This window comes from Periophthalmus magnuspinnatus, chromosome 17 (genome assembly GCF_009829125.3).
Source record: "Periophthalmus magnuspinnatus isolate fPerMag1 chromosome 17, fPerMag1.2.pri, whole genome shotgun sequence".
NCBI classification, from domain to species: domain Eukaryota; kingdom Metazoa; phylum Chordata; class Actinopteri; order Gobiiformes; family Gobiidae; genus Periophthalmus; species Periophthalmus magnuspinnatus.
This window is the reverse complement of record NC_047142.1, coordinates 16586028-17162743: the sequence shown is the minus strand read 5'-3', so window position 1 is coordinate 17162743 and position 576716 is coordinate 16586028. Positions and strand designations below refer to the sequence as shown.

Sequence of the window (576716 nt, the reverse complement as noted above, 5' to 3'; positions counted from 1 at the left end):
TTCCTACTTTTATTATTTCTGCTACTATGCCATTTACCTTTTTATTAGTAAAATTGCATTTATATTGTAATTTATGAGCTAATGTTTCCAAGTAGCTTTACCCCAAGGCTGCATTCACACTATTATCCTGATTTGGTCCTGGTTTAACCCGAGTTTAGTCCTGATGTAGACTTGGATTGGTCCTGTTCTAGTCCTGATTTGGCCCTGGTTTAGTCCAGGTCTAGTCCAGGTTTAGTTCTGAGTTAAATCCCACTTCCAATCTTGATATGTTGAGTGTAAGTATGAACACACCCCTAAGTCTAAACCTTCTAGCCCTTCTAACGTTTAAGTTAGAATCAAATCTTTCACATCTCCACTCACACATCGTCCACGTAGCACGGGTAGGGCATCTGTTGTACATAGACGCCCAGGGGCCAGTCGTTGCCTGTGTGCAGTTTGATGATGCCGTGTTCGATCATGTCCTGGAGGTACGCGAAGCCGCCCCAAATGTACCGCTGGTCCTCCATAGGGGCTGCTCTGGGGCCCGGGTCCCAATATCTGCACACAGCACAATTACACTCAGTTTTTTTTTTTTTTTTTTTTTTTTTTTTTTTTGTGTATTATTATTATTTTAATAGCTTCACGTTGTAGAATTTGATGATGTCATATTGTCAGATGGAGGGCACGGGTCTATATAAGTCTACGGAAGATTCACTTTTTTGAAAGAAATATCCAAATGGAAATACCACAAATGCTGAACTTTGACTTCATAAACTGGCAATGTTAATCTTACGGCTTAAACTCCTTTCAGCTGACAACAAACACATCTTTGGGGTTGAATATGGCACCACTTTTTGAAGCTATTACGAAAAAATAATGTCACTTTTGTTTTGTTATGCCCAGTGTTGTAAAGTAACTGAATATATGTACCAAAAATGCATAATCGGAATACAAATTTTGAGTAACCGTATTCTAGTACAGTTATTAAAATTCAGAATACACTTAATTCCCCAAAGTCAAATGAAAACATTGCTCTACTTTATCACACTATTTAGAATTCAAACTGCAGTATTATTAAGAAAAATAGAAAACACTCATCTTGTGGTGAGTGAATGTGTAATTTTTCCTTCTCCAATTATTGATAGGAAATGCATAGCAAAAGGTGAAACAAACAAGTTATTTTTAATCCTATGATGCATTTTTACATTATAATTTAAATGCAACTTGATGTAAAAGTAATAAAAGTATTCAAAATACAGTTACTCTGATTGGACCATGTAATGGAATACGTTACAAAATACATTTAATGCAGCTAGTCAGTATTCTGTAATTAAATACCTTTTCAAAGTATTTTTCCCATCACTGGTTATGCCGGCAGAGAAGATGTTAAAGTTTGTTTTATGTGGAAAGGTTCAGTAATCACAGATATCACTGGGCCCTATCCATATCCACCCACCCCCCTCACTTGCGCTTTCTGGTCTTCTTCTGTCAGGCTAAAGCTGGCACAATATCAAACAACAGTAATGTAGATTTTAATATGTGATAATACAACAGGGATGGGTTGACCAGTCTAATTACATATGGTAGCTTTAAAAGTTTTAGTCCAGTTTTAGACCTGTTGAGTAAATGTATCTGAGTACTATTCATGTCTGCCTAACTTAACTTTGGTTGTGTTACACATCAAAAACCAGGAGGAACTACACTGGCCATGATCCTTTGCTCCGTTTCAATGAAGCCAACATGCAGGAATGTTGTCACAATATTTAAGTTGTGAATAAAGAATGTATTAATAATAGAGCTCAAGCTCGAGAAATACCTTGAATACTGCATTGAAAGCTGTTAAATAAATAATCAAAGTCATCATGTTACGTAATCCTTTCCTTGGTAGAATAAAAACTTTTACGATCCTATTTTATTCTGTAAAGCACTTTGAATTACCTTGTGTACGAATTGTGCTATACAAATAAACTTGCCTTGCCTTGCCTTGCCTATTATTGAACCGTACAGAAGCCAGTACCACCTACTGTGCCCTATATGTATATGCTCTATAGACATTTCAAAGTATGGGTTCACCTTTAGGGGGACTATAGCCACTCGCTGTTTATGAATGACAGATCAAAGACACAGGAAAGTGCGTACATAGAATACAAGTGCACGGGCTGAGTTATTGTAAACCCGGGCAGAAGCTATAGAGGCCATTATAAACATATGGAGAGCAGATGGAGGACTGCGCAGAAATGGAGAATAGCCTCATTAATGAACCTGATGTAAAGATAAAGGATTATTGCATACGGCTATGGCCATTGATATTCATGTATGCATCTGTAAGAGGTGGAAGAGGAGATTAAGAAAGGTTAAAATACATGTCAAAAATACATGGAAAATGCATAACAGCGTTCACGAATACTTCCATTGCTCAGAAAGTGAAATAATATGAGAAGTATGAGAGTAGGAAACTAGCAAAATTATGGAATGAAAGTGGACTGAATGCTCTTAAAGGTGCACTGTGTAAAAGTATCAAACCACATCGTCTAGTACACGCACATGAACCACTATGGAACCTACCTGGACAACTGAGGGATTACACAGATATAAGTCCACATGGTAATGTAAAAGAAAGTATTATTAATTAATGTTGTAAATCGCATTCTATTGTCTAAAGAAAGAGTGTTTTTAAATTATTTTTATTATTATCATTGTGGTATCGGAATCAGTGTTGAGCATCGAGTCTATTCCTTAGTATAGAAGTTTGAAATTTTAGTGTGGTGACAATACTACTTTGAAATGGTCAACAATATGGTATTACATTTCTCTATATAGCATTTATTTAATTAGTGTTGTAATTTGGCCTGGTGGCATCATGGAGAGATGTTAGTTTAACGTCGTACTGCAGAACATTCTTGGCAAAACAATATCCTCATTGAGAAAAACAGATGGCAGACCCTCCACCAAAAGTTTAACAGGGCACCTTTAAAATATTAAAATTTATATGAATCTATGTTATATATTTACCTAATTGCAAGACATATTATGCACGCATTTGTTTGACGTTACTGTGTGAGTGGGTTGTTATTCCCCAAATCAGACTCAATACTCAATACCGATAACGATACCATAATGATGATAAAAAAACAGTCTTTCTTTAGACAATAGAATTTGATTTTCAACATTAAATCATAGTACTTTCTTTTATATTACCACGTAGTGTTATATTTATGTAATCCCTCAGTCGTCCAGGTAGGGTCCATAGTGGTCCATGAGTGTATACTAGTCTATGTGTCTTATACTTGTTCTGATACAGCTCAAGATCGTTGTAAAGATATTCAGAAAAGTTAAATATCTCTGTAAGTAATGATATATTTAGTTGCCATCCTATGTTACTGCAAAGTGCCAAGATTTTTCAACCAGACTTACTTTTACTAAACATGACCCAGCGTATTATTCTGACCTGTCCTTGATCTTATTGGTCCTCTCCACTGCGTCGATGTCCATTCGGATCTTGTACCTGACGTGAGGGGGGACAGTGGTGGTCCAGGGAAACATGTCCATGAAGACCAGACCTGCCCAGTACTTGTTGTGCTCTAGAAGGTGCAGAGCATGGTAGGTCATCTGGGACTCATCAGTGTGAGGGACAAACTTATCCAGGCTGATGCACTGAGGACACAGGAGAGAGGTTAATAATTAGAATACTCTCAAAAACTCTCAAATATTTCAAATAAAGGGCAGGATCCACACACTGGAAAAAGGGGTATCGTTCACAAATTAATTATAAAATGTGTTTATTGTTGTAAGTTTCATAATGAATGAGTAAACATGCAGCCTCTTCCGCTTAATTCACACATCGTTCCAATACAGATACATGAAGACAACGTCATATATGGTGACTATAAAAAGCTGCACTGTGAATCCTTCTTGGAGCAAGTTTAGCAACATAATTCCCATGTGTCACTATACAAGTATAATGTCCTCACAATATCCATATATTCACTATCAAAAAAACACATGAGCTGCTTGAAGAAAACAATGACTTAAGTTACAGACAGTGCGCTCTCTATTTATAGGATTAGGATTGTCTTTGCTCTAATTGAAGCCTTTGTCACAGCTGGTGGTCACGTCAAACCAAGGATCAAGAAAATCCAATGTTTGTCCTGTTTGGAATTAACCAGCAACTGAGATCATACGGGTTGATCCCTACTTTGAACATATAATAAAATAAAAAATTCCAATAATAAATTATTAATAATTAATTAATTAATTAATTAATAATTAATAAAAAAATAAAAAAATAAAAAATAAAATAATGCATATTATTGTATCCACGGACAAAATACATGACTGTACTTTCCTATGTCTGAATGAGGTGTGTAAATGACAGAATAATCATCACTAAACTGCACTGTAGCTGTAATGCTTTGAGAGGCTTATAAACAGTGAGATAAATTAATATTAAGACACACAGAAATCCCTGTCTGGATACAATTTGAGTAAACATTTTTTAAATTTAATTATTTCTAACTTTTGGGGATTTTACAGCTTAAGCTAATGTTATAATATTATGGCCAGTCATACACATTCATAGAGGCAAAATTATAGCCGCTGGTACCTGGAATTACGCCAAATTGAATGCTCCTTCTCATACAAATGAACGGTGAAGCCAATCCCCACATTAAAGTACAAACATGATATTTATTTGCTCTCCTCATCAGTAACATGTAAAAGAGGATGTTTAGTGGTCACTAGATGCTGTTTACTAGAACCACACAATCAGAAATCTCAACTGAAAGTGGGTTAGTCAGTTCGCTCTCTCAGATGTCGCTTTTATGCGCTAATTATGCTCTAAAATAAAACACCAAAAGGTTTACACACTCAACACTGACTTTAAACGAGGCTTTGTCATCATCTACATGTGTTGTATGCGTTGATACAAGTTGACATCCTTTTGATTATTCATAATTTGGGCTAATGCTAATAGCCATAATCGTCCCGGATTAACCGAGTTTCTAAGTGGATCATAGCATTAGCATCTATTAATTATATGTCTATGATTGCCAGTATACTACAAAGCATTGCTCATCATTACTTGGATAACCAGAATCTGTGTACTCAAAACATGATAAAAAACAAAACAGCATTACCAAACACCTTATAAAACCATAAAGGTCAAGAGGTTTGCTCCTATTTTGAGCCCTGTTTAGTCCTGATGTGGCCTTGGTTTTGTTTCAGTCCTGGGTTAGTCAAGATTTTGTTTTGCGTTGAGTCCTCGTTTAATCCAAATTCTGAATTAATGTCTGTGAACTATGTTGCACTAGTACTTTACTTTAACTTTAACTTCACTGCTAATACTTTATTCATATTTTATTTATTAATGACCACACCCTTTATCCCAGCGCTATTTCCCCCAAACTCCAACATTCCCAGAATTCTTTTCCTTGTGTTTCCCTCGGACAGGAGCATCGGTCTTCAGTCATCCGGAGTCCTTTGAAACTCAGAGGGCCACTTAGCTGCACCACACTGCCCATTATCCTCACACTTCCCCAGCAGAGGGTTGAAAGGAGCAGAGAACAAGCCTGCTGTCAGGACTGCTCCCACTCCCATTGTGAGGCCTGTGATGAAGTGAAGGAAAGATCTGAGGGAGGGTTGTGGCTGTAGCCTACACTGCGCATGGGGAATCATAGAGGGCAAATGAGTCCAGCGGCTCTCATGAATTCACTGGGAACTGTGGGTTAAAGATGTATTTTGTATTTATTTGATAGTTTTAGTGGCATGTTCTATAATTTAAATGGCATGTACCACATTTTTATTTCCATGTATTTGAGCAAAATTTGTCTTATCCCAGTGCAGGTATATTATGTATAAACTGGTGTTTCTCAAACTGTGATATGTGACATCCTGGTAGAAGTATGAGCTGCCGCAGGTGGTACAAGGAGCCCCTGCAGTTTGACTATTGACAAAATCTATAAATATCTTTGTCCTCCTTTGGTTAATAATTGTTTAGAAACTACTGTACCTAATCCAAGGTTTAGTCTCATTTCAACCAGTTTTAATCTCATTCTAGGCCTTATTTAACCCTTAAACTGGATATAGTCCAGGTTTTTACAAATACTATCTTAGGTGGCACTTGGTGTGAAAAGTTTGAGAACCACCGGTATAAGCAGCGTTTGAGGTAATAATAAATCCACTACTGTATGCAACTAATTATGAAACATCTTATCTGAGACTCAGGAAGAGCGTAGTTAGCATACTAGTTGTTGTACCGTGATGGCAAACTCCGCTCTGGCCTTTGAAAGTTGTGAAAAGCACCATGGATAATTAGGATGCTTGGAATGCATTTAAGTGACGAATAACTTTGGATCACTGCGAACCCTTTAAAATGAACTACTTGTGTTGTTTTTGTTTTAGACTTCTAATGTTCACCAAATGCATTTAAACATAGCGGCTAATCTTATGCAGAGTAACCCATCTGCAAAGCATCTCAATCTCTCTTTTGTCCCGAAGAATCTCCAAAACAAACCCCAGCGATTTACTCAATTCTCCACAGCTGTCACCTGGAATGAGCCCATAGGAAAAGCCTGCTCTTCACCGGGTCAATGCTACGCTTTTCACTCCCTTAGTCCTAAATAACATGTGTTTAAGGGAGCCTCTTTCTCTGCTGCGTATTTTTGAAGGCACAGTATTGTATAGAGAATGCATGAAGCCATAAGGATGAATGGGATGGGGTCTAATGCGCTTTCTATGGGAGCTCTGAGGGCATTAGACAGTAATGTGAATAGAAGCATTGCACATGGTTTAAAGTGAGGTTTAAGGGGCCAGTAGTGCTTCAGTTTAATCCGTTTTTAATAGAGTTTATGCTTTATGATACATTATATATACTGCACATTGGTGTTCTTGCTTGATCATGTTTAATAATGTGAAGATAAAATATAAACATAACTTAAGAATAGGAAAAACTAACAATTTTCCTTTGGTTGTACATAGAACATTACTGAGGCCCATAACCATTTGTATTTTCTGGGTCAGTAAATACAGTTTTCAGTCTGTAGTGTTAGAATACCTTTGAGTGAGCACTAAGTTTAGTATTTAGCGATGACATAATCTCAATATTTATAATCCTGTCCAGTTTATATTTTTAAGAAGCCAAATAAAAGCAGTAGTACTTGACTAAAGACTAGATTTGCAAACTTACTTATTTAGTAAAATGATTCATTCAACCATTCCATTAGTTAAAGAGGAGCTAATTTACTTCTTTGTGGTATTAACTGCTACACATAACATATTTAGATCATCATGTTACCTTTTATGTTTTTGAAAATGCGATAGTCGCTGAAAACAACATATTAACATAAAGTTTCGCTTTCGTTTTTACCACTCTGAATCCCTCCTCACTTTTCTTTATGTCCTAAATCACTCCCTCTTCAGAGAGCTATTACATTACAATCAGTGAGCATTTTGCTAATGAACCTACCCCACATCGCATCAGGTTTGTGAAGTTGTAGTGTATTGTTTTGTATCATGATTTTGTATATTTATAGAAATTTGCTGTGCGGGAGCATGAGTGCTGAGGACTTGTGGGCTGGCATTGATGCATCTTCAGGCATATTGTTGATGAGAGAACATGGGAGAAAGATCCCGTGCATACTCCATCTTTACTGTTATGCTGTTACCCTGGTGTTTCTGACTCTCTCACCTCTCCATACTGGTTGATCATTCGTATGACTTGGTCTGTGAGGTTGTAGATGTTTCTCCAGTCCATGTTGGCCATCCCAGGCTCTCGCTGCTCTTCTGGGCCATTGTGCAGAAAGTTCAGGATGTCTTTGGTCTGAAAACCAGTCTCCGCCAAACTTTTGTCCATAAAATGAGTGACTGTCGGGTTTCTGAGGGTGTCCTGAAAAAATAAAACAAGATGCTGTACATGGAACAAGTGAACTTTTTGTAAAACAGTCACTTTCATTCAAGATTAGACATCATTACAGTGCTTTATTCTTGATTTTTGAACTTATTTTGGGCACCTGGAATGTTCCACTGTATGGCATTATAGTTCTCCATAGGGACAAGCAGGTGACTCCACCAGGCCAAATTACAGGTCAGATTAGTAGAAACGTGAGCATGCTTACATTAAGAATTAATGTTTAGCAAAATATATTTAATGAATAAGCACCTCTAATTGAATAAATGGGTGATAAATAAATGTAATGTCATACTGTGGAACTTTCCAGAGTGAGCAATAACATCTCCATGGAGACAAGAAGGTGTTGGAACCTATACCAGGAAAGTTACCCAGTTACCTCAATAAATCTTGAAACGTTTCTCTCTGAACTGACAAGAGATACTGATAACAGCATTTGCTCATTTGAATAAACCATCAAAATTAATTAAAATATAATGATTTGAAATAGATTGATGAACGGTCAATATCACAAGAAGTATACAGTACTGTACTGTAGTACTGTAGTAGGAATAGACTCAGTACAGATTCTGATACCACAATGATAATAAAAATCACTCTTTGGACAATAGAATGTGATTTTCAACATTAAATCATAGTACATTCTTTTATATTACCATGTGGTTTTATATCAGTGTAATCCCTCTGTCATCCAGGTAGGTTCCATAGTGGTCCATGGGTGTATATTAGTCTATGTGGTCTTATATTTGTTCTATTACAGCTCAATATCATTCTAAAGCTATTCAGGAGAGGTTAATTTCGGTCCTGTGAATATTACTTTTTTAGTATCAATACCTACTGAAATGAGTATCTAGTTTAGAAGTTTTAGTATCTGATTTTCGATACTTTTGACAATCCAAATATACAGCAGCAATAAAAGGTCAAAAATGAGACTGGCCAGGCTGGCATCAGATATAGAAAGCTAACAGTAACTCAAAATTATCTGTTTTTCTCTCACGCAACTGATAAATTCAATCCAAAGTATACATCAAATGTCTTCACCCTCCATATGAATTATGTTTAAGGCGGTAGCTTTCTACCCTGTTATGTAACTCTGCTATCATCCATTAGGCCCATGTGGACGTGTCTAAAGTCTTGCCAACACTGTAAATCTCTGCTTAAATAAAATATGCGCTCTTTGGGTGGATGTAGGGTTAGGATAAATGCAGTATATAGACAAATAGAGAAATCATCACCATGATAACCTATGGTAACCTCATTCAGTTTTTATTAGCCATGTTGTGACTGTAAAATTCCTACTCTAACTCAAACAAAATAACATAACTTTATTATATTCTACTCTGTCTAATGTCCAACCAGTGTGTAGCCAAATTAGTGTGAAGACAAGCTTGAAAATAAAAATACATATTATTACGAAAAAAAATTGACTCCTGTGAGCTTTAAGACATGTTAAAATGTTGTTACTTCATCAAAAATCTGGAGTTGTGTTTCGTTTCTTTCACACATGTTTGAGTGACCCTTTATAATTAGTCCGTCTACAGCTCCAAAGCATAAAATGGTGTATAGATTTTAAAAACACAGTGGAGCACTTATGCATTATCACATGACATCACAAGGTGGAACAAAGTGTTTTCAGTTTGAGAGATGAAAACAGTTCAAATATGCAGGGTTGTGTGCTAAACATGTGTGAATGAAACAAAACACAATTCGTAGTATGTTTCTGATGAGGAAAGAAGATTATAACATAGATCAGAAAATAGCATAGCCCTTTAATCTTTATTTATTTTATCATTATTATGTTTATGACATTTATCTGCTCTCCTCACCAATAACATGTAAAAGAGGGTGTTTAGTGGTCATGATTAGCTTTTAGCTCTGCTGTGTAATTCATAATTTGTGATTTTTGCAGGTTAATGCTAACAGCTATGGGAAAAAAATACAGGGGACTAGCTCTGGTATTCCAACCAAGTTGCTAAGTGGATGATAGCACGAGCAACGAACACAGCAACGAACACAGCAACGAACACAGCGTCTACTAATTATATGTGTTGATAGGATATTACACAAAGACCAGGAAATAGTCTGTACCCGGATCATGTTCATCTGGACATTGCTGTGGAAGAAGTTCCAGATCTGAGGCCCCAGCTCCTCCCAGGATTTAAACATCACCATCAGTCGCTCCAGCTCCTCAAATGTGGTGTTGGCCTGTGGGGACAATATAATAAATAAACTACAGTATATACAATGTAAAACCTAGTCCATATAACAACTTTGTGAAACCTATGGAAAACTCCTCTTGGATGAGTACACGTGGCAAAAACAAAACATTAATTATACTGTATCATATGCAGTATCATCTGTAACTATAATAATGCAATATGTACTTTAAAACTGTAAAATAGAAAAACTATTGGAGCCAATGGAGTTAAGCATTTCTGCCACCTGCTTGTCTCCATAGAAATCATTTTTGCTTTGCTCAGAATGTTCCACAGCATGGCATTAAACATATAAATCTATCAGGAGACAACCAGCCCAAGATTTAGATCAGATCTGTACAGAGGTGGTAATCCTCACAATAATAATAGAGGTGAAGCAGTTAGCTCACCAGCCTCCCAGCACAAAGGCCCTGCGTTTTATCATAGGCGGCACGGGGCATTAGTTTATACTGGAACAACTTTCACAATCACTATACCATATAATAAAGTGACCTATTTTAATGCGTAATAAGAAGTAGAAACTGAAGTGTAGATTTTTATGTTGTCTCTTACACTCTTGAGGATCCTGTGTACTGCGGGGGAGTCGGGTGTGTACAGGATCTTTCCCATCAGCAGTGGCTTCACGGAGCTCCATACAATCTTTGTGATTGGGTTTGACTCCAGAGTTTCCATCAGGGAGTTACAGAAGGGAGCTGAGGAGAAGAGAAAGTACCGAGTTAGTAATAAATAGTCTTTTAGAAGTATAAACAGAGGTTCATTGGCTAAAAATAATTGGCTAAATAGTGAATGCAACAATCAAGAGTCTAATTGCCCCGATAACTGCAACCCTCGATGAGCTTCATTTGACTAGAGCCGAACGGTATGGGTGGCATCACACTCCCTTAGTCCACTTCTTTATACAGTCTGTGGTTGGGATGATAAACCATTTTCATGAAAAATCTCACTAGATGATTTTCCACATGTGAGTACAATCTTATGGCAGTTTTATCTTGTGAGATCTTGTCCAATGCCTAATGTTAACATCTATATAACCTGTCTGATAATATACATATACATATTATGCATTATTTTTTAAACAAATCTGGTATGGGGGCTGAGTGGATAGCACTCTCGCCTCACACCAAGAAGGTTCTGGATTGAACTCTTAGGCCTTTTGGCATGTTTCTCCCTCTGTCTGGGAACTCAAAATCTGGTGATGGGCCCACTGCTGCTGATAAGTTGCCCCAGGGACATTGAAGGATGAATAAAATGCAGCAGAAAGATAGAAAAAAGCAGAGCTAAGTCTACACAAGGACTAAACCAGGCTCAACACAGAACCAACCAGAGCCAATGTAAACTGACTCTAAATCACATTAAAAGAAGTCATTCCCAATAACGCCCTGCCATTTCCCCACTCACATGCAGTCTCGTCATAGACATAGTTTTGGCTCTTGGTCCCGTTAACGCCCAGAAACACTTTGTAGTTGTTGTCTTCGTACCAGTTGAAGGAGAGGACCCTGGACCACCCTCCCTCCGGATACCCACAAAACAGGCCTGACACACTGGACATGAGCTGGGAGAACGTGGAGGGGCCCCCAGCCTGGAGCAGAGGGGCCAGAGACCGAAACAAATCCTGAGAACTGTCCTGAGTTAGCAGCTGCAAGAGACACCAAAAAGATTAAGACACGAAAATACATCCTACTTAAAACATAAACAATAGATTCTTCTCTTGTCTCCATAGTGATATTTTTGCTTTGGCCGGAATGTTCCACAGTGTAGCATCAATGAAATTAAGCATTTATTTCATAACAGATGTTTCTATTCATCAAAAATACCTTGAAAAACATGCATTCTTACTGTGAGTGGGGTCATCTCTTCACAGACCTGACCTGTAACTTGACCTGGTGTCTCCACCTGTTTGTCTCCATGGAGACAGATAATGTCATACATAGGATCTTTCAAGGAAAAGCAATAACATCTCCATGGAGACAGTGTAGATTTGTGTGCATTGAATTTGTTCATTTTGGGTAAATTTCAGAGAAGTAAGCAAGAGAAACATCTTAGAGAAGGTCAGATTCTGGGCATGAGTGCAACTGAAATAAACTCTATCCAAACCGTGATTATTTTTAGTTGAAATATATACTGAAAAACAATAATCTCCTTGAAGAACACCTACTGTACTTCTGTCTACAATATAGTTACTGTATATCTATGACACCTGTGGATCATTATGGTATAATCGCTATATTGATCTAAAACAACTTTATAAAAGAAACAAGTGCCCTACAGTGCCCAATGGGAGTTCATGTCCTGAATGTCATTACAACAAAGACTTGTGCAGTTGTCAGCGCCTCCCTTGGATACTGTAGCTGCACATTACACTAGCAAAAAGCAGATTTTTTTTCCCCATTTGTACCATAATGACAACGTAAAGGTGGCAGTGAAGACAGGGGTCGATTGGAGCAATGGTGTCTTGAATATAGAAATATAATGATTACTCAAACATGCATGAATCAAACTAGGTATACAACTTCGAGAAGGTAAATGAGAAAGGAAACAACTATAACATGGTTAAAAGCTCTAAAAAGTTGATTTTGCATAATAGGTCTACTTTAAGTACATTTTGTGTTTTGCGTTTTTATTTTCAATGTCAACCAAATGTGAGTCTACCCAAGTTACAACATTTCATTACTGCATAGACTACTGCACAGACTATTGTTTACTGATTGTTTTCTTGTTTTTATTGAGTGGCGATGATAGGCCTTGAATCATGTAGACAATGTTTCTTTTCTTATTAAGATAGTCCTTGGTTTGTATTTATTACACTACAGTCATAAAACCTATATGTTCTATAGTCAACCTTATGGCCACTTTGTAAATTATTATTACCTTTAAGCGAGTTGACCTTTCGGAAAAGAATGATACTGTACATACTGCAGGAGAGCCCATCATTTATAATAAGTGCATGTTGAAGTATACACAGCCAGAGCAAAACAATACTTGGAAAGACAAGCAAACATTTGGGATCAACGCCTTGAATTCGCATGATGGGACAGAGAGGGCGGAGTAAATATCCTCCAATTGAAACCGAGAATAGCAGCGTCCCAAAGCATTTCCTGAAATCATTTCCTTTAAAAGTGGGTCGAGAACTTTGGCCCGGAAAGTGGACTCCAAGATACAAGTTTTATTAAACATTCATGGACCTATAGTACTCTGTGCAATCTTATACTTGTTCTTATACACCTCAAGATCATTCTAAAGTTATTCTGGTTAATTTCTGTCCTGATACCTGCTCTAGTTTCAATATTAGTTTTAGTATTGATTAGTATCTGATTTTCAATACTTTTGACAACCCCAGTCACACAACATGGAAATTCTTGTAATAGTAGTGGTAGTAGAATTAATCAATTTTATTTTATTTATTTATTTATTTATTTTAATTCATTTCTCAGCTTAAGCAGTATTAGTAGTAGTAATAGTAACTGCAATAGGAGTAGTTGTGGTAGTAGTAACAAAACAGTTCACTTTGGTAGCAGGTGGCAATAGTAGTGCTAGTACTAGAAGTATAATAAGTAGCGTTAATATCTATTGCTTTAGTAAAGTATAGCAGTACCAAATGTTAAACTAGTTGTAGTAGAGGCTAGTATAGTAGACGCTGAAACTATGGATACGTGGGTAGAGTAAAAATTGTACTGAAGTAAGAGTACAGTTAACTGTTAACATGTTACTCAAGTTGAAGTACAAACTAGTGATCAAAGACATTAATCAAGAAAGAGTAAAAAGATGTTTTGGAAAAGTACTACTACTACTTACTACTCAAGTAAGAAATAGACACATAAACAAGAAAAACTGTAGGAGTGGTGCAAGAAACATAAATAGGATAGCAGTAGTAGCAGTAGTAGTGGTAGAGTCTAAAAATACCAGTAGCACCTGTAGATGTAGTAGTAATATTAATAATGTACATATTATACTTGTATCAGTGAGAAGCTAAATAGTTGACACCACTCTGGGGGAAACAGTGACAGCAATAGTAGCAGAAAATATCGCAGTAGCTGTAGTAATTTCAGCAGTAGTAGCAGTTCACATAGTTTGCGTCTTGATAGAAGTGCAAGTATTTATATGACATAATTTGAAGCATGACTCATGACGCCGCCGCCCCCCGCCCCTTTCTCTGTACACTATAGAGCGGACATATTCCTCCTCACTCCCTCTTCCTTCTCATTCTTTTGTATTTGTTGTTTCTCACACGCTTTGATTCAGAGGCAGGGGCGGTTGTCATGGAGAGTTTTTTCCTGATGTCTCCTGTACCGTCTGTCCCACCCAGGGATGTGTCAGCTCTGTGGAATGTCTCTGTGTGTCCCCCTTTACAGAGGTGAGGAGGGGGAGGGGGGCAGGAGGAGGGGGCAGGAGGGCTCAGGGGAGGTGAACGTGCACAGAATCACTACTGTCACCTCGCACACACTTATGGTCGTATGGATGGACTTTATAATGCAGCTAATCCTGATTTATAAAAGTGCTATTTCTATATCTATTTATACACTTCACAATTTTAGATTTTAGTATCATTATTATTAAAGAAGAGACACTGTGCTTGTGTCTGTTGTATAGTCATAATCTATGCCACGTGTTAGATCATTATGTTATGATTTGGACATTTTAAATTGCCATATTAATCTAAAATGTTGTAATAAAAGAAACATTCTGAATGGGAGCAATAAACGTCATCACAACAAAGACTCGCAGCTGTCGACCCCTCCTGTAGCTGCAGATCACGTTTGAGAGTTTCATTTGCACCAAAATGACCACACGATAATGCCGAATCTCACGTGTATCAAGAAGAAAGAAGAAAATAAAACTGGAGAATGAAGTAAGTACAGAGCAGTGGGTGTGTACTGGTGGGAGTGAAAATGGGGGTTGATCAGAGCAAGGACGTATTGAATACAGGAGTATAAAGATTAGTCAAACATGCATGAATCACTCTAAATACAACTTCAAGAGAGGAAATGAGAAGGGGAAACAACTCTGGTGCAGAGCTGTAATCCACAGTCTTTTAAACTCTGATGAAGTTTGTTTAGTACGGCATGCTGGGACGGCGACTCAGTGACTCGGCCGGTCGTGATAATTACTATATCGACTTATTGTTCAGTATATGATAGATGGAACAATTTTTTTGGGGGTCAGTATTTATCGTGTGTACATTTTCTTTGAAGTACTAAGAAATTTTGGGTTATTCTTTGGCTTTATGAAAAGATTTGAGCTGTAAAAAATTGAATTATGTCTCATTACAGATGCAATGTAAGTGCTAAAGTGTTTCATTCTGCTGTTACTGCAGCTCATGATTTTTTAACAATATTATAGATTTAGAATATTTTTTGAGGTTTAAATCTGCTCTTGGATTATTGTGTCAGTGGTATACATTAGTTTCAGTATTATCGTTTATCATCTATATTTACTTCAGAAATATATCTATAAACTTCAAAATATGTTGTCGTGACTGGCCTAATGATGACAACCGCAGGAGCTCATTTGGGTGAGAGCAGAGGATATGTGCTATAGCTGTCTATTGTTTTCACCTAAAAAAGTGTCAGAGAAAAATACAAATTTCAAAAAAGCATGCAAGAAATACAAACGCCGACAAATGTATTTCAATTCTCCTAAATATGGACCATGTCTGCACAAAACAGCATCCTCCCTCAGACGAGATCCATCAGCTGCACTGTTGACCCACATATGACACTTATAAAGCACTTGGAGTATGTGAAAAAGTATTATAAAAGGCATTTATATTATTATCCTTAATCATAAGTAATAATTGTAATTAAAAATATACATTTCATCACACATAATATATGTTCTGCATCTTATATTGATTATTGTAAAAAAATATGATTTATTGACCTATACTCAATTAAAAAAAACAACAACAATTTAAACAATTTTGTCCAGTTGACAGAATTGAATTTTTTGTTTGCTAATTTTGAGGGTTGTACCGAACTCACTAGAGAAATAATTGATGAGTGAAGTTTGAGTATTTAAAATGAATGTATAACTGAGCTCCATAATGCATTAGTGACCACAGACATGCACAGTCCTGCAGGTACAGAAAGTCGTGTGCTGTCCACATACACTACATTGTTGAGATTTCTCTGAGCCATTCTCAAACTGGGAGCAGCGGAAAAGTCCAGTTTCCTGCTCTGCTAAAAATACTGAACATGCACCAGGAAAGAGTAAGAGAGAGAGGAGGAGAGAGGAGGAGAGAGAAGAGAGGAGGGAGAGGAGGGAGAGAGGAGGAGAGAGAGGAAGAGAAAGGAGAGAGGAGAGAGAGAGATGAGGATAGAGAGGAGGAGAGAGGAAGAGAGAAGAGGTAGAGGATGGAGAGAAAGGGAGATAGAAAGAGAGAGGAGGAGAGAGGAGGAAAGAGGAAGAGAGAGAGAGGAGGAAAGAAAGAGGGGAGAGGAGACAGGATGGAGAGAGAGAAGGAGAGAAAGAGAGAGGAGGAGGGAGAGGACAAGAGAGAGGAGGAAAGAGAGGAGAGGGAGGAGAGAGAGGAGAGAGATGAAGAGAGAGGAGGAAAGTGGAGAGAGAGTAAGAGAGAGGAGACAGAAGGGAGAGAGAGAAGAGAGAGGAGACAGAAGGGAGAGAGAGAAGAGAGAGGGGGAGCAAGAGGAGGAAAGAGAAGAATAGAGAAGAGGAGAGAGAGGAGGAAACAGAGGAGGAGAAAGAGGAGGAGAAAGAAGAAGAGAGAGGAGGAGCAAGAGGAGGAAAAAGAGGAGGAGAGATGAAGAGGAGAGGGACTGTGAAGCTCTCACCAGTCTGACTCTGTCAGATGAAGCCTTGAAGACACGGCCCCAGTAGTGGAGGTCGATGCCCTGAGCGCTACTGTCCATCACCTGAGGCATCTGCAGGAGGGACGGGAAACAGGAGGGTTAGAATGTTGACATCTTTAAATTAGTCAAGAAAACCACACATTTGCTGGTACTTTTATATATTTTTCATTTTTTTCTATTAAGAAGTGGTGATACAGCCTGTACTAGCTCTGTGGTACCAGTAATATTTTGGAGTTTAATCATGCACCAAAGGAAGTACACAGGTAAAAGTCCATGAATAGTGGCCATAAATTTATGCATTTTTTAGTAAGACAGAGATAACTGTGGGATGCCATCACACAGTACATATGAAAGAATATATTATGTAAGCTAAGTTTTCACAGTTTGCAAAGGGGCAGATGGACAGACCCATGTTCGATTTCTGGGTAGGCAAATGCTCAAGACAAAAAAATCCTACAGGGACACTAAAGTAAGAATGATCCCCCCATCGCACCTAAAAAGTTGTTCCAGTGCTACTATAAATTGGGTCAAATGCAGAGGACAAATAGTAATGGTCATGGTTACATTTTCATATAGCGCGTTTCCATCTTCAAGACACTTAAAGCACTTTATATCAAGAAACCACTCCCCCATTCACACACACATTCATACACCAGTGTACGCAGACACTGAGGCCGAGGTGGGTTAAGTGTCTTGCCAGAGGACACAACAACAGAACAGCATTCATCTGTGGGAGCTGGAATCGCATTGCCAACCTGTGGGTCAGTAGATCTGACCGCTCAGCCAGTGATGTTTACGTCGAGAGCGGGATTCGAACCACCAACCATCGGATCAGCCTATGTAGTAGTTCTGCTGTAACTAAATTAAATGGTAAACAGATTGTCACACACATATATATAGTGCGGTGATGTGGGTTAAGTGTCTTGCTCAAGGACACAATGACAGTATTCATCTGTGGGAGCTGGAATCTGTGGGATGTGGATCAGTTCGCTCGCTCTACTAATGATGTTTATGTCGAGAGCGGGAACCGAACTGCCGAACTTCAGATCAGAGGACGAACACTCCAACTGAGCAACTCCCGCCCCAAATTATTGAGAGGAAATAAAATAGTTTGAAACAACTGTTAATTTCTATAAAGTTCCTCAGGTTTATAGTGTCCTTATAATCCGGTCAGGTTAAGTTGCTTTTTTAAACTTATCCATACAGTGTCTCCTCGTGTTTTATTATTTAAGTAAACCTCCCTATGTAATGTTATCTTGCATTAACATTTTAGCAGTGGGTGTAGCAAACGCCCGGTCAGTTCAGAGAGCACAGGGCAGGAGGAAACCTAGCATACGCCAAGAACAACACACGCAACCGATATCCTTCCTCTAACATTCCTCACTCACAGAACGAGGGAGGACTTAGGCGCTAGGGAATAGGAAGCATAGGAAGGGAGGATGTAGGGAGCCAAGAGAGAGGTCAGTATGCTAATAGCCTTAATCTGAAGAATGTATGGAATTAATAATATGGAGATTAGCAAAGGCCACAGTGCAGTTCAGCCGCACCCGAGCACATACTGTTGTTGTGTCAATGAGCAAGACACCTGATCCACCTTCTTTATGTGTGTATTATCATTGCATCTTATAGTCTAATGGCATCGTTGTATCGCTTTTATTGTCAGATTTTAATCCCTCATGACTATCAAGAGGGAAATGAAATAGAATTTACAAAATAAATAAATAAATAAATCAGTTTAAGGGCTTTAAGTAACTGGAAGGGCATCTGGTAAATAAAAAACAAAAAACAAAAAAACAGCCAGTTACTACTAAAATCTATTAAAATAATTTAGGTTTACTATATTACCATGACAACCAACAAGCACTATCTATGTCCTGATTTAGTCCTGGTTTTGGCCTGATCCACTTCTGGTTTAGTTTTGTTTTAATCCTGGTTCAGTATTGCTGTTACTGCTGCCACATTTAACTACTACTACAATGAAAGAAGCTACAACACAATGTGCAGTAGTAATAGTAGAGCATCAATACTATATATTTTACATTGTTCAATTTGTATTGTGTATGTATGTATGTACGGCGACCTTGAGAGCCTTGAAGGCGCCTACAAATAAAATGTATTATTAAAATGTATTATTATATATATGATAGTAGTAGTAGTGGTAGTAGTAGTAGTAGACGTAGTAGTAGTAGCAGTAGAACATGTGTAGTAGTAGTAGTAGTGGTAGATCATGTGTAGCAGTAGTAGTAGTAGTAGAACATGTGTAGTAGTAGTAGTAGTGGTAGAACATGTGTAGTAGTAGTAGTAGTAGTGGTAGAACATGTGTAGTAGTAGTAGTAGTAGTAGTAGTAGTAGAACATGTGTAGTAGTAGTAGTAGTAGAACATGTGTAGTAGTAGTAGTAGTAGTAGTAGTAGTAGTAGAACATGTGTAGTAGTAGTAGTAGTAGTAGTAGTAGTAGAACATGTGTAGTAGTAGTAGTAGTAGTGGTAGAACATGTGTAGTAGTAGTAGCAGTAGTAGAACATGTGTAATAGTAGTAGTAGTAGTAGTAGTAGTAGTAGTAGAACATGTGTAGTAGTAGTAGTAGTAGAACATGTGTAGTAGTAGTAGTGGTAGAACATGTGTAGTAGTAGTAGTAGTAGTAGTCGTAGTAGTACTGTGGAACAAGTGTAGTAGTTGTAGTAGCAGTAGAAGATGTGTTGTAGTTGTAATAGTAGTAGTAGTAGCAGTAGTACAACATATATAGAAGTAGAACATGCGTGGTAGTAGTAGTACTAGAACATGGGTTGTAGTAGTAGTAGTAGAAGTAGTATAGGACATATGTACTACTACTACTACTTACTACTACTGCTATTACTACTAGAAATACAACTGAACAGGCCCTGATTGCAGTACTTTACACGCTTTGACACCTATATGTACCAAGAAAACATAATATAGGTTTTATAAGTGTGATCGTGCTACTTTACAAGCCATGAAAACAGAAGCGAGTTGAAGGCGTGGAGCTCAACTTTTCTCTCAAACCACAAAACAGTGACAGATCCTGTGCCAGCCGTGCCCATAAAAGTGCCAGTCCTGGCTTTAGTTAGAACGCACAAATTACAGTACACTTTTACAGGCTACGGCTTTATTACAATGTTTATGTTAGACCACAACTGGGTGGGCTGGAATCGGGACTGAAGTGAGGCGGCTTGTGCAATAAAATCGTACTGTAGTAGTAAGAGTTTGTATGTCGCACATTATGTAATCAAAATGATAACTGTATCAAGCTAATTTGAGTATTTTTACTACCACTAAAATATCAAATAGGACTACTTCTTTGGCAAAAATGTACAACATCTAACCACTATTCTTTACAATCTCTTCTCCCACACCAACTAAATGTGTATCATTTTAACTAGTACGTGGTCTTCATCAGAGGCAGTCAAGAAATATACTCAAGTAAGTGTACTGTTACTTCAAAATAATATTACTCAAGTAGAAGTAGTTGTCAAAAAATAACTTGATTTCGATACTAAGGAACAGACTCAATACTCAATCCCATACCGCAATCATAATAAAAAGCACTCTTTCTTTAGACAACATATTTAATTTTCAACATTAAATCATATGTGTCTATGTGTTCTTATACTTGTTCTGACACAGCTCAAGATTACTTTCTCATATAGCTTTTGTACCGATTAAAGTATTTGATCTTCTATACTTTCGACAGCCCTAATTTAGAGATACTATCCAAGAAATAGTAATCATCTAGACATAACATCTAATTTATAATTTGAAGACACTGGTTCGAAAACCAGAATTACAAGATCAATTTAATGAAGTTACACGAGTAAATGTACTTGTAATTATACTAATAGTAGTACTACAGACCCCTCTATGTTCTGATACCTTTTTATAAGATAGGATAAAATATACAGTAGGTTGACAGCACTATTCTGTACAGTAACTGGCCCTATTATTATGAACAATGCAGCATATGAACAGGATCAATAGGCTCTAGACTGAAAGAGCTTCTAATAATCATCTTATCTGCAACAAAAATATGTCTCAGATTTGTTCATTTTAATCAAATAATTACATTTTAATTACAAAATGCTAATCTGCGAGGAATTCGATGTTGCAGATGATGGATGGGGAATGCTAAATTTACTCATTAACAAGAGAAAAGTTGCCTAATACGTCTTTAATTCTCAGACTAGTTTCAGACCATTCCATTCCTCTCCCATCCCTGTAGATCCAGTCGCACTGACAGGCTGCGTTGGTACACACGGGTCGCATACTCATCCTAACCAGAGTGGGCCGTCTCACAGTGAACTTTACATAAGCCTATTAGAGAAACAGGCCAAGAGGATAATGCTCCGTCACCTGACAGGCTCAACACTACAGCGCACAGGAGGCAGCGCATAAACCGACTCACCACTTTTAGAACATGTGTGTGAACGTGTGCTCTACGGCAGAGTCAGCATTACCTGAAATACACATTCGACCTGTTACGATTAGCAATAATGACAAATGCTGGAATGAAGTGTACTGGGAAACTTGATAAATAAAGTGCAAATAGATTCAAAAATCACATTATTTCCCCCCAAAAAATAAATAAATCCCCTAAAATTGAGCTGCTAGAGGGGTCATTTAATATGTTACCAGAGCTGTGTAGTACTCAGTTACATTACTTGAAGCAACTTTTTAAAGAAATTTTACTGTTCAGAGTACTTTTCTACCAGCATACTTTTGCGTCTACTTGGATACTTTAAAGGAAGTGGCAGTACTCCTGTTTGATTAAAAGTTGAGGTTGCTCTTCCCACTGTGAGTAAGTCTAAACGTTGTGTTTCTTGCACTGCTCCTTCAGATATGATTTAGTTTTAGGTTTTTTGTGTCTATCCTTTGATAATACCACATTTTCTACATTATTTATTCTTTTTTATATTTTGTCCTTGTCACTGACCCCAATGTGACCTCTAGAGTATGGAGTGTAAAAGGCCTACTTCCACCACCTCCTCTCTCTCCACACTCCATCCTGTAAACGTTATCTTGCTGACTATCACTTACTAACACGGGTAAGAGGGGAGTATTTTTACTTCTATGGGGTATTAACTGCTAACACATATTTAGATCACCATGTTACAGGCTTGGGGGCAGAGCTTTGGACAGAATCTTACGACTAGCCTTAAGGAAGGGTTCAGTAGCGCCCAGGACAGATCACTAAATTACTCAAACATGCATGGATGACATCTCAAACCTCTTCACTCATGTTTGTGATGAGGGAATAATGTTATAATATGGTAGAAAGCTCCAAAAAATCCATTTTGCATAATACTTTCTCTTTGATGCAAGGCAAGTGTATTTATATAGCCCAATTTGTACACAAAGTGCTTTACAGAAATTAGAAAGACTTAATGAAAGCCTCACTACAAATTATAAAGTAAAATTGTACAGCACATCATTTTCCTTTTCAGATCCAAATTACTGGTTACCAACATTTCGTTGAGTCATAAATGAAATATTTGACAGAATACTGTAAATATTTCTAATTGTTGGAGCCTCTCTGTCCTTCAAAACAACCTAAAGAGAGGATGGATCACTTCAGTGGATAAACACAGGCTGCAGTGAATAGGATGTTACAGGAAAACTATGACTTGCAGTAAAACCGACGTTGCCTTGGTAGTATTTTGTAGTTGTAGTAGCAGTAGTACTAGTGTTACTATTAGTAATAGTAGAAGTAGTTAGCAGTAGAAGTAGCAATAAAATAGAAGTAGTATAAAGTATGAATTGCTCTAGTACTAACCCACTGCTTAGGCACGACAGTGTGATCGGTCCTCTGTCCTTTGATTGTCGTCCTGCAGTGAGGAATCTTGGGTGATTGTGGACTTTATGACAGAGCTAATGTGCGTGTCCAGTTTGAACATAAAGTCCAGCTTCTTTAAGCTGAGGCTTCTTGCTAAAGTAAAGTCCTACCTCCACAGGCAGATTTTGTAATGTGTCTGGATTATTGTAATTCTTTGTATGTGGGGCTTGACTTCCTGCAGCACATTTGTCCAGAACACTGCAGCTCCATAAAAACTAAGAGACGAGACACATCATGTCTGTGCTGTGTAACCTGCACTGGCTCCTATTTCATATTGGGTGCAATTGAGAATGTTATTGATTGTGTTTAAAATCCTCTTTATTTGAGAGAGTTACTGCAGCCTATACTCCACCCAGAGCCCTGAGGTCAGCTGACCAACTCCTGGTGCTGTGCCCAAGGCCAGCTCAATGCCAAAGGTGACAGAGCCTTTCTGTGGCAGCGCCCAGGACTATGGAACAGCGCCCTCTGCCTGCCAGATCCTCTCAGTCTTAACAGTTTAAGACTAACTGAAAACCCACCTCTTCTCCCTGGTATTTAACACTAGCTAGAGAGTATCTCAGTGTTCTATTGTTCTTTTCCTATACAGTATATCATGTTCTCAGATTAAAGTCTAACAAATGCTCAGACAAAGCAGTGCCTACAGTTAACATCACAACCCCAGGAAAGGTTGATGACATCAGCTACAATCTATCAATAGATGAAAGACACATACAATCCCCTTAAAAAATGTGCTGGATCAAAAAAACCTACTCCTAACATACTGTAGACTTAGTACGTAGTACCCATGTAATGCCCACGTACCAGTCTGAATATCTTGAAGAAGTCGAGGTTGGCATAGAGCACGTCCTCTATGGTCTGCAGACTTTGCTGGCTCAGGGCGCACATGGCGTTTCTCACACTGTGTAACCCGTGGCGACTGGGGAAGATCAGGAACCTCTCCAACAGAGCCTGCACTGCACGCAATGTCTTTGAGCTGCAGGTCCGGAATACCATACGCAAACTAGACCAGAGGAGACAAGACAGGGGGATATTATCAAGGCTTGACTGTAGTGCTGTAAGATTAATCACAATCAAATCAAAAATCACAATTTAATAGATGCAATTAGCAAATCACAAAGGCTGCAGTTTTTTATAGTGCTGCCATTTCCTCCACAAGCAACAAAACATCCTGTTTTATTCTATCTTAGATCTGCACAAATGGGATTCTTGTATTAGTTTGTCTTTTTGTCAATTCTGCTGGACGTGTTAAAATGTTTGCTTTGAACTAGTGTTGTCATGATTATCTGATTTTCAGTACTTTCGAAATCCCTACCCAAATCTAATCCCAATTGCAATTGCAAAGCTTGACAGAGAAATCGCAATTCAATTTTCTTCCCAAATCGTCCAGCCCTACTTGACTGCTTAAAAAGTACTAGTAGTATTGGAATTCCTTGTTGTCTGAGTTAAAATACTTAAAGGCCCTATATTGCACGTTAAAACACTGTTACCTCATGAAAAACATCCATAGAGTTGTGGTTTTTTTTCATTCACATATGTTTGAGTAAACCTGCATTATTGGGCTGTCTACTCCAAAGCTCAAAATGCTCTGTTCTACACTGTGATGTCATGATGTGGTAGTTTTCAAGTTAACAGCTACCTTTTACCTTTAGTTCAGTACAGATTGGAAATTCCAGGACTGCAATCATCCAAATGATTCTAGTGAAGATGTATGGAGTTTAAAAATGCAGTGGAGCACTTCCTGTATTACCACATAACATCACAAGGTGGAACAGAGTGTTTGCACAACTCCAGGTATGTTTGTGATGAGGAAACATTATAACATAAAGGAAATATGTGTGCTGAACAAGGCTCAAAAAGTGCAAGCATTTTTAGTTGTTCCTGAATGCTCACATAATATACCTTTTTAACTGAATCAGATAAAAAAATGCAGCCTTTATTGCACTGGTAGATGCTTCCTTACTTGTTCCAGTCGTATCCGTGCATTGGCAAGCTGGTAGACCACAGACTCCGTGAGGTGGACGTCTCTCAACAAGAAGGATGTGAAGTCTTCATCATCTTTCAAAATGTCTTCTACTTTAAGCCCACGGCCTGGTCAGAAAAAAGGGGAAAAAAGAGGTAATTAAAGGAAAAAAAACACAATAGCTGGTTGGTTTGTTTGGCCTGACTAAATGGTTGGACGACACAAACACCATTTTTTTACCCTTGGACTAGACAATTGTCAGTTTAGTTCTACATATCATAATTAACAGAAGGGATATGTTTGTTGTTGTTTTTTTTAACCAATACTGATATCTGATATTTGGCCTGCCGATATTTAAGTTTTAAAATCCATAGCAAGGCCAACAAATGTATCTTTAGTTAAAGTAAAGATCACAAATAAATTTCACTTTTGTAAAAAATAATAACAAAATGCATTTATCTGTAATATAAAATAATTAGTGTCAACATACTGCTATATAACACTCCTCTGTTTCTATTTTCATCCATTAGTCTGTTTAAAAAGGGCACATAGAGAATGGGGCTGCGGCACAAAAACATTGGCACTGAATGCTGATATTGGCTGATACTTATATTGACAAATCCGTATCATTATCAGACAATATTGATTTATATCGTCCATCCCTAATTAACAGTTGTAAGAAAAGAAACACTAGTTGGACTTAATTTTCCTAATTGCTTCAACAATGTTTTGAGGGCGTATGGTTTAATTTCTGGTGGAGGGTTTGCCACCTGCTTGTCTCCATAGAGATGTTTGGCTTTATCTGGGATATTCCATAGTATTACATTAAACATATCTCTGTCTCCATGTCGGCGATACCACCAGGCCAAGTTACAGGTCAGATATGTAACAGTGCATATGTATGTTTTTCTTTTAGCAATAACAACAGCTGTAATTGAAGAAATGATAGAGATATGCCTCATGCCATACTGTGGAACATTTCACACAAGCAGAAACATTTCCATGACGACAGGTGATACCTTTGACAAGAAAACTTAGATTCAGACAAACTTAATTGATCCATGAGAGAAATGATTTAATGTTATTACAAAGTTAAAGAAAACTATTTAGAGAGAGCACCTTTAAAGGTACATTGTGGAACTTTCTGTAGACGGCGTGTCATCTGTATAATGGAAATAGAAAGTTCAAACTACAGATTGACCGGTATGAGTTTTTTCATGGCCGATTCCAACTATTTAGAATACAAAGCAACTAATGGCCGATAAGCTCTGCCAATATTTTTGGGCCAATATGTAAGGCTGATTTTGATTATTTACCCCAAATTATGTAATTTAAATTTACTAGAAACTCCCTGCCCAACCCTTTTTTTTACCACAAACCCATAAAAGAGTTGTGCGGTCATGTTTTGTGCAGTTATCTCTTGGTATTAAAGTGTTAAATAAAGCATTGTGTGTAGTTTCTAAGCAGCAGATTGCCGAAAAACTAAATATCAGGCGATACTGGAGATTTAAAGCCGATAGTCGATACACTAAAAGTCTAAATATCTGCCCAATACATCAGCCAACTGATATATCAATCTATCTCTAGTTAAACCATACTTTGGAACTTTCTCCATGGATAGATACATTTTATGCCATACTGTGGAATATTATAACCAAGGGAACAACTTTTCCACGAAAACAAACAGTAGAAGGCCCCCCTCCAGGCCAAATAAGAGTCAGGTTTGCGGAGATGCAAGCTCACTCACAGTAAGGACGTATTTTTTAATATATTTTCCAGTGCAATAAACAATTGTCATTTGATTCTGTTTTTTGGCTAAAATGTTACATGGTGTGGCTTTAATGTACTTGATTTTGACAAAGCAACACAGTCAAAATGTGTTGACAAGAAGCATTATTCAAATAGATTAAAAAAACAAACCTCAGATATGAGAATGAGCGTTACCTGATACTGAAGAAGGATTGTGACGAAGCGTCTCCATGAAGTTTGAGAATGCTGACATTTCGCTCCAAATCCGGCGCAGCTGATGCACGTCTGTGTCATTGAGAACCAGCTCCTGGAGATCTGAGTAAAAACGTGCCAGTCTGAAAAATCAACCAGCAGAATCAGAATCTATATAGCTCTCTATAGAAAAATGTATTAAAGGTCACAAAATTAGCTTTTAAGCCATGTTATAATGTTGTTACCTCTTCAAAAACATCCCTGTTGTGTTTTGTTACATTCACACATGTTTGAGTAAACCTGCATTACTGTCTACATCTACAAAGCTCAAAATGCTCTGTTCCTTTGATGTCAGGAAGTGGTAGTTTTCAAGCTACTTTTTACTTTTTGTTCAGAAGAGATCATCACAAGGTGGAACAGAATTTGTTTGAGGGAAGAACTCGGCCTAAATATTGAGGATTTGTGTATTAATCTATGTGAATGAAGCAAAATACAACTCCAGGTCTGTTTTTGATGAGGAAACAACATTATGACATATATCAGAAAAAGGTGTAATATATAAATGATGCTATTTATTTTCCCAATTATTGGAATAGCAATCACATTTGGCTCAGGGAACAGACATTTTAGTTTTTAAGAGTAAATAACCTGATTTAAGTTCAAAGTGATGTAGTTGATTCAACATCTTAAAGAAACTTTTATTATTCTTTTGAGTGGATAATCACATTAGCTGCTTTCAAAGAGAAATAACCTTGATTTATGTTGAAAATAATGTCGTTGATTGTAGTATAAATTCAAATGCATCTTAAAATAGTACCCTTTAGCAGATGAAGTGTGGATGTAAACCAATTACCAATAAAAACATTAAGAAATAGACAACAGATTTATTTCTGTTTCGTCTACATTTTTTATACATGTTGTAATGTTGTTAACTCATCAAAAACATTCTTGAAGAGGTTTTAGATGTCATCCACGCATGTAACCGAGTGATCTCTCTCGGGCTCTATATTCTACAGTTAGCTGTAAAAGTCTATGTCACCCATGGTCCCACCCGACAATTCTCCATAAATATACAAAAGCTTGATACAGAACAATACACTACAACTTCATAAACCTGATGCGATGTGCAGTTGTCATAGACGTCTGAAAGGGAAGTGACTTAGCAAAGAGAAGGGAGAATCAGTGCACAAGTGAAACTCTATGTCTTAGCAATTAATACCCCATAGAAGTATATTACCCCCTGTTTAAAAAAAGGGCTTAAAAAGAGTATATTTCAGCAGATCAATCATGGAAGAAAACAAATGACCAATAACAAGTATTAGAAAGTCAAATAACTGTATATTTTATCATTTTTATTGTTATATTTTTTTGTTGCTGTTTTTTTTATTGTGTTCTTTCAATTTCTATCTTCACCAAGTGTGCTTATACGAGCGTCTCCGGCTTTGTATCTTTCAGACACATTTTTTATGAATGTGAAAACAATGTGACAGCCAGACAGCACCAAATAATGCCCGGGATCCAGGGGTCAAAGTTCACAGGCAGAGGTCAGACCCCCCATGTTACGGCATTATTACAAAACACAGCCAATGTCTACATTGCTCAAATCTCTACCATTTCTCAAACTTTCTTAGCCTGAATGATATGAAAAAATAAATGCTATAATGAATACCATTGTACCACTTGATTAATCACTATAATATTTTTGACTCAGCAAGTTCCTTAGCAAAGCACGACATCTGATGTGGCTGAGCTGATTTAGCAAAACAATTATTAAAGGAGGAAAATCTGAAGGAAGTAATTGAAATTTTCTAAATTCAGAAAAATTTACTGCCAAAATATTACATAACATCTAATCTATTAACATGAGACTTTTCCAAGTCTAAATGGGCTTTATTTGTATAGAATACATTTAAAATAGTTTGGAAAATTTCTTCTAAAAGTCTATATGACTATTGTTTTATTAACATTTCCGATTACAGTAGGCCTACATTTCTTACTTACTTATATTTCTAACTTAACTGGGACTAAACCTGGAACTAAACCTGGACTGGACCAGAACATGAACCGGACCAAACCAAGTCTACATCAGGACTAAAATGGGCTCAAACTAGGTCCAAAACTGTTTGTCATTTGTCTAAATGTGCAATATGTAACTTGTCTGATTTGGTTCTTGTACCTGCCTGTCTCCACGGAGATGTTATCGCTTTGGCTGGAATGGAATGCTACACAATATGGCATTAATTATTTGTTTCCATGGAGAAGCCTCTAGGCTAAGTTGCAGGTCAGATGGGTAGAAAGACAAGATTTAATGCTATACTGTGGAACATTCCAGGGAAAGCAATAGCATCTGCATGGAGACAATCAGGTGGTAGATCTTTAAGATCAACCTTTTCAAAATGTGAGTAATTTTCTTCTCTTTTAAACTAACTAGAATGTCACTTAATGCCCTTAATCTTCACCAGTTCTACTAGTTTCACAGCTCCAAGTATTTGTCGGTTTCAGCTTCAGGGCTTTTTACCATTTAACATATATCATACTTAGTTTTACATTGTTAATTGCTATGGCAACGGTCCTACTAATTCATCACTCTGAAGCCCACGGATAATGGGTATATTGTCGATGGACTCACAGGGAGTTGTTGTAGTTGGACACCACGCCCGGGCCCTCTGCTCTGGTCGGGTGTCGGAAACAAGGGTTGTTGGCATTACAGAAAATTCCCTGGATCCACGGCAGGATCCCAGTCGAGGGCATGGCCTTGTTTGGGAAATGACCTGCAACAAGAAACCGAGAAATTAATTAAAAAGTGAAAAGGCAGTTGATGTGTAAATCATTGTCACAGCGCATTTAGCATTTTGTAGTACTGTAGTATATGTAGTCAAATCAGATGAATGGATGGATACTTTATGGATCCCCAAGTATGTATATATAATAGATATATATTAAGTACTGGCCTTCAGTTCCTCAGGTAACAAATTCATCCTGGTAGGAAGTTATTTATTTTACCTATATGTAAACTCTATACCTAAAGCTCTATTCTGTGTAATGTTTTTAAAATATTATCCTTACACTCATGCTGCTGGTACAGGGGGTTTGCCTTTCTGAGCCACACCAGACCGATAAATAAAACCGCCGGCCAGATGATTTCAACCAGGAACCGAATCTGGACAGAAACACATCACAAAATGGCCCTCTTCAATATAAACAGGTTAGGAAAACACTGCACATTTTAAGCACATTTCTATGTCTAGTATAATTGTGTAGTTTAGCAGTGAATAAACAGTGAATGACTACAAGTTACAACATTTACAACAGTCAACATTTTAACAAACATTTGGGTTAAGAAGTATGAATGTCAGGTGTTTAATTTCAATGATCTCATAATAAATAAATAAATAAATAAATAATAATAAATCACCCTAAATGCAGAGGTCGGTAGTACTCACTTACATTTACTTGAGAAACATTTTGAAGAAATTGTACTTTTCAGAATACTTTTCTAGAATACTTCTATTTCTACTTGAGTAATATTTTATTGAGTTCAGTAAAAATGTTGGTTACTCTTCCCACTGTGAGTATCAAGTGAAAAAACTTTATATAGTATTGGCAATATGAAATGATTTGAACATTTGTGTTTCTTGCACCGCTCCATCAGATATACTGTAGTTTCTCAGTTTCTCATTTTGTGTCTACATTGTGTATTTAATATTTTATTCTTCACATTACATTTACCACAAATAATAAATGATGTTACGTCCTGACAGTTACTCTTACAGTTACTTGTAGTAGTTTTTCCGAATACTTTTTTACTCTTAATTGAGTCATTTCTTGGACCACTGCTTTGTACTTCTACTTGAGTAATATTCTTCTGAAGTAACATTACTTTTACTTGAGTTCAATTCAGTTCAGTTTTGGCTACTCTACCGACCTGTGTCTAAATACATTTATTCATTTGACGATGGATGAGAGGGGTAAGTATGTCTCTGAATATGCCTGATATGTGAAATAAACATGAAATATTGAAGGATAATAGACTGTACTCTGCACTGTGTAACATTTAGCTGTAAGTTGTTTTGTTTGTTGTTGTGATGTGTTAAAGTGTTCATATGTAACCTTCTGGCGTTTGCGCAGAGTCCAGTTCTTCCAGAGGAGCAGGCGGACCTGAGAGCCGGTCTTCATTGCTCCACAGCCCGGAGCCTCCAGGGGGTCATGTGACCACCTGAACACAACACAGCTCTGTCAGTGAGTGTGTATGTGCATGGACAGGACAAATCAGATAACCCGAGAATTAGACGAGATTTTTGGTGTTTACAGCACAAGACAAATCAAACACCTGGTGACACGAGTTAGTTACTGAAAGGTACAATATGGAGGTATTACATTTAATGCCATACTGTGGAATATTATAGCCAAAACAACATTTAGTAACAAGCAAGATGAGGCAAAATAAGCGAGGATACATGTTTTTTTCACAACCAAAAACTTTAGTCTATTTTTTGTCTAAATGTTCCATATTGTGATTTTAATGATTTTAGTGATGACTGTATTTGGAAGACAGAAGAATGATATTTGAGTTTGAATTTAATTTTAACAACTCTCAACTTTGTTAGTTTAGTATTTTCGGTTAGAGTATTCATTTCTCATAATGGTCCAATGATCCAAGTAGGCACCCAAGGCACATGTGATTACTGCATAAAAGTGCACTATCTCTGTGCACTGGTCTATTTCTGATGGCTGATGTAAGTGCCCCGGACAATTGTTTACATTATAAATAAAACGTGCAACTTTTATAACATGTGGAAGTTGTAAAAGCTAAAAATGAGGAAACAAGTATAGTTTAATATCATTCTTGCGTTTTCCAGCCTCCCCTCACATACCTCCCCTTACACAGATGGGCTGAAACAGAGAGTAATTTGTTTTAGACTGACATGTACAACAGATTAGAGCCGGAGAGACAGGAGACAGTGGAGACATGAGCTCTGAAAAGGAAAACAAAATGGAGAAGCACAGACTCCAAACTCGTGCCAAACACTGTCATTACACTGTCTGCTTTTTACAATGACTCCAGACAAACAGTCATTACACCAGACTGCACTTCCTCACTCTTGCTGCAGGTAAACAAACAAAATGGTCTCTAAAAATACACTGAACTGTACAAAAAGTCAATGATATTTTTAGCAAGAACATGTTCCATATGATGCTGTTTTCTCGTATATGTTAATGTTAATCTTGTTTCCTCATCAAATAGTTGTGTTTTGTTTCATTCACACAAGTTTAACACACAAATCTTGCGTATTTAGGCAGGAGTGTATAGTTCAGCAGAGTTCTTCTTTCAAACGGAAAACACCTTGTGATGTCATGTGGTAATACATAGATAGGACAGTGCCTTAGATGAGGTCAATGCTCTTTTTGACTCTAAATTATTTTGTAAATTTTGTATACATTCTTAAATATCTAAGACCTGTACACAGTATTGAGACAAAATAAAAAAGTAAAAATATAAACTACAGTAATTAACACAAGATAAAACAATATATCTTACCTCTTAACAAATGATGTATAAACTCAAATTATATCCAGTTTTACATGAGACAACAGAGATAGTAAAGCATTACGTGTTGAGGTGGTTGAGGTGGACTTGTGTAGTGAGTCTCATAGCTGTAGTTGACAGTGGAGCAGTGCAGGTCAGTGCTAATCTGATTGCTCTAATCTCCAGCTCAACACAGAAAAGACAGGCGGCCATTTTGAGGGGAATTAGGAGTGTAGTGTCCACAGGTGCATCCCAGGTCCTATATTTGACAATGCTCTTGAGGAATGGGATTTATTTAGCATGTAAAACCATTCACTTCATATTATTTGTATGTAGCAGTTTGTATAACTTAAAGTGGAACTAAAGACTAAATGTTTTTGGGCTACTAAACTGTGTACATGGTGTTTGAAAGAATAATCTACTAGTTTATGATTACAAACACCTGACTGCAGGGGCGGAGTTTGAAGCATAGATATATGTGTTAGACCAATCACACTGCTCCTTATTATATAGATTTATATTACAATTCACATACGAAGTTTGCTTTATAGTGTTAATAAGATAGATGCAAACCCAACACTTCAATGCGATTGGTTTATTCCATCTGTTACTCACTCAGAGCATGACTGAAGTGGACCAATAGGAGGAGAGGGTGAGGAAAAGTAGATGCCACGTAGTTATGTGTGTATCTCGTCTATTATAGCCAAAAAAATCCAAATTTGACAGATACAATATCACAATTCAAAATCCTTTTTTTCCACCAAAACTCCATATTAGGAAAAAAAAAATAATAATTACATGCAGAAGTGATCATTCAGTTTATCACTCTTGATGTTAATAACCAAAAAGACAGTAAATAAAAATACAAAATTACCAGGAAATATTTAAAATACATTTTAATTTGCAGCAAAAAATCTGTTGCATGTCATTTGTAAAACCATAACAATGATGGACCAAAATTACTGTGACAAACATGCAGAATTTTCCATTTGTGCAAACGTAAACACAAAGAATTTACTCATTGACAAAGATGTACCAATCAATGACTACTACGAATATAATTTACCATGGAAATTATGAACTAAAATCAAAATATTATGTTAAAATACTTCCATATCTTCCTCAAGGAATAAAATATTAAATGATGCCAGCATTAACAAAATAACGCAACATTAGATTTTGAACTTGCCATAAGTGCATTGAGTGATTACAATATTATACCATTCAATCAATGTACAATATATTTATGCTCAGGAAATGATGGGTTTCTTAATAGACAGATTTCAACATCGACAATAGAAAACCTTATTGATATAAATATAAAAATCATGCATTTCTCTTTTAAAAGATTGGCCAGACCAGCCACAGTAACAGTAACTTCAATGTGTAAATAACATATAACACTTACATGGTTTATCTTCCAAATACCTCAGTTCTTCCACTGCGTAGCCTGGTCAGCCAAACCCGTTCAAACATTAGAATAAGAGAGAAGAAGGTCTGAAACTTCCCTAGATTTTCTTAGAGCAAAAATAAACCAAAAATAGGGGCTATATTTCTATCTAATTAACTGGCAGGGGTTGAAAGTAAGTAACTACAAATACTCAGATTTCTGTAATGTACTTGTATGATTTAAAATGTAACTAATTGCAATTTAGTACTAGTTACTAAGTAGAGCACAAGTCCCAATTGCCCCAAAGCCTCATATGCTCATCAACTCACATAAAAGCATGACGGAATGTTGGTAAAATTGTGATGAAATTAACTAGTAACTTGTGCTTTGAGTAGTGTTTTTCATGTACTTTTTATATAACTTTTTCCAGAAAATTAACTTTCCATGACACACCTTGAACATTACCCACAATACTGGACAGCACTAGTTTTACCTAAAATCATATGTTCCAATGCATGTCCATTGGCAGAAAGTTGCATTATTATTTTGTATCATTATTTTTAATAGAATAAAAGGCTGACCAGGCTATCCACTCCACTCAGCTGGACAAATAAACATACCTCCCAATATATTTACTATGGCACAAAATATCTATTTACAACAAGATGATGCACTGCAAACAAGTATGACCTACATCAGCAGAAATGACTGACATACAGAAATTGAATTCATGTAGTTTATATTTTGGCCTTGTTTTAATACATCTTGGTTTGTGTATATTTATCATCTACTTTAAGATTTATTTTTACTTATAATTTGCCGATGTATAACTCAACTGACAGTTACTGAATTAATTAAGTAATAAAATGTACTAACAACAAACAAACTAGGTAATAGTGTTAACACGAGACAAAAATGTCAAACTCAATTCCGATACTAAGGAATTTACTACTGATTTTGATACCGCGATGAAAATTAAAAACGCTCTTTATTTAGACAATAGAATGTGACTTTCAGCATTAAATGGTAGTACTTCCTTTTATATTACCATGTGGTCTTATATCTGTGTAATCCCTCAGTCGTCTAGGTAGGTTCCATATTATTTTGTCAAAAAATACCCAAACAAGATCAATATTCTGAATTTCAACCATTTAAACTAACATAGACAATCCTTTTTTGCAGTGTAGATTTGGCTTTACACAAAATGCGCCTCTCTGTGCTCCAGCTCCGGTAACCTGCGGGGTCTCAGTCTTTGGTAAACGTTTTTATTTTCGGAGGGACTCGTTTCATCTGGGCTGCCGGGGGGAGGGGACTGTGGCGGGGACGGGCTAGCTGGGGTATCGATGGCGCTATCTATAGAATCCTGCGCCTCTAGTTTGGATTGTGGACTGCTCATTTCGGTTGGCGAAGTTGGTAGCTTGTCCGGGATAGCTTGCGTGGGTGAAGTTGTAGCGATTGTAGTAGTAGCAGTAGTGGTAGTAATAATAGAAGTCCAACTTGGAATTGTCCTTGCACGGCTGTTTGTAGATCCGGGTGGTTTGTAAAATGTTCCAGGTGGGGGTTGAAGTGTTCTTGGCGCTCTCAAAGTCAATGGAACTTTTGGTGAACTGCTAGGGTCTGTATTTTCGGTATCTAGCTCCCTTTTAGTCCAAACTGATTTTAAAGAAACGGCATAGGGGCTAGTCGAGAAAACATTTGTAACAGTGCCTGTGGTTGGCGCTGCTGAGGAAGCCGTTGCAGTCGGGACAGAAGAATTCGGTTTAACTTGCCCCGGAGTGGTAGAGTTAGCGACAATCATAGCAGTTCTTGGAGTAACATCATAGTGCTTGTACTTTCTATCCCAAGTTCTCCTCTGCATAGTTTGCGTGTCAATAAAAGGCGTTATATAGTAAGTACTGACTCGAGATGAACGCACTTTTTCAGGTTCGGGGACTTCCTGGATAGTTTCCGAAACACTATCCCGTTCAAAGGAAGCCCCATCGATGTTAGCATTAGCCATGTTAGCATTAGACAAGTTAGCATTAACCATGTTGCGGTTGTTTCTTTCACTGATTTGAGCGGGGGTGGGGAGGCGTTCAAGAGGCATGCTGATTGGCCGAGATAATTGGCGGGTTCGTTGAGCACGCAGTTGGACTTTCTGTGCCATGGTGGTGGAGGGGAGGGCAGTGGAGGAATGCACGGTGGGGCGTCCGAAGACTGGAGTGGATTTTTGAGGATCCAAGGAGCCTGCGGAGGTCTGGATCCCGTTGGTTTTGTCGAGATTTGAGCCATCGGTTCGGTCTGTTCCGGGCTGCACCTCCTCCACTTCATTCAGGATTTGAGACGAGGGGATCACAGAGGAATATCTCTTGTAGACTTTGGCCGTCTAGAGAAGGAAGAAAAAATTTGTATATTACTAAACTAATAGCAAACAAGATATTTTTTTAAGCAGAGCAGTGGTCTAACTAACAAGGAAAAAGCATTTCTCCTCAAAAAATGATGTCATTTTTTTATTTCTCTGAATTTCTCTGAGATTTTGTGTAACTTCATAGACTAAAATTAATATATGACTTAACACACATCCCCTGCATATTCCATTGAAATAGAAAGTTAAAATCGTACTTTAGAACATTTTTTATGGAGATAGATAAGTTTTATGCTTATGCCATACTGTGAAATATTATAGCCAAAGGAAAAACATTTCCATGGAAACAGGCGGGATGAGGTTGTCCTGGTTTGGCCTTAAGTTTAAGGAGATGTAAGATTTTCTAAGAGTTTCAGTGCAATAAAAACATCTGAAACGAAAGGGAAAAAAGCTAAAAAGCTACGTACTTTGGCTTTAAATGAACAGTATTGCTATCACATACTTGCCCCTACCTTTTAAGTAACTTCTTGGCTAACAGTTTTTGTCAGTAAAATGTAAAATTCAAATCAAATATGTCATAATCAAATACTTTATAGTATTGACTCAGTTCCTCACCTCTTTTATATCCACGAGTGAGGTGGAGTGCCGACTGAGCCTCTGTATTTTCTCTTGGGGGGTGAGTTTGGGCGAGGCCTGTCCCGCGGTGCTCAGCTCAGATCCGGGCAATGGCATCGGGTCAAAGACGGTCTGATAATGTCTGACGAGCAGCTCCACCATCAGGGCTTGGTATGGATAGTCTACCAGAGAGGAGAGAGAGACCTCTGCATCCGCCTGGCGAGGTTTGACCAGCGTCGGCCCAAAGATGATGCCAAGGTTACTCGCAGTCATCTTGTTCTCCTCCGCCTGCTCGGTCACTCTGTGGAGGCCAAAAGAGAAGTATTATAGTAACAATATATAAGAATAAGGAAATACTAAAAAAAAGTACCAAAGTATTCTTATGTTAAGTCAACAAGTCTTAATTTTAATGTATTATTCATTTTAAGTGACTGAATAAATTTTAATATGAGTTTCTCAAAAGGTTTCGTACAATTGTTATAGAATATAGAATCCTTGTTGGCAATACATGGTCTATCTTGCCTGAAATTGTAATGTAGATTCCATTTGACATTTTATACAATTATTAACACTGGGTGCTGCAAATTAAGTAAAATTTCAAAAACCTCAGAATTTACAATCATCAGAAACTTTATAGACAATTGACAACTTGAGAGAATAATTATAGGCTGTAACTTACAATCAGCATTTAACTTTAGTGCTGGGACTGCCAAGAAAAGTTCTTAAATCACAGTTTTTCAAACCTAATGTGTATTTAACTCAACCCAGCACTTGGTTGGTTATAACTTGATACTTGATACTTATAAATAACATGGAAGAAGCTTATTTATATCTCAGAATGTCTAAAACCAAGATGTTTAAAATAAGTGCTGGACTAAAAACCCAACTAAATATAGTCCATCCCTCAATTCCACTTCCTCAAAATCACAGGGAAGTTTCCTCAGTTTCCTCAAAGCTATTGTAGGATTCAGACTGTCTACATGCAGCACAGTCTACAGTAAGAACACTGGCATTATGCAAGTTCATGAAGTGCAATTATAATTCAATCCAATTCGCTGTTTAAGAAAATTGGGATACCCCTTCAACCCTTGTGACTGCGCAAAATGCAGAGAAGGGCTATGGCAAAGGACTACGGGGTAGAATCGGGATTGGGCCTTAATCAGCTCGTCTTTTTCATGATAAATTCAACACACGGAAAAAAGACATTATTTTACATACACGTTCTGCACATGCCCCACAAATAATCAAAGATATGGCAGAAATTACATAATTTTTCTAAAAATAACATTAATTACATTATTTTTCTAAAAATTGTGTGGCCCTATCTTAGCACTAAAATTTTACATAATAATACATTTATCACCAAGAATACTTAATTGCTAGGCTATGTTCTTCATTCGGTCATTTATAATTTTCAATAGTCAGTTTAGTTATTTTTCATCAGGAGGTCTACAGCCAATCCTCTGCAAAAACATGTGGTTTGGAGTGGAGTTCAGACACTGGGGGAATATATTGGACAGTTTATGATCTTAAATGGCACTGGTTCAAAGCATCTTATTTATGTTCATGAAATCAATACCGAACGCCATTTTTATTTTGAAAAGAAATCGTAAAATCGCACAGGAAGAGGTTGATCAATAAGAGAGAAAATAAACATTTTTGACATATGACCCAGCCCTACCCCAGCCTTTACAATTAACATAGCATGCACTAACATTTTCCATAAAGAACAGTTCATTTCATTTCCTTCCTTACTTGTGCAGATGTGCTATAAGATATCGGAGGGTCCTGTAGTTGGCCGGTGGCAATTGTCGCAGCATGTCTCGTATCTTAAACATGACTCGGTTCAGTTCCACACTTGGGGTTTCCTTCGCTGCTGTTTGGTTACTCTGCCGAATGTCTGCCTCCTCCACGATCACACGCTGACACTCTTTAGCCAGACCGATGAAATCGTTATAGTATCGGTACAAAATCAGGGGCTCGGGTAACTGTAAACGAAACAGAAATAAATTTTGTTAAAAAAAGACCATGTTAAAGTAAAGGTAAATAGTGTAAATTGTCAGAGTTCAGTGTGGAGATATTTTGGTCTTTTATTAGAGAAAAGGGCTATATCAGTTTTCAAATATAATCTTGTAATGCCATCAATACAATGACAGACATCCTAAAATCTAGTTCAATCAAGTTAGGACAATTGTCTTCTGGTTTTATACAAAAAAAATGTAACTTTTTAGCCAAAAATAGACGTTCTTGATATTTTTTTCATTTTGTGGTTTTCATATGCGTTCTTTCTTACTGTCAGTGGGTTTGCATCTCCAAAAACCTGGGTCTTATTTGGCCTAGAGGAGGGCCTCCTCCTACTTGTTTCCATGGAAATGTTGATCCTTTGGCTATAATAATGAATAATGTTACGAAGTATTTTTTTAAGATTCTATTTCCATGGAATTATGTAGGCGATGTAACAAAAAGGCACCTGACAATAACATACTAGATCTTCTTATTTTGTATTATTTTTAAGTTTTTGAAAGAAAATGTCCCTAAAAACAAAGTCAATCAAAAAAATTTAAATAAATAAATAAATTAGATGTTGTTTACCTGTCGCAGGTAGAGCTTGAGGACGTTGCTGATGTCATGCGGTGAGAGTTCAGACAGTTCCACCAGATCTTTACCATTTTCGAATGCCTGACAAAGCTTTTCCACGCGAGACTTGGCTCCATTCACCCGATAGATTCCCTGTAAAAAATACAATATATACAATTACTTATTTGTTCTGACTTTAAAAAATAAAATGACTGTACACAATAATATGTTTTTTTTTTTGCCTCAGAAAAAGCAGCTCTTAGGGTCAAAATAAAACCTCTGTGAATAATTAGCATGTGCATGTGCAGCAGTTTCATTAGCTGAATACGTGCTGATTGTGATGTGATCGCCCTCTGAAGGGAAAGTGACTTAGCATGGAGAGCAAAGGGATGGGAATTCAGAGTGTCAAAAACAAAAGTGAAACTTATAAAACATGTTGATATGCTGTTTTCACCAATTTTCACCAATAAAAGCTAACATGGTGATATAAATATACTATATGGTCTAGTCATATTTGCAACATAATCACTTTATCGCATGATGATTTTGTGACTGTTTATAACATATGTATAAGGTTAACAGGTCAGTTTAGCAAAATAAAAATCATAAATAAAAATTACCTTGATATTAAGGGCACGACTCTCTATCTCCGAGGTGCACTTCTTGATGATAAATGGGATCCCGTCCGAGCTGTTTCGTGAGGCTTGGGCGAAGTCGATCCCAAAGAGCTGCAGTCGTCCCTGGAGCTTCTTGTGTCCGCACTGAATGGCCAGAGTTTCCAGACACTTTTTATGGCAAGCCAATGAACACTAGCAAACAAAGATAGAAAATCGTAAGTGTCATTGTACTACATAATTGCATCTTTGTTAAAGTTCCTATATTATGCAAAATTGTATAAATAAATTATGTATAAGCCGTACCTCTTCGCACTCGGCCCCATGGAAGACCACCAGGCTGTCACACTCCCTGCATTTGGAGGGGGCTCGTAGTTTTCTCAGCTTATGTGTTTGAGCTGCCTTGGACATCTGCGCATTTCGGAATGGGCCTGGAGAACTGGCTGTCTCCGTTACCATCTCTGCTAGACCTGAAACACAATACACACTGCAATAAGCCTGGGATTATACAAGTCAAATCCATTTTGATTGTTGTTTTATGAGCAAAAGTCAGGACTCCAATTGAGGGGTGATTATATGAATTTCTTAAATCAGAGTGGGCTACATCAGTTTGCAGAGGTGGGTAGTGTAGCCAAAAATTCTACTCAAGTAAGAAATAGTAACACTCAAGTAAAAATACAATGTAGTGGCCCAAGAAACTACTTGTTTCTCAGTTTCTCAGTAACTGCGTAACTGAGAAAGGAGTAACCATCTGGACATAACATCTGATTTATAACTTTTAATTTAGTGTAATTGGATGGACATAACATGAAATAATGCACCAAATCTGCTATTTTCAAAGAACAGACAAAAATAAGAAAAAGTTATATCTGAAGGAATGAAGCAAAAAATGTTCAAATCATTTCATATTGTCAACATAAATCTTCTGTCATGTGTAGACTTACTCACAGTGGGAAGAGTAATCAAAACTTTTGCTCAAGTTAAGTTGAGCAAAATCATTTTAACTATATTTTCCCTAAAATGCATAGTCTAGACCAGGGGTCAGAAACCTTTAACACCCAAAGACTCATTTGGACCCGGTTTCCACAAAAAAAAGAAAAGAAAAAAAAAAAAAAAAAAAAAAACTAACACAAATTAAATACACTTCAATGAAATACTTATAATTTATTTTCCCATGCCACGCGAAAACCGCAGTATAAGGATGAAAGAGACCTCTGGTCTGGACTATACACGCTCCAAAACAGGCACGGCATTATTAAATCAAAATGTAAAAAAAGACAAAAAATTTTCTTCTTTCATCAGTTACACACATTATTCACACATTTTCTCTCAAGTCTTCAGTCTGTACATTTCAATCTTTATTTGGTTAAAAATATATTTTCAAAAGTCTCAATGTACAAATAGAAATACTAAATAATAATTGTGAAGCCTTATCAAAAAAACTATTAATTGTTGAAGTAGTTGCAACACAATGAGATTTATCCACTTCCTACTATTTTAGAGCTTCTGAGTTCTAGCACTAATGTTAATGTATTATGGATTTTAACCTGCATGTAGGGTTATCAAAAGTATAAAAATGAGATACTAATTGATGCTTAAACCAATATTGAAATTAGATACTCATTTGAGCAGGTATCAATACTAAAAAAAAGTCACATTCACAGGACAGAAATGAACCATTCCTGAAGAGCTTTAGAATGATCTTGAGCTGTATCAGAACAAGTATAAGACCACAGAGACTAGTATACAAACATGGACCACTATGGAACCTACCTGGACGACTGAGGGATTACACATGGGAATATAAAAGTACTACGATTTAATGTTGACAATCACATTCTACTGTCTAAAGAAAGAGTGTTTTTTCATCATACTTATGGTATTGGAATTGGCATTGAGTATCAAGTATATTCCTTGGTATCAAAATCAAATTTGAAATGTTAATATTGTGACAACACTGCAGATCACTAATCTGATTATAACTGAACAACAAGCACAGTGGGAGTAATTTTGGGCCATTTACATAAACCATGAAACGACACGTCTTTGAGGTTTCTTGGTTAAACCTCTCTGACAAACTTAGAAATTTGTGGTTTAATCTAGAGACTGACTATAGGGAAGCATGCTCACTGTAACACTAATACAGATGCCCTACCATTGTCAGAGGGGGAAGGTGGTTCCCGCTCATCCAGGTCATCAGCTGAAGACATGGTTCCCGTGGATGGAGTCCTGGGCAGACGCCGTTTAAAATCTCCTATTGACAAACAAAGGGAAAAATATATATGCTAAAGTCCTTACTCAAACAAGTATGTGCCACTTTTAGTTTCAATCCCGAGTCAAAAGGGAAGTACTATTTGATGAGAAGTGGACTGTGATATTAATGAGGAAGTCACACTAACACACAGCTATTTTTTTTTTTTTTTATCGCTCTTGTTTTACAAAGATTTATAAATGTAAAAATGTTATTTGTATAATTAAAGCATTGTGCTGACTGAGTAGAACACGCTCTGTGCTCATCCAATAGTAATTTCTGGTAATTTAGTTCATTATCATTATATCTACTTATCATGATGTTTCAAAAAATAACAAAACATTTAAATTACATGAAAAACTGTAAAAAAAAAATAAAATAATAATAATTAAAAAAAAACTTGACTAAAATTCTAACTGTGGAGTGAAAAAAAAATACATCATGTAACAATATGATTTTTAGGGGAATTTCCCATAAAAACACAAGATGGGCCATTTCAACTGTATACTGAAAACTTCCCATTAATTATATGTACTGGCACAATAAACCAATTTCTGTCTATACAAATCTACAATCTTAAAATATAAAATTGTCAATTTTAAGATTTTGGGTTAAATGAACTTGCCTGTGAAGAGCTATTTGGACACATTACATTTCATGGTACCACACTATAATAACTACAGTTCAGCCTTAATAATGTATGAACAAAGACTCACTTCATAATGAACTCTGTTATCCAATTCACATACATTATCTCTACCTTATCTCTATCACAAGTGAAATTAAACTAAAATACATACCTGGACTGGCTGTGGGTGAGTCCATAGACCGGGACTCACTACTGCCCCCTGCACTCTCGGAGTCACTGCACATGCCCCCGTGACTGCCCTGGGAGCCCGAAAACCAGGGTCTGTGGGGGGCCTGGGTCCTTATGGCTGGACAAAACAACATTAAACCTATCAGTGTAAAGATTAACAGAGAAATGCTCGGAAAGGGAAAGACAGCTGTGCTTTAAGTTTTTGTCTCAGACAGTTTCCATGAGTCACGCAGTTAGGTAAGTCCCTGTGGTTATAGTAAGGAGAAGCCCGTTTTGTAGTAATATGTTTATGACAAGGTTTTACTTTTATTTTTAAATATCAGACACTATATTGGACTTCTTTATTTCATCAAATACATATCTGATCACATATTGGATCACATAGTAATATTAAGTATTTTAATATTGTTGTGGTGGCGTATCATTACTAATACTATAGTACAGGGTTCCTCACACTGTGGTACACAAGAACTAGAAATGATACAGTCCACTTTTAGATGTGGTTTTGACCTAGATTTGACCTGAATTTGACCTGGATTTGACCTGGTTTAGATCAGGTGGTACTTTGAAAGCCAAATCTTTTCTTTGGTGCTGCTTGGTGTGAAAAGTTGAAGTGAAAGTACACACACACACACACACACACACAAAAATGCCACTCAAACGTGTGTGACTGAAACAAAACAAAACACGGAGGATGTTTTTGAGGTGACAACATTGCAACATGACTAAAAGTTCACATGTGCCAATTTGCGTAATAAGAGATCTTTAAAAATGTTACCTGTTCGGTGCAGGTCTGTATCGTCTACGCCCAGGACGTCGCAGGAGGTGATGGAGGCCTGCGACAGGTTTCCATGGGACGAGTGAGTGCTGCCCACAGAGCGCTTGTTAAAGATAAATCTGCAAATATAACATATAGATTTAGACTGTAATGCAGAAGAGGGCAGCATTACCAAAAGGCTGTTGTTGTTCCCATATTGAGAGATGACTCAAATGGGTAGTTTCAGACATCAACATGCACTGATTTTTTTTTTTTTAGGTTAAGTTATGAATAGACAATACAATAATCATACATGGGGAATATATTATAAATTAAATAAGTCTTTTGACTCGATACTCAATACAATTCCAATGCCACTGTGAATAAAATCTTTCTTAAAAATAATTCAAACATGCTTTTTCAAGGTTCAAAAATAAGCGAGAATTTCAGTGGCATTTAAAATTCAAAATCTGACTAAACAAATTATCTTCCTTACACGTTTTAGGTTGTTATAGATCAGTGTGTTTCATATGTGAATAACACGTTTATTATGTTTTATGTTATTTGATATCAAGACCTGCCTATACATAATATACAGTTAAACTTACAGATAAGTGAAAGCATATGTGTGTGAAGAATGTGAGGGACCGACAGTGCTTTGTGGACAGCTCTCACGCTCTCAATCTCCTGCTCTGCATTCATATGGCCACAGATATTTCCTCAGGAAGAGACACCAATTCAGCCAGCTCCCCTGTCCCACTCTCTCCTCTATCTGCTCCCTGTTGCTGTTTCTCTCTATTCTCCCTCCTCTCTCCCTCTCTGTCCTCCTCTCTCTGCTCTCTTTCTCTCTCTTCCTCCTCTCTCCTCTGTCTGCTCCATTGCTGATTCTCCTCTGTCTCGCTCTTTCTCTTGCCCTCTCTCTTCTTTCTCTCTTTCTGCCCCCTCTCATTTCTCTGCTCACCTCCTTCTCTCTCCCTCCCTTCGTTGCCCCCCTGTTTTCCATCTCCTGTTCCTCTCTATCCCTCCTTTTCTTCTACTCTCCCTCATCCTTCTCTTTCTCTCTATCTCTTTCTCCTCACCTCTCTCTCTGCTCTTTCTCCTCTCCCTCTCTCTCCCTCCCTCACCCTGTTTTCGTTGTCTTCCCTCCCTTGTCTTCCTCTCTTCTCTCCCTGTCTGCTCCCCCCTTCACTTCCTCCTGCTACCTCTGCTAAAAGAAGAACAGTTCGACCATACATCGTTGAGGCCAGGGAGGGGCCAGAGGATTTCAAAACACAGTGCCATGTCTTGGAGAGTTTTTAAGGAGTGTACCATTGAAATACACAAGAGGAGAATTTGAAAAACAGATCTCCACCCAGCCATAACATATACACATTAGGGTTGTCAAAAGTATGTAAAATCGGGTACTAATCGATATTAAAACTAGTATCAAAGCTAGATTCACATTTGGGCAAGTATCAATACTAAAAAAAAAAAAGTCATATTCACAAGGCAGAAATGAACCTTTCCTGAATAGCTTTAGAATGATACCACACAGACGCCCATTGAGCACTATGGAGTTCTTTCTAATATCATCGTGGTTTCAGAATAGGTATTGAGTATCAAGTCTATTCCTTAGTATCGAAATGGCGTTTGAAATGTTAGTATTGTGACAGCACCAATACATATACAAACAAATTACTGATTTTTGAAGAAAGCCTTATGTAACAATTCACACAACAAACTTTTTTAATGTTACAATAGTCTTGACAATACTAAAACTAATCATTTTGAGAAACATTTGAGAAATAACATGTTTCCATTAATAAGCAATGAACTGGATCCACATCAAATTAAAATAGTCTGAAATTGTTAATAAATATTGTCAAGGTTGGTCGCTGATGGTCTATTACTGGCAAAATGTATTTTTATGTAAAAAAAAATCTTTTTAGTGGTTATGGAAGCATAAAATTGTAATAAAATCTTGCAGAATCCAACTCCAACACCTGTACAAGATTTCAACTTAAATAACTAATTTAATTGTAATTTAATCGGTAAAACTTTGAAATAAACTGTAATAGACTTAATAAAGGATGTACAATTCATAATGAACAAATAGTTATCATTAAGGATGATTTGGTCGTAGCAACTGGTTAAGTAAAAACCTATCCCTATCTCCCCTTAAGGTCAATAGTAGTTACTATGCCATTATTCATAATTTGTTCATTATGAATGAAGTCTTTGTTCATGCTTTATTAAGGCTATTTAAAGTGTAGTTATTGAAAAGTAAATTCTTTCTTAACCCATTATAAATCTAAATGATACTTCAGAATGTTGTGTACCTGGTGCTATCTGAGGAGATCGAGTCCGAGTGCAATCTCTCCTTTGGTAGATTTCGGGGCAGATTTCGTACAAACTCGGCATAGCACTCCCCGGGCTCGTACAGTTTGGCGCTGTCGCTCAGAGCCTGGTAGTGAGTGGGCACAGAGGCGTTCAGGGCCTGCTGCATCTGAAACCAGTTCACTGTCACCTGAACAAAAATACAAAGAAATGTGGCATGTTTGTTATTAAGGGACTGGTCATAAATCATGGTTGATGGTCAAATGTAGAATAAAATAAACATGAAGACAAGAGGGTGAAGACAGTTTTTCAATACTAAAGAATAGACTCGATACTCATTACAATTCCAATACTATGATGGTAATTTAAAATACTCTTTATTAAGACCGTAGAATGTCATTTTCAGCATTAAATTGTAGTACTTTCTTTTATGTCACCATGTGATCTTATATCTGTGTAATCCCTCGGTCGTCCAGGTAGGTTCCATAGTGGTCCATGGGCGTATACTAGTCTACGTGGTTTTATATTTGTTCTGATACAGCTCAAGATCATTCTAAAGCTTTTTGATACCGATATCTGCTCAAATGAGTATCTAGTTTCGATACTAGTTGTAGTATCTGATTTTCAACCCTAGATGCCACTAGGCCAAGTTAGTGCACCTTTAACAATTATATTTAAAACTGAATAACTATGAATAAGCTAAAATTTAGAGTTGCATTCATCAGTACTTTACTACTTCTACAAATACTGCAAAGGCAACTACATAAACTCATATATTTCCCATCATAACTGCAAAACTTTTTCGGATATAAATTGATACAAATATACAATAAAGCTGACCATATTCTAGAGTATCAGGTAGTTAGGTAGAGGTCTGATCAATGGAAAGGATTTAATCTGGAGATCATCTGGTCATGAAAAACACAAAATAAAAGAAAAAGTCCAATGTAAAAATACAATAGTGCATAAATTGACATTTATAAACTCACAGCTTTGAGGGTGAGGTCGCACTGGAAGACCATCTCTCTGATCTGGGTGAGGATGGTGCTTTTAGCATTGGCCAGGTCCAGTTTTCGGACTCCAGATTCAGCCAAACAGATCTGGTACTGGTCCTGTGCCTCTTCAGCCTGGAGCAATACAACACAATATAAACACTATGAGACTGAATACTCCCAGACCTACAACTGTGCTAGTCACCAGAAGTATTGTGTAATCCATGTTTTTAACTTGCAACATTTAGAGAGTTTAGATTTAGACCATTTGTTAGACTTGGTTTAGTTCTGGTCATAGCCCTGGCTTGTTGTCCTGACCTGCTTTAGGCCTGGTGTAGTTTTAGCTTTGGCCTGGTTTAGTCCTGGCTAAGAAATGGTTTAGCCCTAATTTAGACCTGGTTTAGGTTAGCGTAATTCCAGTTATGTCCCGGTTAAAAGTTTGATAACCACTGCCCTGAGCTCTACTTCTTATTATAGTGATGCATTTAATTGCCCCACCTTCTGCATGGCCTCCTCCTCCAGCCTCCTCTTCTTCTCCAGCTGTTTGTTGCCCACATTGGTTGCCTCCTCCTGGGATCGGTTTGTGGACGTGTGGGCCTTCTGGTACTCCTCTTTCCTTTGGGTCTTCAACGCTCGGGCCTTACGCAAACTCACATCTGCTTCTTGCTAAAATATAAATAAAATTACAAAAATGAATGAAATGAATTGTTGAATATAGTATTCAGATATCAGCTCTATAAAACAGTGGTAAAGAATCCCAAACAAACATGCACAGAATAAACGTGTGTGCTCACTGAACAGCTGTTGACTAAATTGGTAGCGTGGCAAAAGCTCTCAAAACTATTGCGTATAGTGCGTAGGATTTCATCCGAACTATTTATGCAGAAAAAAGTACTAGGAAACAATGTACTTATATAAAGACAGATTCAATTTGTGCACTATGAGTTCCTTTTCTTATGTACATACCAAAGAGCGAACTCACTCACTAACTTCTGCTTTCTCTTGTTGCCCTATATAAGTGCTAATAATAATATTATATATTATAATATATATATTAGTAATAATATTATATATTATTAACATTTAGGTCAACTAAGACTCCATTGACTGATTAATCAACTAAACAACTAAAGAACTACAGCCCTACTACTTACAGTTTATTTCTGTGAGATATCCCTACTTCTCTCTATGCAAATTTATTGTATTTATCTGCTAATGGAGTACCTCAAATAAGACATAAAATACCGGTAATATGCTTTTTTTTTTTATTCTAATGGCAGAGCCTGTTGGCAGCCAAACATCTGTCAACTAGGCTCAAGGCAGCTCTGAATACTGTTGATACTTAACAGAAGAGTGGGTAGAGTTTAAATAATATGAAAACAATGTATAAACATGTGTAATAAGTTTCACTTTTGTTTTTGATGCTCTCAGTCAGGATCATACAGCTAACCGTAAGGAATCAGGCCCGGCAGAGATTGCAAAACTACTGAAATATGCATGGTTGACAAATAAAACCTCTTCAGGCATGATTTGATGATGGTAGAAAGCACATAATTGCATAATATCCCTTTTTAATTTTCAGCAATACAAACCCAATACAGTATTATTTCCTTAATTTAAATGAAATTATCTTGAAACCAGAGGCAAAATCAAATAATAATAGCACTATGTTATAAAATTACATGTAAATAAATATTAAAATCTATTTCACTTATGTTGATAAATACATTTTTTGTAGTGCATGTGCCCATAACATTTGATTTGCTGACAGACAAGCAGCAACCTATACAACCAACGTCACTGAAGGTAATGTTATCTGTTTCACTCATAAAAATAACCTAATAGAACATTATGAGTAACACGTGGGTTATGCAAGGTTAGCTAAAGGAAGCTAACAACAAAGACATATTTGGAAATCCTGCTGTAGCTAAAATACTTGGTACATAGTGACACATACAAATTGTCATGTCATGAAAGACTAGAACCTTGTTATTAAGTCTAAAAGCTAGAACAATACAAAAGTCTGTCTCAAATATTTTAAATACCATTTTCTTCTGCTCCCTCTGCCACTGCTCCTTGATGTCTTTCCTCAACTTGTCCAGTTCATTCTTCCGTGCTTGAAGAGGCTATAAAAAGCACCAAAATTACATTAAGTTACATAATGAGCAATTGTGGTAAACTTTGAGTATAAAGCTTAAAGGTCCACTATGTAACTTTTCTGGGGGCAAGTCACCTGCTATGGTATTAAAGAGGGGATATTTAACTTCTATGGGGTATTAACTGCTAACACATAACATATTTAAATCACCATGTTACCTTTCATTGTTGCAAAAATACTATATTCGCTTTTAAACAACGTATTAACATGTTTTCTAAGTTTCACTTCTGCTTTTCACCCCACTCATTTGCTCTCCCTGCACTATCTCTTCAGGGCACTATCACAACACAATCAGCATGCATCCTGCTAATGAAACGTTTGCTCATAGTATCAGGTTTGTGACATTGTAGTGTATTGTTCTGTGTCATGCTTTTGTATATTTATCTATCTAATTGTTGTGTGGAAGGGTTCATAAAGTGGGTTCAAATAGGGCATGGGAGAGATGACAAAATTACTAAAACATACATAGATGACATCTAAAACCTCTTCAGTATTGTATTCGATGAGGGAATGTTATAAAACGATAGAAAGCTAAAGAGAAAATATATATATATATGACGCACTCTCTTTATAACACTTTATCTTCATGAGGCAAAGTTACAGGTCAGATCTGTGGAGAGGTCACCCCCTAAGAATGCATGTTTTTCAAGGTATTTTTGATACATAAAACAGCTGTAATTGAATTAATAAATAAAAAGCAAAGCAATATAATTTCTGTGAGACAAGCAAACGGCATAACCTTCTCCAGAAATGTTACACAGTGCAACTTTATTATAAACTTACCTGTATAAATTTATTGGATTGGAGAGCCATGGCGTTCTGAATTAGTAGCTGGTTGTATTCAATGTCATTCTTAAATGCTGAAGTGTAGATATCGCTAAATGGCATGTAGTCCTGATAAAAATGGGATGTAAAGTTTGTAAAGTTTGATATATAAAAAAACCCCAGAAATGAATTAATTAAGTAAAATAGTTGCTTGTTACCTGTTGACCGGCCAGCGTCTTTGCAGATTCTGCCATTTTTGCATAGTTCTTTGCATAGTCGATATCTGAAAATGAACAAAATGTGGTCAATTTAAAAAGAGGGCAATTCAAAAGTGGTGGTAAGCTATGTTAAATATGGATAGGCTTTAATTAAGTTTTAGTTAGTTTTTCTTTTCTTTACATTTCATCATTATTATTTTTTTATTATTTATTTTGTATATTTTTGTCATTCACTTTTCATTTAGTTTGCTTAGTTAGAAAGACTATTGCATTATATAAAAAAGATAAAATGTATTAGTCAACAAAATGGACACTGGCGGTATGGCTGATTTATACATTTTCTCTTGAATGCAGCTTTATGCTCAAACATACATGCTTTACCTGCCCACACCTCCTATAGGTAAGCCTCAGCTGTACTCTGAGTGAGGGGCAGGTTGATTTTACCAATTGCAAGAAAATTGTGAGATTTTTTTTAATTGGCATACCGCCCTACCCCAAAGTAAGGTCTGGAGGTCTCACCCATAGCCAGTCGCTTCTCCATCCAGGCCAGCAGGTCTTTGATGTACTTGGACCAGGCCTTAGCGTAGAGTAAGGCCGACTCCACCCCACTGTCATTCTTCTGCAACCTCAGGTCCACCTCCTCCTCTCGGGACAGGGACACTTCAGGGCCTAGAACACATACGGTTGGGTTCACATGACATCATAACTTTGTACAGTCCCTATAGTTTATAATTGAATTGGAGGACAGGTCAGAATTCTATGGTAGAATTTGCCGTTGAACTGTCAGATCGCAGATTTGTTGACCTGGTTTATGGTTAATATCTCTGTAATTACTGGGCTTATCCAAATGAAACAAAAACTGACACAACATCAACATCACAAAGAAGTTTAAACCTTAAGATTGATATGGCAAGATGGTGAAACTAATCCCAGTACAAAACAGTGAATCTCCCATAGTTATACGAGTCCACCTCTTGCTTTTCAATCTGACCAAATCACAAAGAAATTAGTCGCACATTTCATTATTTCACACCACATAAAGACATCGTGCAATTGAGGCTCTTAGCTAACTGGAACTACAGTGAAATAAACACACTACCTAGAGTCATGTGCTATGTAATAGTACAAATAGACACTTCAGGACGCTCATCCACAATATTGTTTGGTGTTGACGAGTGCTATAAACCAACCAGCCAATGAGAAAAATCAAAATCTCTTATTAAAACAGACATGAAGCAACTTGTGAATTCATGTGAGAATTCATGGCTTTCCATCAATACAACAATCTTATACACGTTTATCCTTTCATTATTTGATTTTTTTCCCTAATTCAAAGACTGAAAAATTGGTTAACTATTCCATCTTAAACTAATAAAGATAGCGCTATATTCATAAGTGGTCAATGTTATCTTAAACACCTTAACATATGTTTTAACTACAAAGAAACTCAAGTCAGACCAGAATATTAGCAGTCTGGGCCTGTGTAGCCATTTCTTTTATCAGACTTATATTATGATAAAACCTTTCCCATCTGTCAACCATTTGACTCAACTTAAAGCCATATGTTTCCCATTGTACAGTGTGCTGCTCCTAAACACAGGAGGAATGTCAGATATGTGAACGGAGCAGAGGAAAACTATCTGCTGCCGTGAAAATACAGCAGAAATAACAGAGGAGGAAGGAGACGGGTCGGGCGGGTCTACCTCAGGCATCCAGGAGCGCTAGACCTAAATCACCCAAGCCCCTTAAGGTATGAGGCAACCACAAACGAGTCATAAAGATGCAGTTAATAGCTAGCGAACACTGTCGGCTAAGGGGAGTATTAGTGTAATTGTTGAAACTTAATCACACTGACTATCAACCAAACTATTAACTATTAAAATAATTTAAAGGAACTTTTTTGTGAAGAGTACCACCTGCTCGTTACATAGTGCACCTTTAACACCTTAACACCAACACAAGCAAAATTATCTGCCAGCAGTGAGATTTCTTTTGTACTTTGTGATTTCGAAATGTGCCTAAAGCACCCAGGAGTGCCAAACCTAAATCACCCACTAGCTCTAAAGCTGACACTCAGGGCTTCCTAACTGAGGCAACCGCAAATTAGCCATAAAGCTGCAATTAATAGCTATTACAGGGAGTAGCACTGCAAAATTGAAATATCTGTTTAATTTCTTAAAAAGATAGATAGACAGATAGATGGATAAAAAAAAATAAAATAAAAAAAAGACCCTGCTCACAGTTAAAATGTAGGTTTTGATTGCTCCCCAGCAGAAAAGCGATACAGAGCACTTTGAACACAAGAAAAACTATCTGCCAGCACAGTAAGATTTTTGTACATGATTTAGTAATTTTCCTCGGGCATCCAGGAGCACTAAACCTAAATCACGCGTGAACACTAAAAATGACACTCCAGGCTCCCTTAAGCTATGAGGCAACCACAAAATTGGTCATAAAGCTGCAATTAATAGCTATTACAGGGCATACTGCAAAAAAGGGAATACTGGGTTCATTCCTAATATGTAATAAGTTCTGAGTAGTTTATTAAGTTCACCTGGTCAGCTCAACGCGTAGGGACGGGATGCCCCCTCCCCTTTGCTGGAGCCTTAGGATAGATAGACCTACCAACTAAATAAACTATCTATGTTTTTATGATAGTTCACTACTGATATTTTCAAAACCACCATGTAACTGCCAGCATAGTAAGATGTTTTTGATGACTTAGTAATATGCAAGTAAGCTGCACTGAAGAAAAGTCAAATGTTCAATTTATTATAGGGATGAACCAATCTGATACTTGTATCGAATACTGATGACGATCCAGAATTACTGAATCAAATATCGGTTCAGCCAAAATCCTGTTTGGGCATATAATTTGATGTAATAGAATGATTTACTAACTGATGTCTCATAATGTTTCAATTTCTATTTATACAAAGTTGTTCTGTAGTTACTCACGAGACAATTAACAGCTTTATAACATATTTGAATCAGTTTGGTCTTATTTTATTTTTGTTTAAAAGAAACTATATCACCCGTATGATTTGATATTGGTATCAACACATACTTAAAGCCATAGTATCGAAATTGGTATTGGAACTAAAAAAGCTGGATTGGAGCATCCTTAATTTATTATGCAATCTTTTTACATCTTAATTTGATATTTTAAAAATTAAAAAAATCCTTGAGATTAATACTAAAATAGGTGCAAGAAAATTACATCTACAAATTTATTCTAAGTCAACATTAAAAATTGTTTGAAATTCTCTTGTATTGGGAGATGATGAATGAGTCAGAAACCAGTCAGAAAAACCTTCAAATCAGTCAAATTGTCTTTACGTGTTAACTAGATGAATATAAACTGCTCAAAACAAAATATATTCACTAATGTAGATATGTAACAGTGTATAACCCCTAGAGGCACAAACTCATTGCCAAATACAGACTCAATTCATATCTATTACATTACAAGGGAATATTATGGGATATTGTGGCTTACCTGGGAGCTCGACTTTTTCATTCTCGTAGCCCTCAGGATCTGCAGCCAGATTGTCAAAAGACTGAAAAGACATTTAAAATTATAAGGAGCGAACGGGAGATTCAAAGAGAGACATCAGAAGGAGCTGGGGTTTTCAACGCCCCTATTAAATACAAAAACGACTCTTTGAGGGTTTCCACTGGAGCCAGGCTAAAAATACAACTTAACTGCAGCCCTTTGAAATGCTTATGTTTGGATACACAGTGTAAAGGCAAGTGAGACATTGTAAAAGCTGTTAGATTTGAGGTAGTAGTAATTCAAACAATCTACAAAGTGAAATGCTGATATTAAATACATGGATTTATGTCACATTGAAAATTCTGTTAATTGAAAGTATACATTCTAAGTAGATGAATATAAACATAATAAATTAAAATTGCTACCGGAATAGCTATCGCATCGAGGCCTGTCACGATAATACATTTTGAAGTACAATATATTGCTCCACAGATATACTGCGACAAACGATAATATTAAAACTACTGGTACTTTAAGCCACTGACACAAGAACAATAATGCAAGACAATCATTTTAAATAGGCAGTATCATTAAAAGCTGTGAGCTGCAACAAATAAATAAAAAACAGCCTTCGAAGTCACTTATTTGACCTTTCACAGATCAAACTACAACAAAAATACTGCAAATCTTTTACAAAGAAATTGTACACACAATAAATATTGAGGCCCAAAATAGTAATTATCGTGACAGGCCTAATCGCATCGTGTACTTGGGGAAGACACTTCACTATGGAAATTCATAGAATTTCATTGTGCGCATTATTTAATGCTTCCAATTATATTAACTTTAAATTATAAATCAGATGTTACGTCCCAACAGTTACTCTTTGACTTACTTGAGTAGTACGTCCCAAATATTTTTTTACTTTGGCTTTTAATTAATTAATTTCTTGGACCAATACTTAAAAAATATTTCACTGGTTGTCAGGATGCCAATAATTGTGAATAATTGTAAAAATGTACTGGTTCTTCTCACAATAATCAAAACATAAAAACTTTATATTGTGACATCCCTGCAAGTAAGTTTGATCATCTAGACGTGTTACACAAAGCTACTACAATATTTGTATTTCTATGTGTGTTTAGCTCTTTTTACCCTGGTTCTCCTGGCCTGGGGGATCCCCAACCCTGAGCCGCTGTCCACATCTCCCATAAGGAAGTCAGAAACTCTGCAAAAAACAATACAACAAGCAGCACTTTTAGGATTTATGAAGCAGAAAAAAAAGCACTATTATCAAGCAAAGCAAACAGGAAAAACGATATGAGCGTGCAGGCGACATGGTTAGATTTCAAAGATTTATTTGATGAAGTCACAAGCTAAAATTAGCGTGAGTGGTGGTGTAAAGTATTGTACTACTCACACATTGCCGAAAGTGAATGCCAACGTGTCAATGGATGCGTGTATCTCAGAAAACACGGCCTTTCGGTTTTCTTGGGTCACTTCCTTAAAGTTGATGCCTGTGGAGAGCGATAAACATAGACCATTAGAACACTATGCTGGTAACTAGTGCTTATGGAGAAAGGCAACCACTTCATTAAACAATGGAGTTGGTGTTGAATCCTCATTCAACCAAGTCACAATGAGTAAATAAAACGCAAAAAAGAACGATTTTTGGATGAGGAACAAAATCTTCAGTGCAGTTTTTCTAATATTACACAATATGTTGAGAGTAAATAACTGAATTAACTAGTAATTATGCATTACTATTACTGCAATAACTTTTTCCAATACTGCTACTGTCAAAAGGACTAAAGTGTTAGGTGTGCTACCAATCTTGCAAAGAAAAATATTCAAAGGAAATTCTCCATAAATGTACTTTAAAGGCATGTTATGTAGCTTTGCATACGGAAGGTCCAAAACTTGTTTGTCTCCATGGAGCTATCATTGCATTGACTGGAATGTTCTATTGTAGGGCATTAACCTTATTTACTTCCATGGATACTCCAAGCATATGTTTTTCAAGGGATTTCTGAATAATTAAAACACCGGTGATTAAATAGATGCAAGATAGATAAGTTTAATGCCATACTGTGGAGCTGTTACCATTAAAGTTACATACTGCACCATTAAATTAAGGTTGAGAAAGATTTGGAGAAGTCTGAGTAACAATACACTAGGGTTTTCAAAAGTATCAAAAAATCAGATACTAATTGATAGTAAGACTAGTATCAAAAATGGAAACTCATTTGAGCAGGTATGGATACTAAAACATGTCATGTTCACAGGACAGAAATGAACCTTTCCTGAACATCTTTTGGATGATCTTGAGCTGTACCTGTAGTATAAGACCACACAGACTAGTACACGCCCATGGACCACTATGGAACCTATCTGGACAACTGAGGGATTACATATAACACCAAATGGGAATATAAAAGAAAGTTATGTTATTTAAAGTTGAAAATGTTTCAAGTCTATTGAAATTGAGTGAAATCTTAGTATCGTGAAACACAATACATATTTGGATTAATTTTGCTGAACATATTTCACTATCTTTAGAAGGTTTTTAGAATGTTTGTAGCTGGCTGCATCCACAAAAGAAAATAGTTGACAAGCTTCTCAACCACAACATGAGCAAAAGCACATAATTAAGAGATTAAAAAACAAAGCCTTACAATCTAAATAAACAGTGGTGTAATGACATGTGTTTGAGAAAATCTTCCGCCCAAACAAGTAATGTCTCCAGGATTATGTTCTTGTCTCTCAAACCTTCGGATATTGACTGATCAAAGCGAAAATAATCCAGCTATTTCCAATGGTAAACGTGTTGAAATCCTCTGCATAATCTCTTCCACTGTCACTCGTCAGTCGCTCATATCCATTGCACCGAGAGATCTTAAAACCGCCAGATTTCTGATGTTTTAATATTGTAACAAAAAAAGAAAGGTTAAGATGTTAAAATCTACTAAAAATGTGTGTAGACACATTAAAGTTCCTCTTTTTCAGGAAGTGGTAGAGTCAGCATGAGCAGGAGAGGTAATCTGAGGAACCAAAGTTGCAGCACTGAAAATCGGACTGAACGGAGTACTTCCTGCCTGCCTACCACAGGAAGCACTTGCGCAGCTTGACTTCGTTGACTTGTAATGTTAAAGACAAGCATACAAAACTCACCTCGGCTTCCAAGCAGCTCAAAGCAAAAATGTCCGCTTTCATAGGCCCCCGTGTTCCAGATTGCAGTTGCTTCTTCGCGAGTTCATGTTGACACCAAAAATATCGAAAATTATATCCAACGTTTAGAAATAGTTTAAGTTGAAACTAGTTACAAAAGGTCACTTCTTCTTAATTTCAATCTCTTCTTCATATGACCATGATAAAAACAAAAAAGGAGTTAATTTATAAAAAAAACTTTTCTTGACAAAAATGTAACTTTTATGATCACTTTTTTCCAGATTGCACACATCTCTTCATAACTTACATGCATACTTGGTGACATAAAGTTTCAAATGATGAAAATCTATATATTGTATTTATAATCCAAAATGTGAAATTTATTGAGTCAGTTTTCCAAAAAGTCAATTTCTCCATGTTTTTTTGCTAAATCACGATATGTCAATTTATGCAAAATATAGAAAATCACTTCCGGTCAGACATGAAAAATGTTCTTGGTCACTGCTTTCCATATCTTTATCTTTCAGTTGATAAAAGGTACAAGATTTCAAAAAAAATTTCAGGAAAAATACAGTATCCTCAAAGCTTTTATCAGTCGCTACTTTCCTGCTTGCAATCGCGTCTTCGTATCTTGACGTTGACGTTCGATATAAACTCCAGACATATCCAAATTCAACATAATCCAATATTCCACGATGTACTTATCCAGGAGACATAGTTCCACACAGGTTCCAGCCTTTTCCAAAAATGCACCTTCCTATTGGTGAAAGCCTGAAGCCTACTAGCTGAGCGCGCACTTCCTGCTCAGGACATCCTGTAGGACTCACAACAATGTTCCCAGATCTCGGCCCCTGTGCGACTCTGGGCCTGGAAACTGCATCACTACAGCCACAGCAGCCATTGTGTTCACGCTTAACACAAAACGCAGCAGGTCCAGTTAGCACCTCAAATATATCCCTGAGGAACCTTAATATGATTTCCATACCAGAGATGTTCCAAATATATGTTTTTGTTCCATATCATACTGTGCATTAAGTAACAACTTATTTTTAAGGTCCTAGATTACGTAAAATTGACTCTTGAGCTTTAGAATGTTGTTACCTCATCCAAACATACCTGGAGTTGTGTTTTGTTTCATTCACACATGTTTGAGTAACCCTTTATTATTAGGCTATCTACATCTCCAAAGCTCAAAATGCTCTGTTCCACCTTGTGATGTCATGTAGTGGTAGTTTTCAAGTTATCCAACTGATTCCAGTGAAGGCATATGGTGTTTGAAAACTCAGTGAAGCACTTCCTGTATCACCACATGACATCGAAAGGAGTGTTTTGTTTGTGAGAAGAAGTCCCCCTAAATATTTGGGGTTTGTGAGTAAAATGTGTGAATGAAACAAAACACAACTTCAGGTATGTTATTGTTGCTTAAAGGCTCTGTACCAAATGTGAACCATGAGTGAGGAAAATGGTTCAGTTTTAACTGTTAGCTTTTTTCAGTCTGTTACAACATGAAAGAAAAACGACTGCCTGGGATAGTCCAAGGTAATTGTGTCCACGTGTTTTTCACCCAACAATTTACCTTAATGGACAAAATAGGGTCACACTTAGTTCCTGCTTTATAGTTCTTGTCTTATAAGAAATAAAATAGTGATCCAAAAAGGTAAGTAAAAGCTGTAAGGACAGAGTTGATTTCAAGTTTTGAAGTGAAGCATTGTGATAGTGGGTCAGAGGTCTTATCACTCATATATTTCAAAATAATCAGTATTGGGGAAAGTGTTTTCTTCATAACTTCCATTTTTTTTTAATTTAGATTGGGAAACATTACGATTGAAGCATCAAGACTAGCACATTGAGACAGTGGAAAGAATTAGTACCTATAGCAGTCACGCTAACTGTCAACAAATGTTAAAATGTCTTCTGAGGTGAAAGAACATTAGGAGGCCCTGGAGCCAGTTTAAATGTGACAACAGGTGTTTTGATCAAATCTGGTGTCGCGTAGTCGAGTGGAGATGCTTTCAATGCTTGACTTCATTTGAAAACAGTTATCGCAAATGACATGTTACAGCAGGGGAACAACTGAAGAGTCTTACGTGCGCATGTTGTCAGAAAAGAGTGATTTGTTAATGACATGTCTCAGTCATTGTAATGTCATTTTAAGATGGATGATAATTTTATAAACACAAATAGCATATGAATAAAAATTTAATCAAGCAACAGTAAGTAACTTTTTCCCAAATAGACTAAAATAAAAGCATGTTTTTTTCATTATGGATGTTTTTATTGCACTGAAAAACATAGAAAAACATGCTTCCTAACTGTAAGCATGGTTGGATCTCCAAAAACGTGACTCTTATTTGGCTTGGAAAAGGGCCTCCTCCTGGTTTTTTGCATTCCTGGTGTTCCTTTGGCTATAATATTCCACAGTATACCATAAAACTAATCTATCTCCACAGAGAATATTCCGAAGTACTGTTTTAATCTCTTGACTTTCCACCTCCAGAAAGTTACATACATACGTTAATATAGCCTACATTTGGTCACACAGGGTACATATGCTAATCTTATAAATAAAAGGTTGTTGGTTCATTCCCAAGTTCATACTGGGGTTGTATCCTTGGGCAAGGCATTTTACCCACCTTGCCGAGGTATCAGTGTTGCGTATTAAGTGATTGATATGGGTCAGAGAGGCCATTGGTGCAAACTGGCATTTTTCATAATGAACAAATATATAAAGAATGATTCAGGTTTAGTAACTATGTAAAACTTATTAAGCATTAAGTAGTTACTAGGCCATTCTTAATACACTATTTGTCCGTTATGAATTGAAGGTCTTTCTTCATGTATTAATACCGCTATTAAAGGTGTTACCATGAAAGTCATTGTCAGAGTATTGTTTTTGTCAATGGTGCCAATAATTCAAAATCACAATACTCCTTATTGTTGTCTTAATTGCAGCACTAGCACTTCACATTGTTGTATTGGTACGTGCCGTCTGTATTTCAGAACCGGTTGGACGAGTATGTGTTATGGAGTCGGAGGAGATATGTCTTCACTCCAGTCTGGCAGGTATCCAAATGTCCCAGGTGCCAAAGAGCTTCAAAGAGGCGGCGAGTGAGGAGACAGGCTCACGTCTATGACAGCTCTGGTATCAATCAGTGTCTGCAAAAAAAAACACTCAGACTCATGCCTCTCCTGGCTCCTCAAATCTGTGGAAAGGACTGTCTAAAAGTGTAGGGATGTCACAAAAGCTCTCAAAACTAGTAAATATCTGACCAAAACTGCAATCACAAGACAAAAATAAAAACTATTCAACTAAGCATTTATATGAAGAAATTCAATTCAATTTTTATCTATATAGCACATTTAAAAACAACTTGAGCTGCCCAGAGTGCCTCACACACAAATCAACAAAAACAAATAATACAATACCCAGACAAAAACCAAAAACCACAAAGGTATCCTGAGCAGCTAGTATGCCAGGGGAAAAGGCGTTTGTTTGTTTTTTGTCTAGTGTTAAACCGCGTTAAAGATGGAGAAGATCTGACTGGCAGAGAGAGACTGTTCCATAGTCTGGGTGCTTCCACAGAAAAGGCTCTTCCAAGTCTTCAACTAACTCACTAACACCCTGCTGCTGTTGTGCCATATAAATCCTTAAAATCAAAATAAAATAACTAGTCCACTAATACAAATTTTGTTTGAGTAAGACACCAGCCCTATTTTTGATTATTCATAATTTGTTCAACTATAAAACTGAAATCTTTAATTGTCGTAATTTTAAATGGTCTAATACATGACTACTCCTCTAGTCTGAGTTCAAATAGCCACATAAAAAGCATTTTACATTTCACAAAAAGGCTAAATCACACTAAATCACTCACAAATCTTCAGCTAAATCACTCCATGGCTTTTAGTGGTCCATATAAACCCAATTACTATACCAGCCTAAGGTCAGAAATGCACTTTTAAGGTTTAATTATTACTGTGTTTTAAAGGGATCACTTTCAAATATAATTATAACTTGCAATGAAAACAATCCTATTAAACATCTATCTAACAAGAGTGAACATTGGGGAGGTGGGAGAAAGATGAGGAGACAAGGTGAAAGCTACCCCCTTGTGGTCAGGATAATTGTCACAATTATAATATGGTGGCTATAGAGGTTTGTGCAATGAGTCCAAAATGTAAATGTTTTTTCAGTGTTTCTGTACAAGTTCTATCGTCCCTTCTTTTATATTGCAAATGAAATAAAAATACAATTTTAAGGAGCCTTGAAGTTACAGCAGTGTTTATAATTATTTCCTGGTATTGAATTGTTGAGTTTTGGTGTTAAAGTGGTCTTAAATCAAACATTGCAGCACCACTTTTTATTTATACCAAGGGCAAAGCAAAAAACCATTAATGATTTCTTGCAGTAAAAAAAAAACAGAGATGCAAAAATGAACTTTCACTTGGAACTTTTAGCCTAACCAATGCAGCTTAAAAGTCCTATATTACGCAAAACTGACTCATGTGAGCTTTAAGTCATGTTATAATGTTGTTAACCTCATCAAAAACATGCCTGGAGCTGTGTTTCATTCACACATGTTTGAATAATCCTGGATTATTAGCCTGTCTACACCTCTAAGGCTCAAAATGCTGTTATACCTTGTGATGTCATTTAGTGGTAGTTTTAAGGTTAACAGCTATTTTTTTTTTACCTCAACTGAACCGCTTTGCTGTTCAATACTAGAATAACCTTAAGTTGTTGCTTTTGTGTCATGTGTGTGAATATTTTTTGTTTTACCTTTTGTAGAGTTGAGATTGTCACTGAAAGTCTCTAATATGGCTTGGTGCACTGAGGAGTGGAGCAGTTTCAATGAGGCTAAAACAACAGCTGTAACTTCACTAGAATAATTTTAATCATTTCAGCCATTGAAATGTGAAAACACAGTGGAGGGCTTCCTGTATTACCACTTAATGACATCACCAAGAGGAACAGGGTGTTTTTAGTTTGAGAGAAGAACTCAGCCTAAATGTGCAGGATTTTATGTCTTAAACGTATGTGTGTGAGTGAAACAAAACACAACTTCAGGTATGTTTTTGATGAGGAAACAACATTCTAACATAAATGGAAAAATAGCATAATATAGTCCCTTTAATAGCCCTAACAGACATGTATAAATAATAACATGTTGTAACAGACATAAACAGTGTCCCTGAGTATAACAAACAAAAACATCCTAGTTATTTAAAGTATTTGTGGCCCGGAAATTGACCAGGAACTTGCCCAAATTTGGTATGTTACTACCAGGTAAGTTGATGTAATGCCATAATGTTATCTTTTTAAAATCAGACACAAGGAAAGGCATGTTGACTAATTTCACAATTACCCAATTTTATTATTTATTTAGTCTTAAGTATGACGCCTCTACCTGTCAGCATCAATCTTATCACTGTGAACTTAGCTGCTTAGAACAACAATATTCAACTGTCCTATTGATACTTTGCAGCTGATGTCATCACCAATCATGGGGGTAATGCAAGCTAGAGGCATTGCTCTGAAGTTCTGTTACTCAAGATAGTTACTTAATATGAGGCATTGTTTTAACACAATCTGATAAGAAAGAACTGACTTAATTGGAACTAAAACAGGTGAGCTGATTCTTACTGTTAAACAAGTCTCTCTACATAACAGCAGTCACAAGCTAGCTAACTAGCATTAGCCAGTTGTTTTCCAATTAGTCACTCTGAAAATCCAACACCTAAACAGGACTGTGAAACCAAAGAGCAAAGTATCAATTGTTTCCTCTATACATTCTTTTCATTGACACAGCCTCCGCAGTAAAGGTGATGATAGCGGCTGTGCATAGCTGACGACTTTGGCATATGAATAGTCTTTGTGAAGCATGAAGAAATATGTTGAAAATATGAATTCTTTTGTCAGCCAATGGTTCTCGTTCCTTCCTCTCTCTGTAGATGCTGGGGCCTCCTTTGTGGCTGCAGAGTGGAATGTAAATTATGGCCCATGTATGTAGCCTCCGCTCTTCAAATTCTTGTGTGCAACTCAAGAAGAAGATTCAGTTTTGCCACGGATCACGTTTCCAGCCGATGAACTTGTGAGATTACTTTTTGTTTATTCCAAACGTTGTGAGAATGTGTTGTTGCCAAGGAGTATATGATAAAATGCCCAAGGAGTATATGGTAAAATGTCAAAGTGATACTCTGTGCTGCAGACAAGACAAGATACAAGATTGGGTGCACAAGAATGGGACAAGATTTTGATACAGGTTATAATAAATACATCATGTGGTTCACTTCACAATCTTGCCACTTACAATTCTTTTTTGTATTTTACTGAATAATTTTACTGTCATTGCACCACTGCTTTTTGAAACTACGCCTTCTCAAAATGTTACACATATAACATATTTAGATCACCGTGTTACCTTTTATTGTTTTGACAATGCTATATTTGCTGAAAACGATTCAGTTTTCAGGTTTCAGTCACTCCCTTTCAGAGCACTCTCACATTACAAATGGTGTACTTTCCACTAATGAAACTACTGCACGTCATATCAAGTTGTGAAGTTGTAGCGTATTGTTTTTGTATCAACCTTTGGATAGAATCATGCTGCTAAACATAAGGAGGGTTTGAATAAGGCTCAAGAAAGATCGATAAATTAATCAAATATGCATGAATGACATCCAAAATCTCTTCAGGCATGTTTTTTTCCAAAATTGATTTTGCAGAATACCCCTTTTTTTACACCGTTTTTCCCAAACCAAATGCAAACATGGGGGGAAAATTCCACAATATAATTTTTGTCATGTACGCACAATCTTGTGGTAATTTGATCTTGTCCTATCTCTATACATTACTGTTTTTAATTTACATTGTATAACAATGTTCTGCCCAAAGCTATTCATATATTTTCTCAACATCCGGTGGCTGCAAACCATTTATTGTGAAGCAGTCAACTATTTTTACGTCCACCTCTTTTCTGCATTTATGTCCAGTTTCTTTCGTTCAAGTCGGGATTCAGGTCAAGGCTCTTTACCATTACATCACTATATATTTCAATTTCTGTATGTAGCCATGCCGGGTAAGAATGCAATTGGGAATACGCCGTGAGAAGAATTTCCTACTTGGATCAATAAAATATAGCTGGAGGTTGGTTCTCACACAGGTTCAGAAGTAATAGCCGGATTTAGTGCCAAGATAAATAGGCAACATCTGGGTTAGACACAGGCAGACTTGTAATTCTTGTTCTACAAATGCTTGTTCTACAAATGCTACAAAAGTTTTTGTTGTAGAGCTGGCGATAATTGTATATGATGATAAGATCATATACCAGGGTACTGAAAAAGCATGACGGATCACCTTCCTGTTAAAAAAACGTGTCAAGACACATGGATTAAGTTTAACAATAAAACCTACAATGGTCTTTACTGTCACAATTTCACATTCAATTTACTTGTGATTTGAAATTTAAAATAGTAAAATAGAAAATAAGCAGAGCGAAGTGGCAGTAGACAGGAGCAGACGTGCATGCAAGTGGAGAAGAGAGAGATACCAGGCTTATTGGTTGGTTTTAATGATTTATTTTACATTTAAATCAGCTAAATTCATGTCTCTTAATAAATTAGTATTATTTTATCTGTTTTACACACAGTGCGCATGCTATGTAAGGAAAAAAACTAAATTTAACTTGAATGTAATAATACCCTCTATCGCGGTATAATTAGAAGACGGTATGGCAATATGAAACTCTACTTTGTTGTGTTTGTTAATATATCCCAAGAAACTAAATATTGCTACTATTGTAAGACTGTACAGTTCTTTCTTATCGTACAGAGCCTAAAATGAAAATGTGGCCGTGATTATGTAGCTGTGATCTATGGCACTGGTGGATCCTTATAATTGGACATTTTGGATATTTTTGGACATTTTAAATCTAAATATTGATCTAAAACATCCTAATAAAAGAAACAAGCTTGAAGCTGACTTCAACATTAGAAAACTGCGTGCCCAACGGGAGCTGATGTCACAGTAGTCATCATCATAATAAAGAGCTATGAAGTTGTCAGCACCTCCTAGGGATAGATGTAGGCCACGTTAGCAGATAGTGGATTTCTTTTCATTTGTGCAAAAATGACTATACGGTGCTGTGGAATCCAACATGTATCACCAATTAAGAAAATAAAATTAGAGAATGAAGTACAAACATGCAAAAATCACTCCAAATACAATTTTGAGAGGGTAAATGAGAAGGGAAAAAAAACTATAACATGGTCAAAAGATCTAAAAAGTCGATTTTGCACAATAGGCCCACTTTAAAGTGCCTGTACCAGATTTTTTGTCTTTCCCCAGTGTAGATATGATGTATAAGCAGCTCTAGAGATCAAAATGATTTTAATTGAATAACGATTTGTGTCACTTGCTATGTATGAAAAGTGTTTTATAAATATAGTTTGATTCTTTGATTGATTCAAATATATAACAGATTGGATCAGTTGAAATGTACAACAGTATCAAAAAGGTGTTTCAGTTTTGCGATGTATTCTGTAGACTGACCTTTGACCTTGGCGATGACAGTGCCGGCCGCTCCGAGGATGTCCACAGAGTTCAAGGTCTGGTGCTTCCCGATGACAGCCTTCAGAACTCGGAGCAACTCGGAAAGACGCTCCTGAACCACACGCTGGAGGTCGTCATGGAGATCTGAGGGGAAAAAGATTTAGTTTCACAAATTCATAAAAAAACAAAACCAAAACCCTCTTCGATAGGGATGTTAAGATTATTTGATGAAGAAGAAAGAATAAAAGATTTTTGAAGCACAGCAGACAGCAAACAGCCTTAGTCGTAGTCTAACATACTGGGAGCATGTAATATTGTAAACAACTGGTTAATGCATAATCCTACTTCATGGTTTTGCTAACAATGGTTGGTTCAATGTATCTTACCTCAACTTTCTATAGCCATGGTATGCAATACATATAGAAACATATGGCCTCAATAGTGACACGAAATTAGCAAAGACTCCTTTCCCTTTGATCATGTTTAAAAGTAAACCTCTTTTAAATCTGAACTGTTCCACAAAAGTACTTTCTTTAATCTGAAAAAGGTCAACCAAACTTTTTGGAAGGGAGAATATGACTGAGGATTTCATGGCATTACTTCCTTTATCTATCTAACAAGAAAGATACAAGGAAATCATATGAGTGTGCGTCACTATACCAAAAGTGTCCTATTTTTAACTGGCACAAAGGTGAATTGCAGTTTAACACAACACAACACAATGTATTGCAAATAGAAAATGTAACCTTAACCTTGAGTTACAATGCTACAAATATTTGGACACTAAGACTACCACAGGCAATCCATATTTGAATAATTTTATTCCATACAACTTTTGGAGTACTTGGCTCCATTTAAATGTGTATTTTGATATATCGTGTTTTCCGGACGATACGTCACTACAGAGTACAAGTCGCACCAGCAAAAAAATGCATAATAATGAAGAAAAAAAACATATATATGTCACACTAACAAGTTTCCTCTCGATCTCACTCTGAATCACTAAATCCATTGAATTCTTCATCCTCGGTGTAGCTTCTGAACTCCGTCAACTTCAGAAGTAGACGAAGCGCCACTTCCACGTGGCTGTCATACTGGTACACAAGCCTAGAGTGCCGTCGCGCAGTTGTCAGTGTGACAATAACGAAGACGTGAAATGATATATTTTAATAATTTACATATAAGTCGCATCTGAGTATAAGTCACACTCTGGCCAAACTATGAAAAAAGTGCAACTTATAGTCCGGAAAATATGGTAGTTGCTTTTTTGGTGATAATACAACATCAAGATTTTTTTTTTCTCATATTGATACATTTTCAGAGGTGGGTAGAGTAGTCAAGAATTTTACTCAAGTAAGAGTAATGTTACTCCAAAGTAACATTACTCAAGTAGAAGTACAAAGTAGTGGTTTAAAAAATTACTCAAGTGAGAGTTAAAAAAAAATTTGAAAAACTAGTACTCAATTAAGACTAAAACGTATTTGGGAAAACTGCTACTCAGGAATAACTAAAGAGTAACAAAAAATTTTACTCAAGTAAGACCTGATGAGTACTTCAATAAAAAAAAACAAAAATTCAAGTATAAGTAAAAATAAGCTAGAAAAGTACTCTGAAAGGAACAATTTCTTTAAAAAGCTACTCAAGTAAATGTCAATTAAAATTTAGTCCACAGATTTCACAGTCTCACATCTATTTATCATAACTTTCAGAATTCAGTTGTGTAGTCTCATAATGCCTCCCACTTTTCCAGAGTACTCTAGCTTTATTAAAGCTTTGTCATTTCTGAATTATCAAATTCTAGTGTCTGATGTGAATCATCTCAGGGTGGAGCAGACAGTACATAGAAAGTGGCGGTTGTGGTTCGGAGCCGGTGAAAGGAGTCAGCTAATAGGAGCAGGAAGAACGCGGTGATGCAACTTCCTGTTCAATAGATGATCTGTGTATTACAATATTTCCCACATTACACATTAGGGTTGTCAAAAGTATCGCAAATGAGACACTAGTCAATACTAAACTAGATACTCATTTGAGCAAGTATCGATACTAAAAAAGTCACATTCACAGGACAGAAACGAACCTTGAGCTCCATATGACCACAGAGATTAGTATACACCCATAGACCACTATGAAAACTACATGGACAATTAAGGGATTAGATATAAGGCCACATGGTAACATAAATTTATAGTATCAATTTAGTATCAATTTTGATACTAAGAAAAAGGCTTAATGTTCAATATTCAACACAGATTTTGATACTAAAATAGCATTACCACATGGTCTTAAATTAGTTCTGTAATAGTTCAAGACAATTCTAAGGCTATTCAAAAAGTCAAATGTAGTCCAATTTCTTTCAGTATTGATACTTGTTCAACTGAGTATCTAGGTTCTAGTAGTGTTGTCAAAGTACTAAAATTTCAAACTCAATTTCAATACCACGGAACTGAGTCAATATTTGATACCAATTACGATAAAATGAAGATAAAAAATGCTACTTTTTTAGTAATGGAATGTAATTTTCAACAATAATAGTATTTTCTTTATGTTACCATAAGGTCTCTATGTGTTCTAATAAAGCTCAAAATGACACTAAAACCGTTCAGGAAAGCTCAAATTTTGTCAAGTATTGATACTGCAAAATATCACAATGACTAGTTTAAAAGAATATTTAGTTTTGTTATTTGTTTTAGCATTGATTAGCATGTGGGTTCCGTTGTGAGCACCTAACAGGGCATTGCAGTGAACAAAAAACAGTTGATCTCCTTCAAGATAAAAGTATTTCAAGCCCTTTTTAGAAAACCTTATCTGTCAAAAAACAAAACAACAATAAAAGTAGGAGCTTGGAGTAAGCAGATAGGGCAGGAAGAAGTGGTGACGCAGTGATGCAACTTCCTCTTCAATAGATGATCTTTGTATCTGCAAAGACAGATTTGGCTTTGTGGTCCGTCTTTCAACACACCCAATATAACTGATAGATTCAGAAACGTCCATATGTTTCAGTACTGTTGTGTGACCCAAAATAGTAACGTTAGTGCTACTGTTAGCAAATTGTGGAATACATCTATGAGCAAATATGAGATGTTTTTAGTTTTTAGTTTGTTTGGGTTTTTTGTAAAGAGAATTCTGATTTACCTTTTAGTATTTCTTTATTATAAAGTAATTTAAATTAATAAATAAATATATCATAACAAAAATACCACTAATGTTACAACATAAATAGTGGTCTAGTAACATGAACTAGTAACAATTGAGCAATAGTTAGATCAGTGGTTCTTAACCTGAGTTCAATCGAACCCTAGGGGTTCGGTGAGACAGTCTCCGGGGTTCGGCGGACGTCAAGGCACATTATTGAATTGAGACACAGCATGAGACACGGCCAGAGTGAGTGGTCAGAGTGATGCCTCGGCATTGACTGGGAGGATCCCGGCGACAACTGCGCTCTGATTGGACATCTTCGAGAGACCATGGAAGCACATTACCGTAATGACAGTAACATATTTAAAGAGCCCCATGCCTCTGCTTTGACATGCCGTTTGAATTTACGTGAGAGCACAATTGGAGTTAGGGTGTGTGTTAAAATGTTAAAAATAATAAATAGCATAAATACAATAAGTTCATTATTTAAATACATAAAGTTACAAATTAAAATCATTTCAGTGTGGTAGTATTAAAAAAGGTCATGTCTTTGTGAAAAGGTATGTATGTAATTTGTTGTGAGTTCATGCATTGTATTGGTTTTATTCTTTGAGCACAGTGATGTTAATGCACAATTCATTTTGTGCACCAGTAAAACATACATATGTTTTACTTATGTTTATGAATTTGAAAAAAATCTTATTTTATTTTTCAATAAAGAAGGGTTCGGTGAATGTGCATATGAAACTGGTGGGGTTCAGTACCTCCAACAAAGTTAAGAACCACTGAGTTAGATGTTGTATTATGGTTGCTAAACACTGATTCAAAAATGGTTTAAATCTTAAATCCTATGGGGCTTGATTTTTTGCCAATTTCTACATTTCTTTAGTTCATACAATACACAGTATATGTAAGTTGATGCATTAAACTTTCTATAATTACCTTAAAGGTCCTTTATTATGCAAAATTCACTCTTTTAACCATGTTGAGAGTGTCCTTACCTCAGCAAAAACATACCCAAAGTTGTGTTTTGTTTCATTCACACATGTTAAAGTAATCCTGCATTATTAATGTGTCTACATTCCCAAAGCTCAACATGCTCCGTTCCACCTTGTGAAGTCATTAATAGATATACACAGATCCCCTTTTAGTCTATAAATTGGTGTAATAAGATGATTTACTTACCAATGTTGGCCCAAAACATCTCATAATATTAAACTTGTATTTTTACAACGTTGTTCTGTAATACAAAATACATTTGGATATATTTTACCTTATCTTGTTTGCATTTTAAGGGAATTAATTACATTTTCAGTCTCTTCCCTAGTATCGGCAGAAAGTATCGGCATGTAACATATTTTAACATATTTTATTTTTACCCTTTGTTCAGTTGAGATTGCCACAGAAATGTCTTTAATATCTTCTAGTGCATAGAGGAGTGAAATTTCAACTAGGCTCAAATAATAGATATTGCTTCAAAGTTTGGCAAATGATTCTAGTGAAAGTGTATGGAATTTAAAAACACAGAGGAGCACTTCCTGTATTACCACTTAATGACATCACAAGGAGTGTTTCCAGTTTGAGAGAAGATTTCAGCCTAAATATGCAGGATTGGTGTGAAAAAAACACAACTCTTGTGTAATATAGGCTCTTTCTTTAAAGAAAGTCGATTTACAAAGTTATCCTAAAATAGAGACAGCCAGTGGTGACATTTCATGCTTACTCTTTACAGATTCTTATACAAACTTTTCCTCCTGTGATAAACAAACTGGAGAGGTTACATTTTTCCATGTGGTTTCAGAAGATTTGTGGAAGACAGGAATGCTCCAAACACATTCAAAACACTCCTCTTCTCTCATTTTGTTAACCATATCCCAAAGTGTCAACTGCCCTGCTATGAAAACAATGTCCGCTGAACCAAACAAGACCAAAGAGATGACAGGATTTATAATGTTTCACAATCTGTCAAATTACAGACGCCACACTGGGGCAACAGTGGCTCATGTGGTAAACTGGTCATATAAATGGAAGGGTGAATCCAAGTTCAAAACTTGACCAAGACACTTCAGCCAACACCCGCCTAGTGTTCAAACTTGCACACCCAAATCAAAATTGGGACAGACATGGGCGACACTAGGGTTGGGTGCATCTTAAAGTGGGACTAAACATCTAAATTCCACCCACACATTTCAAGAACTGCTAAACTGGGCAGTGCCTAAAGGATTAAAAAAAAGAGTGGGCAGAAGGGGCGGGATTTGGATATATGAGGAACAATGTGATGGTCTATCAGGTACTCACACGTCAAAATCCGCCCCTGCAGCCAGGTGTTTGTAATCAGAAACATCTGGCTGCAAACAGGGCGCCTCTTGTGTGATGTCACCCACTGGAAGCCCTATGTCTCAGATTATGTGACCTTGACATGTGGTGTGCCCCAGGGGTCAGACCCCTGTTGTTCAATCTGTACATGCTGCCGGCCAGTTAATACGCATCAATAATCTGTCCTATCATAACTATGCAGATGATACTGTGTCTCACTGGCAGCAGGTGAATATGGACCATTGGATTCACTCTGCCACTGCATCCATCAGACCAATGTGTGGATACGAAACAACTTTTTCCAGCTAAACCCAGACTGAAATCATAGTCTTTGACCCACAGAAAAATAAAGAGAGTGACAGCTGAACCCTCCAGACTCTCTAAACTCTTGAAATCAGGCTAGAAATCTAGGGGTAAAAATGGAGTCAGACTTGAACTTTAACAGCCACACCAAATCAATAGCATCTGCAGCTTTTAACATCTAAAAAGCATAGAAAAAATCAAAGGTATACTGTCTGAATCAGACTTGGAGGGACTTATCCTTACGGACCGGCCTCCTGCTGGTGCCCAGAGTCAGGACTAAACATGGGGAATAAGTGTTTCAGTTTTATGCAGCTAAAACCTGGAACAGTCTTCCTGAAGATGTCAGACAGACTCTATATATGTTTAAATCCAGGCTCAGAACAGTTTTGTTTAGCTGTGCATATGACTGAAAGGTTTTTATTCTCCACTCTTCCCTTTTAATGATAATTTCATGATGATTATTTATGTTTTGATTTGTTTGTATTGTGATTTTAATGTATTTATTCTATAAAGCACTTTGAATTACTTTGTGTATGAATTGTGCAATATACATAAACTTGCCTTGCCTGTGTGATGTCACCCACTGGAAATCAATACTGGAAATTATTATATTTAATATTGAAGGCAGCACAATTTAGATTTAGATGTTTTTGACCAGAAAGCTGTAAATTTACCTAGTTTGCACTGAAGTTGACCAAAAATGACAGTAGATAATGCTATTAAAACACCATGTACACAATTATGTAGCAAAAACAAAAATATTTAGCTTTTAGTAGATCGTGAGTAGGGCTGTACGATTTTTTTTTTTTTAAGTATTTCCATTTGGATTAGATTTGCAATATATGTATACTGAAATAACTGCAGCCTTTGAGATTTAAGAGCGCACTATAGAAAGTTACTAGGCTGCGTCACCACAAGTTAACTCAATCAGAGCAAGTATAAGACCATAGACTACTATATGCTCATGGACCATTGGGACATCTGAGGGATTACACAGAAAGGCCACATGGCACTATAAAAAAGTACTATGATTTAATGTTAAAAATGGCATTCTAGTGTCTAAATAAAGAGACATCACTGTGGTATTGGAATCAGTATCGAGTCTATTCCTTAGTATCGAAAATCGAGTTTGAAATTTTTGTATCTACAGGTACAAAATCTGTCTACACAAAGACAGGATATTTTGTATTTTCCAGAGGACATTTTGTAGCATTTGCGATTTGATAATGGCGATATATTGTGCGGCCCTATCTCATGTTCATCGCAAGACTAAAACTGTAACACTGTCCCACTGTATATGAACAAAAACACTTGGTATCAACACGTTACAGTAATTCAAAGGCCTTTTCAGAGAGCTATATCTGACAAAAACAAAGCAACAATTAAACCAAGGACACGGTATACCCCTCTATAATCACAAGGGAGGAAAACAGTGACTCTGCCTCCTATCAGTGTTGCGAGTGGGCAAAGAAGGACAATAGGTGAGCAGGACCCGGACTGGAAAACTCAAAGTCATCTGCTTTTCATCAAGGCCAAGACCGCACTAACTGGAGGGGAGGGGTCGCTCGGGATTTATTGCGACATTAAAAGGAATTACAAGGGGAGTGAAAATGAGCCCCCGCCTGAAGCTTTTCACTTGAGGCTCGTTTAACATGGACGGTTTAATATAAAGCTACAGTGTGGGGTTTTTAGCTTGAAATTATGATCCAGAATAGTTTACAGTCTTGTTAGTGTTTTGTGTATAAGATATCGTAGTTAATTTTAAAAGGTAAGATTTTAGTGCTTTGCCTGAAATTTTCCACAATATGGCATTAAACTTTTCTATCTCCATGAAAAAAGGGAGGGACATTACCAGACAAAGCTACATGCCAGATCTGTGGAGAGTTGAGCATTTAAAGCCAAGCTCTGGAAGATTCCTTACAAAGAAACATTATCCAAGGTGGCAGAAAAGTTACATAGTGCATCATTAAAACATCTAACAGGCCTGTGTGCAAATATAAAATGCAACTTCAATTGTGTTTAATTTCTTAGTTTGGTAGCTTGTATTCTCTTGTATGACACTAATAAAATATACAAGGTTTAAATCTGCTTCATTTTGAATCCCCACAAAAATAAGGCCAGTATTCCTTCCTTGAAAAACTGTTTTTTTTATATAAATAAGATATAACATATTATATAAGTCAAAGTTAAAGATTAGTCTGAAGCTAAAAGTAACATTCTGAGAGAAAGCATTCACAGTGCTCTCAAAGAAAGTCTGCAATACCTCAGTCCACCACTTTTTATTTTATTTTTTCATTTAGCTAATCAACGTCAGGCAGTAAATGGATTGAATTAAGCTTAACATTTTGAACTTTCCCAGACAGGCAAATATGTTTATGTGCCAGACTTCTACTATTACACCCTGACTTCCAGAAGAGGTTTTCACACATGTAGACAAAAGGATAGTGCTCGAAAATCTTACGAAAAATTCCAAATAAGTGAGCATTTTCTGCTTTAAACCCCCTCGGGATGACAGGAAAACAACTAATCCCCTGTGAAGCTTGGGCTGGCCTCACCTGCTCAGCTGTCCCGGGGCAAAAGGGTCTTGACCCCTCCACACACACAAACACACTTTGAAGTGACACTCCCAGTTCAGCCCTTCTTAAAAGGCGCTGTACCTGATTTTCACTGTCTTAACAACGGGAAAAACAGAACTACTTTTAAACGGTTTGTGGTCCAAAGTTATTCCTTATGAATTTCGAGCATTTGAATTATTCATTGCAATGGGTTTATGGAGTTAACAACAACTGGAACGCCAACGCGGACTTCCTAATTATCGGATAATAAAATGCATTCTAATTAGATGCAGATACTGCGGACCTTAAGAGCTGCTTATACAATACATCTGTACTGGGGCTGGATAATTTTTTCTCAAATACATGTGAAAGGTACAGGGCCTTAAGCTGTGGTCATTGCAAGTGCTGTGGGTTGAATAGTCTCCTCTAAAATTAGAAGAAATGACTAAGTTACTTAAGAAAATGTGCTGCAGTAACTATGATGTCCCACTTTGAAGCCTCATTTATCAAAGACTTGAGTGAGACGTGCTATCACCATATGACAAAGGATGCATAATGACTTCAACACCTGAGAATGGACAGAAATGTTATGCCTATCTGTAATGAAGATGACAGTTGCTCATTTGCGTTAAAAGGAAGTATGTTAATTAAGCAAATCTGTTCTTGAAAAGACGTGAGGGGAAACAAAATGGGGGTCGAAGAAAATCAGCGCTATGGCAACAACGACAAACAAATGCCCTGAACGAATCACTAGTAAGGCCACAGCAGACGTAACCTGAATTAATTGGAGAAAATCAAGACAAGGTTACAATAGTGCATGTTTTGTGCTCAGCAGAATCTTGTAATGTAAAGAAAAAATATAACAAATTCCAAATATGGCTAATTTTAGTCAAGAAGATACATCACAGTAACACTTCCAAAATTATGAAATAGTTTATACAATTTATTGCTGAAGAAATTATAAATGCTGCCCTGATCCACTGCATACAATATCAATAACTGCTTATTTGTGTAATTATGACAAAAGAGAAATACGTTACTTTACCAACACACAACATTGTCCATTCATTTACTCATAAATCCCATTCTTTCCGTATTAAACACAGATTTAATACCGCAAAGCTATCTTACAAAGTGTCTAACATTTACCACAGTTTGAACCCATCCAGAAATATAACACTTGATGGAAGACAGAAAAATGAATTGTTAAACTAATACAAGAATCTCATGCATTTCAGAACATGTTTGTAGAGTTCTAAACAGACAAAAGAAACAATATCTCTTAATTGTTGCCAACATTCAAATCAGGGCTGAACGATTTGTGTAAAATATCTGATTGTAATTTTTCTGACAAGTATTGTGATCGCGATTAGATTTGCAATTTATGTGTTAAAGGTCCTATATTAGATTTAAGCCATGTTATAAAGTTGTTGCCTTATCAAAAACATCTGGAGTTGCGTTTTCTTTCATTCACAAATGTTTGAGTAAACTTTTATCATTAGTCTGTCTAGATCTCCAAAGCTCAAAATTATCCCGTATCACCACGTGACATCGCTAGGTAGAACAGCGTGTTTTTTTGTTTGAGAGAAGAAGTGAGCCTAAACTTGCAGGGTTTGTGTGTTAAACAAGTGTGAATGAAACAAAACACAACTTCAGGTATGTTTTTGTCTGAGGAAAAATTATAACAGATCAGAAAATAGTGTAATTTGGGCCTTTTAATAACATTATTCAGCTCAAAGTTCACATTTTAAAAGTGTCCAGGGGAACTGACAAAAAGAATGAAATATTAACTGACAAACTAATATAAAAATCACATTTAGCAGTTTTTGTGCAGAATAAGGCAGAATATTTGGTTGTTTGTGGGGAAATTGTGCTTGTGATTTTGTGCTACTAAATTGTAGCCTTTGCGACTTGCTAATTGCGCCCATTCAAATTGCGATTTCAATTGCGCTTAGTTTACAGCCCTGGTTCAAATCACCACTGACAACTGCTCCTGTCACAACAATGGCATCAAAAGGAGCCCATGGAAATTGACTGCTGATCACGGGGGCCATGCTGTTGTTTAGAGATAACAGAGCAGCGCTGTATTGTTTCAAGGAAGACCCCCTGCTAAAACTACACAGAGCTAGCAGCCCTGTGTTTCTTTACAGTGAGGGGGAAAGAGATAGAGGCCTACAACCTCACGTCTCAGACAAGTGAAATCTTTCCCTCGCTAGAAAGGCTATGAGTCATAATACTAAAATTTCAAACTCCATTTTTTGATACTAAGTCATCTATGTAACGCCTCAGTCGTCCAGGTAGTTCCATAGTGGTCCATGAGCGTATACTAGTCTATGTGATACTTGTTCTGATACAGCAATCAGATTCAGGAGAACTTCATTTCTCACCTGTGAATATGACTTTTTAGTATCGATACCTGCTCAAATGAGTACACAGTTTTGATACTAGTTTGCTACTTTTGACAACTCTAAAATTTTTCTGGTTGAAAATATGTCGCCTACTTGTATTCATGGAGATGTCATTGCTTTGCCTGTAATATTCCACAGTATGGTATTAAATGTATTATGCATTTAGTCAATTATAGGTGTTGTCACTGCTTAAAAAATACCTGTAAAAATATACATTCTTATTGTGAGCAGGGTCACCTCACCACAGATCTGACCTGTAACATATACTGTTGGCGTCAATGGAGATAGTAACATTTAATGCCATATTAGGGAACATTTCCAGGCAAAAACAATCTTCATAGAGCAAAGCATTGTTCCTATTGTTCCTATTTTTGCTTGTTTTTCTTTTTTACAGACTTGGTGGTAGAATACTGCAATGTACCATAGCAATATTTGTTTTATATTGGCATACAGGAAAAAAAACAGCTATTGTTTCAAAATGCCTGGGCCAAGGACACACACAAATCTACCAACATCTTTAATGCCTTGGTGTTGTTTTGGTAGGCTACTACTTTTTTGGCTGAATGTGCAACCACAGTCAACCAATACTTTGAGTTATAAAAACAATAGCTGGAACTAGGAACACATGAATCTTGCAGCATCAAATCTATGGAGACTGCATAGCAAAGTTTTTCACAACAACATCTCATTTGTGGTTGTTTATTATGCAAGAAGTACACACAAAGGTACACACAAAAGCGCACAACATTACAGCGGCATTTGTTTTGAATAGATTTACAGCTTTCTCACTGACTCATGTCTTTTTCTTGGCTCATTCTCCTTCCAGGAAAACATGACAGTTATTTCAAAAGTGGGAGTCGGCTACAGAGTGTACTCCAGGTGCTGAAGAGGCTGGGGGATGTGCAAGCTTTAAAGAGGTATGTTTTCATCAACAACCCCACTTTTTGAATGACAAGTCCAAAATTTGAGCTGAGAGCTGTTTGAATGCTCGCCTTTGTGACCTAAGTGTGAGTCAAGCCACTACTCGTTTTTTTTTCAATGATTGGTGTTTTTGTCAGTTACGAAGATGACAAAATAGTAGTGGTATATTTACAGGGTTTTGGAAAAAAAAAGACATAAATTCAGATTTATTTTTTTTTATTTTAATATATTGAGTTTAAGTCCTAGTATTACAGGTTCCTAAGACTTGACTGTCCTGAGTGAGACCTCTGCTCCTCTGATAACAGCAGTGTTTAAGTGGCCTGTGTGGACACATGGGACAGGCCTGAGCAGCTCTGACACAGGGCACATGAGCAACTGCCTCAGGGAGGTTTACCTTTGTATTAAAAGGAAGAGGGACCACTGTTTCACACTAACAGTTAGAAAAACACCTAAAAGGTAGAAAAAATAAACAGATTACTGACAACATATAGATTAGCAGCATAGCGCAGCATATAATAGTATATAGATAAGCAGCAAAAATAGCCAAAAAACATATACTGGTTTGTAAGTTGCTTTCCTTGCTCTGCTGTATAAAATATATAACAGCTCCCATTTTTATCTTTGTATCTCTGACTGAACACATTGTTCCCTTGGCCATGTAAATTAAACTGTCTACTTTATTATTTTGAGACTTCTCTTGAGTTTCATTACAATTTTATCTGCAAACTGCATAACTTTTATGAGATTAAATGTATATCCATGGTGATAGGTGACACCACAAATTCAAAATACAGGCCAGATCTGTTACAGCAAGAATGTATGTTTTTCAAGGTATTTTTAAGCAAATTAGATGGTGGCCATCAAAAAAATTGTGTACTTTTGAACCTCTAAATTTCTTACTGTGTATGTTGTCAATGTATTTTCTGTATTTTCTGAAAAGATAAAAAGTCAGGCTGAAATGTGTGCAATATCACATGTTTACTGTAAATTGTCACATGACCAGAGAAGGTTACCTTGAGAAGATGACGCCCAGAATTCTCTCGAATAACAGTAGATTTTGTGTTTTAAATTTAACCCAGGACAATGATTTTTGGTCCACATCATCTTAAGGCTCTCTAATAATGACAAATGCAATGACTCCACTTTATTTTGGTCTGATTGTAGCATTATAAACATGTTGGTGGTCATTATGTAACTTGATCATGCCAAAGTACTACAGTTAATTTAATAATTTCATCTTTGAGAAAAAATTGGGAATGAATGGGTTAATTATGGTATTATAGTACGCCAAGTACTACACATTTTCTATTGTACCACATAATGTAGATTTTATCTTAAACTCTTCTGAGATTTAAAAACATCCCCAACATCTTATCAGCTGACAACGCCTGTGTACCGTCAGTAGCACCCTGACCACAGTTTGAGAACTGCTCTGAGCGAAAGGTATTTTAAAGTAGCACCCATTCTACTATGGCAACTATTTATCTTAGTAAAAGTATAATCCACATAATCCAAGGTATTTCGTATAGTGAGTTATAATTGGCTGAGAGCTTCACACATCAACTGCCAAGTAAACAATGGAGTAAAAGAGTAAAACGCTGGTATGTAACTGTAGTAGTGCTGAACATTTATGGAGGATAAACCCATTGTGACAAATATGATGAATGTGAGCAGAAGCACATATAGAAGCATTGACATTTGAGGGAAGACTGAAATGTTAAATGTTCCCTTGAGATAGGAGATTTTTACAACTGCAAATCGTACCATTATTTCTGAAAAATATAGCCTTCAAGAATTAACATTATTCTAAATGCCATTTCAATGTGTCTGTGATTAAACTTTCAATCAAGACAGTGGAAACCAGGCTTGTACCTGTTTTTTTCCCAATGCATTTGAGCAAAATGTGTTTTGTGAGGTCAAAACAAGTCCACTGTGTACCATCTAATTATCTAGTTATAAAGAGTAGTATTGCCCGATAATCAGAACGTGCACATTAGCATGCTAGTTGTTATTAGTATTACCGTGATGGTAAACTTCGTTCTGGTCTCTGAAGGTTGTGAAAAGTGTTTAGGCAACACTTTTCACAACCTTCAGAGGTTGAAAGTGAGAAATAATTATGGACCACTTCCAACAGTTTAAAATTAATTAGCTCAGTTTTCCATGTTTTAAGACAGTAAAAATCAGGTATGGTGCCTTTAACAGAAACAGTCACTCAGAAAGCACATTGTATTTGCTTGTAAAAGGTAAAAGAGATAACAGATGTAGATGAAAACATTTAAATAGGAGGTGTGAACAGAACAGGTCGCACTGGTCAGGGATTCCCAATAGGAGAGGAAGAAACCAGAAATGGGTCAGGGGTATACATCTCAAAATACATCGTAGCCCACAAGTTATTTCAGTTTTGCAAGTGTTCCTATTTTGTAAAACTGAAAAGTGTTTGCTTATTTTAACATTTCTAATTAAAATAAATGCATAAATAAGTTCTACTTCCACATATTTCTAAGATAAATCAATCAATTTGCTCATGTGGCATGACATTTTTTATTTGGTATCAAGCTTTTTCTAGGCATGCACCAATCCAGCTTATACTGTTCCGATACCAATATCAATACTTTGGCTTTAAGTATTTGTTGATACCCATATCAACCGTTACTTGGACAGAGACTGAAAAATATAATATACTTCCTTTAAACATATGATGCTTGTTAAAAAAAATCCAAATGTGTTTTTAACAGTTATTTACTAACTAACTACAGAACAGTTTTGGCAAATATTATGAGGTGTTTTGAGCCAACATTGCCCAGTAAATTGTCTTATAATACTGATTTATATATACGAAAATGGGTTATTGTCTGAATCAATATCTAGGAACTGATACCAGATCCATCAAAATGTTCAATATCACTGCCAATATCTGATATCAGTATTGTATCGGTGCATCCATGGAGAAATGTTATTGTCATGATATCAATAGATATTGTAAAATAACTAGAAACAACAGAAAGAACTGCAATGTTTGTTCTTAAAGTTCTTAAATCAAAAATAGCCACAGACTAATCTCTGGAACTCACTGTATGAAAGCTCTGGACATTCCTATGAGGTGTTTAATGCTGAAGTAAGGTCACAAATGGAGACACATTGTTTCTGTGACTTGTCTCATTCAAATGTGAAAAATGCTAAGCTCTGAAAATCCTCTGTCTCCTCCATCATAAATCACAAGGACGAACAGAGATAAAAAAAAGTCACTCACTGACTCTATCCAATCTGTGCTAGGATGGTTGATCTGCCTGGCTGCAACCCTATCTGGGACAGGTGCTGCTAGGTCTGGATCTTCTAAACAGAGGTCCCCCCCTTTGTCCAAACAATAGCCACGTAGCCAATAGCCTAGTGTCCTTAAGTCTTTCCCAGGCCTTGTTAGGAGATCGAGCCAGACACCCGCAGACAGTAAACAAGAGGCTAACCATAAACAAGTACCTGTAGTCTAGTGGTGGAGGGGCAGGCTGGGAGGTTCAAAGATGGTAAAATGGTGGTGCTAATTAGGGTTGAACAATATATCGCAAAAGTATCTTTATAGCAATATTGGTTGATGCAATGATTGATAACGCATCAAATGTGATTTTAAACATTATATCATAGTATTTTGTTTTATATTACGATGTGGTCTTATATCTGTGTAATTCCTCAGTTGTCCAGGTAGCTTCTGTAGTGGTCCATGGGTGTATACTAGTGTGGACTAAGTATAAGACTAGTCTACTTGTTCTCATACAGCTCAAGATCATTCTAAAGCTTTTCAGAAAAGGTTCAAGGTTCATGTCCTGTGAATGTGACTTTTTTTTATATTGATACTTGCTCAAATGAGTATCTAGTTTCGATACTAGTTTTAGTATTGATTACTAACTGATTTTAGCAACCCTATTGGACAGTATTAATTCTCAGGTAGTTTGTAAGTATGTCTCTGTTGATACAAGCTGCTCTACATTCCTGCTGGGCACTTGTTGCAAATACAAACACATATCAGCTCTGGAGAAAAAGAAGAAAACAGTGAGAGAGAAAAAAGGAAAAGAGGTGAATGTATGGTTCAACAAATGTTCAAGGAGTTCTAGTTCCCCTGATGACGCATTCACTGATATATGAGGCCACATAAGCTGTAGTAGGGGAGCTGTGTTGTGGACTGAGCTCTGTATATTGTCAGAGTAAAAAAAATAAAAATAAATAAAATTAGGGATGTTCCGATACTGATATCCCACATTTGTCTTGCTGTTGTGGCTAATAACAGATATTTGGCGATACTGATATAATTTTTAAAGAGTACACTCATTTCACTCATTAGTCTGCTCAAAAACACAATGCACTGGGGATGGACTGACACATGTCCACACAGACTAGGGCAGTGAGGAAAAGATATCTGTGCTAAATATCGGCCAAACCTTCAATATCGGACCCCCGGGGGGTTTGAAAAAAAAAAAAAGGGTTGCGATTCTACGTCCCAAGGCTTCTGGATTGATTCCAAATTCTAAAAATCGATTTTAAATGATATTAACATAACAGTGTTTCCTCTCCCTTTAAATTCTACTGATATTGCGTCTGTGGAGTTTACACACGTTTCTCTTTATGAGTAAACTGGGAATAAGCTGGTTTAAAAACACAAGTTGCGCCACAGCTTCATTAAAAACAGTTGTTTTCGTGTTTTTTAAGTCATCGTTTGCTGCTGGACTCTCTACCGCTCCGTGCACCAGAGAGGAGGAGGGGGCTGTCTCTGAGTGCAGACACACACTTGCAGCAAGCACACACAGAGCAGGAGACTTACGTGAGACCGCGCTGAGACCATGGATCCATGGCTGAGACAGAGGAGAGATGAACAAGACAGAGCTACTTTGAATGACTTTAGCGCTGTGGTTTGCTTAGCCGTGTTGTTGTTAGCAGCGAAGAAAAGCTAATGTGCTAACTCCAACCACAGTTAAAGGGCCAGAGCCCCATTCATTGTAAACAGGCCATAACATTTATTAGGCCTATTTGTCAAAGATAAAAATTATAAATATGTTCTATGTATTTAAGTTTAATCACTGCAGTATGGAATTAACTAGGCCTGGATAATGACTTAGTAGAGCTATTATTTGTATTAAATTATGACCTAATATAATAAATACAACTAAAGGCAATTACAGCTGCCTTCTTTCTGATTCTTGCCTGATCTAAGAACAATTATATTTTCTATGGCTGTACTGTTTACATAAGTACCATAAAAGGTACTAAAAACTCTACCATATACCAATCTTAACCTTTTAAACCACCTTCACACACAGAGCCTACAGTTGCTGATTCAACTCTTTACTATTTCCATTTAACTATAACTTCCATAGCTGGGGGCAGTGAGTGTATATTGACACATACCTGAGCCGCTGATGTCACTGAAGGTGCCTGGGAATGTCATTTAGAGACATCTGGATAGGGCCGCGCACCTGTCGGCTCCTGCCATGACTACCCCTGTCAGGTATGTGTGTGGATGTAACTCCATGTTCACTGTTTGAACAGCTTAGAGAATATGGTTCTGAGCAAACAAGGAAATGGCTGTTTTCAGTATTAAGCACAAACATCAGTGACTCATCTAGAAGTCACTGAACAAAGTGAAATGTCAGGCACTGTTCAATGTTTTGGGAAAAGATACTGAAAGTGCAATTAGACTTAAGATGGTTTAAATTTAACGTTCATTTCACAGTGCACATATTAAAGAAAACCTATTGTGCTTGTGTCTGCTATATAGTTATAATCCAGTGGTTCTTAACCTGGGTTCGGCGGAGGTCAAGACACGCACCCGACTCATGATTCGACTGCGAGCGTCTCCAGACGCTAGCCGTGTCCTAATTCGACAAATGCACCCTTTGCTGTGCCTATCTAACACTGCTCCATCTAAGCTGCGCGCGTGCTCAATTGCGCACTGCTGACACGGTCTCCGCGCACAGAAAATCTGTGCTGCGCACAAAAAAATCGAACCGGAGTTGAAAATAAAATTAACACACAACAATTGATTCTGCGCTATTTTTCAATGTGAGTCAGTGAGTGTGACCGGGGACGAGCTGCTCCAGCCAATTATGTGATTCACATACGTATTTGCGTAGCTTATCAACGTTATTGACAGGCGTCCTCATGAGCCGCTACCAGAGTTTTAGCCGATGTGGCCGATGTGGAGTGAAAACTCGCTGAAGATTCTAAATGCCGTTTAACCCCTTAATGTGCCGACGGCCCGCCCTCGGGCAAAGATCCGCGCGTAAAATTACGCGCGCGTAATTGCGTTTTACGCACTGTTTTAAAGCAGTTTTGTGTTTTAAACATGACGAAACGGACAAAACAAAGGAAGTACGCGACCGAGGACACTGTGGATGTTTGTACAAGTTAAACTAGAGGCATCTCGGACCTGGAGCGGTTCGTGGAACCGAGTGAAGATCTCATGATGGACTGAGGAGCAGAGGACCTTATGATTTGATGGACTGGATGCTGTTCCTGATCGGTAAGCGTAGTTTATTCTGCTATTGACTTAATTGTGGGTCAAATGTGTATTATGTGTAATCATTAGCATTAGCTAATGCCAATCTGCAGTAATAGAGCAGCTGGGTGTGCAGATACAGATTCCTCTCAGTGTGTATTGGTCATTGAATACTGTCACTTCAAATGGCATAAAAACATACAACGACATACAAACGAAGAAAAGGAACAGACTTTGCTGTGAAAATGACATGAGAGTGGCCAAGGTGAAGCCATGCATTTCTGACCTGGTCTCTCAAAGGCAACAACAGAAGTCACACTGATTTGCAGTAAATATTCATTATTGTAGCCTAATGGAAATTAGATGATGGGTGTGTGTTAAAATGTTAAAAATAATAAAAAGCATAAATACAGTAAGTTCATTATTGGAATACATAATACAATACAAAATTTAAATAATTTCAGTGTGGTAGTATTAAAAAAGGTCATGTCTTTGTTAAAAGGTATGTATGTAATTTGTTGTGAGTTTATGCATTGTATTGGTTTTATTCTTTGAACACAGTGATGTTAATACACGGTTTATTTTGTGCACCAGTAAAACATACATATGTCTTGACTTTGAAAAAAATTATATTTTATATATTACACTAACGAGAAACAATTTTTTTTTCATTTTTACCAAAATGACTATGCAGCACTGCTGAATTCTACACTATCACCGATTGAGAAAATAAAGTTGGAAGTACAGAACACTGGGCGTGTACTAGTGGCAATGAAAACAGGGGTGATTGGTATTTTGCACTTTTTACATCCTGGATATTTTTGAGAATTTCTGGACTTTACAATACGACAATGTTTGCTTGGAATGGAGTAAATCTTTCATTGTCAATTCACCAATTACCACCAATAATCACCAACTGTTTTGAAATGCATACATTGTGTGTGAATTCAAATATGCATAAATCATATTATTTCTCAAAAAATTTTGTCCGATTCCAGTTACCCCTCATTTCAATTTCACAGTTGTAAATTTCTACACTTTTCTCCCCTTTTCAATCCGCCCCTCACCGTGACCAATCCCTACACAAACATTTACGGCCCATAACCGTAAATCGCTCCCCAGGAAACATGGCTGACCGCAGGCTAGCACAAAAACAGAGCCCCTCCGCCTCACTGAACGGGGAAAGTTACTGCCCAACAAATCCTGTATTCTTCCTCCACGAACAACCGCAGCCCATTAAAACCATTATGTACTCCAAGAAATCAGTGGTTTATGTGAGGCACCAGTCGCGAGTGGCCACTTCACATTGGCAGTGGGGCACACTTGAGGGCAGGATTGGACTGGCATAGTAAAGAGGAGATTACCTGCTTAAACTGGGCTCAATGAAAACACAAGCAACAAGTGGGGAGAGGGGAAAGTTCTATGTTCTATGACTGAACGGATCTGATCTGCACTCTAAAGTTAATGTTATAATGATTATTTTGTTTGGTTTTTTTGTTTGTATTATGGTTTTTATGTATTTTTTTCTTGTCCTCTTAAGTACTTTGAATTACTTTAAGTACAAATTGTGCTCAATAAATATACCTTCCCTTGCTTATTTCTGCGACCAAATTACAATCGACTTACATGGTGTACTGTTTTGTTTCATCCATCTCCAAAGTTCAAAGTGCTTGGTTCAACTTTGTGACATCGTTAAGTGGAAAGCAAGTGCTCGTCTGTGTTTTAAGAGTCCAAAAGCATTTTACAGGTCATGAATCAGGAAATAATGCTGGTGCGCTGTTAGCATGCTAGTTATTGTTAGCATTACTGTGATGTCCGCTCTGGCTTTTGAGTAAACTGCTTGTAAACTCATCACCATGGATCATTAGAATGCATAGAAATGTATTAGGAACATGGAGAATTTGTTAAACAGCTGAAGGATAGGAGATATTAGGGTTGTCAAAAGTATCAAAAATCAGATACTAATCGATACTAAAACTAGTATCAAAACTAGAAATTTATTTGAGCAGGTATTGATACTAAAAAAGTCACATTCACAAAAATAAACTATTTCTGAATAGCTTTAGAATGATCTTGAGCTGTATCAGAACAAGTATAAGACCAGATAGATGCTCAGGGACCACTATAGAACATACCTGGTTGACTAAGGGATTCCACAGATATAAGGCCACATGGTAATATAAAAGACAGTACTATTATTTAATGTTGAAAGTCCCATTCTATTGTCTAAATAAAGCACAATGAATTTATTCCTTACTGTTGAAATTAAAATTTTAGTATCATAATACTAGGAGATATTGGAACATATATATTAAAAAAATGGAAAATCCTGACCTACTTCTACAAAATTTGGGTCAAATTTGAATACACTAAACCTGGTGCCACAAAGCCCTATTGAAAAGCAGTGTTGTTTTGTTAACCCTGAACACAGAAATGAGCAGAAGATTAGGAAGCACGAGACAGCACCCATGTGTCACGTTTTTGCAGTAAGATTAATCACCACAGACTGTACCTGTGTGAAACAATGTGGTCTAACGGGACTGCAGATTATTTTATCTGTTTGGGATGACACCAGAGGCACAGTAAAGTCTCAAGTAGGGATGGGACGATTTACGATAATATCGTTAATCGCGATAAATAAGGTCCGCAATTAATCGTTCGTGGCATTTTTTAATAATCGCGATCATCGCGCACGATTATAATCGCCTTTACGGCACCACACTGCCTCATGTTTCCAGTTCCAATACAACGTTTAGATGTTAGTTTGTGGTGTTTGCCCACTCTGACATAGCAATGACACTTGTAGCTTCTGTGCTTATCTATGTCTGAACTATATTCTGTCAGATATCAACAATAAACAAAGTCTGATCCGTAACTCTCCACAGTACCAGTGCGCGCCTCACCCGTGCGCACAGATGAGACGCTAATGTGTGCACATCTTAGATTTTTACCTACACTAATGCAAACTGCAGAATAAAACAACACCTTTTAAACAATAGACAAATTAAGTCTAATTCATACAGCTGAACACAAATGTGTCAGAGCGCATGGTCCGAATGCGCACTATATGCACAGAAGCAAAGCTAACAATTATACACGGTATATTTTACGTACAATTACGTCAATAGCAGAATAAACCACGCTTACCGATCGAGAACAGCATCCAATCCATCAAAAAATAAGGTCCTTTACTCCTGAGTCCACTGTGGGATCTTTAATCTTTGCCATGAACCGCTCCAGGTCAGAGATGCCTCTAGTTTAACTTGTACAAACATCCACAGTGTCCTCGATCACGTACTCCCTTTGGTTTGTCCGTTTCGTCATGTTTAAAACGCAAAACAACAGTGCGTAAAATGCGCCATTATGCACACATTTCTGCATCCACTCGTTTCCCAATTCACCAAAGTGCCTTAATTAAAAAAAATTAAGTGTTCGTCGACGGGCACTTGCGTCACTTCCGGCGCAACAAGGACCGTTCCATTTCGCCAGCATGGCATTGAGGAGTACATATTTTCTTCCGGGTACGTCTTTTTACGGAAAACCATGGCATGTGATACATCATCCTGTCCCGCTGCTCATTGGATATAAGGGGAAAACGTCACTAAATGTGTGTGATATAATTGGTTGATTCTACAAGGGGAAGAGTGGGGCGTAAACTTTCAGTCATCTGCAGCACTGATTCGCTGTCTGCGGGCTCAGTAACCCACAACCCCCACCTTATTGGCCAACACTGGTGTCAATCACAAGCTAACACGTGTGTTTAGCACTGGGGAACAAAGTTGGCGCTGTCAGAAGTTTATTATGCCTGAAATCGACTAAAGAACGGCAAAGAAGTGACGGAGCAGATTTCATATTTGGAGTATTTTCCTGCAGCAGATTGGACATGGAGGATCTTATTTTGTGGACATAATTTCTTGACTGGATTATATTCTCTGGACCTTTACGGAACAAATGAGACCAACTTTGTGTGAATATGTTGATGTTTGACAGAACCAGAGCGCTCAATGGTAAGTGAAGTCCAGATTCACACTTTTCTACAAAAACGTCTTTCCTGTCAGCACTGTGGTGATTGCAGGTGAAAATGGTTTGCATATCCAGAAAGATGAGCGCCGCAGCTTTCATTTGATGTGTAGATTGTTTGTGCGGGTGACGCAGAAGTGTATGTACATTGCTATAAAGTTTTAAAGTAGGCCCGGGCCGTCGGAACGTTAACAGGTTAATAATTATCGCGATAATATCGTTAATCGCGATTATTTTGGCCACGATAATCGTGAGTCTAAAATTTAATATCGTCCCATCCCTAGTCTCAAGCCACAATGCTGATAATTAGCAAAGGTATTTTACAACCACTTACTCAAGATGCTGCTTTTTAAATGAGTCACACACCTACTCAACTACATCCTCTGGACTTAATTCTTGACTAAACTGGGAGTAATCCATGTCTAAATCAGCACTAGATACAGGGATAGAATGATTTTGAAGGGGACCTATTGTGCTTGTGTCTGCTATATATTAATAATCTATGACACACGTAGATCATTATGTTATAATCTGGACATTTTAAATTGCAATATTAATAGAAAATTACTTAATAAAAGAAAGAAGTCTACTGACATCCAAACTGCGGTTCCCAATGGGAGCTGACATCGCAGTAAACATCTTAACAAGTGAAGTTGTCGGAACCTCCTATGGATAGCTGCAGATCACGCTAGCAAGCCACTGATTTGTACCAAAATGACTATGCAACAATGCCAAATCCTACATGCATTACAGATTAAGAAAATAAAATCGAGAACAAAGTTAGTACAGAGCAGTGGGTGTATACCAGTGATGGAAAAAACGGGGGTTGATCAGCAAAAATAAGCTTAAAAATAAGCTATTAAAGAAACATGCATTAATCACTCCAAATACAACTCGAAATCAACACAAAACAAAACTCAAGAAATATACTATGAGACCACAAATGAATTCGAACTGGACCAGGTCTAAACCAGGACTATCATAGGACTAAAGGGGACCTATATTGAGATAATATGGAGAATATTGACAGACTAAATCATAAGACAGGACTGAAATCAGAAGTAAAAAAATGTATAAAACCAGAACTCAATCAGGACTAAAGTGGCACAAAATCAGGACTAACCCAAAACTACATAAGACTTAACCTAGTGTGAATCAAATTTATAATAGTGGTTTCATTTACTACACTATTCAATTATAAATTTCGGCACCAAGTCCAAACCAGAACAAACCAGTACTAACTACAAAACAGAAACAAAACCACTCTGCTTAGGTTCTTCTAGGTTCTCTTTAAATGCTTTATAAATAAGCCCTGGAGTCAAACTGTATTTAGCTAGCCATTTTTGCTTTTACTTCCATCTTATATGGATGACACAGACTCAAATGAAAGTCTAGTCTCTCTTCCACCAAAGCAGTAGAGAAGTACCCTGACTCCACTCAGCAAGTTGGCGTACAGTTAAATCCATAACTTGCATTTCTCAACACACATTCCTTGGCTATTTTGTGTTCATAATGGAAAGGGAAAACCGTGAGTATTTATGTGTAAAATATAGTTCAATTTCTTACATTTATGCTGTGAATGCGAAATCAAATCTTGTAAAGAGGTTTAGTAAGTGAAACTATTGCATAAATGGCATTTCAGCTATTTCAGCTGTAGGGTTAAATATAAGAATAATCACAAATGAATCGAAATCACAATTATAAATTACCACAAATTCCTCCAAACAAGAAAATAGCTCGTCTTAAATTCATGTTGTCAATTCATACTTCAGCCTTTTTGTCAAGTCTTCTGGATGCGTTTCAAACTCTGAACACAATCCTATTATTAAATGTCCCATATTACGCAAAATTGATTCTTGAGAATGTTAAGCCATGTTAGAATGTTGTTACCTCATCAAAAACATGCCTGGAGTTGTGTTTAGTTTCATTCACACGTTTGAGTAACACTTTATCATTAGTCTGTTTACATCTCCAAAACTCAAAATGCTCTGTTTCACCTTGTGATGATATGATGCAGTAATTTTCATGTTAACACCTCCTTTTACCTTTTGTTCAGTAGAGATTGGAAATTCCAGGGCTGAAATTATCCAAAAGATTCTAGTGAAGGTGTATGGAATATAAAAATACAGTTGAGCACTTCCAGTATTACCACACGATGACATCACAAGGTGGAGTGTTTTCTGTTTGAAACTAAATATACAGGATTTGTGTTAAACGTGTGAATGAAACAAAACATGAGGGGATGAGGAAACAACATTATAACATAGATCAGAAATTAGCGTAACACAGGCCCTTTAAACATAAATTGTAAATCTCATTGCACTCAAATAATTTATTGAAAAAAAATCACAATTAGATATTTTTCCCAAATCATTCAGCCCTAGTTTATTTTGGTCTGATTATATGTATTATTTTTTTTATACTGAATCAGTCTCACACCTACTATTCGTCCATTGAAGGCACTAGAGCCACAAGTGAGCATTTGTTCTAGAGGAATGCTGGGTATGCACGGGGGAGGGGGATGGGAGGGGGAGCCGCTCCACTGAGGGACTGAGGACTTCTTTTTCATCCTGATTAAAAACCATTAACCAAGCTGTCGTCTGCACCACATCAAAGTTCAACTTCAACTTTACAGAATGGCAATAGCATTTATCTTAAATCTTACAATAATAAGATTAATTTTAACCAATTGAAATGTTCATGGCCCTCACTTTACTGAAGTCAGTTTATTTAGCTAGTAAGGCCGCTTATAACTATTTTGACTAATCAGTGTAAATTTATACTGTTCAAAAAGTTAAACGATTATTTGATTTCTGTCCTATGTCCTGTCTGGCAAATCCAGAATGTGATATCTCTCTGTCTTATACACTTCTGTTCACTAAATGTACTTTTAGAGAGGAGTTACGAGGATATAGGCCTATTATGTTATGTTATAAGGCAATCCTGCACTAAACTCATGTGGGCTGGACCACTTGTGGACACGCAGCTCCATGGGCAGACTGCATGTTACCGAGTGCTGAGCCACACTTTATGTGGTTTTAGAGCTGCCCGATGAGTGGATTTGCACTCAAATTTGCCACTCCTCCAGTAAGTAACGTGTAAAGCCCGTACACCCACGGTAAACCCCCATCTGCTCCAGACTCCAGCCCTCTGACAGAAGGGACCTGCTAGTGTTTAGCTTTAGCACTGACACGGCTTAACTTAAAGGGGCGTGCAGCCTCATTAAAATGCCATGGTTACTTGGGCCCTTGTGCAGTGTGACTGATCATACAGAGGTATTGCAATATTGCAGTTACTAAGACAGCCCTAGATAGCAGTCTGGTCACCACACCCTCCATCGCATCTCAAGTCAGAACCAAACATGATCGTCCAATCAGATTTGTTTTTTCACAGTGAAGCATGTGAAATGAAGGAGCTCATTGATCATCCATGAAAATGACTGTAAATGTTAATCACCTCCAATAAGAGTAGTGCTTCAATGATTGACTCTGCAGAAATCCATGATGTTTTTCCGTCCCTTTTTTCATCGTTAGCAGCTGTATTTGTTTTGATACAGATGGACCATGCCTGTCCCTGATTGGCTAATCCACCTGCCAATCACGCCCATCTGAAAAGGGGGAGACTTAATGATCACCAGACTCATATTTTCGTAAAGTAAGTGTATTTTGGATCCCAGGCAATCTTGTGTCAATAGCGTTATGCTAAAATTGACATATAGACAAAACTAAATCACAAAATGCACTTCTAGTTTACATAGAAAAAAAACATACTGATCTTGACTGATTTGCATTGTTTCTTTAAACACATTTTAACCCAGACTGGTTCAAGAAATGAGATCTGACCTCTTGTGACATTGCTCCTCATGTTACAATGTTGTGACAGCTACATCTATTGTGATTCTTCTACTTATGGCACCACTCCAGCTAAACCTCCAGCTCAAATTATGACAGAACAAGTAAATCTACACCACAATCTAAACCAATAGGGACTGTGGGAGTAGTACAATGTCATGTGTTTGTGATGGGTCTATTTAACGTGGCTGTACCATCGCTGATACAGTTCCCAAGTGGGTTTCCATCAAGCTTAACAAGCACGTGGATGAGATGGGTCTATGGGGACTAGGAGTGCTCCAATGTAAATAAATACACTGTAAAAAGATTAGATAGGCTTAAAATGGTAGAAATCTGAATAGTTATAGTGTTTTAAGTAGTTTGACAAGTTCAGATTTCAATATGGTCCAGACATTAAAGGGGCACTAAGTAACTTTTCTGGTGGAGAGTCCGCCTCCTGCCTGGCTTCATTGTTTTGCCTGGATTGTTCCACACAACAGGGCCACGTGTCCACAGACCTGACCTGTTACTCAGCATCTCCATGATAGATTGAGTTCATGAAGTGTATCTCGGTTTCTTCAATTCTTTACTTAGTTGTCTTTACATTTTTGATACAATGCATGTAAAGACTTAGCTAGTTTGCTAACTGATTTAAATAGTCAAATTTTTTGTACAGCGTTTTTCCACCTTCAAGGCACTCAAACCTCTTTACATCAAGGAACCACTCACCCATTCTCATTCACACACCGGTGTATGCAGACACTGGGGGCGAGGTGGATCAAGTATCTTGCTCAAGGACACAGCAACAGCATTCATATGTGGAAGCTGGAATCACATCGCCAACCTGTGGTTCAGTGGATCAGACCGTTCAACTAATGATGTTTATGTCGAGAGCGGGATTCAAATTGCTAACCTTTCGATCAGTAGACAAACACTGAGTTACTGTTGCCTCCCATTTAAAATGTGTGTTTAATTCAAGCAAAATTATCTACCCATGGAATAAAATGGAATAAAAACAGAACAGTTAATCAAACTAGTTTAAAAACTCACTCAACCCTCCTCTCCATAATTTAGCTTGAAACCAAAAAAAAATCTAAAACAAAAGTTCAACATTGTAGAGCTGCTAACAAACTACTACAGTCAAAACTACAAGATTTGTGTCTCAAGTCATTTTAACTTTCGACGTCAACTCGATTTTTTTTTTGCAGGTTTTCAAATGCTAAAGGGGAGGTCAGACCAGCTGCTGTGAGAGTCAGACAGCAGAGCACATGCCTGTGAGCAAAAAGAAACAGTCAAAGCTTTTCACAGGATTCCACTGTTACTGTGTGAAAATAACAAAAACAGCTTATCCTGTCACAACTGAACAATGTGTGCTTCATGTGTATAATGATGGGATAAAAGATTAAGACAAAACTGCATCATCCATTAGAACATTTGAGTCAGAGTTGATTTAGAGACTCTTAGAGACTATTAAGACTTATTTCTATAATTCTAACTAGGGATGAATCGATCCGGCTTTTTCAATTCCGATACCGATCTCAACACCCAATAGAAACCGATACCAATGTAAGGACAAAAAGTGGCACATATTTCCTTAAAACGCAGGAACTTATTACACAAGCGATCCAATTGTGTTATGCAACTGTTATCTATCCTTCGAATAACTACAGAACAGCTTTGAATGAATAAAGGTTCAAACATTATGAGCTGGTCTAGGACTAAATCAGCCTGTAAATAGTCTTATTACATCCATATATCTGTGAAAAATATGCTGAAGACATTATAGAGAATATGTATCAAAATGAATACAGGTTAAATACAGGTTAAATATTATGTTAAGGATTTGAAAATAGGAGATCAACATAGGGAGTGAAAGGAACTAACTTGTGCAGTACAGTTAGCTATCTATGGGTTTCAAAGTAATGAAAAATCAGCACCATTGTCATAGCAATGAACGTTTATTACATCTTTTGAATGGTGAGCCGTCCTCAAAAATGGCACCATATAACAGGAAGCTGAAACCCATGAATAGTCTTGACTGTTTTTATTCATTAAGCCTGGAAACTTTGCACTTGGTCTGTTAATATGAGGTCAATGAATAAAACTTTCCAACTTTCTAAGGTCCAGACATAAACACAACAGTAAACAGTCCAACAGATGTGTGGGTCGCTCAGGCTTATGTTAGTCTGGAGCAGGAATGAACCAGGGCGAACCAGGACTGAACCAGGAATAAACCAGGACTGAACCAAGACAAAACCAGGACTGAACCAGGGCTGAACCAAAACAAAACCAGGACTGAACCAAGACAAAACCAGGGCTGAACCAGGACAAAATCAGGGCTGAATAAGGGCTAAACCAGAAGTAAACCAGGACTGAAATAGGACTGAACCAGGACTGAACCAGGGCTGAAACAGGACTAAACCAGGACTAAAGTTTATTATTGAAGTTACCTACAAACTATAAATTTCATATATGGTGGCATTCAGTGCTGCTTTAAACACCAAATAAACTAACTTGCCCTTTTGTACAAGCACTACTGTGGTCATCTAAACCCAAATATGGACTGTATACGTGTGGCATATAAACACAAAATTCCACTGACAACCACACACTCTTGACTTGTAAATAATTTAACGTTTTGATATGTTTAGGTCTGGAAGCCATTTTGCCTATTGTAGCCTTTATTTAAATCTTGTATGGCTGCTTATGATGCGAGAAATGTGAATGTGTAAAATACTGAATTTCTTTTTATGTAACAACTTGTATTGCAATTTAAAAGTTATCAAGGATCCGTAGCATTTAATAAGAATTAAATATCTACAGCTAAACCAATTCAAGAATCTCATAGTATGGCATAGGCTGCATTTCGGAATATCTTTGTATAGGTGTTATAATCTAAACTACAAGGTTAACAATACAATCCTGCAATGTAAATTTAAATTTATAAACAGCATTTTTAATATACCATGTGGTCCAAAAAGGATAAGAAAGAAGATGCTATAACATTTCAGGAAAGGTCCAATTTTGTCCAATTTATGTGTGTGTTAATGTGTAATTAATAATTATTCAAATGAGTATCTAGTTTCAATACTAGTTTCACTATTGATTTTTTGACAAGCAAGAAAGAAAGTCATTTAGTTTGACTGTGAGAATTGAAATGTGATTTTGATTAAATTGTGATTATGAATGCACGGCTAAACAGCGATTAAAAAATATTTAAACGTGTATTTTGTCCAACCCCTTTATCAGAGCAGCGTCACTAATCTTTGTCCAAAGTTACACTGTCGAAAGTAGGTCATGCAACACCCAGTAGAAAAATCTGGGAGAGATTATACTGAAAATCACATGCTGTCTGGATAAGTCCCAGTAATGCACAATAAGAAGAATTATGATATTGTTGTGATATTATTCCCGATCATATGCCCAAGTCTGCTCCCCACCTGCTGAAAGGGAGCTCTGTGAAATGGGAAGGCCAACAGTGAAAAATGTTTTAGTGATGGCTCTGAGCAACTCTCAGCATGACACAGGCCAAAGCTGCACTCCTCCAGCTACAGGAATGGCCAAACAACTCACTCCCACTGGCAGCAAGGCAGGGGCAGCTCGGCATGGCCAGTTTGACAGAGGCAGTTCGGCAGGGGTAGTTTGACGAGGGTAGCTCGGGAGGGGCTGTTTGACAGGGGTAGCTCAGCAGGAGTAGCTCAGCAGGGGCTGTTTGGCAGGGGCAGGTCTGCATTTAGTGAAATATATGTGTATCTAAAAATTAGAGAGAAATAACTGAAAAAAAAAAACATTCAGAAACGTACTTACCTTTAGGATTTAGGTATCAAGTAAGCAATAGTAACAAGAGCCGCAGTCAAAGTACTGTAAAGTCCAATGCAGACAGTGTAGAGTAATTTGTGTTTAAGTCAACTTTACGTTCAGTACTCCATATCTTCTAGTCTGGTGACTACTTCTCCTTACACTGGCCATTTTAATAAGAGACTCACTGCATCCTCCATCTGAACTCAGACCATAATAGACAGTCCTGGTTTAGACCTCATTCAAGCCCTCATTTAGCTCTGGTTTAGTCCCACATTTAGCTGCAGATTTATTTAGCACAAGGCCAAATATGCCATACATAGGTATATGCCGTCACAAGTAGGGATGGGACGATATATATCACTAATCGCGATCAAAAAGGGCCACAATGAAACATTTGTGGCATTTTTTAATAATCGTGATCATCGCACACGATTATTATCACCTTTACAGCACCAGACTGTAGTCAAGAGTTATATAATTGACACATTTATTATTCATTCATTATTAATTTCACTTGCAGCAAAAAAAAATTAATAAAGGTGATCACTCAGACACCTGCAAATTGTATGGTAATTGATGTTTTAGTCGCTTTTTAAAATTTGTAAACCTTGGTGTAATAATTATCATGATAATATCATTAATCACGATTATTTTGGTCAAAATAATTATGAGTCTAAATTTTAATATAGCCCCATCCCTAGTCACAAGACTACACCTGCATGGGAGTTCATGCAAAAACAACTATTTATGCAGAAAGAAGTATGATTCATATATTTAATCTTTTTTTTTGTTGTTTGTTTGTTTTTTTAGATATAAATATCCACGAGTACAAAGAAAAAATACCCACAATAAATACTGACCCCCAAACATAACCTTTCTCTCATCTATCATGCATTGAACGATTAGTGAATATAGTAATAATGGTGACCTAACTATAGCCCTATACACTAAAGATTGTTATGCAGCACAACTCTATGTACATGTATTTCCTTGCTTGTCATTGCTGGTTTAAGTTTGTGGTTACAAGTAGATCTGTAATGACGCATGTTGCTGCAGTTATGATAATAAACAACAATACTGTAGCACATTTATACTGTTTCTGAATGACATGTTTTTAAAGTGAAAACCATTTCAAATTTGTAGTTGAATAAGAATACATATGAAGTACAATGACAGACCATTTCAGCAAAAATGGCATGTTAGTTTATGAGTCATACTTTAATTATTTGATGTGTTCCTCATTACTCAAGGTAGTTAAAGAGGACTGGGCAATATGGCATCAATCACTTTTTTCTCACATTGATTTATCTGAAATTCAATTACATTTCATATAGTCTTATTCTATAGTGATAAATATGGCTTAATACAGACAACTGCTTAGACAGCTAATAAATGCATTGCTTTTCACTCAAGTACCAATTTATTCCTCCAAACATGCTTTTCCATAGGACTGGCTGTAGGCTAGAGGTGGTCAGAGGATTGAAATATTGATAATATCATGAATGGTGTTTTGAAGATTTAATTAATAATAATAAAAAAACAGGCTAAAACAGCTGATTAAAAAATAATATTAAATGTAATTTCAAGGGTCTCAAGTAATCAGTAAGAAGCCACATAAGCAAAGTGTATAATGTCTATGTGAGTAACATGGTCTAGACCTGTTGTACATTTTGTGTGTGTGTGTGTGTGTGTGTGTGTGTGTGTGTGGGTGTGGGGGTGTGTGTGCATATGAATCAATGTAGCAGCAGTGGGTGGCATGTGGGTGTTCTCAGTGAGTGTGAGTTTTGAACATGGAAGTGTGGGCTGTAATCACACTGTACATGAACACTCCACAGGTGTCTCCAACTGCCCATAATAGCTAAAGCACAATATTGTAAAGCTACCTACATTCATAAAAGCTATATTTCTCAAGTACATGTGTAATTATTAACCACTGCAATATAGGCTTGTCAAAAGTATTGAAAATCAGATACTAATCGATACTTAAACAAAGATCAAAATTAGATACTCATTTGAGCATGTATCAATACTAAAAAAGTCACATTCACAGGACAGAAATAAACCTTTTCTGAATGGCTGATCTTGATCTAAATAATGTTTTTTTATTATTATTTTGATATCAGAATTGGTATTAGGTATCGAGTCTATAACGGTATCAAAATTGAGTTTGGAATTTTAGCATTGTGACTACACCACTACAAAATGATCAATCTTGTATACCACACACATAGCTTCTACTAAACAGCAAAGAGGTCATCAATCTGCGCCAATGGTAAGACCGCACAATATTGCAAAAAAACCATGTAAAATTGCTTTCAATATTAATTTCATGGGCATAAACAAGTCATACTTTTAATGAGTGTCATTTAACACAATAAAATAGTCCAATTCCTCCAAAAAGCCAAGCTGATCTGAGCATTAAATACAATTCTATATCAATAGAAAACTGCACAGCTCTAGTCAGTGGCCTTTTTAACCGCAACCAATTACTTAGTCACACACTTCATTCATACTAAGCAATGCGGGTCAAGTGTCTTGCCTGAGGACACAACACCAGTATGCATTACTAGAGCCACTGCCGCCCCACTACAGCACCTGGTCTCCCATCCAAGAATTAACCAGGCCCAACCCTGTTTGGCTTCTGAGATCAAACAAAAGCTTTGCACTTACCTTTACATTGAAACGCCTGCTTGAGGCTTAGTAGGACATCAGCGAACCACCTCACATCATTCACCAGCTGCATTACATACTCAGGGTCTACTCCAGATGCCCCGGTCAGGTTGGAGGTCAGCCCCATGGAGATGAAGGGGTTTTGGGCTCTCTGTCGCCGTACGTCCCAGGTCTTGGTGGATCCAGCCGAAAGTGACCCTGTGTTGGGGTTAGAAACGTGTCGCGGCAGGCCCCTAGCTCCACTATTATTGCCTCCTCCTCCTCTTCCTCCTCCTCCGCTATTACTACTGCTTTTCCGTAGCATCCCACCAGCAACAGCCCGAAAACAGATGCTTACCACCCCCTCTTTGAGGTGGCTTGGCTGGCCGTGGCTAAGCTGCAGTCGCCTTGATTACACGATGCTGCCTGGGTCCTTCCTGTATAAGTGGCACTAAAGAGGGAAACAGCGAAACAGCAAAACGAAAAAGGTTGTTTAGAATTAGGATGTCAAGATTAAGTAAGTTAATACATTGTTTTAGAAGCAATTAAAAGTTCCATATATTACACAGCATTGACTCTTGTGAGATTTAACCCATGTTATGTTACCTTCTCAAAAACATACCTGAAGTTGTGTTTGGTTTCATTCACACATTTGAGTAACCCTGCATTATTAGACTGTCTACATCTCCAAAGCTCAAAGCACTCACCTTATGATGTTATGAAGCGGTACTTTTCAAGTTAACGGCTACCTTTTACGTTTTGCTTAGTAGACACTGGCAATGGCTCCAGGGCTGAAATTACCCAAAAGATTCTACTGAAGGTGTGTAGAGTTTAAAAACACAGTGCAGCACTTCCAGTGTTGCCTCGTGACATCACTAGGTGGATCAGAGTGTTTTCCATTTGAGAGAAGAACTCAACCAAAATATGCAGTTTGTGTGCTAAATATATGTGAATGAAACAAAACACAACTCTGGATATGTTTGTGATGAGGAAACAATATTATAACATAGATCAGAAACAGCATAATACGGGATCTTTAAATCAATCTACACCCCAACAAAGTGAACTCAAAAGTCATGCTTGTTTATGACACTTTAAATTGGTGATCTATTAAACAATGTGGAATTACGGATTTCGTTGTTGTTTGGTCAGGGCGCAAAACTCAAGAAAATTTGTAAAAAGGAAAATGGGTTTTTTTTGTCATAAAATTTTAACACTGAAATCTGAGGCATTTTAAAAGGAAGCACAGACTTTTCAAGTGTTTGCAATATAGTAATTACCAAGTAAGCTTTAAGAGAAGTTGAAAGACATTTTTAGAATAGTTACCCTAAAATGTTTACACCACTTCAGAAACCATTGGGCTTTCCAAGTTTATGATGTAAAAAGCTTAAACCAGGTCTAAAACTAAACTGAATACCTAATCAGAACAGTAAAAAGCTGGACATAGATTTGTTTTGATATAGATCTTGCGAAACTTTAACTGGGGACTGCATTGTAACTCAAGTATTTTGTTTTTACATATATCAACAACTTCACATACCAAATAACTTCTTTTTCACTTTTCATATGCATTAAACTTGTGTAAAAAGCAAGTTGATGTTATTTCAGAAAAACAAGAAGCACATTTGGATGAGGTAGTGAGGATAGCTTCACAGATGAACCCTAATTATGTTACGTTGCAGTTATACACAGTTGATACCCCTCATTTCACTAGCAACTCTTATTTTATTTATTTAGATTTTTTTCATTAACAGAAACTTTATGCACTTAGGACTTCTTAGAGCAATGTTAAATATATTATGAGACAAAGCAGCAAAGAACTAATACAAATAAAATCAATGTTCCTACAGTAATTTAGGAGTAAATCAATTTGGCACGTGCCTTCTCAACAAGTTAGCTAAGCGACTAGCTAAGTGGGGTATTAAAGAAGCTTAACGTTGCTCACTGTATTTTTCAATTCCCCTCGCTTTAAAAATGTCTTGAATTGCGGTACAAGCTGAAATGTGCACGCAAAACTTCCCAAAACCGCCATGTAATGTTAAAAAAACAGCCTATTGCAAGATTGAAGCGGCTAAAAATCTGCAAAGTGATCATTCAATCTTAGTACAAAAACAGGCGACCCCGTCATAAAGTGTTCTGCCGACACAGCCAAAAATGTAGTAAAGTGTGCTATTTACTCACCTGTTGTACTGCTAAATAACATATTGACCGGCTTATCCGACTTAAAACAAGCTTAAATCATAAACTTTAAGTCCAGATGCATTTTCGTCTCGTTTAAAAAGTCCAAAATAGGTAAAAAAGTGGTGCGATCGTAGTCACTGTACATCGAGAAGAGCGAGCTACTATCGGCAAAACTCAAGTCAATCGTAATTTACTGGGGCTCGTCATGTGACCGGGATGGTGGCTTCTGATTGGCTGGCAGGCTCCTTGGGGGTTTGACCTGTTGATGAGCTAGTCCTCTTGGGTTAGACCTGTTTTAGTCATGTTTTAGTCCCGTTAAAATCCTCCTTTAGCTTAGTTCTGTTACGTTTTAGGCTTTGGTTAGACTTATTTTAGTCCTAGTTTAGTCCTCGTTTAACCTGGTTCAATTCTGTTACGTTTTAAACCTGTTTTAGCACAGTTCAGTTTTGTTTTGTTTTTTGTTAAGTCCTGTTTGAATCCTGGTTTAGTCCTCAGACTGGTTTCAAACTTGTTTTAGTCCCTCTTTAGTCCTGGTTTAGTCCTTTTCCCCCTGTTTTTGCACTAGTTTAGTTTTGTTTTAGTCCTCATGTCTTGTTAGAATCCTCGTTTAGTCTTCAGTCTTGTTTCATTCATATTTTAGTCCTGGTTTAGTCTTGAGTTGGACCTGGTTTAGTCCTGTTTTAGTCCAGTTTAAGTCCTGATTCAGACCTGGCTCAGTGCTAATATGTTTTAGTCCTGGTTTAGCACTGGTTTAGTTCTGTTTGAGTCCTGGTTAAATTCTATTAGAATCCTGGTTTAGTACCCAGTCTTATTTCAGACATGTTTTAGTCCTGGTTTAGTCCTCAGTCTGGTTTCAAACTAGTTTTAGTCCCTCTTTAGTCTTGGTTTAGTCCATTTTAGGCTTGTTTTAGCACTGGTTTAGTTTTGTTTTAGTCCTGGTCATGTTTTGTTAGAATCCTGGCTCAGTCCTCAGTCCTGTTTCAGACATGTTTTAGTCCTGGTTTAGTCTTGAGTTGGACGTAGTTTAGTCCTGGTTTAGTCTTGTTTTAGACCCGATTCAGTTCTGTCATGTTTTAGTCCTGGTTTAGTCCTCAGTCCTGCTTCAGTTCTGATCGTCCTGGTCCTTTTTCCACTTACACACATACAACACCAAAATTAGGACTAAACAGGGGCTAAATCTGAAACTAAACCCAGACTAGACTAGGACTAGAAGACCAAACCAATATCATCAGGACTTAACTGTGCTCAAACCAGGACTAAGTAAGTGCAAGTGTGAATGCACCCTTAGTCTTGGTGTAGTTCTAGTCCTGATTTAATCCTGCTTATATCTTGCTCTGGTCGGGGTTTAGTCCTAGTTTAGTTCTTTAAAGTTGAGTTTCTTAATTATAAAACAGATTTAGAGGCTCTCCTAATATAAACTAATAGATAAATATGATTAACAAAACAAAAAAATAGAGAAACAAAATTATAATTTGTTATTTTAAATATTAAGATAGTTTTGTAAAGTTTTAATTCTGTTCCTAATTACAGGGCCTGTGATGCTGCCATCTAGTGGACAACCTTGGAGTAATCTTCCACTTCAAATAGGCTACCTGGAGGAAGGGTGTGGGAAGGTCTCACTAAATGGTTTATGGTGAGTACAATAAATACTGCGTTTTAACCTATTGAACTTTTCCAAGCAGGATTATACTTTTGCCTTTGGGCTCTGTTCACAACATGCAGCCTACTTCACATCACCACTCATAAGGAATTTAGTGTAAAAGCTTGTTGGCGACAATCATTGGAATAATATTTGGACAAATGCTTGGACAAATTGTTTCAATATTGTCAGAGATGGACAGTAAGGAGGCTGGTTGCATTAGTTTTGTTGTTCTTTTAATAATAGTAAGTAATATTAGGCCTACTTACTTCTATTATAATTGAAAATGATTATTCCTTTATTTATCTTACACCACGAATGAAATTGTGTACTCAAATTTATTTATTTTTTTCTATATCAAGTAGAATAGAAATTTGACAACTGATGCATTTCACATGTTTTGTTTTAGTTGGTCTCGCAAAAATATTATCTGTCAGATCTGGCAAAAACACAATCTTAAATTACATTTAGCATATTGATTTTATACAGATTATTTTATACAAATTGTTTAAAACAGGTGCCTTTCCTTCTTAATTGGGCAGTATATAGGACTATATTGTATATAGTCTACAGTCAATGATGGTGACTTCCACAGGCTGGATTAACAGCCCTAGTAATAACATATTGTGGATATGCAAGTCACCAAAATAGTTTTGGCCATGTACTTTAGCAAGTTCTTCACTGACAAGGTTGCTGTGCACTCTATGGAAATAAATGTACCTAAATGTAAAAAAAATATGCACACAGAAAACTAAAATGTATTCAAATTCCCCATTTTAAATTTTGCAAGCAAAAACACTATTGACAAGTTGCATGGTTAATCAGTGTTTGTCTTTATTTTCATATACAAAAGATGGATGTATTCTCTTCTAGTTTATATTTCTAAGCATTTCGTCTCACATACATAGAACATAGCCACTCGCACTCGTTTTTTGTGAAATTCAAATGCACACAATCTTTATCGACACATACGATTCACATGAAACAGGGACTGCATCCATCCATCCACACATCTATCCATCCATCATCCTTACATTCATACACTCAAAACACTACAAGAAATGAACAAGATGTTTGAAAATCAAAAAGAGTAGGATTTTGCTTTCACAGGATTCACACATGAAAAGGAAGAAACCCTTTACATTTGTCAAGTAAATATATACATGATAATAGATTTTTTTTTTCTAATTTTTCAATTTTAATTCCAGAAGATGACTGACTTCCATGTTAGCGTTTCTAACAAGGTACTGCATGAGGTAAGTGGGTTTTCTGTTCAGAAGAGCTAGGCTTAAGACAGCAGTTTTGGAGGTAAAAATCAATACTTTTTTCACTTTTTACCTCGCAATCTCCGTTTTCTGGCACAATATGTGAAAGATAAGCACCTAGTTTAAACGTTCACCAACTTCGTAAAATATTTTACCTTTCAATCCAAAAATTTGCAACCATTTCGAACAGGAACCAGGTGTACTGAGATGCGCTATTGATCGGCAGAAGTAGACACTGCTAACTCACAGCTAAATTACTTGAATTACGTGGTATTCAAATGACTATTGCTGTATAATAAATATTGCTGGACCCCTCTGGACCACGCCTAGTCCATTGTCAACATGATTTCTCCAAGGATTACACAAGCTGGCCATTTTATTAGCTACGTACTAGTTTAATTTGCTGGTTAATGCACATAGTTATTGGACATAGCAGCAAGAGAATGGATTTCTTTCAAGAATAGTTTACACCGAGTATTAAAAATTAGGGTCAAATGCTATAAAGGATCATTGGTTCTCAGCTGGTGGGCTGAGGACCTATACAGGGACATGAATACAGTTGTATAAAAACACAATGTTTAGCTTATCTGAAATGTTTTGATTGAGAAAATATTCTTAAAGAGGAGGTATTCTACTTCTATGGGTCATTAACACAACATATTTAGATGACTGTTGTACATTTTATGGTTCTGAAAATGCTAAATTTGCCGAAAACAACATATTAACATGTTTTGTAAGTTTCACTTTCGTTTTTGACGCTCAACTCTTTGCTCTCTGTGCCTAGTCACCCCCCCTACAGAGCACTATCACATTACAATAGTGAATAGTGTAGATTCCACTAATGAAACTACTGCACATCACATCGGGTTTGTGAAGTTGTTATGTACAGTTTTGTATCATACTTTTGCATATTTATAGAGATTGTTCGAATTAGCACATAGGCAACATGGGCTTGTGGGCTGAGCATTGCTCAGCTCTAAATTACTGAAACATGCATGGATGACATCTAAAATCTCTCCAGGATTTTTTTTGATGAGAACACAATGGTTATAACATCATAGAAAACTTAAAAAAAATTATAATAAAATTGCATAATACCCCCTCCTTAAACAGATGCATCATAACAATGCAAAAAACCCTGAATGATTTAGTTTGAATCATGTTTAGCTTATTTCAGGTTTAGAGCAATTGTATTAAATAGTAAAAATATGTCTCGAAAGGTTTTCATGAAATTACTTTGAAAAATGACTTTGGTTTTGCACAGTAAAATGATCAGAGATGAGGTTAAATAATGGGAGTTGAATTGACTTTTTTTTCTTTTTCAATTATTATTTTTTTTAAACATAGTATGGATTGGTCGGTGTATTTTATGAAAAACTGATATCAGAGGCATGATTAAGTGTACCTAATAAATTGGCCAGCTAGTGAATTCTCAATTAGAGACAAGTGGTTTCTTCAGAACACTATCCTTCTGCATGTTGTAATACCAAAAAACTGTATAGAATAATACCATTATTTCAAAGTCACCATCTCAACACACAACTATACTGTAGGCCTTAGCGTTGTCAAAAGTATCAAAAATCAAATACTTAATTTATCCTAAAACTATTAAAACCAAATACTCATTTGAGCAGGTATCGATACTAAAAAAGTCACATTCACAGGACCGAAATGAACCTTTCCTGAATAGCTTTAGAGGTATCGGTATCAGTATTGAGTATCAGTTCTATTCCTTAGTATCAAGTTTGAAATTTTAGTATCGTGACAACACTAGCAGGCCTATAGTTGTGCGTTGTCTATTGTTAACACCTTTATCTGAGCAGATCCTAGCATCACATCAACGGGTTAATATAGAGGTAATACTGTTTTAACTGGCATTTCCGGCAGAAGTAGGGGCCCAACTGCTAAGCCGCCCATGCTAATTTTTATTGTTGTAGTCTTTTTCTGTCCCCATTCAATGATATACAGCAATATGCTCTCTAATGATGCAAGTGCTACCTACACAGCTTCTGACCCAGACAAACTGATACCATTAAAATCAGTATATAAAATCGCAGGGCTAGTTGTCAACAAGATTTTCAATACAGGTGCTTCTTTAAAAAAAAAAAAAAAAAAAAAAAGGTGGACTTTGTGGAATATTAAAAATTTTAAACAGCAAAATTGAAAGTGAAAAACATGATAAACAGCAGAGGTGGGTAGTACTGAGTTACATTTACTTCAGTATCTTTTTTTAAAGAAATTGTACTGTTTAGAGTAGTTTTCTAGCAGCATACTTTTACTCCTACTTGAGTAATATTTTCAAGTAAAAGTTTTGGTTACTCTTCCCACTGTGAGTAAATCTACAAGTGATAAAAAGCTTTACATTGACAATATGAAATGATTTGAACATTTGTATTTCTTGCACCGCTCCTTCAAATATGATTTAGTTTCTCATTTTTGTGTCTACCCTCTGAAAATCCCAGATTTGGGCATTACTTAAATGTTTATTTAATATTTTGTCCTTCAAATCAGATTAACATCAAAATATAAAATCAGATGTTACGTCCTGGCAGTTACTCTTGAAGTTACTCTTGCTTGAGTAATTTCTTGGACCACTACTTTGTACTTGAGTAATATTTTGAAGTACCGGTAGTTACTCAAGTACAACGTTTGGCCACTCTCCCCACCTCTGTCATTCAGACAACAGTATGACCAAGGTAAATAGAAGTGGTATAGGTTAAACAATTTGTCCATATATTTAATGGCAAAAAATTGGCAAGCTAAACGTTTCAGCGAGATTGGCTGAATGTGGGCGCAGACCAGAGTATCTCAAATATTGCAACTTTAGTGGGGTGTAGATTAGAATACCTATATATAAACGCTATACAAAAATACATTAAATTGAAGTGGTCAATATCCATCAAAAGTGGTTCAAGGTAACAATATGGGCAGACCTTATATTTGCTAGTATTAGTTGCCAAGTTCATAATACTAAGAAGAATCCTGGTTCTGCTAGAATTTGTAGAAGGTACATATTAGTGGGAATAAAAAATTATAGCAATCAATACAAGCAGATCGCCATAATTCCTGATTGGTTTATAATGTAGTTCACTTTAAATTAAGCTGCAAAAATACATTCACTTTTACAAAATTTTCCAATTTCCTCAGATGCACCCGCAGGATTGGAGCTGAGAAATCCCTTTGTGGTAAATGACAACATCAATAATGCCCTGATTAAAAAACATCAGTGTACAAGAACTGTGTCCAGGCTATTTACAACTAATCGCCCACGTCTTCTTTTTTCGGTTTGTACAGCATTTTTCAAACACCTTGACAAGTGGTCAGCCTCTTCAAATTTTAGAAAAAAGGGGAAAAAATCTCCACAGACGACAAAGGCCTGACCGGCAATAAAATATTTCAACTACTAAAACACAATCAAATACATAACACAAGTTGATATACATGTAGAAAAGCCTGAGGTACTTGTCAGAATATCTGAGGTCAGTCTGAAAGAGTGAACGAACTGCAGGCCCACTCTAAAAAAATAACACAAAACAGATTAGCCACAGAGTATCATGGTTAGCGTCATATTAAACATCTACAAATCCTTGAGTATTGTGAAAATAGTCACAGCAGCATTACGGACATTCAAATGTATGGTAAAAAGTCATGTTTATGGTTATATACTGTACGACTATGGCATTTTGCATTTGTGAGATGAGAAGGCAACCATTTTGAGCTCTCCTTGCATGAAACAGGTATACAGTGAAGTGAGGTATTTGTGAGGGACTGGTGTCCGACTGAGGCTAAGTCAACAAACAGCCAACAGAAAAAAAAAAGAAAATAAAAAATAAAATTTAAAAATAAACAGACATGTTGCTTTATATACTCAAGTATGGCCCTCGCACAAAGTAGAAATCCCCCCAAATTATATCTGCCCGTGGTTCTAGAGCCGCACAGCACTCACAACCAGTCAGTCTTTTAGTAGTTACAAAAACAAGACGGGAAAAGCTGTGGGGCTGTGTAAAGGTCAAAATCAAAACAAGCTGGCTTAGTTTGATGTTTTGTGTCATTCATCAACCCCCATTCATTTTAATGCAGTGTCACAAAAGGACTGGATGAATTAAGTCAAATAATACTAAAAGAGATGCTGACATTCCAGTTCATGTCCCTAGTGAAAGTTGCAAAATGCTCTTCAAAACGTAATTCACTATGTCAGTTTTATGTTGCTCTAGTCACAAATATGTAGGTTACTGGGCATAAATTAAAAAAGAGGAATACTCAAATATACAGTGTTTTCCAAATTTAGAGTAGAGATAGATATACATCAGGCTGCTGTTTTAGGTCCAAACAAATGAGTTTAAAGTTTTTGGGTGGGCACTTTTGGGTGAAGAGGACACTGCACAAAATATAACTATACTGCTCTTATACGATTTTAGTAAAATCATTTTGTGTACGAGTTTCTACAAAATTCCAATTAGATCGTTTGGGGAAAATAATAATAATAAAAAATAATAATACAATAAAATAAAATCAGCCCTAAATATTGGCAGAGCTTATCAGCCATCGTTTTTTCTGGATTCTAAACAATCAATATCGGCAACAGCAGTGAAAAAAACCCATATCAGTCGATCTCTGATATTGGGGCCTTTCAAGTTACTGTCAATACTGTTAAAATATTTTTCTATACATTTTTACACAATTTACAACTGGCTGAATCTATTTTAATCCACCTTGGAACAGCGCCCCAACTTTTTCCGAATTACTTTTGCACATTTGCACACTCACTTTCACTCAAATCACTTAAAATCAAGAATGTGTAACATTGCAACTCCGGACAGCATCCATCAATGCCCCTGGCACTGGCAAAGGAGTAACTCTTGAATTTCTACATTTTAAAAAATCCAGGAATCTTATGTCCATGATAGCTAGCCGGGTATAGCTTAGCTCTCAAACTCAGATAAAAATGTTCCGAAGAAGCCTACTGAATACCTGAGAGGTAGTTCCTCGGGGACAAGTCAAGTTTGTCCCGAAATCTTCACAAAATGTCCAGGATGCTAGCTCCTCCTTTCTCGAGTGCTCCGAAGTCGATCGGCGTTAGCATAAAGGGAGCACATACACACTCAGGTTTTTTTGTTTGTTTTAAAAAATCTTCAACCCCTGAGGAAGATGAGTATATTTTGTCTAACAGTCTCAAAGCGGTTTTCCTCCCGAGGTGCAGCATGAAACAATAAGGTTCATTTGGCCGCCAAGACGATCATGACCAAAGACAAGGAAAATGACAAACTTATGAGGTAATAAAATAGTCTAACACAAAGTCATGCATGAGGTAATGACATTAAGATTTGACACATGGTGAACGTTGATGTGCCCGCCCATAGCTTATTCCTATCACTCACTACAGCAGATGGATGTGTTAGTACAAAAATCGGACTAAAAAAAAAAATAATACCGGTATATATCGCGTTTTCACATTGTCAAAACCCATGATGTCACAAACCAAAATGGAGACCAGCAGCACCTAGAATTTTATAGGCTAGAAGCAATTTAAGCAAGAAAATTCAAACTGGAATACTTACAACTGTTAATGGAATGCTTAGGAATTGGGCTTAATTTTAATATGCAATTTGTACGTTTATATGGTGCCACAATGTACAATAGATTTTCCTACTGAAATTCCCTTTAATTTTCTAACGAATTTGGAAATAATTATTAAAACTTTGACAATTTGAGTAGAGTATAACTCACTACAGGAAAGTCAAGTCCAAGTTGGGACTCCCAGACTTCCCTCACCCCGGACACTTCCCCCAGCTTCTCCAGGGGGAACCAAGGCAAGCAGAGAGACATACTCCCCACTAAATTATGTCAAATGAAATTATTTTTTGAGTGTCCTTAACCTTGCTAGTTATTTTTACAGCTAAACACCCTGTCTGCTTGCAAGGTTGCAGGCCTATGTGCTAACAAAAATGTTCTTGTCTGATGTCTATTAAATTTCTGTTTGGGATTTTTACTTCAAAATTGCATCCAGCTAGACTTGCGTTTGTCCTCCATTTTGTTCTGGGCATCATTAGATTCTTATAATGTAAAAACAACCTAATATCAGGGAAGGGGGGGTATTAAAATAGCAGCTGCATTCATGACGCTTGGTTTTTTTTACCGCTGAGTTTGGATTTGAATAAAAAGTTTGTGTTTGGAGGGGGGGAGGGGGGGGCGAAAAAGGGAGGACAGTGGTGCTCAGGTGCTGGACTCTTTGGGAGGTAGGTCTTCGTTGGTGAGAGCCGTTACTATGGAGACGGGGTTGTCGGAGGTAGGCCCGCTGGTGGTTCTGGAGATCTGGACGATGCGCTCCTCGACGCAGCCGGCCGACAGTCGAGCTTCTGCGTCATGGTCCCAGCACTCCTCTATGGTCTCACACATCTGACCTAGACCCTACAGGACAGAGATATAAATCAAACGTCAGATACTAATCGAAACTAAAACTATTATTGAATCTTGACACTCATTTGAGCAAGTATCAATACTACTGCTACTACAAAAAAGTCACATTCACAGGACAGAAATTAACCTTTCCTGAATAGCTTTAGAATGCTCCTGAGCCCTATCAGAGCAAGTATAAGACCACTTAGACTAGTATACACCCATGGGCCACTATGGAGCCTACCCAGATGCATGAGGGATTACACAGATATAAGGCAGCATGGTAATATAAAAGTAAGTACTATCATTTAATGTTGAAAATCATATTCTATTGTCTAAATAAAGAGTGTTCTTCCCATCATCCTGGTATCAGAATCAGTGCAGAGTCCATTTCCTTAGTCAATACTAAAGGAAATGGACTGTGAAACTGAGTTCATATTGTTTTAGTGCTGCCATGATACTAAAATTTCCATCACATTGCAAAAACTAAAACTCTACAGGAGTTCAAATTTAAATGTCAAATATTTGTCTTGATTCTAGTAGTTTTGACTAGTTTAATGCCATATTGGGGAACATTTCAAATAAATAATTAATAAGCTCCCCCACCACCACCACCAACAACTACTCTAGAAAAGTAACACATATACAGGAATATCACCATTTTCACTAATTCACTTTGTAGGCAATGATAGTCCATGTATTGTTGTGTGTACTTTACCCAAAATGTGCTTTCTTTTTTTAGGTTAGATTGAGGCACCCATTGCAAAAATATGAATAGATGCACGAGTGTATGCAATTATATGCTATGACAAAACCATTGTACTGAAGTGTGCCCACAGCATGAACCAGCCTGTTGTCACTGATCAGAGGCAACTGGGATGAACATGGACTGTCGCTCCTCTGCCCTTGTCAGATAAAGACCTGGTGCCATAAAAGGACACAGCCTTGCCCAAAGACAGGGGGTGTATAATAACATGTGCAATAGGCTCCCCTCTAATCTCTGTGGTACTATCCTTGCTAAATAAAGTAAATAAAAAAATGTAGACAACAACAAAAACCAGCCCCCTCAGAAAATGGTAAGTAAGTACAGGGACACCAGGGGGCAGGTGAGAACAGCTCTATTCGGAGTTCTCAAACCTTGAATGCACAACAACACAGGAATAGTCAAACATTAAATCAGGCCTATTATGGAAAATTTACTTTTAACCATGTTATAATAGAAGCGGTATTTAGAGTGATTCATGCATGTTTGAGTAATCTTATTCTTCTATATATTATAAGATGTCATATCGTGTAGGATTCTGAAGCATTGAGTCGTCATTCGGTACAAATGGAAAAAAAAAACTTCCCTACTCGCTAGCACAATGTGCGGCTATCATTTTTTTACATTTACGGTGTCCTCAGCTCCCACTGGGCACCGCAGTTTTCTAAAGCGTAAGTCAGTGGACATTTTTCTTTTATTAAGTCATTTTATATAAATATTACAATTTAAAATGTCAAAATGATATCTATGACACATGTGGATCATTTTTAACGATATAGCGGACACACAATACATCTTTAAATCAATCAAAAGCCAACTCTGCATAGGACTATTATATCATCAATAAAAGCTCAAAAATGTGCAAGTCTCTATTAAAATAATGTACTCAGTCTTGAAAGTGCATTAAAGAACAAAAAATATGTTAACAAATTTTCTGAGAATCCAAGTTGCATAAAAACCTAGAGAAAATCTTACACAGAACTCAAATCATCATTGAGTACAACATAAAAACCCTTTTGTGCGACAGCCGTGAACTAACATTCAACCATTTACTGAAAAACACGACATCTGAACATCCTACCACTTATTTTTCAAGCTTGCTTTCATGGAAATGTTCCACACTATGGCAACAACGTCATTTGCCATGTTTTTCAAGGTATTTTAGTGATTAAAAACATACAGTTGAATTACATGCACTGTTTGGGATAAAATTAGCACCAAAAAAGGACAAGTGTGAACCCACCCAGTTTGAGTCCAAATGTTGTCTTGGTTTGGTCCTGTTCTAGGCTTGGGTTTTGGTCCCGGAAAATTTGAGAAAGGTTTTGTAACTAAAATAGGTTATAAAGTAGGTTGATCTGTGTAAAATGTGCACTGACAAAGCACAGATTTTCTGAGAGGCTTTGCATGGAACTTATTTAGAACTTATTTGCTGTTAAGATCGGCAGCACCATGCAAAAAAACCCGAATGACAACGGCAGCGCCCAAGGCAACTTCAGAAATAAGGTGAATACGCATAGAGCTGCATTAAACAGAAAATGAGTGAATCACGATATGACGATTTCACCAAAAAAGCAGATCGTCACAGGTATGAGATCACAATTCAATTTTTATCCCCATATCGCCCAGCCCTAGATGGAATAATTTTTGAGGGTCAGTATGGATTGTGGGTACTTTTGCTCTGTACTAACGGGGAACTTTGCAGCTCAGATCTTATCATAATACTGAAAAATCACAAAGGGTTGAATGAATAACCTCTGTCAAATTATGATTTATAAAATACTAAATTATGCCTTTAATTTTGTTATTTATGGTAGCTATTTTTAACTATATTATACAGATTTTTTTTCTTTTTTTCAGAATTCTGCTTCAGGGATGTTGTGTCACGGGCATACATTTATTTCAGTTTTAGTGTTTTTCATCAGTCACTTCAAAATGCCTGACAGGCCTAAGTGCACATTTGAAGACATATTGTGCTTATGTCTTATATAGTCATAATCTGACACTCATGGATCATTATGTTGTAATTTTGACATTTTAAATCGCTATGACCTAAAATTACTTAATAAAAAAACAAGTCTGCTGACTGCGGTGCCCAATGGGAGCCGATGTCACCATAAACATCACGAGTTGTGCAGCTCTTCCCATTTTCTACCAAAATGACAATGCAACGCTGCCGAATCCTATGGGTATCACCAATTAAGAATAAATAAAATTGAAAAAATATTTTAAAATTTAATATAAATTTGAAAATAGCAAGTACAGAGCAGTGGGCGTGTACTGGCGGCAGCGAAAACGGGGATTGATTGGAGAAATTACTTGTATGAATGCATAAAGATGTATTTAGTGTGATTCATGCATGCTTGAGTAATCTTTATACGACAACATGGTTAAAAGCTAAAAAAAAAGTTAATTTTGCATCATAGGCTTAAAAAGCGGCTTTGTCATTATTCATACTCACCGGATGTTTGAGCCATAGGTCCTTGATGGCTGGACGCATCTTTTTATGCACCACCGCATCCTGCAGATCCTCTAGGGACGGGTGCTGGCCAATTTCATCCTCGAATGGTAACATGTACTCTGTCGCCATACCTGACACACAGGAAGAAAGAAGCAAGGTGGAAATGACATTAGGCAGCGGAAGGAAAGAGAAAAAAAAAAAACAAGCATGGAGGTGAACGCATTTAAAACACTTGACCTTTGAACTCTCCTTGACAGCACAAAACACAGCTAATCTCTGCTTTATTTGATCAGGTTTGGGAAACACTGAACTTTGACCTGTGCTGATTTTGGATTTGACATACAAAATACTGAAAACTATTTTTAAACGTAATTCATAATAAATAGTTTACCACGAATGATTCAGGCTTTGTAACTACTTAATTACTAAGTAGCAAAAAAATGTGTATTTGGTGTTTAAATCCACTAATCTGTTCCTAGTCTTTTTTTGGCAGCTTTAGTGCCAACCAGGCATTTTTGACCAGAAGGCTACAAATTTCCCTAAAGCTTTTGCTGCCTTCAGCGCCCTCTGCAATTTCCAGTAGTTGATGATATCACAAAAGACTAATCAGAAACACCTGGCTGTAATCAGGGCAAACACCTGGCTGCAGGGGCAGAGTTTGAAGTATGGATTGTTCCTTATAACTTCAGACCCTGACCCTCCTCTGCTCTCACCCTCTTTAGTCCTCCCATTGCCGCCCAGTTTAGCAGCTCTATTTGAACTGTGGTTTTGGGCGGAGTTTTGGTGTTTAGTTCCACTTAAATTAAGGAGTTAGGGTATTGATAACTAGTTACAAAGCCAAAATCGTTCTTAATAAACTATTTGTTCATTATGAATTAAGTCTTTGTTCATACTTTATCAAGGCTAATTCAAGTGTAGTTATTATAAAGTTTATCTCCTCTTCAAATACATGATAGATTCTACTTGGTAGTTTGTAACATGTGCAACTAATCCATCAAGAACACTTTGAAGCAATAAACTAGCATCCAATCAAAGGTTTCACTTTCCCAATACTTTATATAATATTTAAAATTCAAATTCAGATTTTGAGGATTTTGAGGGTTTTTTTCATTTTATATAATTTACCATGAGCACTGGCCCAATGATGTATTGTAAATCACTTTGCAGCTTTATTCATGTATCAAAGCTGAAATATGAACAGTTTTACCTTGGGTTATGTACACTATACTGTTCTCCGAGTTACAAAGAGACTTGCATCCTCTAAAGTGTGGCACACTTTTATAGAGATTGTATTTAGGGCTGCAACTCATGATTATTTTGGTAAATGATTAAACTAGCAATTATCCATTTGATGCTGTCAAGATCACAAAATGTGTGTAAATTAAACAAAGCTTGTGTAGCATCCTAGTGCCCACTCTGTACCCCACGTTTACCCCTCTTGCCCCTCTCACCTTCTGAGTCAGAGCAGCGGGACACCAGCTCCCATAGCACCAGACCCATGGCGTACATGTCAATCCTCAGGAAAGAATCTCGCTGGAAGTTTATCGCCCCCTCCAGGACCTCCGGTGCCATGTACCTCCGTGTGCCCACCTGAGACACACAGGGAAGAGATGTAAGGTTAAGTTTATTCAGGTTAGAAGATGAAGAGTAAGGCAAGGCAAATTTATCTGAATTACTTTGTGTACGAATTGTGCTATACAAAAGGCACACTCACACTAGGCTTTTTGAACCATACTGTGCACAAGTACAAACATGGAGGGTTCTGTGGCCTGTGCTCACACCTGCACAACTGAACAGAACCACAGCCCTAAAGAAAAAATAAGTCCAGAGGGATAAAAATCTCTTAAATAGTGAGGCAGATACGAGTCCTACTGTGACACGTTCCTTTGTGGATTAAACAACAGGCAACAGGAGACAAGCAAATGGAATGTCTGTTGCTGCTTAAGTCCTATACAAGGTAAGCAGGATCCACCTTGTTTTCCTCATGAGTAACATCTACACACCTGATAAGGCTCTAAACATACAGTCGTGCTTGTGTGGGTACATAAGCAACCATGCTGTGCTTTGGCACACCTCCTCCAACTGTGCTAAAGTCCCAACCACCTGGGCTCGGTTCATTTGCATTTAAACTGGACAAATGCACAGCACTGTAGGAGCTATCTGTGCTTGGGCACGGATCAATTGGGCTAGTGTGGGTGCACCGTAAGAAGACACTAATATCACAATAACTCAAAACTTAATATAAGACACTTGGATGAGCATGGATGTGGAAGAAAAGGTACAAATTATTTTACTCCTTTATACATGATTCTACTGATGTTGATACTGTTGTAAAAAGTTACTAAATAAAGTTTTGAGAAATACATGTGTAGCACCCTTTGCATCATTCATTGCTTAAAGCCATAATACCCTCCTACCTGTCCATGTGTGTCTCCTGGAGGTTTCCCTGGCTCAAATCGCACAGCCAGCCCAAAGTCCCCAATCACAGCCGTCAGATCATCGCGCAGCATCACATTCTTACTCTTGAAGTCTCTGCAGATTTCACATTGAAACAAAGTCATTAGAATTGAGTCTTTGTGGAGACATTTATCTTAGCATGTACGCCAGCTGTTGTTTTATCATTTATATACTCATGCATACTTAATCTACAGGCTTCAAAGAGCTGGCATTCATTAACAGTGTGATCAGAAATGCACACTGACAGTAAAGCTGACACGCTAACTATTATTTGCATAACATTTTCATAATGAGAACTGCTTATTTTAATTTATTCACAAGTGTAACAGATTTATGGATTTGAAACAACAGTGACATATAGTTATTTTTTCAAACAAATATATGTTGACTGACTGAACTGAATCCCTTTAATGCAACTTGTTTTACACTGAAAGAATACAGACTTACAAATCACTGTTGAAAATCAATTATCAAGTAACAGTCTACTTAAAGTACACAACTTTTCTAGCAGATGGTCAGTCACCTGTTGCCAGTTGGCCAGGTTACATGTCGGTTTTGTGGAGAGGCAACCCTGCTCACAGTAGAAATGCATGTATTTTTCCCCAAGGTAGATGGACCACTACTTACTACTTACTACTTCTACTCAAGTAATATTATTTTGAAGTAACTTAACTTTTCAATTTTACATAGTTACATAGTGTGCTGACTAAAAGTGTTACAGTATCAGTATTATATTTGCATTTTCTATTTGCATCAATCTTTATATAGTGAGTAAATTCAACAGAAATTAAACTGAAAGCAAAAGAATCTGGAAACAAGACTAATAAGGACTGAGTGAACGTTAGTTCTCTAGGAAGCTGCTTTTTAAGAATTACAGGCATTTCAAGGCCAACATTTCTGAAAAGAAGCCAAGTAGTGTTCAGGGATCATGAATTTTACAACAAGTACAAACATATTTTACAGATTGGACATTTAATTTCATATGTGGACATTAGCAGAAGCTACAGGGATAATTTGTTACTGCTATTGAAGCCTCAGAAGGCCAAATTCTCAATCAAATATTATGGAAAATCAAACAGTATATAATATAAAAGTCATATCAGGTCTTTAAGTTTTTATAGATGTCATCTTGAAAAGCATTTAGATTTATAGCAAGAAGATGTGTAGTTTATACAGTTTAATAATACTATAATGGGGCATACATTTTCACACCAGTGGAGTGTAACCAATGATGCTGGAATGTACTGAATAGTAAGAATCTATAATAATTGTATTTAAATATGTTTGGCCCCAGTATCCCCAATGATCAAAGTATAAGGATGCATGGAAAGCAGAATTGGGAATTTTGTAGTTGTTCATATATTATTTCTTTGCAACAAAAAATATATTTATTTAGGATGCAACATAATAATGAGCAGAGTATTCATAGGTTTCAGAATTATCAAGACTGAAGACCGTTACCATAGCGATTAATAATTCAAAACTATAAATATTAGATCTTTGGACCAGAAATGGCACCATATATAGGTAGCTGAAACCCATGAATACTAATAATTAAACTTCAATTTATAACAATGTGTAGCCTTTCAGTAGCATTATCTTTTGCTGAATCAAAACAGTATCTTCGGTTTTACACACACGCATGCACAATAGCACCCCCTTTTGTACCTGTGAGCGATGGTGGGTTTGGGGCCCTCTCCCTTGTAGCTGGGAATGTCCTCGTGGAGATAGGCCAGGCCACGGGACATGGTCTCAGCAATGTGACACAACTCTGCCCACGACACAGAGTTCCCCTTCAAGTGGTCTGTGAGGGAGCCCTGCAAAGAAAAATCCGTAAATGTGTTTAATAAAAGATTCATTATTTTCATGAAAGCAAAAAAAAAAAAAACAAAAAAAAAAACACCACAAAACGCATATCTAGCCTAGGTTTAAGCGTCTTGAATTCAGAATTTTGATTTGAGGAGTTTAGCAAAATATTTATGCATGAATTTGCATACCCAGTTGCCAAATAATTTGTCTTGACTGCATCTTATTTTAATACATTACTTTTTACTTCATCTTTCTCCATTGTAGCACAGATAAAGGTTCTCTTATCTCTTCTCTTCGTTGTGTTCGTCATGTAAATAAATATTTACTTGGGGAAAAAGGAAATGAATACAGCGAGTAGCTAGGAGTGTTTTTTCAGATGTACTGACAAAATTGTGCCCACAGCATGAACCAGCCTGTTCTCACTGATCAGAGGCGACTGGGATGAATATGGACTGTAGTACCTCTGCCCCAGTCAGATTAAGACCTGGTGACATAAAATGACACCGCCTTGCCCAAAGACAGGGGGTATTCATACGAGTGTTGTCAAGATACTAAAATTTCAAACTCTATTTCGATACTAAGGAATAAACTCCAGATTCAATACAGATTACACCACCACGAATGTGAATTTAGTATCAATACCTGCTCAAATGTGTATCTAGTCTCAATACTAGGTTTTTGTAGCGATTAGTATCTGATTTTTGATACTTCTGACAACCCTATTTACAAGAACCAAGACATTTTCCACGTCTTCAATACATTCACTGATTCCACTTTGCTCCTACATTAAAATTCCGTCTAAAATATTACACATTTGTCAACACCGTCATCTAATTGCATTAAGTGTATTAGAAACATAAATAAAAAGCTTTAATTTGATGACACATGTACCTGCATTATAAATACAAAAGTGTCAGTAGGAGTGATAAGGTGGTACCAGGACAGGCCTCAAACGCATTACACGTTCCCTGTATTCCCATTTGCAGTTTACGACAATTACCGCTCGATCTCGTTTTAATGCGTTAATACCTTTGTTGACAAGACAAATAAACAACCCCACCTTGTCGTCTAATTGCAATTTTATCAAGACACGAGAAAATTACGCCATTATTTCAAGCAGAGACTGTGTGTTAGTGCTAGCCGTAAATCTGCGCATCTCGCTATACATTACATTTCACTGTACACCATGTGGTAATAAAAATCCCCCTTTAATAACGCCAGTGTCCTCCACGGTGAGGTAAATAAAGGTGGAACGTTATTGGAAAAACAAAGGCATTTCTGTTAAGCGCTAAAGCCCAAATCATATATAGAGTGTTATATGTTGGAGCGTATAGGAGCACAGAGTTCTAGTTCAGTCTTGTGGCTATAATGTTGGTAACAGTGTTTTGAATTGGTCTTGAATGCCATTTTTGTTTAGTTATTGTTTTTAAGAATTTTAAGTATAACAAATTAGTGTTGTCGCGATACTAACATTTCAAACACCATTTCAATACTAAGGATACTACGATAATAGATAGAGATAATGGAATGTGATTTTCAACATTAAGTTACAGTACTTTCTTTTATATTACTATGTGGTTTCATATCTGTGTAATCAATGAGTTGTATAAGTATAAGATCATTCTAAAGCTATTCAGGAAAGGTTCAATCCTGTCCTGTGAATGTGAATACTAGTTTTAGTATTGATTAGTTTCAGATTTTCGACAACCTTATAAACAAACATTTTGAAATAAAGCAAACTAGCAAAATCTATAGACATTATGTCCTGCAACTGAATTTGTATGACGACACTCCTTAGGCAAGACACCACTCACAGCATTTGCCTGTGTATGAAAGTGATTTTGCGATTGGTGGTGGTTAAACATAGTATGGTATAGGCATTTTAGAACAGGATTTTATCAACAATATGCTTTTTGTGAAATTTCAATCTTCCATCTTGATTTGCCTTCCAAAAAAATGTGTCTTTCCAGCTACTGCATGCAACTCCAACACTGATTAGGTGTCAACAAATACCAGCTTAAAACTACCACTAAATGACATCACCAGGTGGAACAGAGCATTTTGAGCTTTGGGGAGGCAGATATTCTAATAATCCAGTATTACTCAAACATGCGTGAATGAAACAAAACAACTTCAGGTATGTTTTCGATGAGGTAACAACATTCCAACATGGCTAAAAGCTCATAAGAGTTAATTTGCATAATATAAGACCTTCAGAATCTCATAACGATGCACTCACCCTTTCATGAAACTCCGTTATCAGCCAGAGCTCTGTCTCAAGGTTTGATCCATGTTTTTCCGCTGCGATGTAACGCAGGATATTCTCATGTCTCATCCCAGGAGTCAGGAAAATGTCCCGCTCATTCTGCCACGACTGCTTGTCCTGGAAACAAAAAATATTATTAAAACATGATTTGGTGAAAATCGACTTGCAATTGTCATTATTTGCTAAACATATTTAAAAAGTAGGATTCTGTTAAGAGTACACAACCCCAGGAGCAAAAACATTGATAAAAGACTGAACACAAATCATCCACACTTGCAAACACAGCCAGGTGTTTGTAATCAGAAACATTTGATTTAAACAGGGCAGTCTTTTGTAATGTCACCAACTACTGGAAAATGCAGAGGCCACTAGAGATAGCACATACTTCGACTTGGGCATTTTTGAACAGAAAGCTACAAATTGTTGCCTATTAAGTTGCAAATAATGACTAGAAAAATAATTTAAACACCATATACACAGTTTAGTAGTAGAAAACTGGATATAGTGTTTAGTTCCACTTTAAAATCAACCCATATAAAAGCATGGGTAGGGTTCATAAATGGGTCCCCTTGATCGGGTCTGGTCTAGCGTATTGTACCTGAACAGGAAAGATCTTGACAGCGACGTATTCACTCATCAGCTGGGCCTTCCAGACACACCCAAATCGCCCCCTAGCTTTGATCTCCAGCAACTGCAGTGGTTTCAAGCCAACGAGAGGAGAGGGAGGAGTTGGCCCAGGATCCTGGATGTAAAAAACAGACGTTGTAAGATCCTTTATCACAAAATTGAAAACATGAAAGTAAACCAAAGAAAAAATGAAAAATAAAAACGAGGCTTGAAAAATATTGTACAGCCTTATGTAATAAAATCAATCGTAGTATTCTTCATAGTAGTAGTGGTATTCATAGTAGTCTTAGTAGTAATAGTAGTATTCGTAGTAGTCTCGGTAGTGGTCTTGGTAGTAGTATTCGTAGTAGTATCTATAGTACCTGCTGTAGGTAATAAAATGTTACATCATTTGAAATTTACCACTACAAATATGAAACGTATACATAATCATTCATTTCTTCCACTGTCCCTTTCATAGTAGCAGTAATAAGCGTAGTAGTAGACGGATATATTCTCATTCATTTGCTGCACTGTCCCTTTACATCACCCTCCACAGCCGCGTTGCTCACCTCACTGAGATCGACATGGCCGTACGGAGGTTTGCGGTGGCGGTACATCCACAAGGCCAGTACCAGGGCCAAGGACAGCACGCACAGAGGCAGCAGAGAATACACTAATACATTCAACAGGGAGGGTACGCGAGGGGGAGGCCGGATCTTCACTGAAAGGGGAAGACAAGAAAGGGGTGTGGGGGAAGAAAAAGAAAAAAAAGTGAAATAATATTATAGCAAAGGGTGGCTATTTTTAAAACTCAAAATAACTCAAAACTTTTAGATTTTAGAGTTTATTTTTTTGTTTACTGCATTGCATGTGTGTTCATTCATAGTTTTTGTTGTATTGCCCATTTTATGACGAATTTAGAAATCCTTTATTTGATGAAATGTTCACCCAATGCCCCGATATGTTCTGGTGTAATGACAATGACAAGATGAAATGGTTGTTTAATTCTAATGTTAATAAGTTTGCATCATTTCTATGTAAAGCCCCACATGTCTGGACTATAGTTTTTTGTTAATAGTGTCTTATAAGTCCATTAATGGGCTCGGCGTTCTTTGTAAGCAAGACACAAAAATAAATTCAAACAGTCAAAAATTCAACCGTAGTTTTGATGCCTTCAGTGAGGTGTATGAGTGAATTGACACAAAGCTCATTCAGTGAAGATTCAAACAAGAACCAAGGAGCTGGTTTCCTAGGTAATAGATGGAGGATAGATTCAACATGGCAACAAGAGCACCATTGTTATCATCAATAGTGTACAGGAAAAATATCTCAAAAGGCATTTGTAGTTTCACCTTTTGAGTTTTGTTCAAATTGTTCATCATCATGTGTAGGATTTTTTATTTTTTATTTTATTCGTTATTGGGGTTGCCATTGAAAATCTTAATCTTTAAATATATTAATCAAGGCAGAGAAATGTATTTTTCAGTATAAAGTATAGTAGCTTTATAGAATCAATTACAATCTGGATATTGGGTTAACCATATCCCACCAACCCAATAGTCACTGGTTTACGATAATCTTCTGTGTTTTGGACAAGTGTTGTCCAAAATAGATGTGTTCAATGTTCAATGCAATGCAGTGTCTTGTCTCAACTTGCCAAAGTAGTTGAAATAGTGCGAGTGCTGGACTACACGGGGTTTGCACTGACCTCGGTTGCCGGTGCCGATGACATCTGGGAGGTGCGTGAAGCGCTCGTTACAGTAGTTTCCCTCACAGCAGCAGAAGAAGACTTGTGGGTTCTCCTCCATGGACACACACTCCTGCCTAAAAAACAGAGGCAAGAAGTCATTACTATTGTGACAACACTACTCAGAAATAATCCTAAAACGTCAAACTCAATTTCGATACTAAAGAATGACTCAATACTCAATAGTGATCTTGATATCCAAACAATATCTGTGTAAGAATCCATAAACTGGACAAATGTTTTAGAGTGAACTTAGTACCCAAATGATCATTTTAAAAGCTCTTTCAGACAATTGTAATTTTCAACACATAATGGTATTTCACTAAATTTTATCCAGTTTGTCTTTTTTTTTTTTTCAGTATCAATGCTTGTTCAAATGAGCGTCCAGTTTCAATACTAGTTTTAGTAGGCTTAGGCTCATTAACTCCTTAATTAAGAGGTTACGGTTAGGAGTTAGGGTATGAATGTGCAAAAAATGGGCTTGTTAATGTCATTGTTGAGGTTAAGTTCCCCTCTCTCCCTTCCAGTCTCCCTCAGTCACTCACTCCCCCCACCCACCCTGCTCTCACTTTCTGTCAGTATCTTAAACAGCCGTAGGGCAGCAGCACTGACCGCTCTATATTTACACACAGCTCAGTTGCACAAGTTCCCGGACACAGAGTTTAAAAAGACTAAAAATATTACATTATGTCATTTCTAATTCTAAATAAAGATGCTAAACATACATTAGCTACGACAACATACCTTTACAATATAATTAAATCTAATGCTAGCTAGTCTAATTGTAATGCAATGAACTGGTCACAGCCAAAACAAGCAAAATATATTGAATAACCTTGGGTAATAGACATAGTAAAATTAGCAGAGCTCTTCTCAAGCCATATTTAAAGTTGAGTTACAATTTCAAATCCTTGAAAACTAATTATTTTTTTGTTTAGTGGTGCACTAAAATAGATATTGGGGGTTTGGATATTGATTTTTTTTTTTTTTTTTTCATTTTTAATACTAGATTCATGCTGTACAAAGTGCACATTTGAAAACACTCCACATTTTAAACATATAGAAAGGAATACACTTGATGCTCAATACTGATTCCGATAGCACCATGATAATAAAAACTAGACAATAGAATGTCATTTTTAACATTAAATCATAGTACTGTCTTTTATATTACCATGTGGCCTTATATCTGTGTAATCCCTCAGTTGTCCAGATATGTTCTATAGTAGTCCATGGGTGTATACTAGTCTCTGTGGTCTTAGACTTCTTCTTGTTCTATACTTGCTCAAGATCATTCTAAACTATTCATTAAAGGTTCATTTCTGTACTGTGAATGTGACTTTTTTAGTATCAATACCTGCTCAAATGAGTATCTGGTTTCGATACTACCTTTAGAATTGATTACCGTAAATTTCGGACTACAGAGCGCACCTGAATATAAGCCACACCAGCTAAATTTGAAGAGAAAATCAATTTTGTCCATATATAAGCCGCACCTGAATATAAGCCACAGGTTTTCATATTGTAACATGAGATATTTACACAGAAAGACGGTGCACGGACACCTGCCTGAAAATTGGCACCAACACGACATCAACACGGGATGAACACATCTGCAGGTTTAGAAAATAAAGCTGCACCAACACGGAAAATCTGCTTTTATTTCCTCTGAAAACTTTTGTCGTCTTTTTACATTGTCCAAGTTGGATTCATTGATGCCAAGCTCACGTGCAGTGGCTCTATTTCAGGGGTCGGAAACCCGCGGCACCAAAGCCGCATGCGCCTCTTTCAGCCTGCGTGGCTTGGGAAAATAAATTAAGTATTTAATTGAAGTGTATTTTATTTGTGTTAGCTCTTTTTTGTTGTAGTTTAAATTGGAAGATTATTATGATCTTAAAATAAAATTATATTTTCTTATTTTTCGTTGCTCAAAATAAGCGTCACACTCGGAACAATGTTCAAAACAAACACCGCTCACGTCTCACCGACACAGACACAGCTCACTGTCCTGCGTAAAAAATGAGCCAAAACAAAAGTCTTTGGAGAGCTTTTAACAAAGGCAAAAAGGACAACTGAGGAGCCAGAAGAGGAGACTACGACCTCCAAGAAAAAGAAAGATAAATTTAACAGACAATGCCTACTTAAAATCTGGGTTTGTCGCTGCAGGTGACTCTCACGCACAATCCGCTCTGCGTAATATGCGGGAAAAGCAAATGAGGCAATGAAACCTTCACAACTGCTTTGGCACATGGAGAATAAGCACCTGGGATTAAACGATACGCCTTTAGAGTTTTGGTTTTTTTTTTTGGTTTTTTTTAAAGAAACTGCGGAGCAGAGTAGACATAATCACATAATCAGCGCAGGGCTCACACTGATGCAGCGGTTTGGTGAGTTGTATTTTTTTATGCACTTAAGTTATTTTTGCCATATTTATCTGCCACGTGTAGAAGGCTTGTCCGTGAAAATAAAACCTACATTATTCTGTTACATTATTGTTGTTATACACAGTGTTATCTTCATTTTAGATGTCAAAAAGTATTTGCGGCTCCCAGTGTTTTATTTTACGTGGAAAGTGGGTCCAAATGGCTCTTTGCGTGTTAAAGGCCGAACCCTGCTCTATTTCCTTCTTTATCTTAAAAACTGCATCATATCCATTTCATGATGCGCAAAATGATCGTTCAAAATCAAAACTAGTGAATTCTTCAGAGCAGAATCGTTCCCCACGTCTGTCTCACTTTTACGTTTACAGCTAGAGAGCGCCCCCCAGGGGCCGTTATCCAGTAAAAATTCCATAAATAAGCCGCACTGCTGTATAGGCCGCAGGGTTCAAAGCGTGGGAAAAAAGTAGCGGCTTATAGTCCGAAATTTATGGTAGTATCTTATTTTTGATGCTTTTGACCCTCCTAGAGAAGATTAAAATATAAACTGCTAAGCTAATACAAATCATATAAAAAAAATTACATGTATGTTTCTAGAGGACAAAACTACAGGGACAGCAGGTTTACATTTACATTAAAAGTCATGACAGTTTGCAGAAGAAGTTATGTAACCTAAATAATTGTCTTCAAAATGAACAAAGTGGGGCCTTTCTAAATGCACAATATATTGCAGCAATGGGAGTGAAATTCATCAAAAAACATAATATTGTAATCATTGTTTTGGAGGTTAAAGCAAAAAAAGAGTATACTGTCTATAACTAAAACCACACAAGCCCTACAAAGACTGATTAAAACAAAAATAAATAAATAAATCAATCAATCAATCAATCAATAGAAATGTTACTGAGGAACAAAAGGTATTAAGTGATGTTTCTGCCTTTTGGTGGTCAACTTTATGGTCCATTCATGTGTTTTGTGCTTGACCTGAATCTCAGTCAAACTGTTTACAGGTCCATTTAGCACATTATCGATGCACTAAAAATATAGTAAAATTAATGTAAAATGTTTATATTAAAATGGAAAAATAAATAAATGCTTGCTTTTTGTCAATAATGTCCCGCCCTACTTGTAGCCTTATTGATAATTTGCAGTGACGTCACATTGGGGGGGGTACAGCATGCGTGTCTATGGCAGAATCTCACCATGGTGACACTACGCACACATTAGCAAACACTATCAAAAAGCTTTAAGGGTCTGAAAACTCAATAAAAAAAACAAATACATTGATTTAAACACCACATTTTTAGGAGCCTCATTTCCACAAAAAGGTGAGAATGACTAACTGAAAAACTGTTGCCTTTAGATGTAATATTCTTTGAGATAGACTTTGTTAAACAATGCAAATCAGCTCACAGGTTGTATTTCATAATCAATTCTATTTGGTCAGATTATTACTCAAATTGGACTTAAATCTTTGTTAAGCTTTGTTTTAACACAGAGCTTCAGACCGAGCAGTACCTCCAGTTAGCATCACACAGGGAATGTTGATGACATCAGCTGCATAGTATCAAAAGCCAACTTAAACAGCAGCTGACGTTGGTAATTATAGTTTAAATTACAACATACAGTTTTGCACGCACGTATAGGGTCCATGAACGTAAACTGGCACTGAATTTGTTTGTCTAATAACGTGTTCCCTCCTGCTTAGATACTACATTACTGCACTAGATTGCAAAACGGTCATTGCAAAACCATACTTAAAAAAAATAAAATAAAAATCACATCAAAAGCACAATGAATTTAAAAGTATATGTGAGTTGTATATTTAAATGTCATCTTTGAAAAATTGTTCCTATAGACATAATGCACAAAGAGGATTATGCAGAGACTAAACCAGAGCAGATTACACTTGGACATATTTACTTCAATGTCAATGAATAATGTCATGTTTTAATCTGAGTAGGCTTGTCTGCTTGATGGGAAGACATTTACAATAATAGATTTTGGTGACATTCTTGGACTGTTTGTAAGGGGACAAATGAGAAATGGTTTGGAGAAGTTGAGATTAGAAATACTGACGGAATTATGTATTGTGGTTATTATGGTTAGGGTTGCCAAAAGTATTGAAAATCAGATACCGTAAATTTCGGACTACAGAGCGCACCTTGATATAAGCCGCACCAGCTAAATTTGAAGAAAAAATCAATTTTGTACATATATAAGCCGCACCTGAATAAAAGCCGCAGGTTTTCATATTGTAACATGAGATATTTACACAGAAAGACGCTGCACCGACACGCTTTTTTTTAAACTGTGCCTGAAAATTGGCACCAACACGACATCAACACGGGATGAACACATCTGCAGGTTTATAAAATAAAGCTGCACCAACACGGAAAATCTGCTTTTATTTCCTCTGAAAACTTTTGTCGTCTTTTTACATTGACCAAGTTGGATTCATTGATGTCGAGCTTACGTGCAGTGGCTCTATTTCAGGGGTCGGCAACTCGCGGCTCCGGAGCCGTATGCGCCTCTTTCAGCCTTATACTGCGGCTCTGCGTGGCTTGGGAACTGACACACACACAGCTCACAGTCCTGCGTAAAGAGCCCTGATTTTCAGACGTTGTGCGCACAGGGGTCAGGAGCAACTTTGGCCCGTCCCTAATGACACACTAATAAGCTCGTCCGTAGATGTATCATGAAAATCCTGCTGGAAATCGCCACAGAAATCTATTTGATGTAGTAGCAAGTTTATTATCTGCTCTTGTCTCCGCGATGACGTTTCACGTATAACACATCAGACACGACGCACAAAACTAGAGCCACAAGCGAGTGAAAATGAGCCAAAACAAAAGTCTTTGGAGAGCTTTTAACAAAGGGGGAAAGGACAACTGAGGAGCCAGAAGAGGAGACTACGATCTCCAAGAAAAAGAAAGATAAATTTAACAGACAATGCCTACTTAAAATCTGGGTTTGTCGCTGCAGGTGACTCACGCGCACAGTCCGCTCTGCGTAACATACGGGAAAAGCAAATAAGGCAATGAAACCTTCAAAACTGCTTTGGCACATGGAGAATAAGCACCTGGGATTAAACGATACGCTACGAGTTTTTTTGTTGTTGTTTTTTTAAAGAAACTGCGGAGTAGAGTAGACATAATCACATAATCAGCGCGATGCATGATGCAGCGGTTTGGTGAGTTGTATTTTTTTAATGCACTTAAGTTGTTTTTGCCATATTTATCTGCCACGTGTAGAAGGCTTGTCCGTGAAAGTAAAACCTACATTATTCCGTTACATTATTGTTATTATACAGTGTTATCTTCATTTTAGATGTCAAAAAGTATTTGCGGCTCCCAGTGTTTTATTTTACGTGGAAAGTGGGTCCAAATGGCTCTTTGCGTGTTAAAGGCCGACCCCTGCTCTGTTTCCTTTCTGTTTCTTTATCTTAAAAACTGCATCATATCCATTTCATGATGCGCAAAATGATCGTTCAAAATCAAAACTAGTGAATTCTTCAGAGCAGAATCTTTCCCCACGTCTGTCTCACTTTTACGTTTACAGCTAGAGAGCGCCCCCCAGGGGCCGTTATCCAGTAAAATTCCATATATAAGCCGCACTGCTGTAAAAGCCGCAGGGTTCAAAGCGTGGAAAAAAAGTAGCGGCTTATAATCCGAAATTTACGGTACTAATCGATACCAAAACTAGTGTCCAAACTAGATATTCATTTGAATGGCTATCAATACTTAAAAAAGTCAATCACAGGACAGAACTCAACCTTTATCGAATAGCGTAGAATGATAATGAGCTGTATCTAGTATATCCACATAGATTAGACACCCATGGACCACTATGGAACCTACCTGGACGACAGAGGGATTACACAGATATAAGACGACATGGTAATATAAAAGAAAGTACCTTTTTTTTTTTTAAATGACATTCTAAAGTTTGGACATGAAGTTGCCTGAAATGGTGCAAAGCAATGTTCAAAGCAAAGAGTGACTTTTTCTTAATTTTTTTGTATAGAAAACAGTTTATGAATGAACACACATAGAATGTAGTAAGAAAAAAATAGTGTTGATGGTTTCAGTTAGAATCTACAATGTAAATAAGAATGGAAATAAAAAATAAATAAATAAATAAATAAATAATAAAAATAAAAAATGAGAAAGTGTATCCAAACTTTTCACTGGTAGAGTACATGACTAAATGTAGTACCAAAACACTACATTAGTCGACATTTAGTTGCCAAAAATGTCATGCAAATTAAAATTGGCAATAGTGAACATTTGCAATAACTGCTATCGTCCTTGCTAATATATCGTTATGTAACTGTATGCACTGCACTGTATGTAATTTGCTAATGCTATGTTTCCAGTGGCCTAACCTGTCATAGCAGTTGAAGTCATCGAGCCAGCAGCCCTTCTTCACCAGTTTGATGGTCCCTGAGGAGTTGAGCCACGAGGCGTAGCAGTGCAGACGCTTGTCCTTCTCACCCTCACATCTCTCAAAGCCGCTCTGATTGGTCCGCTCCGTCCGCCAGTTATCATTGTAGTATACACACTCCCGTGTCTCCACCTCTCCCAGACTGTAGCCTACAAAACAAGCAGAAGAGCAAAAGTTTAGTTTAGAACTTTGATTTAAAAAAAGTTGTAAACATACATAAAGTTTTGAAGTTTGAAGTAGGGCTGCAAGGTTAATCGCTATCGAATTAAAATTTAAATGGGCGCAATTAACAAATTGCTAATTTTGAAGTACCATAATATCCTCCGCAAATGACAAAATCTACTGTTTTAAACCTGCATAAATGCTGCCAACACGATAGTTTAAATCTACAAAAACAAATTCTGAAATGTGATGCTTGTATTAGTTTGTCAGTTTGTATTTCATTTTTTTGTCAATTCTTATGGATGAGTTTAAAATGTGCAAATTATGTTTTAATAATTGGATTTAGTTCACATCTAATTGTAATCACAATGCACAATCGTAATTACCATAGATATTTTTCCCAAATCATCAACCCTAGTTTAAAGTGATGTCTCAAACCAGGGATGGGACCAGTTACCAATTATTCGATTACTAAAATAGTTGACAACTGTTTCAATAATTGATGAGTTGTGATTGATCAACTTGTTGCAGCCCTAGGTCATGTGACCAATACCAATACATAATCATTTACTCATAAAATTATGGCATCTTTTTCCTCACAATAGTCTTTGTGATTAAGTTTATATACCGGGACAGTTGAAATAGTCTTCAGACTATTACTTCTTGGTTGTTTACATAGTTTGTTCCATGATGTATGCAATGGCATATTGTGATGACTAAAAATTCATTCAACTCAAGGCAGTGAAGAATACTGTTTTTCCACAGGCTCAATGAAATAAATGAGCTCTGCCGATACATTAATCTCCATCTCTAGCAATTAATGGGATATTACAAAAACAAAGTAACCTTGCAGTTAGTCAGTTCATTGGGGCTAAACTGGGAACTAAAAACCAAATCAAGTCTACATCAGGGCTAACATGAGACCCGGCCAGGACCCCGGCCAGGACCCCGGCCAGGACCCCGGCCAGGACCCCGGCCAGGACCCCGGCCAGGACCCCGGCCAGGACCCCGGCCAGGACCCCGGCCAGGACCCATGAAGTCTTGGCTTAATACTAAACATGCTCAGGTAGTATTTGGTTTGTTTTTTGTCCTTGGCACAGCAACCGGTTGCCAACTAACCATTAAGTTAGCAGCTCTATTCCAGAAGATGGAGTTGAATATAATGTGACCCAGTAATGCCGTTAGTGTTTTCTTAAGCAGGAAACCAACATTACCCAGTCTCCAAGTATTCAGAGCAAAAAATGTGCCAAATGATTGTGCAATTGTTTCACTGTGGCAAACAAGAAGGCAGCCAAAAGGGACAAAACACCAATGCTCTTTTGTAATCTTGATAATGGTGTAAATAATACTTTGTACTTGGCCTGAATGGTCTGATTTGTCAATAAGGGAGAGTTATATTGACAAAAAAGCATACCTCATTTTATTCTGATAACTATAATAATTCAGCAACACAATATAAATATTTTGGTTGAAGTTCCTGAACAAGCTCAAAAGTTAAAGTACTGTAAAACTACTTTGTTGATTACACTGAATGCACTATGAAAAACATTTTCAAAACAATCATTTTGATATTAACTTTTGAACACACAAGTTCAAATTTTTTATATATATATATATATATATATATATATATATATATATATATACACATACACATACATACATATACATACACACACATTCTGCAGCAGGACAATGATCCAAAGCACACCAGCAAGTCCACTGAATGGCTTAAACAAAATGAGGGTCTGTAGTGGTGTAGTTTAAGTCCACACCTGAACCCAATAGAGATGCTGTGGCATGACCCTAAAAAGGCGGTTCATGCTCAGAAACCCTCCAATGAGGCCGATTTAAAACTATTCTGTAAAGAAGAGGGGCCAAAATTCCTCCACAGTGATGGGAAAGACTCATTGCGGGTTATCACAAACGCTTGACTGCAGTTGTTGCTAAGAGTGGTTCAACCAGTTATTAGGTTTAGAGGGCAATTACTTTTTCACATGGGTCATGTAGGTTCAGATGTTTTTCTTAATAAACACAAAATGCAGTTTTAAGGGCTGATTTGATTTACTTGTGAGTTATCGTTGTCATGCTTAGCCATTTCAGATCAAGCAAATTTAAATATTAGACAAAGATGCAGAAAAAGTAAGAAAATGGTGAGGGGGCAAATACTTTTTCACAGCGATGTGTAAGTATACACACACACGTATACATATAGATGCATATATATACATACACACAAACACACATCTCCTTACACAGCCAGATGGATTCTTGCAATATTTGGGAGTTCACAAACTCACAAGAATCCATCTTGGCATGCTCCCGCTGGGTCGACAGGGCGGGGGGCTGCTGGCTGGCAGAGTAGACAGAGTAGCATTGAGGTTTGTGAGGAAGCCAAAGGTGAAGTGCTCAAGTGAACCAAAACAAACATGGGGACAACGTACTTCAGCGTATTCGAGCGAAAATACAGACCATTTTGTCTGTGAAAAACGTGCACAAGACCACATTTTGTCCATTTGTGGGCAGGTAAGATGTTTTTCTCTCAAATTAATGTAACAAGTTTGATTTTTCGACTTGTTCTGCTATTGTGACACCTTGACCAGTCAAGATTCCAATCTTCGTTGTGACGTTCCGCCTTTTCCCAATTAAAATCCCAGTCCAGATTAATAAATGTGTGAAACTCAATTCAGAGGGCTACACTAATCTGATATGAGCCAGGTTAATATCTACCAACTCTATTATAGCACTAAGAAAGAACTGTAAATTACCCAACAAAAATGATGAAATATTGCTCATCACAAACCCTTGACTAAAATATTACAACATAACTTTGTTTCAAATATACATTTATATTTGTGACGAGATATTTCTGTAGCACAGAGTTGATAAATTATACCTATTGTTAAAATTTTGCATATCTTTCTCAAAATAACATTCATAATACTATTCTTAATCCAACAAATTGCCACCTCTAAACCATACACTTGCAGTTTCGACATTTTAATAAATCATTCTTATTAAAAATAACAGACACTGAGGGCATATGTAGCTCAAGTCTGCTCTGAGCCACGAGATACAGACTTCATCAGGGTTCTGGCACAGAGCCAAGTTCGGGATTCCTCTGTAGTAAGAAGGCAACTCCTCTAAGGCTACAAAATGATTCAGAATAGTTCAGTTTGGCACAATCCCATTCACTCCATATCTTTTCAAATGGAACAACAGGCAGAAATTAATTAACTAGAAAACAATGATATGGTACAGAGGACCCTTATGGGAATGCCAGGGCTGAGAGATAAGGATTCTTGAATTCAACGGTTAATGACATATGGAGAGATAGATAAGACCATTTTCTGTACAGTTTCAATTGTAATTCCAACGGCAAGTTTAACTGAATGAGCAAAAATGTAGTGTGTGTCTTCAAGTTCCATTGTGAAGTAGTTTAGGTAGGTTTATGAATGACAAGCTACAGAAATCCCGCACAATACAAGGAAACAATTAATATTCCAAATAAATATCTGTCAAAAAAAAGCCCAAAGGGAGCTGACGTAGGCATAAGCGTCATCACAAGAAAGAGCTGCTCTGCTGGACGATGGTCTGCACTACACTACACTGAGATTTTTCCTTCATTTGTGCCAAAATAACTAAGCAACGCTGTCGAATCACTGATTAAGAAAATAAAATATGAGAATGAAGTAAGTGGGTTTGTACTGGTGGTGGGGAAAACATGTATTGACATCTTGAATACGGGAGATTCCTCAAAAATTCATGAATATCGTTAAATACAACTTCTAGAGAAGGGGAAACAACTATAACGTGGTAAAACGCTCGAAAAAAAAGTTGCTGTTAAGGTGGTGAAGGGCCGCCAAAACACACGCTAGAATCCATATACATTTTACATTTGGTTATCCTTTATTCTACTTCGATAAATATGTATATATCTGTACCCTTTTTTGATGACATGCTTTGTTACTATTGTTGTTTATGGATTTACTACCATTCTTTGGACTTCTTGTCGAAGGAACGAACTTTAGTCCTATGTGCCCACGTACGTTGCCTTGTTGATCAATAAAGTTTTAAATAACAAAAGAAAAAAATCTGAAAAGTTACACAAAATAAAAATATATCTAGGCTATTTACAAGTGTTGGGAGTGGGAAATGCAGTTCACAGATAAAAATATAGTGATTTGACATAAGGGTGAGCTGGTGTAGTTGTGTAGAGGATGAGAATGTACGCTGTTGCGATATTAAACTTTCAAACTATTTCGATACTAAGGAATAGACTCGATACTTTATACCAATTCCAATGCCACTTTCTTTGTAAAAATGGGGAGATTTTTGTTATTTTTGCTGTAATACGATACGAGTTGTTGAAAAAGTAACTTCTATGGCCATCTATTTATTGCTTCATTCTGTTATTTGTTACAGCTCATGCCACATCATGATACCGCCTCTTTAAAAATGGTTTACTGGGATTATTTTAGATTATTGTTATAGTATCAGTGGCATAAAGTAGTTTCAATATTATCGTTTATCGCAGTACATCTCTGTAGCAATATGGCGTCCTTCAAAGTTCGTGATCGTGACAGGCCTTGACCTTTTTTAAGTTTCAATACTACGTTTAATACAAATTAGATCGTAGTCCATGCGGAAGACATTTCTATGTGAAATCAGTTAATGGCAGCTTTTTGAACAGACCTCACGTAGTAAAGAGGCTGTGTACTAAATGTCTTTCGCTGTGTCATTCAATCTTTGTTCCAAGTAAAGAGTCTGAATGAGCATCAATTTCAGACTAAAAATAGGATTCAATAAGTTGGAGCCGTTAATGTGTTTTGTGTGAAAAGGGGGTAGATATTATAGACTTAAACTTATGTCCGCTCCTTTCCATTCATGCCAATTTTATGTAACATTGTATTATAGCCATCTTAAATGAATGGAATGGAAAAAAAAAAACAAGTAAAAGACACTGGCTTTTGTGCTGTTAGATAATTGTCATATTCGTGACTCTTAAGGACATGACGTTTTTAAAAAGATGAGACTTTCTTTACGCCAAATTATTATAAATCAGCCTTTTATATCTACAAATGAATGGCAAAATGTACGAATGAAATGTATAGATCTGTCCAGAATGGGTCTGTGAAACTTTTCTTATAAAACTGACAATGTTCCTGCTCTAAATTTGGTTATAAAGTTGTCTTGTTACTAAAATTGCAAACTCAATTTCGATACTTAGGAATAGACTTGATACTCAATACAGATTCCAATACCAAGATGATAATAAATCAAGATCATCCTAAAGTTATTCAGGAAAGATTCTATCCTGTGAATGACTATTTTAGTATTGATACTTGCTAAAGTGAGTATGTAGTTATCGGTGAGTCAGATTTGTAATACTTTTGACAGTCCTATTCCTAAATAAAACAAACAAATCCTGAATGATTAATCAGAATAATCATGACTAGTTGGCTATTAAAACAACTGGCTATTTTAATAACTGTTAATCATTATCTAGACTTTCAACTAAAACAAAACACAAGCCAAAAGAGGATTTCTCACAAAGATTGATTATTAAAAGTGCACAATGTAACTTTTCTAGTGAACCTGCTCGTCTCCATGGAGATGTTATTGCTTTGTCTATAATATTCTTAAGTGCAATAAATTTAGTTTCTTTGATTGGTCAAGTACAGACACATAAAAGTAATTGTCAGTGGCAACCCTAATTACACAATCAACTGTTAAAATCAACCATTGAGGGCAAAAGGAACTGCAAAATCTTTTGGGCCTGGTGAGGTTAATTTGAACTAAAAAAAGATCATTTTTATAAATGACTTTAGTTGTGGCAGGATTTATGAATAACACCATTTATTTAAGTCATAACAAATAGTTTTACCGTATTAGCTTTTACTGGATGAACAAGGCCGTGTGACATTTCTGAAAAGATCAAATTGTGTTTTTGTGAATGGGGTAGATTAATGAAAACATATTTATGAGCTAAAATACCAGATATTTTATGAAGGACAAACTAGTAAGAGTAACTGAACTCACAACATATTTCAAACTATATGTCTATACAACACTAAATGGGCCAGTGGTGAATTCCATTTCAAAAAGGACAATTAGATTTTCCAAAGCAGCCGAAATGTCATTTCACATAATGTTCACACTAATTTTTCAATCATCTCATCTCAATAGGTTTACAATGATGAAAAATGATGTTATGTTGCCATAGCGATTATGCATTTAAAACAAAATATATCTTTTGAAAAAAAATGCCGTTTGATTAGTTAGATTTTACACGTTTCAACTCATTACATCAAATATAAAAGGATTTGACAACTAAAAATGCATTAAAGGCCCCCCAAAAAAAATTCAAAAAAAAAAAAAAAGCCTATAGAAAACTCCATTCACAACATCCCACGGACATTCACGTTGATCTTTGTTCGCAGAGGCCTTGAAAAATAGCGTCCTGTCTCTTTAAATCCCAGCCTATAGGAGCTACTGCTGCTGCTGCCCATCCCCCCCAATGTTACCCCCACCAACCCATTACGCACACACAAACACACATGCACAGAACAGCGAAAGAGAGAAAGAACCAGAAAGAGGTGGAGAGAGAGAGTTGTCCAGCATGTATCCATTATTGCACCCAGGTATGCACGAAACGAACAGCCACACAAGCAATATAAGGCAAAGAAAGGGGGATAGGAATGGATGGAAATGAAGGCACCAGCGGCAGAGAGAGGGAGGGAGAGATGCGTAATGCTCCATTGAGTCGGGATGGCATTTCTGATATCTCTGCTTGGTCACGTGATCCGGGGAGGACTTTTACTACAAGATCATCCACCCAACCCCCTTCGCTGTGTCACTTAGCGAGGCTTTACACCACCACAACAACAGCAAATTCAAAGGGAAGCAGCTTATATGCGAGGGTATAGGCGTATAGGACTATAGTGCGGTCGCAGGGGCCCTAATCTATAAACCATAAAGGCATTATAGACCAGGCCATGCACAGTGAGATTTGGCACAACGCACAGCTGGCCACCTCCAATGAAAATTTGATCACAAGATGTAGGTTAAGTAAATAAAGGTATGCTGTAGAAGCAGGTATTTTGAATGCACAGTGAGTTAAAAGGGTCTGTTAATATCAATTTTGTATTAGACACAATTTTAGCAACAAAAAACATACATTAACTATAATAATAATAATAATAATAGTGCAAATAAATTCACAATATTACACATTTGCAATTAATTTTTTGTATTTTTCCCCATATAGTGACCTACAATAAGGGACAATATTTTTCTTAATTGGTAAATATAATTGCTCTATAAATATCCAATATCAAAACACAGGAAAACTAAACCAATTGAACTGATAGAAATGTCATTAGACCTACAATGGGTTTCTATTCAGTCATTTTGAACAGATATAGCCTATAGTGGTAGCCTAACAAAATATTAATCAACTTCTAGAGGATTTTGTTTGGTGTTGCCTCCTGTTACATGTTATTTTCAACACACTTCAAATATTACAAAGCAAAATTCATTATTAAGCATATTCCAAAATCAAAATGAGTGTAAAGAAATAGATACATCATAGTGTTGAGCTTAAAAATAACACATCTTAAACATCTGATCCATTACGCAAACGTATTCAATTCATATTACATTTGGACTGGTGTCAAAAATCCAAAACGCAAACAATGTTCCCTTTGCTTTCACGTGCTTCCAAATTGTTATGGAAAAGCCCCAATAAAACTGCTCTCCAAACTGCAACGATCACACGAACTTGACAGTATATAACCGCTACCAAATCGCTCGAAATCTTTCACCATTTGTATCGATTTGCGTAAAAACGGGCGGAGAGAGTGGATGTTTTCGTAAGCCCCTTGTTCCTAACCACAAACAAGAGTCCAAGTGCTATGTAAGAGGTAGCCTATATAATGTTTCAGGATGTTGGTGCAGCTGTTGTCATCTATTTCTGCCACAATTTGGTGGAAAGAAAGAAAGAAAAGAAAGGCGAAGAGGCAATGCAACAGTTACGCGTTTAAAAAAAAAAAAAAATCATAATAACGTCATTTGTGTTCATTTTAAAGTGTTACAAGTCAAGATTGGGGGGTTGTGGTCGAGGTAAAATATGTAGAAAGGACCTATAAGCGAAAGGGGAATCCGAACGCCAGGTTTTGTCCAGTGTCTCCACGCCAAAGTTGCAAACGAACAAACTACCGCGCGTAAAACTCTCTCCGAAAGTACCCAATTCAAACTAGAAACGCGACCGAACACTTCCACGTAAACTGTTAGATAAATACAAGATTAAAACCCGCTTACCTGCACATAAAGTTCCTAGGAGAAGTGAACAAGTGAGCCATGAGAGAGACATGTTCCGTGCTAAAACCAGGACAAAGATTTCCCCCGATTTCCTTGGCGCACATTAAAACTCAGGTATAGTCCGAAACATCAGTAGATATTGGATCCCAAAAAAAAAACAAGACGCGAACGCCTGGGCCTGTAAGCCTAGCCGTGTTCCCGTCCACCACCACCACGACTACCACTATAGACAGCACACAGCAAACAGCAACCAACGCGTGTCAATGGATCCTCCCGCAACAATGTTAGGAGCAGCGGAAAGATACGAGGCGATAAATTGACTGCCGGGCGCGCTACTCCGTCTGTATTGGCAACATTTTGCATCGGGTGTGGAGAGCAAAAGGCAGAAGCGAAGTGGTTGGATCATACGAGGCGAGAAGCGAGTGTTCTTTCGGAGGTTGTAGTCACTTGGTTGGTAGGATAGCACCGCAGCGTCGGGAGGTCGGTCGGGTTTACATGCATGTTACTGATCTGTGTCCAAAATGGCTTCTAAATGGGGGGAATGGGCTGCGAGCAGGAGGGACCCGGATGTATAAACACAAAGAGGGGATTTCAGGCTGCCAGTAGAGTGACCTTAACGCGACACCGCACATAAACCCGCAAAAGTGGGCATTTTTACGCACGATGGCAGGTAATTATTATGGGACGTCACAGTAGATTTGACAAGTGGCGTTACAAGAGGCGTTTGCGCGTCCTCGTTTGCGCCCGTCCTGTTTGTGGATAGAGGATTACTTGCACTTTTTCTGGTTACTCTTGATATTTCATGGGATAATTATAGCTTTGCGTAATTTAGCCCAGTTTCTATGAGGTAACTTAGGGTCAGACAATTCATTATAATGTATTTGTGATTAAAGGCGCACTATGTAGCTTTTCTGGTGCTTCATTTACCTGGAGTGTTCCACAGAGTATGTTATTAAACTCCTCTGTCTCCATGGAGATAAGCAGCTGACGCCACCGGGCCAGTTACAGTTTAGATCTATGGAGAGGTGAATCCGGTCAAAATAAGGCAGCTGCACTTAAATAAATGTGAATGAGTTTAATGCTATACTGTGCTACATTCCAGCTATATCATCTCCATGGAGACAAGCAGGTGTTGGATCATCTATCATAAATTTGCATAGTGCACCTTTAATTTATTTCAATAGTCTATGGATTTTAAGGACACCATGTAGTTATTGTTTTCAGTCAATGTTACCTCATAATCCGAAATAAGTTTGAACAAACTGTTTCACATGGTAAATTAATCCCACAAGATAATATATACCAAGTAGGCTACAGCATTAAATTAATCTTTCCCATCTGCATATCTTTTAAATGCAAAAGTGGCAGTGCTAAAAATAGATGACCCACTTGAAGTAACTGGATACAATAACTCCTATTTAAAATTTATTCGTTCCAATTACTCATCTCACCACGTGCACGCTTGAATACATATCATGTGGCAAGAAAGGCATAAATTAAACAAAAACATATTAGATTGTATCAAGGCAGGTTTTATTAATAGCATTGTAAACAATACTGCACTGTTATATAAACAAGGGTAACATTCTAATTAAGAGACACGTATGTAACTATTTCCTCCCAACGTAGGAAAAATGAGATATGTCAACCTGTACTCCTGACTGAGATCTGGAGAAACTCCCCGGGGCTCAGCATGCATTTAATTCAACAGGCATAGTAAATATCTAATTTAATAATAGGATTCTATTTAAAGTTCACATTTTAAACACATCCAGAAGAATTGACAAAAAGACTGAAATATGAACAGACAAACTAATACAAGAATCCAATTTCAGAACACGCTCGTGCAGATCTAAACTACAAGATTAGCTTTTTTTTTTATAGAGTACGTATTTTGTTATTAGTGGATGAAATTACGGTACTTGAAACAATGCAGTCTTTATGATTTGCTAATCGTGTCCATTCAAATTGCAATTTTGATTTGATTGTGGTTAATCTTGCGGTCTTAGTACAATCATGAAAGCACCTGTTATAATTGCACATGAAGTTACTTAGATGTACTGTGTATACACTCTGCATTTCTATTTGTGCTCTGCATTTGACCCATCTGTCAACCAGTGTTTTTGGGGCTACCTGTTTGCAGCAGTGGGTGATTGCAGTGCAGTACCCTGTGAAACATTTCCAGATCTTTTGGGCTTATATCTGTGTAATTCCTCAGTCATCCAGGTAGGTCCCATAGTGTCCATGGGTGTATACTAGTCTATGTGTCTTATTCTTGTTCTGATACAGCTCAAGATCATTCTAAAGCTATTCAGGAACGGTTCATTTCTCTCTTGTGAGTTCAACTTAGTATCAATACCTGATCAAAAGTAACTAAATTTGTGTTTTAGATTTTCTATACTTTTGACAACTCTGAATTAATTATTGATTCAACTTTTATAAGCCACAGTTTTTCATCCATAGCACTATATACTTGTTACAATTCCCTCACTGAGTTATTGCATAGTTTTACTTCAGGCCAGTGGTCCGTCTCACTTCTGATAACCCCCCAATTGCATTCGCTTTGTCCATTTTAATTGGCTATTCTAGTTTTCTTTTTTACCATTTCTCTTTTAACCACAAAGCTTATTTATGGAACAAAAGTCGAATTTAATCACCCAATATTGGATGAAACCAGCGCAGACTTGCTGTGGTAGCTTTGTATGTCCCGTCTTTCAAAACGATCTATTGTTGAAAAAAATCCCTTGTTAAAATGCCATTTAGTCTCGCTGGCTAGTTCAGCTAATGGGATGTTGGTGACACCCGGACAATTGGAGCAGCAAATAGCCTGAGAATAAGGTTAGCAAACAGGTAATAGTCCTTAAACTAGCGGCAATGGGTGTAACTTAAGACGAAGCATTTCCTCATTAGGCCATGTCCTGTATTGAACCCTGTAATGTGACCTGGACTTTAGCTGGATAGAATGGGTATATTAGCCTTGTTATATATCTGATACTGCGACATCCTGTTTATGACAAATGAGAGGACATTGTTGGTATATTAATGGACAACAGAGAGGAAATAGTCAGTCAAGTGTCAAAAGTGTTTTAGTTTTGTGACATTATAAGGCTTTTTTTTTTATAACCCTCTTTAGAAAATGAAAAAAATTAATAAGGAATAGACTCAATATTGATTCCCATGCCACAATAATAAAAATACTCAGTAGACAATAGAGTGTGATTTTCAACATTAAGTCATAGTACTTTATTTTATATTACCTTGTGGCCTTATATCTAAGTAATCCCTTCATCGTCCAGGTAGGTTCCCTAGTGGTCCATGGGTGTATGTGGTCTTATACTGTCCTGATACAGCTCAAGATCATTCTAAAGCTATGCAGGAAAGGTGAATGTGAATAATAGTTTTGATACTTTTCACAACCCGAATCCAGTATAAGGCAACTTTAATCTCTTTGTTACCTCTTAAAATCTCACTTATAGTTGAATGGCTTGCTAATATTAAATGTATTACACAAGTTGTCATTGTCAAGTTGTCTATTCAAAACACAAACTTCCCACACAGTAACTTAAAGTATTATATATATATATGTTGTTGTTTTGTTTTTTTCATAGACACAATGTGTGCCGTTCTTTTGTCCTTGTTTTTGCACCTGCAGATTTATATACCACGCACCTATTTTTGTAACATCCATCATTTTTATTGACGTCAATTGAAAAAAAAAAAGCCAAAACATCTGTATATTCCTCTTGCAAACCGAAAGCCCCTATTGTGATGAGCTGGAGGGCGGTTAGTGGTGGGGGTTGGGGAGGGGGGTGATCGTGTCTGTAAAGCTGATAAATGACAGTAGGTGGCAGTAGCGCTCCCCGGGGCAAAGGGCACATAGACTTTGTACCTGTGCAATATCTCTCCTTCACTTTTGATTAATACTCTGCGGTATGTGAGTCGCTATTGTTCACAGCCAAGGTAAGCAATAGGCAGATGTTTCGCTAAATGTGTCACCAAATAATACAGTGCTTTGGTACATTTCTAACACACAAAAAAAATATATATATAAATAACTTACGTACTCCACTACCTATGATGAAATGGTAGTTAAAATCAAGTTTATATTAAAGGTAGACAATGTAACCTTTCTGGTAGAGAGTGCTTGTGTCTATAGAGTGTTCTTGCATCTGATGTCATCATTCCCTGGGGTGTGATGCTAACTAAAGGCACTGCTCTGTCTGAAGCTCTGTTACCCAGGTTAGACTTTAATCTGTGCTCTGTTTTTACACAATCAGACCATAAAAAAATGACTTGGCTGATACTTCAAAGGGGGAGACGATTTGTGCTGTTAAACAAAATAGCATTACAGTCACAAGTTAGCTAGTATTAGCCGACAGTTTTTCAGTTGGTCACTCTCACCTTTTTGTAGAAAATCAAACTCCTAAAGAGGGTCATAAACACTCGTATTGATCACAGGCTCCGGGAAATGTGTAGGTTAAATCCATTGTGTATTTTTTCTTGAGTTTTCAGACAATCTAAAAATATATTTGCTGTTTGCTAATGCGTGTATTGTGTCTCCATGGTAACCGCTAAACATCCTGCCATCAACATACATGCAGATTCCCCCAGCATGATGTCACTAGAAAGGATCAATTGTTTTCCCTAGAATTTTCCATAGTATGCCATTAAACATATTTATCTGTCTCCATGGTGACAAGCAGGTGATGTCGCCAGGTCATGTTACAGTTCAGATCTGTGGAGATGTGAGCCAGTTCACAGTAAGAATTAACGTTTTTGAGGAGATTTTAAGAAACGAAACACAGTGCTAGAGATAGATCTTTTTAGGGACATACTGTGGAACATTACAAGCAAAGCAGTAATATCTCCTTGGAGACAAGCAGGTGGTGTAACCTCCACTGGAAAAGTTGTACAGTTCACCTTTAACTTGAAATAAGAAGCAATGCAAAAACGCAGCCAAGTAATCAAGATCAAGTAATTGAGATGTATACCTCCTAGAAATTTTAAATTAGTCAAAATAACTAAAATTAAGACGAAATATAAAGATCAAATTATGAATTTAAGAGATTTAAACAAATTTTCGTTACAATTTATTCTTATGGTACACTTAAACGTCCTATATTACGCACAGTTTACTCCCATGGGCTCATCAAAAACACACCCGGAGTTGGGTTTTGTTTCATTCACACATTTTTGAGTAATTGAGTCCGTCTACATCTCCAACGTTCAAAATACTCTGTACCACCTTGTGATGTCATCAAGTGGTAGTTTTAAACATAACTAATTTTAGCCTTAATTGCTTTAGCTTAGTTTTCCTGTTGTACAGTTGAGACTGCCACAGGGAGTCTACAATATGTTCTGCTCTGGTGCACTGAGGAGTTAAGAAGTTTCAAAAAGGCTAAAACAGTAGCTGTGGCTTCAAAGTCTGGCAATTCCTGGGATTCAAATTAAATTAAACAAAACACAACTCCTCAAAATGTTGTGCACCTTGTGATGTCATGAAACAGTAGTTTTTGAAGTTAAGGTGAAGGTGTATGGAGTTTAAATACTTAGTGGAGCACTTCCTGCATTCCCACATGACATCACAAGGTGGAACAGAGTGTTATTCATTTGAGCGAAGAATTCAGCCTAAATATGCAGGGATTGTGTGTTAATTAAACATGTGTGAATGAAAGAAAACACAACTTCGGGTATGTTTTTGATGAGAAAACAACATTATAACATAGATGAGAAAATAGCATAATATGGGCCCTTTAAAGACATTTTGGTAACAATTTTATTTTTATTTTTCATCTAACTATCTGCTAATTTCATATTTAAATTAATATTAGCTGGTATTTATTCTGCTCTGCTTAAGTTTCTATCACATTTTTCATAGAGGAATATGTGCTAATAACGGTTTACTTTTGAATGCATCGTGGTTCTCTTCAATAAAACATTACATTTCGTAGAACTTATTATAGATACACACATTATTTACAATCAGATGGTTTCCTTTTCCTCTGAGATAAATAAAATGATCGATTAGCGTTTTGCATTCAGACATCCCCTAGTAACAGCCCCATTAAGACAGAGCATTAGCCTATAGCACTTACATTTAGTATTTATGGTACGTAATACAAAGCAATTACTAGCATCAGCATGTAATCATTTCTACTGTGACGTACGCTTTACAGCCCAAAGCAATAAAGAAAAAATGAAAAATATCGAAGGATTTTATTTTAACCTTTTCAATAATTCAGTACAAAAATAAAACTACAACGGACCATTTGAGGAGTGTTTATTTACTTTACGGGCCCACAGAGTCTTGGAGAATTGGAGGCATAGATCACTCCCAAATGCAGTGAAAGAGTTAGAAATAGTTGGCCACCCTTCGGACAGATTGGATGCTCGGGTTCTCGCCTTGCCAATCTTTTGGGGAGCTGAAATGTCCTCTTTCCACGATGTACATGCGACCGCGGTAGTTCGGCTCTTCGTACAACACCCAACTGTCAGAAAAAACAAAGAAAAGATGGTCATGTCTAGCAATTAGCCAAACAAGACAGGAGAAATGTCTTGGAAAGCTACTACATCTGATGAAAAACTGGAAAAAAAATATATAGTACAGTTGCTCGCCTTATAAGTATCAGGTGGGATTACGGGATTACACACCTAAACTCCGCCCACAACCACATTTCAAACAGAGCTGCTAACATGGGCAGCTCTTGGGGATTAAAGAAGAGAGTGAGGGGGAAGGAGGGGAGGGGGTCTGGAGGTATAAGGAACAGTGTGATTGGTCTAACAGGTATCCATACTTCAAACTCTGCCCCTGCAGCCAGGTGTGATCAGGACAGTCTTTTGTCATGTCATCAACTACTTGAAATTGCAGAGGCCACTTAAAACAGCACAAACTTAGATTGAGACATTTTTGATCAGAGCGCTGCAAATTGTTGCTCTAAAATTGCCAAAAATCAATACAAACAGTATGTAATGCTGTTAAAACAACTGTTTATTAGCGAGAAAAAAAAAGTGTATTTAGGTGTTTAGTTCCACTTTAAAGATGCACTATGTAACTTTCTTGGTGGAGGGTCAGTTGTCTTATCTCTAAGGAAACATTCGGGAAACAGTACCAGGCCAAGTTTCAGGTCAGGGGTCTCATTTATAAAGTGTATGTACATTTAAAATAATTCTTTTGTACGTGACTTTAAGGGTCAAGTTTGTGATCTATAAAAAGACAATTTGACATTAACAAAAACTCTAAACTTTGAGCGTAAGGAGAGATAAGAAGTGAGCAGGTCTGAGGAACTTTGAGGAAGATTGTAGAAGTTCGTGTTTTGTCCTTACTTACGTTTTTAGAAGAATTTCTCTTAAAGTTCACTCATAATCATAGTTAATCACAGAATGTTCTAGACAACAGACATGACCTAATCACCAATGATTACATTTGGTCGACCATTTAAGTCAATTACTTAATTAAAATTAAATAATAAAAGGAACACAAAAACTTGCATAATCCCCAAGAATGTTACACTGGACCCTTTTGGAGTGGAGTCCGCTGTACCACTCTAAAGAATTGTCTATATACTATATTGTACACAGTGGTGGAAACAGTACTGCAAATTTGTACTCAAAAAGTACAGTTACTTGGCTAAAAATTTACAACTTATGAGGTTTAAGCCATGTTATAATGTTACTTCATCAAAAACATACCTGGAGTTGTGTTTAGTTTCATTCACACATGTTTGAGTAAACCTTTATTATTAATCTGTGTACATCTCCAAAGCTCAAAATGCTCTGTTCCACTTTGTGATGTCATGAAGCGGTAATTTTCAAGTTAACAGCTACATTTTACTTTTAGTTCAGTAGAGATGGGCAATTCCAGGGCTGAAATGATCCAACTAATTTGAGTGAAGGTGTATGGAGTTTAAAAACACAGTGGAGCACTTCCTGTATTACCACATGACATCATAAGGTGGAACAGAGTGTTTTCTGTTTGAAAGAAGAACTCAGGCAAAATGTGCAGGGTTTGTGTGTTACACGTGTGAATGAAACAAAACACAACTCCAGGTGTTTGTGATGAGGAAACAACATTGTAACATCGATCAGAAAATGGTGTAATATGGGCCCTTTAAGTAAAAAGTACATTAGTTACATTTTCGATCCATCTCACTTCTTATGTAAAACTGAAACCATATTTGAGTTTGAGATTGAGAAATTGCTCCTGTCCACAATTGTATAAGTTATGATTTTAGAGTTAATCAGTGAAGGGCTCTTGACTGCAGACATAACAGTTATTCCCTCTTCTCTCTCCTCCAATCCCTCACTCTCCCCTTCCATCTCCCCCTCCATCTTTCTGTCTCTTCCTCTCTCCTCATTCCTCTCCCCTTTTGCTCCCCCTCTCCCTTTCCCAACCAGTCCAGTCTTCACTCTTTCTTCTATGCTCTCATCCAATGCTTACTCTGTCTTTCTGTCTCCTTCTCCTCTCTTTCTCTCTTTCTCCTCCCTCTTTGTGTCTCTCGCTTATCCTCCTTTTTTCTCACCTACATCACTCTCTGTCCTCTCTTTTCCTCTTCCTTCATCTTTTCCTTTCTCAAATTCTCCTCTCTCTACCCATTCTTTTGCTCAGCCTCCACGCTCTCTCTCGCTCTCTTTCTCTCCTCTCTCCTTCTTTCTCTCCCCCTCTCCTCTCTTCCTCTTTCACCCCACCTCCCTCTCCATCTCCTCATCTTTCTTGCTTTCCTTCCCTGTTTTCTCTCTCCTCTCTTCCCTCACCCACGCTTTTTCTTATCTTTCGTTCTACCCCTCCACACTGTACCTATTCTCCTACTCACCCTCTTCTCTCTCTCTATGTCTCTCTCACTCCAACACCATCCTTTCTCTTCCGCTTTCATTCCACCTTCCTCTCTATCTCCTTCTTGTCTTTCTTCGTCCCTTTTGCTTATCCTTTACCGTTTTCTCTCCTGTCTCTTCCCCCTCTCACTCTCTTTTTTCATTCGTTTTTACCCTTCCTCTTTCTACCTATTCTCTCTCTCACTTTCTCTCCTCTCCTCTCCTCTCCCTCCCTTCCCCCCAAAACCCTTTCTCTCTCTCTCTCTCTGTATCCATCTCCCTCTTCCTCCCTCTGCATCTCCTCTAGCTCACATCGTTCCCATAGCGATACATACGCTCCGTCTCCATAGACTTTAATGGAGTTGACGCAGTCCTTGGTCAATCGCGCTTTCAGAAACGGGCAGTCTTCACACAGCTCCACACATTCTCCGCTGAAGTTTTCCCCCTCGAAAAGTTCCAGACGATAATTCTCTCCGTGCTGCAAAAAAGAGAGAGAAAGCATAATTTTAGTGTTTAAACCAGGACTAAAGCGGAATTAAACCTGGATTATCCCTATGGACATAACTAGGCCTAAACCAGGACTAGAACAGGCAGGATTAATAATAGAATTTCAAACTCAATCTTGATACTATGGAGTAGACTCGATACTCAGTACCAATTCCGATACCACGGTGATAATTGAAAACAACTTTCTTTAAACAATAGAATGTGATTTTCCAGATTATATCATAGTTTCTTTTATATTCCCATGTGGCCTTATATCTGTGTAATCCCTCCTTGTCCAGGCTCTAGTCTGTTAGGTTTTATACTTGTTCTGATACAGCTCAAGATCATTTAAAGGTGAAAGGTTAAAGTTTAATTTCTCTCCTGCGAATATAACTTTTTTAGTATCAGTACCTGCTCAAATGAGTAACTAGTTTCAGTATTAGTTTTAGCATCAGTTCGTATCTGATTTGACTGATACTTTTGACAACCCTATACATGTCTGTCCCTGAGATATAACCAGGACTAAACGAGTATTTAACCCAGATTAGGACTAAACCAGGAATAAGATAGCGCTTAATTATCCAGGATGAATCTAGGACTAAGTCTAGACCAAACCAGGTTCAAGCCAAGTTTAAACCAGGACTATACCAGGACCATCCCTAAAACAGAACACACCAGCGCTAATCCATGGCTAAGATCTAACGACGGATGGTCTTTAATAAATAAATAAATATAAAGAGTAAAATAAAAAGATAGAAAAGAGACAGTTCTAATATAAGCGACCATTTCAATAAAGCAACAGATGATATAGAGCCATAATAGTAGCTGATATCTACATTGGGTCCATTAGTGCTCTACATACAGTACACACATGTAGCCACATGTATGTAACTGTGTGTTCAGCTCAGGGATTGCAGTGGTTCATGAAAATGTATGTACAGACACAAAGGAAGAGAGATAGAATTCTATGAAAATTATATAAAAAAAACAACTTGTGCATTAGGGCTGCAACGCTTTAGTCTTAGCCAACCAAAACTTGCATTAGTTGATGAAAAAGATTTATGTGAGACAACACGAAAAAGGGAAAGTTAGTAACTGAGCGAGTTAGCTGAAGATTTTGGATTTTTGGGAGTTTATATGTAAAAAGGCAGATTAAACCCACGATTAACAATTTTAATCTGTCTTTATATTCTGCATAAATAGTCGTTTTTTGCATAAACTCCCGTGCAGGTGTATTCTTGCGATACATAGAGATACGTAATAGTTTTGACAACATTTGCCACGCCCCTTTTTCATTGACTAATCGATTTGTTTTCTTGAGCTATACCAATATATTTTGACACTAATGACAACAAATTAACCTCGTCTTCACTAAAGACAATGTATTTGGTCATCTGGACACTGCTTTTGCAATCAAAACGTTTCGCCTACCGTTCAGAAGCCGTTTTCAGTTTGATAGTACCAGATTCATGGCTCTAAACAGGGTCAAAAGAGCCAAAAAGCAGGACAAAAGCAAAAAAAAGAACCCAGGGGTAATTTATTCCATATGTATCGGGTTTATCGGAAAGGTTATAAACGATCTTCAGACAACGCAAGATTCCTCTGTATTTTAATCCAGTTAACACCCTAAGACGCCTTCAGGTGTGCAGTCTGCTGTCCATCTTCTTGTTAAAAATACAAACCACTCATTTGACGATAGTGAAGTGCAGTTTTTAAGCAGAGACAAAAATTGGCTTCCAGTGGGAGTAAAGGAAGCTATTTTTGTGAAGAAAGAGAATCAGTTTTTTAATAGAAATGCTGGATTGAGATTTCAACTACCGGTCGTTTACAGAAGCGTTCTCAAACTGTGGAATAGGGCAACAGTGAGCCAATCAAATGCTAATCAGGTGCTTAACAATGCAGAAGGTGAGAAAGCCAATACACCATAGGGGCATAATGACCCATAATGATGCTAGGTAGTAAACACTCTAAATACTCACTCTAAAACTCCTCGCTTTGGGGTTGGATTTAACTCAGACTAGTATAAATCCTAGTGTCTCAAGCCAGTGTGATCAAATTGAAAATGGCTTCTAGATGCAAGTTGAAATGCCTTGATTGCAAAAAAACGCAGTTGACCGCAGCTCAAACCTTCTCTGGACGAAGCAAATGAGCAATAAGCACATTTTTAAAAACTAGGGTCAGGGGATATGCATTTTTAGTATCAGTCCTTGTGAGAAAAAAGGTTGCAGATCACTGTTATATAAGACGAATCCAATGCTAATTTGTGCGACCTTTCGGAGATCTCTGCCATTGTAAGTACGTGGTGACGTCACACAGACCTACAGCCAGGTGTTTGTAATCAGAGTTTAAAGTGTGGATACCTGTTCGACCAATCACACTGCTCCTTATACCTCTAGTTCCTGCCCTTCCTTCCCCCTCAGTCTCTTTTCTTTAGTCCTCCAGTTTAGCAGCTCTGGTTGAAATATAACTGGCCTTAGGTGTTTACTTCCACTTTAAATTAACCATTACAAAACACTACAGCTTGAGTATAGCGCCCCCTTGCCCCCCCCCCCCCATGTTAAGACGCACCATTCTGATTGGCCGGCAGGAGCCCATGTGATCATTGTGGGCGTTCCATCGTTGGTATTCCGGGTACTCTCCGTGCTCCAAGATGTACTGCTGTCCCTTGTAGTCTGGGTGGTCGTAGCAGATGAAGGCTCCGCTCTCAACGCGAATCGAATTCACTCTGTTCAAGAAACCACGGTCCTGAAAGTTATCACAGTCACTGCACAGCTCCATCTTACGACCAGTGAAGCATTTGCCCTCGTAGAAGACTATCTGGAAAAAAAGAATACATTTATTAAAAAGGCGACTAAAGTTACTAACTAAATAATTCCATATTTTCAAAAGCTACTGTGCATGATGTCATGTTTTATACAATAATATTCTATGAAAAAAAAAAGATCATGTAATTAAGCTGCACTATATTATATTGTCACAACCATTATCACTTTAAGAAGAAAAAATCTTTTAACTAGACAAAAAGTTGTAGGAGTGAAGACGTTTCACTCCCGAGCAGCGAAACAGATTGGAATTTTTCTATTTCTAAGGCTCTTACCTGGACGACTGAGGGATCACACAGATACTTGCATATTCAAGATTTCCAAAGATGTCTTACATTAAATCACTAGTATGAATAAATAAACCAAATTAATTAATGCATAATAATTACTGGTATTATTATTATTATTATTAGTTCTATGTTATTTGTCAAAAACATAAGCAATCAGATACTAATAGATATTAAAACTAGTATTGAAACTAGATATTAATTTGAACAGGTATTGATACTAAAAGTCATTCACAGGACATAAATGAACCTTTCCTGAAATCTTGAGCTGTGTGAGAACACATAGATAAGTATACGCCCCTGGACCACTATGGAACCTACTTGGACGACTGAGAGATTACACAGATATAACACCACAGGGTAAAATAAAAGCAAGTACTATGAATTAATATTGAAAATGGCACTCTATTGTATATACAGGGGGTTTAAAAAAAAAAAAAAAGATCATCACGGTATCGCTGCTGGTATTGAGCACAAAGTCTATTCCTCAGTATCGATATCGAGTTTGAAATTTTAGTATCGTAACACTTCTTGCATGACCACACTTGTGCTCATCTTTAATAATAATACATGGCAGTACAGTACTTTTCAAGATACTCAAAGATGTCTTACAGTTACTCAACCCTATTATGACTCAATATAACAAATAAATAAATCCTTTACTGCTATTATTACCATCAGAATCCAAATATCGTAAGTTTTATTGCAATTTTCAGTGAACAAAATTCCAAAACTGGGAACTTGTTTTGGCGGTATGGTACAACATAAAATATTGAGTACTAGTAATAATATTAAACGCTGTATAAACTATGAGAAAATACAGGTATGCATAAAATAAGATGCTTTGAGTATAAACTACAGTATAAATGTACATACAACATATTACTACTGTACATTATAATCCCTTTGTGACTTGCATGACCACCCTCGAGTACTCACCTTTCCAGAGTAGCGCGACATTTTCCCTCCTCCTGCTCCTGGTTGTTCCTCCAAACTATTATTTACCCAGAAGCCTTTAGGAGTGGAAATATTTGGACAGGCAGATTTATAGGGTGCTCTGTGAGAGTGGTGGTGTCGCTCGCGGTTTGGTTAGGCCCAGTTAACAAAGGCAGTACAATGGAGGGTTTAGCCATTTCGCCACATGGACAGATTCCCCCTCACATACTGTGCCACTGCTGATATCGGAGTTTGACGCTCAGGGCAAAACAAAAAGTGGCAGATGGATTTTGTTCTGATGGTCTGGTTGGGTGGATAAAGTTATGGTTAAAGGGGCGTTTGGGAGGTGGGAAAGCAGTATTGGTAATGTCTGCTGTTGGTATACAGAGCAAAGTTTAGCATATGGGTACAGATGAGGAGAGTATTTGGAATAAATACTTTGTGGAATGGTAAAAGTGGCTGCCATAAAAGTGGTGCTACGTTACGGGAAATAGACGTAGTTGTAGTGGTATTAGTTGATATATTAGTATTAGTAGTAGCAACCACATCAGCAGTAGTAGTTTTAATAGTAGTAGCAGCAGCAGTAGTAGTATTAGCAGCAGTAGTAGTAGCAGTAGAGGTAGTAGTAAAAGAAAAATTCTGTCAACTGGACAAAAAGTTGTTGGAGTGAAGACGTTTCGCTGCTCATCCAAGTCACTTCTTCAATTCTGTGGTACTAGTAGTAATAGTAGCAGCAGCAGCAGTAGTAGTATTAGCAGTAGTAGTACGGTAGTAGCAGTAGCAACAGCAGTCGTAGCAGTAGTAGTAGTAAAAGAAAAATTCTGTCAACTGGACAAAAAGTTGTTGGAGTAAAGACGTTTTGCCGCTCATCCAAGTCGCTTCTTGTAGTAGTATGTCAATTAGTACTTTCTTTTTTTTTTTGTACATTGCTAATATTTCCAATACTATGATAGGCAAAAGTCAAGATCAATTTCTTGGACTATTTTGTCATCATTACATTGTCATGCATGAAGTCACTGCAAGCTAGAACCAGTGCCTTGGTAGAGGTCTACACGCTCCAAGCACTCTCACATTAGATTTTGCATATTTTGTGACACACTTTTCTTTTTACACCCACATCCCTAAAACCTGGACTTAGTGTTGTCACGATACTAACATTTTACACTTGATTTTGATACTAAGGAATAGACTTGATACTCAAAGGTTCATTTCTGTCCTATAAATGTGACTCTTTGTATCGATACGTGCTAGTATAAGATTTTCGATACTTTTGTCTATTGCACATACTTTGGTCTATTGCACATACTTTACAATGTTTCAAACTGCTATAACATGAAGATTGCTGCAACCCAAGAGGCATATTGAAATACGCCTCTCTCCATTCATACATATCCAGGAATATATAGATCCAGTCTCAGCTTAAGTGCTGGTCCAGTGTTGCTCATGGGAAACTTGCAAATCTATTTTAGGTTTGTTAAAGATTTTCTGTCCTCTCTTGTAAAGTAATAGCTGTTTTAAGCAAGCCAGCAGATTTAAAGGGATAGTTCAAATTTTCTATGGGGTTACTTAAGGTAGACTACTGCATATATGAATAAATTATTTACATATTGTTGTCAATGCCCCTCTCGGCAAGGTAAGCATCATTTGAAAACTTCTATGGGCAGCCAGAGGGGACAAAACAGTGCATGCAGCTTTTTGTACTATTAGCAATCTGAACGACACCTGAATAACATTGACTTAATTTTATCTTGACTAGCATTTTGGCAATGTTTTACAGCCAAGGATAGGCTTGTAGCAATAAAATAATACAATTCGTATCCACCCACATAGCAGTACTGTAAACAATGAAATCATATCTGGCAATTGACAACTAGGCAAGGTAAGGTAAGACGAGTTCATTTGTAGAGCACAATTCATACATAAAGAAATTCAAACTAGACTAATAAAATGTTGAAATTGATCTGAAATAACACAAAACTGACTTTTTCAAGCTTTTAGAATATTGTTTCCTCATTAAAAACATATCTGGAGTTGTATTTAGCTCCATTCACGCTGGTTTTAGGAATCCTCTGTAAAAAGTTCTCTAAACTAAACACTTGTGTGACATCAGAGATAGAAGTCCTGCACAGTTTTTAAATCTTTAAATCATTGACAAACTTGTTTTAAGCATTTCTGCCAAATCACACTCATTAACACGCGGAGATGTTCCCCAGTACGCGGTTTGATTGTTTCTACTGTGGTAATTCTCTCTGCTGCCAGTGGATGGAAAGCTGCACCAGATCAGAGTATAGAGAGCACTGAGGCTGTGAGTATATGTATTTTTTTGTCTTTTTAAAAAATTAGGCACTATTTTAAGTTCTAAATTATTAAATTCCAAAGCAAAGGTACTCAAGACCGTGTTTAAAGGACAAAACAAATAAGGCATAGTATGTGATATTTAACTAAATTGAGAGTTGTGTTAATATCATGAATATAGTCACTAAATTTCATTCATTGTTAGCGAACGTACAGTCACTCATAATGGCCATTAGTTTCAAATGCATGTCTTTGCAGGATTTCCAGGTAGCGAAAAGCAAACAGTTATGACACATTTCAATCAATAGAGCTTACTTTATGTTAACATTTCCAGCATATAGACTTCAAAATCAATCAGTGCTACATGATATGGGAAAATAACTTGCATAGAAAAGCTATTTCAGTATTTTGGCATGTAGACATTTTTAACGTACCCTTTTTTTATATATATTCAAATCAGTAGGTGTTTTTATTGCTTAAAAATACATTCTGATGAATTAGTTTATTTCTTGCAAGGAATAGGTCCGACAGCATCTCCCCCTAATGTCAGACCCTGAATGATGGAAATTACCAGGTTTATATATACTGAGGAAGGAAGGATGTGACACTCCTACTGAGGTGTGGTTGTACGAGCTCCTGGAGGCGTTCATGAGCTTCACCACCTCAGGATGTAACATGTGGAGTCAGAACAATACAAGGTCTGATATATTTCAAAGAAGAGAGATCTCAAAGCCAAATGTTTGTTTTGATCTATCAGCACATACATTATCAATAGTAATATATGTGCTGATATCTTGACAAGATTAGCTATTTGACAAGATTAGCAATCAAAAGGGAACAAAAGGGTTTACATGAAAAGTTTTCTAACACTGTCTTTGACTACCACACCAAATGAGTTTTAGTGACAAGATGAAGTGATTTCTAAAAGGTAAAATAATCTCACAATATTTGAATTTCCTTTACATTACACAAAGAACCAGCGTGTCCTCAAATACATCCACAGGTGTGTCTCTAATTAACTCAAATGTTGTCAATAAATCTATCAGATGCTTCCAAAGACATGACGTTATCTAGGTGTTCCCAAGTAGTTTAAATGTATCGTACTGGTAATCTTACTGTATATATGAAAAAAAAAAAATTAGGAAAAATAATCAAAAAATCTTTCTCTCATTATTCTGGCATTTAGCAAATAGAAATAATTTTGATAATTCTAATTGACCTAAAACAGAAAAGTTTAGTCTGATTTCATGTCAGACACAAAGAAAAAAAGCATATGTGTCTTTTTATATAGCGAATCTAAAATCTGGTTTCTGCACTGTAGTGGACCCGCCACTAGAAAAGTTACATTGTGCACCTTTAGAGATATTTTTAGCTCTTTGTGACATTGTTTTGTTGACATTTTATACAGATGCCAATGGACAGTATGGGTTTATTCCAGTAGCCAGTAGACGCGACATTCATATTGAAAGTGAATATCAATAAAATGATAAATTGGTAGCCACCCAATGTAAACAGTGATGTAACATTTGACAATTTACTTGCCTTATAAAATGTTGCAATAGGTCTTAAAACCAAACTGGGACAGAGTTAAACTTGTTCTGAATGTTCTGACTAAATTTGCTTAGTTGTTAGCAAACATACAGTCCCTTATATGTGCCCCTTACCAACAGTTATCATTTACATTCCAAAGTGTGTCTTTGCAGGTAGTGAATAGCAAACACTTGACAAATTTCAATCAATAGGGCTCACTTTATGTTAACATTTCCAGAATATAGGCTTAAAAATCAATCAGTGCTACATGATATGGGAAAATAACTTGCATAGAGAAGCAGTTTTAGCATTTTAGCATATAGGCTGGTGCTTGTTGCAGTATTTTATTGCCATTTCATACAGATGCCAATTCACAATAGCTATGGACAGAGGTGGGTAGTACTCACCAAAGTTATATGCACTCAGTTACATTTACTTGAGCAAGTTTTTAAAGAAATTGTTCTTTCCAGAGTACTTTTCTAGTGGCATACTTTTACTTCTACTCCTAATATTTTTACTGAAGTAACAGTACTCTTAAGTCCATAAGTGACAAAAACTTTATGTTGACAATATAAAATGATTTGAACATTTGTGTTTCTTGCAGCGCTCCTTCAGATACGATTTTGTTTGTCTCATTTTTGTGTCTGTCCTTTGAAAATACCAGATTTAATTTTTTGTTTTTCCATTTCCATTTACTTCAAATTACTGATGTTACGTTCTGACAGGTGCTCTTTAAGTTATTCTTACTTGAGAAGCAGTTTTCTCAAATACTTTTTTACTTTTCTTGAACCACTGCTGTGTACTTCTACCTGTGTAATATCATTTTGAAGTAATGTTACTCTCACTTACAACAGTACAATGTTTGTCTACTCTGCCCACCTCTGATCATGGACTGAACTGAACCAATCACAGTGAAAGTAGCAAACTTGATTCTTCATATATATATTCAAATGTATTCATAGACTGTACATTACTTCTGTTACTGGAAATAGCTATAGTGGCCACCTTCCAACCTCTATATATTGATGCTGTTAACACGAGAAAAAGCATTTGGTCCAAGCCTAGAGCTGCAGCCAAGAGTTATATAGTCTCTCACTACTGTGTAACTGTCCAAAGGTTCTGTCTATATAAAATACATTAATACATTTTACAGTTTACACTTGCCAATTTCTAAATTATTAAATATATTATGATTTTTTTCTCAGCAATAATCTCCAGACTCTATCCTCCTTCCCTCTACTTCTCTCTGGCAAACTATCCGTCTCTTTCCACAGCCACACTCTTCCCTTTCTCTCTCATCTCTTTCACCTCCTTTACTTCTCTATCTATGCCTCTCTTCACCCGCCTCTTCTCTGTCTTGTCTCTCCCCCTTCTTCCTCTCTCTCTGCTTTTCTCCTCTACTTCTCTCTATCTTTCCGTCTCTTCACCCACCTCTTCTCTGTCTTCTCTCTCCCCCTTCTTCCTCTATCTCTCTGTCTCTCCCTCCTCTTCTCCTCTACTTCTCTCTATATATCCCTCTCTTCCCCCTCCTCTTCTCTCTCTATCCCTCCTTATCTCTGTCTTCTCTCTCTCTCTTCTCTTTCTCCTCCTCTCCTCTACTTCTCTCTATCATCCCTCTCTTCACCCACCTCTTCCCTCTCTCTCCCCTCCTCTTCTCTGTCTCCTCTCTCTCCTCTCTTTCTCCTCTTTTCCTCTACTTCTCTCTCTACATTTCCCTCTCTTCCCCCTCCTCTTCTCTGTCTTATCTCTCCCCTCTTCTCTTTCTCCTCTACTTCTCTATATATCCCTCCCTAACCCGTCTTCTTCTCCTCTCTCCCCCTCCTCTTCTCTGTCTTCTCTCTCCCTTCCCTCTCTTCTCTTTCTCCTCCTCTCCTCTACTTCTCTATATATCCCTCCCTAACCCGTCTTCTTCTCCTCTCTCCCCCTCCTCTTCTCTGTCTTCTCTCTCCCTTCCCTCTCTTCTCTTTCTCCTCCTCTCCTCTACTTCTGTATCCAACCCTTTCTTCCCCCTCTTCTTCTCGCTCCCCCTCGTCTTGTCTGTCTTCTTTTTCTACCCTTCTTTCTCTCTCTCTCTCTCTCTCTCTCCCTCCTCTCTTTTTCCTCTTCTCCTCTACTTCTCTATCCATCCCTCTCTTCCCCCTCATCTTCTCTCTCCCCCGTCCTCTTGTCTGTCTTCTCTCCTCCCCCTCTCTTCCTCCTCTCAGTACAGTTCAGAGTTATATATTCTCTCACTCCTGAGTAACTGTCCATAAGTTCTGTCTATATAAAACACATTCATACATTTCACAATTTCCACTTCCCGCCAATTCCTAAATTATTAAACATATTATGACAGTTTCCTCAGTAATAATCTCTAGACCTTTTGGCTAAAACGACTCGGCGTTCCACACTGCAAATCCCACGGTGTATTTAAACAAATGCAAAAGATGAATGTTTGCAGAGGTCTCATTTATTATGGACGGGAGTAGACCGAGGGTGGCCATGGTTACGTAAAGCAGGACTGTGAACCATGACCGAGAGCTCGGTGTGTTGACTTAATAGAGATACTCCCCTTAAAGTGACATTACCAGCACAGGGGGAAGTGTATTTAAGTCGACCGGAGTCATCGAAACCAGCAGTGAGGAAAACTCCACTTGGTATGTACGCAGTGTTTTCTCTAGTGTTTTGAATGTAGCAAGGGATGTGTTTGGCTGGAAAGTAAATAATAAGAAGGTATTTTTAACTACTACTATTACTACTGGCAGAGGTGGGTAGAGTAGCCAAAAGCTGTACTCAAGTAAGAGTAATGTTACTTCAAAATAATATTAATCAAGTAGAAGTACAATGGTTAAAAAAAAAAAAAAAAAGGATTTGGGAAAACTATTACTGAAGTAAGAGTAATTTAAAGATCTGTCAGGACCTAATTTCTGATTTATTATTTTAAGTTAATGCAAATAGATGGACAAAACTTTAAATAATGCACATCATTTGATATTTTCAAAGGATAAACATGAAAATTAGACAAAATAAATGATATCTGAAGGAGCAGTGCAACAAACAAATGTTCAAATCACTGCATATTGTCAACATAAAACTTTGGTCATGTGTAGACCTGCAGTGAGAGGAGTAACCAAAACTTTTACACAGGTAAGAGTACTGTTACTTCAATAAAAATATTCCTCAAGTAGGCGTGAAACTATGCTGTTGAAAAGTGCAATTTCTTTAAAAAGTTACTAAAGTTACTAAGTAAATGTAACTAAGTACTACCCACCTCTGAGTACTAGCTGTAGTAGAAGTCATGATTGTAATATCACAGTTAACTGTCGTGTTAGTCATTTTATTTAAGTATAGATTTTGTATACATATTATATTTCATCTATATATTTCCCTCCCTTTCCCTTCCTCTTTTCTCTCCCCCTCTCTGTCTTCTTTCTCCCCTTTTCTTCCCCTCTCTCTCTCTCCTCTCTTTCTCCTCCTCTCCTCGACTCCTCTCTCTATTGATCCCTCTCTTCCCCTCCTCTTCTCTCTGTCTTCTTTCACACCTTTTCTTCTCCCTTTCTCTATCCCTCCTCTCGCTCTCCTCCTCTCCTCTACTTCTGTCTTTATCCATCCGTCTCTTCCCCCTCCTCTTCTCTCTCGTTCTCTTTCTCTCCTCTTGTCTCTCACCCTTTTATTCCTCTCTCTCTTCCTCCCTCTTCTCTCCCCCCTTGCCCTCTTCCTCTCTCCTCTTCCCTCTCCTCTCTCTCTCCTCTTCCCTCTCCCCCTCTCCTCTCTCTCCTCTTCCCTCTCCTCCTCCTCTCTCTCTTCCTCCCTCTTCTCTCTCCCCCCTTTGCCCCCTCTCTGTCTCTCCTCTTCTCTCTCCCCGTTTATTCCTCTCTCTCTTCCTCCCTCTTGTCTCTCCCCCCTTTGCCCCCTCTCTGTCTCTCCTCTTCTCTCTCCCCGTTTATTCCTCTCTCTCTTCCTCCCTCTTGTCTCTCCCCCCTTTGCCCTCTTCCTCTCTCTCTCTCCTCTTCCCTCTCCTCCGATCTCTCTTCCTCCCTCTTGTCTCTCCACCCTTTGCCCTCTTCCTCTCTCCTCTTCCCTCTCCTCTCTCTCTCCTCTTCCCTCTCCTCCTCCTCTCTCTCTTCCTCCCTCTTCTCTCTCCCCCCTTTGCCCTCTTCCTCTTCTCTCTCCCCCTTTGCCCTCTTCCTCTCTCTCTCCTCTTCTCTCTCCCCCTCCCCCCCTCTCTTCCTCCCTCTTCTCTCTCCCGCCTTTGCCCTCTTTCTCTCTCACTCCTCTCTTTCTCCTCCTCTCCTCGACTCCTCTATCTATCCCTCTCTCTCCTCTTCTCTCCCCCTCCCCCCTCTCTCTTCCTCCCTCTTCTCTCTCCCCCCTTTGCCCTCTTTCTCTCTCCCTCCTCTCTTTCTCCTCCTCTCCTCGACTCCTATCTATCCCTCTCTTTCCCCTTCTCTTCTCTGTCTTCTTCCCCTCTCTCCCTCCTCCCTCTGCCTCTCTCCTCTACCCCCCCCCCTCTCTGTATCTATCCCCTCTCCCTCTCTCCCTCTCTCCCTCTCTCCACAGATGTGACCATGAGGCTGTTAGCATTAGCTCTGTCCGTGGCCGTGTTGTTTACAGTGGGTGAGTCTGTCGCTGATTCTCCACTGAACAAACTGTGTGTGAGCTGCACTGTTCCACTCACTGTTCCACTCACTGTTCCACTCACTGTTCCACACACAGAGAACACAAGCTGCAGGACACATGTCAGAGTGGAAAGTATTGTCTTATCGCGAGAAGAAAATACAATATAACTCTTAGGATAACTGCTTAAGTCAGTTTTTTGTGTACATGTAATTCCACTTTCCACACCCTGCTGCATCTGTAGGTGTCATTGGCTCCAACCAATCAGAAAGGTTTGGCCAAGTCATCTTAGGCAGCATCTTGTGCGCCATAGAAACACATTACAATCCCTTAAAATACTGCGTCTCTGCTGTGCCCAAGTGAAATATCAGCCTTTATCTTCTCTTTGTGTGGTAAAGGTACTTCAGTTTACTCCAGTCTTCTGTGTTGTAAACATAGAATCGGTCAGTTATTTGGATTATGATATTGTTTTACCTTTTTTTTTTTTTTTTATCACACGTCTATGCAGTGGTGAAATGTAACAAAGTACAAGTAGTAAAGTATTAAAGTTGAATTTTTTGGCACTTTACTTAAGTAGATTTTACAGTGGATACTTTTTACTTTTACTTCACTAAATTTGAGAGCAGGTACTTGTACTTTCTATTACGCTACATTTTCAAACAGGACTGAAAAGTAAAAAGTACTTTTCATATAATTTAAGAGGTTATTTTTACCCTGTTTGTGGTAACGTCCTGACTGAAGTTTTCGATTTCAAGCTGAAACTGTTGACCAAAATACATTTCATTATTAATCAATATCACTACTTTAGCTTGGACAAATGAACAACACTTGTGTGAAATACTTTTACTTTTTACTCTTAAAGTGTATTTTTAAACAGGTATTTCACTGCTTTGCCTTAAGTAGATTTTTTTTTTTCATTTTTGATACTTTTACTTTTACTTGAGTAACTTTTTACCTCTGTACTTTTGTGGACATCACATTGACTTTGATTCATTTCCTGGAGCCAGATTCTAACCTTAACCTGAACCTAAACTAACCCATATCTTAAATTTAAACTCACACTATGATAAATACCTACAACAAACAACACAATATGCAAACATTATAGGCTATTAGTGCTCACAAAAATATAGTTTCATGTTTATATTTGCATCTGTGTGACCAATGAGACGTCGTAAATTATGATTTTGACAGTAAAGTTGATTAAAGATGTGCCTGTACAGTTGTTGTAAGTATAATCATAGTTTTGTAATGATAAATACCTGATGTAAATGTAATATCTGCTTCAGAATAATAAACATATATGTGGATCATTTTGAAATTAAATTGTCTACAGAAAAAAAAATAAAATCTAAAATAGGACTTTTCAAAACAATCTCATAATAGAGATTTGGTCAATGGAGATTATATTTGATTTCATTCCCTGTGCTGCTCAAACAACAGCTAAAAAACAAACAGATCGATGTGCTACAGGTCAAAGTACAGGGCTATGAATGGCTGTGTTAAAGGTGCACTGTGTAACTTTTTTCCAAAGCAAACTGATAATGAACTCTAAAAATTGCACACTGTCAGATATTTTGTTATGACGTGCAACCGGAGTGCGTGAAGATGCGGTGATTATAAGTTTGTTTAGGTCATTTTATTAAAGTTTGTGTCTCGTTTGTGCAGGTGAGTGTCTGGACTGTCACAGGTGTGTGTCCAGACGCCCGGGAGAGGAGTGTGAGCTCACCGTGGAGACGTGTAAACCAGGGAAGGATGGATGTGCGGCTGCTAAGTTCACCAGGGCTCCATGTGAGAGACAGTACTCTGATTTTGTTCTAGTACAATAAAAATGATACCACACAATCAGGAATATCTACAGAGGTGGGCAGAGTAGCCAAAAAAGTGCACTGATAAGAGCAATGTAACTTTAAAATAATATTAAAAGTAAGTAAAAGTACGTCTGGACGCCTCCCTAGAGAGGTGTTCCGGGCATGTCCCAACGGGAGGAGGCCCCAGGGAAGACGCCATGTCGCGCGGCTGGCCTGGGAACGCCTTTGGGTCCCACCGGAGGAGCTGGAGGACGTGTCTGGGGTGGGGGAAGTCTGGGAGTCCCTGCTTAGACTGCGGCCCCCGGATAAGCGGAAGAAAATGGATGGATGGAAGTAAAAGTACAAAATAGTGGTTCAACAAATTACACAAGCAAGAGTAGAGTATTTGGGAAAAGTACTACTCAAGTAAAAGTAACTGTAAGAGTAAGAGTTGGGACGTAACATCTGATTTATAATTTGAAGTTGATTTAATTGTAAAGTCAAAATATTAAAATCTGGTATTTTCAAAGGACATATATTTCAAATACTAAATCAGGAGCGGTACAAGAAACACAAACGTTCAAATCATTTCTTATTGTCAACATAAAATATTTGCCACTTGTAGATTTACTTACCGTGGGAAGAGTAAGCAAAACATTTATTAAAGTAAGAGTACAGTTACTTCAATAAAAATACTAGGAGTAAAAGTATACCGCTGTAAAAGTACAATTTCTTCAAAGTTACTCAAGTAAATGTAACCGAGTACTACCCACCTCTGAGTATCTACAAGACTTGAATTCATTAGCATATATTAAATAATAAATTCATACTTGTGATAGAAAAGAACATACAGCAGCCTAGGATGTAAAGCAGGATGCCCACTAACTGTAAGGCTGGTGGTCTGATTCCTACACTCTCCACGTATAAACAAAAAAACACCCCATATAAGCAAAACAAAATGCTACGTACAAAATGCGGTTTACAGTTTTCCTACCTTAATGCATTTTCAGGCTACGTTGCAATTATAGTCTAACTTTAAAGTGTGACTACACGCCTAAACTCTGCCCACAACCGCATTTCAAATAGAGCTCCTTAAACTGGGCAGTACCTGGAGGCCTAAAGAAGAGAGTGAGAGGGAAGGGTGGGGTCAAACTTCAAACTTCGCCCTTGCAGCTAAGTATTTGTAATCAGAAACACCTGGCTGTAATCAGAGCAGTCTTGTGTGATGTCACATAGTACTTGAAGCCAGGACACACCCATTTTTATAGCTGCAAATTGACCTAGTTCGCCCAAAACATGACTCTAAACAGTGCGAGAATGTTCGTTTCTGGTGTAAGCGTCAAAGAGGACAAAGAAACATAAAGTCAGAAGAGTTTCATGAGTTCCACACAGATAAAGTGAACAATGAAGCAATGGATTCCATAGAAAGGATAGAAGAGAGTCCCGAGATGTGCCTGTTGACAGTTTTTATAGGGTCTCTCAATGTATGTGTGTGTGAGGCAGGTCTTTTTCTTGTTTGCGTGGCGTGGCGTTTGCGTGGCGTTACACATCAAGAAACTTCAGGCAAAGTCGTACAATGGGGGTCACACATCCTTTAACCAAAATGACCAGAAAATAGCTGTTATCTTATTGTCCTGGTGATTCCCCCGTACATCCCATATCCACTGTTGGGCAAGTATTATTTACCTTAGCATGAGTAAATTAAGATACCACTTTGGAGTAGCGCTGTACTGCTACAAAATACCTTACAAATCACCATTTATGAAGTTTAGTGGCAAAAACATGGACTTAGTGTTTAGTTCCTCATTAAATGGCTTGTATTACATCGTCAGTACTAACGCAGTATAACTTATTTCCTTTTCTACGTTGCAGTTGGACAGTACCAGAAATGCATGGCTCTGAAAGATTGCGAACTGCTCAAGTTGAACGCCTACATCGACATGAAATGCTGCGGCGAAGATTTGTGCAACACCTTTTAAAATCCCATTCTAAAAAGAGCGCCATAGAAGGACGCTAGTACTTCTCTGTAACCTACAAAACATCAAAACCACAAAGAGAAATAAAGATGGAGAAAATACATGTGTTTAATGGGTTCTTTTTTGCTTTTTAAGGGAGATTTTATAACGTGCTGTGGGTCCCTTGAGCTATAGTGCTGGATTCGTTGATACCATTTAACCTGAAGTGAATGGAGTCGAGTCACATTACTTACAAAATAGTATTACTCAAGTGGAAGTAGGATTGTCTAGGATCCAGAATACACACTTCTCCAATACTTTATGAGTCTGGTCACTGGTAAATCTCCAAGAATTCAAAACAAATGCAACAGCAGGTAATAAAGAGAGATATAATTCTGAATCTGCCATGAAATATGTATGAAGTTGTGGTCCAAGAAATGACTTAAGTATGTGTAAAAAAGGTATGCCGAAAGTATTACTCAAGAGTGTTGACGTAACATCTCATTTACAATTTGAAATTAAGGACAAAATGTTAAATAATGCACAAAATCTGGTGTTTCTATGGATGGATGACAAAAATGTGAAAAAGTAATCATAGGAAAGCAACTGTTAAGATCAATACTGTCAACTTTTTGTCACATAACAAAGCTTTATTCAAGTAAAAGTACTGTTACTTTAAAAATACTCTAGTAAAAATATCCTGCTTAAAAAGGTACATAGAAAGTTGAATTAGGTCATTGCTTTTGGTGTCGAGACTTGTTGTGATTGTAGATTTTCATAAAGTCATAAAGAAGGCTTCGTAGCTGGAGGATAAGTACTTCGTATGTTCTGTGTTGATACACGAAATCAGAGTACACAGACAGAACATGCAAATGCTAATCACTTTATGCTACTTAAATGTAAACACGCCGACAAAGCCATTTTTTACATAACCACTTTTCGCTTTAATGATTACAATCAAAACATTTTTACAACATTTTCAACATTAGAAAATGGAGTCTTTTGGCTGACAGCAACCGCCTGGATCCTGAACCGAGAAACATGGAGACAGTTTGAATGCAGTAGAAAAAGAGACAGGGGACCGACCAGTATTTTGTAAAAGGGTCTATTAGAAACTACTACAGATAATTCAATAGAGAAGAGACATGTCAAGATACTTTGATTTTGTAGTAGCAGACAGGAGCAAGGATACTGAGACCAAAGTCTGTAAGTCAGCCTGGACACGCCTTTTTGAATAAGTACTTCAATGCTATTTACTACGTGATTTTGAGTTATTTAAATAAGGGGAAGAGGGTGTAATAACTGTACAATATTTAGTAACTAACTCAATAATTAAAGATGTAATATGTAACATTTTTGATGGACTGTCACCTGCTTGACTCCTCTGAGATGTTGTTGCTTAGCCTACAATGCTTCACAGTATAGAATTAAACTTATCTCTACGGAGACAAGCAACGAGCAGGTGACGCCACCAGACCGAGTTACAAGTCAGATGTGTGGAGAGGCGAGCATATTCACCGAAAAAAAATACATGTTAGCACCTGGAATTGAATAAATACAAGATGGATTTCTGTGTTTTAACAATTTACTTAAAGTGGGACGAAACAACTAAACTCCGCCCACAATCGCATTTCAAATAGAGCTGCTGAACAGGGCATTGCATGTGGACTAAAGAAAAGAGTGAGAGAGGAGGAAGTGGGTGGGGTCTAGAGCGTATAAGAAACAGTGTGATTGGTTTAACAGATAACCACACTGCAAACTCCGCCCCCTGCAACCAGGTGTTCATCCTGATTACAGCTAGGTAGTTCTGATTACAGTCTTTTGTGATGTCACCAACTACTTGAAATTACAGAGGCCATTGAAGGCAGCACAGACATAGTACATAAAGGCTGTCCTATTGCACCTGTCTGCTTCTTCAAAATGAGCCAGCACCATTATCTACCTAAACTACCTGAGCATCTTAAGACTACGTTTTACAAAATTCTACTCTTCCCTCGTGAGCCCAACCAGCTGCAGATGGAAAAGAAGAAAACAACAACACTGCAACATTTCATATCTAGAATTGGTCAGAATAACTCAATTTAGAATTGTAATCTGGATTTGGGTTGTTTTGACATGGATTTAATTGCGTATGTGTTCTAGATTATTTCATTTGTTTTTTTGTCATTTTGGACTTATTTCAAGATAATATAACTTGAACTAAACAAGATGTGAGTGAGTACAATTGTCTTAGCCCATTGGTAAGTGGCATTTTTTTTTTTTGTTTTTTTTTTGCAGTGAATGTTGTCTTCAGGGTAAGTACAGTATATGGCGGACGCAACATTTTCTCTTATCTCCAATAATTTAAAGATGCACTGTGTAATCTTTCTAGTAGAGGGTCTCCATGGAGATGTTATGGGTTTGCCTGGAATGTCCCATAGACATAGGTATTAGTGGGTGATGTCATATGCCCAGTTACTGGTCAGATTTGAGGACAGGGGAGCCCCTAGCAGTAAAAATTCCTATTTTTCAAGGAAATTAAATCATCTGTAATTGAATGCATTCTAGATAGCAGTGTTGGCATGATACTCAAATTTCATACTTGATTTTGATACTATGGAATAGACTCGATACTGAATGCCGATTCCAATACCAAATAAGACCTTTCACTTATATGGAGGTCTTAAATGTTCTCTGCTCCTTAGACCCAAAGAAGTCCACAGGAGCTGATGACCTTGATCCAAAATTTGTATTACTAGCTTCCCCATATTTAATTCAACCTCTTTTATAAAGTTACAAATCATTTATTCATTCAAATGGCAGTTATACCATATGGAAAATAGCACATGTTTCGTCTTTACATAAAGGTGGGACAACTAAAAATGAAAATCATTTCAGGCCAATATCTTAAGTACCTTGTCTTGCAAAAGATTTAGAAAAGTTAGTTGCAAGTTCCAATTTATTTAAATAAATGCTCCATTTTGAAGTTCAGAAATGGGCATATACTGTCATTGCAACCACAAAAGTTTGAACTGACATTTTCACAGCCCTTGACGACATTGTGCAGCACTGGTTATTGATTTAACTAAAACTTTTTATTCAGTGGATCATAAAATCCTCTAGAAGCGCCTGAAGCATATTGGATTTGACAATGCTACATGTAATTTGTTCCAAAATTATCTTTCAAACTAACCTCTGGCAATAGTGCCTGGGGTTTGTTTAAATACAATTAAACAAAACCCAAATAGTTTAAATGCATTTTTTAACTTTAAGCAAAGGAGTGCCTCAAGGCTCAATTTTGGGCCCGCTACTTCTTACTATATTTATTAATTTTATTGGTGGGAATTTAAGAGAACGCCACAAATATTTATATGAAGATCATGCTGTTTTGTATGCAAGTGCTCCCTCTGCTGATCAGTTGCCTCTCTCAAAAATCTTAAATTATCATTGAATGCAAATAAATATAAGATTATTTTTTTTCTTCAGAAACAAGTAAGTGATGTGCAAACTAAAAATCTTGATAAACTAAACGACACATTAATTGAAAGAGTCACCACCTATAGAATATCTTGAGTTTTGGCTTGACATAAACATATCCTTTAAAATACATATCTCGGCCTTATGTAACAATTAAACATCTAAATTATAATTTTATTTATTATTAACAAATCTTGTATCCCAATGAATTACAGAAAAGAAGTTATTCAAGCAATGTTTCTTTCTGTACTAGATTATGGAGATATATATATGGAGACTTCAGCTTATACTTTGAAACCTTTAGACACACCCTTCATTTCATAACAGATGATGAATTTAAAACCCATCACTTAAAAGTAGGTTGGCCATCGCTATCTGACAGAAGAGAACAACACTGTATAAAATTTATAAGGGACTATTTGACAGACTGTCTGAATAACTCACTTGCTTCTTGAATTTTGATAGAGGAACTTTTGATACAAGATCTCATGATTGCCTAAATCTAAAAACTGGCTGCACTAGAACTGAAATGGAAAAAAAGCTTTTGCTTCCCCAAAAATGGAATACATTTCAAGGAAATGCAAAATTTGATACATTGGTGCCACTAATGCACTTTAATAAATCTGATGCTAAACATTTACAATCACACAAGCACCTGTTTTTAACATTTTTAATGGAACCATGTAGTTATTTGTTTAGTTTGTACTGTTCTATACTTTAACAGTGTGCTCATGAAAAAGTCTGGTACTCCCATTGGGCTCTCCCAGTATAAATAAAGATAAATGAAATGAAAAATGAAAAAAAAGCTACTTAAAATCACTCTTTATTTAGACAAGAGAATGGGGATTTTCAACATAAAATCATTGTACTTTTATATTAACAATGTTATGTTTGTGTAATGTCTCAGTCCAAGTAGGTTCCATAGTGGTCCATGGGCATATACTATTCCATGTGGTCTTATACTTATTATACAGCTCAAGATCATTCTAAAGCTATTCAGGAAAGGTTCCGTTCTATCTTATGAATGTGACTTTTTTAGTATCCATACCTGTTCAAATGATTATCTGGTTTCGATACTAGTTTTAATATCGATTAGTATCTGATTTGATACTTTTGACAACCCTACTAGATAGACAGAATCAATGCCATACTGTGGAACATTCCAGGTAAAACACTAACTTCTCCTTGGAGACAAGCAAGAAAAAGTTAAACAATGCACCTTTAAACAGAGGCGCTTGTAGCCGATTATATGAAAACGAGAAGCGGGGATGCATCAAGCCACTGCTGCTGTTTTCTACCTCTGGACTTAGTAAGGACTTTCTGTACCAAGCACAGCAAGAAATAAATTCATAGAAAAGAATATTTAAAATAAAAAACATTTGTTCGGATACACCCAGATTATAGTCACTTGTGTTTAGCATCAATTAGCATCCACGCTAATCACAGTTTCTCAAACACGCTAAGAAAAAATGAGGATGACAGAGGGAGGGGGGATACTGGTAGAGTGGAGCCAGAGCCCTAAATATACAGTCAGTACGTTACATGCACAGGTTAGTAAATTCAAAACTAGACTTATAGACAACTAGGCAAAACAAAGTAGACTAAGGGTGCCTTCAGGTGGATTTTTTTGTTTCCATTTCTTATAAGTAAAAAGACATTTTTCAAACCTTAACGGGCAGGCAAGACAATTTTTTTTTTAATCTATGTTATAATGTTGTTTCCTCATCATCACCAATTTCACTCACACATGTTTAATACTCAAACCCTGCATATTTAGGCACATTAAGTTCTTCTCGCACACAGAAAACACTCCTTTCCACCTTGTGATGTCATGTGGTAATGCAGGAAATGCTCCTCTGTGTTTTTAAACTCCATACACCTTCACTGGAATCATTTGGATGATTTCAGCCCTGTAATAGTCGATCTCTACTGAAATAAAGGTAAACGGTAGCTGTTTACTTGAAAACTACCACTAAATGGCATCACAAGGTGGAACAGTGCATTTTCAGCTTTCGAAATGTAGACAGATTAATAAACAAGGAGTACTCAAAGATGTGTGAATGAAACAAAACACAACTCCAGGTATAATTACCGGTATCTTATGAGGTAACATTATAAACATGGCTTAAAGCTCACAAGAATCCATTTTGTGTAGCATTGGGCCTTTAATGACAGTGTAACAGTCTCTTATCGATGGAACCACAGATAATTAAATTCATATGAGTTAATGCCTTGCTTTTATGTGGTACAGCGTTCATGCTAAGAGTGGGTTGTCCGACTTTAGCAATCTTCTATTGTTCTACTTCTAATAGAATAGTAAATAGAAATACAAAACATCCTTCCACAAATTACGTAAATAATTTACCATTTAAAAAGTGTTTGCATTTTCTAATTCTTTTTACCATATTTTGTCATCTCTCTTTCTTACTTTTTAAAACTGTCAAATAGTATATATATTTTACAAATTCATGTTATATTATGCATTTGATATGAAAAACTTAACAAGGGAATCAAAGGACTTATCCTTTAGCGTATAGTGGTATTTGATCAATAAAATAAGAACAATTTCAAATTCAATTAAAGTGACATTGATATAGGCTGTTTTTAGTCAGTTGGTTATCAGTTCCATCCAACCATCTTGTTTGCCATAGATGGTAGCTATAGTGCTATTCTATCTATATTGAAAATCCTTAAAGACCTGCTTTACTTAATCCAACATGTGAAAAAAAACTGAAACACTTTCTAATAACTACACTTCAGCCTTAATCAAACATGAACAAGTGTTATTCCATAATGAACAGTTTATTAAGAAAGATTCGGCCTAAGTAACTACTTAATTAACTCTAATTCCTAAACCCTTAAAGAAGACATATTGTGCTTGTGTCTGCTATATAGTTATAAACAATGAAACCTGTGGATTGTTATGTTATAATTTGGACATTTTAAATTGCAATACTGATCCAAAATGACTTAATAAAAGAAACAAGTCCACTGAGTTCTGTAGTAGAAAACTGTAGTACCCAATGGAAACAGATATCGTAAATGTCATTGCAACAAAGAGCTGCACAGTCGTCTGCCCCTCCTATGGATGGCTGCAGATCATGCCTGCAAGCAGCAGAGATTTGTACCAAAATAACTATGTGACGCTGCCAAATTATACACACATCAAGTACAGAGCAGTGGACATGTACTGGTGGCAGTGAAAATGAAGGTTAGAGCAATGACAGGAGTATAAAGATTACTCAAACATGCATGAATCACTCTAAATACAACTTTGATAGGGTCAAAGTTGATTTTTGCATAATAGGTCCACTTTAATTAAGTGGTTACTAAGCCTGGTTCATTCTTAATAAAGTATTTGTTCATTTTGAATTAATTCTTTGTTTATGCTTTACTAAGCCTAATTAAGGTGTAGTTATTACAAAGTAGCACCAAAAAGTGCTTTATTCCAAGTTAACTAATTAAACAGTGAGAACATAGTGCCTTACCAACTGGAGTAAGATCTTTATATACAACCCCATATTGTCTGTGTAATCCCTCAGTCGTCCATATTTGATCTATAGTAAAAGAAAAATCCAGTTCTGTCAACTTTTTGTTCAGTTGAAAGCATAGAATTTTTCTTTTACTAATAACCCTATATTGATGATAAGGCATGTATTTCTCCTGCATGTAAACGTACTGAGCTTTAGGGCTATTTCTGACATTTAGGGATTTGAGGGTGGAGTCAGCTGAGGTGGAGGACTGGCAGCGAGCCTTCAAGTATCGGGATATCCCAGTGCAGTGTCCTGTTGGATCTGTGGGTTGGGTGGGCTCTACATCACGGAGCAGGAGGTCTTTCCGGGTTGCACGCCTCCGTCCATTTTCTCCGCCTCCAAAATCATCCTCCGGAAAACCTCTACAGCAGTCTACAAGTGAGGAAGAAAAAAAATGTATATGTGCTTATAAAAACAGCATTACTACTACTATCATAGTAAAATAGTCACATTCACAGGACAAATAAACCTTTCCTTAAAAGCTTTAGAATGATCTTGAACTGCATCAGAACAACTATAAGACCACATGGACTAGTATACGCACATGGGCCACTATGGAACATACCTGGACTCAAGGATTACACAGATAAAAGGCCACATGGTAATATAAAAGAAAGCTGATATGATTTAATGAAAATTACATTCAATTGTCAAAAGAAAGTGTTTTTAATTATATCATTGTGGTGTCAGAATCAGTATTGATTATCGATTCAATTCCTTAGTATTGAAAATCGAGTTTGAAATTTTAGTATCGTGAAAACACTAGTGTGGTGTAGAGCTACATTAATATGTTGAAGTTGTTTGAGACAAATTTAAAGGGCAAACTATAAAGAAAAAGGAAATAGAAGTGCCTTGGACAGCATGTACATGTCCTTGTGAGCTTTATAACAGTGACTAAACTAACTGAATACACTTGACACTCTAAATAGGTGTAACCATGGATGCTCCAGGAGCAACCAGGAGGAGATGAGGCAATTAGTGAAATTGGAGGCCTTTTTAAGATGTTTTATTCAATTCCATTTTAATTTATTTATATAGCGCATTTAAATACAACTACAGCTGCCCAAAGTGCATCACATGAAAAGTCAACACAAAACAAATATACAGATAATATGATAATATAAAAACATATGGCCTAAAAAGGGGTTAGGATAACCCTAGTGTAAAGCAGTTAAAATAAGAAAATCAGATCTGACTTGATGCTTGATACGAAAACACAGGGAAGATAAAACAAGCTCCTTTTGAAAGAATGTAATTTTCATACACAAAACAGTACTTTCTTTATATTATCAATCAGATCTTATACTAATTCTGATAAAGCTCAATATTACACTAAAACTGTTCAGGGAAGCTCAAATGTGTCCAGTTAATGTGATTTTTTGCAGTATTTATACTTGCTCAAATCCCTCACTCGAGGTATGACTCAACTTTTTTATTTATTTACATATTTTAGTTGTTGTTTATTTGATAGGGATAGATACAACTAACACAGATTAACATGAGCCAATCTGATGAAGTTTCATATTTCACAGGCACAGGCATCATTGCAGTACTCAGTGCTTACCTGGTTTTCTTTAGCTGAGGATTCCATGAAAGCAGCGTTCCAGGAATCAGCTAATGCTTTTCCCTCTTCACAACTGATTACTCTGAAAACAGACACACAGGAACAGTTTGTGAAGATGTAGTACCACAAATCTACATAGAACAAGAGAAAAGTGTTTTTAGATTTTATGCCATTTTAGATTTTATGCCATTTATGGAACACTCTCATGAACCATCTAAAGCTAATGTGTAATTCCCTCAAGTGAATTTAAACACACTATATCTGTCATCTGTTCAGTAAATATTTAAATGTACATTTTACTATGCATTTCATTAATTGTAAATGGGCCTCCCTTGAAAACAAGATGCAATCTCAATGGGACTTCCTGATAAAATAAATAAAAATAAATAAAGAAATAAAATAAACAGTTCAATGAGAGGTTGTGGTTTTTAATTTTTTTTATAGATCATGAAAAGGACACTCCTGTGTATGCCAAATGACCACTCAGGAAAATACTACAATAACAGCCTAACTCAGTGGTTGCCAAGCTATAGTGCAGATACTATGCTTGAGACTTCAAATTCTGATTTAGTGACATCTATTTAAAAAAAAAAGTATATTCTAGTCCTGCTATGGTCACTTGAGGTGTGTTCACCCTTGTCCTGGTTTGGGCCCTGTTTGAGTCCTGTTTTAGATTGTTTTGGTCCCGTTTTAGTCCTAGTTTAGTCCTGGTCTAGTCCTGGTCTAGTCCTGGTCTAGTCCTGGTCTAGTCCTGGTCTAGTCCTGGTCTAGTCCTGGTCTAGTCCTGGTCTAGCCCTGGTCTAGCCCTGGTCTAGCCCTGGTCTAGCCCTGGTTTAGAGTTAAGGTTACGTTTAACATTGGTTCATCATATTTTAGCTTAGGTGAGTCCTGGCCAGAGTTTCATAGTTTCATACTGGTTTGATCTGGTTTACACCTGGTTTAAACCTGGTTGAGACCTGGTTGAGACCTGCTTTAGTCCTTGCTTAGTCCTTGTCTTAATATGGTCTTAATTCTAGCTAAGTCCCAGCCTTGTCCTAAATGTCCACTTATTTAGCTCATTTCAGTTGATACTAGTGTAACGAACCTAAAAAACTAAGGAATAGACTCAATACCAATTCAGATACCACAGTGATAATATTAGTTTAAAAAAAAAAAAAACAACTCTTTCTTTAGACAGCATAATGTAATTTTCAACCTTAAATCTTAGCACTTTCTTTTACATTACCCTGCAGCCTTATATCTCTGTAATCCCTCAGGTAGTCCAGGTATGTTCCATAGTGGTCCATGGGCTTATACTTGTTCTGATACAGCTCACAATCATTCTAAACCCCTTTATGACTCACAGGCTAAGATGTGCACAGTGATGCTGCAACCTTGTGGTGAGATATCAACTCTGTGCCCTCTTGGCTTATTAAATTGTTCGAGTCAGTTTTGTACATACCGCTCCATATGTAGGTCGTTCTTGTTTCCGACCAGCATAATTGGTACTCTGTATTGAGGGAAAGTAAGGCACATCATTCACTGTGAGAAAGGTACAGAACCAGGCAACAGCCAAAACAACAAATGAGAACAGAAAAGGACGGGGGACTTACTGAACCTTGCCCACCATATCCAACAGCTTTTCATGGATGACTTGAACGACTTCAAAGCTACAAAGATAAGGCTTGTGTAAAGTGATGTTCGACATATTATAGACAACTAGAGGATGCGATGTAGGTGTTGAAGCCATTTGTCTTGGTTAAAAGAACTGTATGTAGCCTCCACTCTTACAGTTTTAAAAACAGGGACTATAATCACAACTGAACATGGGTTTCCAGTGCTTTAAAGGTCCTCTATTATGCAAAACTGACTCTCGTGAGCTTTAAGCCATGTTACCTCATAAAAAAAATACCTGGAGTTGTGTTTTGATTCATACATGTTTGAGTAACCCTGCATTGTGTCTGTCTACATCTCCAAAGATCAGAATGCTCAGTAACACCTCGTGCTGTCATGAAGCAGTAGTTTTCAATTTAACAGTTACCTTTTACTTTTAGCTCAGTAGAGGTTGGAAATTCAGAGGCTGAAATTAGCCAATGATCCTAGCGAAGGCACTGCCTGTATTACCCCATGACATCACACGGAGGAACAGTGTTTTCTGTTTGAGCAAAGAATTCAGCCTAAATATGCAGGATTTGTGTGTTTGACATGTGTGTATGATACAAAACAAAACTCTGGGTATGTTTGTTATAAGGAAGCAACATTGTAACATAGATCAGAAAATAGCATGATATGGGCCCTTTAAGTTAATTTCTCTGGACATATCACCACTACAATAGGCTAATGGCTAATAGGCTAGCATCGTACCTTTTATTAGATGTGACTGAATAGACCAGGATGTAACCGTTGATGTCTATGGAATAGGTCTGTGGGAAGATGGAGTACTCGTCCTGAAAAAAAGAAAAGAAATAGCGTTATAATTATTAAAACAAGGATTCAAATAAGATGGCATAGTACAACATGTCTGAAGAGTATTTCCTGATCATCTTCCAAATCGAGATTTCAGAATATCAGATTTTAATGTTATGCAACAAATTGATTCTGTATAGCAGTTAACATTTAGGACTAGCAAAATACAACTTTTTATACATTTATTTCATACTCCACTACTGCCATGACCAGACAACAGTGAAATGCCTAATTTACTTTCATTACATCTCTCATTAAAATGCAAATATCTCATTACAATGACCAGCTTTATATATGTTAAAAGATCTTTCTTTTCTTCATTTTTGGTCAGAACAAAAATTGCAGCGTGAAATGGGGGAGGGGGCAGATACACTTGGCTAACTTAAATTGCCTATTTTACATTACTGTCTGATCTATGTTATAATGTTTCCTCATCAAAAACATACCTAGCATTGTGCTTTTGTTTCATTCACACTTGTTTAACACACAAACCTTATATATCTAAGTTTTTCTCTCAAACAGAAAACACTCTGTTCCACTTTGTAATGTCATATGGTACTACAGAAAGTGCTCCACTGTGTTTTTAAACGTCTCCACCTTCACTAGAATCATTTGGATGATTTTAGCTGCATAATTTCCGATAAACAAATGGTAAAAGGCAGCTGTTAACTTGAAAACTACCGCTTCCTGACATCACAAGGTGGAACAAGGAGTGTTTGGAGCTTTGGAGATGAAGACAGCCCAATAACGCAGGTGTCCTCAAATGTGTGAATGAAACAAAACTCTGAGTATGTTTTTGATGAGGTAACAACATTATAACATGGCTTAAGAGTCAAGTTTGTGTAATATACAATACAAGCGCACATTTTCAGCAATTTTATAACTATATCTACAACTAAGAATAGTCTGCTACATTGATTGCTCAATTAGCTATTCAAACTTTCCTCATTCTCATTCTCCTCTATTTTATATATTGCCTTTCCACTGGTTTAGATTAGAACCCAATTACTGTAAAAAAAATGTCATGCGCAATCAACTTTTTTCCCCCTCCATCGGTGACTGCTTGTTATTGTACTATTTCTGTCTGGACGCTTTGTATATTGTGCATTACGGTGCAGCTCGTGACAGGTCAAATTATTATTCTTATCAACATTATTACGGTTGGCCATGCTGGATTTGCATTAAATATAAGCGAGCATGAGTCATACCTGGCCTGCCGTGTCCACCAGCTGCAGATGGTACTCCTGTCCGTTTATTGTTATCATTTTAGTAAACGCTGCAAAGGAAAAAAAACACCAGAATGCATCAGAATATAACACACGTGTACAGTGCAATCGCAGTGTTGGAACCAGATCAAATTTAAGATTGACACACTAAAAAAATTAAAACTAAAGGCTGTTTGCAAATCTTATCATCGTATTACTGTTTGATGATGTACTATTGTAACTTGAGATGTTACTGCTTTCCTGAAATGTTCCGCAATATGACTTTAAACCTGTATCTTACATTTATTCTATTACACGTGATTTTATCGCTCAAAAATGCCTTCAAAAACTTGCACTCTTACTGTGAGCAGATTCACCTCCCACAGATCTGATCTGTAACTAGTGGCAAGTGGTGACACCTGCTTGGCTCACGGAGATAGATAAGTTTAAAGCCATACCGTGGAACATTCTAGGCAAAGAATAACATAAGAAATAATGGCCGATCAAATGTTATGTTAAATGTCTATAGCCTACAAACCACTTCTCATTCTTAGAAAAGGGTAAATAATTGTTAATAATAAAAAGAGACATTTAATTTTATACAAAGAATACATAAAAATAGTCGCCCAAAAAAAAACAAAAACATTTTTTTTAGATGATTCTGAATGATTCTAAATAATTCTGATAATTCTAAATGTCTATAGCCTACAAACCACTTCTCATTCTTAGAAAAGGGTAAATAATTGTTAATAATAAAAAGAGACATTTAATTTTATACAAAGAATACATAAAAATAGTCGCCCAAAAAAAAAACCAAACTTTTTTTTTAGATAATTCTGAATGAAAGTGCACATTTTCAGCAAAAGCATCTATATAGTCTGCTACGAGCGAGTGACTTCTCTCATTATCCCACTTTAAGCAAGGCATTGTCAATCATAAAAATAAACTTTGCTGATCATTCCAATTTATTAATAAATAGTCTATATTTAAAATCTGTGTTCCACTTTTCCCTCAATCCATAAAATCCAATAAAATGTCTGAATTTCCCAGCCTGGAGACAAACCCAAACACATAGGCAGTAAAACAGCATCTATTTCTCGTTGTGTATCCCGGGTTCCTTGGGTTCAGTGCTGTCGATATCTAGTTCCCGGAGAGGCCTGCTGAGCTCTGGTGTTATATACTGTACTACTGGGAGCTTACGCAGCCTAAAGCATTGGCTGAGAATGACACTTCACTTTATGTTAACCGCACAGAGGGCATTATTTATAGAGTGAGACATATGCGGGTGCGGGGAGGAGGTATGTGAAAGAACATGTCTGAGGAAAGCGGAGGATCGCCCACAGCTAAAGTTTAAACTCAAATCTCTAGAGTGTCTGACTGCAAATGTGTGTTTAAGGTAAGATATATGGGAAGAGGCCTGCAGCGCTTAATTCTGACAGACTAGGTGCCTATAAGATAGCTTTTGTCAAAAGTATCGAAAATCAGATACTATTCGATACTCATTTCAGCAAATATTGATACTAAGAAAGTCACATTCATAGGACAAAAATGGACCTTTCCTGAATAGCTTTAAAATGATCTTGAACTGACTCAGAACAAGTGTAAGACTAGACTAGTATACGTCCGTGGACCAGTATGAAATTTATCTGGACAACTGAGGCATTACACAGATATAACACCACATAGTAATATAAAAGAAAGTACGATACTACAAGAAAGTATGATACTACAATACTGAAAACCACATTGTACAGTCTAAATAAAAGGTGTCTTTTTATCATCACCATGGTATTGCAATCTGCATCGATTCTGCAGTTTGAAATTTCAGTATCGAGTTTGAAATTTTAGTATCATGATGACACTGAATTGAATAATAGTAAGACACCTTTAATGTCATACGGTGGAACATTTTCAGCAAAGCAATAACATTTTCATGGAGACAAGCAAGTGATGGAAAATGTACTTTTTCAATATAAACACATTTCATAGTTATATTTAAAAGATCATTCATTCAGTAAAATACTCAATTAAACTGGGAGACTGTATTAAGTAGTTTTAAATTATAAAAAATATAGATGTTTTAATTGAATAACAAATAATTTCATATAATATCAGGTACATTTTTGTTGTTACATGTTTGTTCAGTATATTGTTGTATAGCGTATATTTTTAAGAAAACACAAAAATCTATGCATTATTCAAGTTATTTACTGTCAACCATAACAGTTAAAATCAATATTTTTTCACATTTTTTTTTTTGATTACCTGTTTCTGCAACACAGAAATTGAATATATAGGTCACACAATATAGATTAACACAATATAGTGACAAGTTATGGCAATTGTTCACTATCTGTTTATACAATATATAAAATGACCGTGGCATCACTATGGAAACTGAGAGCCTATAAAAAAGGCATGATATGGCTTTAGGCTTCAGAAAAGTCAATAATTATAATAATATAATAATGCAGTATTTTACACCTGTTCCTGTTATAAGCTAGAATAGAACGCAAGGCTAAAATAAGCAGAAAATTCTAAGTTTAATCAAATGTTATGAACCTTTCCACACTTTACTGACCCCTACTGGCAGGAGCTGGTATTTTGAGTCCCCGACAAAAGAATTATAGTGCAACAACATTGTATTGATAAGAGAAATAATGTTAAAAATCACATTCTACTGTCTAAATAAAGAGTGTTTATTCATTATCATTGTGGTATAAGAGTCAGTATTGAGTATTGAGTCTATTCCTTATTTTGAAAATAAGAGTTTTTTAGTATTGTGAATTTATATTGAAATTTTATGATTGTCTCGACACTATTTGAGACAATTGATGTTGATAAGATAACATTATGCCTTGAATCAGATACAATTAAAAAAATGAATAATTAATCCAGCCAACTTCCACTTTACAGTATATTGACATTTTGACAATATTCCTCGAGTGTGTGTGTTGTTGAGAAAGTTAATCGTTAATCATGTAACAATTATATATAATTGTATATAATTTTATAAAACTGTACAGCAGCTAAAATATACTTGATTCACAAAACTTATACAAGATTTAAATGTAGACATAAATAGGAATTAGTGCTGTCACGATACTAAAATCTAAAACTCAATTTCAGTACTAAGGAACAGACTCGATACCACGAGGATAATAAAAAATACTCTTTATTTGGACTGCAATTTCAAACCAGAGGATCATTAAACCACAGTACCTTCTTTTACATTACCATGTGGCGTTATATCTGTGTAATCCCTCAGTCATATACTAGTCTATGTGGTCTTGTTCTGATACAGCTCAAGATCATTCTAAAGCTATTCAGGAAATTCAGATTAATTTCTGTCCTGTTAACGTGACTTTTTTTTAGTATCGATACCAATTCAAATGAAAATCTAGTTTCGACACTAGTTTTAGTATTGATTAGTATCTGATTTTTGATACTTTTCACAATCCTGATAGAAATATAAAGGAATATAATGTATTTTGAGATAGTTGTAACAAGACTCCAAATCCATACTCACTGTTTTCTATTGTAGGGTCATAGGAGTCCACGAACTGGCCTTCAACAAACTGAATTGTCAAGGAGGACTTTCCTGGAAACAAGCAAAACAGAATAAATGATTGGTTTATATATTTGCATTTACAAATAGTATACCAATGTTACTGCATACTGGGGAATACACATCTATATGAGTTGTTTTATTGTAGATTTCAACAAAATGAAATAAGAAAAAAGGGATGACTACTTCTTGATGTAAGCAGATGCATATATATTTGTTTGTATTGCAAATGATCTTATGACTGCATTCAAAAACAGATAGATCTATTATAACTATGGTAAGGTTTTTATTTCAGTTGCCATAGGGCTTATTTGAGGTGACTGAAAGTGGTCTAATGTTCAGATGAGGTTAACTGGTGGACATTGCTTAAAATTAGGCCAATGTGTATGTAAATCCTATTTTTTTAAAACCAGCTTGATCTAAAAGCAACCATGACTCGTAAAGAATCACGTGGAAGGAGTAGCCAAACATTGTACTCAAGTAAGAGTAACGTTACTTCGATCGACCTAAAATGTAAACTATACTGGCATTACATTCTTTCTTAATCCTAAAAAATAAAGCTGATTTCTGACTAAGAGTATTTTAGAAACTGTTAATTTGGACCAAAAAGCTAATAAGGTATACACTGATAAATCTATCCAGGGGTTTCAGAATGGTGATAAATTAGCACTGCCAAAGTGATTAACAATCTAAAACTAAACAGAATATCTTTTGAATGGGAAAAGTCATCAAAATATTGCATATAAACACATATAGACAGCTGAAATCAATGAATTTACAGCTAAACTGAACTTGAACTGGCCCATAACATAACAAAAACCTTCAACATCTTTGGGGAATCACAGTTTTTACGCTTTGACTTTCACATGAGCCCATTAATCCTTTTGTAAAGTGAGGATGCTGGTTTGATCCTGCTGAGTGCTGGCATGCTAACTGGGCCTGCTGTGTCCTTCCTCTGCCTCTCCATCTTGTCCTCTCTCTCCATCCCTCAGTCCAACCGCGTGTCGAAAGTGCTTTTATGTGAAGATAGCGTAGCACTTGTGGCACGGTAATGCGTCAAAAAGCAGCGGTTGGTCTTGCTTTTGGGTGGGTCTAATCCGACATGGCAGCGCGGTGTGCCGTTAAAACACCGCTAGGGTTAGGGTCAGGAGGATGCTATTGCTTTAAGACTATTAGCCATCAACCGCTTTCTTCTAACGGACTTGGACGTGCCCAAAAGGCCGCTAGGAAACGCTATAGCTTGCTGTGTTCGCTAGTTTCATCCTGTATTTCTTTCACCTGGACTCACCTACGGATCTGTACCCGAGGATGGCGATTTTTCGTGATTTGGGCTGCGGCATTTCTCGCTCGGGTTATCGCATCTAGTCCTCGGGGTGTACCGCAACCTCCAAGCGGAGTAGCATCCGAATTCGCAGCGTTTACAAAATCGACATAAAGCCTCAAAAATAACACCAGGAATCGCCTAAACCTAAGCTAGTCGCGATGTAAACACTCCCACGACTACTACAAATAGTTATTTTAGGTCATACGGAAAAAAAGCATGGAGTATCTATACATCTACAATAACTGCGTCACTCCCCTTTGTAATGTAATGAATTAGTAATTGATGCGGGGATGTGATTGGTCGAGCGTTGGGGAAAGGCGGGGTTTAGAGACTTGTGTCGAGATGTGATTGGACATAGGTTCTGTCAGTCAAACCGGGTTTCACTGATGCTGCGCGCTGATTGGTTACTCCGCGCGTAAAGGCAGTCTGTGTGGTTGGGACCAATGCCATTCATGACTGGAGGGTCAGGAGTAGTGCGGCTGGCGTGACTTCTACAATAAAAACGTGATTATTTTCACATGGTCGCAATTTAGTCATAATGCCGTAGTTAGAAGCAATATGTGCAGGGGAGAGCTGGTGGGTGGGACTCGGCGCTTTCTTCCAGAGCCAAGGAAAAGCTGCTGAACAATGAATTGTAGTAGACTAGAAGAATCCATTCATTAATAGACTATAGTCTGCTTGAAATTATTTAATGGAAATGGTTTACTTTAAGTAACAGCAAGCGGGCTATTTACATATAATTAAGGCAACATGGCATGCTATGGTCCTTAACCTGTTTATGATCATTTTAGAACATGATTTAAAGGTACAGTATGTAACTTTCTGGTGATGTAATGATTTCATGGAAAGAGAAAGTTGTCTTCATGGAGATAGATATGTTTCATGCCATATGGGGAATATTATAACCATAGAAACAACACAGAATAAAAATAAAATAATAAAATAAATTAAAAATATAATAATAATAATAATAATAATAATAATAATAATAATAATAATAATAATAATAATAAAGAAGTCTGAACTCCAAATCACATTCTTTTACTGACAGAGGATTGGCTTAGACCCCTCCATAAAAACATCTAAGAATATCATTGGCAAGTAGAAACAAGTTGTAAGAATCAATCTATATTCTTTTTAATTGCAATACCCATCCTGTCTGCTCCCTCTGACCATCAAAAACATATTGAAAGTATACATCACCATTACTATCCAACATTTCAAGCACAATGTAATTACCAAGGTGAATAATTTGATGGTAATTAAGCTGAGGTCATGTTATATTTAATATGTTCTGCAGGCTTTCCCCTCTCCTGTTTTAGTACCCTTTGACCACTAGATGTCTCTCTAACTCCATGTATGACTTACTGCTTGAATGAAAGCCTTTACAACACCTTATCATTACCTCTTATTTACAACCTTCTATTTTGGTTTGGACCAGACATACCGACTTAACCAAATCCCATGAACATTTAGCCGCTATACCTCAACCAGCCTCAAGTATAAATCATTACACGGATCCCTTATTACCAGATAGTATTTTCAATTATAGTCGTTAAAGTCAGTCTTTAAATAGCCTGGTGACATGTACAATACCCAAGCATCTCAGGCCACAATTAGGGGTTAAAGCCACAGACAGACAGAGGAATTCCAGTCAGCTCAGACATTGGTGGACATGATGGACGTCCTATTTGCTCTACAAACATTTATGGAGGTTAATATGGATTACAGCTGTCAGTCAGGACTCAAAAAATATACAGAACAGAACATACAGAACTATAAAACTACATGTTAACTACAAAATGTGCTTAGTGGTTATAGCCTGGATTTTGTGAAGCAGCGTGTTCCTTGCAGATGTGGGTAGAGTATCCAAAAATTGTACTCAAGCAAGAGCAGTGGCTGAAGGTAACAAAGTACAAGTAGTAGTAAGTAACTTAGGTAGAATTTTTAGGTATCTATACTTTACTTAAGTAGCTTTTACAGTGGATACTTTTTACTTTTGCTTCACTACATTTGAGAGGAGGTTTCAGTACTTGCTACTCCACTACATTTTTAAAGTGGATTGAAAAGTAAAAAAGTACTTTTCATATGATTGGAAGGGTTATATTTTCCTTGTTCGTGGTAACATCCTGACTAATGTTTTTGAGTTCAAACTTCAGCTTTGAGCAAACAAAAATAAATACACACAATTAGAAAATTTAGAAAAATGATTCGTATTGCTCCTGTTGACCATAATATGCAGCATTTTTTAATCAACATCACTCTATTTAACACTTAAACAAATTAGCAACACTTGAGTAAGAGTAATGTTACTTCAAAATAATATTACTCAAGTAGAAGTACAAGGCAGTGATCCAAGTAATTTACTTTTTACCCTTACTTACAATAAGTGTGGGAAAAGCATATTTAGGAAACATACTACTCGAGTAAAAGTACCTTAAAGAGGAACTGTTGGAACGTAACACCTGATTTATGATTTGAAGTGAATGTAAAATGAAGGACAAAATATTAAATAATGCACAAAATCTGGTATTTTCAAAGGATAACTACATATATGAAGGAGAAGTGCAGGAAACACAAATGTTCAAATCATTTCATATTGTCAACATAAAACTTTTGTCACAAAGTAACCAAGAGTAACCAAAACCTTTACTCAAGTAAGAGTACTGTTACTGCAATAAAAAAGTAAAAGTATACTGCTAGAAAAGTACTCTGAAAAGTACTATTTCTTTAAAAAAGTTACTCAAATGAATGTAACTGAGTACTATCCACATCGTGCTCTAGGTCTTGGCTAAGAGTACCTAGCAGGAGGATGAGTGTATTGTATAAGGAGAATATGCAAACTCTACATAGACAAGCACGTAATCCCGGAATCTACTATGGACCTTTCTTGGTATCAGATGATGAGCTTTCTCTGCCATATATTCACAATACAGTAGCACAGAGATTAGAAGTCTTACCTCAAAACATGAAGGTCTTCGTTTCGACTCCTGGGCAGTTTGGCGACTAGAGTTGTGTACTAATATGTTAGACAACTACTTTGTACTTCTACTTGAGTAATAACATTTTTGAAGTAATGTTACTCTTACTTGAGTACACTTTTTGGCTACTCTATCCACTTCTGGCTGATATGGAAATACCTGGATGCGTTCAATGACACCCCGTGAGAAGGAGTGCTGGATAACCACAGTCCCACCACTTTGAATCAGGGCCAAGTGTAGACGACTGGGAACTCACATCAGCCTGAAGGTAAAACAATAGGGAAACATGAAAAACTGGAAAGTATTGCTAGAAATGGTGACAAATGTATGACGGAAGTGAAATATTCATTGTTTGGTGGTCCAGGTGCCCGCGGGTGGCACCAACCCAGCTGGAGGATGTGACTGGCTGCTGCCTATGGGTTTGGCATACTAACTCTGTCAGGGGGAGAGAGGGAGAGAGGGAGAGAAGGAGAGGGAGAGAGGGAGAGAGGGAGAGAGGGAGGGAGAGACGAAGAGAGGGAGAGAGGGAGGGAGAAACAGACAGATAGAGACAGTGAGACAGACATAGAGAGAGAGGGAGGAAGGCAAAAGGCACATAAGGAGGGAAAGTGTGAGAGATGAAGGGTGAAAAAAGGAGAGGAGAGGTAGAGAGACAGAGAGAGAAACAGAGAGGGAGGGAGGGAGGATGCACGTAAGGATAGAGAGAGCGAGAGATGGAGGGTGAAAAAAGAAGGAGAGAGGTAAAGAGAGACAGAAACTGAGAGAAAGAGAGAGACTGAGAGAGAGGCGGAGAACGACAAAGAAGGCACATAAGGAGGGAGAATGTGAGAGATGGAGGGTGAAAAAGGAGGAGAGGTAGAGAGAGGTATGGAGAGGTAGAAAAAGAGAGAGAGAGACAGACAGAGTGAGAGAGAGAAAGAGAGACAGAGACAGCGAGCGTGACAGAGACAGAGGGGGAAGGGAGAAGGCACATAAGGAGGGAGAGTGTGAGAGATGGAGGGTGGAAAAAGGAGAAGAGAGGTAGAGAGAGGGGGGAGGATGCACATAAGGGTAGAGAATAGAGAGTACGAAAAAGAAAGTAGCAGGGAAGAGAGGGAGGGAGAAAAAGCATATGAGAGCGGTAGATAGAAGGGGGTTGAGAGTGAAAAGAAAGAAGATAGACGAGAGAAAGTGAGAGATGGGGAGAAAGTGAAAGAAAGAGAGGAGGCGGTAAAGTGACAAAGAGACATAAGAAGAGAGAGAATGGAGGGAGAGAGGATGAGAGGGGGAAGATAGGGAGACAAAGAGAGAGAGGAAAAGAGATAGAGGTGAGGGAGAGACAAAGAGAGGGAGATGAGGGTGAGAAAAACAAGTGAAAAGCACCAGCTGCATGTCGGTTAAAAGAAATTACACAAGTGAATTTGAAGCATTGACAGGAATATTATCACATGACTCGTAACCTCATGAACTCCACCCACTTAATCACACTGTGCTATTGTTCAACCAGGATAATTGTTGGGGTGAAAAAAGAAGCATTTTACAATTGCAACGGAAGAAAAAATACAAATAGGAGAAAGTGGAGCATTTATATAGCGAGAGGTATTTAAAAGAGGCATTTGTGACAGTGTTAGGTTGAACTATAGGTTTAACTGACAATGTGATGTAATTATACATCTTTTATGCCAATGATAAAAATAAAGGTTTTATTATACGGTAAAATGCTTCGTAGTTTCACAATTTACAACCACTAATCATGTGGTTTTCTGTGAGAATAATAGTTGACGTGAAAGACAAATTACAAGTAAAAGATCAGAATTCAAAGACAGGAAATGTAGAGTAAAGGGTAACTTTTGAAAAGTCATTTTCATCCTATTCTGCAAAATGGACTTTTTAGAGTTTTCAACCATGTCATTGTTGTTTCCCTTCTTATTTATCCTCTTGAATGTATTTAAAGTGATTCATGCATGTTTGAGTAAACTCCTGTACTCAAGACGTCATTGCTCCCCACAAACCACCATTTTCACCGCCACTGATACACAGCTCTGTACTTACCGATTACAAAAATATAATTAGAGAATGAAGTGATAGATGTAGGATTCAGCAGTGTCACATGGTAAGTTTGGCACAAATAGAGAGAAAAACTGACTACTTGCTACTGTGATGCAGCGATCCATAGTTGTAATGACATTCATGGAAACATCAGCTCCCATTGGGCAGTTTTCTAATGTGGAAGTCAGTGGCTAGTTTCTTTCATTAAATAATTTCAGATAAATATTTCCATTTAAAATCTGCAAATAATAACATAATGATCCCAGAATGTCAGAGATCATTACTATATAGCAGACACAAACACAACAGGTCTTCTTTAAAAGGTGCATTATGTAACTTTTCTGTTGATGGATTCACCACAGGCTTGTCTCCATGATAATATTCCTTTACCCAGAATGTTCCACAGCATGGGATTAAACATGTCATTTATTCAATAACATTTTCATCGCTGAGAGTGGGGTTCCCTCTCCACAGACCTGACCTATAACTTGGCCTGGTGCAGTGACCTGTTTATCTCAATTGACAAATAAATTTAATGCTGTATTGTGGAACATTGCAAGAAAAGATTTTCTTTCCCTTACCATTGAAACATAATGTACTGCTAGAAGACCCAGGGGTTTGGTCTCAGCACATATGCACAATTATATCACTATTTACTGGATGTCTTTTTCCACTTTTTAGCCTTATATCAGATTTCGACAGTCCAGTCCAATATCTGTGAGCAAAACAATACAAAATAAACACTTAGCTACTTATTTTGATTTAGGTCCAAGGATGGAGTAATAAATAGGAGCTAAATGATGTCTAAACCCCACATTCCAGGTCAAAGAGGAATGTCAAACCTAACATTTCTTTTCTTGGGTTAAGATCTGTACCTCACTATCTTCAAATAAGTGCAATTTTGTCAATGGGACATAAGTTTTAGAGTGAAGCGGTCCAGTTGACAGAATTTATTTATTTATTTTTGCTATGGATCACACCTGGATGACTGAGGGATTACGCAGACACAGTGCACAGTTGTAAATCCCTGGATGCCCATGAGGTAAGCATAAAGGCCGCCTACTTAATCACATCTTGTTATTGTGTTACATAACTAATTATTGGTATTAAAAAGAGGCATTTTCCATTCACACTAAACAAAAAGAGGATATCATGTTACCGAAAGCTTAATATATTATTTCAGTGAAGCCTGTGTAAGCCTTTGATTAGCACATTCTCACTGGACACCTGTTGTAGCAGAGCATTTAGTGTTGTTTTTTTTTGTCAGCTCAGTAATCCTGGATGGTACATGGCTGTATTAGCACTATGACCTATTCTCAGCTTTAAACCAGAATGTACTGCAGAAACAAAATAGAATGTAAAATTTCTCTGGCTTGTCTCCATGGAAATCCTGCTGCTTTGCCTGAAATGTTCCACAGTATGGTATTAAAGTATCTATCTTGCAATAATTCATGTACAGGTGTTTTTATTGCCTCAAAATACCTTGAAAAACATGTATTCTTATTTTGTATGTAGTATGTGTAGTATGTCACTTTATGGAGGTGGAAAGTCAACTGCATGACTCCACGGAAAGTTAAAACCATACTTCGGAACATTCTCCATGGAGTTTCATGCTATAGTGTGGAATATCTCCATGGAAACAAGCAGGATGAGCCTCCCTCCATTCCAAATAAGGGTCAGGTTTGTGGAAGTGGAAGGCTGTTCAGAGGACGGACACGTTTTCAGTGTAATAAAAACATCCTTAATGAAAAAAAAACCTAAACGTACTTTTAATTACATCTATTTTTTGGCAAAGATGTTACATACAATGGCTTTAATTTGCCTGGTGGTGTCATCTGCTTGTCCTCATGGAGACGTTTAATACCTGTAATACTGTGGAACATTCCAAATGATCTGGTGATTACAAATCTGATGTTATGTCTTATGCAACTCTTAACTTGGATCACTACTTTGTACTTCGTGAGTGATATGATTTTGAAGTAAGTGTACCCTTGCTTAAGTACATTATTTGGCTACTCTATCCAATTCTGCATTTTATGACATAAAGAAATGGTAAATGCAAGCCCACTTTAGTCAAGTGGAATATATCAAAAATGCACCAGAAACCAAGAAAAAAATGTTCAGAATTTTTACATTTCTTTGGCAGACTTCCTTACATGTTTTACAGTATTATACGTGTGGCTATTGCTGTCGTGAGCCTCTAGAATTTGCAGTCTTAATAATTTGCTTTAAATTGATAATTGCCATAAATCACTTACACCCATGGATGGCCTAAATTCTGTATACTATGGATGTATTGTATTATAATAAGAAAATGGTATGGTTTGGCATTTTAATAACAATATTAAGTTTTTTGTTGACTTTTGTCAGCCAAAGCAGAGTGCATTGAGTACAAATATTTTCACTTGCATTTGCAGTATTATAACTTAAAGAGTCCAGCTTGGACTACAATAACATAGTGTATGGTAAAGTAGAGTTGAAAGTTATTAAAGACATATACAATAAACTGTGTGCAAGGATCTCACTAACACTTGTATTGTAGAAACCAGTAGATGTGTAATATTTGGCAAAATTAATTGGAAAAAAAAACAAAAACACAGAAAACATCCAGTCATAATTAACTTTAGTTTATTAGATGAGAATCTGCTTGCCCTGATCTGATGCTTGCCCCTGTAAATTTTGAGCCATATTTGAACTGGAGGATGGTGTTACTGCTCTGTACATTTTAATGGTACACTGGGCAGTTGCAGGATGGTATTAGGCAGGTGCAATATGACAAGATGGTATTTTGATGTGGTAGTTTTCTTTTGCCCCTGTAGATGATGATGGCAGGCTGGGGCAGTAGAATCAGTTGAAATTGGAAGCATGCAGGTTTATTTGGACAGGCAGCCTGTTGTTGAAAACTGCAAAACACAGATAATAAAGAGTATTAGTTGACAAACACCCACCCCAGGCCTGGCTCCAGAGTGGGGGCCCCAGTAACGCCAGTCCGGTCAACAAAACTGGCCTTGTTCTTAAACTCATCATGGAGGCTTCTGAACCGCTCTTGGTCTGACCCGTCTCCTGGGACCTGTTTGCCATGAGTGACTCTACCAGGGGCATGAAGCCCCCGACAACATAGCTCCCAGGATCATACGGGTGCACAAACCCCTCCACCACGTTAAGGTGGCGGTTCGAGGAGGGGAAAAAAAGAGAAAATAAAGAGTATTAGTTCACAAACTTAAGAGGTACAAATTCAAATTCAATGATGCAAACACATACCTGTAACCATTGAGAAGAGTTTGGAGAGTGGCAGATTCTACTGCCCCTGTAGATGGTGATGGCAGGCTGGGGCAGTAGAATCTGTTGAAATTGGACACATAAGATGTTACATGTGTCGTAGGAGACGGTGGAGAAGATGGAGATGGCTCGCCCCTGAAGATGTTGATTTGAAGCAGTAGCCATGAAATGCAAGACAACCGTTTTTTCAGGGGCAGTCTGGTGTTGAAAGCTACAAAACACAGACAATAAAGATTATTAAATGGTACACATTCAAAATCACAATCAAATCTAAAATGCTAAAATTACACAAGAGCACAGTTACCACCAATAATTAGACACATATTTTTAAGGAGAGTCTAGTTATGAATAAGAACTAAACCAGAGGCCAAACACGTACCTGCACACTGACAGTTGTAACCACGGAGAAGAGGTTTTGGATGGAGGCTGGATGGTGGAGAATAGATGTTTGCCCCTGAGGTTGGTGATGGTAGGCTGGGGCACTGACTGGGCAAAGTGATGTTAATTTTGGTGGAGAGCTGAGGAGGATCAAAATGGCTGCTTGCCCCTGTAGATGTTGCTGGTAGGCTGGGGCTGGAGCATTGTTTTGATGGAGGAGATCTTGGCTGATGTCGGAGCCATATTTATCTTTGAAGAAGATGGAGAAGGTGGAGATGGCTCGCCCCTGAAGATGTTGATGTAGAGCGGGGGCAGTAGCCATGAGGTGCAAGGCAGAAGAGATGGTTTGGTGGACAGTTTTTTTTTTTTTTGAGGGGTAGCCTAGTGCTGAAACCTACAAAACACAGACAATAAAGATTATTAATTGGCACACAAATGGTATAAATTCAAAATGACACACACAGAAAAAACAATAAAATATAAAATGGTTGACACAAAGATATTAATGGTGCAAATGCAAAATGGCACAAAGTAACTCTAAAATCTACAAATAAAAGTTAAAACCACTTCAAAATGTAAAAGTTCAAAATCAGTCTCATGTTGAGACTGAGAGCCCATGTTTAGTGGGACTTGCGTCTCTTGGCTGAGCGAGGAGGGGTGGGAGCAGAGGAGTCGGCAGCTTGTCTTTTAGGAGCCTGCACCAAAGAAGGAACATGGGGATTTGAGAAAACCACTTTCTTTGGATTGATAAAAGTTCTGCATTGGCTTGTATTTACCTGCCCTGTCAGAAGGTGGTGCTGTGGGTGACTGGAAGGAGCTCCAGCAGAGACAGCGGGCTGGGCCTGAAAAAGAAAAGGAGGAGATGTTTTAGGTGCCGGCTCCTTAGACACATCCACATCAATGAGAGGTGGATAGGGCCTTGTGCTGTGGGACTCCCTGTAGTGCAGGAGACCTCCACTGGTCTCTATCTCGCAGATGAGGGGCTGCTCCATCTCCCCCCACAGGCGTTGCTTAATCCTACGGCCCAGCTTCAGGCTGTAGGGACGGGGACGACCACTGGGATACCTGCAAACACCCAGAGCACAAGAACACCAACAATTAGACTCATGTTTTAGAGGAGAGACTACTTATAAATAAAGACTAAACTGAGTAAAGCAGGACTGAGCCAAGACTAAAAACAGACTAAACAAGGAAACAAGGACCAAATAAATCTGAACCGGGACTGAACCAACTGAAAATGGTTCAGTAGCAGTAACATAAAACCAAAGAAAAATGTTGCTCAGTTACCAAATAATATGACAATGAATTGGTAGGAGTTAGAAAATGTGACCAGAGTTGAATCTGGTTGGTGAAACGTACGTCAGCATGGAGTCCACAACAGAGTGGTAGATGGGCTGATACTCCTCCACAGTGTGGCCATGGATGAGCAGAGGACACTCAGGGTCAGCGGGGCAGGGAGACTCAGGAAGAGGGTGAGCTGAGACGGAGGACTCAAAGGTGGGGACCTGGACCTGTTCAGGAGGAGTGGCAGCAGAGGGGGGAGGAGGAAGGAGGGGGGGCATGATTTCAATGTACATTTTAGCACAATTATTGAAACCGAAGTAATGTATTTGGTTAAAGCATATTCTTGTTGTTGCATGGGAAAATAGCAGATTAAACTATATAGACTTGAATTTCCCTCTTACCGATTTCGCTTTGCGCTTCAAAGCGAGCCTCCTGGAGACACGCCTGGACTCCTCGGCTGGGGCAGAGGCGGAGACAGGGACCAAACCCAGGACTTTGGCCACCTCAGGAGCGGGAGTGTTGCTCAGGGCCTAAGGGACACAGAGGTGAGTTAGGTTTGATAAACTTTAGTGAGGTGCATTGTTTACCAAACTGTGGTACGAGTTTCACTGATAGTTTGTAGCAGCCATTCTTAGAAAGTAATTTTATCTACTAAACATTGTAGCTCACGGTAGTTATAATGGGGTGATATGTGCTTTGTACTTTCTTACCTGTTCAGTCAAACCCCGAGACCTCCTCCTGCAGCAGGCACTGTAGGAGTGGTCAAACAAGTGACCAGACAACACAAACTGGAAAACACAGAATAAAAGTTCAAGTTACTTTATATAGAAATAATTTGACTGAAACTTACCACAATATGTCTCTTACATTATTTGGCTTTCCAAATAACATTTGGTCTAAAGCAAAACTAGCGTAAACCTTGACTACATTGGGGGAAAATATGCCAAAATCTATATACACTCAATCTGCCTTAATGAAACATAATGTACTTAATTGTCAAAATAATACGATAAGTTTGAGTTAAAATTAGGTTACAGTTGAATATTAATGGTAAAACGGCGCTGTAGGAGGCGCTGTTCAATCTTACCTGCTCCATGCTGAAAGCCTGTTAACTCAAGCACCAAGACAGTAAAAAAACACCTGCGGATCAGCTGATTTTTGATAAATTGTTGAATGAAAGGCCAAAGCGTGACTTTTTTCTCTCAGACTTTGGAATGTTGAGATTTTTAAAAATAAACACAACGCGTCCATAGCAACACAACGCGTCCTTAGCAACACAACGCCATAGCAACACAACGCAACCACTTCACGTTCTAACAATTCCATAACTGATAAATGTAGAAATAGGCCTATTTACTTATCTACTTATTTAAAATTAAAGCAAAACTATTTATTTCATGAATATTACATTACTCCTGAATGTGCTGTGAATACTCATATAAGGATGCACCGATACCACTGCAAATTAATTTCGTAGGATTTTATTTTGTAGCCTTCTTTTTCATCTTAGAATACTTATCTTATCTACTGAAATCATCACTGTAGTTAGGTATAATGCCAATGATTTATTTAGCTAAGCATCTGGCTTTAATATTTACCACTTCCTCTTAGATAACATGCTAACTGCTAACACGCCACTCTTAGCATAACAGTGACTGTTTTGTTACTTTTACAACGGCCACACTGTGATCAATATGGACATGTTATGTCTCTTTTAAAAGCTCTGGACATGCTCTATTCATGCTCTATATTTCTTTGTCAATTATAATACGTTTCAATGCAGCACAAGCAAATAAACGTCAGCGCCACTTAGCGACGTTAGCATGCTACTATTGTAAACACAAACACTGCGCCGATATCCTCTGTGAACTGTAAACACCTTTAGAGTCCTAAATATTTGTATATTTCATGTGACAGTCAAATATGCAGAACAGTTAATGTGTACCTTTTATGCTTCTGTACTCAGAGCTCACTGCTCTCTGGAGAGATGAGGTGTGAGCGTCAAACAAGAAGCAGCACAGCTACAGTGGTATCGGCTCTTGGTATCGGCAGCCCATTGACAGTACGAGTACTGACCAAACAAGAAGCAGCACAGCTACAGTGGTATCGGCTCTTGGTATCGGCGGCCCATTGCAGTAGGAGTACTGGCCCCCTATAGTGGTATTGGTATCTGTGCATCCCTACTCATTAATATTGTAATAGCTCTGTGTTGGGATGTGTTATTGTTTTATCCCTGTTGCATCAGGAGGGGGCGCTGTGGGGGTTTTGGACAATGTGTTGTGTTTTGAGAAGAGGGACAGAAGGGGAGGTCCGAGTCTGTTCTGTGTTTTGGAGAGTTAGCGTGAGCTGTGGCTGAACAGCAGCTCGGTTGAGTGCCACCACTTTATTAAATAAACCAGTTTGCAAGAAACAAGGCGTGTGCTTCTTACCTGTGACTACGGGGCATTACAATATGCGCATTTATGTGAAATCACAGCATCCAAAGCCTGACAATAAACAAAAAATAATGTGATCCTAAAATCCACTTTCTTTAATCTTAAGTCCTTCCAAATCAGGGGTCGGCAACCTGTAACACGCAAAGAGCCATTTGGACCCACTTTCCACGTAAAATAAAACACTGGGAGCCGCAAATACTTTTTGACATCTAAAATGAAGATAACACTGTGTATAATAATAATAATATTTTAGGTTTTATTTTCATGGACAAGCCTTCTACACGTGGCAGATAAATATGGCAAAAAATAACTTAAGTGCATAAAAAAATACAACTCACTAAACCGCTGCATCAGTGTGAGCTCTGCGCTGATTATGTGATTATGTCTACTCTGCTCCACAGTTTCTTTCAAACAAAAACTCCAAAGGCGTATCGTTTAATCCCAGGTGCTTATTCTCCATGTGCCAAAGCAGTTGTGAAGGTTTCATTGCCTCATTTGGTTTTCCCGCATGTTATGCAGAGCAGACTCTGTGCGTGAGAGTCACCTGCAGCGACAAACCCAGATTTTAAGTAGGTATTGTCTGTTAAATTTATCTTCCTTTTTCTTGGAGGTCGTAGTCTCCTCTTCTGGCTCCTCAGTTGTCCTTTTCCCCTTTGTTAAAAAGCTCTCCAAAGACTTTTGTTTTGGCTCATTTTCACTCGCTTGTGGCTCTACTTTTGGGCGACATGTCTGATGTGTTATACGTGATACGTCATCGCGGAGAGACAAGAGCAGATAATAAACTTGCTACTACAACAAATAGATTTCTGTGGCGATTTCCAGCAGGATTTTCATGATACATCTACGGACGAGCTTATTAGTGTGTCATTAGGGACGGGCGAAAGTTGCTCCTGACCCCTGTGCTCACAGCGTCTGAAAATCAGGGCTCTTTACGCAGGACAGTGAGCTGTGTCAGTGTCTGTGTCTGTGTCTGTGTCTGTGTCTGTGAGACGTGAGACGTGAGCGGTGTTTGTTTTGAACATTGTTCCGCGAGTGTGACGCTTATTTTGAGCAACGAAAAATAAGAAAATATTATTTTATTTTAAGATCATAATAATCTTCCAATTTAAACTACAATAAAAAAGAGCTAACACAAATAAAATACACTTCAATTAAATACTTAAAATGTATTTTCCCAAGCCACGCAGAGCCGCAGTATAAGGCTGGAAGAGCCGCATGCGGCTACGGAGCCGCGGGTTGCCGACCCCTGTTCTAGACAAACCAAAAAATAAGTTTAGGCACCAGTCCTGTCTTGCAGTGGTATCAATTTAATGGTGAATCTATACCATCAATATACTACTACTACTATAACTACTATGAGTTGATGCACTGTGATACTTTTTACTGCATTTACTATACAATTAACTATCTTTAGCTGCTGAGATGAAATTGTGAATTATGATCCTCCTCCTCCTCCTCCTCCTGCTGCCAAAATAACAAGTTCAAGGCCTATATGTTTGCCGTATGTCCAGCGATTACTGCTAGCGACCTTTTGACATTTCACTCAAGTTGCTTATTTTTTTCTCTTACCCCCAATGTCATGCAGAACAAATGGCCCAGTGCTGACGCTGGTGATGTGCTGTGTCCGCTGCAGAGGAGTAGTAGCCTATATAAAGTGGATGTGCGGGGAAGGCAGTCGCCAGTTAGACATAGCTGTGATTAAGTAGTAATGACCAGAGCAGTGACAGGGGATTGCGTTGGTCACAGGGCAGAGAAAAACTACATACCCTTGGGCCTGTGGGTTATTTTTGCGAAGGGATATAATCATTTCAGGAGCACTGCACTAAAACTCGCCCCAACTCCCAATTGGGCCATAAAATAGAGTAAGGAATAGCGAGGGACTTCTCAAAAGTGGTGCTGTTGAATAGTTTGTGAGGTAGTTTTTTAGGATGCGTTCACACTTGAGCTTGTTATGTCCTGGTTTGAGATCAGTTTATATAGACTTGGTATGGTCTCGTCCTGGTTTAGTCCTCGTCTAGTCATAGTTTTAATGTGGTGTTTCTGCAAAGTGTGCAAGTCTGAATACTTTTATGCAAAATTGATGTCGAACCCAAGGCATTAATAAGCATAAACCTAACCTCATCAGATCTCTAAGCTAAGCAGGGTTGGGCCTGGTTTGTACTTGGATAGGAGACTGCTGGGAGTACCAGGTGCCACAGTGGGGCAGCAGTGACAAAATTGTTATTGTGTCCTTAGGCAAGACACTTCACCCACATTGCCTAGTATGAATGTGGTGTGTGCATGAGTGTCAGTGGTAGTCGAAGGGGCCGACTGGGGCAGATTAGCAACATCGCTTCTGTCAGTCTGCTCCAGGGAACCTATGGCTACAATAATAGCTTACTATCACTGCAACTACTATCACGAGTGTGGAGTGAATGGATAATGCACAAATGTCTAATCTAAAATCAACAATAATGTCTTAACAGTTGAGTCAACATTTTTTTCACATAATGGCGTTGAGTAAAAAAACAAAAAACAGACTAACTGAGAACTTTAAACCAGGAAGGACCTCTTTCAAAGCGAAGTTTTCCCCATTTTCTCATAAACAAATCACCATACCAGTAGCTGATGATTTGCCGCATTGACCCAACAGTTGACTTTTGTGGTGTATAGCAATAGCGTATTGTAGCTGCCAATTTTCCAGAATCCTGCTCCGTGGTATGGGGGCTATAATGTTCCATATGGTGTTGTATCTTAACATTACTTGCTGTCTGAAAGAAAAAAAACACCAAAAAAAAAACAAAAAACTGCATGGACTGGCCACAACAATGCCCTCCTACAAATTCTTAAGGGCATTTTCCTTTCTGATGATTTGGGTTACTAATAGAGTTAGTTTAAGTACAACACTGAAGTAGCTTTGACAACATTCTCCAATTATAGCTTACTTACTTAATCATTATCACCAATACTTTTGTATACTTAGACCCAAGTGGAACAAAACAGTAAATCTACTTTTCACGTGTTTTATTAGCATAATCTACATCAGTTTTCATGCAAATTAGGTACATTTGCATGCAGGTTTATGGCACTGGCCTCTGCAGTTTCCAGTAGTTGGTGACATCACACAAAACTGCCCTGATTAAACACCTGGCTGCAGGGGGTGGAGTCTGAAATGTGGATACCTGTTAGACCAGTCACACTGTTCTTTACACCCCCAGACCCCGCCCCTCCTCTCCCCTCACTCTCTTCTGTAGTCTTCTAGCTACTGCCCAGTTTCGCAGCTCTATTTGAAATGTGGTTTTGGGCGGAGTTTTGTTGTTTAGTCCCACAACAATTAGCCTCGGAACAATAAGTTACTGTGCTACATCTCTACTGCACTCCACAAGCTCTTCATAACAATCAGCTTTGATGGAGCGGTCTTCTTTGTAATATCAGCCTCTGTCTTGTGTCAACTTTCAATGTATTTTGTTTGGTGGGTGACTCAACAGTGAACAAGGAGAGCATTACATAACCTTACACAGGACCAACTGAATTTCATCTTATCTAAGAATTTCGAATGTTTAGTTTTTGAGTTACTACTTTCTATCTGTACTGCAATGATACAAAACATGTAGAATGTGTATTATTCTGTTTTAGCCTATACGGGTTACACTTTTTGATAACTACACCTTAATTAGTCTTAATAAAGTATGAAGAAAGACTATAATGAAATATTTAATTAAGAGTTTATTAAGATTGCTAAGATTATTCAGGTTTACTTAGGGGGTTAGGGTTTTAATTAAAGGGGGTATTATGTAAAATTGACTTTTTGGAGCTTTCTACCATGTTGTAATGTTGTTTTCTCATCAAAAACATTCCTAAAGAGGTTTTATATGTCATCCACGCATATTTGAGTAATTTAACAATCTCTCCAGGGGCCTATTGGAAACCGCCTTATCGAAAGCACTACAACTTGACAAACATGATGCGATGTGCAGTAGTTTTATTAGCGAAATGCATGCTGTGTAGTATTCTGAAGAGGGAGTGACTTAGCATGGAGAGCAAAGGGAGCGGAAAAAACAAAACTGAAACTTACTAAACAGGTTCATACATTGTTTTTGGTGAATATAGCATTTTCAAAAGTAAAGGTAAAAAGTAACATGGTGATCTAAATACATTATGTGTTAGCAGTTAATGCCCTATAGAAGAGTAACACCCCGGTTACAATTACTAAGCCTGAATCATTCTTAATAAATTATTTGTTCATCACGAATTAAGTCTTTGCTCATACTGTTATGGCTAATTAAGGTGTAGTTATTGTAAAGTGTTACCACAAACTTATCACAGTGAAGTTGCTCCACTGTATCCTATTAACACTTCCTTATAAACCGTATGTAAGACACGTGTTTTAATCCCTGTCCTCTGGCTTTGCTCAGGTATCTGTACTTAGATCTATAGTGTGAAACCTGCAGACTTATCTCTAGTTTAAGTGGGACAACATGATGAATAGATAATAAAGGCGCCCAAGGGAGCACTGTATCCGGGTTAACTCTGCTCTATAAAGATGTAACATTTGTAACAACACTGCGGATCAACACAGAGGTTCAAATGAGCAGAGTTTAAAGTGCATATAACAGGTGCGTATTTTCATGTTTTTTCTAATTATGACTTGGTTTGTTGGGATAGTACCTGCAGTTAATATTTGTCATAGTTTTACATCAGTTAAGTGGTAGTTTCTGGAAAAAAAAAAAAAAGTTGAAAAGAAAAGGTGAAAAAGTGATGAGTTCTAAAATGGAATAGGTCATCAACATAAAAACTCTAATGCAGTGACAATTTACGCAAGAGGAACACATTTTTTCTGATAGATAAAGCTTTAAATTTACAAAATAGAGTGGTTATAATCTATTTTTATTTGTCTAATCATAACTACTGGGTAATTTTGACAACGTTTGGCCCTTGTTAACATTATGGTTGCTATAGGTACTTCTATGACATATCTGCTGCCTGTGTCCAAGCAGGAAGTAAAATCATTAATGTCACTAAACTTATAATAAAAAATATATATATACATAAATAACCAGGCAAGATTTAAAAAAAAATCTTAAATATAATGATGTTAAAGGCCTTGTACTGATTTTTCCCCCATGCATTTAAAAAAAAAAAAAAAAATGTCTGTATCTGTTTCACTGTCAGAGAATCAGGAAGTGTACATTAGCATGCTAAGTGTTACTAGCTTTACCATCACGTCAAAACTTTGCTCCAGTCTCTGTGGTGAATAATCAAGTTGCAAAGCTGCAAACTGTTTAAAAAGCCCATATAATGTTGTTTTCTCATCGAAACCATTCCCGTAGATGTATTTTGTTTCATTCACACAAATTTAACAGACAAATCCTGCATATTTAGGCTAAGTTCTTCCCTCAAACAGAAAACACTCTGTTCCACCTTGTAATGTCATGTGGTAATACAGGAAGCGCTCCACTCTGTTTCCAATTTCATACACCTTCACTAGAAACCATTTGAATAATTTCAGCCCTGGAATTACCCATCTCTACTGAACAAAAGGTAAAAGGATGCCATTACCTTGAAATCTAGCACTTCATGACATGACAAGGTCATGACAGAGCATTTTGAGGTTTGGAGATGTAGACAGACAAATAATAAGTGTTACTCAAACATGTGTGAATGAAACAAAACACAGCTATGGGTACGTTGTGATGAGGTTTAACACTTTAACATGGTTTAAAGCTCACAAAAATACATTTCCATAATATAGGACCTTTAAAATGAACCAGTTTTTTTAGGGACAGCACTTTTAACTACGTTTTAGTGAAATGAGTAGTCTGACCTGTCACTTTAACCGCATGGGCCTTCAGTCGCGTGGGTTTTGCTGATGTAGCGAACGGGAGTACAAACCAATTGTAGCTTTTGACAACAACAAGCCCTGTGATAAAGCACCATTGAGCCAGCTATCTAGGTCTCACCTGCTCTGTACTGCTATTGCTTCTGCTGCTATGGGGAGAGAGCGGGAGCAGGAGTAATAAGGAGATCGTCTGTCAATGTATCCAGGATGTTGGTGATTGATTCGGAGCTGTGCGCAAAGACAAACTCAGCAAAGGGAGCTAAAGTGACGGTAATGAACTTCCAGAGGAGAGGATGGGAGAGAGAAGGAGGCAGTGACAGTAGCCCAGGAGGAGGTGGTGAAGTGGGGGTTGGACAGGACGTGTGTGTGGGCGACCACCGGAAAACCACGGGGACTATTTCTGCACTAAGCGCTACAAGGACCACAGAGGGCTTTGGTAAAGATTGTCCCAAGAGAGAAAGCGAGAGGGACAAGCCAGATTTAAACTGCGGAGTAAAGGATTGCATAGAGATACATAAATCACAGTATGGCATTTATCGCTACTTATGTGAAACACTAAACTAGCTCAAAGTTACTTCCATCTTCTGCTTTCTATGCGTTATGTAGGTAGAATAAACTTAAAATTCAACGGCTGCTTTCAACATTTAACGGTAGCACTTTCTAATAACTGCACTTAATTAGCCTGGAGTTATAGTTTGTTTGATTCACGCTGGTTTTAGAAATCCTCAGACGCAATGCCCTTTCTACAAACACCCCATTTGAGATTTCCCGGGATTGTGATGTCATAGATAGAAGCTCTGTGCAGTTTTTAAGCCTGTAAATCATCACTAATCTTCTGCTGTCAAATCACGTTCATGACTCCTGCGTGCTTTCATTAAAATGTCCGGACATGTTCACCACTATTTAGTTTAATTGTTTTCACTATGGTAATTCCCTCTGTTGCCAGTAGATGGCAAGCAGCACCAGATCAGAGTATAGGAAGCTCTAAGATTGTGAAATGTTTTTTTTTGTTTATTAAGAATGATTCAGGGTCAGTGACTTAATTAAGGGGGTAGGGTTAGGCGTTAGATTATTAACTAAATAAACTATTTGTCCATAATGATGCAAGTCTTTGGTCATGCTTTATTTAGGCAAATTGAGTTATTGCAAAGTGTTACCAAGAGGTTTTTGTTGCATTTTGCTGCCAGCAGATGGAGATGTGAGCTACCAAAGTGAAAGTACAAATTAGTTACTCTTATAAACCCTCACAAATATATCCATGTTAAATTTTCAGTCTCATTTTAGGCTAAAAGTAATGTCAAAAATAAAACACATTTGCTTTGTGGCGGAGTTCATCTTAAATCTATATTCTATTACCACTAATTACGACTTTGACATTTAAAGCAACTACCTGGAGGAAAATATACTCATCAAATTACCATATTGTAACACCTAATGGCTATATTGCACCTTATAACATTTTACCCTATTCATTTGCATTGCTAATCAGATGTCACCTGCGTAAACCAATTTCCTTTTGACATTTTTGAGTTTTTGTTATAAAAAATCTTTTGCAGCACCTTTCTTTGACTCCATTAGGACCGGAAATACGGACAGATGCACAAATGGAAAAAGTGGCGAGAATATTCACATTTGCAGGTGCTGAATTATGAAAGAGTTAGATCGGTTAGGTGGCACATGCAGGGAGCTTTTGGCCCATCTCACGGAGATAATTCTGTCTGAAGAATACCGTGGACTTGGAAAATGCATATCTGGGATCTGCTCTTGTGTTGGGTCTAAAAGAGGAGCGTATTATGAGGTAAAGAATAGCCTGTGCTTTGGGGAACAATGTGTTATAAGCCAAAGCATCTTTCCTAATGCATTCGGCTCTGTACAAACGAGGAGTCAGATCAAGAGTTAACACCAAATCTAGAGCAGATCCGTGCATCTGATATTGGAAATGACAAATTGATGGTATATGTGACAATAGTAAGTGAGTAAGTGTATTTTAAAGGAACACCATAGTTTCTTTTCTGTTGGCTCGGTCTGTTTGGGTCCGCCCTGGCACAGGTCTGTTTGGTGGGGCCAGCTCCAGCCAAGTCGTATCTCCAGGCTCTGAGCTATGGGTGGATGGGCAGAGCTTTGTACGTGAGGCAATGATGTCACTCAAACCTAACTCATGTTTTCTTAATAAATAAAATCTACCTCAATCGTACCTGAAGATGTTTAGTACTGTAATTGTAAGTTTGTGACACTGTGAAATGTGGCTAAAGCTAGCATAAACACAGAACTACTGCCAGCTTATTATCAGCTTTTTCTGCATTTATTTCATGTCTCTGTACCTCTATGTCTTGTTTTTCCATCTCTTTATGTAGTGCATTGAGTTTGGCTCATATCAGATGTATTATGCACTGGAAATATTATACATAATATTTTTATCTTGATGCACGTGCCGTGCATTGATGAACAGGAAACAGCTGCTGCCAGTGCACTAGCTTTGTCTTGCGAAGCATATTGACACATATAATAGCATTTGGTGACACATTATTATCATTATTATTATTATTTTTATTATTATTTTTATTTTTTGCTTTTTGTAGTCTTGTTTTCTCCTGAGTCTGCATTCTCTCTTGTCCAGTCAGTCTTGTTTAGTTTTTTAGTTGTTTTGTTTTAACCACACCCATCGGGGAGTAGTACCGCCCCCAGAGCCCGCTGGGAGCTAGTAGCCTCCAGGGTATGCTTTGCACCCCTCATACGTGATGGTACGGCTCACTTTAGACAGTGGAAACACTTGTGGACTGTACCGATCCACTCAAAATTTAACCAATGGAAACATGGCTTATGTAACTTTTCTACCGGGGGTCAGCCCCCTGCCTGTCTCCATGGAGATGTTATTGCTTTGCCTGCCCACAGTGTGGTACTAAATGTCTATCTTGAATTTATTATATTACAGTCATCAAAAAACCTCAAGAAACACATCTTGTTACAGAGTGGTGGTTGCCTTTCCATAGATCTGACCTCTAGCTGGCCTGGTGGCATCACCTACTTGTTGTCCATGGAGACAGAAAAGTTAAATATCTTACTGCTGATATTCTTCTTATCACTCAAATTTCTATCATCTAATGTGTGTAATTTATTTTAAAATGGCTCTAATCAAAACAAATGGGTTAATAGTCCACATTAGTAAGTTATTACAGTCATAAATCTTTAAGATGCAAGCAAGCGTTTTTTACACATCGGGACAGCTGTTATCTTCACTATAATTACATAATTGCATTTGGATTATTGCCAAGAAGAGGAGTGATATTTTGTCATTTATGGGCTTGTACCTGACTTTTATTTCTTCTAGTTCTGGAAAAACACATTTTACTCACAGTATACTGTAAAAGCAGCAATTTGTCAAAGAAATGAAACAAAATGATATTACATATTTTTAAAGGCATTTTGTTGGATGAGAACCACAAGGACACAACTCTAACAGAGAATTTTATCCAATCAGACGTTGTTGGATGAGAGCCTAACATATTTAAATCCATATGCCACTTTTTATTGTTTTTGAAAATGTTATATTCACCAAAAACAACATATTAACCTGCTTAATAAGTTTTTTTTTTTTTTTTGTACCTCCCTCCACATTCAGAGCGCTATCACATTACAATCGACGTGCATTTCCCTAATGAAATTACTGCACATTGCATCGGGTTTGTGAAGCTGTAGTGTATTGTTTTGTATCCTGCCTTTTGTATATTTATAAAAAATTGCTGTGTGAGAGAATGGGTGATGTAGGCTTGTGTGCTGAGCTTTGGATAGGATCGTACTGCTAATGGATGGTTCAAATAAGGCCCAGGAGAGATCTCTAGATTACTCAAACATACATGGATGACATATAAAACCTCTTCAGGCATGTTTTTGACGAAGGAACAACATATAACATGGTAGTATGCTCCAAAAAAGGTGATTTTACATAATACCCCCTCTTTAAAAATGTTCTTCATGGAAAATTACATACCACAGGACCTTAAATGGCAAAATTGAACCATATGATTTCTGACTTTTCAAACCAAGATTAAACTAGGTCAAGACTTCAGCTTGGCCCTGTCCACAGACACACCATAAATCTATCTTTCCTTCCTTGTATTATGTCTAAAAAGAGGAGTACATTTTTCAGCACGGTCCATTGGCTTTGGGGACTATAATACGTCTCCAGTAAGTAGCCTGAGCCCGTCGCACACATTGGCAGGTCCTCCTCCTTCTAGCCTGTACATTTTGCCAGGAAGTATCCACCTCTGGCTCAGTCTACAATATAGGCCCCATATATCACCTGTCAGCTCCACCAACCCCTCAGTAATGAACAGGCATCAAGTGAATAAAGGTAAGCTCATTCGCAGTCATTATGCTAGCTCATAACCAAATCAGTCTGCGCAAATGAGATGGCTCCTTTCACCCCCCCTGGAGGACTAAAAGGGAGAAGGGAGTGCCCCGCCTTCTTTTGTCGCTAATGGGCCACCGTATTAGAGTGTAGCGAGAATGCAGGATCAATGCCGAATCTCATTTTGGTGTCATTTGAATTTGCCTGGCTGTTTTCACACATCTGTTCCCCCGGGTGCAATGAAGGATTTATTTGTAAAGAGGGAAGTACAAGCGATGAGGAGACGAGCTTTTAATAAGATTTATGCCTGGTAGTGATCAAGATGGATGGGCCAGTGCTGTGCGTTGTAGAGGGGCAGGATGACATAGAAATGAATGAAAGTCTCTGCCTGTGCTGTTATAATCACACCTGCTTCCGCATCTGTCGATCACTTTCAATTACAGATTTAGCTTTAGTCATTTTGAACAGAGGAGTAGTAGTAGAAGTAATAGTTGTTGTAGTAATTCAAACTTGATTTTGATATTAAGGAATAGACTCAATATTCAATACAGATTCCAATAACACAATGATAGCTAAAAACACTTTAGACAATAGACAATAGAATGTGATTTTCAACAATATTTTTACTGTATATTACATGTTATACTTCTGTTCTGATATAGGTAAAGATCATTCTAAAGCTATTCAGGGAATGTTCATTTTTGTCCTATGAATGTGACTTTATTAGTGCTGCTATCTGCTCAAATGAGTATCTAGTTTCGATACTAGTTTTTGTATCATCAGATTTTCAATCGTTTTGACCACCCTAGTAGTAGCATCATGGGAAGTAGCGATAAGTGGTAACAAAAATAGCCACAGTAGCAAGGCTGAACAATTTTGGGGCGCAAAAACAAAACAAATAGCTATTTTCTGACTCCGATTGTGGTAATTTGCAATATAAAAAGTAGGATCTGGTTCAGAGTGCTCATAGTACTGAATTGATAAACTAATACGAGAGTCACATGAATTTAAAAGCATGTTTGTGAGATCTAAAGTACATTCACAACAAGATATTTGCGTGTCTTGAGTGGCAGTGGTCATAGTGGTACTAAGTAATTATTATTTTGATCATTTTGAACTATTTCATTTTAAAACGTGCCATTTATTTTCATATTGTATATGAAATGTGTTTCAGGATAGTGTTGCCAATGCTGGGATGTGTACTTTGCTGGGACAGTTTGTGCTAAAGTGTCATATTTCATGTAAATAAATGTAAGGAGATAGCAGAGATGGGATGTAGTTCTACCCTCCTATCTGTGAAATTACCACTGCATACAATCAGCAGCAGATCTCACAGCGCCTGCAGCAGTGATAAGTTTAGTGCTCTCCAGCTTGTACATATTGGCCTATAATGTCTGTTTACTCACACGCAGACTGGGAGAAATTATTGTAGCAGTTTGTGCAGGTTTTAATTTGTATATCAATTTACTTAATAAAATTTAAATAACAAATATTACACACTACTTGTGTTGTTATTGTCCTTAAAACATGCACCTTTGCTTTGCTCAATATTCTCTGATCTGGTGCAGTTTGCCAACTAATGGCAGCAGAGGGAATTTCCACAGTGAAAACAGTTGAACTTAATAATGAAGAACATGTCTCTGATTTCACAACAGGGAATCTGGGAATGATTTATGAACTTAAAAACTGCATATCTTGTTTGGGGAGGATCAAAGGCAAGGACTTTCTACAGAAGAAACCACTAAAACCGGTGTGAATGATAATCCAAGTCCAGGTATCTTTGTAATGAAGGAACAAAAGCCTAACATGGTTAAAAGCTCAAAAAAGGCAATTGCATAGGCAAGGCATAGGGTTCAGAGACATCTGTGGGGACTACAGACTGGAGAACCCAAGGTCAAGGTGGGAAACACCTCCAAAGGTAGTGGAGAAATATCAAGCCAAGATCCTGTGGGACTTCCAGACACAGACAGAGAGAATGGTGATGGTGAACCAACCGGATATTGTGGTGGTGGATAAACAACAGAGCAAAGCCGTTGTGGTGGACATCGCAGTACCAAGTGATGGAAACATCAGGAAAAAGGAGAAACTTGAGAAATACTATTTCTTAAAGAAATAAAATAAAAATTTCATGCTAGCCTATGACGCATTATTAGCATGACATAATATAGCAGATAACTGTCAAACCCAGACTTAAACTGACAGCAATATAGCTTCCAATAGAAGCTTTGTTAGAAAATTTCAAATAGCCCCATTAGCGTATCCATAGCTCGCCTAGCCCTTGTGTCACTGCTCCTGCCTGCCTCTCCAAACTGATACTGTCTTAACAATTATTCAATAAGCTCTTATAGCATTTTTGCTCATTACAGCACAAACAGTAAAATAAAATATTGGGTGTAAAGTGGCAGATGTCTGAGTGGGCATCTCCAGTGTCCAATTGAGACCGCAGTAGTGTTGGGTCTGTCATTCAGAAGTGCTGATGTGGTGAAGCTGGTCCCTGGAGGAAAGCTCTGTACAAACTGTCATAAACCAGTGTGTTCTGTGATTACTGCACTGCACTGAGAGAATGATGACCAGGCCTAGTGTCCAGGAGAAAAGGGCGGCTGCTGTAATAGGGAGAGTCAAGTATGTCGAGTTTAGCAAAAATGATTAAATGTAAAAGGTTTAACATAAATGGTGCTGTACCTGATTTTTACAGTCTTAAAAACAAACAGAATTAGTTAATGTGGGTCGAAACTATATTTAAAATAGAGCTGCTAATCTGGGCAGTATCTGGAAGATTAAAGAGAGTGAGGGGGGAGGAGGAGTGAGGTTTAGGGGTAGGAGCAACAGTGCGATTGGTCTAACAGATGTTTGTAATCAGACGTACCTGGCTGTAATCAAGGTCTGTGTGATGTCACCAACTACTGGAAATTGCAGAGGCCACTGAAGCTGATTAAGATGTTTTTGACCAAAAAGCTGCAAATTTGCCTAGATTTCACCAATATTGCCAAAAAGGACTTGGAACAGTAGACAATGCTATTTAAACACCACATACACAGATTTAGTATTTAGTTCCACTTTAAATAGTTTGCAGCAATCGAAATTCATTCTTTAGATTCACTGTAAACCTAAAAAAAACTAGCATGCAAATAGTACACTTCATGGTTCTTCATGGTAATTAGACCCAGACAGCACAGAGCAGTCTCGTTTTGAAACTAAGATCTGCTTTTACCTGTAAACTAATTTTGCTCAGTCGGGTACAGCCACTTTAAGCTGCATTCCAAACTAGGAAATTACCATTTTTCTATTAATTTTTTCCTCCAGTTTACTTTTAATATAGTTAAGACATCGAGAACTGAGTGATACATATGCCCATCTTACAGTAGAGTTCATATTGGTGACAAAAGTGTACATATTCAATTCTATTATTAATCTAAGTAGTCAGATATTCATGACTCATTACTTTTTTTTTTCCTATAGCCAATATTTTACTGACTTTTTACCATTACACTTTGAAGTTGCAATTTTGTATCACTCTAAAATCAATGGATACGCCACCCGTCAAGCTACTAAAAACACGCTTACCTTCCATTTACTCTATGCACATTCCAACAGTATTTGATTATATTATATTTTGAATGCACATTGGTTCAATAATAACTAATAATCTACTATAGCATGGATGGATATTCATAAAAAAGTGCATGTGTATTAATAATCTAATAAAAAGCGCGTGTAACCTTCCATAGTGGTCAGTAGCAGTAGCATAGTGTACATAGTGTGCATTCTGTACATTCACTCCCTGGGCCACAGAGCTGCTTTGTCTTTCCAGGAATAGTCTCCACAGTTGTCTTCATAAAAAGGTGTCCACTTTTTCCTATGTCCCCTACACACATGACCCCAGCTGTTTGAACATAACATACCGTGACTAACATATGCATTGAATGAACCCATTGATTTCATTTTAAAAAGAGAAAAGTCTAGTTGCCTTTTCCTGGAAAGGGTTTAATATCTTAAGAAAAGCCCTTTTAGCATATTGACATTTCAGAAATTAAAGTGCACATAAATATTTAATAGTGGAAGATTAAAATGTGGTCATATTTTATTTTCCAAAAGGTCAAAAGGTCAACATTATAGTCTGGGGAAACGCATTGAAATGCATTGTGGGTAAATTGAAATTGATGATAAACGTTCTTATTGATTTATATTCCGTGCATGGGACCAAGTGACTATGACATCACAATGTTGACAGAATGTTTTGATCAGTGGAAATGTCCGGCATATAATTTGCATTGTTAAAGGTGTATTATGTAACTTTTCTGATAGCACCTGCTTGTCTCCATGTTTGGACATTACCTTTGCTGTAATGTTGTACAGTATGGGATTAAATAGTATGTTGTTTTTGTTTGTTTGTTTGTTTGTTTGTTAAAAAAAGGGGTAATTACACATCTATGAGGTATTAACTGCTAATACATAACCCATTTAGATCACAATGTTATCTTTTATAGTTTTGAAAATGCTATATTCATGGAAACAACATATTAACATGCTTAATATGTGTCATTTTTGTTTTTGATGCTCTGAATCCCCTCTCCCTTTGCTGTCTGACACTCCCCATTCAGGGTGCATTTTGCTAAGTAAAGTACCACACATCGCATCAGGTTGGTGAAGTTGTAGTTCAGTTTTGTATCATGCTTTTATATATTTATGGAAAACTGCAATGTGGGAGCATGGGGGACGTGAACTTTGAACAGGATTGCACTGTTAACCGTAAGGAGGGTTCCAATAGAGCCTGGGAGAGATCTCTAGATTACTCAAACATACTTGGATGACATCCAAGGTTATAACATGTTATTTGTACTATACAAAGAAACTTACCTTGCCTAGAAAGCTCCAAAACATGTTTTTTATTTTGTAAATACCCTCATAATTCCTTCAAAAATATCTTGAAAAATATGCATACTAACTTTGAGCAGCCACTCCATAGACCTGACCTGTAACTTGGCCAGGTAGCATCACCTGTTTGTCTGCATGGAGATGCAGTTTAGTTTAATGCCATACAGTGGAACATTTCAGGCAAGACTATAACATCTCCATGGAAAAAAGTGGGTGTCGGACCAGAAAAATGACATGGTGCATCTTTAAGAAGATCTATTACACAATTTTGAAACAATTATATTTATTTCATTTTATATTCAGATCCAGTAACTTTGTTTTCTTTTTATGATCTGCCAAGGTACAATGTACATCAGTGGACCAAATTATAACAACAAAACAACACATTTATTTATTTATTGAAAATATAAGGCACTTTAAATATGTATCCAGTGTGTTTCTGAGGTGTGAAGAGGAGCTGCTGTTGGGTTCTCAGGAGGTGTTGCAGTCCCAGTTTCAGAGTAAATTATGGATGTGGTGAAGCTCCACACAAAAACAATAGTCTTCACCTTTTCTTTTCATCTTTTACTAGGCTTATACCAAAGGGGCACATATCACATATACTACTGTAATATACACATATATGTTTTAGAGCCTTCAGTGGATTAATTGATGACTATTGACTATCATGCTTTGTAGTTTTTCCTTTTGTGTGTGTGTATATATATGAATGAATCGACATTTGGCTAGTCCGATTAGGTTCATTAGGTCTTCTGATATGATTATACTTGATATTCTTGTGTACAGATCTTTATGTATGTCATACCTTAACTTTTTTTAATAGATTATTTTCCTGACCAAAGTTTTGTTTGTTACGACTGCTCCCTAGCGCTGTTCCTGAGAGTGGTCACGTGATGTTGCTGTGACATGTCCGGTCAGCTGATTTAAACAAGTTTTGGTGCTGTCTTCCTACTGGTGGAGGCAGCACGACAGCTCCATCTACAGCCCGACTTCTTAAGGACAGTATCCCAGGTGTGTGAGAGTAAAAAAGCCCCGTCGCCCCAGTTTATATTCCCTTGGGCACGTTTCCATATTTCAGTTGCCTCCTTAATTCAGTGACGATGTTTGTTGTCCTCTGTCCCAGTCCATAATGTTGTTTTCTCTTTTACAGTGGTCAGAAATGGCAAATTTGAGTTGCTGTTCTGCTTCGTGCTTTGTTGCTCGTGGGCACGCCTTCGCAGTTTCCTCCTCATGTCTGTTTTATCTTTTGGGTGGACGAGTAGTTGCCTTAGTTTTCTGAACGGTTTTACTGGTGTGTTTATATTGTTTTTTCATTGCCCTCTGCACTTTCTCTGTTATACCCCAATTGTACAGCAATGTTACCATGGCTACACTCTTTTCTCTGTTTTGTTTTTATTTTTCCGGCTCTGTTTTTCCTTGTTGCTTTCCTTTGTTTATTGCCCATTTTGGGTATTCGCATTGCTTTAAAGCGCCGAGGGTGTGCTTGTCTTTTTCATCTGTTATAATGTTGGTTCTGTCAAATAATGTAGAGTTTGTGGGCTGTGGGATGTTCTGATGTTATTTTGGTGCTGTCATCTTCCCTGTGTGTTATATTAATGTAATGAAAATTGATTGCATTGTTTGTTTCTTCTTCATGTGTGAATGTTCCCCGGGCTGTCTATTGTGTTTAGGTGGTCTGTGTGTGTCCCTATCATCAGCTCATCGGACGTGTCACAGCAACATCATGTGAACACTCTGAGGAAGACCATGAGTGAGGAGTCAAAACTATCAAGTATGAAAATAATCTATTCAAATAAATTAACGAAAGACGACATGAACCTCACTCATACAGTTTCAGCTACACTCAAAAGTTAAAAAAACAAAACTGAATCTGAACGTGGCTCAGGTGCATGTTGTTTATCGAAGCAACAAGCCCATCCAAGAACAGCTGAAGTCCTCAATATCAGACCACTGCAAGAGGGAAAACCATCTCATGGATTGGGACAACGCTAAAATCATAGGCACAGAGAGCAACAAGTACCATCGGAGAATCAGGGAGGCCTTCAAGATCTAGAAAAGTGCCAAAGAGACTGTAAATCAGGACAAGGGGGCATAGCAACTTTCTCATACCTGAGATACAGTTCTGAAGAAGTCGGACTGCAGATGGCGCTGTCGTATTTCACTCATTTAAAGTGACACTATGAAAGTCTTTAAGGTTGAGGGTCCAAAATCTTCTATTCTCCATGCTGCTGTTTTTGATGAACAGAATGTTTCCTAAAAAGGCATAAAACAAACTCCATGGAGACAAGCAGGTGACTTGACCAAACCCTATGAAGGAAGAAATTCATCACCCTATCAACTTGCCCTAACATGTAATAGCTTTTGTTCTGGAAAAGTAAGACCCAGTGCAGTTTGCAGTTACACTTGCTGGTTCAGAGCCACACAGTCTGCTTCAGAGACTAGGGTCAGATCTACCCCCTGCAGGTCATGTGCTCTCCTCATAAAAAGCCACTTATAAAAATACTTATAGACATACGCTTAAATTTACCTAAGCTTTAAAACTGCACTATGCAACTTTTCCGATGGAGGGTCTGCCACCTGCTCCTGTCCATAGAGAGGCTGTTGTTTGAACTTTTTAGGTAAAAAAAGAAACAAAACAACCCATGGATAACCTTACAGCTATTTTCTATTGATAAAAAGATCCCATGAAAAACCTGCACAAACTGTTTACGCAGAAGCATCACAAGATTAATGCCGTACTGTGAAACATCCATCTTAACTTTAACAAAAAGGTGACCGAGCCCACATCTTACAAGTTACATAGTGCACTTGGATTGTCAAAAGTATCTGTGGCCACATTGTAATATAAAAGAAAGTACTATTAATGTAATGTTAAACGCCACATTCTGTTGCCTAAAGAAAGATTATTTTTATTTGGATCATGGTATCGGTATCAAGTATCATGTCTATTCCTTAGTATGGAAATAGAGTTTGAAATTTTAGTAGCACACCGCATTATTGTACCAGACAGAAAATATCTATCTCATAAGTGTGGAGATGAGAAATGCTAGCAAAGCGGTATTTCTAGAGAGCTGGTTTTGTCTTTGCAGGGACATATAGCTTCACCATTTGGCTAGAGGCCTGTAAAACAAACTTTCTCAGCCGTTTAAGATTGTGCCTTTCAGCGAAACGTCCAGGAGCCCCCCCCCCCCCAGACCCCATAAAAAGGGTCAGTGCTGTGACAAGTCTGTTTATGATGCCTCCAGTTTTAGACCAAATGCACCCAGGTATAGCGGAGAGTCGAGCTTGTGTTGAAAATATATGATTATCACTTAGAGTCCATTAAAATACATATAAAAGTTAATGAAGTTTCCAGGTTATAAATGCTATTGTTTTCCATAAATCCACAAGAATGATCATAAATACGTGAACGGGGTAATTTTTAATGTCCTAGTGAATGTATTTAAAGAGGTGAAACAAATGGCTAGAACGCTTGCATTGGAAGTTGCTTATGCAGGGAGCAAAATTTATAGTGATCTAAGTGTTTTGAAAGTTAAATTTTATGTATTAGGAATGTGTTTTTTCAATATATTGTTAAATTGCTTGAATTGAATCGTATTAAAAGTATGAAAATGTATCACTTCACCAAAAAACTAAACAAGAAGCATATAGGTGGAAAGGCTGTTCTGGCTCATAATAGTAAAACATCTATGTTATAATGTTTTTTTCCTGATCTAAAACACCCGGAGTTGTGTTTTGTTTTATTCGCACATGTTTAACACACAAACCTTGCTCTGTCCCACTTTGTGATGTCATGTGGTAATACAGGAAGTGCTCTTTTGCGTTTTTAAACTCCATACAACTTCATTAGAATCATTTGGATAATTTCAGCTCTGGAATTTCCCATCTCTGCTAAACAAAAGGTAAAAAGGCAGCTGTTAACTTGAAAACTACCACTTCATGACATCACAAGGTAGAACAGAGCATTATGAGTTTTAGAGATGTAGACAGACTAATAATACAATAATACAATACTCACACATGTGTGAATGAAATAAAACACAACAGCATTCTAACATGGTTTAAAACTCACCAGAGTCAATATCGCATAATATAGGACGTTTAATGTAAAAATATACCAAGATTACACAACCCAATTCATTATTTTAGTGAGCAAAGTAGGCCTAAATGCATGTCTCAAAACAGAGAGTAGAAAGCATACCTTGAGTTAACTGGAGTAACTTTTCTGTTGGAGGATTCACCACCAGCATTTTCCATTGAGATGCTATAGGTTTAACTGGAATTCCACAATATGGCATTAAAACATCTGCATCACACAATTATTCCTTAAAAATACCTTGGCTCGCCTAAACACAGGCCTAATCTGTAACTAAGCCTGCTTGTCTCCATGAAAATAGCTTTAACCTACTGTGGAAAATGGAGGCAAAGCAATAACATCTCTATGGAGACAAGAGTAGGGTACCATCCAACAGACAAAGTTACCCAATGCATATTTAATTTATTTGAAAAAAAGGTTTATACTTCTCTACACATTTACACAGTATTGTAACACCCACCTGTCGATTATTTCAGACAGAGCGTGAAAGCATTATTAAATGGTGTGCTGTGTCCTTTTGCTCTTGATGATACCAGATGATACCAGCGCATGTCTGTGCATATGCGAGTGCTAATCTCACTAAGAACTGTTGCTTTTCTGAGCGATGATCCAATGTTTTCGCAGCTTGGTGTCATTTTTATGTTTAGCGGCCCACATGCTTTGAGAAAGACCCTAAGTACTGTATAATTCAGACAAGTTTTGGCTCTTGTGACTTACAAAGGCATACGTGTTAACATTTGCTGCCTGTGTTGAACCAGGAACTAAAATGATAAACTTTGAGAAAATTTAAAAAAGAGGCATAAAATCATATTAGAATGTTGTTCCCTCATCAAAAACGCACCCTGGGTTGCGTTTAGTTTCATTCACACATCTTTAACACACACAGTTCTTCTCTCAAAAGGAAAACACTCCACCTTGTGAGGTCATGTTGTAATACAGGAAGTGCTTCACTGTGTTTTTAAACTCCATACACCTTCACTAGAATCATTCGGATGAGTTCAGACGTGGAATTGCCAACTGAGCTAAGAGTTAAAGGCAGCTGTTGATTTGAAAACTACCACTACATGACATGGCAAGGTAGAACAGAGCATTTTGAGCTTTGGAGATGTACACAGACTAATAATAATGAAACAAAACACAACTACAGCTATGTTTTTCATGAGGCGGCACCATTCTAACATAAACTAAAGCTCACAAGAATCAGTTTTGTGGAATATAAGACCTTTTAATTAGCAAAAGTTAGCAGGTGTGTACAAATATTCACAAAGTAATCACGGGTTCGTATGAGATAATGACAGTGACCTCAACAGCTTGCGACCAAATGGTGTGCCGGGGAAGGGGGGGGGGGGTTAGGCTATCTGTGGACTTGACAAGTGACAGGACCAGCTGGGGCCATGAGACTCAGAAAGACGTAAGAGGCTAGACCACGCGCTCCCATAGTGCTTTGGTTACACAGACGCCAGACAACACAACCAACTCGGACAGCAGCTTGGAACTTTTATCCAAAATTTAAAACAGTCCAGATTTTTGACAGCAAACAACTTCGAGTTAAGATTATGTGTCGTTAAGCTGCACATTTTCATTGCTACATGGACAATGGGAGGAAAGCTGTCTCGTCTGTCGGGTAAGGAGTTAGATGACGTTCGGGATAAGCAAAGACGAAAGAGCACCCTACGACCAGATGATCAGACTTTGTCATCAGCAGCTGAGCGAATTCGCCGCCACGCAACCGTCCATTTTGGGTTCAGCACGCTTAGCCTAGCCATGCGCGGTTTGGACGAGCCCCCCACGGAGCTTTGGGAACTCCGAGAACTCCAGAAACTAAACTTGTCCATGAACTGCTTGTGTTCCTTGCCCCCTGCACTTGGCTCTCTGGACAATCTGGTCATTCTTAACCTCTGGGGCAACAATCTGTCCAGTTTGCCCCCCGAGATTGGACTTTTGAAGAAACTGCGAGTGCTTTTTGCCTGTCGGAACAGACTCAGCGAAGTGCCAGAGGAGCTGGGGTCGTGCATGTGCTTGGAGGTCCTCAGCTTGGCCAATAATCAGATCGCTTCCCTGCCCAACAGTTTAGGCTCCATGCAAAATCTGACCAAACTCAACCTCAGCCATAATCGAATTTCCATTATCCCGACTTGCGTTTACAACATGAAACGCCTTGTATTCCTGCACCTCGCCTGCAACAGACTGGAAACCATTGCGGACCAGATTCAAGATTTGGTGAATTTAAAGATACTAATTGTAGAAGGAAATAGCTTGCATTCACTTCCCAAGACTATCTGCCTGCTGGAGTCGTTGGAGTTGTTAAATGTTGATTTTAATGATTTGCAAAGTGTCCCGGTGGAGATGTACTTGCTGAATCGGCTGGGGAGGTTGGCCTGTCACCCTCTGGATAAAGGACTTCATATTGTTCATAATCCTCTGTTAAAGCCAATACAGGAGGTGCTTCAAGGAGGCCTAAGCGCATTGTATAACTACCTCAAACCCTCGTGAACAGCCAAGAACTGTGAATGTCAAGGTGTCATTTGGTTTGTGCTGTGAAAGACTCTAAGGTAGTGAGATAACAGAAAATATGTTATGTAGAGTTGTGTTATAGTTAAGGTGGTTGACAGTGTTGAGAAGTAACTAAATACATGTACAAAAGAGATGCGTTTGAGAATATTACTTTTGAGCTGGTAGTTATTGGTGGTATTCAGGATGCAGTTACTTTTCTAAAAGGAATTCACTGCAGTTGCAAGCTGTGAAAGTATTCAGAATACAGTAATATGGGTTTTGAACTTCATGTCAAAATTTTGATATCACAATGATGATTAAAAACCCCCAAATAAAGACGAAAAAAAAAAATACAATAGGATGTAATTTCAACAACAAAAAATATACTTGTTCTTACACACACACTGTTCTAAACTATTCAGAAAAGGTCAAATTTTCCCCAATTATTATCTTTTTCCCCCCCAGTATCAATACTATTACAACTACTGTTTAACAGCGGCATACTACCACAATTTGAGGTCAATGAATAATGCAATGTAAAACAACTTTGAGTGTCCAAAAGTGCTACAGCAGACCAATGCATTACATCAATCATGCATTTAATATTTTATCATTTGTAGAATTTATCATGCATTTGACCCATTCTCCATTGTTAATACCAAAATTGGGCAAGCATTGACTACAAGTTGGAAGATTAGCTAGATGTACATGTTATAGGTTACAAAACTCACATGGGAAGGCCCCATACAGTCTTGGAATTATAAGCATTCTTGCTGTAAATCAAGAACAGCAACCCCAACTTTGCCGCCATGCCACCAATGTTGTAATCCGATTCCTTGATAAATACTGTATATGACTGAACTATGCAAATTATAGCTGGAGGGTACAACTATATTTTGGTGCGCCTTGCAGTTTCAACTTATTTTAAAGCAGGGAATAGTAGGATTACCCTGAGAAAGTATGTCCCCAGTGTCACTAATCATGTGGCAGGGAGCTACATTAGCACTTCCTGGGGGCTCACCTGTCACTCTACACCATTGACGGGTGATGTAATAGGCAGTCAGGGTAGACACATTCGGCCTGTTAATGTCTGCGGTATGGAGCGGTATTCTTGCACATGTTTGCAAGTTCAGCAAAGTTGGATCTACAAAATGAAAATGGGAGAGAGAGATACAGGACAAAAAAAAGTTGTCCTGTAATATAGCTTTCTCTGACAACCAAGAGATCAATGGTGAAAAAGTCACTATACTTTGCTTTAAGTGCATATGACAAGTTTTCATGTTTTTTCCAATTCTGACTTGGTTTGGTGGGATAGTATCTGTGATAGTGTCAATTTGTGTAAAAAAATGTGAAGAAAGTACAAAAATACAGGAAGCAGTGTTGACTTTTTAAACAGAATCCCTTTTTTATGTCATCAATACTGCAAATTCCATCCAAAATACAGGGACAATTTATTTTCTGGGAAAGCTTAATTTAACAAAATAAAGATGTTATGATTAGACTAATAAAAAGAAATGATAATGAAATATAGGCAGGTTTTGGCCTTGTTAACTTTCTGGTTGCTAGGTAACAGGACTGGAAAATCCCCGGCATATGTCACATCATGCTGCCCGTGTCCAGGAAGTAAAATTATGAACTTCATGAAAATTTGAAAACTAGAAAAAACAGCCAACATTTATAGGAAAACCTTAAATATTATGATGTTCACTATGTTTTTGTGAAAAAGTACAGTAACCGGTTATATGCACTTTAAAGAGTAGCATGTCCCACAGAATAGCTTTACCTGAAACCCAAGAGATGAGATCAATGGTGAAGTCCGTATCTGCAGATTTCCTAAGGGCCATTTTATTTTCAAATTTTTAAGTATTTTGGTTCTTTATATTCCATTACCTAAAATAAAGATACTTACACAAGTAACACAATTAAAGTAATTTTACTATGGATGCCCTCATTGGGAACATGTGGTACTGCAGTATAAAGACCATTTAGTAGTTATTGGTAAAAAGTACAAAAAAAAAAACTAAAACATAACAACAAGTGAAGTGGATATATTAAATTGTCAAAATCTGTCTAAAATTTACTTATTAAAAGTGTTTTGGTCCAATACCTATTCTCACCTGTACATGTTCGTAAAGAAACAATATTAAGCAGTTTAGACAGTACAACTATTATTGAGCAGAGAATGTGAGTTGTGTTGGCCTAGTATCTAAAACAGCTGGGCCTGACTCCGACCTCTGTGACGTATAAAGTATTACTGGAACCAAATGGATTTATAGATATACTCAGATAAAAATGTACTTGAAAATGTCTCTCTATAAGTAACTGAGCAGAAAGTACACTACAATGTAGACTTTAAGTACATCTATTATGATCTTTTCTATAGCAAATATTTTGTTGATGAATACTTTAAATAAAATATGAAAAATGTACATAGAAAAATATGCCATTGCTACATGCAGAGGTGGGTAGTAGTCAGTTATATTTACTTGAGTAACTTTATAAACAAATTGTACTTTTCAGAGTACTTCGCTTGCCCTCCCACTAACTAAGTCTACAAGCGACAAAGTTTATGTTGACAAAATGAAATGATTTGAACATTTTTGTTTCTTGCACTGTTCATTCGGATATGATTTAGTTTTTCTCATTTTTGTGCCTTTCTTTTGAAAATACCAGTTTTTGTTCATTACTTATGGGATTACCTACATGAACTTCAAACTATATATCACATGTTGCATCCCAACAGTTACTTTTGCTTGAGTAGTAGTTTTCCCAAATACTTTTTTTACTCTTACCTGAGTAATTTCTTGGACCTCTACTTTGTACTTCTACTTGAGTAATATTATTTTGAAACAATATCACTCTTGCTTGAGTACACTACTCTACCCACCTCTGGATACATGATACATAAGTATACTATTTATTCTCTATAATTCCTTGTTCACATAAGCTATAATACAGGACCTTTGATGGATATAGTCTCATTGGTGACTCTGTATTTTGAGAAGTAAAGCTTTGATATCCTATGTTTGTCATTCCATGAAGTTGTGATATAAATAACACAAAATGGAAACTACAAAAGAGCTTTAAGCCCAACTAAGATCCAGAACAAATTTGTAGAGCAGAGCAACAATTCACATGTCTACTTTGGGAGGTCCAGTTTATCTCCTTTGGCCCGGGACAATGCGGGGGGCAGAGAGGGGGCAGTACGTGGGGCACAGAGGGGACAGTATAGGTGGCAAAGGGGGCACAGTGCAGAGGTGCAGAGGGGGACTGTGGGGTCCCCTGTCTCTGCAGCATTTTGGGTCCGAGGAATCAGATGGACAGTGGAAAAAACACAGGAGGGGGTGTGGGAAAAGACCGGCTCAACGGTGTGTCTCTTTAGATGTTAAGGCTATGCCAGGAATGTTCCATGGTATGGCATTACACTTTGTTCTCTTGCAACTTCTCAATAACAAGTGTTTTTACAGCTGAAAAAGTACACTGAAATCATATATACTTAGAGTGGGCGGGGTCATCTTAGTCCCATTTTGGCTCCATTAGATCTAGTCTAGAGCTGGAGGTTTTCTGATTTCAATTCATGCAAAGCCAATACAAATCTAAAGCATTCTATTCAGAGAAGAAAGCTACACATATCAGTTTGGAATTGTTGAAAGCGATTGGGAAAAGGCTGAATGTCATGATAATAATTTGAATCTGATTGATTGAAGCGTCACAACAGCGGAATGAGTGGGGAAAAAATCTGCCCTGTCCACAAATACACAGCGCAAATAAAATAGTCTGTACTTTTGTTAAACTACACTGTCCACGTCGCCATGTTTGTTTCGGTTCGCTTGGGCAATACTGCTCTGTATGCCAAGAAGGATTCTCGTGAACTCAAATATTGCAAGAATCTCTCAAGGTTAATACAAATCTAGACCTATTAACATGCAAACACAAGTAATAACATTTACTTATAAGCTGCGGTCAAAGTTTTGTTCAATAGTTAAAAGTTCCATTTCACCTGCTCTTCATCAGTCCTTCACTTGGATCACAGCTCTTATTGTGCATAATCATTCATTTGTATTCAAACATAAGAAGTGACGTGTGTGTGGAGAGCTCAGACTCCTCTATGAGCCATTTGTGTTGGAGGAGATTCAAATGTCTGAAAAGGTCAAATATCAGAAGGTCTATGAAGCCTCTTAGACGCACAAGGGCCACTGCCTCAAGAGCACGCTGCACATTTGGTACAACAGGTTTAATCAAAACGCTAAATCAAGTTTCATTATAGTACACGATTTATCAAGTTCTTACCTCCACAATAGTTAAAGTCCTACAAAGTTATATAGACCCTTGTCCACCATCTAAAATTTTCACATCATCAAACTGTAGAATGCCAATCAGAGTGGATCAGACATACCTGAGCACAGGCTGTTGTCCTCGAGTCCTTGGGTAAAACACTGGTTGCAGTAGGAAGGGCATCTGGCATAAAAATCTAGATGTGCTGCCCTGAATAATCTAAAGATAAAGAAAAACAAAAAAGAGAAAAGTTATAGCTGAAGTCTAAAATACAGTGTATATGTACTAGAATTGTTGTCAGGCGCAAAACAAATGGGAAAAGTGACCCCTGTTGGTGCATATTAATATTACATTAGTCACCGTCCCCTGGCTTTCTCTCTCCATCCCTCTCTTTCTCTCACTCCCTTTTCCCTTTCTCTCTCTCTAATCATCTGCCTCTCTCCTCTTCTCTCCCTCCTGCTCTCTCCCCTTTCTCCTTCTTTTCCTACCTCCCTTTCTCACTCCCTCCTCTGTTCTAAACTCCTCCTTCTTTTTCTAACTCCCTCTTTCCCCTCTTTCTCTTCCTATTCCTACTTACCTTCCTCTCTCTCCCCCTCTTTTCTCCTTCCTGCTCTTCTCTTCCCCCTTCCACCTATCTCCTTTCTTTTTCTGTTTGCTTCCTACTTCGTTCCCTTTCTCTGCCTCCGCCTCCCTTTCTGCTCTCCTGTCTCTGCCTCTTCCTCCCTCTCTTGTTCTAACTCACACATTCTCCTTCTCTTCCCCCTGTCTCCTTCTCTTCCTACTTCCCTTTCCCTCCCACTCACTGCTTCTCCCTTTTTCTGCTCTCCCATCTCTCCTTCTTCCTCCCTCCCTCTCTCTTTTTCTGCATCACACTTTCTCCTTCTCTTCCCTCCCTTCCTACTTCACTTTCCTTCTCTCTCCCCTCCTTTCCTCCTTCTCTTCCACCCTCCATCTCTCTCCTCCTCCCTCCATCCATCTCTCTCTCTCTCATTTCACACATTTGCTGAACATATATTTTTCCACAGACTCAGAGAAGATTTACTGACGACAGATGAAGAGGAATCGAAAAACTCTTTGTCCCAGATCCTGGTCTGGACTCAGAATCAGGTCTAGCAGCACAAAGCTCATTTACTGGTCGACCTCATTCACTCATCAAACAGTACTGTCACTACTTCATTAGAGTAGAAATAAGAGGTATCAGGCCTCAAAGAACTTCGTTTTAAGAGTTCGCATCCATTTACTACTTACCATTACTACTAGTGTTGTCGTGATACTGAAATTTCAAACTCGATTTCAATACTAAACACTGTTTATTTAGACAACAGAATGTGATTTTCAGCATTAAATCATAGTACTTATAGTCACATATCTGTTATCCCTCAGTTGTCCAGGTAGGTTCCATTGTGGTCCATGTGTGTATATTAGTCTATGTGTCTTATACACTGCCTAGCCACAAAAAAGTGGCCACCAAAAAAAAAAGATCACACACTGTGACAAAGTGGGCCTTTGTCCCTTTTTAATAGTATTATGATTTGGTTTGCACATCTTTGTTCATTTTCAATAACTTCAATACCCAACAAAATAGAACTATCCCGGGTTTGTTTTGTTTTGTTATCAGTTTAAAGCACCACACATTTGTTAGTTAAATATATTTTATTTAGTTAAATGCGTCTATTCAGTTCAGTCAATAATCATCTTACCTGCATCTCCACATGGTCCAGACAAAGAGGGGGCGTGCCCTATGTCGGCCATTTTATAGGCTTGAGTGGGGTCGTGGGCCGGACCATGTGGAGGGGGAAAAACTGGCTTAAGTTTGTTTATTTCCTTGTGTTAATGTCTTGTATATTTTCATTTCTGGAATTAAGTGTTTATAGTTGGTTTAGTTGAACACTTTTGGTAAAGGGACTCGGGCCCGAGAGATGTTTTTATTGAATATAGTGTTTATGTTACTCCCACCGCCCCCTGGACAAGAAATGGAGTAGACCGGGGGAGGGTCTTCCAGTACAGGGAAGTATATTAGTCTGGCCAATTAGACAGACGGGAAAAACACCTGTGTAGCCAGAGTACACGTGGCTTTTGGTTCAGTTGCTTAAGTTTGGTTGCTTAGTTTTTTGTTGAGCACCGTTAATTTTTGTACATATGTATTATTTTTGTGTGTCCACGGTGTACCACTGCACGGGGAATAAATGCGTCTAATGGGACTTCTTTTGAGTCTGCCTCCTATTTTGATCACTCGTGCCAGCTTCCCCACACACACACTCTAATATTTCGTTGGACCGTCTTTAGCTTTGATTATGTCACACATTCGCTGTGGCATTGTTTCGATTTCACTTCTACAATGTCATGAGATTTGTTTCCATCCAGTGTTGCATTAATTTTTCACCCAGATGTTGCATTGATGATGGTCGAGTCTGACCGCTGCACAAAGCCTTCTCCAGCACATCCCAAAGATTCTCAATGGAGTTAAGATCTGGACTCTGTGGTGGACAATCCATGTGTGAAAATGATGCCTCATTCTCCCTGAACCACTCTTTAACAATCTGAGCCCGACGAATCCTGGCATTGTCATCTTGGAATATGCCCGTGCCATCAGGGAAGAGAAAATCCATTGATGGAATAACCTGGTCATTCAGTATATTCGGGTAGTCAGCTGAGCACATACTGTCGCTGAACCTAGACCAGACCAACTGAAGGAGGCCCGTACCTATTTGCTTAGTTAAATCCAGGTGGCAAATGTATTCATGAATGGTTACAAAAGCTTAACAACTTGTGCATGTTTAGCCACTCATCCAAGCGGCTTCTTCAGTTTGATGAGCGGCAAAACGTCTTTACTCTGTTGCTACCTGGAGGACTGAGACTACACAGACAATGCCATTGGTTATCAGACTTTAGATGTTTCCCTCTTCACTCATTATATTCATGCCATCACAAAATATGCACACGAATAGTCACTTTCCTTCCCCCATGTTATTCCTCAATCAAAACCAACCCAGCTGTATTATTCTTGTACGGTGGCTGTATTGCACAAACTTCGACGTGAAAACCCAAAGCCAATTGAAGCACATAAGCCCTTTAAGTATTGTTTCCAATCCGAGCAGGTGCCATTTATAACCCGGTGCGCGCAAACAATATCAAAAGAGGTGTATCGTTAGCAGCCGGTGACTTCCCGTTGTGAAGGACAGCTAATCAATCTAGCATCGAGTTTTTGACAGCGGAGAGGGAGAAGAAACCACAATGGGGCTAGGATCAAATCAGAGCTATGCAGCGGATGGAGGGTCTACATGGGCGGAGGAGAGAGGGGTTTGTAAAGTTCATATGACTGGTTAGACTGTTTCACGAAAATATTACATGGTTATATTTAGGATTTAATTCAATTTTGTTTATCAATAGCACATTTAAATACAACTTAAGCTGCCCAAAGAGCTTTACACCAAAGCCAACAAAAAACAAATGCAGATAATGCGACACATGGACAAAGAACAATAAAACAATAAAACACCAAGATATCCTGTCTAGCTAAAATTAAATGGCTTTGAGAAGAAATGGGTGAGGATAGGAATCTTGACCATTTTTTATAAAAGTTTTGATTACCCAGTTTGGGTAAGTCTACAAGTGACAGACGTTTTATGTTGACAATATGAAAAGATTTGTACATTTGTGTTTCTTGCACTACTCCATCAGATATGATTTAGTTCATTTCATGTGTCTATCCTTTGAAGGATTAAACATTAATTAATGCACAAAATCTGGTATTTACAAATTACGTTAACTTCAAATTATAAATCAGATCTTTTGTCCTGACAGTTACTCTTTCAGTTACTCTTACTTGAGCAGTTTTCCCAAACACTTGAGTGATTTCCTGGACTCTTTGTACTTCTACTTATATAGTATTATTAACAATTTTGGCTACTTTATCCACCTCTGCAGATATGACACATGTGTAGAGGTAATTCCATGACTGTTACCTAGAAATCATAATGTTAAAAAGGGCCAAAATGACAAAAATCACACAATATTTATGATTAGACTAATGAAAATAAATGAATTAAAAACACCTTTATTTTTGTAATTCATATGTAATCTATCAGAAAAATGTCTTACTTGTGCATACAGGCTTTGTGCACAATAGCGCCAGGCAACTTTGTTAGTGCTACTACTTCCTCTCCAGTTTTATCACTATGAAGTTTTTGCAGAGTCAAGCTAAAATGAATAAATATTTAAAGATCAGGCTGTGGACAGAGAGCTGTGGGTGGATGTCACTGACAACATGTTAAAAACTACACAAATACAATGAATACTTCACCGCAGGACACTTCTGTGCTTAGAAAGAGAGATGTTTGTGTCTCAATCCTAAAGCTAATGTTAATTTTGAGGCATAATGAATATTAAAACAACGCCACAAACTGAAGTATTCTATATATAAAAAATATCTGGGTAGCCTTTATGTGAATTCATTTGAATGTTAATAGGTATTATATTTTCTGATTTTAATAAAACTGATGTTCTACTAACACACCAAACAAAGTCATAATCAGAAAAACATTAAAATATGTACTTTAATGTTATGGTTGCTAGGTAACAGTTACGCAATTACCTCTAGGCCTATAGGTCCAATCTTCTGCCCATGTCAAAGAAAATGGGAATTTTTAAGATGATTAACAACCAAAATAAAATAATAATAATAAAAAAAAAAAAAAAATTGAATTAAACGTTAAATACAATAGTCAAACTGTATCTATGTTTTAAAGTAAACAAACTGTACCTATGTTTTAGCGCAATGAGTCGAGTAACCGTCACACGCACTTTACGTTGAGTGATTTATCTGCTGTCAGTATAACACTCAGCCCATCACATCATCACAGGTGACTGGCACTTATTGACAAATCATTATTCCGCACAGGCCCTGAAGGCAGCACAGCCAAAGTGAAGTGGTATTAAAGCACGCTCCACTGTTGAGAGAAGACAGCTCTATTAGATACTCGGGGATAATTTGTCTCCTTTAAAACATGTCACCAACAAAGAGGAAGGCAATGACACAAAGGGGAATGCAGCATATGTGGGAAGTAAACATGCGCACTACTCAGACTGTGGTCGACTAAAGAAATGCTCAAATGATCGATTCGTTGACTAAAAAATTATTATGTCCAGGTATGTTCCATAGTGGTCCATGGGCGTATACTGGTCTATGTGGTCTTATACTTGTTCTGATGCAGCTCAAGATCATTCTAAAGCTATTCAGGAATGCTAAACTATTCATTAAAGATATTTGCAATACTATCAATGCTCATGACCCTGCACCTAACCGCTCCAATGTCACTGTGATAGGAGAACATAGATCCCTTTCTCAATCACTCCACGTTTCATTATGTTCACTCAATGTCATGTTATATCGGGAAAAATATACATCAGCAAAGTGACCCCCGCTATATTTCCCACTGAGACATCACTATAGTCCATCTTACCTGTTTAGTGTATAGAAACATACCAACACAAAAGATTATCTACCCAATGGCTTTGCACTAACATAATCCCACTGCATACAATTTTCTCCATACAGTACATTCTATGGGACTTCAGGCTATTCTATATATTAAAGAGGAGATTATTCATGGATGTGAATGCCGAGTAAATAGCAGAAAAAAAAAAGTAATCGTAATCGCTCATTCAAATGGAAGCGTTCAATAGTGAAATGTGGTGTACAGCCTTCACTATTATTGCTTTACAAAAAGGATGGTACAATCACTGAACTGAACTTGTGTTGCCCGTCCTTAACCTGCAGACATATACGTTTTTCTCATTTTCAGGATATGGACAGGCCTCATGTGAAAGCTCAGAACCTCCAGAATTCCCTCATTGAGCTGCAGAAGTTGCACTAACACTGATTCATGATTAAGAAGGAATCAGATCAGAGAGAGTCCTTTTTTAGGTTTAAATCAACTGGATTTCAGCGTTGGATCTGGCAAAACAAGCGACACTTATGTGACGCTAAGTATACACTAAATTATAACATGCATGATCATTAATATCCATTGTTTTGTAAAGAATAAATCAACATTTCTATATTTTTCAAACCCCTGATACTGATCCTTTAAAGTGACATCACACTGGGGGGTTAAGCATGCATGTTGACGGTGGAATGATGAGCAGTTACCATAGTGACACAATGCACATCCATCCTGATAACTTCTTAGAGTGTCTGAAAACTCAAAAATACAAACATGGATTTAAACAGCACATGGAACCTGTGATCAATATGAGCATTCATGGTCCCATTTTGGTGTTTGATATTCAACAAAAAAGGTAAGCGTGACTGAAAAACTGAAAAACTTCGGGCTAACGCTAGCTAGCTTGTTGTGACTAATGTTGCTTGTTGTTTTAGCAGCACAAATTAACTCACCCCTTGTAGTTCCAAGACACGCAATCTGACTAGTTCTTTCTGGTCAGTGTTTGTCTAACAGAGGTTCAGACAGAGCAGTGCCTTCAGTTAGCATCTCACCCCCAAGTAATGCTGATGACATGACCTGGATTCAACCAAAAGGCTACTAAACACCATACGTTTAGGTCTAACCGCCAAACCCACCCTCGTGCCCTCATAACTCCCCGGTTGTAGTTCCAAGACACACAATCTGACTAGTTCTTTTTGGTCAGTGTGTATATAACAGAGGTCCAGACAGAGCAGTGCCTTCAGTTAGCATCTCACCGCCAGGGAATGTTGATGACATGAGCTGCATTCAACCAAAAGGCTACTAAAGACTATAGGTTTAGGTCTAACCGCTAAACCCACCCCCGCGCCCCTCTATCTCCCATCGCGTGAGTAAAAGTGCTTCTCTCCTGTCATTTCTATATCCACATAGACATTTTATTCTCACCGATTCCCCTGACAGCTGCTCAAACTGGCAGTGATGCATTCTTGGACTCATTTGTGGATAAGTCTCCACAATGGCTCCGTACCACAGCGGCACCGGGCATTTGGAAAGGCATGCGTCCCTCCATTGTTCAGTGCGGGTGTTGATGAAGTAAGAACACAGCTAGTATATCCTTGACAACGGGAGGTCATTCGGAGACTAAATGTAGCGCCATGTCAATCTAGAGGCATTTTAATTAGCCACGAAAAGTGCTAGGACCAGTGAAATGGGCCGTGTGTGTGAGAGTGTGTGTGTGTGTGTGTGTACATTCAATGACAACATGGATGAATGACATTGGCTGACTTTGGCACGAGTTGCTGCTACAGTGTACAGTGTTATGTGCCATATGTACCGGTATGTTGTTGGCATGCACAGGCGTAATGCTATTGTGTGTTAAGTGAATTGCTGAGAATGGAGTGTATGCCGGCAATGTGTAAAATTGGACCTTTCCTGAAAAGTGTAACCTTAAAATTTTTGTATCGTGACAACACTATGCTGGGATAGAAAGGTATAGAATTTGTGTATTAAAAGTCACTATACAAGAGAAAAAAAAAATCATTTGCAGTGGTCCAAAATTATTCCTCACTTTTCTACTGCCTTCCAGCTCCCTATTTATTCACTGTGATGAGTTTATAAGCTCGTTCAACTTTATGAGCCGAAGCGGAATTTTACTGTCACACCATTGCTAACAACATCTATGTTAACAGCGTGCCAGACTTACTTCCTGGTTAACTGTTGATGAAAAATGTGTTATAGTTAAGATACAGACAGCACACAGAGGTTTTATTTTATCCCTGAGAGCTGCTTTTCCAATAAATCTATACTGGGGGCGAAAAAAAAAAAAATGCATTAAAACATTGGATACATTCCGTTTACTTTTTTTTCCAAGTGAGTATATAACTAACGTGACACTTATGACCCTCCCTTTTCAATTACTTACTTAATTACTTCATTGTTAACTTCTCAGTGTTGCTTTTACAATGCACTCTCTGTAAGGAAAAACAGAACATACTAATTCAAACAGAAAACGCTCTGTTCCACCTCATGATGTCATGTGGTAAAACGGGAAGTGTTCCAAGTGTTTTTAAACTCCATACACCTTCACTAGAATCATTTCAGCCCTGGACTTGCCCAGCTCTACTGAACTAAATGTAAAAAGCAGCTGTTAACTTGAAAAGCAGCTTCATGACATCACAAGGTGGAACCGGACATTTTGAGCTTTGGAGATGTAGACAGACTAACAAACAGTTACTCAAATGTGTGAATGAAGCAAAACACAACTTCAGGTATGTTTTTGATGAGGTAAAAGCATTATAACATGGCTAAAACCTCACAAGAGTCAATTTTACGCAATCTAGGACCTTTAAGACACCTTTAAGTAATAATGTTGGTTCTAAACAGAATGGTAAATGGAAAAGCTTTATATAAAAAAAAACCCTGACCATCTTCAAGGCACTCATCGCGCTTTACATCAGGGAACCACTCACCCATTCACACACACATTCATACACCAGTGTACGCAGACACTATCGACGAGGTGGGTTAAATGTCTTGCCCAAGGACATAATGACAGCATTAATCTGCGGGAGCTGGATTTGCACCGCCAACCTGTGGGTCAGTGGATCTGACGGCTCTACCAATGATGTTTATGTCGAGAGCGGATTCGAACCGCCAACTTTTGGATCAGAGGACAAAAACTACCAACCGAGCTAATGTCGCACTAAACCACAGAAATATGGCAGTACAAGTATTTAAGAAACAGTAATAATGTTGGCTCTACACAGAAGTGAGCACAAAATGACAGAAGAAAATTGGTCACACAAAAAACAAAACAAAAAAACAATAAGAATATAGTTGAACAAGTTTTTTTTTTTTTTTTAAAGGGCCCATATTACGCTATTTTCTGATCTATGTTATGTGTTCTCATCAAAAACATACCCGTTTTGTTTCAGTACACAACTCCTGCCTATTTAGATTCTTCTCTCAAACTGAAAACACTCTGTTCCACCTTGTGATGTCATGTGGTAATACAGGAAGTGCTCCACTCTGTTTTTAAGCTCGATACACCTTCACTAGAATCATTTGGATCATTTCAGCCCTGGACTTGCAAAAAAACAAAATGTAAAAGGCAGCTGTTAACTTGAAAACTACTGCTTCATGACATCACAAGGTGGAACAGAGCATTTTGAGCTTTGAGGATGCAAACAATGGCGGATTCAAACAAGCATACAGAAGAATGAATGAAGAAAGAAAGCATTCCACATTTCAAGAGAACATTAACTACTTCTATAATATATGTATGTCCCAGCTGCTCAAGAGTTAGTCTAGTAGTAATTTATCCAGAAGATGTCACCATAAATACGCATAGGTTACTACATTACTAACCGGTTTAGTCTGCATACGTTGAGATGATTACAAAGGACACACAAGATCAAATTATTTCAGAAATCAAGTGTGACAAATTTGAATACACAATGTTATGCTTCCCCTAAGTAACTACGTCTAAATTACATCTACAAAACATACCTTGATCTATATGAGAATTTGATATTTAATCAGAAGTAGCGTCATCCCTTTTCCCATAGGAACGAAAGGAGGTAAAGAACGTATCCCTCGTGTCAGATCCATCATTATAACAAAAGCCAGCCTTGGTCTCTGCGGCGCTGTTGTCCTTTTTGATAAATCCTTCGGTTTATTCCTGAAGGTTGAACATGCTACGACCTTGATTGACAGACATCTGCATCTGTCATTGGGAAATATGTTAAACGGGCTTCTTGGATGAATGTGTCAGGCATATGTGACTTTAGTGTTCATTCATTTTGCCAATCTGTCAGAAAAAAACAAAGGATTATAATTGTTCTCTCGTGGTCATTTAAGTACAGCGTATCTCGACTTGTCATTTCAATACACCAGATGTCTAAACTGGCATTGGTAGATTGGTGTCTCTGTTTTGCCTCGAATACTGAATAGTTTACGGAAATATGAGTCTTTTCACTGGTGAATCTCCCTGTTTTTAGATGGGTGTGATTGGCAGGTGGATTAGCCAATCAGGGACATGCTTTGTGCCTTCTTATCAAAACAAATATGGCTGCTTATGAGGAAAAAAATAATAATACAACGGCGAACAGAGTTTAGCACTTCACTCATTGATTCTGCAGAATCAATGAGTGAAGTGCTAAACTCTGTTCAAGAAATGTCATTTTGTTTGTAAATCATAGATGACCAATGAGCTCCTTCGTGCAATCAAATGTTTTTTTATTCTTTAGTGATGCATGTGAAACGATCATGTTTGGTTCCAGCTCCAGAGGTGATGGAGGGTGTAGGGACCAGACTGATATCCTTCTATATGAAAAAATACAGATATCAGTCACTATTTACCACGCAAGTCTTGCCTCCAATCTTTCACGCATTCCCTTCATTGTACTACTTTTTGCATGTCCTTCCATCTTTAAAGAAGACCTATTGTGCTTGAGTCTGCTATATAGTTATAATGTATGAACCCTGTGGATTATTATCATTTGTACATTTTAAATCACAATATTCATCTAAAAATACTTAATCAAAGAAACTCTGCTGGCTTCTGAGTTAGAAAACGGAGGTGCTCAAAGGGAGAACACCATCATATCAAAGAGAGGTGAAGTTATCTGCACCTCCTATGGACAGCTGCATATCCTGCTAGCAAGTAGCTGAATTTCTTTTCAATTGTACCGAAATGACTACGCAAAGCTGCCGAATCCTACATGTATCACTGACAAGGAAAATAAAGTTGGATAATGAAGTAAGTACAGAGCAGTGAGCGTGTACTGGTGGAGGTGAAAATGGGAGTTGACTGGAGCAATGACGTCTTGAATACAGGAGTATGAAGATTACTCAAACATGCATGAATAAATCTAAATACAACTTTGAGAGGGTAAATGAGAAGGGAAATAACTATTAAAAGAAAACAAACTATGGTTAAAAGCTCTAAAAACAACATTTTGCTGTTCTGAACAGTTTGACCTGACTCATCTATGATAATATAAATAGACGTTTCTTTTATCATATTGTAGGGTCTGTCTATGGTCTTTTTGGTCTTGTATTTAAAGTAGTAAAAGTGCAGATTTAGCAGGTTTTAGGTCTACAGAAGTTGGATCAACCATACAGAGTAAAAGCTTTTGATCCCAGGCTCCGCCCATTCATCTGCTGCAGTGTCCTTGGGCAAGACACTGAACCCCAAATTAGTGCTGTCACCGCGGTAACATGTGCAAGGGTAAAAACAGTGCTTTGAGTGCAGAATGGAAAAGTGCTATGTAATCCAAAATGCAGTACAGCCCAGTGGAGAGTATGGATAGGCTAAGTAAATGGTTATAGGCAGAGGAGTCTAAAAAGTGAAGTTAAGAAACGTGTTTTTATCCAAAGTAGGTCAAAAAGGGACAGAACCAAGACTGAACCAGGTCTCTCCTTTGGAATAAAATAGAGTCTTTTAGGATAGTGAAAAGTGTTAAAAATCAGATACTAACCGATACTAAAATTAGTATTGAAACTTGAGCTTTGAGCAGATATCAGTACTAAAAAATACTAAAAAGTCATTCACAGGACAGAAATTAAAATTTCCTTGACCACTATGGACCCTACCTAGACAACTGAGGGATTACAGATATAAGACAACATGGTAATGCTGATCTTATTCCGCCCCGCCCACTTTTGCCATAAATGCTACCCAACTGCGCTTTTTTTGTGGCGGTTCTTCCAGTTAAGTGCGAATCCCATTCATTTCAATGGAGTATTTGGGAAATGTTTCACCGCTAAAATATGTTGTAAAGTAGGTTAATTTATGTAAAATGTTCAGTGTTTATATGCAACAATAAGTCAACAATGCACTGATTATCTGGGAGGCTTTAAAACAGCTCTGTAGTAGCAGCCCTATGCAAAATAATATAATCCGTATGATAATGATCCAATTTGTTTCAAAACAGGACTAAATGACAACCTGGACTTAACCAGGACTATACTGGGGCTAAATCAGGACTATATCAAAATCAAAATGAAAGCACAATTTGAAAAGACAGAATACACAAATGGCAAAATACAATGTATTTCATCTGCAAATATTTGATCTCGTATCCAGTCTTACGATTAAAAAAAGCATTGCGATTGTCCTTAGATTTGCCATTTATGTTTTAATAAAAGGATTCTGTCCAAACTTCACAATTGACAAGACTGAAATATAAACAACCCAACAGAATCACATTTCAGAACATGTTTGCACAGATCTAAACTACAGGATTAGCAGTTTTTATGCAGAATGAAACACAATATTTTGTTGTGGGAGAAATAATGGTACTTGGAAAAACTGCAGTCTTTGCAATTTGCTAATAGTGTCCATTCAAATTGCGCTTTTGATTTGATCGTGATTAATCTTGCAGTCCTAGTTTCGACCTCTACAATCTGAAATGCATGGGATTCCTGCAAGTTTAGCCTTTCACATATTAAATTTAGTCTGTGATTAGAAGTGTTTTATATTGGTGAAGTCCTCTACTTGTCTCCATGGGGAAGTTTTGTGCCATTATGTGAAATATTCCAGGCAAAACAACATCTGTCCAATAGAAACCTTACACCTGGACATGTTTACAATCTGGATGTATCGAAAATCAGAAACTAGTTGTAACCCGCCTGGTTAGAGCCAAATAATATTTAAATAGTTTTAAAATGAGGGGTTTTTTTTACATTTATTTGGCGTGTCAATATAAGTGGTTTTATTTTGAAGTCGGACGTTTTATTTTGACGAAACCGGAAGTGTTATGAGCGCACGCAGGTAGCTTGACTGTGCTCCTTACGCGCAGAGCACGGCCTCTCCCTCACGTGTTGCTGGAAAAAATAGAGAAAAGGTATGAAACCCGAAGTTTTGTGTTTTGAAAGTGACAAATGTTAAAGTGTTTGTTTTAATGTGATTAAAGCTCCTGTTGGAGGTGGCAGAACCATTGCTGAGTTACTTTAAAATTGGTGAATCATCCGAGTTGGTCGTCTTGGTAAGCTAGCACGCACATGTTCACATTGACAAGCTCCTTGCGAACACGCTAGCTCATTATTTGAGTATTTCAATTCCTTTTAACAATATGTTTTTTATAAAATGAACTTAAAATGTACGAAGATAAAAATTGTCATTTTCAGTTAATTAAGTTTTCTAAAATACGTATAACCAGCAAAGCTGTGATTTTTTGTTATATTTCATTTAATTTATCTAAAACCTTGTGTTAAAAAGAGTTGATACATGTACAGTATAATGCATATTTATATTTTCTAAGTTAATGTGTTTTCCATAAATAAGTGAACACATTGGTAAAATGTGACTATATTGTGAAATTCAATTGAAATTACTCTGGTTAAAATGATATATTTTAACAATACAAGACATTTATTTGAATATGAGACAGGCAATTTATTTTTCCATTTGATAGGATAAATTTATGTTGTACAACACTACCTATGTTGATATCTTATGTAAATTTAATATTAACCTATTTGCAATTTCACACATTGAGAATTGGATTGTAAAACCTGTTTTGCTAATACAGGTCAGGTTTTTGTACTTCACTGGAAAAGTGATGTTCCAACCTTTGTGTATAACGACGTTGATGAAATCCGTTTGATGGCGAGCCTCCCAATCGAATCGTGAGCCCTATCATCCCATACAACGGATCCTGTGGCAGGATTTGTGTCAGTCCCACTGACCAATACCAACGAGCCTACTCCGGATACATTCCATGACTATCCCCTGACTTATTGACTTGAACATTGATCCAAGTTGCAAAGAAACATTTCGGAAATGAACAATTCCCATGGGACACTTTTATTTTAGTTTTGGGCCAAATTTGTAAATGTATTTGAAATTGTATTGTGCACTTCTTTAATGTTTTTTATAACTAAAAGTTCACATTTAATTACATTTACTGAGTCCGTTGTTGCTATATCTCAGCTCCTACGAACCTAGAGGTCCAGACGTGTACATACCCTGAAGTGGGTTACATAGTATTGCAACTAGATAATCATTTGAGCAGATATCAATACTAAAAAGTCACATTCTCAGGACAAAAATGAACCTGTCCTGCATAGCTTTGGAATAATCTTGAGCTGTATCACAACAGTTCTATAACCAATAAACAATCTATAACTCTATCCTCAGACCCAAAGCAAACATGAACAAAGAGAACAAAAGGGGGGCATTAAGGGTTGAATATGGCCGTTAAGGCTGAAACTGGAGACAGTAACCGTTTACAGTTTCAGTGTAGTTAGCTCCTACCTTCAGATAGATAAGGCAGTGTCCACCAGCGATCTGACCAGAACTGAAGAAGCGGTAGATTTAAATTTTGTCTTTTTTTATCAGAACAAGTATAAGACCACACAGACTAGTATATGCCCTGGACCAATATGGAACCTACCTGGACAACTGAGGGATTACAGAGACATAAGGCCACATGATAATATAGAAGATTTATGATTTAACATTGAAAATCACATTCTATTGTCTAAATACTGTGGTATTGAAATTGGTATTGTGTATTGGATCTACTCCATGGTATTAAAATCAAGTTTGAAATTTTTTGTATTACGTCAACACTAATCTGAATTGCATTGCTTGTCAGAAAAATCACATTTGCATATTTTTCTATTCACTCCTAAACTAAACCAAGTCTATCGAGGTCCAAGCACGGCCTTCCTCCATAGTTTAAGACCAACTATTGACTTTTTTTCACCATGTTCCAACATACACACACTGCTCCACACCCGTTGCTGAGAGAGGAAGAAACACATTTCTGAAGTATAGCCATGCGCAAGTCATCTTTCCTGTGACCTACTAATTTGAAGAATATACACTATGCACTATGCGGCTCCCTATGCTATTTTAAACACAGCGTATGTTTCAGGACACCACAGAATGGGGCTATATGGCAAGGTATTGGGAAAATATACTATCATGTGGTACAGCAAGTCTGAGCCAATGTAATGGACAAATGCAATGTTAACGATAGATATTTCATTTAACTATGTGTTTATAAGGCTCCGTGACTACCTCAAATCTACAGGGGAAAATGTTGGGTTTAGTAAATCAAACTATAGGCATTGAAAACATGATAGAAATGAACTGAATAAGAAGTATAAGCCCACGTAGACTAGTATACGCCCATGGACCACTGTAGAATCTACCTGAACGACTGAGGGATTACACAGATATAAGACCACATGCTAATATAAAAACAAGTACTACGATTTAATATTGAAAGTGCATGTTCCATTATCTAAATAAAGAGTGTTTTATTTCTATCAAGGTATAGGAATCGCTATGGAGTATCCAGTAAAAAAATAAAAATCAACATGTAATTAACTTGTTTTCACTTCACTTTACTGTCTTAGTTGTGACCATTGGCCTGTGTGACCCATATCACAGCTCGACTCTTGTTTGTCTGGGGCCACATGCTCATCAGCTGATTCACAAGACAAATTTAGGTTTTCTTGGCCCTTTAAACAACTTTGTCCCGTCCATAAACAACCCTCTGTATAGACTACTGCAAAGGATGGAAAGTAACAAATTAAATACTCAAGTTACTGTAGCTGTACTCAGTATTTTTATTTTTTTTTTTGTACCTGGGTATAATTCTAGACATGCAATAGGTAAAGAGATCATAAAGTTACTGAAAAAGCGACAACACAAGCCCCAAACTGTCTTAATACTCTTAATCTACACCAACAAACACACTTAACAGAGGTGGGCATTACTCAAATAGAAATGCACAGAAGTGATCCAAGAAAGTCCTCAAGTGTAAAAAAGTATTTGGGAAAACCATCTCAAGAAAAGTAAATGAAAGAGTAACTATTGGGACATAACACCGCATTTGTAATTTGAAGTTAATTGGGCAAAACAATAAATAATACTGTACACAAAATCTGGCGTTTTCAAAGGATAGACACAAAAATGAGAAAAACTAAGTCATATCTGACAGAGCGCTGCAAGAAATCATACAATATTGTCAACATAAAGCTTTTGTCACTTGTAGACTTACTGCGAGAAGAGTAGTAGCAGTATATTTTTAGTCCTACTTGAGTAAAAGCTTTGGTTAAAGTACTCTGAGAAGTGCAAGTTCTTTGAAAAGTTACATAAATATAACTGAGTACTACCCAGCTCTGATAACAGTAGAAACCTGCAGGCTCAAAGAATATGTGGATAATGGTATAAAACAAGTTAATACAGTGCCAAAATATTACATGGATAACGTTTTGTATAAAAGACTAGACATTTTCGTGCACACTTTTTATGTTTGCTTAAGTTTTGACAGCTGTATCTGAGTGCATTTGAGCACAACTTAACTGCGTAATAGCCACAGCCTTAGCAGAGAGTTTGAAAGGTGATAGGAGCTCGCTTTGTCGTTTGGGATCTCAGTTAGCTGAAGGTGCAGAAATTCAACCCGGGTGAAGTACCTTTTGAAACCGTGCAAACACGACTTTCTCTATTAAATTAACTTCTTGCTATTCACTTGAAACGGTTTAAGTCAACTCATGTGTAAAGGATATTACAGCACATTAACAGCCAGCCTAATAATAACCGTGTTAAGTGTACCTGCCAGTGTGATTGTCCACAGCTGCTCCGCATCAGCGCAATTAGATCCACACCGGAGACACGATGACGCGCCCTCTAGCGGTCACAGCGCGCTCCTGCTCTCTACCAGTACCACGCTCCTCTCCTCTCCACACGCCCTCCCTCCCTCCCTCCCTCCTCGCACTCGCAGTTCAGGAATCAGGGCTCACTCACTCACGGCTGGCTCTCCTCCTCCAAGTCTCTCTACAACTACTACTACTACCGGAGAGGAGCGCGCTTGATCCCCCCGGCCACAGCGTCCCCACACTCGGACAATCAGCGCACGGAGGGGTCGGTCCACTCGGAAGGAGGAGGCCAACCTCGAGGACACAGGAGCCACTTCGGACCCAACCAAAGCGAAAAGAAAAGCAAGTTAGGAGAGACGAGACGAGTCCACAGTTAACCCCGCGACTGGGGTTAACGCCACTTAACGCCGCTTCCGACATGGATAAAGTTATCAATTGCTTCTTTGCTGCGTTGACCCTATTGTTGTCTGCGAGGGGAGAAGTTTTTAAAGGTAAGGTGCACGTATTTCCACGTTTGTTTGCTTTTTGACTGAATGAATTCGCGCGCAACTGCCGTGCGTAATCGCTGCAACTGTCAACTAAAACCACGCGGATTGATCTGTGCGCAGTTTAAACTTGTGACCGTGTGTTTTTGGGGATTATATTTTCAATTTTAACGTTGCATATTGGCTTTGTAATAAGTTATGGCATCACTGTTGCTGTCTAGACCTCACGTTTTCCACAAAATATGACTGCATTCCACCCGCAATTTCAAACTAACCATTTATCCAAAGCCAGGCATTCATTCTTAATTTGATGGTAGCACTGAGCAGGTGCGGGTAATGGTCAGCTGTCCAACTCTCCGCGCCTCTAAACAGCATCTATTCACACTGGTGCAAAGCGCGCCAGTGTTTCCCTCTTCTAACTTTATCTTGATAAGTTTTGATCTAATGTGATTAACCTGCCTTATTAACTGTCGTATTTTCCTCCTCGTAACAAATTGCAACTGTCCTCACCTCAAAGTGGCGCGGATAATTGGTTAAGATGAGCAATGTGACTCGGATTTGTGAAGTAGAGGTGTTTTTCAGTTTCCTGGGGCTAGAGAGGGCGGGCAAGTAGTTCCAACTTGTGCGCGTAACTTCGAGACAAGCTGCGCCGTTTGCTCATTAGTTTGACAAGCAACCACAAATTGTATAGCTGAATTATGTCAAGAGAACGTTGTTTTATTAGATTTGTAGAATTTTTTAAGCGAATACGCAGTTGCTGTGCAGTTTCAAAGTCATAAAGGCACATTTTTAGAGGTAAATGTTCGTGCGTAATAGTGATTAAAAGCGCACGTTTGTTCATAATTCTAACTTTGGGCATGCATCTCAACATATCTTTGCAGTTATGTATTGCAGTCGCTATTAAAAGTTGATTTTCACTTTGTTATGCATTATCCATTTCTTGCATCTCAGTCCTGACTTTTAATCTGTGCAATCCATGTAACTTTCGCGCGCAGTCTTTCTTGCTTGTATCTGATTAACCTGCTTTACCTCTCAGCACGACCTTAAGTTAATAGTTCAGAAATCAGTGTTAAATGGTGATGTATTCATTCAAACGATTCAAACGACGTTAAAATGGCTTTCACCTTGGCTGCGCCGCCCTCTGATTTGCCCAGCGGACTTGACATTCTCCGCGCTGTATCCGGAGGGGCCATTCCATCTGTATTGAAGCATTATCTATGTTAAAAAGGTGCACTGGCCCATATTCACTCGTGCCAATCAATGCACTGACCTATGCGGGGAGGTAAAAGTTTGATAGAAGTCATGTAAAAACAGCTAAAGTGTGAGGATTTAGATTTTTGAATTTGGATGTTACTGATGCTGATTGGATGAGGATTTGGGCAGAATTTAAAGTATATAATTATAAAGTCTAAGATATGATTGACATAGTATCTTTAAGTTGCCCCAAAGCTAGAGCTATCAAAAATTAGTTTCTTGAGTCAAAATTTCAAATGAATTACTTGTACTACTACTACTAACTTGTAGTGTTGGCATGATATAAAAATTTCAAACTCTATTTTTGATGCCAAGAAATGGACTCAATCAGATACCACAGTGATGATAAAACACTATTTTTTAGATAATACAATGTGATTTTCAAGATTAAATAATAGTACTTTCTTTTATATTGCCTTATGGCCTTATATCTGTGTGATCCCTCAGGTGTCCAGGTATGTTCCATAGTGGTCCATGGATGTATACTAGTCTATGTGTCTTATACTTCTTCTGATACAGCTCAAAAGCATTCTAAAGCTATGCAGAAAAGGTGCATTTCTGTCCTGTGAATGTGACTTTTTTAGTATCCATACTTGCTCAAATGAGTATTTAGTTTCAGTGCTCGTTCAAGCATTGATTAGTATCTGCTTTTTGATACTTTTGACAACCCTAATCTAACTTGTGCTGCAGACTCAATGATATTCTGACAACACCCAAAGTTGATAACATAAACACTTTGCTGTATAAATCAGTGTCCATACGTGTTTTGAATTGTTAACTTCTTGGTATGGTATTATATGTCTGGTTTCAAAATGAGCTTGAGCTGTTTAAAAAGCTTCTGTCTCTTGCCTGTGGTGCAGTTTGTTGTGGTGGTGTCTGTTACACGGTGATGCTGACCGCTGATGGCAGCACTTCTCACAGTGGCCTGTTGGGGGCAGCATGGCACACATTAAATATGATACAGAGACGATGAGGCTGAGAGCTCACTTCAACTCACGGAGCAAGATCAGAGCTGCTTTGGGGTTCAAGGCTGACACAAATTGTAAACTTTTTTCTTTTGTCAAAATTCAGCTTAATTATTTATAAAGTAAAAAATATATATAATAACGACCCTATTTTTACCCATTAAAAAACAAAAAGTATTTTCCTTTCTATTTTTGTCACATTGAATTTTTTTTTTTTTTTCTATTTCTTTAGTGCCAGCCTTATGTAATGAATTGGTATGAATGAAAGATTGCCTACTTTTAGTTGTATCGGGCTAATAACATCTTATTTACAGCTTTTTGTAGATTACATGTACTTTGTTTACTGTTCCTTGTATTGCTCTGTTTGCACTATAAGACAGCATCTCAGCTAAATTATTCACTTCATATACATTTGAAGTAAAAAAAAAAAAAAAAAACCCTGCAAAAGACTTTACCATTATGATATCAATAATGGAATATGTTTTGATACATAGATTTACAGAATGCATCTTTTTGTTTTAGGGTAGCAGCTGTAAAGTGGATTAACTGCACTTTCTGCCAACAAAAAAACTCCAACTGTGGAGTTTTGGTGCACAACTGCTAACTGTCACAATATTAATTTTAGGATATAAATATACACATCCATGCCCCCCACTCTTAAAGGTCATATATTACACAGAATTGATTCTTATGAGCTGTGAGCTATGTTCTAATGCTGCGACTTCCTCAAAAACATACCCAAACTTGTGTTTTGTTTCTTTCACACGTTTAAATAATCCTGCATTATTAGTCTGTCAACATCGCCAAAGTTCAAAACGCTCTGTTTCACTTAGTGATGTCATGAGGTGGTAGTTTTCAAGTTAACAGCTACCCTTTACCTTTAGTTTACTAGAGATTGGCAACTCCAGGGCAGAATTCATCCAAATGATTTTAGTGAAGGTGTGTGGAGTTTAAAAACGCAGTGAAGCTCTTCCTGTATTACCACATGACATCACAAGGTGTAACGGAGTGTTTTCTGCCTGAGAGAAGAACTCAGCTTAAATATGCAGGATTTGTGTGTTAATGAAACAAAACGCAACTCTGGGTCTGTTTGTGACGAGGAAACAACATTACATAGATCAGAAAATGGCATAATATAGGCACTTTAACTACATGTTGGAGCTTTTTTTTTTAAATTTTGCACAAAATTATTTATAATTAATATTCAATTTTTGCCAAAACAACAATTGAGATAAATCTAAATATCAAAAACATGTGCAATATCTAGATGTAATGGGACTTTTCTTTACAGTGAGTTGAGAAGTTTGAGTTTTATATCTTTTTCCCCATGCATCAGATCAGGTCCTGCAGCAGACACTGATGCTTATCTAAACACTGTGTCGACTTGTTAGACAGTTACGGTCAATACCTGCCTCCAGCTCTCTCCCAGCCCCGGTCCATTTGGGTGTGAATCTGATCAGCCCGCGCCCCCACCCTCCGCTTTAGACCCCCTCTGCTCCTTCCCCCTCCCCATAGCCCCGGGACATGTAGATTCATCAGACTGGCTCGCACTGCTCCGGCCTCCCAGCGCCAGCGAGACCGTCGATAAAAGTGCTCCTAATTGCACGAGTGTGAGCCTAAATATGTAAAACGTAAGGAGAAATCGATCGGTCCTGTTTTGGCGTTAGCCGGGCAGCGCTGACGGGTTAGCCACATGCCGCTCCCAAACGCAGGGTGATGCTGTGAGTGTGTGCGCGCTGGTTTACAGAGGAGTGTGGGGACCTGACCTGTTCAGATATTCAGATGAAATGGGGGCTTTTTCCACTTGTAGGGTTAGCGTTTATGGGATCACTACTTGTTTTAGAGTTTGGACACTGCAGTAACATAATTTCATCCATATTAGCTGATATTACTTGAATTCAGGATCTTGTTTGGATCCATCATCATCTTGGTTTCATCTTTTTAAGCTAACTGGAATAAATTGTTGTGTTATCGATACTAAAACTTCAAACTCGATTTTGATTTTTGATTCTACGGAATAGATTCAATACCACAATGATGATTAAATAAAAAAAAAAAAAATCTGTCCTATGATTGTGACTTTTTTTGTTTGTTTTGATACCTGCTCAAATGCGTATCTAGTTTCGATACTTGTTTTAGTATCTATATTTCTATACTTTTTACAACCCTACTATGGATACAAGCAGGTGGCAGACCCTCCATGACAAAAATTTGGGGCCAAGGCAGTAGGTCTTGTTAATGTTTGTCTTGAGTTCTACTGTACTTAGCAGACACGAGTCGAGCGTATGTGTGTGAAACATATCTGCGTATGTGCATGTATGCGTATGTGTGTGTCCGGAGGCGCGCGGCGGAGGGATTTGTTATGTAGTGATAACACTTGATGTGATAATTAGATCAGAGCAGAGTAGCACTCACAGCTGCAACCTGATCACAACAGCATCTAGTCTGGCTTTTCATTTACACCGTATCCAAGCACCTGCTCTTATGAGGACACTTAACACACTCCCCTATTACTGGTATAGGTGCTGAGTAGGGTTACGCTGCGATCATATGAAAGAAGTTAAATCCGTGTAAAATGCATGCACGCAACTTGATTGGCAAAGCATGTCCAGGTCATCTCCAGATCTTGAGTGAGGTTCAGGTTATGGTCACTCCAATACAATGCAATGTTTTTATTTTTTTCATTGACTGAGAGACTACTTGAGCAACATCTCCCATTTATCTCCAATAGTTAGGTTACCGGCACAATCCATACCTCCTGAGCATAACAGGTGTGTGTGTATGTGTGTATATATATATATATATATATATATATATATCTCGCCAAGGAGGCACTGACTGAGATGCAAAACACTGAGGCTATTGCACTTTAGTTGTTTAGTCTGTTAACCGGTCAATTATGTCCTGACCAAAATTTGTATTGGTTGACTAATAATTTTATTTAGTTTATAAAGGATTTATATGGGACCACAGCAGAAAGGAGTAGACTTATAATTCACAAGTTTAATCTGTGTTGATATAAATGCAGTGTTTCTTAGTATTTTTTCCCAGCATAAATAGTTGTTTTTGCTTGAACTCCAGTGCAGCTGTCGTGTTTTGAGTGCAGGTTGAGTCAGACACATATATATGTCGACTATAGTCCCATAAAACACTCTTAATTTCCCCACTTGTGATGAAGTTCCCATGAAGAGAACTGGTTGAATGATACTCTGCATTGAATTACAAGGAGTACCTAGCTGGAGGATTTTGCTTATACACACATGTCTTACATTTACTTACTAGGCTGGCCAATGTGGTGATTTTTTTTTACATTTTTGGACCTCTCCCCCTCATTTTAATTGATAATTTTTTATTTTGTTTTGCCTTATTAAAAACAAATTAAATTTTTATTTATTTTTTCAATCAGAACGTGCTTACCCAAATATAATTGTTGTTACTACCCATTCAGGCTTATTTCCTCATACAAATGCTTTACTGACTGAAGGTTTAGCTTTACACTTCTTGATTAAAAGGACCCACCCATGTCATTGCCGGCTAGTAACTGAGAGATTAAAATTCAATTCATTGCACAGCCTTATACATATGTTATTGAGCAAGCAAAACAAAGTTATGCTTTATTATTCCAAACTGACTTCATTTTCTGCAATCATTTGTATAACTTTGTGACTCTTCAAAAAGCTCCCTTCTTTTCCCATTCTCAGGTAACTCCTGTAGAATCCAGCCGATAGCAGGAGGAGTCCCGGAGCGTGGCGGCTTCCTTTGTGCGCACCAGCGAAGAATGAAATTAAATATGCACGTTTTTCATGATGGCTTTACCGCGTCGGAAATAAGTGTGCCCAGGTGATTGATGATAGTACAAAGCAAAGAAAGTGAGGCGTCAAGGCTTTCTGCGCGCTCTTATTCTGATGTTAATGAAGTAGGGAGGAACAGGCGGGTTTACCGGAGTGTTCAAACATCGAGCTACATGTGCGTGGAAAGAGACAACACACAGAGGAGGACGACGAGTGATCAGGAAGAGACAGGACTTTAAAACTGTACTCAGCGCCATGACGGCTTTATAGGCCGCCGCCATAGCTGTCTTTATACAGAGAGCGTTTGAAGTGTAAGCACAACAGTGTTAGTCCAGGAAATACATGTTCAACAGTGGGAATAAATCCTATCAGCTTTGTTTCCCTTTAATGTATGAGCATTTTATTAACAATACAGCACTATATTTGGGTGACCTAATTGGTTATTTTTCACCTCATTGGGCACACCTAGTTTTTGACCTGGTTAGAGATGAACTGATATATCTGATGTCCGATATTTCCACTCTTTAGAGCATCGGCTGTGGCCTTAACTCAACAATATCTGCTGCCTAAAGAATATGCATAAAACTAACTGAACAGTGTAGTGTAAAGAGATAACTGCAAAGAATATGACTACACTGTTCTATTATCCAGTTTATAGTATAACAAGGCTGTGGGTGAGTTTATAGTAAATTCTAATGACATAATTTGGGAAAAACGGTCCAAGTCTGTATCACACATCATTCAAAAAATATCGACAGAGCTAAACAATCTGTACAGACATCGGCCATTAAAAAAAAAAAATAATAATAATAACATTGGTCGATCTATAAACCAGATTTAAACCTGGCTTGGACCTGGTTTGGACCTGGCTGGGTTAGTCTAAGGGTTAGTCCTGGTTTTGTCCAGCTCTATTCAGCTCATATTACCCCTGTTTCCTTGGGAAAGATGTGTTTTCTCTGCATCAGTTTGTTTGGTGGTGGCTGAAGAAGTCGCAGAGTGGCAGCCATGTTTTTAGTCAGTCAATCCCAGGGCAGCTGTGGCTCCACTGACAGAACAACACAATATAAAGTAACTAGATGCAACTTGATGTGTGATCCCTCAGTGGTCCATGTTTTGCAATGGTACACGGGCGTATACTAGTCTGTGTGATCTTCTGATACAGCTCAAGATCATTCTAAAGCTGCTTAGGAAAGGTTCATCTGTCTGTGAATGTGACTTTTTAGTATGAATACTTGCTCAAATGAGTATCTAATTTCAATATTAGTTTTAGTATTGATTATTATCCCTTCCTTTTCAGAACATGTTTTAAGAGGTGTAAACTACAGCGACATGTTTCCATTAAAAAATACAGAATGACTTGTTCTTTGCACAGGACTAATATCTAAACAATTGCAGCTTTAGCGATTTGAACATTGCACCTACTCCAGTTGTGATGTCATTATATGAGTCGTTAAAAGTTTGCTCCTTTCTTGATGACACTGTTATGTTGCTTTACTTCTGAGATCAGTTCTGGTACAGCAGGTATAAAACACTGAGCCCTGCAGAAAGTCCAAAGTCTGTCTGATTGTGGTTGATTCTAACCTGCCCCTTTGGTCCACAGACTAGATGCTGCTGTTAAAAATGAGCACAATCAAGGTAAACCCACCCGGACATCTAGAACTGTACCATCACGCTGTTTCACATGTCTCTTTGGGCAGACAGGATTTAGGTTCAACTTTAGTGCATGTTTTCAAAGTTTTATCTCGTCACGTTACACTAAACATCAGATGATTATTGTTGCTCTCTTTTCCAGTAAAAATGCCATTAGACATGCAGCGATTATAATTTTAGGAGGTTATGTCACTTTGCTGAAAAGATTTTCTGTCATTTGTTTCTGGTTTTTGCTTCCTGTTTATAGGCGACATTTTGTGGACTTTTGCTCATTCAAAAGTACGGTTGTCAAAAATATTGAAAATCAGATACTGATTGATACTAAAGCTGGTATCAAAACCCATAAGCTCATTCAAGCAGATATGGATATTAAAAAGTCACATTCACAGGACGAAAAAGAACCTTTCCTGAACAGCTTTAGAATGATCTTGAGCTGTATCAGAACAAGTATAAGACACATAGACTAGTATACGCCTATGGACCACTATGGAACCTACTGGACAAGTGAGGTATTACACAGAGATCACATCACATGGTAATGTAAAAGAAAGTACTATGATTTAATGTTGAAAATCACATTCTGTTGACTAAAGAGACAGTATTGAATATAGTATTGGTATAGTATTGGAGTATTGAGTCTATTCCTTAACATTTAAATTTTGGTTTCATGACACTGTGCCCAGTGTTCTCTTTAAAACTATAAATACACATGGTTTGTGCTTCCTGTAAAGTTTTGAGACCTTTTGACTAGATAGTGAGCAAATCTGCAATTAAAAAAATTCAATACCAAATATATCTTTATCTCTAACTCATTCACTCTAGGGCTATAAACTGTCACTATAATATTTCTCGAATTCCATGCAATTCACTGGGAAAAAAATACAATCTTCAATTTTAAAAAAAGCTAAGGGGCTTGAATCAAAAAGCTTTTATCTTGAATTGAGGGACATTTTGACTTCAATTTTTTTGTCTTTTAAAATAAGATTTGCCATTAGAACAAGCACAAAATGTCTTAAAATAAGAGAAAAAGTCAAGCATGTTCTGTTAAAATGAGGAGACAAATTTGAAATGAGACGAATTTGTTCTATTGGCATGTTTAAGACAGTCGAAATATACTCAAATCAAGACAAATAGTACTTAACACCTATTAACATGATCTCATTTAAGGCGAGACATTGCAGGTGAAAATGAAAAAAACCCCAACAGGTTTTATGCTTCATTATTTATTATTATTATTTAGTATTTGAGTAAACTAAATCTCACTGATACTGTCCAAAAAAAAAAAAAAAAAAAAAAAATATATATATATATATATATATATTTTTTTTTTTTTTTTGTATTAAAACTTTTAAAAATCCTGTCTGTTTTGGCAAAATCTTGTTGCAGTACAATATTATAAAGTTTGATGTATGTAGGTGGTACTTTAAGAGGTGATCCTTGTCCATATGGGAGAAAAACACATTTTAAGAAAACAGCCTTTTGAAGTTATGATGTCCCAAATAAATCTATGGAGGCCAGTTGATTGAATTAAATATTAAGCATCTTTTGATATTTGGTCAAGTTGGCTGCCTGTGAACTCAAACGTCCAGCCTCGTCTCCCCCTCTTTTCCTCCCTCCTCTTTCCACACGCAGTCATTATCGGTGATTTTATTTACATTCTGGAGAGGCAGCGGCGGTTTGAAGTGGATCCGTGAGGCGTTCGCTGTGTTATCTGTCTGAATGATAATTGGCCCCGAGATGTGACTGTTTTGAAGGATGCCGGACCAACACAGAAGCACTAATTATACAGAGAGGGAGAGGGAGACTGAGAGAGAGAAAGAGAGAGAGAGAAAGAGGGAGGGAGAGGGGATAAAAGCTAATGAGGCACACGCGTACTGGCACCATGGATCTCTAATGAAGAGACAGGGAAGGGAGGGAAAAAGAGAGGCAGACAGAAAGGTAGAGGGTGAGTAGCAGTTGAGTGCAAAAGAGGGGGAGAGATGGGAACATAGAGGGGGAGGGAGGGAAGGGAGGAGTGAGCGGGAGGAAGAGGGCAAAAGGGACAGAGGCTAAGGGGAAAGAGGGATGGGAAAAAAAGATGGAGGGAGGTTGAGAGAAGCAGCATTGAGAAGTAAAAGAGTGAGGGGGCAGAGTGAGGGGGCAGAGTGAGGGGGCAGAGTGAGGGGGCAGAGTGAGGGGGCAGAGTGAGGGGGCAGAGTGAGGGGGCAATGAAAAGGGAGAGAGGAAGAGGTTTTGGGTGGACTAGTGAGAGGGGAGAGAGGGAACAGGATGGACTGAGTGGATTAGAAAGAGTAAGGGGGTTAGGGGAGAGAGGTCAAGGTAAAGAGAGAGAAAGAGAGGAGAAGAGGCAAAAGAAAATCCTGTTCCCACTATCATACGATCTTGTCAACATCAGGAAAACTAAAATAAAAAGCTGGTTTCCTCTGCAGTGGCATGTTTTTACACCGTGTGCTGTTGTAGGTGGATAGAGGGGAAAATGCACTGATTATCGCTCCAAGGGGTTCAAAGGTCGCTAATGTGGGAACAATGAGGAGGGAGAAAGGAGGGAGACTGTTTAAATCAGGACAGATAAAGAGCCGGATAAGTTGGTTAAAGTGGAACTAAACATTAAATAAACACTTTTCACTACAAAACTTCCTATATGGTGTTTTAATCGCATGACCGACTCTTCCTAGTGCTTTTTGGTAACTTTAGTGCAAACTGAGTAAATTTGCAGCTTTTCTGGTCAAAAAATGTGCGTGTCCTGGCTGCAGTGGTCACTGTACTTTTAAGGACTACGTGACATAATATAAGACTGCTCTGATTACAGCCAGGCCTTTCTGATTACACCTGGCTGCAGGGGAAGAGTACAGAAGTACAGATACCAGCCACACTGTAACTTATACCCCCAGACCCTCCTATCCCTGACTCTTTAGTTCTCTAGGTACTGCCCAGTTTAGTAGCTCTATTTGAAATGTGGTTGTGGGTAGAGTTTAGGTGTTTAGTCTCACTTTAAAGTTGACCTATCTTGAATCCAAAAAAACTGTCCAATCTTCTCCTCTCTGTCCTTTCTCATTGCCTCTCCTTGTCTCCTGTTATTTCTCAGTCTGGTGTGAAAACTTTGACAGTGCACAGGTGGACTTCCCTCCTCCTCCTCTCCTCCTCCTCCGCAACAACCAGAGGCACATTTCTGCATTACTGTCAAATTAGCGCCAGTCTCTCATTAATGCATTAGGTCTGCTCCGCTGATTTGCATGGGCCTTTTACCGTGCTAAGAGCTGCCCCAGCCAAACCTATTGACCGTTTAACTGTTCAATAATGAAGCGCCCTATGGAGTGAAGCAGGACGTGCTCAGCTTGGTTTAATGTGGAAAATGCATTGGTGAGAGGTCAATGGTGGATGGGTAATTTATTGATTGGATGTTAACGTGATGGAAAAACAAGTACATTACTGGAAGGTGCTGTTGTCACAATACTAATATACCCAATTGCTATTTTTCTGACAAGCATTGCATTTCTCTCTCTGCTCCCTCTTTTTCACATTCTCTCCCTTCTCCTCTCTCCTTCTCTCCTATTTCTTGAGGCCTACTTGCACTGATGACCTGTCCCCCCCTGAAGATCTGCAATACCACTTCCTCACAGCAGGGGTCTCTCTCTGGGGAGACGAGGGCCAATACAGAACCTTGTTAGTAAACAGCCCCATGACCTCTGACCTCCTCGGGCTCTGCCTTTTCAAACACTCCTTTTATATTGAGTGCTCCTGGTACTGCTTGCCTACTCCCCCAGAGGCTCTATCGTGTGAAAAGGGAACTTACTCTGGCTCACATCAGAGTGATATGTGTAGCACTCTGAAAAATGTGTAGAACTCAATTCAATCTGGAACGTCTCTCAATGAAAGTGATCGGGATCTATTGGGATGCTGATTGGTCAAAGCATTTTAACAGTACAACAGGCAGAGAAATTTGTCTGCTTTTCTCTTTGGATGTAACAGTTTTTTTTCTCACATTTTTCCAAATTATCTTATTCAATCGATTCACAAATCTAAATAATTTAAAAGCCCAGCTGGCTATAATTTAAACCTAAAAATTGTATTTCATAATGATTTGTATGACCATATGTTCCAGATTAATGTACATGACCAAACGGCACGTTTAGTGGGGTTAAAGGCCCTTTGTTGTTGCTTGCGGATGTAACTGGGTCTTATTGTGACAGAAGCTGCTAAAGTTGGCCTGGCGTCTTCAAGTGTTCTGTAGTTGTTTGAAGTATTTGACCCATATTACTCGTTTTAACCATCACGCACCACATAATAAATAAATCTACCAGCAGTAGGACCCATTTTATTATCTTTTCTGAACTTTTATTTTGCCATTTGTTTTTAAGTTCTGTCATGTTTATCTCAGATGCCCATCCAGTTGCACACCGTGTGATTTCATCCCTGTTTGAGTTGGTCTGATTAGTTTTTAAACACGTGGCTCCTATCACAACATTAGTTCTTCCTGACAGGGCGCTAACTCTTAAGTCCAATCCTGGGTAAACACAGCAGTTAATGGGTCTAGAGGGGGCACTAGACTCCATCACTCTCCACTGTCAGAGGGACTTCCTGATTCATTCCTCCTTTAATTTGCATCCGCGTGTCCAGGCAAACGGCACATAGGAAATCACTAGGCCCTGGTCCAATAGAGGCTCACTAAATCATCGGCTCATTTGGTCCAGAAGGCTGAGGGGCCATTTAAAGACACTAGGAAACATTTTGATTAACTTGCCTTTATGAATAACGCATGCTGCCTCAAGCTCTTAGTAGCGGATTGTTGCACTTGTTTATAAGAAAACAAAGATAAAATTGTGGTGCCATTGTAAGTCAGTAGCAGTGAGCAGAGCGAATATAGCATTACTCCTAGTACTTTCTTAGTACTACGATGTTATTGCTTTGCATGAATATTCCACAGGATGGCATTTAACTTGTATCTTGGATTCATTTTATGGGGCAGACCATAAAGTGTCTTGCCCAAGGACACAACATACTCGTTGACCACCACTTGTTGGTATCTTACTGCCAACCTTCCACAGAGTCTTGCTCAACAACACAATGACAGGAAGAAGAATCAAACTTCCAATCTTTCATTTATAGTATTGTTGTCACGATACTAAAATTCAACTCTATTTCGATACTAGGGCATAGTCGATACTGAACACCGATTCCAATACAATTTTCAACATTAAATCTTAATATACTTATTCTGATATAGCTTAACATGATTTGTGCCCCGTGAATGTGACTTTTTTCATATCAGTACTTGTTCAAATATCAGTATCTAGTTTCAATACTAGTTTTAATATCGATTAGTATCTGATTTTTGATACTTTTGAAAACCCTAATTAATATTATCACTGCATTTACCGGACAGCTTCTCCTTAAGCACTCAAAGGTGTGTACCTGATTTTTACTAACAACAACTATCATTCTAACAACACACCAGCCTTTCTTCCTGGTTTGTGGATAATAAAATGCTTAATAATTAGATGTAGACAGCACACAACAGTCACATTTTTAACAATATATCTGTCTTGGGAAGTGTACTTTTATTGCATAAACATAAATGGTGTACCGGCCCTTTAAAAATTGGCCTAAACCTAATATCAAACCTGTTACAAGCAGCACTGTTCACAAAGACATCTAACCTCTAATGTCGTGGCTAACTTGATTCACATCCTCCTCGCTCCCTCTCCTCTCTCCCTCACAGCCCTGTCTCGCGCCCTAATTCACCCCTTGTTTAATCTGCTGGCACGTCTGAGCAAACAATGCATTGAAAATCACTAGCCCAGGGCCCCTCCCGATCCACTGTAGCACTAAATCACTCCGGTGTTAAACAACTGCCTCCTCCGCGCACCGCGACAGAGACACACGGCTGCCGGCGCTACGCTAACGACGTAGCAACACAACACACTAACGCACGCTAACACAATAACTGGAAAAGATGAGGGAAAGTTGGCTGGAAGCTAGCAAGAACCACCCTGTAATCAGACTCTGCCACGCTGAAGAAATTACAGGGCGCCGGAGTGATTAGAAGGGAGCGATCTGGTGAAATGCCATGGGTTGAAAGACATTGCAGCTATTTTTTTTTAACAATAATGCAACATGTGAGTGAACTTAACGGAGGACGTGTGACAACTTGATGTTAATAACAGTGGGAGGCGGAGGGGAAGTGGGCTGGTGTCAGGAAACAAGCAGCGATTAGTGAAGGAAAGAGGGACAAAGAGCTGACAAATGGTTTAACACAAGTTGGACAAAATGTCTTTACCACTACAGAATCACAAAAACTAGTAGAGAAACTCCACATGGGGAAAAGACATAAAGACAGTTTAAAGATGCACTATGTCACTTTTCTGCCGCGGTGTCTGCCATCGACTTGTCTCCATGGAGATTTTATAGCTTTCACAGGTGTTTTTTTTTTTTTTTTTAATTCCAAAAAGCTGAAAAAAACACGCGTTCTTACTGTGATATGAGCTGGCTCGTCACTCCACAGATCAGACCTGTAACTTGGCTTTGTAGTATCACTTGTATCCATGGTGTCTCAATGGTGTTTAATGCCATTCTGTGTGACATTTGAGTCTAAAGTCCCTCATCAAAACATGCCTTAAGAGATTGTACATGTCATCCAAGAATGTTTCAATGATTTAGCGAAATGTCCCAGCCCCTGTTTGACCCCTCTGTCCAGTGCTCAGCCCATGTGCAGTCACTTCATTAGCGGGATGTACGCTGATTGTGTTGTGATAGCGCTCTGAAGGGGGAGTGACTTAGTGCTCAGAGCAAAGGGAGCGCCAAAAATGAAAGTGAAACATGTCAATATGTTGTTTTCAGTTTTCTGACTGCATTACCCAACTGCGTAATATCTGACCCAAAAAAATCATTAGATCAGGGACCAGAAAACCAACTGAAATTGTATTGTTGTATTTAATTACTTGATTATGGAACCTCAACTTGATTTCAAATAACCAGAACTGAAGAAGCGGCTTGGATGAGCAGCGAAACGTCTTCACTCCGTTTTGTCCAGTTGACAGATTTAACTTTGGCTTTTACTTTGATTTCAAATGTTCCAATATCCATGTTCACTGCTCATGGGCTGTCATTTTAGTAGTAAATTTGGTTAACTCTTCCTAAAATCCAAAAAACACTTTTCACTTTTGCCATGTACAAAATTACGTCAACACAAAATGACGTTAGAATCAAAGTGAAATGTTCTTTGTTGGATTGAAAGCCCCCTGCTCATTGGTCGATATGTAGCGCATGCAGCGCTCCAGTGGAACGCTCAGATCAAATTAAGTTTCTCATCTTCGGATCGACTCGAACACGACTTGGGCCTGTCCTACAAAGTCTGCGAGGGTCCCAGGGCTCTCTGCGCATTTCCCCAAAGCCCCACTCTGTAAATGGGGCATTATTCAGAACAGGGTACCAGCTGAAAGCAGGGAAACAGAGGAAGACGACGCTATAGGAGCATCACATAATCAGATTTACATATCACTTTGCAGTATTCCTAGATTTAGTTTTGTCGAGGCTACGGAAATGTATTAGTGTAAAAACTTTGACAAGACTGGATTGGTGCTCTCTCGTAAAATGATGATGCAAAGTATTTTATTTGCCAGTAACTCAGCGACAGCCATGTAAACATCTTTGAACGTCATGCAAATAGTGTTTTAATGCATCAACTTCCCCTTAAATATTCTGTTCCATAAAACCTGCTTCCAATGTCATTTAGACCTCTACAAACATGTTCTAAAACTACAACTGTTCTCAGACGTTAATGTTTTTGGACTTAAAAAATAAAAAAATACGTCTACTTAACAATCTTAGTAGTGCTTGTCAGAAAAGTGACCTACATTTTTTAGGGATTGTATATCAGAGGATTTTGCCTGATATTGGTATATGTCTGATATTGAAAATTTGATGGGTATTTGCCACCGATATCTTTTCTGCATGTGTGTCAAATAATTTTTTCACATCAGTATAACTTTACCTACATTTAGTCTTCATTATAGATTTTGAAAGCTTAAAATCGGTATCAGCAAATACTGGTTATCGGCCACAACAGCAAAAACAAAGGTCAGATGTCAGTATCAGCCATTCCATACAAATCTCTGTTCATTGTGTGCACATGTTTCACCTGGGCGCTCTGATAACAGGTCTAAAAACATTAACAATAGGACTCCGCTGTAAAATACACTGTGAGTATCAGTGGAAAGTAATAAAAATTCAAAATAAAAGGTGTGCTTTTGAAAAATGGTCTAGACGGTGATTTTGTCCTTGTACAATTAATTAACCTTTTTAAACTTTTCATGAAAATAAATATTAAAATAAAAGCGTGCTCAATGTTCTGAGGTGAGAAAAGGGACATAACTCCAGTCTACTCGGCTAAACATGTATTTTTCAAATGTTCTCCTCTGCGGCTCAGGGTCAGTCACAAACAATGTCACTTTTCCAGCTGCAACGCTCAAGGTTTTATTGGGGTTACTTAAAAAGAATGTAACCGTGACCAAATCTTTTGTAATGTCACGGGAGCAATTTGTATTTTTGATCCAAGCAATATTAACAACTAAAATAGTTGTGGCTCTGGTATTTTAAAATGCTGAAATGGCTGAATTTGCTGAACATTCAAATCAAGTCTAAATTAAAACTGCAATAATAGATGTGTGAAGTGTCTTGCCAAATGAAACAATGTCAGTTTTCATGTGTCAGAGTGGAGACTGATCCATCTACTTTAGCATTAGTCTGGGGAACTGTTGGGTCTATATCGTCCCCTTTGTTATATGATTACATTCAAATGTGCAATATGTAACTTTTCTGGAGAATGAACCACCACCTGCTTCTCTTCATTGGCATGTTATTGCATAGCCTGGAATGTTCCACAGTATGGCATTAAACCTGCATTAATTCAATTACAGGTGTTTATTGCTCAGTAATACCTTGAAAAACCTCTCCAACAATTCCAGGATATAATTTGTCCTAGTTGTGTCATCTGCTTGTCTCCATCATCTCTAGAAGTGGGTAGTACTGAGTTACATTTACTCAGTTGCATTTACTTGAGTAACTTTTTGAGGAAATTGTACTTTTCAGATTAGTCTTCTAGGACCATACTTATGAGCAATGATGTTTACATCCTTCACCCTACTTATAATATATTTTCATTGAAGTAACAGTTACATTTGTGATTCTTGCATCGTTCCTTCAGATATGTAGCTATCTTTGAAAATGCCAGATTTTATGCATTATTTACCGTTTTGTCCTTCCAATTATATTAACTTCAAATTAGAAATAAGCTGCCAACAGTTTCTCTTAAAGTTGCTCTTACTTGAGCAGTACTTTTCTCATACTTTTTTATTCTCACTTGAGTCATTTCTTGGACCACTACTTTATATTTCTAGTAATATTATTCTGAAGTAACGTTACTTTTACGTCAGTACAATTTTTGGTTACTCTACCCACCTCTGGAGACGAGAAGGTGTCGGACCTTTCACCAGTAGAAGACGACACAGTGCAGGTTTGAGCCAGGGCTGTATTTCCCTTCTCTGTAGACAGGCCTTTTAGAACATCTGCATGCATCCAGTTTGCAAATTGACTTCCCTAATAACTATTCCTCATGCATTTTTACCTGTGCACTGTTAAAAAGTGAGCAACATTTGTGATAACTTTTTCTAACCTTATGTATTCTGTCTGGGGGGAAGTTGAAGCCACATCAGATGAGCTTGGGAGCACAGGCACAAACCGTCCTGCTTCAAACCATGAATAATTTACTTCCCTGGGCTCAGACTTTCTCCCATGATTCTAGTATTCAGCAGTACCTGTATCTCCCCCCCCCTCCACTGTCCCATACCCCCCACCCGACCCCACCATCACCCAAGGGACACCTCCCCAGCACCCTCACCCACTCCATTCTGTACTGTCAGAACCAGGAGATAAAGATATATAGACCGACTAGGAACCAGAGCTGTGGTATAATTAGGGCCACTGTTGCATCAGTCACCGAGTTACACAGAGATCTACAACTTTAAACCAACTTCATTTTTTTGTCAGTTATTTTGGTTTTATCCTTTTTATAAATGGCATGTTTATGTTTAGAAATTTGGGTTGTATCAAAAATCAAATACTAAAACAATTACTGGTGCATCTTACATATGTTTAACACTCGGCCTGCAACCATCCGTCTATACTACCATTGTGTCTTTGAGCATAACACTTCATCTTTCTTCTATTATTGTCAGTGTGATTGTGTAAATGATAGGGGTAGAATGGCAGTCATGCTTCAGTCAGTCTGCCCTATTGCAACTATTGCTACTTGACAGATGGACCAGCCCATTCACCCATTTTATCTAATGTATATAATTTCAAGCTGTTGTATAAATGAAAGTGTCAAATAGAACCATTTAAAAATGTCATATAGTGGGTACGGAAAGTATTCAGACCCCCTTAAATGTTTTCACTCTTTGTTATATTGCTGCCATTTGCTAAAATTTGCTAAAAGTTCTTTTTTTTTTTTCCTCATTAATGTACACACAGCATCCCATATTGACAGAGAAACACAAAATTGTTGAAATTTTTGCAGAATTATTAAAAAAGAAAAACTGAAATATCACACGGCCATAAGTATTCAGACCCGTTGCTCAGTATTTAGTATTTTTAGAAGCCTTTTTTGGAGCTAATACAGCCATGAGTCTTTTGGGGAATGATGCAACAAGTTTTTCGCACTTTGGGGATCCTCTGCCATTCCTCCTTGCTGATCCTCTCGTGTGCTGTCAGGTTGGATGGTGAATGTTGGTGGACAGCCATTTTCAGGTCTCTCCAGAGATGCTCAATTGGGTTTAAGTCAGGGCTGTGGCTGGGTCATTCAAGACCAGTCAGAGTTATCCTGAAACCAATCCTTCGTTATTTTAGCTGTGTGCTTTTAGGGTCATTGTCTTGTTGGAAGGTGAACCCTCGGCCCAGTCTGAGGTCTCGAGCACTTTGAAGAAGGTTTTTGTCCAGAATATCACTGTACTTGGCTGCATTCAACTTAAATGATTTTAGCAAATGGCTGCAATATAACACAGTGAAAAATGTATGGGAGTCTGAATCCTTTCTGTGCCCTCTGTAAGTAATCATGGAGTCAACTGTTCAGTCCCTTTTCACCGCAGTTGTAGTTGTTTAAGGTATAGCGTTTTCACAATACTAAAATTTCAAACTCTATTTTATGAGGAAAAGGCTCGGTCCTCTAAACCAATTTCAATATCAGATTGATAATAGCAGGTTCTTTAAGTTACCGTGTGTTGATAAAGTTCAAGATCCCTCTAAAACTGTTTAAGAAAGGTCATAGCTTATGGGATTTTTTTTCCATATCAATACTTTTTAAATTGAGCATCTGTTTTTGATCCTGGTCTTGGTATCAATTAGTATGCTTTTCAATACTTTTGACAACCCGATTAAGGCACAATGTCAAGTGTCATATTTTACAGTTCTTACCCATTTGACTGACACTCTCCAGTGAATTTCCTCCTTCTTCCCCCATCATTTCAGATTTCATCATTCACCCTTCACTTCTATAATTACACGAACAAAAGCCGTGGAGGCTGCGCTAGCATGTTAGCGTGGGTGTCTCTTTGCACAGGCAGTGAGCATGGCTTTGCTTGTTTACTGTGCGCTTCCTGATGGCACACTTGTTTTGCAGTCGGGTCTCATGTTGTCTGTGTAGCGCGCAAGCTAACCGTGTTTTGTCCCTTGTTAGCGCGCGTCAGCTCCCCTCCCCGACATGTCTCGCGCTTATTACCCGTGATGTGGCAGAAGGCGTCCGTATTGGAAAGGCCTAATCAAACCGTGGCTATCACTAATTGGTGACACTGCAGCGCGGACTGGCAGCAACGAATAACAAAAAATGAAAAGACCAATGAATTAATACCGTCATGTCCGTTCGTGGTGCATAGAGGGGGACAGGGCCTACCAGTTTGTGATCAGTGAATCTACAATGCCCCGTTGCTAGGTCAAAAATAGCCCACGTTACCACATTTTAATTCACAGCACAGATTTCTTGTTGGAAATGTTCTAAGCATGTGTTGTGCGGGGAGTCATGGAGGTTAGGAGCATTTGACCTATTGAAGCTATGCAAACTAAATTTCTCAGAAAACGATCAGTTTTAAACAAAAGCAGCTGGCTCTTCCCTCTTGCAGGATTGTGTAGTGAATAAACTACAATGCGTTTCAAATTATTATGCACAACAGAATTTCAAACCATGTTTTTGTTGTAAAAAACTGAAAATGGTCATTTATTTTTCAATTAGAAGCATTAGCATATTACTGAAAAATCAAATGCTATTTCGATCAAAACACCTTAACAGGTCAAGTTACATTTTAACATATCTTATTTGATAGAATAGAATAGAATGCATTTATTGTCACTATACACATGTACAACACCATACACATGCACAGCGAGATTAAAAACAACCCTCCAATACAGACATGGGACACTTACAACACAGTATAACTAAAATAAGTAAGTGCTAGTGCCAGACATTAAAACATTAAAACACCCCAGACTACAACTCTGCAGTATTTACTACCGGGTAATTGTAAATTTTGTTTGACAGAGTCACATACTGCACTTGATCAAGTATTGCACTGTATTAGCTATTGCACTGTGTTAAATATTGCACTGTGTTAAATATTGCACTGCATTAAATATTACACTCAGGCAAACATATTGCATAAGAGCTTCACAATTCTTACATCCATTGAACTTGAGTTTGTGGAGAGTTTCTGCTTGAATTTCTTTGCAGGATGTCAGAATAACCTCCTAGAGCTGCTGTTTGGATGTGAATTACCTCCCGCCCTCATAGATCTTTCTCTTGAGGATGCTCCAAAGGTTCTCAACAGGGTTGAGGTCAGGGGAGGATGGAGGCCACACCATGAGTTTCTCTTCTTTTATGCCCATAGCAGCCAATGATGCAGAGGTATTCCTTGCATGATACATTGTCATGCATGAAGATGATTTTACTGCGGAAAGCACGGTTCTTCTTTTTGTATCATGGAAGAATGTGGTCAGTCAGAAACTCCACATATTTTACACAGGTCATTTTCACACCTTCAGGGACCCTAAAGGGGCTGACCAGCTCTCTCCCCATGATTCCGGCCCAAAACATGACTCCACCACCTTCTTGCTGACGTTGCAGCCTTGTTGGGAGATGGTGGCCGTCCACCACTCCATCCACCACTCCATCCACCAGTCCATTCATCTGGACCGTTCACGTTTGCACGGCACTCATCAGTGAACAAGACTCAAATTAGTCTTCATGTATTTCTGGGCGCACTGGAGCCATTTCTGCTTGTGAGTTTTGGTTAAGGGTGGCCGAATAGAAGGTTTATCCATAGCTGCAAGCTTCTGGGGGATCCTACACCTTGATGTTTGTGGGACTCCAGAGGCACCAGCAGCTTCAAATACCTGTTTGCTGCTTTGTAATGGCATTTTAGCAGCTGCTCTCTTAATCTGATGCAGAAACCTTCCTCATTGTGCCTTTATCTGCATGAATCTGTGTGTGCTCTGAATTGGCTACAAATCTCTTAATAGTACGATGATCACGCTTCAGTTTTTGTGACATATCTAAGGTTTTAATAATTTGTCCAACTATTTCATGCTTTTCGGCACTAGAGAGATCCTTTTTCTTTTCCATATTGCTTGAAAATGGTCTGCTTAATAATGTGGAACATCCTTCAGTAGTTTTTCCCTTCATAGGACTTTCCTTTAATGGGAGGTTAATTTCACTGACCCAAAGAGCCCTGAGACACAATACCACACATGAGTTTCATTGGAAAACAAAAAATACCACCTTAATGACAACACAATTTGCATAATAATTTGGAACGCGGTGTACACTTCATGCAACTATGTGGTCAATGAAGGAGCCAGGGTTCTGAATCACATGTGACAACTTGAGCAGGATAGAGCAAATGAAGCAGAGGAGGGTCCAGCCATGATGCTAGTTGGCTAGGCTTGTTCAGGCTGAAGCCTAAAATCCATAAAATACTAAGCGATTGGGAGCTGGGTAAGACTCTGGGGCTTTAAGGAAGTAACCAAAAGCCAACTGTGTGTAAAGAAGTTAGAAAAGTATTTGAATAATCAGTGGATTCACAGTAGCAGATGAGACGGAAAGCAAATCAACTTGCAAACAGAACACACTCACCGGAAAGTGACATTACACCATTTTGAAGCTTGAAAATAGCCCACTTAACTGTTTTAAATTGACCTTGGTTGATCCATACCCTTTTGTACAAACTTCTTATAGCACTGTATTTCAAAAGAACCAAATTAAAACTTAGAAAATCAAAAGGTCTTATTTGAGATCTGAGCAGATCTGTTGTTTTAGCTTCTTATATCCAGCCTTCTTTCACCTTGTAGCCCTCGAAAACATAAAAACAAATATTCATCCTCTTCACTTCTTCAAAACTCAAATGACACATCACGCCCAAATGTGTGTGATCCCGCTGTCCTCCGCCGCACGCCGAGATCAAAGAAATAGGCCTGCATTTCCATATTTCCATACTAGATTATGTACCACTCGTAATTAGCACCAACTTGGCAGTGACAAGGAAAAAATAAATATGGATTTCTCTTCCTGGCTCCAAGATGAAACGAATTGACGGTGGCAATGGTGGCTGGAGAGTTGGGATAAACAGGTCAGGAAAGCTACACACTGAAAACATCTACTTATCCGTGACTTCGCCTGAGATGATAATTCAGTTTTCTTTTTGTTTTTGTTATCATAAAAACTAAATTATTATTCTAAGTTTTAAGCCATATCAGTATGTTGTTACCTCGTCAAAAACCTACCTGGACTTGCGTTTTGTCAGTCACACATGTTGGAGTAATGCTTTATTATTATTATTATTAGTCTGTCTACATCTCCAAAGCTCAGAATTCTCTGTTCCACCTTGTGATGTCATGTAGTGACAGTTTTTATGCAGTGGAGCACTTCCTACCACATGACATCACATCACAATCCATTTGAAAGAAGAACTCAGCCTAAATATGCAGAGTTTGTGTGTTAAGTGTGCCTGTAACAACACTCAACTACAAGTATATTTGTGAAGAGGAAACAGCATTAACATGGAGCAGAAAATTGCATAATATGGGCCCTTTAAGTGGGGCTCAGTGTTTGTTTTAATGTAAATGCAGAATTATAATCTTGTTTTTAATAACTTTTGCTGTAGTTTATATTACTTGAATGTCTTAATTACTTTTTTTTTTTTTTTTTCTCTTATTTTAAATGTGCACTGTTAATTTTCTTGATGGGAGGTCTGCCATCTGCTCGTCTCCGTGGCGATGTTATTGCCGTATCTGAAATATTCCACAGTATGACATTAAACATATCTACTATATATTTCTTTTTATTGCTGATGTTTTATGCCTCCAAAAATATGTTGGGAAAAACTTGCTTCTTATTGTGAATTTGCTTGCCTTACCACAGATCTGACCTGTGATATGGTCTTGAGTAGTCACTTGCTTGTGTCTGTATTTTAGTATCGTGACAACACTATACTGTGGAAAAGAAATTGTATCTCCATAGAGTCGAGCAGATAGCAGAGTCTGACCCCTCCACCAAAAAGGTTACATAGAGAATCTTTAAGTGAACATTTACTTGCAGATGGCTTTGCTTTTTTTTTTTTTTTTTTTCAAACCGCTGTGAAACCTCAAATAACTTGAAACAAATATAATACAGTTTAAATAAAGTAAAACAATGATAAACTAATCAAAACAGCTCAAATCAAGATTAATGTGTAAAGTCAATTCAAGAGTTCAAGTCATTTTTAACTAATGCGCTTTTCTTTTTGTAGTGTAGTGTCAGGAATTTTGATGGCAGAAATCCCCTCGGACCGCCCGGCTTTTCCCGCTCTATAAAAGATAAGTTGGGATTAGTTTTATTAATTTAGCTTAATGCTTTTATGCACATTCATTTCCTCCTGGATAATTAGGTTTTTACTTTGATGGCCTTGCACCTAATTTCACATGCCCAAGTGGATGGCAGCACCTTCACTGTGAAATGAGGTTACTTCGTCTGCAAACTTGACTGCTACTGCGAATAGTTATAATTGTGAAGTTGCTATGTAGATTATGGTCGTAGGAAGGGCTTTGCATATCACTTTGCATATGATTTTATGATCATTATAAACAGCCCGACAGAGGGGGTGGGAATTTAGCATACCTAATCTATGTTTGATGTTCCCTGAGAAATTGTTATACCATGATTGGCTGCGATAAATGCGTTCATTTGTTGTTATTAGTAGCAGTAGTAATAGTAATTTTAAAGGCAAATATAATTCAGGCACAGGTGCTATTATGCTATAGCTCCAATTTTGGACTTAAATAAATTGAAAAGTAGCATTTTATAAACTCAATACCAAATCAACGTGGAAATGTCTGGTTGTGGTTGGCTAAAAGGATGTTTCCAATAAAAATACATGCTGTGCCACTGTCCACCCATTACACAAATATATATGCTTTAATTTAAGTCTACAAGATTAATGGCAACGTAATCAAAATCGCAATTTGAGTTGATACAAGTCGGAGACCTTTAATTTCCTTCGCAAATGACAATATCCTTTCTCATTCTGCATGAAAACCGCTAACCCTGTAGTGCAGACAGTTAAACGTGTGATTCTTGTGTTAGTTTGTCAGTTCATACTTGCTTTTTTGGTCAATTTTTCTGGACGCTTTTAAAATGTGTGACCTTTCTGTGAGCATATTATATTAGCACCCCATGATTAAAACACAAATCACTAATCTAGTCTCAAAGCTTGTCAGAACACTTACAATTAAATGTTTTCCCCAGATTTTTTCAGCCTTAAAGAATACCCATTTATTTACCCATGCATGCATTCTTCAAGATTGCCATAATAAAACGGTTTACTGTATTTGTTGCAAGTGGGGTCGCATTTGAACACGTGTCAATTGTCGAGGCTCTGAAGAGAAACATTTCAGAGCAGCAGCTTGTCATTAGCAGCAATTTCCCTCCACAAAAGGGGTCTCCTCGCGGGTCACACTGCTTTGTGCCATCACGCGTCCATTATCTCAAATTGTGCAAAAGACAATTTCACAGATTTCATCCTAATCGCTGTAACTAGCCCCGGTGAGGTGAAGTTCAACCCGCCGCACTTGTAAAAACAGGGCAGCCTATTTGGAGATACTGAGAGGATGAGAGGCAGTACATTGTGTTGACTGTGTCAGTTTGTGCTTAAATAAGTCACTCACTGAAAGAAAATAAACAAAAATTTTTTGTGCAAGACAAATTTCAGATCTCTGATCTGACAATAAAGTATTATCTAATCTAATCTAATCTAAAAATTGATATTCCTGAAGGTGCACTATGTAACTTTTCTGTTGGAAGGGTCTTGTCTTGTCTTGTCTCTATTGTGATCTTATTGCTATATGGCATTCCTTATACTTTTATGCTAACACGTAACATATTTGGATCACCATTATGTTTTATTGCTTTGAAAATGCTATATTCACAGAAAGCAACGCATGATCATGTTTTATAAGTTTGTTTTTGATGCTCTGAGTCCCCCCTCCCTTTGCTCTCCACATTAAGTCACTCCCCCTACAGAGCGCTTTCACATTACCATTTAGCGAATGAAACTACTGCACATCACATCAGGTTTGTGAAGTTGTAGTGTAATGTTTATTCTTCTTTTGCAAATTTATGGAGAATCTTCATGTGGGAGTATGGATGATGTAGGTTTGTGGGATGAGCATTGAGCATTGATTTTAAACATACATTCTTGCATTGAGTGGGTTCGGCTTGCCACAGATCTGACCAGTAACTTTGCCTTGTGCTTGTCTCCCTGGAAATGGACACATTTATTGTCATATTGTAAAACATTCTATGCAGGCTAAAACTGTAAAATCTCTATAGAAACAAGGAGGTGATGGACCCCTTTAAGTTAAATAATACATTATTTAGCAAACTGTCTTACAGTTTCTTCTTAATTGAAAGCATAATACATATATTTCAAGTTTTCAAATTGAGATAGTTTGAACTTGTACAGAAGGGATTTTTATTGTACTAGGTAGAAGTATACTGAGGTTACAGCTGCAGGAAACAGGAGGCCTAGAGGAAGACCAAAGAGATTTATGGCATTAGTGAAATTAGTTGGTTTGGGAGAAGAGGATGCAGACAGATTATCCTCTATGGCGACACCAACGTAACTTTAAATGCAAGTGTGCGTCTTATCGCCAAACTACTGCCCCCTGGGTTGGGTGGGAAGAGTTGACATTTACCTCCCAAACTCACCTTTGGTTTTCTGCCCACGGATTTATCATTTGCCCCTTATCCCGCGGCCCATCGCCATTTTTCATTACTCCTACAGTCTGTCAGCTGTGCCCTCGCGGAGTAAAGATTAACTCGCAGGCCGTATGTAGCCGCTAGTATAGATACACATTGACATTTCAAGCTTGCATGTGTCGCTATAGTGTATTCAAAACGCACGCGACCCCATGCACTTAATTAACACCTCGTCCAAATTCGCTCCCATTCTGTCAATCCATAATTCCAGCCGGGATCCTCTCCTTTGCCCTGTTAATAAGTTTTTAAACATCCCTCCAATTTACTGTGGGAATATGCATGAGATTTGGTTAACATTAATATCTGCGCCGCGGCTCTCAAAGGGAAAAAGTCAATCCAAGCTGGAGGCAGGAGAAGTCGATATCTCGCTCGGACTCAAACGTGAAATCAGAAATGCTTACAAGCTCCACTACATTTGCGTGGTCAGAATATAATTAACATTTTAAGGCACACATTGATAACTGTCACACTTAAGTTGCTGTTAGGATTCAAGTAGGCCTGACCAGTATGATCTGAGTGACACCGCAATTAAGAAAAGATTGTAATTTTGGTCATTTTTTGAGTTTTTAAATTTAACATATGTATCTTGCCTTGTCTTGCTTGGCCAATCCAGAATGATATTGATCTGTTTTTCTTTTTTTTTTTTTATGTATACAGAGAAATATCTGTATGGTCACTAAGCCTTTCAATGCGTCTGAAGCATAAATTGTAGATATAAATGGACATGGCGAATGCTCTAGCTGCCGTGTTCCAAATAGGAATTTATCATGGGCACGCTTCAGTCTCCAATTCACCTTACACTGAAAAATTGTCACCCCGCTCTCTAACTGCGGCAGTGAGCCTCGTCATTTTGGTCTTAAAATGTTCGAACACGCATGGTCCTGGTGTTATTCCACTGTTCTGTGAATCAAGATATGAAGATTAATAACAGACCAATCAGGCGCATTCTTTGCCCGAGGTTTCTTCTGCTAGCATCAACAAGTGGTTTGATTGACAGAGTTACTAAAGCTCCCTGCTAAACCAACAGTGCAGGCAGGAAGGGGCGCGGTACCTTCCACAGCCTCACTCCGGATTGGCTCAGTGGTTGCTATGATACTCGCGCTTTGAATTCCAAATATGAAACTGTGCTCCAAATTAGTCCCTATAAATGCAGGCCTCAATGAGCTTCATTTGACTAGAGCCGAACTCTACGGGTGACGTCAGACTCACTTAGTCCACTTCTTTATACAGTTTATGATCTCCAGCCAGTCTCAAACATGTTCGTCCAATCAGATTTGTTATTTTAAGTGACGCAGGTGAAATGAAGGAGCTCATCTGTCACTTATCATTTACAAACAAAATCAAATTTCTCTCACCTCAGATTAGAGTGTACTGCTTCGATCGTTGATTCAGCAGAAATCCTCGTAAGCAGCCATATCTGTTTTGAGACAGATGGACCATGCTTGATTGGTTAATCCACCTGTCAGTCATGTCCATCTAAACTCTGGAAGATTCACCGGTGATCAGACTCACATGTTCGTAAAGTATTGAACCAGTTTGCATTCTGGATCCCAGGCACCTCAGTTAAAATCATTCAACCTAATTTGCCCATAGTGGAGGATCGAGGATTGTAGAGGATTATTGTTGGTCTTTATGGTTGTTGGGCTGTGGGAAATCCTGCTCTCCCACTTCTGTTGTGTAGCATTAGAATTTCTTTTCTCAGATTGAAAAATATCACTCATGCCTGTTGCTGTGATTATTTTAATACATGACACAAAATGGCTGCCAGTTTTGGAAGGCGCACACTGTCTGTTCTGCCCCAGTGGTCATTTATGACACTTACGCCCTCAAATGTCTACACAGTTACTGCTGCTCCATGTTGGGCTCAAAGAGGAGATCACATGAAATGCACTAACAATGAGGATGGCATAATTTGGGATTTTGTAGCAAGCAGGTGACACGCCAAGTTACAGGTCAGATCTGTGGACAGCTGTTTTTGATCAGTTGAAACTTCTGTAATGGAATAAACACTAGCTAAATGTTACATAAGTTTAATGACATTATTTCAGACTTTCCAGGTAAACAAATAAGATCTCGTCCCAAACCAGCAGGCGCACCCTCTTGGCACCCTCATTTTCCGGTTCGGGTGCTGTGTTCAGGAGGGGTCCTGGGTGAACTATAAAAGACACAGGCATAACAAACAGTAGCCGTAATGCCATGCTTCTTGACCTTTACCAGGTTCTGCTTTTGTTTCATCAAGCGCAGAATATGTGAGATGTTTTGTGACTATTTTTGTGCATGGATTGTTCCAATATTTGTGTGAAAGATTGCTGACATTTGACCATTTTACAGGGTTACATGGGGGTTAAGATTTTCCTGGATTTTTTTAGCTTGTAGTTTACCTTTATTCAACAGATGAGATAGTTGGCAAGAACAAACTGTTTGCATGGAAAGCTTGACCTTGGTCACATATCCTATCATAGTTTAAAGAGGGGCTGTTATGCTTCTATGGGGTATTACCTGCTAACTCATAAATATAGTTAGATCACCATGTTACCTGTTACTGTTTTGAAAATGCTGTATTTCTTGCAAACAACATATTGACATATTTTATAAGTCTCACGTTTCGTTTTTGACTCGCTGTATCACCCCTCTCCTTGCTCTCCACATTAAATCACTCCCCCCGTCAGCATTATCATGTTACAATCGGCGTGCATTTCACTAATGAAACTTCTCCACATCACGCTTGTGAAGCTGTAGTGTTTTGAATCATGCTTTTGTTTGTTTATGCAAAATTATCGTGAGGGAGCATGGATGACGTAGGCATGTGGGCTGAGCTTTGAACAGAATTGCACTGCTATCCATAAGGCGGGATCGAATAGGGCCCTGGAGAGATTGCTAGATTACTCAAACATGCATGGATGACATAAAAATATAACTTGGTAGAAAGTTCCAAAAAGTCTATTCTTAGCTATTTGCTGTTTAGCAACACTTTATATGAACTACAACTAAATTGGCATTATTAAAGTGTGACTTAACCTTAGCCCCTTTAGTTTCTAAACCAGAATCCTTCAAGCTTTCTTTCTTCATGTAAATTTGCTTTATTAATGTAATTACTTTACATTGCTACCTGCTATTTTACATTATTGTTAAAATGCATCTTTTTATTTTCAATGGCATTCTTATTAAAGTTTGCTGGTATGAAACACCATTGACTAAACGTAGCTGGTAACATTGCTTGAACAGGGTTAAGCCACAGCGCATTTCTTGAAACTATCTTTCAGAGTGGTTTTCTAAGTCATTTCGTGCTTTTGACATTGATCCTAATGCTGCCGCCTTCCCCAGATTAAGAGTCATGTGATGGCCTTGTGATGTGTCTTGTATCTGGTGCCAGAAACCACTGTCAAAACAAGTTAAAGCTGTGATTCAGAAGGAGTTACTGCTGTTTACAAGCACAAGCACATTAAATCTACAAACAGAATACTTTATTTTAACCCACTTTTGAGGGTAGTTTATAATATGTTTTTAATCTTGATTCGGGTATTGTTTACTTAAAGGTGCACTATGTAACCTTTCTGATGAGCAGGTCAACCACATGCTTGTCTCCATGGAGATAAAATGGTAAATGGTCACATGTGTATAGCGCTTTTCTACCTTCAAAGCACTCAAAGCGTTTTGCATTAAGAAACCACTCACCCGTTCTAGGTCTATAAGGATTTATATGGAACAATAGCAGAAACCAGCGGTTAGTGCGTGATTTGGCTGAAGATGGGGTATGTTTTGGTATTTATGTGTTTAGTCGATTAATCGATCAGCGGGGCATGTCTTTAGTCAGCCAAGAATTTCTTTTGTTGACTACCACTGTACAAATTGGACCATATAGATCTTTGAATGCGACACAGTTTTAGTCTTGCAGATGTATGGTCTGGTGAGACGTGTAATCTATCATGTAGGGGTCTCACAGTGGGGGTCTCAGTGTGGGGTGGGCTGCTCCTCTTCATGCTTCCCCAGGAGCAGTGCACAGTGACAGGGCAGGCACAGTGCGACGAGGCGGATGGAGCGAGGAGGAAACACAAATGTCACTTCAAAACACGTGCGTATGTTTACAAGTGTCAGTGTGTGTGTGTGTTTGTGCGTGTGGGTGTGTGTGGGGGGTTTAACACATTGTGGGGACTACAATGGGCCTCACGATATATCCCAATCGACTAGACATTTGAGTTGGCACAATGATGAAATCGCAAAGACTGGAGTAGGCATTGTAATGTTCTCTGTAAAGAACAACATATCCTGTGTTTTTTCTACATTCTAATATGCTGCAAAGTTGAATCCTTCGCAAATCCAACTGCAATACTTTTTTTTCCTCAAAATCATGCAGCCCTAGTGGGGACTTCAATCTGTGTACATCTGCTTTCCTCATCAGGTCTCATGATGTTAATCCTTCAATATCAGATCAACAGCGTGTTTTAAAGCTCAGATATGGGTTAAAACAGGTTATGGTTAGGCTTTAGGTTAAGGTTAGTTAAGTAATGACTATATTAGGAAAAAAAATACAGTCTTAGATAAAAGTTAGTGCTTGAATGAAATAGTCAAAATGTACTCAAATCAAGATAAATACGGTCTTAATATAAGATTTGCCAATATTACAACCACACAATGTTTATATTGCTCCAAATGAAATACGACAAAACAGTTTTAAGATGGTCAAAATATACTCAAATGAAGAGGATAAAGAGGAGAGAGAGGAAGAGGAGAATAGGGGGGGAGAGGAGGGAGGAAGATGCGGGAGAGGAATCCTTGCGTTCCTCCTGTCCGATTGGATCTGCCCTGAAGCCGGAGATTCCCACAGCTCTGTCCCGAGGCAGAGGCAAGAAATACCAGGGGAACACATGCCCAGAGAAAAATATATTCATTATGTCCTTGGGCAATACACTTTAGACCCCTTGCCCCATGTATGAATGATGTTGTTAGCTGCCAGGTGGCAACCATGTCCCTGTCAGTTTGCCCCATGGCAGTTGACTGTAGGAAATATTATAATCTGTGTGTGAGTGTCCCAAAGAAGCACCAAGATCAATGCACTACAGTGGCTTAGTGTCAAAATGGAGAAAGCTTTAGTATCGTGACTTAAGGAAAAGGCTATTCTTCTCTTTGATACTTTTGACAACCCTATATCCCATGCAGGTCAGTCTATTTTAAAATTAGGGATTTCCATATTAACCTTCCAGGCCTTGCATCATGACCACCACGCAGTGTCTTATCCCCTCTCCTCTTTCAGGATACTTCCCATCCTCCCGCCTCCCCCCTCTCTCTCCCTTCCTCCCTCCCACCCCACTGTCACAACAAGGGCCTTTTGTCACCCACTAGGCGAGCCGCATCCTCCCACTCCCCCCGCCAACGGAAGCACCCTGACTGCCTGCCAGCTCCCCAGGACCAAACACACTCAACCCAATATGCATATTATTCTAATGCTATCTGCCACTGCCTGGATTACACCGCATGGCATAATGAATGTAGTAGCAAGTATTTTTTTTAATTATTTATTTAGTAACAAAGTATTTTTTTTAATATGTATTTTTAAAGTAAGTATTTTTAGCAAGTATTTTCCATAGTATGTTTTTTCTTTTTAGTTAAATTTTCTTTTTATTTATTTTTTAAAGTATGCTTTTTTTTTAGGTTTTTTTTTTTTATTTTTTATTTTTTTTACATAAAGCTGTTTTGCCACTCGTATGAATAATGCATAGGAGCCCCGAAGGCATTGAATCAACCAGGCAAGAGCGGAGAGAATTAGATGCCAATTAGTGTTTATTTATGGAGAGACCAGGATTTTTTAGCTGTAACGACGCCAGAACAAGTACATATGCAGAGGAAGAACTTGGACTCATTTCTGACCTTGGGGACACGGGCGAACAGAAGGGACAATCACACAGGGACCGTCTGAAGGCGAAAACTTTGACGTTTCGTTGTGTTTTTGGACACTGCTGTTGTAGAGGCTCAGTTGGTCGCCTCACTCATGTAGTATCAGGGTCGTTTTAATCAGACGGATGATCGCAGGCATTAAGGACGACGGGGTTAACATTTGTTTTGGGAATGTGTTTTTTATTTTTTATTTTTTATTTTTTTTAAACTTTGTTTCACATTTAGTATGGTTGGAAATCAGTTCATTATTTTTTTTACATCTAAAATGTGTTTCATGTTTACTACAGTGATGGAATGTAGTAAAGTATAGATGCCTAAAATTTTTACTATTTATATTTACAGTTTAATACTTTTTACTTCACTACATTTGAGAGCACGTATCTGTACTTTCTACTCCTCTACATTTCTGAACAGGACTGAAAAGTAAAAGTGTTGTTATTATAGTTTGAGACCTGCTGAAAAGGAGGGGTTTGTTTTTAACATGTTCGTAATTTGAGCAAAGAAAAATGTACAAATAAAAACAGCTAGAAAACGACTGATTCACTTGTTTCTGTTGAACAAAATTCAGCACAAATCCTTATTAAAATCACTGCATTCGAAGCTTTATTAGATCTCAAAGAGTAAAAAGTAAAAGTATTTCACACAGACTTTTTACACAGGTGCTTTAATACTTTCCCTTCAGTACATTTTTTATTCAAGCATTTTTTTCGCTCTGGTATCTGTATTTTTACAAAAACACAATTGAGTACTTCTTTCACCACTGGTTTACTATACAACTTTAAAGACAGTTATGTGGAGGTATCAAATAGAGGTGGAAGACATATAGGAAAAAAAGGATAGTATCGCAGTTGTTTTAAGATATGTAAAAATACAATATAATATAGTTATTATTTAAGCTACAAAACAAGCTGATTATATCCCGGTTTGTGATTCATTTCCTTATCTGTTCTCAAGTTTTGCAGTATTTGAACCACAACCAAAATAAAATAGTTATTCTTTTTTTTTTTTCGCCCACCTCTAGTCTAAAAGTGGTCTAAAACTCGTGAATTGGATGATGGGGTAATCGGTGAAGAGTGCCCATGAAGAAGGTAGAAAGTTGAATTCATAACATCCTTGACTCATTACAAAGTACTAAAGTGTTTCATTCTGTTTATTTATTGCAGCTCATGATTTTTAACAATGTTTCTTTATGGTATGAATTAGGTTGTTGTGTCAGTGGCATAAATTAGTTTCAATACCTTCGTTCGTCTATATTTACTTCATCAAAATATCACATTTCAAAATTTGTTATCGCGACAGGCCCAGTCCCAACGCTACATAGATGAGTCAGAAAACCACTCCCATAACCAATCGCCTGTTGTTTGTTTTAGGGTTGAAACTAGAGCACCCCAAGGGAACCCCCCCAGACACTGTAAGATCTTCCGTTGCAAGTAATCGTAAATAAAACGAAAAAATAATTGTATAATCTCCACAATCAACAGCTGGCTTTTTTGGTGAGTTAAAGCTTATCTCCTCAGCAGCCACCCTCCCGCTCCCCGATGCCCTTCCCTCTTCCCTCCCCTCTGTCTCCTCCTCCTCCTCCTCCTCCCTCTCTCCTCTGGCAGGCCACCCGGATGCATTGGTGGTCGTCAGTGGAGCGATGTGGCGGTGATTCGCGGAGACTGTTGTTGAAAGTGATGGTTTGTGCCAAGTCGAAGCTCCTCGTGGATAAATGGACAGTGAGCAGCAGCGAGCACAGATACAAATGACAGAAGGGGATAAAGCGGTCGGGCTCAGGATTTTCACTCTGAGGAGAAGAGGAGAGGAGAGAAGAGGAGGAACAGAAGAGGAAAGGAGGACAGCAGAAGAGGAGAGAGGAGAGGAGGAAAGGATAAGGAAAAGAGGAGACATGAGAGGAGAGGAGGAAGAAAGAGGAGAAGAGAGGAGGAGTAGAGCTAAGAGGCAGGTACAGAGAGAGATGCAGTTGGACTAAGTCTGGTTTGTTTTTCCTTACAACAATGTAGTAAAATCAGATACAAAACTAGATACTTTTTTGAGCAGTCACATTCACAGGACAGAAATGAACCTTTCCTCAATAGCTTCAGAATGATCTTGAGCTGTATCGGAACAAGTATAAGACGCATAGACTAGTATACGCCCATGGACCAGTATGGAACCTACCTGGACGACTGAGGGATGACACAGATATAAGACCACATGGTAATATAAAACAAAGTAGTATAGTATTGTGTCTTATTCCTTAGTATCGAAATTTATTTTAGTATCGAGGCAACAGTGCAAAATAGCACATTATATCAAATAGCAGCATAGACTTTATTGTTAATATAGAAAAATAGAACTGCCACCACCAAGAGGCCTACGGAACACTTAAGAAAACATCACAGATCGAAGGATGAGGTTGGACGAAGTCAAATGGTCTGACATAGGGCCGAACGATTCACGATTCAGGAAATAGGGTTACTTAAAAACAAAAACAAAAACCCAAAAAAATTCAATCAAGCTACTATTAATTTGGTAACTGTAGAATGACACTCAAAGAAAACTACTTGAATACCATAAGTTCCAGTAATTCAAAATATGTGAAGCATTCTCACATAATACCTGCTTCCCCAAGCACAATTAAAAAAAGTCCCGGTTTTGTTTCTCAAGGTCGTTCCATGGAGGAGACGTCGCAAGTCGCCGCGGCAACAAGAGGCGCATTTTACACCCATCAGACAAGCTGTCGGCATAAGCATAAAAGACTGAAAAACTCGGCCAGATTCATAAGGATAACTTCCACCTTCTATCTTTTGTGCCGGCTTTGAATGCACAAGAGAGCGGCTTTACTGTGCTGCGAGGGAGATAAGAGAAACCAGGTGACGAACAATACGTCTGCTTTCTTAGACACCGGCCACGTGTCCTTTATTTTGATAATGAATAGACTTGATTTTTCAACCAAGAAATGTAATATATTTATGCGCTCGGTCCGGCGTAGCGCACAAGTTCAGAGTCGAGTCGGTGTAAGTCGCATTACCATATTTCAGGTCATGCTCTCCTCAGTACAGCTGCCCAGGGCTTGGAAGAAACATGCATACAAGGTGGTTATACAGTTGGCTACTTGGCCCTGGTTAACCTGGCCTGGAATTACAATGCAGTTCTCACTCTCCTAGGGTATGAACAAGATGCTGCGCTTAATGTTAACAAGTCAAACGCATCTTATTGTTGAGTTTCGTTCATGAATGTCGTCTTTGGTTTTCTTCAAGGCCTCCTGCTTCCTGTAGCGCTGACCTCGGCACCACACTATACAAATATTTGCCATCTTAAAACATATTTATTCAGACTGGCCTTCAACACCTAGTAATGTTGTGACACATTATCATTATTTATATTTTGTTGTATTAATGTATTTTATTCTATTTTATTCTCCTATTTTACTGTTTTAGTATGATTTTAACTTGTTTTAATTTGATTTTACTGGAAAGCACTTTGGTCACCTTGAGTGTTGTAAAGTGCTCTATAAATAAATGTTGGTTGATTGATTGATCTCGCCTTTGTACTTTCATATTCACTGTCCTTCCTCTGCACCTTTTATATTTACTGTCCCTCTGCTATACCATATATTAATGTCCCTCCTCTGTACCATATGTTCAGTGTCCCTCCTCTGTACCTTATATTTGCTCTTCCTCCTCTGTCCCATATATTCGCTATCCCTCCTCTGTACCATATATTTACTGTCCCCGTCCTTTACACTTAAATCTCCAAAACATCTAACCCGACCAAGGATAGGTGCAGTTCAAAGGTACCAGCACAGTGCTTCTGGTGCTAAAAATCAAAAAAGTAAATTAAAAGTAAAGGTAAAATGATAATTTTGGTACCAGTTTTCAGTACAAGTTTGGTGCCTGGTAGACACTGGGAAAGCGCTGTTCCAGTTACTATGTTGAACAATAACGTAGCTGTTTTTTCCTGAATAAATAGTATTTGATGTAACTCTGTTTTGTACTGTATTATAAGAATAGCTTTACCAAAACTGTAGCAGATATTGGTACCGGAAAACGGGTAACATTAAAGAAGGCCATGTTAAGGCTGGGTACTTTTAAAAATGTTTTTGGGGTTTCATTCACAATTTTTGGCATCCTCAGAACCTTATGCTCCATTTGCTGATGTCAATGAACATTGTCTCCAATTAAGTTTAACAAATGGATTACAATTTGAAGCCATATTCACAAAACAAATAACTGGAAAGAAAGGTGTATTTAATCTTGGACTAGCACAGACTAAATCCCGCAAGCATAATGGAGTCTCCTGGGAATTTCTGGACACAACTCAAGAATTTCCTTCAAACCGCGATGGCAGCAGTCCCTCAAATGTGAAATCAGATCCTGTGATGACACAATGACATTTAATATAAGGCCATTCCACTGTAAAAATAGTCTAAATGTTCAGGGTGTGGTGGATGGACACAGCTGCTTATAGATCAGATTCAAGGGCCTTAATGTTTGATGCATTGGTTGCTTGTGCCACTGCTAAAATTACGTTGAAAAATAGTCAAGTTTGGAAAATAATTTCATTTAAGATTTTGATTCATTCAAGCTAAATATTGGGTGGACAACAAGATGCATTCCAACAATGTAAGGCATGCATGTACACATTTCATCATGGATTTTAGTCACAACTGCTATGGGCACCATTTTGAGGACCTTTGACTCTTCAATGTCCATAGTCTTGTCACAACACGTGTCTGCTGTAGTATCATGTATGCTGTGATATACATGATACCATAGTTGTCCATGGGAGTACACTAGTCAATGTGGTCTTTTACTTGTTCTGATACAGCTCAAGATTGTTCTCAAGACGTTGAGGAAAGGTTCATTTTTGTCCAGATTGTGACTTTTTTTGTATCGATACTTGCTTGAATGACTTTCGATACAACTTTTAGTATTGATTAGTATCTGGACTGGGATCATCAAAACTATCAAATGTCATAGTTGGTTAAAATAAACAGGAAAACACTTCCACAACATCCTCCACATCTTCCAAACTTGTCTACAACTTGGGCATAGTAGCACTCATTATGAATGGTCCTATAAATGGCGGATACTACTCATGCCTTGTAGCTCCTATCTTTATCCGGGACACTTTAGGGTTTACCAGAATAACCTGGCAGTCTGCAGACCCACTCGTCGGGCGTCAAACACTTGTGTAAACAGCTTAACCCAAATAAGACCTGAACAACTCCATGGGCCTCTGCCAAGACGTGCCGTAACCTCTATATCTCAGCTATGCAAGATACACTTCTGTGGATCACTTGCACTTGTGTGTGTGTGTGTGTTGGGCAACATCCTTCAAAAATGTAAGTAGTTACAGTTACGCGTTACTTCTCCCCCAGAGTACTTGCGTTACTGTTTGATGAAAGTAATTAATTACCCGATAAAGTAACTATTCATTTACCCCAAAAAATCCTCAAAAATACACTCAATATTTACTATAGTTAAACAAAAAAAAACAACATTCGGCCTTATTTGGCCTGAAAATCACCAAATGTACCCAGAGCCCTTGGCTGCAGCCACCTGCTCTCGGCGACAATCCAAGCGAGGATTTCAGCATCTTAAACACACCTAATGAGACAAGAGAGTGGAGTATGATCTGTGACCACCGCTGAGAATCACTGAAATCACTGAAAACGTAACAGTGCTTGTTATTTTACTGTAACTATAACTTATTACAGCAGAGGTTAGATGACTCGTTACTGGTAAATTCAACGCTGTTTGTAACGCTGTTGTACTTAAACGGCGTTATTCCCAACACTGGTATGTGTACATACATATATATTGGATTCGTTTGTAGTGTTGTCACGATGCAAAAATTTCAAGCTTGATTTTGATATTAAGAAATAGACTCCTTATCAATACCAATTCCAATACCACAGTGATAATAATAATGAAACAAATGGTTTACTTAGACAGTAGAATGTGATTTTCAACACTAAATTATAGTACTTTCTTTTATATTCCCATGTTGCCTTATATCTGTGTAATCCCTCTGTCGTCCATGTAGGTTCCTGAGTAGTCCATGTGTGTGTATACTGTTTAGTCTTGTAATTGTTCTGCTAAAGCTCAAGATCATTCCATAGTTTCCACACTAATTTTAGCGTCTATTTAGTATCTGATTTTCGATACTTTTGACAACCCTACTTGCGTGCTCACATTTATAGCGGAGAGCACTACTTCAGATATGGCAGCATTGTAAGCAGTTGTCAGTTCTGGTTTTGAAGTCATACAGCTGCAGTAAACTTGTCAGCTTCCCTTACCGTCCCCATACGATCGGCCGCTCTTTGCACACGTGTCACTGGCTGAATCGGGCTCGCCGCACTATCATAGCCCCTCCGCGTCTCTGCAAAGGACAACCCTGTCACACACCATTGTGCTTTGTTCCATCAAGGGCGATTCGGAAGCGTCTACGTCGCGTTGTGAGCCAGTAATTAGCCATAGCCCCTCCACCCCAATTATATCAGCGGCTGCGGCTCTTCCCTCACGCAGGCGCCAATAACGAATGAACTGCGGGTTAATGAAATGTGTGCGAAAGAGATGGGGCCTCCAAAAGTTTCCCTCGTCTAATTTATTAAGCAGATGAATCCACAAACGCCACGCAGGGAAATAATATATATTGGTATTTTGAGGTTGTTTAGTACCAGACTGCTATTTGGACACCCACACTGTTTTGTTAATTAGTCTTAGCATGTGTAGTTTATTCTTTGTAGAGTTGTCAAAAGTATCGAAAGTCAGATGCTAATCGATACTAAAACTAGTATCGAAACTAAATAATCATCTGAGCAGGTATCTATACTAAAAAAGTCACATCATGTAGACAGAAATGAACATTTCCTAGCTTTAGAATGATCAGAACAAGTATAAAACCACACACAGTAGACTAGTATACCCCCATGGACCACTATGGAACTTACCTACCTTTATACATTACCACGTGGCCTTAAATCTATGATTTAATGTTGAAAATGCCATTCTATTGTCTGAAGAAAGTGTTTTTTCATCATCATGTTATCAAAATCAGTAATGAGTATCATGTGTATTCGTTGGTATAGAAGTCGAGTTTGAAGTTTTAATCCGCAAAGTATCAGCTTTACTTTTTACAATTATTCTATGTTTTGCGGCTGTAAAACCCCTCACCACACACTTTATACACTTTTCTCAGACGGGCATTAACATTTTCTCGTATTTCTCTCTTGTTTAAACACTCTCAAAGTTCAAACCTGAACATTTCATCGACATTGTGGGTTTTGTCGGGGAGAAAACTTGCAAACATGCAGCACTTCAGAGTCACACTGTGATCCAACATTTATGTAAATTTGGCTGAACACATTCTGTACTGTACAGGAGACGGCACAGAGGAGACTGATGGACAATGGTCTACAGTCCCTTAGCCTATCAGGACGCAGAACACAATGTACGGTCATACACTGTAAAAAAGCATGAAAAATGGCACAAAAAAATTGGCGAGGCCCCAAAAGGTGAAGCATGTTATAGTAAGGGACAAAACAAAATAAAAATAGCTTTTAGTATTGATTTCATGAACGTAAACAAGACAGGCTTTTAATCATTGCAGTTTAACACAAAATATATGCACATTTTCTATTGTACACTCTGCTCCAAAATGCTTTTTCTAATATAACTGTTATTCTATTGCAGTCTTGTCTTTTGCTGTTGCAATTTTGAAATACCTCCATTGCTGGACAAATAAAAAATTATCTCATTAATCCCTATTGTTGTACCCAGCACTAGATAGCATTTATAGTGGAAGTAGGGTACCCACAACTGAGGTGGGAAATTAGCATGGATTGCAAGAGGCGTAAAATTATAATTGCCGTGCTTACCACATTTGCATAAAGAATAGTTTTAACTTTATAATGTGTATATGGTCTACAACACATGTCAGCTTAATCCACATGAATACCTCAGGAGAATATTTTTTTTAATTATGTAAAAAAAAAAAAAAAAAAGTATTTCAGAATTTTGCCTGATAAATATGACGTGACATGTTAAAAGCTTTTTGCAAACTTTGAGAGAGCTTTGAAATTTAAATGTTCCCCTAGAGACTCTGGATCAATGATGCTTGTCAACAGCACATTTCAGAAAAGATGGCATTACTTGACCTACGTCACTTGTCAGTATTGTCTTAAACTGTTTTTCCTTATTGAATTTTTTTCCTCTATGATCATCTCTGCGAATTGGCGCTTTCCTAACAGCAAATTTCCCTCGTATTGATTGTCAAGTTTTACACTGGATGCCCTTCCCTATGCATTGAGAGGGCTTTGTAATTCCCAAAAGACTGTTAGAAATTTAAGGTGAGACACAGGCAAAACTTTATTTAAAAAAAAAAAATCAATTTGTGTCTTTTTGTTCAGTTTGGTCTCTTTGCATACAGGCTTTCATGTGGATACTAATACTACAACTTGCAGAAATAAAGGGACAATGCAATTTCAAAGGTAGTTTTCTCAAAATTAGAATTTTTAGGTGATTTTTCTATGAGATTTAGTTTACTCAAATACTAAATAAGATATCCAAAATCCCCTTTGTACATTGTTTTGCAGCTAACATGACGACAAAGAAGCGATGAAGCAAGACATTTAAACCTGTCAATTTTAGCTGTTTTTATACACAGAATGCCGTATTTTACATGAAAACATATACATTTAAGGGGAAAAATAGTATTACAAGTTTTTAATCATGTAATAAGTAAACTAAAGAAAAAGTTTCAAATTGATATCTTTAAATTGATTTTTTTTCTTATTCACCTGCAGTGTCTCGCCTTGAGGTACGCCAGATGGAAACAAATTTGGGATGGAGTAGCTGTAATTATATGCATGGAATAGATGATACATTCTTTTCCTGTACAGCTGAACGCTCAGATTTGTAGCAGCCAGAACTTTGCCAGTGCAAGTTATCATCATCCTCATCAGATTCGGATTTGTCATAGAGGGAGTGGGAAGAGTGCCAACTTCCTCCATGGCATCTGTTGGATAACTTGAGTGTTTGTGCATTGTTTGTTGGGCATATGGCCGTATCCCTGGTGCTGCGGCGTTAGTTAAAAGTTTCCCAGTGTTTTCATTTCTCCGTCTACATTTGTGTTTAGAAAAAGAGCATTTTTTAATTGCAGATTGTTGATGCAAATGCTGCTGGTAGCATACTGTCAGGTCAGGCGTACAGATGGTGATAAGAACACGTCCATATTGATTTTGAAGAGAAACATCTGGATGCAGGTTTTACACTATTGTATTTGATAATGATGATGATGAGGATTTGTGTAAATGTTGGACAAACTCAGATCGTGTTTTGTTGGACGATGGCGGCGGAGGCAAGAAAAAAAATATTAAAATTTGAAAAGAATGAATGCAAATTTGTTGATTTGCCCAGAAAACCAAAATGGAATGATAATTAGAGGTAGACACAAAAGGTAAGATAAAATATTTTAAAGAGGGGGTATTTTACTTCTATGGGGTATTAACTGATAGCACATAACATATTTAGATAACCATGTTACCTTTTATTGTTTTGAAAATGCAATATTCACTGTAAACAATGTAATAACATGTTTCACTTTCGATTTTGACACTCTGGGTCTCCCCTCCACTTCCCATTCAGAACACTATCACGACACAGTTCAGCTAATGAAACTACTGCACATCACAACAGATTTGTGAAGTTGCTGTGTGCAGTTTTGTATTACGCTTTTGTATATTTATAAAGAATTGTCATGGGAGCATGTGTGGGTAGGATTGTGGGCTGAGCATTGGACAGAATCTTATATCTAACCATCAGGAGGGTTTGAATCGGGCTTATGAGAGATCACTAAATTACTCAAACATGCATGAATAACATCTAAAACCTCTTCAGGCATGTGTTTGATGAAGAATCAATGTCATAACATGGTACAACACTAAGAAAAATGTATTTTGCATAATACTCCCTCTTCTAAATGTGGTTTATTGTAACAAAATGTATTTGAAAACTGCTATATAAAAAAAAAAGGAAGTACACATATCCAAACGTAAGATTCTTTGGGCACATTCACACTTGGCCTGGTTTGGTGCTGGTTTTTAGCCCACTTTATACTGATTTGGACTTGGTGTGGTCTGTTCAAGTCCAAGTTTAGTCCTGGCCTAGTCCTGGTTTAATTCCTGGTTTAATCCCAATTTGATGTGAGCTTTGTACAAGTATGAACTAATACAATATTAAAAACAAACAAACAAAAAAACAAAACTAAACAGCAAGTGGTGTCAAAGTTAAAAGTCTGCCTTGAATTTAGCAACCTTTAATATAGTCTAACTTATTCATTCTTGGGAGAATAATAAATGATTTTAAAGTGGACCTGGAGAGCCGAACTTGCCTATTCTATATTACGACAGTACCTTGAACCTCACCTCGCGACACTCTTGCATACTGCACACTTGAACAAACTTGCCTTCACTGCGAGTTTACAGAAGGACTCTTGAGCTCAACTCGGCGATAAGTTGATAACATAATTCTGCACAGCTAAGTACACAGGCACGAAAGCATTCCTCTTTTATAGTGAGTCCGTCTGAAGCAGAGCACCTCCTCAAAGCACACACCGCCATCTGCGCCGCGTGCGAGACTCCACTTCACCTTATGTGTGTTTAACTAGTGCAAAGTCTAATGAGAAAGAAAAACAGGAAGAGAAGGAAACCAAAGCAAGAAATAATCTGACAAATGTTGAAAAAGCAGGCAACACTTTTAAATGTGTCTATCGTGACCACATTTCCATCCTTTTTCAAACTCGATTTTGATACTAAGAAATAGAATTAATACTTGATACTGATTCGAGAATGAAAAAAACACTCTTTAGACAATAGAGTGGGATTTTCAACATTAAATCGTAGTACTTTCTTTTGCATTACAATGTGGTGTGTCTGTGTAATCCCTCAGTCGTCCAGATAGACCATATAGACTAGTATACACCCATGAACCACTATGGAACCTTACACTTGTGCTGAGACAGTTCAAGATCATTGTAGAGCTATTCAGGAAAGTTTCATTTCTGTCCTCTGAATGTGACTTTTTTAGTATCAATACCTGCTCAAATGAGTATCTAGTTTGGTACTAGTTTTAGTATCAATTGGTATCCGATTTTCAATACTTTTGATGACCCTAAAGGATGGCAACATTTTTTTCCAGAGTAAAGGGACATTTTAACATTTTGGCACTCTGACTATTTCACCTTGACTAAATAGCTTGGCCAATGATTTCATCAATAACTAAGCCTTGAAGCCCCACCGCATAACTTTTCAGCCAAAAAACAGACTGAAGTAAAAGCGTGCTGTTGTTTTGTTTTGTTTTTTTCGGATGTTTTTGGCTCTGAAAAACGTGTTATGAAACAACAAACCTCCACAAACCTGAGTCTTTTTTGGCCTGCTTATATCCATGGAAATGTTGTTCCTTTGACTACCTTCTTCCACAATATGGCATAACGCTTATATCCACGGAGGTTATTCCCTAAGTATTGTATAAACTTTGTATTTCCATGGAATCATGCCAAAGTTGGTGTGTTTCTTTAACATCTTCTCACACACCCTTATGTATGCTGTTGAACTCCTCCATGTTGTCTCTTGCTCTTGTCTTTTGTCTAGTTGATGGTGACATGCTTGAGCGGCTGACAGACAGGATTCCCCCAGGCCTGTGCTCTGTCCCCGCTGATGTACGTGACATTTGGGGGGACCATGTCAAAGCAGCCCTAACATGGCAGAGCGTGTTGGGCTGTGAAGGAGGGCTCTGGCTTCTGGTTTTCTGATTGATTTGGGTCTTCTGGACAGAGCCGTATAAGGAACTATGGCCTGTGGGCGGGACTGGCGTGTTCACATGTAACATCACTGTCCTGATCTTTTCGGACTCTGTGATGAGATGGGGATTGACATGTTGACAGACGGCTCAAAATATTTCAGAGTGACAAAAAGTTATGGCCTAAAAAATACTTTTGTGGGAGCTATATTTTGAATGGTTCTAGTTGTTTACTAATGAAGTTGGTGAGTAATAATTTGCAATTCTCAATGCAATGAACTTTGAGGTACAAAAACAGTTTAGTCAATAGAATAATACACAGTTTTCACCACCACGGGATAAGGTGCGGAGAATCTTAGCAGGGTAATGTCCTGACAATTTCATTCATATATGCCATCATACCAGACTGTTGGGCGTATACAGATTCACACACCTGGAGAAATGAGCGGCGTAGGGCAGAGGCAAAGATGTAAGTGCACCAGTGTCCAACAGAGGCTCCCACAGGTACAAAATAGCCCAATAACATCCATCCCATACCTGCATCTGAGGCTTTTGATGCACCATTCACTGTGCAAACTGAACCATAAAAACCTATCAACGGAGACAACAGGGGAGAATACAGCATCGTCAGGTGTCACACTAGCAGACTTCTGAGTGTGTTTCGTGGGCAGGACAGGCCCATGTGGAAAATTCACTGACCCAACTGTTTTTGTTCTTATGTAACATAACATAGGCTAGGTGATATGATGCAAAAATTCAGTGGTGCTTAACTTGCTGAACAGACTTATTGGATATGAAATTGAGGTTTTGCCACAAGTAGTCCATAGACTGTGTGGAACCCGGCAGCATTTTGACTGTTAAATGTTTAGCCTGACTTTCCCAGCACGTCTCCTGGGCCATGCGTGTGCCTCTGCTGTAGACTTGTGTGTTGGACTTATTAGAGAGAAAAGAGCAAAAGTTACTTAATAATGCAATTAATATTACAAATAATTAGAATTAAAGTGATCAATTGGCCTATTTTTTATTTGTTATGGCGATTTAGACACTGGTCACAGATGTTTTAGGCCTATACTATTAAACATATTAAACAGGCCAAATAAATACAAATAATAATTCTACCCAATCTAGCAGTAAATAAATAATGTGAATTGTGTTCTCAAATGCTGTTGATAGGTTCATAGACCACAGCATTATAAACTGTTGACTAGATTTCAGCATCAGCTGCACGATGAGCTCCAGTGATGTACTTACTTACATTTGCTGGTGAGGAGTCCTCTTGGTTGCCTGTGTATCTTTGTTTGTGCATTTTGCGTTGACACACACATTGAGCTGATTAGTGCACCTGGTACACATTGTCAGGAGAGGACAAGGTTTGTGGAGAAGAGCTGTGTGGCCTTGTATGTGTGAAATGGCTATAATTTGGCATAAAAGCATTGTGTTAAAGATGCACCATGCAACTTTTTTGATGCATTCTTCAAATACAGGGAATGAAACTGGTAAAGAAAGCCTTCTTTCACCCAATACTACCAATGTCACCAGTGACACTTTGCCCACATTGTATAGCTTATTGTTTTTTAAACTTATACGATACACATTTTGTCTCACTTTGGCAGTCACATTAGCAATCCCAGACACAGCTGCACGATTTTGGCACATTACAAAAGCATTAACATCTGAGAAAAGACTGAAAAATATTATGGGACTCTTGTCTCAGTTTATCAGTTCATTATAAGACATGTTTAGAGAGGTCTGATCCACAGATACAAGATTTTTCTGTAAAGAACCTCTGTTATCTGTAGAGGACATTCTATTGTATCCATCGATCTTCTATCTCTATCTTCTATCTAAATAATTGTAGCCTTTGCATTTTGATAATTGCATCAGCTCAAATTGCATTTTTGATTCCACTGTGATATATTGTGCAGGCCTATTCCCAGATTAATACTCTAATTAATGAATGGCTAATGATGTATTGCCTGATTCAGAAACCATAGTTACTGACTGCACAGTGTTTTAGAGACATGTTGTTTTACTGTTGTTTGAAAATGGCATTCACTAAATCGTTCTAGTGACATTTTCGCGAGACAAATGATGACTGGTGGCTAGCGTAATTTTTTTATTTGATTTAAATTTTTCCTCAGTGATGGATGATCCGGTACAATTGGACAAAAGACATTTATGACTAATCTGTTAGAGCCAGTATTTGCTCAGAGCTGCGGAGGCCTTTTCACATTTAATTAAAGGCAATGTAAATGTCAGGCAGATGAGTGTGTTGACTTATGGAGGATACTCATGTCTTTTTGCCACTTTGTGCCTGCTCAGGTTGTAGCCTCTGCTCCGATCAATGCTAACCACACTGGATTAAATGCCATACGTATGTACAGTGACAATGGGGAGAGAAAGAGCATTATGGGATATTTTCAAGCATTTTCAAGCTTGTATTGTATTCAACTCAGTACAGTCACAAGTGGGGATAAGTCACATGTTTTTGGGCCACTCTACATATTGGATTCACAACGTTGAGGCCCGCACAGAGCCTAGCGTGTATCCTATGACCAAAATACAAAACATTACCATCCTTAGTGCTTACTTCTTAAGGTTAAGACTTTATTGGAAATTTGTCCTCTGCATTTGACCCATCTGCCTGAGGCCAACCTGTAAGGAGCAGTGCAGTACACACACTCCAGATCTTGAACTAGTCTTGATCAGTACTACTCTGTATGTTCCATCTGCATCTGCCCGCATTTTGGTGAAAAAGTTGGGTTGCCACTGCACAGCAATGAGTAATTTGGTAGATTTTTACATCAGGTGCCCTTCCACATTGATTGGAGTGGCCAATTTAAACACACAGACAAAACAATATACGTCTCTGTGAACCAGTAAATTCTGCTAATCAAAATAAGCCTGCCACATTTGATTTCCTCACTCACGTCAGCCGCTATAGCTGTGTCCCTCTATAATCCATCAACTGGCGAGACATTGTGATTTAATGCGTTTGTTTAAAGTGGCTCTCCCGCTGGGCTCCTCACCTTTTCCCGTTGCGCGAGCTGTTTTGAAGCCCCATCCATTTGCGCACGGCTCATCAGATTATTTCTGCTTCACGGGCTCCATTCAAACCCCTCTGTGTGACTGCATTGGCCCATAGACTGTGCTTAATCCCCAGCCGGGTGCATAGACTTTTGCTGCCTCTGTATCGGTGCTATTGTGACGGTGTTAATGGAAAGTGAACAGAGCAGTGACTGATCCGGGAGTGTTTGTGTCCTTAAGACCTGTGGCCATTCACCTGAGAGCTGCTATGGGCATATAGACTATGGAGCTATGTACTGGAATTGTATTGTTGTTGTTATTAATGTTCCAGTGTATATAATCTGTTAATGTTCTAGTGTATATAATCTGCTTGTCTCCATGGAGATCTTTTGCTTTGCCTTGGAATGTTCTACCGTATTGTCATTAAATGTATCCATTTTGCATTTATTCAAGTACATATATCCATAAAAGCACATGAGAATATATGACCGTGTATTTTAATTATATTGCTGCTGTTATCGTTATTAAAGTTGCATCTGCTTGTCTCCACGGAGATCTTTTGCTCTCCCTGAATGCTCCACAGTATGACATAAAACTCATTTAATTAATTAGAGACATTTACTTTTCTAAAACATTTCTAAAATCCCTTGAAAAACATGCATCCTTATGAGATACAGGGTTGCCTCTCCACAGATTTAACATGTAACTTGTCCTGGTGGTATCAGCTGCTTGCCTCCATGGAGAGTAATAAGTCGAATGTCTTATGGTGGAACATTCCTGGCAAAGCAATAACGTCTCCATGGAAACGGGATTACCTCCCCTTAGAAACATGCAGTTGACGGACATTCCTCCAGTGAAGTGCGTCTTTAATATGTTTGTATTAAGTGTTAAGCATTTACTCCTGGACAGGCTAATGGACATAAACAAACTGGCACAAATATTATTCCTCTTTTGTGTAAGTCAAAGTTGTGTGTGGATTGTCCCTGATAGTGTCGTCATTATACTAAACTCGCTAGTAGAGAATAGACTCCTAGAATAGATAGAATAGATACTCGATACTGATTCCGATACCACAATAATAACTGCAAATCACATGCAATTGTCTTTTATATTTCCATGTGGCCTTCATTTCTGTCCCATGAATGTGACTTTTACAGTATCAATACCTGCTCAATTGTGTATGTAGTTTTGATACTAGTTTTACTATCGATTAATATCTGATTTTCGATACTTTTGTCAACCTTAGTCCCTGATAAGTAAATTAACTAACAGCAGTGTTATTCACAATATTCACGTGAGCATATTATCTTTACATTGCAGCATATTGTAGCATATTGCCTTGGTGAACGTCTGCCCTTTTACTCCGGGTTGGTGTTAAATTATTTCATGTAATATTGATACAATATTAAAGTGACTGTCACATCTTCTTATATTGGCCTAATGTTATTGAAAAGCTGGTCTGGACTTGATCTGAACTGCACCTGAATCTTTGGCGCAGTCTGCATTAAACAGTAAAAGTCTGTCCTGCTTTAGTGATCCAAAATGACACTTAAATGAGAGAAGTGGGTCACGCAGCGCTGTACAATAATTGGATTTAAAAATTAATATTATTAATGAGACTCTGGGAATTCCTTTTGCTGTCCTGACTTATTCATGCCACTTGACTGTCTGAGTCAATTTATCTGATTTATTTCATTTACTGTTACTGTTCTCTGCTGCTGGAGGTGACCTGGGCGAGCTGGTTATAATAGACCAAAAGTGGGTTAGCTGCAATGAGGGACACATTATTAGAAGTTATTGCACTTCTAATAATGAGTGGATTTCTACAAATGTTTGAACTGAAATGTGGAACTTAGTTATTTTTCTTTATTTTTCTTTACTATGTCAGGATTTAAGTTGAAGGAGGTTTAATACGATCAAACTACTGAAGTGTTTTCATGCAGCTATTTTATTTTATTTACCATTGCACATTTAGAACTGTTTTTTGCATTTTTGCATTCAGTGTTATTGTGTCAGTGGCATAAATTATTTTGAATATTATTGTTTATAGAGTTTCAGAGTAATCTTTATACTCCTGTATTCAAGATGTCATTGCTCCTGTTTTCAAAGATACCAGTACACACCCACTGCTCTGCACTTACTTTGCTCTCCAACATTATTTTCTTAAAAAAATTAATGCGATACATGTAGGATTCAACAGCACTGTGTAGTAATTTTGACACAAATGGGAAAATATATATATATATATCTGCTAGTGATTATAGTGATATGCACTTATCCATAGAAGTCAGAGATTTTTAGATCAAGTGACTTAAAATTAACTTAAAATGTCCAAATTATAGCATAATGATCCACAGGTGTCAGCCTATAACTATATATCACGCACAAGTACAATATGTCTTCTTTAACACAACATAATATACCAGCTATTATAATACGTCACATGGTTAACCCAGATGAACAAAGAAGCTTTCAAAAACACTTAAAACCCTACGCATACTTCAACTCAATTAACTTGAAAGACTTGACTACTTTTGTACTGGTCTTCCATCTTGTATAACCCAAAATAATGTGTGGGAAAACTAGTATCATTGTAATGCGAAAACACAATTATAACACGGTTTAAATCTCAAAAATATACAACAATGAACAGTAGAGAACGGTAGTCTATATATACTGTGTAAATGGGGTATTGTGCAGTTATGGGAGCGGAAGAGAAATGTCACAGAAGAGGAGAGCTTGATCTTTAGTGGTATACTATAATTATGAGCATTGTTTGAAAATGTCATTGTTGCAGCTCGGATGTATAAGAGGAACCCAAGCCTCCTACTTGTTTTCAGTTTGACCAGTGTGTCTCTGTCGTCGTCCCAACAGCACAACAGAAACCTGCTGATAAATGGTATGTTTTGTGGAGCTTTAGACTCCATATTTAGTTTAGATAATTGAAGATGGTGAAGTGTTTGACTGGATTTGAGCTTAAGAATATCCACTTTGTTGATTTTGTAGATTTGGGAAGTTGTTTGGCGAATCTAGAATGTCTGTATTTTATTTATTTATTTATTTTTAATACAGTTATCAGTCTGGTTCTGGCTCAAGATGAGACAAGGGCATGGGGACCAAATGTGATCGTGCAGTCAGATGAGTTTATTTCAGTGCTACATGTGAAACGGAGGAGCTCATTGGTCATCCATCATTTACAAACAAAATCTCTCACGTCAGATTAATAGTTTAGTTATTTGCTCATTAAATCTACTGTTTTTCATCCCCTTTTTTCATTTTTTCCTCATAAGCAGCCATATTTGTTTTGATACAGACACCATGCATGTCACTGATTGGCTAATCCACCTGTCAATCACGCCCATCTGAACTCTATTAGAGTCACCAGTGTTCTGGATCCCAGGCAGCATAAAAGGTGCAACAAATAACATATCTCGCAAAATACATTGTTATTTTTATATTGGAAATGTTGATTTGTGACGTTAAAACTTTACTTCAGTTTGTGAGCCTTGGCACAGATTATATTGATACTCAGTAGTAATGGCAAATATCGGTTATCGGCCACAATATAATATAGAAAACAATAAATCTGACCATCCCTTTATAGTCCACCACCACTCAAATACCACGGACGTCGGATTGCATTGATTTCTCCACTTCCATGAACCTAAACGGACACATCAGAGAGCCGCTCCCACCTGCCTCCTGCCTCTCCCACACCACCCCTGGACCTTTGGATTAAACCAGCGCACCGCTCCTCTTTCAGGGGAGCCATTTCTAGGACCTCAGCCGTAAAAACAAAGGCCGTGCGAGCGTTTGAAGTGCGCAGATGAAGACGGCGGGACAGCACTTTGAAACCCCCCTCCCCGCCTCCCTCTGGGTTTGCGGCCCTCCTCCTCTGCCACACCTGTAAAAGCATCGCTCCGGTTCACAAACAATATCATTATGACCCACCCTAAACCTGAGGGCTTCATGTGAGTCTACGCACAGGTCAAACTGCACCTCCGGACAGCTGCGCACACCCGAGTCTTACATAGATTTTCCGAGGATTGGAAATAAAATAAGGGGGGGGGGGAGCCACGATCTGCTGTCTCCATAGTGATGTCATTACTTTGCTTGGAATCTTCCACAGTATGGCTTTAAACTGATCCACTTTCAATTTATTAAAATACAGCCCTTTTTAAAAAATGTATTCTTGTCTACATGGAGAAAGATGAGCTTAATGCCACACTGCGGAGCATTCAAGGCAAAGCAGTTACATTTCCATGGAGTCGAGCAGGTGTTGTACAATCCACTAGAAAATTCAGCTCCACTGCAAGGTATTGTGATCAAGGTGTATTCATGAACTATAAGGCCTCGGCCCTTTTAACCAAGTTCTTCCGGCTCTCTCTCTCTCTCTCTCTACCATTACACTTTGTCTTCAATATTATGTTATTCATAATTTTTAGTTATTGTTAAGACAAGGCTGTGATACTTAATGCAACAAATGGCGCCGTTTCTCCCCGTGTCCCAGATTCGCACCTTGTATTCTTCTGCATAGCTACCTTTTCCCAATTATGTTCCCTAATTCTCTGACATTCAACCTGGAGTCGTTCCCTCCTCCGAGCAGAAAAACACACATTTGTTCTAGTTCTGCAGATCCAACAAAGCGTGCTATGTTATTGTTTATTCTCTGATCAAACAGCACCATGTCTTCTCTAGAGGAGCGCTCCCGTTGGGCCTATTTCAAGCTTTGCATGTTTGACAAATTACACCCTCTGAAATAGACTAAAAGAGTTGTGGCTTATACATTAGCAATAGTGTTATGTTCACCTAGTTTTGTGTACAATTATGGTCAAGGTTTTTATTTAAAGTAGCAGAGTGGTTAGCTCTTTTGCCTGTACAGTGTGTGTGCTATGAGCTTCATGTGTTACTGTAAATTATGCATGTTTTTGTTGTTCCGATGCAGAAATTTCAAACTCAATTTAAAGAATAGACTTGATACTCGATACTGGTTCAGATACTACAATAATAATACAATTCACGCTTAGGCAAGAATGTCATTTTGAATGTTAAATCATAGGACTTTCTTCTTTTATCTTTTTCATCTATGGGACCTACCTGGACGATTGAGGGATTACATCGTGGTACATGGGTGTATACTAGTCTATGTGGTCTTATAGTTGTTCTGATACAGCTCAAAATCATTCTAAAGCTATTCAGGAAAGGTCCATTTCTGTCCTGTGATTACGACTTTTTTGTAGCATCGATACTTCCTCAAGTGAGTATCTAATTTCGATACTTTTGACAATCCTGATGCCTACAAGACGACTGCTATGATTGTGTTACTGCTTTGCTAGTGCTCTGTTGTCCAAAGACTGGTCATCAGTTTAAATCCAGATTGCGATAAATTGCGCAGCCACATATAGCTATAATGTCCTCTGCTAATAATGTATTGTAAGTAATAAGTTTTAGACGTGCTACATTTCAATATGTTGTTAATCTCTTTGGTATCGCTGAGATCTGTGTATATCTATCCATTCATATTCCGAGATTAACTTGATGCCAGCTCGTTCTGCCTACTCAAAATCCAATACAATTCAACTGCGTACACTCAAAAAGCCTCCATAATTTTCTTGTTTGCTCAGTGATCAAACAGCCCCCTCGCTCGCTCTCTCTCTCCTCTAGAGGGCATTTCCCATTGGACTCATTTATACCATTGTAAGTTGCATGTTTGACAAATTAAAATCTGGGAAAGTCGACATTAGCATTTCGTAGCTCCTCTCTTTTCTCTCCTCCGACACAATTCAAAGCTTTGTTGACGTGGCAGGTTTTACCGGGATCGAGTGGTCATCCTCTGTAGTGTATGGGAATGGGGTTTCAATGGACTCAGCCATAGTAGGGGGTTTAACCATCGAACCCCTCGGTCTTGTCAGGTGCATGTATTCTACACCTGATACCCAGGATTTCTCTCCTCTTACCATCATCGATCACAGCTTAGGCCGCTGGTCCAGCTAACGCGGATCAAGTGTGTAGCCAAGCCAGAGGAAGTTGTGATTTCCATCCCTGCTAGCATGAGACTATATTGCTTATGTGAGTCAATCCGAGAGGAATTCCACTGTAAATAATGTTAACTGGGGGATTTTGATGAAAGCGTCGGGGTATAGCTAAGCAAGCAAGGCAAAAGCAGTGACGTTTGTTAAATGTTGTCATGTAGGACCAAAAAGAAAAAGAGGTATGGATTTTCAGAATGGTTTTAAATGCAGATTTGTTTCTTTACCTTTCAAAGCTACCCAAATTGAAAATATTCTGAAATGTGCTGGTTTCTAGGGAGATTTTATTGTATTGCTTATTGTTTTGGAGTATGGCATTAAACAGTAGTGCCACAAGCCGATCTGTAGAAGGAATGTTACACTTCTATGGGGCATTCACAGCTAACACATCATATTTATATCACCATGTTACCTTTTATTGTTTTGAAAATCTATATTCACAGAAAACAACATATTAACATGCTTTAATAAGTTTCATTTTCATTTTTACCGCTCCGAGTCTCCCCTCCCTCTCAGAGTGCTATCACATCACAATTGGCTTGCATTTTGCTAATGAAACTACTGCACATCACATCAGGTTTGTGAAGTTGTAGTGCATTGTTTTATATCATGCTTTTGTATATTTACTGAAAATTGCTGTGCAGAAGCATGGATGAAGTTGGCTCGTGGGCTGAGCATTGGACAGGACTGTACTGTTAACGATGAGGAAGATTCATATAAGGCCCAGGAGAGATCTCTAGATTACTCAAACATACATGCATGATATCTAAAACCTATTCGGGCATGTTTTTGATGAGGAAACAGTGTTATATCATGGTAGAAAGGTCCAAAGAGTTGATTTTGCATAATACTCCCCAATAATAACACTCATAATGAAATAAATACAAAATACACATGTTTGACAGCATACTGTGAGGCATTCTATGAAGACGAGGAGTTGCACCCTCCCCCAGAAAAGCTACACAGTGTATCTTTTAGTAATTTCTCAGATGTAACCCTCTAGCTATACACTATAACAATAACAAGACCAAAAACTAAGGAGGACATAATCAAAGCGTAACTGATCAGTCGTTAGCTATGCATGCATGGCCCTGTTCTACAAAGCTGGATTAGGAGGTGAGCCCGGAGGTAACTTCTGGGTTAACCCCGGATTTTCACTGTCACAAACACTTTCAAGTGGGGCAACTTTCCATGCAAAAATACTGATGCTTGAACTTAGTTGCTGGTATAGGGCATGTAGCTTCATCATATTGAGCAATCAGGAATGACAAAGAAGCTACTGGTGTGGTCAAACTGGGTTAAAAAACATGTTTAATATCAGACAACCTTTTACTGGAAAAAAAATTAAAAATGGAATGGGAGTTTCTCAGTTTGTAATCTAGTGTTTGGTGCTTTGATTCCTTGGTAAGGTGTCGTTTTGTCCTCGAGCAAGACGTTTTACCCACCTAGTCCACAGCATCACTGTTGCTTGCCGTTTGTGGGTAGATGGATACATGTTTTTTTTATTTGAACAAGGTGTATAAAAACTATAATTTGTACATTTTCCAGAAAAAAAAGAAGCTAGATCTAGATATCGGCTTCCAAATATCGATTCAGCTGATATCCTCGTTTGACTAGTCTTACCACGTAAATTTGAATGTGCATTTACTTGTGAATGTCGACCCAGAAAGTCTCATAACGTTTGAACTTTTATTTATACAAAGCTGTTTTGTAGTTACGTGAGAGATAAATAACTTGTTCTTTGTTTTAAGGAAATAAATGCTGCAGTCACTTCAAGCTATAAAAACGAAATCGGTATCAGAACTGAAAAAAACAAGGGCTGTAGGTACTGGTTGATTTGTATGGTAAAATTTGTATTTGTTGACTAATCATTCACTAACTTCTCCTTTCTGCATAAAATAAGTTTGCTAAAGATTCATAAGTTTAATCTGTCTGCTAGAAAATTACACCGCCTTCCTGTTTCTGAATAAATAGTTGTTTTTGCATGAACTCCCCTGCACGTGTAGTGTTGTGAGTACATTTTCGGTCATATACATAGATATCTGTAATACTTTTGAGAGCTTTTTCCATGCGCTATTTTTACTCTACTAATCAATTGGCAGAACATGTCTTTAGTCGGTGCATCCTTAATTCACTGGCTTGTTTTGTTTTTTATATCATCACCTGCTTAATTTACTTTAAAACAATTCTAAACTAGTATTAACAAATGAACATTTTAGCTTTATTCCTCCGTGCATGTTTTTTTCTCTTGTCTCCTATCCAAATAAGTTGTCTCCCATTACTTGGTCTTACTTGCTATTTGATTTGCGATCCTCTTATGCTCTGGCAGCCTGTCTTTTCTGAGGCAATGTTCAACAAGCAAATAGAAAAGCAAACAAGCCATTCCACTCTGCCGTTGAGAGAATTAGGTTTTGGGCTGAATTGAAAACAACCGTTTATCTAGTCTCCGCGGACAACGAGCAGATTTTGGCTGTGAAAGAAAATGGAGACAGGAGCTAGGTGCGCTGTGGCGAAGCTAATCCCGCTTTCTTCTAAGTTCACATTGAGGACGACAGGTGGTTTGTGCCTGTCGTTTTCAATTGATCCAATCTGATCAGAAACACTGGGCACTCTGATCAGTCAATAGGCTGTGTTCATGTGACGTAACTTTGAAAATGGGCGTTCTTGAGGCTATAGCACTGAAAAAAAAACATGCATCCTTACTCGTATATCTCCATGGACAAAGTATGGTTTTAATTTTCTATTTCAATAGAATCATCAAGGTGAGGTTCTTATGGGTAGTATCTCTGTATTATATAGGTTAATGTACATGGGACAAAAAGTGGCACACAGCTCAAAGTCTGCACAAATGAATCAAGATGAAACCATATTTATGTAGCAGTTTCCTTTCATTCAAAAATCTTGCCATCCGCTTATATATACGCCCCTGGATCTCAACTTTTGGCATCACAATCTACAACATTATATACTTTTGGGTTTCTATCAGAGAACTCAAAATGTGATGCTAATTCCTGTTTACGTGCTCAAAATGGCATCCATAACAACGGAACGTCTTGACTGGAAGCTATAGATACCATTTGACCCACTTGATTTTCAATATAAAACAAACACTGAGTATTAATAGATAGATTATTATTATTATTATTATTATTATTATTATTATTATTATTATAGATTATTTAATAGGTGTCATATTACGCATTTTAAGCCCTCAAAATGGCGTCCGTAACAGGGAAATGTCTTGACCAGAAGCTGTGGATACTATTTGACCCACTTGATCATCTCTATTAAACAAACACTGAGCAGGGAATTGGCATGCACATTTTGAACTTAAAGTCCTCAAAATGGCATCCATAATGGGGAATACGTCTGGCCAAAACTTATGAATTCTATTTGACCCAGTTGATGGACTGTGGTAAACAAGCAAGATGAATTAGCATCACTTTTTGTAGATCCCAACCCGGATGCTTTGTGCGTCGACAGCCTCGAAAGTTCTCATTTTTATCACTTAGGAAGACACGACAATAACAATCTTCGCTGTCTCGGAGTGCGGAGCAATATCAGTCTTAATTGGTGGCTGACAGGTTATGGAGAATGGAGACAGATTTGAAGTCTTTTTCGCAGAGTTCTTGACAGGAGCAGTGGAAGGGAAGAAGAGACGCGGCTGGTACCAAAGTGTATAGCTGAAAATCATGTGTCAGATGTTAGCATATCTGAGGAGAAGGCTGCCTGTCATCGACGTGTTCGTCTGAGGGGGTATGAGGGGCGGTTTGATCATTGCCGCGCTGTATGCCTCCTGTAAAGCATATTCATCAACTTGATCCTGGGTTGACAAGACAAAATCTCGCCTGCAGTTGAGGTCTCTCTAGGAACGCGTTTGAGCTAAACATAGGGCTGACGGGGGTTTGCTAATTCGCGCCCTATTTATTTTTCTGCACCAAATATCTGCAGTCTATACAGATGTGTGCTTTGTTCAGACTAGTGTTGTCACGATACTAACGTTTCAAACTCTGATTTTCAACATTAAATAACAGTACTTTCTTTTATATTACCACGGGGTCTTCTGTGCAATCCCTTCAGGTATAGGTTTCATAGTTTCATCCATTGGTTGTGTAGACTATATGAGGTCTAACCCAGTTTTGAACAGAATCCTACTATCAAAACATAAATTGTGAACAATTATTACACACACAGATATCTTCCCCCAAATCATTCAGCCCTCGTTCAGTTTGTCTGTTTTGTTTCGCGTCGCTTTGCTGACAAGTGCACGATCCGCTGCAGATTATCAGTGCAAATCTTCACTCCAACTTCTTTATTTCTCCCAAATCAATGTAGCCAGCAGCGAGCCGTGATTGATAATGATATTGAGATAGATTGTCTAAATCCCTGGCAGAGTTCAAAGTCCCCAAATGGATAGTGTATATATACACGCACTTGACTGGTGAGATAGGGGCCTGGCGGAGCTGTCAATAGATAAAGTGAAATAGGGCCTATCAGTCTCCTACGGGCTTAGCTACAGGATTCACTGGCTCTAAACTGGCCGAGCTGGAGGGAGATAGTCGACACTGGGTTTAAATTACCCCGGATTGCCTTGTGGTTTAAGTCTACAGGGACCCAGCAGACGAGATGTTTGTTAGAGTGAGTGCAGACAGTGAGGCAGACAAGAGCTGGTGAGGGCAGATTTGGCAGAGGGGCTAAAGAGAGGAGCTAGCCATGATCCGCGCCACAGGGACGAGTGATCCCTCCGAGGACTCCATGTGAGGCTGAGTTAGCTGCTGTAATGATACCGCATCTGCTCATGTGCACTGTACTCAGGAGCAGTGTATAATGAGAGCAAATCAGACAGACAAAATACTTTTCAAATTATCTTTTTTTAAAAACTGAGCTAGAGACAAAGTTCGAAATCTCTGGTAATTTCTTATTTACCATAAAAAGACAAAATATATTAATTGATGAGTTTTATTTAACAATACCTTTTCAAAATCATATTTCACTGTAAATTTCTGAATTAGATTAAATATGAGCTCAGCGTAACATTTGCACATACGAACATTTTTTTGTATAATCTTTAAAGGTGCACTGTGTAGCTTTGTCAGTCGCCTGCTTGTCTCCATGGAGATTGCTTTGCCTGGAGAGTTCCACAGTATGACTCTCTATCATGCATTCATTCAACTACTGCTCAAAAATACCTTGAAAAATATCCATTCTTACTGTGAGCAGTATCGCCTCTCAACAGATCTGAACTGTCCACACTATAGCATTTAAATTGTATATCTTGCATTTGTTTGATTACTGCTATTTGGAAAAACAAATATACATTCTTCCTGCACTCTTCACAGATCTAACCAGGAACTGATCACTGCATATTTCGATGGAAGTAGACAGATCAGAAAATGGTGTAATATGGGCCCTTTAAAGTTTCTATCTCTTTTAGTCTATGTTATAATGTTGTTTCCTCATTACAAACATACCTTTTAACACACAGTACTGTATGTTTAGGTTCTTCTCTCAAACTAAAAACGCTCCTTCCACCTTATTTCAGGCCTGGAACTGCCAAACTCTACTGAACAAAAGGTAAAGGGCAGCTGTTAACTTTTCTTGACTTCATGACATCACAAGGTGGAACAGAGCATTTCGAGCTTTGTCGATGCAGACTTATAATAAAGTGTTACTCAAACATGTGAATGAAACTAAACACAACTCCAGGTATGTTTTTGAGGAGGTAACAACATTCTAACATGGACCTTTAGTGGCGTACTCTGCACATTCAAGGCAAAGCAATAGCATTGACCCTCCGACCCTTCACCTTTTTAAAGTATAAAAAAAGCTTTTCCAGCTTCACCCCGCTAGCGCATGTTCAATATTCCATGGGCTCCTCGCAGCAATCCCCGCACCGGCCCGGCACTCACAACGATCTGCACAGTATCAGACTTCCACTCACAGCAGCCCCGCTCAAAGTTTACTTTCGTTACAGCTGCAATAACAAAAGCCCTTTTAAGTCGGACTCTCAAATCTTTAGCAGAAATTGGCTCCTGCTTTGAGGCTTTGAATTATCGATCCGGTCCTTCGGCTCCGTCCAGGAAAAGATGGATGGATTTCTTTTGAAACGCACTCGCCGTGAGATTATAAAGACCATTGTGTGTTCTCACTCGGGACTAAACTGTTCCATGACATATCTGGGTGTACCTTTTTAGCCGGCGTCTCTGAAAAGCAAGGTTGACACGGTAGAGCGGTCATTTGTACGCTGGGCTCACACCTCACGCAGGTTTTTATTGAAAGTAAAATGTTGGGCGAGTTGGCGGGGTCGGTCTGGATATCTGTTTCAGCAGCTGTCGGGCTTGATTATATAGAGGCTTGGGCCACACTGGCAGTACTATAAACCTCCTACAGAGAGACGGACTGTTATAGTTCTAGTTATTATGAAGTGGTACCGCTTGTTGTTTATATGTTAGGTGCATTTGCCAACTATTACGAGTAGGGCCGCGAGATACTGCAGTGGAATCAAAATCGCAATTGGAATTTGAAACCGTTTGCAAAGGACTTAAGTAATTGCAGTATATGTGATTTGATAACAGCAGATTATCATAGACTGTCTGTGTAATGCCTCAGTCTTTTGCTATGGATCAAGACTAAGTTTAAATCTGTCAACTGGACAAATCGTTGCTTTTGCTATAAACCATAGACTGTATAAAGAAGTGGAATAAGGGAGTGTGACGTCAACCATAGCGTTCGGCTCCAGTTAAGTGAAGCTCAATGAGGCTATCAGTTACAGGGGCCAATTTAGAGCCAAGTTAGGTAGGTTTGTTTGTTACTTGCGTGTGAAAACAGCCCTGGTTCATAGTTTGCAATGTTTGGAGGTTAACACTATCTCTTTCTTTTAAAAATGCACCAGAGCTAACGTATAGAACAGCACCAGCCTTTAAAATGCAGAAATATAACCAGGAAATCCACATGTTGAGCCACTTTTGTTTGGATCCATACATTTCCCATAACAATCTTGTGGCATAAAGCTGTGTGTTTTTATATAATTAAGTCATTACGAAACACATTCATTAACAGAGACGACATTAAACTATGCGCCATGTGTTTTTCACGTTGATGGGAGATATTAATCATAAACAAGACCAAAAAACGTGCATTTTTCCCATTCGGCCATAGAATTCTTAGCTGCGCTCTGCCTCAACATTAAACTATTGACAGCTTTGCCCTTATAGAGAGGGAGACCATTATGGTGCTATTGACTGCTACATTCATACGTGCACTGAATGGACCCTGCGCTTGAACCATAGCTACTGATGGAACGCAACATGAATGGTGGCACTCAATGTTTAAGCCCTAGTACGCCTGTCACAATTATTACTGTATCGATTTGTCGTTCAATAAATGAAAGATTAAACGTATATTTGTAGGATTAGATATTTACACATCCCGGTCAAAGCGATGGCATCTCCAGTTGTGTGCTTCCTCCCGGTGGCCACTGCAATTTCAAGTACTATGTGACATCACGCAGGACTGCCTCAATTACGGCTAGGTGTTTTTGATTACAAACACCTGGCTGTAGGGGCGGAGTTTGAGCTGCGGATGCCCGTTAAACCGATCACATTGTTCGTCATACCTCTAAGACCCCCTCCTCTCCCCTCACATTACATTCAAATATAAGTTAAAGTGACAGAGCTGGCCACAGTAGACCTTTATGGATGTCGTCATTTCTGTGTTGACATGGAAACTCTTTACCAGGTCGATAACACACGCTGCAGTCGGTATTGAAGAAATTCCCAATACGGAAACCTAACACCAAAGCCGTGCCCCGTCAAAACCCCGCAAATTGACCTATTGGAGCAACGTACGGATAGTTTTCAATGGTTTGTACTCGCAATTAAAGGCAGCAGCTCTTACATAGCAATCCTTTATTTTTCCAAGCCCCCTACCCACCCCACATCTCTATTGCTTTCACAGATAATCCATTTGAAACCATAGTCGCCCGGGTCTTTTATTAGCGCAAGCGTACGGGCTAATGGAGTTACTTACTGAAATTGTCGAATGCCTTAACTCAATATTGTGCCCTAATATCTTTATTGGAGCTGCAGAGGTAACAAGAGACCCATTAGAAAGTATCTCTTAATTATGAGCTGGATAATATTTCAAGATTAAAGAGGACACATTATGCTTTGATTCAGGTATTTCGTATTAGTCTATAATGCACGTAGTTTCTTTTGTTACATTTTGTTCATTGTAAATCACAATATAGATCTAAAATGGTTTGAAGTCTTAGAACATGAAAAACAGATGGTTCATTTTAAACGGTTTACAGTGGTCCAAAGTTATGCTGCATTTGCCTATTCTCACGTCATACCTACTTCTGTTACATAATATTCTGTTTTATGCACATTTGTATCTAGTACTTGCTTGATTGCACATGGAATAGATGAGTTTATAAGCACTTTCACTGCTTACAGAGGCCAGAGCGGAATGTAACATCACACTAATGCAAACAAAAACTACCATGTTAAGCGCACACTTCCTGATTCACTGACAATAAAATGCTTTCTGATTAGGTGCAGACAATGCACAGTGGACTTTGACCGATTTTGATCTTAAGAGAAGCTTATACAATTTATCAAGACACTTTTTGCTCAAATTCATGGACAAAACTGCAGAAGAGACACTGAGAGACACTGTTCATAGTGAAATTCAGTCCCAGTAAGTAGTGTATTGTCAATAATGTTTTTTTGGTTTTTTTTTTTTGTTTTTTTTTAATAAAGGTTCCATGACTTTTTTAACCCTACATGTATGACCTGGACTTTTCTTTTTTTTCATAATCACAAACCCGTGGGCTGAGATAGAGGGTAGGTCAGTTGGTCGTCACTGTCTATTAGAAGAGAACAGCACTGTATGAAATATATCTACAAAGGACTACTTCAAATTGATACCAGAACATTTAATACCAGTTCACATGACTGCATAAAGCTAAGGACTAGCTGCAGTTTGTCTGTTTTGCTTAACAGAAATGGAATACACTCCAAGGAAAAGCAAAATTGGGTACATTGGTGACACAATTGCAATTTAACCATCTGGTAGCAAACTTTTATACACACACCTGCACCAGTTTTTAATGTTTTATATGGACTTATATATTTGTTTGGTTTGTTTGTTTTTCTGTTTGTATTATATTTTGAACAGGACATGAAAAATAGAGCCCAACTGTTATTGGGTTTCCCTGTATAAATAAATAGAAGTCGTGCCTCAAATGCAAGACCATACAGAATTACATGCATGAATCAATCGAAACACAACATGTGTAGGCTTATGGTGAGGGAACACTGTCATAAAAAGTAAAAAAAAAAAAAGTTAAAGTAGATTTTACATAATACATCCCCTTTAAACTAATATTCGCCTTTTAATATGATACCAAACAGCCCATTTGTTTCTTTCGTTTTCCGTTTGGCCTGCACCGCTCTGAATCTCCCACTGACTTGGCATGCATTCTGTTCCTGGTCGATGCCATTGATTTGAATATCAAACGCCCATAACAGCCACCTCTTTGTGCCCATGCCTGCTGCGACAGGAAGGTGGGCGAGCAGGGCAGAGCGTCTGAGAAATGTACAGGCAAAGTATACAGGAAAAATATACAAGCAAAATAGTGACGAAGCCGAGCCAGACGCTGTGGGTCTATAGCCAACGACAACATGGGCTCAACGCAAAACTTGGCAAAATGCATTTATTTAGAACGATTGAGCCATGTTTTTGTTTAGAGCTGTATTTTAGTAGACTGATTCAGAGGTGAAAACTTAAACATACATTTGCAGCTTTCTGTTGCCTGGCAAATCCAGCATGATATCGCTCTGTATTACCGTTTCTCTGTCTGGATTTTTTAATACAGGTTGATTTCAGACTAGTCCCCACATCCTTTGTTGTGTCTCAAACCCGGTCAAACATGTTCGTGCAATCGGATTCATTTTTTTCAGTGACACGTGAAATTAAGGAGGTCTTCGGTCACCTGTGATTTAGAAATAAAATCCATTTTCTCTCACCTCAGATTAACAGTTTAGTGCTCCGCTCATTGATTCTGCAGAAACAATATTTTTCAGCCCCCTTTGATATTTCTGATACAGACAGTGAAGTGTGGATACCTGTTAGACCAAGCACACACTGTTCTTCATATGCCTAGACGCCGCCCCTCCACTTGCCCCACTCTCCCCTTTAGTCCTCCAGGCACTGCCCAGTTTAGCAGCTGTATTTGTAATGTGGTTGTGGGTGGAGTTTAGATTTTTAGTCCCACTTCAAATAACTACTTCCTCCTTTCATAGTTTGAAAATACCTCAACTTCAAAGTTTATATTTTCCTGATTTAGTCCCTGATCCACAACCTATTATTTCAACTTTGCAACATTGTGACAAACTTCACTAGATGTAACAGGGTCCATGGTTTGCACACTTACTTTTGCAAAACAACACACACTTCACACACATACTTTAATGGAATTTTTTTTTACCATTTTAAAACCAACACTTGCCTTATTTACTTTCAAAAGGTCAAATCATTGCAGCATTTTAAGTGCTTTGTTCTTAAAGCATTTCCAAACGCTTTTTCAATTTGCCTCCACGCAAATAGCTTTTAACAGTGTCCTTGGTGTCTGTCTTCACCATTTTATACTTTCAAAACACTTCAAACCACTTCCAAAACACATCAAACCACTTGAAAATCCACTTTTTTTTAAATTCTTTGTCTAATTAATAATAAAAGTACACCTTACAATAGCTTTATTTACTCAGTTGTATTTTTCTTCAATACCTGCTGTATATAAGGATATATTGTCTCATTTGACAGCACTTGTAGAATGTCCAGAATGCAGCTTGTCTGCTGACAAAAACAAAGATTAATTGTGTTTAAATGTCTGCACTCTATGGGTCCTCTGTATTGGAGGGAGTTACTCTGGGCTCAGACTGCACGTGGTGCAGCTCCACTCCGGTGGCCACAAGTATTCAGGTAGTACATAATAGGAGAGGAGCTCTGGGGCCACGCTGTGCAGTGGTGCCAGCTGAGGTGCAGCAGAGCTCCCAATTAAATTTTTTGAGCTCCTGAATAAAATTTGCTGGATTCGACCACAAGCCTTTTGTCTTAATAAACAGTTATGGCGTGAACTCGTGGTTTCATGCGTGCGGCTTCAAAGGCGGTGCCCGCACCAGCACAGCAGAGCCCCTGGTACTTGTGTGAGTGTCACACTGCAACTAAACTGTCCGACACAGGAGTCGCAACTGGGCTGGGTGCAGCCTGAGTGAGGCGTTACTGTAGCTCTACACTACCAGCTCCTGCAGGCTGTGCCCAAGGCCAGGCTCAAGACCAGAGGTGACAGGGCCTTTTCTGTGGCAGCGCCCAGACTATGTAACACTCTCCCTCTGCCTGTCAGATCCTTTCATTCTGTAAAGCATTTTAAAACCAGACTAAAAACCCACCTCTTCTCCCTGGCATTTGTTTCTTTCTCGGCAGGATATCTTGATGTTTTATTGCTCTTTTCTTATGTGTCATATTTAATGTACATTTGTTTTTGTTGGCTTTTGTGTGACGCACTTTGATCATCTTAAACTGTGTTTTAAATGTGCTGTATAAATAAAATTGAATTGAAGTGAATTAATTAATCTCAAGATTGAATCATTTCTCAGTGATCAGCGTGGGTCTTTATAATGGAGGGTTCAACAGCCACTCCGTGTCTTTATTGCACTGAAAGTGAGTGGGTCTGCGTTTCCACTAATCTGACTCCCTCTGCTTGTTTTCATGGAAATGTTGTTCCTTTGGCTATAAGCCTCCACAGTATGACATAAGACTTGTCTCTATGGAGAACGTTCCAAAGTATGGTTTTAACTTTGTTTCCATGGAATCAACATGCCATTTAAAGCAACGCTATGTTACTTTCTGGAGATGGTTGACATCTTGAACATAAACAATAAAGATGTCAAATCATAGCATTTTAAAAATTTTACTTGACAAAATCAAATCAAACAGAAAATGCTTAATGATGATCCTTGATTCTTTTTTTTGCCCCGTACCTGCTCAGCTTTGGCAATCCTCCCTTTACCACCCACTCACACAGCCCTGCATGTATCGTTAGCAGGTGGCCTAGAGAACCAGAAATTAATTAGTCTGCGTGCTCCTCGTTTGGCCACTGGTTTGCACACGCACTGTAAATGTCAGGTCGCAGATAAATGGTCAAACAAGAGCGCGGCTGTAGCCTTTCTGAGCTGGATGTCACCAGGAGCTTGTAAGCAGATGAGATATTGGTTTTGGCCCTGCATCGATTCTGGCTAAAAAGGACATTTCCCCCGACAACAGTAAAATTTGTATGTCGCCTGTGTTCAGAAAGTTATCAGTGAAACATTTGGAGGCGGGAGGGGGGGAGAGGGGGGAAGGAGATAGAAGAGGCAGAGTCAGGCAGTTGTCATCTGTTATCAACAAGAAGCATAAAATATTAGACAAGAAAAGCACCTGCGCGGGCTGGGCAAATGAGTTTGATTGATTTTTAATAAAAACCTCATGTTTTAAGTAGTACTTAGCTGCACTATGTACCTTTTCAGATGGAGGGCACGCCACCTGCTAGTCTTAATGGAGATGATATTGCTTTGCCTGGAATGTTCCACTGTGTCTTATTAACTTAACTTATAGCTTGCAATTAATTCAATTTGCAGGTGATTTATTGTTAAAATTGAACATGCATTCTGACTGCTCTGGCTCATGTCTCTACAGATCTGACTTGTAACTTGACCAGGAGGTACCTTGCTTGATGAAGTTAAATAGTAATAACATAATCATGTAGACAAGACCAGAAAAGTTACACACCGCACCTTTAACTCTTTAACTGATATTAAATAAGATTGTAATTCTTATATTACATTAGCAGTAAAATAGATTCTCATGATATTTGTGAGTACACAAACGTCTTGATATATTCTCAGTCACAGAGCAGCATTGAGGTCAAAGTTGAAACGCCCAAAAGAACCAAAAGAAACATGGCGACGCTGACAGACGCACTTCAGCCCATAATATTTGACGTGAGCCAGGCTAATATTAAATGACTGGACGGGCAGCATTTGTACTTATTGTATCTGGGTTCAAACTGCATTTGTAGAACAGTCTTGTTAATGCATATGGATTTTGAAATGTCCTCCCATAAGAACATGTCATTTTCTATATTTTCATTACATTTTTTTTCCTTTTGTGCAACAACATATCAAGTCCACCCATCTTTTTGGTGAACAACATTTCAGCAGATGAAATTTCAAAATCATATATAAACCCATGACATTCATTTTCCCCACGTTACCCATAGCCCTGTTGGTCCCACTAATCCAGCCCCTTCACCAGCCTCTTTACGGTGCACAACAATACAGCTCCTATTTCTCTATCAGCTCCTTTGCACTAGATTTATGAGCAGATTGAAAAGCACTTTGGCCCAAAATGAGTGAACGAAAAATGAAAAAAATCTTTCTTCCATTCTCGCCGTGGCCTTTAAGGTGCCGGGGAATAAAGGCGTATTTGTATTAATCGATCATATGTCGCTCTGGTTCAAGCCGGGGCCCTAATGGTTGCTAGCTGTCATTTTGCGAGCAGCTTGCGAAAAGAATTAGGCAGTATAGCATAGCGGCAAAGTTGTGTATCGGACAAGAGGTGAAATAAATCAATTGTACCCTGATGGCGGTACACTTTCGAAGCATAATGCCTAACTATGATGGAGTTTGCACACTTTGTACTTGTCATTGTGGAATTGGGCTGCCGCGTCGCTAATGATTTGAATATATGTGACGCTAGCGGTACCCATCCCTCACTCTGTCTCACTTAAGAGCATCTCATTGTCTGGCGGATTGCATTATGAACACTGCAGCAGAAAAGCGATTTAATTTATAATGCATTCATTTGCAAAGTTAATAGGAAACAACCAGGCCTCTGCAGCTATTGTAAAGATGGATTTAGTCGAACTGTGGTACTTGGGGTTTTCTCAGTGTATTGTTTTGGTTTAGGTCTATATCTACCATCGAGTCCACATTTTCTTTTTCAATTCTATCCCAGTTTTAGATTTAACTTTATTTGTTCTTTTCAAATCATATAAATAAGACTTGCAATCTTAATTTCAAGGTTGAAGAAGACTTGACTTCAAACCACATGCTTTTACTGACAGAGGATTGGCTGTAGACCTCTCCAGGTTAAAAAGGCCCAAGCTGATCACTGACAATTTCAAATTATTATTATCAAAGAGGCTTCTTCAGTTCTATTCAGGTTACTGGTGGGACACTGCCTTATATCTGTCTGAAGACAATCCATGTCTAAACAGAAATAAGTGGCTTAGACATCTTTTATCCCCTATTCATAACTTCATCCTCAGACCTAAATCCAAATAAGGACAACCACAGGGAATAACCAGTATGCAAATGGCAAGGCCAATTTATTTGTATAGCACAATTTGTAGTAATTCAAAGTGCTTTTACATTAAAAGAGAAGAATACAGAATAAAAACCTTTCAGTCATATGCACAGCTAAACAGAACCATTTTGAGAAAATATTGTCAAAGTAGAGGCCCATCTCACAGCTTCTGGAAGACGGTTTTAGCTGCATAAAACTGAAACTCTGATTCCCCTTGTTTAGTCTTGGCTCCGGGCTCCAGCAGGAGGTCAGTCCCTGCAGGTGCTGGTCCATGGAGAAACTCTATTCTCTGAACCACAGGAGCCAGTGCAGGAAGTACTCCGGTCTGAGCACAGACCTGAATACTTCCTGGTTCTAATGAGGGTGTGATCACCCATTAGCGATTATGATTACACTCTAAACTGCATACTTTTACAGACAGGATTGGCTGTAGCTCTCTCCATTAAAAATATCCATCCTGATGACAATTTCAAACAACGGGATCTCAATTCAATGAAAACGGCCTTAACCTAACCTTAACCTATTACTGTCCCATTTTAAACCTGGTTTTGTCTGTTTTTGAACCTGTCTGGTAATCCTGCTACTTCCTGAAAAGCCAATACTTTTATGGGATCAATACAAATTTTGGTGTGTAATTTTCACAATATACGTTTTCTTATGTTATTCTCTTATCTTTGTATGTGTGAAGTGAGTAATGGAGTTTTTTTTTGGTTTTTTTTTTTAGGCGATTGTAACTTTGAGAGGCCCCTGTCAGCGTGCGGGTACAGCCAGGGCAGAGAGGACGACTTGGACTGGGAGCAGATCAGCACCAGAGAGAAGAGCTCCAGTACAGATCCATGGATGCCCTCAGGTACAGACACTATCACATATATTTAAGAATCACTCAAGACAATAATCACATTTCTATTCAATATTTTAGAACTGGTTTGCTATTCTGCACCAACTCAAGAACAACCAGGTTAAAACAGTGTGGGGTTTGCCCGTGTGGAGTTTGTGTGTTCTTCGCATGTCAGTCTGGTTTCTTACGGTTAAATCTAGCTTTGAGTTTACAATTGAGTTACTAACAAACTAGTCACAACTTATGTTTAACTTGCTTCTTTCTACACAGCAGTATTGTTGTGCGGACCTCTACGAGAAAAGTTACATATTACACCTTTATAATTGTACTCATTTTGTATAGTTTGTCGCTGGTTTAAGGTTTGAGTGAAGTCTTGCGTGCTGTCTGCTTAATGAAACCTGGAAAATTAAGGGCTCTTGTGGTTAACCATTACAAATCTGTTTATCAGCTCGTCGTCTACTTTTAGCGGGAGTCATGGGAAGTGACTTACAGTGAGTAATTTGTACTTTTCTCACTATTAACTGATCAACCCTGAGGACATTCACACAGACAAAGATCTAATCTTTAACATGTGACAGGCAAGACGAAGTTAAATGTCGTTAATAGTAGATTTAATTTTTTGATAAAAAGTTGCACCTAGTTTACACTGGTTTGACAATTTTGTAGAAGTTTATACATTTAGTTCCTAGTTAGAGGAGAGAGTCCGCAGATATGACATACACAATACTCACCTAATAACTTATTATTTGAGTAAAAATGCATGATAACAGGTTTATTTCGTTAACGGAATGTCTAAATTGTCAAAAAAATTAAACAAATAAATTCTTGTGCATGTATGGTACTTGCATTTTGCATGGAATTGGCTTTACTTCCTCTAAATTTCCATTGTTTCCCACAAATTGACAGTTGATTGACATAAAACCAGAGATAGGTGATACTCTGAAAAGTACAAAAGTTACTCAACTAAATCTAACAGAGTACTTTTCTAGCTGCATACTTTTACTCCTACTTAAGTAATGTTTTATTGAAGTAACAGTACTCTTACTTTTGGTTCCTCTTCCCACTGTGAATAAATCTACAAAAGCTTTATGTCGGCAATATGAAACGTTTGTTTCTTGCATTGCTCCTTCAGGTATTATTTAGTTGTGTCTATCCTTTGAAAATACCAGATTTTGCTCATTATTTAAAATATTTATTTTGAGGTAGCATTACTCTTACTCGAGACTGAACTGGCAATCTGGAGCTATGAGGTTTTTCCAGGGGCCTGGTCCAGACCAAAAAGTCCAGGGTGAATTTCTTCTCCCAGTCCAGCCCTTCTCTTACTTTACATTTTTGGGCTACACTCCCCACCTCTGTGTGAAACAACAGTACACGTTTACCACAAGCACTAATCTACCAGAGGATATACTAATTAGAAAAACATGAGCCTGTCGAATGCACGTTCCTACTACAAGAAAGACCCTGCCCATAGTAGTACCACAGTCTCACCACTGTACCCGGGGCTAATTCACAACGCACATATGGCATCAGCAATGAAATACCAAGTTTATTTAGCGATATTTTTCAAGCGAGCACGCACCCTTTCCGAAGACAAGTTTTAAATCTTCCCAACAACTTCTATTAAGCAGCTTTGACTCAGCCATTTCATATTTCGCCGCAGACTTTTATGATTACAGATGTTGTCACCGTTCAAACGCTCCCTCCGTTTCCATAGCACGTCGTTGTACATCTGCTACAAGACTCCAACGACGACGAAGCTCTAATATCTTAAAAAAACAAAACAAAAAAAACCACACTCGCACCTTTTTAATTGAAGAAGTCTATCGAAATCCTATTGAAATTCCTCACCGCATCCCGAAAGCATTCAAACTGTCACGCGCAATCCGTCTTTTTAAAGCGCCATTGATCACTGTTCATTTGAGTTTTAAAACGCCGTGATATCACCGAACCTTTAGGAATGACTTTTTTCTTTTTTTTTCTTTTTTCACACCATCACAAAGAAGGTAGCAGCGCAAATTAATGGATATTGTTTTCCTCCCCTATCTGGACGCCTAATCTAGCAAAAGAAAAGGCTGCGTCCCAGATAGATTGCGAGCGCGGGGCCCCCCTCTGGTGACGGGGGAGAATTAATTAGCCGAAGCCCTCCACTAATTTTAAACAGCCTTGAATGTGTTTACGCGCGGCTCAGTGGGTGGCGCGTTCGAAATGAGTTTGATAGCGTGAGTACGGGGGACGGAGGGGATGCGGGGGGGAGGGGTGCGGACTATCCGTTTCACTTGATTAATGTCGGAACACGCGGAGGATGGCCCAAAGGTTACCAGGAATCCAGAGAAGCGGCGACCTACGCATTAACAGTCGGCACGCGTCTAAATTTAACAGGTCTGATTAAAATACCAGCGCTGGTTAAGTGGGGTGTCTGCACAGGAGGAAGAGGGAGTCGATACTCATTACGAAAGATAGATGTAAAAGTGGGCAAGGAAAGAAGTAATTGGTCAAAGCAAAACAAAAAAAAGTTGGCTTAGTTTAGTTTCAAAGTCTTTCGAAAACTGCAGGTACTACAAGTAACTATTTGCCCTGTAATGCCTTAAAATTTAAAATTCCAAAATAATGTTGTCATGATGCTCTATTTCAATACTAGGAATGGATTCGATACTTAATTCTGATTCTGATACGACAATGATAATGGAATGTAGACTTCAATGGTAAATCGTAGTACTTTCTTTTATATTCCCCTGGTCTTATATCTGTGTAATCCCTCAGTTGTCCAGGTAGGTTCCACAGTGGTCATCTCGTCTATATGGTCTTTAAGGTTAATTTCTGACCTGTGAATGTGTCAAAAGTATCGATACTAAAAAAAAAAAAGTCAACCCTGTTACCAAACCTAAAGTTGTTCATTGAGCTTTGTGTTGTAAAGAACACTGGATGATGCACCACCTACTTTTCTTTACCCTGAATCTTCTCATCAAACTTTTCTATTGCCATGGAGACAACCAGTGGCATCACCAGGCCAAGTTAGAAGGTGAGATCTGCGGAGAGGCTAGACCACTCAGTTAGAATGTTTTTCCAGTTGTTTTATAGGACTAAAAGCACCTGCAATTGAATAAATATAAAATGGTTAAGTTTAACGTCACCATGCGGCATATTCCAGCAATAAAGCAATACCGTCTCCATGGAAACAAGCAGGTGGCCGACCGACTTTTAAGATAAACATAACAGTATTCGATTACTGACTAAACCATGTGTAACTTTGCTAGAAGGCGATACTTTCTTTTTACTTTCTTGCTTTTTATTTTACTGCGTTAGTACAATATTTAATGTGCTGCGTTTTACAAGAATCCAACTTTTGAAAGTGGATTATTAGGCATTTTATTTACATTTACAATATATAAAAAAACCAAAAAAAAAACAAACCTAATAATCCACTTTCAAAAGTTGGATTCTTGTAAAACGCAGCACATTAATTACGTTTGCACCTCTCCCTGAACCGCCACCTTAACGTGGTGGAGGGGTTTGAGTACCCGAATCATCCTGGGAGCTATGTTGTCGGGGGCTTCATGTCCCTGGTAGGGTCACCCATGGCAAACGGGTCCAGGGGGACGGGTCAGACGAAGAGCGTTTCAGAAGCCCCTTATGACGAGTGTTCAATCAAGGCCTGGACTGGCGTTACAGGGGCCCCACCATGGAGCGAGGCCTGGGGTGGGTGCTCGACAGCGAGCGCCTGATGGCCGGGCCAGGCCAGGCTCAGCCCGAAGGAGTGACGTGGGGCCGTCCTCATGTGGACCTACCACCCGCAAGAGGATCCGTAAGGGGGCCGGTGCAGGAAGATCTGGGTAGCTGTCGAAGGCGGGGCCTCGACGACCGGATCTCTGGACATGGAGACTGGCTCTGGGGACATGGAATGTCACCTGGCTGGGGGGGAAGGAGCCGGAGCTTGTGCGGGAGGTTGAGCATTACCGACTAGATATAGTCGGCCTCGCCTCCACGCACAGTTTGGGCTCTGGAACCCAACTTCTTGAGAGGGGCTGGACTCTCCATTTCTCTGGCGTTACCCGCAGAGAGCGGGGGCGAGCTGGTGTGGGCTTGCTCATTGCCCCACAGCTCAGCCGCTTCGTGTTGGGGTTCACTCCGGTGAACGAGAGGGTCATGTCCCTGCGCCTTCGGGTTGGGGACAGGTCTCTCACTGTTGTGTCGGCCTACGGGCCAAACAGCAGTGCAGAGTACCCGGCCTTCTTGGACTCCCTGGGAGGGGTACTAGACAGTGCACCAACTGGGGACTCCGTTGTTCTCCTGGGGGACTTCAACGCCCATGTGGGTAACGACAGTGACACTTGGAGGGGCGTGATTGGGAAGAACGGCCTCCCCGATCTGAACCCGAGTGGTGTTTTGTTATTGGACTTCTGTGCTAGTCACAGTTTGTCCATAACAAACACCATGTTTGAGCACATGGGTGTCCATCGGTGCACGTGGCACCAGGACACTCCAGGTTGGAGGTCGATGATCGACTTTGTTGTCGTGTCATCTGACCTCTGACCGCATGTCTTGGACACTTGGGTGAAGAGAGGGGCTGAGCTGTCAACTGATCACCACCTGGTGGTGAGTTGGATCCGCTGGCGGAGGAGGAAGCCGGACAGACCTGGCAGGCCCAAGCGTATCATAAGGGTCTGTTGGGAATGTCTGGCAGAGCCTTCTGTCAGGGGGGTCTTCAACTCACACCTCCGGGAGAGCTTCTCCCTGATCCCGGGGGAGGTTGGAGACATGGACTCCGAGTGGGCCATGTTCTCCACCTCTATTGTCGATGCGGCCGCTCGTAGCTGTGGTCGTAATGTCTTCGGAGGCCTCGGGGAAGACCCAGGACACGCTGGAGGGACTATGTCTCTCGGCTGGCCTGGGAACGCCTTGGGATCCCACCGGAGGAGCTGGAGGACGTATCTGGGGTGAGGGAAGTTTGGGAGTCCCTGCTTAGACTGCTGCCCCCGCAACCCGGCTCCGGATAAGCGGAAGAAAATGGATGGAAGGATTTACGTTTACACATACATGAGATTCATATTGACCACCTTACACGTGTCAGTATTGAGCGTATCTGATTAAGGGTGTGTTTGGTAAAGTGCTCTCTCAAACCCTAGCACTCCTCCTCCTCACAGGGAGGCCAAGCTCCTCCAGAGGTCCATCATTTACAGCCTGCGTCTCCACGTCTCCGAGCGAGCACTCCGAATGCCACGACAAATTGTTACGTTTCAGAGAGCGCGTTAAAGGGACGCGCGCCGTAGTGTACTTGACCGATTGAAACCGTTGGAGGAGCGAGGGAGGCAGAGGTGGGCTGACAGTTGAGTTGCATTTAGGTGAAAGAAAAACGGTAGGAGTAAAAGCTATCTGATGTGTGATTGGTCTGTCACTGTGAAACCTGTACTTACCTAGCTCTGTGTACAGCCTTATGAGACCACAGGCGAATTTGTAATCTCATAGGTTTGGACTGGGCTGTTGATGTTGCAGGGGGAATACATTCAAAAGGCTTTCAGTAGAACATTAGTTTAACATGTTTTAGTTTTTTTGTGTATTTGTTCTATAGTCATGTTGATTAAATGTGCCAAAAACTACATAATAAAATTGACAAATCATAACCCCTGAACAAATATTCACTTTGTTTTGTCTTTCTAAGGCAAGGACATGCTCAAAATACAATTATTGCAGTGTTATTCAAAAAGTAGGGCTCTCAGAAGTATCGAAAATCAGATGGTGAAAGTAAAAACTCATTTGAACAGATATTGATACTAAAGAAGACCCATTCACTGGACAGAAAATGAACCTGAACAGCTTTAGAATGATCTTGAGCTGTATCAGAACAAGTATAAGACACACAGACAAGTATAAGACACATAGACGGGTATACGCCCATGGACGACTGAGGGATTACACAGATAAAAGAAAGTACACTTATTTAATGTTGAAAATGACATTCTGTCTGTTTTGAGCATCAAGTCTTCCTTAGTAACAAAACCAAGCTTGAAATTTTAGCATCGCATACTGTTTTGTCTAAATACAGTGTTTTTAATTGTCATTGTGGTATTGGAATTGGTATTGAATATAGAGTTTATTAGTATCGAAATCAAGTTTACTTTTGTTATTGTGATAAAGCTATTCAAACGTAAAGACATGTAAAGAGATTTTTGGCAAAGAAAAAATATCACAAGAAGACTCCAACAATTGCTTATATCCATTGCTAATCTATATGTATGGATATAAATGACAAACTTGTAACATTGGCGCGAATAGACGGTAGATGTTTTTAAGATTACAGACCTTTAAATATAATTTCTAATTCAAACTCACAAGGATCGACCTAAGAATTAATCAGCATCAAAACATTATTTCCTGGAAAAACTGCAAAGCCAAAGAAACTATTATAATAACTGAAACTCAACCTCGACAACTAAAGCTCTTATGATAAAAATGTTAATCTCCGGCCTTGTCCTACAGTGAGTTCATGTAAGAAACCTCAAATTCAAACCTCATTTCTCATCTCCTCAATCCTCTCACAATGTCCCATATTGTATTTATTATAAAGACACGTGAAAATCACTTGGACTCTCCTACACATGTACCTTTGTGCATAAACGTGTTGAATGGCTGTGCTAAGTGGCTAACATATGCTCTGCTCTGGATCAAGGTTAACAGTGCGCCCCGTGTGCTAACATTTTAATAGACTCATAATCAGTCATTTCACTGCCTTATTAACCTCTTGCACTCCACCCACATCTTTGGCACAGGAGGACCGCAGTGGTGAAGCTATTGGCTATTCTGAATAACTGAAAGGGTCTGATGATTTCTTTTTTGTATGATTTTTGATCTCGCTAAATCGTTGGGTCTGGACAAAAAAGCCCATAATTAACAGATTTTACATAGTTAGATTCAGGAAGAAGAGGAAAATGAACTCAAGTGCTCTGATAGTAATTATATAAATTGGCTGCTTTGTGATTCAGCTGCACTTTAAGAGTCCACCACCTGGTTGACTGGAATATTCAAAGTAAGACGGTGAACTAATCCATTCATTAAAAAAAAGCATGTGACGCAACTAACGTAAGTCACAGGTCGAGGTCTGTGGAGAGGAGACCCAGTTCAGTAACAGTACATCTTTTTAAATAATAAAATCAATAATAATAATAAAAAAATACAATAAAAAAAAAAAATTAAAAAATATATATATTAACAAAAGATTTAAAAAAATAATTCTTTGGAGACTAGCACGGAGCAGACCCTCCATCAGAAAAATTACATGGTGTACCTTTAAAAAAAAAGACAATAATTAAGAAGCTAGCACTTTTGCCTCCCACCAGAGCTTTGGTTCAGTTCCCAGCGTGCTTGGGGTTTATTGATACTTTGCTGTGCTATCAATATTCCCTAGGGTTGATGCTAACTGGATGCACTGCTGTGTCTGATGCTCTGTTACTCATGTTGGACTTTAATTGAGGCTTTGTTTTAACCCAATCTGACCATACAAAAACTGACTTAGCTGGAACTAGAACAGGTAAACAGATTTTGTACTGATAAAAAAAAGTTCATTAACCAAGCATTAACCAACCGTTTTTCATTTAACAGAACCCCGAACGCTCGTATTGATCACAGGCTCCTAAAAATGTGTTGTTTACATCCATATTGTATTCCGCCGTAGACATACATGAAGTACATGCCCACTCTGATGTCACTGCAAAGATGGATCAAGCTAGCTAATCCATGCTCAAGATTTGGAGCATTGGAATGGGTCAAATACACAATGGGTCAAATACTTGAATATTTTTCACTTTTTCTTACAATTTTCAGCTCTAGTTAAGCATGCTTGGGAATATTTTGAAATGCATTTTAAACTTTGCAAAGGGGGTCACAAAGTTTTCTTAGTTTAATTATCATAACTTTTAAGCGCAACCCAATTTCCCTCCAGTTGTAATTAGATTCCACCATTCTCTCTAAACCTTAAAACAAATTAATTATGAGGCTGTTTGGAAATGTCACCGTTGTTATCTTTGCTCAAAACATCTTAATCAATAGATGTTTTGTTCTAGAGAGCTTTGTTGATATCAAACGGGCTGAAATCAAACGCGTATATGCCGTCTCCTCTTTCATCAAATTGCCCTAAAACCAAGGAGAACCGAGTACCAAGCGTCGCAGCAGGCAAATAAGAGACTACCAAAATGGAAAAGTGAAACGAAAACACATCCTCTGCTTACGAGAAAAAGAAAAAAAAAAAAAGTAAAAATTTGTGGTTGTTTACAGCTTTGCTCTGTCTAATTACCATGTCTGGACTGGAGTGTATCCCTCTTTATCCCCATGTGTGGAGCTGATTGCATACTCGGACTACTTTGGGATAGCTCCAGCCAATTCTGCAGCGCATGTTTTTCCCCTTTAAAAAGCAAGAGAAACCATTACCACCAGCGCCTGTCCTGTTATTACCAGCAGAGGTTACATGTGCCGGATCACAAAACACCGGTTCGGACCGGAGCCTCTGAGAGACGAGTTGGAAGCACTTCAGGAAGAGTAAAGCTGGAATGACTGCAGTATTTTTCCATTTACACCTTTTGGGTTTGGGAATAGTCAGGACATGAGAGTCGTTAGCTTTAGTTTACAATGGGGCAGTTTGAAGCAATGATGGAGCAGTTACACAAACAATAAATATGTGATATCTAGGCACTGTATGACGATACCTTTCGATTAATATTAAAGGTGCACTGTGTAACTTTTCCGAAAGCTGCTTGTCTCCTTGAAGATGTTATCGCTCTGTGATTTAAGGAGGAGCATGTATATATATTCCATTATTTTAGAAAATTATCTAATAACTTCCATCACACATTACAAATAGCTTTGCCACTAAAGGAAAAGTACTTCTACTAACACGACCACAGGTACTACTACTATTACCACTGCTGATGCAACTACTGGTACTTGTACTTATGTTTACTTTAAGCTCCAACAACAGCTAATATGTAAATGAAATAAATAAATGCATTACTGAATGAAGTGCATTAGTATGACCACTACGACTACTACGACTACTACTACAGTTGTGGTGAGTGGTGGTAGTGAGAACCCTTTCTCCTGCTGCTATTACTACAACTTCTGCTATTATTACAACTTGTTTTTCGCTCTCCTTATCTATGTAATCCATTATTTAAAAAATGTTTTTTACATGTTGCAATTAGATTTTCAACATATTCTTAAAAAGGATTCAGAGTGCACATTCTAAACATCAATATTTGAGTGAAGACTGAAATATGAACTGATAAACTACCAGAAAAATTCCTTGCATTTTAGAACATGTTTGTAGAGGCTAAAACTAGAGATGGAACAACATTTTTCTATAAAATCAAGATATTTTGCTCTTTACCAAGGGCATTCCATTATGGAAATAATGTTAGCCTTTGCAACTTGATTATTGCGCATTACAGCCCTAAGATATTATATTCAATTTAGATTAATTTTAGCGTCAATCTTCACTAGATAATGATTTATATCGACTTATCATTCAATACATGATGAATGAAACAACATATTTTTGGTGGTCAATATTTATCATGGGACTTTTTCTTGCTCTAGTGTGAAGATTTTGGTTATTTTTCTGTACTGTGATAAGATTTGCGCTGTAGAAGGTTGAATAAATAACTATTCTATGACACAATTTAGACACAAACTAACTGCTTATGTTTTGCATTCTGTCATTTACTTATTGCAGCTCATGTTTTTTGGAGGATAATTCTGCCTCATGGTTTGGTTTCAATATTGCACTTCAAAATGTTATCGCGACAGACCATCTTCACCCGTGAAAACTTTTGTAGATCTCATAAAAGTACTTAACAGGAAACCAAACCATATAGATGTAGAGATGTCCATTCTTATGCATATGGAATTCCAATTCAAATTTCATTGGGTTCATTGTTATCGAGCATCAAGCACTGTGTAGATTTTATGTAGAAATGAAAATCAAAGCATGTTTTAGTTTTGTGGCTGTATGTTGCTCAATGACACAAGACTCTATTGTCTGTGTGATCCCTCAGTTGTCCAGATCTGATCAATAGTAAAAGAAAAATCTAATCTTTATTATTAATCAATTTTTTATTATTTTCCCCAAATTACGTAATTTCAATTTACTACAAAGTCATCTACACACCTATTTGAATATAAACCGGATAGGAGAGCAGTGTAGTCGCATTTTAGTACTGCGTCCTCTTTGCAGTGATGTGCTCAAATAAAGCTTTATACAGCAGGTCAGGTCAGCCCAAACAAAATATCAGCCTCTGCCTTAGATTTAAGAAAAGTGCAAATATCAGACAGATATATACTGGCTGGACGATACATTGATCTGTGTTTAGTTTGAACCAACACTTTCAATTAAAGTACAAATAACTGAAGTGACTTTTCCCCCACACCTGTTTGATGCTTCAAGAGGATCACCGTTTATCACTTTGCTATCCATCCACTTATGAATCCAAAGGTGCTGGATGTATACACTACGATGGAATATCCAGATGTCATTAAGTCTGTGGTGTTTTTAAATGGACCTCGGCTGCTCTTTGCGATGCCACCGTGTCCTGGACGTTGTCAGTCACAGCCCTCCCGCTCCTGCCCCCTCTCCAGAGAGCAGACCATGGCACAAGGCCTAGGACGAGCAACGTCCTCTCACCCAGATTAATTAGGCTTTAGACAATACGCCACTACATCGCCACGGCAACACTGTCCGCACGAGGTGTTGTTGACGGTTAACGCAGGTCTAAATATGGCACCAGACACGCATTGCGATCTCTGCGCCCTGTTGTTTCTCCATTGGGTTTTGCCTCATGTCCGTCGTCCTTGGTCATGAGTACAGCAACTTTCACCACCATGTTTACTGCAATTACTAACAGCTTTACTACTAAGAGAAAAATAATACTAACACAACCACGGGTACTACTACTACCACTGCTGACGCAACTGCTGTAACTACTACGACTCATGCTTATTTTTACTTTAAGCTCCAACCACTGCTAATGTTTAAATGAAATGAATAAATGCATTACTGAATGAAGTACACTACTTCAACTTCTACTACTAGTAAATGAAAATCAAAGCATGTTTTAGTTTAGTAGCTTAAGTATCTTGCTCAATGACACAAGACTGCATTGTTGCCATTTGTGAGTTTTGAACCAACACTTCCAGTCGCTAAGAAAATAAAAATCTGATATTGTTAGGATGCAGCAAAAAGTCTTAAGTTCCTTCCAGAACAATACCAAAGTAACGTTTTGTCAGTATCACTGCTGATTCTACTCATTTAGATAATTCAGATAATTTGGAAAAAGCTAAATGTTTATTGTACGAATCGCCACAGTGCTCCATCTATACCTGGGCCATATGTTGTTTACTGTTTAGCACCCGGAGGACAGACCCTCCACATACAACAACAGACTTACTCAGTGAAGGACGCTAGAAATTTAATCAGAATTTAAATCTCGTTGAAAGAGGGGATTTGCGATGGAGGGCTCTTGTTGTGAAACTCAGCTAATTACTTTGGAGACATTCACAAGTTGAGTCTGGACCAGCACACCTTGTACAGAGGAGGCGAGGGGTTAAGGACAAATGCCATTATATGATTAGAGAGCCGACGCCAAATTACACCGTCTGATCAATCCTGGGATTAATTCAGGCTACTTAGCATGTTTAGCATGTTTACCATGTTCACTTGTTTTGGGAGGGAGCAGGTTGGCTATCGCAGCTAGGATTGTTAAAACTATCAAAAAATAGTATCGAAACTAGATACTCATTTGAGCAAGTATCAATACTAAAGTTACATTCACAGAACGGAAATGAACCTTTCCTGAACAGATTTAAAATGATCTTGAGCTGTATAATAATAAGTATAAGATCACATAGACTAGTATACACCCATGAACCATGAAACCTACCTGAACAACTGATGGATTACACAGATATAAGGACACATGATAATATAAAGGAACACTCTGATTTGTTTTTATTGTCATCGTGGTATCTGAATCGATATTGAGTTTATTATTATAAAATTATAAAATGTTAGAATTGTCATAAAATTAATAGCAGTTAAAAGAGATAATGGGGGCTGTCAGATTTTATGCATGATTTTTGTACATAGGCGAGTGTAATCAGTATCAGGTTGGCTGACATAACTCAACAATTTCTATTGTGTAGGTTTTATATTTATTTATTTCCTTCTGAAAGCCCAATTTAACCTTTCATTTACTTAATTCTTATTTACTCTTTGTGCTTTGTGTTTTTAACCAGTTACAAAGGAAAATTTCTACTACTCACTGGGAAATAAAGCATTTTAGTTCTGAGTGCACAGTATGGATTTACGAGTGATTTAATGATTGAAATATTCTTGAAAGATATCCATTCTGCCTGTCAGCAGGGGCCACAGATCCGATCAGTAACTTTCCTCTGGTGAAATTGTGTGCTGTGAAGTGCTTAAAGGTCCTATATTGTGCAAAATTGACTAATGTGAGCTTTTAGCCATGTTAGATTGTTGATCGTCAAAAACATACCTAGAGTTGTGTTTATTATTAGTCTGACTAGAAGCTAAAATGCTCAAATGCAAGTTTAAATGAAAAGTTTAATTTTCATCTATCTTTTAGTAGAGATTGGCGATTCCAGGGGGGAAATGACCAAATGATTCTAGTGAAAGTGTATGGAAAACACAGCGAAGCACCTTGTGATGTCACATGACATCACAAGGTGGACCAGAGTGTTTTCTGTATGAGAGAATAACTCTGTGTGTAGGATTCACGTGTTAAACGTGTGAATAAAACAAAAAACAAACCGGGTTATATTGTTGATGAAGAAACAACATTGTAATCAAAAAATAGCATTATATTGGCCCTTTAAATAACTATAGGGACTTATGCCTTTGTCACACCTTGAACAACTTTGACAGGGTGGAGAGGTTGAGGAGAAACTCCATTATACGATTAGCCCTCCATGATCAATGCAAGCTGCTTAGCATATCTAGCATGTTCCTTTGCATCTGGTTTGCTTGGGCTAAACTGGATTGACTCTCAGTTGAAAATGGATTATGACAGCTTCTATTACTCCCCTGATGGAGGACGCATTAGCCCAGCGTAGCTAGCATCAGTATTCATGCTATGGCTAATGATGCAGTGAGCAGAGTCTCTTGAACAGGCACTGGGGCCAATTGGACGATTCGCTGACCCATTTGTGAAGTCTGGGTCCAGTCATGTGTGCTGCCGCATATTAAGATGACGTATGAAGCCATTAATAAGTGCAGTTGATTGGCACTCCCACTACAAAGCATGTGAATACAAGATGTTATAGGGATAAACTTGAAGACTGAGCTAAACATTACAATAGAACAATGGTAGTTAGTTTGCCAAACCTAGAATCCAGTTGTTTATATTTTAAAGGGGCTGTACCTGAGTAATTTTATAGTACATAGTGTTTCTAATACTGATGCATTCATTTTATTTATTTTTTTTAATCCCACTTACTATAGCTGCCTTAGGGCACAATGACAGAGATGTGACTGCCAGTCTGCGCCAACATCCTCTTAAACCAACATGAACTTATTCACCCACCGCATTACATTCATTCAAGGCTCTACCATGAACCACAGCATTACAAACAGATATTATCATGTCAGCCAGTCTTATTTTAGCATCTCTATATGTCAAAATATGCATACTATACTTTTAACTTAACTAGCATGTTGAGGTATCGCATAGTACCAGTACTTTGTCATACTTAGTCTTAGCCAACTGGGCCACGTGCTGACCCATTTATGAGGCTCCTATCTCCAACCTGCATGCGTGCACTGCATATTAACAGGACATATTAAGCTATTAACAATTGGCGCTGATTGGCAGTCCTCGACAAAAGATCCTGCCACAGACCATAATAAGGGTCAACTGCTCACCTGACTGCTGAAAAACGCAGTCTGCATGAAAGATGAGCTTGGGGTGAACATATTTGACACCATCACAGCTGTCTGTCACTGCCCAAAAACACTTGCACGAGTCCAAGATTATGGCATTCTGCACTGTAAAAAAGGGATTGAGGTACTTGAAAGGCCCATATTGTGCCATTTTCTGATCTATGTTATAATGTTGTTTCTCTTTAACAGAAAAATACTGTGTTCCACCTTGTGATGTCATGTGGTAATACAGGAAGTGCCCCACTGTGTTTTTAAACTCCACACACCTTCACTAGAATCATTTGGATGATTTCAGCCCTGGAATTGCCAATCTCTACTAAACTAAAAGTAAACGAATGATCTTAACTTAAACAACCACTTCATGACATCACAAGGTGTAACAGAGCTTTGGAGATGTAGACAGACTAATAATAAAGTGTTTCTCAAACATGTGTGAATGAAACAAAACACAACTCCAGGAGGTAATAATACAACATTGCTTAAAGCTCAATTTTGTGTAATGTAAGATCTACAAGAAAAGCACCTTGTTTTAATTGCTGCTGTTGTAAAGCACTATACAACTACAGTTTGGTGTGTGTGTGTGTGTGTGTATGTATATGTGTGTATGTATATATATATATATATATAATAAATGTTCGTTTTAATCTGCAATCCCAGCTATGCCTTGTGCATACTGTTACTGAGTCCTTTCGCAAGACACTGCACCCACCTTGCCAAACGCAGCAGTGGGCAGAGGGATAGAAAACGCAAATTTAATCAAAATTAAAATCTTGTTGAGATGGAGGGCTCTTGTTGCGAGAATCAGCTAATTACTTTGGAGACATTCACACACTGAGTCTGGACCAGCACACCTTGTACAGAGGAGGCGAGGTGGAGGGGTTAAGGACAAATGCCATTATATGATTAGAGAGCCAACGCCAAATTACACCGTCTGATCAATCCTGGGATTAATTCAGGCTACTTAGCATGTTTAGCATGTTTACCATGTTCACTTGGGTTTTTGGACGGAGCAGGTTACCTTTTACATGTACATATGAAACACATCAGATATATGATGAAATATATGGAATTATATAGCAAATTACTGTATTATTTTATATTCAACTTCTAGTAGCCATCCTTTGCTTTGTTGATCTTCATGATGAAGTCTCCTGAAATGGTTTTCAGTTGACCGTTGTGCCACACCAGGAGGAAATGCCAAAGATGCAAAGCTGTAATTGATACAAAGGGTGGCTAATTGTAAAAATCATATTATTTTGAGTTTATTTCTTGTTTTTGTTCTAGTTTTGATGCCAATGAATAGGTGTGTCCAAACATTTGACTGGTCGTGTATAGACTTTATTACCATTAGACTCTTATCACACTGTATGATTTATGCTTGCATTAAATACAAAGGCAATACAAAAGCCACACCTCCGTCAGACTACATGACCTGACTGCAGATATACACAGTCTGCATGAAGGATGGGTTCGGGGTGAATATATTTGACACCATCACAGCTGCCTGCCACTGCCCCGACCCATTCATCGCCCCCCTCTCTCATTTCTTTCATGTTTCAAACAGAAAGTTCAGGGAAATGAGGGCCTAACCATCTCAACTCCTTTTTTCATATGATTGGTGGCAGACGGGTATAGAGCGGTAGATGGAGAGATGGTGAGGAGAATAGCTCAGGCTTCATTGACATTTCTGGCGCTGACCCCTGAATTTTATTAGCAAATGAGACACCTAGAGGGCCAGGTTGAAAGAGCGGACCTACTCATCGCAATTCCTCATAATGATTCTCGGAACAGTTCAAGACCCGAATGGAGAGGAGGAATAATAAGCGCCAAGTCGTCATTGCAAATTATCCAGCCGCTATTTCGAACCGTCACTCAAGCACTAATTAAGCCAAATACCTATAGGCCAGTGAAGCTAGCACTATGCACGTGAACGCATATGTGGTAGATTGTATCGCCACTGTAATGTCCTTCATATCTGTAATTATAAGACTCATTTCCTTGTTCTTAAAGGAAATCACCATGGTAAATTGGTCTCAGTCATTAAGTCTGTTTCAGTTGCGGTGCCTTCTAGCATCCATGTGGTTATATTGATGGTAATTCTGTTGTGAATAATAGTTGATTGTTTCATAAGAGATTGTAGAAATTGGAAAACCCTTTTTACAATACGTAAATAGGAGGTTATTTATGAGATTTGGATTATGTTTTATTGGGTAGCAGTTTAGGCTAATCTAGTAGCTGAGTTTGGAAAGAACGTTGTGCAGGCACCAGATCATATATGAGAACAGATTCCCAGTAAGAATTCATGTTTTCAAGGTATTTTTGAGCAATAAAAACACTTGTGAATGAACAAATAAGATAAGATGGATGTGTTTAATATCATACTGAGCAACATTCCACAGTACAATTCCAATGGAGAAAAGACATAAGCCGACCCCCACTAGAAAAGTTACATAGTTACTTTTGTAATTGTACTGCGACTAAGGCTGTGGAAACAAACACCAATCGAACATCAGTAGCATCTGGCTGAAGGTGAGTTTTTAAAGCCTAAACATTTCCCTTAATATTGAACCATTTAAACCTGTATCTTTACCTTTTTATTGTATTATTTTATTCCTCAAGGTTATCCCAGCTTCAAAATCCCCCTGTCCTCTGCATAATTGCTACCTGTAAAACGATCTTTATTCGAGCGATCGGACCATCTCTTACACCAAGGCTGACCATAAACCCCAGCTGTGCCATATTATACCACCTACTTTTTCTATTTATAAGGGAACTAGCCTCATGAATTGGCGCTTTTACTGCTAATTAAAAAAGTGTCTGGTATTCTTTGTTTGCCAGGGAGGCAATTTAGCATCACACCAAGCTAGTCAATAGACGTGTTGGCTGTCCTCTACTGATTACATGCAAACAGTATACCCTATTTTCACACATCCTTCATTCATTCATCATATTTCTTATTAATAACACAGAAAATTGTCTATTATTGACACTGACACTTTTTTATATTAGCTGGCTGGCCTCCATTCGCAGCTATGGTACCTCATCTTTTGCTAATTCACTGTTCTCGACGGGGGCCGCGTGTTGCCGTGTTCAGCCATCATTCTAATAGAAGGTGAAGCCGGCCTACGTCAGAATAATAATAAATCTATTCCTAGCAAATGCTGTAGACAATGGAGCCTGGCCTTTACGCAGCGTATCGAGTGCACCGGAAAAGAACCCTTCGTTTTTAATTGGTATGGCCAGTAGTTAAGAGAGAGAGGGGAGAGTGGAGGAATAAAACTACTTGCACATTAGCAGTATTACTACTACTGTAAAATGGATAACGTGCATACTGTTACTGGGTCCTTGAGCAAGACACTTCACCCACCTTGCTTATGTGCAAGCAGAGGGCCAGATGACACCGATACAAACATTAATATTTATAATAAGTCAGATATTTTTGTGATATTGTACAGTGTGCTGATGTGACTATATCTTGAAAAGCAGTATTATGCAATTTTATTTTATTTTTTCATTTATTATATTTTTTTTAATCTTTTTGGAGCTTTCTACCACATTATAATATTGATCTCTCATACAAAACATTCCTGCAGATGCTTTAGATGTCATCCATGTATGTTAAAGTAATCTAGCAATTTCTCCCAAGCCCTGTTTGAACCCTCCTTAAACTACAACTTCACAATCTAGGTTCTATCAAATTCGTTTCAAAATGTGCTCCAATTGTGATGTGATATCTGAAGGGGGGGGGTGGCCTTGCATGGAGAACAAAGGGAGGGGAGGACTCAGGGCATCAAAAAGAAAGGGAGACTTATAAAACATGCTAATACATTGTTTTTGGTGAATATAGCATTTTCAAAACAATAAAAGGTAACATGGTGATCTAAATATGTTATGTGTTAGCAATCAATACCTCATATAGAAGTGTAATACTCCCTCTTTAATATATTACACCACTCAATTAAATCCAAACTTGTCAAACCTCCTCAAAACAACATCAATACCAGGCTTTTTCACTCATTTGGACATTCTTCTATTCTTTTTTACATTTTTTGCAGTGCGCCACAGTATCATTCTAATTTGCTCTTAGACTCCGCGGCTAATTAGCTTGTCATGGAGACGCCGGTGTTGCGGTGCACGCGGTCATTAGACTGGAGGGTGAGCATAGGCCTGCATGACAAGCCACTGTTGAGGTTGTCATCCCCGATCGGCTCTGGTACTCGGCAAGCACAATGAGGCAGGCTTGAAAAATGTGCGCGTACGTCAGGTTTGATCAATGGAGGCGTTCTTTTCCCCGGCGCGATCTGGTGACTGACCCATATACGAACGGCACGAGTCCAATTTAAGTACAAGAGCCATGCTGGGATGGGATTAAAGGATGGAAAGAACAGAAAGAGGTGCAATGTTGAGGAAGTTCAGGAATTATACTAAAAAAGCAGCGTATTATGGGATTGTTCAGTGATGATGTCACCCCCCGGGTCCAGCCAACAACTTCATAGCTAATTTCTAGCTTTGTTTTTGTTCCTCATTCATCAATTAAGACATGATTACCTTTCAAACTACCACAAAATGTATCGGGTATGTAAATAATGACGTGCCCTCCTCGCACCGTTGGATTACCAGTGTGTTTATCTCATTAGCTGCTGGTCACCACTAATGCTATCTTAGCCTAGCCTAGCTTCTTAGCTTCTCAACCTCATACACTTTCTGTTACTCTTAAAACCTTGTTAGCATTAAACAACTTCGATCCCTTTTTAACGAGAGAAGTGTCTTCTGAAAAAAAAAAAAAAACACAAAAAAAACCCCAAATCAGCTAATGCACCTTGGACTCGGAAGTAACATCATACTTAAAGAGGAGGTATTACACTTCTATGGGGTGATAACTGCGAACACATACACATATTTAGATTATCATGTTGTTTTTTGTCTTTGAAAATGCAATATTTGCCCCCCCCCCCCCCCCCCAAAAAAAAAGTAACATGTTTTATAATTTTCACTTTCATTTTTGACAGTCTCCCCTTCCTTTGCTCTCCACACTAAATTACTACCCCCTTCAGAGCGTTATCATGACGCAATTAGTATGCATCTCGCTAAAGAAACTGCTGCACATTTGTTTTTGAAAATGCTATACATTTGCAAAAAAAAAAAAAACAAACATCAAAAATGTATTAACATGTTTTATAATTTTCACTTTCATTTTTGACACTCTGAGTCTCCCCTTCCTTTGCTCTCCACGCTAAGTCACTACCCCCTTCCGAGCGCTATCACAATGCAATCAGTATGTATCTCGCAGATGAAACTGCTGCTCATCACATCAAGCTTGTCAAGTAGTCGTGTACAGTTTTGTGTCTTTCTTTCGTATATTTATAGAGAGTTGTTGTGTGGGAGCGTGGTTGACGTAGGCTTGTGGGCGGAGCTTTGGACGGAGTCATTGGACAGAACAGGAAGTTTCAAATACGGCCCGGGAAAGATCGTAAAAATATGGATGACATCTAAAACATTTTCAGGCATGCTTTTGATGAGGGATTATAACATTGTAGAAAACTAAAAAAAAAAAGAAAAAAGAAGCATAATAACCCCTCTTTAACAATCCTATAGTTGTATGCAATAACACCTTTGTGCTTAGAGATGGGAGATTAATTGACTGTTGCTCTACTAGGCTTGTCAGATACTACTCAATACTAAAATTAGCATTCATTTGAACATGTGTCATACTGAAAAAAATCACAAACTATTTATGCTATATCTGGTTAAACACATGGTACAAACTACTTTCATCTTGCGCTAAAGTGACCTTATATTGTGTTTTTAAGCATTATTGTGGTATCAAAATCCATAAAGTATTGAGCCTTTCCTCGCCCAACGAAATTGAGTTTGAAGTGTTGGTATTCTGGTAATGCTATGGTACTTTTAAAATGTGTGTATTTTCCCCAAATGTACAAAAAGGGCTCTGCTGGTTGATCTAAGAGGTCCAGTTAGCCGTTTGCTAAGGTTACCTGGAAAATGAATTTGACACAGGGTTCAACAACAGACATTTGCAATACAGTACAGTTAATAAAGCAGAATTCAATCTCTGGTGGGAAGTAATTGGATGTGATGGAAAGAAATGGAAATCTGGAAATAGAAATTCTAATCATAACTTTCCACCATCAAGGGAATTATTAGGCCTATGAGGAAAATAAACTAGAACATGGCTCGGTAATCTATAATGTCTAGAATGACAACTGGACGGACTAAGTTAGATACTGGGATCTGAAAGTAAATCAAAAACTATGCTACCAACAACACCCCAGATTAGATGAGAAATTGTAAATAAATGAATTACTGTTATGCTATGGTCTTCAAGTAGTAATGTGACTTCAAAATGATATTACTCAAATAGAAGTACAAAGTAGTGGTCCAAGAAAGTAAAATATTTGGGAAAAGTATTACTCATGAGTACCTAAATCATGTCTCAGGGAGCGGTGCACTAAACACAAATGTTCAAATAATTTCATATTGTCAACATAAAGCTTTTGTCAGTTGTAGACTTACTCACAGTGGGAAGAGGAACCAAAACTTTTACTTAAACTTCAATAAAAAATATTAGTCAAGTAGGAGCAGTGGTGGAAGGTAAGGAAGAAAAAGTAGTCAAGAACTACTTAAGTCAAATTTGTAGCCATCTATACTTAAGTACATTTTAAAGTTGGTACTTTTTACTTTTACTTCACTATATTTGAGAGCAGGTGTCTGTGCTTTCTACTCCTACATTTTCAAACTGAAGTAAAAAGTACTCTTCATATGATCTGATTGATTATTTGTAACATGTTCGTTCATATTCTGACAAAATTTTTCGAGTTAAAGCTTCGACTTTGAGAAAACAGAATAAATACACACAATTCATGAGAAAAATTATGAAACAGTTGCCGTCAAATTTTTTCAATCAATATCACTACATTTATCAATACACTATCAAAATTTGCACTCTACTTTTCACTCAAAGTAAATTTTTAAACGAATACTATTACTTAAGTAGTAGTCTTAATCCGTTTTAATTAGTCTTAATCCATTCAAAGCTACATGCAAAAAAATGTCCATAACCATACTCGACTGACACATGTGTAAATTGTATAACCTGCCGTGGAAGCCGCACCATTGAGTAGCCCTGTCTGCTGTCTTCAGATTGAATAGCATTAAGAGGCAGAACCCCGTGATTCACCAGTATCCAGGTATAACTATGCCATCCAATCAGCAGTCACTCATTACCGCAGGTCAGCACTAACTACGCTGTATTGTCATCAAAGGTGAAATGTCACAGAGCTGCTTAGAATAGACTCACATAATTAACCACACCACGCATACACCGCCTCCCCCTGAGCTCCTGGAGACATGAGATTATTGGACTATTGGCTCATCCCAGTGGAGACAAAAGCAGGGGTCTTTATCATAGCTACACACTGTGAAGTTATGCAGCTCAACAGTGACAAACCAACATAAGGCTCTGGAAGTGAATTTTGCATATTTTTCCCATAGACTTTTCAACCACGATTTATGTGTCTATTTTGTAAACTTGCTAGGGGCTAATCAGATATCTTATGTTATCACGATATGAACATTTCAAACTCTTTCGATACAAGGGAATACACTCAATACTCAATACTCTTTAGACAATAGAATGTGATTTTCAGCATTTAATCATGGTACTTTCTTTTGTATTGTAATCCCTCAGTCATCCAGATAGGTTCCATATTGGTTCGTTTGTGTATACTAGTCTATGTGCTCTTATACTTGTTCTGATACAGCTCAAGATCATTCTTTAGCGATTCAGGAAAGGTTCATTTCTGTCCTGTGAATGCGCCTTTTTTTTAGTATCAATACTTACTGAAACTAGTATCAAAACTAGATCCTCATTTCAGCATCAATTAGTATCTGATTTTTGCTAGTTCCGACAACCCTACTAGCTTAAGGTAATACTTGAAAGACAAAATGTACCGTAAATTTCGGATTATAAGCCGCTACTTTTTTTCCACGCTTTGAACCCTGCGGCTTTTACAGCAGTGCGGCTTATATATGGAATTTTACTGGATAACGGCCCCTGGGGGGCGCTCTCTAGCTGTAAACGTAAAAGTGAGACAGACGTGGGGAAAGATTCTGCTCTGAAGAATTCACTAGTTTTGATTTTGAACGATCATTTTGCGCATCATGAAATGGATATGATGCAGTTTTTAAGATAAAGAAACAGAAAGGAAACAGAGCAGGGGTCGGCCTTTAACACGCAAAGAGCCATTTGGACCCACTTTCCACATAAAATAAAACACTGGGAGCCGCAAATACTTTTTGACATCTAAAATGAAGATAACACTGTATAATAACAATAATGTAACGGAATAATGTAGGTTTTACTTTCACGGACAAGCCTTCTACACGTGGCAGATAAATATGGCAAAAACAACTTAAGTGCATTAAAAAAATACAACTCACCAAACCGCTGCATCATGCATCGCGCTGATTATGTGATTATGTCTACTCTACTCCGCAGTTTCTTTAAAAAAACAACAACAAAAAAACTCGTAGCGTATCGTTTAATCCCAGGTGCTTATTCTCCATGTGCCTAAGCAGTTTTGAAGGTTTCATTGCCGTATTTGCTTTTCCCGTATGTTACGCAGAGCGGACTCTGTGCGTGAGAGTCACCTGTAGCGACAAACCCAGATTTTAAGTAGGCATTGTCTGTTAAATTTATCTTTCTTTTTCTTGGAGGTCGTAGTCTCCTCTTCTGGCTCCTCAGTTGTCCTTTTCCCCTTTGTTAAAAAGATCTCCAAAGACTTTTGTTTTGGCTCATTTTCACTCGCTTGTGGCTCTACTTTTGTGCGTCGTGTCTGATGTGTTATACGTGATACGTCACCGCGGAGACAAGAGCAGATAATATACTTGCTACTACATCAAATAGATTTCTGTGGCGATTTCCAGCAGGATTTTCATGATTCATCTACGGACGAGCTTATTAGTGTGTCATTAGGGACGGGCCAAAGTTGCTCCTGACCCCTGTGCGCACAGCGTCTGAAAATCAGGGCTCTTTACGCAGGACTGTGAGCTGTGTCTGTGTTAGTTCCCAAGCCACGCAGAGCCGCAGTATGAGGCGGAAAGAGGCGCATACGGCTCCGGAGCCGCGAGTTGCCGACCCCTGAAATAGAGCCACTGCACGTGAGCTCGACATCAATGAATCCAACTTGGTCAATGTAAAAAGACGACAAAAGTTTTCAGAGGAAATAAAAGCAGATTTTCCGTGTTGGTGCAGCTTTATTTTCTAAACCTGCAGATGTGTTCATCCCGTGTTGTTGTCGTGTTGGTTCCAATTTTCAGGCACAGTTTAAAAAAAGCGTGTCGGTGCACCGTCTTTCTGTGTAAATATCTCATGTTACAATATGAAAACCTGCGGCTTTTATTCAGGTGCGGCTTATATATGTACAAAATTGATTTTCTCTTCAAATTTAGCTGGTGCGGCTTATATCAAGGTGCGCTCTGTAGTCCGAAATTTACGGTATACTGCACTTGATCCTCAACAAAGATATAAAGGCATTTCTGATTGTTTGCAAAGTCTGATTATTATTAGTATATCCCAAGAGACATATTTGTTCTTGCAAAAACGGCTATTTATGTAGAAAAAGTACTAGAACGCAATGTATTTGTATGAAGATGAATGAATCATGAGTTTAATAATCTAATCAAAATAGTGTCAAGTGTCATAGACTGTATAAAGAAGTGGACTAAGTATGATGTCACCCATAGTGTTCGGCTCCAGTCAAAGGAAGCTCATCGAGGCTAGTAAATCTGGAGTGAAGCTCTGGAAGGTAATGCTCCCTTCCAGCTCATACCGCTGGTTTAGCAGGGGGCGGGCAATTAGCAAAGCTGTCAATCAAGTCTGTTGCTAAGGCTAGCGGAAGCAACCGCTGCGAAAGAAGGATGCTGATTTGTCTCTTATTAATGTTCATATCTTGAGTTACAAACACAATAGCCAAATAAAAATACCAGAATCACATAAAGCGGGTCAGTACAAACATTTTAAGACCAAAATGACAAGCCTGACAGCAGCAGTTATTGAGAGAGGGGCTACAGTTTTCTAATGTAAAGTGAATTGGAGCCAAAGTCGATGGAGTCAGAAGTGCGCACATGATCACTTCGTATTTTGAACACGCCAGCTAGCAGTTTAGCTATGTCCATTTACATATACAGTCTGTGCTAATCATCAGGATTGTAGTAGTCGCAAAGTCAGTGTGCTCTCTGTGCTCAGACCCACTCCTCCTCTTGTATTAGTTCATGTAATGTTAACACTAATGGGCGTCGCATTAAGCAGCACTAAATATGAAGTGACTGCACACGCTCGACCTATTGTCTTATTAATATTTAATTACCGGGACAGTAAAGCGTACAAATGGTGCTCCGGGCGGCCCGTATTTTCGTCTCTAATTACCAACAGAGAGCAGTGCGGAGCATACATTCTCTGGGCAGGCCTGTCAAAACGTGGAGGGGAGATCGCACTGGGACCAGCCTGCTTTTAATAATGATGAGGAAATACTACAGTGCTCTTAAATAATATCTGCATGCAATACCGATTCCAATACCACAGTGATCATTTTTTTAAATGTATTGCTTAGACAGTATATGTGATTTACAACATAAAGTCATAGTACTTTCTTTTATATTACCATGTGGCCTTATATCTGTGTAATCCCTCAGTCGTCCAGGTATTTTCCATAGTGGTCCCTGGGCGTCTTATACTTGTTCTGATACAGCTCAAGATCATTCTAAAGCTACTCAGGACAGGTTCATTTCTGTTTTGTGGAAGGGACTTTTTTAGTACTGATACTTGCTCAAATGAATATCTCGTTTGGATACAAGTTTAAGTATCGGTTTGTATTAGATTTTCAATAAATTGACAACCCTGGAAGAAATATAGTGATAGATTGTTTGTTGTTGTGTGTGTTAAATTTACACAGTGTACCTTTTATGGTGGAGTGCATGCCAATCAAGATGTTTTCTATCACAGTTTTAAATTGGAGTCCCTGGTAGAGTCCCTGGTAGAGTCCCTGGTAGAGTCCCCGGTAGAGTCCCCGGTAGAGTCCCCGGTAGAGTCCCCGGTAGAGTCCCCGGTAGAGTCCCCGGTAGAGTCCCCGGTAGAGTCCCCGGTAGAGTCCCCGGTAGAGTCCCCGGTAGAGTCCCCGGTAGAGTCCCCGGTAGAGTCCCCGGTAGAGTCCCCGGTAGAGTCCCCGGTAGAGTCCCCGGTAGAGTCCCCGGTAGAGTCCCCGGTAGAGTCCTGCTTCGGTCATCCTAGTGCTCCAAAACCCTACCAAAAATGACTCACTGGTGGAGACAAGTTTTAGAAATTAGTTTACCATTTTCAGCTAAGAAATTCAACCCAAAGTCACTGACATCATCCATAAACCCCATGATTTCTGTGGAGGTGGCCTTTTATTGACTCATCTTTGTGTAACATATGATAAAACAACAGATATTACATGTTCATTATTGCTCTAAAGGTTACAGAGTCTCAGAGGTGGTGTCTGTATTGCAGTGTGCACTTGAGCAGATGGCTGGGTGTTATTAAAGCTCAGATCATGAGCAGCTCCTTCATTTAGCCACACAAACAACAAGTGTCCTTCTGCATCTACCTGCATCTGTATCCCGCGGTCACAAAGAATTACCTTCAACACCTCAACTGCCTAACGAACACAGCGGAGAGCCGGGCAATTAGTTCTCAGCCTTGACAGAAATGCTTCGTAATATAGCAGCTTTCAGTTGTATTTTTAGATGGTCCTTGTCTCTGGGAATGCAACAAGGAAGAGGCAATGTAAGGACTTAAATGGCATTTTGGTGGCATTAAAGACGAGCATTAATCTGTAAACTGTGAATCCAATCCAGTCCTCTGTCTCTCTCTTTCTGTCTGTCTCTTCCTTTCTCTAGCTCTGTCACTCCCTTACTTTTTCTCTTTCTCTCACTCTTTATTTCTTTCTCTTTCTGCCTCTCTCTCTCTCTCTCTCTCTCTCTCTCTCTCTCTCTCTCTCTCTCTCTCTCTCTGTAGCTCTCTTTCTTGGTCTCTATCTGTTTCTCTGTCACTTCCTTACTCTTTCTCTCTCTCCTCCTCTGTCATTCTCTTTCTCTGTGTCTCTTCTCTGTGTTCTCTTTCTTTCGCTCCTCTCTCACTCCCTTACTCTCTCCCTCTCTTCCCGCACTCTCCTCTCTCTCTCTGTCACCCCTTACCTTTCTCTCTCTCCTTTCTTTCTCTCTCACTTATTCTGTCTCTCTGCCACTCTCTTACTCTCCCCCCCTCTCTCTGACACTCTCTTACTCTTTCTCTCTCCATCTCTTCTCTCTGTCTCTCTTTCTCTCCCTGCCTCTCCCTTACTCTGTCTCTCTCTGTCTGCCTCTCTTTCTCTGTCTGTCTCTCTGTCTGTCTCTCTCCGTAGATAGTTAAAATATGATATTAATTTTCTCTCTAACTTACTTTAAACCCTTATAGGCACTTCCATGTTCAGATGTACATTGTGTTTTGTATCTAAATGTGTCGGGTATATGTATGTATACGTGTGTGGCATGTTGTCAGTTCGTATAAGAGCCACAGTGTCAATTGGCCGACAGCATAATGACCTTGAATGACTAAAGGTTGCTGGTTGGATTCCCTTCCAGTGGTTCATATACTGTAACTGGCCTTGACACTGTCTGAGAGCTTCTGTGAGTCAAGGTTTGAATGTTTTTGTAATATATATAGAGCAGAGTGGTGTGTGTGTATGTGTGTGTGTGTGTGTGTGTGGTAGTGTTAAAGTATCGCTTGCATAAATACATCCATCAAAGCATGAAGCAGATCCTGGTACATTGGTACATGCACTTCATATGTTTAGACACAGGTTAATTTATTTACAGTTGATTACAGCACACTCCAACCGCTCATGTGAACAACTCCAGAACAGCAGACACAACAGCTCTGACATATGCTTTTTCTCTTCTGTCTCCTCCCTCTCTCATTTATTTTCCCCCCTCCCTCCCTTTCTCTTTCTCCTGTGTCCCCCTCCATTTCTGCCTGTTACTGTCACACTCTTTCTCTCTATTTGTCTTCCTCTTTGTCTTTCTCTCTTGCTTGCTCTGTCCTTTTCTCTCTATCACTCTTTCTTCTCTCTCCTTTTCTCTCTCACTGTCTCTCTCTCTCGCTCTTTCTTCTCTCTCTCTGTCACTCCCTCTGTCAGTGTCTCCCACCTCCCTTATTGTCACACTTTCTCGCTTTTTGTCTCTTTCTGTCTCTCACTCTCTCACTCCCTTACGCTTTCTCTCTCTGTTATTCTCTTACTCTCCCTGTCTCTCTCTCTCCCTCTGTTTTTGTCTCTTCATTTCTCTCTCTTCCTCTCCTTCTCTCCCTCTCTCTTCTGCTCTCTCCTCACCCTCTCTCTCTCTTCTCCCTCTCTCCTCCCTCTCTCTCCCTCTCCCTCTCTCCTCACGCTCTCTCTCGGCCTATCTTTCCCTCTCTCTCCCTCCCCCTCTCTCCCTCCCCCCCTCTCCTTCTCTCCCTCTCTTCCGCTCTCCTTCCCTCTCTGCTCCCTCTCTCTTCCGCTCTCCTTCCCTCTCTGCTCCCTCTCTCTTCCACTCTCTCTCCCCCTCTCTCCTCTCTCTCTCTCCTCGCGCTCTCTCTCGGCCTATCTCTCTCTCCGCCTATCTCTCTCTCCCTCTCTCTCTGCTGTCTATCCGTGGTTACCTGCCTGTCAGACAGATGGAGGTAGTGAGCGTTACCAGTGCGGTACAAACAAACACAACAACACTACATTGTGATGGAACAAATGAGAGAGGCAGACCTCGCGGAGCGACTCAGGGAGCGACTCGGGGAGGGACTCAGGAGGGACCCGGTGCACTTGGAGCATTTTAACATAATACCAGCAGCAGCTCAGCCTCTCCACATGTTTACTGTTAATGACAAAGGCTCCTGTGAGGTTAGGCACTTGAACGCACTCCCTCTAAGAAACACAGGTGACAAGTCTGCATGAAGTCATTTTTATATATGTGTGCATTTGTGTAAAGGACTAAGTGTTAAATAGAGATGCCCCAGTAACAGCCCTGTGTAATAGGCCTGTACAACTCTATGGGAGATTCACCATTTCTAAAAGAAATAACCGGAAAGGAAATATTTTAAGTCCCTATTCCAGAGATTTTGAAGATGGGCTATCATGCAAAATCAGCTTTTTGGAGCTTTCCACCACGTTATAACATTCACTCATCAAAAACATGCCTGAAGAGATTTAGATGTTATCCATGTTTGAGTAATTTAGCAATTTCTCCCAAACCCTCCTCTGTTCGAACCCTCTTTGTCGTTAGCTGTAAGATTTTGTCCAAAGCTCACCCCACAAGCCATTTTCCATAGATGTACAACAGCAAGATACAAAACAATGCACTACAACTTCACAAACCTGATACGATGAGAAGTAGTTTCATTAGCAAGATGTACGCTGATTGTAATGTGATAGCGCTCTGAAAGGGGAGAGACTTAGTGCGGAGAGCAATGGGAGGTAGGACTCAAAACACTGGGCATTTTCACATTTTGAACTGTTAATGTAATGATGCCATGTAAATACAAACTGTTACTGGGTATAGTTTTTACTCTAGAAGTAGTTATAGCAGAAATACTCCTAATACTAATGGAGAGGGTTCAGCACATGTGAGGCAAGCGTAGCAATAAAGACAATATGATTTAGACTTTTCTATTTAATCAGTTTGTATTCAACTTTACTCGCGTCATAAACCAAACCTATTGCTAGTCATAAAACTTCAACACAACACTTTGTTCCTAAATGTTTTCGTCTCACCTCTACTGCAAAACCAAAGCCTCTCTTATACCCACATAAACAGCGTCTCCTTGGCTCGCACTCAATCCCACTCCGTGCCATCTCGTTACCGCGCCAAGCTAAATACCAGGATGACAAATACAAAATGGACCTCCGCCAATATCGTACAGCGTGCTATTAGATTAACCTTTATAATATTGAGCCAGCCTAAATGACGGCGAATGGATTTTAACGTATCGATTCCTCATCATTTCCCAGTGTCACGGAGAGACAGAAAAACATCCAGTGAAAACTGCCAGCGCCATAAGATGTATTTTTTTCTGCCATTTTATTTTGATGTATGGGGTAGATTAAAGAATTCAATAGGTTTTGCAGATAAGCGCCTCTTTCTCATTACTGGATATACACAGGGAAGACTCAGCGCTAATATACAGGTCTCAAAGCAGTCGTTGAAGCTGAGAGGGAGAATGCATTTAATTTAGTTGGACTGCACCCCAGGACCTTTGGGCGCCACCGATAATAAACTTAAGACTTGTTTGGGACGCTCGTGTCGGCAGCGTAATGACGAACCAATAAAGATCTGCTACTTTCTACAAACAAACAAAATCCATAGAAATGATGCTACGACGATGCTAACATTCTCTTGTTTTGAGACTCTGTACCGATTCTGATACTACGATGACGATAAAAATCACTTTTTCTTTACACAATTTAAGGTGATTTTCAACATTAAATAAAAGTGATTTCTTTTATATTACCGTGTGGCCTTATATCTGTGTAATCTCTGTCGTCCAGGTAGATTTCATAGTGGTCCATGGGTGATACTTACAGATACCGTTGAAATGAGTATGTAGTTTTGATACTACTTTGAGTGTCGATTAGTATCTGATTTTCAATACTTTTAACAACCCTACTGTGTCCCGTCTACATGTAATTAGAAAGTATTTTACTCTCCGATAATCAAGAAGCGTGTGTTGGCATGCTAGTTGTAAAAATTCGATACAGCGTCTTTAATTAGGTAGCTGTTTTAAAGGTGCAGTGTGTAACTTTTCTGGTGCGGGGTAAGCTACCGGTTGTGTTATGTGAAAGCTTCTATAGTATGGCATTAAACATATCCATCTTGCATGTGTTCAATTACAGGTGTTTCTAATGCTAAGAATGCATTGGAAAAACACCTAGAACTTGGACTTTTGGTGTCACCTGCTTTGTTTCCATGGAGATAGATTTGTTTAATGCCATACTGTGCAACGTTCCTGGCAAAATAGTGACATCTACGTGGAGACAAGCAGGTCTAACCTAACAAACTTGTTGAATGTTGGAAAGGTGTCTATCTACACACCAACGACCTCCACAGCCACCACCACGGATCTATAGAATGGTAGAGTGCCTTGCTCAAGGACACAACAACATTACCCGACTTGAGCTCAATTTGAACTGCCAGCGTCCAGTTATAAGAGGACTACATCAGCACCAACATCTGAGCCTACAGTGACATATTTTGAGCCAGATAGACCAAGAGCAAGGCCCTCGAGTGGACCGTCTTACCAAAACCTACTGGGAAATGTGAAACGACATGAATGGAAAAAATGTAGGTTATCGTAGTGTTAATATAATCAAATGTACAGCCGCACGCTATTAACCCTCATTAACCTTATATGCATATCACATGAATCTATACATTTATTCATGAGGGGGACACTGCCAGACACAGACAGACCTAAAATGCTAAATCTACTTTTAAGAGCTTTTCACCATATTTTAACCCGTTTCCTTTGCTCTGAGTTTTATTTTGAGTGATTCATGCATGTATGAATTGGTATTATCACAATACTAACATTTCAAACTCAATTTCGATACTAGACTCGATGCGCAATACCGATTCCATTACCACGATGATAATAAAATATTCTTTATTAAACAATAGAATGTCATTTTCAGAAATAAACTGTAGTACTTTATTCATTCTAAAGCTATTCAGGAATGGTTCATTTCTGTCTGAATGTGACTTTTTTGTATCAATTCTTGTTCAAATAAATAGATTTAATACTAGTTTTAATATCAACAGTATCTGATTCTTGATACTTTTGGCATCCCTACTTTGAATAACCCTGTATTGTTCTTGCGTTTGACATTTGAAGTGCAGAAATGTTAAAACATAATATGTACTCATGCAAAAACTAAGCAAAACATCCTTACAATATTTGACAGGTGGAAAGAAGGAAATAAACCAAGATGGCTCCCACACTCAGAAGCCAAAGGATAAGTGAGGGGCCCAATTACCTCCAGGAACAGACGGGTTAGAGAGGTGTCCAGCTCAGAGACAGGGACTTAAAAAACCCCAAAAACAACAACAATGGAGCAACAGCAATTGTATGTACTGTGAGAATATTGCAGATTTAAAGGTGCACTGGGCAACTTTTCTAGTAGAGGGTCAGCTATCTGCTTTTCTTCAGAGATGTTACTGCTGTAAATAGTGTTACACAGTATGCTTAACAACACATTTAACTTATCTATCTCCATAGTAGCTAACCCCCCCACCCAGAAAAGTTACATACTGCACTTTCTAATTGTACTGAAGTAGAACTAAGCACTAAATACACTTGTTCCTTCCTAAACTGTGTATATGGTGTTTTAATAGCATCATCTACTGTTCAGAGTCATTTCTGGAGTCTTTTTTTTTTGACAGTTTTAGTCCAATCCAGGTAAATTAGTAGCTTTCTGATTACAGTCTAAATAAGCCATTGTGCTGCCTTCAGTGGCCTCTGCAATTTCCAGTAGTTGGTGACATCACAAAAGGCTGCTCTGATCACAATCAAGTGTTTCTGATTACAAACACCTGGCTGCAGGGGTGAAGTTTAAGTGTAGATACTTGTTAGACCAATCAGACTGTTCCTTATACCTCTAGACCCCGCCCCTCCTCCCTCATCACTCATTTCTTTAGTCCAACAGGTACTCAGTGGTTGTGAGTGGCGTTTAGGTGTTAATTCCCACTTTAAATCTTTGAAACGCTGAATATCTTGCAATATTGTTCAAATTCGTTCCTAAACATGGCCAATTTTACAGATAAGTGTGCATCCAATCCCATTTGTTGTTTTTACCACACTTTGCCCTTGCTCTATACATGATCTGATCCTGTCCTTGTTTCATCTTCAGGAGCAGCCTTCATGATGGTAAACACTTCAGGGCGTTTCGCGGGTCAACGGGCCCTGCTCCTGTCCCCCCAGCTCAAAGAGAACGACACCCACTGCGTCCTGTTCCAGTACTACATGGGCGGTCGGGACGCCAGCCACCCCGGACACCTCAACGTCTACATCCGCGAAAACAACAGTCCCATGGGCATGCCAGTGTGGAACGTGTCCGGCCCCGCAACCCGCACATGGGGCCAGGTGGAGCTCGCCATCAGCACCTACTGGCCCAACTACTACCAGGTAACTTCACATAAAATATGACTGCTACACATGACTACTACCACGCAACTATGACTACTACATATAATATAAAGTAATTTTATTTATATAGTAACATGACCATCAACACCTACTGGCCTAACTACTACCAGGTAAATGCATGAATGAAATATGACAAATACCAGGTAACTTTAAAGTGACTACCAGGTTACTTTAACCTCCTGAGACCTGGCGTCCTCATATGTGGACAACACATTTTGGGTCCTCTAGGCCAGTGGTCCCCAACCACCGGTCCGTGGATCAATTGGTACCGGGCCACCAGCCGTCCAAGAAATAATTATTTACGTTGTATTTATTATCCGAGTCTGAAAAATCGTTTATTTTGAAAAATGACCGGATTCTCTTGGTTACACTTCCGTCACTTGAGCACCGAAAACTTAACCACTTAGCGTTCCGACGGCCCGCCCGCGTTACACGTTAATGTGGATTTGGACTTAACTTACCATTGAGCGCTCTGTGTGAATATGTTGATGTTTGACAGAACCAAACACAGTCTCATTCATTCCGTACAGGTCCAGAGAATATAATCCAGTCAAGAAATTATGTCCACAAAGGAAGTTAGAGCCTCCATGTCCAATCTGCTGCAGGAAAGTGAAATCTGTTCCGTCACTTCTCTGCATTTCTTTTGTCAGTTTCAGGCATAATAAACTTCTGACAGCGCCAACTTTGTTCCTCAGCGCAAAACAAACTTGTTAGCTTGTGATTGACACCAAAGTTGGCCAATAAGGTGGGGGCTGTGGGTTACTGGAGCCGCGGACAGTGAATGAGAGCTACAGATGACTGAAAGAGTACGCCCCACTTTCCCCCTTGTAGAATCAAGCTTTTACATCACACACATTTAGTGATGTTTCCTCTTAAAGCCCATGAACTGCGGAACACGCTGATGCGTGACGTGCAGTGGTCTACTGTAAGCAGACGGAGTTTGCTGCACGCGTAAAAAGACGAGACTGGATATAAAGATCCGCGCGTAAAATTACGCATGCGTATTGCGTAATTTTACACAGCAGTTTTGTGTTTTAAACATGACGAAACGGACAAAACAAAGGAAGTGCGCGACCGAGGACACTGTGGATCTTTGTACAAGTTAAACTAGAGGCATCTCGGACCCGGAGCAGTTCGTGGAACCGAGTGAAGATCTCATGGTGGACTCAGGAGCAGAGGGACCTTATGTTTTGATGGACTGGATGCTGTTATTGATCGGTAAGCGTGGTTTATTCTGCTATTAACTTAATTGTGGGTCAAATGTGTATCATGTGTAATCATTAGCATTAGCTAATGCCAGTCTGCGCCCCCCGACCACCACCACCAATCATCACGCACACACCACTTGGGTGAAGTGTCTTGCCTAAGGACACAATGACAGAAATTGGTCCTGACTGTCTCACTGTACAATCATGTACAGTATGTTCTTAGTTTCCAGTGTGTTTGTTTACATTTTGAAGTGTGTGTGTGTTTGTTGATTGTTTGCAGTGTGTGGTTTGTAAATATACATTTATTTTGACCCATAGCACCTGTTTTGACTGTATTTTATATACAAATATACATTTTATATTGTGTTTTGATATGATATATAAATGTACAGTAATAGAGCAGCTGGGTGTGCAGATACAGATTCCTCTGTGTGAGTTTTCAGTAGAGCCCTCACTGATGTCTGTGGGTTGAAACATTCAAAAGTTATTGCACTTTTTCCAAACGTTCTCCAAATGTCTTCATTCGGATAGGTTTGGAGAGGCCTGGACTTACTCATGATAAAATGATTGTAAAACTCTCATTTTTATAGGTATTGACCCCCCCCCAGTCCACGGTAAAATTTTCAAGCGTTGGCCGGTCCGCGGTGATAAAAAGGTTGGGGACCACTGCTCTAGGCCACAATGCAAATTTTTAGAAGAAGAATAACAGCATACAAGAACAAAAACAATGCAAATATATTATATATATTAATTTTTAACAGTTTAGAATATTTTATTTAAATTATTTTTTGTTTTTCTCCCTGCTCCTGTCTGCAGCTCTTCACATGAGACACATTGTTCCAAGAGGCACAATTGTTGTTTCTCATTTTGTTTTTACATTCAGGACAAACAATGCTGTGTTCAGGGTCTTAATAAATAGTTTTTGCAAATCATTATTCAAATGTTTTATCAAAATGAGTAAAATGTCCACATATGAGGACATTTGATTTACATATTTTTTTCTCAGAAACTACATAATGTAAGAAGAATATTCTTTGTATTTAGACTCATCAGGTCCCAGTCAGCCCAAATAACAAAGAGAAATGAATAAAGCCTGTCATGCAAGAGCTCGGGTCTCAGGAGGTTAAATATGATGAGCACTAGGGTGACCTGTTAGGTTGCTGGGTTCTTTCTAACCTAAGCTGTAACACAGAGTCCTTATCTTTCTCCAGTGTGTCTGAGAATAAAGCACCCTCTCTGTGTTGGAGGCTTTGTGCTTAAGCCTGCCTCATTATGGCCTGGTCTTTGGGAGGAGTAAGACAAATGTATTATTCGAGAAGAACCAAACAGTTGTACAATGGCCCATTGAAAACCTCTGTGATTATTGATTCTGGTGCTGCCGTATCCATGGTAATGTGGCCCTCCTCTCTCCGCCCCAGCCACTTGTGCCTTTCCATTTCTGAAAGTCATTTTCACTTCCCGGTGCACACGACTGCCGGCAGGGCCAAGGTGATTTCACACTTGCCTTGCCATTAGTCTGGAGCCAGACTTGTTCCACAAGTCCACCAAATGTTAATTGATGCAGAGGGACCCTTCACCTCCCAATGGGAGCTGGGGCTTGGAGAGGTTTTTCATTAAGACCAGGTAGAACCGGTCCAGAGTGAGACTTGGGGTCCTGCTGCTCATAACATGCAGCTGATGACTTGGTTAACGAGATGGCCACCTTGAAGAGAAGGGACGGATGTATATGAGTGAGTCAGTGCTGTAGTGTGTGAGGTACACGAGTCCACAGCAGACATGTACTTTTACAAAAGTACAATATGTCTCCTGTTTCTTTGACATTGAAGTAGATTGTATTTTTCCTCCAAGCCTAGTCTAATGACTCATCATGGCTGTGCGGAGGGAAGGTCCAGGCTTAAACCACAGAAGGCCCAAACATGGCAGCAGCACTGCCAATGATCCACTGCCATGGCCAAGAAAAGATGGAAATTGTCACTAATTAACAACACGGCACTAATTATGGGTATCTTTAATTGCACGGTAACCTACGCAATTGTCAAAGGGAAGCCACCTGATAGTGTGGAATTATTTTTTAATTACCGGTTTAGCTTCCTGTCATCCCCAGCCTTTTGATAATTACTCCTGTTAGACCATCCTCAAACTTTTAATGGAGATTGTCGTTTGTCTTGTTTTGAATGTGAAACTACAATGCAGTATTTTTAAATAAAAGCAGGACTCTAGGATATAATCATGTTTTTGCAATAGGTCAGGATAAACTACGAAATTAGGTAAAATATGAAACTACTTAAAATAAGAATATTTGCCTTGATTTGAAAAAGGTCAGCTATATTTTTAATTATCAGTTGGACATTGTTTTGTGTCATTATTTTGCCAGTGTTTTCACTGTAGTCCATGTCCAGTTCTGTAGGTTTTTAGTAACCTCTCAAAAAAAAAAAAGCTCACTATGAGACACCCATTCTAAATTTAAGCCATTTCAGCTCATTAAATGTACAGTATGTAACTTTCTGGAGGTGGCATGTCACCTGCATGACTCCAAGGAAACAAAAAGTTAAAACTATACTTGGGAACATTCTCCATGGAGATAGACTAGAGTTGCATGTCGTATTGTGGAAGATTATGGCCATAGGGACACTGTTTCCACGGAAATGAGCAGGAGGAAGCCCTAAACCAGAGCAAATAAGAGTCAGGTTTGCGGAGATGTAAGGATAGAGTAAGGAGACGCATATTTCAACAACTCCATTTGCTCACTTTTTGCAAGATGGACAGAATGCTGAAGTCTACACAGGGCTTCTCCAACGCACCTGGCTTCAGAAATACAATGTGTGATCCCTCCTCTTTATCTTAAAATGCAACATAAGTGTCCGTTCTTCATGTGAGTACAGTGTAGCCTACGGCTGCATTGCGCTAATCAATCTGCTAATGTCTCGTTAGCGTGGTCTATGGGGGCGCCTTTACAACGATATGGCTATTGACCACTGAATCTTCTTTTTCTCTATGACAAATGAGAGAGTGGACTTTAAAATGCCACCAACTGCTCCGGTCCCACGCGGATATCCCTGCTATACCCAATTACGCACAGTGCTATCATTGGTATTAGAATGTATTTTATCAGAGCTATTAGGCCTTCCAGCTGATGTGAGCTGCATAAACAAAAGGATTTCAATTAGGGAGCGGGGGCTGGGTCATCTGTCTACTGCTGCTGTTGTACGGAGTGGTTAGCCTTTTTAATTTCCTTTAAATTAGCCTGTAATGAGGGCCTAATTGGCACATCTACTTTCATATTCCAGCGGGCGAAAGAAGGCATTTATAATTAGACTTATCTGACGGCATCCGATCTCCCAGATGACAACGGCGACTATCTCCGACGCTGTACATTCCAATGACAAAAGGATGCGCCGTAGCAACAGCGATGGCAACAGCCCGGACAACAAAACACAAAATGACTGTTAAGTAGTTTGTGTCCATGTTCTACTGTTGAGTTTCAAAATGGAGATGGAATGGAAAGGAAAATCGTTTTCTGGGTTAAAATGTACTGTTGTTTGAAAGTAGTATGCAAAGAGTTAATCCACATATGCTACAGATTGAGTTAAAGAAGACATATTGTGCGTGTGTCTGCTATGTATTACCGTAAATTCCGGATTATAAGCCGCTACTTTTTTTCTACACTTTAAAGACTGCGGTTTATAATGCGGTGCGGCTTATATAATTTTTTTTTTTTTTTCGTGGCGCCAAAAACATTTTGCCTAGCAACAATTGACCAATAAAATTGATGAGTAGTTCACAGAGGTCCAATGAAATTGTATGATCAGTCAAGCGCACTGTAACAACTACTGTAAATCAGTCATTTGTACTAACCCTAATCAACATGGAAAATACTAAAAGAAAAGCGTATGATGCGGTTTTTAAGTTAAAAGCGATCACTCTGGCGGTTGAAGAAGGAAATCGAGCTGCCGCACGTAATCTTGGCATAAATGAATCAATGGTGAGAAGGTGGAGACGCCAGCATGAAGAACTGAACCAATGCAAAAAGACGAGAAAAGCTTTCAGAGGTAACCATAGCAGATGGCCCGAGCTTGAAAACTATCTGGAAGACTGGGTTAACACACAGAGAGCAGGCGGCCGCGGTGTTTCCACTGTACAAATCAGACTGAAGGCTAAAGCTATCGCCACCGAAATGAAAATAGAAGATTTTGGAGGTGGGCCATCGTGGTGTTTTAGATTTATGAAACGGAAAGGCCTGTCCATTAGGGCACGCACAACTTTGTGTCAGCAGCTCCCTCCTGACTACGAGGAGAAACTTGCTAACTTCCACACATTCACTCAAACAAAGATAACGGAGAATTACATCAGGCCAGATGATATCATAAATATGGATGAAGTACCTCTGACATTTGACCTGCCTCTCACTCGAACCGTAAATAAAAAAGGTGACTCGTCTATCACACTGAAAACAAGCGGACATGAGAGAACGCATTTTACCTGTGTTCTGAGCTGCACAGCATCCGGACTAAAGCTTCCTCCGATGGTGATTTTTAAGCGGCTGACAATGCCAAAGGAGAAATTCCCAAACGAAATCGTGGTGAAAGTCAATAAAAAAGGTTGGATGGTGGAGAGCGTAATGAAGGATTGGCTCAGAGAGTGCTACTCAAAGCGACCAGGCGGCTTTTTTCACAGAAAAAAAGCATTGCTCGTTATGGACAGCATGAGGGCCCATGTAACTGATTCAGTGAAAGCTGCCATCAAGAGCACAAACTCAATTCCAGCTGTGATTCCTGGGGGTACCACTAAGTATCTCCAGCCACTGGACATCAGCGTGAACCGGGCATTTAAAGTGGCACTGCGCGAAGAGTGGGAGGCTTGGATGACAAGTGGTGAAAAATCTTTTACGAAAACAGGCCGCATGCGAAGAGCGTCTTTAAATCAAGTCTGCCAGTGGATCCTAAATGCGTGGAGCCGTGTCAAAACATCAACCATCACCAAAGGGTTCCGAAAGGCTGGACTGCTGCGTGATGAAGAAGACGACGTGCACTCAAGTGACATCGAAAACGAGGAGACTGTAGTAAGTGGTGATATCCTGAGGCTGTTTAATTCGGACACTGAATTAGAGGACTTTGATGGTTTTAGTGCGCAGGAGGAAGATGAAGAAGGCGATCAGTGACTTTTGTGGCAGAATGCAATATTGGTATATGTTTTTACCAGTTATTAGGAGATACTGGAATGCTGTTCATGCACTGTTGAGTAAAAAAACATAAGCAACGTAATTTGTGTGTAACCGATACAAACGTATATTTCAAGGTTGCCGCATTACAGGCACTGTTAGAAAAAAAGCATTAGCAATACGTATTTAATATTTGTTTATGTTACGCGGATTAAATAAAAAAAAGTAAAAAAAAAAAATCCTCACATGTAATATTTTTCTGTGTAAATATCTCATATAATAAATTGGTTTTTGGTTGTATATACATAAAAGTGAAAATAGTGGATGTTGTTCCTGCTTGTCACTCGCTGTCAGTGACTCATTTCTTACAGTAATAAGAAGATATAATGAACGTTTTTAGCTAATTTTTCATATTACTACGTGGGATACCTGCGGCTTAAAATCCGGTGCGGCTTATACAAGTACAAAACTGATTTTCTCTCTAAAATTAGAGTGTGCGGCTTTTAATGAGATGCGCTTTGTAGTCCGGAATTTACGGTATTAATCTGTGACACCTGTGGATCATTGTGTCATAATTTAGACATTTAAAATTGCAATATTCATCTAAAATGATTATAAAAGAAACATGTCCGCTGACCATTTGAAACAAAATGACTATGTGCTGCTGCTGAATCCTACGTGTATCACCGATTAAGAAAATATAACTGGAAAACAAAGGAAGTACATAACAGAGGGCGTGTACTGGTAGCGGTGAAAAATGGGGTTGTTTGGAGCAATAACGTCTTGAATACAGGAGGATAGATTACTCAAACATGCATGAATCAAACTAAATACAACTTTGAAGAGGGTAAGTAAGAAGTTAAAACAACTACAACATGGTTAAATAGGTCCACTTTAACAATAAGTGCACAATATTAAAGGTTCTCAGATATTAAATATTAAAAGCACACCATCTTGGAATGAAACAAACTAAAGAACTTTATTTATTTCATGGATTTAATTACAGAGGTTTTGTTGTTGGGAAATAAATAAATAATAAAATAAAAATCTACCAAAAATCTGAAACAAAATTTGAAAACCATGCATTATTATTACTGTGGGTATGGCCGTCTCTCCAAAAATCTAACCAGTAACTTGCCAGTCTCCAAGCAGATAAGCTTAATGCCATACTGTGGCAAAATTGCGCAAAAAAAATCTGCGAAAGGTTGACCGCGTTACAGTGAGGGACAACTGTACCTAAAATGTCACACAGTATGGTGTTAAACTCATCTATCTTGCATGTATTAAGGCTTTAGTTAATAGGTGTTAAAAAACAACTGCAAAAAACAAAAACAAAAAAACCCCCCATCATGCTGTGAATGAGGTTGCCTCTCCACAGATGTAAGCTGTAACTTGCTTTTTTCCATGAGGATAGATAAGTATAATGTGTATGTTAAATTCTACAGTCAAAATAATAATTAAAAAGAAAAAAAAAAGTGAGAAAAGTTCCATAGTGTATCTTTAAACCTCACAGGCCTATAGGATGCTATGCCATCTGAAACCCACCTCCACAGCCTCTGTGGTGGATCACACAGACTTACATTAGTGAAGGCATCCTGAACATGTGTGAGTGCGTGTGGAGTCAGCACCACGCCCTGCTCTGGAACCGGCCCGCGTTTCCCTTTTTATCACTGGCATAGCTCCAGACACGCCTCTGCCACGACTCTGCACATGTGTTGAGGAAAAAGCGCACCCAGAATAGTGCAAAGTTAGACCCGTACTGCACAGATGTTACGGATTTGAGGATCTCTGTCATCACGCTCGCAGCTAGCATGTCCGACACTCGAGATGTAAAGCAACTGTTGGTACAAATGGCACTTAAAAGGGACTCTGCATGACTCCATTATAAAGTACACTGTATTTAGGAGACTGTAAATAGTCTTGGCTACTGCATATTTTGTCGGCTATACAAGTATTTGACTAAATGCAAGTTGGATAAGTGTAACATTCTAGGCAAAGCAATAGCTCCTCTAGAAGACAAGCAGGTAATAGACCCTCTACCAGAAAAAAAAGTTCTAAAGTGTAGCTGTAAATAATTTCCCAACTCTTCCATGGTCCCACTGTAATTATATAAACAAAAAGTGAGATTTACATAGAAAAAATTAAGGTAACATTTTATAAAGTCTTTCAATACATTTTTGGAGTTAAAATTGAGGACGATTGCATCATGGCAGCCTTTGTAGAATTAATTTGCATAACTTGTTTGGTTGACAAATCTAGACTGATCTCTATTTTTTTTTTATACATATTGATATCAGTCTGGTCTCCATGTCCTCCGTTGCGTCTCAAGCCCGGTCAAACATGCACGTGCAATTGTTTTTTTCAGTTTCTATTTCCTTTTTTCTTCGTAAGCAGCCATATCTATCAATCACGCCCATCTGAAAACAGGGGAGCATGTATTTTAGACCCCAGGCACATAACCTTTCACTTCTATTCGAGATGGTCACCCAATTTAAGTCTAAAGGTTTACAGTAAACTTTTTAAAAATAGTTTGATCACCACCAAAATCTATATATGCTCTTTTCACATTAAATTCAACTCAACAAAACCCTGTCTTACCTTTTTTTTTTTTTCCCCCTGCCCACACCATCTTCACTAATCATCTTAAGACCTTAAACTGGATTTCTCACTTGCACTGTCATTGCACCTCTCTCTGGTGACATATTGTGGAAATAACTAGAGTATCCTGCAGCGTTGAGCCCGCACAGCTGTGGACTTCAGACTTGATCACATTACTACATTACCAGGCCTGTCGCTCTCTCCTCCCTCTGTATAAACGCTACTGTCCATCATCTCATTTGCCCATTCGTCACCTTGTTATAACGCCCTCTCTCGCAATGATTAATCAAAACTATTCATCAACTATTAATGTTGCACTATTTCATATCTATGTTATAATGTTGTTTCCGCATCACAAACATACCCGGATTTGTGTTTTGTTGCGTTCACACAGGTTTAACACACAAATCCTGCATATTTATGAGTTCTTTTCTGAAACTGGAAACACTCTGTTCCAACTTGTGATGTCATTAATTGTAATAAAGGAAGTGCTCTACTGTGCACTCGAAACACATTCACTTTCATTTTGATAATTTCAGCCCCAGATATGCCTAACTTTGAAGTTTACAGCTATTGTTTTTAGCCTCATGTAAAATGCTTCATTCTATGGTGATGTTTCCTGTGACAATCTCAACTGTACAAAAGGTAAAATAGAAATATTCCAAAATAAAAGCAACCACATATTATTCTAGCGTATTGAAAAGTAAAGCAGTTGAGTCTAAAAATGGCTATTAACCCTGTAGAACACGTGTGAAACTCAAGGCCCGGGGGCCAAATGCGGCCCGCCACGTCTTTTTATGTGGTCCGCAACAAGGTAAATTAAAATATATGACTGTCTTAAAGTGTCAGTTTATGAGGAGATACGCAGTTACAGTCATATTTTTTACATTTACTCAAATTTGGGTGCAGCCATTTTGCTGATGTCGCCCTCGGTGAAATTGAGTTTGACACCCCTGCTCTAGAGGCAGATGCTATCGTCGCCGATAGAGCGTGGTTACGGAATTTTCATTACCATAACCCCGCAACCAATTGTGCTCTCATGTAAATTCAAACGGCATCTCAAAGCAGACGCATGGGGCTCTTTAAATATTTTACTGTCATTACGGTAATCTGCCTCCATTGTCCCTTGAAGATGACGAATGAGAGCACAGGTGCAGTTATTCAATGTGTCAAAGAAAAAATACAAATGGATACGTAAAACAGAGGTAGTTGTGTGAAAAAATGCAGTACATTCTGATACTTCCTTTAACATGATTTTTATGGCTAAAAAAAGAATAAAAGTCTAGGCGAGCTATACTGGTCTATAGTGTACTCAGTCCTTAAAGGGTTAAGTTTAACGTTACCACTAAATGACATCACAAGGTGGAACAGGGTATTTTGAGCTTTGGGGAGCTCATGAAAACATGTGTGAATGAAACAAAACAGAACTCCAGGTATGTTTTTAAGGACATATAAACATAACACAACTATCTTACAAATCTTACAGGAGTCAATTTTGTGTAATTTAGCACCTTTAAAATAATCGTTGACTATTTTAATAATGATTAGTTGGTATCTGGGCAATACTCATGCCAGAAGAATGTTTTCTAAAAAAGCGGCAGCGGCATTACTGAATATAACTATATATTTGTAAATATTTTTGCTCCTTTGCTTTCCATTTCGATTAGATTTCGATGAGTCTCGCAGCCCTCGATCACTACTACACTACCGTTATACTGCATTACCTCTCTCCTCCTCCCTCTGTACAAACGCTACAGTCTGACACGTGCCCATTCATCACCTCGTTATAACTCCCTCTCTCTCTCCTCTTTCTCTCTCCACAGATCGTATTTGAAGTGGTAACCTCGGGGCAGCGCGGTTTGGTGGCCATTAAAGACGTGGTGGTCCAGGGACATCAGTGCAGTAAGTCTGATCTGCCTTCTCCATAAAAACAACATCGCGATACTAAAGTCCATGTCCTCTCCGTGACACCTGTCCCATACAAGGAGCACGCCAAGGCCTCCTGACAAGACAACAATCTGGGAATAGTCCATAAATGTCAACGGATAGAACTCGTGTAGGATTTATGGATACACAAAAATGACCTAGGATGAGCGTTGGGAATAGCTAAAGACAAATTACTTGAATTATCTTAAAAAACAACAATGCAGCTATAGTCAGAAATGGGTAGTACTTAGTTGCATTTCTCAGAGTAACTTTTTTAATACTAATAATACATACTTTTGACTATTTGAGTAATAATTGTGTAGTGTTACAGTGCTCTTGCTTGACTATGTGTTTTAATTACCCTTCCTAATGCGAGTAAGTCTTCTTCTTCTTTGTGTTTCTTGCTTCGATCCTTTTAGATATGGTATTGTTTTTTAAATCGTTCTTATAGTCTATCAGTTACCTGTAGCTTTAAGTACAATTTGTAGGTACTCTTCCCATCCCTGACTACACTGACAGCTGTTATTTTTATTTAACTATAGCCCATTATCAACATTTTGCAATACTGTTTTTATCCTTTTTTCCACTTTTGATTTTATATACCCATTGATTCAAAGTAAAAGGTCTTATATTATGCAAAACATGCTTAGCCACAGTTGTTTTGTTTCATTCACATATGTTTCATAATGCTAAATTACTCCATGTCCAAAGCTCAAAGTGCTCTTTTACACCTTGTGATGTCACATAGTGGTATTTTTCAAGTTAACAACTGCCTTTTACTATTTATTCAGCAGAGATTAGCAATTCCGGGACTGAAATTATCCCCATGATTCTAGTGAAGGAGTTTAAAAACCCAGTGGAGCTCTTCCTGTATTACCACATTATAACCAACAAGAGCTATTAATTTTCACTAATCATTCTTTTACACAATATGTCCTTTTGTCTACAGGCCTCCCAATCATTCAGTAATGCCAAGCTGAACCAAACAAAGCAGGTATTTTTAAGAGTTGTAATAAATATATCACTAATGCAGTGTTTTTTTTCTGCTCCTATAGAACATGTCAAATGTTCTATATCTACCCAGCCGAGCTCCTTGTGCCCATTAGCCTCTTGTAAACACTTGATGCACTTATAAACAGCACCAGTGCAGTCAACAGTTGTTTCTGTACATCAGAGAGGACCGTCCTAGACCATAAGGAGCTCTTAACGCCATTATACCTGCTCTGAAATGTTCTCCCATATCACGTCTTATATGTAGTACACTTTAAGAGCCTATGATCCGAGCAGAATCTGTTATATTGACCTTTAAATCCTTGTTAGAACATGGAGTTGTTTGTGTGTTTTTTTTCTTTTCTGGAGGAGGGTCTGCCACCTGCTATTACCAAAAATCACCTCTCCGATTTAAGCAGTTTTAAATACAGCTCAGTACACACGGTTGCCACTGCATGATGTCATCCAGTGGAAACCCAGAAAGTTCATACCTGCTTTGTCAGATTTTTCCCAATTTGTACTGAATAAAAGGTCAAAATGTAGCTGTTAACTTGAAAACTACCACTTCATGACATCACAAGGTGGAAGCGAAGCATTTTGAGCTTTGGAGACGAAGACAGACTAATACTAAAGGACTAATCAAACATTATAACATGGCTAAAAGCTCACAAGGGTCAATTCTGTGTAATATAAGACCTTTGAAAAGCCGACTATTAGCAGTGTCTTTGAAATCAATAACTATGTATTTATCAATCGACAGTGTCCTTTTGTCATTGAAATATCACACACACTGATTGTTAGCGACTAATGATCGGCTAACTGTTTGAAAGCACGAGAAATCCTACAAATGTTGTGTCAATAGAGCATGGATTTGTACGGCTGAAGGCGCCGCATATAAATGTATCAGAGCGGATCAATACTGTGCGACGTGATCCATGTAGAGGCATGTAAAAATGTGAGTGATCGATACTCTGCCCTGTGACCAGCGGGTTTCTCTGTAAGAAAAAGTCAAATTACGGGGCAGAGGTAGAGGCGATTGTAATGGAAATATGAAAATAAAATGCTGAAATACAGAAATACTGATAGATAACAGGTACGTGACAACTTCACACTACAGTATGTTCTATCACTTATTATTTCATGGACTAATGATGTTACCAATGCCACCGCCTGCAAGAAGTAGTAGTGGTCACAGTGGTAGTAGTAGTACTTAGTGGTAGCAGTAGTAAGTGGTACTAGTAGTAGTAGTAGTGGTGGTGGTGGTGGTGGTGGTGGTGGTGGTGGTAATAGTAGTAGTAGCGGTAATAGTAGTAAGTGATAATAGTTGTAGTAGTAAACAGTAATAGTAGTAAAAGTAGTAGTATGTATGTCGTAACCAGCGGGGCGTAGGGACCAAAGCTGCGAGACTCACGAAATTTTAACAATGTTTTTATTCACAATAAGTGTTCATAGAGACCACAGTTCATTTATCCACAAGGCCGGGGAACGAGGCTGCTTCATAGCATAGTGTCCGAAATAACATAGTTCATAAATCCAGAGTAGCTGGGGAGCGTGGGTGCAGGTCCGTGAGCGCAGAGAGACAAAAGTGCACGACAATGAAGACACAAGACCATACCAGGGCGGAGGTGCGGGTGCTGGGGGAGTCCGGAGCTGGTTCTGGGGCGGAGATCTGGAGCAGAGCAAAAAAGTTCCAATAAGACAAGAGTGTACAAGAAAGGATCAAAGTACTAAGCCATGAGCATAATCACGTGAAACACGCGGACGTTCCGGCACCGAGTGACTCGTCCGGACCCCTCTTATCCGCGGCAGGTGGCGTTGATTGCGCTGATGGGGAGCAGGTGCGCGTGGGAGGAGTCCGGATTCCGCCCAGCTCCGGAGACAGACAGGTGAGGGAGGGGGGAAGACGAGGGCGCAGGGAGAGCAGAACAGGAATCGTGACAGAACAGAACAGGGATCATGACAATGTAGTAGTAAGCAGTAATAGTAGTAATATGTAGTATGCAGTAGTAAGCAGTGATGGTGGTAATAGTAGCAGTAGTAGCAGAACTAAGTTTTGATTTGTTTCAGTTCATTAAATTCAAGACTTCATAAGAATTCCTACCCAAATGTAAAATATATAAAAGAAGAATACCAATAGTACCAATACTATTTCCAGGCCTACTAGTACTACTACCATCTTCTTGTATCAAGCTAGTACCATGACTATATTCATTTTTCTACCAATGCTGTCACTGCAACCAACACATTTTCAACAAATGCTGCTGCCCTCATGACTACGACAATGACTACTACTACATAATACACGTACTTCACATACTGCTTGTACCACTTGACTTCCTGCGGATGCGAGCCAGTTCATTTTCTAATAATACTCCCCCTCGTTCACAAAGGTGTGATTGTGCCGGTGGGGGGCCTGTCTCCTCTGCCTCTGTCATTAAAGGAGTCATTATCACCGGGAAAAATAGATCTGTCGTTTTTGGCATCGGACGATTGACGACACAAAGTCAAGAAAAGTGCACCAAGGCTGGAAGATGAACCGAAATCCAATCAAAATTCGAAAAGACACGTTTGGCAAATCGCAACAGCTTCTGTTTTTGGAGTCTTATTTTCCATAAAAAACTGCTGAGCCTGTAGTTTTTAAGAGCTGTGATTCTTGTGTTGTTTTGTCGGCTCGTATGTATTTTCGTCAATTCTCCTGGATGTGTTTAAGACGTGAACCTACAAAAACCTATTATCTAAACATAAACCACACATTTAAACACCATTGCAAGAAAAAAAATGCAATTACGTATTTTTCCCCTAACCATTCAGCCCTAACAGATACTGGGCTTATTATAATCCAGTGGTGGAATGTAACAAAGTGAAAGTAGTAAAAGATTGTACTTAAGTAACATTTTTAGGTATATATACATTTTAAAATAGATACGTTTTACTTCGTTACCTTTGAAAGCAGGCATCTGTATTTTCGTCTCAACTACACTTTTGTTGTTTGAGTCCTGCTGAAAAGGCTGAGGGGTTTATTTTTTTTTTATCAAGGTCAAAAATATGCTAATAAAACAGCTAGGAAAAAAAAATCTGTTTCTGTTGAGCAAAATTCAGCACAAATCTGTATCAATCTCTACATTTGAAGCTTTATTAGATTTCAAACTGCGCTAAATACGTTTACTTTTTACTCTTTAAGCATATATTCAAACAGGCACTTTAATACTTTTATTTAAGTTGATTTTTTTTTCAAGTGATACTTTTACTTTTGTGTTTTTTGCTCCAGTATTTGTACTTTTACTTAAGTATCACAACAGAGTACTACTTCCACCTTGGTTATAATCTGATTACATGATATTTATGTACTGTTAAAGGTCCAGAAAACTGCAAAATCTCAATGAGAGGAACCACGATTAAAAAAGAAATGAGCCGATTGCACTGCTTACCTGTTATCTGAATGTTCTTATAACTCTTAAAATCATATATTAACCCGATTTCGAGTGCTTGTGTAGGTACCGTGTTGTCTGAACTATTCCACGATGTAAGAGAGAAAATTAGCTTTAGCTTGGTCTTTGGAGATTTCATTTTGTTTCCAAATCAAGGTCGCTCCACTGAATCGGCCTATTTCCACACACAGAGAAGGGATACTAATCAAATATTTTCTGTTTAAGTTATTTTGTAGCCCGATCACTGAAGGTACTGTTAATCAGTGTTTAGAAATGGTGTAAAATATTTTAACACTGCAGAGATGAAATGTGATGAAATGATGGATAGTTAATGCCATATTTGATTCGGTACTTGATTAAAGTGGTAGTACGGCGCTTTTCTGGAGATGGAAACTCACCTGAATGATGGAATAGAAATAGAACGTTAAAATCAAACTGAAACAAAAAGTATTTAGACATTTATGGAGCCTATGATTCTAAACTTGAATTAAACAAAAACCAAGACTATGATGTTTACTTACAGATTGTTAAATGACAAAAGAACAACTAAAATGAGACTTGAAAACAAACAAAAATCCTAAATATCAGAAACTTTCCCTATTAGATATTGCTTGCATGTTTTATTCATTTCTCTTTATTTGGGCTGGTTGGGACCTGATGAGTGTAAAAATAAAGAGCTATATTTTTACACTATGAATAAATTGATGTCCACATATGAGGACATTCGTTGTACTTTTTAATGATTTTGACAGAACAAAATAAAACAAAATAACGATTTGCAAAAAGTATTAAGTGTCTGAACACAGCAACATTTTTCCTGAGTGTAAAAACAAAATGACAAATAACAATTGTGCCTCTTGGAACAATGTGGCTCATTTGAAGTGCTGCTGACAGGTACAAAGTCCATCTTGAATCTAAACTATATGTTAAACTCTTCTGTCATCTTTAAGTGACAGTTTAATGACCTCATATGTGGACACCAGGACCTTGCAGAGAAAAAAAAAAATGTATTATGGCCTAGACAACCCAAAATGTGTTGTCCTAGGAGGTTTTTGCATATTCATTTCTACTACAGAGTTGAGCAGTGGCGTCAAAGATCGAAACAACTTTAAGTGGGAAAACACCGAAACTCCGCCCACAACCGCATTTAAAAATAGAGCTGCTAAACCAGGCGGTACCTGGAGGACTAAAGGAAAGAGTGAGGGGGGAAGGAGGGGCGGGGTCTGGAGGTGTAAGGAGCAGTGTGATTGTTCTGACAGGTATTCACACTCTGCAACCTGGTTTTAATCAGGGCAGTCTTGTGTGATGTCACCAACTGCTTGAAATTGCACAGAAGGCAGCACAAACTTAGATTTAAGTTGAACAGAAAGTTGCAAATTTAGCTAGTTTGCATTAAAGTTGCCAAAAGATGACTAGGAACAGTAGACATTGCTATTAACACACTATATACACACAGTTTAGTAATAAAAAAAAATGATTTAGCTTCACTTTAAAAATATCTTGACTGGAAACAAAATCGGCGCTTTCCGTGATCAGTTGTTAAGAATTTGATGGAAGCTCTTGGTGTTGGCAGGTATCACTATAAACTATGAAACACCATCTATTTAAGTGAATTTCCCGTGGTCTTGGACGCTGTTAAATGCAATCCTTGGCAAAGTGCTCAAAGTGGGTGCGCAGAGACTGGCACGGGCTGCAGCGAAAAGTGATACATTAGATTCAAACCTCACAAATGTTGACTGGATTTCAGATATTTTTTTTTTTTGTAACTAAATATTTTTGTGTTTAATTTGTCTTTCAGTGAACACTCCTCATTTCCTGACGATAAAAGGAGTGGAGGTGAATGCGGGACAGTCTGCGTCGTTCCACTGCACGGTCAACGGTCGCAAGAGGGACAACTTCAGGCTCTGGCTACAGGTTCGGTGCAAACTTTATTTTTAGTTTTCTTTATAATAATTTAAAAGATCAAAGTAGCAGCAGAATTTGAAATATACTACAAGAGTGCTACTACTTAGTGATCCCAATACAAACATTTCAAACCTGATTTCTATGCTAAGGAATAGACCCGGATACGCAATACCAATTCTGATGCCATGATGATAATAAAAAGTCACTTTTTTCACAGTACAATGACAATAGGTTGCAATTTTCAACTTTAGTTCATAGTACTGTCTTTTATATTACTGTGCAGTGTTACATACGTGTAATCTCTCAGTCGTCCAAGTAGGTTCCATAATGGTCCGTGGGTATATAATAGTCTATTTGGTCTTATATTTGTATTGATACAACTCAAGATCATTCAGGAAAGGTTCTTTTCATATGTGACATATTTATAGTATTGATACTTTTTTAAATGAGTATCTAGTTTTGATGCTAGTTTTAGTATTGATTAGTATCTGATTTTCAATGCTTTTGACAACCCTAGTACCCAACACAGAGTAGTCAGCGGCCAGAAACTACTATTGCTAATACTGCTACAAATACTACCATATTTTCTGGAGTATAAATCGCAGCAGCCAAAAAATGCATAATAATAAAGAAAAAAACATGTTTCACATATAAATCGCATCTAAGTATAAGTCGCACCCCTGGCCAAACTATGAAAAAAAGTGCGCCTTATAGTTCGAAAAATACATAAATCATACTACCAAAACCAAGGGGTATTGGTACCATACTAACTTACCGAAACTATGAGCAATACAAATATTTCAGCTTCTGTTCTTCTCGGCTTCTACAACTACTAAATTCTACCAAAACACAGCTTTTAAGATAAGTAAGTTATCCACAACTGAACACAAATACATAGGGTTAACTTGGCATTCAAGTCTGATGAACAATTTGAGCCTTCATGTAAGACATATTCATTATAGTTTAATATATAAAGTCGTTTCTTGTCAAATTCATATTTTTGACAGGCCTATTCTGTCATTGAAAAGAACCCTGTAGCTTATCCTCACAAATGTGCTGATGTGAAGGTTATAAAGTTTTACAAATCTTTTTTTTTTTTTACTTTGTTGAAATCCACAGTTAACATTTTATCAATCTCCACTTCTTTCAGAGATGAGACACCACACACACACACACACACACACACACACACACACACCATATATTAAAATGGAGAAATTGTATAGAAAAGGCCACACAGAGGTGATGGAGTTAACATATTTGAAAAGTAATAGACTTGAAGTATGAATAAATGTGTTACTTCCCACAATGCTCTCTGCCTTAGCTTTCACCCACGACATCACTGCAAATCTTCGTTACTGCATAAAAAGAGTTTCTTTGTTCAATTAAAGCGGCACTGTGTAACCTTTAAACTCTCCCTGAAATACCCAGCCTTGTGTTTTGTTTTGTGAAATAAAAAGAACATATTTTTAGCAGTTTAGGAGAGACTGAATTGGGGACTGTTAAACTGACAAGGACCATGCGTTTGTTGAAGTCTAAACTACCAGATTGGCCAGATTTAAACACAATAAGACACAATATGGCAAATTCAGGATGGTTTGATTAGTTGTAGTTTTTTTAAAAAGAACAAATTTATCTTCTCTGATGTATTTTAATGTTGTACGTTTTCTGAAAGCTCATTGTTCATCTATTTCAAAGTTAGATTTAGAGGTATTTTATTTACACCCTGTTGCCTAAACAAAGGGTGGAGGTAGATAGGTGTTCCGGGCATGTCCCACCACGAGGAAGCCCGAGGGAAGACCCAGGACACGTTGGAGGGACTATGTCTCTCGGCTGGCCTGGGAAAGCCTTGGGGTCCCACCGGAGAAGCTGGAGGACGTGTCTTGGGAGAGAGAAGTCTGGGAGTCCCTGCTTAGACTGCTGGCCCCGGATAAGCGGAAAAAAATGGATGGGTGGATTCCTAAATAAATAAGAATAAAGTTTTATTTGTGTACTTCAAGAAATGTGGGGGGCAATACGATAAATCAACCAAAAGATATCCGCTCTACAGATTATGGGTTATCGGTTCCTCTGGATTCTAAACAATCGGCATTGGTCATGAGAAAAAAAACATATTGGTTGATCTGTAATCTAGTTCCATTACAAATGGAAAAAAAAAAAAAAAAAAGGCCTGTAAATCTGTGAATTTTGCTCATACAGATAATATCCCCTAATACCAATATTCTGTCCATTCCCATATTGTTCAGACTACAAATTCAGGGCCGGGATTAATTTGAATAATCCCGGCCATGCTAGACCGCTCCTCCATCAATTTAACAAACGTGCCCTCGTTAGCCGCCGCGCTGGAAAAACAAGCATTAAGAGCAGTCCCCCAATGACGCTAATGAAGAAATATTTCTAATGAACAATTGTCCTCCATCTGCCTGTTGTGAGGGCGGACAGCTGCGGAGAACCCATGTAGTTTAGCATCGTGTGTATGTGTGCGTGATGAATGCACGTGTAGCCTCTAAACCACCAAAGGGAATGACAGAGAGACGTAAACAAACAAGATGGCAGCCGTTACTGAAGGTCGAGACACTTCACTTATTAAACCTTTCCATTTTGGACACTGCAGTGGTTGTACCTGGTCCAAAAAGGGCAGGGGGACAATGGAGGCCACAGACTGTCCATTAACAAGTGTGGGTGTGTATGTGTGTGTGTGTGGGTGTGCAGGGGGGGGGGGTGTGTGCGTGTGTGTGTGTGTGATTTTATTGTATTGAAAACCATAGAATAACACGTGTTCTTACTCTGAGCGGACTTGCATCTCCACAAATGGAAATAATATTCCACAGCATGACATTAAAGTCATCTATGTCCATGGAGAGTGAAGCGTGGTTTTATCTTTCTATTTCCACGGAATTATGATGGTGACGTGTGCCGTCTCTGAAAGTTACACGGTGTTGCTTTAAGTACTGCCGGACTGGAACGAAGAGAGTTCTATAAATAACTTTGCTCTTGGACTTAATGCAGCCAAATCTCTATGCATTGTCCTGATAAAATGTGTAATAGCTATATGAAATGGAGAAAAAAAACATTCCTTTTTTCCTTTCTTTTATACAATACCGTCACACACAGTCGTATGTAATATAATGTATAAAATGTACTTCATATCAGGAGATATTCAAACGTATGACCACTTAGAATAAACGTGTAGTACAGCAGGGGTACTCATTAAGGGCCACATATAAAAACACAGACAAAGCTGAGGGCTGATTGAGGGCCATAGACTCGTCGCCAATACAGCGAATACTTCAAATCTGCATTATTATTACAAGTTAGACTGAACCACTAGACCTTTATTCATGCTTACATAGGGCACATTATATATTTGATATGGGCTTGTTAAATTAGATTTTCAGAACTGTACAGAAAAAAGTACTGTTTAAAGTAATATCGGCCAAAAATCCTTGAAGCTCGAGGGCCAAGAAAAATTGGTCTGAGGGCTGTGTTTTGCCCCCGGACCACAGTTTGGGCATGCCTAGTGTAGTAGGTGTGTATAGTTTTTTGGTTTGTACAGTTCTGAGTATTGACAAAATGCATAGTCTATCCATGTGCTTCAAAATGATACAAAATTAGGACTGTCTCCATAACGGTTAACAAAATAGCCCTCTTTGAATGTGAAAAAATCCTCAGAATGTTGCATAGAACAAGCAGCTGGAACCCATAGCGGCACAACAAACCCAAACATCGATAATAATTGTAGAAGGCCAGTGCACCTGCCTCATGACCCCTCCCGTGTCTCCTCCACAGGGCATCGGCGGACGAGAGGCCCCCATGAAGGCCACCAAACCCTGGAACAACCGCCGCTTCATCGGGACCTTTGAGCTGGAGAACACCACCAAGGGAGACTCGGGCCGGTACCGCTGCATCGTGCACTCGGACAAAGGCGTGGGAGTGTCCAACTACGGAGACCTCACCATCAAACGTGAGTGGGGACGCCAAAACAGAACCCACAGGATACACGTCGTAACTCGGTTTACTATTTACTGTATAATAGTATGTCTTTTTAAAGGGAAAAAGCCCAGAAAATGTTGCTATTGAAACCCGTCAATAGTTAATAAGCAATGAACAGAACAAACCCATAGATAAGAAATGTCATATAGTAAAAATATATAATCTATATCTATGTATATTTGGTGGCACACATTTTTGTGTGCTACTTGTTATTCAAGCTGTAGTTACAGATTCATGTTTTGTTTTTTTTCCCCTTATTTTTTATATACATACAAAAGACATCAAATATATGAAGCAAAATATATGGAATTTTGTAGCAGTTAAATACTAAATTTTTTTAATTCATCAAAGTATTTCACTTCTCTGCTGTGCTTTCTCAGGGTCAAGAAATTCAGTCCGTATGTAAATAATCATGGAAATAAAGCAGAAACATAAAAGTAGCAACATAAAAGTAGCTCAGGGGTGACAGTAGCTTAATTGCCTGAGCGTTTGTCCACTGATCTGAAGTTTGGCAGTTCGAATCCAGCTCTTGACGTAAACAGCATTAGCTGAGGGATCAAATCCACTGACCCACAGGTTGGCGACACGATTTCATTTCCCACAAATGAATGCTGTTGTTGTGTCCTTTGGCAAGACACTTAACCCACCTCATCCAGTGTCTGCGTACACTGGTGTGTGTGATGATGTAAAGCCTTGAAGGTGGAAAAGCACCATAAACAAATGTGACCGTTTACCATAATGGAAAGAGTGTGTCCAAACTTTTAACTGTTAGTTTTGCTAACAATAGTACCTTAACTTTTTTTTTGTACCATCTTAGCGCATTTTAACAGTACCCAGCCGTAATGGTATCAATTGAATCAGGAAGAGCATCTGACTTAAAAGTTGACACAACACATTACATCTAAAGCCACACACTCCCGCAAACCCCGCACGCTCATGACCTCCACACAACCAAAGTCACGTACAGATAAACACAGTCCTGCTTCTACCTGCCAGCCTGCCCCATACTCTTAAAAAACCCTCGTTTTCGTCTTGATTTGTTATCCCGGGGACTGTTAACGTCGCACTTGTAAAACGGCCCGTCCTTGGCTGCGCACAAAAGCAGACAAAAGCAGTCCCGCTCACCGTAACCTCTCCCTTACTCCGCTCCTCCAGTCATTTGATATGAATTTATGGACTCTCGAGCAGCCCTATAGCTCTGTAATGGCCCTCTATATTTCTTCACCTCAATTTTCTACCCCCTGCTCGCAATTGAATTTACTGCCACAATTTTTTTCCCCCTTCTTTTTGTGTGCGTCTCCTTGCTTTAAGTGATTGATAGGTTTAATCCTGGCTGTCCAGATGGAGCGGTGTCAATCATTGTATACATGGTCTCTAGTTCGGGACATCGGGAGTGGAGTGATACGATAAAGTCAAGAGTTTTCACACTTTAAAACCACTTGCATGCATAAATTCAACGACAAACAAGAGCCTCTCTATTAGGCGTAAGCACTAGACAGCAGTGTTTCTGCTGATGGTGGCTGGCTTGTTGTTGTTCTTATATAGTTTAACAAGACGCAGGTGAAGTACAGAATGCCTTGTCATAAATATTTAAACACGCGCTACGGAGGGTAACTTGACAAAATGTACAGCTCCATTTTATGTACGCTTTTATTTTATTAGGTCCAATAAGAGAGGTGGGTAGTGCTCGGTTACATTTACTTGAGTAGCTTTTTAAAGAAATTGCACTTTTTAGAATACGTTTCTAGCAGCATACTATTACTCCTGCTTGAGTAATATTTTTGTTACCATAGCAGTACTCTCACGAGTAAAAGTTTGGGTTATTTTTCCCGCGTTTAGTAAGTCCCGCTTGCAGTAAGTGACGAAAGCTTTATGTTAATATATGAAATGATTTGGACATTTGTGTTTCTTGCACTGCTCCTTCAGATATGATTTCGTTTTTCAAATTGTTGTGTCTGTCCTTTTGAAAATACCAGATTTTGTAAATGATTTAATGTCTTGTCTTTCAAATTATAAATCATATGTTAAGTGCTGACAGTTACCCTTTAAGCTACTCTGTTTGAGAAAAGTACTACTCAAGTAACTTTTTTGCTCTTACTTTAGTAGTTTATTGGACTTCTACTTTGTACTTCTACTGGAGTAATATCATTTTGAAGTAACGTCACTCTTAAGTACAAGTTTTGGCTATGCTACCCACCTCTGTCCACTAAGCAGAGTATGTTTTATAAAGACATTGTTGTTGGAAAAGCGAAAATATTATTGTTCAAGAGGCTAAAAGTGGCTCTCACAGTAAGGAGATCCAGGGTTGGAGTTTGCATGTTCTGCTCATGTCTGGGTGGGTTTCCTCTGGGCACTTTGGTTTCCCCATTAATCTAAAACATGCACAACAGGCAAATTTGTTCAGATAAAGTAGTCCTGACGAAGACTAGCTCAAGATCTGGAGATGGGTCCTCTGCTCCTGACATGTTGGGTCAAATGCAGGGTACTATGTCACCTACACAAATCAATAATAAGGTATGCTTTGCCATTTGGATCAAGTGACCTTTAGAAAGATGCAAGTTCTAACCTCCTGTTATGTCCCTGATCAAGGCGCCTCACTCTCATGCCCGCTCCAGTCACTCTATGTGGCTGAGAGGAAGGGCATCTGGCGTAAAATATGCCACATAACTGTAGAACTGTTGTAATGTCTTTTGAATTGTAATATCGCAACTCATTGCTGACAAATAGACCAGATTATGGACGGCTATCGGTGTATCATCCTTATGTTTATGTTCCCAATATTTAGTCAGTTAGTATAATACAGCTTTTCTCACATTAACACAGAGCTCACACTCGCTCCATTCAAACACACCATTATCAAATCTCGTAACGCACCATAGTTTCCATTCTGTTGAGATTTCACACTTGCACATTAGCACTGAAGAGGAAAATAGACGGTTTCACGGTTTGAAGTGGCGCTCATAAAATCTCCGAGATCTCCCCCTTAACATCGCGCCCATAAAACAAGAGCTTAACCCTCCCGGCGATGTCCCGAACGTCGTAAATCCTGCTTAAATGTGTATTCACTCCGCTCCGGGGAGGGGTGACCGAAGCGTTACCGTGGGATACCAAGCACACATTAGCATACAGTGGCTTCTCCCTGACATGAGGACAGTGAATGCTTGATTATGTCGGATAATCACTTGCTCGCCGCGTGCCAGTTTTCACTCAGATTTATGCGCTGATGAGGAGAGAGGCGCGCTCTCGGCCATACGGTAGCGGGCCGTATCAGATTTGGCTCCCCCCCGGGCTGCCAGCGGTGCTCAGAGCGGTGTAATTATTCCACGTCGCAGGCCTTTCCTTCTGCTGCCTCCTGGACTGGTCATGGCTAGATGGGTAAATTTATTGTTGGGGGGTAATAAAGATGATAAAGTTTGGGAGAAAGGCATGAAAGGGCTTAAATGAGTTATGCATGATGGTATCGACAAGATTTTAGGAGGAAAGATGGAGTTTTGTTGCCTGGGGTCCAAAATACACACTTTTCCAATAGTGTACAATCACCTTGAGTTCAGATGGGCGTGATTCACGGGTGTGCTAGCCAATCAGGGATAAGCATGGCCAGTTCAGGTTAAAACAAATATGGATGCTCACGAGGAGAAAATAAAGGAAAATAAAAACAAATGTCATGTTAGCCTAAAAAACTTTGTGGATTTCTACAGAATCAATGAGCAAAGTACCAAACTCTGAGAGAAATGTGATTTTGTTTGCAAATGATAGGTGACCGATGAGCTCCTTCGTTTCGCTGAAAAAACCCCATAATATCCATGTGTAAAAATAGAGATGTTCATGTCCCTCCCCAATTTTGTGTAACCAGTTCTCTAAATGGATGCATGCCCTTAGGTGAACTCTACATTTATTGAATCTAAACCTATTCTTCTGTGCTGTACAAAAAATGCAATCGGTTATTATCAAACATCCACTGTTCAGGGCAAAAATCTTGTCCAATGGAACAGTCCCTCAATTCCAGACAAGAGCTGGAATTTAAGGGCTGTACTTTTCACATTTCTGCTTAAATACATTTCACGAAAAGAGTAAACATTTTTCCACCACAAAGTTGGTAAGAATTGGAGAGAATTGTAATCAAACAAAGTAAAATGCAAGCATATCATAGACCCATGTTTATTACAGGTGTGACCCATCCCTTTCTGTGTCCAGTTAGAAAAATACTACTTCTACCTTTTGAAATAAGACATATTGTGCTATACAGTTATAATCTATGACATATGGATCGTTATGGTATAATTTGGACATTTTCAGTGATGAAATATTGATCTAAAGCAGGTTAATAAAAGAAGATAACTAGAAATAGAAAACTGCGATGCCCAGTGGGAGCTGACATGGCCGTGAACAACAAAGAGCCATGCAGCTGTTGTTATCTCCTACAGATAGCTGCAGATCACAGTAGTCATTAGCGATTTCGAAAAATTTGTACCAAAATGTTATGCAATGCTGCCGAATCCTGCGGGTATCACCGAGTAAGTAAAGAACAGTTGACGTGTACTGGAGTATAAGGATTACTGAAACATGCATGAATCATACTAAATACAACTTCAAGAGGGTAAATGAGAAGGGGAAACGACTATAACATGGTTAAAAGCTCTAAAAAAGCATTTTCCTGCCTCCTTGCCTCCACCTGCTCCTTTACCTGTAGCCTCTTTCGCGCTCTACCGGGTTAGCATGTCTTCTGCTCTCTCTGACCTTAAAACTAATCGAGCGTGGATGTGTATACGCTAATGAGAGTCGTCACTGAAAATCAAAGCCCGTCCAATACAACCATCATCTTCCTTTGGCCTGCTCCGTTCTCCAGTGCGAGATTCAGATCAATGCTCCACTCACAAACCTCCAATTAGGAGAATGAACCATGTGCTAGGTCCTCTGCATCTTAACAAGGAGCAGACACTATGGACAAATGGAAGAGGTAGGATAATTAATAAGTACAATGAAGATTTAAATTTATAATGAATGTAGTTGATGGGAAATGACTATGGAAAGCAATATGCATTTTTAGCCATTTAAATGTATGCAATTAGTCGGCTGCGTTAGAAATGAGTAGGACATGGTTAACGTTACAGCATCTATACAAGCGTTCTAATTGTGTATAGATTGTATGAATCTATAGCGAAAGGCGAAATTGTAGAAGAAGAACATGCAAATTAGGTCGATACTAATTTTAATTGAATTGAAATCTAATCATTTTAAAATGTCTATGATCAGCTTGGAGAGGTTTACAGCCAGTCCTCTGTCAGTGAAAGTTCAGACGAGGGTTGTCAAAAATACTGAAAATCACATACTATCTGATAGTAAAACTAGTATCAAAACTAGATACTCATTTGAGCAGGTTTTTTTTTTCTTTTTTTTTTGTTCTGTATTATCTGGCCTTATTTGAAACACCACCTGAAATTACCTAAACCATACTAATTATTTTAGTGTTTACAGTGCGGCAGAGGTTGGCAAGTCTTCACCCTTAGTGTAGATCATAGACCGTATATATAAATGGACATAGCTAACACGCTGGCTGCCACGTGCCAAATAGAAAGTGATCATCGTTCCACTTCCAGCTCCATCAACTTTCTGACCGTAAAATGTTCATATTAACCTCATCTACACAATCCTGGTATTTTTATTTCCCTACTGAGTCTGTAACTCAAGATGAACATTAACAACTTATTAGCAATAGATTGACAGCGTTGCTACGTGCCCGCTCCCTGCTAAACCAGCAGTGTGGGCGGGAAGGGGCGTTACCTTCAACGGTCTCACTTTAGATTGGTTCTTTGGTTGCTATGATACTCGGTCGGAATTCATCATATGGAACTTGTCTCCAAATTCGCCGCTATAACTGCTCTAGCCTCGATGAGTTTCATTTGACTGGAGCCGAACGTTATGGGTGACGTCACACTCACTCAGTCCACTTCTTTATACAGTCTCGGAGTGGATGGTTGCTGGTTTGATTCTTTCTTGCATGTTGTCGCATTCCCGTATTGTCAGATAAGACCCTCTACCGCTATCGCCTAATCCAACCAATGATTATCAATTTACAGATCAATGTTTTCTCAAATATATCACTGACTACGAATTTTATTTTTAAAATAAACTGTCAACTCATTCTTCACTTTACAATCGCCGGTCTAGCGGTCTGTAAACGCAGTTGAAGGAATACTAGAGCTCGCCATAAAACAAATTGCAAAATTCAAAAGGTCCTGGTATTGAATAGCGCCGCTCAGTTTGACTTTTGACTATTTTATGGAGGACATTATTTATTATTGAGTGTTGTAAAGGTCAGCGTGTGGCCTGCATGTAGATCAGACCAGGAGGGAGAGAGGGAAGGAGGAAAGAGGAGAGGGGCATGTGTGGAAATGTGGAAAGCTTTGTGCCAGGGCGGGACAGGTGCAGGGAGAGAGAGAAGGAGGGAGCAAAGAGCAGGGAGGGAGAGTAGGGAGAGAGAGAGAGAGAGAGAGAGAGAGACTAAAAAGAAGAGAAAGGTGGGAGCTAAAGACTCAAGGAGAAAAAGAAAGGGAATAGAGGTGAGGAGGAGAGACAGGGGGAGGCAGAGAGAAAGCGAGACTGTGGGAGATGGGGGGAGAGCGTGGGCCAACTGTTGCCATGTGTTGGTCCAGTCAGCATCGGGCCAACAGCTGCTCTGACCTCCCTGTTGCTTTATGCAGTGTCACTAAACACATGCAGAAGTGTGGTAGTTTGAAGGGCCCAGGTTAACGGGACAATGTTGTTTCCTCATCACAAAGATAACTGTAGTTGTTTTGTTTCATTCCCATCAACATCTAACACACAAATCCTGCATATTTAAGATGAGTTCTTTTCTCAAATGGAAAACCTTCTGTTCCAACTTGTAATGTCATGTGGTACAAGAGGAAGTACTCCACTGTGTTTTTAACTGCATACACCTAGATTTATTTGGATGATTTCAGTCCTGGAACTGCCAATCTGTGTCAAAGTGTTCATTGGGTATGTCTTTAGTAGGGCTAAAACAAGGGATCAATGAATGGAAAAAAAAGTACTCAGTCAAGATAATCTCAATTAGTTTTATCTTTATATTGTATCTTTATATTTATTATATATTTTGCAGATTCAAAGCATTCTCATGTTACGGCTTTATCCATCTGGTTCATAGATTGTATAAAGAAGTGGACGAAGCGAGTGTGAATTCACCCATAGCGTCAGGCTCTAGTCAAACGAAGCCACTCGAGGATATCGGTTATAGCGGCTAATTTAGAGCCAAGTTCCATATTTATAAATCTGACCGCAAGTATTATAGCAACCGAAGAGCAAGTCAGGAGCCAAGTGGTTGAAAGTGTAATGGCCTTTCTTATCCACACCGCTGGTTTGGCAGGGGGATGGGTGCTTAGCAACACTGTCGATCAAACCTGTTGGTAATGCTAGCGGGAGTGAGTGACCTTGGGGAAAGAAGGCACTTGACTGGTTAATAAAACACCGGTATCATATAGATCGGATTTTAAGACCTAAATGACAAACCTGACAGCAGAAATTACAGAGAGAGGGGTGATGTTTTTTCAATAGAAAGTGAATTAGAGCCAGTGCCCATTCTCGCTTCCTATTTTTGGCGGCTAGTTTGTTAGCCATGTCCATTTATATACAGTCTACGTTCTGGTTTAGCTTCGCTTTAGCCACGATTGGCAGTAGTGTTTTTTTAGTCTCTATGAAATCTGTTAATTTGTATACATTTATTAAAAGAAATGATTCCATTATTTAAGCGTCAGATATGGTCGTGCGGTACTTCAGCAAGTGTCCCCGTCTAACTTTGCATCTGCTGCAGACTCGGTGATGACAAGGCGCTAACATCCAGAGCTCACATTTTCGCCCGCGCACCAATAATCACCATTGTAGCCATCCAATTTAGCTTTCCACTCGAATCCTACGGGAGCAGCCCCTTAGACAGTATGACTAAGCAGTTTGATGTAGGTAATGCAGCAATACACATTTGATTCCCCTCACAAAGCAGCAGAGGCTTATGTTGATGAAATAAGTCCTTAGGTGCGGTAATCCTCTTCGGCAGCACATGGAAAATAATGGATTACCGGCTCCTAACGCACTTGAACAGCCAAACACTTTAGGATATTAACAAGTCATTCACCGCCGTCCCTGCCCAGCGCCACAGAGCGGAGGGCCGCAGACGGGCGGGCGCAAGGGCGGACGCGGTGTAGTATTCTAGTTTTTATAAATATTTTTTGGGATATTAAGAAGTAGAGCTGCAACAGTTAATCTGAGTAATCCCGACTGATCAAACATTAAAATAATTGTGGGCCATTTTAAGAATTGTCACCCGTAATCTGGACTTAACAGAATCAATCACATGGAAAAGGTATTCCCCAACAAACACAGTGGTTTTATTAAAGGGCACATGCTACATGCTACATCAAAAATATACCTGGAGTTTATTACCACAATATTATTCTCTCAAACCTTGTCATGTCATATGGTAATGCAGTACTCCACTTTGCTTTTAAACTCCACTAGAATCATTTGGATAATTTCAGACCTGGAATTGCCAATTTTTATTGGACAAAAAGTAAAAGGCAGCGGTTAACTTACTACTTTATGACATCACAAGGTGGAACAGAGCATTTTGAGCTTTAGAGATGTAGACAGACTAATAACACAGGGTTACTCAAACATGTGTGAATGAAACAACACAAATCCAGGTCTGTTTTTGAGGAGGTAACAACATTCTAACATGGCTTAAACTTCACATGTTTTGCATAATATAGGACCGTTAATTGTAATCTGGATTCAAACACATGCCAAAAAATATTTTATAATGAAAAGGTGGCTTTACCAAAGATTTTTTAAAGAGGGGGTATATTTACTTTATTAACTGCTAACACATAACACATTTCGATCACTGTTACCTTTTATTGTTTTACTGTCACAACACAATCAGCGTGCATCTCGCTAATGAAACTACTGCACATCGCGTCAGGTTTCGGTGAGTTGTTGTGTATAGTTTTGTATCATGCTTTTGTATATTTATGGAGAACTTTTGTGTGGGAGCATGGAGGCGTAGGCTTGTGGGCTGAGCTTTGGACTGAATCTTACAGCCTGGGAGAGATCGCTATATTACTGAAACTTACACACATGACATGTAAAACCTCTTCAGGGTATGTTTTTGATGAGGGAACAATGTTATAACATTATATAAACCCCCTACCCCCTCTTTAAAGCCCTATTTGGGTTTGTTTGACTGTTTGAATTTATAACCAAGAATTATCCATTTGTAAGGCAGCTGTTGTCAGTTATAATATATTGTTACATATTTGTATTAGTTGCTTAGAAAGTGTGCTGAGAGTTTTTGCACTTTGTCATCTCTGAGTCAACAGCAGCCACAGACTTGATGAACATGTGGTCGTTTTGTAAGTCCACTTTGTGATCATTTACAAACGCAGTGCCAAGAAGCCACAAGAGGACACAGGCTACTCTTTATGTCAGTCCCAAATTTAAAAGAATGGATATGCCTGGTTCAATTTTACTTTTGTCTTCTGTCAATGCAGTAATGTGATTTGATGTAATATATTAACTTTGTAGCTCGATCTTTCTTTTTTTTAATCTTTATTTATACATGGGAACCCAATGACAGCACTTGGGCTCTTTTTCATGGGCGCCCTGTTTAAAATACAATACAAACACAAACAAGTATATAAGACCATATAAAACCTTAAAACAGGTGCAGATGTGTGTATAAAAGTTTGTTACCAGATTATTAAATTGTGATTGCGTCACCAATGTATCCAGTTTTGCTTTTCCTTGCAGTGTATTCCATTTCTGTGAAGTAAAACGGCTAAAACCCCTCTTTCCCATCTGTTTTGTTCTTAGCTGTATACAGTCATGTGATCTGTTATTAAATTAAATGGTATCAATGATTAACAAGCACGTGAGGTATTCTGGCAGGTTTTGAAGTGGTCCCTTATAGATACATTTCATAAAGTGCTGTTCTCTTCTAATAGACAGTGATGGCCAACCCACTTTTTCATAGAGAATACAATAATCTTTGTGGCTCTAACAGTATAAAAGAACACATTGTGCACACAGTGAGATTTATGCACTTTGTATGATACTTAAACCTCAACTAATACATTTAAAGACAAAACTAGAGATTTATTTTTTATAAAAATCACTCAACCTATAGCAGCCCACAACATCTAGCACAAACCTCCTCAGTCTCAGCTCTGCCCTGTCTGCAGACTGGTGAGCACCCAGGGAGACATCGGGGATTAGCTGGTTCGCTTCAGGTGATGTTGGACAGTGGCACTGGGACTCTAGATTAGTGGGAGTACAGGGACCAGGCGGAGGTCAGGGCGGGGTAACCATCTGTTTTGGGACGCGCTTCTGATGCCTCTGCCCTGGGACGCCCTGGGAAAAGACAGGCTCCTCCAGGACATGCGTGGGACGGCTAATGGTGATATAGTGTTACATGTGAACGCTCATTAGAGGAGAGAGAGGGAGAGGTACAACTGGGACTTATGTAGGCTATGGACTGACAAGTGGAGATTCCTTTGCTCTGTCCCGGTGCTGGATTCTCAGTGGTTGTTCCATTGCTCAAGCAGGAATGCATGTTTTTCAAGGTATTTTATGAGCCATAAAAACACCTATAATTGAATATATGCAAGTTAGACATGTTTAATGCTGCACTGTGCAACATTCCAGTAAATGTCTTGGATCACGGTAATCTTGCACAGCAAGATGAATTCTTGTGATATTTGTGAGTTCACAAATGCCTGAGAATCCACTGCCCCGGCTCCTGCTGCTGTGATGACCCACTTAACCAGTGGTTCAGACCAGTCACAGGAGAAGCTTTGTGTTTTGGGCAGAGCCAAAGGTGAAACGCCCAAAACAAAGATAATGACAGATGGACGTACTTAAACCTGTTTTAACAGAAATACTGTTTTGTTTGTGAAAAACATCCACAAACGTGTTTCTGCATTTGTGGACAGAGAAGATTTCTGCACTTTTCTCTCATCTGGTTTTCAAAACCTTTTTTTTTTTCTTGGCTTGTTCAGATGTTGGAGTATTTGTTTGAACGTCCTGATTGCTTCAGAAAGAGCCTCTCCAGATTGTCTCTGGAAGATAGGCCTATTCTTCTGCATGGTATCATTTTGATGTGCTGCACACACCCTGAGGTGCCATTTACCCATCACTACTACACACATCAATCTGGCATGAGCCAGGTTATGATCAGACCCCCCACCTGAAAAGTTCCACAGTGCACCTTTAAGGTGAAGGTAAATATAAAATGCTTTTAGACACCAGTGTGAGTGAACCATAGAGTAGAGCCAGTGACATTTCTGAGTGCAGCACTTTGTCTTGTGTACCAAACACAGTGCGTTTGTGTTGTCAGGGCAGAAGCAGCTCTAACTACATAATGGCGTCTTGTAGCAGCACTTGTGAGGACAGCCATTTGCTTTGACTCTCACTGAAATGGAAAAGGCCTTGTAGAAGAAAAAACCCTTTTTGATTTGACTCTAAACTTGTTCATGTGCACCCGATAATATCCTTGACTTGAGCACAATGACCATTTGGAATAAAATAAAAACAGAAAATTTGAATAATCACAAATGGTAAGATGCAAATAATAAAATGGCAATGAAATCTGATTTTCTGATCTGTTCTCTATAAAGACTAAATAGCCGTTCTATTGGGCCTTGTTAAAAACTGCAAACTCCAATATTTAGACCTCTAAAAACATGCCCTTGAAAACTCTGAGATTCTTGTGTTGGTTACACAGCAGTCTTCTCTCATCTACCAAATGTGTCTGAATTATATTAATACTGGTAAACAGACATGAACAGGGCTTGATGACATTAACAGTATGTCCTGGCAAGAATAGAATCTTTGGGTCAGAGTCAGCTGAGTCACTGCCACACCATAACTATGAAATAAATATTGGTTACATTTTAAAGGTGCACTTGGTAACTTTTCTGATGGAGGGTGCACAACCTGTTTGTCTGGAATGTTCAGGGGCATGGCATTAAACTTACTGACCTCGCTTTTTTTCAATTACAGTTGTTTTTATTGCTCAAAAACACCATGAAAAACATGTATTCTTACAGTGAGCGGGGGCGCCTTTCCACAGAGTTGACCTGAAACATCAACTTCCAACTACTGTAAATTTCAGAGGCCACTGAAGGCAACACACTCTTAGATTTAGGCGTAACCATCATATGCAAACGTTACATACAGATCCTTTTAGAATTTTTAGACCTCTTGTTTCCCCACTGACACAGACTATTCCTCCTAAAAAGCCCTGTCAGATGTTAGCTCTCCAGTTTACATATTGAAGCACTGCTGAAAATATCGCACCCCAGAAAAACCCTGACATTTACAGAGCGTCATTAAACATGCGGCGCACACTGCTTTGAGAGATTACACAAATACTGGTGACATAACACAAAAGGTTAGCATCGCAAGTGTGGAGTTCTCCCAAGAAATGAAAACCTGGCAAGAAATAAAGGCCATGTTTGTTAAAATAGTAAAATTGAATAATTAAAATCTGAAAACCTTTGTTGAAGACATTACATTAAGTTGCAAAGGTATAGTGTTATATTTGGCAAGGTTTTGCTTTACAACAGATATATTGTAAATGTAGTAAATGTAGGGTCAAAATGAGACTGTCTGCATTTAATTCTAAAGTTTATTGTCAGAGAAGCAGGAGGTGTGCAGTTAGCATGCTAGTTGAGTAATAACTTTAAAATAAGAAGTTTAAAATTAGCTAGTTGTTTTTCACATGCTCGAGATTAAATTGTCATAACCGAGTTGCAGTAGAAGCCGAATATTTCTAGCGAACATCTCTGTTAGTGTAGGTACCAGAGATTGCAGTAGTTGTAGTAATCATGGACCTACCCTTGAGTGTCACTGTTGTTAATAAAGTCAATATTTCGTGGAAGGGAAGGTGAAGAATACTAGTTTATTTTTGAGCTGACAATCAAACATTTCAGCGAACACGTTTGCAACATGGTGTTTTCATCTCTGTACTGATCAGACGGGACATTCAGGGCCTGGAGCGTCTAACATGTTCATGTGTTACACCACGGTTTGAGACAGAGTTACCTTTTTAAACGGCACAGACAGCAGGTTTAAACAAAGGTGGGTAGAGTCGTCAAAAATAGTACTCCAACTAAATCATGTCTGAAGGAGCAGTACAAGAAAGACAAATCTTCAAATCTTTTCATACTGTCAGCGTAAATCTGTTGTCACGTGTAGACTTAGTCACAGTGAGAAGAATAACCAAAAGTAAAAATATGCTGCTAGAAAAGTACTCGGAAATGATTCTTTTCAGAGTAGATATAATACTCTACTCTACCTACCTCTGGCTTTAAACAATAATAGTTTTCTTGCAGGTAGTAAGAGTCTAATGCAATATGCATTTAGTATTAATAAAACACATTGAAAGGACTTAAGTTGAAATAAATTTTGTATTCAGGTAATTTTTATGTTTAACTACTTTGGATACTCTAAACGCTCACTCACACACCACTTTCAGGTAAGTGAAGTGAGTGAAGTGTCTTGCCCAAGGATGCAAATAAATGAATGATGGGGAATAATAAGATGACAAAAAATAATGATAGATAAAAAATAAGTTCACTTTAAGTCATATAATTTGGTTAAGTGGTAAAGGGCTTATATTACGCCATTTTTTAAAATCTATATTAAAATGTTTCCTCATCACAAACAGACCTGGAGTTGTGTTTTGTTTCATTTACACATGTTTAACACACAAACTCTGTATAATTTAGGTTCTTCTTTTGAACTGAAGACTCTGTTCCACCTTGTGATGTCATGTTTTAATACAGGAAGTGCTCCACTGTATTTTTAAACTCCATACACCTTCACTAGAATCATTTAACTAATTTCAACCACTTCATGACATCACAAGGTGGAACAGAAGATTTTGAGCTTTGGAGATGTAGACAGAGAGATGGACAAACTAATAATAAAGAGTTACCATATTTTGTGGACTCGCTCTGGGGTAAGTCGCACCAGCCAAAAAATGCGTCATAATGAGGGAAAAATTGTAAGTCGCACTGGACTATAAGTCGCATTTTATTCATATTTTATTTTACAAAATTTGAGCCCAAGAATAGACATTTTATCTTTAAAGGCATGTCATAATAATTAAAATAAAATGGAGAACAACAGTCTGAATTGCAGTACAACACGCTACCATAACACATTTATATTTTTTCTGCTACATGAAGCATAGACAACGAACTGAATATGTCTGGTATGTTAACGTAAGATATTAGCTTGTTTTTTAAGGTTTAGTTATTTGATTAACTGTTAACAAGTTTACTCTTGATCTCACTCCAAACCACTAAATCCTTTTTGTTCTTCGTACATGTCGCTTCTGAACAACTCCGCCAACTCCGTAAGTAGATGGAGTGCCGCTTCCTCTTGTGCGTAGCTGTCATCAGACTCAGCTGAATAGAATTTTCTTTTAGAGGGTGTTTTTCTTCAGTCTTTCTCAGATGTTTTTTTTTTAAATAACCGTAATGTTGAAATTTTAAATGTTCAATGGTACAGGAGTAGTAGGTACTGGTACAAGCCTAGAGTGCCCTCGTGCAGTCGTCAGTGTGACAATAACGAAGATGTGAAATCATATCTGAGTACAAGTCGCACCTCGGTACTCAGAGGTGTGTGAATGAACCAAAACAACTCAACAAGGTATGTTTTCGATGAAGCAACAACATTCCAACATGGCTTAAAGATCACAAGAGTCAATTTTGCGTAATATGTGACCTTTAACAGCAACAGTCCATGTTGTTCTTTCATACTAACAAATGTTGACTGAACAATAAAGAAGCTACTGTATATTGACTTTTCTCTTTCCTATTTCTTTCCTAGAACCCCCTGTACCCATCGCCCCCCCTCAGCTCACTGCGGTGGGGGCCACATACCTCTGGATCCAACTCAACGCCAACTCCATCAACGGAGACGGGCCCATCATCGACCGAGAGGTGGAGTACCGTACTGTGTCAGGGACCATGTACGACCTGCAGCCCGTGGACAAGACCACCCACAAGATCGGACACTTAGACCCCGACACAGAGTACGAGATCAGCGTGCTGCTCACCCGGCCCCTAGAGGGAGGTACAGGGGCCCCGGGACCGCCTTTGAGGGCCCGGACCAAATGTGCAGGTTAGGAGATGCAATGTATACATGTAGGCCTGTCACGGTAACATATTTAGAAGTGCGATATATTGCTGATGAGTAAATATAGACATAAATGATAATTTTCAAACCATGAAGCAGAATTACCGCAAAAATGTATTCTACTTGTACAATATTGTTAAAAATATGAGCAGTTTAGTTTAGTTTGTATCTATAATGAGTCATAGAAGTTCATAATTCAAACTACTACTCAAATCATGTATAGAAAATATAAATAACATTTCTCGACTAGTGCAAAGAAAAAGTATTCAAAATAAATATAAACCCGCAAAAACGATCTGTCATTTACTGAACAATAACACATTATCGTGACAGAGCTACATGCATGGGAGCAGGGCTGGGGATGGTCGCTAATAATTTCATACTCTTATAAATATATTGCACTTACACTGTTTTATCATTTCAGTTTATATTAGAAGCTATTAGCTATTAGAAAATATTTTGCACTCAATGGCATTTTGGTTATCTGTTATTTTAAAGGCCCATTATGTAACTTTTTAGTGGAGGATTTGCCACCTGCTTGTCTCAATGGATATGTTTCTTCATTTGGAAAGTTCCACAATAAGATTTTAAACTCCTTAGCAGCCTAGCAGGTGGCAGACTCTCCACCAAAGTCTTTTATCTACATTGTATTACAGTGAACAACATGTTAAGATATCGATACATTCTATACATCAACACGCACCTACATTCCATGCAATCACAGAGCAGCAACTGGATGGAAAAAAAGTACTTTATCATGCAGCTTGTGGTATGCAGATATATTTTTGTGGTACGTGGAATAGTTTAGACATAGTTTATGCACATGTTAGGTCAGAACTTGTAACGTTCAACTGGGAACTATTCGACCTCAGTTGCCTGGAACACAGCATAGTGTCCTTACATCTCAAATATCTGTTGCAGTGACAATAGTCAAGCATTTCTCTTTCAAAACCATTCTTTCAACCAAAGCATAACCAAGATTAAATGTGCAAAAACATGCACTTATGGTCACTGTAGTCTATTCAGCACATTTTTATAGTTTAATGATTGCTTTTAGGCGTGTTTTATTCAAGTTTGCCCCATTTCTAAATTACTTACCAACTTGCAAACAAAACACCTATTTGAAAATCCACTCTTTTTTACCAATCCCATACAAAAGCGAACCATCAGGACTCCTATTGTTAGCGCAGCCTCATTGTACGCACTGTAAAAAGCTGCGTGTCGCGTTTCCAAATTGCCATACATCACTGCCAGTACTCTCAGATAATTATTTTTCTTTTGTGGGGCGGCGTTGACTGCTCTCATTGTTTCGCATCTATGGATCTTCATTAGGACTTCCAGGCTACGCGGACACACAGAATTGCATTGTGGGTAATGGATTCTGCTTTGAACACCTGGAACAATTAGAGGCGACGCAAGAAGTTTTTAAACGTTTTTTAAAAGTCACAAGATAAACGGTTGCACCTGCAGAAAATCCAAATGTTTGAACCAGCAGGTCGCTACTGTATAGAACAGCTGTGTCAGGGCGTACAGCGTGCTATGTTTGTTAGAATGGGGAGTTGACTTTTGTTTTTCCATGCCAGTCCATGAGTTGGAGCTTCCTGTAATGGAGCTTAACAGTCTTGCCCACTTCCAAGTCAGCTCTGGTTTCAGAAGTCATTTTCCATAAATCTTTCCCATAGAATTAAAATACCAAGAGTTTGAAGGCACGATGGAGGCTAATCAGCTACGTAGTAACTAATATAGCACAGTTGCTTTAAATGGACTATAGCTGTTTACGTCTGAGCAAACTGTCGAACTTTTCTTTTTTTTTTCTTTTTTTCCGCAAAGTTTATGGGGGAAATTAATAATCTGGAACCAGGAATTGGGCAGTCGCTGTTTAACTCCATAGTCGACATTTTGAGGCCCTTTTAAAAAGATTGAAATGGTGAAAATTTAAGATTTTGACCAAAACAGAACAAATATGGTACATTGTAAAAGCTGGTACCATTAAATACGTTTGCTCCAATATATTGGCATAAAACAATATGCCTCATAAAAGGGTTGAGATAAGTGTATTGATGTAGGAGTTAGCATTTGGGCAAAAGCTGTTTGACAGTTACATCCTGTTTCAGTGACCAACATTTCCCAGATATTTAGCCAGGATTGTGGTTAGGAGGACCCGGCAAAATTAGCCTATTATGCCTTGAGTTTACGTGGAAACTTTATTCATTAAAATAATCCAGGCTTGATCAGGGAGGGCATCTGAGGTTAAGTGGTCGAGAGTTTTGATTTGATTATAGTCGTTCATATTAAGTCAGCCTATATAGTTTGGATGGTATAGTCAGCGTATAGCACCTTGGTGGTAAATGTATTGTATTTTCTTTAGCATCTGAAAGAAAAAACACCATCTAAAAAAAGTGATTTGGGCAGTTGTGCTTTAAGTTTGTCAGTACATGTTTATTGAAGTTAATTCTGTCTCAAAGGCCCAGTGCCTCTGTTAATTCATCACCGATAAAGATTGATACTATGTGTGCAGCAGAGTGGCAGTGCACACCTCATTACATTAGCATTGGTCTATACGGCTGTTTAAACCTGCGTGTACATAAACTGTTTGGGATTGTACAGATTGCCCTTCTCACTACATTAGCCAAATATACCCGTACTCGGCTCCGCACGGCTGCCAACTTTAGTGAGACAAAACAAAGGTAGTTTCAGCATTTTTCCTCATGGTTAGTTCGCTGTTGTGTCCAGAAAAGTGCTGATCAAAAGTCTTTTTTTTTTTTTCCTCTCCCTGTGTGTCTGGGTGTAACCATGGATATGCAACATAGAAGTCTCAGTCAGTTCTAATGCTTTTATTTTGAATGTCCAAAGCAAAAGCAGGTCCAAACTTTAACTGACTCATGACTAAACCACATCTTAACCAGAACTAAACAAGGACTAAACCAGTGCTACACCAGGACTAAAGCAGAACTGCAGGATTTAAGGACTAAATGAGGACTTAACCAGCTCTAAACAAGATCTAAATGGAATGAACCAGGGTTAATCCAGTCCTGAACTTTGTTTTAACCAGGACCAAACCAGGTCTAAAGTGAGACTGTATTGGAACTACACTTGGACTAAACCAGAGATAAACTGGGACTTAAACCAGGTCCAAACCAGGATAAAATTGGGACTAAGTCTATGAATCAGGACTAAACCGGGACTGTGCTAAACCAGAGCTAAACCAGAGCTAAACCAGAACTAAACCAGAGCTAAACCAGGGCTAAACCAGAGCTAAACCAGGGCTAAACCAGGGCTAAACCAGAGCTAAACCAGAGCTACACCAGAGCTACACCAGAGCTACACCAGAGCTACACCAGAGCTACACCAGAGCTACACCAGAGCTACACCAGGGCTAAACCAGGGCTAAACCAGGGCTAAACCAGGGCTAAACCAGGGCTAAACCAGGGCTAAACCAGGGCTAAACTAGGGCTAAACCAGGGCTAAACCAGGGCTAAACCAGGGCTAAACCAGAGCTAAATGCACACTAAACCAGGACACAACCCGGACTTACCCTGGACTAAACCCACACCCAATACACCTCTCCATTTCAAAATCCTGTGTACAGAATTGGTGGGCGTAACCTCTCCTAGTGTGAAGGTCAGGCGCTCATTGGTTCTGATGGGGATGAATAGTCCTACCTGAGCCGGAGCTTTGGGTCCAGGAGCGGGCCGTAGGAGGTGGCGATGAGGGAGAGGGCGCGGCGCCTCTGGGACACCCCTCCGGTCACTGTCCCGGAGATGGATGGCCCTGCCTGGTGAGGTGCGTTGGGGCCAGACAGAGCAGAGATCCTAATTGAACTGTTAAGAGAGGCAGGCCAGTGTAATACATCATTCACTACAGGAGGGAACATATTGACTTGGTCCAGTGATTGAGAAGATTTTAAATGAACTAGTTTTTAACGTCGTTGATTATAGTGTCTGATTGTAATATTGATTCGCAAGTCGTACGCTGTGTTAAGGCCATAGTGACAGTTGGTAAGACTTTCTGGATTTGCCCATATGTTCTTTATTTTTATTTATACAGGGGAATCCAATGAGAGCACTTTTTTTCATAGATGCCCTGTTCAAAATACAATGCAAACTGAAAAAAATGAAAACAAACAAGTATATAAGGCCGTATAAAACATTAAACACAGGTGCAGGTGTGTATATTGTGTCACCAATGCATCCAGTTTTGCTTTTCCTTGAAGTATATAAGCCCTCGTTCCAGTCTTAGCTTTGGAGCATCCTTAGCCTTATGCAGTCATGTGATCTGGTATTAAATGTTTTGGAATCAATGATTAACAAGCAGGTGAAATATTCTGGCAGTTTTTGAAGTAGTCTCTTATACATTTCATTCAGTGCTGTTCTCTTCTAATAGACAGTGATGGCTAACTCACTTTTCCATACAGTGATATTTTGCTGTATCAAAGCATTATTTTGATCACTTTATCCTAATGTAAAAAGAAGGGTCTTGCAATGAACTGAATCTATTTGTTTTTGGTTGTCAATGATCAGCTTGGAACTTTTTAATTAACAGGTCTATAGCCAAACATCTGTCAGGAGAAATTGGACGAACTCTCCTTACAGTACGATCTTATCCAAATCTCAACCCACAAACATATATTTGTACAACAGTTAAAGGTAACATGGTGACTTAAATGTTTCATGTGTTAGCAGTTAATACCCCCCTTTACAGTCCATACATGTTTACTACTCGTATACATACAAGTTCAGACAAATGGACAAATTAGGTTGCATGTCTTAAACTAACTGCCTCCTCCTGTCACTGTCTTTGGCGCTAATGAAAATCGGTGTCCACTGCCTCTTGGATAATTACACGCGCGCTCGCCCTGTTCACCGCACGAGCTGAGCGGCCTCCTCACAACAAAGAGCTTTAATTCAATCTGGTTAAAACGGCCAGTGCCTCATACAAGGACACAAACGCCCATTTCGGTTCATTTGGGAGAAGCACAAAAAGAAGCACAACCTTGAGACTTATTATTGTCAACGAACTGCTCCAAATACACGTGTCAAGAGAGGGCTAAACCAGGGCTAAACCAGGGCTAAACCAGGACTAAACCAGGGCTAAACCAGGGCTAAACCAGGGCTAAACCAGGGCTAAACCAGGGCTAAACCAGGGCTAAACCAGGACTAAACCAGGACTAAACCAGGACTAAACCAGGACTCTTTATATATATATATATATATATATAGCAACACAAAACACTTATTGAATATCGCATGTATTTTCTCAGATCGTGCAGCCATAGTTCTTCCTTATCTGGACTTGGGAAAGGTGTCCTTCTCCATATATCGACTTCTTTTGTAAGATTTTGGAGAGGGTAATACAGTTTGTCCATATAATTTGTGCACACTACACAATTGAAGTTGTTTACTCTCCTCCACAGTCTCAGAGTGGTACTAGCTCAGACGTCTGTATTATCAGGCACTGCCCTGAGATCACTGTGGGGGGCCTTACATTTCACAGCACAGTGAGAGTCCATCTGAGGAACAATCTACTGCACAACTCTTAAACAACTCACTTTTACACAGAGAGGACAACTTGATCTGGCCTGAGCAACCATGGAAGTCTCGTCTGATTCACAGTGTCAAGTGGTAACAGCCGTTGTGTTGTCACGATAATAACATTTCAAACTTGATATTGATACGAAGGAATAGATTCGATGCTCAATACAGATTCCCTTATCACAATGATAATTAAAAAAACACTCTTTCTTTAGACAATAGAATGTGATTTATCATAGTACTTTGTTATATATTACCATGCGGTTTTATCTGTGTAATTCCTCATTTGTCCATGTATCTTCCATAGTGGTCCATGGGCGTATGCTAGTGTGTGCTGTCTTAAACTTGTTCTGATACAGAACAGAACAACTTAATCTAAAATTGTATTTTATTCTGTTTCAATTTTTTAATCACCCTTGCATTTATGTAGATATAAAAATTACATTATCTTAAAAAATATGTTCATTGTACATGAAGTTTAAATAAGTCGTGTGTCTCATCTGCGGAGCGACTTTGGCAACGGGAAAGCAGTGGAGGGACACTTCACTACATGTTACAAAAGCTCCACACTAACTACCTTCAAGGATGTGTATTACAGGCAGAAAAAGCCCTGAGCTAAAGGCAGCTTTGGGTAAACGGCAGTCTTTTTTAACGACAACGGCGAAAAAGTCACAAAAAGTGGGATTTATTTAAAAATATGTATGTTGATTTTTCTTTAACATTACATAATTGATAATTTTTTGAAACATGGTACAACATAGTTTATGCTGTATTAAAAAGGTTTGTCAGTGGCTGGTGAAAATGGGACACTTTTCCTATGAGATGTAGTGATGTAAGTGATCATCTGAAAATTTAACTGTTACTAAGATTAATAAAGTGCTGAGTATTTATGTTTCCCACCTTTAACGTGATCATTAACGTGATCAGTGTCTTCACATAGATGATTATCATAAATCATTATTAATGTATAACTACAAAACTGGCAAACTGAGCAAATGTGTTATTTCAGAAGAGCGTCTCAGACTGGTCGCCCTTCGTATGACTCAGTGCCCATGAAGTAACTCTGATTTTTTAAGTATCAATAGGAGCTCAAATGAGTATCTAGTTTCAATACTAGTTTTAGTATCAATTAGTATCTGATTTTTAATACTTTTGACAACCCTACTTGTACCTAGGTATCAATTTTATTTAGAATGATTCCGAGCTGATTGAAAACTGTGTACCCACAGCTGCAGGGCCCCTTGTCCTTCAGTCTACTCTCTCCATCTGCTCTGTCCCTCAAGCAACTGCTCAGCTGTTTGCTCCTATGTCACACTCACTGTCATTAAACCAGTACAACCCAAGTAATCACAGATCAGCTGCGCTTACAACTAGTGCTCTAAACGGTTAGAAGATAAGATATGATAAGAGAACCTTTATTTGTCCCACAGTGGGGGTATTCTTAACTGACCAGCCACACGGATTAATCAGAGATGTATGCTCAGTTTGTGTCAAAACAAACATGGCAACACGTAAAAAAGAGGAAAAACAACACAGGGGACTAAGAAACAATCAACAAGCGAATGTCTAAATTATGACTCTTCGTAGGTAAAAGAAGATATACACTTTGTTCTGAATGATCTAAGAATTTTTGAGAGTTTTCCACACGTGAAAGACACATGCTACAGATTTGTGGCCGGACTGTCTCAAGTTAGGTCGGGTGTTTTTCACCTCCTGAAGCTTAGTATGATCCTATCCAAAGCTCAATTTTCTGTGAATATACAAAAGCAGGAAATAAAACGATACACTAACTTCACAAACCTGATATGATGTGCAATGGTTTCATTCGGGGAATGCCTGTTGCTAGTAATGTGATAGTGCTCTGAAGGGAGAGTAACTCAGCATGGACAGCAAAGCGAATATAGCATTTTCAAAATAATGAATGGTAACATGGTTATTTAAATATGTTATGAGTTAGCAGTTAATGCCCCATAGAAGTGTTAAGCACAAATGCCAATCGACGGTCTTTCTGCTGTTGCACTGCAGACTGGAGCATTTCAAATGAGACTGCAAAAATAGTTAAAGTAATAAGTAAAGCTGAGATGTTCTTGAGTTCAGGGTGGAAAGTGTTTGTTTGCGAGGGCAGAGGTGGTGTACTGAGAGAGACTGCTGTCATAACAGTCACAAGGACGCTCAGAAATGAAAACGTTAGAGCCTCAATCACATGTCATTGTCCTCCTGCACTGTGGATGTGAGGTACTTACTCCTGAAGAACATTGAAAAATCCAACCTGACCAAGGCGCAACCCTGACAGTGGCAAAAATCAGCTAAATTATGTAATCTGTAGAGGATTTTTAGAGTGAAGTTTTCATGACTTGGCAGGTTAGAGTTGTCAAAGTATCGGAAATCAGATACTAATCAATATTAAAACAAGTATCGAAAATAGATACTGATTAGAGCAGGTGTCTAAAAAGTGACCAAAAAGTCACCTTCACAAGACAGAAATGGACCTTTCCTGAATAGTTTTAGAATGTTGACCTGCATCAGAACAACTATAAGACCACAGACTAGTATACACCCATGGACAGAGCTCAATCAGAGCTAAACCGGAGTTAACCAGGGCTAAACCAGGGCTAAACCAGGGCTAAACCAGGGCTAAACCAGGGCTAAACCAGGGCTAAACCAGGGCTAAACCAGGGCTAAACCAGGGCTAAACCAGTACAGTAAAGCAATGTTTAATCAAAGTAATCAGTGCTTTAACATACTGTGTGAAGCATGGGTAAATCATCAGAAACCATCAGAAAAAACAAAACAAAAACATATTTATAAAGATCCTTATGCACAAATCAAGCTCTGCTCTAGTCTATGAAAGTCTATAGATTCCACTTTACCTGACCAACAGTGATTTCCTAGCGCTAATTGTCTACCTATTCAGTATATGGCACTGCCTTTGTTTTGCTGAGATTAAACCAACTCTCCATGAACCTAAATGGCAAAATACAGTGTTTGGCTGGACTGCTTTGTCTATTTAACACCATTGTCCAACAGAAAACCACTCCACTTTGTGATTAGAGATAACATTGCTCCGGTTTATTCATGACAATAGCTTGCTAGCAGTCATGTGACATGCAGGATTTATACATTGTCTGGAGGAGTGAATGCCCTAGGTTTGAGGGGGGGTGGGGGAAGGGGGGGAAGAAAGACCCATTGAATTTGTATTCTTTTGTTCGTGGAGGAAAGCAGGCAGGATTGAGTTTGTGGTCTGCAGAAGGTTAGTGGAGGACCACAATAAGAGTGTTTTTATCGCGCGCAGAGGCTAGCAGAATGGACGATTGTTCGGCTATGATTGCCTAGGCTGATGGCAAATTTTGTTGCTCTCAAGGACATGTATTCAAACAAACGGTTGTTGGAGAGGAAAGGGACAGAGATGTGAGCCAGATGCTGCATTTAAAGCCATTTCATTATTATTATTTCCCATTGCTATTCTCCAAACGTGAACTTACACACCACACAAGGGTACTTTGGTGACATTTGTCCTGTAGCTTGTCATTGATTATAAAAGTTTAACCGGTTTAAGGGGGTGAGACTGGGTCATTATGGGAAATATGCATGGTATACTTATAGCATGTTGAGATTATTAGCATGCTGTTCACTAGTTTTGTGATTTACAGGCTTGATAAGACTCTCAAAGTGCTACAAAGCTAAGCATTCATTGTAGCCACAGCTGCCCTGGGGGGACTAACAGAAAAGGCTACTAACCACCACCAATCACCAAAACACACACCATTCATACAAGGCAAGGTGATAAGGACTCAAGAACACAATGACCTCAGAGTTAGGGATGCACTGATCCAGCGTTTTCAGTTCCAATATCAATACTTTGGGTTTCGGTATCTGTTGAGGTCCGATATTAATCAGTACAAACGCAGGGACTGAAAAAGGCATTTTCTGTCCAATCGTGTTATTTATTCCTACTCATGGTCAGAGAAAATCCTCTATGATTGTCACTAATATGCAAGCCAATGGCTCTAAAATGGATGTTGTAGTTTCCACTCTCAAGGCCAGAAAAAACAACAAAAAACATCTATCTCCCAACTGCTGAAATAATGAGGAGAGAAAATTATATTTTTGTGACAAAATGCATTATTGCTTTTTTTTTATGTTGCATTTTAGTTTCTCTTAGAATTTGGTTTGTCCTTGTTTGACATTGCTATTTTTGTGGTGTAGCTTTATTTTTATTTATATATTTATCTGCTGTTCCTATTCAGTCCTCAGCACCAAACACTTAGCATAGCATTTTATAAATTCAATTTTTAAAACCTTAACCTGTGCACCTTAGGCTCGTGAAAATGTGCTAGTTTTGGTGACGCGATTCCAGACTTATTTCATTAAAATTGCACTGAAATCTTTCTCAAGGACTTTAAATGTTTCTATTCCCTGTGTTTAATTATTCATTGGCTATCTGCTGTAATTTTTTCCCCATCCTTTTGGTGAATTATAAATGCCCTCTCCCCCTGTACATTCAGGCAGGTTGTATAACTGTAAGCCTGTCTGCCCCTCAACCAAAGGACACGAAGCTCGCAATTTATCTTCACATTCACCAACTTGGATAGCTTGATCTCGCCCCTCGTATATCTCCCAACTAAGGGTCTCTGGAAACGTGTATCCATTTCACAAAGTCAGACTGGCTTTGATTTACACTCTCGGTAACACCCCGCTATGATGGGGCCAGGGAGGCTTTTGGGGCGATAAATGACAATGTTGCAAGGTCCATCTGCCAAGACCAGACCCAGGACCAGACCATGGACTCAACAACCGGGGCCTCAACAACCGGGGCCTCAACAACCGGGGCCTCAACAACCGGGGCCTCAACAACCGGGGCCTCAACAACCGGGGACTCAACAACCGGGGACTCAACAACCGGGGACTCAACAACCGGGGACTCAACAACCGGGGACTCAACAACCGGGGACTCAACAACCGGGGACTCAACAACCGGGGACTCAACAACCGGGGACTCAACAACCGGGGACTCAACAACCGGGGACTGAACAGGGACTGAAGCAGCACTGAAGGAAAGCTTTTGGGTGATAAATGACAGTGAAGCTGAAGAATGGCAGAAGACCTCCCCTCAATTGTCCAGAGATGCAGCCGTTCTTGTAAATACGAGACACCAGAGTGGCTCTAAACACAGGAGTCTAGACAGGTTTGCACTGAGGGGTGTGCTGCAATTTGTGGCAGTACATTTTAGTGGTTAGAGCTTTTTCAAGTCTTCACTTGAATCAAATATCCAATACATAAAATGCCAATAATTGTAAATAAGAAAATGGCTAAGTACTTATAGCGTTTAAACTGGAATGTGGTAATAAGATACTGTATGCTAGCTCCAGCTGCCATGCTCCGTACAGACACAAGTACCACAATGGTTCCGTAGGCTAATTTCAGTGGTTTTGAGGCATTAAAATAATAATCAAATAAAATATAGTGGCAGCAATAGTGATAAATACCTTATAATATGTTTCTTTATTGGTTTATGATTGAAAACATAAATATGGTACAGCTTTTTGACAAACCAAAAGTCTTTAATCTTATCAGTCGCACTATTGAAACCCTACACATTTAGCATTTTTACATTCCCTTGTACCACTAGTCCAATAGTGAATCTAAACTGTCCACGTCGGGCTCAGATAGATTCATGGACACGTGCTTAACCAGGAGGGGGAGTATCGGCCTGTCACCCTGACCCCAATCACCGCGCCAACCAAATGAAAGATTGATTTAACCACGTCCGCCTCCTCTGCTCCGCTCTGCCCATCAACCCCGACTCCATTTGTTTCTCTCCGGTCAGTGGAGCCGACCCGCGCCTACCTCTGGGTCTAATAGCCTTCTTTTAAAGCAGGAAGTTGGAAGAGACACCGCGATTGTCAATCTTAACTTTTCAGGATGTGCGCCAAATTAACAAGCAATGACAAACGCTGTTGCAAACAAGGGTGGTCTGCGAGAGTGAAGAAAAATACAGTGTTTTTGTACCTCAGAATGCATTGTCCTTCAGTACTTTAAAGCGGAACCAAACACTAAATCCACATTTTTGCTACTAAACTGTGTATATGGTGTTTTAATAGCATTATGTACTGTCATTTTTTTGGCAGCTTTAATGCAAACTAGGTATATTTGCAGCTGTCTGGTTATAAACGCCTAAATCTAAGTTCGTGCTGCCTTCAGGGGCTCTGCAATTTCCTGTAGTTGGTGATATCACGCACAACTGCCCTGATTACAGCCAGGTGTTTCTGATTACAAACACCTGGCTGAAGGGACGGAGTTTGAAGTGTGTTACCGGGTTCGACCAATCGCACTGTTCCTTATACATCCAGACCCCGCCTCTCCTTCTCCGTCACTCTCTTCGCAGGTGCTTCCCATTTTAGCAGCTCTTTTTGAAATGTGGTTACGAGCAGAGTTTACATGTGTTTCATCCCACTTTGAGGTATTTTTCAAACCAGATGAACCTTTTCAAATTCATGTCAGAAAACATATACTGCCTTATTTGTTACATTTTGAATCGGAACATTTGGCCCAAGTTGACAAAAGTGATATTTGTACAGCACTATGTATAGGCTGTGTAGCTATCCATGGTTTTCTGAGTGACGAGAAATGAAACTATCAAATTTCATCTGGTTAATTGCTGGGTTTCAGATGACACCACATTCTATACAACAACATTAAATACAGGTGGGTTGCAACTAAACTGGAAAGTGTTAAAATGCAGATTTGGGTTCTTGGTCCAGTCAGTAATAGAAATGATCAGGTTCAACATTTGTGAATTTACCCTTTTGATATTACTAATGAGAATGCAATGCGATCATATTGATACTTTGCAGTGACATCATGCTGGCGGTGTTCTGCATGTATGTCTATGGCGGAATGTTGAGCAGATTCCACGGTGACACAATGCACATATTAGCCGACACAGCCAAATAATCGAGTTTCTGAAAAATACAAAATGGATTTAACACTTTTCCAGGAGCCTGTGATCAATACAAGCGGCCATGGTCCTGTTGAGATGTTTTCAACAAGAAGGTGAGAGTGACTAACTGATAAACTGTTTGTGATTGTGTTATTTGAGAGTGAATTGCTTAACCGTTGTAGTTCCAACCAAGTCAGCTCATTCTGGTCAGACTGTGTTTAAATAAAGCTCAGACAAAGAATCAGACAGAGCAGTCCCTCGGTTTAGCGTCACCCCCCCCCCCCCCCCCCCCCCCCAGGGAATTTTAACGGCATCAGCTGCAAAGTATCAACAAGGGATTATATATTTCTGTTATAATTCCACGACTGGAAATATAACGTCATCAACAGCAGATGTAGCACTTCAAATCTACAAATATATCGGTTCTGTTTCTTATTCATGTATCACCGCTCTCTTGCCCTGTCAAAAAGAGGACAGCTAATTTCTTTTTTGTAGAAATCGCCCTGCGCCAGTGCTATTTTAGTGCACAAAAACAACATCTATTTGAAAGCCCCTGCTGGCATATTGTTTATCAGCACCTAGTGGCCTGGCAGACTTATGATAGCTTTTACTGCACTGTCACCGAGATAGAGATGTTTTGGGGAATATGTTTCTTCAAAATACCAGGTTGTGTTTGCACTTTGGTCTTTTTTAACTGTAATGACGTAGTTTTATGTTATAAGGGTAATGGCACGACGTGTTGGTTGTGACAAGGTTCATCAACAAACTATATTTAACCCCACATCAACACATATTAAAGGACTCATATTACGCTATTTTCTGATCTATGTTACAATGTTGTTTCCTCATCAAAAATAGACCTGGAGTTGTGTTTTGTTTCATTCACACATGTTGAACAGACAAATCCTGCATATTTAGGCTGAGTTCTTTTGCCAGTCCACCGTGTGATGTCATGTGGTGATACAGGAAGTGCTTAACTGTGTTTTTGGGCAATTTCAGCCGTGGAGTTTACAATCTCTAGAGAAAACAAAAGGTAAAATGTAGCCCTTAAGAGAATTTGGAACTTTGGAGATGTAGACAGACTTGCTCAAACATGTGTGAATAAAACAAAACATAACTCCATGTATGTTTTTGATGAAGTAACACAGGAACAAAGTCATTTTTTTTTATATCATAAGGAACAGACTCAATACTGATTCTGAAACCACAATAATTAAATAAAAAAAATAGACAATATATGTGATCTTATACTTATTCTGATACAACTCATGATCATTCAAGATCATTCTGTCTTGTGGCTTTTTAGTATCGATACTCGCTCAAATGGGTATCAAGTTTCATTACTAGTTTTAACATCAATTAGTATCCGATTTTTGATATTTTTGACATCCCTAAAGAATGAATGTGTTTCAACGTTTAACAATAAAACAGGCATAACTGAATAAATGCAAAACAGCAAGTTTAAAGTCATATTGTGGAGTATTCTTGGCAAAGCGGTTACATCTCCACGGAGACGGGCAGGTGGTAGACCCATCTCGAAAGTTACATAATGCACCTTTAAACATTATATGCGTGAAATCTTGAAACTCCGCAACATGCCATTACTACCCACTCCCCACTTTCACCGAACTTTAGTGGCACCTGATTTCGGTCGGACTTTAGCCGCTGACCCATTCATCTCCGGGCCCCCGCCTGCGCAGCGCTCCAGGGGGATCATCAGCCAAGGTGGCAGCCCGTCCCGAGTCCACTTCCATTTGGATCCAACTTTGGCGTGGGCCCTCTGCACCTCTCCACCTCTCCTCTTCCTCCGCCCCTCCTCCTCTCCTCCCTCCATCTGGCAGCCCCATCCATCTTTCCGCCTATAAAGAAGGACTTGATAGAGTGAGGAGAGGGCAGCAGCGTTCAATAAATCCTTGTGATTATCCCCGCCTCCGTGGTGTAGGGCCGGTTGTCTGCGCGTGGGGGCATTTGTCTCGGAGTTTGTAATGGTCGGAGAAGGTGATGCAGGATACAGAGGGGCCATGTACAGAGCCCCCTAACGCTCATCAATTACACCTGTGTACTATAGCCCCACACGAGGCCCGGGTTAACCTGTTGCACTTTACGGCAGCTAGAGCCTTGGCATTTGCACCCGGCTGTCACCTGTCTGCCATGATTTACTTCTCAAACAGATGCGGTCTATTGCTGCTGCTGTTATGATGTATACTGTGTACAATACTGTGTACTGTATACTTTCTCTTGACATTTCACTGCTAGTACAATCTCACTTAATTATTTAAAATGATCATTTGGGTATCAAAATCAGTATCGATTATCATGTCTATTCTTCAAAGTTTGAAATGTTAATATTGTGACAACACTTATCTCCACAGAGACAAGTAGGTGACACAGTATTGCTGGTCAGATTTGTAGAGGTGACCCCCGATCACAGTAACAATGCATGTTTTTTTTTTTATTAACTTATAAATTTATTGTTTTATTAATTTATTGTTTAATTTATACATTTATTGTTTTATTTATTTATTTATTGATATATTGTTTTATTTTACTCATTGTTTTATTTACTGTGGATTTATTTGTTTTATTATTATTTTATTTGCAATTGCCAGGTGAACGGATACAAAGAATTACGTTGTACAAAATAATAATTACAGTGAGGTGTATTTACAGTGTGCAAACTAAATGTTTTAAAACCCGTGCAATTGAACAAATGCAGTGTAATGCCGTACTCTGGAACATTCCATCCAATGCAGTGATGTGACAAGCAGATGAGATACAGGCTCCCAACTATAGTACATGATAAAAAGTGTAATAGAAAATATTTTCAGATGCATTTGAAATCATAAAGGATTTAAAAACTGAAGTATTTTGTTAATGCCACCACTGTCTTATAGCTATGCATAGATTATATATTTTTTATTCCCTGGGGTAACCTTTTTCTATTTGTCTAGGCTCAGGACTTGCACCACAGTTACTATCTATAATTTTCACCAATTCATGGCTATACTATATTAAGGTACTACTGCTATATCAAGCCAGATTCAACAAACACATAAAATGATTTTCAGAGAACTTTTAACCTTTTGCAAGACTCAAAGAACCATATCAAGACTCACGTACATGCACTATGTCGCAGAAGCTTAAGTAGAGTGTTTTCCATTGGAAGCGTCAGACAGCACAAGGTCTCTGCGCACTTTGACAAATGGCTCATCTGACCCACCCCAACATAAAGAGAAGAGTTTGAGTTCAGAGGAAACATGTAGCGACCAACTTATCTCCGAGCTCAAGGACAGATAGAGATGTCGCAGTAAGAGCCACAGGGCTGTACGGAGATGAAACGAGAAATAACATTTACACACAAAAAAACAAAACAGTGCATTTGTCTGTAAGTAAGTACCAAATTTGATTCCCTGACAGTGTGGGGCCTATTACAGTAATTACTATATTGACTTGCTCTTCAGTAATTGAGAGATGAAACAATACTTTTTGGGTTCAATATTTACGCTGTATCTTTTCAATAGTTGCTAATTTTGAAGGTCGAATAATATGCATATCCCTGGGCTCTGGTTTTATAGATAATAACTACCAAAGTAAACATGATCAATTCAAATATTTTACCAATGACAGTCGTAATGCAAATTTATTCCTGATTACAAAAACATGGTTCACAATGGTCAAGTTGTTGATGTTGTCATTTGGTGTTTTGGCTCTCGGGCTGATTATCTAATCCGTGACTCTCTCATTTGCCAGTTTCTATGATTAAAGTCAGTTAATGATAACTGATGATGAGGAAAACTTGTATGTGTCTTCAGTATGTACGATCCTGAGGTCAGCCAGGCGTTTCACTACTACTACTACTACTACTACTACTACTACTACTACTACTACTACTACCACTACCACTACCACTACCACTACCACTACCACCACTACCACTACTACCACTACTACCACCATGTTTTCCCTGTGTCTAGGTGGGTTTCCTTCCGGCACTACCACCACCACTACTACTACTACCACTACTAAAACCACTACTACTACTACGACATACTGCATGTTTTCCCTGTGTCTGGGTGGGTTTCCTTCACACACTCCGGTTTCCCCCTTCAACCCAAAACATGCTGAACAGGTACAATCCTCCAGCTAAAGTCGTCCTGACCAAGACTAGCTCAAGATCTGGAGATGGACAGAACACAAACCCCCTACAAGGACAAGAAAAAGTGTACCTTAACCTTACCTTACGTTACCTGGCAACCCAGTCTCACGTGTGATTGTGGTTCCTTATTTTAAACCCATAAGAGCACAGGCGACATACCCTCCTCTTCAGTTTATAGACCCTTTAAGTCACTTCACTTCTCTGTGGCCTCGTGCATTTGTTACCTTTACACACAACACAACCCACACATTCATATCTCTTTTTCTCTTACACGCTCCTCCTGACCCCCAGCTCTCTTGACCACCCGCCTGTTTGGTCCCTCTTAACCCCTTCCTCCTCTCCCTCTCTTCCTCTCTCCCTCTCCCTTTGCGGCCCTGCACACAAGAGCACTCTGTAGCCTGATGGCGCTTTGATTGCGGGTTATCAAAAGCTATCATTACCACTGGCTTGCGCGGGATATGAAAATGATTTCCTAAGTGCAAAACCTGTGTCATTACCTCCATGGGCACTCGGCGATGACTGGGGAGATGTAATAGAAACAGGCAAACAAATGGCCTCCCGGTCTGTAGTGAATAACACGCGCACAGGGCACTGGGGAGATAAGTGAAGGCGATATGGGACAGAACAGAGCTTTATTCTTTATGTAGCAGCGGCTCTGAGCTCCAACTATTGTCCTCGTGTTTGGGACGCTACCTGGGTATGATTCTTATCAACAGTTATTACCATGTCTATTACTACCAGCACTACGACTACTACCATTACTACCACTACCACCACTACCACTACTACTATTACTACTACCACCACTACTACCACCTCTACCACTACTACTACTACTAACATTACCACCACCACCACTACTACTACTACTACCACTACTACTACTACTACCACTACTACTACTACTACCACTACTACTACTACTACCACCACTACTACTACTACCACCACTACTACTACTACCACCACTACTACTACTACTACTACTATGGTGCTATGTAATTTTTCTCCATGAAGGTTACTTTGCCTAACCCTGTTCATATCAGATTGACATGTGCAGCCCTCTGAATTTAGTCCTACACATTTTCCAGTCTGCGATGTCTCTCCCTGAAAGTGATCGGAAAACACGGAACGTCATGACGATTATTTGAACCTGATTGTTGGAAGTGTCACAACAGCGGCTTTGGTTTCATCCAGTTGAGAGGAAAGCACAAACATCTTCCCCTTCCACAAATAAAGTTCCAAAAAAAGTGTTTAGCTTCTGCACAGTTTTCACAAACAAAATAGTCCGTATTAACACTAAACTGTGATCGCACAAATATCGTAAGAATATGTCTTGGTGTGCAAGGTTATACTTTACCTGGAATGTTCAACAGTAAAACATTTATTCAGTTAGATATTTTATATTTAGACCTGTAACCTTTAACTTGGCACGGTCAGGTCACTAGCCTCTGTCTATAGATAAGTTTTATAATGCCACTGTCGAGTAATACTGTGTGTAATACTGTCGAGCATTCAGGGCAAAGCAGTAACATTTCCACCACTCTTTATTTAGACAGTAGAATTCATTCATTTTCAACATTAAATAATAGTGTTTTGTTTTTTTCTTTTTTTGTGATCAATTTTTTGTTCAAGTCTTGTTCTCAACTGCAATACAATTCTGTGTATATACCCCCTCCATTGCCATATACACAGAATAGAAAAATGTGTTCATAATATTAATAGCAATAATAATAAATACACGATAAAGACAAAATAAATACAAAATAAGCATATAAAAATAATACAATGTTATAGTAATAATAATGATGATAATGGCAATAATAATAGTGAATAATATTATAAATAATATAAAAAGTAAAATAATGAAAATAATCCTGTTCAGGTTTGAATTACTTTCATACAGTAATTGCAAATTTTCTCCATCAAAAGACATCAGCAGAAATTGCATTATACCTATTCATTATCAGAATCAGAATCAGAATCAGAAGACTTTTATTGCCATAGTCTGTGAACACAGTTCACAAACTAGGAACTTGATACGGTGAAAAAGTGCAACATAAACACACTGAATAAATACAAATACAAATAAGAGCATGCACAAAGTTAAAAAGATATGCTTAAAAAAATCAAATGAAATACTTAAAGGGAAAAAATATGTACAATAGCAGCATCAGAACAACAGTGCAAAGTGGCTTATTAAAGTAGCTTATTATGTACTACACATAAAAAAAGAACTGAGTGTACACATATTGTGTATCTTTCGTGAATATACAGTTTGACAGAAGCATCCACATAGTGCAAAAAAAAAAAAAAAAATAATAATAATAATAATAAAAAAAAACATAAATAAATAAAAAACAGATCCGTAATACCGTAATATATTCAGATCTCGGTTTTGTCTGTCTTTCTTTTCTATGGCCTTATATCTGTGTAATCCCATCCATATTGTCCGGGTAGGTTCCATAGTGGTCCATGGGTGTATACTAGTCCGTCTTATACTTGTTCTGATACAGCTCAAGATCATTTAAAAACTATTCAGGAAAGGTTAATTTCTGTTTTGTTAATGTGACTTTTTTTTAGTATCGATACTCATTCAAATGAGTATCTAATTTGACAACCCTTTCTCTAATTACAGATGGTAGCTTTAAGTCAGGTTTTATTTAACATTTATTTTGACCACTCCACACGGGGATAAGCGATGCCAGTACACAGTAAAGATCCTTCCTCCACAGTGGCAGACAGCAGTGTTACATCTCCACCGGTGTTGTCGTGTTGTTTAGGTACGGCACCTGCATATGACAAGTGTGCTGACATTCTGCGCCTGAGAAATCCCACGGCGACCACGGCTCCCTGTAAAAGTCAATGCATTCGTGTCATCTCTCATCTCCACACAAGCCCCCCCCCTCCTTCCTGCTGGATAAAGGGAAGCGTTTTCAGCCAAAAGAGATCCCCCTGTCTGTCAGCGTGGGCACATGCAAGTGGGAAATCAGATATTGCTTCAGTCTGGTAATGGGTGCAGTTGTAATAATTTCTCTGTAATTAGGTCATTAACTGGAGTAGTGTAATTTCACAAGTTATTCTAATTGGGAGGGAGGCGGCAATATTGAATTATTTAGTTTTTTCTTTCACCTAGTCTTTCCTTTTATGCCAGATGCCCTTCCGGATCGCTATAGCTACTAACAGTTATATACTGAATTAGCTGGGCAATGTATGTGAAATGTCTTGTCTTATTGCTTTTCTGAGAATGGGGTTGTCAAACGTACTGAAAATCTGATACTAAGCGATACTCAAACTAGTATCAAAACTAGATACTCATTTAAGCAAGTATCAATACTGAAAAAAATTGCATAACTGGATAAAATATTACCCTTTCTGACCAGTTTCTTTGTATGTTTTATCTTTAACTAGCATAAGACCATATGGTATAATAAAAAAAGGGATTATTTTGTCTTTAAAATTACTATATTGTTCAAAAAGAGCTTTTAAAATTTTAGTATTGTGACACTAGTCGAGAATCTTCCACAGTAGAGCATTTATATACATGGAGACAAGCTGATAATGGCCAAGTTGCAGGTCAGATCCGTGGAGAGGCGACCCCGCTCTGTTAGAATGAATTTATTTCTGAGCACAACTTGAAATAAATACAAAACTAAATAATTTAATGGAACCCCGTGAAGTTCCATACTGCACCTTTATACTGCAGCTAATAAACAATTTTTCAAAAGAGGGAAAAAATAATAATGCCAGATAATACTGAACCTTTTTACTTGCAGTCAAAGTACATTTATGGATATAGAAATAGGCAAAGAACTCTATAAATAAAGTTCAGCTGTTATGAATTTACACTTGCTTCTCAGCACAATATAGTATTCATTGCTTAAACCATTCACATTTAAGAAAAAATATTTCTACCGTCGCTAAGAGGACTTGTATGCATGTTGTCAGCTAAGCCCCGCATGCATTCACCGTCCTCCTTATCCTAATCTTAAGAAAAAAAGTAAATCTCCCTCCTCCCTCTTGCCCCCTCTCTTTTTTCCCTCTTTTCCCTTTACGTCTGTTTGCGGCAAGATACAAGTCTGCAGAGGGAAGCAGGCTTTTCCAGCTCGTAATCGATTTGGATCTGATAAAGTCCTCCTCCGAATGTGTGCAATTGTGTAAAGCCCTGTAGAATCAGATAAGGTGCCTTTTGTACATAGACAGTGGGGTGTGTTGGAGAAATCCTGCCACACACAATAGGCCAGTCCACGTTAACAAATAGTTATGTTTTTGTGGATACTTTCTTGTACTGTATGGACACATTTCTGTAACAGTTTTGACCTTAAAAGCACTTAATATCCTTTGCAAACGCTCACCTATTCATGGCTATAGAGTTTGAATTGTGATGCCACTTCTGGGTCCATCAGCTGATTGAAAATACTTAACATGTTTAAAATATATATATATATATTTTTTTTCAGATATGACACATCTCATACAAAAAAAAAGAAAGAAAAAAAGACTCATTTAAGTATGCATCTATGGTTATAACAGTGTTTGAAACTGTATGAGGGAGGTTGAGGTAAGAAGCTAGGCTAGGCTAAGATACTGTTAGCGGTGAAGGGCAGTTAGAGACATATACACTCTGATAATCCTATATTATGTTAGATTATTATCACATTATTTGCATATTTGATACAATTTGTGGTTCAGCATATACTTTTGAAAGGTGATCAAGAACAAAAGCCAGAAATCAGATGTGAAGTTTCTGTTTGGACCCGGAAGAGACATCATCACTTATCTCCTTTGCTTTGGCTGCAGAATGGAGGGACCAGGAATTGAACCTCAGACCTTTGGGTCAGTGGATGAACACTCCCAACTCTGCTACTGATAAATGCAGCATAGCACAGTGCATTCATTGCATTTCATCTTGAAGGAAAAATCCCATCAAGCTATTTTTTAATGACCAGGGACAAGTACGTATTTTGGGTTCATTTTTGGGTTATATATGGCACAGTGGGTTGGGGTCTGTGTCCTCCACACGATGACAAACATTGCCATAGTGAGTAAAACTGTAAAAGAAAATATATCTTTTCAATGTTTTTAATGAGGGAAACATCCTCCAAATGTTTACAGAAATCTGAAAACCATTTATGGCTTGACACAACAGGAAGTATGCAGGGATTTTTATTTTTTATTATTTTTATTTTATTATTATTTTATTTGTTTTTATTTATGTATTTATGTATTTATTTATTTATTTTTTGTATTTTTTTAAATTAATGATTTATTTATTTTATTACAATTTATATATATATATATATATATATATTTTTTTTTTTATTTTTTTTTTGGGGGGGGGGGGGGGGCGGCAACCTCTAGTTGCCCCCAGCCTTGTGTTGTTGTGAAGTGGCGCTGCTCCGGACATGCCCAATTTGTTCCTTTCCATCCACGACTAATGTGAGCCTCTACCAGGGGCTGAGTGCTCCATTTCCAGCCCCAGTAGAACCAATGGCCCCAACTGCAATGCATTATTTGTGGGTTTTTTTGTTGTTTTGTGTTGTGAAATCACATTGTCGCCACAGCAGCTACAGCGGCGTAAGCAACAAGCACTCAACCCCGCCATTCATATTAACAAGAGCCAATAATGTGCAGATAATTGCTAAAAACATTATTTAAATGTCAGGCTGTAATGACGAGCAGGCCCTCCTCAATAGCTTCCCATGTAAATGTCAAATTCAAATTATTCAATTACTTCAGCACAGATGGGGCAGGTGAGGTTTGGTCCAGAATACCAATACGACTCAATAGATCCCCAGCATAATAAAATAAAATATAAAAATTGTATGTAATTCTCCTGTAGGGTGTGTTTTTCCATTATTATAACTGTACTCCACCTGAAAATATCGCCATATTTTTAACGCTTTCGCCCCAATGTCACCGCGGGTGTGTGCTAGCTTGTAAGAATTTTGTTTTCGCTTAAGTATAGATTTTTTTTTTCCTTAGCCGTGTTGTTATTCTTTGTCCTTGCAGTTTTGATACCAAGCCTCTTACAGCGCGCTCAATAAAAATCTAAACTAGCTTGTCACTGTGCTGAGGCCTGATAGCTTTTTTTCATCAGTTGTCATTCACACAGGGATATTGGCCTCTCCGAAAATGACTATGCCACTTCCATTGATGCACAGCAGGATTTATAAGGCATATCAAAGGCGCCGCGACTCCCGGGTTTCCATTTTAAGTGGGGACGAGGACATTGGCAGATAGAGAGGAGGCGAGATTGCAGCAATAAAAAAGGCAGGAGCCCCCCATGCTGTTCTGTGCCATGGACTGACTTTACATGACCCGCACGAAATAAGACGTGGCGTACATGCCCATACACGGGGACAAGGGAAAATGTGGAGCTATTCTGACAAATCAACTCTTTAGAGTTTTTATCCATGTTATAGTTGTTTTCCTTCATACTTACCCTCTCGGTGTTGTATCTAGAGTGATTGATGCATGCTGGAGTAATCTTTATTCAAGATGTCACTGCTCCAATCAACCACCATTTTCACCGCCACAGTACACACCCACTGCTCTGTACTTACTTCGTTCTACAATTTTTCATTTTCTTAATCGATGCTGCGTGAAGCATTCAGCAGCTTTGGTTTGTCATTTTGGTATAAATGCTCAAAAGAATCTGCTGCTCGTATCTAGTATCATCTACATCTATCCACTGGAGGTGCTGAAAAGCTACATGAGTCTTTGTTGTGATGACGTTTACAGCTCCCACTGGGCACCACAGTTTTCTAACACAGAAGTCAGCGGACTAGTTTCTTTTATTAAGTCGTTTTAGATCAAAATTATGATTTAAAATATCCAAATTATAACATAATGATCCACAGGTGTCGTAGATCATAACTATATAGCAGACACAAGCACAATACGTCTTCTTTAAAGGTTGTATATTATGAATGTGTTTATTTAATTGGTTGTTTGGCTGGATGGTTAGCTACTTAATTTTCTGGATGGTTGGCTTAGGCAATTTTTGTTTTTAGTTAGTGAAGCGTCTTTGTTGGTTGACCATTAGCTGGTTAGTTAATTGCCTTTTTCACAGAAAGGCAAAGGGAAGGTCCAGAGCACGAAGATCATAAACTCCCCTGTGATCGTAATTTAGTTCATTCTGCTGTTGCTTTTAAATCAAAATATATTTAGAAAATTGTAACTTTTAGTTAGTTTTTCCAAGAACTTTATTCGGGTTGGGTAATGTATCGATGATGATATCTGTTTGTTATATTAGGAATGCTTATATATTGGTTTTGTTGTAGAATAAATTGTAGTCTGAGAGTTGAAGAGAAGAGGCGATAGATGCTGCTGCTGACATGAACTCTCAAGACGCTATAATAGTGCTGTCCAGTCCAGTGCAGTCCAGTCTGGCACCGCTTCTGTTGTAGGGAGTATTATACTTCTGAGATGGTGTTGAGTGCCCTCAGTAAACCACAGAAATGGAATCTCCAACAGGTCTCTTTCAAATGTCATGTTAAATTGGGCAGATTTCTACAGATACAGTCACGATCATCATCAAAAGCACAACAAATTATATTCTGGATGTGAGGAAATACTTTTTAATGTAGTTCTTTACAAAAGGGAACTTTGATTTGTGAACATGCAACTTCAATTTTGGATCATGTCATGATATTGTTATTGGCAAATATTGTTATAGTACATTTTGTCACAATGACATTTTAAATGATGTATTGTTGTAGAGATATACTGTGATAAACGATAAGATTGAAACTTTTTTTATACCACTGATACATTTAAAATCCCAATAAAGGCATTTAAAAAAAAAAATACAGTATTATTAAAACGCCGGAGTTGCAAAAAATAAGTGGATGAATGAATAAAGCAATAATTAGCCATAGAAGTGACTTATTAAACCCTCTACAGCTCAAATCTTATCGTATTACCGCAAAAATAAAATCTCAATCTTGCAAAAAAAAAAAAAAAAATACCAATGATAAATATTGAGCTAAATATTGTTCGATATAGTAATTGTGACAGGCCTACACTACTCTTCACTGCTCGTAGCTTTAACTTCTAAATAAATACACAGGATAATAGCAAGTGGGTATTTTATCCAACAACAAAATCGTAATTGTTGAAACTTTTTCTCTTGGAGCTTGTTTTTCTCTAAATCCTCCCATCGTCTGTTATTGTGGATGATGCACCTTGTTGTTGATGATGTCACCGTGAGTCAGCTCCGTGATTGGGCGGTTGCCACACACACTCGTACACCGCCTCCCCTCAGACAGTTGGCATTTGCACAGCGGGGCGTTGAGCGGGGCAACAAACAATTAGCCTTTTCTCAACAAGAACTCCAGGGAGAAGACATCGTACAGTCGCGAGGGCCGCTTACAAACCATTATCATTTGTATTCATTCGCGACAAGTGCGGCCGCCGGCTTGTACGAGCTATAAAAGACAAATCTATAGCAGAAAGCACTCATTCCAAGCCCCACTGTTCTTGTTTATTTGGCACCAATGACTTCTTGTGTCATTATTCGTCCCAAAGTGGCGCTGCTCGCGTTGGCGCAGCTCCACCGGGTCAAACGCGGCACAGTGGACATTATCAATAACAAAGATGCAAGGCAGGCTGTATCCTTGGGTGTGCTGGGGAAAACTTGTTCGGCTTTCAAAAGCAGTGTGGTTATAAAGCGGGAATGGTAATGGTGGAGTACAAGGACAAAACAAGGACTAGCGGAGCGCTCTGACCTGACTACATCTGCTCAGCTCATAAATTAGGACTAATCTAGTAAACGCAGACAGGTGTAAACTTGTAACGAATCTGTAAACGAGATCTAATCCATAACATAAAAAGGCTAAATCAGGATACAACTGGCACTGAACCAGAGGTGGGTAGAGTCATGTACTTCAATATAATATTACTCAAGTAAAAGTACAAAGTAGTGGTCCAAGAAATTACTCAAGTAAGAGTAAAAAAAGTATTTGAGAAAACCACCACTTAAGAGTAACTGTTTATAATTTAAAGTTAATGTAATTTGATGGACAGAACATTAAATCTGGTATTTTCAAAGGACAGACACAAAAACGAGACAAACTGAACCATATCTGAAGGACTGGAGCAAGAATCACAAATGTTCAAATCATTTCATATTGTCAAAATAAAGCTTTTGTCACTTATCAACTTACAATGGGAAGAGTACTGTTACTTCAATAAAAATATTACTCAAGTAGGAGGAAAAGTATGCTGCTTGAAAAGTACTCTGAAAAGTACAATTTCTTTAAAAAGTTACTCACGTAGATGCAACTACTACATACTACTACTGCTAAATACTACTACCCACCTCTGGCCTAAACCAATATTAAAGGGCCTCTATATATCACTTTTGTTATAATGTTGTTTCCTCATGACAAACACACCTGGATTTTTGTTTTGTTTTGTTTCATTCACACATTTAACACACAAACCCTGCTGGCTGAGTTCTTCTCTCAAATGGAAACCACTCTGTTCCATTGAATAATTGAATAATTGGAATGATTTCAACCCTGGAATTGTCAATCTCTACTGAACAAAAGGTAAAATGCAGCTGTTGAAAACTAACACTGAATGACATCACAAAGTGGAACGGAGCATTTTGAGCTTTGGAGATGTAGACAGACTAATACAGGGTTACTCAAGTATATATAAATGAAACAAAACACAACTCTGGGTATGTTTTTGAGGAGGTAACAGCATTATAACATGGCTTAAAGTTCGCAATAAACCATTTTTGCACAATATAGGACCTTTTAAAATTAGAATAAATTAAAATCACTTAAAAACAAGAGACAAGAAATATCTCCAGGTGTTGTTTTTCATGGGGGGAATATTCTATAAATCAGACAGAATCGGTTGCATTGCTGTTGCCAGTGAATTCACAAACTAGGAACTTGCTTCAGTGGTTTAGTGAAACATAAAACAATGCATAATAAAAGTAAATAAGATATGATACATTAAAAATAAGGCATGCATTATAAGTAAGGTCAATAAAAATAATAAAAAATAGTCTTAACATAGTATGGAGCCTTAAGTCTAAACCAACAGACCCTTCAAGAAGTGGCATCTTTAGAATCTCTGCACACACGGCCTGGTACTTTTGAACAGGATGGTAAAATAATATTAATTTTGACATTTGTAGACAGCATCCGTTTCTAAAGTTTAGTAAGGCATGTATGATTTATGGGCCTTGGTGAAATGAAACAAAAATGTTATTGTAAACCTGCTCCACACCACCAGTCAAAAGTTTGGATACACTTTCTCATTCAGTGTTTCTTTTTTCTTCTGTTTCATACTTTCTACGTTTTATATGCATACAGAGGACATCAAATATATGACGCAAGATGTATGGAGTTATGTAGTAAAGAAAGTAAAATGAAAAATATTTTAGATTCAAACGCTCAAATTGTCTGCCCTTTGCTTTGTTGACAGTGCTACAAATACTTGGCCTTTAAATCAGTTTCATGATGACATCTCCTGAAACGGTTTTCACTCCACGGAATTTCTTGACCCTGACAAGGCACAAGACACAGCAAATAGTGCAAACCAGGGTTTAAAGCAAAGGGTGGCTAATTTTACATATTTTTAAAAATCCATTTTAACCATTTTTGTGTTATTTGAAGTTTTTTTTTAGTTTGCCTTCAATGAAAAAAATAAATGAGAGTGTGTTGACTGGTGTAGTGTATTTTTGGGGCATTATTGTGCAGAATATTGTTAGATTTATGCATCTCTGCCAATCGCTAATGTTCATAATCTAAGCAAAACAGTGCTCCATGTTTTACAGTGTTTTCTAACGAGGCTCTGGTGTTACTCTCGTGCGGTCGAGTGGTCGTCAGTCGCCAAAACAGCCCTGGTTTTTTGGTTTTTCATTGTTTGAGATGTCAACTCCCCTATTGAAAAAGCACTGGAGCTAACGTAAGCACTGTAAGAGCCGATACAATACCATAAGATGTCCTTCCCACTTTTCAACCGTCCCTACTCCCCATCTCTCAACCCCCTACTCCGGAGATGCCCGTTCCCCTCCGCCTCCCTCACATCCACACTTTGGTGCATCCTGTCACCGTTCGTGCATCCGGCTTAATTTGATTTCTGTGCCTGGCCGCGCTGCACTTCTCTGCCCCTTTAGTGTAACCACTGCCCGGGGACTGTGGACGTCAGATAGTTCCGCAAATAAAGGGGTTTAAGCTCCTATTTTCTGGATGGCTTTGCACATATCGTGCTGGTGCAAAGAGGGGCAGTTTCTTTTCAACCATTGCCTGTTTTTTTTCTTTCTTTCTGTTTAACAATCTCTTGAGTTTGTTTGGGAATGTTTGCTCAAATTGGCTCAGAGTGGCTTGTTGTGATGGATTGTGAGCACACGCGTAAAGTATCGACTCCAAAGCTATTTTCATTATCGTTATTATTATACTTGGGAGAAGTAGGACGGTGGTTTTGAATTGTACAGTTGGAGGAAGTCTGCGTGTCGTGCCTCTGTTACTGTGTGTTTTGCAGTGACTTTTTCCATCGTCTAAAGACATGTTTTTTCGTTGACTTGGCGAATCAAATTTGACCCTAATTCACCAAAGTTATACTTGCACATGTCAACTTTCCAGAATGTATCCTTAGTTCAATAGTGGTTTTCTCCACCCCAAGACTAAACAAGAGTAAAACTAAAGGTCCTATATTATGTAAAATTGACTCTTTAGCTTTAGGCCATGTTAGAATATCTTTACCGCATCAAAAACATACCCAGAGTTGTTTTATTTCATTCACACATGTTTGAGTAACCCTTTATTATTAGTCTGTCTACATCTCCAAACATCTAAATGCTCTGTTCCACCTTGTGATGTCATGAAGCGGTAGTTTGCAAGGTACCTTTTACCTTTAGTTCAGCAGAGATTGAAAATTCCAGGGCTAAAATCATCCAGTAGTTCTCGTAAAGGTCTATGGCGTTTAAAAACATAGTGGAGCAGTTCCTGTATTACCAGAGTTTTTGAAAGAAGAACACAGCCTAAATATGCAGGATTTGTGTGTTAAACATGCGTGAATGAAACAAAACACAACTCCAGGTCTGTTTGTAATAAGGAAACAGCATTATAGCATAGATAAAAAAAATAGTGTAATATGGGTCATTTAAAAATTAAATTAGATTTGTCATTAATATGTTATCACGGGAGTTACATTCTGAAATAACCCGCAATAGGCGAAATCCGCAAAGTAGTCAGCTTTATTTTTTACAATTATATATGTTTTTAGCCTGTAAAACCCCTCACCACACACTTTATACACTTTTCTCAGACAGACTTGTTTAAGCACTCTCAAAGTTCGAACCTTCGTAGGTGCATTTGTTGGTGCGGAACGGTTCATCGACGTTGTGGGTTTTGTCGAGGAGAAAACTTGCAAACATACAGCACTTCAGAGTCACACTGTGAGCCAACATTTATGTAAATTTGTCTGAACACATTCTGTACTGTACAGGCGACGGCACAGAGGAGACTGATGGACAATGGTCTGCAGTCCCTTAGCCAATCAGGACGCAGAACACACATACACTGTAAAAAAGCATGCACAATAGCACAAAAAAAATCTGTGAAGCAGCGAGGCAACGAAAGGTGAACCGCGTTATAGCGAGGGACAACTGTCATCATTTTTCTCATCTACTAACATTTTCATCATTCATGCCTTCCAGAGTGTTGTTTTGCCAAATAAAACAAACTAAAATTAAATAAAATGAAATAGTTACCGATTGAGCATTGACGATAGATGCCCTCTAGAGCAGGGGGTTCTCCTTTTGAGGCCAGAGGTGTCCCTTATCTGTCTCCACGATAGCGTCACAATAACATTCAGAATCTCAAAGCATGTTTATAACCAGCTTTGGATGAAAGATCAGCTCCCAATGGCCCTAATTTTCTCGGTGTAGTCGTTTCCATCAACTACAGTACGTTTGAGATTGTAAGAAACGGTGATATTTAAGTTTGGGCGACCTGCAACACAAGCCTCGATCACCAGACCCCTCTTTGAGAATCACTGTTAAACCAACCAAAACTGAGCTGAAAACATTTCAGATATGTAGCTTATATAGTTTTTGGTTTTCTTAGTTCCATATTATTACATATTACTGCTTTACTTGCATTATAATTGGGTAATTTAACTTTTTTTTTTCTCTACAGTGTAAGAAAAAAACAAAACTATATGGCAAAAAAGACTTCTCTGCAATATTTATTCGACTTTAAACTTTAGAAAGAGACCGCACCATATTGAACGATTATGGCTGCTCGGTATAACATCAGGCTAATTAGCTCTCTCCCTCCCATGAAAGAACGATGTTTTTCTTTCCCAGATACACTTCATCTTTAGTAGCTCTTTTGTAGCCTGCCTCTCTCTCTCCGTCCTCTAACCCCTCTCCCACTCTCTCACTTCTTCCCCTCTGTCTATCTCCCTCTCCCATTGCTTCTCTCTACCTTCTTTTTTATTCTCCCTTGTCTGTCTCTCCCTCTTTCTTCCTTGCTCTCTCCTCCTTCTATCTCTGCCTCGCTCCGTCCTCTCTTCCCCTCCTCTCTTTCCCTTCTCTCTTTCTCTCCTGCTCTTTCTCTCGTCCTCTTTCTCCCTCTTCCTCCTTGTACTTCTCTCTCACAATCTCTCTTTCTTTAGCACTACTTTTCTCTCTCCATCTGACTCTGTCTCCCCCTCCTCCCTCTTTCCCCCTCTCTCTCTTTCTCTTTCTCCCCGTCTCTCTCCTAATACCATTTCATGTGTTCCATAAAAGAATCAGAAAACATCCCATCTCGGTTGTTCCTCTCCGCGAAAATAAAAGCGCCCCGTCTTTTCATTCAAACCCGCAGACGTCTCTTTCCCTCCTTTCGTTTTTTACCCCTCGTCTTGCGTTATCTTCCTGCGCTTGTCTTCTGCTATGACCCAATTTCCTGAGAGACGCTCCTCTATCTGCCCCATCTGCACTGTACCTGGATTGGCAGTAAAGCAGGACTAGGTTGAGTAAGCCTGTGTCTACAGATTAGCCTCGCAATAACAGGGAAACCTTGTCAATGTCTTTGTCGGTGCCTTTGTGGGAGATTGCGCTGAATTTCCTCTCGAGTATTTGATAAATGAAAAAGACAAGAGCTGCGTAGTACCAAGAAGACATCTGCAATATTTGCTTTTAGTGTCGTAATTACACTGCAAATACAAACTCTTGTGTCTGGAAATGTGCTTTAAAAACATGTTATGCTAAATGGACTTTTTTTTGTTGAGGTTTTAACCATGAATATTGTTGCCTTATTAAAAACGTACATGGAGTTGTGTTTGACATTCACACTAAAGGCACTGTAACCTCTTGCAGTTTTTAAAAGTTATTACAAGCACAGCTAAACCTGGGTTGCCAAGTGCCATAACCTGCACATAGAAGACACATACAAGTTTTCTGAGTATATGGACATCTCACTGACTTTATCCCACCCCGCCCACTTTTGCCACAATAAGGCCATATTTATGTTATTTTAAGTCAAAATCTTACACACGGCTCCTATAAACTATTTTCCACACCCCAAATCTTTGTAATTGAATGTCACCATTTCCAGCATCTCGTCTTGCTCGTATACAGTGCAGATAGTCAGCAGCAGCAGGACTCCACCTCACCCCAGTGCTCCCCCTGAATGCTAAACACGGGCCCCATCCTCTGGCTTGCGTCTCCTGGGGGCCCGAGCCTGATTCGGCCCAGGCTTCCTCCTAATAGGTGGTAAAGTGTTAAGTTCCCGAGAAATGGACTGCGAATTTAACCTGGAATGGAAATTGATCCTATTACGTCTGTGCCAGGGCCCTGCTTTCTATGCTCCCTGAAGGAAAGGAGAGGCAACGGGGGAGCCTGCTAGGAACGGCTAGAGCAGAGATGGAGGGAAAAAAGGAAGAGGGGAATGGATTGAGGGGTGGAGAAAATGGGGGAGACAAGGTGAGAAGGCTTGGTGTATAGTGATTAGAGGGTGATAGCTTTGACAGTGGGGGTTGTGTCCATGCTGCATGCACCAGACTGGAGCAGTGAGGGGCTAATAGCCGCTTGCTACTGGGTTTGACCAAAGAAGGCACCAAAACATATACAGAGCACAGAGGAAAGGAACGCTATGAAGGGAGCTGTGAAGGGATGATATGTCTCCCACTGAGACTTTGCACAGCTGAAATATAGCAAAACGCAATGTGGCTACAAGATCGCACTGTAGAAATCATATCTATTCGCTCAAATAACTTCAGAACTTTCAATGTCATTTAGTTAATACACAGAGTAATAACTGCTAACACGTAACATATTTGGATCATCATTTATTGTTTTGAAAATCCAAAGCAACATGTTAAAAGGTTTAATTTGAGTTTTGTCGCTCTGAGGTCTCCCCTTTGCTCTCAGCGCTAAGCCACTCCCCCTTCAGAGCCCTATCACAGCACAGCCGGCGTGCATTCCACTAATGAAACTAATGCACATCAGGTTTGTGAAGTTGTAGTATATTGTTTTTTTAGGCTTATGGAAAAAATTGCTCTGCGTGAGGATAGGTGACATATGCCTGTGGGTGGAGCTTTGGACAGAATCTTAAAGCTAACCATAAGGAGTGTTTTAATAGGGCCCGGGAGAGGTCACTAAAATACTCAAACATGCATGGATGAAAACCTCTTCAGACATGTTTTTGATGAGGGAACAATGTTTTAACAAAAAGTTGATTTTATATAATATTGCATGATAATTTGTTTGTTTTGATTTTGCATGATTAGTTTCAATTTGACAGTTTTATTTTTTCTGTTTCTATGTTTCGAACTGAACTCTGGAATACAATGAGGCTACAGTACTGCACAGCAAATGAAATGCGATCTAAATAATAATAATAATAATAATAATAATAATAATAATAATAATAACAATAAGCTTGAGGTTTTTTAATATTTATTATTTATATATTTTATTTTTATATATATTTTTTACAAATAAGTTTTCAATTTAAACTTTCAATTTTTATTTTCAACTGAAACAACATTTTTCTGTCATTTTATCTTTCTATCTATCATCTCTCTCTTTCATTTTTTTAGCTAGAGAAAATTGTTTGCTTGTTAATGCTGTTCTTTTTTTCTTTTTTTTTTTTTTTGTCCAGATGCCCTTCCTTACACTTTTCAACACAAACTTGTTTTTGTGTCTTGCCTATAGGGACAAAAAGACAGTCTGTGCTTTGGATAAGAATAATGAATAAATAAAATAATTAATTATTCATAACTAATACTAATCACATGCACTCAACAAGTTATGCAAATGTTTCTTTCAAAAAATTCAAAATCAAAATTCCACAGTGAATCGTACTTTTATAGAAATTTTATTTTATTTTTGTAAGTGTGACGCTCTGAATTCTTCTCTATCCTCCATCAAATACTGGCTGAACTCGACCCAAATTTGATTGTGTTCAAATGAAGAAAAAATACATGGGCTCCGTCTCTGGGGTCCAGTCAGAAATATTCTGTCTATCTCTGTCTCTGTGTGTGTATCGGCATAAGTCCTGTTCATTTGAGAGGTTTTATTGAAAGTACCTGCCTGTACCTGGCTTTGGGTCTCTCTAAGTGGTGTTCAGGATGGCTCTGCACACTTTGCTTCTTTAAAGGTACAAAAGACAGAATTGGATCATTCCTCCTGACTGCGGTGTTTGGTTTCCGGATCAAATGAGTTTAAATATACACATGTAGTATTGGCTGTAATAAAACCAGTGGAGACTTGGCTAATTGTCTTCATATCGGTTTTATCACAACCCACTTTCTGGTATATCCATCTGTCTATTTTGTTAAACTAAGGAAAAGTGAAACCTCACCCCATGTTCAGTTTGGCCATATTTTCTTGACATTAGTTTAAAGGTCTTATTTTAAAGGTGTACTATGTTACTTTTTAGTATAGGGTACACATTACTCCATGAGCATGCTGTTGATTTTCCTGGAATATTTCACATTGTGACATAAAAAAATAAAATAAAAAAAAGACATAGATGGCGCAGCCAGGGCAGTTAAGGTCAGATCTGTGGAGAGGCAAGCCCTTCAGAAAGAATGAATATTTTCCCTTTCCTTTTTGAGCAATAAAAGACACCTACAATTAATTAAATGCTACAAACGGGGTTAAATTAGTCACAGAATTGACTCTTGTGAGCTTTGTCATGTTATAATGTTGTTACCTCCTCAAAAACATACCTGGAGTTGTGTTTTGTGTCATTCATACATGTTTAGGTCAGTAGAGATAGAAAATGTCAGGGCTGAAATCATCCAAATGATTCTAGTGAAGGTGAATGGTGTTTAAAAACACAATGGAGCACTTCCTGTATTACCACATGTTTTCAGTTTGAGAGAAGAATGCAGCCTAAATATGCAGAGTTCTGAGTGAAAGAAAACACAACTCCAGGTATGTTTTGATGAGTAAACAACATTATAACATGAATCAGAAAATGGTGTATATGCTCTTTAAAGCTTACTGTGGAACATTTCAGACAACATATGCCAGTTATAAAGGTCAATTTGAAATGTGGCTATCTCCCACAAATGAAAAACATAAGCTTTCTTTCGATGAAAACTCAAATTGTTGCTTTTGTTCTAATCCCTTGTGTTTGTCCCCGTTTCTCACAGAGCCCATGCACGGCCCGCGTAAACTGGAGGTGGTGGAGGTGCAGTCTCGGCAGGTGACCATTCGTTGGGAACCGGTGGGCTACAATGTGACACGCTGCCACACGTACAACCTGACTGCGCAGTACCGCTCCAGGCCCGCGGGGGGCAAAGAGGAGGCCAGGGAGGAGATCTGCTACGACACGCAGAGCAGAAACCCGCAGCACACCATTCATAACCTGACCCCCTTCACCAACCTCAGCGTCAAACTGGTGCTCAGCAACTCGGAGGGGATCAAGGAGAGCACCGAGCTGGAGGTGCAGACCGACGAGGACGGTGAGAGGGTTTTCTGCTCCATTTTTATTCAATCATAATGATAGTGTATATGCTTTTTTTTCATTTTTTGGCAGTTTTAGTATGACCTACATACATTACATACAGCTTTCTGGTAAAAAACATAAATCTGAGTGTGTGCTGCCTCCAGTAGCCACTACAACTACTTGTAGTTGGTGACATCACGCAAGACTGCCCTGATTACAGCCATGTGCTTCTGATTGCAAACACTTCCAGACCCCGCCTCTCCTCCCTCATCACTCTCTTCTCAGTGTGAGGGGGTTCAGATGTTTAGTCCTACTTTAATATAATCCAAGTTTTTCTGAGTATATGGACAGGCCTCATGTGAAAGCTCAGAGCCTCCAGAATTCACTCACTGAGCTACAGAGGCTGCACTAGCTCAACTAGATCAATGTTTGGCTGCAGGTTTAGGTAGTGACAATTCAGATCGGAAAGAGTCATTTTCGGATTGAAACCGGTAACCTAAATGAGAGACTCATGTGAGGCTCATTCTGCTTTCTAATTAGATAATTGTCTTGAGAATAAAACACCAAATTATAACAAACAACTTGGGCATCTCCCCATCTCCCCATCTTCCAGGAACCCATCTCTGTGATCTGGTTGATCTAGTTCTAGTCCAGGTTTAGTTCTGGATATTTTTTTTTGATCTGTTGTTTATATACACAGCCATGGTTGCAGTCACTTTTCTATAAGAGCGTATAAACCCAGCACACATTTGTTTATTTGAAGTCACCGTCAGTCAAATCCAAGTTTTTCTACGTTTAGTTTTACACAGACAGAGCTGCAAACATACATGCTCCAGTCTACCACCAGCACTCCTCTGGGGATAATAGGATGCTAATCTTCCCTCTTGTAGTGCACCACAGCTAAAGAAATCCAGCTTTTTACCCCTCTCGCGAATTGCTTTCAAACCGAATGATTGTGGAGATGCCTTTTTTTTTTTTCTTTTTACACATTTATCTACAAGCCGGCAACTCCTGTCTGTGCATCACTCCCCCACGAGATACTAGACTCTACTGCAGAAGGGGAGAGTGAAGAAATAGTTGGTACTTTTAAGTTTGGGACCAAAGATGTGTGCATAGCCGACTTGACAGCGAGCTCTTTCCGTCACGCAGGGCCGCGGGTTTGTTATATCTAGCGGGCGTGGGGTTCCTTGAGACTTGTGTAGAGTTGATTTCCTGTGTCTGTCGTTGTTGAAGTAACACATGAATAAAAAAAGCGCTTGACTAGAACTGCGGTGAGGAGCTGCGGAGGTATCCTGTTTGCTGTCCGGAAGAAAATAGAGGATGGGTTAACATGTTGAAGGAAATGTAACAGTTTGTATTTGCGATGCTTTTAATTGAATGAAAAATAAGGGATTACATTGACCGTTAGTTGTTAGTGACGTCTGATAACTTGAAGTAAGTAAACATGTTTTCATTGTTGAATTAAAAAGGCAGAAATCTTCATATTTTACATATTTTCTTCACATATTTCTTTACTCTGTGTCCCAGTGCCCAGTGCCATCCCCCTGGAGTCCATTCAGGGCAGTGCGTACGAGGAGAAGATCATCCTGAAGTGGAGAGAGCCATCGCAGACCTACGGCATCATCACACAGTATGAGGTATGCACTGGTCCTGAATGTGTTGATTTGCTTTGAATATTCCGCTATATGGCATTATACTGGTCAGATCTGTGAAGAATGCATGTTTTTTAATGTGTTTTGTGCAATAAAAACACATACATTTGAAGAGAAAATGCCGCTATGTGACATTCCTCACAGTTAATCTCCATGGAGGCAGGGGGATGGCGAACCCTCCACTAGAAAAGTTGTGTAATGCACCTTTAAACAAGATAGAATATTGTTTTAGTGTACTAACTGTAAATTTTCCAACCTGAAGTTAACTTTAGTGAATTAAAACTGCAATTCGAAGTTGTTTTGTTTGCGTTATGGAGATATTATAAGAGAAAGACTGTTCCCTCTTCTCGTCTAAGTGGTATTGCATTGTAGTCAAAGCTTGAAAAAAAAAAAAAAAAAAATACTTCAAATAGATTGTTCTTTCTGTTATGTGTCACTTTGATTTGGGTGGAATTAGCTGCATCTGTCTGTTTGTTGGCGCACGGTACACAGCGAGGTACTTCATAAAATGAGATCCGTACTTAAGCTAAGCCCCATTCCACTGAAATAAATCTACGGAATAAAAACAAAACTGCGCCGTAAATCGCTCGGTCTCTGTTGCCATGGAGATGCCAGATTAACCCTGATTAGCCGGGTTCATATCTAAGCCCAGATTTATACCAATATAACCAGGAATTGTGATTGTAAAATGAACTGTCAGAAACAAAAGAGAAATTTCAAAAGTGCAAAAAGTGTAGTCTGACGATTGAAAGAGTAGGCTGGTTTTCTGCTCTAATTGACTAAAGTAACTCGGTGTATTCTATTAACACATGATATAAACAGTTTGCAGTGGTCTAAAGTTATTCCTCACATACCTTATGCCTTACAAGCTCTAATGACTGTGCGTCATTTCTGCTGTAAATGTCTGAGGTTTTTGCAAAGGGGGGGAGACTTCACTGGACGTCTTTGTGTGTCAATGCTAATGCAAACTTTCACGAAAACAATAAACCTAACAAAACAATAAAATACAATTTGTGTAAAAGACTAGCAGATTATTTGTAGGTGTTGATTATTTCAGTCTGTGGAATCATTTAAATATTTCTCAGGCTCTGAATTTAGCATTAGCTTTAGCAGCGATACACAAAGACCTGCCTTTGTAAACAGAGGTGTCCTCTGGTGAAGTTTCTCTGCATTTATAAAGTGTCTGTCACGCTGCTAGTGACATCCACGTGTAGCTCTGTCAGCCTGATCTGTCAGTACTGATTTTAGAGCGACTCTACAAAAACCTCATAGACATTACATGAAGGTGAAAATGGTCAGGCCGACGGTCCCTCTGATTGGAACCAGCCAGCTACTGCTGTGCACAGAGCCAGTTATTCACAGTGATGAGTTTATAAGCACTTTTCACAACTTTCAGACCTGGGTGCAGTTTTGCCATCACGATAAATCTAACAACAACTAGCATTTTTAGCATGCATTTATTGATTGTTGACATTAATGACATTAGATTTTGATGCACAACGGTCTTATTTTGACCTTGACAGCTGCTTATACAATATATCTGTATTGGGGCAAGATGCATTTGTTTCAAATGCGTGGAATGTGACTACAGACCCTTTAAAGAATGAGGACAAAATCTACTATAAGGTCAGTTAGACTAAATAAGAACCTGTCCTGCACCCCCACCTGCCTCAAGCCGGGATGCACCTGCACCGCCTGGATAAATGTAAAAATACATGAATGAATAAATAAAAAAAATAAAAAAAAGTAAAGTGTCCATCTATATTCAGATTTATCAACCTTTCCACTACAGGTGGAAATTAGGCGTCTTTGGTTTTACACTGTCCCTGTACAAATAAATTGTTAAAAAAAAAAAAAAAAAGTTGGAGGTTGAACCCTCTTTCCCATCTGTACATTCTGTTGTAGTTCCCTATATAGACGCATATATAGACACGTCTATGAATGTGAATGATTGGTGTTTGTAGACATAAATTGCCAGTCACCTTCTGTCATCCAACCCTTTTGGACTATCTGAGTGCCATCATGCCAAAATGAATGAGTAGTGCTTTGTTGTAGCACTTTACAGATTTGTGTTTACGAGCTTGACAAGCCTCTTAAACAAAATGAGTATGTACAGTAGCCATCAACGCTTTAAATCTACAGTATGGACAGCTTTTGAATGTGGTTATTTTTGCTCCTCAAATGGTCCTCATGTTGTGGATGTACAGTTTGCATCGGTCCCCCTTCCTGGTCGAGCTGGTAGCACATGGCCGTGTCTTGAACGGAGCAGCCGGGGTCATAGTCCTGCAGGTCCCAGGGCGAGTGTGCATGTCTCCCCTGTCACTCCCACACACGTGCTGCTCCATCTGCTGTCTGCCACATGAGCCAGTGTCCAGGGGAAACCAGGCCTTGGCTTTCAATGTGTCTGTCCATTTTATAGACTATAACAGATTGGAGGAATTAATTTTATTTAAAGAACAAGCATTATGCATTTCTTATATTGTTATTGGCCTTTAAACTTGGTCTTGAGAACCTCTGCTTTGAAATTGAATGATTTAGAACTTAAAATATAAAGATACCATTTCGCAACAACAACTCAGTATAGTGCAGCTTTTCATCTACTGTCTGCAGAGGGAATTACCACAGTGAAGGCAGTTAATATAGGCTATAACCAATGAGGAACATGTCCAGATATGTTGGTTTGATAGTAGAAATCCTTAAAACAAGTGGCGATAATTTGTGGACTGTGCAGGGTCTTTGCATATGACATCACAATCCAGGAAAATTTCACATAATTCAAGTGTTTGATATGGATTTCTTTACTTTTTTTTTTTTTTTTTTTTACTTTTTATTCTACCATGATTAAAAGCAAAAAAAGTCAATTTAGCATAATATGTGTTCTTTAAAATAATATTAGAGTTGCCAGATTTGACTATAGGAAACTCTGAAGGTAGAAGCTGATTATATAAATGCATACAATATGACAAAAATAAATCTTAGACCTTACAGAAACCTCAAATACAGATGACACAGCATGGACAGCCCGTCTTCAGGGAGCTGCATACAAAGTGCTACTCTGCTCTCTATAGTCCCAGGGCTGTTTAATATTGCACAGTTCTCTCTTATGTTACTCCTTCCATTGACACCCTCATGACCTTTAAATAGACACAACAGTATACGTCCAGACCAGCCCCGGACAAATATGAACTCCTCCAGCTCTGCTCTACATCCACGCTGAATAATACAAAGAGTGATGGATCTATAGGTTTACACTGACTTGAATTGGCTAAGGTGGAAGTAATCCTACAGAGTTTTCCCGTAGATTGATTCCAGGTCTGTAGACTTGTTAATGTTTGCTTTGGCGCTCGGACTTGCAGGTTAGAAATCATTGACCCTAAATCTCGCAGACGTACCGGGAGAGAAAAGAGATGTATCCGAGCAAGTGTCTGTCAAGGGGATGTAAAGTGTCAGATGCCCTCCCATGCGCAATTTGCAAGCACAATATCACCTTTGGAATTGGATTTTTCAGAGAGAGTTATCAGCTAGAAGTTAAAATACATATGAAATTGCTTAACTATGACTACTATTATAGCCATACAATTATCATGACCAGCACTGATTTAATAGCATCAAATATACCTATTATTTCTGATACTACTACTTTTGCTGCTACAAATACAACTACTACGATACTATACTTTTTGAAATATATTTTGTATGCACTTAAAAAAAATATTATTTTTCAACTGAACAATATTTGGTTGATCCATAGCAGCGTAATTTCAATTTTGAAGGTATGGAAATGTTATCTTTTGTGGCATTAAATCATGTCTGTATCTGTATCTTGTATCGATCTTGCGTATATATTGTGTTTTTTTATTGCTTAAAAATACCTTTTAAAACCTGCGTTCTTACTGTGTGGGGTCACCTCTTCACAAATCTGACCCGTAGCTTCCCCTGATGGCCTCACCTGCTCGTCTCCATGGAGATAAGTGAGATTAATAACGTATCGTGGAACATTCTTGGCAAAGCGATGACATCTACAGGAAAAAAGCAGGTGGCAGACTCTTCACCAGAAAAGACATAGTGCACTTTTAAGATGATATATATTCATTTGACATATAATGAGAAAATCTAATATATTTTTGAATGTTTGAGTTGTAAAAGTTAAACAATATACTTTTTTTTTTTTTTTTAAATAGAGCAAATGAATGTCTGGCAAAATAAATGTCTATTCTTTCCATATTCTTTCCCCATGCACCCATCAGTTCAGCTACATGCCTTATGACTCCTGCAATCCCCTCAGTGATAGAAACACATTACAGTCACAATGGGGAGTTTGAATTTACACCATTTGTGTTTACCCACTCAGAGGTATTGCTGTAGGCAAACAATATCTCTCTAACCGCTTCAGACGACTGCCCACTTAATCACATGTTTGGGCTGTTTATCTTCTGAATATTTCATGCTACAAGTAAAAAGCATCAGGAGCGGATGTATTTACGTCGGGACAAAATGCGTTTCACTTTGCACAAGAGCCACTCGGAGCCATTATACCACTTTGGGCTGTCGAATTACTGCACTCCGTCTGCAGCCCCGGCAGTTTGTCTGGTTAAATAAGCAATAAGTCAATGTCGATTCCCCTAGTTCCTTATTTTAATAAACAGTAAAGCGTAGCAGCATTTCCCAGCACAGTGGATGGTATTATTTCATATACTAACAGTCTAACGGGAGGGTTTTAGCTGGGGACGTCTACAAAGCCTGCAGCTAGCTCCAGGTGTCTGCTCATTTACATGGAAACAGCCCATCGGAAAGCATAATGCTTTTGTACTTACATGTGAGAGAAATGATTTAATCGTGTACTTTGACAGAAGTATAATGTGTAGTTTAGCTTTTGTTATTAAGGTAAAGTCTTTTTCCACCTCAGTGTTTTTAATAAGAGCCAGTCTATCAGAGGTGGGTAGAGCAGCCAAAAAATGTACTTCAAAATAATAATACTCTAGTTGAACAAGTAGTGCTCCAAGAAATTACTCAAGTAAGAGTAGTATTTGGGAAAAGTAACTTAAAGAGTAACTGTCAGGACGTAGCAATCTGATTTATACTTTAAACTTAATATCATTTGGAGGGCAAAACATAAAATAATGCACAAAACCTGGTACTTTCAAAGGATGGACAATAAGAAATAAGAAAAACTAAATCATATCTGAAGAAGTTGTTCAAGAAACAGATGTTCAGATCATTTCATATTATCAACATAAAGCTTTTGTCACAGTTCAAGTAACTCAAACTTTTACTCAAGAACACTGTTATTTCAATTTAAAAGAAAAAAACATCAAGTAAGAGTAAAGGTACGCTAGAAGAGTACTGTGAAAAGTAGAATTTACTCGTTGAAGTCAGTAAATAGTAACATTAGCCCACATACAGCAAATATGAGAAGGCATTTTGTCAGTGTAAAATTCCACAAGTGTGCGCTGTCCCTTTAAGATGACAAATCCAGCACATATCCAGTGTTTTTGTTCCTGCCGTGAGGAGGACAGCACTTTGATTTGACATTATCAAAGGAGCACAGAGGAGTGAAATATGTGTACCCCGCCTTATATCAGAGCCCTCCCGCTGCCTCCTCTGACCAGCTCCTCTAATGCCCTTTTATTGGCAAGATTTCAGCGCCTTGTCTGCCAGACCTGAGCCAGCTCCAGTCTAAATGTCTTTTTTTATCTAATGCCCCCCAAATGGAAAAATATAGCAATAAAAGTGAGATGCGCAAAAGGTGAAGGAGAGGTAAAAGTAATAATATGTGTTGGGGAAATATCACAAGCTTATATGTTTCTGTATTGGCAGTTCAAATAATACTATTGTTCATGTTGGTGTTTGCTTCAGACTTAAGTGTCACATTTTAATATAAAGCATTTCATTTATATAACTCAAATATGTCTTGCATCCGCTTGAACAATGTGTAAAAACAAGATTACAGAATGATCGGACAGGGTAGGAGCAAGTGCATTTTATCTATGTTTTTAAATGTAGTATGTTCATGGATACCAGCAAATATTTATTAAAAGCCTATGTAGAATGTGGGTTCTCTGTGGCAAATGCGGCAGCCATCTTGTGAGTGGAGCAAGGGCAAAACTCTGACTGAAAACAATGTAAATGCAGGGTTATTTTCATTATTTTCCTTGCAGTATTATGAGCACAAATATTATAAAGGTACATTTGTGGTCATAATAATGCAGAGAACTGTCCATTCTAATGTCACGCAGTCATTCAAACACAATCATACATAGAGGACGTATGTAAAGTGTCTTGCCCAATGAGACGGCAACACTATGCACTGCGATTTAACCGCCAACCCAATTTGTATATGTTATTATGTGTTTTCCTCTTGCATGCATACACAAATGGCACACAATAATACAATGGAGTATTTTACTCGGTTGGCCTGAAAATGCCTTGGGGTCCCAATGGAGGAGCTGGAGGAAGTGTCTGGGGTGAGGGAAGTCTGGGAGTCCCTGCTTAGACTGGGTCCTGGATAAGAAAATGGATGTATGGCTCTTATACTAGTTGTGATCAATTAATGCCTGGTCTATTGAGTATCTAATTTTAATACTAGCTGTAGTATTGATTAACAATATTGATCTAGGTAAACAAAATTTAAAAATTACGTTAAAAATTCTGGGCCATATGAACATGAACCCAGAGCTATAACAACATTAAGATTTCGTAGACAATCAAAACCACCCTATACTACAGAAAAATGATCCCAATTATTTCTCTAATGTAACAGAGTGGTAACAATTACAAGCTATTTCCAAATGAATCGACTTCAGCGTTCTCCATTACTTTTCTGTCAGTTCCATTAAAACAAAACAAAAAAAACCTGTCCATATGCCCAGTGTTGACAAGTCATTTTCCATTTCCCCTTTTCTAGGACCATTACAGTATGTAGGATTTGGCGTCTCGGACTCATTCCACAGACAAAAACGGAATGAGAAGTCCTCCGAGCATTTCCAGAGTTGATGGACACAAATTATGCACCACTCCAGACTCCCTTTGTGAGCTTTAATTGGAATTATAATGGAGCCTGTTCCCTTTTGAGAGCCAAATGCATTTCCTTAAAGTGGCTCTTTATAGTTATTCAAACACTCACCTTAATGCATTCCTCCCAGTGTTTTTATTATTAGAATAGAGCAAACAGGCAATGCATCATCTTTTACCTTGGAAAGTCTAGATTATAAAGGGAAAGATCTCCTCAAATTTTACAGTAAAAGCAGTTAAAGCTGCACTGTGTACCTTTTCTGGTCTCCATGGAAATGTTATTGCTTTACCCGGAATTGTCCACAAGTCATATGTCATGAAATATATCCGTTGTGCATTCATTCAATTACAAGTGGCGTTATGACTGCAAAATACATTCACAAAACATGCATTCAAACTGCGAGCAGGGTCACCTCTGCACAGATCTGACCTGTAAATCGGGCTAGTAGTGTCAACGGCTTGTCTTCATGGATATGTTTAAAAGTCCTATATTACACAAAATTAATACTTGTGAGATTTAAGCTACGTTATGTTGTTGTTGCCTTCTCAAAAACATACCTGGAGATTATGATTTCATTCACACGTTTGAGTAATCCTGCATTATTATCATCTCCAAATCCTGAGAAACACTCTGTTCCACCTTGTGATGTCATGACGCACTAGTTTTCAAGTTAATGTCTAACTTTTACCTTTTAAAATCAGTAGACATGGGTAATGCCAGGGCTGAAATCATCCAAATGATTCTACTGCAGGTATGTAGGGTTTAAAAACACAGTGGGGCATTTTCTGTGTTACCGCGTGACATCACAAGGTGGAACTCAGCCTAAATATGCAGGGTTTGAGTGTTAAACATTTGCGAATGATGGATCCGAAGATAGCGTAATATTAGCGGTTTAATGCCAATAACATCCAGGCAAAGCGATAACATGTTTGATAATCATGTGGCGGGCATTCCACCTGAAAAAGTTACACAGTGCACCTTTTTAAATGGTGTGTTACGTGGGTTTGAAATGGAAATGTCAAACAAAATGTAATTGTTGGCATTTCATTTTGCACTAAAGAGTCAACGAGGGCACCTATTGTGTGCTAATCACTCTTTAATTTAACTCTGCATTATGAGCCAACACAAAAATGGCAGTTAGGCTTATACAAAGTGGTTATTTAGTTTGTTGAAAAGGGCAGACTGTAATTTATTTGTATTACTGTGTTTCTGCTAAAATAGTTCATGTACATGCGATATTTGAATGTGGTTAGTATCAGGTTTTTATTTTTGGAGGAGTTGCTGGTTCATTATATGACAACTTCAGAACAAACTATGTAAATTCGCAGCTTTCTGGTCAAAACCGTCTAAACTGAAGTGTGCGCCGACTTCAGTGGCTTCTGCAGTTTCAAGTACTATGTGACATCACGCAAGACTGCCCCAATTACAGCCAGGTGTTTTTGATTACAAACATCTGGCTTCAGGGTTGGAGTTTGAGGTCTGGATACCTGTTAGACCAATCACACTGTTCGTTATTTCTCCAGATGCCGCCCCTCTTCCCTCGTCACGCTCTTCTTTAGTCCTGCAGGTACTGCCCACTTTAGCGGCTCTATTTGTAATGCGGATGTGGGTGGAGTTCACCTGTTGAGTCCCACTTTGTTTGGGTGGGTTGCCATGGATACTCACAGTCACAAGTCTTGGTCAAGTTTTGGTGCAATTTTCAAATTTTCATCTCAAATTCGTTTTATTGTTTAAATATGACGGTCAAGGTCCATTTCATCTGTGCTTACAAGCTTGTTAAATGTTGTCCGACCTGAAACCTTACATTGTTCATTAGAGGTACTTGACATGCAGGCTCTCACACTTTATCTGAAGAGATCGGATCATCAAATATTTCAATATTACCTCGACGAGTGCGAGGGGGAACCTTGACTAGAAGCTTCAGCAGGGTTAATATTACTCTGGTGTGGGAGAGTGAAGGCTGAATGCAACTTTAACTCAGAATATCTAGTGGGGTTTTTTATAGTGCATTTCACTAATAGATATAATGAAGATTCAACACTAAAGTTAAGATTAAGGTACACTGTATTGTCCCCAATTTGTCCACTGCATTTGACCCATCCTTCAATGCCACTGAGACAACGTGTCAGGAGCAGGTCTTAAGCTAGTCTTGGTCTAGACAACCTTAGCTGGAGGATTTGACTTATTGTGCATGTTTTGGGTCGAAGGGAGAAATATGAGTACACAGACACAGAAAGAACATGCAAACTCCACACAGACATTTCCAGACTGCCCGGGAATCTAACACAAAATCATCTTGGCAATTTTAACTGCCCTGGCAACCTTGTTATATTTTCATCATTTTGGAGTCATGGATGTAATTTGTAACAGCTACAGTGTGATAAAGCTGAGGAAAAAGACGACAATCTTGAAAAAAATACTATTATACAACAACCAAGTAATGTCAGAAGTGTTTCTTTAAAGCATTGTTTGATACTTTACATTTCTACAATACTGCGATCCTTGACATTTAAACTTACTGTAATTGTCATGAATTCAGTCATATTGTAATATGAAATTTAGTGGTATATTTTTAAGTAACAATAAATGGTAAATGGTCACATTTTTATATAGCGCTTTTCCACCTTCAAGTCACTTAAAGCGCTTTACATTAACAAACCACTCACCCATTCACACACATTTATACACCGGGGGTGGGGGGCGATGTGGGTTGAGTGTCTTGCCCAAGGACACAACGACAGCATTCATCTGTGTTAGCTGGAATCGCTCCGTCAACCCGTGCTTCAGTGGACAAACGCTCTAAACTACTGAATCTAATATGAACACAAGATTATGAATACAAATCATTTCCCAGTTCTCATATAGACAAGTATTTTATCCTCACCATATCCTCTGAAGCATCCATTTTCACACTGAGAATATTTATACTTTTTTTTCCCCCTCTCCTCTCTTCCATTTCTCTCCAGATCTCTTACAAGGCGGTGAGTTCATTTGACCCCGAGCTTGACCTTTCCAACCAGAGCGGCAAAGTGGTGAAGCAAGCCAACGAGACCACCCACACGTTTACAGGCCTGGACCCCGGCTGCACCTACTCCTTCACCCTCCGAGCCAGTACCGCGAAGGGCTACGGGCCGCCGGTCATCACGCAGTTTACCACTAAGATCTCAGGTCAGGGATCAGCCACAGCCATGCCTCGTACACTCAACAATACTCACAATGTGCAGAGTGGTTGGTAATGCTTTGGAATAATTACAGTTTTATTACTATGCCCGAAGACTAAATTCACAATAAATGAATGGTTTATTAAGAATGATGCAGGCTCGGGAACTACTTAAAACTATAACCCTAACTTCTAACCATACCCCATAATTAAAGTGGGATTAAACACTTAAACTCCGCCCACAGCCAATGGGGTAACTTTAGAACCAAATAGAAAGTGCTGTACCAGATTGTTTTACTGTCCTAAAAACATAAAAAAATGGAAGTACTGTATTTTTCGGTGTATAAGTCTCACCTGAGTATAAGTCTCACCTGAGTATAAGTCTCACCTGAGTATAAGTCTCACCTGAGTATAAGTCGCACCTGAGTATAAGTCGCACCTGAGTATAAGTCGCACCTGAGTATAAGTCGCACCTGAGTATAAGTCCAGCCAAAAAATATGCACAATAATGCACAATAATGAAGAAAAAAAAATGATAAATTTCACATATAAATCGCATCTGAGTATAAGTCGCACTCTTGGCCAAACTATGAAAAAGTGCAACAAATACTCTGGAAAATACGGTAGTTCTTTTTAAAGCGCCTGCCGTGGTCATCGAGATGAATTTGTAAGCGCTTTACACAACTTTCAGAGAGCAGCGCAGAGGCCTGCCATCACGGTTGCACTAACAACTAGCATGCTAATGTGCACTTCCTGATTCAATAAAACTCTTTATTATTAGATGCAAGGCTGCTTATACGATATGACTGTATCGGGGCTCAAATACATTGAAAATATTGAGTGCAGGATGTTTGAGTCTTTTTAAGTCAATACACCAAAAAGTAAGGCTAAATGTGAACCGCTTACCTGGCTGTTTATGTCACATTAAGCTACATTCAGAATCTAATTTCATAAAGATGATCACACACTAGATGATTGGAAAAGTACAATACTGAAAGGAGAACTGGGGATAACACTAGAATAAAGCAGTGATCTGTTTGTGTTTCTTCTCACAGATATCTATAGATCTATTGTGTTTACATGCTCATTAATTGTCTCACTAGCTGCAGTCCAATTAGCGAGCGTATAAAGAAGAGCCGTTATCTGTGTGTAGAAATAGTGTTTTGATGCATGTTTTTTTTTTTTTCTTTGACTGTGGAGTTTGTCATCTATAAATCATCACTCCAACAAAAGCGATCTTTCTCCCTGCCGCGTAAACGTGTTACTTCTGCGTATTTCATCCACTTTGAACTTGGGTTTCTTGAAGCTACTAGTGGCAGGAGCAATTGTTTCACTATTATTGCAATATTTTCAGTTGAGAGACACGGCTCTGAAGGCAAAAGCTCCCCGTAAGATAAAAGTGGGGCATTTGTCACTAACGTCTGTCTTATCGTTTATGTGTTTTCATACTAGTTATATCTGTGCAGTGAGAAGAGTTCATCATGTGTCTTGTTTACATAGTTACATAGTTTAGATCTGTACAAACAAGCTCTGAAATGCATTTTAATAGATTCTTTATTCAGACCAAGGTTTAGTTTGTTTTCAGACAGTTTCGACAGCTCAGTAGCGCTCTTCCTCACAGTACTCACGTGTCACTGTGAGTGCCCGGTCAGCTGATTTCAACAGGTTTTGGTGTGGTCTTCCTGCTAGTGGAGGCAGCATGACAGCTCTATCTGCAGTCTGACTTTTTAAGGACAGTATCCACGGTGTGTGAGACTAAAAAAGCCCCCTCGCCCCGGTTTAAAGTCTCGTGGGCACGTTTCCACATTTCGATTGCCTCCTTAATGCTAGAACGATGTTTGTTGTCCTCTGTCTCAATGGTATTTGCGCCGTCTCAGTCCATAATGTGGTTCTCTTTTCAAATGGTGACCACTCTGAGGTAAACCGCTAGTGAGCACTAGAAACTGTCAACTCTGAAAACAAACTAAACCTTAGTCTAAAAGAAGAATCTATTAAAATAATATAACGCAAGACCAGATGACCGTCATTGGACTATGATGCTCTTAAATGCAATTCTTGTATTAGTTTTGTCACCTCATATTTGTCTATTTGTGAACTTTGAACAGAATCCTATTATTGAAACATAAATCGTTCACAGCCCTAGTGTCTTATGTGTTCTCACGTATTCCGCCCGTAGCTCCCTCTATGCCAGCCTATGACCAGGAGACCTCCCTGAACCAGACGGACACGACGGTGACGGTGCTGCTGAAGCCGGCCCAGAGCAGAGGTGCACCTGTGAGGTAAGTCTGGAAGCCGTGGAAATGAGTACAGCCAACTAAGCACAAAATAAAGGACTTTACTCTGCAGAAATCTTTGACAGCTTTTTTTAAGGTAGAGCTAAGGAACTTTTTTAGACCAGATTCTTTTTTTCTTTTTTTTCCCCTTTAAATTGTGTCTTATGCTCATTAATTATCCCATGGCAACTCCCAAGATTTTCTGTTCTATACATTTTCTACTACCTGGCACAGAAGAACATGAGTCTGGCCCCACTCCCTCTGTTGCAGTCTCGAGTCCAACCAAATAAGGAGCTCGTTGGTCACCTATCATCACGAAATGACATCTATCTCACCTCAAATTAGCAGAGTTCTTCGCTCATCGATCCGCAGTGTTTTTCAGTCCCCTGTGATATTTTTTCCTCTCTTTTCATTGCTTTTGATACAGTCGGGTCATGCATGTCAGTGATTGCCTAATCCACCTGTCAATCACACCCATCTGCACTCGGGGAGATTCGCCCGTGATCAGACTCGTATCCTCACAAAGTATTGAAGGCAACATTTTCGATTGAGCTATGAGTGCAATTGAAACAAATCTATTGACACGTAAATTTTTTTGCATAAATTTGCTGTCATCTGTCAATCATTATCTATATTTAAAATAAAAAAAAAAAAAAATCCTAGACGCAAGCATTTTCTCCCCTGCCCTAAACTTTTGCACAGTAATGTAGTACAACCTCAGGAACACGGCGTATCAAAGCGTTGTTTATCTGGATTGCATAGAGAGAAACCTGCTGGGGAATAGTCTACTTTCTTGTCGGCGTGCACCTCATTCCGCGAGTGTTATTTGTTTGTGGATTTTGATCCTGAGAAAAGAGAAGCTTGGCCTTTGAAGATGAGAACAATGTGGAGCAGACCGGGCGAGCTCCGGGATCTTTTTCCTTTACATATCTTTTATGTGCACAGCTGGTCAAACCCGAACCTCCACGCACACAGGGGGAGCCAAGAATTTCACTTTCTAAGCGTGCATTTATTAGTAGTTATTAGAGACAGTGCATGAGTCATACCTATATGTTACCTTCAGCTATATGGGCTTAAGGAAGGGCTTGGTATGTATGTTTTTATATTTATGGATTCGCATTCAGCAGATTATTTGTGCTTTGGATAATTACTATGAATAGATTTGGGTTTGCAGTATGTTTACAGTGTCTTATCCATGGACACAACTAAAGTATCTTCTCAGGGAGGATTCAAACAGACTACCTTCTAGCTCTTCTACAAATGTTTAACGATTACACTACTAACACCACTAGTTATTTCAGAGATGTAGGCTGTATATATAGATGGACATAGCTCGCTCACTAGCCACCATGTTCCAACTAGGAAGTGAGCATGCGTACAAATTGGCTCCATTGACTCTGCTGCTGTCAGGCTTGTCATTATCCACAGACGAATCAGGTGCCTTCTTTCTCCAAGGTCACTCCTGCTACTGTTAGCATCAGGCTTGACGGCTATTGCTCCTTGTTGCTTAAAGTCAGAAAAGGCTGGACATTTTCAACACCCTCACTCCTGATTGGCTCTTTAGTCACATGCTCAACTTTCCAATTATGAAATTTGGTTCCAAATTAGCCTGTATAACTGCTAGTCTCAATTGACTTGATTTGGCTGTAGCTGAACACTATATATGGTGTATGACTGTACAGTTTTATAGTTTTAAAATTTAAATTTTCATCAAAAAGTTGTGGATTCAATCCTTTTAACAGCCAACTAGAATTTTTTTTCTGCAATTTTCCATTACCAGCCGCACATTCAGCTAGACATTTCATGTGTTGTTTTGTTTTTGTTTTTTCCAATTTGCATTTATTAGAATGCAACTGAGTACAATACTATTAATTTGTACACCAAATGGACTACTTTTTCTAGTACACATGTATTGAACTTAATTGTTAACTTGAAAGAAATAAGATCATAATCTAATGCACAAACTTTAGAGTTCAACAGGACATTTTTTATATTTATTTATTTAGCCTTTATTTAACCAGGTGAAAAAAAACATTGAGATAGAAATGTCTTTTTCACCTGTGACCTTGTTGTATATACATGCCTTACCCAGTGAAATAGTGATTTGTTGCAGGCCTATCTAACAATAGGTCTTATTACATGTACCTCTAGTCCACATTTGTGCCTGAAGCATTCTGTTTGAACAACTCATTGATTTTTTTTTTTTTTTTAATCTTTAACATGCAGCTGCTGTAGTTTAGAGGCCATATTCTCTGGATTAGCTCCTTTGATCCTTGTTCTTTGTTCTTGTCTTTACAACCTCACACATTGTAAAACCAAGTACACCATGCATCTAACATAAGGGCAAATTATTTTTCTTGAAGTGCATATGACTTTTTTCAAATACTCATTTCACCAAAACATGGGTAACATTATTGTATTGAAGATTTTAGAAAATATATTACCTTTTTTATTATGTTTTATTTTGGTGCAGTTTATCATTTTACTTGGTTGGACATGGAGAGCAGATGTGACATAGCCCTACATAGAGGTAACTCCAGTTCTGTTACCTAGCAACCGTGATGTTAACAAGAGCCAAAAATGTCTGAATTGCACAAGAGTTATGATTAGACTAATAAAAATAAATGCAACACCTTTATTTTATTAGATGAAGGTTTAAATGCCTTCCTTGTGCGTAAACTGTTCCTGCATTTTAGAAGGAATTTTACTGACTATATAAGTAGAAGCATTCAGTTTTGAACTCGCCACTACTTCCTCTGTTTTTCTACTTTTTTTTAATCAACGTTTTTCCCACAAACTGCAACTTAAAGAGCCTATATTGCAATATTTTCTGTTTTCTGTTATAATGTTGTTTATTCATCAAAAAGATGCCCTCTCAAAACATGCCTTCTCTCAAGCAGAAAACACACTGTTCCACTTTGTGATGTCATGCACTGATACAGGAAGTGCTCCACTGTGTTTTTAAACTCCATACACTTTCACTAGAATCATTTGGATAATTGCAGCTCTGCAATTGCCAATCTGCTCTGAACAAAAGGTGAAAGGTAGCTGTTAACTTGAAAACTACCACTTCATGACATCACAAGGTGGAACAGAGCATTTTGAGCTTTGGAGATATAGTCAGACTAATGATAATGGGTTATTCAAACGCGTGTAAATGAAACACAACACAGCTCCAAGTACGAATTTGAGGATGTAACAACATTATAACGTGGCTTAAAGCTCACAAGACTCCATATTTACAGCACACACTATTCTATCAAACAAGATAATGATAAGAAAAACATTTAAACCTGACATATGCATTTTGACACCGGCGATGCTAAACACTAGTGCTGCCTTGTAAAGTTGGATTTCACAGCCTCTCCTCAGCACTGTCCCTTAAAGATTAGCTGTGCTCAGGCTTGTCAGATCCAGTTTCCCCCTTGCACTCTGCCAGTGTCCAACGAAATCCCGCGCTCAGAGTGAGATGGGCACTTGGACGTAGGTTGAAATTTTCAGTCGCAGGTACAATCTCGGGAGCTGCCATTCAAACGCGCCGACAATTAGGAAAGCCTCTAATTATAATTAAGAGGCTGGAGTGAGTTAAGCGGCATGCTGGGAAAGGAGAAGGGCTTTGTTTAGAGTGAATGCCCTCCAGTGTGAAATACAGCTGGGCTAATTGTCCAGCAAAGGCAGCACATAAACTCAAACTTGTTAACGTCACCTTTTGATGATGTCATTGAAATAAAGGGATTGTTTTGATGACAGCAATATTATGGCGTAAACAGATCTTTATTTTGTAATTTCTTATTTATTTTTTTTTTCAATTATTTACATTTTTTTTTTAGTATAAACACACATTTTAACCAAAAAAGGAATAGTTGTCAGAAGTCAACTAATTGATACTAAAACTAGTATCAAAAGTAGATACTAGATACAGAAATGAACCTTTCCTGAATAGCTTTAGAATGACCACACAGACTAGTACACGCCCATGAACCACTATGGAGCCTACTTGGACGAATGAGGGATTACACCGATATAAGGCCACATGGTAATATAAAAGAAAGTACTACGATTGAATATTGAAAATGACATTCTATTGTCTAAAAAAGAGAATTTTTTGTCATCATGGCATCGAAGTTGGTATTGAGTGTCGAGTCCATTCATTAGTATTGAAATAGTTTTAGCAATTTAAGTATCGTGACATCAGTGGACTGAAGCAATGCTTATATGTTGCTTATTACATCAAATTCTTGTACAGAATATAAAATAGTGTTTTTGAGATATTTTCAACTTATTTTCATTCTAAAATAATAAACAGAGCCGCATATGTGAGATCTTTAAGGTTAGAACCCATATTAGGGTGTTTACCTATCTATGTTATATTGTTTCCTCATCAAAAAACATACCTGGAGTTTTGTTTCGTTTCATTCACACATTAACGCACAAATTTTGCATATATAGTCTATCATTTCTCTGCAGAAAACACTCTGTTCCACCTTGTGATGTCAGGAAGTGCTCCACTGTGTTTTTAAACTCCATACATCTTCACTAGAATCATTTGGATAATTTCAGCCCTGGAATTGCTCATTTTTCCTGAACAAAAGGTAAAAGGTTAGCTAAGGTAGTTAACTTAAACTACCACTACATGACATCATAAGGTGGAACAGAGCATTTTGAGCTTTGGCGATACAGACACAGGATGAATGAAACAAAACCTGCCGCATTATAACCTGGCATTAAGCGCACAAGAATCCATTTTTATAGGACCTTTACCTGGCTTCACCCCCGAGAGAATAAAAGTGGCCTTTGATTGACACAGCTGCCTCTTTTGTGATTAAACTTGATTCATTTCTGGTTCACTCTCACACACACACAGACCAAAAGTGTGTGATGACAATGGAAAAAGAGGAGCAGAGGTAGATACGGTGCAGGTTTGAGACAAGATCCACTGAAGCTTTTGAAGGGTTTTGGGGTTTTTTTTCTGCAGTGACAACTTTGAATATGTCAGAAGCTGCTGTGTCCACTGAGAACTACTGCCTGGGATGTGAGGAGGAAGGGTGGGACAGTAAACACATGAATAATAGAATTTATCATGAATAAAAGGGTAGAAATATAATTAGTTGTAGTGGTTGTAGTTGTATTTGTTGTAGTAGTGGTAGTAGTATCGTTATTGTTCTTCTAAATCATTGTTGCCCCTTATAACAAAGTACTTTAAGATCTTGATATTATACGAAATTTCACTCACCTCATGCCTAGTGAGGAGTAGTTTAGGCATTCAGATTAGTATTGTCACCGTACTTGATTTCAATACTAAGGAATTAATACTTGTTACCAATTATGATACCACAATGAAGATGAAAAAAAATGCTCCTTTTTAGTAATAGTAATTTTCATAAAACACAAAAGGTTTTAGGTGCATAAAACTAAAACTCTGATCCCCATGTTTAGTCCTGACTCTGGGCACCAGCAGGAGGCCGATCCCTGAAGTCCTCAGAGTGTGAGATGGTTCATATGGCACTAACATGTCGGAGATGTACTTTGGACCTGGGCCATGGAGAGACTTGCTCAAAATGACACTAAAATTGTTCAGGAAAGCTCACATTTTGTCCTGTGACTTTTTAGGTTTCGATACTTTTGACAACCCTAATCAGAAGTTGCTGTGTCCAATGAAAAATAGTGTCTGGGATGTGAGGACTAAGGATGGGTAAACCAATGAGTAAACAAATGAATAATGTTGTTTATCCTGGTTAAAAGGGTAGATAATAGTTGTTTGTGGGGTACGTTTGTTATATTGGGATAATCATAATTGTATCATCAGAATGTTCCGAAAAAAGCTGCTTGTGTATAATCTTTTCTAGATCGTCACTGTTGTCACTTGTAGTAAAGTTTCTGTTGTACTGCTTTAAACAAGGAACAAAAAAATGGGAAAAAATGAAAATATGAAGGTCAGTAGTATTTTTAAACTGTCGGCAATTGCAATAAATGGTCACATTGGTCACATTTTTTTCCACCTTCAAGGCACTCAAAACACTTTACATCAAGGAACCACTCACCCATTCACATGAGGTGTGTTAAGTGTCTTGCCCAAGGACACAACAGTATTCATGAGTGGCAGCTGGAATCACACCTCCAACATTTGGATCAGTGGACGGTTACACTACCAACTGAGCTACTATCGCCCAATTATTATTATTATTATTATTCATTATTGTGATGTTATTGTTAAGCCCAATTAGTTTCACCATGACAACCGTGGCACAAACTTACAAAAGGCCTTGAGACATGGCTGAAGAATGGGTCAAATGCAGAGTACTTGTATAGATATAGTGTACTTAGAATGAAGGATAGTCTAGTGTGGTCTCCAAAAGATACAAATAACAAATGTTAAACCATCAGTCATACATGGGGCTGTCGATTTCACAGTTCTGTTCCCCAAATATCAAAATTGAAGAACATGATGTTTTGTTTATTTATTTTTTTCAATGTGCCTTTATTGTTCATAGGTTTCACAAATAATGTTTTAGCAATTTGCTTCTCCAAACCTGTGCAGGAAAATACACCATCTACTTTTCTTTCTAGAATTTCTTCCAGCACATAAAAGAAATTTGCTAATAAACACGACCTGGGTTTTGGGAAACGGTCCCAAAGTGCCAAACTTGGGAACATTGTGATGGCAGTCAAGCATGAATTTAGATTTCTTATAACTCAATTAAATTAGTCATTTGTCTGTTTTGCAAAAGTTGTTTTCACTTTCCCAGAGTAGCAGTAGCTGTAGTTGCAGCTCATTTTCCAAATCGGTTTATAAAATAGTTTGGAAAGTGTTTTTGAGTCTAGGATTTGCTGTTGGGGAGATGTTTTGCTTCACTGGGCAGAGGAGCAGTTTTGATAGGCCAATCTCTTCCGCTGATTGAGTTTGGGAGGTAATAGAAGCCAGGCGTTTGGTGGTCCACAGCAGATGTTTAGCTGTAATACAGGAAGGAGATGGAGAGATAGACACAACGTGGAAAGTGCACAGATGAGTAATGTCCCTTTCACACCAGTGTAACAGTCTCCAGGCAGAGTACGGCACGGTACGCCAAACTGTTTCAACTGTTGTCTCACATTTTCAACTTGACAAGATTACGGTTGTCAAAAGCAAATCGGTAACTAATTGATGCTTAAACTATCAACAAAAAATCTAAAGCGAAAAAATCACGTGAACAAAAAATGTGTCCTTCTCTGGAAAGTTGGTGTTGAGCTTTAATGAACTAGAATAAGACATGGTCATTTGAAGAGTTTGTTTGTTCAATTGTTTTATTGTAATAGTATCTACAGTTACTCAATATTAACTGATACGGAGAACCTCAACCTGATTCATGGGTCGATACCCATCGGTGGTAATATTCTATACCAGTATCGGTATTGGTGCATCCCTAATTGTAATCCAGTGTTAACAGCTTTATGTTTCAAAAGTAAGGAGGTTTTCCAAATGTATCAAATGTATATTTTCTTACATGCAATCAATGTTGAGTAATTAGTTGGTTTGTTACATAATTACAGATAGACATGAGTTGTGCTGTCAGGCAGAGAGAAGCAGCTTGTAACAGCATTGTGTTGCACCTTTCCATTGTTGGTACCATGTCATTTGGACCAGGACCAGCTTAAACAACACGTCGTTTGCCTCTATTTCAATGTCTTGAATAAAACATAAAATTGCATATTTGATTAATTTATGAAATAATAAATATAATGTAATCCCAAGATATTGTAACTAAGTTACTTCCTTGGGACAGTAACTTAGTGGTGGAATATATTACATTTTTAACAAGTAACTAGTAATGAGTAACTAATTACTTTTTCAAAGTAACTTCCACAACACTGCATGTAATACAGGACACAAAAAAGTTAGATTTTTAAGGTTTTCTGTTTACAATTTGCCCCTGTTTGCCCTCTTCCTTTACTCCCTCTTCAATGTGCTATCACATTACAATCAGCATGCATCCTGCTAATCAAACTACTGCACATTGCATCAGGTTTGTGAAGTTGTAGCATTGTTTTATATCATGCTTGTGTATATTTATGGAAAATTGTCACATGAGAGCATGGCTGGTGTGGACTTAAGGGCTGAGCATTGGACAGAATCGCACTGTTAACCATAAAGAGGGTTAGAATATGGCAGAGAGAGATCGCTAAATTCAAACATGCATAGATGACACATACAACTTCTTCAGGCAAGTTTTTTGTTTTTTTTTTTTGATGAGGGAACATTATAACATGGCAGAAAGCTAAAAAAACAAAACTATTTTTATATAATACCCCCTTGAACTTGTGCAGATTTGTCAACACACACTGACAGTCAGGCGTTTGTCATAATTGCATAATAAGCATTTCTGTTGGCACAGGTGAACCTAATCATACCTCTAGTATATTTCCCATTTGCCTTGAACTCATAAAAATCAATGAGTTGTGTCTTATTTATCCACACATATTAACAGCGCAATGCTCTCATCAAAGAAAGTTATAGTGCTTATTTTAGGAGTGTAGAAAATGATTTTAGAGATTTGAGGGCTACGCTCGAGTTGAAATAATCTGATGCTAACGGCTAAACATCACTCACTTATTTAACATGCGGTTTCAAGGCCCGATCCGGCATATTTTAAATCACTTTGCGTACACGTATGCTAGCTAGCTCAAGGCACAGGGTACAGCAGTGAAGATCCGGTGGCGGAGACGATAAGGGAAAGCATTCCGAATCATTTTTTCCAGCACGCGTAAACATTTATTTTGATGTTACGGAGCGCGGGGGAGGGCTCTGGCTCGGACACGGAACCCATTGCGGAACATTTAGGGTAACGCGACATGACTGATCGACACTCGGCTAATCCTCTTAAAAAAAACAGTGTCCCCTCTGGTTAAAACTGTTCCCGCCGCACGCAAGATTACAAGCCAAATCCGAGTCGGGAACGTTACAGCGATTAGCAATTACACAAATATATGGAGAAAAAAAAGCAGAGGATGCCCTAGTGTTGAGCGATATGGTTTGCCAATGTGGATCTGCGAGCGTTGAGTGTAAGTTGAATGGACACGGGTTAGAATTGGGACAAAGATTTCTTTTTTTCCTTTCCGAAATACACAAACTCACCAAAGAGAGAGGACATTTGAATGTTGTTTTGGAAAATGGAGATAATTCGGAATAAATGATGTTGAATAATACCGTGGGCAGTGACTTTCACAAAGACGCTAATCCCATTTGACGAAACTATAGTTAAGTTTTTAAAGGACAATAGAGGTTGAAGCTTGATTTGGTCACTTGCGATGTACACTGTTGTTGTGTTCTTAAGAAAGACACTTTAACCATCTTATCTCAGTGTCCATGTACACAGGCGAGTGGGATCTTTATGTAAAGTGTCCATGTAGAACAAAGAGCAAAGTTAGAACATAAAAAGTGAGGCATAATTAATAAAAAATACTTGCAGTTGACTTTTTGTTCAGCTTCTGAGTTGGGTTGTACTCATTTACTCCGTTATATATACTTGAGTAACGTTTGAACAGCATACTTTTAATTCCACTTGAGTAATATTTTCTTGAAGTAACAGTACTCTTGAGCATGAGTCTACAAGTGACAAAAGCTTTGGGTGTTTCTCTGTTGGCCAAAATGCCCTTTGATGCACTGTTCGAAGCGTGCGTCGAAGGGCAGTTACGTAACTTCCGACGCGACAAGAGCTGTCCCATTTCAATGCGCCCGACGAATGCGCCCCACAAATGTACCTTGCGTTTCTAGCGTTTCCACGGAGATCGCCCGTCCCATCATGCATCGCACCTACGCAAAAAAGAGAAGAAAATGGAGTCCGCTGCACAATACACGTTGTACAACAACAAATGTTCGTACTGGTTTACCTCACCTACAACAGCGCGACATGAAACTGTTACATCTGAATAAAGATAAGTACAGGCCGTGTGTTCGATGATTAAAAAGCAGGGGAGTTACATTGAATAAAGGAACGTGCAGTTATTCCAAAACAACAAGAGGAAGAATACATTATTATCATTAGAAATTATTATTGCAATAATAAGAATAATGTAAGAATGTTCGGTTCTGGTGTAAGCGTCAAAGAGAACCAAGAGACTGAGACATAAAGTCAGAAGAGTTTAATCAGTTCCACACAGGTGAACTAAACAATGAAGCAACGAACTCTGAGGAAACGATAGAAGAGAGTCCTGAGATGAGTGCCTGTTGACAGCTTTTATAGGGTCCCCTGTGTGTGTGTGTGTGTGTGGGGGGGGGGGGGGGGGGTGTGTTGAGAGAGACAATATGAAATGATCTGAACTTTTTCGTTTCTTGTGCCGCTCCTTCAGCTATGATTGTTTTTGTCATTTTTGTGTCCATCCTTTTGAACATTTGAACATACCAGATTTGTCCTTCCAATTACATAAACTTTACATTATAAATCACCTGTTACGCCCCATGTTACTTTTTTACTGTAATTTATTTGACTACTTTGCACTTCTACTTGAGTAATATTATTTTTAAGTAACATTACTATTACTTAAGTACAATTTGTGTCTTCTCTACATATAGATACATATATTTTCAGATTGCAGTGAGTGTTAAGTCATTTTATGCAGTATCCAGGCCTGAATAACGTGTGATCTTTGAGTTTGGAATGACATCTGATATAATACTATGTCAAATTATATAAATCAGTCCTTACAAACTGAAAGACTATTATAAACAAATGTATAAAGGCCACAGAAGTTGAAGACGACCTAATGTACCTTACACTGCGGCCAGTCTGAGTATAAAATATAACAGCTTCTAATTTAAATGCTTTACGACCGTATGGACATTTTGGTTAAATTTAAACCGGTGGAGGACAGGGGATGCTTGGTCAGGAGAAGCGTTCGCCACACCTGCCCTTAAATCACACACGGAGAGACGAGGGGAAGAGGGAGAAAGATGGAGGAGAGGGAGGGAGCGAGGGAGGGGTGAAAGAGAGGTGTAAGGACAGGGCGAAGGGAGAGAAGGAGAATTAGAGGGAGAAAGGGAGAGAAGGGGGGGGGGTGAGCGGTAGAAAGGGGTTGAGGGAGAAGGGGGGAAATGGAGAGAACAGAGTAACAGGAGAGGAGAAGTAGAGGGTGAGGAAAAACAAGACTGTTTGGTGGTTGGTGAGAGAAAGAAGGAGACAGGAAGTGGTTGAGGGAGAGAGGAGGAGAGAGGGGGAGATGGAGAGCAAGGGGAGAATGGGAGGAAAGGAGAAGTAGAGGGAGAAACTGAGAGAAAGTAAGAGAGGGGGAGTGTTAGAAAGGGATTGAGGGAGGGGGAGAAAAAGGAGGGGAGAGAAAGTGGGTGAGGGAGAGAGGGAGGAGATGGAGAGCAAGGTGAGGGAGACTAATGGGAGGGAAGGAGAAGTAGAGGGAGAAAGTTAGAGAAATGGAGAAAAGAGAGGTTGGGCAAAAGTGGGGAGAGCTGTAGAAAGAGCTGATGTAGAGGGGGAGAGAAGAAGAAAGGGGTTGGGCGGGAGAAATCAACCTCTAACTCTCCACTTTAGCACGCAGACCTTCTCATCTCAGAAAAGAGAAACCAGAATCCATAGTAAGGCTCTACTAACAAAAGCCAGTTTCGTTTTAGAATAAGAACTGTTTTGGTCCAGAGAATGTGTTTATGTAAGAATTTTCACAGCAACATCTTTTTTCAAATGCAAGCGCAAATGAGCGTCACGATACTAACATTTCAAACTCGATTTCGATACTAAGGTGTAGACTCAATGTTACAATCGATTAAAATACCACAGTGATTAAAAAAAAATATACAGCAGATACAGCTCAAGATCATTCTAAATCCATCTAGTTTTTGATACTTTTGACAACCCTAGTGTAAACTGTTGTTGTGTCTTTAGGCAACACACCACCCATCTTGTTGGGGAATGTGGTGTGTGTGAGATTGGTGTTGGTCGCACAAAATCTGGAAGTGACTGAGCATCTGAAAAGCACTATATAAGACTAATGCATCATTATTTTATTTTATTTTTTAAATACCTTGGAAACGTGCATTCTTGTGGCTTGCCACTTCTCCACTGACCTGTCACACCTGCCTGTCTCCATTGTCATACTGTGGAACATTCTAGTCTAAACAAAAACAGTTACATCAAGACAAGAGAGTTACGCAGTGCACCTATGAAGAATAAAAAAATAAATAAAAATAGAAATATAGCCTAAATTTTATTTTATTGGACCATGTTAAAAACAGCTCTCTACATTACAGTAAAGCTAATAACTAGCATGCTAACTTGCACTTCCTGATTAGCAAGTAGCCGTCATATTTTGACCTCAAGAGCAACTTATACTATATCCTAAACTACAAATTGTGTTGAAATATATGGGAGAAACAGAAGTTCATATAGAATTCCCAGTGTTTTTCTATGGCCTGGGCTGGTGTCCAGATGTGTCAGAATTCCTCCTCCGTTTGAAGGGAAGCGAACACAACATAATGTGTCCTGCTCCGAAGCTAATTCACATGACAACCTTCAACAACAAAAAAATCATAATAATCTGGCCATTTTCTAATCACAGGCTTTGAGATACCAGTCAGAATCCCATTTTATGCCTTGTCGAACTTTCACATTTTAAAATACCAGGGATGATTTCTGCTCCTTGAATATTTCATAAGCATTCATATTAGATATCTTATAACTAAAGGCGTGCAGTGAGTTTTATAGTCTGTATCATTTAAACACATGAGAGAATGGCCTTATTAAAGTTCGCTAGAAATACAACACAAGGGGACTGTGAATATTTTAACATTTTGCACATTAAAGGGTCTGTACCTGACTTATATTTCTCCTAGTTCAGGAAAAAGTAATTTGACTATACATTTTAAAAGGCATCTCACGCATTTTGAAACCCAGCAAAACAAGTATGGATGCTGACAAACTGTATTAATCATATTTGAATCCATTTTTAGAAATGCATTGCCTATATTTTAATTTTTATATTCTTTTTTTTGTAATAGTTCTGGTTCTGGTTGGTTAATGGGCAAACTCTGAATGGATATCACGTTGATAAAGGGCAAAAGAGTGCATGATATTAAAGTTTTGCCAAGCGACTTTTTAATGTGTTCAAAGTCAGACTTAAAATGATTTGTGTTGGTACTTTTGATACTGAGTTGTGTTGGGTTTTAAGGGGCGATACTTGTGTAGATGTTTAGATCTGCCTCGGTGGTCAGCTGGAGTGAGGTGGGTGGCACTGCTACGAGCTGGTTGATAAATCAGGACAAGCTGTTGGTGTTTTCGACGTTCCTCAAGAGTTTTCCATTCAAGATGTTGGAGCGCAGATGTTGCACTGCTCTTAGGATCATAGTCAGAAGTTGCAAAAAGTTAAGGGTGGATTAGAGCCAAAATTATAATCGCCTTTATACGCAAAGGTAAAATGATGTATAACAGTGGAGCTTCAACTCATTTTAATAAAAACGTATTCATTTTGGTGTGCGTGAGGGTTGGGCACCAAAATACTGCTCCAAGGTCCAGATCCAGATTTGATCCATTCCAAAATACTAAATTAAATCTGTCAACTGGACAAATCGCCTTGAAAACTCTGAACCATAAACAATGTAATGTGGTCTACTCAATTCAGTGTAGAAAAGAGTGCAGTGAGCATTACATTGGAGAAACTAAACAGCCACTCCATAAGAGAATGTACCAACACCGCCGTGAGAGCTCCTCTGTACCCCAGTCTGCTGTACATCAGACCCAAAACAAACAGGAACAAAGAGAACAGTAGGGGGCTATTACAGGCTGAATAGGGTCGTTAAGGCTGAAACTGGAGACAATAGCTGTTTACAGTTTCAGTGTAGTTACCTCCTCCCTTCAAATAGATATAAAGCAGTGTCCACCAGCGATCTGACCAGAACTGAAGATGAGCAGGGAAACGTCTTCACTCCTACGCCGTTTGTCCAGTTGACAGATTTAATTTTGTCTTTTGGTATATATTCGGTGCCAGCTTCTTTCGGATCCTTGGCTTTAAATCTGTGTCAACGAGCCAATAAATACACCTAACATAGTTTTAATATAACATCAACAGATTTCACTTAACATTGGCCGTTGATTTACATTTTTAAAAAGTACAGGCCCTGAAAAAAAGAACAGTTCAGATATTGGATTGAAACACAGGTGTCGGTGTTAAGGTACTGGTATCGAAAAAAATCAAATGGTCTCCAGCTCTCCATGCCATAGTATTACTTTATATCGGGTCGAAATAAAAAAATAAAAAAAAGACCAGAAAAAAGACGCAACTAAATGGGGCTGGCAGTTCATTCTGAAATGCAACAAAAATAAGACAAATGTATTATTTTATTCATGGTTGAAAATCCCTGCTGTGGTAAATATTTGCAGATAAGGACACTTTCCGAGTGGCTCATACCACGGAGCCTTGTTTCCGTGGAGCCTCGTTGCCGTGGGCGTCGAGTATTATGCCTGAGGAAAAGAACCAGGTCCCGTTCAAACATGGCCGCCATTAACTCCCAGGATCCTCCACTGCATCAACACTTCATAAGAGTGACCCAGGAGGGGCATCCTGTGCTTTCAGTTCAGTCAAAGGAAAGAGATGCAGAATAACAACTAGCACGATTTCTGTTTTTAAATATTTTCTTTTCATTTGTATTTGAACACATTCAGGAGTGTATTGTGGTTAAGCATTTGGCCATAAACCAGAGGGAAGCCAGTTCAAATCCCACCCATGTGTGTGCTGTCATACTTCACTCTGCTCACACTAGTTGGAGTAATATACTGTATCTGGTAACTGTAAGGGCATCTAACTTAACAAAAATACAAACTAATTTAACTTTTGGATCTATAAAGTAAGACTAAAAAAATTGTTTCATATAAAAGGCAAAATAAAAAAGAGGGAAATTCAATCTATCTGTTCCTTATATATGTGATATTCACCACCAAAATAGATGATAAACAATAATATTGCAACTAATTTATGCCACTGACACATTAACCCTAAAACAGGAGCAGAATTCTACACTTGAGGAGTTAGTTTGTATCTTTAACAACCCAGAAGTTATTCATTCAACTCAGATTTACCCACAGAACCGAAAAAACATACATATTGACGCCCAAAAATTATCCCTCTATCAAAGTCCATATATTAATTATTGTGATTTTTCGTCATTTTGAAACCCATGGATAGCCTTACCAATAGTAAGTAATAGAATTAAGACTTGATGACCTAAAATAGTTCTGATTCTTGCATGTACGACACACAAAAAAAAAAAAAAAAAACAAAAAAAAAAACAATATCAAATTAGTTCCAAATTGACTTTACTGCACGTCTCTTTATTTTGCCATTAGACTTTGCATGCGTGCGTACCTGGCTGCTCACTCTGCATTACTGCTACTACTACTTAAACGTCATCACCTCGCCCGCCGCTCTGCCCTTTGACCCTTGTTCTCAATAGGGCACAGTAATTGAACTCCCTCGCTCTCTTCTCTCTTCTCTCTTTCTAAATGGAATAGAGCTAAGAGGAATTGGACCCACCCATATGAGATCCAAAGGGGGTATTTCTAACGACAGGTCAATGGGCCGATGATAAACTATGGACTAGAGTGCACGTGCTCTGGGCACAGGAGGGTACTTGATCACAGAGGGGCCACCGCAGGGAGCCATTGGTCATCTACAGCCTTTTTGTATGACACAATAACAACTTAAGAGCAGATGTTTCCGTGACAACCATCATTTTTCTGTTTTATTTATTTTATGACATAGCGAAGAGGGAATTGGATGGATTGGTATTTATTTTTTGTATTGATACTTTGCACCTGATGTTGTCAACATTCCGTGAGGTTGTGATGCTAACTGGAGGCCCTGCTCTGTCTGAAGCTCTGTGACTGACTTTAATCTGAGCTTTATTTTAACACAATTTGACCATGAACCACAAGCTGATTTTGTGCTCTTAAAATGAGTCCCTCTCAAATAGCATTAGAGTAGCACGCTAGCTAGCATTACTTATCAGTTTTTTTAGTTAGTCACTCTCATTTTTTTATTGACAGTCAAACTCCTAACATGAACGCTCGTATCCATCACAGGCTCCTGAAAATGTGTTGTTCAAGTCAATTTTGATTTTATTATTATTATTATTATTATTATTATTATTATTATTATTATTATTATTATTATTATTATATTTTACATTTTTATATATTTAATTGTTTTTTTTTACTTTTTTTTTTTTTTTTTTTTTCAGACTTAAAACTTTTTTGTCAGTGTGTGCATGGCGTCACCATAGCAACTGCTGAACATCCTCCCATAGACATACATGAAGAAACCCCCCACTGCAAAGTATCAGTTGTTGGGATTTAGTTTAAGATTATAGTGATAACGTGAGGGGATAGCGGTGCAGTGGGTTAAGCGACCACCGACCACAGGGTAGCCGGGCCAAACCTCAAAAGGAAAACAAAAAAGGTAGTTAAGCTTTCTCATACTGGTTGTAGTAGTGGTTTGTATTGTGGGGAAATAGTGCCGCAGTATGTTAAGCCCACCAAATGGAGTGTTTTTTTAAATTTTGTTATACTCCAGGTTCCATTTTGTGTTTGATCCTGCAGCCCTCTGGTCAGAAGGCGATTGCTTACTACCGTGCCATACAGCCCCATTATGCAAGAATACAAATCTCCATATCGTCTGAACCTGCATGTGACCCACTAGTTCAGAAACGTGGCCGTGGACGACTATTTATCACCAGAGAAAGGTTGTCGTATTTAACCTTTGCAATGATTTAGTTTCTCACCCATTCGCCTCACAGATGACACCGCCTCATTTATTTAGATGATTACTCACCTGCAGAGCGCATTGTCTACTGCAGAAAGCTAAAATCCAGAGCCATATAGGCAAATGTGCTTCATTTTTTATTACTGAAAATGAACCAATGCTGTCAACTCCCAATACGCATAATTGCAGTAGATTTTCACTGACACGTTCATTCTCACTCATTGTACTGTTATGGCTTTCTTTACCTTAAATCTACATAACAATCCAACATAAAACATGGATTGCAAAGTCTTCTGTTCTTTTACCAACAAGTTTAAGACGTACAGTTTTTATGACCAATTTTGCAGAAAAAAACTATTTGTTTATGACATTTTCCATATATAGCTGAAATTCATATAGCTTCTGAGAAATTCAAAATAAGACAGCAGTAGCTCAGTTGGGCGAGTGTTTGTCCACTGATTCGAAGGTTGGAAATTTGAATCCTGTCGTTGTGTCCTTGGGCAAGACACTGGTGTATGGATGTGTGTGAATGTGTGTGTGGTTCCTTGATGTAAATAGCTTTGAGTGACTTGAAGGTGGAAAAGGGCTATATAAAAATGTGACCATTTACCAGTAGTAATACAATTAAACATATTATATTGGAAAGTCGTAATCAATAACAATCAACACACATGTTTATTTTGTGAATTTTATCGAACATTCTGATTAGTGTGGAAATGTTTAAGGAAATCACTCATGTCTTTTGGTTATACCCAAACATTTTATCGTTTTGAATGATATACGCTCAATAACACTGAAGATACTGGGATATGCTTTTTCGAAAACGTGTTGTGTATCTAAGGAACGTCTCTGCTATAGTGTTTAAGAAATATATACTTACTAGCAGGCTGCAAGAAGCCCAATACTAAAAAAGATGTAAACAAGAAATCCGTACATCTAAGGAATGGATGCAATTTGTGAATAAGATGTTTGAAACGGAAATGGTGAGTCACAGATTGAGCACTCGGCGCGAACAACATCAAGAGAAATGGACTAAATGGACGACTTACATGTCAACAACTAACAACAACTCCTTAATTATCTGCAAGGTCAGATCAGATTGTACTGTGATAAATACATCCCTTGTGTAAAAACATCTGAAAAAACTATGTAAAGTATTTTATTTATATATATAAAAAATTGATTATTGACATTTTTTACCCATTTTTAAAAAAAAGGAGTTTTAAAAAATTTTTTTTATAATGTGCTATTTTCTTCGTGGTTGCGGGACATGGACTTTGTTTAATGCTTCATGGGTAAAAAAAGACCAAAAGAGTTCTGATCAATGCTAGACTTAATAGAACTTTGTTATAGGGTTATGGGTAATATTTTTAATTGCCATAGCTTGTCCCAAAGCTGCACTAGTTAAAAATCACTGTAATGGGTTTTTGCGCCTATATGATCTACAAAATGTCCACAATAAAAGTAAATACTAAATACTAAGAAGTTACTTGTATTCAATCATAGTCTTTTCTTCATCCATTTCCATTATTGTTCATCTGAAAACCCGTATAAGAGGTTTTCATGTTTTTCTAGTTAGTACTTAGTTTTGTGGGATAGTACTTGTGGTAAATATGTATCATAGTTTTACATCAATTAAGTAGCAGTTTGTGGGCAAAAAGTTGAGAAAAAAGTACAAAGATACAGTAGCGCTGAGTTTTAAAACGGAATACCTCTATCTATGTCATCAACACTAAATATTCCATCCAAAATGCAGGGTAGGTATTTTTCTGGCATCTAAACCTTCATTTAATAAGATAAAGATGTTGACATATTTTAATTAGTTTACTCATCACACAAGCTTTGGCCCTTGCTACAGTTGCTAGGTAATAGTATGGCAGTACCTCTGCGTATGTCACATCTGCCAACCATGAAGTAAAGTTATAAACTTCACCAAAATAAATAACAAAAACCTAGATGCGTTTTACCGTCCATACCTCCATCTCCCCCCTCCGTCCTCCCCCCAGCAGTCCCGAGGCAGAGCTCAGCCCACACTGAGCAGCCTGTGTCCCCTCACAGAGCCGGCCTTGTGTGCCCGGTTGGTTTAAATGCAACGCACACGCACCTGGTAGACCCAATGAGACCCACGCTGACAAAGACCCTGTTTACGGGCCACCACGCAGAATAACAGGCCAGATCACAGGGTATGGGGTTTCACTCAGACCATGCAAATGACAGCGGACAGCCAGCAAAGCTTCACTGTTTAATCAATGAGATGAATGGATGGATGAAGGGACGGGGCAAGCTGTTGTGGTGAATGCATGAATTTGAAACGTTGTTGTATAACACGGGTTGTATAAGATTAAACTAAACCAAAACGTAGTGCATGTCTTAAGAAAAATAATAGAGGCTCTGAAACCTTCTTGTCCCAGAGGCGATGTCATTGTTTTGCCTGGAATGTTCCAAAGTAGGCCTTAAAACCTCTGTGTAGAGACCATAGAAATGTATATACAATCGCTAACTGTCTAGGCGCCATATTCCAAATAGGAAGTGAGCATGGGCCCGCCTCCGCCTCCATCAACTCTGGCTCCAATTCACTTTGTATTGAAAAACTGTCGCCTTTCTCTCAGTAATTGCTGCTGTCAGGCTCGTCATTTTGGTCTTAAAATGTTTGTATCGCCCGCACTACATGAGCCTGGTATTTTTATTTTACTATTGTGTCCATAAGAGACATTAGACAAATCAGGCGCCTTCTTTTCACAACGTTAGCAACATGTTTGATTGACAGCGTTGCTAAGTGTCTGCTCCCTTTTAAACCAACTGCGTGAAGGGGCATTACCTTCAACAGCCTCTCTTCAGATTGGCTCTTTGGTTGCTATGATACTCATGGTCGGATTTCCAAATATGAAACCCAAATTTGCCACTAAACCCGTTAGCCTCGGTGAGCTTTATCTGATTGAAGACCAATTCTATGGGTGACGTCAGACTCCCCTTAGTCCACTTCTCTTATACAGTCTATGGTTGAAACAAACGGGGAAAGATTTTTTTAGGAATCAAAATTCAATAAAATGCAAGCTAAAAAAGTACATACTGTGGATTATTACAAGCAAAACAATAAAATACCAAACATATATTATATTTCTGTTTTCTTTCAGATGTGTAACTGGTATCCCTGCAGATTACAGTCCATTGATGGTTTGTTTATTTCGAGCAGTTGGTCAGGGATCATTGTTCATACTCTTTCTTCTAATGTAGCTTTACCTACAGTACATACACAGAATTTAAGCATGAAAGACTGTATCAGATGGAGTTCAACAGTGACCACCCTTCTGGTAGCTAGTTAGCCTCCGCGATACCTTTGAACTCTTTAATATTTACATTTTTTTAAAAGCTGATGAAAAAAAATTAGAAGAAAATTTACTTCCGGAAACAGAACTAACTTCGAGGTGGGCTGGACTGTTGTGATGTTAATAAAGTTTTGTTCTGATACGATTCAGTCAAGTGATAAGACAATGCAATAAAATGTTGGATATTTTAGAAAATAGAACATTTTCTAAAAGACTTCAATGACAAACCTTTTTTTTTTTTTTTAAATTAGCCACGTTGTGTGTGATCCATTACAGCATTTATGTCAATGTTTCACAATATAATATATCTAAGTATATAGATGTATTGTTACGTCACTCACTTGTTCTCGTCTCCACAGTGCATATCAGGTGGTGGTGGAGGAAGAGCGCCCCCGTCGAGCTCGTGGCACAGCGGAGATACTGCGCTGTTACCCGGTGCCCATTCACTTCCAGAACGCCACAGCGCTCAACTCGCAGTACTACTTCACGGCCCAGTTTCCAGCAGGGGGCATCCACACGCCTCAGCCCTTCACCGTGGGGGACAACAAAACCTACAACGGGTACTGGAACGCCCCGCTCCTGCCCCAGAAGAGCTACAGCATCTACTACCAGGCCGTCAGCACCGCTAATGGGGTATGAGTTTTAATAGCAACCAAAACTAGCACTGTGAGGTATATCGCAATCAAATAGAATTGCAATTAGTAAATCCTCAAAGAGGAAGTACTACAATTGTATGGGGTATTAGCTGCTAATACATACCATATTTTGATCATCATGCTACCTTTTATTGTTTTGAAAATTTTATATTCACCAAAAACAACATATTAACATGTTTAATAAGTTTGACTGTTGAGTACCTCTCCCTTTGCTCTCCGTGCCAAGTCCCTCCCCCTTCAGAGCGCTATCACAACACAAGCAGCATGCATTCCGCTAATGAAACTACTGCACATTGTATTGGGTTTGTGAAGTTGTAGTGTATTGTATTATGATTTTGTATATTTTTGGAAAACTGCCGTGCGGGAGCTTTTGGGCTGAGGATATAGGATCGTACTGCTAACGATAAGGAAGGTTTGAATAAAGCCCAGGAGAAGCCTCATTTACATTTGAGAAAACACTGAAATCTGAACTGCTAAACTAACTCAAGAATTTCATCCTTTCCACAGTATATTTGTAGCAATCCAAACTACAGGCTTAGCAGCTTTTAGACATAATTAGACCCAATATTTTGATGTTTGTAGAGGAAAATATTTTTTGCTTAAAGAGGGGGTAAGCAAAAACATATCCGGATAGGTTTTAGATCATCCATGCATGCTTGAGTAATTTAGTGATCTCTCCTGGACCTTTTCAAACCTTCAGGCCTACCTAATAACGAGCAACTAATAAAAATATGTTAATACATTGTTTTTGGCAAATATAGCATTTTCAAAACAATAAAAGGTAACGTGGTGATCTAAAAATGTTTCGCATCAACAGTTACTACCGCATAAAAGTAAAATACCCCCTCTTTAAGTACATGGACACAAGCAGGCAGCAGACATTTGAGAAAAGTTACACAGTGCACCTATATGATATCTACTGAGAACATTCAAGTGGCACTCAACATAAAAACACCCATTACTCTTGTCTTCAATATCGTTGTCGTCAGGGATATATTTTTCTCACTGACGTCAGCCCAATGTTCCCATCTGCAGTGTTATTGGGACAAACATGCTAGCGCGTCACACCGATCCTTGGACATGTTGGATGGCGTTGACATTTGGAGTTTGACAGCTTGTCTTGTTGTGCAGTGTGCAGCGCTAATAAGTACACAATACAGTGTCGCAGTTGTGGATAATTAAATTAGCGTAGTTGAGGGAATGGCTATTCAGTGAGCATAATCTAATGAACTAGAGGCACAGCACACACTAAATTACATTTGACTTTGCATCAGATGTGAGTGGTGCTTTTCCAGCTTGTGTTTGTACAATAACACTTTCCTACCATTAGGCTTTATTTATATGCAACCTTTCAAATCGCTGTGTGGTGGAAACGACTGACCAGTTGCTTTGACGGCACAAGCGCTGAAAGTAGTTCCTCTTCATCTTTTTACCGTGTTACGACATTGTTCCCTCATCAAAAAAAAAAAAAAACATGCCTCAAAAGGTTTTTATGGCATTCACGCAACAACTTCACAGGCCTGATGTGATAGTTTCATTAGCAGGATATACGCTCATTGTGTTGTGATAGGGCTCTGAAGAGGGAGTGACTTAGCACGGAGAGCAAAGGGAGGGGAGACTCGGAGCATCAAAAACGTATTAAACATGTTATTACAATGATTTTGGTGAATATAGCACTTTCTAAACAATAAAAGGCAATGCGTTCAGTTAATACCCACAGAAGTTTAATACTTTCTTCTTAAAGTAAAAATGAATCACACAAAGACTCGTAATTCATTTTGAAAAGAAAGATATTCTCTTTTCTCAACTTGGATCAAAGCAGTGAACTGGAAATACATAGAACTCTTGATATCCACATAATAAAATATTTAAGCAACTTTTCTTATGAGGGGCCTGACAGGTTCCAAGGGGATAGTAATAAACTTCATTTTCACGCATTTAATGTGTTTTTTTTATTGCTAAATACAATGAAAAAGAGCAGGCTCACCTCTCCACAGATCTGACCTTTAATTTGACTTGTTGGTATCACCTGCTTATACTGTAGAATATTCAACGCAAGGCCATAACATCCTCATAAACGGGTGGGTAGTAGAGGCAAGTATTTACTGAATTACATTTACTTGAGTAACTTTTTAATGAAATTATACTTTTCAGGGTACTTTTCTATGGCAGGATACTTTTACTTCTTCTTGATTTATGTTGAAAATATGAAATGATTTGAACATTTGTGTTTCTTGTACCGCTCCTTCAGGTATGATTTTGTTTTTCTCGCAGATTTACATCAACTTCAAATTGTGAATCAGATGTTACGTCCAGTTACTCTTTAAGTTACTCTTACTTGAGTAGTACCTTTCCCAAATACTTCCCACTGCTTTGTACTTCTACTTGAGTAATATTATTCTGAAGTAACATTTCTCTTACTTAAGCATAATTTCTGGCTTCGTTACCCACCTCTGCTCATAATAACAAGCTTACGGAAGAAAAGTTGCATAGTGTCTCTTTAAAAATGGAAATGAGTCATTATTCATAACACTCAAAGACGATGTCAGATGAATGAAACAAAATGCAAGATATATTTTTTGGAAACCGCATCACAACGTGGTTCAAATCTCCCAAAAATAAATAAAATAAATCACTTTTAACTGGAGTAACCCTACCTGCTTTTAAAGTGACACGGCCCAACTCAATAGCAACTTGGAGAGTCTAATTCAATTCTGGACCTGAATGAAAATCACTATTGAAGGACTTCATTGGAAAACACCGGCGCGTCTCAGAACAATACGCGAGCCTGGATCCAGCCCAATTAGCAGGTTTGCACAAGAGACCGGGGCATTGCATTGTGGGAAACTTAACACAGCAAATTAGCTAGAAGAGCTTCTCCGTGGCATATAAAACAAATGAAAGAAGCCAGCTCGAGAGAGTAGGTGACGCCACATAAAAGATGGGGTATTATTTTTATATTTCGCGTTACAATAGCCTCCGCGGGTCCTTTCATTAAGCCATCACTGTCGATAGGTCAGGCATCAGGGCGTAATTAGTCTTATTATGCAGTCACTGTTGTGTTTGGGACTCTTAAACAACTTGGCACTTACAACAGGTGAATGTCATCCATACCTAAATTCGGCGAGACGTCTTTTCAAAATCAAAAAAGCAAATATACGACCGCGTAGCTTTTAACAAAAGATCCATCTGACAGCCGGAGGGACGCGACGCCGCTAATGTGCATGCTAATTTTTGCCGGGACTTTTGAGTGTTGTTTTTCTCCTATGTGGGCTCAGAGTGCAGTGGGTGGATTTGGTAATGGATAAACCGACGCTAAGGAGGCTCAAAAGGTAACCAGTGCAATAAATGAGGTTGAATATGACAAAAACATGGAATATTTGGATACCGCTAATAGCCTGGTAAATGATTTTGAAGAAATAAAATGCTCTGAATTGACTTTGACTAGTCAAATCTGAAGCTACACATGCCAGAGTGCGGAGGTGGACTACACTGTTTGACTCGTTTGAACACTTTTCTGGTATTTTGAGTTTGCATGTCCTTTAAAATGTTAAGTAGATTGTTTCCTAGTTGTCTACTTAGTCGTTTGTAGTCTGAAATAAGTACATGAACTAAGTGAGAATGGTGAGTGGTTATGCTATGACAAGTATGTAGCTTTTTGAAGAACACTGATGAGCACCTAAAAACTATATTTATGCAAGTTTTGACTCAAATTCACTTACAGAATCTTTGAACTGTTTGACGATTATTAAAGGGGCCATATTACATTATTTTTTGATCTATGTTATAATGTTGTTTCCTCATCACCAACAGACCTGGAGTTGTGTTTTGTTTCATTCACACATCAGGTTTAGCACCCAAATCCTGTAAATCTATGTTTCGTTTGTTTCTGTTCCACCTTGTGATGTCATGTAGTAATACAGCTTACACTGTGTTTTTAAACTCCATACACCTTCACTAGAATAATTTGGATGATTTCAGCCCTGAACTTGCCAATCTCTACTGAGCTAAAGGTAAAAGGTAGCTGTTATCTTGAAAACTGCCGGTTAGTGATGTCATAAGGTGGAACTGAGCATTTTGAGATTTGGCGATGTAGACAGACTAATAATAAAGGATTACACAAACATGTGTGAATGAAAAAAGCAGGTCTCAAACAATAATAAATAAATGTAGTAAAAATGTAGTTCAGTAGAAAGTACAGACACCTGCTCTTAACCTTATTGTGTCGGATTCTATCGCCGCCGATAGATTTGCGCTTGGGGCTCTTTAAATATGTTCCTGTCATTACGGTAATGTGCTCACGTTGTCCCTTGAAGATGACCAATCAGAGCGCAGGTGCCGCCGGGATTGTCCCAGTCATTAGTTATTTGATGCGTCAAAGGAAAAATAAGGATGGATATGTAAAATGGAGGCAGTTGTATGGAAAAAAAAAATCAAAAGCACATTCTGATACTTCATTTAACATGATTTTTATGGCTGAAAAAATAAAAAAAAAAGTCTATGCAAGCTATAATGGTCTATAATGTGCTCAGTCCTTAAAGGGTTAAATGTAGTGAAGTAAAAGTAAAAAGTATCCACTGTAAAATGTACTTAAGTAACGTTACAGATACCTAAAGTCTGTATTTAAGTACAGTACTTTACTATTTTGTTAAATTCCACTAATGCGCATTATAAATAAATCAATATTTTTTAATGTTTAATCAAATCTGGGTCTCATAAGAAAACAAATCCTATATTTTCAAAATCCCTTGCCAAATTCAATCAATTTTAACCGCAGACAGGCCCCTGGTCACTTGTTGCTTCCTCATCTAGAATAAGTTTAACCAGTCCCTTCCTTTTACACCACTATCTTTCTTTCTGTTTGTATGTTTGCTCTAACACAACACAACATGTCTTCTCATGTAGCCTCCTCATTACCTCCCTCCACCGCCCCTGTCCCTGCCCGCTGTCCATCGGACCGTTACGGCACCACAAACCCTTCCGCTAACAGTATTCCTGCTTGTTGTCCGAGTCCAAACCTCCATTCCATATTCAGGGCATGCCGGGAAGGGATTTCTTGTCACGGGGCGTTGCGTTCCGTAGCAGTGGCTGAGCACCTTGTCGGAGTGTAGACACGGGAGAGGAGTTGGCTGACAAATCACAGCAGCTTCACTAAACTGCGCCTGCCCTCCTCCTCTTCCTCCTCCTCCTCCTCTTGATGCTCGCGGTGTGTTTTTGGCGTCTCGTTCACTGGTCGCGCAGATGATAGGGGGATGAGTGTGGCCGGACACGCTGTTAAGGGAGATGCAGAGACAGAGAGGCGGAGGGAGGGAGATAGATAGGGATGGAGGGGTGTAAAGTAAACTATTGTAGTGCTTGTGCGGTTAAGGGATCCATCAAAGTGAAACGCAAAACAATAAAAAACATGACACTGTAGTTAGAGTTGTGAAAAAATAAATATGAGCTAGTACTAAAATTGGATCCAAAGTAGTAGTTTGATTCATTTGAGCAAGCTTCAAATCTATAAATGAGCCAGACATAATATTTTGCAGACTCATCAACCGATATAAAAAGACACAACAAAACAATAAAAAATGTAAACATTTTGTGAAATTAAAGAAAAATGTTGTGTATTGTGTATTACATTGTGCAAATATGGAGGCCGTAAGACAGTTCTTCACAGCAAAGAAGCAGTCCATTAAAAGTACACTTGTTTATTGTTTTGTACTGGGTATGTTTCTGTTTCTTGGTACTGCATTTCAATTAGAATTTTTATTACTGTAACAACACACTAAATGTTTGAGTATGAACCAAAAGTCATCTCAATTCTGATATCACGACGATAACAAAAAGCACTCTCTCTTTGGACAATAGAATGACATTTTCAACATTAATTTGTAGTACTTTCTTTGATATTACCATGTGGTCTTATATCTGTGTAACCCCTCAGGTAGGTTCCATAGTGGACCACATAGACTAGTACAGAGGTCCCTCGTTTTATGTTCTAAAAATAACCCACAATAGGCGAAATCTGTGAAGTAGTCTGCTTTATTTTTTGCAATATATGTTTTGCGGATGTCAAACCCCTCACCACACACTTTATACACTTTTCTCAGACAGGCATTAACATTTTGTCACATGTCTCTCTTGTTTAAACACTCTCAAAGTTCAAACCTTCGTAGATTATATCGGCGTTCCTTGATGATCGCTTTAAATGTGGTGTTCACGTGCCTCTGCTCCAGCAGTATCCACAGAGGCGCCTCTCCATGCAGAGAAACACTTAAGTTCAAAGCGTTTCTGAAAGTTGTCGGTGCAGAAGGTTTCATCGATATTGTGGGTTTTGTCTTGCAAACATACAGCACTTTAGAGTCACACTGCGATTGAACATTTATGCAATTTTGGCTGAACACATTCTGTGCTGTACAGGAGACACGGAGGAGATTGATTGATAATGGTCAGTAGTCCCTTAGCCAAACAGGACGCAGAACACAATGCACGTTCATACGCTGTAAAAAACAAAACAAAAAACAAACAAACATGCAAAACAGCACTACAAAAGCTGCTAAACAGTGAGACGGCCAAAGGTGAACCGTGATATAGTCAGGGATAACTGTATACGCCACTAGTCTATGTGGTCTTATGAGATCAGTTTAAAGCTATTCAGGAAAGATCCATCTCTATCCCATGCATGTGACTTTTTAGTATCAGTACCTGCTCAAACAAGTGTCTAATTTTGATCCTAGTTTTAGTATCAATTAGTATCTGATTTTCCATACTTTTGACAACCCTAGTGTATACCATATCAACTAACAGAATGTTCTTATTAGTTATAATGCCAGTTTTGACTACATTTCTCAGTTTTTCCTCTCTTTCTGTTTTCCTTCTGCCTGTCGTTCCAGGAGACCAAAATCGACTGCGTGCGAGTGGCCACCAAAGGTAGGTGAACGCTCTCAGGTTGCAGATGTTGTTTGTGGTGCCGACTGTAAATGAATGTGGTTTCATGGGACTCGCTTGATTAACATCGAAATGGTTCTGTTGGGACTGTTTTAAATGGGTCTTTGGTGATAAATTAATGCCAGATTAGACTTGGAACCATCTCAGCACAGCAGCAGAATGCATATACACCACCGTGGAGATGTCTTATCATAAGAACATTTGTGCTGCTTTATATTCTGTACAAAGCGGTATTGGGATCCCTGGTGACTTCACATGCCTGTACATACTGTATACAAGGACAAAAACAGTCACATTAATATTGAGCAATAAAAGCAATTGTATGAATCAGTACTAATCAGAAAACTGGTTTCTTGATTCCTTTTAAAAAACTGAACAAGAAATGTAAAAATAAATAAATAAATAAATAAATGAATACAAAAATTAACTTAATAATAATAATAATATGATCAATAAAATAAAGTGTGAATTGGAAAGATTCATAGTTAAATGATTATCAGGTTAGTAGATTATAATAGACATAAAACATTTGAATGAGAGGCAATCTAGACCCATTAGACTGGTTTGAATAACTATATAGTAAAACATATTAAACATTAATTGGTTTTAGTTGATGATCTGACCAAAAAAATTGGTAAATGACTTTGATACATTTTAAAACGTGCTACAACCTGTACATCTACTGTCGTGTAACATTTTCCATAGTAGTTTCTGTCCAAAACACTGTATAAAATGCATTTAGGTTAATTGGTGCATTCACAACCACCACATGAAAACTGGGACTAAACCAGGGGTGTCCAGCACATTTTCACCGAGGGCCACATCAGCAAAATGGCTGCCCTCAAAGGGCCAGATGTAAAATAGTAATAATACTATAATACTTTTTTAACTTGTTAATTCACTGTTTGTGTATGTATTACTTATTCAAGTTTCAAATATTACATATTCATTTGCATAGATGTAAAAATATGTCTGTGTAACAACATATCTCTTGATAAAATGACATGTTAAGACCATCATACCTTTCAAATTACCATGTCGAGGGCCGCATAAAATGATGTGGAGGGCCACATTTGGCCTCTGGGCCTTGAATTTGACACATGTGGACTAAACTATCCCAGAACTAAACCTGGACTAGATCAGGACCAAACCAGGACAAGTGTGGATTCACTCTGCAATTAAGTAACTGTTCTGACATACTAAGAAACATGTACATGTAAAATAATATATTTAACTGACTCTGTAAGAAAATCCCCCAACTGTGCAACATAATGCCTGAAATGTTCTGCAGTATGGCATTAAACTATGTCCATGGAGACAAGCCAGTCACCCGGCCAGGCCAAATCACAGGTCAGATCTGTGGAGAGGCGAGCCTGGCCACAGGAAGAATGCACGTTTTTCTAATGATTGTTAGCAGAAGAAAAAAAACAACTGTAACTGAATAAATGCAAGATAATATTTTAATGCCATACTGTCAACATCTCTGCGGACAAGCAAGTGCCAGCCCCTCCACAAGAACAGTTCCACAGTGCTCTTTTAAAATAAACATGACCAAACCCTGCCTTGATAGATTACTCTCTGGATGTATTGTTCGTGACCTGGGTTGTTTACCTCAGTGTGCACTTATCAGGCCTGCTCCTCGCATTAAGGTGATGAGGTCTAAGCACCATTGATCGAAGGAGTATTGATAAGACCAGGGGGAGCTGTAGTCACACTCCGGGCTGGGCTCTGGGAAGGCCCTGTCACACTACCTGACATCTGCTATCTCTGCTTATGTACTGCTGTTAGGGCTCACTATAGATTTGTACCATAGACATGGATGTGTGTCTGCAAGGCTCGATACAGGCTGTAGACAGATAGCCCTTAGTAATACAAGTGTAAGGATTCATTTGTTACGTATACTGGCACAGCACAGTATACGAAACGGAAAAGTATGTAATGAAATTCAATCTGATGGGCAGTTGTGATTATACTGTTAGAGAGGGACTAAACACCTAAATTCCACCAACGGCAACATTTCGAACAGAGCTGCTAAATGGGGCAGTACCTGGAGGACAAAAGAGTGAGGGGGAGGAGGGACGAGGTGTAGAGGTATAAGGAATAGTGTGATTGGTCTGAAATCCATTATCACAGACCTGAACAATACGATGAACAATCGTATTAGGCCGTAAGCAGACATTTGTGCCAAACTTAAGCTGTTCTGAGCTGTTGTTCATCTGTTATCCATATAGTTAGTGTAGATAAACCAATCAGCTCTTGTGTTTGGCAAAAATTGAACGCGTAACATTTTGGCTGAGGTGGATGTGCACGGCTCATACACAACACAGCAACACCGCAGGCTTTCTGATTGGCTATTGGGTGCATCGGGAAGCTGTGCAGGACATGCCATGCCAATGTAATCAAGGCAGTGTTTCATGAATTACCTGAAATTAGCAGTGGCCACTGATAGTAGCACACACTTATGTTCAGGCATTTTTGACCACAAAGCTGCACATTTACCTAGTTTGCACTTAAGTTGACAAAAATGACTAAGAAGTAGATAATGCTATTAAAACACCATATACACAGTTCAGTAGCGAAAGAAAGGGGATTTAGTGTTTCATTACTTTGAACCATTATAGTAATCTGCATTTGTTCACACTCCTGGTTTGGTCCTGGTTTGAGATATTAAGATATTAATTACATCAGTGACACACATTTGTGCATACATTTTATATGGTCAGTAAAAATCAGATTACCAGCATAATCATATAATCCGGTAATTAGAAGTGATTTTTGGTGTTTTCATTACAAAAGAAATAATGAATCAATGGATCTTTAGTGTCATTGTTATGTTTGAAACACAACGTACAACACATTTTCAAAGTAACTATTTAAATCTTTAACATTTTCTTTCATTTCTATCTTTGCAAGACATGTCCTGCCGATTGACTACAAAGGGGGCGTGGCAAAAGCTCTCAAAGTTATATTACGTATCGCTATGTATCTGACCCAAACTGCACTCACAAGACTACACCTACACCTAGGAAATGGTATATTTATATGTAAAAACGCAGAATAATTCACTCCCAAATCTTTAGCCAACTCACTCCATACCTTCTCCTTTTCTGCTGCTGTCCCATATAAATCCTTATGACCTAAATAAAAGAATTGGTCAGCTAACCAACCAATTTATCAACTCAAAAAAAACAAAAAAAACAATAACTTTTTCTCTCCTATATGCTACATAGAACAACAAAAAGACTCAAAAGCCAAGCCAACCAAACTGAGTCAATGTAATGTGTCTAGAGTCTGCAGTCCCCCTATTGGACAACTTTATATTACATGTTGCTAACTTCGTAAACTAAAATCCTCGGCCTAACCTTGCACGTGATTGTTCTGCTGTGTAATTGCATATCTGAGCTGCAGTGTTGCGTTCTCTGTCCTGTCTCTTTGCTGCATGTGGTGTGGATCCTCTGACTGTAGCGGCCATCTTGGTGACCCAACTGACCACGCCCTACCTGAGAATCGCCCCAGCTGCCGGGGACAGCCAACTAACAGGTACCTCTGCTCTGTCCTACACGCTATGGGCTCTCACACGTCACATGTTCTCTGCTACAAATTAGTAATGGTCTAAGTAATGTAGGTTAAGGCAGACAGGTCAACCACCTGGTCGGGTCCCAAAACCAGGCCATAGATCATCCAGTACTATATAAATATAAAAATAATGTTTTTTCTTAACAAGTATTATGGATGTTATGCATTTTGTATTATAGGCTCTGCCCCCTTTCGGCAGTCCTTGAAAGAAATCTCTGTATTATGTTTAGTACAAGTTTAGATGTGAATAGTTTAGGGACTACTGTGTTAATGAAGGGGGTATTATGTAGAATCGATTCTTACCATGTTATAATGTTGTTCCCTCATCAAAAACATGCCTGAAGAGGTTGGTCCTAGGCCTTATTTGAATCCGCCTTTTGCAGTATGATTCTGTCCAAAGCTCAGCCCACAAGCCGACGTCATTCATGCTCCCACATGACAGTTTATAGAAAAGCATGATACAAAACTGTACACAAGAACTTGACAAACCTGATGTGATGTGCAGTAGTTTCATTAGTGAGATGCATGCTGATTGTGTTGTGATAGTGCTCTGAAGGGGGCGTAACTTAGCATGGAGAGCACAGGGAGCGAAGGCTTAAGTTACAAGTTATTACCTTGTTTTCTGTGAGTATAGCATTTTCAAAACTATAAAAGGCAACGTGGTGATCTAAGTATGTTATGTGTTAGCTGTTAACACCACATGGAAGTAAAGTACTCCCTCTTTAAGGTGTACTTTATTATCCCCATTGAGAAATGTGTATTTTCTTTATTCAATTTATCAATGATCTGAAATGACTGGCAGCTGGTAGCAGTTTAATGTTAATTAACAACACTGTTACTGTTTTTAATCTAACAGTAAATTACTGTCATTAATTATTTGTAGCTTACTACTAATTAAAAAGCTTGCTTGTTCTTGAGTCTAAAGGTTATTTGACTCTTTCAGACTGGTTTTAGACATTTTAACTTTAAGCAACAATTACACCTTTGAAAATACACAGTATACATTTATAAGTAAGTTATAGTAATTAATGAATCTTTTTTTAAACCAGACCTACTATGCAAAATCAGCTTTTCACAGCTTTGAACCATGTTACAGTTGTTTCCCTTCTCATTTACCCTCTCCAAGTTGTATTTAGAGTAATGCCTGTTTGAGTAATCTTTAATCGCTCACTTTCACGACATCATTGCTCCGATGAACTCCCATTTTCACCGTCACAGTACACGCCCACAATAAAAATCTGCTGCTCGTTAAACTGATCTGCTGTAGGAGGTGCAGACAGCTGTGCCGGCTCTGTGTTGTGATGACGTTTATGGCAACATCAGCCCACTTTGGGTCCCACAGTTTTCTTACGTGAATATCAGCAGACTTGAACATTCTGACTTAAATTGTCCACCTTATAATCAATGTGGATCATCATGTTATAACTATATAGCAGACACAAGCACAATAGGTCTTCTTTAATAATTAAGACTTGCAGTACGAGGTGAAACTTCAGCTCAAAAGCTTGACCTCATTTTTTACACTGTTTATACATAAGTCATTGAAAACTCCTAAAATGAAGTATAACAGATTTTAACCAGTGCAGATATCCCTATTATTATTACTGCATTATTGTATTTATTCCATTGTCTCATTTCCACACGAGTGCCTGCGTTGGCATCTGTCCCACATGTCCGCTACCATGTGGGCTCGTGCATGTGCTGTTGCTCTGTGCATGGCTCTACCTTCATCTCATGGTTATTATGTACTTGAAAGCTACGTTTGAGCGCCACAGCGGTTTGATGTGCCAATATTTGAGATTTCTGACAAGAGATAATCCACCTCTATGAATATTTCTCATTATTTCGAGCATATTAAAGTGTGCCAGAGTTAGCGATGACAATTGTAAACACTATGTAGATATGGGAGATTGCTAATAATGCAATCTGAATTTGGGTTTTTTGTAATGGAAATCCAAATTCCTGTTAATGGGCACTTCAGCCAATCATTTAAAGGTGCACTTGGTAACTTTTTCTGTATGGGTGTCTGTTAGTATTGTCACAATGCTAAAATTTCAAACTTGATTTCAATACTAAGGGCTCAATATCATTCTAAAGCAGTTTAGGAAAGGTTCGTTTCTGTCCTGTGAATGTGACTCTTTTAGTATCGATACCTGTTCAAACGTGTGCCCTCTCCGCAGATCTGAACTGTAACTTGGAGTAAGGTTTTCACTTTCTTGTTTACATGGAGTCTGATATACATTTAATGCCATATTGTGGAATAAACAAAGCAATAACATCTCCATGGAGACAAGTGGGTGACAGACCCTCCATTAGAACAATGACATAGACCACCTTTAGCCTGAGCATATGATTCTTACATTTGAGTCGTAGATCCTTCTATTGATTCTGCTAACTGTAATATGTCAAACATTTTGGGAGGCACTTTCTGACCACATGTTTTGGCGTTCCTTTCCAACAAAAACACAATAACTGTCCACAATGGATCGATAATTCCCCAGTGCAACCTGTGGTCATTGGACTGGACAATCTGTTGAAAAATTAATGTGATGTGGCAATGATACACAATATAATGGGAAAGTGAAAAACATGATTCCCAATCGTTTTTTGTAATAGCATAGTTTGTGTGCTTTTCAGTACTTCTGTATGTTCCACAGTTTTACATTAAATTGAACTTTTCTTTTAAATTACAAGTATTTCGCACAATAAATTCCTTGAACAACATTCTAGGACAGGCTAGCCTATCCATAGATCTGACCTGCAACTTAAACTGGTGGCATCACCTGCTTGTCTCCATGGAGATAAATGAGTTTAATGCTATACTGGGGAACATACCAGGCAAAGCAATAACATCTCCATGGAGATAAGCTGGTGCGGTAGAATGTCTATCAGAAGTCACATAAACGGTATCACAAGTTACGTGCACCTTTAAAGTACAGCACATTTAAAATTCAACTTTGGCTTAATAAAAGTACCAAAATGGCTACATGATGCATCTGAATCCTACATGTACTCCTACTCTAAATACATACTTCAAGAGGATAGTGCATAGCCCTGCGCCTTTACAACTATAGTTTACACATTACAATATGAATGTCAATTTGACCGCTATTGTTATTATCCTGGTTGCAATTCCACTTGTGTCAGTCCTGTCTGGTCCCTGGTACATTCGTCCAACAGTATATTAAGACAAAATCTTCTCTATCACTCCAACTGTGATTGCCACGTCACTATCCCCGCTACCTGCCAGCAGTTTGCCTTTCAAACTTCTATTTAAATAAGCCTCCAAACTGCTATCTAGAACAATATGTCACTGCTAGCATCCTGGAGAGATATTTCGTTTTTGTTTATTTATTTTCTTAAGAGCGGCGGTGAGGATCGTAGCATGCTAACAGATTTGCCTGTGACATACCCATTTATCATCCGAAATTTACCTGCAGTGACAAGGAATAATAGTGTTGTTTAGGTGGACACTTTGAGAGCTCTCCTTATCACATCCTATTGGAGCGCTGTTAAAACTACCTCCTTTTTTTTTTTTTTTGTTTCTATCTCTCCCCGCTCAAGCTTTCGGTTTATTCCGCCATTTTTATCTTTGCTTGGGTATTATCTTTATACGGACCGCATCCTACTTTCTGATAGGGGCCAGAAGGACATGATTAACCAAGGGAAGGCTTATCTCTTCCCAGTATAGGAGGCTCATCCCAGGACCGCTAATGTCGACAATAATAAAGACGCTATAAGCTTAAAGTGGAGGGTGCATGGGCAGACCAGAGATGCACTTACTGTAGAAAACATGGCTCCAAGATAAGTGAGTACATACAGAGCGCTTATCAATCCTGGACACCGGCTGGACAAGATTTGAACGAATACCTATGTATGGTGACCTATGGACCACGCATAGACTGTGTATATATATATATATATATATGTGTGTGAATGAACATAGCTAACCTCCTAGCCCCCTCGTCCCAAATATGATACCTGTGGTCAGTTTAGGCAATAGCATTCAGTCTATTTTTCCACAAATGACTTCTTTTATAAGGTAAGGCAAGTTTATTTGTATAGAACAGTTTCAGTTTCACTTCCAGAATAAGAAAGCTTTGAGCCACTTTGAACCTGAATTTAAACATTGTCAAAGTAGAGGCCTGTCTCACATCTTTTGGGTTTTAGCTGCATAAAACTGAAAAGCTGATTACCCATGTTTGGCCCTGACTGTGGGCTCCAGCAGGAGGCTGGTCCCTGAAGTCGTCAGAGTGCGAGATGGTTCATGTGACACTAACATGTCAGATGTACTTGTATTTTCCTGAACTAGAAGAAAATGTTAGGTACTGCCCCTTTAAACTTACCATTTTGCCATGTTAAAGCTAGTCTTGCACCTCATTAGATTTTTTTTAAGGGAATGAAATGTCTAGTATTGCAAACATTACCTTGTTTTTTGTGGGGGGTTTTTCTCCCTTCAATTGCCATCTACTGAAACACGACTAACAAGAGTAAACATCGACGGAATCGTTTCTGTTCGGCTGTTGTGCGTCAATAACCTTTCGCACATATGTTTGCCTCTCTGTGTACCTCATTAAAATCCTGACCCGATTTGAACTTTGACCTTTTTGTTCGCTTCCAGGAGCAGCCACTCACAAGCCGGACGCGGTGGAGCCGGAGAAACAGACGGACCACACGGTGAAGATTGCCGGAGTCATCGCGGGCATCCTCCTCTTCGTCATAATCTTTCTCGGAGTGGTTCTTCTCATGAAAAAGAGGTTAGTATGAAAAATTGTGTAGAGTAGTGTAGAATAGTGGAGTAGCCAAGAAGTAAAAGTGGGACTAAACACCCAAACCTCCACCTACAACCACATTTCAAATAGAGCTTCTAAAATGGGCAGTACCTGCAGGACTAAAGAAAGAAGGCTGTAATCAGGACAGTGCTGTGTGATGTCACCAACTACTGGAAATTGCAGATGCCACTGAAGGCAGCACAAACTTAGATTTAGGTGTTTTTGACCAGAAAGCAGCAAATTTACCTAGTTTACACTAAATACTAGAATTTAATGCTATCAAAACACCATATACACATAGTAGCAGCGAGAGCAAGAGAAAAAGTTGATTTCATGTTTAGTTCCACTTACAATAAAATATCTCAAGTAGAAGTCATGATCCTAGAAATGGCTCAAGTAAGAGTAAAAAAAAGTATTTGGGAAAAATAAGAACAAGTAATTGTAAGAGTAACTGTTTAGAAGTAACATGCAATTCATGATTCGTTAGTTTTAGTCACTTTTACTTTACTTTTACTTTACTTTACTTTTAGCCTACAAACATGTCGTACTAATTTATTTGTCTAAATACAAGTTTGAGTCAGCCAGATTTTTTGTGTTGCATAGCTTCATGCGACCTGCTCCTCGGACAATGAGTTTGTTTAGTCTGGTTTGGATTTTTGGGAGTGAAAATCAGAACTTGGATCTAGTTTCCACTTCTCACTTGTATTCATTTATGCTTAGTTTGTATTATCTGATCCAAATATCAATGCTTTTAGCTGATGAAAATATCTACTTTTAGACATGGATCTCATTACGTCATTATGGTTACTTTTATTTTGTTTTAGTCTACAAAAAATATGCCATTCACGCAACTATGACAAAAGTATTTTAGTGTGCAAAATTAACACTGACCTATAACTAACATTGCTACTTTCTTAGTCTAATCTTCATTCGGCCTTGTGTGGAGTTTGCAGGTTCTCCACGTGTCTGGATGGGTTTATTCTGAGCAGTTCGGTTTCCATTGTCAACCCAAAGAAACACAATAGGTCAAATCCTTCAGCTAAGTTAGTCCTGACCAAGACCAGCTTAAGATCATGAAGATTGCGGAATTGTAGGATGGGTCAAATACAAAGGGGACAATGAAGTGTATCTTACCTCATTTATCCTCTGTTGCCGGGTCCAGCTAATATTTAGACTTGGATTTATCTTATTTGAGATCAGTTTGGCTTTGGTTTCATACTTGTATTATTGATGGTTTAGACTAGTTCTATCTTAGCACTCTCTTTTCGCAAATTCAGCTCTGGTTAGTCCTGGTTTCAACCCCAGTTTCTTACCAGATGTGATTCAGGTCGGGTTTATTCCCCATGTAAATGCCGTTAAGATCCATCTCACTACATACAGAAAACACTTTGAGTGCACGTGCTAATAGTTTAGATATTTTGTATGTTTCTCCCTCAAACTGTAGCATTGTCAGCGTCGGGCTAAATAATTAATTTGATTGTGTTGATACGCCCCATTAAGGCTGTTTACAACCGCGAGAGGAGTGCGCCATGAAAAATTAATCCAGCTTGGCGGCTTCCTCAAACAAAATGCACCCCGCTTCAGTGACACCCAAATGGGAATCCGTTTTGTTTTTCAAGCCTGATGATAAAGAGGGGGAAGACGAATAAGAAAGAAATCATGATTAAAGGGTTATAAGACCGGCTTTAGAAGTCTGGGCTGAGCCCTGATCTGGAACTGGGTTAGTCATAGTTTTGTACGGGTTTAGTCCCAGTTTAGACCTGGTTTAGTCCTAATTTAGACCTGGTTTAGTCCTAATTTAGACCTGGTTTAGTCCCAGTTTAGACCTGGTTTAGTCCTAATTTAGACCTGGTTTAGTCATAGTTTTGTACTGGTTTAGTCCTAGTTTAGACCTGGTTTAGTCCCAGTTTAGTTGTGGTTTAGTCCCAGTTTAGACCTAGTTTAGTCATAATTTTGTACTGGTTTAGTCCCAGTTTAAACCTGGTCTAGTCCCAGTTTAGACCTGGTCTAGTCCCAGTTTAGACCTGGTTTAGTTCTAATTTTGTACTGGTTTAGTCCCAGTTTAGACCTGGTTTAGCCATAATTTTGTACTGGTTTAGTCCCAGTTTAGACCTGGTTTAGTTCTAATTTTGTACTGGTTTAGTCCCAGTTTAGACCTGGTTTAGTTCTAATTTTGTACTGGTTTAGTCCCAGTTTAGACCTGGTTTAGTCATAATTTTGTACTGGTTTAGTCCCAGTTTAGTCTTAGTTTAGTCCTGGTTTTGTACTGGTTTAGTTCTAGTTTGGACCTGATTTAGTCGTGATTTTGTATTGTGTTAGTCCTAGTTAGGGTTGTCAAAAGTATAAAAAAAATGCTAAACGTTACTAAATCTGGTATTGAAACTAGATACTCATTTGAGCAGGTATCGATACTGAAAAAGTCACATTGCAGAAATGACTAGTACTAGACTAGTACTATTAATTGAATGTTGAATATCACATTCTATTGTCAAAATGAAGAATGTATTAATATGGTTTTGGAATCTGTATACATTATCAAGTCTATTCCTTAGTATCAAAATAGATTGAAATTTTAGTATTGCGACAAAACTAGTCCTGGTTTAGTCGCGGTTCAGACCTGCAGCTCTTACTATGAATCAACATTACAGTGGTTAGGCCTGTACACCTTGAGTCCTGGTCTAGTGGAGGGATAGTTCTGGGCCGTAGTGTACGTGAAAGTGTATACGCACCCTCATTAATTAATAAATGCTGATTTATTTTCCTATAATGAGCTGTCTCTATGATGACAACACCTTTACTGTCTAACCTTCTCAAAACAAGGTTAATATCCTAAAAAAGGACATGAAGGGTGAGCGCATCATTGGGTCGAATAAGATGTAGCTCTGGTGCTCTTCGAGGATCCAGGGGGTGAGTCATGGTAGAAGAAAACAGAGGGACATCTTAGGCACTCTAAAAGCGAGCGAACATGGTCTTCATTGGGGCAGACGTTTAACAAAATGGGTTAATATTCTATTTGATCTTTAAAAAAAAACAGGTAGTAGGTTAACAGCTATTGAAAACATTTTTTTAGTTTATGTAAGTTGTATAAATGCCATAAACAAAGATATAAAATACAAAAATCAACTTCAATCTGTTTTAAATATTGGTCGACTTTAGTCTTGGTTTAGGTCTGGTTAATCCTAGTTTAGACCTCGCTGAAATCTCATTTTCAACAGATGAGAGAGAAATCCTAATGAAAAGTTTGATAGGAAAGCACTCACAGCCTCAGACTGCTAAGATTTCATATTAGAGCGCTCAGAAAAAAAACTTGGTAAACACTACTGCCCCCTATATGTCCACTCCAGGATATTATTCCACTTAAGATTTCTGCAGAAAACGTTCCCCATTATAGCTGGCAAATATTGGTAGAGTATCCCAAGAATATGACTCAACTAAAGGTAATTGTACTTCTACTTGAGTAATATTATTTTGTAGTAACAAGTAGTGGTCCAAGTTTCATATTTCATTTCATATTGTCGACATAAAGCTTTTGTCACTTGTAGATTTACTCACAGTGGGAAGAGTAGCAATATTTCTATGCAAGTGAGAGTACTGTTACTTCAATAATATTACTCAAGTGGGAGTCAAAAGAATGCTGCTGAAAAGTAGTTTCTTTTAAAAAAGTTACTCAAGTAAATGTAACTAATAAATATAAATGTACTACCAGCCTCTGATATCTCGATTTAAAATGGGAACTAGACTTCAGTAGGGCCTAGATATACTAGTATAAATACGAATAATTAGATTTTATCCATATCCGTAAAAGTACTATTGGCTAAAGGAAACATTATGCAAAGAGCTTGTATTTCACCACATTTTAATGGTTTCCCTTCATTATTAACCCCAAGTTGTATTTTGAGTGATTCATGCATGTTTGTTTCATCTTTATTATCCCGCATTCAGAACGCCATCACTCTAAAAGTTCCTGTTTTCCCTCACCTTCCATATACGCCCACCTCTCTGTGCTTATTTGGCTATTCATTTTATTAACTAATGGGTAATACATGTAGGGTTAAACCATTTTTTCTATCATTCACCTTGTTGTCCTACCAGTAAAGCTGAAATTCAAATAAAAACTTGAATTTGTCACAGAAAAATATAATATACTAACTGCATACACATAGAAACCTGATGTATATTCCTCCCTATTGTTTTGAAGTCATAATTGAAGGTGCAGATGATGCTATAGTTTGAAGTGCGTAGTTGTATTGATATAACCATTCGCCTCATGTTTATTTTTGACAGTAGAACATCACATGCCTGCTTCCCTGATGGGTAGTTCATATGTCTGTGGGCGGGTGTGAAAAATCCGCCATACAATTCAATTAGGCCTAATCAAAGGCAACGGAGACGCCTTCACTGGTCGGCTCATGGTGTAATTTGCGGTTTCCATCGGGGAGTTGTGTAGTTGTGTTTAGACATTCGTAGCGTTCATCAAGCCTCCACCTCCGAGGTCACATACAATTAATCTTATCGGTATAAAATTATGTGTTCATGGAAAAACAGAAGCAGGGTCATGTGGAGTGGATGTGAAGTGTCTAAACATGATGTAGTCGTCTGAGTCTCTTTTGCTGTTCAAGGAGGAGAGGGGATTTCAACATGGTAGTTTACTCCTGCTTTAGTCCTCCTACCTGGTTTAGACTTGGTTTAGACCTGATTTAGATCTGGTTTACACTTGATATAGGTCCATTTTAGACTTGGTTTAGAACTGGTTTAAACCCAATTTCAAACCTGATTTAGAACCAGTTTAGAATTGGTTTACATGTCTTTTTACCCAGTTTGGACCTGGTTATGTCTTTGGCCTGGTTTAGGACTGGGTATCTTAGACTTGATTAAGAACTGGTTAAAACGTGGCTTAGATTCATTTTACACCTGGTTTAGAATTGGTCTACCTGTTGTTGTTTTTTTGTGTTTTTTTTACCTGATTTGGACCTGGGCTCATTTTTATACCTGGTGTAAAAGTGAATTTGACCTGATTTACACGTGAATTCAACCTGGTTTAGACCTAGTTTAGACCTTGCTTAAACCTGGTTCTGATCTGGTTTAGACCTGGTTTAGAGCTGGTTCAGATCTGGTTTAGACCTTGCTTAGACCTGGTTCAGATCTGGTTTAGACCTGGTTAAATTCTTTATATTTGTAGCTGAAAGGTCATTTTCTATCATATTTGTTTACGGGGCAAGCTAGTCCTGGTTTAGAAGCATTTTTAGACCTGGTTTGGAACTGGTTATGTCCTGTTTTTTTCCGGGATTGAATTATTACATTTTATTTCTGACTGAAAGGCCATTTACAAGACGCAAGTTCTGGTTTAAACAAATTCTTAGACCTGGTTTGGACCTGGTTCTGTCATTGTTTCTAACCAATTGTTTATGTCCTGGTTAAATCCTGGTTTATACCTGGTTTTGTCCTGCATTAGATTATTTATATTTTCCGATCCTGTCTATTTACAAGGGGCAAGTTAGATCTAACAGATTTTTAGATAGATTTGATTTATTTATTTAGAACAGGTTTAGAACTAGTTATGCTCTGATTTAGCTTGGGTTTCATCCTGATTTTTTCTGTATGTAATTATTTGTATTTTGGGGTGAAAGGCCATTTTTATCCTGTTTATGTTAAGGGGAAAGTTGGACCTTGTTTAGACCTGGTTTAGACCGATTTTTAGACCCAGTGTACAACTGGTTTACAACTGGTATAGACCTGGTTTAGATCTCGTTTGCAACTGTTTATGTCCTGGTTTCATCTTCAATTAGACTATTTCTGAGTGAAATGCTATTTCTATTGATTTACAAGGGGCAAGTTCTGGACATATTTTTAGACCTGGTTTAGGACTGGTTATGTCCTGGTTTTGTCTTGGTTTAGTCCTGGTTTTGTCCTGGATTGCAGTATTTACAGTCCTCTCCGGCCATTTTCTATCCCTCAATATTACAAAGGGTAAGCTAGTCATGGTTTAGACCTGTTGTAGATCTGGGAATTGCAAACTCCTTTAGCATACCTGTTTCTGGTTTAGTCCAGACCCTAGTTAGACCCTAGTTTATTCTCTATATAACTGTGCCTATGTATTCTGTTTGACCACACATTTCCTAAGGTGATTGTCGTGTCTCTGTATATCAGTGAAGTCAGTGTTGTACTGGCCTTGACATGCCTCCACCTCTGCCCTCACACCAGTGTTATGCCACCATATCTGAGTTTGTTCATTTCGACTCTTCGTTTCTCAGACATTAATATATTTTTACTTTTTTCTTTCCTTTTCATTCCATCCCCCTCCCTCCCTCCTTCCCTCCTCCCCTCCCTCCCTCCTCCACCTCCACTGGGCAGGAGAACCTATCACTCCTACACATACTACCTGTAAGTAACCACTTTGTGTACTGTCAGTGCCATGCTTCTGTCACCCACACACCCATGCATGCCAGTGTCATCCTGCTCCTATAGTTACCAAAGATAGGTAGCTATGTAAATCTATGTACATCTGTGTAGAGACGGGTAATCCCTTATTCCAATGGCGTTTGGACATTGGCACGGCTACGGCAGCATTTAGCTACACCTCAAACAGCAAAAAAAAAAAAAATCTGACTTTGAAACCAATTGGCAATGTTAATATTGATTTGAGCTATTTTAAGACAAGATGCTTATCTCTAATATAAGAGCCTTTGGAAAGTGTAGTGTTGCAACGCATATTTCAAGAAAAACTAGAGAATAGAAATAAGTACTCCAAAATCAAGATAAGTAAATATTAGAAAACAGATTTAAATTTAAATTAAATACCTATGTCAACCTATGTCACCCATGCTCCCACACGGCAATTTTCCATAAATATACAAAAGTGTACACAGCGGCGTCACAAACCTAATGTGATGTGCAGTAGTTTTGTTGGCGGGATGCACGCTGATTGTGATGGCGCTCTGAAGAGGGAGCACGGGGAGCAAAGTTAATACATTGTTTTGGGCGAATATATCATTTTCAAAACCTTTATCTAATTATGTTATGTGTTAGCAGAAGTAAAATACCCGTCTTTAATAGTTTTGACTAGTTTTAATATATTTACAATATACACTAATATTGAGGCAAGTTAGTGACTTTATTAAAGGTGCACTGTGTATTTTTTCTGGTGGCCGGTCCGTCACCTGCTTGTTTCACCATATGGCACTAAACATGTATAACTCCATGAAGGCCAGCAGGTGACATTACCCGGCCAAGTTACAGGTCAGATCTGTGGAGAGTCAAGCCCATGCACAGTAGGGATGCATGTTTTCCAAGGTATTTTTTTTTAGAAAGAAATGCAAGAGAGCTACATTAATGTCGTATAGTGTAACATCTAGACAAAGCAATAAAATTTCCATGAAGACAAGCAGGTACCTTCCACTAGAAATGTTAGAGTGCACCTTTAAAACACATAATTGTGAATTTGAGTGGGATTTTTTTTTTTTTTTTTTACTATTTTATATACAAAAGATCTTGTTACACTAATAGATAATTTTATTTGTCAAGTCAAATCTGTAGTGCTTAAAGATAACACATTCTTAAGTTAAGCTGACTTTAAGAATATGTGTTTTAAGTTGATTTGACTAAAAAATCTAGATTATCACAATGTCAGAATTTGACTTGATCAACGAAAGCTATGCAAATTAACCATTATTTTTGCATTGTAGGCCTTGGTTTCGAATGTTACCTTATTTGTCAGTGGATTCTGTCAAGAAAATGGTATTTGAGATAGGGAAACAAAATAAGATCTATAAGACCTATCGTTGAAGGTCCAAACAAAAAACAAATATTGAAACTACTCAAACAAGACTAGGTTTTATATTTTTGCAGTGTGTTATGACTCGGGATTCCTTAAGGACCTCATTCATCAAATGATCAACTAAACTGCCTTAATGAAGGACATGTCGGCCATGTTTAATACCAAAAATCAATGGGAAAAACTGATGCATTTTTACTGAGTGTGAATATTTCATTGGCCTCGTGTGATTTTCTCTCTGTCGACTGGTCAAAGCTAGACCGATGTTTTGGAGTGTTCATCACGATGCATCTGAGCTACTGCCATGCCTAGAAACTGCAATTTGCAAATCCAAAACCGGTTTAACATTTAGCGCACGTGCTAGGTGAGAGCAGAATTACGCCATTTTTTACTCAGTTGGTTTGATAAAGGAACTTACAAAGAGACTTCTTATCAATATGTATTTTCAGCAAACCACTAACTTTTACATTTACAATTCTACTATAAATATTGTTGTATATATCAGTGCAATATTTATCACACATGTTTTTTCATAACACCATAAGCTATCATTTTAATTTTAAATTTCATAAACTTGATCAATCTTTGTCCTACACTCACCTGAATGATTATTAGGAACACCATACTAATACGGTGTTTGACCCCCTTTTGCCTTCAGAACTGCCTTAATTCTACGTGGCATTGATTCAACAAGGTGCTGATTCATTCTTTAGAAATGTTGGCCCATATTGATAGGAGCATCTTGCAGTTGATGGAGATTTGTGGGATGCACATCCAGGGCACGAAGCTCCCGTTCCACCACATCCCAAAGATGCTCTATCGGGTTGAGATCTGGTGACTGTGGGGGTCATTGTAGTACAGTGAACTCATTGTCATGTTCAAGAAACCAATTTGAAATGATTGGAGCTTTATGACATGGTGCATTATCCTGCTGGAAGTAGCCATCAGAGGATGGGTACATGGTGGTCATGAAGGGATGGACATGGTCAGAAACAATGTTCAGTTAGCCCGTGGCATTTAAACGATGCCCAATTGGCACTAAGGGACCTAAAGTGTGCCAAGAAAACATCCCCCACACCATTACACCACCACCACCAGCCTGCACAGTGGTAACAAGGCATGATGGATCCATGTTCTCATTCTGTTTATGCCAAATTCTGACTCTACCATTTGAATGTCTCAACAGAAATCGAGACTCATCAGACCAGGCAACATTTTTCCAGTCTTCCACTGTCCAATTTTGGTGAGCTCGTGCAAATTGTAGCCTCTTTTTCCTATTTGTAGTGGAGATGAGTGGTACCCGTGGGGTCTTCTGCTGTTGTAGCCCATCCACCTCAAGGATGTGCGTGTTGTGGCTTCACAAATGCTTTGCTGCATTCCTCGGTTGTAACGAGTGGTTATTTCAGTCAACGTTGCTCTTCTATCAGCTTGAATCACTCGGCCCATTCTTCTCTGACCTCTAGCATCAACAAGGCATTTTCGCCTTTTTCGTTTTTCCCTTTTCACACCATTCTTTGTAAACCCTAGAAATGGTTGTGCGTGAAAATCCCAGTAACTGAGCAGATTGTGAAATACTCAGACCGGCCCATCTGGCACCAACAACCGTGCCACGCTCAAAATTGCTTAAATCACCTTTCTTTCCCATTCTGACATTCAGTTTGGAGTTCAGGAGATTGTCTTGACCAGGACCACACCCCTAAATGCATTGAAGCAACTGCCATGTGATTGGTTGATTAGATAATTGCATTAAGGAGAAATTGAACAGGTGTTTCTAATAATCCTTTAGGTGAGTGTATATGAAGGAGACATGTTGAAATAAAAACTACAGGGGAAGGCACTGGCAACACAGGTTTAAGTGTGATTGTAGTAACTTTTTAGAAACTAAGATTGCAGACTTCATACAATTCTTTTAATGGTCCTATATTACACAAAATTGACTCTCGTAAGCTTTAAGCCATGTTATAATGCCCTTATCTCCTCAAAAAACCTACCTGGAGTTGTGTTTTGTTTCATTCACACATGTTTAACTAATGCTGCCATATTGGGCTGTGTCTACATCTACAAAGCTCAAAATACTCTGTTCCACCTCATCATCAAGTGGTAGTTTGAAGGTTAACAGCGATTTCTAGCCTCTACAAAACACTAGAATAACCATAATTTTTTACTTTTTCAATTGTTCAGTTGGGGTAGCCACAGTGTACAATCTTCTGGTGCAGAGAAGTTGTTTCAATGAGGCTAAATCAATAGCTGTAGCTTCAAAAGGTTTCACTTCCAGGGCTGCAAATTATCCAAGTGATTCTAGTGATGGTAAATGGAGTTTAAACTTCCTGTCACCACTCAATGACATCACAAGGAGGAACAGTGCTTTCTGTCTGAGAGAAGAACACAGCCTACATATGCAGGATTTGTATGTTTAATGTAACTAAAACAGGATTGAGTCATCCATTTAATTGAACATTTGAAGTACAGACCAGTTTTGAAATTTCTAAACTGCAAATTGCTAACAAAGCATGTTTGCGTGGATGGGGCAAACCAGATTGCGTGGAGGAAATGCGCCCAGACACATGCAGACGCCACACAGAAAGGCCCATGAGTCAAACCTGGAACCTTCTTGCTGTGAGACGAGCGTGCTAGCCACCCATCCACCAACTGTGCTGCCAAAGATCCCAGTCTGATTACATGGGCGAAATAGTCTACCTAAATCACTCATAGTCAATGAATTCAAGATTGTACTCTCAAAATGGGTCACTTTGTTTGATCATGGAATAGACTTGATACTCAAAACCAGCATGACGGTGATAATAAAAAACCCAATTTTTAGACAATTGAATGTCATTTTCAGTATTAAATCATAGAACTTTCTTTTATATTCCCATGTGGCCTTATATTTGTGTAATCCCTCAGGTTGGTTCCCCAGTGGTCCATGGGCATGTACTAGTCTAGGTGTTCTTATATTTGTTAATTTCTGTCCTGTGAATTTAGATTTTTTTGTTTTTGTTTTAGTATCAATACCTGCTCAAACGAGTATCTAGTTTTGATGCTAGTTTTAGTGTCAGATTTTCGCTACTTTTGACAACCCAAGCTCTAATGTCAAATCGCTTGCTTTCTTTGACAATTCTTCGATCTGTTGAACATTTTATATACTTATTCTTACTTCATTCCCCGAACATCATCTGCGTTTATGAACCCAGTAACCACGCCCTTTACGACTGATGACTAAATTAATGCTCTCAGTCTTTAAAGGCGCCAGGAAAAAAAACACAATCTCACTTTTGGCCCATATCTTCTGCTCTTTAGGTAATGCCAAGACGCCACTGGGGGTGTTTCGGCATCAGTCACTCGGCTCATTTAGGATGCAGTTACATGTGCGATCAAATATATGCGGTCTTTTAATCAGGTGCCCTACCGTCCGAGGTGCTGGTGGAGGGGGGCAGATCAATTGGAGAAGGGGCAGTTTTGATTGGCTCCTCAGTCCCCAGAGATATGTGGCCATCTATTGAGTCAGGACAGGAATATTGAAATGAGGTGCTATTACCATTTGAGTGACAGAAGTGCAAAGTGTGGCAAGTACCTAAGGCTTATCTGATTAAAAATGGACTAGAGGTGGACTGAACTGTGCCAGGATTATGGGGGAATTAAACCAGGACTGGACTGATGTAAAGAGAGTATGAAACTGAGCTAAAACCAAAACAGGACTTGTAAAACTAAACCAGGACTAAACTAGTGTTAAACCAGGACTAAAATGGGGTAAACCAGAGCTAAACCAGGAAAAAACTCAGGACTACACCAGAACTACACCAGAACTACATCAGGACTAAACTAGAGCTAAACCGGAGTTAAACCAGAACTAAAATGGGGCTGAACCAGGGCTGAACCAGGGCTGAACCAGGGCTGAACCAGGGCTGAACCAGGGCTGAACCAGGGCTAAACCAGGGCTGAACCAGGGCTGAACCAGGGCTGAACCAGGGCTAAACCAGGGCTAAACCAGGGCTAAACCAGGGCTAAACCAGGGCTAAACCAGGGCTAAACCAGGGCTAAACCAGGGCTAAACCAGGGCTAAACCAGGGCTAAACCACGGCTAAACCACGGCTAAACCACGGCTAAACCACGGCTAAACCACGGCTAAACCACGGCTAAACCACGGCTAAACCACGGCTAAACCACGGCTAAACCACGGCTAAACCACGGCTAAACCACGGCTAAACCACGGCTAAACCACGGCTAAACCACGGCTATGCCTAAATAATGGATGAACTAAGGCTTGGTCCTGGTCCAGGACGAAGATTAGCCCTAGACCAGATCTAGGCTAAATTAGGGCTTTAGTATCAGTTAGTATCTGATAGATCGGTAGATATTTTTCTCATTATTACCCCAAATGAATATTTTTAAGCACGAGAACTATTGGAACTGTAATATCATTTTTATTGTCCATCATCCTTTAGGAAATTGCTTTATTTACTTCTCAGTTGTCATTAAAGTGACTTTACACTTGAATAAATAATAAAAATCATGCAGAGCCAAATGAAAACATGTCTTAAAGCAGATCTGTTATGCAAAATAAAGTTTTTCACCATGTTATAGTTGTTTCCCCTTCTCATTTATATGAGAAGTTTGACTTTGAGTCATCCTTATATCCTGTATTCAAGACTTTTTGCTTCAATCAACCCCCATTTTCAATGCAACTGGTACGTTGTATTTACTTCTTTCTCCAATTTCCTTAACAAGTGACAGGAAGTGTAGGATTCGTCATCATTGTGTAGTCATTTTGGTACAATTTTTATTTAAATCCACTAATTGCTAGTGTGAGCCATCATAGGAGGGGCGGACAACTGTGTGACTCTTTGTTGTGATGACGTTTACGGCGACGTCAGCTCCCATTGGGCATTGCAGTTTTCTAAAGCAGAACTCAGCTGACTTTTATTTTTGCTATGTCGTTTTAGATGAATAATGCTTTTTAAAATGTCCAAATTATAACAATGATCCATGGGTGTCATGAGTTATAACTATATACAGGTGCAAGCAAAATAGGTCGTCTTTAACAAAACTGAAGTGGACCTCCTGCCCAAAGGAAGCATGTTCCACCACTGCGCTGAGAGAGTGTTTTTAAACTAGTCCAACATGGAGTAAGACTCACACTAATTGCTACAAGACCTGCACTTTTTTTGGACCTACAGGGCCTGCATTCAGATGAGAGAAGAGAAGAGAGAAAGAGAGGGAGGGGGAGAGAGTGAGAGAGGGATGGAGAGAGTGTGGACATGTCAGCCTCTTGACATCTACAAGTTTAAACAGTTTATTTGCATTTTTCAACATGGGCAGGTTTTACAGTGCAGCAAACAGAATCAAATCTATGAGTTGTAGACATGGACCATTCTTTTATTTGAATTTAAGAAGTTTAAAATGTTACTAGATTTTTATTTTTATTTTTTTTTTTCATTTGTTTTACTTTTTAGGCTTGCAGGAGTTCTGTGACTGACCTTTCTTACCACTTTGTCAAAACCTAATCTCTTCTGATCCCCATTTGTGTTTATTGCACTGCCCTTTCAAAAATGATTATTTTTTTAAAATACATTTTTAGTGGTCTTTTTTTTTAATACCAGATTTTGTGCATTATTTAATGTTTTGTCCTTCAACTTCAAATTATTCAGATTCAAATTATTATTGTCAGATGTTATGACCAGACAGTTACAATTACTCTTACTTGAGTAGTCTCCCTAAACATGTTTTATTCTTACTTTAGTAATTTCCCATACTTTTTTGTACTTCTTCTCAAGTAATATTATTTCAAAGTAACTGTAGTATTTAGTACATATTTCACTCTGATTTTAACATGCTTGCTGTATCATAAATAAATCACAGTGTAATATATGGACAGACTTGAACATTGCATTGTGAGGAACATCAGTGATTAGACTCCACAAACAACTATGGGTGCCCCACTGGGTCAATCAAACCAGCCCTTCCCTGCAGGATGTCAGTCACTGCTAACACTAACTCGAGGCTAATGATTTGTTATTGGTCCGTGAGTCAGCAGATCTGGGTCTTTTCTGGTTCTGATAAGAGCCCCGATGTGCTGCAATGTTTGGGTTTGATGCTCTTGAAGTTTCCTTCCCACTGAAAATATTCTACATACAATGGAGACGTTGTCCTTTATGTTGTATAGAGGTTTTGTAGACGCTGCATATGCCGTAATGAGACCAGCCTAATATGTATGTATCTCAATATCCAAGGTTTCTCAAGTAGTGGTGCAAGAAATGACTCAAGGAAGAATGAAAAAGTATTTTAGAAAACAATTACTCTTTCTTGAGTAACAGTCTGGACAAAACGTTTGATTTATAATTTGAAGTTAATGTCATTAGAAGGACAAAACATTAAATATTGCACAAAATCTGGTATTTTCATAGGATAGACAAAAATTAGATAAACAAAATCATATCTGAAGGAGCGGTGCAAGAAACAGATTTTCAAATCATTTCATGTTGTCAACAAGCTTTTGTCACTTAGTCTGATGAGCAGTGTTGGGCATCTTACTTCAAAAATGTAATTAGGTATAATTACAAGTTACTTCTCCCAAAAAGTAACTGAGTTAGTAACTCAGTTACTTTTTGGGAGAAGTAACTAGTTACTAGGCAAAGTAACTACTCCGCGTTACTTTACTCTGCATTACTTATTATATTAAAACAATAAAAACACAACAGATGTGAACCTTTAACATTTATTTCACTTTAACAGATTGCAATTATATTGCATTTGTTTCCAAGTAAATTATAGAATGTATAAAATAAAAATAAATAAATAAATATAAATATAAATATAAATATATATATATATATATATATATATATATATATATATATATATATATATATATATATATATATATATAATATATATATATATATATATATATAAAACATTTCATTTGAAGTGCAAATAAATCAACATGTCACACAATTTCAGACAACTGAACTTTAAGTATTTTCCTCATTAAAATAAACAATAACAATAAAGTGCTTTCAGTATACTGAAGTTTTCAGTGTACTGAAAAGAATCAAATGTAAACCATGTAAAATAATACAAAACCTTTAACCTTCTCTGGCCACGCACTGTAATTCTCTGTCCAGTATTCAAATATTAATCACCTCTGATCTGAGCCTGTTCCTCTTTGGAGAGAACACAGTCACATTTCTGATCAAAACACAACTCGGACCCAATCAGCTGTCAAAGCACGTGTGGACAGGACATCATTTCCCATCATGCATTAAGCGTTTGTAATCTATGTAGGCGGCCTCAGGCGGTGGAGAGCTGCTGCGCTCGCCTTGCTCAGAAACTTCCCGTTACCGGCGCACAGGTTACGTCAGAGCAAGTCGTGGCATCTTGGACACAAAACTAACCGGCATGTACCACGCACCGATCGACGGCGATCGTATCTGCGCCCGCCTCATCTCAAACGATCCTTTTATCTCACCCGAGCCTACTCTTTCACCAAAGAAACACAACAGCGTTGCAGCTCCTTGGCTGAGAGACTCTGATGAAGAGCAGAGTGAACTGAATTAAAAGTAACGCGCCACATTTTATTGTCAGTAACGGTAACGGCGTTACGACGCTGGGAAGTAAGTAATTAGTTAGATTACTCCGTTACTGAAAAAGTAACGCAGTTAGTAACGGCGTCATAGTTATTCCCAACACTGCTGATGAGTAACACACTTTTATTCGAGTAAGTACTGTTATTTCAGTTAAAATATTAAGTATGAATATAAGTATGCTGCTCAAAAAGTACTCTGAAAAATACCATTTTCCTTAAACAGTTATTCAAATAAATGTAACTGTGTACTATGCGCCTCTGCAAATAACACCTCAGACTTTTTAGTGACAAATTTTTATAAAAATGTTTTGGTTTTCTTAATAGGATCTTTTGAAGAACTGGTTTAAACTTGGAGTCCATTCACACTTGTCCTGATGTAGATTTAGTTTTGTCTTGCTAAAGTTTAGTTTAGTTCTGGGTTTAGTCCCAGTTGGATCTTAATTTTGATCACGACCTTCCACCCCTGGTTCAGACCGCGGCGTTAAAATGGCAGCAAACGCCCCTAGTTGGACACCTTTGCATTTGAGGGCACACACTTGAAATTTGTTGACGTCCATCAAATTTTGTCAAAAGTTCAACTCTGGCATTTTGTCCCTGCGGTGTCGATGGTCAAACACACCACGTCAACGCTTGAAATGTGCCGGATTGGATTAGTCTAGATGGGCTAATCTAGGCAACTACTGGATTAGTCCTGGTTCAGACCTAGTTTATCCCAACTTTTTTTTTTTTCTTCGTCGTATACATTACAATATCATCTATCATTAATTCCTGGTTTGGTTCAGTTCTAGTTTAGTCCTGTTGTAGATCTGGTCTAGGCTGGTTTACCTGGTCCTGATTAAATAATAGTTTTTCTTATTTTCTGATGTTTAAAGTTAGTTTACATCTTGTTTTTTCATAAGACTTCTCGGTTTAGTTCTTGCTTAGTCCCTGGTTTAGTGTCATCATTGGCCCATTGCTATAGCCTTTTAATTGTGGTCAAACTCTTTTCCGGTTTACTTTCTGCCGTTCGGCCCGGCTTAGCCCTGTTTTATCCCTTGTCTGCCCTCGCTTTCATCCTGGTTCTGAGCTAGTTTTGTCGCCGCATGCCCGCAGATAAGTACAACATTTCCTGATGGGATCTTTCCATGTGTGGCGTATTAGGCTAGCTCCCGCGGTGAGTGATAAATGGTGCGTTCGAGGGATCTCACAAACATTCGTAACACTGTAAACTTCCCTCTTCCTCAGCACATCAGAGGCCCATAATACACTCATCTATCATTACATTTTCCCTTCGTACAAATGAGCGCGGAATAGCATGACAATTAATCTTAATCGGACACCCACAGAGCTAGCAAACATCGCCGTATTGCTGCAGCTTTCCTCATTTTGGCATTCGAGTCAGTCTGATACAGTTATAGCTGATCCAACGGCCAGGAAATTGGAAATCCAAAATCTAAAATAAGCAAAAATAATATGATCCAAATTGATACTTCAATTGCAGCAACATACAACACCAAACCAGTCATTTCTCCTGATAATATTTTGTTAAAGACACTCTACCTGATTGTTACTTGTCTAAAAAAAAAAAAAGCCAAACAGAATTGATCAAGTTTAAATATTTTGCAGCGGTCCAAAGTTATTCCTCACTTACCTTACACCAGGGCTGTCCAAACTACAGCCCAGGGGCCAAATGCAGCCCTCAGACTAATTTTTGCTGGCCCTCATTCCTCCTCCTAAACTGGTCAAATTGATCAGGTAGTATTTTTTTACTACAAACTGAAGAGATTCTACCTCTATAACCTGAATAACATCACCTTGCATTGTGGACCTAAAAACAATCTTCCAAGTCTAAAGGTACAATGTCTCTGTCAAACCTGTGTTGAATGCATGATTTGACTCCCTGTATCGACAATAGTCTGTCGTCCTCTGCTTCAAATATGTTTCAGTATGTTTCAGGCCCTTGGTGAAAAAAGTTTGGACACCCTTGCCTTATGCATTCCAAGCATCCCAATAATTCACCGCAACAAGCTAACAAGCGCTTTTCACAACTTTCAAAGGCCCGAGCTGAGTTTTGCCGCTACGTGAAGATAACAACAACTAGCATGCTAACAGGACAATAAAACTCTTTACAATTAGATGCAGACAACACACACTGGACATATGTTTGACCTCAAGAACTTCTTTTACAATATGTCTGTACTTGGGCAAGACTATTTTTGCTACAGGGATTTTAATACAATTTGAATAAGAAAAGCATCAATATACAGCGTTCATTCACTTAATTTTCAAATCAAGTTTATTTAGCCATAAACGGGTAGATAAGGCATTACAGAGGCATTTGCTTTAATAGTGAATGGGTCTTCTGTGAGCAATGCAATCTGGGTATTACTGTAATCTTACAAATATCATTAGAATGCTTTGCTGTTTCATGGCGTGTTTCAACTGACAAATAATCAAAACTGTTACGCGAACCTGCAGTAAACTTTTCATTTTAGGTGTTTTTTGTAAGTTTTTCAGCTGTGTACTAGTTTAAGTGTCTTTATTTTCACTAATTATCCGTATTACAATATGGTCCGGGAAGATTAAACCGCTTTTTTACCCGAATACAAGTAGGCATTTGCATATTCCTCATTTAAGCATTCTTCTCAGTGAGTGAACACAGTGCTGATTCAGTTTTCTTAACGTCGCCCGAGGTCTAACATATCGCTCCCTCCTCCTTGTAACGCATACATATTACACCGTAGCAAAATACGAGACAAGGCTGCCACTCCGCTCGCTAGTCTAATTGCAGATTAAAGACTGCGCTAGTGCGTCCGGCCGATGGAAATGTCACTACTTTGTCACTTTTTCCCTGAAGAATGGATTCGCGATTAACCTCACGTCGCGGCCCCGGGTGAAAATGAGTGTTTGGGTAGCAGCGGGCGCCGGTGTACCATATGGCACGAGACAGGATCCAAATTGAATAAACAGAAGAGATGTGCGAAAACAAAGCAGCGGGAGTGGCATCATTAGACAGCGGTCGTCCGTCTGAGCGATGCAATGATGGTACGGGCCGTGGGGTCGCTGCGGCACTAACAGAGTGGGCAGATCAGCGGGCAGACTGTCGTAGTTAATTCTTACACTGCTCAGATCCCCGAGGCGCCAAAGTACAGACATAAAACATGGGTATACACTGCAAAACAAGACAAAGAAAGGGTCGAGATCAGTTCAGATTACTTCTAGATTTCGCGTGTCCCCTTTATTTTAACACAATCTGATCGGAAAGAGCTGGCTTAGTTGGAACTACAACAGATGAGCTGATTTATGCTGTTAAACAAGTCTCTCACACATACAATTTCCATCACAAGCTAGCTACCATTAGCGAACAGTTTTTCAGTTAGTCATTCTCACCTTCTTGTTGAAAATCAAACACCTAAACATGACCAGGAACACTCGAATTGATCCCAGGCTCCTGAAAATTACTTGCTGAAGTTCGTTTAGTACGTTTTATCGAGTTTTCAGATCGTAAAACCTTTTTGACAGCGTTTGCTAATGTGTGCATTGTGTATCCATGGTAACTGCTGAACACCAGAGAGATACATGTACAACACCCCCAGCGTGATGTCACTGTTAAGTATCAAAACTCAAGATTAGAGATGGCGCAGTACGGGTTTTTCCATCGCCGATGTCAATACCGATATTATAATCCAAAGCAGCTGATGGCCAGTATGATAAAGTAAAAGTATAATAAGGAAAAATATTCTCAATAGAAATAATTTTTAGACATACACAGCCCTGTTTTACGACTAACCCATCACGGAGCAGTGTAATCTCATTTTATATTATATCTCATTTTATAAAAACGACATATTCTGAATTCAAATGAAGTCGTTTTACCTTATGCCTAAGTTCATTTTTTACAGTGCACTCTTGGAGCTCCCCGAGGCTCTCGAGCAAAGACATTAGACATAGAGATAACTACTGTATTTTGCATCTCAAGCTGTTTGCCATTGCTCCCTAATGCCCTGTCTGAGAGATGGATGTGGAACGCTTAGAGTGATCATGTCATTTGTTATTTTTCACAACGGGACTTTTCTCTTTAATCTGCTGGAGAGCGTCTGTAGGAGGGCAAAGATCGTGAACTGGTTTGCGTACATCAGAGGGACAACGCAGTATGACCGAGGTTAACGTTGACAATGCTAACCCATTACCAACCAAAGATCACGCACTTTGATTTGTCCTTGTCCGCTGAACTATTTGCCTGACCAGACAGTTATAGGGCGGCAGTTGTTCAGCTGATAGAGTGCACGTCCTTTGATCCGAAGGTTGGCGGTTCAAATCCCGCTCCCAACATAAACATCACTAGTAAAGCGTCTGTGTACAACGGTGTGGTTCCTTGATGTATGTTGCTTTGAGTGACTTGAAGGTAGAAAAGCACTGTCGTAAAGTAACCATTTACCAGTCCTTTCTACATTCGGATTTGTATCATATTGGACCATAGATCGTGACAAACCTCTGTCGTAGCTCGGCCTGTCATGATGATTACTATATTGATTTATCGTTCAATATATGAAGGCTGGAACTATATATTTTAGGCCTTAATATTTATCATGAGTACTTTTTCTTTGCAAAAGTGGGGAGATTTTAGATATTTTTGTTGTAATACTGTAAGATTTAAGCTGTAGAGGGGTGAATCGGTTCCTTTTATTGGTCAATTCTATTTATTTGTTACAGCTCATGACTTTGAATGATACCGTCTATTTAAAAATGGTTTACTGAAATTGTCTGGCTTTATTTAGATCTTAATCAATGGCATAAAGTAGTTTTAATATTATTGTTTATCGCAATATTTCTCTGTAGCGATATATATCGTGCTTTTAAATGTGTTATCGTGTCAGGTCTAGTCCTAGCGTGGGACGTTCCAATCACGACAGCTAATTTGTGTCCCGTGCCTCTCAAATGCGGAAGACATCTCCCCTCGAAAATTCAGAACAAAATATACAACTTTTTTTTTTATTTTTTTTTTTACCTGAGATAAATATGAGTTTAGTCTATTTTGTTCTATGTAGCCTCTAATCCCATTGACCATTGATTCTAGACCAGCTCTTCCATTACACATCCACTACTGAATCCTACTAAGGTTGCCAAAAGTATAGAAAATCAGATACTAATCGACTACACTACAACTAGTATCGAAACTATATGCTCATTTGAGCAAGTATCGATAGTAAAAAAGTCACATTCACAGGACAGAAATGAACAATTTTTGAGTAGCTTTAGAATGATCTTGAGCTGCATCAGAACAAGTATAAGACACATCGACCCACAGACCACTATGGAGCATACCGGGACGATTACATAGATTTTAGGTCACATGGTAATATAAAGCAAAGTACTATTATTTAATGTTGAAAATTACATTCTGCTGTTTATTATCATCGTTGTATCAGAATCTGTAGCTGTAGTGTGTTGTAGAAGTATTGAGTCTATTCCTTAGTATCAAAACCTGAAACGAGTTAAAGTCCTGATCATTTAAATTCTTCTTCACAATGAAATCCTGCTTTCTTTTTTTTGCATAACGATTACACCGTGTTTTGCTAAATCTACCCATGCCGTTTTTGCCTAATCTCTCAAACAGACAGGTATTAGCCTCACGTAGCCACATAAGAACATGACAAAAGGAGCTGCTCTAATTAAAAAGAGCATTGCACAGTTAAGCCTTTCCCAGTTTAATCTCATGCATAAGATTTAAAGGTGCTGCCCCTGATTTTTTGGACCGTCTCAAGAACGTGAAAAACAGAACTAGTTCATTTTAAATGGTTTGCTGTGGTCCAAAGTTATTCCCCATTCACCCTATATATTCCAAGCATAAAATACCTTTTCACAACTTTCAGAAACCACAGTGCACTTCTTGATTCTCAGACATTATAACACTTTACAATTGGATGCAGACAGTACATAGTGGATGTATTTTGACTTCAAGAACTTGTATATGTGAATATGCAGTATATCGATACTCGAGTAAGACGAATGTTACTCAAATACATGGTTAAATCAGGCACTGTCCCTTTAAAGAGGACGTATTTTACTTCTGCGGGGTATTAACTGCTAACACAAAACATATTTATATCACCATGTTACCCTTTATTGCCATTCTTTTTTGACGCTCTGAGTCTCCCATCCCATTGCTCTCCACTCTAAGTCACTCCCCCTTCAGAGCGCCATCACATTACGATCAGCATTCGTCCCGCTAATGGAATTTCTGCACATAGCATCAGGTTTGTCGGGTTGTTGTGTACAGTTTTGTATCACGGTTTTGTAAATTTATAGAGACTTAGGCTTGTGGGATGGTCTGAGAGAGATCCCTAAATTACTCAAATGTGCATGGATGACATATAAAAAACTCTTCAGGCATATTTTTTGATGAGGGAGCAATGTATACACTAGAAAGCTCCAAAAAAATATACTCCCTGTTTAATGTTATTTGATTGGACCCAAATTGTAGTTTGCCAGCTCCAACTGGGTCAACAAAAGCAGGTTGACTTTTCCAGTTCAGTGTAATTCTGCCACGGCTGGATCCTATGGCTAATTTTAAATCATCACAACCGCTGATGTAATTGGGTTACAGTGTCACACCTTTCCCATATTCACATTGAGTTGGATGGAGGCGCCTGGGTTAACATCCACAGCCCTAATATTAGCTTAAAATGCCCATAGCCCGCGGCATCAGTATGGTCTTATTACATTTATCCATGAGTCATGCCACAGCCACCTACTGTCCGATTGAATTTGGACACGTTTGTTATATCTCTTATTGCTTTTTATTTTGTTGTGTTCAGTCTGAAAAAAACCCCAATATAATAGTATGCAATAATAACCAGTGCAGTTTTGTTGTTTCCTTGGGCAAGACTCTTTATGTGTGGCTATAAAGTGTTTTTGTAGCCATATTTTTTGTCAATCTAGTCCAGAGCAGCTCCAATGCAGTATGCTTATTGATATTAAACAACTTACTAAACAGGGCCATTCACTTTCTGCTCAGAAGTGCAGAAATAATTGGCCTTTTCTCGTAATAGCATAGTGACACTTCACCGTAACAAGGAGCAGATTTTAATTTCAGCATTGACTCTTGTGAGCTTTTAGTCACGTTAGATCACCGTTAACCTCATCAAAAACATACCTGGAGTTGAGTTTTGTTTCGATCACACATGTTTGAGTAAGCCTTTATTATTAGTCTGTAGCTCCGAAGCTCAAAATGCTCTGCTCCACCTTGTGATGTCATCAGGTGGTAGTTTTAAAGTTTAGCCTCAACCACCAAGAAGCATAATGAGATTAAAAACAAAGGGGCAATTCTAGGGCTGAAATGACCCAAATGATGCTAATGAAGTTGTATAGAGTTTAAAAACCCACTGCAGTTCTTCCTGTATTACCACTTCATGACGTCACAAGGTGTTTTCAGTTTAAGAGAAGAACACAGCCTAAATATGCAGGATTTGAGTGTTAAACATGTGTGAATGAAACAAAACACAAATCCAGGTCTGTTTTTGATGAAGATACAACATTATGACATAGATCAGATGTTATCGTTATATAGACCCTTTAAAGCTCGTGTAGTGCCATTCTTCATATTGCGCCCCCTTTAAACGTACCTTGCCATCTGATTTCTAACTTTAAATTTTCTGTGAAGGAAACTGGCGAAGAAGCGTAAGGAGACCTTGAACAGCACGCGGCAGGAGATGACGGTGATGGTGAACTCCATGGACAAGAGCTACACGGAGCAGGGCACCAGCTGTGACGAGGCCCTCTCCTTCATGGACACCCACGCTTCCCACAGCCTCAACACGAGCCACAGTCTGAACGCCCGCAGCGAGGGGGCACTCACGCTCAACACACGCAGCGAATGTGCACTCACGCTCAACGGAAGAGGTAACACAGCTGACTTTTCAAACTGAGAGGGCAAAAGAACAGCTTAAAACACAGGGTGAGGCTTAAAGGTAGGGCTGGGCGATGTGGAGGGAAAAATTTATCAAAATCTTTTTCCTCATATTGACCGATCTCGATTTTTGATTTTATTTTATTTAGTCTTTTTAAAAACCAAATTAAAAAGGCTTTTAGTTTGGTGTCTGTTCCAAACCACATACTTGTACTCACAGAGGATTGGCAGTGGACCTCTCGATTGAAAAACTCCACCCAACTCCACCCATATCATGACGATTAGATATGATTGATGATTTAGTCTCTTGATCCTTCGATTAGTTGCTCAGCTCTACTTAAAGGTGCACTATGTAATTATTGGTGGTCCACCACCTGCTTGACTCTAAGGAGATGTTTTTTGTTTTGTCTAAAATTTTCCACTGCAAGGCATTAAACTTGTCTTGTCAAATTTGTGGAAAGCATGTAAGAATGCAAGTTGCAAGGCCATTTTAGGCAACAAAAACACATGCAATTGCATAAATATAACATAGATATGTGTAAAGTGACCGTCTGTTTACCCCACCTGGCCTTTGTTCAGGTGCACTTGTGCTTTCTGCTCTTCTTCTGTCAGGCCGAAGTAGCACACCATCAGACAGCAGTAACACTGATAGCATCTAGTGGTGGTATTGAGAATACAACAGTGGCAGGTGTGCCACTAATTACAAATGGTAGTTTTAATGCCATAATTTGGAACATTCCAAGAAAACCAATAACACTGGAACCTCCATCAGAAAAGTTGCACAGTGCACCTTTAATAAAGTCGTATCTTTGGTAGTTTTTCGCTCAAATAACCTCACAATTACCTCTCTTTGTAACTTTACTTCACGTCTAACTTTAGATTGTTCATTCAACTTTTCACAACCAACAGATTAAGAATTACAATTAGAAAGAACTTTTATATATTTGATATATAAATGTGATCTTCAAAGGCTGCAACTTCAAAAGACTTAATTTATCTGTGTTTTATATTTAACTTCTCTAATGATTTTAAATGATCTAAACATGCTCAGACCTGACCTGCATAAGTGCACCATCACAGCACAGGCCTTATAAAGGAGAAAGAGTCAATAATAAATACTGTTTAAGCCTAAGGGTTCTTGCTTTTGGATCTATAAACACACATTTTACAATCTCTACAACTGTCCTCATATCTGGAGAGTAAACTCTGGGTTTAACCCAAAAACTCAGTTTATACCAGATAAGGATTTTGACTGTGAGTATGTAGTTTTAATTCATCAACTCAAAACTGAATTTGGACTAAAAATAGTTGTTTTGTGCTTAAAATATTTAAATGTGCACTATGTAACTTGTCTCCATGGAGATACCATTGTTTTGACTAGAATGTTCTGCTGTATGATGTTACATTTTTTTAAACTTGCACAAGATGTCAAGATGTTTCAGTTGCTAAAAAAGATGCCTTGAATTGTGAAACTTTTTAGACAAAGTAATAATATCTTCATGGAGACAAGTCGGTGGCACAAGTAACTAATAAAGAAGTAACTAATAACTATTGGAGTAAAACATCATTATACAATTGTCCCACCTACTTAAAACTACAAGGCATTTCTCTGAGTTTCAGAGGGCCTATATTGCACTATTTTCTGATCATGTTATATTTCCTATAATCCCTAGAGTTGTGTTTTGTTTCATTCACACATGTTTAACACACCAAATCCCACATATTTAGGTTTAGACTCATGTGGTAATACAGGAAGTGCTCCACTGTGATCTCTACTATCTCTACTGAACAAAAGGTAAAAAGGTCCCTGTTAACTTGAAAACTACCACTTCGTGACATCACAGGGTGGAACAAAATGTTTAGAACTTGGGGAATGTAGACAGACTAATAATAAAGGATTACGCAAACATGTGTGAATGAAACAAAGCACAACTCCAGGTGTGTTTTTGCAGAGGTAACAACATTATAATATGGTTTAAAGCTCACAAGAATCCATTTTGTGTAATATAGAACTTTAACACAGTCACGATTGCTTCATTCTAACCTGTCCCCACCTAATCCCTAGCGTGATATTGACTGCCATATAAGGTCAGCATCCTGTGAGAGCTTATTCGCCTAAACAGACTGACTTTAATAGACTAGGGCGAGGAGTAATGGATTTAGATCATTGTGTTGACAGACTGCGGCAGATTTGAACAACCACACTGACAGACAGTTAACCAAGGTCAAGTCATCTCTGGTCCCCTCTCCAGCCGGGCGCAGATAGGCAGACTGCAGCGTCGCCGAGGAAATCTGATGGTTTTAACCGGAATTATACCAGGTCAAACCCAATGGGACAGACAGAGGGGCGCTGTCCATCACCCGGAGATTAAGATTAAAGAAATTAGTAGATTATCACAACAATGGATTCTTGTAAATTTAGATTTCTGTTATACAACCTTTTGAGGACTTTTAACCGTTCAAAAGATAATATTTTGTTTTGGATTGTTAATCACTATGGCAACGGTCCTCATTTTGCATTATTCTGAAACGCATGGATAGGAAGATGTTGGGAAACAATATTAGCTAAAAGTGTTGCGGTGTTGTGTTTTTGCAATGTGTTTAAAGCGAACATTAACCAAACTTTGTGCCTAAAAATGCACAATGTAATTTTCCTATGAGTCCGCCACCTGGTTGTTTCCACGGATATGTTATTGCTTTGCCTGAAAAGTTCCACAGTATGGCATATGTCTGTCTTGCGGTTATCCAATTACAGTTTTTGTATTGCTCAAAATTCTCTCGAACAACTTGCATTCTTACTGTGAATGGGCTCGCCTCTCCACAAACCTGACCTGTAACTTTTATGATGTCATCTGCCTGTCTCCATGGAGCTAAATAAATGCAATGTCATACTGTGGGACATTCAAGGCACGTGATAAACCGTCTCTGAGAATTGTTACATAGTACGACTTTAAACAAGAAGGTTTTGGTGTATGATAACTGTATAGTACCAGTGAGAGTAAAAAAAAAACACAAAAATGTAGGTAATGATATTCGCTACTTAAAGCTTCCCTATGTAACTTGTTTCTAAGTTACTGGTGGAGAGTACACCTTTTGCTTGGCTCCATAGGGATATTACTGTGTTGCTTGACCTGAAATTGTCACCCATCTCTCTGTAACTGCTGCAGTGAACCTCTCATTTTGGTCTTAAAATATTCATATTAAGACGCGCTACATGATACTGGTGTTTTCATCTCGCCATTTTGTCCGTGAATAAAGTGCTAAACATTAATAACAGTCATATCGGGCGCCTTCTTTCCCCGAGGTCGCTCCCACTAGAGTTGGCAACAGGCTGGATTGACAGTGTTGCTCAGCTCCCCACTAGAGCCACTCTGGGGGCGGGAAGGGGTGTTACCTTCAGCCGCCTCACTCCAGATTGGCTCTTTGGTTGCTATGATACTCATGTTTGGAATTCCAAATGTAGAACTCATCTCCAAATTGGCCCCGATAACTGCTCTAGCCTCGATGAGCTTCATTAGACTGGAGCTGAACGTTATGGCTGACGTCACACTCACTTAGTCCACTTCTTTATACAGTCTGTGGCAGGTCAAACTCAAATTCACAGTTGGCCAATCTCAATATTTATTGAAAAATTTATTGCACCTTATATCTAATGTGAGCTTTTCATAAGGAAACAAACTTTAGTTTTGCTTAAATATAAACAATTCAACAATTCAAACTTGATTTTAGCAGAGAAAATAAATTTGAATTAAAAGGCACACCAGTAGTATTCATTTCTTATTTTAATAAATAAAATAAATGATGTATCTCTCCGTAGTAATTAATTTTAATTCTGAGGTGACTACTAGCTTGGTTGCTAATGAGTCAACAGAAAAGGAGGGGCACTTGCCGGTCTCGAGTACACGCCAGGGTACTAGCAAAGCATTCTGGGATTTGTAATGTTAGTGGTGCATGCACTATATACTGGTGGGCCAGCTCTAATGCACATTTGATATGATCTCACGGGCCAGGTATAATTACACCACGGGCGAGATTTGGCCCCCAGGCCTGAGTTTGACATATGTGGTGACATTTTAACATCCCTGGGTCAAATTACATGTTTTTCAGTGTATTTTTGAGCAATAAACCCACCTGTAATTGGATATAAAAAAGATGTACAAGTTTAATGCCATTCTGTGCCTTTTTTCTGTTTTAGTTGATTAACTGTTGGTATCAGATATTGCTTGGATATTAAGATGTCTAGCTACAGATTAATGATTGCCTTGTGCTCCAGTGAACACAGCAGATCAGTGATATGTTGTATTGATCTGTGTCCATCTGCAGCAGCGGGCTCGTCTCCCTCCTCCTTCACTCTGCCCAAAGCCAATACCCTGAGCTCCTCCATGCCCTCGGGCTCCTACTACCCAGGTAAGCCCCATGTCTGTGTCTCTATGGAGATATGTGTCAACCAGAGAGGTACAAGCATCTAAAGATATTATTGTAAGAAGAATTATTCTGGCCTAATAGTAAACAGTAAATATAGAGCTACAAAACTAATGAAAACATGGTATTCAGATTTGGTCATTTTAAATAGATATTAATGTATATTAGTTTAGGGTTAAAACCAGGACTAGTTAGGGTCTTAAGGACTATGGATCCAAACAAGAATTAATCTAGGACTAAGTGGCAGATTGTCGCTGTGTAAACTACAATAACAACAAGTAGTACCAGTTTTACAGAGACTGAACAAGAAATTACAATTATATAAACTAGGACTAAATCAGAACTAAGCCTAGCCTTAACCAGGTAGGGCTAAACCAAAAAGGGCTAAACCTGGACTGAACTGGGACTAATCCAGAGCTAAACTGTGACTAAACCAGGACCCAGCCAGGACTAAACCAGGACTAAACTGGGACAAAATAAACTATTACCAGAAACAGAACACATTTGGTTCTTAATTATTAATTATTGGCCACAATATGAGAACCATTACCTAAAATGCAGTATTCAGTGAGATTTAACTTCATATTAGTTTTTCTTATCATAAGAACAAATGTGTAATACTCATACTGCTTTTCACTCTAAATTGAAATATTGACACAATATAAAATGTCTTGTACTCTAATAATCATAAGATGGACTAAATGTGTGCTTTGTGCTTTAACAGTTGGAAAGAAATGGAGAGGTTCATTTGCAGCAGCTTTTATGTGCTGCTATAACTACTATATTTTTGTAATGATGAAATTTGAATGTTTTGGTGTGCGACTAACATTTTCCAAATTATCTTTGTAATTGCATGTCTGGTGTAATCAGATCACAGCTCATTGATTAGATGGAGAAAAGGGGTAACCCGATCTCTAATCTACTATGCTAACTGAATGATGCCGTTTTACTGGAAGTTTCCTGTTGTGAATGTATCATTGGAATATTACAGCCTGGTCAGCTCTTCTACAGCGCTGTCATAGTAATTAACAATTTAATGAAAAATATTATACCTTCTCAATAGTAAATAGCAGCAATGTTAAGTTATTTAACACTAACACGATCATAAGTGTGACAGAAAGTGTTAGGGCTGAGGTAGGCAGTGACCGGCAGTTAGTGACCTTTACACACTGGTAGTCCAATGTAGTGAGAGATTATTACTACGTTACTTACACATTTGATACAATGTGTGCTTAAACATGCTTTTGTCTCTTGTTTGAATAAGGAACAAAAATAAAGCTAGAAATGTTTTCCAGTAAGGCGATGAATTCAACTACATATGAATGCAACAAGATACTAATCAATAAGTTGACACTCGGGGTTAAATATTTCAACATTCAAACAATCAGATAATCTAAATATTTCACAAACCAAACTAGGACTAAAAAACAGGACTAAACCTGCTCTAAGATGGAACTAAACCAGTATGAAATCAGTATTTATCAGGTAGAAGTGGATTCAATGTGGTCTGAAACTGGACTAATGCAGGGCTAAAACTGGAATCAAACTAGGCACAAAATGTTTATAATCCAGGTCTAAAGTAAGACTAAACCAGGACTATACCATGACTATGCCCTCTTTATAGTTGTGATTGGCTTGGTTTACTTGGGAAGGGATCTGAACTGAACTAAACCAGGACTAGACCAGAACTGTAGACCAAGCTAATATAGGAATGCGCCGATTAAGCTTTTTCAGTTTTAATACTGATAGTGATACTTTGGCACGAAGTATCTGCTGATAACCAAGATCAACTGATGTGCTCAACCATCGTTTCTCTCAAAACACTCTTAGCTTATTACAAAATCAATCTGGCTATGTTATGTAACTGTTACTTCCTACCTGTGTGGTTCAGTAGTTACCTGCAAGTAACTACTGAACCACTTGTATAAATAAATGACATGTCCTAGGCATACATTAGTACGAATTCATAGTAATTAATACCAGATCCAGCAAATTTTTCTGGATCGGCATGATATTTGCTGCCATCGGCACATCCCTTGGCTAATAAAATGTTTTCATGTTCTTTGTGTTTGACTAACTATATGTGACTAATTGTATTTCTTTGCTACGACTTTCTCTCTCTTTTGGTCTGAGCAGATCCATTTGTGCCAACTGCTATTTTAGGTGAGACACACATCCTTTTATATCTGCTGTTAATTCTTTCTTTAAACAGTTTTAGTACATGCCAATGATATAAGACAAGGACAAACCTGTCAAGTAAGAATTTCAGTTCCCATCTTTCATTTATTTATTTTTGTTGGCTCTTTCTACTAAAAATGGCTTCCTCACCTTCATACCTGCCTGCTGCTTCTCTGGCCCTACGTCCTCCTCTTCCTCCTCTGTACCCCTTTGTCCCACCCCCTTTGTCCCAACCCCCTTACCCCTTCCCGTCCAATCAGGGGCTGTCCCGGGCTGAGGCTGACTTCTTCACTCATCCCCATGTGCATTGCGTGTTGTGTGATGTCATGTGTTATAACCTCTTTCATTGGATGCAGAGGAGAGCTGGGGACGGGCACTGAGGGGGCAGCCCGACCTCGCGATCACACAAGCCCAAACCCGCTAAGGACTCCCAAAAATACATAGATTTAAGTGCTGCAATGTGACATCAGTAACGTATTAAAACGCCCCTAAGTTACTGGACTTATGGTAATGGCCGTGTATGATTGACAGTGCCTCTTTGGGTCCTACTATACAACTAGAGATTGCAGACCTCCATCAAGACATTAAGATATATCGGAATAGTGATTCATTGCATCATCACAGATTCCATTTGGAGTTATATTAATATAAAGTGTACCATCTTCCAGTGATGTTAAAATGCTCTTGTAAATAGATATTTTAATGCATGTGAGGATAGTCTCTTGTATGAGTAAGTTTTATTGCCATTTCCAGTGACACATTTGTGATCTAGGAACTTGCTTCAGCGTTACAGTGCAATGTTAAAGTAATATAAACCATGATAAAATAAAAAAATAAGGGCATGCATTAAAGTAAGGTAAATAAAAACAGACGTTGATATGCAAATACAAAACATACAGTATCGAACAAAGCACCAAAACGTGTATGCCGCCATCTTGGATCCTCCATAGGACTGTCAAAGAACCCAGAAACTATGGTAAAGGGACTAAGCTAGTTTTAAAATCACGTATTGCACCATTTAGACCCACCAATTTCAACCTACTGGTGTGTGAATGAAAAACATAAGTCGACTGATCATATAACTCTATGCATTGTTCTATAGCTTGCTTTATTACAACGTAGCTCTCTTATGTTACGTCCTAATTCCTCCCATCTTAAGTGTGCTGCCCTCACATCCCGCTCCTCTCTCCTCACTTACACATTAACCCCCTCCCTCCCCCTTCCAAAACAACAACAGCCTTTTCTAATATTCTTTTTAATGTAGCTCCCCGCGCCTTTGGCCACTAACGACCTACTTCATATTGTTTTGGTAGTATCGCTGTAGACAATGTTTATCTACGCAGTTGAAGCGATAAAACAGACTTCTAAAACACATTTTGCTCTCCTTTTAATTATTACCGGCCTTTGTAATGCTTCCACACCAACCTTAAGTCATTTTCTGTCTCTTACTAGAGTTACTAAGTGGGACATACGAACCCGACGATTGAATATTCAAGTTAATGTGATGACCGTTTTTCTTTGGCTGAATTTTTAACGACGGCAAAGCTTTTTGTAATTTTTTTTTTTTTCCCCTCCACTTTAACGCAACTCAAAACAACATCTTTCATCACTAGCGTCACAGCTGTGGACTACAGTAGCGCCACGCGTAACGAGCCGTGAAACAATTATGCTGACGTTACATCATGGAGGTGGTTAGTGACAGTCACAGCTGAGGTCAAATCTGATTGAAACTTGCTAAATTTTTTTTTGTAATTTTAGTCAAGAAAATCAGCCAAATTGTCTAATTCCAATTAAAACCAAATTATAATTAAAATTTCACCATTATTTCTCCCTGAAATCCATAACCTTCTTGTTCCGTTTTTAATTTTGTCTTGCACTGTTGAAATCCCCCATCCATCCACTCAGCATCCCCCTCTTTGACTATTAGGCTACTACTATTACCATCATTAGCCTTAGCCAGTTTAATGGAGGCATGTGATCTTGCCTTTATATAACTTTTTCAACAAAATCTTGACGAGGTATTCATGCTGTATTGTTCTGCTTATCCCCTCTCCTCCTCTCTCTTTCTCTCTCTTTCTCTCTCCTCTTCCTCCCTATCTCTCTCTTTCTCCACACACACAACCGCTATTGTGCTAACTAAAAAGTTCCCATTAATGGTAAGTTCTCCCAACTTGGGCGATTGGGTTGGGGGAAGGAGGTGGTTTTTATGTCAAGTCAGAAGGTTTTTTTTTCTTCAAAATAGAACTTCTGCATCATACGTCACAAGACATTCTATCCATTTCTTTGCATGACGTCTTAGCATCTCCACTATTTACCACCCTTATCGCGCTCCGCCACCAAGCTAGCACAGCCTAGCATGGTCAAAGCTACAGCGCCCACACCCCCCCTCCATTGCCGCATCCGTGCATCCCTCCCCAGTCCCTTCCATCTGTGCTCCTATTGGGTTTGTTTTTAATTTTTCGTATGTTTTTTTGCGACGCTGCTAGCTTGCCGCTACATGTCCACCCAGTGTCCGATCATGCACTTTTTCTCTCTCTCTCTCTCTCTCTCTCCTCCTCTTCCTCTCATCTCCTGCCATGTTGTTTTGGGCATATTCCATTGTGCGCTAAGCATCTGCGCCTGGTGTCTGCCACTGACTGGATTAAAGCGTAGAGAGCATAGAAATGACTAGAACAGGCCCGCTCTCCACATATGGGCTCGCGGTCCAGATAACATAACAGGCTGCCAGGAAAAACAAGAATAATATTGTTGTATTTTTGTAGCGTGTGGATTTGGACAACCGCGACGTGCTGGTTCTCCCAATGTGGGGTCACGAAAGGTTATTTATAAGTCACCTGAGCTGCCCTTAAGCTTGTTTTGAAATAGCGATAGTATTTAAAATGGATTTAATTGGACAAAACTGATGTTTAAAGCCGTAGTATGTAACTTTTTGGCCATTTTTTTCACTATGGATGTGTTTTATTGCACTGAAAAACACATAGAAAAACATGCATCCTTACTCTGAGTGGGCTTGCGTCTCCACAAACCTGACTCTTAATTGGACTCCTGCTTTATTTTTCCATGGAATAATGCAGGTGACGACTGCCTCCAGAAAGTTACATACTACCACTTTAAGGTTGATTGGCTAAGTGAAAGTAATCCCGATAAAGCCCTATAATTGTTGTTTTTTGTTTTTTTTTCTTGTTTTTTTACTTCTATACTTTGACACAGAATATTTTGAAATTATTTTAAAATTATTGAATGTTTTTAATTAGTTATAGCAGTAGTGGTAATGTTGTGTTTGTCAAGGTGCAAAACAACAAGTAAAATTCATTCAGTAATTTGTTTTATTGTTATTATTTTTTCAATCAAATCAAAGTTGTTTCATTTTGTACTGAATCAACTTTTATCCATAGAATTTTAATTTAAAAGGCTCATATTATGCTATTTCCTGATCTATGTCATAATGTTTTCTCATCAAAAACATACCTGGAGTTGTGTTTTGTTTCATTCACACGTTTAACACACAAACCCTGTATATTTAGGTTGAGTTCTTCTCTCAAAAAGAAAGCACTCTGTTCCACCTTGTGATGTCATGCGGTGATACAGGAAGTCCTTCACTTGAATCATTTGGATAATTTCAGCCCTGGAATTGCCAGTCTACTGAACAAAAGATAAAATATAGCTGTTGAAAGTTGAAAACTACCACTTCATGACATCACAAGGTGGAACAGAGCATTTGGAGCTTTGGAGATATCGACAGACTAATAATAAAGGGTTACTCAAACATGTGTGAATGAAACAAAACACAACTCTGGGTATGTTTTGGAGGAGGTAACAACAACATTATAACATGACTTAAACCGCACAAGAGTCAATCTGTGTAACATACGCCCTTTAAATGACCGATTTCCTAAAGTGGCGCCAAATCCTCCACTTATTATGAACGATTTCTCTGAGAGTTTTAACCAGCCTTTTGTCATTTGTTGAGTCCTGATCATTTCATTTACCGAACCCAGACACATTTAACTCTCCCGAATCCGTTTACGTCCCAAAATGTAACCAAAACGGATTAAACAGTCCACATAAGTGAGTGTCGGTCGTGTGTTTTGCAGCCGTACACTGGGACAGATGGAGAAGACCTCACCACATGATTCATCCTCTTACTCAGTGCTGTTGTGTTGCTGTGTCCATCCATTGCACCAGTGTTTATCAATCTGGAGTGGTGATATAATGCCCAACACTGAACAGCCATCTGCTAACGGACTATACAACAGAAGTCAGATAAATGTGGACTTTTACAAGACTTATTTTATACGTTACAAGCATTATGTCACCACTCGCTGTACACACTCGCAGACGGGGGTAGCAAATTACTTTTACTGGAGTTATACTTTTTAAAATTGGTTCATCTAAGAATACTTTTATCATAGATTTGTAGTAGTAGTACGTGTAATGGTTTTGGCTACTTAATCTGTCTCAGTCAGCTATAATGGTATAACAGGTTTGTGCCCCATTATGAACCTTTAAACACAAAAAATTCTGATGAGCATCTTGTCAAATTTTGTACAATATTTAATTTTAATATTTCAGGTATATAAATTGTATATAATCATTTACAACAATTTATTCATTACATATTTCAATAAAATTTTTACCAGCTCTCGATAGAGTTACAGCTAGAACAACAATATAATGAAGTAATGTGAAATAAAATATGGATCTTTAACTTCTTCTTGACTAATATATTGAAGAAAGGCGAGTTTATTTGTTGTTTGTGCTTTACAGAACAAGATAAACGCTTTAAAGAAGACCTATTGTGCTTATATAGTTACAGTCTATGACACCCATGGATCATTGTGTAATAATTTGGACATTTTAAATTGCAATATTTGTCTAAAATGACTTGATAAAAGAAACAAATCCGCTGGTTCGTGCATTAGAAAACGGCGCTGTCCAATGGCAGCTGGTATGTCAGTAAAAAAGGGGAGTTGATCAGAGCGCTGATGTCGTTGAGAGGATAAATGAGAAGGGAAACAACTATAACATAGTTTAAAAAGTCGATTTTGCATAATGGGTCCGCTTTAAATCGCAGCACAACCAAACGAAACCGATGTAATCATTATCAAATTAACTCCAAAAGAGAAGAGTGCAGATCCTTTCATCGTTTGCACATCTGAGTATCTCGCACCCCCCTCTGTGTTCCACCTGCATCTCCATCTCTCTCTCCCCCTGTGTCCATTTTGACCTGGCTTGGCCCTTCTCGTCTCCATGTCCCCCAGATGAGAGCCAGAACATGGGCAGTGACACGAGCAGCCTGGTGCAGCCACACAGTCACTCTCTGCGGAAGCGAGACGCGGCCGACGTGCCCTACCAGACCGCCCAGCTCCACCCCGCCATACGAGTGGCCGATCTGCTGCAACACATCACCCAGATGAAGTGCTCCGAGGGCTACGGCTTCAAGGAGGAGTACGAGGTAAGACGCACAATCAAGTATGTTTATGTATTGGCTGTTTTTACTGGATGTGGTCATGAAGGAGGAGCCAGTGGATCAACTTTACTATTCGGGATTTGAGTCCACAGGTTTCAGAATGAAGAAAAATGAGCATGTTTAAATTATCTTTTGAATGGTGAAATGTGGCATATAACAGGAAGTTTAAAGGGCCCATGTTAGGCTTTATGTTAGAATGTTTTTCCCTCATCAAAAACATGCCAGAGTTGTGTTTTGTTTCATTCACACATGTTATTTAGGCTGAGTTCTCCTCTCAAACGGAAAACGCTCTGTTCCACCTTGTGATGTCATGTCGTAATACAGGAAGTGCTCCACTGTGTTTTTAAACTCCATGCACCTTCACTAGAATCATTTGGATAATTTCAGCCCTGGAATTGCTGATTTCTACTAAACTAAAAGGCAAATGATAACTGTTAAAACTACTATTTCATGACATCACAAGGTGTAACAGAGCATTTTGAGCTTCGGAGATGTAGACAGACTAATAATGCAAAGATGTGTGAATGAAACAAAACACAACTCTAGGTATGTTTTTAATGAGGTAACAACATTATAACATGGCTTAAAGCTCACAAGAGTCAAGTTCAGGTAATAAAGGATCTTTAAACCCAATTAATAGGCAAAATCTTTATTTATTTCCTTTTTTTTAATTTAAATTTGTTACATAGCAATACCTGGAAAAACTAATTCTTATGTAAATACTTCCTTATCTCATTCCCAACTCCCGTGCACTCACAATGATATGTCCCATTGTGGTGTTCCTTTTATTAAAAACAGTACTTCTGGACCAATATGGCACCACCTAAGAGTAAAATAAACTGGCTGAGTGGTTAGCACAGCTCAGCTCACAGTCCTGGTTCGACTCCCTTGTTCACCTGGGTTTTTCTGTGCAACATCTGCATGTTCTCCTCACGTCTGCGCGGGTTTCCTCCAGTTCGTCCGTTCGACCCATCAACCCAAAACATGCACAATAAGTACAATCCTCCAGCTAAGGTAATCCTGACCAACACTAGCTCAAGATCTGGAGATGTCTTACACATTTAAAGCTTATACATTCTCAAATAACCCCAGACCAGGTAAAAACAACATCATTTCTGTTTAAAACACCACCAAGTTGACACAATACAGCCCACAGACCGGTTACAACCCCTCTGAGGATAAAAAGTCTAGATTCCAGTCTTGACTAAGCCTTATAATGTACGACCCTCCACTCCTCTTCCTCTCTTCTTCCTCTTTCTCTCCTCTCCTCCTCTCTTTTGCCGACCGTAGCACAATTGTTATGTTCCTCCAGATGCACTTTTACGATAAATAGTTGATGCGTTTGGTCTTTGTGTGTTTACAGCTTTTGTTGCTCATCTGTTCTCTGTTGTCTGCTGTCACTTTGCACTTTGTGTTGGTTTTGTGCTGTATCTGTGTTGAATGGACTCTACAATGGCCTTCACGCGTCTAGGTCTGTCACGATAATTACTATATCGATCGTTCAGTGTATGTTAGATGGAACAGTCCCTTTTTAATGCAATTTTTTATTTTTTTTTTATTTGTTGCTTATGTTTTGGCAATATGAGAAGCTGTAGATGAGCTGGAGAAGGATGAATTAATAATACAGACGCAAACTAAGTACTAAGGCGTTACTTATCTATTGCAGCTCATGTTTTTTGTTTTTTTTTATATCAACAACATACTGCTTAACAGTATATTTTAGAGTAGTTTTTGTGGTTTATTGGGTTATTGTGTCAATGGTGCATAATTTGGTTTCAATATTATTTTTTATTGTCTATATGTATTTAACGTATTTATCTAGTTCATCTCAATACTACTACTACCACTAATAATAATAATAATCCAGATGTCTTTCCCATCAGATCTAAACCTGGAGTATATCAGGTCTAAAAGAAAACTTAATCCATGGTTTACTCATTTAGTCATTTTAGACCTGGTTAAGATGGTTAGCCCAAAGGAGAGGCAAAAATAGTCATAGATGTGTCTCTAAATACAACTTAAATACAAATCCTTGATTAAGAGTTTTGAAAAAATGTTAACATTTTTTTTCCAACTTTGGCAGTTCTTGAGATTTCAAATTTTGCTTCCTGGTTGAAAATCATGACATCACTCTAAGGAATTTCATAACCGATATCTGGCAACCATGTCGTACACTGAGCCCAAACTTCTCTAATGTGCACAGAAATGATTATTTCACAAATAAAAATGTTATTGTACAACCAAATAAATGAAACAAATTTGAGAATCACATACACTTTAAAGTAGACCTATTATGCAGAATCGAATTTTAACTGCTTTTAGCCATATTTGTTTTCCCTTCCCATTTACCCTCTCCAAGTTGTATTTGAAGTGATTTGTGCATGTTTGCGCAATCTTTACTCACTTATTTTAAAGATGCCATTTTGCCTCAACCCCCGTTTTCACTGCCACGAGTACACAGCCACTACACTAATTACTTTGTCTGTTTTTAATTTTTTTTTTTTAAATCTTTGATATGCGTTTGATTCTACAGTGTTTGGTACAAATGGAGGTAAAAAAACACTATTCACTTTTTTTTTTTTTTTTTTTTTTCCATTAGTGCCAATAATAACACAATCCACTGTATTCCCCCTGTACACCCACTGCCTATGGCTTTGATTAGGCCCCTCTCTCTGTAACACTGAGACCACCACAACAGCCCTGGCCCAGCAGATCTCCCCCCTCCTCTGCCTCATTAGCCCAGGACTCTGACTGCTCTGGCGCTGGTCCAGTCCCCCTCACTGGTCCCTCGGTCCCCACACAGCGGCCCGGCCCCAGCTGGCGGCCATGTTGGAACAGCGTGGCGTCAAATACACACTAATAATGGCTGTTGTTAAATATGAATCGTAGTGAAAGGTGCCGCTTGTTTTGGCGGAGTTTGAAATCGCAGCCTCAAATTCTCCAAGGAAGCACCAGACAGAACTGGACTAAATGAGGAGTCTAGCTTCTACTAGTGCTACTACCAACTATGACTGGTACTTTTACTTGATATATACTTCTATTCATACCAATAAATCAAGTCAAATTTAAAAATGCCAAAATACCGAACCACAATACTAAACAAAATCCTGTTATTTTTACTTCTGCTTCTAATACTGTTGCTGCTAATATAACTACTACTACTGCTTCTGCTACTGCTACAACTCCTACTATTACTACTACTACTGCTGCTACTAGTACTATTACTACTGCTGCTACTACTGCCTCTGCTGCTGCTGCTGCTACTGCTGCTACTACTACTACTACTACTACTACTACTAGACAAGGCAAGATAAGTTGATTTGTAGAGCACAGTTTGTACAGTAATTCAAAGTACTTTTAGATGCATTGAAATCATAATGCAAACTGAAATTATACTAGTACTAAGAAATGCGAGTACAACTACTACTATTACTACCACAACTAGTAGTACATCTGGTATTACTTTTGCTTGTACTGCTAATATTAAGTTTAGTTTTGAGGGTAATATGCTAATACACTGAGTTTTTGGACCATACACTACTACTACCACACAAGTACTACTCATTTAACTACTACAACTTCTATTATAAGGTCTTCGAATATAGCGCCACAAATAACAGTAAACTTCCACGTCTTGCTACTTCTTCTCGATGCCGGCATTAATCAGTTAAAAGTGGCTCAAATGTAGACGTATCTACAGTGGATGGAGTAACGAGCTCTGGCAAAGCCCATGTAATCAATACAAATTAAGACATATGCAAATGCACGGTCTTAACGCTAATGAATGAAACTGTCAAGAGAGATGCTACTCGTCATCTGTCCGAAGGCTCGGCCAAGCAAACTTCTCAAACGTGGATGCATCGCCGTTCAGATGGTCGCTGTAATTGATTTTTGTAGTTCTCGTGCAAATATTTGTACCTTCTTGCTTGTTTAACTGGTAAATGAAACACACTAAGCTTTAAAGAAGACATTGTGCTTTTGTTTGTTATATAGTTAGGCCAATCGATAACATCTGTGGATCATTATGTTATACTTTGGACATTTTAAATTGCAATATTGATCTAAAACGATGTAATAAAAGAAACACTGGCTTTCGGGCAGTATAAATATTACTCAAACATGCGTGAATCCCTCTAAATACAACTTCGAGAGGCTAAATATGAAGGGGAAACTACTATGACATGGTTAAAAGCTCTAAAATGTTGATTTTGCATAACCGGTCCACTTTAACATCTCAAGTTATGTCTTCTTTCACTCATTAGCTCCCCTCCCTCTATCTCTCCTCTCTTCACTGTTCAATAATGCATCCTCCCTGTGCACTTACCCTGCGATCCTTTTGGGGGCAGCGGTCCCGTCAGGCGCCCTCTTCAGGTCTCTCCATTATGAGTACAGGTGTTTGGGGTGCACAAGCTTAGACCCGTCCAGTCAATCAAAAGTGAGAGAGGGGGGATAAATGTCACCAGTGCCGCGAAGAGCCACCTCGCTGTCCTCTGCCTGTCTGTCTGCTGAGTAGGGACTAGCAGCAAATACACATCCAATTTGCCCTTAGAAAAATGACAGCAAAGTGATTCATACAAGGGTTTGTGGTGTCATTTATGTTTGGTTTTTCTGCAAAAATGTGAATGTGATTAATTAAAAAGCAGTTGGTTAATGCTAGTCTGCTTCTGACTGTTTTGTTATTTGAGAGGGTTTAACAGCTATAATCGGTTCATCTGTTGTAGTTCCAGCTACCTCAGTTCTTTATTGTCAGGACTAACCCAGGACTAACCCAGGACTAACCCAGGACTAACCCAGGACTAACCCAGGACTAACCCAGGACTAACCCAGGACTAACCCAGGACTAACCCAGGCCCAATCCAGGACTAACCCAGGCCCAAACACAATACAAAACACAATACAGAACACAGGACTGAACCAGGACTGAACTGGGACTTAACCAGGTCTAAACCAGGTTCAAACCATGTCTAAACTGTGTCTAAACCAGGGCTAAGCCAGGTATAAAAACCGGGCTTAGTCCTGGTTTAGACATGTTAAGTCACTGACAGTATTACTTCATATACAGTACTTTTCTTCTCTAAAAGGTAGTATTGCGGTATTCTATAGGCTGTGTGCCTCAGAACTTTTTAAACGAGAAAGTGTGCAATGACTCTAAAAAGGTTCAAAAAACAGAAAACTAAATTATTATGTTTATATTATTATTATTATATATAATTAAATCTTAGCCTATCCTGTTGGATAAATGAATGAATATGGAACTAAACATTAAATCCACTTTTTCCTACTAAATTGTGTATTTGGTGTTTTAATATGATTATCTACTGTTCTTTATCGTTGGTTAAAAAAAACAAAAAAACAATCTAAATCTAAGTGACCTTCAGTGGCCACACAAGACTGTCCTGATTACAGGTGGGTGTTTGTTTTTACAAACACCAGGCTGCAAGGGCGGAGTCAGTGCACTGTTAGTACAATCACACTGACCCTTTTACCTCCAAATCACACCCCTCTTCCCCCCTCAATCTTTTCTTTAGGGCTTCAGGTGTTTAGTCTCACTTTAAACTTGCATTTTTCTTCTTCAAACTTATCACCTTTGAGGACAAAATATTGCTTCTTCATATCCCATCCAATAACAGCCATCATGTAATAGATTGTTCATGTTTTGCCTGATCTCACTGTGGACATGCCGATTGTGCTTGTGCTAACTGTGCTAATCATTTCTGTGCAAGTCTTGCTGCTTTGTTGAATGTGTTTTTTGAGGTTAATGCCCTTTTTAAAGATGTTTACACTCATCTTGTATTGTATCTCTCCTCCTCTTGCTTCTTATTCTTAACATTGGATCAGATAAACGAGGTAAGACAACGCTATTATTTATCATTGTGAGTTTTGTAGTCAAACATCTGAGGAAAGTGGCAGATTGGTTGTGCTTGTTCTGATCTGAAAAGGGCATTCACCAGTATCAGCTCTGCACATGTACTGTCACTGTAAAACGCTTAATTCACAAACATGAGCTTACTCACTGCCCACTGTATGTATTGGCTTGTGTTATGATACATATGAAGGTGTGGGTGCTTGACCATGACGTCTGAGTACTGCATTAGAAATTATTAACTGGTAATTGATGTTTACACTAAAACTATAATTATGATGCAACTACAGTATTTGGAGTGAAATTACTATGTCAAATTATAATTACTATGTACAATTACTATGTTTTTAAGCTATACACACAAAATACCTTTAGTTTTATAGCGACTGAGTGATTACACAGATGCCTTTAGTTTTAATCTATGGCTGCTGGGGATGGTCAATATGGATTTTTTGAGCCGATATCGATATTTGGCCTGCTGCTGTGGTCAATAATCGATATTTGCTGATACATTCCGCTTGTAAAATCCATAGAAGGCCCAAAAATGTATCTTAAGTTGAATTAAAGATCACAGATTAAAATATGTATTTATCTTGAATATAAAATCATTTGCGACATGTTTATGTCATTTGCAGGTACGGAACACTCTTCTATTTCCATTTTTGACTGATTTATCAGTTCAAAAAGGACACACAGAGAATGGAAAAGCAAAAAATTATCAGTATCCATATCAGGCGATACCGATATATTGGTTCCCGTATCAATACAAGCCGATACTACCCTACGAGGCGCCCAAGACTTTGAGCTCAGTATTCTACGTAATGTATCTAATTACCTAGCACTTTTGAAATGCATTAACTATTGTGTACATTTGCTGAAAGAATATGTATATACTTTCTCACAAGACGCACCTCAGTCATAAAAAGTGTTCCCTAAATAAACGATTTAATCTATCGAATCCACGTACTGTGCCGATGCATGTCTGAATGTTGCATGTTTTGGTTGTGCCGTGCTTGTTTATTTCCTCTTTTATTTTAAAATGTTGGCTTCATACTGCTGCTGTGCTAAATGAGCAATCCTCAGAGATGGTAGAACAAGCAAAATGCTATCGGAATAAGCATAACATCACTTCAAAATAATATATAGTAACTTAAAGAGTAAGGACCAAACTTTAAATTTTTTAAGTTTATGAAATTGGAAGAAAATATGTAGCAATGTAGAAACACCCAATTCACATAAACAGCCTCTCCACGTGTTATGATGTTTTGCACAAAGAAAACATGGCAGAGAAGCGCGTTACTGGAGAGGATACAGCAGGTAGACTGTAATTAAAACCTCACTTAAATTGGATGGGTGCCAGAGAGGATCATTTGTAGCAAGTGCAAAATGGCTGGCGGCGTTAAAGTAAACAACACCACTTATTGCAATTGGGAAGTTATTATAACATGAAGCTATTTGTTTTTCCTCTAGCAGAGTCACAGCCAATAAAATACATTTCCAGAATCCCTTGGGTCATGGTAGCAGGGATTTGGAATAGAGTTAAAGCCACTGTGTACCCAAAATAGTATTATAGCTACTTTTGTGAGCTTTTATTTTTGACGTTGGAAACGCACAAATAGGAACAGGAGCAGATAACTATATAAGCTCCAAGGTGGAACGGAGCATTTTGAAATTTAGAGATGTACAAACACTGATAAACCAGGATTACTAAAACACATGTGAATGAAACAAAACACAACTCCGGGTATGTTTTTGAGAAGGTAACCGCATTATAACATGGCTTAACACTCTGTTCCACCTTGTGATGTCATGCGGTAATACAGGAAGTGCTCCACTGTTGTTTTTTTTGTTTTTGTTTTTTTATTGCACACACCATCACTAGAATAATTTAGATAATTTCATCCCTGGAATTGCCTCTCTTTTGTCTCTACTTTAACAAATGTAAAAAATATGAATGAATGAATGAATATTGTTTATTTGAGCAGACATAATAATAAAAAACAAAAAAACAAAACAGTGTACATCCAAATCCCAAATTTTGTACAATGCTCAAAAGGAGTAAGCAGAAGTAAAGTACTTGTGAGAGCTTACCCCCCAGAAATAAAACTGTTAAACTACCACTTCATGACATCACAAGGTGGAACAGAGCATTTTGAGCATTGATGATGTAGACAGATCAATAATAAAGGGTTACTCAAACATGGGAATGAAACAAAACGTAACTTTGGGTACGCTGTTGATGAACGTTCTAACATGGATCAGAAAGTAGTGCAATATTGGTCAATTGCGTAATATAAGACCTTTTTTAATAATTTCCTGAAAATAAACAATACTGATCTGCAATTTAGCACAGATCACTTGTTCAGTTCACTTAGTACCTCAATCTTTGCATCATTTTGGATCTTTTATATCATTAAAACTTGTTCTCATCAAATGCTATCAAAAATACTACTACTACTATTACTACTACCATTTTAGGAGCTACAGTGGCTGCGGTCTGTTTGACGGTGATTCATGGTGACGTGTCTGACATTAGACTGGTGTCCTTCAGGGCGACTGGCACAGTGACACGAGCTGTCAGAGAAGAAGGCCTTAGCTTCCATCCCTCATCCCTCCATCTCCCCTCCTGCTCTTCCTCCTCCTCCTCTCATTCCACTTCCTTCTCCTCTTCTCACCCCATTTCCTCTCCCTCCTCTTCTTCCTTCCTTCCTCCTCCTCCTCATGCGCCTCCTCCTCCACCTCTTTTCCATCCATTTCCTCCTTCTCTCCCTCCTCTCCTTCCTCCTCCTCTCTCTCCCTCCCTCCTTCCTCTTCCTTCTCCTCTTCCCTGCTCCTCTTGGTTCACTTCTTCCTCTTCTCACCCACATTTCCTGATTCCTTTCTTTCTCCACTCCTGCCTCCTCCTTTTCCCCCCCTCTTGTTCCACACTTCTTCCTCCTTTCTTTCCTCCTTCTCTTCCCCCTCCTCTTGGTCCATTTCCTCCTCCTCTTGTCACCCCCACTTCCTCTCCCTCCCCTTTCTCCTTACTTCAACTCCTTCCTCTTCCTCCTCTCTTGCTCTACACTTCCTCCTCCTCCTCTCTTTTCTCCTCCTCTTCCCTGCTCCTCCTGGTCCACTTCCTCCTCCTGTCACCCCCATTTCCTCTCCCTCCCCTTTCTCCTTACTTCAACTCCTTCCTCTTCCTCCTCTCTCGCTCCACACTTCCTCCTCCTCTTCCCCCTCCTCTTGGTCCACTCCCTCCTCCTTTGCTCCTCCATTTCCTCTCCCTCCTCCTCTTCCACCCCCTCCTCCTCCTTCAGGACCACACATGACATCAGAGAAAATGGCCTTAGCTGCCATCCGCCTCTCTCATCCCTCCATCACCCTCTTCCTCCTTTAGCTCTTCCTCCTCCTCCTTGGGGGCATCTTTCAGGGCGACACAAGCCATCAGAGAATACGGCCTTAGCCATCATCAGTCTCCCTTATTCCCTCCATCATCGTATTCCTCCTTTTCCTTTCCCTCCTCTCCTCCTCCTCTCTCCCCCTTTCCTTCCTCCTCCTCGCCTTTCTCTTCCTCCTTCAGGGCATCTTTTTTCCGGGCAACGCGAACCATCAGAGTATAAGGCCTTAGCTACCATCCATCTACCGTCATCCTTCCATTTTGAACGCGGGAGGACATATTTTTAGCATATTAATGCTGTTCTTCAGTGAAATTACCAAAGGCACACGGCACACATCCTTGTGCGCTGTCTGGGAGCCCTTTATTTGCTGGATAGATGCTCTGCTCGCCGCTCGGGGGGTGGGAGAGCGAGTGAGCCGCGGCGTTCTCAGACTGACCACAGAAACGCTCTACTCCACCTCCAGTAATGGCGTATGGGGCTTTTCCTGTGCAGACTCTGTTTAAATAGATTATCCCACTTTTAAAACATAGATTAGCAATTGTTGGTTTTGGCTCGAGACTGCTCAGAGACACAGCGGCGCTTCGCAAACTCTAGTCACAGTCTGTTTTCATTTGACTCAAGATTGGTCTTAAAGGGACGGTACATTATTTAAAAAATTAATACAGTCTAATTTGTTTTTGCGGAGTAATGACGATACGATGAGCAATATGTTTGGACCTCTGAACTAAACTGTGCGTGTGATGTTTGAATAGCACTGTCCACTCTCTCCTTAGTGCTTGCAGTTTCAAGTAGTTGGTGACATCACACAACACTGCCCCGTTTACAGCCAGGTGTTTCTGACTACAAACACCTTGGCTGATGTGGTTGTGGGCGGAGTTTTAGGTGTTGAGCCTCACTTTTAAATCCCGGTGTATCTGATCTCCTCTCTTTCCTCTCTCCTGTTTTATTTTGCAGAGCTTTTTTGAAGGACAATCTGCCGCGTGGGACTCAGCCAAGAAGGACGAGAACCGCATGAAGAACCGCTACGGGAACATCATCGCCTGTGTGTACCCCTCTTCTCCTACGCTTCGCCATCACCGCTCTCCTCCTCGCTTCTCTGCAAATTTCCCCATCCTCCTCCTCATCCATCACCTTTCTTCTCCTCCTCCATCGCTTCTCTCATCCTCTTCCACCAGCTTCTGCCGCCTCCTCCTCATCCATCTCTCCTCCTTCGACACCTCCCCTCCTCCTCGTTCCTCTTCCCTCTCCACTCCTCTTTTCTCCCGCTCCTCCCTTCTGTCACCTCCCTCTTCCTCCTCTTCCCTCTCCTCCCTTCTCCTCTCCACCCTCTCCTCCCTCCTCTCTCTATCCTCCTTTTCGCTCCACCTCTCATCATCCTCCTCCTCCCCTTCATCACCCCTCTGCTCCTCCTGCTCCTGCCCTCCTTCTCTTCCAACACCCTTCCTCTCCTCCTCCTCCTCTCTGCCCCTCTATCACTCCTCTTCCACCTCTCCCCCGTTCCTCTCTCCTCCCCCTCCTCCATCTCCTCCTCCTCACTCATCTTCCTTCCTCTTGCCCTCTCACTCTCTCCTCCTCCCTCTCTTTCCCTCTCATCTCCTCTACATCCTTTTCCTCCAACACCCCTCTTCTCCTCCTCCCCTTTCCTCCTCCGTCGTCATCCTCCTCCTGCAACACTCCTCCTCTCCTTGTCCCCCTTCCGCCCTCTCCTCCCTTCCAGTACCCCTTCTCCTCCCTCCCTCCCACATCCCTCCATCTCTCCCAACCATCGCTCATGACTTTTTGTGTCCCGTTCTTGTACCTGATTTACCGGCCCACTGCGTGACTCTGGAAAACCATAACCTGCTCAAACAGACTTTTACTGTGGCCCAGCGGAGCAGCTTTGACCTTTCCTTTGTCAGTCTCATCTGCTCACGCTGTGGTTACTGTTATGAGAAAAAGCACAACTACATCTGGCTCAGGATGTGTGGCCCTGGCCCAGACCGTAATGTTAACGCCGTAAATTTAGTAATAATAGGTTTAAAAATATAAGCTTGTATATCCTGTAATTAATTTGACTGTTTTAATCTAGCTCATTTCATGATTTAGAAATCAGTTGTCCAACACAATGATAATAAAAGAAGTAAGTAAATACATAAATAAATAAATAAATAATAATGAATAAACAAAGGAATGAATAAATTAATGCATAAATAAATAAATAATAACACATTTAACTTCCAAGATGGCTGACTGTTTCTTCAGTGGAGTCGTGGCGCTTGGTACAAACTGGGTCCATGCACTTGATCCAAACCTGTTAATTTGGGCTTTCAAATACTGTACTGTAGAAGGTGAAATCTCCTTTAATTGCTTTTATTGTCCATGGAAAATTGTGTTTGCAAGAACAAAAGCCACCGTAACACATTCTTATTTCAAAAGCAGTACTCTATTGTGTTATGTTGCGAGGTTTAAAATGTATTGCTTAGTGAAAAGTTTTAATTATGAAGGAAATCACTAGTTTTCGTAGTGCATGATAAAATTTCAAACTTCATTATCAGAATCAGAAAATTTTTATTGCCATTGTCTGTGAACACAGTTCACAAACTAAGAACTTTGGTGATAAAGTGCAACATAAAAACACACTGAATAAACGCAAATACAAATAAGGGCATGCACAAAGTTAAAAAAGATATACTTAAAAATAAAATAGGGATAGGATAGAAAATTTGAATAGGAATAGACTCAATACTCAATACCGATACAGTATTGCTCAAGGTCATTCTAAAGCTGGTCAGGAAAAGTTCATTTCTGTCCTGTGAATGTGACTTTTTTTTACTTTTAATACCTGCTCGGATGACTATCTAGTTTTGATACTAGTTTTCGTATCAACTAATACCAGATTTTCAATACTTTTGACTAGTTGTTGTATATCTTTTTTCATACATGATATATCTAATTGACATTTGCAGCTTTTAAAACACTAAAAACATAAAAATGAGACGGCTTGAAGGGAATAAAGTTATTCATGTTATGGGCTCACTATCTGTGGTGAATGCACTTTTACCCTTTTAGGTCTTACACTGTGACTCCAAAGAATATGTACTGAAGTGTAATTTATGTAGACACATGCAGGGCAGGGCATCCTCTCATGTTTACATATGGGTTACTCACTTGAGGATGTCTACTACATTACCCTTGTCACATCTGTGGTTCTGCCCCTTTCATATTTGTTCCCACTATCTCCTCTCATCTGGATCTCTCATTTGTTTGACTGGCAGTTCTGTCTTCTTCATCCTTGTATCCTTGTTTACATGCATATGACAGATTTTCATGTTTTTCTAATTATTTCTTGGCTTGGTCAGGTAGTACCATGGTAAATATTTATTGTAGTTTTATATCAGTTAACTGTCAGTTTGTGGGAAAAAATACCTCTACCTATCAAGGCCAAGAATTCCACCCAAAACACAAGGACAAGTTTTAGCAATTTAGACCCCTGCTGTTGCTATAGGTAACAGTTATGGACCTTTACATATGCCATACGTGCTGCCTGTGGCCAACCAGGAAGTAAGATTATAAACTCCAACTAAATTTTAAAACTAGAACAAACTAGGCAGGATTTTTAGTCAAATCTTAAATACAATGACGTTAACTATGTTTTGGTGAAATTAGTAGTTTAACCATAAGCACTTGGAAGGACCCATAGTAAATTTTTGATGTACTTTGCAATGTTTCCTCATCAAAATCATACCTGGACTTGTGTTTTGTTTTATTCACATGTTTAACACACAGACCCTGCATCTGAAAACACTCTGTTCCACCTTGTGATGTCATGTCGTAATACAGGATGTGCTCCACTGTTTTTAAACCCCATACACCTTCACTAGAATCAATGGATAATTTCAGCATTTTAATTTGCAATATCTACTGAACAAAGAGTAAAAGACATTTGTTAACTTAAAAACTACCACTTGATGACATCACAAGGTGGGACAGAGCATTCTGAGCTTTGGAGATGTAGACAAAGGATTGCTCAAACATTTGTGAAAAAACACAAATCCAGGCATGTTCTTGAGGAAGTAACAACATTTTAACATGGCTTAAACCTCACGAGAGTCAACTTTGCATAACTTAAGACCTTTAATGTGATTAATCCAACTCCGGTTTCTTCTTTCTTTCTTTGTTTGCAGACGACCACTCACGCGTCAGACTGCAGGCTCCAGAGGGCGAACAGGGCTCCGATTACATTAATGCAAATTACGTTGATGTAAGTACACACACCAGCCAGCACCACCCAGCTAAAGGTCAGCGCACTTCCTCTTGGGGAGTGGGAAGGCGTAGTCACAGGGGGCCGGAGGGGACAAAAGACTCCCCACTGCCTGGCCATCATAACATAGGCTTGCACATGCACAAACCCAGCCACTACACAAATGCACGCTCTTATATTTAAATATGCTCTTATATTTAAATACAATGAACTGAGCTTTTCATTGGCTGATCTGTTTAGGCCTCTATGGACAGAATTGCATATTTAACAACCCTAAAAACGTCTTTGAACTATCTTTGAAATAAAGACCCTATATTATGCTAAATTGACTCACATACCACATACCTGGAGTTGTTTGTTTCATTCACACTTGTTTGAGTAACCCTGAAGTATCCCCAAAGCTCAAAATGCTCTGTTCCACCTTGTGATGTCATCAAGTGGTAGTTTTATTTACTTATTTTTTTTTTTTGCCTCAAACAAACTGCTTTACTCTACAATACACTAGAATAGAATACTGTTTTTATTTTACCATTTGTTCAGTTCTGGTGATTGTAGTGAATGTGTATGGAGTTTAAAATCACAGTAAAGTGCCTCTTGTATTAGCACTTGATGACATCACAAGGTGGAGCAGCGTGTTTTCAGTTTAAGAGAAGAACACAGCCTAAATATGCAGGGTTTGTGTGAATAAAACAAATCTCAACAACTGGTATGAAGGTAATACAGGGCCTTTAAGCTTGTTCATTTTATTTTTTTTTTCTTTTAATGCAATTATTCTTATTATTCTGTAACTTGGAGATGTGGCTTTGCCTGTAATGTCCCGCAGTATGTCATTAAACTTCTCTATGTGCCTGGAGATGAAGCAGGTGAAGCACGAAAACACTGCGTGGCTAGCACTCTCACAAAAATATATACTGTAAACAATATTAAGGCTGTAGTTCTTTGGTGTTTGGTCAATTAATAAATATTGTATTAGTCATTTTGTTTAGATTATAAGGATTTATACAGAAAGGTAAAGTTAGGGAGTTTTGAATTTTTTTGGTAACTGGCCAAATCTGTCTTTATATAAATACATTGCTACCTAGTATTTTATTTCCTGGCTTAAATATTTGTTTTTGCATGAACTCCCGTGCAGGTGTAGTCTTGTGAGCGCAGTTTGGGTCAGAATGGAGCTTTTGCCACGCCCCCTTTTAGGTTGATTAATCGATAAGCAGGACGTGTAAGTCAACCAGGGATTTCTTAAGTCGACTACAGAATTCCAGATAATATAGTAATTATTTGCAGAGCTCCACAAAGGGATCAACACGGATCAACCCCATTCAAAAACACAGACACGTATTCAAATGGACTTTATATATTGTGTCTTAGATAGAGGCTATAGCAGTAGCTTCATGGGGCATATTAGGGGGGCTGAGATCAGACGCTGACAGCAGTGGGACAGGGGAGCCAAACCATCTCACAGGGGGGAGAGAGAGCTTGGACCAGTCTTTGAACAACACCATCAAATATGAAAAAAGAGAGAGAGGAGAGAAGCATGGGTTATTCATTAGCACAGATACAGCTAAAGAAGACAGAGACTGGGAATATAGTGTTTCCTTACAATTATGAATAGCAAAGCAAACTTGGGAGTGGATTGGGAATACAGTACATCGTTGTAGATTTGGGGATTTATTTAGTTAAAGTATTATATAGTTGACTGATTATAGATTGGCTTAAAACTTTAAACTTTTTATGAATGGAACTTATAACTTCCTTCTAAAGAAATTACTGTTACAATTGTATGAAAATCGTTATAGTTAAGGAGCGGTATCACGCAAAATCGACTTTTAGGAGCTTTCTACCATGTTATTCTTCATCAAAAACATGCCTGAAGAGGTTTTATATGTCATCTATACATGTTTGAATGATTCAGCGAGCTCTCCTGGGTCCTATTTGAACTCACCTTGCAGTTAGCAGTACGAGAATGATGTTCCAAAACAAAAAGCATGATGCAAAACAATACACAACTTCACAAACCTGGTGCAATGTGCGGTAGTTTTATTACCAAAATGCACCTCGATTATAATGTGATGACGCTCAAAGTGGAATGAGCAAAAGGAAAGGGGGCGCTCAGAGCATCAAAAACAGAAACGAATTAAACTTGTTAATGCATTGTTTTGGGAAAATATAGCATTTTCAGAACAATAAAAGGTAATATTGTGATCTAAAACGTGTGGTCTAAAGTTAAAAAATATGTTATGTGTGAGCAGTTTATACCCCATAGAAATTTAATATTCCCTCTTTAATGTCATACTGTGGAACATTCCAGCCAAAGCAACAACATTTCAACAAGTAGATGACTAATGCCCATCAGAACAGTTATATAGTGCGTCTTCCTGCTTTAGTACGTAGTAAATGATATTAATTAGAATGGTACTGTATCCAGATGTGTGTACATTACTAAATAATCCATTATATGTTCTGCTCTTTGTTTTTCCCACATTTCTTATTACAGTGATTGGCCCTATTCATTCCCCCAGTCTCCCGCTGTACAATGCCTAATATATGCAGCATTAAGTCTTAGCCTGCGGGCATCCATTTGTATTTTCACCATGAATATCATTAAGAGGCCACTTCCCAAGTTTCTGGGAAAACTACTACTTGTATAATAGACTGTTTAATGTAGTTCTTAATACATTTCGGGACTAATTTCTGTGTTTTTTTTGTTGTTTTTTTTGCATGTGTGATATAGTTGCAGAGAAGGGAAAAGCTATAGTGCCATAATGTGGGATAGAGATGAGAGCGGTTACACTATCTGTCAATGCAATGGTGAAGATTCTGTGGAATTTGTGACTTTTGGTTATATCAAAACTTTGGTGTAGTCCCGAGGGGGTTCCACATGTATGTCTATAGCAAAATGTTCAGCAGTTACCGTGGAGACGCAATGCACATATTGGCACACGCATACAGTCTGATACGTTTTTAGATGGTCTGAAAACTCACGAATAAACTCACACAATATGGATTTAAAGCTTGTGATCGATGCGAGTGTTCATGGTCAGTTTATGTGTTTCATTTTCAACAAAAAGGTGAAAGTGAAGGAAAAAGTGTTGGCTGATGCTAGCTAGCTTGGGACGGTAACAGTACAAATCAGCTCAGCGCTTTCTGGTCAGAGTGTGTTCAATTAAAACTCAGATTTAAGTCTAACAGTGCCTCTAGTTAGCATCACACGCCCAGGGAATGTTGATGAAAATATCAATTAGCATTAGTTTATTACATTATAATAACTGATACACATCTCAACCTACTACCCTATTTAAAGATACGAGGTGAACATGTTTAAATCAAATCCTTATTTTACTGATATAATTCTAATGCTCATTTATTCTTACTTATAGAAAACATTATGCATGATGTCCCATTTATTTGTCATAATTTGGTGTTTTAGCTCTGAAGACGATGATCCAATTAGAAGGCAGAATGAGCCTCACATGAGTCTGTCCTTTGAGTTGCCAGTTTCAATGCTGAAATCCAGTTGGTTTAAACCTAAATGGACTCTCTCTGACCTGAATCGTCACTACCTAAACCCCAGCACCTGCAGCAAAACATTATTAGCTGCACTTTATTCAATCCCAACTCTGGCATTGATGGAAAACTGTAAAAATAAAATATATATCGTCCTTTTCTAGATTATGATCAAATTAAGAAATAAAAAATAAGTTATTCTCAACTTTTTTTAAATCCCATTTTATACATTTTCAACCTGATTTTGTACTTTCCAAAGTGGATCACACCTGTCAAGTCTATGAAGTCTGTAGAGTTTGGTACAGAGCCACTAATTTAACCCCAAGAGAACTCTGCTTTGGCTTTGTTATAACATCTGTGCTGTTTAAAACACCATTTCACTATTTAGCATTTCAACAAGGCCATGCACTGAGCACGTAACACGATTTTAGGTCGACAGTGGAGGTGGGGTGAATAGCAAAGCACAGAGTAATGTTATATCAAAATAATAATAATGAAGTAGAAGTACAAAGCAGTGGAACGAGAGATTTTTGGTGATATTTGGGAAAATTATCGCTCAAGTAAGAGAAGTAAGAGTAACAGTCGGGATTTAACATCTGATTTATAATTTAAAGTTTATACAATTTGAAGAACCAACTATTAAAAATGCACAAAATCTGGTATTTTCAATTGACAGACCACTAAAGGAGAAAATAGTAAATCATATCCGAAAGAGCAGCACAAGGAACGCAAATGTTTAAATTATTTCAGATTGTCAATGACGTTTTTGTCACTTGTGGGAAGGTTAACCAACATGTTTACTCAAGTACGAATACTGTTACATAAATAAAAATATGACTCAAGTAGGAGTACAAGTATAGTTCTGCTCAAGTAAATATAACTGAGTACTACCCACCTCTGCTTGACAGTAACTATAGGTTTGATTTGGTAATAAAACCAATGTGCATTAAAGGTGCATTATGTATCTTTTCTGGTGAAGGAACTGCTACCGTCTTATGTACACCGAGTTTGCTTTTCCTAGAATATTCCACATTATAGTTTTAACCACGTCAGTCTTGCATTTACACATACACATGCTACATTATGAACAAAAAATACATGAATTCATAGTGTGATCAGCCTCGCTTTTCTGCACACATCTCCTAACCCCGGTGATGTTGCTAATGCCGTACCGTAGAACATTCTGGGTAAAGCAAAAACATTTACATACGACAAGCGAGTAGCGACCCCCACCATCAAAAAAGTATAGTGGCAGAGGTGGGTAGTACTCAATTACATGTACTTGAGTAACTTTTTTAAAGAAATTGAACTTTTCAGAGTACTTTTTTAGCAGCAGACCTTTATTCCTACTTGGGGAATATTTTTTTGTTGACGTAACTGTACTCTTACTTGGGTAAAAGTTTTGAAAAAAAGAAAATACCATATTGTCTGCAGTATTCCAATTATATTAACATGAATTATAAATCAGATGTTATGTCCTTGTCGTTTTCCCAAATACTTTTTTACCCTTACTTGAATCATTTCTTCAACCACTTTGTACATCCAGTTAAGTAATATTATTTTCGAAGTAGCATTACCCCTACTTGAGTATTTTTGTGTACTCTACATTCCTCTGCGTAGTGACCCTTTAAAATGTCCCTAAAGTATCAGCTCTACTCTACAAAAACATGCTTGCTCCCCATTCACCAATGCTGTACGACAAACCATCTTAACTGTTTACGAAAATAGTCGATCAGAAAGTGAAACAGACCCATCTGGCCGCCCGTAATGGCACATTATAGACCGTGATAATAAACGGTGTAGGAAATGCACCTCACATTGGAGTTTATTGGTTCGGATAAGCTTTGCGATGGGTTAAAAAGCTTTTCTGAATAGCTAAAACATCATTACACACCTGCACGGGCACTTTTCCAATGCCGCACAAATCCTTTTCAATCAGTCTTTAATATGCATTTATTCGTATCTTATAATGGCCCTTCTCTCCATTGTGAAACCCTCTCTCTTCTCCGCGGCGTAATGGACCATAAACTGAACAGTGAGAAGAAAAAGTAAATAATTTAAGCTCTCCCCATTTGCCATAGCGCACCTTTGCATTATGAATCAACGTTGGAAAGGCGTAACTAGACATTACAAATTACCACATTAGAGAAGGGAAGATGGGGAGAAATCACTTAACAGAGACAGGTACAAGAACTAAGCATTATAGAGCCAGAAAAGGCAATCGTACACAAGCTACCAGCAAACGGGGCCATGCATGCTACTTATGTGGTGTGAGAACAGTTGTGTATATCTTTGAATGACTTTAATAACTGTAAAGGTTAGATGTGCTGTTTAAGTTCATGTTTTAGCTATAGTGAAAGGTTTTTAGGGAGGTATGAGTAGAATAAAGTGTTACGGAGCTAGCGTGTAGTCAGTTGGGCTCATGCTAGCAAATGGGGCCATGCACGCTACTTATGTGGTGTGAGAATAGTCATACTTTTTAATAACTAAGGGCTACATGTGCTGTGTGACGGCATGGACCTTATTTTTATATCATACATTTTATGGCAAAAGCTGCTAAGTAAGAAAAGATCTGAGATTGTAAAACGTAATCTATTAATTTTCCATAGCATTTTCTCAGCTAATAACCATAAACTGTATAAACAAGTGAACTAAATGAGTGTGACATCACCCATAGTGTTTGGCTTTTTGGTTATAGCGGCTAATCTGCAGCCACGTTTCATATTCGGATTTCTGACCACTTATATCTTAAAGAACCAATCAGGAGTGAGGGCGTTGAAGGTAAAACCCTGTCCTGTCCACAGTGTGGGTTTAGCAGTGATGGAGCGAGGGCAACGTTTTTTAAATAGAAACTTAATTGAAGACAGAGTCGATGGAGCTGAATCACACCCATGTTACTTCCTATTTCCATTTATTTATTTGCAAAATTATTTATTTATATATACAGATATCTCAAAAACATCAGACATCTCAGTCCAGAAAAGTGCAGTACTAGGAACACCAAAGATATTGCACAGAACCTTCAAGCTCCCAGGCCTCTGGTAGAGGTCCTGAACCGAGGGGATGAGACCACCTGCAGAGGGTGAGATGAGATTTTATTATTTTTTATTTTATGTTCAACCTATAGTTTTTGAGGTAGGAAGTAGAAGTAATGCATATAGATGGGGTTCTTGGATGTGGTCGTGAGGTCTGAGCAGATGAGATTAGGGGAAGCAAGGTGTGGCGTTTACAAGCACGATTTAGCACAGAACTGTAGTTACAATTGGATTTCAATGCAGTTAAGCGACTCAGAGTGCATTAAAGGGTGTACAGAACAAGCGCTCCTGTACTTAAGCAGTCCATTTGAGGCAGAAACGAGGGAAAATGGGAAAGAGGAGAAGTCTACTCAAGTGCAAACAAGAACATGATGCCAGAGGAAATACATGTTTTTGTGCCTGTGGGTGGACCAGTCACCTCATAATCCTGTAAAATGTTTCCTTTTTTTGTTAGTAAAGGTGCAATCTGTAACCTTTCTGGTATTTCTTCAGTGAGTTGCTTCTGTCTCATAGAGATGTTACAGCTTTGCCTGACTTTAAGCCTGTCTAATTTGAATTACATACAATTCACAGCAGGAAAGTTCCAGGTTCAATCTGCAGGTCGTCCAAACCTTTTTGTGTGGAGTTTGCATGTTTCTCCCTGTGTCTGGTTGGGTTTCCTCCTGGCACTTAGTTTTCTCCCATCAACCCAAAACATCCACCATATGTGAAATGGGAGTCCTGACCAAGCCTAGCAACAAAATCATAGAGATGACCCCCAGCTCCTGATGAGGTGACCCCGTGGCATTGAAGGATGGGTCAAATCCAGAGGACAAACTTCCCTATGGGGACAATAAAGTGTACCTTAACCTTAATTTTAACCTAACTTACTATGAGCAGGGTCACTCCTCCATAGATTTGACCCGTAACTTGGACTGGCGGCGTCACATGCTTGTCTTCAAATGGATGTCTTTAATGCTGTACTGTGGAACATACAGAGTGATGACATCCCCACAGAAAAGAAAGTCAGATCGTGCATCGTTAAAATGGCTCAATGAACTCTGTAATTTCAGATGCAGGGTTAAGATAACTCCAGGTGATTCACAGGTTTCAATGCAATAACCAAACAGAAAACCACTATTTTCTATGTGGACCATCCCAGGCCAAAACATCTGCTATTTGACAGTCGTACCATAGAAATCTGACCTGCCCTCCAAGTCAATTTTAAGTCTTTTTAATATATTATGATGTCACGTGAACCCAACCTATCGCTCTCCCCTACATTGCATTTACTAGTTAGCATTTAGCATAATAGCTAGTACACCATTTGTTCTCGCTAAGTGCCACTCACCTGACAGACATTTTGAGAGGGCCCGCATTCTTCCCGCTAATCCTACAACGTCTTAACGGCGTCTCCACTTTTCTTGACAGCAGCCTCGTACATGAAAGCGCAACCACATCTCCTGCTCAGCGCCCAGATAAAGAAGTCATTAAAATGGAGGGACAGTTGAATAGCGGACGAGGGGGGGAGCTGGCTAGCGCGTACAATACCCTTTTGTGTCTCTGCCTTGCCTTCATTGCAGAATACGTTAATCACTGTGCGAGTTAAATTGAATATGAAAGATAAGCGAGGCAGACAGGAGCAGACGGGATAGAGGAGGGAGGATGTAAGTGTTGGTAATGTTTTGTGTTTTTGCTTGTGTCATATCTCTGGAGGGGGGGATGAGGAATTGGACAAATAGAAGTCTCAGGGATTATGATAATCCACGTGAGGTGTATATCTGCAGGATTATGGGCACTTTGGCAGCCCACTCCAGAGGTGTGCAGCATGTAGAGTGGGGGAGTGGGTGGAGGGCAGTGGGAGAGATGGGAAGATACAACGGGAGTGAAAGAGAGAGAAAGAGATGATGGGGTGTATGAGAGAGGGGGGGGGGAATATGATGGGTTGAAAGAGAGAAAGATGATGGGGTGAGAGAGAGATGGTGGGGTAAAGGAGAGAGATGATGATGATGGGGTGAGGGAGAGAGATGATGGGGTGAGTGAGAGGGAGAGATGATGGGGTGAGGGAGAGAGAAAGAGGTGATGGGGTGTGAGAAATATATTTATATAACAAAATGAGGGGTAGAGAGAAATATGATGGGTTGAAAGAGAGGGAGAGATGATGGGGGTGAGGAGAGAGATGATGGGGTGAGGGAGAGGGAGAGAGAGCTGATGGGGTGAGGGGGAGAGATGATAGGGTGAGGGAGAGGGAAAGATGATGGGGTGAGTGAGAGGGAGAGATGATGGGGTGAGGGAGAGAGAAAAAGGTGATGGGGTGTGAGAGAAATATTTATATAACAAAATGAGGGGGAGAGAGAAATATGATGGGTTGAAAGAGAGGGAGAGAGATGATGGGGTGAGGGAGAAAGAGCAGTTGGGGTGAGGGAGGGAGCGATATATGATGGGGTGAGGTGGAGATAAAGATATAATGGGTTGAGGAAGAGAGCGAAATGATGGGGTGAGGGAAAGAGAAAATGTGAGGGAGAGAGAGTAGAAAGAGCAAGAGAAGATCGGGTGAGAGAAAGAGCGAGACATGTGAAGTAATCGGAGAGAGAGACAGATGTATAAGACAGATTTGAGGGCGTGAGAAAAAAAGGGAGAAAGGGCAGAGAAAGAAAGACATGATGGGGTGAAAGAAGAAAAATTTGAGAGAATTAAAAGATATGGGTGGATGGGGAATGAGACAGAGAGACAGAAGGGAAGGAATGGTCAAAAAACTGATATGAGCGATGTAAAGAGATGTATAACTGATGGGAAAGAGAGAATATGAAGAGATATAGAGGGATAGGGAGTGAGAACGAGGGAACTGAACGAGAGCATAGTCTTATAGGTTTGGAGCTGAATAAGTAACCAGATTTGTCCATGTAAAGCTGTAGAATATGACAACAGAGACATGGATGTATTTCCTGTGTTTCATTCAAAAAGACTTAAGATTTAATCCACAAATCAAACATGTGAAAAATCTGTAACAATGAGATTTTTGGAGTAGGCCCAGGCGCATATACAGATAAACAGCCTTATTCAGAACTGAAACTAGGATAGTGCATCATCCACTTACTGTCCACAAGAATCACATAAGATGAAGCAGATGGGAAAAGTGGCCAAAAATTGTACTCGAGTATAAGACTAACATTACTTCAAAATAATATTACAAGTAGAAGTGCAAAGTAGTCTAAGGAATTACTCAAGATTAAACTGTTACTCAATACTCAAGTAACTTTTGGAACGCAAGATCTGATTTATAATTTCAATGATAGAACTTTACATAATACGCAAATCGGGTTTGTTTCAAATGATAGACAAAAACAAAACATCATATCTGACGTTCAAATCATTTCATATTGTTAACATAGTCACTTGTAGACTTATTCGCAGTGGGAAGAGTAACCAAAATCTTTACTCAAGTAGTTACTTCGTAGTATTCTGTGAGAAAAGTCCTCTGAAAAGTACAATTTCTTTAAAAACGTACATACAACTGAGTACTACCCACATCTGATATCACCTCAATTTGGTAATGTCATGGTTAAAACTACCGTGGTAATAGTGTAGTACTATTTTTAACCTGGTTTAGCCCCAGTTTGGATCTGAGATAGTTCTGTTATTTGGTTTAGATCTACTGATAATTGTCCCAAATTTTTTCTTAGGTGGTACTTGGTGTGAAAGGTTTGATAGAACTACTTTAGCATTTACTATTGTATACCTCACTTACTTACAGGTTAGTTTTTTCAGAAAGTTTGCCATAGCGTATCCTTTTAAATATTAAGTGACAGGAACTATTTGTTATGTTGACAAGCAACTCGAAATCATGTCGTTCTAAGAAAAGATCTAAAGAGAAGGGGATATTAACTGCTAACACTACTACTAAACTACTGCACATTGTACCAGGTTTGTGAAGTTGTAGTGTATTGTTTTGAATCATGTTTTTGTATATTTATGGGGAGTTCTGTAGGAGTAAGGGTGACGTAGGCTTGTGGAGGGTCAGTGCTGGATAGATCGTACTGCTAACCGCAAAGAGGGTTCAAATAGAGCCGGGGAAGATCACTAAATTACTTAAACATGCATGAATCGTACAATATCTTTAAATGCTTAGTACCCGTATTACAGTATATACAACAAAAAGCATTTTCCAGGCATACTCGTCGTGTACAGTGAGCAAATCCGAGCCCAAACAGCTGGTGGAGTGACATTGCTCAAAAACGTCGCGTCTCAATGTGTGTGTGTGTGTCTCATCGGAGCATTTCGTGTTCAGTCTTTCCACTAAAAAACATTGTGTCATCTAAATGCAGCAGATGTTCAAATGGCCCGGAGTGCACAATCTACCACGTGCACTGTTGTATGGAGATGTGTAAAGAAGTGGAGTGGGTCACCAAGCAAAAGCACCCTCTGAATGGCATTTTGTACAGCGGAAATGATCATCTGTTTTTCTTGAGTGACTTTAAATTGTTATTGTTCTTGTTTGTTTATTTCAGGGGTACCACAGGCCAAACCACTACATCGCCACGCAAGGTAAGAGAAGTTTTTTCAAATTATTCATCTCAAACTTGTATTCAAACTGCTGTGGGAGTTAGCATGGCAGATATAGTCTTATTTAATATATTTTGGCTTTCTTTGCTGTAGAACATTGGGTAAATTTATATGGTCAGTAAAAACACAAGAGCAAGGTATACTACCAGATGACAAGAAGGTCAAAGGTCAAGGTCTTTGAATAAAACTAAATATATACTATGAGTCAAAACACACACTTTTTCATGTATGTTTATGTATGTGTTTATGTTGACAGATTTACTTCAACCTATTTTAGTGAGCATACTGTTTTTGTCTCAACTGGATGTAACAAAAGTTAGATTTTGTTTCGCTGTTGTTCCACCTCGACCAATCAGATTCAAATATTAGACAGGGCTACACATATCAGGCTGAAGTGAGACAGGTTAGACGAGACACACATGTGAAGGGTGAGAGAGAGAGAGAATAGGGAGGGAGAGAGAGAGAGAGAATAGGGAGAGAAAGAGAGAGAGAATAGGGTGTGAGAGAGAGAGAGAGAGAGAGAATAGGGAGAGAAAGAGAGAGAGAATAGGGTGAGGGTGAGAGAGAAAGAGAGAGAATAGGGTGAGAGAGAAAGAGAGAGAATAGGGTGAGAAAGAGAATAGGGTGAGAGAGAGAATAGGGTGAGAGAGAGAATAGGGTGAGAGAGAGAATAGGGTGAGAGAGAGAATAGGGTGAGATAGAGAGAATAGGGTGAGAGAGAGAGAGAAAGAGAATAGGGTGACAGAGAGAATAGTGTGAGAGAGAGAATAGTGTGAGAGAGAGATAATAGGGTGAGAGGGAGAGAAAGAGAATAGGGTGACAGAGAGAATAGGGTGACAGAGAGAATGGGGTGACAGAGAGAATAGTGTGAGAGAGAGAATAGTGTGAGAGAGAGAGAATAGGGTGAGAGAGAGAGAATAGGGTGAGAGAGAGAGAAAGAGAATAGGGTGACAGAGAGAATGGGGTGACAGAGAATAGTGTGAGAGAGAGAATAGTGTGAGAGAGAGAATAGTGTGAGAGAGAGAAATAGGGTGTGAGAGAGAAAGAATAGGGTGAGAGAGAAATAGGGTGTGAGAGAGAAAGAATAGGGTGAGAGAGAAATAGGGTGTGAGAGAGAAAGAATAGGGTGAGAGAGAAAATAGGTTATGAGAGAGAGGGAATAGGGTGAGAGAGAAATATGATGGGGTGAAAGAGAGAGAAAGATGATGGGGTGAGGGAGAACGAGCTGTTGGGGTGAGGAAGAGATAAAGATATAATGGGTTGAGGAAGAGAGAGATAAAAATGTGAGGGGATGTGTAAAAGTGAGTGATAGAAGAGGCAGAGAATGAAAGAAGGGGGTGTGAGAGAGAAGATCGGGTGAGAGAGAGAGACATGTGAGGTAATGGGAGAGAAATGTATAAGAAGGTTATGAGGGAGTGAGAAAGAGAAAGGGCAGAATGGAGAGAGAAAGAAAGATATGATGGGGTGAAAGCGAGAAGAAAAAGTTGGAGGGGGAGAGAGAATTAAAAAATGTGTGAAGAAGAGAAAATCGTTATAGGAGACTTCATCCAGAAGCTCAGTGAGAGAAGGCCAAGGGTTTGCAGTACCGTCGACAAAGCAAAGGGCGGAATTTTAATATATATATATTTAACTTTTTTCCCTTTGCTTCATTATTCTATATATCTTGCATCATATATTTGATATCCTCTGCATGTAAATAGAATGTAGAAAGTAGTAAAAAATAAAGGATTTGTAGTGTATCTGAAATTATTTTCACTTTTAAAAAAGTTTATGTAATATGATTTTGGTTAAATATCATTAAAACAAGAAAACCTCATAGTAAAAGCTGATACAGATTTATCTCCTTTTTTATGGAAATTTCAAATTGATCTTCAATCTTCAAATATTAGACTTTTAAAGGAATGTGGTCTGTTGTTGCCCTGACTGAGCGCGTGTGAACATTTACTATACGTTTTTCTAGTTGCGTCTTCTGCCATTGCATTTGTTGTTTCTGATTTTTCCTTCCTCTTAACAAATTACAAAAACAAATTATCTTTTAAACACAATTAATGAATTTGGATTCTGCCACGTGTGGGTGGGAGAATTTGAGGTTACATTTTTATTTGGTGAGGAGGAGGTAGTGAAGGTTTTACTAAACAAGCCGGCCATTGTTGTAATGTGCTTTGGAACGTCTCAATTTGAGAATTTCCAAATAATTCATATGGTAAGTGACAGTATTATTTTTATGATCAATACATTTGGTATAACTATATAATCCCAGTTTATAATCCCAGTTTCCACCCTATTTTGCTCTTGCTTAAAAAGGGGATATTAGACTTTTATGGGGCATTAATGGATAACACAACCTATTTAGACCACCATGTTAGCTTTTATTGTTTTGAAAAGGCCATATGCACCAAAAACAACGTACTAACATTTTGACGTTCTGAGTCTCCCCTCCCTTTGCCCTCCATGCTAGGTCATGTTACGATCGCTGTGCATTTCGCTAATGTCGTAACACACGAACAAGGGGGACCAAAAAGACAGAACTCAGGGAATAGTTTAACAGTGTTTATTTACAAAAGAAGAAACATGGACGATCTGGCGCTGGGTGTCAGGTCCTGGCCCAGCTTCAGGCTCGGACACAGGAGGGAGTGGGGAGGTGTAAAAAGGGGCAGGACCGGCAGGGGTCATCATGACAGCTAATGAAACTACTGCACATTGCATTAGGTTTGTGAAGTTGTAGTGCATCGTTGTGCATCTTGCATTTGTATATTTATAGAAAGTTGCCCTGTGGGAGAATGGGTGTTGCACGAAGTCCTCAGGAGCAGTGGGCATCGCAGTGCTCAGGGACCCATCTCTCTGATCTTGTTGCTAGTCTTGGTCAGGACTACCTTAGCTGGAGGATTTTACCTGTTGTGCATGTTTTGGGTTGATGAGGAAAACTGGAGTGCCCGGAGGAAGCCCCACTCAGACACAAGGAGAACATGCAAACTCTCCAGAAAGGGGCGACCTGGGGACAAAACTCAGATGTATTGCTGTTAGGCGTGAGTGCTAAGAAGTTTTTATTTGATGATGTCTCGGGATGAATCATGATTAGACGGATGACAATAATCACAATGCTAAATCATTCATTTTGTGCCGAATAAATTCATAATTTCATGATTGTTAATTGTATCGAGCAAAACAAAATGCAACAATATGGCACTGTAACTGTGAAAAATAGTGCTACCTTAAATTCTTAAAGGTGGAGGAGCACATGGTCTTGAACACGTCTGCTGTTGTTTACATTCACTCAGTCTTTGATGAGCACTCAAGTGTGTGTTTGGGGATTCGGTATCACTGCTCAGTACACAACAGCCGGCAGCGCGCCCCTCCTCTGCATACTTTTTTCTCCCCTCTTCTCTCCTCCTTTCCCCTACCCTCCTCTTGTCCTTCCTTTTTTTATGCCCACCTCTCTCTCTCCCTTCTTTATCTAATCTCTCGCCTCCCCTCAGTACTTTTTCTCCTCGCCTCTCTCTCTATCTCTCTCACCTCTGCTTTCTCCAAGGCTCTCTTACCTCTCGTCTATCTTTTCTGTCTCTCATATCCCTCTCTCTACTCCATCATCATTTCTTTCTTTTCTTCCCCTCTCTCCTACCCATTCCCTGCCCCTCTGTCCTCTCTCTCATCTTTCTCTTCTCTCTCTGCATTCCTCGCCTCCTCCAATCTCTCTATCTCTCTCCCTCGCTTTTTCTATCCTCTTTCTCTCTCTTATATCCCTCTTGTCTCCATCTCCCCTCTCTTCTCTTCCATCCCTCTCTTTCTCCCTCTCTTTATGCCCCTCTCTTACCTCCTCTCAAACCTCTCCTCCTCTCTGGTCATCCACCCTTCTCTCCCTTCTCCTCCTCCTCTCTATCATCCATCATCCATCTTCTTTCCCTCTCTCTCTATACCCCCTCTCCCTCTCTTATTACACTTTCTCTCTCTCCCCCTCTTACCACCCCCTTCTCTTTCTGTCTCTCTGTCTCATCACCACTCCTCTCTCTCTCCCTCTCTCACTCTTTCCTCCCTTCCTTCCTCTCTTCCTCCTCTTCTTCCTCTTATCACACGTCTCCTTTCTCTCTCTCTCTTATCACCCCCTCACCTCCCTCCATCCCTCCCTCTTATCACTCTCCCTCCCACCACCACCCCCTTCTCTCCCTCTTTCCCCCCCTTCTTTCCCCTCTCCTTCCCTCTCTCCCACCCCGGGTGCAGTGGGAGCGATTTATCAGCCTGGCCTGGGACAGCGCTGCATAAATAAATGGATTAGCTGACATGTACAGACACATTTTGTCACTATGTTAATCTGGACCGCAGTTCCACCGGGCCCCCCTGTGGCCCACCCCCCCGCGACCCCCCGCAACCCCGGAGGTTAAGTCTGATTGATAGTTAATTGTTATGAATTTTGCATGGCGCGGCTCTATGCTAACGTTTAAAAAAAAAAAAAAAAGAGTAACAGTTGCGTAGTGTCCGTAATGGATTCACAATGCGCCTTGGCGGAGCTGGGAGTTGCATAATTACCTGTTTATTAGTGCGTTGCCGCTCTCTTCCTCAGTGTCTCAATTAAAAGCGGCGGTCTCTTATTACAGAACTACAGTGCATACAAATCAGGCAGCGACCGCTAACGTTTGCCTCCCCTGCTAGTACACTAGTAACACCTGCCGTATTTCACGCTAGCGCCGATGACCATGAACACTCAAAACTTTGCCATCTGTCAAGAAAAAAGCAGTACCATCTCTCCAAAGTAGCTCCTCCTGATAAATAATGGATTCACGGTTTTAGCCTACTTAAAAATGATCTCCACTAAATCTTCATGATGGCCCGCGTGAGTGATTTCGGTGCTGGTATTTTCGAGCTTCCATTAGGACGGCACAACACATCGCAATCAAATCGATACTGCATTTTGAGTTGGCACAATTATCACGCGACGTCCTCTGCAAATAAAAACGCATCAATCTTAGTCACTTTACAGTTTGGTGCATTATTCATTCACTCCATACTCAAACCTTTGCGTAGCTATAGCTGCCCCAGGACAAAGGCTGCCGATCTGCCTCCACCTGCCCCTCCGACCACTACCAACACCACACGCGCAATATTCATACTAGGTCATGTGGGTAAAGTGTCTTGCCTTAGGACACAACTACAGTTTTTCCAACTTGCTCCTCACTGTGACACCTGGTGTTCTCAGCAGTGTCTCCCATCCAAGTATATATATATCTCCAAGCCTCTCTTACCTTTCGCTTTTGTCTCCTAATCCCTCTCTACCCCTCCCATCCTCTTGTCTTTCTCTCCTCTCTCACCTCCCCTCAAGTCTTCTATCCTCCCTCTTTCCTCCCTCTCTACTCTTCCCTCTGTCGTATATCCTTCTTTCCCACCAACTAATCCTCACCTCTGCTCCCTCTCCCTCACCTCCTCTCTCCCCTCACCATTCCTCTCTTCTCTCTCTCGCTCACCTCCTCTCTCCTAGCTCCCTCATCGCTCTCTCTCACCCTCTCTCATCTATCTTTTCTCTGTTTCTCATATCCCTCTCTCTACTCCATAATTTCTTTCTTCTCTTCCCTGCCCCTCTGTCTCCGTCCTCTCTCATCTTTCTCTTCGCTCTCTGCATTTCTCCTCCACATCACTCTTTTCTGTCTCCTTCACCTCCTCCAATCTCAAGTGTCTTGCCTCAGGACACAACTACAGTTTTTCCTACTGGCTCCTCACTGTGACACCTGGCGTTCTCAGCAGTCGCCCATCCAAGTGCTAGCCCTGTTTAGGTTCTGAGATCTAACAAAATCAAAGTTCGACAAGATGTTTTCGCCACAAAATATTTAAAAAAATATTCTTTTATAGAACAGTCTTGTTGAACCTGTAGTGTAGACTTGTTCTGAAATGCCTGAGATTCTTGTGTTAGTTTATCAGTCTTCTCTTAAATGTTAACGCTCTTGGAGTTTATAATGTGCACTCTGAACAGAATCCTACTTTTACACATATTGAAAAAAAAATGTAAACCTCAAAAACATACCGGTCTCTCTTTGTGCATATAGTTTTCAAACATCACTAACTTTATACAGCTTTGCAGCCTTGACACCAGCTGCCGTTGTTTTAGCTTGACACAAACTGCTTCAATTTTCAGCACACTCTTCGCTAGCGTTTTGTACTAATTTCTCGGAAACTTTGCAATATTTCCGAGTTTCACAAATGTTCTTATCGTAGAAATACCAGTTTTACAAAATGGATTGAATAATGCATAATATAGAAACTACAGAAACGTATTAGATTTACTAGTTTAGCGCTGTTTCGGAACACGTAAAACTTCGCCATCTGTCAAGAAAAATCGGTCTTAAAAAAAAAAAAAAAAAGTGTCGCATCCACTCATAAAAATCCGATTGATTTGACTCTGAACTGTAAATATCATTAGCATTAAAATGGCATGTAAGCGCGGTACAGTCAGTGCGACCATTACAGATGTACTAAATATTTGCATATGTAAATGAGCAGCCAAAGGAGCGATGGCAGATGCCCCGAGTCACATGAAAAGCCTGAGAAGCTCCATTCGAGTTAATTAGGCCCATTTTCTCTCTGCACTCTCTGATATAATAATAATAATCATAATAAGTGCTGATTCTCCAGTTGTGATAGGTACGTTCAAAATAAGGATGAGAAACATTAGTAAACATGCACTCAAATTAACAAATAATGAAATTAATAAATGAGCTGATTACAAGGCTCACACTGAAATAAATCTGTCTTAGGTGCCGTGTAGTAATAGTATTTTACAATTACCTTATGTTTTATGTAGTATTTGGGAGCTTTGTACCATGTTATAACGTTCTTCCCTCATCAAAAACATGCCCGAAGAGATTTTAGATATCATCCATGCATGTCTGAGTAATGTAGCGATCTCTCATCTGGGCCCTATTCGAACCCTTTTTATGGTTTGCAGTAAAATTATGTTCAAAGCTCCGCCCACAAACCTACGTCACCCGTGTTCCCGCGCAGCAACTTGGATAATACAAAAGCATGACGATACAGAACAATACACTACAATGAATAATGAGGCAGTGCTCTGAAGGAGGAGTGACTTAGCACAGAGAGCAAAGGGAGGGGAAGGAAGTATATCTGAAACAAAATTTGTAAATACCTTGTTTTCAGCTAATATAGCATTTTCAAAACAAGTAAAGGTAACATGGTGATCTAAATGGTATGTGCTAGCAGTTAATACCCCACAAAAGTGCTATACACCTTCTTTAAAAAATATATATATATAATTGATTAAATTTGCTGAGCATTTGTCAACATTTGGACCCACAGATCCTATTTCTTTCATTTACGTTTTTTTTGTTGAAAAATGGCTATAATGATAATCACAAGTAAATGAAGAACTGTGAGCAGACATAGGTGGTAGGTAAAAACTGAAATTTTCTAAGCACCCTTGCCTCAAACGCACTACACTTTGAGTAAGAAAATGACAAAGGAACCAAACCTATTACCATATCCCATTGACAATCTGTACATTCTGTGTTATCTTGTTCCATGGAGTAAATGCAGTGAGGTATATTTCTGACCAGGATCTGACCCGAATCCTGGTTCAGATCTGTAGAAAAGGTGCTGCTACGGTGGCCCCAATGGCACTAAATAAAACATAGTCCAGCCTTCATCATTTATTCTTTGTCAATTTGAAAATCCACCTTCAATTAAAATATTAAGAAAGTAGAAGTAAAAAGTAGGGTTGTCAAAAGTAGTAAGGAGTGTTTTTTATTATCATCGTGGTATTGGAATTGGTATCAAATCTATTCCTTAGTATCAAAATCGAGTTTAAAATGTTAGTATCATACACTATCAACACTAGTAAAAAGTACAGCTGAACACATGGTTGTAACTTTTGCATTATTTCATAACTAAATGATAATGTCAACATAAAAAAACAATATATTTCACATATTTAAAGGTGCACTATGTAACTCTTCTGGTGGAGGATCTGCCACCTGCTTGTTGCCATGTAGATATTGGAGATCAACAACAACATTGTGCAACATTCTCAGCAAAGCAATAACATTTCCATAATGGCAAGTGACAACCCCCTCCACTAGAAAAGTTACATAATAAGCTTTTATCTCATTGCAACCAGAGTCGGGTTGTATTATTGTGAAGTAACAGCAACGTTACACTGACAAAACTTTTAACCAAAGTGGAAAATATGCTGAGACAAATATCGGGCTGCTCCGTATATCACACTCAAATCAACACTGTATTTTGAGATGGCACAATTATCAAATCGCAAAGGCTGCAAGTATTTATATCATGGAATGTTCTCTTTTATAGAAAAATGTTGTTGTACCTGTAGTTTAGACCTCTACTGTTCTGAAATGCCTGGCAGTCTTGTATTAGTTTATCAGTTCAGATTTCAGTCTTTTCTCAAATGTTAACACTCCTGGAGTTGTTTACAATGTGCTCTCTGAACAGAATCCTATTTTTAAAACATATTATCATTGTTATTAGTGCAAATACTATTGTCATGATACTAAAATTACAAATAGTCAGCTTTATTTTTTACAATTATTATATGTATTATCATGTTTTGAGGCTGTTAAACCCCTCACCACACACTTTATACACTTTTCACAGACAGGCATTAACATTTTCTCACATTTCTCTCTTATTTAATCACTCTCAAAGTTCAAATCTTTACTTGTAAATAAAGTAAATGTAACATGTACCATCCCCGTTGCCATATATTGTGCAACTTTACTCTTACCACTTCACATTCACATCCGTCTTCAGACCAGGCCTTTTATAATTCATCACAAGCAGAGCAGCAGAACCGACAGGAAGAAGCAGCATCCTCCACCTCTCCTCCACCTCTCCTCACCTCTCCTCCCTCTTTCTTTTACACCTCTTCCTCTCTCTCCTTTTCTCACCTCTTTCATTGTCTCTTCAATTTCTCCATCAGACTTTCCTCTCTCGCTCTTCCTCTAGGTCGTCCTATCTCTTCCCCTCTCTCCCTCTACCATTTTTCTCATGTCTCTCCTCCTCCTTCGTCTTGCTCTCTCAGAGTCCTTTTCACCCTTTTCTTTCCTTTCCTCGCTCTCTTCCTATATCCCTCTCTCTCTCTTTCTCTCCCTCCACCTCTCCTACACCTCCACCTGTCTGAAGGATCCAAACAAACTGCACACCCAGCACCAACACTCCACACCTGGGCACCGACGAGGGCCTCGGAGGGGGAAGTCTTTTTTCGATCTCTTCCTTATCTATTTTTCTTTTCCTGTCACTTCCTCCCTTTCACTCCCTTCTTTCCTGCTACCCCCCTTCCTCACCCCCTCTCTCTCTCTCCCTCTCTTCCTCTCGCTCTCTCTTCATCTCACTCTCTCCTTCTCACCTTTTTCATCTTCTCTTTCTCCTTGTATCCCCCTCTTTCTCCATGTCTCTCCTTCCCTCTTCCCCCTTCCTCACCTCTTTCTCTCTTCCTCTTGCTCTCTCCTCCTCCTCACCTTCTTCTTTTATCTCCTCTCTCTCCCTCCTGTATCCCCTCTCTCTCTGTCTATCCTTCCCTCTCTCCCCATTTCTCACCTCTTTCTCTCTTCTTATTGCTCTCTCACCTCCTCATTTCATCTCCTCTCTCTCCCTCCTGTATCCCTATCCCCTTCACACCTCTTTCTCTCTTCCTCTTGCTTTCTCTCACCTTCTTCTTTCATCTGCTTTCTCTTACCCCCCTCTCTTTCTTTGTGTCTCTTCTCCCCTCTCTGTCTCTCTCCCTCTTCTCTACCCTCTCTTTCTACCATTCTCTTGCTCTTCCTCTCCACTTCTGACCCCTCTCACCCCCTTCTTCTTTTTTCTCCTCTATCTATCTCCTCTCTCCCTCCCCCTCTTTCCCATTCTCTCGTATTCACTCTTTCCTCCAGTTAAGTTTTTCCTTGACTGACACTTCGAGTCAAACCCACTGGGACCAGCCTCCACCTGTAAACCTGACAGCGCCGCGATAGAGCCAGATAAGCCAAATACATCCTATAATTGGTAGACGGGGTAGAGTTAACAATATGGCAGCAGCTCGGGGTAACATAGTCCAGATTCTTTTACGCTCCGACTACAATGGCACTCGTTAGGATGGGGTTTATTGACGGGTGCTTTTTGGTGCCAAGGTGACAGGTGCGGCAGGTGCGACAGCTGCCAGTCCATAAAAGGCCATCATTTCAGACTGGTCTCATTATCTGGGTCACCTCCGCTGCGGTAGAAAGCATGTGTGAGAGATGTACTACTGCAACATTCACTAGACTGACAGAGGGAGAGAGGAAAAGTACTAGTTTGAGTTAGTGACTGGAAATGAATTGACTGTTAATGGGTTGTGCATTTTTGTTTACTTTTTTTTTACGTATTTGAATGTTGTATGCACATAGATGGATATATACTTACTTTGTGCAGCGTATTTTGTGTTGGTTCGGTTTGAGGTGAGGAACAGCCCTCAGGACAAAAGTGTCCCTCCTCTGTGTCCTGCTGCATCACAGTCAGCGTCCAGGGGGAGCCAGGTGAACTTCTTCTAAGCGTCACTCTTACTCTGCTCTGTAGTATTGTTTAGGGATGAAATGGAGCACATCCTCAGAGTAAAAAAGGTCCATAGCTAGGACCGTCTCCATGGATACAGTCCAGCAGTCCCTTACTTGTGTCGTTTGAACTCCACATGCTGCACTTCTTAGTTGGTTGAAGTCCCAAGACGTGAGAAACTGAGCTCCAAAACCAAAAACAATTCAAAAACTGCTCAGTGTCTCAGCCAGGCAGCCAGAAGAGCAGCCAACCACTCCGTTGCCATGGAAGCAAAAATAAATCATCACTTGCTGGATGCTAAAACTGACATACGACGCATTTATCGCCGATTTCATGTCTGTAGACCCCCAAAAAGTTGAAGCGCCATCAGAAGTTGTCAGACAGTTGACTCTTTGTATAGAAATGTGTTTTGTTATTCTACCTCTCTGATAAAATCCACTAAACATTATTGTCATTGATGAGATCACAACAAAAACAATTCTTTTTGACCATTTTTCAATATCTGTTTTTGCAATTGAACTCTTCGAATTGTTTCTGGGGATCTAAATAAAAAAACAAACATTTTAAGTGAACATCTTTTTTAAAACTCTTTTAGAATAGCCCCAAATGTGAAACAACTGAAATGAAAATAGCAAGCCCTGATAAATTAAGAAAAATGCTCCTATATATTACACAAATACTACAGACTACACTGTTGTCCCTTATTATTGTTATTATTATTATTATTATTATTTTTATTATTATTTTATTATTATTATTTTATTATTATTATTTTTTATTTTTTTATATTTTTTATTATTTATGTATTTTTTTCATTCAAAATAAGTCATGAACAAAAGATTTATCACTGTTCAAATGTAGCAAAATATATTAATGAATATCAGAATGCTAAAAAGCTGTTGGCTAAAGTTGTAGTAAGCTATAAGTATGTAAGTTTTTGTTTTTCATTTTTTTGTCACATTTTACAACTTCAAAACCATTCAGCCCAACTTTCCCAGGACAACTTGAACGCACCGTTTCCATAAACAATTACCTAAGCCCCATTCTCTTCTCCTCCTCTTCTTTACACACTGATCAGACGCTCACCTCTACGCATTCCAATTACGCTAACTCCCATCCCTCTCTCCCAAAATATTCATGATTCAGGAAGGACTTTAAATTTCATCAAGTTTCGGAGCCCTCGGGCCATCTCCGCCGCTGCGCCTCCCCCCTCCCGTGCCCGTCTGCCAAATGTCACCCGCACCAGCTAAAGTTTTATTATTTACAGGTTAACATATCAACGCCCAGCGGGGAGTCGGAGATATGAGGAGGAGAGAGAATGGAGGATAACTGGATGGGTGCGTTCTGTGGGTGCGTCTGGTGCATGTAATATTAACAGGCTAAAGGGGAATTGCCGCTGGAGTATTTGTTGCACATATTGAGAGGGGAGTAGGGATTTGCACAGATGTCTCGGATCTTGCGTCGGAGTTTGAACAGGTCCATATAGTCCCGAGTGGTAACATCCAGCAGCCATTTTTGTTTTGTGGTTTTGTTTTTTTTTTCTCTTCGTGTTCAAAGCGCTACCTCCGAAACTTCTTTGTGTGGGTTGTATGGGATGAGAGAGGGCTGAGAGGTGGAGAAACATAGAGGGAAGAGAGGGAAGAGTGGGGGATGTGAGGTGGAGAGAGAGAGAGACAAGGTGAGCAAGAGGATGAGGGAGGGAGAAAGAGCGAGGGAAGAGAGATGGAGAGAGGTTAGGGTGGAGAGTTAGAGATGGAGACAGAAAGCCAGAGGGAAAAGAGATGGAGAGCGAGAAAGAAAGGGAGGAGAGGGAGGGTGACGGAAAGAAATGGAGAAGGCGCGAGAGAAGGAGAGAGAGAGGGTAAGGTAGAGAAAAGCAGAGGGATGAGAGGTGGTGAGAGAAAGGGATGAGGTTGGAGTGAGGGTGAGGGAGAGAGAAAGACAAGGTGAGCAAGAGGATGAGGGAGGGAGAAAGCGAGGGAAGAGAGGTGGAGAAAGGGGAGAGAGTGATAGTTTGGAGGGTGAGAGATGGAGGGAGAAAGCGAGAGGGGAGAGAGAGAAAGGGAGAGACAAGATGAGAGGAAGGGTGAGGGAAAGACAGAAGGTGAGACAGAAAGGGACAAGGTGGGAGAGAGGAAGATGGAGGGATGCGAGATGGAGAGAGAAAGAGACAAGGTAGGGGAGAGGGTGAGGTAGAAATGGATGAGAGATGGAGAGACAAAGAGAGGGAAAAGAGTGAAAGACAGAGGGAAAGATGAGATGAGAGAGAAAGGGATGAGAGAGACATGGTGAGAGGGAGGATGCAGAAGAGAGAAAGAGGGACGAGAGATGGAGAGGGAAAGAGAGGGGGAATAGAGATATGAGAGAATGAGGGACAATATTAAGGAGAGAGAAACAGAGGGATGAGAGACAGAACAAAAGAGACAAGGTAGGAGTGTGGGAGAGAGAAAGAGAAAAGGATGAGACAGAGAGGGAAGAGAGTGAAAGAAGGAGAGAGATTGAAAGATACGGTGAGAGAGAAAGAATAATGAGAGAGACAAGGTGAGGTGCGTGAGAGAGAAAGAGGAAGAGAGTGAAAGAATGAGGGACAAGAGATGGAGAGAGAAAGACAGAGGGAATAGAGATATGAGAGAGAGGGGGACAAAGTGAGAGAGAGGCTGAGAGAAAGAGAGGGAGGAGAGATGAAGACCTTTTGTTCTTGTAACTGTTTGTGTTAACGTGCTGCTTTTGTATGTGACACTTGGTTGCTATGCCGACAAGTGGACGTGAATTCTGCATTGGTCAGATACTGGTCTGTTTTGGAGACTGGCTCTGGCAAGTTGAGACCGCTGTTGTTTTTTTGCTCTTGTTTGGGCGTGGGTTACAGCCTACAGTAGCCCTTGTGTTCAGGAAATAAACAAACACAAGAAATCCCGCGCGTTTCCTTACACCTGAACGCTACATAACGTACAAATGTTTAACGCCGTACCACTCCTGTATACATCCTCTTTGTTGTTGTGCAGTGGTTTTCTTGACTTGATTCATATAAACCTGAATAACACCAAAAAGTCGTAGTAGTAGTAGCCAAGTAGTATAAAACAGTGGGCGTTAAAGTGTAGTAAAGTTTCTCTTTGCCTCCACCTAATCACAGCAGCCATATGCCTCCACGGTGAGTATCATCAAGTTCTACTAACTTTCTCTACTCGCCTTCTCTTCCTTTCCCGCTTTGCATCTTTTTCTCTGTATTTTTCTTTCGCCCTCTCTCTCTTTCTCTCTCTCGCTCCCTATCCCTCACTCCTCACTGTCTTTCTCTTTCTGTCCCTCCTTCTGTTTGTGGAAGTACATACTGGCTAATAGACTCCCATTGGAACGACTTAGCACATCATGCCAAGTGTTATTGTGTTAGTGCAGGCCTACACACCAGATGTCCAGGACTGTGTCTGCTCTGAGAGGGAGGACAGGAGAGAGGGATGATACACTGAGAGGGAGAGGGGGAGAGAGAAAGCAAGGAGGGGGTGTGGAGAGAGGAGAAAGAGCGGGGGGGAGAGTTGGAGAGAAAAAAGAGTGGGGAAACAGAGTGGTAGAGAGAGGGAGAGAAAGAAGGAGACAAGGTGAGAGAAAGAGATGAGAGAGAGGGAGAAAGAGACGAGGTGAGAGAGGGTAAGGGAGAACAACAGAAAGGGAGAAGAGAGGGGGTGAAAGAGGGATGTGAGATGGAGAGAAAAGAGGGGAGTGATTGAGATATAGAGAGAAAGAGAAGGAGACAAGGTGAAGGAGAGACAGAAATGAGAGAGAAAGAAAGACGTGGTGAGAGAGAAGAGATGGGGAGAGGGGGAGAAAGAGGGGTGAAAGATGGAGACAAAAAGAGAGGAGACAGTGATGGAGAGCTAGAGATGGGAGACAAGGTGAGAAAGGGAGATGAGAGAGGGACAGAAAGAAAGACGAGGTGAGAGAGGGAGAACAAAAGAAACGGAGAAGAGATGGAGAGTGGGAAAAGAGATGGGAAGGGGGTGAAGAGGGATGTGACATGGAGAGAAAAAGAGAGGGGAGATGTGATAGAGTGAGAAGGAGACAAGGTGAGGGAGAGAGAGAGAAAGACAAGGTGAGTAAGAGAGGGTGAGGGGGAACAAAAAAGGGAGAAGGGATGGAGAGAGCAGAAGAGAGGGATAAGAGAGGGGGAGAAAGAGGGATGAGAGATGGAGAGAGAGAGAGAGAGAGAGAGGAGTGTGAGATGGAAAGGGAGAAGGAAGGGAGAGGGAGAAGGGGAGAGATACCAAGAGAGAGGGATGCTAAATGGAGAAACAGAGGGAGAAGAGAATGGAGAGAGAGAGATGGAGAGAGAGTGGGTGTCTAACGTGTGGGCGGCTGCAGCAGGTTCAGTTGCGATTGGAAAGACTGGAGCTGTCTGGAACAGTAGACCAGGGTCCTGTGGATACAATCAAGACACAGCCACATGGAAACGAGACCAATGTGAGAAAATAAACGCAGAACATGTTCAAACTCTGTGCCAAACGTGGACACATCCCAGCAAGTTTGTTTATCCTTTACAAAGTTTGGAATACGTTTTACACAATAGCTGTAGTTGTTCTTAGACTTAGAAATAGAAGTGAAACTGTGTATTGCGGGGTATTAAGCGCTAACACATAACATATTTAGATCACCGTGTTACCTTTTATTGTTTTTGAAAATGCTTTAGTCGCCGCAAACAACATATTATAAGTTTTATGTTCGTTTTTGGCTCCCGAGTCCCTTCTCACTTTACTCTCAGTGCTTAGTCGGTCCCCCTTCAGAGCGTGGATGCGTGCATGGATGAGATCTTAAACCTCTTTTGGCATGTTTTTGATGACTGACAGCGTTATAACATGGTAGAAGGCTCCAAAAAGTCAATTTCTCCGCAATAAACATTCAAGTCGATACTGAAACAGTCTTTGGCCTATATATTTTACGCGTTTGACTCCTTTGGGCATCGGTGCGTTGTCGTGTCTCCAGGTGACTACTCCAAACTGCCAACATTTGCATTCACTAATTAAATTGTCAGAAGCCATTTTTCCCCTCACTCACTTCTTGATTAAAACTAATATTAATCGTTCTAATTAAGCCCAATAATAATTAAATTCCTATCAATCTTCAATTATTGTTCAGTGGAGTTTTAAATATGGGAGCGGCTGAGTGGCTCCGTGCTCATTTGTTCTGAGGCAGTGGACTTGTCTGCTGCTGCTCAAGAGGACCAGTCTAATTATACGTTTGTGTTGGGAAAACACTGTTCAACTTCTGGAAAATACTGTTCTTTCTGAAGTAGTTAGCACAACCTCATATTTACCATACCAATATGAAATACAGTACAATCCATATATTTTAAAATTGAGCATAAAAAAGTTATACAGACCTCTGACCTCCACCTAAAATGATGTTAGATGGAAATTATGACCATCAAATCAAAGTCGTCATTAACATTTTCTGGGGCTGTGATGCTAACTAAAGGCACTGCTGCGTCTGTCTGTTACAAGAGTTATACTTGATTCTGAGATTTATTTTAACTCAGTCTGATCATAAAGAAGCAATTTAGTTAAACTGCAGGTGAGTTGATTTGTGCTAATTTTTCCCTCTCAAACAACATTAGTCACAAGCTAGCATTAGCCGACAGTTTTTTAGTTCGTCACACTCACCTTTTTTGTTGAAAACCAAGCACTTAAACAAGACCATGAGCATTTCTATTGATCACAAGCTCCTGAAAATATGTTGTATCCATGTTTTTTCTCTTTTTTTTTTCAAAACTATATCTTAAAACTTTGCATTGTTTGCTAATGTGTGCTCTATATCACAATGGTAACTGCTGAACATTCCGCCAAAGACAAACATGCAGTGGGCTATACTCCCAGCATGATGTCACTGCAAATTATCAGTTGATCATGGTAAAAAGTTGACATCAAAATAAATGAACATTTCATCATTTGGCTACTACCCGGTAGAAGATATGCACTATTGTTATATGGAGTAATAAAGACTTCTTGGATCAGCATCGCAAAGCCTATGTGTACTGATATAAAATTAAATTATTTTGTCAACGATGTATGATAACTTTCCTGGTGGAGAAGAGTTCTTTATTATTACTTTGCCCAAAATGTTCCGCAGTACGGCATTAAACGTACCTTGCAGGCATTCTATTCTATTTTTTCATTGCTTAAAAATACCTTAACAAACATGCATTCTTACAGTGAGCAGGGCCGGTTCTCCTCAGATCTGACCTGTAACTTGGCTTGGTAGCGTCACTTGCTTGTCTCCATGGTGATAGCAATAACATTAAAATGGAGACAATAAGTTGGCACGATTCACCAGAAAAATTACATTGTGCACCTTTAATATAAAAAGCTTGACAATCAAAAGTAACCTGGTGCTTTTTTCAGCAAATAGTTCACAGAAATAATATTTTAAAGTACTCCCTCAATCCCCCCTTCGTTTACAGTAAAATGCAAATGAGATTTCTTCCTATCTTTCCCACTGCTGTTTAAGCCCTCCTCTGTTGACTAAGCACTCCGCTGTAGTAGCACTATAAATAAACCTGCACATCTGAATGAGAGAAAGTGCTCTATTAAAATGCATTGTGAGTGTGTTACCGTAATACCCCTAAACACAGGCAGCCTGTTTTGTTATGGGATCTGGTCTGTCTGTGCGACCGAATGGAGGATTACTGCTCTGATGTTTGTAGCTAAAGAACAAAATGTGCAAAGCTAGCATTTTCACAAACAAATCTGATTACACAAAAGCTACTGTACTTTTCAAACTGGGCCAGATGAGATGGGAGAAGCTTGTATGTAGATTTCTTTGCAGCTTAACGGTCTTACATTTCACAAAATGGATTCTTGTGAGCTTTAAGCCATGTTATAATAATGTTACCTCATCAAAAACATACCCAAAGTTGTGTTTTGTTTCATTCGCACATGTTTGAGTAATCCTGGTTTATAGGTCTGTTTACATCCCCAAAGCTCAAAATGCTCCGTTCCACCTTGTGATGTTATTGTAGCTAAATTAACAGCTATCTTTTACCTTTTGTTCAGTTGAGAGCAATTCCAGGTTATCCAAATTATTTCAATGAATGTCTATGGATTTTTAGAAGACGCAATGGAGCACTTCCTGTATTACCACATGACATCACAAGGTGGAAGAGACTGTTTTCTGTTTGAGAGAAGAAGTCAATATGCAGGGCTTGTGTGTTAAACATGTATGGATGAAACAAAACACAACTCCATGTATGTTTTTAATGAGGAAACATTATCACACAGGTCAGAAATTGTTATATCCATGGGTTTTCGGATGATAAGAAATTTTGACTATTGCCAGAGCGATTAAAAATGTTTAATTCCCTTTCATCTTTTGAAAGGGAAGAAGTCCTCAAAATGAATAGCCCATGAACAGCTAACTGTCCGCTGTCAAGATTCTTGAGCCCTTATCAAAGTGTTGGCTATAAAAGCAACTAGGATTTTTTTTTTTTTTTTTCAATGCGTGCACCTGCTTGTCCTCATGGAGATGACATTGCTTTCCCTGGAATGTTCCGCAGTATGGCAGTCAATGCATCTATCTTTGTTATTATTGTCATGCAGGTGTTTTTATAGGTTGAAAAACAGCATTATTGCTTTGAATGGACTCGCCTTTCCACAGATCTGAGTTGTAATGTGGCCTTGTGGCATCATCTGCTCTTCTCTCTAGAAATAAGTTACATTCTAGGTAAAGTAATAACATCAACATTTAATATGAGCAGGTTTCAGAACCTCCTTGAGAAAAGTTACGTAGTGGACATTTTAAAGTTTTTTTGGTAACAAATTATAAAAATATGAAGCATCAAAAAGGCTTTCATTTGATTATTGTGTTTTATCCATATGAAGTCCTATTCATCTTATCTAAACATTTCCTAATTTCCTAATTTTATTTCTTTTTTGCTTTTTTCCAGGCCCCATGCAGGAGACTGTGTTCGACTTCTGGAGGATGGTTTGGCAAGAGAACACCGCCGCTATCGTCATGGTGACCAATCTGGTGGAGGTGGGACGGGTGAGTGCCAAAACATCTGCACACGGTACTGCATCTGCACACGGCACTACATCTGTCATTTATCCGGAATTACCTACAACACACAGACAAAAGTCAAAGCACGCACTTAAATGTAGGCTCTTATTTGTTTATGAAAAAGACAATCAACTTATGTTATTATTATTAGTAGTAGTATTAATATTTGTAGCAGTTGTAGTTATTAGTAGTAGTCATAGTATTCGTAGTAATCGTAGTCATAGTCCTAGTAGTAGTATATTTCAGTTTCCTTATCTAGGTACAGTAATACACAAAAAAGTACCTGTCAAATAGTGGTTAAAGCTTTCACCTACCAAGTCTAAGACCGGCGCGTTCTACCAGTATTTGTAAAGCTCTAACTTTGAATCTTGAGTGACTGGGTTGTATATTTTATGAAGTAGATATTCTGTTTTGATCAGCCCTGCAAGGTGACTGCTGTTGAGATTTTGGGCTATACAAAAATACACTGAGAATAGAGCCTGTTTTTCATATATTTCCTGTGTCATATTAAACAGATACAGATGAAGCAGTGATACATTTACCCTTGTGCAGATGTTCTTTGTATTAAAAGGGAAGTGTAGTGCGCAGAGAAAGAAGAGCGAGAGGAGAGTGAGAGATGATAGAGAGAGGGAGGAGAGGAGAGTAAAGGAGGGAGAGAAGAGAGTGGAATGGAGAGGAGAGAGAGACGGGAGAGGAAAGGAGAGATAAACATAGGAGCAAGGCGATCTGATAAGGAGGAGAGAGAGTGATGAGAGGAGAGATGGAGTGATGGATGGCCTTCATTAACACAGAGGCATCCAGGCGACTGACTTCTGTTTCATGTGAGCGGCTCCATAACAGTGCATTATACAGGACTGAGACAGGAGACGGGGGCCACTACTACGTCCTACTGCTATGTCTCACTGCGATGTCCCACTGAAGACAAGAGACAAGCAGGTTTAATGGGAGAGATGACACTAACCCTTTGTGATTTTTAACATATGGCAAGGCAGGTTTATTTGTATAGCACAATACACAAAGTAATTCAAAGTGCTTTATAGAATAAGAAAGACATTAAAATCACAATACAGCAAATCAAATCATAAATAATCGCAAATAATAATCATAAAGTTAACATTAAAGGAGAAAAGTGCAGAATAAAAACCTTTCAGTCATATGTACAGCTAAACAGAACCGTTTTGAGCCTGGATTTAAACATTGTCAAAGTAGAGGTCTGTCTCACATCTTCAGGAAGACTGTGCCAGGTTTTAGCTGCATAAAACTGAAACGCTGATTCCCCATGTTTAGTCCTGATTCTGGACACCAGCAGGAGGCCAGTCCCTGAAGTCCTCAGAGTATGTACCATATACATTACATACTCTCTTTTTGCTGGGGGTCAGATCCTGCAGCTGACCAAGACCAGCTCAAGATCTGGAGACGGGATACAGAACACTAAATTTCCCATGGGGATAATAAAGTTAACATTAACCTTTTCAAGTTAACCCTCAGCCAATATGAGAGTCTCATTTTGCAGTAGACAAGCACGGGACTGGCTGGGTGTCCATTTTTTTTCTCAATCCTTGATACTAATTCCAACACAGCCATGACCAGGTTATAAATGACAAAAAACTAAATAAATAAAAAATTCTCCCTATTTTTTAATAGTAGTGATAGTTGGTAGATATTGAATTATAGTGTTAAGATAAGATATGCCTTTATTAGTCCCACAGTGGGGAAATTTCAGTATTGCACCGCACAGTTAAAGAACAGAAGGAAAATGGTACATGCAATAAAACAAGATAATAGATAAATAGTTTAAAATAATTTAAAAAATATACTTAAAAATAAACAAAAAATAGACTCTAATATAACATCTTCGTAAAGTGACTTAAGTATTGCACATAGGTATGGATGGATGACACATGTTCAGTGTTAACAGTGTTCATTGTACAGTCTGACAGCAGCAGGAAGGAAAGACCTGCCAAACCTCTCCTTCACACAGCGAGGGTGAATCAGTCTGTCACTGAAGCTGCTCTCCAGACAGAGCATCCTGCAGGGGGTGAGACTCATGGCCCAGCATAGAAATGACCTTAGTCAGGACCCTCCTGTCCCTCACCTCCTGCACTGAGTCCAGAAGACAGCCCAGGACGGAGCTGGACTTCTTGATGACCTTGTCCAGCTTCTTCCTCTCCCTCTCTGTGATGCTGCTGCTCCAGCAGACCACACTGTACAGGATGGCTGATGTTATAGAATGAATGTATAAAGTATCGCAGCATTGAAGAGATTATATTGATGAAACGCTGAATATGCAGTAATTTGTGGGGTTAAATCACGTCTATGGGGCATCAGCTGTTAACACATAACATAATTACCTTTTATTGTTATGAAAATGCTATATTTGCCAAAAAAAACCCTTTGCCCAGTCGCTCGCCCTCAACATGCATTTCGCTAATGAAACTACTGTACATCGTGTCAGGTTTGTGAAGTTGTAGCATATTGTGAGAGCTCAAATAGCGAGGGATAACATGGTAGAAAGCTCCAGAAAGCAGATTTTGCATAATACCTCCTCTTTAAAATTTTCACCTCTGCCCCCTCCGCTCCCCTTAAACCTGCGCCCACACCTTGATTCCGCTGATCCTCATTTTCACGGCTCTTCAATGTAGCCGATCTGATCATGATTCATGGCTCCATCTCCAGGTACCTCATTAGGCTGTTCCCCTACAGTAGCTCAGTATCAGGACGTCCCACCCCCCTCTCTCCCCTCTTTACCCCCTCTGCACCCCCCCCCTCACCCCTTCCCCCCACCTGCTCCGCTACAGTGCCATCCTCTTGAGAGACCCGGGACCCCCACACCGGCTGTTCTGTGCCCGCTCCAATGCCACCGATGCTGCTGGGATATGAGCTGAGGGGCTGTGCGGAGCTATGGGTTTCAGAATAGTTAGCTCTAAATAGTTCTCATGATTTAGTCCTCTTTAGTGCTAGCTGCAGTACAGGTTTAGTTGTACTTTATTTTGTGGTTAGTCTCTTGCGACATTGACTCTTTAGAGCTTTTAACCGTGTTATAGTTGTTTCGCTTTCTCATTAACCCTCTAAGTTGCATTTAGAGTGGTTCATGCATGTTTGAGTAATCTTTGCACTTACTTTGTTCTCCAATTTTATATTTTCTGTCATAAGCGTAGGATTAGACAGCGTTGCGTAGTCAGTAGTTGGTACAAATCAAAAAAATAATTAAATCTGCTACTCGTTAACGTGATGTGCAGCTATCCAGGAGGTGACGACAGCTGCGCGGCTCTTCGTTGCGATGATGTTTATGCCGACGTCTGCTCCCGTTAGGCACCGAAGTCTTCTAATGTCAGCGGACTTGATTCTTTCATTAAATTTTAGATCAATATTGCGATTTAAAATGTCCAAATTATGACATATTGATCCACGGGTGTCAAGGAATATAACTATACAGCAGACTGTTTAAATAACACAAAGTTACTCCTAATCTTTTTGCCCCTTCTCGGTTAAACCCTATAGAGAGCTGTGATGTCATGTGTAAATCTGCAGTGGGCACAGTTGGTTCCCTAAACCTGCTCCACCATATCACAGTGTGGCCCATCTGCTCATATACAGCCACTGATGAACTCTGGGAAATCCTGGCCCCCTCACGCAGGAGGGGGGCGGGGGGGGCGTGGTGCCGGGGGGTAGTCTTTTGATGTATTAGATATTTGGTTTGGATGTCCCACTGATGTTTGCAACAGACTGCTGTGAGTTGTTTTGAGTTTTTTATGGGCCGGGACGCATGTGTGGTAGTGTTTCCCATTTATTTTTATGAGAGGTACAACTTAAAAGAGATTATGATCTTGGTAGAAATGCTCTTTGTGAAATATGTGCTTGTAAAATTCATTTCAAACTGGATTTTTTTTGTTTTTTTTGTTTGTTTGTTTGACTAAATGCACCACTCACAGCAATCCTTGTATAGCCATAAGTTAATATTTAATAAAATAAAGAAGTTGTACAGTAAGAAGTCTCGATACTAAAAATTCTTGACTTGATTTGAACCTTGATTTTGATGCTGTTGTAACGTCTGACAGGAGGGATCAAAAAGACAGAACTCGGGGAAGGTTTAACAGTGTTTATTTACAGAAGTGAAGAGTGTAAAACGACGATAGATCAATCGGTGAGTTAGGAGCGGGGTGTTTGCCGTGGTCCAAGTGTAGAGCGAGAGTAGCAGAGTCTGAGACGGGACGGACAGTGGTGAGGAGTAAAAGTATCCAGTTTAGCAGAGTCAAAAAGCACATTAACTGAGCCAAGCAGGGAGTACTACAGAGATACGTGGACGATCTGGTGCCGAGTGTAAGGTCCCGGCTCCTCTTATCCTCCCCCTGGTGCAGCTGATTGTAGATTAGGTCCAGGTGTGTACGGAAGGAGCCAAGATCTAATACAGCTCAAGATCATTCTAAAGGTATTCAAGAAAGGTTAATTTCTGTCCTGTGAATATGACTTTTTTAGTATCGATACTTGTTCAAATGAGTATCTAGTTTTAATAGTATTGATCTGCTCCCGTTAGGCACCGAATTCTTCTAATGTCAGTGGATTTTTCGATACTTCTAACAGCACTGAGTCTGTCGGAAGCATTATTTAAAGTTCTAAATTATGAAAATCCAAAGCGAAGGTGCTCAAGAAGATGTTCATAGATGTTGATAGGCCAATGACAATATAAGAAGTAGTAATAATAAGTAATAATGTTTGTTTTTTTGTATTAATTGTGGAAAACTCCCGCATAACTCCCTTATATCCCGCACAAAGCTAGAAACAGCCCTGCCAAGCCTCACCCATTGTGAAAACCTATTTTGTCATTTGTCTTTTAACACAGTGGGATAAATGGCTTGTTTACAGTCACTGGGGCAACATCTGTGCGTGACATAATTTGGCCCAAAGCTAATTCTGCCCCAAACGAAGCGCCGGCCTCTCAGTGATCCAATAAGGTAATGGATTTTGTCTAATTCAATCAGACTGGAAGCGGACAGCAGATTTGAGATTGTCATCGGGAGTTTAGTCATCGCTGCACTGCAAAAATGAATATCTAGCCTTGGCTAACTGCACTTGAAATGATTTTAAATAGTTGATCACTTATTGCACTTTAAATATGTTAAGTGCAAGTTCATAAGCAGTGAAAAGCTGATCTGAGGGGGAACTGTCAGGAGCAGCGGGGACAAATCTCCAGATCTTAGCCATGAACTGTGGTAGATGTCAATCAAACCTGTTGCTAATTGTAGAAAAAGGCGCTTGTCTGTTAGCTATTCTGATTTTTGGACAGAATAGCTAAATAAAAAACGCCAGTGAGTGACGGGTGAGTTAAAATGAGCATTTTAAGGCCAGAATGTAGACCCTCACATAGAGTCAAGCAAGTGCCTCTTTAAAGAAGATGTACTGTGCTTGTGTCTGCTATATAGTTTTAATCTATGACACCTGTGGATTATTATGTTATAACTTGGATACATTGCAATATTGATCAAAATCAACTTAATAACAGAAGCAGGCCCACTGACAGCCGCGTTAGAAAACTGCAGTGCCCAATTGGAGCTGCCGTCACCGTAAACAACATCACCGCTTAAGAAAATAAGATTGGAGACTGAAGTACAGAGCATTGTGCGTGTGTACGTGTACCGGTGGCGGTGAAAACGGAGGTTGATCAGAGCAATGATGTCTTGAATATAAAGTATAACTGTAAAGATTACTCAAACATACATGAATCACGATAAATACAACTTTGAGAGGGTAAATGTGAACCCAGTTTGAGTATTCATTTTTTGCAGTGCACAGACCCCTTTGCCGTTACTGCCAAACCAGCCCAAATCCCATTCTTCTAATCACTGCACAAATGAAGATGAGACCGTGTCACAGGCTTTGCGGCTCTTATCCGACTGTATCATAGTGTGTCATAGCATCTCCGTCTCCATCAGCAGTGGCTCTGTGTTAGCGCTTTAATTGAACAGGAGGGGGAGGGGCCATCCGCGCTCTTATGATACCCAATACACGTAATGTCTCCACCGGGCTGCTTTAGATTTCCTCGGGGAAATCTCTTTTAAATAGCTTGGGTTTATTATTTCAGATCACCCGATTGTCATTATATCAACCCATTTTATGACTGTTTTTTATAATGATTGACTTTTTCATATTTTTTTTTTTTATATAATCGGTAATGCTAATTTTACTATGGGCATCTTCGTGTATTCGTTCTTATGTTGCCTGGCTACTTGCTATTATTACTCCTACTATTACTCATGCTCGTACTACTACCACCATGTCACTATACAACTATGACATGTATTTACTGTGTTATAAATACTCGCTACTTCTCATTACCTGAATACCTCATTTATAAGACAGGTTTATTTGTGTTCAGGGAAATCTTTTGAACATTTTGGGTTTATTAATGCAAAACACACTCTATATCATTATATCAACCCGTTTTATGACTAGGGATGGGACAATAAACAGTAATATCGTTTATCGTGATAAAAGGGTAGAGTTGATATAGCTGGAACAATATATTTTGGGACTCATTATTTATCGTGTGCACAAAAATGGGTTGATTTGGGGTATTTTTGCTGCAATAAGAGATTATATTGTTGAAATAATAGATTATAGCTGTACAAAATTGAATAAGTGACTTTTATGGCCGTTTATCGGTTCAATCTGCTAATCATTTGTTGCAGCATGGCTTTTAATGATAGTCTATATAAAAAATGTTTTACCCTGCTTTAGTGTTATAGAGTCAATTGGATTTAGTAGTTGAAATATTATCGTTTATTGTTGTATCTCTCTGGAGTGATGTAGCATTGTTCAAAATGGATTATCATGACAGGACTAACCAGAATGTGCGGAAAAAAGTTACTTCTCCATGGTAATCTCCTAGATCATTGGCCAGTTCAATTCAATTCAGTCTTAATAAGAACACATAATATCTCGTTCATAGTGTAACAAAAATTTTTGAAAATGCATTGCACGTTTTAATGTATAAAGACACAAACGCCAATGTCATGTTGTTGTCACTTATAACAAATTGCAATACTTAAAATTATTCCTATGCATAACATTTTTAAACTGCCAGCAACTTTGATAATTATGGTGGCATAATCGTTAATCACAATTATTTTGGCCATGAGAATTGTGATGCTACATTTCAGTTTCGTCCCATGTCCATTTATGACACTTTATGTATGGATCTGTGTATTTTATTGTACTGCAAATACTCACTACTTATTTGACTATGATAATTTCTGATGGTCTCCTCTAGGTAAGTTTGTTTGTCCTCAGGGAAATCTCTTTGAAGCACTTTGGGTGAATTATTTCATGTCATCCAATTGTCATTATATCACTGTTTTGATCATGTTTTTATTCTTTGAGATATAGATTTTAAGGTGCATTATCCAGAAATGCTAAATAATTATATTTTGACTGTTTTTATTCATTCATTATGTGCAAATCTGGATGTTTCACTATAAATATGACTGCAAATACATCCTTCTACTAGGCCCTGATATCTATACTGCTGTAATGAGTACGGCGGCCATAAACTGTACTCAAATAAGTACAAAGTAGTGGGTGACAGAATTTCTCAAATCAGAGTAAAATGTATTTAGGGAAACTCTGGTAAGAGTAATTGTCAGGACGTGACATCTGATTTATAATTTGAAGTGAATTTAATTGGAAAGGCAAATATTAGATGATATTTGGATGGATGAAAGATGATAAATCATATCTGAAGGAGCAGGGCAAGAAACACAAATGTTCAAATCATTTCATATTGTCAACATAAAACTTGTCACTTGTAGACTTTTACTCAGTGTGAGTACTGTTATTTCAATAAAAAAAAAAATAATAATAAAATTCAAGTAGGAGTAAAAGTACTGTCTGAAGACTACTCTCAGAAGTATAATTCCCTTTTGCGTCTTTTACTGTATTACTAAACACTCATTACTAAGCTGTGAAACTTAATGTTGTGTGTTCAGCAGGGTGCTTTTAGATTTCCTCCGGGTAATTATCTTGGTCTCATTATTTCATTTTCACTCAGTTGTCATATCAACACGTTTTGTTTTATATCCTTTTGCTCCATTTTTAAGATGGAGATATTTAAGGTGGATTCATTGACAATATTGATTTTTATTAAGCCTGTTTTTACCTTACTCGTCACACCCAGAAGTGAACAGAGAACATTTTTCACTCAAGAGTATAATTTTTTCAAAATATTACTCAAGTAGAAGCAGAAAGTAATGATCCAAGAAATTAAGTAAGAGTAAAAAAGTATTACTCAAATAAGAGAAACTTTAAACTTGAGTAATTGTTGGGATTGAGAAAAATACTCTGAAAAGTAGAATTTCTGAGGACTACACACTTCTCAATGTGTCAAAAAAAGTATAGAAAATCATACGCTAATCGATACTAACACTAGTATCGAAACAAGATACAGAGATTTGAGCAGGTATCGATACTAAAAAAAGGTCACATTCACAGGACGGAAATGAACCTTTCTTGAATAGTGTCTGTTCAATCCCTCAGTCGTTCAGGTATGACTCAGTTCTGGTCAGGTTGCTATTGGGCACTGCCTTATATCTATTTGAAGGGAGGAGCAACTACCTACAATGAAACATGTTTTAAAACAAGGAAAACAATAGTGCTACCCAGTATGCTGATAGTTGTGAGAGCACCCATTAGGGGCCTGACTCATTATGCAAAATATGACTCGGGCACAGTTCACACTTAGTAGACCTAACCAACAAACAAACTGTAAACAAACAAGTGTGTTAGTTTCAGTGTAGTTAAAGCTCCTCGTTTCAGATAGATATAAGGCAGTGTCCACCGGCGATCTGACCAGAACTGAAGAAGCGGCTTGGATGAGCAGCAAAACGTTTTCACTCAAATGTTTTCGTCCAGTTGACAGATTTAAATTTGCTTATACTTGTTCTGACTTGTTCTGATGCTGTACGATCGGGAGATTGTACAGCACTGTTTTTTCTAACATTTTCACGTTTTTAAGGCAGAGTAATTCGTCACCCCTCCTTACATATTTCCTCAGCCATGGTTTTCGCTTCCATCCACCTTAAGACTCATTCTCAGGTTATCGATGTGTGAATGAAAAAGCAATAATGTGCGAATGAGCTCTCCATCGATACCTGAGTTCTCCCATTTACAGCCGCTTCTTGACCGCGGGCCAAAACTAATATGAAGCAAATCTCATTTCGACTCGAAGAAAATGTGCAGAATGTGAAATATCAGGTGGCAAATGGGGGATAAAGTTATGTGACAATCCTCTTTATTGGAAAGAATGATCCCTTCCAGTGAAATGAGGTTTTGATGCCGCTGTTGGTGCAATATGTGTATATACATTCAAGATGGCAAGAACATATGCTGTGGGATTGAGTCAAATATCATGTTGTTAGCAATACCAAGGTCTCGTAGATGGAAGATGTAACTGTACTGATCTCACAAACGAGGTATTCACTTGTTATGACTGTTCTCAATGCACGAGGAAGCACAGGTAGCAAGAAACGTGCCTTAAAAAAATAAAATAGGTAGCTTTTCGTATACTTTCATATTTTTGAATCCTGCTCTCGATGTAAACTTCAGCGGTTGAGCAGTCAGACCCACAGGTTTGCGGCGCGATTCTAACTCCCACAGATGAATGATGTCGTTGTGTAATTGGGCAAGACACTTAATCCACTTCGCTCCCCAATGCCTGTGTGTGAATGGGTGAGACAGTGACAATTTACCAAAAAAGGTAAAATAATGTTTAACTGTGGCACATATGCCCCTTCATGCGGTACTTAGACAGCTCTTCAATTTGTGACTTTGCATTTAGAGTTTATTTGATCCACTTTTTTGTCCTCTTTTGGATAATTTCTTGTTTAGAAGTATAGCAGAAATAATCTAGTCCACTTTTAGACCTGGGTTGGCCCTAGATTAGACCTAGAGATTAGATTAGACCCTAGATTAGACCTGGAATAGTCCTGGTTTAGATCTGGTGGTACTCGGAAAGCCAAATCTTTTCTTTGGTGGTACTTAATGTGAAAGGTTTGAGAGCCACTAAGGTAAAATCTACAAACTTCAACTGAAAACAGAAATGATCAAAAATCATAGTGCCAAAACACATTTGGGTTGCATTTTTGTGATACTTGCTCTGCCAAAATTAATATTGCAATAAAATGTATATATAAAATATATCTTTTTATTTTATTTTATTTTTTTACTTAAAATAAAATAAAAATAGTGCAGTAGATTTAGTAGAGTTATATTTATTGTTTTTATTAGTAGATCATTTTGCTTGGCAGTTCAAATAATGCTCACACGTTACATTCAAAATAATGCAATGAGTGTCTTGCCCAAAGACACAACAACAGTATGCGCTTCCAACAATAGCTGCCATAAAAACATATTATTCAACATACATTTTTCCAGTAAACTTTTATTTTAGTTTGAACAGTAGTTATGGGTGATACCAGAGGGTTTTTTTTTGTTTTTGTTTTTTTTTTTTTTAAGGAATTCTATGGCAAGTATTATATTACGTTGACAATGATATACAAAATTGCACCTCAGTGTTGTCATCTTTGCCAAACTCAAGCTATTTAAAAATGGATTAAAAAGAACTGATACTTTTTGATACCTAAATCAGTATATTTATATTTGGTATTGATAAGCAGCAGTCATGTCAACAAAAATGTTTTACAATGCAAGCTGTTTTTATACACAGTTGTAATGTGCATGCTCTGCTGCCCCCACAGGTCAAGTGCTGCAAGTACTGGCCTGATGACACCGAGATCTACAGAGACATAAAGGTGACCCTGATCGAGACCGAGCTCCTGTCCGAGTATGTCATCCGCACCTTCGCCGTGGAGAAGGTAATGTCCCACACCACACTATGCTATAGCTAACACATATATTTAAGTCTGTGTCTTCAATAAACCAGGCAGAGGTCAAAGGTCACAGCAACAGGACAGCTAGAGTTTGTTAGATAAAAGAAAGAAGTTTCCATTTCGCTCACCAGATTTGCATGTGCACGTATTTAATGTGTCTCCACTTTGCCGTCCTTTACTATATGTGACCTTTTCTCGTTTAAGATTATTTTATTTCAGTATATACCTCTCTCTCCCCCTACATGTCTCTCTACCTCTCTGTACCTCTCTTTATATTTACTTTATGTGCATGTCTCTACACCCCTCCTTTCTCTACCTCCCTTTACATCCCTCTACCCCCTCAACCTCTACTTCTTTCTCTTTCGCTCATACATTCTACCTCTTTTGCTCTACCTTTCCCTCTCTTCCGCTCTGTCTATACATTTCCCTCTCTCTCTATTTCTCCCTCTTTCTCTCTGTGTCTCTGTCTGTCTGTCTGTCTCTCTCTCTCTCTGCCGCTCTCTCTGTCCATCTCTCTTGTCTCTCTCTCTCTCTCTCTTTCTGTTTGTCTGGCTCTCTCTCTCTCTCTATCTCTATCTATCTCTTCCTCTCTTTCTCTCTTTTTCTTTTTAAATCTACCTACCTTCCTGAGGAGTTGTATGTTTTGGGTACTTGGTATAGTCAGACTCCTCCGATCAGCTACATGTGATTTAAACATGTATGTTGTGTGCTGGCCCTTCTCTCCGTTCTGACCCTGGCTCCTGCTCGTTCTCCTCAGCGTGGGGCTCATGAGATCAGGGAAATCCGACAGTTCCACTTCACCGGCTGGCCTGACCATGGAGTGCCCTACCACGCCACAGGGCTGCTGGGCTTCATCCGGAGGGTCAAGGCTAAGACCCTGACCAACGCCGGGCCTATGGTGGTCCACTGCAGGTCTGGAGCATACGCTTATTCAGTTTTATTTATCACACATGTTCAATCATTCATTTGCTCAGGTGAGAGTGATGTTGAAAGTGCTGTACCTGATGTTTACTGTCTTAAAAAAGTCTTCATTAGCGCAATTCCGGATTTAAGACTTGTTGGTGTGTGTTTTTTTCAGTGCTGGAGCGGGGAGGACGGGTTGCTTCATCGTCATAGACATAATGCTGGACATGGCTGAGAGAGAAGGAGTGGTGGACATCTACAACTGTGTGCGAGAGCTACGGTCCAGAAGAGTCAACATGGTCCAGACCGAGGTACTGGGACTCGGGACTCTGGACCGGGATTAGGTCTGGGTTGAGTCCAGGTCTTCTTTACACTGCACATGACAGGTTTTCTTTTCTTTTTTTTTAAATTATCACTTGGTTTGGTGGGATAGTGCCTGTGGTAAATATTTATCACAGTTGTATATCAGTTACGTAGCACTTTGTGAAAAAAGGATGGCCAAAAATGATGCACAAGAGTACAAAGTAGTAGTCCAAGAAAATACTAATCAAGTAACAGTAACTTAAAGAGTAAACATCGGACCGTGACATCAGATTTATAATTTGAAGTTTATGTAATTTCAAAGACAAGTATAAAATAATTCACAAATTCTAAAGACCACAAAAAAAAAATATCTGAAGGAGCAGTGCAAGAAACACAGATGTTCAAATCATTTCATATTGTCAACATGAAGCTTTTGTCACTTGTTAACACTTGTGACACTTGGGAAGAGTACCACAAGTTTTACTCAAGAGTCCTGTTACTTCAATAAAATATTTCTCAAGTAGGAGTGCTAAAAAAGTGCTCTGAAAAGTGCAATGTCTTTAAAAAGTTACTGCCCACCTCTGTTGCTAGGTAACACCTATAGAATAACCTCCACATATAACATACATCTACTGCCCATGTTCAACCAGGAAGTACAATTATAAACTTCACCAAAATGTAAAAACTAGGCAGGATTTAAATAAATTCTTAAATATAATGATGTTAACTATGTGAAAAGTGAACCTAACCTGAGTCCAACCCGTCATATGCACTAAGTCTAGGCCCTTAGAGACTCTCAGTGATATAAGATTAGGCACGCTCCACAACAGCCTGTTGTGTCTGAAGTGGATTAAATGAGATCTTGCAGTGATTCTGAGCATAAGACGAGCTTTAGGAACGGCAAGAACAAACAGTGAAACAAAGGAAAATGCATGTATTTTTATTTGGCAAAAATGCATGAAGTAAAAGAACATCTTTATTTACATACAAATATAGTTCAGAAAATAGTATTGTAACTAATGAAGCTACAACGCAATTCTAATGTAAAATTATAGTTTTGAGAATACTTTTCTAGCAGTATACTTTTTCTCTTAATATTTTTATTGACGTAACTTATTTGAGCATACGTTTCGGTTATTCTTCCCATTGTGAGTCTACAAGTGAAAAAATGCTTTACAAAGACAATATGAAATTATTTGAACATTTGTGTTTTCTGCACTGCTCCATGATTTATGATTTATTTTGTGTAATTTTTGTGTCGGTCCTTTGAAAATGCCAAATTTTGTGCTTTTTTTTTACCTTCCCGATGGTTATTCTGTAAGTTACTTTTTTACCCTTTTTTACGCAATTTCTTGGAGCACTACTTTGTACTTCTACTAGAGTAATATTTTGAAGTAACATTACTCTTACTTGAGTAAAGTTTTTGGCTACTCTACCCACCTCTGTTCTTAAGAATATAAATAAGTTCTTCATAAGCTTATCAGTCAACTATTTTAACTCTGACAATTAGCACTCTTTAATTTTGAATAGTTGTCAGTTGTTCTTTGAGTTTACACTGGCCTTTTGGCTTCTCCACGCAATATATGTGATCAAACTTTTCTACTTTTTACAATATGGCCCCTAGTTGCTAAGAAACATGATTTTCTACCATAAAATAACTGTATGATATTATTATTCCTTAGTAGACAGGTGATGCCATTTTTACTTGTAAATAATACAGACACATGAACACTTCAGTTTACTTAGGTTAGTGTAGAGTAAAATTATGACCTTAACACTGACAATAGTTAAAGATTAGTGCTCCTATGTCAGTGGACAGGCGCTCTGTTCAATTAGTTTCAGAACTTGATACTCATTTGAGCAGGTATTGATACTAAAAACATCACATTCTCAGGGCAGAAATGAACCTTACCTGAATAGCTTTCGAATTATTTTGAGCTGTATCAGAACAAGTACCACATAGAAGTACATAGACTAGTATACACCCACTATGGAACCTACCTGGACGACTGAGGGATTACACAGATATAAGACCACATGGTAATATAAAAAAAAGTACTATTATTTAATGTGGAATATCACATTTTGTCGTATAAACTATACTTTTTATTATCATCGTGGTATCTGAATCACTATGTAATCTTAAGTCTATTCCTTCGAGATCAAGTTTGTAATTTTAGTATCATGACAATTAGTTTATTTTAAACCGTCTGCTGTAGTTCAAAGTATTTCCTCGCTTGCCTTATGCATTCTGACCATCCTAATTACTCACCACCATGAGTTTGTAAGTGCTTTTCACAGCCAGATAGATCAGATAGTTTATCAGTCACAGTAAAGCTCACAACAACTACCATGCTAATGTGCACGTCCTCATTATCGGACAATATAAACGCTTTATAAGTGAGTACAGACAGGACTCAGCGGCTGCTTACACCATATATCTGCACTGGAGCAGAATATATGCTTAAAAAGCAATGGGGTACAAGGCCTTCAAAGTTTTTTTTTTCTCCTTTTTAACAAATTGCACAGCTCATGTTAGACCTTATGAATCACCATTGTAGTTTAGAGTCCACTGATCATTATATTTATGCATACACTACCTAGTGGTTTTACTAGACAAGATTTAGCACCTCTTTACATATTTAATGATAATCCCTCTCACAGCACCCTCACCAAGGCACTCCCCCCTCACTCGCGCTCCATTTCCCCGGACACCGAGCATAAGTGCTAGGCAATAAAGCGCTTTTTAGAGGCTTGTAACCACCAGCGTTTAGCCCATATTGATAGCTACCTCACCCTCCTGTTTCATACCAACCGATGCGCGCGAGCTTTGGGGAGTTTTTTAGCGAGCGCTGACCATCTGGAGGTGTCCGTAGTTTCAGTGAACGCATCATTTCACCGTAATTCCCTTTAAATCACAGGCGTCATTGGGTTTAATGGGCAAACGCTTCACGGCTGAGGGTGAATGGGGATTTTCCTGTCAACCGGAGACCAAATGTTGTTCAGTCTGAGTCATTCGGCAGAAGTTCACTGACCTTCAATGCTGAATGTGTGTGACATGTAAGCACAGTGTGTTCCCTTAAAGGTTCAATGCCACCTTCCTCCCATCATCGCATTTGGAGGAAGCAGCTACAAACGAAGGCTGCACGACAGACATATGTTGGTTTCAGTGTATACAGTAATAAGCATTTCTTTGCGATTAGCCCTGTCACAGTAACGGATTTTGATGTGCGATGTTACTGAAGCAAATATGAAAAATACCCATCATAAGTATCGACCCACAAAGTATTGTTTTATCTATCATATATTGAATGATTAGTCAATATTGATAATTTGCTGTGACATCTCGGTGGTGGTGGTCTCACTACTATTCAGTAGTTACCAGGGTGAGAAACATATTCCACATATTCCCTGGATTGTGAAGTCATAGATAAAACCCTGTGCAGTTTTAAAATCAGTTTACAAATCATTGCCAGATTCCTTTTAAGCATTTCTGACATCAAAACGCACTCATTACTGCTGCGTGCTTACGTTAACATCCCCAGACATGTTCTTTATTATGCAGTTCATTTTCACTGTTGTAATTCACAATGTTGCCAGTAGATGGCAAGCTGCACCAGATCAGAGTATAGGGAGCACTGAGGCTGTGAAATATTACATTTTTTTTTAGACATTGTTTTAACTTTTAAATCATTAGACTCCAGAAGTACTCAGGACCATGTTTAAAGGCCAGTAACAATACAAGTAATGCATAATTTGTTCTTCTTCAGATCATATTTTATAAACTAGCAACGTCTATACTTACTGACAATACTAATTTAAACATCACCCCACCACCACCTCCTGACCGCCAAAGCCCTCCTTCCCACCAGTCCTGGGTCATCAGTTCAACATTGTGCGCTCTGTTTTACAAATGACAGCACATGTTTGTCTATCACAGCTTGACCTGTGCATCCAAACGCAACCCGGTCTGAAGTGACAGAGGGGTGTCAGGAGGAAATGTCACATCACAATGAATTTACATCAACCCCAGCCGCGTGTCACCGCGGCGACGCTCCCAGTAAGTGATGAGAGCAGGCTGCGAGGGCCCCATCCAACCAGCAGGGGGCCTTGGCACAGCGGGAGGGCGTACAGGGCGGATAAAGACGTCAATCTTCATCAGAGCGTAATTATGACAAGGCTAATGAGAAGGAGGCTAAAGCTACACTGTTTAGGAAGTGTGTCAACCCATAGACATTTACAGATGCAGAATTCTCAGTCTCTGCTCTTTGCTACAACTCGATCACTTGGCCAGACCATGATATCCAGAGTTATGTCAAATTGAACGCTCTTTCACACACAAATGAATGGTGAAGGCAATTGAACTATATAAAGTGCGTATTTCATGATATTTATGTCATGTATGTGGTTTCTTCACCACTAACATGTAAAAAAAAAAAGATGTGTCTGGTAAACATCAAGTGACCACAGAACAAGTTCAGAAATTTCAACTGAAAGATGTTTAGCTTTAGCTCAGATGCCTCTCCATGCTGATTCTGATCTAGAGGTCTATATGTATAAACCTACTGTTGTTTCCTTCAACAGATGGAAACAATTACTTTTGTTTTGTTGTTTGTTTGTTTTTTTTGTTTTTTTATCTGGTGTATCTGAAGCTTCAATTGTTGAATTTACAGTGTCCCGTAAAAAAAAAAAACTTAAAAAAAAACGTTTTACATGACAAAGAGAAAAAGTATTGCTTATGTTTAACGTCTTTGCAGCTAAGCTAACACTACTGCACACAGCATTTTTAATACTATACTGGCCTAGGTACATGTTAAAGTTGCACTATGTCATTTTTATCATGGGGACTGTTCCACAGTGTAACATTTAACATATTTATTTTTGTTTTCAATTTAAGGTGTTGCTAAAGAAATATATGTTTACGTGCTTATCACCATGGTGATGAAATAGTTTGTAATGCATTACTGTGGAATATTGTGATAATAATATGTCGACATGTAGGTGCCATCCACTAGAAAAGTTATAGTGTTCCTTTAACATAGCACTTTCCCAGAATAGACTTTTGACTTATCAACATTTTATCTTCTGCTTTGGTTGGCATAATCAGTTGGTATTTAGCATTTTAAGGGCATCTCATGTTTGCAAGGCCGAAACTCGTATGCATTAAAAAAAGATTCATCATTTTGGCCAGATTGGACCAAATAAGGTTAACAACACTGTATGTCAGAGGCATACTGTTGTTTACAATGCTATGGGGTGTACACTGTATTTTATTCAAATTAGATCAGCGAACATGCAAAAATATGTAATGTGACCTTTGAACATAGACAATAACAAATATTGTTGAGAGAAACATCCGGAGGCTAACGAATAATCACGCTAAGGTCACAGAAAGGTCACGGGTTCCTCTGAGCTCAAACCTTTGCGCTGCTGCTGACGAGATACAAGCTACACGCTAACTCAGGGGTCTAATGCAAAAACTGTGTGTGAATGTTGTTACTTCAAAATCATGGTAATAATCCACTCCTCAAAATGTATTATGCAGTAACCTATATGGGTGATCGTAGTGCATTTTTCTACATCTGAGCTGATGGGCTTGGTCATTAGTATGTAGATGCAGAATTGGCTTACTACCTACTACCTTTTTTTTTTGTTTGTTTGTTTTTTGTACTCTTCATGTGTAAAGAAAGTGAGAATAATTCCCTGAGTAGCAACTATGGATAGATCTTTTAGTTCTGTCTTATTGTGTTGATATGAATTCACTGAGCAACAATAAACTTGGAAATTCCAGTATTACCAACATACAAACAATGGTGAAGAAAAACAAATACCGTAAATTTCGGATTATAAGCCGCTACTTTTTTTCCACGCTTTGAACCCTGCGGCTTTTACAGCAGTGCGGCTTATATATGGAATTTTACTGGATAACGACCCCTGGGGGGCGCTCTCTAGCTGTAAACGTAAAAGTGAGACAGACGTGGGGAAAGATTCTGCTCTGAAGAATTCACTAGTTTTGATTTTGAACGATCATTTTGCGCATCATGAAATGGATATGATGCAGTTTTTAAGATAAAGAAACAGAAAGGAAACAGAGCAGGGGTCGGCCTTTAACACGCACGCAAAGAGCCATTTGGACCCACTTTCCACATAAAATAAAACACTGGGAGCCGCAAATACTTTTTGACATCTAAAATGAAGATAACACTGTATAATAACAATAATGTAACGGAATAATGTAGGTTTTACTTTCACGGACAAGCCTTCTACACGTGGCAGATAAATATGGCAAAAACAACTTAAGTGCATTAAAAAAATACAACTCACCAAACCGCTGCATCATGCATCGCGCTGATTATGTGATTATGTCTACTCTACTCCGCAGTTTCTTTAAAAAAACAACAACAAAAAAACTCGTAGCGTATCGTTTAATCCCAGGTGCTTATTCTCCATGTGCCAAAGCAGTTTTGAAGGTTTCATTGCCTTATTTGCTTTTCCCGTATGTTACGCAGAGCGGACTCTGTGCGTGAGTCACCTGTAGCGACAAACCCAGATTTTAAGTAGGCATTGTCTGTTAAATTTATCTTTCTTTTTCTTGGAGGTCGTAGTCTCTTCTTCTGGCTCCTCAGTTGTCCTTTTCCCCTTTGTTAAAAAGATCTCCAAAGACTTTTGTTTTGGCTCATTTTCACTCGCTTGTGGCTCTACTTTAATGCGTCGTGTCTGATGTGTTAAACGTGATACGTCACCGCGGAGACAAGAGCAGATAATATACTTGCTACTACATCAAATAGATTTCTGTGGCGATTTCCAGCAGGATTTTCATGATACATCTACGGACGAGCTTATTAGTGTGTCATTAGGGACGGGCCAAAGTTGCTCCTGACCCCTGTGCGCACAACGTCTCAAAATCAGGGCTCTTTACGCAGGACTGAGCTGTGTCTGTGTTAGTTCCCAAGCCACGCAGAGCCGCAGTATGAGGCGGAAAGAGGCGCATGCTGCTCCGGAGCCGCGAGTTGCCGACCCCTGAAATAGAGCCACTGCACGTAAGCTCGACATCAATGAATCCAACTTGGTCAATGTAAAAAGACGACAAAAGTTTTCAGAGGAAATAAAAGCAGATTTTCCGTGTTGGTGCAGCTTTATTTTCTAAACCTGCAGATGTGTTCATCCCGTGTTGTTGTCGTGTTGGTGCCAATTTTCAGGCACAGTTTAAAAAAAAGCGTGTCGGTGCACCGTCTTTCTGTGTAAATATCTCATGTTACAATATGAAAACCTGCGGCTTTTATTCAGGTGCGGCTTATATATGTACAAAATTGATTTTCTCTTCAAATTTAGCTGGTGCGGCTTATATCAAGGTGCGCTCTGTAGTCCGAAATTTACGGTACTCAGTAGACTGGGAAGGGGAGTAAGAAAATCGTTACATCCCAATAGTGTTGTCACAGTATGAAAATTTCAAACTCAATTTTGATCGTAAAGAATACACTTGACTCTTGATAGAGATGGAGCGTCACAAATATGTTACCAAGGAAATCCACTGTGTGTGTCAGTAGTGCAAATGCTCATAGAGATATATTAGCCAAAACAACGTTAAAAAGTAAACAAAAGCGACGTGGAATAAGCCAGTAAACTGTTGGGTCACTAGTGGTAAATACATGTATCACTCTATAGTGTCTGAAGACCTTTGAATGAATGCTAACATTAGCATTTGGCATCTTAAAATGTCTATTGGTTTAACAGTAGGCTAACTCAAAATTTTGTGTTGTGTGATGTCACAATCTCGAGCTCTATACCGATTTCAATAACATGATTAAAACAAAAAAAAAGATAACTGTACTGTGTTATATTTTTGTAATCCCTCAGTCATCCAGATATGTTCAATAGTGGTCCATGGGCGTTTATTCTAGTCTATGTGGTCTGAGTCTTAAGACCACATAGACAAGTGTAGATACTACTTTTAGTATCGATTAATATGCTGATGCTTTTGACAACCCTACTTCCAAATATTACTTATATCAGTATAGTAAAAGTATGACATGAGAAACCTACTCTTGATGCAACATTTCTTCATAAAGTAAAATCCCAAAACCACATTGACCAAATTACTGCTCACCTTGGATAACTTGTAACTTCTTATTCCACCATTATGTCAGCCCGTTGCATGTTTGTGGGTCAAAGTGTCCTGACAGATTCGCAATGAGGATGCTGTTGTTCGCAGGAGCAGTATGTCTTCATCCATGACGCCATCTTGGAGGCCTGTCTGTGCGGAGACACCACCATCCCGGCCAGTCAGCTCCGGTCTGTGTACTACGACATGAACCGCCTGGACCCCCAAACCAACTCTAGCCCCATCAAGGAGGAGTTCAGGGTAAGTGAGCCACAAAGGACAAAACTCAGGGTGCAATTAAAGCTCATTTATGCTCTATGTTCTGGACAGATGCACATGGAGGCTTCTGTTCATCTTCTGTAATGTTGTGTTTGTAATCTGGTCCGTCTCCTCAGAACATGTGGAATCTTAGCTGTACAGCTGGTTGCTGGGGACAGTAGTGAGCACAACTAAAACTAACTTTTTAAAACGCTTTATAATTAGATGACGACAGCACTGCTTATACAATATATCTGTATTGGAACAAAACAAGGGCAGTCCCTTTTAAGTTTGGCAGCAGTATCACATTGTAAATGACTGGAGGATTTTTGGCTTTCAGAAATTGTTGTTGAATTGACTAAAGGTATTGCTCTGGAAGAATATAATAAATATGAGAACAATTGTGAAACTTTACAAAGCTATTGCAAAAAATCGCTGCTCCAGAACTACAAAAGTTAGTTGGATGCTGTGGTCAGAAAGTCCCCAGAACTTTATCATATGGACATCCTGCTTTTTAATGGAGTTTGTGTATTTGCTGTTGTATTGTGCAGACACTGAACATGGTGACTCCCACACTGAGAGTGGAGGACTGCAGTATCGCCCTGTTGCCGAGGAACCATGAGAAGAACCGGTGTATGGACGTGCTTCCTCCGGACCGCTGTCTGCCCTTCCTCATCACCATCGACGGGGAGAGCTCCAACTACATCAACGCCGCACTCATGGATGTAAGTCTACTAACTATTGTGTAACATCAACAGTCTAGTAGAACAGTTTACTTATAATGTTCAGAGGTGGGTAGTACTCAGTTACATTTACTTGAGGAACTTTTTAAAGAAATTGTACTTTTTATAGTACTTTTTTGACAACATATTTTTATTCCTAGTTGAGTAATATTTTTATTGAAGTAACTGTACTCTTACCTGAGTAAAAGTTTTGGTGACTCTTTTCACTGAATAAATCTACAAGTGACAGCTTTATGTTGATGGTATGAAATGATTTGTGTTTCTTGTGCTGATCTTTCAGATATGATTTAGTCGGTCTCATTTTTGTGTCTATCCTTTGAAAATAGCAAATTACATGAACTTTTACACTAAAATGATAATAAATCATATGTTACATCCTGACAGTTACTCCTTAAGTTACACTTGCTTAAGTAGTATTTTTCCCAAATATATATATATATATTTTTTTATTGTTGCTTGAGTAATTTCACTATTTTGTACTTCAACGCAAGTAGCAAAATTGGCTACTCTACCCTCCTCTTATAATGTGCACGCTCTTATAATGTAATAGACTATAAGCAACAGCCTATTTAGTTGAATCTTTAAAGTGTTTATGGCAAGTGTACATGGTCTTGTAATTATTACTTCATTAGGTGGGGTAGTTTTACACACAGCTATGAAGAGCAGTTGAAAGAAAATAAATGGAAGTCGAGCTGAGGTTTAAAAAAGAATCCCTCTATTTGTGAGTTTTGCACAGTCTTTATAATTGTGTATTATCTTTCCTCGGCGGGCCAAAATGAAAGTGCATTAGCGGGTCAACGGAAAATTCAGACAGTTTGCACATAAAAATATTGTTCTGCAAAGAGATGGATGATGAAATTGTCTTTGAATATTAGACAGGATTGGCCTCCTTTCCATCTCCTGATGGTTTTTTCAATACAAAATGTAATCAAAATAAATTCTTCTTAAAATCTCAGCGCTCCCTTGCAGGCCAAATTAGACCCCCTGGTGGGCTAAGTTTTGCCCGAGGGCCCCACTTTGGGCACCTCTGTTCTAACCAGTCATACATTACATACACAACCTGCTAGGAAAATAGAATGTTTCATAGTTATATGCAGCAGATCTGATCTGTAATTTGGCCTGGTTGCTCCACCTGTTTGTTTCCATGGAGATGGATACATTTTATGCCATACTGTGGAACATTCCAGGCAGAGCAATATTTCCATCGAGACAAGCAGACTTACCACCAGAAAAGTTACATAGTGCACCTTTATCCTGGGATCACCCTTTTATTAATTAAATGAAACAGCTGAGATCACCCAGGTCACCTTCAAATGCATCAGTCCATTCACACCTTGTAATATAATAAAAGCTGCTACACCAGACTGGACTATGCCAGTCAAAGTTATCCAAGGGCTAAATCTGACCCACAGTTGGCGAGTCTCCTTCTACATGAATCCTCCATTAGAGAAGAGCAGAGAAGAGTACGCAGGTTAAAGCATAGGGTTCATTTTGGTAAGTTATTTTTAGTTGTGTGTCTATGTGATGTAAATGAAGCTCTGTGGTCTTGTGTGTGTTCCAGAGTTATAAGCAGCCGTCGGCGTTCATCGTGACCCAACATCCTCTGCCAAACACAGTCAAAGACTTCTGGAGACTGGTCCTGGATTACCACTGTACGTCCATAGTCATGCTCAATGACGTCGACCCAGCACAGGTAAAAACAATTAGATTTTTAACAGTGTATGTGTCTATTTATCTGTCAAAACACTAAATGTGCAAACCTTCAGAGCAAAAAGTTAACGGCACTATGTAAGTCTTCCTCTATTTAAGACTGAAAATGACATTCTATTGTATAAGTAAAAGATAAAGTGTTTTCCATTTACTAGCATTAAAACTGAGTTTGAAATTTTAGCATCATGACAACACTACTGCTTTGTAAATCCTTTATAGTATTGCATTATTCTTAACTATCTCACATTTTTGCTACATAAGCAAATTACTTGAAAAACATGCATCCTTGCTTTGACGAGGTCACCTGTCCACAGATCTGATCTGTAACTTTGCACTTGTTCTGTCATCTGCTTGTGGAGTTGGAAAATATGAATTCTATACTGCAGAAATTTCAAGACAATATTAAATGTGTGTCTATAGTAGTGTTGTCACAATACAAACATTTCAAACTTAATTTTGATACTAAGGAATAAAAATATACTTTTCTTTAGATAATAGAATGTCATTTTAAACATTAAATAATAGTGCTTTCTTGTCTATTACCTTGAGGCCTTATCTCTGTGTAATCCCCCAGTCTTGGGAGGTTCCATAGTGGTCCATGTGTGTATATTAGTCCATGTGGTCTTATACTTGTTCTGATACAGCTCAAGAACATTCTGAAGCTATTCAGAAAAGGTTCATTTCTGTCCTGTGAATGTGACTTTTTAGTATCAGTTCTCCCTCAAATGAGTATCTAGTTTCAATACTAGTTTTATCATCGATTAGTATCTGATTTTTGATACGTTTGACAACACTAGTCTGAAGTAACTGCATTTGTCAACTTATATAGTTGTAACAGAAAGGAAGTGATGTGCCAAGTGGAAAGTATACATTTTTAATATTGCCTTGGTATTGGTTACACAGTGCACCTTAAGCACGCTTTGGGGCTTTAAAAATACATTTGTTTTATCCCAAGAAATAAACTTGTCCAGTGCTGCAAACAGGGAAACATCTTTGCAACTTATTTGTGGGAATTTACAAAAAGCAGTGTACTCCAAACTCTGAAACTGTGTCTTTCACAAAGTGGAGCTGTGGAGGTGGACTAGTGCAGCTGCAGGTTTCTCAGCCCCAGGCTCTGTCATCATACCCAGGGATCAAAGCCTGAAGCTGGGTTAGTTTCCCACCACTCTCCCCTCTCTCCCCGGTGTCTGTCTATCTGTCTGGATGGAGAGATGGAGAGATGGAGGGATAGAATAGTCCTTTCATTCATTATTCTGACTGTAGAGAGTATAGACACACAGGTGCAATGGGAGGTACACCAGCCAACTCCACATCTGTCGAATTTGTCTGGTTTTGACTCTTACAAAGACGCAAAGAAGCAAGATAACATTTAAGGATAATTTGTGTAAAAAATTTGACATAGTAACTTGACAGCAATGAATAATACTAATGTGCCTCATTCATGAAGCGTTCTTACAAACACATTTGTACTTGAGGCCTTCTTATGAACATTTTTGTTTTCTTAACTGAAAATGTTGGAAAAACAAATCCTACGAACAGGAGCACTCACAAGAACTAAAATTCTGCTGTTGTAGAATATTATTACTCTGATGTAACACAATTCTAATTCCTGCTGATTGTAACTGTTTTCTTCAATGACTTATAAAAAATATCACTATGTGATACAATAACATTTATGAGGACTTTTATAGAGCAGGTAGTCTATGTGGTCTAACAGACTTTATAGGCTGCAGTGACAGCCTCACTCTGTCCCAGCCCCAGTGCTGTCCATATGGGCCACTGTTACAGCTCTGCACCTGGTCACCATGCTGGACTCATCAGCCCCATGACCAGAGCGCACTCATATGCGCCCCTTCACTATTTATCGCTTGTGCACTACACGCAGAAAGCGTGCGTGATAAATACAATAACACTGAAGGTGACAGAGGATGCTCATGTGTGTTTGGGACATTTTAAATCTTCACTGAAGCTGTAAACTGCAGTAGTCTGTAAACACACTCCACCTGACTTCCTCAGTCACTCTCCCTTGCACTTTCATATGTAAAAATGCTGTGTAATACCCCCTCTTTAAGATAAGGTACCAATCACATCAATAAAAATATAACATAATCCATTTTCATCTAAGATTTCATTCCTGGGATCACCACAAATCTCCAGCCTCCAAAAGTGTATTGACGAGTTTCTCAAGTAACAGTATTTACATGTAGTCCTCCATTCAAATTCTCATCATAGTTATTATCCAGTCAACTCTTCTCCTACATACCGGAGGGGACCAGGCGATTTACAGTTCCCTCTAAGTCCCGTAGGGGGCACGGCTCCGTGTGTGAATCATATGGACTGAGCACAGCTGTCCACCACAGCGCCATCTGACTACTTTCACTGGGATTAGCTCACTGTTTACAGAGCTACGTGCTTGAGGAATTAAGATGCGGCATCACAAGCGCATATTTACAGATAAAATAAATATATTAGTCTATATGACAAATACACATGAGTAGGTAGATAATTGTGATCGTACTATTGTTTGCTGTGTACATTTACTTGAGTATTAGTTGTGCTTATAGATGTATTTTTCTTTTCTTTATCAATGCTAGTATTGTATTACACTCTTGAATACAGTCTTGGATAAATTACCCCTATGTTTTGTAATTAGTTTTTAAGATGCAAGTAGTGAAATAACGTATGCATATTTTTATTCTAGATGAAGCTATTTGTATTATTATTGTTGGTAAACCCCAAAACTTGCACTATTCTAAATATTGTGTAGTCTGTAGACCTATTAGACAGCTCGTTTGACTGAATGCTTCAGACCCTTGCAGGAGACCCATTAATTTTAATAGGACAACAAAATAAAAACATGAATTTTGACATTTGTAGACGGCACAGACAAAAAGTTGCTGTTTAATTGTTTGTTACATTTGGCAACAATAATACTAGTCAATATCTAACAGCCAGCTCCAGTTTCTAAAGTTCACATTTGTTTGCAGGACTTGTGGTTCTACTATATATTTTTTTCTGTAAATTTGTCCAGCATAAGGTTCGATACAAGAATGATTATTTTTTTGTCTTTTTCATGTGGTCGTTAGCATATATACTCATTTTCATCAAGTTACTCATTTGATGTTTTCATAGTTAGTGATGTTTGGAGGTTAACGCTAACTCTCCCATTGCAATTGCATAGAAGCTAACGTATGGAAGGGTACCAACTAGGCGTTTTGTTTACAGTTACTGGAATGCTCTATAGCCTGCACATTTTACAAGGAAAGTTGGATGAAAACCATAAGCAATCAACAAAGAAAAGTGGGTTAGCCTTTGCTGTCTATTAGAAGAAAACAGCACTGCATGAAATTTATTAGGGAACATATTATAAAGAAAAGCAAAATTGGATACTTTGGTGCCACAATTGCAATTTAATTATCTGGTAATGAACTTTTGCAAACACACCTGCACCTGTTTTTAATGTTTTAATGTTTGGTGTGGACTGTATTTTGAACAGGGCGCCCATGAAAAAGAGAGTCTAAGTGCTCTCATTGGGTATAAATAAAGATAAATAAATAAACTGACAAGCTATTTTTATCCAAAGATGTGGCTGGGTGAGAACCATGTGGAAACAGTTGTAGGACCTATAAAGATAAAAAGCCTCTGCCACTAGAATGGGCCAAATACAGTGTCAAACTTTTCACTGCCTAACTTTTAAGTACCTCGACTGCTTATTATTTCATTACATGGTTATTTATTCAATACATCCCATTATGATGCACATAGTCGGCCTCATGCGCAGTCAGAGGCTTTAATAATCTGGTTCAGCTCAGTGCTCATTGATTACACAGGGCGGCCCCCGCTGAGAGCACATCTGTGTACGACTCTGGTCTATCACCAACTCTAGCTCTGCTTTTGTCTTCCCATCAAAATCATTTAAAGTGATACAAAAGAACGCACCGCTTTTCAATGATCTACGTAAAGGAATTGTATGTACTCTGCGCTGTTACTGTTTTAAAAAAAGGGATTACAGTTTAGGGTTGTTAAAAGCATCAAAAATCAGATGCGAATCAATACAGCACAACACTGTATGTCTTGACATGTAAAAATATCTATCTTAGTATTTTTTTTATGTAATTTGAGTAATAACTGGGATGACAACTTCTTACTTGTGTTTTGAAGTAATTTGCGTGTCATTTTTGACTGGTGTTCCCCCTCTGTTTATTAAATTGAAACTTTAAAAAATCAGTCTCCTTCTCATCAAACTAATGATTCCAATGTTTTTGTTGTAATTTCATGCATGATTAATGAATTTCATCCCGTCCTTGTGCTTAATCACACGTCTGTTGTCTCGTGTGGTTGTAGCTGTGTCCTCAGTACTGGCCGGAGAACGGGGTGCACCGCCACGGGCCCATCCAGGTGGAGTTTGTCTCTGCAGACTTGGAGGAGGACATCATCAGCAGAATATTCAGGATCTACAACGCTGCCAGGGTACGGACGGGGACTCAGCTATTAGTACTACTACCACTATTACAACACTGTGTTATATCATGTGATGGTATGGACATTGGCCAGGTCATTTATGAAACTTCCATATCTGGTTTATGACCAAAACGAGGTGGTTGAAATAAAATTGATGCTGAGATTGTACAGCAGGTCTGGAGGTAGCCATATACACACATATAAGCAAATGGCAAAGTGCACATGAAAACTACTTTAAGTGCATGAAACATATTGCCCATTGTACAGTAGGTAGGTCTGGGTGGGTTCAGCAGATTGACTGTCCTGTTCTCTGAGCCCAAGGGCTGGTTCTGAGGTGAGCAAAGCATCGAGACTGAAGCACAAATCTGGTTTAGTTTGTTATGTCGTTCTCAACAGCTCGTCCTCTCTGCACTTGGTTCTTCCCAAAGGGGCACCTAACACCACTCCCCGCTCCAACTCCTCAGTGCCAGACCTGATCACCTGCTGGTTCAGACTCTGGGTTTGGATCAAGTGCGACTGTAGCACATTTGTCACATGTATCACATGTGACTTAGAAGTTCAATTAATTCAATGAATTGCCATAAAATCTTTATAAATTATGAAATGACAAACATAGAATATTTGGGTTAAGATTTATTTTAAGATAAACAGCATTTTTATGCTGTAAACACTAAGGGTCCCCTGAATTTTTGGGACGTTTCATTCAAATGATGCTGGTATTCATTCGCAGCTTAAACACCACATGTCCTTTGCTCAAATATACACTCTTCCACCGCAGTGTTTGTAAATGAAGGCCATTCAGTACAAGTACTACCACTACTACCACCACCACCACCACTACCACTATTACTACCACCACTACCACTACAGACAAAACTAGTGGTTATCAAACCACTGGTTTGTGGTTTCTTGATCAAACATGTTACTTTTCAAAACACCCCTATAGCAAAACTAGGACATAATCTCACTTTGAGTTATAAAACGTTGAAAAGTCCACTGCTCCTCCAATCAACACCTAAACATACAGACCATGGGAGGTGGAGAAACAGCTTAACAAGTCTGAGCTCGGCAGGTGCAGGAGCTATGCCCACTAACAACTGTTACACCTGCAGGACTCTTCTAGATTACAGAAGATTGCTGTGTTTCAGAAGACATCACAACATCTTATAGTTACTCTATCCTACTGCTACTTCCTGGTTCACAGCCTCATTTTGACATTAAATGCACTTTAATGGTTCATTCCCTTAACCCTATTTTAATGACTCAGACTTGTACTCGGACATACCTGAGGACTTGAGTTGAACTCAAAAATCCTTACTAGATTACAACCTTGATTACTTCTTCTACCAAGTGTACGATTACCACAAAGTCGCTCAAACTAACTTGAATAATTTCACAATGGGGTATTAAAACATTGAAACTACACACTTCTGTGGATTAGTACAGTAACAGGGACAATTATTCAGCCGACAGATGTTGAATGTTAAATATTAAAAATCCCCTCTTAAAATTCAGTTCATCCCAGTTTAGTTTGACTGAATATACAAAGTGATTATGACACTTATTTTTGAAGCAGATCTCATACTTTAGGTCTCTGGAGAAAAGACAAAATCTTTAAATTAGGTTATAATTTAAAAATATATGTTGTACACCTCCCATAGATACTCAAAATACTAACTTTATCAGTACAACAACTGTATTTTGGCATCATGTAGATGCCACCACCTACTTAATCTCTTGCCCCTGTCTCTTACCTCTGTCTCTCGCCCCTGTTTCTTACCCATGTTTCTTGCCCGTGTCTTTTGCCCCTCTCTTACATCACTTTCTCTTTCTTATGCCTGTCTCTTGCCTGTGTCTCTTGCTCCTGTCTCTCGCCTCTGTCTCCTACCCCTTTCTCTTACACCTGTCTCTTGCCTCTGTCTCTTGCTTTTGTCTTTCACCCCTTCTCTTGCCTGCTTTTCACCCCTGTCTCTTGCTCCTGTCTCTTGCCCCTGTCTCTTGCCCCTGTTTCTTGCCCGTTTCTTGCCCCTGTCTCTTCCCTCTGTCTTTCACCCCTGTCTCTTGCCTGTGTCTTTCACCCCTGTCTCTTGCCCCTGTCCCTCGTCCCTGTCTCTTGCTCCTGTTTCTTGCCCCTGTCTTTCACCCTTGTCTCTTGCCTCTGTCTCTTGCCTCTGTCTCTTGCCTCTGTCTTTCACTCCTGTCTTTTACCTCTGTCTCTCGCCTCTGTCTTTCACCCGTCTCTTGCCTCTGTCTCTCACCTCCGTCTTTCATCCCTGTCTCTTGCCCCCGTCCCTTGCCCCCGTCTTTCGCCCCTGTCCCTTTGCCCCCGTCTCTTGCCCCGTCTCAGCCTCAGGACGGGTACAGGATGGTGCAGCAGTTCCAGTTCTTGGGTTGGCCCATGTACAGGGACACACCCATGTCCAAGCGCTCCTTCCTCAAACTCATCAGACAGGTGGACAAGTGGCAGGACGAGTACGACGGAGGAGAGGGGCGCACCGTGGTCCACTGTCTGTGAGTATTGCACTGGCTCCATCTACAGGCCATTCACTGCAACTCCACACGATACAAGTTAGACTGTTAGAGAAGGTGGTTTGGACATTCTGGTTATTGTAATATCTTAACCTTACAAGTGCTCATTTACTTAATACACAACATACGCTCTTGTGAACTTTAAGCCATGTTAGAATGTTTTTACCTCATCAAAACCATCCCTGGAGTTGTGTTTTGTTTCATTCACACATGCTTGAGTAATCCTGCATTATTAGTCTGTCTACATCTCCAAAGCTCAAAATGTACTGTTCCACTTTGTGATGTCATGCAGTGGTACTTTTGAACTTAACTTTTTTTTTTTCAGTAGAAATCGGCAATTCCAGAGCCGTAATTATCCAAATGATTCAAGTGAAGATGTATGGAGTTTAAAAACACAGTCACGCACTTCCTGCATCACCGCATGATGTCACAAAGTGGAACAGAGTATTTTCTGTTTGGGAGAAGAACTGCAGAATTTCTGTGTTAAACTGCAGGAATGTTTTTGATGAGGAAACAACATTATAACATAGATCAGAAAGAAGTGTAATTTAGGCCCTTTAAAATGCTTGCTCTTGATTTGAGCAGTACTGATCCATCCAAGGTATAGAATACACTTTTTTTTTCTTATTTACTGTTTTTTATGTGTCATTTTTACACTATTCAAACCTCAAATACTCTTAATGTAGTTATTAGTTAATCATTTTAACTTGTATGTTCCCTTTTTGTATAAACAGGGGATGAAGATTATAACATTAGAATATATTTTTACCCACTCACACATAATCGGATTTCTTATATCAAATCTGTATATCAAATAAAAATATCAAATCTCTATAATAAGTTGTATTGAGCTTTTCATAATTATCTTACCCCAGCAAACTTGTCAACTGTTTTAAAAGTTTTGTACTTTCAAACTATATGGGCCTATAGTACTATAGTTGTAGTAGTTAACACAATTTAAACACCAAATCTCTTGTTCTTGTGCAGAAATGGAGGAGGTCGCAGTGGGACGTTCTGTGCCATCAGTATCGTGTGTGAGATGTTACAGCACCAGCGCTCTGTGGATGTGTTCCATGCAGTCAAGACTCTGAGGAACAACAAGCCCAACATGGTCGACCTCCTGGTGAGACTAAAGCACATGTGATATTATAACATTTAACATATACAGGCCTAATATAACATGGTTTATCTTTATGTACATTTGATACGTTGCAGCTAATGTCATCTACATTCCCTGCGGGTGTGGAGCTAACTGTAGGCATTGCTCTGTCTGAAGCTCTGTTACTCAAGATAGACTTTAATTGGAGCTTTTTCAATACAATCTGACCAGAAAGAGTTGACTTAATTGGAATTACAACAGGTGACGTGATTTTGGACAGTTAAGCAAGTCTCTCACACATAAAATTACAGTCACAAGCTAGCTAGCATTAGCCAACACTTTTTCAGTTAGTCACTCTCACCTCTTTGTTGATGGTCAAACACCCAAACAGGACCATGGACCATCCTATTTATCACAGGCTCCTGAAAATGTGTTGATTAAATCCATTTAGTATCTTTTTATTGACTTGAACTTAAAACTTATCAGGTTGTGTTTGCTAATGTGTGCATAGTGTCAACAAAGTAACTCCTGAACATTCTGCCATAGACATACATTTAGATCCCCCAGCGTGATGTCACTGCAAAGTATCAATAAATAAATGCATACGGTCGTCTTTTATATCGTTTAACATTTTTGATAATCAGCACTTTAAGGCCGATATCACAACCCCAAAAAATGCTTTGAAAAAACGTGAATTGTTATTGTAAGAAGGGTCGCCTCTCCACAGATCTGACTCAGCTTCGTAGCGTCACATGCGCGGTAATGTCTCTGGAACAGGCAAAAGCAACAGCATCTCCCTGGAGACAAGCAGGTGGCAGAACCTCTAGCAGAAAAGTTACATGTGCCTTAGTGCAGTCTGTCAAACCACACAGACTCTAAATCACAAGTACATTTTTGCATAGGTTTTATGATAAAGATGACATACACGTTTTACTTAGTTTTCTCCTTGTCATCTGTTAATGTTTCCTGATGTAAAGTGAATTGGGTGATTTGTTGAATGTTCCTGACCCTCGCAGCTTTACAAGGCGTCAAAGATGTAGTGATACGTTTTAAAAGTCTTCATTAGTTTTTATCACAAAATCAATGAACATTTGGAGCCGGCGCCAAACGAAACACTGTGCCAAGATTTGCAAACATCGTCTGCTGCACTTTTCCAAAAGAGCTCAACTTAAATGAAGGACATCCAAACATGAAATACTTCGTCTTTGTAAAAACAGTCAATCTCTCCTCCTCCGTAATTTATACTTTTGTGCAGAGGAAACAAAGCATTTTAAATGGCCTGATAGTTATGCATAATTGACTTGTATATGCTTTTAAAGGTCCTATATTAAGCTAAACTTTCTCTTGTGAGCTTTAAGCCATGTTAGAATGCTGTTACTTCATCTAAAACATATCCAAAGTTGTGTTTTGTTTCATTCACACATGTTTAAATAAACGTGCATTATTAGGATGTCTACATATCCAAAGCCAAAATTCAAGTAGTGATAATCTTCAACTTAACACCTCTCTTTAGCTTTGTTCAGTCAAGATGGTCAGTTCCAGGGCTTAAATTATACAAATGTGTTTTCTGTTTGAGAGAAGAACTTCTTTTTTGTTCTTGGGCCTTGATGAAAGCTATGTTGGCCGAAACATGTTGTTGTTATTCCTATTAGCCAAGATGCCATAAAGGCTTTTTAACTTTTTGACAGACTTTTTGTGGTCTAATTGTTTGTTTTGGGGGTTTTTTAATACGCATTGTTGATATTTTACCCTACAGACAACTACTTAATTATTTTCAAGTTAGAAAGAAGCCCTCTCCAAAGACCTAAAATTTTGAACTATACATGTTCACATGCAACACTTCATTTTTTTTTAATGCAGGATTTGTGTGTTAAACATGTGTGACTGAAACAAAACACACCTCCAGGTCTGTAATATATCCGTATAAAACATGTTAATTAAGATCCACTGCTTGCTTGCCTCTAATGTGGTTTACAAAGAACAAAATGTCTCAACTCTATTTTTGGAGTTTTTAAGCATTATAAAATATTTTTTGAATTTTAACCATTTGCAATATGACAATAATAAAAGAATTTTTGAATTAAAAGCGGCATAATATGTCAGTGTGATGTTTGTTAATTTCCAGGTAGTGTTTGATGTTAAGTGTTGCCTTTGTATGTTTCAGTGTTTTTTTGTAAATTCTTTTCTGTCAAATATGAATGAAAAAAATCAGCATAATAATATAACGCCTCCCCACAATATCACAGTAAGGTTTGTGATTGGAACATAATTTATATATATATATATATATATATATATATATATATATATATATATATATATATATATATATATATATATATATATATATATATATATATATATATATATATAATATGCTTTATTTGTTTCTTCTTTTCTTTTATTATTATTATTATTATTTTTTTTTTTTTTTTGCATATGACATAAATATTTAAGGGTTCAAGTGGATAAGTGTGTGTGCCAAGAAACACCAGCGTCTATACTTTCTGAGAACATTAAGGACGTCGTTTGCATTCATCAATTTTTTTTTCTTGCTGTACATTAACTTTTCCATCATTGACTCTCTCTTTCCTTGTTTAGGACCAGTACAAGTTCTGCTATGAAGTGGCGTTGGAGTACTTGAACTCTGGATAACTTTTGGCCAGCCACATTTCCCCATTGACTTAAACTGGAGACTGGCACTTCCTGTACACAGTCGGAAACCGGCTCCTGCTCCCTACTGCCCCCTCCTGGACTGCACTGGACATGGCAGACGTGTACAGAGTTTCATACAGCCCTTATTGACACAGGCCAGAGCAAAGAAGACGTTTTATTTTCACGCAGGAAGTTTCCTCTGTCGCGGATCCCTCGCTTTCTGTTTGTCCAATACAGTCCTGTGGTTGTTGCCTTGATCTACTCTGGACTAGCTTTTGGTAACGCTTTAGAAATAAGTTTGTAATGAATATTTACAGTGTCTTAGCAAATTTAAGTTGAAAAAAGGTACGCAAAATTGACTCTGGTGAGCTTTAAGCCATGTTAGAATGTTGTTATCGCGTCAAAAACATACCCGGGCTTGTGTTATCTTTCATTCACACGTGTTTGAGTAATCCTGGACTATCGGGCTGTCTATATCCCCAAAACTCAAAATGCTCTGTTCCACCTCGTGATGTCATGAAGTGGTAGTTTTTAAGTTAACAGCTGCCTTTTGTTTAGAAATTCCTTGGCTGAAATTATCCAAATGATTCACGTTAAGGTGTAAACAGTTTAAAAAAATAGTGGAGGACTTCCTGTATTACAACGTGACATCACAAGGTGGGACAGAGCGTTTTCTGTTTGAGAGAAGGACTAAATATGCAGGGTTTGTGTGTTAACCATGTGTGAATGAAACAAAACACAACTCCAGGTCTGTCTAACTGTATCAGTAAGACATTGGTTTGCAAGGAAGCCATACGAAACATGGTTAAAACATAGAAAATACAACATAAAGTAATTATGAATGATTTAGTCTATAATTTGAATAAGTAAAATCATCTTTAGGCCCTTATAGACCTCTCCCTCCCCAGACGCTTCTTTCTTCTTTTAAGCAGCTAGATTAAAACCCCTGCAATGAGATCTATGTATTCTGAAATGTAAAATATAACTAACTTTGTATAAATAAGTCATGAATGCAAATGAAATGCATTGTCTATTTTATGTATTTTATTTCCAGGGATCATTATTAAAACATGTACAAATGTAGTACTTATTCATAGTTTAGTATTTATTGAAGAGGACCAAAATAGAGTATATTTACATGTATTTGAATTGTAAAAACTGGTGCAGCATAGTTGATCTATGAATGCCAATTAAAGTATTTATACAAAACATTATCAGATCTATATAAAAGCAAAATACTGTGAGTTTATTCAAATATATCTTGAAATTGCAAGATTTAGCAATGTATCCATTTTATTGAAAGTACATATGACAGTTTTTCATGTTTTTCTAATTCTGTTTGATGGGACAGTATCTGCAGTAAATATTTGTCGTAGTTTTATATCAGTTTAGTGGAAGTTTGCGGAAAAGTGCAAAAATACAGCAAGTAGTGGTGCGTTTTAAACTCAAATACCTCTACCTACGTCATCAACACTGAAAATTCTATCTAAAATGCAGGGACAATTGCACAAGGAAGGGTTTTTTTTCCCAGTAAGTTTAACAAAATAAAGGTCTTGTCATCTGTTTTTATTCCCCTGATCATAACTTGTGTAATTTAGACAAGCTTTGCCCAGGTCACGATAAAAATTTTGACACATGATATATCACTACAGGGAAATATCGCGATAAACGATAATATTGAAAGTACTTTATGCCACTGACGCAAAGCAAGAAACCCCCAGTGAACCCCGTTTTAAATATGACAGTATCACTCAAACGACATGAGCTGCAACAAAAAACAGTATAAGAGAATGATCCAACAGCCATAGAAGTTATTTAATCAGCTCAAATCTTGCATAAAAATGGCTAAAATCTCCCACTTTTCAAAGAAATCATGCATGCGATAAATATTAACCCCCAAAATCTATTATTCCAGCTTTCATTTATAGAACAATAAGTGGATATAATAATTATCTTGACAGTCCTAGTTTTGCCCCTTGTACTGTATGGTTGCTAGGTAACAGAACAGAAAATTATAAACTTGATCAAAATTTTAAAATGAACAAAAGGTGAGATTTTTAGTAAGATCTTGTAAGATATATTATAATATTAACTATGTTTTTGTGAAAAAGTACTCTAACCTGTCGTATGCACTTTAAATTGATTCTAAAATACCCTGATGTTGGAAGGTGGAAGAACCTGATGATAATAATAATAATAATAATCCAGGGTCACTCATACATTTGTGAATGAAACAAAACACAACTCCAGGTCTGTTTTTGTAGAGATAACAATATTCTAACACGGCTTAAGTTCACAAGAGTCCATTTTGCCTGATATAGGACTTTTAATAGTGATAGTTGTCATTTGCTAACACACTGTAATTATGTTATTACTACTTCTTACTGTGCAACTATTTCTATGAAAGCGCCTGCTGTACAAATGTATCCTGTCTACAGTGCAAAAAGAAAAACCTACATGAGTCAAAACTTTAATTTAGAATATACATTTTGATTTGAGTTGCCCAGTTACGTTTGGTTTCAATTTAGACATCTTTTGGTTGCTAGACAATTTAGATTTTTTTCTATGATATTTTTTATACTAAAGTCATTTCTGCCAACACAGTACACTACACTACCACTCAGAAGTTTGGACACACTTTTCCATTTATTTTTCTCTACTTCCATGATTATTTACATTATAGATTCTCACTGAAGGCATCTAAACTATGGACACATATGGACTGTAGTAAACAAAAAATAAACTCAAAATAGCTCAGCACTTTATTTTTGATTTATTTATTTATTTATTTATTTTTTTTGATTACTGCTTTACACAGCTGAGACTTCAATGAGATTTCACTGAGAGAAGACCAAGAGTTTGCAGCACTGTCAACAAAGCAAAGATTGGCTACTTTGAGCAATTGAATATATAAAAAAAACAAAAAAAACAAAAACCCAATAGTTTTTTCTTCACTACATAATCCTTGTGTCATATATTTGATGTCCTCTGTGTGCATATAAAATGTGGAAAACAGTAAACATAAAGAAGAAAAACAACATTCAATGAGAACATGTGTCCAAACTTGACTGGTTGTGTGTATTATCAATGCAATTAGGAATCTTTTACTTACTTAATGAGAGAAGTTTTGGTTGAAATCGGTAGAAATATCTTGTAAGCCTGAAAAATTATATAAAAACAAATAAGTGCATAAATGTTGGTACAATTAAATGGTTCAGGGTTTGAACTCTGACCAGTGCATAGTGTCGTTGTGTCCTTTGGCAAGACACTTCACCCATCTCGCTTAAGTGTTAATATAGTGTGGGATTGAGTGATTGACCTAAAGGTGCATTATGTTACTTTCCCGGTGGAGGGTTCAATACTTCTAATCCTCTTGTTTCCATTGAGATGTTATTGCTTTGCCTGGAATTTTACTTGTTAGTATGGCTTTTATTCAGCTACAAGTGTTTTTATTTTTGTATTTGTTCTGTGAGTGGGGTCGCCTCTCCACAGATCTGACCTGTAAGGTGACCTGGTGGCATCGCTTGCTTGTCTCCACTGAGATATGCAAATTTAAACTGCAACTAAACTCCACCCACAACCACATTTCAAATAGAGCAGCTAAACTGGACAGCACCTCGAAGACTAAACATGAGCGAGAGGGGGAGGAGGGGCGGGGTTTAGAGGCATAAACAACAGTGTGATTGGTCTAACAGGTATCCACATTTAAAACTCCACCCCTAAAACCAGGTGTTTGTAATTAGAAACTCCTGACAGTAATCAGGGCAGTCTTTTGTGATGTCACCAACTACTTGAAATTGCAGTGGCCACTAAAGGTCATTTAAATTTAGGCGTTTTGGACCAGAAAGCTGCAAATTGACCTAGTTTGCACTAAAGATGCCAAAAAATCACTAGGAACCGTAGATGATGCTATTACCATCATATACACAGTTTAGTAGCATGTCTAAAAAGTGCCAAGCTCCACTTTAATGCCCTATTGTGGAACATTCCAGGCAACGCAATGACATCACCATGGAGACAATCAAGCGTCAGATTTGAATTGAAATTGTGAAAACTCAAATCAAGATCATATTCTGAATGTAAAGCCTTTATCTCATGTAGTTATTTTATTTTTTGCATATTCTGCTTATTCCTGCAGGCCATGTTCCACAGTGCAGCTTAATTGTGATTAAATGTAAATGTAGATCTTTGGCACTCAGTCAACCTCTGCTTCTCTCACGGGGATCCAAAGCCTGATTTGCACTCCCACGCCCTCTGCTGTGCATATTGTACATATATCTGGAGATTATTTATTCATGTTTTTTTGTTTTTTTCTTTAGTGATATTTTCGGTAAGTGACAATCATATGTTTGATGGGTTAAACTGTATTATTGTGTTTTGGGTCATCAGCGTATGACAGATTTATTCCATTGTAAAGAAAAAAGATATTATATAAATGTTCTAAAATATTAAATAATGCTTCTTGTGTGTGTCTCTTTATTATGGGAAATTGTATTAGAGCGACATCTGCTGGAGAAATGTAGAAGTGCAAGTGCTTGTTTAAATGGTGTTGGGGAGTAGCCCACGTGTTCTCAGGTATTTTTTGAAGTTTTGTGGAGCCTGTGTCTGAATGTGGCTTTAGAACATGTGGGTGTGTGACGTCACTCTTAACGACTCCATTTTGTTTTTTGTTGCGTGAATCTACAAACTGTTGACCGTTGTGTGCTGCCTTCTGTCCGTGTGCTTGGTATAATGTTTTTTTACATTGCCTGGTCTGTGGGACGCATGATCACCAAATCCATGCGCCTACTGCTGGAGACGGTGATACCTCCTCCTCCCACAACAGACACAGGTAAGTACAAAATACAAAGATGTAGTGATTTTAAAATGAATGCAACAGGCTCTGTGCACAGCAACACTCAACATAACTCACTAATGCTTACTTTTATTACAAGCTTCAAATATAGAATAAACAAACTGTACATTAATTAAAGTAAAGACTACCAGATTGTTTTTATATGTAGATTACTTCTGTTTTAATATTTATTATGCTTCAAAATTAGCATTAGCGATAGCATTTAAACACAAACGTCTCTCTTTCTGAACAGAGATGTACGGCGCAGTGTAAGGGTCAATTTAAAAAAATAAAATAAAATGATTATGCGGGCACTACGAGAATAAAGCCGTAACATTTTGACATTAAAGCCATATTTTAATGAGAATCAAGTTGAAGCCAGAAAAAGTCAAAATTTTACGAGAATGAAGTTGCATCCAAAAAATACGTAATTTAACCAAAAAATAAAGTCGACATTTAATGATTTGGGGCTCGACACCGAATCAAAGTGAACGCAGACTGTAAAATGCTTGGTTGAGTGAAAAGCTTAAATGTCCATTAAGGATATCAAAATTCTGAAATACTGATATTTTACACGTCCCGTAAGTTTGTAAGTTATTAGACAGATCTGCACCTCAGTTTAGCTGCCACCTCTCCACTCGTCAACAATCATAAACTCTTGAATGAAGTAGGCCACATTTTCTCCCCGTGGAGTGACTGGACTCCTCTTTGGAAAAAGCTTAGCTTCTCTACTGTTCTGAACATGGACACTTTGCAAAATCACTCAAAGATGTACTCATTATAGCCCCGGTTTTACGCACCCATTATAATGTAGCCTGATCTCTATTACCACTGTCCTGTTTCTGCCTCCAGGTGGTTACAGTTTAGTCTAATACACTGATGATGCTGGTTTCAGTCCCTGATCCTGAATTTGACACCACATACTCTCCTCACTGTTCCCCAATATAGTGTCTGCAGACACCCTGTATCTGTGGAAGTTCCAGTGTAAGACTAGACTGCTCAAAGTCAAGGGAATAGATTTGGTGAAATTCGCTCAAAGACTCCTACACCTGTTGGTGTCCTGCCCAGGAGCGCTCAGCTGCCCACAGGGGCACATGGGGGTCATTTCTGGGGAAATGAGGAAATTCAGTTTAAAAGGACAGAAATATAAAGTTCTGCATCCCTCATACATACGTTTTGTTTGATCTTTTAAGTCAAATAATGGCCATTCTTTTGCACTGTGGTTGTGGTGGTGAATTGCTCTTGCCCCTAAATCTGGATAAAATTACGTATTTACTTTGACTACTTTTTATTCTCTTAGCACCTGCATATTGTATTTTTTTTAAGTGACCCTTATACTATTTCATACAGAAGTTACTCATTTCCATGGTAACAGCTATTTTTTTACATCTCTTCCCAAAGTGAAAAATATTCAATCAAATCCAAAATTGTAACAGTTAACGTTAAAGGTGTATTATGTAACTTTTCAGATGGAGTTGTCTTCATTGAGATGTTATTGCTCAGATGAGCAGAAAGTCAAAGAAAAAGAATGATTTTTTTTATTATTTAAAAAAAAATAGAGATTTAGAGTTAAGTTTTTTTTTTGTTTTCAAGCACTTTTCTGTACTTTAGCTCAAAAAATGACAGTATATTCTCCTCTTTACCATTGGTGGGTATCAAACTGTTGTCAAAAGAAGGGTACCTGGGACATTTCTTAAGTTTTCTGTTTTATGTGTTTATAATAGACTTGGACAAACAAAAAGTGGTGACGCACTGGTAAGTTACATTTTGACTCCACAGTGACAGCAAAAGAATGAAATAAAAGAAAGGTCATCACCGTGAACTGGAAAACACAATTTATTTATTATAAATTATGACAAAAGTGTGTTTAGAACCCAGTCTTGTGTCTTGTCATGTGGGAAATGTGTCTTATCCCATCCCTGATCAAACCACTGTACCACTCCAATAATACTCTTAAAACTACACTAGAAAGTACAGTTTACTTAAAAAATAATTTAACTAGGCTCAGTGTAACTGATGACGCTATATTGATTGTATTTGTGGCCAGATAACTGCTGCTTCTACTTTTATCATGATGGTGATGATCCAGTTTGGTACGAGGAGAGAGAACGAGGACAAGCTGCTCTGAGTGCTACGGGCGCACAGGAGGTGTCTCCATGCAGAGTAAGAATGCAGGTTGTTCAAAATGCAAGATAGATAAGTTTAATGTCGTACTGTGGAACTGGCAAAGCAATGACATCTCCATTTAGAAAAGCACCAAAAAAGTTACACTGGACCTTTATGTTAAAAGGATCTCAACATTTGTGATTAAGAAGCACTTTGTAATTTTGTGTGGTGGTCACCAGCTTGTCTCCATATATTCATGTTTTGAATGGAATATTCCACAGTTTGACATTAAAAAGTATCTCCACGGAGACAACCAGGTGTCGCCACCAGGCCAAGTTACTGGTCAGATCGGTTGAGAGGCAATAAAAACATCTGTAATTGAATACATACAAGATAAAGGAATTTAATGCCATACTGTGGAGCACTTTTAGGCAAGGCCCCAAAATCTCTGGAGAAAATTGGGACTCAGACACCCCACTGGAAATGTGCACATTAAGTGCACATTAAGCAGTAGCATCTGCAGCCACATGGGGGCAGTATACACTGCTGATCACACACATTCATACACCAGTGGACGCAGACACTGGGGGTGAGGTGGGTTGAGTATCTTGCCCAAGGACACAACTATAGCATTAAGCTGTGTCAAACAGCCATCCTGTGGGTCAGTGGATCTGACTGCTTTACCAAGGCCATGCCTCATGTGAAAGCTCAGAAAATCCAGAATTCACTCATTGAGCTGCAGAGGCTGCACTAGCACTGATCGGCTGGAGGTGCTGGAGTTTAGGTAGTGACAATTCAGATCAGACAGAGTCCTTTTAGGTTTAAACCAACTGGATTTCAGAATTGAATCTTTCAACCCATATGGCAGACTCGTGTGAGGCTCATCCTGCTTTCTGAGTGGGTAATTGTCTTGAACCAAATTCTAACATAAACGGCCATCATCCAGTGTTTTTGTATCAAGAATAAATCTGCATTAGAACTGTAATTAGTAGATGCTATATTTGATTTCAATCAATCAAATAACTATTTATTTGGTATAATTTAGTGATTTGATCATGTTTACCTTGTATCTGGGGACAGAGATAGCTCAACTTTATAGAATTTAAATTTAAATTGTTACATTTTGAGAATTTATACTTTTGAAAAGTGACTTTAGAAAAACTAAATGTAACACTGTAACTCTGAACTCCCCATTTGATTTTATAATGTGAATACGATAACGTTGTCTGAATTACATTTTTATTTTCCCAGATAACACAAGAAGAGGAAGGGCTGATTGAAGCACTGCAAAGAAGACAAAAGAATATAATATAAATATTTACTTTTTTCATGTATTTTACAAAAGTATTAAATTATACATTATTAAATAGCATTATGCAGCATGGTTAGCAAAATACCACCCCTGAACAACAAAATAAGAATGTCTAAAGCAGTGGTTCTTAACCTGGGTTTGATCGAATCCTAGGGGTTCGGTGAGTCAGTCTCAGGGGTTCGGCGGAGGTCAAGACATGCACCCGACTCATATGATTAGCGGACTGCGAGCGTCTCTAGACATTGGCCCAATTCAACAATTGCACCCTTTGATGTGTCTATCGAAGTACCGTTTGAACACTGCTCACACCTCACAGACCCAGCTCACAGTCCTGCGTAAAGACACAGCCCTGATTTTCAGACGCTGTGCGCAGGAGCTGGAGGATTAGGAGGACGTAACTTTCGCCCGTCCCTCATGACGCGCTAAAAAGCTTGTCCGTAGATGTATAATGAAAATCCTGATAGGAAATCGCCACAGAAATCTATTTGATGTAGCAACAAGTTTATTATATCTGTGATAGATCTGCTCTTGTCTCTCCGCGATGACGTTTCACGTATAACACATCAGACATGTCGCCCAAAAGTAGAGCCACAAGCGAGTGAAAATGAGCCAAAACAAAAGTCTTTGGAGAGCTTTTAACAAAGGGGAAAAGGACAACTGAGGAGCCAGAAGAGGAGACTATGACCTCCAAGAAAAAGGAAGATAAATTTAAGAGACTACACCAGGAGTCCCACTTAAA

General features: G+C 38.6%; 8 protein-coding genes across 13 annotated transcripts in view; 3 read left to right on the top strand and 5 right to left on the bottom strand.

The window, feature by feature from the left end:
* Positions 1 to 30827, bottom strand: part of LOC117385377 (retinal-specific phospholipid-transporting ATPase ABCA4-like) — a 76221-nt gene extending 45394 nt beyond the window's left edge. The window contains 14 exon segments of the mRNA XM_055228671.1: positions 361 to 537; positions 3428 to 3633; positions 7664 to 7861; positions 9971 to 10087; positions 10651 to 10790; positions 11497 to 11734; positions 16887 to 16976; positions 23552 to 23701; positions 23703 to 23750; positions 24711 to 24838; positions 26655 to 26794; positions 29281 to 29422; positions 29718 to 29811; positions 30762 to 30827. Of these exon segments, the coding sequence (XP_055084646.1) occupies positions 361 to 537; positions 3428 to 3633; positions 7664 to 7861; positions 9971 to 10087; positions 10651 to 10790; positions 11497 to 11734; positions 16887 to 16976; positions 23552 to 23701; positions 23703 to 23750; positions 24711 to 24838; positions 26655 to 26794; positions 29281 to 29422; positions 29718 to 29811; positions 30762 to 30827 (1934 nt within the window).
* Positions 30828 to 33057: 2230 nt separating this feature from the next.
* On the bottom strand, positions 33058 to 99988 carry LOC117384874 (rho GTPase-activating protein 29-like). Of its 2 annotated transcripts, XM_033982032.2 has the most exons (22): positions 99808 to 99988; positions 97648 to 98077; positions 65208 to 65351; positions 54909 to 55005; positions 54644 to 54716; positions 53492 to 53552; positions 50512 to 50661; positions 49993 to 50057; positions 49793 to 49903; positions 48897 to 48977; positions 47350 to 47517; positions 46849 to 46986; positions 45862 to 46049; positions 43565 to 43683; positions 42770 to 42904; positions 41874 to 41972; positions 40025 to 40188; positions 39725 to 39913; positions 39120 to 39257; positions 38283 to 38515; positions 36528 to 36828; positions 33058 to 35933 (listed from the first exon to the last, which is right to left on the bottom strand). In XM_033982032.2, exons 2-22 carry the CDS (start codon positions 97949 to 97951, stop codon positions 34764 to 34766), a joined length of 4128 nt encoding a protein of 1375 aa, XP_033837923.1. In that variant the 5' UTR covers positions 97952 to 98077; positions 99808 to 99988; the 3' UTR covers positions 33058 to 34763. The 2 variants fall into 2 exon arrangements, with proteins under 2 accessions (XP_033837923.1, XP_033837924.1); XM_033982033.2 differs by lacking the exons at positions 65208 to 65351; positions 97648 to 98077; positions 99808 to 99988 and adding an exon at positions 56164 to 56337 and having other exon boundaries at positions 33102 to 35933.
* Positions 99989 to 102264: 2276 nt separating this feature from the next.
* LOC117384875 (activin receptor type-2B-like) lies at positions 102265 to 137044 on the bottom strand. The gene is made up of 11 exons (XM_033982034.2): positions 136525 to 137044; positions 127982 to 128189; positions 121178 to 121293; positions 120039 to 120190; positions 119459 to 119602; positions 118834 to 118977; positions 116454 to 116602; positions 114746 to 114860; positions 113780 to 113918; positions 112329 to 112459; positions 102265 to 109119 (listed from the first exon to the last, which is right to left on the bottom strand). Exons 1-11 carry the CDS (start codon positions 136574 to 136576, stop codon positions 108925 to 108927), a joined length of 1545 nt encoding a protein of 514 aa, XP_033837925.1. The 5' UTR covers positions 136577 to 137044; the 3' UTR covers positions 102265 to 108924.
* A 126-nt stretch (positions 137045 to 137170) lies between these two features.
* On the top strand, positions 137171 to 162139 carry ly97.3 (lymphocyte antigen 97, tandem duplicate 3). Of its 2 annotated transcripts, none has more exons than XM_055228670.1 (4): positions 137171 to 137194; positions 158228 to 158284; positions 159953 to 160075; positions 161947 to 162139. In XM_055228670.1, the coding sequence occupies exons 1-4, from the start codon at positions 137188 to 137190 to the stop codon at positions 162051 to 162053; spliced, it is 294 nt and encodes a 97-aa protein (XP_055084645.1). In that variant the 5' UTR covers positions 137171 to 137187; the 3' UTR covers positions 162054 to 162139. The 2 variants fall into 2 exon arrangements, with proteins under 2 accessions (XP_055084645.1, XP_033839067.1); XM_033983176.2 differs by lacking the exon at positions 137171 to 137194 and adding an exon at positions 156289 to 156324.
* LOC117384755 (gamma-crystallin N-A-like) lies at positions 142788 to 149962 on the bottom strand. Its single transcript, XM_033981907.2, has 4 exons — positions 149867 to 149962; positions 148387 to 148635; positions 145668 to 145810; positions 142788 to 143012 (listed from the first exon to the last, which is right to left on the bottom strand). Exons 1-4 carry the CDS (start codon positions 149885 to 149887, stop codon positions 142877 to 142879), a joined length of 549 nt encoding a protein of 182 aa, XP_033837798.1. The 5' UTR covers positions 149888 to 149962; the 3' UTR covers positions 142788 to 142876.
* A 1962-nt stretch (positions 162140 to 164101) lies between the features above and the next one.
* rheb (Ras homolog, mTORC1 binding) lies at positions 164102 to 179401 on the bottom strand. Its single transcript, XM_033982486.2, has 8 exons — positions 179089 to 179401; positions 177762 to 177833; positions 174236 to 174303; positions 172926 to 173008; positions 172175 to 172231; positions 172024 to 172071; positions 170583 to 170664; positions 164102 to 169390 (listed from the first exon to the last, which is right to left on the bottom strand). The coding sequence occupies exons 1-8, from the start codon at positions 179138 to 179140 to the stop codon at positions 169298 to 169300; spliced, it is 555 nt and encodes a 184-aa protein (XP_033838377.1). The 5' UTR covers positions 179141 to 179401; the 3' UTR covers positions 164102 to 169297.
* Positions 179402 to 212199: 32798 nt separating this feature from the next.
* LOC117385672 (leucine-rich repeat-containing protein 30-like) lies at positions 212200 to 213196 on the top strand. Its single transcript, XM_033982975.2, has one exon. It carries the CDS (start codon positions 212243 to 212245, stop codon positions 213137 to 213139), a length of 897 nt encoding a protein of 298 aa, XP_033838866.1. The 5' UTR covers positions 212200 to 212242; the 3' UTR covers positions 213140 to 213196.
* A 21032-nt stretch (positions 213197 to 234228) lies between these two features.
* On the top strand, positions 234229 to 572142 carry ptprma (protein tyrosine phosphatase receptor type Ma). Of its 4 annotated transcripts, none has more exons than XM_055228666.1 (34): positions 234229 to 234446; positions 302302 to 302427; positions 334303 to 334577; positions 345386 to 345464; positions 351705 to 351820; positions 355601 to 355775; positions 370712 to 371005; positions 405267 to 405578; positions 407090 to 407199; positions 417193 to 417394; positions 419563 to 419665; positions 440076 to 440349; positions 447251 to 447287; positions 450771 to 450845; positions 455503 to 455638; positions 462005 to 462034; positions 478649 to 478887; positions 483218 to 483301; positions 485453 to 485479; positions 490756 to 490949; positions 501162 to 501249; positions 504371 to 504447; positions 515471 to 515507; positions 533971 to 534068; positions 544832 to 544948; positions 545721 to 545875; positions 546042 to 546177; positions 554382 to 554531; positions 555080 to 555253; positions 556833 to 556964; positions 561326 to 561451; positions 563790 to 563953; positions 564959 to 565094; positions 567672 to 572142. In XM_055228666.1, the coding sequence occupies exons 1-34, from the start codon at positions 234374 to 234376 to the stop codon at positions 567723 to 567725; spliced, it is 4605 nt and encodes a 1534-aa protein (XP_055084641.1). In that variant the 5' UTR covers positions 234229 to 234373; the 3' UTR covers positions 567726 to 572142. The 4 variants fall into 4 exon arrangements, with proteins under 4 accessions (XP_055084641.1, XP_055084642.1, XP_055084643.1 ...); XM_055228667.1 differs by having other exon boundaries at positions 554388 to 554531; positions 567672 to 568044; XM_055228668.1 differs by lacking the exon at positions 462005 to 462034 and having other exon boundaries at positions 567672 to 568044.
* The last annotated feature ends 4574 nt before the right edge of the window (positions 572143 to 576716 follow it).

Excerpts from the sequence above, each read along its gene's own strand:
- LOC117384875 (XM_033982034.2), bottom strand. The coding sequence starts at position 136,576 with ATGTCTCTCTCATGGCTCACTTGTTCACTTCTCCTAGGAACTTTATGT. Across the intron at positions 128,190-136,524 it reads CCTAGGAACTTTATGTGCAG|GCTACAGTCTGGGAGAGGTG; the intron begins GTAAGCGGGTTT and ends CTTGTTTTGTAG. Across the intron at positions 121,294-127,981 it reads GACTTCAACTGCTATGACAG|GCAGGAGTGTGTGTCCATGG; the intron begins GTTAGGCCACTG and ends TCTGTTTTTTAG.
- LOC117385672 (XM_033982975.2), top strand. The coding sequence starts at position 212,243 with ATGGGAGGAAAGCTGTCTCGTCTGTCGGGTAAGGAGTTAGATGACGTT.
- LOC117384874 (XM_033982032.2), bottom strand. The coding sequence starts at position 97,951 with ATGCTACGGAAAAGCAGTAGTAATAGCGGAGGAGGAGGAAGAGGAGGA. Across the intron at positions 50,662-53,491 it reads TGAAAAAGTCGAGCTCCCAG|GCCCTGAAGTGTCCCTGTCC; the intron begins GTAAGCCACAAT and ends TATGTGTTCTAG. Across the intron at positions 40,189-41,873 it reads ACCTTCCCCCTCTGACAATG|GTCTAGCAGAGATGGTAACG; the intron begins GTAGGGCATCTG and ends ATTGTGTTTCAG.
- LOC117384755 (XM_033981907.2), bottom strand. The coding sequence starts at position 149,887 with ATGTCGCGCTACTCTGGAAAG. Across the intron at positions 148,636-149,866 it reads TGTCGCGCTACTCTGGAAAG|ATAGTCTTCTACGAGGGCAA; the intron begins GTGAGTACTCGA and ends CTTTTTTTCCAG. Across the intron at positions 145,811-148,386 it reads CCTGCCGGCCAATCAGAATG|CACGGAGAGAATTATCGTCT; the intron begins GTGCGTCTTAAC and ends TCTTTTTTGCAG.
- ptprma (XM_055228666.1), top strand. The coding sequence starts at position 234,374 with ATGGATAAAGTTATCAATTGCTTCTTTGCTGCGTTGACCCTATTGTTG. Across the intron at positions 355,776-370,711 it reads CGGAGACCTCACCATCAAAC|AACCCCCTGTACCCATCGCC; the intron begins GTGAGTGGGGAC and ends TTTCTTTCCTAG. Across the intron at positions 483,302-485,452 it reads CTCGGGCTCCTACTACCCAG|ATCCATTTGTGCCAACTGCT; the intron begins GTAAGCCCCATG and ends TGGTCTGAGCAG.
- ly97.3 (XM_055228670.1), top strand. Across the intron at positions 158,285-159,952 it reads GGCCGTGTTGTTTACAGTGG|GTGAGTGTCTGGACTGTCAC; the intron begins GTGAGTCTGTCG and ends TCGTTTGTGCAG. Across the intron at positions 160,076-161,946 it reads TAAGTTCACCAGGGCTCCAT|TTGGACAGTACCAGAAATGC; the intron begins GTGAGAGACAGT and ends TCTACGTTGCAG.
- rheb (XM_033982486.2), bottom strand. The coding sequence starts at position 179,140 with ATGCCGCAGCCCAAATCACGAAAAATCGCCATCCTCGGGTACAGATCC. Across the intron at positions 172,232-172,925 it reads TCAGTCACATCTAATAAAAG|CTTTGAAGTCGTTCAAGTCA; the intron begins GTACGATGCTAG and ends TTATCTTTGTAG. Across the intron at positions 172,072-172,174 it reads GATATGGTGGGCAAGGTTCA|AGTACCAATTATGCTGGTCG; the intron begins GTAAGTCCCCCG and ends CCCTCAATACAG.